The sequence below is a fragment of the Prionailurus viverrinus genome, chromosome C1, assembly GCF_022837055.1.
Source record: "Prionailurus viverrinus isolate Anna chromosome C1, UM_Priviv_1.0, whole genome shotgun sequence".
Taxonomy (NCBI): domain Eukaryota; kingdom Metazoa; phylum Chordata; class Mammalia; order Carnivora; family Felidae; genus Prionailurus; species Prionailurus viverrinus.
The window spans coordinates 151,213,785-151,790,500 of NC_062568.1; the positions used below are offsets into that span (position 1 = coordinate 151,213,785).

General features: G+C 37.5%; 2 protein-coding genes and 1 pseudogene across 11 annotated transcripts; 1 reads left to right on the forward strand and 2 right to left on the reverse strand.

Moving 5' to 3' along the window:
- The first annotated feature begins 2,572 nt into the window (after positions 1 to 2,572).
- SLC44A5 (solute carrier family 44 member 5) lies at positions 2,573 to 402,992 on the forward strand. Of its 10 annotated transcripts, none has more exons than XM_047873771.1 (25): positions 3,323 to 3,369; positions 61,723 to 61,799; positions 207,280 to 207,321; positions 210,749 to 210,779; positions 246,544 to 246,598; positions 295,169 to 295,242; positions 317,765 to 317,849; positions 347,322 to 347,406; positions 354,017 to 354,145; positions 354,974 to 355,034; positions 358,062 to 358,185; positions 359,600 to 359,683; positions 368,994 to 369,106; positions 378,281 to 378,412; positions 381,885 to 381,984; positions 384,434 to 384,526; positions 385,000 to 385,087; positions 385,567 to 385,829; positions 386,485 to 386,579; positions 393,496 to 393,599; positions 394,653 to 394,726; positions 395,564 to 395,634; positions 395,747 to 395,835; positions 397,171 to 397,255; positions 399,530 to 399,838. In XM_047873771.1, the coding sequence occupies exons 3-25, from the start codon at positions 207,310 to 207,312 to the stop codon at positions 399,640 to 399,642; spliced, it is 2,160 nt and encodes a 719-aa protein (XP_047729727.1). In that variant the 5' UTR covers positions 3,323 to 3,369; positions 61,723 to 61,799; positions 207,280 to 207,309; the 3' UTR covers positions 399,643 to 399,838. The 10 variants fall into 10 exon arrangements, with proteins under 10 accessions (XP_047729726.1, XP_047729720.1, XP_047729725.1 ...); XM_047873773.1 differs by having other exon boundaries at positions 246,550 to 246,598; XM_047873772.1 differs by having other exon boundaries at positions 207,283 to 207,321.
- Positions 75,288 to 101,373, reverse strand: LOC125172845 (probable RNA-binding protein 46; annotated as a pseudogene).
- Positions 402,993 to 461,525: 58,533 nt separating the features above from the next.
- LHX8 (LIM homeobox 8) lies at positions 461,526 to 486,699 on the reverse strand. Its single transcript, XM_047872199.1, has 9 exons — positions 486,586 to 486,699; positions 484,469 to 484,555; positions 483,903 to 484,064; positions 479,903 to 480,024; positions 477,548 to 477,768; positions 476,933 to 477,036; positions 471,894 to 471,989; positions 465,415 to 465,598; positions 461,526 to 461,602 (listed from the first exon to the last, which is right to left on the reverse strand). Exons 1-9 carry the CDS (start codon positions 486,664 to 486,666, stop codon positions 461,526 to 461,528), a joined length of 1,134 nt encoding a protein of 377 aa, XP_047728155.1. The 5' UTR covers positions 486,667 to 486,699.
- Positions 486,700 to 576,716: the final 90,017 nt, after the last annotated feature.

Sequence of the window (576,716 nt, forward strand, 5' to 3'; positions counted from 1 at the left end):
CAGGTAAACTTTGCAGGATAATAAACCATAGGTTTAACAATATTCTATGCTGTGTTGGTTATCATCTTAGGAAAGCTGCTTCTCTGCTTAGCTACACTGCATGGGGGAAGAGATCATTTGTTGGAGCATGTGACAGGCAAGTTGCTCATTGGCTTCTGAAGTCCTAGCAATAGATGCTACATACCTAGAACAGACAGAAATTGGCCAAAGGGAAATGTAATTTCTTAACACTGACAGAAGAATAAGATGAGTTCGCCATATTTCTCAGGGAATACTGACATTTATTTGTGATACCTCATCAAAAGGACAGCTTTTCAAAGAGGGAAATGGAATATTTATCAATCCAATATTAATAATATTTTGTTAAAAAGTGCTGTAGTCCATGATCAATCAAAGTCTTACAAACACAAGTTAGTTATATTAGTTATGGTGATATTAAACACTGCTCCCCTCCTTTCCAATATTAGTATTTCTCAATTATTTAAGTTTATTGGTTAAATTATGATTGGATCATCTTCATGCATTCATTCAGCACATATTTACTGAGTACTGGATATGTATCAGGTCTGTGCAAAACACTAGGGACACAGTGATGAATGTGATGGACAATGAAGAGTACATTAATAAGGGACCTAGAAGGAGCAGGTAAACAAATACATGAACAGGAAAATTTCACAATGATAATAACATGAAGAAAATAAAATAGGACTAACAAAGGGAAAAAAAAAAGAGAGACAAACCAAGAAATAGAGTCTTGACTATAGAGAACAAACTGATGTTACCAGAGGGAAGGGTGGGTGGGGGGATGGGTAAAATTGGTGATGGGGATTAAAGAGTACAAATCATGGAAAAAAAAAAAAGAAAGAAAATAAGATGATGTGCTAGAAAGCGATTATATGGTTACTTTAGATTATCTGAAGAGGTGACATTTGAGCTGGGAACCAAATGAAGTAAAATTTGCATGCCAAGTACTGAAACATAGCAGTCTTAAGGCAGGAATGAGGTTGCAGTTTGACATGTTCAAGTACAGAAGGAAAGCTGGTTTGGCTGGAATGTAAGATCTGAGGTAAAGACAGGTAGGGAGAAGCCAGATCTTTCTGACCCTAATCAGGATTATACATTTTATTTTAACTGCAGTGGGAAGCCAACTGGATGGATGCTCATTAGATGTTTGGGATTATATTCTTATCCTTAAGGATGATTAAAAAAAAATTTTTTTTTAACGTTTATTTATTTTTGAGACAGAGAGAGACAGAGCATGAACGGGGGAGGGGCAGAGACAGAGGGAGACACAGAATCTGAAACAGGCTCCAGGTTCTGAGCTGTCAGCACAGAGCCTGACGTGGGGCTCGAACTCATGGACCTCGAGATCATGACCTGAGCCAAAGTCGGCCGTTTAACCGACTGAGCCACCCAGGTACCCCATCCTTAAGGATGATTTTAGAGAGAACAGCTTTCATATGTTTGGGAGCAAGAATAATTCCTGTCTCTTCAAAGGTCCTCCTAGCTGGACTAAGAAATAAATTGATCTGAGACAGATTAACAGGAGAAAACCAAATTTAATAGATGCATAGACATGGGAAGTCCAAAGACAACCAGGCAAAATGAGCTATCTGTGTTACTCTGAACTAAGGAGAAGGTGGGTAGAGGTCTGGGGTTTCAGAGGAAAGGAATGCATTTCACAGGGTGATAAGAAGAGCGGATGTTTGGTAATTAGATGTTTGTCATACCATACAGATGGGTCACTCCAATAAAATCTATTTCTATTAATAACCCTTATTCTGGGAAAGACCCCCCAATTTAGATTCTTTGGTGTGGTTAAGGGAGGGACAAAAGTTTCTTTTGAGCGGGCAGGGTCTCAAGTGCCTTCAGCTCAAATTAATCCATATGCCAAAGTGGCACATTGTGTGTGTGTGTGTGTGTGTGTGTGTGTGTGTGTGTGTGTGTATAGGGGTGGTCTGTCCTGAACCCCTACATGTACATCAACTTCTTAGGCCAAGTGAAGCAACCCAATGAACTTCACTTTTCTTTTTTTTTTAATGTTTATTTTTGAGAGAGAGACAGAGTGCGAGTGGAGGAAGGGGCAGAGAGAGAAGGAAACACAGAATCAGAAGCAGGATCCAGGCTGCAAGCTGTCATCACAGAATGTGGGGCTCAAACCCACAGACTGTGAGATCATGACCTGAGCCGAAGTCAAGCTCTCAACCAACTGAGCCACCCAGGCGCCCCTGAACTTCACTTTTCTGAAAGGTCTAGTTATACTCAAGTGTCCTCTCTACTACTTACCAAAATACCTACAATATTTTGTGCTGAGATATTGATAGCATTTCTAGAAATTTCTGATTGAAAAACAATGTTAAAGAGAATGTGGTAAAGATTATCAGGTTAGTTACCCACCTAGCAAGCCTCTCAAAGAAATTACATCTTTGGAAAAACATATTGTAATGTTAGAAAGGAGAATTATAAAAAGTCTGGAACATGACTGACTGTGCAGTGGGCAGAATGTGGAAGGCAGTGGGAGGGATTCCTAGGAAACAGAATGGAGTCCATGGAAGAAGAATGATGGTGGGAAAGGAGACCTAGGAAAGCCTCTAAGACAACATCAGCCAATTCATGATTTTGCCAAGAGACGCAGAAGCCTGATGTGAGGGTGTTCCAAAAGAAACACTCTAATTCAAGCACAAAGGAAGTTCAAATCAGGGTACCTTTATGCTTTTGACTGATCTTTTACTTGTGAAGCATTTATAACAATAAAAGCATACAGGCTTTTAAAAGATAGCTTTGATTTTATTAATCATTCTTAGGTTGTTCTTATGGATTACAAATCTTACAGATGAAAGCAGCATGAAATAATTAATGATAAAAACTGCCATTTGTTGGAGGTAGCCGCTTGACAGCTAGGTAACAGGGAGAGTGGCTCTTGGGTCTCTGATCTTACTGTGGAGATGTTGGCAGGGGGAAAATGGGGTCTGTTGGATGATTTTCTGCTCCCTGAGCATTTGTGACTAGAAAGTGCCATGGTACTTATGGAAGATATAATTATTTTGAAGCTCTCCACTGCCTTCTTCTACATCCAAACTGCTTCTTTGCCAAGGATTAACAATGAGAATATACTAAGAATTTTTATAGCTTCAGGGCTTTGTTTAGCCCCCTCCTTCTCTTTTTTTGTACTCCAAGTCTCTCTTTTGAGTCTAGCAAGGCTGGTATACCTCAAGGATTATGTAACTAAGGATGAATCTGGCCCTTAGTGATACTGTAACACAATGTGTTTATGACATCATCTCTTTTCCATACTACTGACAGTCATAGTATGTTTGAGTTAGAAAAAATTCTCAGAGTTCATAGAGTTATTGGAGGAATGAGAAAGAGGTGAGTGCTGCTGCGACATATGAACAGTCTATGTAAGGAATTTGGTTAAGATTATTATTTGTGAATACATATTCTATATAAGCCAAGATTTATATCTTTAAAAACATTTTTTTTAATGTTTATTTATTTTTGAGAGAGAGAGACAGAGTGCAAGCAGGGGAGGGGCAGAGAGAGAGGGAGACACAGAATCTGAAGCAGACTCCAGGCTCTGAGCTGTTAGCACATTGCCTGATGTGGGGCTCGAACTCATGAACCGTGAGATCATGACCTGAGCTGAAGCCGGTTGCTCAACTGACTGAGCCACCCAGGTGCCTCTCCAAGATTTATATCTTGGTTGCGTATGCTTATATGTATACATGCATATATATTATTATATTATATTATATATTATTATATGCATGTATACATATATAATTTAAGTCAAGACATATATGTCTTGTTATATATAATTATATATATATAATAAGATATAATTATATAATTTATATCAAGACATATATATCTTGAATTTGATCAAGTTTACTCTTTGTAAAGGCATTCTACATAATTGAAGATATATATCTTGATACATATAAAATAGAGCTCAGTTCCCAATTTATATTCAGACATCACTCTTTATACATGTGAATGAATATTATCTGCATTTTGCATATGAGGAAATTGAGATACAAAGACATTAGGTGCTTTCTTGAGGTCTAAGAGTAAATTGTGTACTCTGGATAGAGGCATAAACAAGCCCTGTGACTCTTTTTCCTCTGTCTATGTCCAATATTTTAATATCCGTTCATTTTCCTCAAGGTTAATCAACTCTAACATAGAAAAGTAGATCCTCAAGTTTTTTTCCCCCTGCTGAATCAAGAGCATGATATATCTTCTTATATTTTCCTCAGAAGTGTCACAACTTTATTGTTTGCAATCCACTTTTAAAATTAAAAATGGGGGTCAGTTAAGCATCTGACTCTTGATTTCAGGTCAGGTTATGGTCTCACAGTTTGTGGGTTCAAGTCCCGCATCTGGCTCTGCGCTGACAGCCCTGGGCCTGCTTGGGATTCTCTCTCCCTCTCTTTCTGCCCCTCCCCACTTGCACACACTCTCTTTCTCTCCCTCTCAAAATAAATAAACTTAAACAAATTAAATTAAAAATACATTGCTAAGGTGATAGAGATGAGGAGGCAAAGCAAGGTGAATAAAGGATCTCACGTTTTGAAGTGATGTAAACAGAAATGATGCATCCTAGTCAACTCTAAGATAGATCAGGATTATTTTGTCATTTATATGTGAAGCCATTTGACTGTGGTGGTAGCCAGCTTTCAGGATGGCCTCAATGTTCTTTGCCTACTGGTATTCACACCCTACATTCTCCTTTCCCACACTGAATCTGGGCTGACCCGTGTAACCAGTAAAGTACAGTAGAGGGCTATATTGTACATAAAGGCATGTGGCTTCTGCCTTGCTCTTGTGTATCCTTTGCTCTCTTATATTGCTTACTTTGGGGAAAACCAGCTGCCATGTTGTGAAAACATTCAAGCATCCCTGTAGAGAGGCCCATGTGGGAAGGAGCTGAGGCCACCTGCTGAGAGCCAGCCATATAAGGGATCTACCTTGGAAACAGATCCTCCAGCCCAGTTAAGCCTTTAGTTTTCCCTTGCTCAGTCAACATCTGACTGAACTTTATGATACCCCAACCCAGAACTGCCCAACCAAGCTGCTTCTGGATTCCTGTGTCACAGAAACTGTGAGGGATAATAAATGGTTACTATTGTGGTAAGCCACTAAATCTGGGGGTAATTTGTTACATAGCATTAGATAATGAATACATATGTGTTTCATTACTTTTGTGCTTCTATCTTGGGAGATAGAGACCCTCTCAGTGGTGTGTGTGTGTGTATGTGTGTGTGTGTGTGTGTGTGTGTGTGTGTGTGTGTGTATATATTAGGGAGATGTGTATGGAAGAATGTGTTTTTTTTTTTAAACCCTCTACTATAATGGGATTAATTTACTTATTTATACAGTTATTCTAGGGCTTCTCCTGTACCCTATCTGCCACTTTCAGTCTCCTGAGATTAAAAGGAACACTCTGATTTACAATTTTCCTTGCTAATATCAGCACTGGCCTTAAATTTTAGCCCACTGTCTTACTTTAGTGAGCTTACTTTAGTGAATTGGACTGAAAACCTCAAGTTCTTTTTTCTGTTTTCCTTGAGTTCTTTTTAGCAGCCTGTTTCCTCTCCTTTTTTTTTTTTTTTTTTTTTTTTTTTTTTTTTTTTTTGGTCCTCATCCCTAGCTCCTTTGTTTCACTTATTTTGGAACGTACTTCCAACTAGAAGCCCCAACAAACTAGACATCAGAGTGATAAACAGGACATAAAAGTCCTAAAATCCCCCAAACAGCCCAAGACTTCACAGATCCCCAAACTGAAAAGGCAGAAAGTCCCTTAAAACCTAAAATCTTCCAATAAAAACCTCTCCTAAGTTCTATTTATCTGTTCCTTTCTGCCAAAAGGAGATCCTTCTCCCTCCCAGGCCAACTAGTGCTTTGATGTATGACCAGGAAAATGAGAAAAAGGATCAAGAAAAAAAAGAATGCTGCCATCCCTTTTACTTCAGGATGGGATATTTGTGCACTTTATTTAATTTATTCATTTGACAAATATAAGTTGTATGCTTACTCTGTGCTAGGCACAATTCTGAGGGACTTACCAGAAAAAAATGGAGCTGTGGTCAGGTTTACATTCTAGATAGGGAAGACAGACAATAGAAAATAAACAATTAGCAAATTGTTGGTATTAAAAATTGAAAAGTGTTGTGAAAAAAAGAAAAAAAATTATTCATGGTGAGGGGGATTTGCAACACTGGTAACAGGATGATGGAGGGGTCAGTTGTAAGTAGGAATATGATGGTTAGGCTAGGCCTAATTGAAAGGCAATATTGAAGAAGATGAAGTAGTTATTCATGGCAGGACAATAACCTTCCAGAAAGTGAGAAAAGCCAGTGCAAAGACCCAAAGTTTGGCATATATCTGGAATGTCTGATAAACACAAAGGAGGCTGAGTGGAGTTAGAGAGGAGAATAGAAATAGGAAAGGGGTCAGGACGATGAGACAGGACCTTTAGACAATTTAGACAATATAAAGGACTAGTTGGGAGTGCCTGGTTGGTTTGGTTGGCGGAGCATGAGACTTTTGATCTTGGAGTCATGAGTTTAAGCCCCACATTGGGCACAGAGATTACTTTTGAAAAAAGATCATTTGCTTATTAATAAAATAAAATAAGGGCTTCAGTCCTGAATGAAATGGAGCACCACTGAAAGTTTTTAACAGAAGAGTAATGTGCTATGACTTACATTTTATTATTTTATGAATTTTTAAAAATATATATTTTTAATTTTAACTTTTTTATTTTAGAGAGAGAGCACACACAAGTGAGGGAGAGAGGTGGAGGGAGGGAGGAATGGAGGGAGGGAGGGAGAGAGAGAGAGAGAGGGAGAATCCCAAGCAAGCTCCATGCTCAGTGTGGAGCCTGATGTGGGGCTCAATCCCATGACCCTGGGATCATGACCTGAGCCAAAATCAAGAGTCAGATGGATGCTCAACCAACTGAGCCACCCAGGTGCCCCAGATATGACTTACATTTTAAAAGAATTGTTGTGACTCCTGTGTTGAGAATATCCTATAGGGGCAAGGAGAGAAGCTGGAAGACCAGTAATTAGATGTTTGCAGTATTTCAGTTAAGAGGTGCTGGTGGCATTAGCATGGCAGCAGTGAAGGACATGGGAAGTGAAAGGATACTGAATGTATTTTGAAGTGAAGCTAATATGGTTTCCTGAATTAACCATATGTGGAAGGTGAGAGAAAGCTAGGTGTTATGGACCATTGCACAGTTTTTGGCCTGAGCAACTAACAGGATGGAGTTGCCATCAAATGGTGTTAGAAAGTTGTGGGTGGGGCAAGTTTAGGGGGAAGGATCGGGAACTCACTTTTGGATACATCTGGGTTTGAAACATTTATTTGATATTCAAGTGGAGGTGACAAGCAGGAAGTTGGATATATGAGTCTGGGAGAGAGGCAGTTTGGGAGTCATCAGCACATAGGTGGTGTTTAAGAGCCTGCACTGGGTGACTCACTAGGAAGTGAGTGCAGATGGAAATAAATTATCTGAGCCCAGGATTGTTGCATTATTAAGAGAAAGGGGAGAAGAGGAGGAAACTAGTAAAGGAGATTGAAAAAGAGCAACTAGTGAGTAAGGAGGAAATCAAGAGAGTGTGGAGTTCTGGAGCCAAGGGAGAAATTGTGCAAAGGAAGAGAGGAGTAATCAACTGTGTCATATGCTGCTGCTAAGTGAAGTATGATGAGAGCTTAGAAATGGCCAGAGGATTTATTAATGTGAAGGTCACTGCAAACCCGGACAAGGGTGGTTTAACTGTAGTGGTGGCAGTGATGGTCTGAATGGAACAGGTTAAAGGAGATGGGAGGAGATTAGAGACGACTTAGTTAACTCATAAAGGGTGTTTTGGCAAAGGGAGCAAAGAAAAGGTGCTGTGGCTGGGGTGGGAAAAGCAGCAGAGAAGAGAATTTGATTTTCGTAACGTCTGAGAAATAATAGCAGATTTTGTTCCTTGTCGTGTGTTACTGTGTGCTTTTTGTCTTTGACCTCTCTTACTCTTTTACTTTATGGCTGCTTTTCATGACAGTTTCCTGGGGAGGTAAGGAAGAATTTGTGTAGAATGACTTTATTTCGTTTCGTTTTCTTTTTCTTTCTTTAAATATACTATCTTAAAAATGAGCCTGGGTGGCTCATTCAGTTAAGTCTCCGACTTCAGCTCAGATCATGATCTCCTGGTTCGTGGGTTCAAGCCTTGCATGGGGCTCACTGCTGTCAGCATGGACATAGGTGTCATCCTGTCTCCTTCTCTTTTTGCCCCTTCCCCGCTCTCATTCTCTCTCTCTCAAAATAAATAAATAAATTAAAAAAAAATTTTTTATGTTTATTTTTATTTTTGACAGAGAGAAAGAGAGAGAGAGAGAGAGAGAGAGAGAGAGAGACAGAGCATGAGCGGGGGAGGGGCAGAGAGAGGGAGACACAGAATCTGAAACAGGCTCCAGGCTCTGAGCTGTCAGCACAGAGCCCGACGTGGGGCTCGAACTCACAGACCGCGAGATCATGACCCGAGCCTAAGTCGGACGCTCAACCAACTGAGCCACCCAGGCGCCCCAATAAATAAATATTTAAGAAATATTGAATATAGCATTAAAAGAGGTGTATCAATGGACCTCCAGGTGAAATATTTAATAAAATATGCCACAATAGGAGAAAGTTGCCAGAAGAGAAAGGTTTATCAGTCATTGTGTTGCTGGCTGCAGTAGTCTATACTCTCAGGTGGAAGGCTCAAAAGAACTAAAAAAAATTTTAAAAATACTGTAGTTCTTGACCAGATGCACTTCTGCAGTGACTGTGGGCAATCTCACAGTCATGACTTGGGTAATGCTATTGGGATCTAGTGAGTAGAGACCAGGGATACTACTAAACATTCCATAATGCCCAGGACAGTCCCTACAGCAAAGCGTGATCTGGTTTGAACTGTCAATAGCGCTGAGGTTGCAAAATTCTGGGTTAGCCCCATCATTTTTCCATTCTTCCAGAGAGAGGCTAGGAAGCTACTTCTGAAAAAGGAATCCAGAAGAGCTGGCTTTACCTATCTCATCCTCTATGTTTAGACAAGGTACAATTTTTTTTAACAATAATTAGGGTTCAAACTAAAAATATTTCATTTTTTTGTTGGTTTGTTCTCTCTTTCTCCTTGCCTTTCTCCTTCCTTCTGGTGTTTACCATTGCATATTGCAGTTTTTAAATAAACTTAGGTAGTTGCTCATTAGGGCTCACATTATTAAAGAAGCATTGAAATCACAGTAAAAATTTTGTTGTTCAGTTGAGGAACAACAATTTCACATTGCTGATTCCTGTCCTGCATCTGTCTGAATATTTTGTGAAACACAGGATCAGGAACACAATGCTTTGTTAAGTTTTAGCTCGCTCTCTCTCTCTCTCTTTAATGTGAAAGGATGAGTAGCCTCCCAGATTACTTTTTTGTGGCTTCTTCTGGCCACTAGGACTTTAGTGGAGAGCTGCACTCTTACTAATCCTATCAGGTAAGGAAGACTCTGACCAAAGTCAGGACTGGTCCTAAGTGCTAGAGCAATTTTCCTGTAGGATCAAAACTAATGTGGGGCGCCTGGGTGGCGCAGTCGGTTAAGCGTCCGACTTCAGCCAGGTCACGATCTCGCGGTCCGTGAGTTTGAGCCCCGCGTCAGGCTCTGGGCTGATGGCTCAGAGCCTGGAGCCTGTTTCCGATTCTGTGTCTCCCTCTCTCTCTGTCCCTCCCCCGTTCATGCTCTGTCTCTCTCTGTCCCAAAAATAAATAAACGTTGAAAAAAAAATTAAAAAAACAAAACAAGAAACTAATGCAGCACTATATGTTAATTATATTAGAATTGAAAAATAATAATAAAATAAAAATTTTAAAAAGTATTGCCATATTCACTGTGTAAATTATTTTTCAAAATCCAGTTTTATAAGAAGCAATTAAAATGTATGCATTTGGAGAACTTACAGGACAGGTTCTTTGTATAAATTTTGTAGCTCATTGGCTTGTGTTTCAGTGTTCAAATCCAGAGACATCCCCTCCCCACTGAGAATATAAGATTTTGAAATTGACTGCACAATTTTATTAAAAATTTATTATCACTCCATGTTTGCCTTACCAAAAAAACTCGAAAGTCATTTTAAAGTTTATCCTACGATAAAAAAATTAGATAAAAAAATAAAAAGTCATAAAATGAAAAAAGAAATACTATGGAAGCTATTTAATAGATATTCATACTTTACAAATTCAAGTATTAATAGCATTTTTCAGTTTGAATTATTTCTTCTTATTCACTGATCTCACTCACCTCTTTTTCTTCTTATTCACTGATCTCCGCCTCTTATTCACAGTTCTTTTGTTTGGCTGCAGAAGAATGTCATCATATTGTTTTCCCATGGCAATGACATTGATTCTGCTGATTTAGCACCTTTACTATAGTGAAAGAGTATCAGTGAATAAAGAAGGACCATTATGTTGTTTAAGAAAGTTTTTGCTCATAAATAAATGTGTCCAGAGATATCTTAGCTGTTTGAGGTAGGATAGACTTGAAGTTACAAAGAGTAGCATTGGGATCTACCTCTTTTCTCATCTTCTTAACCACTAAGAAAGTCTGACATTGAAATGTATACTTTGTAAAACTTTGTGGAAACTTTAAATTGAATAATTACCACACTGCCACACATAAACTTTTATTTAATGATCTGTAGAAACAACACAAAGACTAAAGGACATAGGCTTCACATACCTAATTCTAAGATCACGACTCTGTTTTAACTTCTGTAAATTCTCACTACCTGGTCCTGAATTAATGCCCTAAGTATGATGAAGAAACAAATTAATAGATTATACACAAGTATATGTGGGTCAGAAGAGGCATGTAACCTTTTTAACCTACTTGGGAAAATCCATTTTCAAGTTTGGGGCAGCATTAAATGGTAGAAAGTGATATAAATTAGAAATAATTTACTAAAGCAAGTCTTTGAGAAATTCTAATGGGCATTTAAAAAAGCTAATTGCTTACAGTAAAAGGACTGAAATATCATGAGTAATTAGAATTTTTGTGAGTCTAGACTTCCTTTCCATTATTTGGTCCTATTTAATGGGTTTATACTACATCTTGTATTTTTGAAAACTGTTTTTTTTTTTTTTAACATGGAAGCAGAAAAATCTTGAGAATTGCCATTGTTAGACCAGTGGTTCAATAATCATCAAGACCTTGGGGATGGGAAAGTGGTTAGATGGCGTTCTTTTTTCTTTTTTTTTTTTTTTGAAGTTTATTTATTTATTTTTGAGAGAGAGTGCAAGCTGGAGAGGGGCAGAGAGAGAGAGAGAGAGAGAGAGAGAGAGAGAGAGAGAGAATCCCAAGCAGGCTCTGCTAACAGCAGAGAGCCTGGTGGGGCTCGATCTCATGAACCATGAGATCAAGACGTGGACCAAAATCAAGAGTCAGAAGCTCAACTGAGATACCCAGGCACTCCAGATGGTGTTCTTGAGTAATTTTATGGGAGGACTCTTTAGGAGGGATTTCCTGAATAAACATGTAATCCTTTCATTCCTTTAGATATGCTAAAACTTTTTCTTGGAATCAGCCAGTCCTTGAAATAGCTCCTTATCCAGCTTGTGCTATTTTGGCCCCCCATAGAAGTGCTTTTGCTGATTTGTGCTTAGCTGTTGTAACACTGACTGATCTTGAGATACTTGACATCATATTAAGTTTCCAGATGTTATTTCTTGTGCTGATCACTGTTTTACAGAGTATCTGTGTTGTGAGTATCTGATGGAGAAGTTTCTCTCAAATGTCATTAACTAACGATGGATAAAGTGAGTCATAGAACTCATGATGTCTCTCACTAGGGGTGGACAGCTAGGAAGCTTGGAACTGAGTCCGAGTCCCCTTCTTGCTCAAGATTATGAGATCATAAGTCATTCACTTATGGATTTATTTTGTTTCTCATCGTCTCTCTTTATATATTTTGTTTTGTTGAATTGTATATATTTCTAGAAATTATTTTATTTGTTTTTAAGAGAGAGAGAGAGCACGAGCAGGGGAGGAGCAGAGAGAGAGGGAGAGAGAAAATCCCAAGCAGGCTCCACGCTGAGACTGATGCATGGCTGGAACTCATGAAACTGTGAGATACTGACCTAAGCCAAAATAGAGTTGGATGCTCAACCCATTGAGCTACCCTGGTACCCCTAGAAACTATTGTAAATCTTCTTTGAAACAAGGTGAATTATAAACAAATTAATATTGGCTGAGACTAAATCCCTAGAAGTTAAATAACCTACTCAAGTTATAAACTAGTAATTTGCAGAACTTTCATTTAAACCTAGATGTAGCCCTAAATAATTTTGTACATATGATAGAACACTGAAAAAGTTTTGGGAAAAAAATCATCCTATGGTCCTCGCCACCACCATTTTTTATGCATCTATTCTTTGTTGATGTATAATTTTGCATAACTGCAATTTTATTTTATGGCATCTTTATCCACCTGGTTTTACAAGTTGAGAATCTGAAGTTATCCTTGATTCTTTTTCCATGCCTCTACTCAGCCCTGATCAAGTCAGTCACTATTATTGATCCTAAGTATCTACTTTTCTGTAATTCAGAAATATAATTGAGTACTCATCATTTCTAGTAAGGATTGAACCACCTATACACTAACAGGTCTCCTCATGTTTAGCTTTACATCACCTCTAATTATTTTTTTTTTACATTGCAAATCTGATACTCCTATAAGGCAAATCTGATCACTCCACATCCCTAAAATTCAATAATGGCTCTCCATTACCTACCCAGGATAAAAACAAGGCATACAAGGCTTTCTAGGATCTGACCCATGATTACCTTTTCTCCTTTATCTCCCACCACTTTCTGCATCTATTCTAAGCTTAAAGATCTTACCATTCTAACACTGAGGACCACACACATTCTTTTATACTTCTCTTTGTTATACTAGATTTTTTGGTAATGCTGAAAAATCTCTTTTTATCCATCAGGCCTCAACACAAATGTCACTACTTTCTCTATGACACTTCCCCCATCTTCCTCTCTGGCATTGCCCTGCCCCTACCCTACAGGCACAGGTAAACATTTCCTCTTTAGGGCTACCAGACATATTGCGCATGCTTCTATTAGTGCTCCTAGATGGATTTAAAATGTTGAGTCCATCTCCTTTCTCAGTCTTCCTGTGGGTCTTTAGCTTTACCACCAAAGAACCAGCTTTACCAAAAAGAACCAAAAATCTGACAAAATCAGTAGCTTAACATCCCAGGGTCAGAGTGTCACTGTTGCTGATGCCTGCCTCCCACTCTTCTGGTGACACTATCAGGCAGTTTCAGGCCAGCCAGTCTGTACTTGGTGCCTGGGAGAACAGCACCCTATTCCCAAGCCAGTTGTCTAGAAACTCTCTGCTCTTTCCTAAGGTTTCTTTCAGTCTTTCTGTATCTTGACTTAGTTTTCTTGGGTCAAACCTGGCTTTGGTTAGGTTGTAATGTGCCTGGATTTGGACCTGAGTTTTAGTGGATTGCAACAAAGGACTGCTACCTCATGGTGCCTGGGATTTGCCATGTGCCCATTGGCTATCCCCTTCTCTAGGTCCCTCCACAGATACCCACTACTAGGCCATGAGCATCCCTCCTTGAGGATCCTGATTATATAAAATGTCTGGTGTAACTCTGGGCATGTCACAGAGACTAAATGAATATATTATTGAATAAATCAAATATAAATATTTATAGTTTATATATTCTTCTTAATTTTAATGGTTTAATGATAATTGCATTGTGTTAACATAAATAACATAATCAACTGAATTTTCTAGGATTTCTCTACAAATATAGTAGTTTAATAAACATCTGTCCCTGTGTGTGTATGTATGTGCGTGTTTACTGTGTTGAACTATGTCTTTAGGTTAAAGAGACCCAGTAGCATCTAAGTCTAAAAAGTTAAGTGTGGCCCATGAAAAGGAAAGTTAATTTGTAATTAATATATCTAGGGAATTGTACTGGTTAGTTAGTAGAAGATCTGATGTTAGCTCCAAATTGTAACAGTATTATCTTGTAATAATGTTATAAATTATCAGAAAGTTCACTAGAAAGTTATTCCAAGGTCTGATATGTACTAATAGCTTGGGTTCTAAGAAAAAAAGGTACAGAAGAAAGTGGTGCTAAATTATCTTCCTTTAACCAGAACTCCTAAGGTTTATATACTCATTTTTCTTTTTGTCCTATTCTTCCTTTATTGACAGTACATTTTCACATGAATATGAAATTAAACTTTAAACATCTTAAAGTAGAGGCAACTAAATCTTTCTCTTGGTGCCTAACAGTAAGTGTTCATTAATAATTAGCTGAATGAATAGATGAGTGAATTTTGGGATGTCGTTCTTCTGCAATGAATGGATACAGTTCTTGTTCCTGCCACTGAACTGAGACCATAGATAGAATTCAGAGCAGGTGTTGCTGTTCCCATATGTAGTAGGAATGGTTCCCCAGACCATGTCTGAGTAATCCATAATGTGAATCTATTTCTGGATTATCAGGAACTGTTACTGTTTTTATTTCTTTAAGACTTCAAATAGGGAACTATTCAACTCATCAAAAGTTTTTTATTGTGGGGGCTTCTGGGTGGCTCAGTTGGTTAAGTGTACATACTCCTGATTTTGGCTGAGGTCATGATGCCAGGGTAATGGTTCCAAGCTGAGTGTGAAGCCTGCTTAGGATTCTCTCTCTCCCCCTCTCTCTTTGCCCCTTGCCCAGCTCGCTCATGGTCTTTCTCTCTCTTTCTCTAAAATAAAAAATTTTTAAAGTTTTTTTATTGTAGAAAAAGTTGATTCCATGATCTACAGGGAATAAATAACTTCTGGGTCAGGCCCTTTGAGATGTTTTTGAAACACTGAGAATCTGGTATGTTTAGACAGGAAAATTCTGATTTAAAAATATAGACGATGGGATGAAGGTGGTGAATAAAGCATGAAAGGCTGCCCTTAGGCAATGTCTTTTCCAGAGGATACATCACTGTCACCTAGAGATACTCTTTAGTTAGTTCCTAATAAATGGCTTTTCCACATTTGGAATCTTTAAATTTCATTACTCTAGAATTATTTCTGAAATACCTGGAGAGATATTTTCTCTTCCCTCCCACCCTCCCTACTTTCCTTCCCTCCTTTGATATAATTATTTTCTTATTTTGGGTTAGTCTTGGTTAACAAAAAGTAATTTATTGAAAATGGTTTCATTAAGAACTGCAGCTGTGTAATACCAAGTATGATCTTAAGGATTATCAAATGAATTTATATATTATATCTTGAAAAACTAGCTTGATATGCAGTTCATTATTATTTAACATTGTGATTTTAATCTTTCTTTTTTAAAAAATGATGTAAAAGAAAAAGGTATATTCCCTGCCTATCTCTATTGCATTATTAGCATTCTTCCAAGGTATAAAACCTTTATAATTGTTAACTCATTAATCTTTGGGAGGGAGAGAAAATTTATAGATACTATTTTTACCATTTCAAAGGATGAGGAACCATCTTTACCAAAGAATTTTTGTTGCTTACTATCAATTTACATATCACTTGGTGATTTCATTATAATTTTGAATGTCAGTTTACATTTGACATATGGACACTTTTTAAAAAGGTTGATGTACAAATGAAATACTATTAACACTGAAATTCAGCTTTCCTAACTTTTAGTCTAATTTTTCTACTCTGTAGATAGTCAGATATTATGATACAAGATGAGGAAAATTCTATCTTTTAATATTTCCTTTCACTTGAAGACACTAATGACATTTGGATCTGACTTACAGACTCTCATGCTATATTTAAACATGGTCTTTTTTTCCCTTTTAGAACTTCATTTTTCATTTCAATTTTTCAAAAGCTGATGTATTTCCATTTGTGATGTCAGTTTTACTTACCTTCTTTAATATTGATTGTGAAATTCATGTGACTGTGGTTCAGCACACTTTTAAAATAATGTAACTTGAAATAGTCATAAGTATTAAAGTCTGAAGTTTTAAGATAGTTTTCAACCAATTTCTGATTAGCAACACTCCAGGATGTGTTAAAAATGAAAGAGATTTTATAAATGATTTAGCTTAACTTCTTTTCGGATGGGTAAACTTAGGCTCAGAAAGGTTAAAATCATTTTCCTGTGTTACACAGCCAGAACTTGGCAAGTGTAGATTAAAATTCAGATCTGACTTTTAGATCAATGTCTCTTTCACCACATGTTCTGGAATTGGCTCTATTGTTTATGGATGACATGGCCGATGGAGCAACAGAGGTCTTGCATCTATGTCCTGGAATTAGAGTGGTGTGTGTGTGCGTGTGTGTGTGTATGCACACACGCACGCAAATACACACAATACAAGAAAGTAGAAGAAAGGTGCTTTAATTTTGCTTATGCATGCCTTAAGTATGTCCATACCTCCTTGAGGTTGCACCTGTTAGCATTTATCAAACCATTTTAATTGTATGTATACTCACTTTTCTTCCCTACTAGACCAAAAATTTCATGCCTTGTTCACAGGTGTATCTTTGATGGCTACTAGCAAAGCGTCTTACTCACTCTCAGTGCTCCACAATGATTTGTTGAGGAAATGAATGAATGTTTTTTTTTTAATAAGAAAAACATAATGGATTAGGTTTAGGACTCAGATATCTTATTCTAGAAAGAACAATCTCACATCTCAATTCAGTTTCCTATTATTCCTGCTCATATGTTCCCTCCCTGAAATGATATTTCTTATCATTTTTAACAACATTTCCCAGAGCCTACCTGCTTTCTTTTTTTCTGGACTTTGGGGTCAGACAGATATGTGTTCAAATTCCAGCTATATGATCTTGAGCAAATTACTTAACCTCATCGAACTTCACTTTCCTTATGTGAAAACTGAAGACAATAATACCTACCTTACAAGACTATTGTGTGGTAGTTAAATAACATAACAAATGGCAAAGTATATAGCATTATGTTGTGTGTAATAGGTGTTCAATAAATGCTTGTTTCATTCTCGTTTCTTGTTTTCTCCTCCCTCTCTTTCTCTTTGCTCCTTCCTTCTTCCTCTTTCCTTCTTTCCTTCCATCTTTTCCTTCCTTCTTTTCTTCCTTCCTTTCTTCCTTCCTTCCACCTTTCCCTTCCTGCCTGCCTGCCTTCCCCTACTTCCCATTTTCTGGAAATGGGAGAACTGCAGAAAATTAGAATTCTAGTCAAAGCTAGCTTTTTTACAACAAAGGTGCTCCACCCAGCTTGCTTCCAGGTCAGCCTGTGTGTGTGTGTGTGTGTGTGTGTGTGTGTGTGTGTGTGTTTTAACATTTATTTAATTTTGAGAGGCAGAGCATGAGCAGGGGAGGGGCAGAGAGAGAGGGAGACACAGAATCCAAAACAGGCTCCAGGATCTGAACTGTTAGCACAGAGCCCGATGGGGGGCTTGAATCCACGAACCGTGAGATCATAAGCTGAAGTTGGATGCCTAATCGACTGAGCAACCCAGGCGCCCCAAGGTCAGCCCGTGTTTTCATACTTCTTTTTTCTGCCCTGTTTGTACCCACAGCTGACTGTTTACATTCAGTTTCTCACACTGGCCTGAAACCCAATTATGCTGCCAGATGTCTGATGCTCAACATGTATTCTGTATCAAGGTAGCAAGAGAAGGGACTAGGGACGCCTAGGAGTGCCAGAGGCAGTTCCCAGAGGCAGTAAAAAAACTCCGAGAGATTGTGTTGATTGCAGAATAGCTGTTCCAGGAATAGAGTCTTTGGAATGACCTTCAGAGCTCTTTTAAAAAAGGGTAAGGTCACAGCTGTTTGTTTTTCTTCCTCTTAAGGATGCTGTTTCATTGTCTTTAAATCAGGCTATGTTGCAAAATGTTTCTAATCAGGATTTGAATTAATATTTATAACAATCCTAGCCTGAAAATAAGAGCTGAGCCACCTAATTGAATGCAAAAAAACCCCACAATAATAATAACAAAAATAAGTAAATTATCAAGGCACCATCTGAAGGAAAGCGCTCTCCTGACATAAGCAATATTGCCTCAGCACAGAAAGTGAGCTCTCAGTGGTGCAGCAATTACTGATGAGGTTCACATTAGATAGTAGATGAGCTGGCAGAGAGTGAAGAAGAAATTCTTTAGGAGTGTTCGGCTCAGAGTGAGACTATTTTATTTCTAATATTCCACTAACTAATTTTGTGAATTTGAGCCCTCAGGTTACAAAACCTATTGGTAAAACAAACTGTTATATGCTTGTAAATTGTTGCTATTGATATTATTTCTTTGGTTTAAGGCCAAACTTCTGTTCAAGAGGGTGATAGGAGAGTTTAACTCCTTTGAGAACCTTTGCTCTAATGAAAGAAATATGACAGGGAGATGGTTGTCTGTATACCACCAGACTTTCCTGGGGAGTTACCAGGGGATTACAATTAAAAAATCACAAAATTACTCTATCCAAATTGAGTTTCCATTCATTCACTAAGCATTTTATTGAATGTCTGCAGGCACTGTGCTGGGCTCTGAGGGTACAGAGATATGTATGACATGATCTCTACTTTCAAGGAGTTTGCTCTCTACTCAAGGGGGAAAGTAATGCCTTACCAGTTCATTTCCATACAAAGCTGAGTGAAACGATATTTGGCAAGTTGATACAAATTACAGTGGGACTGCAAAGGTATGACCTTCCCATTCACCCTAGGGAGTCAGTTGAGGCTTTGTTGAGAAAGGTGTAATCGTATGAGACTGTACTTCAAATCATCAAACAAAATTAACCTTGCTGACATCTAAACTATAAAATGTTGACACTTTATTCCCTGCCTATTGTTTTTACTTTATATGTACATAATTTTTGGATGATTAATGTTTCTCTAATGCACTGATTCTCAAGTGTCATCAGCAGCCTCTGGGAACTAGCTAGAAATGCAAATTCTTGGGCTCCCCCTCAAGACTACTGAATTGGATAATCTGGGGACAGGGCCCAGCAATCTGTTTTTAAAAAGCGTTCTGACTCCCCACTAGAATTATGCTGAGTTTGAGAACCACTGCTTTAATAATTCACTGATTATTTCTTAAACATGTTATATAAAATATTTTTATAAATAAATTTGTATAAAATGTTTTATAAAAGCAGGATATAATCTATACAGTTGCATGAATTAAGTATGTGCTCAGTGTCGTTATACATCATCTCATTTAATCTTCACAATAGCCCTGAGAAGGAGGGCTTAGTGACTCTCACTTCTGGGTTAGTTTCCAAATACGTGTGAAGCAGAAGTGTATTATTTGTCTAGGCCTTGCCTCAGACCTACTAAATCAGAGACTCCAGAGTTTCTAATTTGTACCGAGATTGAGAAGTACTGAAGTAGTTATTCTTATTTGTATATTTTACATACATAAAAATTGAGGCTTGGAGGTGATACATAATTTGACTAGGGTTCTGACCTAGGATGAGGCAGAACAAGTATTTCATTATTTGTTCAGCAAATACTTACTGACATTGAATGACTACTGAGACTGTCTGACATCAAGGACTGTGCTCCTAATTAGTCAGGTAAATTCCTCTTGTATAATGTACCAGAAAAAAAGTGCTTTGTTAAAGAGAGAAAGGTAATATTGGCAAAATGATTTATAGCTCCTTTACGAAGCATAACAACCTTGCAATGTTATCATTGCAATGTTACAAATTAGGAAACCAAGGCTGAGTGAGATGAAGTGATTTGCTTAAAATTACACAGCCAGTAGGTCTTAGGCCCAAGAATGTGAATCCAGATTTTCCGACTCTGGATCTCAGCTTTTTCCCATTCTACTTAACTGCATTTATATGTATAAAATTAGAGTAAGGAAGCTAGTTATGCGACATTTACAGGATTATTTACCTTCCTAATCATTAAATTTACTTAGAAATTGTAAACAAAATAAAACTAGTATAGTATTTATGGTTGGATTTTATTTTCCTAAATCTTTTTTTTCCGAAAGTTTATTTATTTAGAGAGAGACAGACAGACAGAGAGCGTGAGTGGCAGAGGGACAGAGAGAGTGGAAGAATCCCAAAGCAGGCTCCCTGCTGTCAGGCAGAGCCCGGCTCAAACCCATTAACTATGAGATCATGACCTGAGTTGAAACCAAGAGTCAGATGCTTAGCCAACTGAGCCATCCAGGTACTCCTATTTTCCTAAATCTTAAAGAAAATGTTAGTGAATTATCCATCTTCTAAATATGAGGACTTTAACTTTTCTAATTAGCTAATAGATGTACTGAGAGTGTCCTAATTCATTGCAAATTCAGAATACATTTGCCAATTTTATGTTATTTTTATTTATTTTTAAAAATACACTTTATTTTTTTTAAGCGTATTTATTTATTTTGAGAGAGAGAGACCGCACGTGTGCGTGAGTGCACGCGTGCTTGCGCACATGCAAGCAGGGGAGAGGCAGAAAGAGAGGGAGAGAGAGAATCCCAAACAGGCTCCCTGCTGTCAGCATGGAGCTCCACACAGGCCTTGATCCCACTAATCGTGAGATCATGACCTTAAGCAGAAACCAAGAGTCCGTTGCTCAACTGATTGAGCCACCCAGGTGCCCTGCCAATTTTATTATGGTACAGATTTTATACTCTAGTGTGGTGTAGTACCTGGACTAGTTTGCTAGTGTAACAACTGAAGCAGATGGGTTTAGTTACACTGGGAAGAATGCAGTTAGGATAATGTGCTGCTGTTTCTGTTGACCTTTTAATGACCTTTGCCTTATGCTCTTTCCGCCTGGGCTGAATCACAGAAGCAGTTCAATAATAGTTTTTAAAGGAACAGAGCCGTTTAAGGTGAGGGCCTCCAGCTCCATATTTTGAAAATTTTTTTAATGTTTATTTATTTTTGAGAAACAGAGAGAGACAGAGTGCAAGCAGGGGAGGGGGAGAGAGAAAGACAGGGAGACACAGAATCTGAAGCAGGCTCCAGGCTCTGAGCTGTCAGCACAGAGCCCAAACGCGGGGCTTGAACCCATGAACCGTGAGATGATGACCTGAGTCGTAGTCGGACACTCAACCAACTGAGCCACCCAGGTGCTCCTCCAGCTCCATATTTTGGATTTCTCCCTTCAGGGTAGTCTGGCGGCAATTCAGAAAGACTAAGTCCCATTATAGTAGCTTTATTCAAAAGTCACTTCACATCTATAACAACATAAGGAATGGGAGATGATCTATTGTCTTAAAAATTTGAGAATTCAAAGCTTAGGACACTAGGTGACAATTACCTCCTGTGCGTTAGACACAGCCCCACTGGATTTACTGAAAGTCGGTCAGATCACCAATCCTGTCGTCTGTCTGTGGTCTATCTATCTGTTTATTTATTTATTTATTTTAACGTTTTTTATTTATTTTTGAGACAAAGAGAGACAGAGCAGGAACGGGGGAGGGCCAGAGAGAGAGGGAGACACAGAATCTGAAACAGGCTCCAGGCTCTGAGCTGTCAGCACAGAGCCCGACGCAGGGCTTGAACTCACGGACCTTGAGATCATGACCTGAGCCGAAGTTGGACGCTTAACTGACTGAGCCACCCAGGCGCCCCATGTCTGTGGTCTATTCAGAAGAGAGATTCATATAAGATCTTTTGAAGGAATTCATAGGCATTGAAAGCAATGTGGCATTTCTTTTTCTTCTTTTATAGGGAGGGGATGGAGATGCTTTCCTCATCCCCAAATCAAGTATTGGGGATGCCCAACGACACTGCTTTTAAAAGTTAGAGTTATCTAAGAATTGGTGGATTGGCAGCTCAGTCCCTGGCCAGATGTTTGCAAAAGTGCAGAACTATTAGGCTTTACCCATGCCTCTACCTTAGCAGAGTATGAGCATTTTCTGGAAGGAAGCTGACTTGTGGACCCCCATAACTTGGGGCAAAGTATGATCATAACAGGTCTCTGCTTCTCTGGCGAAGACTGAAGATAGGAAACTAAATAGAACTGCCCTTGACTGCAGGGTCAGAAGGAAGGAGTCAGCAGTTTCTCAAACTGCACTAACTTTGTAATTTCTGTGAGCCAAGTGAACCCAATCTAAAAGGGCTGCTTACCGGGACAAAGCTGAGAAGGGCTGGATTATGACAGGTCAGTTGAAGAGTTCACTGTCCATTGCAGGAAACATAAAGACCAAAGGACTCCACAGACATGTCTTGTGAGGTCCAATATTTGGAAGCCTGTCATGCAGAGTGCATTTAATAGTCAAATGAGAATTGTAAACAAAACTTTTGTTTTAGATCCTTGCATCTGCATCTTCCAGGATCTAGAAACACAAGGGGCAAAGATGGGGGTGGGTTAGGAAGGAAGAAAGGAGTGTGAAAGAACAGAACAGAGCCCTCCTCCGTATTTTCCTTCTGCTTCTCTTCCCACCCACCAGGAGTCATTTCTGAGCAGGTAGGGAAGGAGAAACCCCAAATCTTATATGAAATTAATGCTTTGATTTAGACAAGACTGAATTTTTAAAATACCTGATAGTGAAACTGTTATGAAGACATTTGAAAGAGATGTTGTCAAAAAGTAGAGGAGGAGAGACCTGACACAGTGTTTGCATGAAATGATGAGAGAAAAATGAAGCTCTTTCTTGGCTGTTGCTCTCTCTACTTCATGCAATAATGAATAAGGAGGGTCCTACTTTCTTTAACAGGTAAATTGTAAGGAAAAGAAAAAAGATGGAAGAGGATTCTGCTTTCTGAATTGTAAACAATATAGAAAGCTAATATATAGAATCATTTCATTTAAATGAGAGGCGAAATTAGATCATATCCATGAATATGCTTTTGTATATAAGTGGGGCCCATATATTATTTTTGGAATACTGGCTACCTTTCCCTACTATCACATCCCATATACATCATTTTTATGAGTTATGATAGGAGACTTTTCATTATAATTCTGAAATTACATTCTTCATTGCTGACAATGCAGCTTTTAAATTGGTAGTCCTAATTGTGGTATTAACTACTTGGCATTTTTTTATTTTATGCCAGTGGGCCAAAATGACTCAAGCCTTTTGAATATAGGTCTGTTCATTTTAGCTAGCTCCATCATTTCTTTCTTTATTTAAAAAAAGTTTTTAATGTTAATTTATTTTTGAGAGACCGAGACAGAGCATGAGTTGGGGAGGAGTAGAGAGAGAGGGAGACACAGAATCTGAAGCAGGCTCCAGTCTCTGAGCTGTCAGCACAGAGCCCCGTGTGGGGCTTGAACTCACGAATAGTGGGATCATGACCTGAGCCGAAGTCGGCTGCTTAACCAACTGAGCCACTCAGGCACCCCTCCATCATCTCTTTAAAGCCAAGATACAACATGGAACAATTTTAACAGATAGATTCCATTACTAATTTTTAGACAATGAGCTTTGGTTTTTGAAAAGTTTAATCGTACATCGTAATGTAAAGTGTTAGGTTCCCCTGCAATTTCTGTTTTAAGCCTCCATCTACTAATGCTAATTGTCTCTCTGGGTAATGAAAGAATTAAATCATTGGAGTCATTATATGTTGAATTTGGCTGTTTTCATCAGCCTTCAGGGTCTGTCCTGTCTGAGTTTTAAATGGGCAAAATTGAATAACATCATTTGTTTTTAAAAACTTTCATTGCCTTAGGATATTTCTAACTTTTTGACACATACTTACAGCTAGGCATCATGGGTACTAGGTATCTGAGAAAAAGTTTTTTTCTGCCCATAGGCACTAATCCTATCTTTAAGGTTTTAATTAAAAAAATTATTCTCTAAAATATTCTAAGTTACTGATCCTAATGCATATTCTCTGTAGGTCCTACAAATCCTTTAGTAGAACTAACTCTGAGATGTCGCGTTCCTTTCTGCTAATAAGCCTAGTTATCTAATGCTTACTCTATTTCTTCTCCATGAACAGAGGACTATGGGCTATATGGATGGGACAACATAAGAACTCTTAAGTACTTTGTATATGATTCTCAAGTTGCAAATTTTAGAGCTAATCATATGATAAGCTCACCCTCTCTGTTTTAGGGGATGGTAATTTATTGTTCAGGATGCTGCAAATTTTGCTTCTTATTTATTGCCTAGGCAATAAGTTGCCTACAACTGTCCATAAATATTCTTTAAAGCTTAACTTCAGATTTTCTGTTTTATTTTTTGATTCTTATAGTAAAAGTAGTATATTTGGGACTTAGATTTGCATCTTTTGTCCCTAGAAATATAATCTTTTTGCTCTCTGTTGTAGGTAGTTGGTTGTTTGTTTCGTTATGTTATCTTTTGTTTTGGGAAGTGCCTGGATAACACTCTCTGCTTTTAATGTTTTATAAATATATGCTTATGTAATGTTAGTACAATGATAGAGACATGCTTATCAGATTGTTTCCAATTTTCAGACAGTAAAAATACATATGCAAAATGCTATACTAACTCTTTAAAAGCTGGATTATTAACATACAAAAGCTTGACTTGAGATTTTAAGAGTTAATCTTTTGTATTACCTCCCTGAATTCCTCACCACCACCCCCCACCCCCCTGCCTTTTTTTTTTTCCCGCTCCTGGTTGACAGATTGAGATAGACTGACTACTTTTTTTAGTGTAGATAATTGAATTTTGGCTGCTCAAAATTTTTTCTTTGTTAAAGCGAAGTCTGGAGTCATTTCAGATTTGTTCTCTTATGTATTCTGGCTTCTCCAATCCCTATCTATTGAGAAAACTATTTTCATCTTCTGTCATTTCAAAAACATTCCAAGGTCTTAACCTACTATATATGACTCTTGACAAGAGGTGTAATTAGTAGGAAAGTCATTTCTTAAATGGATTGGGTCCATGAAAAAAATGGCATCCATTTAGAATTCATGATGAATAGGAATATATTAGTATTGGGAAGGGAGTAAAGGAGATCTTTTTAAAATATTTTCCCTGGGGCTTAGAATTTATTCTTATTCTTCGGTTTTTGACTTAAATTTATATATTTAGGCCAAATGTAGCTGATCCATTAAGGCATTTCCCTTCATTTTGAATTTCAGTAGTTTTCCAAGTTGTGACACTTTTCTGATTACAACCAACTCTTTCCTGGTAAATTAATGGTCATAATTCAGAGACCATTTCATTTCCTGACTAAACCCCCTATCTTTAGGAATTTAAACTGTGGATTTAAATTATTTGGTTTAAAAAAATTAATAAATTCTTCAGTTTAAAATGAACATTTAAAGCCCAATACCCAGTTTTTAATCAAGAATACTGTAATTGATTAGAATTTTTATGATAACATGTACCATTTTAGCTCACATGGTAGATTTTGCTAATGTTTTTATATTCCAAATGCTGAAATTTGGCTACATAGATTTTTTTTTGAAACTTAAAGTACTGTGTAAAAATGTATGTGGTACAGTATACCTATATTATTGGTTGGGAGGAGAATGAGGTATTTGATAAGTAAAATTTTGGGTTAATTAAAGATTATTATATATACATTAGAAATTCATACCTGTAGATAGAATTACATAGATGTAATTCATTACATCATAAATTCATTCATATACTTGGCAAAAATTATAATACAATAAAATGCTTATACCACCAAAGCTATGCAAAATAATCAAGGCTTTCTAATAGAATAAATACGAGAACATTTGCTATCATTGTGCTACTGACATGGAGAAGCACTAATTAAGAGAGCTCTATTTGTGTTGGATTCCAGCTACCTAAGTACTGTTCATATTTTTGACTTATGATCCTAGTTTGTATGGAACTTAAACAGAAGCAAAGAGAATGATAGAGGAAGATAATATACATGAGAAACAAAGGCAAAGGAAAAAAAAATTAAACTTCCTTACAACTTAAAGCCCATTGACAAGTCCTTGAGACAGGCAGAGAGACCTTCCTCTAGGAGTTAAGCTGCTCATGGGTCCTGTCCACATGCTTTAATAAAACCACCCTTTTGCTCAGAAGGTAGCTCAAGAATTCTTTCTTGGCCATCTGCTCCAAACCTTAACATTTCCACATCAATAATCATGCACCAGATTGTTTTCTTTGCTCCTTTTGTAATTTATTTCAGAGCTTGAATAAAATTCTTTTAATTGTTTGCACTCATTTAGCTCATAGCCTTTAAGAAATCATAGAAAATGAATAGAGAAATGTATACAAATTATATATCACTAGGAAGTTTTGTAATTATCCTTACTTAAAATATACTTAGGGAAAATGTATTTAGAACTGTGTAAAGGGCATAAAATATCTGTTTAAAGGCAATTAAAAACTAGTTTTTAACTGATCATCTTTGTAGGGAATGTCTTTGGACCTTTATGATCATGAGTTTTTAATGTTAGATTAATTGCATATTGAAGACATAAAAAACAAAACATTAAGAAAGAGTAAACTGCTTTGAAGCTAAAATAATCTATGATCAAAGTATATATTGAGGAGACTTAAAAAACTAGACGTGATTACATGAGAAAATGCACTGATAAACAACACGTAATACTGTACACTTAGTATGTGTCAGATACATTTTAAAATCTTTTGTACTTATTAAGTTCAATTACTTAATAACTTAATAAATAGTTATTGTGAAACATCTCTGTGATGGGTATTAGTTTAGGCTCTGGAAGGTGTGTACTGGAAAATAAACAGAGAAAAACCTCTGCCCTCTGGGAATCTGTATTCCAGTGGGAGAAGACACACGATAATTAGAATTAATAAGTAAAATACAGTGTATTATATGGTGATAAGTTTTGCGGTAAAATAAAGGAGTAAAGGAAGAAAGGGCGTATAAGTGAATGTAGGAGTTCTTTAATTGTAAAAAAATTAGTCAAGGAAGCTGTCATTAAGACCATGACATTTGAGCAAAGACCTGAAATAGGTGCTGAAGGCATCCAGATAGCTAGAAGAAGAAAGACCCAGAAAGGGGGAACAAGTGCAAAGGTCCTGAGATGAGAGTAGTTTTGCACATTCATTGCAGGTATAGCAGAGAAGTCCATGGAGGCAGGGATGGAGCAGATGAAGAGAGTAATAGGAGATGAAGTTAAGGAGACAATGAGGGACCCAATCATGTAGACTTGGGCTTTTATTTGGAGAGAGATGCAAAGCCAACGAAGGGTTTGCTCAGAGAAGTGACACAACCTGACTTACATTCTAACAGGATTCCTCTAACTGTTGTATTGAGAATAGACTGTGGGGAACAAACATAGGAAGAGGAGGTCAATCAGGAAGCTGTTGGAGTAGTCTAAGCAGAGATTATGGTTCCTGGAACAGAGTTGCATAGTGGTGGAGGGTAGTGGGAAGTGGTTGGATTCTGGATCTATTTGGAAGTTGGAACCAATAGGATGTGGTATCTGAGAAGAAATGAAGAATCAATTATGACCAAGGTTTTGCCCTGAACAGTGAAAAACAAAAATTACAGTGGAGACACAAAGACCATGGAAAGAGCAGGTTTGGAAAGGGAAGATCAGGAATTCATGTTGGACATATTGAATTTGAGATGCTTGTTAGACATCCAAGTAGAGATAAATCCTCACTACTACAATACTATGAGGTAGTTAGTATTATTGTCCCATTTCTGCAAAGTTATCAGTATAGAAAGGTTAATTTCTCTTTATTCATTCAGGAAGTAAGAGGGCCAGGATTAAGACCCACACAGTCTGATACCACAGCTCTTGATTTTAAACACTGAGGTGTCTACCTCTAAGGAATTTAGAAATGAGTATCATCATATTGAGTCATATAAAATAATAACATGGAAAAGTCCTACCACCCATGAGATCTAGGACATCTGGCAGTATAGATGGTTCTTTTTCATTATTTTTATTTGCTTTTGAGAGAGAGCGCACACACATGAGCTGGGAAAGGGTGGGTGGGGGAGAGAGAGGGAGAGAGAGGGAGAGAGGGAGAGGGAGAGGGAGAGGGAGAGAGAGGGAGAGGGAGAGGGAGAGGGAGAGGGAGAGGGAGAGGGAGAGGGAGAGGGAGAGGGAGAGGGAGAGGGAGAGGGAGAGGGAGAGGGAGAGGGAGAGGGAGAGGGAGAGGGAGAGATAGAAAGGAGAGAGACAATGTTAAGTAGGCTCCACACCCAATTAGATCTCTTAATTGTGAGGTCATGACCTGAGCTGAAATCAAGAGTCAGAAGCTTAACTGACTGATGCCCCTAGATGGCTCTTTTTAAAGGACCTTTTTAGAAAAAAATTTATTTACTTGTTTTGAGGGAGAGAGATGTACGTGCGCATGCACGCATATGAGCAGGGGAAGGGCAGAGAGAGAGGAGGGGGAGAGAAAATCCCAAGCGGGCTCTGCACTGCTGGGCTCAGTCTCATGAACCCTGAGATTATGACTTGAGCCAAAATCAAGAGTCACTTAACCAACTGAGCCTTAAAGGACCAAACTTAAGTGGTTTGCACTATCTGTGTCTGTGTCTATCTCTAGCTCTATTTCTCTCTATTTTCACCTTAATCCTAGACAGCTACTTCTCTATATTTGTTTAGCTGGAGAGGGAAATGTGGTGCCTAAATGGGGTGTCTCTTGATTGGACAGGGCCCCCAAATGTGGGGCGGTGATTGGGTGGAAGCCTGTGGCATGAGAGGTGAAATAATTCACCTGAGGCAGAACAAAGGTGATAGAAGTTTACTGAATACACAGCAAGGAAGCGTAGGGCGGGACAGCAGAGGAGAGGCTATCTGCAATGAAGCAGTGCGAGGGGGCTACTTTTAAGGAGTGAAGGTGAGGAGATATGGCTACATATGGAATTTTCCCTTTCTTGGTAACTGTGCCTAATTTTAAGTAGCCCATTGGTCAGTTAGGGCCTATGGGTATTTTGAGGAGGGTCATCTGATGGGCTTGTCTGTATTCAGCCAGGTGGTCACCTCGACCCTTTCTGCATTCCATTGCTCAAGGCTGTTTGCCTAAGTTTGGCCTCCACAGGAAAGACTTTTCCGTATTACATAGCTCTAACCGTGGTAACAGTTCCTATTTTGATCACTGTATTTCTGGCACTGTTTGTATCATGCGTCTTAATCTCAAGCTTTCCAGTATCTTAGCTTCAGAGAAACTCCTGATACTTCTTAAATGTTTGTTGACCCAATGTTCTGATCTCTCAGGAGTCCATAGCTAATGGCATTGTTCAGGGTTAGTATATCCTTACAGTTCCATTTGCCCCAATGTGCTCATAATTGTTCAACTTACCACATGGCAGCTATTTAGGTATCCTCTTGTCAGTTAATTTCTCCATATAAGCCCAGCCCAGCCCAGATAACTTGTGTTACATTGTGCCATATATAATTCAGCAAAACAAATTATTGCAATTTAAATACATACCCTCTGGGGCACGTGGGTGGCTCAGTCGGTTAAGCGTCCAGCTTCGGCTCAGGTCATGATGTCGCGGTCTGTGAGTTTGAGCCCTGCGTCAGGCTCTGTGCTGACAGCTCAGAGCCTGGAGCCTGTTTCGGATTCTGTGTCTCCTTTGACCCTCCCCTGTTCATGCTCTGTCTCTCTCTGTCTCAAAAATAAATTTAAAAAAAAACGTTAAATATATACCCTCTGTATTAAGTAGGATAGCGTTAGTATGGACTATATATAATTTGTATAAACAGTCGTGGAATTTCAGGTTTTAAAGAATTACTTATGATCTAGGCTAAGTTTCCTACTAGCTCATGGGAAATGTTTTATATCTTGGCATGATATCCCTGGAAATATGTATTTCTAAATGAATGGCTGACATACCATTAACTACTCAGCAATACATTCACCAAATCAATATAAATGTAGTGCATAGTCAATAATATGAATCATTTGTCACTTGGTGGTTGGTCCCATCAGAATAAGTACAATATTGTGAAAAGCTAATTTTTTTTCTTACATTGTATGCTGTGTTACTGCATGATTAAACCAAAGCATTAAAGTCTGAGCCCATTATATTTCATATGTACAAATAAAAATACATGTGGCTGGAAGCATTTAGTGAAACAATATAATTTATTGAGGGAATTTAATCTTATGCTGCATTGAAGCAGTGTATGACTTGGAGTTAAGCTTGATTATATATTAAAAATGTGTAGGGTGTAGAAATTAAGTAGCTTTAAGAAAAGAATATGATTTTTGAATTTTGTATAAACTTTTATAAGCATCTTACTGTGTCATAAATTTTCTCTAGAAAATGGGAGTGATAGCACCCCTCTTCCCTGGACTGTGCTGTCCAGAGTCCCCTTCCCTAAGACTTCCTTCAATTCTTCATTGTCCTTGTTCATTACCCCAAAGGCATGAATAGTGCTGCCTTTTGTGTTGACTCCTGTTAGTTCTTAGGCATATTGTATACAAATATTCATAAATGCATAATCGATCTTTCTCCTTCTATATCTTTCATCATTTAAATAATTTTCTTGTATTATTTAATTTTTTTAAACATTTATTTTATTGACTTTTGAGAGCCAGAGACAGAGTGCGAACAGGGGAGGGGCAGACATAGAGAGAGGGAGACATAGAATCAGAAAGAGGCTCCAGGCTCTGAGCTGTCCAGCATAGAGCCCAACGTGGGGCTTGAACACACTAACCCTGGGATGGTGACCTGAGCCAAAGTCAGGCACTTAACCTACTGAGCCATCCAGGTGCCCCTGCTTGTATTATTCAGATTCCCACAATATGGGCATAATACTTCTGCTTAATGAACTGGGTCCAGAAGAGGACAGAGCCACATCTAGGAGAGATGTGTTTTTATAATGTAGAAAAAGCATTTGGCTAATTTTGAAGGGTGCAGGTGTCGGATTATGGGGTGTTTGTAGGAGTGAGGCTCCAGTAGAGATGGGTCACTGAAGTTTACTTACTGCACAGCTTTGCCTAAAAGCCAGATCTGTTTCTGCTCGTAAGTTATTAAGCAGTTTGCTTTATCAGCCCTGCTGGGTTATAGTTTAGTGTCAGGAATATTTATTATTTTTAATATTTCATCAAGATTTACCTGTTTATCTGTTATTTAAAACTGCATAAATTTCAGGTTGTACAGAATTTACTCTTAGGATATTCTTGCTTAAGTCAGGTATGCTAAAGCCAAGTGGCACTGTTAGGATCACTCACCAAACAATATCAGTGTATATTTTCCGTCCAGGTTTTCTTGAGATTTGTTTGCTGCAATGCAGTCTACCTGGAACAGCTTTAGAAAATGCAACTCAGGAAATGAGTGAGGCTTGATTTATTTCTTTTTCTTTTTCTTTGAAGTTTATCTATTTATTTTGAGAGTGCAAGGGTGGGGAGGGGCAGAGAGAGAGGGAATCCCAAGCAGGCTCCCCACTCCTAGCTCAGAGCCCATCAGCTCAGAGCCAAGTGCAGGGAGCATGTCATCATGGAGCCTGATGCAGGGCTTGAACCCACAAACTGCAAGACCATGACCTGAGTAGTCTAAGACGTTTAACCAACTGAGCCACCCAGATGCCCCAAGGCCTGATTTCTTAATAGGATAAGCCACAGGGAGAACATTGTTCTCATCTTCTAGTTCCACAGTTTACTCCTAGGTGCAATTCAGGGTGCTAGTTTTATGTATTCTGCTTTCTTTGCTTGTTAACTTTTTCCAAATGCTGCCTCATGAAGCTTATTCAGCTGAGACTGAAATGAGTTGAGACTTTTGCTGACAGTCTCTAGATTTGCCATGTTTGCTGATGCAATGGGTACACCAGTGCATGGGGTGCACAATTATCTTTATCATAAATATTGGACCCAGGTAGAAGATGCAAGCACTGTGTTTGAACCTCAGTTTGGTGAAAACATGGACCTATTTCTCAAAGCAGCAAACATTCTCATAGGAAGAGGAATGAAACTTTTTTCCTGGCTTCATTGCTTGAATTACACTCCATTTTGTTTTATTTTGTGCTAATTTACATGATATTTATTAGAGCAGCCTCTGTTTTATAAAATGAACCTGCATCATTTGTAGCAGTAGGGCTCATTTGGGGTGGGGTCACTCATCTTATGTCACCATTAGTCAGAATGAGACTCTGTAACATTTAAGGACATTTATTTTACATTACCTGTGAAGGGAACACTCTGAGGAATATTTTCATTTATCCATACATTGACAAACATGGGATTTGATTGAAATAATAAATTAATGTGGTTAAAAAGGTCCAACAATACAGAAGAATTTATAAAAAACTACTCTATCTCAGAGATACAGTGGTAACTACTGGAAGAATCAAAACAGAAACTGTTAAGAGCTGGTCACCTCTGGGGGTAGGGAAGGGTGTGGGTGGATATTGTGGCTTTATATAAATATATATAAAGAAATGTGTTTTGTAAGGTAGATACACCAATATTTATTGATTTATTTAATTTTTACAAATTTTGTTTCCTTCTTGATATGCTAGATTAGGACTGAACTCTTCTTCACCTCCTCATTGTCCTTTATCTACATTGAATAATCGATAATCTGTTTCCATACAGATTACCTTTGGCACTTGAACAACATAATTAAATCTTCACTTCCTATTCCATTAGCTGTGGACAGTACTCTTCACTACCCACTTTATAAGATAAACTATAATTTAATTCTCTCATTTTTTCCCTCCTTCTACTTCCCAATCTTCTAAGTCAATAAACAACATTTTCATTAATATGACCAGATAATTATTATTTACTGCAGAGTGTTGATATTACATTTCCTTCCCTATGGGTCTAATGTTGAGTCTTCTCTGCCACTCAGTAGAGAATGTTCTTAATTTCAAATCCCAGTGAATTAACTATTTAAACTTTCCACCTATAGACTTGATCACATCTTTATCTTTCAGTTCCCCTTTCCTCCTTCTTGGGACACAATATCCCTTAGGTATAGCCTGTATTGACTCCTCTCTAGAGCCTTTTAAAAGCAGTGGTCCTGAGACTTACTTTGTCCCTCCCCTGAATAGCATTCTTTGTTTCTTGGATAGTATATTTTCTTTCTGGCTTACATCCTCAAGTTAATTTTTTAAGGAAGGACACACAGGAGGTAAAATGGTCAGAAAAGATAGCTCAGACTTTTCGTGCATGGTTAAGTGTTTGACTTCAGGTAGTCTTACTTCTTGGGATGGGGGAGGGACTTGTATGTCAGTTGAGTGTTCTATAAACTGGGGCTCAGTAAATGTTTTCTGTAAAGATCTGATGGTATGGGCATCTGTGTGGCTTAGTCGGTTAAGTGTCTGACTTTGGCTCAGGTCATGATCTCATGGTTTGTGAGTTTGAGCCCCATATCAGGCTCTCTGCTGTCAGCACAGAGCCTGCTTTGGATCCTCTGTCCCCACCCACCACTGCCCTGAGCACTTTCTCTCTCTCTCTCTCTCTCTCTCTCTCTCTCAAATAAATAAACATTAAAAAAAAAAGAGCTGATGGTAATATTTAGACTTTGTGGACTACATACAGCCTCTGTCACATAGTATTTCTTTTTAAAAATTTTTTTAATGTTTTTATTTATTTTTGAGACAGAGAGAGACAGAGCATGAGCAGGGGAGAGGCAGAGAGAGAGGGAGGCACAGAATCTGAAGCAGGCTCCAGGCTCTGAGATGTCAGCACAGAGCCCAACGTGGGGCTCGAACCCAAAAACTGTGAGATCATGACCTGAGCCGAAGTTGGACGCTCAATTGACAGAGCCACCAGGCGCCCCAGTATTTCTTTTTTTTAAACAACACTTTAAAAATGTAAAATCTCTTGGGGCACCTGGGTGGCTCGGTCAGTTGGGAATTTGACTTTGGCTCAGGTCATGATCTCACTGTTCATGGGTTTGAGCCCCGCATCAGGCTCTGTGCTGACAGCTTGGAGCCTGGAGCCTGCTTCAGATTCTGTGTCTCCCCTCTCTTTCTGCCCCTCCATGCTTGTGCTCTGTTTCTGTCTCTCTCTCAAAAATAAATAAACATGAATAAAATGTAAAAACTATCTTAGCTCACTAACTATGCAAAAACAGATGGTAGGCTATATTTTGCCACTTCCTGCAAAACAGACTTGCAGTTAACTCCTGTTTTCAGCCCGGTATTTCACTGTCAACTTCTGAGTCTCATTCCTGACATTGGGATTCCATAAAATAGATTGAGCCACCATCCTAGCCTCCCTGACCCCCACTGCCACTTTTCCTGAGGTTTAGCCTTTCTCCCTGTGTACTCTGGGCTGTCTCTTTCTTAGTCACTAGCCTTACATCTGCTTTCTGTCTTCTGAGAATCTGTTGAAAATTCATGCCCACTTATGGTTCTCTCCCCATTCTTTTTGTTGTTGTGTGCAGTAGATGCTGTTGGTATCTATCTTCTCTTCACTTCCAATTGCCCAGCATCTATCCTATTTTTCACCTGCCAGCACCTTCAACTCTTAGAAAGTTCTGTCCAGCTGTAGGAGTTTGCTCTGCCTGCCCATGGGGGCAGAGACAGTGTGTCTCCTCCCACCAGCCCTTAATTGATGTCTAACAAGAATTGATGAGTAAATACCACAGCTCCCTTACACTACTGTTGGGATAATTGTCAGGTGCATGTTCTATACTAGCTCGAGTTGCCTAGCGGGAGTGAGACACAGGTGCTAAGGTCTTGTTTGATAATGAAGCCTTTATTGGCTCTCCTCTGTTCCAGGACTCTCTTTCCCTCTTCCTAAATTTCTTAAGATTACTTCTCCCATAAATTGCTTGTATCCAAATCCTTATCTAGAGTCTGCTTATGAGGAGTCCAGATGGAGATATCATGGGTTAGTTTTTTAAATGATTATTATAACTTTAACGAAATCTCAGAAGAGCAGATAACTTTGAGTACTTATTTTATTATACTGAATCTGAATCCAACTAACCAATATTATACTGAGCATTTACTATGGATCAGGCATTATTTATGGAGGGTAAAATAATATATTAGACATGAATTCTACCTACAAAGAGCTTGTGTTCTACCAAGTAGATAATCCACACAGAATGTTTTAAGTGTTGTGAAGAGAGGTTAACGTGTATGTGTCATGGACTTAGCAGGCATGAGGTTATTTGCAGATGTGTGATCAGAGATGACTTTAAGGGGAGGTGATATTTGAATTCAGTGAAGAAGAAACTAATTTGAAAACAGAATGATGGGGGGTGCCTGGATGGCTCAGTTGGGAGAGCATGCAACTCTTGATCTCAGGGTCATGAGGGTGAACCCCATATTGGGTGTAGAGGTTACTTTAAAAGGAAATTGAACATTAGCGTTTCTATTTAAACTTATTTACTGCTGTAGTGACAACAGTTATTTTGCTGACTTCCATGAGAAGGCTTCCTGTATAGAGAAAAAATACAAAACAGTATCTACTGCTTTCCCACAATGTCCATTTCTTAGGCATCAATCCATAAATTAGTGTTATTAGTAGGGAAGGATGCCCTGTGTTGAGGTACATGTATTTAATTATATGCTGAAAATATGTGCTCATTATTGCAGCTATAGGGTAGCTATAGCTACACATTAATAAGTTATGAGCTTCTATTTCGGAGAAATTGCTCTACCAATAATAAGTAGCCTATATTCTATTTTTCTTTTCCCTTGAATATCTGTATGGAATAAAATTAATTCAGAAAATAATCTCAGAGAAATGGGAAAGCTTAAATCATCCCCAAACTGGCCTTTGCTTCCTTTCCTCAACCTTATTAAGCTGCATTTGGAATTATTCTAGTCTATTAGTTGCTCTTTCAGACCTTAAACCTTAGGCATTTGTTTTAGTTCACATGTCCCTTCAAAGTTACCTGCAGCTACCTTTTCTGTTAGCAACTGGTAGAAGTGTTATCACACTCTGCTAGTTTTCTTTTTTACCTAGTTGTAATTCACTCTGAAGATTCTTTTCCTTTCTGCTTACATCCAACCATATGGAAGCAGACTACCCTATAGGAATTCTGCTCTTTTCTTAGGATTTTGGAATGAGCAATTCCTCAAAAGCCACTGGGTACCCTATGAACATTCTTTTTCTGATTTCACCTATTCTTTTAGCAAATATTGCTTATAATCTACTGTAAAAGAATATTGCTGCTCGGCTGCTATCAGATATTTCTGCTTCCAAATTATGAGAAAGGTTCTAATGCTAGAGCAGGAGGTACGTTTTCTGGGAAACTTCTAAGGTTGTCATATATATGGTATTGAGCTGTGCTTAAGAAGGTAGCATCTTTTCTGTTCCACATTTAGCTTTGGAATAAAGTGCAACAGCCTGAAGAAACCAGGGATACTGAGTACTTGAAGAAGTATGACTCTTTCTGAACTTACCCACTTCCAAGATCATATAATTATTAGGCTAAGGAAACTAAAAGAGGCCATGTAGATTGAGTACCCACCTTTGCTTCCATTCAACATTCTTATGCAGCACTTGGCCAGTGAAAACATAAGGTAGAGATGGAACAACATAACATAATAGCTAAAGTGTAGCCTCTAGAGTCAGACATTGAAATCCAGATCTTCCACTTACAATTATATGATTTCTGGACAGATTCACTAACCTCTTTTGCCTTTATCCTCTCAACAGTAAACTAGGGATATTAATAATACCCACACCATAGAATTGTTAAGAACTTTATAAATAGTAAAGTAGCATTTGAGACACAGATTTTGGAAATTTTGGTTATTCATTTTTTATTTAAAAATTTTTTTTTCAACGTTTATTTATTTTTGGGACAGAGAGAGACAGAGCATGAACGGGGGAGGGGCAGAGAGAGAGGGAGACACAGAATCAGAAACAGGCTCCAGGCTCTGAGCCATCAGCCCAGAGCCTGACGCGGGGCTCGAACTCCCGGACCGCGAGATCGTGACCTGGCTGAAGTCGGACGCTTAACCGACTGCGCCACCCAGTCACCCCGGTTATTCATTTTTTAAAAATATTAAATAAGTGTTAGCTGTTGTTATTTGTTACTTTCAGAACATATAAGAGCCATTTCTTTAAGTTTGTGCTAAAATCTTTTATGGCTCTTGTTAAAGAAATACATTGTCAGTCCAAACTTTTAAAAATTTATTTTATTATTTTTTTTTTATTTTTAAAAAAAAATTTTTTTTTTCAACGTTTATTTATTTTTGGGACAGAGAGAGACAGAGCATGAATGGGGGAGGGGCAGAGAGAGAGGGAGACACAGAATCGGAAACAGGCTCCAGGCTCTGAGCCATCAGCCCAGAGCCCGACGCGGGGCTCGAACTCACGGACTGCGAGATCGTGACCTGGCTGAAGTCGGACGCTTAACCGACTGCGCCACCCAGGCGCCCCTATTTTATTATTTTTTATTTGAGAGAGAGAGAGAGAGAGAGAGAATGTGTGTGTGTGTGTGTGTGTGTGTGTGTGTGTGTGTATGTGTGTGTGCGCGCTAGCAGGGGAGAGGGGCAGAAGGAGAGAGGGAATCTTAAGCAGGCTCCATGCTCAGCATGGAGGCCAATACAGGGCTTGATCCTGCAACCCTGGGATCATGACTTAAGCCAAAATCAAGAGTTAGTTGCTCAATGGACTGAACCACCCAGGCTCCCCTGTAAATCCATCTTTTTGAAGGAAAACCTTTCTGCTGTGTTCTGTATTGTATCAAAATAGCGTAATAACATAATTTACACATGATTCACATGTAAATACATCTTTGAGTTATTTTTTAAAATGTAACTATATTTTCGCAAAGGTTTTGATAAAAAAGGTTGTTAAAGATGATAAAAATATTTACCTTTTGGCAGCATGATTTATTTTCACACTGGTAATAGGGCTTTGTACCATTGCTATTTTGTATGACTGCTTAAAATTACAATGAGAAAAACCGCTTTACGTATACTTGGCATTGACCTTTTTTCTATAGACTCAACCTTAGACCTTTGAAAAATAAAGGCATTTTTATTGATAATTTGATTCTATCTAATGATTTCTGAATTTCGTAGAAGAACTTTAGTTGTTCCAAGTAGACTCAAGATGACCATTATGCGTATTTTTATCCTGATATAACTAGTACTGGAATAACTCCTGCCCCTTTTAATTTTGTATAAGTTGATGCTCTAATCATGAGGCACTGGGTCTCAATAACTTCTGGTGGTGTTTTATTTCTCCCGGTTCTCACAGGCCCCAAAAACTGATTTCAGAAGTGCCTCATTATAGCAATAATGTTCCTGGATCATTGTCATGAACAGATAGCCTGAAGTGGAATGCATGCTATTTAAAAATAATGATGTTTTTCTTTTCCTTTTTCTTTTTCTTTTTTACATTTGAATAGTGCATCAGTGTGAAAAATAGCACCTTCAATATTAAGTTTTGGAAGAAAAATTGAATAGCACAAAATTTCAAAAGTTTGTGTCTCAAATGATACTTTACTACTTATAAAGCTCTATCCATACCAGGTCGGGAAAGCCTCTCATATTTATTTAGTAGCTTTCCAATGCCAGGCACTTTGGATAAATCATATTATTTAATTCTCATACTAGCTCCCAGAGGTAGGAATCGTTACCCTCATTTTATGAAAGAGGAAACTGAGAGTCAAAGAGGTAAAAAATGATTTGCAAAAGTAGTAAGTGCAAAGCTAGGACTTGAACCTGGATCTGACACCTTTCCACTCTACTGCCTTGAGTGAAGGAGAAAGAAATGTGTGTAGTAAAAATGGAAATGACTATGACCATCTGGAAGGATAGTTCTGCCAAGTTCTAATATGAAAAGTGCTGGACCTCGTTATGGCAAACATTAACATAAAGCTGCACCATTTAGAGAATGATCCCATTTCTATAAAGCACTCATATAAATTTTAGTTCTGAGTTTTGTTCCTGTACATGAAGGTATGGCATTGGCCAATACTTTGTGCATTAATGACAATTTTGTAAGACGAGGTGAATTTTCCTGTTTAGCATGAGCTTGATTGTTCTCTTTAGACTTCCCTTAATCTCCTGCTGAGATCTTGTTAAACATTTTGAGGATGAACTAATCAGTGTTTTGCATCATTTCAATAATGTGAATGCTTGTTGTTTAGCATAATTTAATGTGAGACTTTTCAGATGGAAATAGATGGAAAGATTCCCTTACTAGTTATGGTCTAGGAAAATGGTCTGGCTTAGCGATGCTGATGGATAGGTGACCTCATTAAGATTTAACCTGGGGTAGAGATTTCAGGTAAATATTTGTAATGGGCAACAATTTATAAATAATTTTTAATTATTTGTTCTCTCATTCTCAAAATTAATGGTTCCGGGTCAGTTTCAGATACTGATATTCCATCTGGGGTTATTGTGAGAGGAAGGTGATCCATTCATAAAATCCTCATAGCCAAACTGATAAGTTTTTACAAGTGCCCATTGATGCTTGAAAATCAAATTTGCTCTTCCCCAACCTGAGTGGATCACTTCAGCATAAAATTAGAATGCCTAATTTGAAACTAATTCTCCACAAAGGAGAAATAGCTCTAATTTTTTTTGCAGAGGCCATCAGTAACTTCTTTGGTTTTAGTGTTAGTAGATCACAATACTTTTCATGTTGCTCCTGGTTCAGGATTCTCAATTAGCATGTTACAACTTGTAACAAGGAGCCAGCATGTATTTAGATAGTATTCTGATGTATGAGGTGAAAATATGTTTTGATATCTTTGATGGCCATAATCTTTTACTATAACTTTATACCATTTAAATACATAGAGGGGCGCCTGGCTGGCCTGAGTGTCTGACTTTGGCTCAGGTCATGATCACATAGTTTGTGGGCTCAAGCCTTATGTCGGGCTCTGTGCTGACAGCTTGGAGTCTGGAGCCTGCTTCGGATTCTGTGTCTCCCTCTTTCTCTCTGCCCCTGTCCTGCTCATACTCTGTCTCTATCTCTCTCAAAAATAAACAAACATTAAAAAAATTTAAATATGTAGAGACATGGGTAATAAACCAGTCTTTTTTGGGGCGCTTGGGTGGCTCAGTCAGTTAAGCATCTGACTTTGGCTCAGGTCGTGATCTCATGGCTCATGAGTTCAAACCCCACATTGGGCTCTATGCTGACAGCTCAGAGCCTGGAGCCTGCTTTGGATCCTGTGTCTCCCTCTCTGCCCCTCCCCTGCTCACACTCTGTCTCTCTCTCTCTCTCAAAAATAAATAAACGTTAAAAAATTAAAAACAATAAACCAGTCTTTTTTCTTCTTCTGTATACTGTAGGGTACAGATTTTAAATTTGAGCAGTATAATTCAGATTTTTGCCTTATGTTCTCTATTACTTATCTGAATATTTCCCAATCAAACTTTTCTTTTAAATTTATATATATATAAATGCTCATATATATATATATATATATATATATATACACACACACACACACACACACACACACACAATTTTGTTTAAGTTTATTTATTTTGAGGGAGAGAGAGCATGAGCAGGGAATGGGCAGAGAGAGAGGGAGAGAGAAAATCTCAAGCAGGTTCTGCACTGTCAGTACAGAGCCCAATACAGGGCTCGAACTCACGAACCATGAGATCATGACCTAAACTGAAATCAAGAGTCAGACATTCAACTGACTGAGCCAGCCAGGTGTCCCCCACCCCACAATTTATCTTACCACATTTCTTTAATTATTCTCAACTAATCTTTATGACTATCATTTAAAGTATTATATAAAAATAATTTTTCTAAATAGTATTAAAGTATCTAAACTGGACTGACAGGGTAGAACATTTCATTCAGGTTTTTGGAGTTCAGACTGCATAGAACAGATAAAATACTTCTTTGTTACAGACTGGTTTCTGAATAAGGCCCTTTTTGTTCAGGTGTGCCACATCTATTCATTTAAAAAATACTCATCTACACTTATCATCACTATGTACTTGCTTTCAATGTTAATCAGTTGATAAGGCAATTGGTTCTGTATTGTTAACCTCAGCAAATGCTTAACTTACATCTCCCACAAAACTATCCCTGAGAGTTTTACATCTCCCACAAAACTATCCCTGAGATTTTACTGTGAAGCTTTATTTAAATCCAGATTCCTTTTATTTTCCCACCCAAACAAGGATTAATCTATTTGCATACTTTTATAAAATGGTCTTATATAAAACTATACTATGCTAAACTATACTATCTTAATGATATTAAGATATATGTGATCTACATTTTAAATTCCACAAAACCTAATTATTATCTACAAAAGAGAAAAAATGATAGACGCTTTAGTAGTGGAAAGGAACCCAAACTATATAATCTCAAAACAGACAAAAATTTTAAAATGTGAGATACCAGTATATTTGGAAAAACTTCATGATGTTTAACTGTGAACTATTTTTTGAGTTGTTTCACATACTGAAGACCACTTTGGTTTTTTTTTTTTTTTTGGATTCAGATGGCTTTTATTATTATTTTTATTTATTTATTTATTTTTATTTTTATTATTTTCAATATATGAAGTTTATTGTCAAATTGGTTTCCATACAACACCCAGTGCTCATCCCAAAAGGTGCCCTCCTCAATACCCATCACCCACCCTCCCCTCCCTCCCACCCCCCATCAACCCTCAGTTTGTTCTCAGTTTTTAAGAGTCTCTTATGCTTTGGCTCTCTTCCACTGTAACCTCTTTTTTTTTTCCTTCCCCTCCCCCATGGGTTCCTGTTAAGTTTCTCAGGATCCACATAAGAGTGAAACCATATGGTATCTGTCTTTCTCTGTATGGCTTATTTCACTTAGCATAACACTCTCCAGTTCCATCCATGTTGCTACAAAGGGCCATATTTCATTCTTTCTCATTGCCACGTAGTACTCCATTGTGTATATAAACCACAATTTTTTTATCCATTCATCAGTTGATGGACATTTAGGCTCTTTCCATAATTTGGCTATTGTTGAGAGTGCTGCTGTGAACATTGGGGTATAAGTGCCCCTATGCATCAGCACTCCTGTATCCCTTGGGTAAATTCCTAGCAGTGCTATTGCTGGGTCATAGGGTAGATCTATTTTTAATTTTCTGAGGAACCTCCACACTGTTTTCCAGAGTGGCTGCACCAATTTGCATTCCCACCAACAGTGCAAGAGGGTTCCCGTTTCTCCACATCCTCTCCAGCATCTATAGTCTCCTGATCTGTTCATTTTGGCCACTCTGACTGGCGTGAGGTGGTATCTCAGTGTGGTTTTGATTTGTATTTCCCTGATGAGGAGCGATGTTGAGCATCTTTTCATGTGCCTGTTGGCCATCCGGATGTCCTGAAGACCACTTTGATGTCATGATAGATAGAACAAAGTGCAGCAGCAAAAAATAGACAATTAAGCAAAGTGAATGGTGTCACTTATTTAATAGAGGAAGATACTGTGTGGGAGGACACAGATCCTGAGTTGGCAAAAGGGGAAGATTAAGGGAAACTTTCATAAAGATTAGAAGGATAAAAATTACAATATTATCTTAGCAATTACTTTAAAAATCTGTTTTATAAATAAAAAAAACAGATTAGGCAGAAAATGGTGATATAATTTTTGGATTTATTTTTATGTTTAAGAATTGAAAACATTTTCTGTAGAGGGATGACAATAGGAGTAGGGCAAAGAAGGAAGAAAAGATGGATAATAAAAATCGGAAATACTAGAGTCTAATATGACTACCTACAGGGATGATATTAATCAAAATTTTACTTAAAAAATCCTAAAATTATATTTGTTATCGTGAAAAATCTTACATTAATGTGGTTTTCAATAAGAAATAACCTGTATGTGAATCAGATCATAGCCATTGCTTCATGGTAAATTACAACAATAATAAGCAATAAATTTAAAATAACCATAGTATGACAGTAAACGATAATCATTTGTGTTCATTGTGTGGAAAATGCCAAATCTTGTTCTGCACATAGTAAAGTTGGGGTCCTCAGGAAATTGGAGGGATTATGTGATATAAAATAGTAAAAATTTAAAAGCATTTGATGTTCTGTTTTTAATTTTATTTAGCCAAGGATCATAGGACTCTTCAATGCTTTCTGAGTGATAAATTAATTAAATATTTATTGATCACCTACAATATGGGAATATTGAGCCCTAAAGTGTTGTATGTTATAGGTGCTGAAGATATGGTAGTAAAAAAAACAAAGTCACTGTTCTTGTAGTATTTACAAATTTTCCTGGGAGAAGAAAGACAATAAAATAAAATGACAAATGCATGTAAAGTATGCCAATTTGCATTAAATACTATTGAGGAAAAAAATTAAGCAGGGTAAAGTAATTTCTTTTAAGATAAGAGTAATTTGAATAAATTACCCTACCATAGCTTCATTGTAATATTTCTATTCTTGCCTTTTCTATTGTCAAGAAATTTACTAATAATAAACTCTAATAGTATACTGTGAGACTCCATGTCTAATTACACATAATTGATTTCTCCACTTTTTCACATGTTACAAAGAACACATTATGATTCTAGGAAATTTCGATCATGCAGAGAAAAGATTTCAGTGAAAAGTGATCCATGAAAATATAGACTGACGTGTTGCTTGCTGCCAGAAGCCACAATCAAATAGCTAGCAGAGTGTTGAATTAGCCCATGGACAGGTGTATAGGAGTCTTCAATTAGTTTTAGTCAGAGCTGATTTTTTTTTTAACGTTTATTTTTGAGAGAGAGAGAGAGAGAGAGAGAGCGAGCCAGAGACCCAGCGGGGGTAGGGGCAGAGAGAGAAGGAGACACAGAAACTGAAGCAGGCTCTAGGCTCCAAGCTGTCAGAGCAGAGCCCAATGCGGGGCTCGAACCCACAACCTGTGAAATCATGACCTAAGCCGAAATTGGATGCTTAACTGACTGAGCCCCCCAGGCGCCCCAATCAGAGGTGATTTTTAACCCTATTAGAATTGTTTCATTAGGTGTAGCTAAATAGAATTGAGTATATAACTAATTATCAACCTGGTTTAGGTTTTGGTCACTGAAAGTATACATCTTAGATGTAACTAAGTTAGCAATATAAGTAAGAGGTAGGCCCATTTGTCAATATAGTAAGTGATTATAGTAAGTATAGTAGGTGATAAAAAGATTTTGAGGGACTAGTCTGTTTAAGTGAGCAGAAATTGGGATTACTTCCATCCCTGGAGGCATTTGCTCAGTCTTGGGCCATAGGAAGGTAGAGGACAAAATCCATCATAGATAAAACTTTGTTGAGACAAATAGAAACCAGCCAAAAATTTTAAGACTTTGTTTTCATAAAACCTCTTTTTCAAGATTTAATTCATATACCACACCATAACCCATTTTAGTGTCCAGTTTTTATTTATTTATTTATTTATTTATTTATTTATTTATTTATTTATATTTTATCTATTTTTGAAAGAGAGAGAGTAGGGAAGGGGCAGTGAGAGAGGCAGACAGAAAATCTGAAGTGGTCACTGTGTTAACAACAGTGAGCCTAACTCGAGGCTTGAATTTATAAATTGTGAGGTCATGAACTGAGTTGAAGTTGGTCTCTCAACTGACTGAGCCACCCAGGTGCCCCCAATTTTGTTTTTAGTATATTCATAGGATTGTGCAGCCATCATCACAATCTTCTTTTCTTTTCTTTTCCTTTCTTTTCTTTTCTTTTCTTTTCTTTTCTTTTCTTTTCATGTTTATTTATTTATTTTGAGATATACAGTGAGTGGTGGGGGGATGTCCAGAGAGAGAGACAGAGACAGAGACAAAGACAGAGAATCCCAAGCAGGCTCTGCACTGTCAGCATAGAGCCTGATGTGGGGCTTGAACCCATGAACTGTGAGATCGTGACCTGAGCCATAATCAAGAGTCTGATGCTTAAATGACTGAGCCATCCAGGCATCCCATCACAATCTAATCTTAGAACATTTTGTCCCCTCTCAAAGAAACCTCAATCCCATTAATAGTCACTCCCCTTTCCCTCAAATACCCCAATCTTACCACTTATTTACTATTTCTATGGATTTGCATGTTCTGGACATTTCAGAATTTTTGTGGCCAAATAATATTACACTGCATGGGAATATGCCACATTTTGTTTATCCATTCATCAATTGATGGACATTTGGGTGTTTCTACTTTGGGGCTATTATGAATAATCCTTCTATAAGCACATGTGTAAAAGTTTTTCTCTGGATATATATTTTCATTTTTCTTGGGTACATACCTAGGAATAGAATTGCTGGGTCACATGGTAACTCTATATTTATCTGTTTGAGGACTTTCAAAATGTTTTCCAAAATGGCTACACCATTTTATAATTTTTTTTTTTAAGTAAGCTCCATGTCCAATTGGGGCTTGAGCTTACGATCCTGAGATCAAGAGTCCCACGCTCTACTGAGTGAGCCAGGCAGGTGCCCTTCATTTTACATTCTTATCAGCAGTGTCTAAGGGTTCCAATTTCTCCATATCCTCACTAGCTCTTTGTTACTGTCTTTTTTATTATAGCCACTGGAGATGTAAAGCTGTACTCGTTGTAGGTTTTTTTTTTAAGTTTATTTATTTATTTATTATTAAAAAAAAATTTTTTTTTTCAACGTTTATTTATTTTTGGGACAGAGAGAGACAGAGCATGAACGGGGGAGGGGCAGAGAGAGAGGGAGACACAGAATCGGAAACAGGCTCCAGGCTCCGAGCCATCAGCCCAGAGCCTGACGCGGGGCTCGAACTCACGGACCGCGAGATCGTGACCTGGCTGAAGTCGGACGCTTAACCGACTGCGCCACCCAGGCGCCCCTAAGTTTATTTATTTTAAGAGAGATAGAGAGTGAGGACAGAGAGAGAAGGAGAGAGAGAATCCCAAGCAGTCTCTGCACTGGCAGTGCCCAGCCCAATGTGGGGGTTGCATTCAGGAACCATAAGATCATGACCTGAGCCGAAACTAAGAGTTGGACACTTAACCAACTGAGCCACCCAGGCACCCCTCATTGTATTTTTGATTTACATTTCTGTAATTACTAATGATGTTGAATATCTTTTCATGTGCTTATTGGCCATATGCATATCTTCTTGGATAAATATCTATTCAAGTCATTGTCCATTTTTTAATTGGACTGTCTTTTTATTATTGAGTTGTAAAGTTCTTTATATATCCTGGATACAAGTCCTTTATCAGATATATAATTTACAAATATTTTCTCCCATTCTGTGAGTTGTCTTTTCACATTCTTCTTTAAAAATTGAGTATAGCTGACATACAATGTCTTTTCACTTTCTTGATTGTATCATTTGCAGCACAAAAAAGTAAATTTAGATGACATCCAATGTATCTAGCTTTTCTTTTTTCACTTGTGCTTTTGATTTCATGTAATAAACATTTGAATGTGTAGTCACTAAGCACCTACTTTATGCTAGGCACTATACAAAGTGCTAAGCATGGATGAATTCAGGGATTGGCAACTTTTCTGAAGTTATATCATAAATAATCATGAATAATTTTGTTATATTTGAAAGGATGTTTTGGGATAAGGGGTTAAATGTCTACGAAAGTACTTTGATTTGAAGTGGCCTGATAAAGCAAGCCACTCAGTAGAAGTATGGATGGTAATGCAATGAGGTAGTTTAAGAGTAATAAGATTCCCTTCCCTGTAAGATTGTGGGGGTGAGGTTTAACACTGGCCCTGAATGTGTCATTAAATCATTTATGTGTTATGCACTTTATCTAAATTACTTATTTAATTTTCATTAGATCCCATGACCAACTTCTCCAACTCCTCAGTCCATAGAATGTTTCCTCTATTATTTCCTTGCTGTTTCAGAAACCTGATTGTGCCACAAGGACAGTTTCCCATGGGGCTTCCTAGAGTGGGTGTTATTCATTCTCTCCTGCTCCCTGTATCACAGATCCTCAGAATCTTATTTGAATTGCATGCTATCTGGAAATCACTCCCTATCTCTTCTGTTTGCTATAAGTTACTGATATATTGGTTCCTCTCTCACATCCATCAAAGCTTTAGCATTTTCCTCACGGGTTTCCCCTCAAACTTGAGCCTTACTATTATTCTTGTAGGTGTCTTCATCTGTATATTGACCATTTATTTCTCCTTTATTACATCCAGTCACTCCCTACTGCTCACTAGATCAGATTCAGACTTCTCCATATAATACTCAGTGCCCCTAACTTAACTGTCCAACATTATCATACCCAGTGCTTGGTGCTAACTGACCATGAAAGTCAGTGCTATCTTTTTTGTGACCCAGCCAACTCCCACGACCTGTATGTGTTTCCAGCTTATGCTTTGGCTTATGTAGTTCCTAGCACTTAAATGGTTCTGTTCTTTTCTAATTCAAATTTTGTCCATCATTTAAAAACCCTGTTCCAGTTCTGCTTTCTTTTCCTTGACTACTCATTACTATTTTGTATTACTCTTGTCTGAGCCAGACAATTAATACTTGTCAGGAACTATTTATTTATTGCTAGTTTCTAAGACTCTATACAGTTCATTTAACACTTTAAGAATAATACAGTCTTATTTCCCTATGGTGTTGTGTTGTGTTTGTAAGACTTCTTTTCAGTAGATAGCTGGCTTCTTGTGAGCAAGTCAGTGTCTGCACACCTATCTGTGGTAGGTACTGTTGTCTGAACTGGCAGATTGTTGGTAAACACTTAATGTTTATATAGTGAGTTCCTGATCCTTTCAGTAATCTTGAATCTCTGTCAGTGAGTTTATGAGTTTTATTTAATAATAATAGTTACAATGAATAATAGTAATAATAATAATAGAAGAAGAAGAAGAAGAAGAAGAAGAAGAAGAAGAAGGGGAGGAAGAGGAGAAATAAAGGGGAGAGGGAGGAGGGGGAGTTATTTTATATTTTGTTGATTTTTTTTGGGGGGGGGAATGTGTGACCAAGATCAGTCTGCACTTTCCTTCCCTTTGGATGAGTTTGATTCCACATGAATATTTTTCTCAGATTAGACAGTGTTGGTTTTATGATACTGACTCAATATTGAGGTCTCAGGACCTCCATCAAAATATCACAAAATTGATGATCATAACAAGAAAAATTATATATAGCTCACATCCTGTAATTATGTATGAAAGTTTGGGGATTTTCTGAATATGATCTTTAATTCTTTTCTTTTTAAAAAGTAGCTAACCAGTAGTATTAAGGCAGGTTTATATATGAACGTTTCCTTTTCTCTGAGTGGAATAGCAACTCAACAATGTGCAAGTGCCATGCTCATAGATGACAAAGGGTAGTAAACTGTGCCCATTTTGAATACCCACTTCTGTTGGTTTTAGTTCAATGTGCTAGTTTCTTGGCAGCAGTCTGAAATCTCCAACGGAAAATAACTGATATGTCTCTGTAACCAACATGCTTGATCTTTGGCAAAGTGATTTGAAGATTTGTGTTACATTTTATCAAGTACTAAAAATTTTAGATAGCACGTTTTTATAGTTCAGGAGTAAATTTGGCAGTGCTCTTATTATTACTTGAGGTTCTTGTTCAATTGTCTTGCTGTTGTTACTTCTAAAGAAATATTGTATACATATATACATTATATATACATACATATACATATATACATATACATATATACATTGTATACATATATACATTATATATACATACATATACATATATACATATACATATATATACATTATATACATATATACATACATATATATATATTGTTCTTTCTGTTTGAAATACCTACCCCCTTTTGCCATTTGAAGAACTTTTCTGAGGAATTGTTTGTGAAACTTTTCCTGGCCCTTCTCCTTCCAGCAGAATTAATCATTCTCTACTCTGCTGTACTTCTGTGCCTTATATCCTTGTTCTGATGCTTCTTGTGCCCCATTCAAATTCTCTTGGCCTTCTTACTCCAGCCCATGACTGCTGTGACAATTTCTGTGAAAATGCTGTCCATCTTCATGCAGGTACGGCCTGACAGTACCTTGCCTCAGGCCTGTGCACTTTTACCTCTCACTGGTTCCCGCCCCACATCCCCATGGCTTCTTTACTGGATGGTGAAGTAGCAGGGTACACCTCTGGGATTTTGCTGTGTCTCATGCATGTGCAACCCAGGAGTGATGGGGCGTAATGCCCTGAGGGAACACTCTTGATTAGTGAGGAGCAGAGTAATGGACAGACGATTTCAGCTTTTTTCCCCCAGGAGGTGTTCTTTAAGAATGAGTATCCAGCCATCTCTACAGCTAGTCAACTCAATAATGAATCTTTTTTTGACTCCTTCTTTTTCTGCTTTGCTCCCTCTTTCTTAACTCTTATCCTCTGAATCATACTCCTTTGTCTTAGGTCCTGTATTCTGGGGAACCCAGGCTGAGAAAACACCATTGTTACTTGTAGAATACTGCATTATATTTATTTAAATGTCTCTTGCTGCCTCTAGATCAGTGACTTTTTAAATGTCTCAAAACAGTAATATCTTAAGTCAACCTCCAAAACATACAACTGGTAAAAGTAGAGCAATTCTGGTTGAAATTGGAATGGAACAGAGGCTTTGAAAAACAAACAAAAAATAATGTACTAATTAAGCTATGAACTTCACGAGTTAGAAAATATGTCCTATTAATCTTTGACTCCTAATAACCTGGCATAGTGGCTGGCCCCAGCAGGGAGTCTATAAGGTTTGTTAAATTGAACTAAATTGAACTGAGGGGAACTGAAGTCTAGAAAATATAATTTCATTTAGGCTACAGCGATTATGGATAAAAGAAAAAACAAAACAGAAATATAGTTCTAATACTTTTTCTGGAAACATGTGAGTTTTATTAGAAAAGACAACGGAACTTCTGTAAGATTGTTTTCTCATTCTTGAACTGATTTGTTAATTTTCAAACTGTTGTCCTGTTTTTTTTTGTTATATACCAGCAGTAATAGATTTAAATTGAATTTTTAAAAATCCCCCAAATTCTTAAAAAAATTTTTTTAACGTTTATTTATTTGTTTTTTTTTTTAAATTTTTTTTTTCAACGTTTATTTATTTTTGGGACAGAGAGAGACAGAGCATGAACAGGGGAGGGGCAGAGAGAGAGGGAGACACAGAATCGGAAACAGGCTCCAGGCTCCGAGCCATCAGCCCAGAGCCTGACGCGGGGCTCGAACTCATGGACCGCGAGATCACGACCTGGCTGAAGTCGGACGTTTAACCGACTGCGCCACCCAGGCGCCCCTAACGTTTATTTATTTTTGAGAGACAGAGAGAGATAGAGCATGAGCGGGGGAGGGGCAGAGATAGAGGGAAACAAAGAATCTGAAATAGGCTCCAGGCTCTAAGCTGTCAGCCCGATGCAGGGTTCGAACTCACGGACTGAACCACATGATCATGACCTGAGCCAAAGTCAGCCGCTTAACTGACTGAGCCAACCAGGGGCCCCGATCCCCCATATTCTTTAAATTGTTTGTTAACAAAGGCAAAAGAGGTGGGAAGGTTATCATTTATAATTATTTCACAGTCACAAATATGGAACAGGTGAGATAGAGAGCTAAAGATCATTTCTAGAAAGTAAATATGCCACTACAAAATCAAAGAGCCATAAACGGAAGCTCCACTTACATCCTGTTATTATAATCAGTATTGAATGGTGTCATCATTTCTTAAATGTGACAGAAACTCCAGAGGGATAGTTATTGCGAGCAAGGCTTTCTGGTATTCTGACATGGGGAAAAAAGCCCCAATGAAAAAATTGCTGGCTGGGAAATTCATGCTTTAAAAAAAAGTATATTTTTAAAGTATATTTTTTGTATAAAGGATTTTGTTTATTGACCCATCAATCCACCCACTTGTTCACTCACCCATCATAATGGCGTTGAGATTGGCATATTGAAAACCTGCATGAGAGTTTGTTCTTTACCATCAATCAATGGACTTTTTGTCAATCATTTTTCTTTATACAAGAACTTTAAACTTTTATGGATAACTAGTGACTGGTTTCCATCTTCTTTATTGTAAAAAATGGGCTTATTTATCAGATTTTTGAACAAAATATAGCCCTAACATCTATCCATACAATCATCAACATAAATGTCAATAACACCTACTTTGTGGTTAAGTGCTAAGGATTCAGTAGTGAATATAGTTTATGAATATTAGACATGGAAGGAACACTAAGAGACTTTATAGGATGGGCTGATGAGGCACAGTTACTGACTGATGAGACACAGTCACGTATTTAGGCTTAGTGACTTGCCCAAGATAACAGAGCTTGTGAGTAAATTATTCCTCAGAATATATAAGGTTATTTTCAGATACCACTTTTATTGGCATTAATCCTCCAAGCATTGCTGAGTGATAAACTATGAAGACAGCCAACTGAAAAAGTAGTTACAGAAATGAGAAAACACTAAAAAGGAAACTAGAAAAGGGAGGGTTAAGGATAGATTGGGATGAAGTAGGGAAAAAAATTGGTTTCATTTCAGTTCATCTGTAAATTTTTCAAACTTGGATTTTTCCTCCTACTGGATTCCATATGGTTTGCATATAAAAATATATGTAATATATTGCATTTAAAATTAAAAACATAAACTAATGTTTATTGAGAGCCTAACGTGTCAGGGCACTTTAATATATATATTAACTCATTTAATGCTTACCACTACTCTGTGAAATATTGTATTCTTCTATCTGGATGACTATTTCAGCCTAGTGTTACAGTATGTGTGTCATAGTGACTATCACCACCTAGAGTCTGACACAGCTTTCAGGTTAATAACCTCTGGGTTATTATATGGTCACTCAGAGGTTAAGAGGCTCAGGCATATTGATTCCTTGTAACTAAACCTATAAGAGTCTGATTATAAGCCAGAAGAACATCAATTTACAGGTCTCTATGAAGAAATTAACTGCCAAGTAGACTAGAATATTCATGTCAGTTTGTTAGCACATATTTTCCCCATGGGAAGACAGCTTGGAAAAAAAATATTAAGGACAGGAAGATGCTAAGGAAGTATAAAAGTAGAAGAAAATGAGTTGGATGCTTTTAATAAGGAAATTGTTATGCCATTATTTGAGCCCAGTGTGCCTTCTCCACCATAGAAAGGTACTTGCCTGTCTAAGGGATCTGAATATTACTTTCAGTCAGTCAGATCCCTCTGTCAATATGTCTTCAATAATGGCCAGTTGTGGACTCAGAGGGAACAAGACAGAGCAGATTGGGAGGGTCTGAGACTGCTCACAACCAGCCAAGCATCTGTAGGTGCTGGAAGGAGGAACAAATAGGCAGCATATAGAATAAGTATAGTAATCAGGACAAAGATTATAACAAGAGTAATCTCTAACAGTGATTGAAGATTTATTATGTGTTAGAAATTGTGATAAGAGCTTTCTATCAATTACCTAACTTAATTCTAAGAACAACCATCTGAGGTAAATACCGTTAGTATTCCTGTTTTATAGATGAGGAAACAAGTCTAGAAAAGTTAAAGTAATATACTACAAAGTGAAATTTTTAATATTTATTTTTAGACAGAGAGAGAGTACAAGTAGGAAGGGACAGAGAGAGAGAGAGAGAGGGAGAGAGAGAAAATCCCAAACAGGCTCCACACTACCAGTGCAGAACCTGATGAGGGGCTCAGATTCATCAACTGTGACATCATGACCTGGGCTGTTGCCAGACACTTAACTGACTGAGCCACCCAGGCACCCCAGAAAGTGAAATTTTTGTAACATAGGATAGTCCAGATTGGGTTGAGGCATCTCATGGCTAACATGTCTGAAGTTGACCTTTCATTTCTTTTTTTTTTTTTTTTAAACATTTTATTTATTTTTGGGACAGAGAGAGACAGAGCATGAACGGGGGAGGGGCAGAGAGAGAGGGAGACACAGAATCGGAAACAGGCTCCAGGCTCTGAGCCATCAGCCCAGAGCCCGACGTGGGGCTCGAACTCACGGACCGCGAGATCGTGACCTGGCTGAAGTCGGATGCTCAACCGACTGCGCCACCCAGGCGCCCCTGACCTTTCATTTCTTAAAACATGTTCATCCTCCAAATCTGAAGCTTCTGAATACTTCTAGACCTCTCTGTCCCCCTCAGTTACAGACGTCAGCAAATCCTGTAAATTTTACTTCCCAAATATGCAGTTGATCTTTCCCATTTTCTCTGCCTCTGCTGTCATTGCTCTAGAGCAGTTATGGACTCCCTCTGCAGTAACTAGCTTCCTCCCCTACAAACCAATTTATTGTCCAAAGTGTGGGCTTTTCCTTTTGGAGGTCAAATTCACGTAACATAAAATTCATCATCTTAACAATTTTTTTTTATATATATGAAATTTATTGACCAATTGGTTTCCGTACAACACCCAGTACTCATCCCAAAAGGTGCCCTCCTCAATACCCATCACCCACCCACCCTCCCCTCCCTCCCACCCCCCATCAACCCTCAGTTTGTTCTCAGTTTTTAACAGTCTCTTATGCTTTGGCTCTCTCCCACTCTAACCTCTTTTTTTTTTTTCCTTCGCCTCCCCCATGGGTTCCTGTTAAGTTTCTCAGGATCCACATAAGAGTGGAACCATATGGTATCTGTCTTTCTCTGTATGGCTTATTTCACTTGGCATCACACTCTCCAGTTCCATCCACGTTGCTACAAAAGGCCATATTTCATTTTTTCTCATTGCCATGTAGTACTCCATTGTGTATATAAACCACAAATTCTTTATCCATTCATCAGTTGATGGACATTTAGGCTCTTTCCATAATTTGGCTATTGTTGAGAGTGCTGCTATGAACATTGGGGTACAAGTGGCCCTATGCATCAGTACTCCTGTATCCCTTGGATAAATTCCTAGCAGTGCTATTGCTGGGTCATAGGGTAGGTCTATTTTTAATTTTCTGAGGAACCTCCACACTGCTTTCCAGAGTGGCTGCACCAACTTGCATTCCCACCAACAGTGCAAGAGGGTTCCCGTTTCTCCACATCCTCTCCAGCATCTATAGTCTCCTGATTTGTTCATTTTGGCCACTCTGACTGGCGTGAGGTGATATCTGAGTGTGGTTTTGATTTGTATTTCCCTGATAAGGAGTGACGCTGAACATCTTTTCATGTGCCTGTTGGCCATCTGGATGTCTTCTTTAGAGAAGTGTCTATTCATGTTTTCTGCCCATTTCTTCACTGGGTTATTTGTTTTTTGGGTGTGGAGTTTGGTGAGCTCTTTATAGATTTTGGATACTAGCCCTTTGTCCGATATGTCATTTGCAAATATCTTTTCCCATTCCGTTGGTTGCCTTTTAGTTTTGTTGGTTGTTTCCTTTGCTGTGCAGAAGCTTTTTATCTTCATAAGGTCCCAGTAATTCACTTTTGCTTTTAATTCCCTTGCCTTTGCGGATGTATCGAGTAAGAGATTGCTACGGCTGAGGTCAGAGAGGTCTTTTCCTGCTTTCTCCTCTAAGGTTTTGATGGTTTCCTGTCTCACATTTAGGTCCTTTATCCATTTTGAGTTTATTTTTGTGAATGGTGTCAGAAAGTGGTCTAGTTTCAATCTTCTGCATGTTGCTGTCCAGTTCTCCCAGCACCATTTGTTAAAGAGGCTGTCTTTTTTCCATTGGATTTTCTTTCCTGCTTTGTCAAAGATGAGTTGGCCATACGTTTGTGGGTCTAGTTCTGGGGTTTCTATTCTATTCCATTGGTCTATGTGTCTGTTTTGGTGCCAATACCATGCTGTCTTGATGATGACAGCTTTGTAGTAGAGGCTAAAGTCTGGGATTGTGATGCCTCCTGCTTTGGTCTTCTTCTTCAAAATTCCTTTGGCTATTCGGGGCCTTTTGTGGTTCCATATGAATTTTAGGATTGCTTGTTCTAGTTTCGAGAAGAATGCTGGTGCAATTTTGATTGGGATTGCATTGAATGTGTAGATAGCTTTGGGTAGTATTGACATTTTGACAATATTTATTTTTCCAATCCATGAGCAGGGAATGTCTTTCCATTTCTTTAAATCTTCTTCAATTTCCTTCATAAGCTTTCTATAGTTTTCAGCATACAGATCCTTTACATCTTTGGTTAGATTTATTCCTAGGTATTTTATGCTTCTTGGTGCAATTGTGAATGGGATCAGTTTCTTTATTTGTCTTTCTGTTGCTTCATTGTTAGTGTATAAGAATGCAACTGATTTCTGTACATTGATTTTGTATCCTGCAACTTTGCTGAATTCCTGTATCAGTTCTAGCAGACTTTTGGTGGAGTCTATCGGATTTTCCATGTATAATATCATGTCATCTGCAAAAAGCGAAAGCTTGACTTCATCTTTGCCAATTTTGATGCCTTTGATTTCCTTTTGTTGTCTGATTGCTGATGCTAGAACTTCCAGCACTATGTTAAACAACAGCGGTGAGAGTGGGCATCCCTGTCATGTTCCTGATCTCAGGGAAAAAGCTCTCAGTTTTTCCCCATTGAGGATGATGTTAGCTGTGGGCTTTTCATAAATGGCTTTTATGATGTTTAAGTATGTTCCTTCTATCCCGACTTTCTCAAGGGTTTTTATTAAGAAAGGATGCTGGATTTTGTCAAAGGCCTTTTCTGCATCGATTGACAGGATCATATGGTTCTTCTCTTTTTTTTTGTTAATGTGATGTATCACGTTGATTGATTTGCGAATGTTGAACCAGCCCTGCATCCCAGGAATGAATCCCACTTGATCATGGTGAATAATTCTTTTTATATGCTGTTGAATTCGATTTGCTAGTATCTTATTGAGAATTTTTGCATCCATATTCATCAGGGATATTGGCCTGTAGTTTTCTTTTATTACTGGGTCTCTGTCTGGTTTAGGAATCAAAGTAATACTGGCTTCATAGAATGAGTCTGGAAGTTTTCCTTCCCTTTCTATTTCTTGGAATAGCTTGAGAAGGATAGGTATTATCTCTGCTTGAAACGTCTGGTAGAACTCCCCTGGGAAGCCATCTGGTCCTGGACTCTTATTTGTTGGGAGATTTTTGATAACCGATTCAATTTCTTCACTGGTTATGGGTCTGTTCAAGCTTTCTATTTCCTCCTGATTGAGTTTTGGAAGCATGTGGGTGTTCAGGAATTTGTCCATTTCTTCCAGGTTGTCCAATTTGTTGGCATATAAGTTTTCATAGTATTCCCTGATAATTGTTTGTATCTCTGAAGGATTGGTTGTAATAATTCCATTTTCATTCATGATTTTATCTATTTGGGTCATCTCCCTTTTGTTTTTGAGAAGCCTGGCTAGAGGTTTGTCAATTTTGTTTATTTTTTCAAAAAACCAACTCTTGGTTTCGTTGATCTGCTCTACAGTTTTTTTAGATTCTATATTGTTTATTTCTGCTCTGATCTTTATTATTTCTCTTCTTCTGCTGGGTTTAGGCTGCCTTTGCTGTTCTGCTTCTAGTTCCTTTAGGTGTGCTGTTAGATTTTGTATTTGGGATTTTTCTTGTTTCTTGAGATAGGCCTGGATGGCAATGTATTTTCCTCTCAGGACTGCCTTCGCTGCATCCCAAAGCATTTGGATTGTTGTATTTTCATTTTCGTTTGTTTCCATATATTTTTTAATTTCTTCTCTAATTGCCTGGTTGACCCACTCATTCGTTAGTAGGGTGTTCTTTTACCTCCATGCTTTTGGAGGTTTTCCATACTTTTTTCTGTGGTTGATTTCAAGCTTCATAGCATTGTGGTCTGAAAGTAAGCATGGTATAATTTCAATTCTTGTAAACTTATGAAGGGCTGTTTTGTGACCCAGTATATGATCTATCTTGGAGAATGTTCCATGTGAACTCGAGAAGAAAGTATATTCTGTTGCTTTGGGATGCAGAGTTCTAAATAGATCTGTCAAGTCCATCTGATCCAATGTCTCGTTCAGGGCCCTTGTTTCTTTATTGATCGTGTGTCTAGATTATCTATCCATTTCTGTAAGTGGGGTGTTAAAGTCCCCTGCAGTTACCACATTCTTATTGATAAGGTTGCTTATGTTTATGAGTAATTGTTTTATATATTTGGGGGCTCCGGTATTTGGCGCATAGACATTTATAATTGTTAGCTCTTCCTGATGGATAGACCCTGTAACTATTATATAATGTCCTTCTTCATCTCTTGTTACAGCCTTTAATTTAAAGTCTAGTTTGTCTGATATAAGTATGGCTACTCCAGCTTTCTTTTGGCTTCCAGTAGCATGGTAAATAGTTCTCCATCCCCTCACCATCTTAACAATTTTAAAAGTGTGTAATTCAGTGGCTTTTTGTACATTCACAGTGTATCGCAACCATCAGTAATTCCAGTTCATTTTCAAAAAGGATCCTCATCCATTGATCAGTCACTTCCCATTCTCCTTCCTTCAGCCTCTGAAAACCACTGGTCTACTTTTTGTCTCTATGAATTTGCCCATTCCAGACATTTCATATAAATGGAGTTGTACATTTGTGACCTTTTATGCCTGGCTTCTTTCTCTTGGCATAATGTTTTCAAGGTTCATCCATGTATTGGTGCTTCATTTTTTATGGCTGAGTAGTATTCCCTTGCATGGATATACCACATGTTGTTTATCCATTCATCTGTTGATGGACATTTAGGTTGTTTCCACTTTTGACTATGATGAATAATTGTGTTTTGAATGTTTGTGTACCTATTTTTGTTTGAATACCTGTTTTCAGCTTGCCAGAGTAATCTTTAAAAATGAAAATCATGGGGCGCCTGGGTGGCGCAGTCGGTTAAGTGTCCGACTTCAGCCAGGTCACGATCTCGCAGCCCATGAGTTCAAGTCCCACGTCAGGCTCTGGGCTGATGGCTCAGAGCCTGGAGCCTGTTTCCGATTCTGTGTCTCCCTCTCTCTCTGCCCCTCCCCCGTTCATGCTCTGTCTCTCTCTGTCCCAAAAATAAATAAAATGTTGAAAATAAAAATTAAAAAAAAAAATGAAAATCATGTGGTTTCCCACTTAAAAGCATCACAATTATATTATAACCCAAATTCCTTCCTTTGGGGCACAAAGATTTACATAATCTGCCTGTCCTTTCTCATTTAAGCATTTTTTTTCTTCCCTCAATATATTCCAGTCCCACTGATTTCCATTTAGTTCTGCCAACTCCCTAACCCTTTTTAGAGTATTCACACTTGTTATTTTTTGGCCTAAAATACTCTTTCCATTGCTTTTCCTGGCTAGTTCATTTTCATCACCATTTTGGAACTGTTGTGGAAAGAATTGATTCAGGAGAATAATCAATGGGTGATAAAAGTCTGAAGACAAATGACATATATTATCAAAATACCTCTCCAGAGATTAGTTATTAATTGCAAAGTGAGAAATGGTAGTCTATAAAGGAGAAGTCTGGCTGAAACTACCTTATTGGGTCATCAAAGTTAATATGACCAGTGACAGATAAACTGAGATTTGATTCCTGATGTTATGCATTACGATGTTATAATGTTATACATTATGTTATACATTATGTGTGTGTATGTGTAATGAGAAAGAAATCAAATATGTCAAAATGATAACAATTGGTGAATCTGGTTGAGGAGTATGCAACAGTTCTTTGTTTTATGCTTGCAACTCTTCTGTAAGTTTGAAATTATTCAACATAAACCATTAGAGGGGGAAAATGAGTGATTCTCATCTGCCTGAGGAAAGGTGTTTTTTTCTGCTTGAGTCACTGTCACTGAATAGAAATCAATTGACAGTGCCAAAGAGAAACTGTGGACCATACGAGACAGAACTGATAGCACAGTTGGTAGATGAACTTGCAGTAGTATTTATCAGTATAATCGAGACAGAGGGTTGAGTTTCTTACAACTCTCCCAGAAGACTGTTACCTTATATGGATAATTTGATTCATTTTATAAACACTAATGGGGCTCCCATTATACATCAGGAACTTTGTTAGGCACTGGGGCTACAGTGATGGCTGACCTGACTCTCCTATTCTTAGATTACTGACAACTGGGGAAGAAGGACAGCTATAAAGGCAAATTTAATATGTGACAGCAAAAGCAAACAGAGAGAAGTTACAGAAGTTAGGAGATGCAATAGTTAAGACAATGGAGAGGAGGGAGTGGCATGGTAGAGGGAATGGCAGTGAGGCCCAGGAGTTTCCCACTGGGTAGAAGGGGAGGGATGGTAGAGAGTACAAGCAAAGGGAACAGCAAGGGTAGAGGCAGGAGATGTACAAAAGCACAGGCTATTTGGGGGCTCTTAAGCAAATTGGTGTTGTTGAAGTGTAATATAGCTTTCTGATTTTTAGTTTGTGGTAATAAAAAAGAAATTAGTTTGCAGTTTGCAGTTTAGTTCTGAATAGTTTTTTTGAATTTTTAAAAAAATCTTTATTTTTGAGAGAGAGAGACAGAGTGTGACCAGGGGAGGAGCAGAGAGGGAGACACAGAATCCGAAGCAAGCTCCAGACCCCGAGCTGTCAGCACAGAGCCCGACGCGGGGCTTGAACCCGTGAACTGTGAGATCATGACCTGAGCTGAAGTTGGTCACTCAACCGACTGAGCCACCCAGGCACCCCAGTTCTGGATATTTTTAAGACATTAAAATAGTATAATATAATCAACACTAAAGAATGTGAAATGCAAGTTGATCCTTTCATGAACTTTTTATTTTGTATGACATGACGTCTTATTATAACCTGGGATTTCTCTTTTGACCATTGTACCTATTTCAGTGTTTGTCAAATTTGAATAATATATGAATCTTTTTTTAAGGAAATAAATTCCCATAATTCCCAAGAGTCATATCTTCAAGATGCTTAATAGTTGGTGGATCTCAAAGTATTGCTATAAAAGGGACATTTTGTTTTCAATTAGCAAAATTGTTTGGGATTACCAAAATGAATACAAAACAAATAATTAAAATGCAATTATTAAACAGTAAAAATATTTGTCTTTGAGTCAAAGCTTAATATTCTTTAAAAAAAAATTTTTTTTTTCAACGTTTATTTATTTTTGGGACAGAGAGAGACAGAGCATGAACGGGGGAGGGGCAGAGAGAGAGGGAGACACAGAATCGGAAACAGGCTCCAGGCTCTGAGCCATCAGCCCAGAGCCTGACGCGGGGCTCGAACTCACGGACCTCGAGATCGTGACCTGGCTAAAGTCGGACGCTTAACCGACTGCGCCACCCAGGCGCACCTAAAGCTTATTATTCTTAATATGCAAGCTTTACACAAGTTTGTAAGTAATATATTCAGACATCTGTAAGTACATAGACAAAAAGAACCTAAATAATTTCCAAAAGATGAAATAAAAATAACTAGCAAACATTTAAAATGTTCACTTTCAATAGTAACAAAAAAAAGCACTTCAAATGAGAGACCATTTCTTTTTTAAGTTTTTTATTTTGAGAGAGAGAGAGAGAGAGAGACCATGAGCACAGGAGGGGCAGAGAGAGAGGGAGAGGGAAAACCCAAGCAGGCTCCGTGCTGTCAGCGCAGAACCTGACATGAAACTCCATCTCACCAACCATGAGATCATGACCTGAGCTGAAATCAAGAATTGGATGGTTAACCGACTTTGGATGCTTAACCGACTGAGCCACCCAGGTGCCCCAAGACCATTTTTTGACCTATAAAATTGGTAGATATTTAAAAAAATTATAACCTGTGTTGATAAGGATTTTTTTAATGAAAGAAGAAATTACCAAGTAATCTAATTGTCCAACAACATGGAAATAGTTAAGTAAAATATGCATTGATGAAATAGGACATTACTTGGACAATAAAATAATAGTTTTTATTTTTTTGAAAAATTTTAAATGTTAGAAACGCTTATGCTATCATGAAATATAAGAAGGATTGAACAAAAAGTATGATCTCAATCTTGTCAAAATATGCATAGAAAATTTTGATAATTATTCTGTTGTAATGGAAGATGCTGGGTGAAGGGTATATAAAAACTGTCTATACTGTTTTTGCAACTTTTCTGTAAGTCTAAAATTATTTCAAAATAAAAAGTTACAAAACATATATAGAAAAATGACTGACGGGGGGCCTGGGTAGCTCAGTAGGTTAAGCATCCAACTCTTGGTTTTGACTCACGTCACGATCTCATGATTTCATGGCTTCGTGGGTTTGAGCCTGGCACTGAGCTCTGTGGTGGCAGTGTGGAGCCTGCTTGGGATTCTCTCTCTCCCTTTCTCTCTGCACCGCCCTCCCCCCCCCCCTTTGCTTTGTTTCAATCTCTCTCAAAGTAAATTAAAAAACTTAAAAAAAAAAAAAAAAGGAGTGACAGAAAAAATGACCACATTTTAGTAGTGATGTCTACATGGTAAAATTAGCTTTTCCTTTTCATTAAAAAATGCTTTTTTGGGGTGCCTGGGTGGCTCAGTCGGTTAAGCATCTGACTTCAGCTCAGGTCATGATCTTGCAGTCTGTGAGTTCAAGCCCCGCGTCGGGCCCTGTGCTGACAGCTTGGAGCCTGTAGCCTGCTTCGGATTCTGTGTCTCCCTCTCTCTCTGCTCCTCCCTTGCTCATGCTCTGTCTCTCTCACTCTCAAAAATGAATAAATGTTAGAAAAATTTTTTTAAAAATGCTTTTTTCATAACAAATTTTTACAATAAGTTATGTGTTGTAAAATCATTAAAATACTTGACCTAAAAAAATTAGGAAACACGGAGCTAAACTGAAAAGAAAAATGCCATCTACCACCAATTTGGCAGATAAGCATAAAAACATAAATGGGAGTGTTGAAAAAAGGTTGCATATAAGCAGAAGACAGGATAGAGATATCAACTGGTTAGGCATGCATCTTACAGGTAGATGTGAAGTGTGAGAGTAGATAATAAAAATAAGGACCAGGATTTAGGAGGCAGTGAGAATTTTATTTCAGTATAGTAAAGAAGAAAACAGTTTCCTGCAAAGAGTAGATACCTGTAGTATTTTATGTGTTAGAAGAGAATTAGGCTAATTCTCTAGGTTTTTAGGGAGTATAAAGTGTAGTTGTGAGAATATTCCCAAAATGTTGGTTTTTAATAAGTTAAAATCATTTGCTTTAGATAACCATCTCCATACTTCTTTTTATCACAGACTTCTTTCTAAGCAGCTCAACTGTGCAGTGATTCAGGCCGCCTTCTGAAGATACAGCCTCTTTATGAGTGACGAAGGTAATCACCTACTCGAATTAAGTCCCTCTTGATCTGGACTTTTGTGTAAAATATTATTTGTTCAATATTAAATAAGGATGATAGAAAAATGAATATACACATTGGGAGCTGTACCTGAAAAACTGCAGCATGTTAGACATTATGGTTCTCAATCTTTTCCCATCTCAAGACCTCCCATCTCATCCTCTCTTCTGCGTCTGGATCCTCCCTATAGCAGTGATTCTGGGGTAGATTTGGTGAGTGGGGGCTATGCAGTTAGTAAAAGCACATCCTCACGCATATTCAAGTCACTTCTGAAGCTGCTCCCTTTCCCCTGTGTCGTTCTACCTGAAGAGTTATTGCTATAAGCAGAATCTTTAACATTTATTTTAGAGGATTATTGTTTTCAGCCCCTTTCTCATGTTGTGACGTGCCCAGAGCTTGCTCCTTAGAGAAGTAAGCAAACTGCTGTCAGGTGTTCCTTGGAGAGGGACCATGGGGCTTCCCTTCAAATTTTAACCCTCATTCCTACTATCTCTATCTCCAGAATTAGGTTTTAAGCCCCTGGTAGGCACAGACCAAGTCTCATCCACTTTTTTTGCCCTCTTCAGGCCTAGCCTTTAACTTTGGGAAAGGTGGTTACTTAGTGAATGTTTATTGAAAATGAATGCTGTTTTCCTTAAGTGCAAATTTTATTCCTTCATGAAGGAAAATTTATTCCTAGCTATGAACAAAAAGTAAAATGCTGCATAAGTACAAACTAAAATGGAAGATATACAATGTGGAACTTGAAACAGCAGCTTTGATCTTTGGCTGCGTATTTTAAGAAGATTAAAAGGGTTATTAAACATAGGATCTAAAGATTTAACAAGATGCTTAAAAATGGCCCAATAATGTATCTAAATCTACATAAGGCTCCTGAAGGCTGTAAATGCATTGCATTGTGTGGCTGGTCACTAACAGGAACCACTGCTTCTATGAGTGTGTTACAGGGGATTGTGCATCCAGAAGTTATCTGCTGAGTGGGGATTACAGTTGTGCCTAAACTATGAACACTGGGGAATAGCCAGTTTAAAGGACATTTTCTTTCATGCAGTTATACAATGTTATTAACATACTCATATCTGGGGAAAATTAGTCTTTTAGGCCTGTTTGCTCATCTGTCTGTAAAAGAGAATAACAGTAATTATTTCACAGACCAAGGTAAGGAGTGTATTGGCACAGTACCTGAGAAGTAGTATGTATATGCTGATGAAATGGTGGTTTTATGGTTGTTCACAAATTGTGATTCAGAATTGTGTTACAAATGCTTGAGTGTATTTGAGGTAGAATTACTACGGCCACGTTGTACTTCAACTACATTGTAGTTTATTTTGGCTCGTGTGAGCTAAGAGCAAAACATTGCTGCCATGTACAACAATGGTTTAAGGGAAAACAATTTCTCAAAGGTAAACAATTGGCATGTTCCTGGAGTTGTGGACCCATGATGCACTTGTAAGTTGAGTATTACCTAGCCCTTTTCCCTGTTGCTCATTTAATATTTATCTCTCTTTTATGAATATTGGCTATCTGATAATCTAGAAAAGACATCACAACTTCTACCATCAGGAAGAAACCATTTCATTCACAGTAACATCCACCTTTTTTTTCACTTCTACTACTTGATGCTTCTATTGACTTCCATTTGATGTCAAGTAGCTTGCAGGCCTTAGACTGTAAATGAATAATTGCCTTTCTCTATGGCATTTATAAGTCAAACTCCTTAGGCTTGAGTCATCACTCAACTCATTTTGTAAGAACATCTTTCTCTTTATTTCTTAATCCCACTTTTGGGAACGTTTTAACAGATGTAAAGAATGAAAAAACTATGATGATTAGAAATCTATGACAAAAGTCATAGGAAATAGCACAGATCTTGGCAAAAACGTGTCCATTCATAGGGCAGCACTTGTACACTTTGTGTTTTATTTTATTTATTTTGTTTAAAAATATTTCTTGAGTTTATTTGTTTTGACAGAGAGTGAGAGAGAGCATAAGCAGGGGAGGGGCAGAGAGAAGGAGAGACAGAATCCCATGCAGATTCCATACCATTAGCACAGAGCCCAGTGCAGGGCTTGAACTCACAAGCCTTGAGGTCATGACCTGAGCTGAGATCAAGAGTCAGATATTTAACTGACTGAGCCACCCGGGTGCCCCAAACACTTCTACACTTTTTATTTATTTATTTATTTATTTTTAATTTTTTTTTTCAATGTTTATTTATTTTTGGGACAGAGAGAGACAGAGCATGAACGGGGGAGGGGCAGAGAGAGAGGGAGACACAGAATCGGAAACAGGCTCCAGGCTGTGAGCCATCAGCCCAGAGCCTGACGCGGGGCTCGAACTCACGGACCGCGAGATCGTGACCTGGCTGAAGTCGGACGCTTAACCGACTGCGCCACCCAGGCGCCCCTACACTTTTTAAAGTAGAGCTGAGAAGCTGCAACATCACCCACACCACTACCATCAGTACAGAATATTCAGTAAACAAAATTACCTGTGAAGCTGTGCTTGGTTTCATAGTAAGAGAAACACATCGAGAGCAGTGACCAAGAATTACTTATACAGAATTGACAGACAGACAGAATAAAACCATTAAACAAATATCTCTATATGGGCACTGGGGTTTTCATTATATACATGTAATGTACAAATGAAATTTTGGCATGTAAAAAAGGCTGATTATGTGTCTAAAATTGAGATAAAAGTCGAGAGATAAAATTTAAAACTTTTATGTTTGTCAGATTGATTGATGTGTATTAGTATCAATGTGACTATGTTCTTTTGAGTTTGTCAGGGGATAGGGCATTTCAGTTTGGTGGCCACCAGGACAGGACATCAGGACAGAGGCACGGAGAGCGATGGTTGTTACTCTTTGGAGTGGGTTCTTTAAAGCAGACCCAGACTCTGGGTAAGCCTATGTGCTAGTACCTGGTGCTAATGCCTCATGCTGTATTTCCAGAATGTGCCTTTAGCTCCTGTAACTGGGGGGGCGGGGTCATGGAAAGGAAGGACAGTATTTTTATGCGTGTAGCTCTAGGAGGTACATGGCTTCAGGGACAACAAAGAGAAATGCCAATGCCAGAGATAACCAATTGGTAAATGGGCTAGCACCAAAAATTGCCTCAGAGAGGAGTAACAAATTTCACCTGATGTGAAACTGGTGTGAATTTTATGTTTCCAAGTGCACATGTTAGCAACAAAGCCAGCAAACATTCAGATTGGATTTTCCTAAAAAAAATTTTTTTTAACGTTTATTTATTTTTGAGACAGAGAGAGACAGAGCATGAATGGGGGGAGGGTCAGTGAGAGAGAGGGAGACACAGAATCGGAAGCAGGCTCCAGGCTCCGAGCTGTCAGCACAGAGCCCGACACAGGGCTCGAACTTGTGAACCACAAGATCATGACCTGAGCCGAAGTCGGACACTTAACTGACTGAGCTACCCAGGCGCCCCTCAAATTGGACTTTCAAGCTGACAGTTTACTCAGACTTTCTACTTTAGCTTAAATGTGAGTGCCTCAATTCACTCCTTATTCATTTCTGCAATTGAAAGGAGGTCTTTATAGTAGGTCTTAAAGCACACTGAAGATTTATTTGCCTTAACATTTTAATTTTGCTAAATGCCAATAAATGTGATGCCTTATATTCACTCTTCTGTTAGGAAACTGCCTTAAAGAAAATGCTTTACTGTAAAATTTAAGAATTATATCATAATTCGTATTTCCAGAAGCCAAGATGCTATTTCTGCATTTACCTGTACATCTAAAAATGTATCTAGATCTACATCCGTATCCATATCTGTATCTATCTGTTGTCCAGTGGTCACACTCTCAAACTTACTTATAGAAAATAGAAAATGACATATTTAGACAGAGTTAATAAGATTAAAAATCATATAAAAATTAAGGATACATACATACTTAAGGAAAAAAGGACTGCAATAAATGCAAGTAAAGGCAATAACACTTTTTCTTCCACCCTAAGGCAAACAGTTGATCAAGACCTATCTGTTAATTCTTAGATTTTTTATTCTACTTCTTTGGTTGACCTCTCTTCTATAGCACATATAACAGCACTGAAATATTACAGAGATTTGCAAGGTTCCTGTGCAAAGATGAATCACAAATTTGTAAAGTTGGCATATTTTTGCATAATTACTTCTTTCTTTGGGTTCCCACTGTATATTGTATATACATTGGCTGTCTTCTTTCTGTATTATAATTTTTTGTTTACTTCTCTGTCTTTCATGAAACAGAATTCCTTAAAGAAGGAAATTATTCTTTTAAAAAAAAATAATCTCTACACCCAACGTGGGGCTCAAACTCATGACCCTGAGATCAAGACTCACATGCTATACTGACTGAGCCAGCCAGGTAACTCAGGAAATTATTCTCTGGATCCATAATGGATAGCACAGTGTCTGGCTTCTGAAAAGCACCCAGAAGGTGCCTGGGTGGCTCAGTTGGTTGACTGTCTGACTTTGGCTCAGGTCATGACCTCACAGCTCGTGAGTTTGAGCCCCACATCTGGCTCTGTGCTGACAGCTCAGAGCCTGGAGCCTGCTTCAGATTCTGTGTCTCCCTCTTTCTCTGCCCGTCCCCTGCTTGTGCTCTGTCCCTCTCTCTCCAAAATAAATAATCATTAAAAAATTTTTAAAAGCACCCAGAAGATCTTTAATGAATGAGTGAAAGAATGAATAAAAATTTTATAGTCTGTGAGTAAGAAACATGGAGCAACTCTTTGTATTCATCATTCTAACCCAGAAATTGATTCTGAAACAGTTAATCCTTTTTTCCCTCCTCACCTTGTCTTCCGAGTGACAGAATTTCTATTTTAGTGTGATGCCCACATGGCCACCTCCTGTTGATAACTAGTAGGCACAACTCAGTTTCATGATGGACAGATGGACAAGCCTGCTGTTGTTCTTGGCCATGATACCGTTACTATAAATGCATCAAACATACCTTTCTTCCCCCCCCTCTTTTTTTTTTGCAAGACTATACATATTTGCTCCAAACACTGCTCTGCTATATTTGTAATATTAGAGGCCCATAAGCAGGCTCTGGAAGACAGATTAGCAGACATATTTTGAGAGACACATGTCAATCTAACACAAAAAAAGAGGACTCCATGGGAAAGAGGCCATAAAATATTGCTATTACTCAACTGAGGAGGGGTAAATTGTGCCTCTTTCTCTCCTAACATAATGGCATTGATAGGAAGAAAAATAAAGTTGCAATATATTTCTGGAAAAAGAAATCCAGATTATGCTACCAATTTGAATTGTTCAACTGAACGACCGCAGTTATTCATTGAAATTTTATATGTAATTACAAATATGAATATTAGTTGCTTCAAATTAGTTACATAAGCTACAGTTCATAGACTTATCCAAACATTGGCATGTTATTTAAATTTTTAAGCCATATACAACATCCAAAGGCATTTTAACATGGAATTTTTTTTTTGTAAGAAAAAAGGAAATAGGGGAAGAAATTTACTTATTTTTTCTCATGGGGCAGGCATGTTTATGCCACTTCCTATGTTTTTCATGTCATCTTCAGAACTACACTGTGAGATGCATTTTATTATGATGATTTTATAAAAGAGAAACCTAGGAGTCAACGATAGTAACTTGTTCATGGTCACAGAGCTAGGAATGACAAAACTAATTCCAAGGCAAGTCTTTCCAACTCAAATTTATTCTCTATTTACTGTGTTGGATCAGCCAGCATACAGCAAGTTTTCAAGGAATTTGAGTTTTAAAAATGTAACTAGCAGTGTTTAAAGGATCTTCCGTATTGTGAATGATGTCTATGATGCCAGCTAAAGTAATTTCTTCTAAGTTAGGCAGGGTACTTGTCCCCTTTTCCGGATAAGAAAGTGGGTTGATTTAAAAAATGATTCAATAATGTGCTGCAGGGAGGGGCACCTCGATGGCTCAGTCGGTTGAGTGTCCGACTCTTGGTTTCTGCTCAGGTCATGATCTCACAGTTTCATGGGTTCCAGCACCGCGTTGGTCTCTGCTCTGGCAGCGTGGAAGCTGCTTGGGATTCGCTCTCTCTCTCTGTCCCTCCCCCACTCACACTGTCTCTGTCTCTCTTAAAAATAAATAAATAAAAACTAAAACATAATAATAATAATAATAATAATAATAATAATAATAACAACGTGCTGCAGGGCAAGCGATCTCTGCATTTTTGGAATACCTAAGCCAGAAAGCAGAGTGTTCCAGTATTTCACAAACATTCCTTGGGAACTATTGTTCTGCTTTCTAGAAGTCATGATTTGTCTTGACTATCCTGTTTGCCTAAAGGACCCATGCCTGGGCCAACATGATGGGGTCTGACTAGAGCTCTTGGTTTCATTCTTGTTCTGACCAAAATCATGGACCACCAGTGATCTCAACTGACAAAGAGGATTGAGGTGAAAATCACTCCAGTTTTCCAGGGCTCTCCTAGCAAGCATCAGTTTGTGGCTAGGTTTTCCTGAGGCCCACATGGATTGTTCCTGTGTATATCCAGACCCCAGGAGAACCCTGGAGCTGACTGCCCTTTTTTGTGGAGCTGGGGCAGTATAGGCCCTGAACTGCATCTACCTGTTTCAAGCATTCACTCCTTTCCCTCTGGCGTGGTGGCAGGGTCCATGTTGAAGAGAAGAAATTCTGTGTGCTTGCTACTTTCCTCATCCTACTCTCAAATAGGACTTGGGCTCACTTTCTCAGGGTGAAAGGATAAGCTATGGGACCAACAGCTGTTACCTTGCAACTAAGTAACATAGTTGCTAAAATGGATTAACTCTGTGAGGTAACAGAACTGCCATTTGCTGTCCTGGTTTTCTTGGGTAATGCAGACAGTGCCAGGGGCAATTTCTAACTGTGTTAGATGATGGTTTCTCCCAAAAAAGCAGCTTCAATTACAGTATACCTAAAAATGAGAGTTAATCAAGACAGACTTATCAATTGGCTGGGTAAAATTTGACAAGTCAGTTTCATTCCAAGTGAGTTGCAAAGGTGATTGCAATATTAGGAAACTGCTTTAGGGAGAGGATCTGGAAAATTATAATTCTAAAATGTGAGCACAATTTCCATGATGAGGAAATGGCCATTATTTATATTAAGATAGATGTCTATTTCTCTCCATTATCTCTTATTTTTTCATATTCCTTCAAATATGTTTTTCTTGTAATTTAAATTTAGTGATTAAACTATATTATAATAGTGCATTCCCATTAATGAGAGAAATGTCACCTTTAAAAAGTTGATTCAGTAGTATAAGTTATTTTGGGACTGGATTTGAGCCCAGTTCCTATTAATGAAAACTATTTTCCTTTTCTTTTTCTAGGACAGTGGAATTAAAATAATCTGTTTTGTCTATTTCCAGTCATGACACATTCTAGGCTTCGGTAAATAAACCCAACTGAAAAATAACAGATTAACCAACTCTGTCTATCACTTGACTCAAAACTGTCATTTTTGATTTCAACGTTATATTCATGAGCATTAATATGAAAACTCTCTGCCAAAGGTTTGCTTTCTGTGTTTTGATTGCTTTAGAATAGAAATTTAAATCCTGAATTTCAGAAATAAATGAGGAAAGGCAGTGGGGAGAATCCTGGGGGGGAGTCAGGAGGCTGGTTCTGGTCTTGATCTGCTACCAATATGTGACTGGATGAGTCACTTTAAATTTCTTAGCATCAGTTTTGTTTGCTTTCACCAAGATGATTAGACCAGGTTAAGATGGCAAATGTTAGCTCAAACCCCTTCTCTGTTAGCTCTGATCAGTTGGTAATGGCTGCCTAGAGGGCTGCATTGGAGATAATGGTGGGCCTCTTCCAGACCTGACTGACAGGAGTATTGGGGGGGGGGGGGGTGGGTAGGTGGCAAGAAAACCACTGATCTGATTTACTATCCCTGAACTTAACAACTTCTTGGGTGATTATCTGCTTCAATTTTGACTTTCATGATTTATTCTTAACTTTTCACTTCAAAAAATGGTCTCCTCATACTTGAAGACATTTTGAAAGTTTGAAAGCAAGGAGACATAGTCGTTGAGATCACCTAGCCAAAACTAGCTGATGTATATAAAGGTACTTTGTAAAAGGTAGAGCACCATTTTTGTTATTTGAGGATTACATAACTAATTAATGGTAAGTTTTCCCATGATTCCTTTCCTCTCTAATTTTTCATGAATGCTTGTTCCATGACAGATGCAGCCTCTTTCAGTAAATTTCTTAGAACTTACTCATTCCATTGATAATTAATTAAGATCAATAGGTGTTAAATTGTATTGTATAGACAGTAACACTGTGTAGATATTCAGAGAGTTAGAGGGCTAAAGCCATCAGAGTTGTCAGGTAATATTGAAGAAGTATTGAGCAGAAGTTAAATAAAAGGGCATTGTTAGGCATGAGACAGAATTTTAATAAAGCATGTAATAAGATATAAGCACAATTTAGAACAATAAACAAGAAGTTTAAGCTATTGTGTTTCAATAAGAAAAATTTGGATTGCTAATAATATTAATATTGATAATATTAACATTTATTCACCCATTCATCCCACCAGTTGAGTACTTCCAATGTGCCAGACCCTGCACTAGACGCTGGGGATACAACTCTTAGCAAAATGGGAAAATCCTTGATTTTATAGAGTTTACATCTTAGTGGGACAAGGCAGATAATAAACAAAGCATCAAGTGAGATACGTGTTACAGAGTAATAATTGCAAAGGAGAAATAGAAACCAGAGGAGGGAAAAGGGAATTGTAGTAGTGGGTTGCAGTTTTGGACAGAGTGGCTGTGAAGTACTCAATGTGAGAGTGACAATTGAGTAATGACTTGAAACACTTCTCAGGCACTCTACTAAGTGAGTTACATATACAAAATCATTAATTTTCATAGCAACTCTGTGGGAAAAGGTACTACATTATCTTCATTTTATAGATGAGAACCTAAAGCCCAGACAACTAAAATTAAGTGTAGGAGTTGGGATTTAAATCTGGGAAGTCTAGTTTCAGAGCTTATGCTGTTAGTCTATAAAGAATGGATAACAAAAGTCCTTGAAAAGGCTGTTTGAGGTCAAAGAATGATAGACCTAGAGAGAAATTTGCTGATTATCTAATCCAGTGGTTTTCACAGTGTATCAAAATCACCCAGAAAGCTGGTTAAAACCCAGGTTTCTTTACCCTGCTTCCAGAGTTTCTGATTCACTGGGTCTAGAATGAGGCCTGAGAATTGTCATTCTAACAAGTTTCCAGGTGATACTGATAGTTGGGCAACACTTTGGGAATCATTGGTTAGTCCATTGGTTCTCAAACTTGTCTGCACCTGGGGAACTTTTAAGAGCTGCTATTCCCTATTGAATGTGGGGTACTGACAGCCAGCATTTCATTGGTCTGGGCTGAGACTCTGTATTAGGATGATATGAGTGATTGCAATGTACATAGAGGATGAAATACCACTAGTCTAGTTTAACCTTCATTTTATAGATGAAGAAACAGAGGTCTCAAGAAATTAGTTATTCCCTTCTTGTTTGGGCTCTTAGCATTCTGCACATTGTTTCTTTCTTTTTTTTTTTAAATCTTTTTTTAAATTTTTATTTAAATTCCAGTTAATTAACATACAGTATAATATTAGTTTCAGGTACACAATACAGTGATTCGACACTTCCATCACCGAGTGCTCATCACAAGTGCCTTCCTTAATCCCCATCACCTATTTTACCCATCCTCCGCCACCTACCTCCCCTCTGGTAACCATCAGAAAATAAGAGAAACTTATTTTCAGTTGTAATTTCTTTTTTTTTTTACCATTTAATTTATTTTTTAAATTTACATCCGAGTTAGTTAACATAGAATGCAACAGTGATTTCAGGAGTATATTTCTTAATGCCCATTACCCATTTAGCCCATCCCCCCTCCCACACCCCTCCAATAACCCTCTGTTTGTTCTTCGAATTTAAGAGTCTCTTATGTTTTGTCCCCCTTCCTGTTTTTATATTATTTTTGCTTCTCTTCCCTTATGTTCATCTGTTCTGTATCTTAAAGTCCTAATATGAATGAAGTCATATGATATTTGTCTTTCTCTGACTAATTTCGCTTAGCATAATACCCTCTAATTCCATCCATGTAATTGCAAACTGGCAAGATTTCATTCTTTATGATTGCCAAGTAATACTCCATTGTATATATATATACCACATCTTCTTTATCCCTTCATCCATCGATGGAAATTTGAGCTCTTTCCATACTTTGGCTATTGTTGATAGTGCTGCTATAAACATGGGGGTGCATGTGTCCCTTTGAAACAGCACACCTGTACCCCATGGATAAATGCCTAGTAGGGCAATTGCTGGGTTGTAGGGTAGTTCTATTTTTAATTTTTTTGGGAACCTCCATACTGTTTTCCAGAGTGGCTGCACCAGTTTGCATTCCCACCAATAGTCTGCATATTGTTTCTTACTCACCTACTTGCTTCTCAACTGTAAGTCAGGGGCCGTGTATCTATTTGCCACACAGTAAAGTTTTAATAAACATCTATTGTTGAATCACTAACATAGAAGGGAATAGGGAACCTCTGAAAGTTTTTGACCAGCAAAGTGATATATATTGAAAGTATGTATGTATGTATGTATGTATGTATGTATGATTGACTGACTGACTGATTGATTGATTTTGAAGATTTTATTTTTAAGAAATGTCCATACCCATATGGGGCTTGAACTTACGACCCTGAGATCAATATTTTAGGAGGATTTATTATTAGGAAGGATAAGATGAAGAGATTAGAGATGTGATGATTTTCCTACTGCAGTGGCCCTGTAGAGACTTGATACTCAAAATGTGATGGAGAACAGCAGCATCAGCATTGTCTGAAGCCTTGTTAGAAATGCAGACTCTCCAGGGGAGCCTGGGAGGTTCAGTCAGTTAAGTGTCTGACTTCGGCTCAGGTCCTGATCTCACATTCATGAATTCGAGCCCCATCCCACCCCCCACCCCTCACATTGTATTCTCTGCTGATAGCTCGGAGCCTGGAGCCTGCTTCAGATTTTGTGTCTCCCTCTCTCTGCCCCTCCTCTGCTCACTTTCTCTCTCTCTCTCAAAAATACATAAACATAAAAAAATTAAAAAAAAAATGCAGACTCTCCAGGCCTACTGCAGACCTACTGAATCAGAATCTACATGTTTACAAAATCCCTAGAGAGCTGTGTACACATACAAGTTTAAGAAGCACTGTTCTAGGGCATCATATGACTAATGCCCAGGTCCCCTGGGGAGTCCTATGGGGTAGCCCTAGGGGGGGGTCAAGAAAAAGCAGCACATATGAATGGCGGGGCAGGTCAGCTTTTCCTTAAGTCTATTTGGGATACCACTTCTCTAGGATCTTCATAGGTATTCAGTGGTCAAAAAGATTTGACAAATACCAGTTAAAGCTAAACAAGTTTCTTTATGGCCAGACTTCTTTTATCTTTTAATATGCTAATGAACTTTCTGAATGTCCAAGAGAAAAGCTATATTGTACAGCTGCTTCTGCATTTACTGCTCATGGAAGTCAGTTTGGGGGGCATCTTTCCATGTTACTATTTTGTGTAGCACATCTTGGTAAAGTTGTAATAGTCCCTTTGCTATAATTAGCGTTCCAGACATAAGATATTCTGAAAGATCCTGGGCAGGAAACTATCTTATATTTCCTAAATTTAATATCCATTACTTAGCTGTTCAAATGCCTAACCTTTTATATGACTTCATTTCTGATTCACTTTCATTGGCTGAAGTCTATTGGATAGAATTATAGGATAGGTGTGGCTTCTGTCAGTGCTGGTCTGGGAAAACCTTTTAAGAGTCAGTTGCTAGTTATGATGTCTGATGGAAATGAGAAGAACATACTGGAAAATGCTGGGGTCACTGGTAACACACTGAAGTTTATTTGTGGTAGGAATGAAATCAGAGGGTATGACTGTGAGTGATTACTGGATAAACAAAGAAGATAGACAGAAATTTAATTGACAATAATGAGCCACAACATCTGTCAGCAAATTTATAGTTAGAAATAAAAAGAAGCAAATGAACAGATACATTTGAGAACTAAGGTTGTTTTAGATTAGGACTGTCCAAAATTGGTTTTTCACAGTTTATTTCCATTGATGCCTCTTTTGAAAATTTATGGCCTATTTTAACACTGACATGTTGATTATCCCACATTCTTTAACTCAGAAAGCATTCGATTTTAAATCACACTCACCAATAAACTACCTATATTTTAGATAGCACTTTATTTTATTTTTATGTATCCTTCACATGAAGTTTCACATTTCCTTTTTCTTTTTGGTAGCAGTATACTCACTACTCTTAGTAGTAAGTGGAATGAAGATGGTTTCTTAATTATACTCTTGGTTTGGGCAGTAAGCAACATTACTTTTAATTTTTTTCTTTTCCATTAATAAACCAATGAAAAGTATTTTTGATTTGGATATCCTTTCAAATGCTCAAAAGCTTAACTTTTCTTTTTTTAGAAGCATCACATATTTAATGTCAAAGAATTTGAGTTCGAGTACAAAAATTAAACAACACATGATTTCAACATTAAAAAACCATGACAGTTATTATTGAAATAATTATACAGTAAATATCAAAACCACATTAGAAACATAACTATAAAAACCTGAAATACATTGACAGCAAAATTATAATTTATTTCTATAACAAATAATTAAAATGTTTGCATAGTTATTTTCAAGGACCACAATGGTTGACTGCTTTTTCTTTATCACTGCATAAAATTTGCATCTTAATCTTTTTGCCCTTCATTTCATTCTACATAATAGATGCTTCTGGGTATATAATTGTCATAGTCTCTAATACAGATAGTGATCCTTGGTAATCAAATCTAGTGTAACCATTGTCTGTAAGTGCTTAAATATTTTCAAATGCTATTTAGAAAAATTATTATGCAAAATTTAACATAAACTGCTGGGTTCTATTGCCCACTCAGGAATTACAAGTATTTCAAATCCCAAAAGTTTAAATGGAACAGTAGTTTGCCATACTTTCATACAGAGAAACCACTGAATAACTTTTTAAACTTAGGATTTTTACAAATTCTACAAGAGTAGGTTATTCTGAATTATGATTGATGTTTACTATGTTGAAATTAATATATATTTATCATTTGAAAACCAAATGTGCAAACCTAATTCTAAAATAAAACAGTATTTTAATCTGCAAGCTTTACAAAGAAACTTCCATACTCAAGTTTACAATATCTTCTTTAGAAGAATGAGGCCTAGTTGGAGATATATAGTTGCTGTCCAATATGGCTGCCAGTAGCAAGTGATATTATTGGTGGCAAGGGATAGCTTTGATAAGAATAAGGCCTTGAGGTATAAGGAAGCATGCTAGAAGTCCCAGAAGAGAGGGTAGCACTAACAGGAGAAAGATTATATACTGAGCTGCAACAGAAATTGTAGTCTCTTTATTCTCTCCAAATTCTTTTGCATAGTCCAGGCTGAAGATCTTGTGTTCCCTGTCCAAATGAAGTAATGTAAACTGGTCTGATAGTTCCTTTGCATCTTCTAATGTAGTACAGTTTGTCTGGTATAATGTGACTCTGGGATCCATTTGCAATAGCAGGAATAACAATTTTTTATACAAGAATACTTTCTCATCTTGACTTAGATGAGAAATAAGTAAAAATTCTGGTGGTGCCCAATTATTTTTCTTGCAGTAATAATCCAAATGCATTACTGCCAAATTGAAATGATTGGATTTTAAAGAATACATACCGCTTGGAGTAAGCTTTGTTCCAGGAAAAAATGGATAAGTGCATCTTTCAATTTCAGGGGGGCCTGGGCTATGCTGACTATTGAGACTAGCTAGAAGAGTTGGTGGCTTGCATAGAGTTTTCAGGTGGCTGTCTTCTTTGTTAGCAAACACAATAAGGTTTTCAGAATTAGGGCTAATCTGACCACTAATATGCTGTCTCAATTCTTTATTTACTGGTTTTGCCAGTGTTACCTCCATACTTGCTCCATTAATGCATTTTCCATTCATAACAGACATAGCAGCCACTGCATCTTCTCAGTGGAAAAAGTGAACAGAAGCCTAATCTCTAAGTTTCTTTACTCGAATATTCAACTGGACCAGGTTTGAATTGTTGAATTCTGCTTTGTTTCCTCTGTAGTTAAGATCATTAAATTTCTTACATAAAGAACTTTAGCTCTGTATGGTTTCCTCATCAGCCCAATCTACTTGAATGGTATGGCTCCAGTGTACCTGGAATTAGTTTTCTCCTAGCCATAGCAGTGGCTCTGTGAGATTCATATCCAACAAATGCAAACCATGATCTTTGGTTTCATCAGTTGCACTTGGGTGAACAATGACATCTACAACTCCTTCTGTAACTTTCTTCATTTCGTCCAAAATTTCTTCTTCGTTTCCTTAGGAATAGCTCCAATAAATGACCTGCAATTATCCAACCTTAAACATGCACGAGTAAACTTACCTCGTCAAATCTCGTAATTATTAAGAATTCTGATGGCTAATGGGCTTTTTCTTTTATAGTATACATCACAAAAGCATAACCTCTATTTTCACCACTAATTCCATCATAAGTCAAAATTCATATACCTTCCCAGCTCTTTTAAATACAGAAACTAACTTATTCATCTTCATGCATATCTTAAGGTATTTTTCCTACAAAAACTTCACAGCCTCTAGGTGGAGGTGAACCTTCACAACATGGAGGAGGACAACCAAATTTCCTTTACCTATTCTCCTGAACCATGTTGTAGCCAGTTTTTTTTTTCATCAAAAAATGCTGCTTTATTCTGAGTACCAGTTATGACTTCCCTGTGTCCATTTGTTCCGTTTTCTTCATAATGGTTGCAGTTCCCCTTTGGGGTTTCAAATGTTGGTCCTAAATCCCTGGGACCAACGACCACAAACCACCACCACCATTTCACAGATCAGTCAGCATATACAAAAGCAGGGGTCACCATAGAGGGGAGGAGAGCCCACCTTAAACTTTACTTTTTATTCCCTTTTCCTGGCATTAAAATATGTCATTTCTTGCAAAATCAAGGAAGTACTATTATTTCTATTTATGGAATATATGTAATTCATGTAATTTTTCTTAGGAATTTTTCTCTTAAAAGTTTGATATTACTTTAATGGGTAAATTAAATTTTGGGTATGAAAATGTTTTAAATCTGATTCAACTCAGTATCTCTTTATTGTACCCTTACTTGACAGAATTTCCTGTACTTTCAGAAGAAATTCTGAGGAGAAGGGAATAAAATTTTTAAAACATCAAACAGGATATAGTGAATTAAATAGTCTTTGATTTCAGAAACTTCTAGAAGGTGTTGGTGTAGTTTCAACCCACTTTTCTCCCTCTCTAAAATCTACAGTTCCCAGAACACTATAATTAGAATGGTGATCCAAGATCTTGTAAGCTACTAAGTTATCCCAAAGAAATTTAATTGTTCTTATTTTAGTAGATTTACTAAGGCAGAAAACTAGACTGAGGCATTACAGAATATATAGAGATTGGCAGTCTTTGGGAAGAGTGCTAAGATGTTTGATCTGTCCTATTGTCAGGCTAAGAATGCTGTGAGATGCCATTTATGAGGCTACTCTGCCTCTTCAGTGGAATGAACAGGTGAAGAGGGCTAGATGGGTGCTATGAGAACACCAGCTGCTGAATTTTGGACAGCATGGGTCCCAACCAAAAGCCCTAATGGTTGGTAGGTGTCATGAGCATGTGACGAAGGCACACACATGAGTTGTCTCTTCCCACAACGTCAGCTTTATTCAATCATAAAGCAAAGCTAATCACAATTATAAAGCAGGTTCAGGATTCCAAACTCAATGACATTTCACCATGTGATTAAACTTGGCTTCTTACACAGCACACAGAGCAGAACATAAGACAAACCACACAACAAAGGTAACAGAAGGGTGTTGGAGTTAATGAACCAAAGGCAAAGTCAGTCTGTGGGCGTGCAGTTGAGATAAGGCCTCTGTCTGGTCTGGGTCAGCTCTTGGCACTTAATGCTCATTATGTTCAAGCAGTGAAGGATCTCAGGTCTGTTCAGAGATCAATCGGGCAGAGCCTTCTGCAGCAGCTGCCTTTTTTAAGCGGTCAGACATAGAGGGGTCGCGTCTGTAGAGTCTGACAGTTTGCTGCAAAAATCCTCCCCTTTTTAAAGGGGTTTAATCGGTCTTGGGCCCCTGCAGACCTCGTCTGCTTCTGCTTATTATCAGTTCTGAGGTGTCAGCTGATGCTGGTCTTGGTGACATCTTGTAGCTACGGTACCTTTGATTCCTTTCGTCATTGCTTGACACAGGACCCTGCTTGACCTGAGAGGTTCTATTTTGCTCTCTATGGTAAGAAAGAGATGATAGAAGCAGCAATTGCCCCACATACCAAAGGTAACTTACTAATGATCCTTATTTAAAATATATACCAAGGGTTGGCAATATTTATTCCAGAAAGATTTTCAACAAGAATTGGAAATTGGGGTTCAAGTTAAGCTTTGGGTTACTAGACGATCCTATCACCTAAATATTTGTACAATATCCATCCAAGAAAGTATTTATTAAGCATCATTAGGGGTCATGTTCTGTGCTGGGTCCTAGAATGTCGGGGCAAGAAAAAGATAAATGTTACCATTGCTATCACATAGCTTGCTGACTAGAGTGTAATGCAAACAAGTAAACAAAATACTATAACACTGTAATATGCCATGATAGGAGAATATAGGGAACCATGGTAGTATACAGAAAGGGGTACTTAGCTTTTAGTTAAGGAGTCAGAAAAGAAAAGGCATCTACATGAAGGATGAATAGGCATCAGATGGACCAAAAGGAGTTGGGCAGGAAGGAACATTCTGGGCAGGGGTAAAAAGCATATACAAAAGCTCAGAGGAAGATTATAAAGAATGTTTTTTTTGGAGCATATAAATCTTGGGAAAAATAAACAAAGTCCTGACATACAGGGTTTTGTAAACATTTGAGCTTTATTCTGGATGGAATACAGAGCCATTGAAAGGATTTCCAACAGAGAAATGATTTGATATGCATTTTAAGACAATGACTTTGGTGGCATTCTGGAGAATAAACTGGAGGGAGATAATACTTGAGAGAATGAGACCAATGGGGAGACTATTGCAGAAGTTTATATTTGAGAAGATGGTAGCCTGTATTTGACAAATGATGGTATTCTTAGTAGCTGGTGCCATTGTATCTGACACACTAAAGTTATTTATTCTTAACTTTTATAAGATTGAAGTGTTTGTCATTTTTAACTTTGTATTTCCCATTTTATAATTCTTTAAGAAACCATTCTTATTCCTCTTTCTTGTATTTTTGTCAATTATTATGTCTTTGCTGCTTCCTGAATATCCTCCTGAAAATGTCTTTTCTGGTCTTGACACATATGTATCTTCCACCTTTTGTCATTGCGATTTCTTTTTCAAACCTGAGTACAGAGTTAATGATAAAAAGAAGTAATTATGAAGAAGTATAAGTGAATAGATTCTGGTTGCCACAGCTATGGATAGCCTGGGATTTCCTGGAAAGGACAAGTAGAAAAAAATTCACTGGTTCTCAGCACTGGAAAGAAAGAAAATAGTTTAGAGACAATCAGTGTTAGAGGAGAGAAGGCTTGCTGTAGAGCAATCAATATAGTAGAATTAGAAAAGACCGACATGGATCAACCCCAAAGTGCAAAAAGTAATTAAGGACACAAAAGCACATAATAAATGTCAAGTTCAAAATAGAAGCTGAGAAATTACAGAGTGAAGTTCAGAGTTTAAAAATGACAGAAAAACCAAAGGTGGAAAATGACAAAAAAAATTTCATATAAAGCTACCGAAAAGTGCTACAATATTACAGCAATACTACATAGGACAAAAAGGTCAGTGAACAACCCAGAGAGGTGGCTAATGGATAGCAAGGGTGACTCATTGACTGAGAGGGTCTTGTAGACATTGCTTTAAAAAAGTAAAATTAAATGAATTAAAGCACAGTCTTGCTAAACAGAGAAATCAACTAAAAATGAAAGAAGTAAAATTGTTCTTTGGAAATGTTACCAGTCAATAGGTGGCAAAGAAATTGAAAATTGGAATTCTCGTATAGGACCAGATATGCTTACTTTTAGGATTGGAGATGTCCAAGGCCTTTAGAAATCCTTTTTTAAAAAGTATGTTACTTTTGTGTGTATTTTGTTCCCTAGTCACCCAAAGTAGGCCATTTTTGATGCTTCCTTGGCTTTCTATGTGTTATAGTATGACACACCTGTCCCTCACCAGGTAAAATAAAGGAAAACATCAAGAATAAGAAGTATAGACATCCTAGCATAAGAATTTCCAACCTATTAAACTTTGGCGGGGTGGTGAGGGGAAGGAGAATGTGCTTATTGCTGTGTGAAGTAGAGAGTTGGAGGAAAGGGAATTGCTCACTCTGGAAATCCTTTGTCTTAATTCCTTTGGGCTGCTATAACAAAAATATCATGGACTGGGTGGCTTAAACAACAACATTTAGTCCTCACCATTCTGGAGGCTAGAAAGTCCAAGATTTGCCAGAAGCCTGTTTCTTGGCTTCTTGTGGACAGTTGCCTTATAGTTGTGTGTGTGTGTGTGTGTGTGTGTGTGTGAGAGAGAGAGAGAGAGAGAGAGAGAGAGAGAGAGAGAATGAGAGAGGCAGATGGTTAGGCAGACATACACACACACACACTAATCCCATCATGAGGCCTTCACTCTCATGACCGAATTACCTCTTGAAGGCTATATCTCCAAATACCATCACTCTGGGGATTAGGGTTTCAACATATCAATTTGGAGAGGACTCAAACATTGAGTCCATAGGATTCTCAGAGATAAAATTTTCCAAAGAGAGAGCGATTGTCCTTTTTTAAATTGTACGTTAAAGCCATCGCTTCTGGCCTTTTGGCTAAGACCAAGTGTAATTGTACGTTAAAGGCAGGATTCAAAGAATGTGGGTGCCTGATTGGTTTATGCTCCATTCGCATTATGCTTGGGGAAACAAGGACCATAAAACGTGGAGTAGATAGTGAAGGTGGTAGCACCTGAGGCTGGACGGGAAGGGAACTGAAATAAATCACAGGAACTGAGGGAATCAATAGAAGGGGAATGCGAAAAGCTGGTCCTTGCAAGGCAAAGGACCCTCAGGCCTCAGGAGGCTGTTGTGGGATTTCCAATTCCATGTAGCTATTATGCATCTGGTTCTGGAAAGACAATGGTTAACTCTGGGATTACTAATTACATCACTTTAAATGTAATTACATTACTTCAAATGTAACTTTAAAATTTTTCCTTAATTTTATATTTAAACTTTTCTCAAATACACAGAAAGGTTGAAAGAATATTATAATATAAACACATGTATACTAATTACCTTGATTCAACAATTGTTCATATTTTGCCATATTTGCTTCATGTAAGTATGTATATTTTTTCTGAATGCCTTGAAAATAAGCTGCAGATATTGTGATATTTACCATAAATGTTTTATATAACCACAATTTTACCAACACATTTAAGGGAATTAAATATCTAATATATATAATGAAAATAACTAAGTTATCTTCAAATTTTTCCAATTGTCCACATAATTTTTGGATCTCTTTTTTATATTTATTTTAATGTTTATTTATTTTTGATAGAGAGAGACAGAGCATGAGTGGGGGAGGGGCAGAGAGAGGGAGACACAGAATCTGAAGCAGGCTCCAGGCTCTGAGCTGTCAGCACAGAGCCCGATGCAGGGCTTGAACCAATGGACCGTGAGATCATGACCTGAGCGAAGTCCGGTGCTCAACCAACTGAGCCACCCAGGTGCCCCTAGATCTCTTTTATAGAAGCCAGGATTCAAATAAGATTCAGAGATTGCATTTGGCTTTTAGTTTTTACCAATGTCCTTTAATCTAGAAGTTTCTGGGGCGCCTGGGTGGCTCAGTTGGTTGAGCGTCTGACTTCAGCTCAGGTCACGATCTCGCAGTCCGTGAGTTCGAGCCCCGCGTCAGGCTCTGGGCTGATGGCTGAGAGCCTGGAGCCTGTTTCCGATTCTGTGTCTCCCTCTCTCTCTGCCCCTCCCCCGTTCATGCTCTGTCTCTCTCTGTCTCAAAAATAAATAAACGTCAAAAAAAAAATAAAAAAAAAAGAAGTTTCTATTTCTTTTTTTATAGCTTTTACTTTTTTTTTTCAACTTTTTTTTTTTTTTTTTTAATTTTTGGGACAGAGAGAGACAGAGCATGAACGGGAGAGGGGCAGAGAGAGAAGGAGACACAGAATCGGAAACAGGCTCCAGGCTCCGAGCCATCAGCCCAGAGCCTGACGCAGGGCTGGAACTCACGGACCGCGAGATCGTGACCTGGCTGAAGTCGGATGCTTAACCGACTGCGCCACCCAGGCACCCCTAGCTTTTACTTTTTAAAGACATTACAGGACAGTTGTCTTTTGGCCGTTCCCACATTCTTTATTTGTCTAATTGTCCCATATGGTGTTGTTTTCCTAGTTCTTATATTATCTGGATTTCCTGCAAAATGAAAGTAGATCTAAACATTTTTGGCAAGAGTATTGCATAGATGATGTCCTTATTACACATTATGTTACTACAAAAGGTATGTAATGCCAGAGTTTCCACTAAAATTATGTTAAGTTTGATAATTTGGTTCCTATGGTAATCACCAGATTTCTTCATTAAGGCATTTTTTTCCCTTTTTACAATTAGCAAGTACTATATGGGATAATACCCTGAAACTTTGTGAATAACCAACAATCTTTCACCTAAAAGATTTTAGCATCCATCAGTGTTCCTTGCCAGAAACAATTAATATCATTAGGAATGGCAAATGATTTCCTAATTGTGATTTTCTAATTTGTATACAATTTTTTCTATATTTATTAGCTGGCATTTTTCTGTGAAGAATAATTTTCCCTCATTAACTGGTATATAATTGTATTTCTTTCTAAAGAAGCAGGACGTAGTCATTATTTAAAAAAATGATTATAGCAATTTTGAATATAGAGAAAAACAAACTCTAGCTATAATCTCAACAGTGAGTAAACCAATGTTAACAGTTTGATATGTTTCTTTCCATTCTTCTTTCAAAGCCTCTAAGTGTATATATTACAAACTTTGATATGTAAGTTTTTTTATCCAGGCTTTTATAGTTAGTATTATATCATTATCAATTTACTATGTTGTTAAATATTCTTTAGAGTATTTTTTGCTGGCTGTCTGCCATTTCATAATTAGGATGTGGCATACTTTATTTCCCTGTTCCCTTACAACCAGGGGACTATATATCCTGGTTTGTCCAGGGAAGTTCTTATTTATGACTGTTGTTTTGCAAAATTATTAAAGCACCCCCCTTTACTCCCAGAGTCATATCAATTTGGAAGACAAATTATATATCACCCTATCATCACTGTACCTACAATTGACCATTTGCATTTTCAAATTTTCTAATCTATTTATTCTTACATAAATCTTCGGATGCATTTATTATTACTTCATGAGGATAAATTTCTAAAAGTGAAGTGACTGGATCAAAGTATATGAAGATTTTTAAGGTTCCGTCTCAAAATTGCCTTATTTGTATTTCTGTTAACTAAGTAAAATACCGTACTGTTAAGTTGGACTCAACACATTTATCTGCTTCCAACTTTGAATACTTTATTCCCTTTAAGAAGAGTTTCTCAACATTGGCACTATTAACATTTTAGCATTTAGTACTATTTACAGAAAATTCTTTTTGTAGTAGTAGCACCTTTGGCTTTTACCCACTACTTGTCAATAGCACCCTGCCCCAGTTGTGACAATCAATAAAATCTCTAGATATTGCCAAATGCCCTCTGGAAGGCAAAATAGCTCTCAGTTGAGAATCACTAGCTTAGAAATAATACTTGTATAGAGGAGTAATAGCAGCATCCTCCTTATCTAGCTTATTTGTCTTAAGCTATGAGTTTTTGATAAAGAATTGCTTATTTAGCCTACTGGCAATGGTAAATGGTAAACGTACCTTGTTCAAGATTACATGACCAAAAATGACTGAATAGGAATTTGAACCTAGGTCTGTCTTCAAAGTCTTATCCACAAGACTGAAGGCTCATGTAAATACTGGCATCATGTATCCACATTGCTAAACAGGCAAACAATGGGAAAATAAGTATTTTCTCTCTGATGAGTTTTTTTTTAAGTTTATTTACTTATTTTGTATACACAAGAGAAAGAGAGCACATGCCAGCAGGGAGAGGGGCAGAGATAGAGGGAGAGAGACTCTCAAGCAATATCCATGCTGTTAGCATGGAGCCTGACTAGGGGCTCGGTCTCACGAACCGTGACGTGAGCTGAAATTTAGAGTTGGACGCTTAAATGACTGAGCCACGCAGGGGCCCCTGGTGAGTTTTTGATAATCACTTGGGATCTATTTGATTGTTACCAAGGTAATTCTTATTTATTTTTATCATCTGTAAATGGGATCGGCTGTGTGAAATCATTGTATAGAAACACGTACTTTAGGTCCTGGCACATAGTGTATGCTCAATATGTACTGGTTTCCACCTATACTTGCATTGGGTTATCATATCCGTTTGCTAATGGGTTTGTGCAGGGCTTAAAGGAGAAACAACTGAAGGAGGACTGATTACCTTTCCCTCTTTCTACTTTCAAAAGCTGCTCTCTCTGCTTTCCCTCAATGTTGATGACCCGCACATTGAAGAAGGGAACAGAAGTCAAACAGACTCCAGGGCATTGACAAGTGAAGGAAACACAATTTAAATCACTGAAAGAACTCTTGATCCCTCTTTTTATCTACTGTTTCAAAAGCTGTTTGTTCAAAATAAGAAAGGCATCTTCAAAGAGTACACTGCATATGTGGTTTAGTTCTGGCTTGTTTGGGGACAAGTTCTAACTCAACAAACATAAGAATAGTGAGTGGAGAGAGGACAAACTGGGGAGAGTATCACCCACAGATTCTTGCCAGAGTCAGTCCACCACTACTGCCAGTTACTGCCTGAGTGATGACAGGATGGTAGAATGAATCTGGCTGACTTTTCTTTCCTAACACAGGAGAAGGAGGTTTGGCTGAAGTTTAGCAGCTAAACTCAACTTAGAACCTTAACTATGATGATTTCATGAAGCATGGCTGGACTAAAACTTGTTCCATGTAGGTTTCTCTTATTCTAAATAGTGGACATTGCTGATTGTGGAGGTTCTTGAAAGGAAAACAGAGAGGCACTATGACAGAAGCACTTTTTCCATAGAAGATACTAGACCAGGAAAGAAAAGACACTGGATGTGAGATACAGAGAGTTCTCATCTCTTCTTAATCTATTCTTAACCTCAAAGTATGATACTTTATGCTGTATAGTACTCTGTGATGTTTCATACGTTTTTAGAAACATTAGCTCTTTGACCATTACAATGCAACCTCAAGAGGCAAGTCAGGCAGAACATCCACATTTCAGAAGAAGAAATGAAACATGGAGAAGTTGTGGTTTTCCCCAGTTTTAAAGAATTAGAAGTGACAGGGGATCCTTGATACCTACATCAGTGTTGTCTGCACTCCACCCCAGTGCTTATATATTTCCAGAGCTTATGCCATTTCTCTGCTCTTAGACTTTTTTTCCTGGCTTTTTAAACTAGTCCATTTGTGAATAGGTTTTAAAAGAGTGATTATGTGGTTGCCTTCCTCCAGCTTTAGTGCAACATTCCAGAGTGTGTCTACCGTGTTGTCTGAAATTTGGGTGCTACCTCTACTCTCTATTTTTATGCTTTCCTCTTTTGTGTCCTTGTGTAAGGCTGAGCAGAGTTTATTGCTGTACATAGACCACATTTTGAATTTATGATAGCTTTTCTATTAATGGGTTTGATATTATTGTGTTTCAACTTCTGTGACCCTATGTCAGGACAACTCAGCTTGGGGATATATTGCTGAGTTGTAATTTTAAAACTCTGGCCCTTCTCCCTGTCAAACAAACTTGAACATATAATACCGCTGTCTTAAATAGGACAGAGTTAAGTTTTCTTTTTCAGTAAATAATGGATATTTGAAAAACAGTGTATGCTTAAAATAGCATGCATGCTCCAGGTAACTGGGTGGCTCAGTCAGTTGGGCATCTGACTTCAGCTCAGGTCATGATCTCACCGCTTGTGAGTTCGAGCCCCGCATTGAGCTCTCTGCTGACAGCTCAGGGCCTGGAGCCTGCTTCAGATTCTGTGTTTCCCTATTTCTCTGTCCCTCTCCAGCTCATACTCTCTCTCTCAAAAGCAAATACACATTAAAAAAAGTAGCATGCATGCTCTTTTTTCTCCCCCTCTCTCCATCCTTCTCCCTTTTAGATTGGTCACAATATATGAAAGCATAATACAAAGTGGGCAATGATCTCTTTTAGTTATCATGGTGCTATTTTTAAAAAATTGAATTATATTTTGTTTACTAGATATAAAATAATAACACCAAGCACTTGTGTCTGAGTTACTTTAAAAAAAATTTAATTCCAGTAGAGTTAACATGCAGTGTTATATTAGTTTTAGGTGTATAATACAGTGATTCAACACTGTATTGTATACATTACCTGTTTCACCCATCCCCCTATGCTGCCCATCTCCCCTCTGGTAAACATCAGTGTGTTCTCTATAAGTAAGAGTCTGTTTTTTTGGTTTGTCTCTTTATTTTTCTTTGTTCTTTTTGTTTCTTCAATTCCACGTTTGAGTGAAGTCACATAGTATTTGTCTTTCTCTGAATAACTAGATCCATCCATGTTGTTGTAAATGGCAAGATTTCATGCTTTTTTATGGCTGAGAAATATTCCATTTGACATATATACCACATCTTCCTTATCCATTCATGTATCAGTGGATACTCAGACTGCTTCCATAATTTGGCTATTGGAAATAATGCTGTAGTAAACATAGGGGTGCCATGTATATTTTCAGATCATGGTGCTATTTTAATTTCTAACTTAACTTTTTCATTTTATGAGTCTTTCAGACCCAGGTTACCTTCTGTCCTTCAATTTCAGCCACTTGAAATTCTTAGTGTTTTATTTCTCCTTCCCTTTCTCTCATTTCCTTATTCTATTATCCCCATCCATCCATCCATCTGTCCATCCATCCATCCATCCATCCATCCATTTCTATCTCTTAGTAGAGAAAGCCCATGTTTAGCATGCATAAAAGCCAAAGCAGAACAATTTCAGAATTTAAAGTTTAAAGGCATTTTTAAATTAGGCAAGGTTAAGTGAGTTTGAAATTTATCTGCTCACTCCTATTTTGAAATTGTTTCATCATAACAATATTTTTATCCCTTAAGTATAATCCCATAACCAAGTTCTCATAATATGTGGGATTTGATGTAGTATTAAAAACTAAGAAGTCTTTGCTTACAAGGTTGAAATTTAAAGTCGAAAATAGAGTATGAAATTTAAAGAATTTAAGTTTATAGAGTTTAAATTTATAGCACTTAAAGTTAAAATTTAGAGTGTAGATAAAAATGGCTTTCAGTGTCCATCCTGATATGTTGCAGTAATTGATCTTTATGATTTCAGTGGCTGGGCCGTTTTAATGTCTCCCCACCCCACCCCACCCCACCATATGATGGAGCCAGTCCTGCTAGCATCATACATCATGACCCTCCGTCTTTGGCATTTTCACCAGTTGCCTCGAGATTATCTCACACTCTAGTCTCTGAAGGAAATTAACAGATTGCCAGAGAGTTCCAGCAATCCAAAGAAATGTCTTACTTTCTCAGGGAAAACCCTACCTTCCAATTTCCATCTTACAAAAGGCATTATGATGAATTTAGATAACTTGGAGCTAAGTGATTAGAGAGTTATTACATTACACGGGCATCTTATTTTTAGGAGAGGATGGTCAGTCAGAGTCATGTAAACTTAAGGAAGTAAGAAGTAACAGCTTCCTCATCCAAAAGTTTATTGTTTGTGAAATGCTGCATATTTTCCAATATAAAATAGGTTTTCCTATGTTTTATTATGGAAAAATTTGTGTGTGTATTGGGGAAGGGTGTACAAATAATAGTGTAGTAAATCCAGAAGGTAACCTAGTTTGCAAGCTAAGAAATATATCTTATTCCCACGTTTTGTACTAAAGTTTTCTCTATTGTCTTTTGTTGAAATATGATGAGAAAAGAAAAAAGAAAATTTAAGGCAATATCCAGAGCTACACCCCTGAAGGCCTGTTTGTGGGTTCAAATTGAAAAAAAAACTTGTAATGAAATAATCTTTACTAATATTTAAAATATCTAAATATCTTAAACAGTTTTATTGAGATGTACTTTCATTTTATATAATTCTGTTTAAAGTATAAAATTTAATGGTTAGAGCATATTTACAGTATTGTGTAACCATCACTATAATCTAATTTTGGAATACTTTCACCTCACCAATAAGAAATCTCTTTAGGATTCACTCCCTATCCCCTAGTCCTAGGCAACCACTAATCTGTCTTTTTTATTGATTTGCCTTTTCTGGACATCTTACATAAATAGAATCATATAATATGTGCTTTTTGGAGATTGACTTTTTTTTACCAATAAGTTCTTGTGGTTATAGAAGATAATTGTTTTATAATTTTTAACATACAACTATTTAAAGAAGAAAATGTCACTTCTATCAAATAACCCCTAAGAAAACAACTTTCAGTCATTTTTGTTTATTTCCAGTCTTCTGTTTCTTATTTTATTCCTTAATTTATTTAGAAACATTTACTACATAATATGGATCAATCACAGTGCTGGGTGCTGGGCATATTGAGGTATAGAAGACAAGCAGTTTAAGAGTTGTTAATAGAATATGTAATAACCATTGCAGTGAGAGCTACAAATGAGAAGTATAGGCTGCTGTCTTGCACAATGTGGACATAATTTAGTTTTTCTAAAGAAATTATTTAATATATGCTTATGTGTATGTATTTTAAATAATTGGGATCCTGGGGCGCCTGGGTGGCGCAGTCGGTTGGGCGTCCGACTTCAGCCAGGTCACGATCTCGCGGTCCGGGAGTTCGAGCCCCGCGTCAGGCTCTGGGCTGATGGCTGAGAGCCTGGAGCCTGTTCCGATTCTGTGTCTCCCTCTCTCTCTGCCCCTCCCCCGTTCATGCTCTGTCTCTCTCTGTCCCAAAAATAAATAAACGTTGAAAAAAAAATTAAAAAAAAAAATAATAAATAAATAATTGGGATCCTATGACATAAAATTTAGTATATTTTTTCTCAAAGCTATATTATGAATATTTCCCCATTTCTTTAAATATTCTTTGAGAATGCTTTTTTTTTAATGAGTCCATAATTTTCTACTGGATGGATATACCACATTTATTGGAAATTGGAACATTTCCTGGAAATTCAACTGCTCACAAGTGGCATTCATCCTGAGGTTTATAATGACAAAAATCTCACGTGTGAAAGCGTGTGAATTTATAACCAAGGACTACCAATTACTTTCTCTTACTTAGGTGTTCCCTGTCTCTAGAATCAGGACTTAGGGTTTATGGTTCCTGGATAAAAAAAGGTAGTTATAACACTCTTTAATAACCTCTCTCTCTGTCACTGCTTCAAAATATTTGGGAAATTTTAGAGAATTAAAATAGAAGGAATGGTAAAATGACTGCTGAACTCTCATGGCTCTTCTGGACTCCAAACTGAGAGCTCTTTTTAGACTTAGTATAGATATTTAGCTGATTGTGGGGAACTTAGGGATAGGAACAGATATTGTTGAAAATAATCCACAATTGTTGATGTTTGGAAAGTATTTTCTTTGATATTTATTTATGAGTTTATTTGTTTTTTATTTTTTCTTTTCTAATTTTTTGTTGTTCTTGTTTTGGTATATTTCTGTGTGCCCCCACCTTGTTTTGCATGACCTTCTATTTATCTGCAGTCGTCTTTTTTGTGTGCAGCTCAGACCTATTGTCAGATGTCTCATTGGGGTTAAAGTCATCCAAACATAAATCTTCTTTTTTGGTGTCTTGCTTTTCTCCTACCCTTTTTGTGTTGCCATTTTCTTCTCCACTTTTGCCTTCCTTCTTTTGTTTTCTTGAGCTATTTGCCCCACTTCTGTTCCTCTTTGACTTTCTTGGTCATAAGGTCTCTTTTACACTCAGTGTTATAGCTGCTTCTTTTCATTTTACTGTGCTTTGTTATTCTGTGCTGGCTTTCTCTCTTTCTTAGTGTATTTAATATGTGTTTCACCTTGGCTCTGCTCATTTGTGCTTCTGAATTGCTGCAGTAGCTTCCCACACATCCTATGTAGACTCAGGGAAAGGAAAGGGAAAAGACAGCTGCTCTAGTCACTAATGAAACAACACCTCCAAATGCAGATTCACTTAGAAAAGGTACAAACTGAAGAAGGAAATTTCCCTAACATGTTTCTCCCAATTAAGAAGTTTTAAGTGCCTGGTTGGTTAAGCATCCAACTCTTGATCTCAGCTCAGGTCTTGATTTCTGGGTTGGGAGTTCAAGCCCCACATTGGGCCCATGCTGGACCTGGAGCCTACTTCAAAAAAAAAAAAAGAATTTCTCTTGTTGGAGACCAAGATGTCCATCTTGCCACTATTATTCAACATAGTATTGGAAAAATCCAAATCGACCAGGAGGAGGTCAAACTTTCACTATTCACAGATGGCATGATGCTCTATATGGAAAACCCAAAAGATTCCACCAAAAAACTGCTAGAACTAATTCATGAGTTCAACAAAGTTGCAGGATATAAAATCAATGCACAGAAATCAGTTGCATTCCTATACACCAACAATGAAGCAACAGAAAGAGAAATCAAGGAATCGATCCATTTACAATTGCACCAAAAACCATAAAATACCTACGAATAACTCTAACCAAAGAGGTGAAAAATCTATACACTGAAAACTATAGAAAGCTTATGAAAGAAATTGAAGAAGACACCAACAAAACCTGGAAAAATATTCCACACTCCTGGATAGGAAGAACAAATATTGTAAATTGGTGTAGCCACTATGGAAATGACTTAGCAATTCCACTCCTAAGTATTTATCCAAAGAAAACAAAAACACTAATTTGAAAAGACATATGCACTCTTTTTTTTAATGTTTTTAAAAAAATGTTTGTTTATTTTTGAAGGAGAGAGAGACAGTGAGTGGGGGAGGAGCAGAGAGAGAGGAAGACACAGAGTCCAAAGCAGGCTCCAGGCTCTGAGCACAGAGCTTGATGCGGGACTGTAACTCACAAATTGTGAGATCATGACCTGAACCTAAGTTGGACACTCAACTGACCAAGCCGCCCAGGTGCCCCTAAACATATGGCACTTTTATGTATATTGCCGCATTATTTGCAGTAGGCAAGATATGGAAGCAATCTAGGTGTCCATCGATAGGTAAATGAATGTGTATATATGTGTGTTTGTATACTTGAGTACATATACACATACGTAAATATACACACATACATATGTACACAATGGCTTTACTTAGCCAGAAAAAGAGTGAAATCTTGCCATTTGCAACAGCATAGGTAGACTAGGGGCTACTGTGCTAAGTGAAATAAATCAGCTAGAGAAAGACAAATACTATATGATTTCACTTCTACATGGAATCTAGGAAACATAACAAATGAACAAACAAAACAAAAAAGAAACAGACTTATAGATACAGAGAACAAACTGATGGTTGCTAGAGGGGAGGGGTTGGATGAAATAGGTGAAGGGGGTTAAGAGGTATAATCTTCCAGTTATAAAATAAATAAGTCATGGGAATGTAACGTACAACATGAAGAATATAGTCAATAATATTGTTAACAACTTTGTGTGGTGACAGATACTAACTGGACTTACTGTAGTGACCATTTCATAATATATCTAAATATTGATTCACGATGTACACTCAAAAATAATATAATACAATGTTAATTATTCTTTTTTAATATTTATTTTTGACATTATGTTTTAAATTCCAGTATAGTTAACATATAGTTAACATAATTCCAGTATAGTTAATATTATGTTTAAATTCCAGCATATATTAGTTTATAACATACAGTTATATTAGGTTGTATATTAATTGTTTTTTTTTATTTTTATTTTTTTTTATTTTTTTTTATTTTTTTTTATGAAATTTATTGACAAATTGGTTTCCATACAACACCCAGTGCTCATCCCAAAAGGTGCCCTCCTTAATACCCATCACCCACCCTCTCCTCCCTCCCACCCCCCATCAACCCTCAGTTTGTTCTCAGTTTTTAAGTCTCTTATGCTTTGGCTCTCTCCCATTCTAACCTCTTTTTTTTTTTTTCCTTCCCCTCCCCCATGGGTTCCTGTGAAGTTTCTCAGGATCCACATAAGAGTGAAACCATATGGTATCTGTCTTTCTCTGTATGGCTTATTTCACTTAGCATCACACTCTCCAGTTCCATCCACGTTGCTACAAAAGGCCATATTTCATTTTTTCTCATTGCCACGTAATATTCCATTGTGTATATAAACCACAATTTCTTTATCCATTCATCAGTTGATGGACATTTAGGCTCTTTCCATAATTTGCCTATTGTTGAGAGTGCTGCTATGAACATTGGGGTACAAGTGGCCCTATGCATCAGTGCTCCTGTATCCCTTGGATAAATTCCTAGCAGTGCTATTGCTGGGTCATAGGGTAGGTCTATTTTTAATTTTCTGAGGAACCTCCACACTGCTTTCCAGAGCGGCTGCACCAATTTGCATTCCCACCAACAGTGCAAGAGGGTTCCCGTTTCTCCACATCCTCTCCAGCATCTATAGTCTCCTGATTTGTTCATTTTGGCCACTCTAACTGGTGTGAGGTGATACCTGAGTGTGGTTTTGATTTGTATTTCCCTGATAAGGAGCGACGCTGAACATCTTTTCATGTGCCTGTTGGCCATCCGGATGTCTTCTTTAGAGAAGTGTCTATTCATGTTTTCTGCCCATTTCTTCACTGGGTTATTTGTTTTTTGGGTGTGGAGTTTGGTGAGCTCTTTATAGATTTTGGATACTAGCCCTTTGTCCGATATGTCATTTGCGAATATCTTTTCCCATTCCGTTGGTTGCCTTTTAGTTTTGTTGGTTGTTTCCTTTGCTGTGCAGAAGCTTTTAATCTTCATAAGGTCCCAGTAATTCACTTTTGCTTTTAATTCCCTTGCCTTTGGGGATGTGTCGTGTAAGAGATTGCTACGGCTGAGGTCAGAGAGGTCTTTTCCTGCTTTCTCCTCTAAGGTTTTGATGGTTTCCTGTCTCACATTTAGGTCCTTTATCCATTTTGAGTTTATTTTTGTGAATGGTGTGAGAAAGTGGTCTAGTTTCAACCTTCTGCATGTTGCTGTCCAGTTCTCCCAGCACCATTTGTTAAAGAGGCTGTCTTTTTTCCATTGGATGTTCTTTCCTGCTTTGTCAAAGATGAGTTGGCCATACATTTGTGGGTCTAGTTCTGGGGTTTCTATTCTATTCCATTGGTCTATGTGTCTGTTTTGGTGCCAATACCATGCTGTCTTGATGATGACAGCTTTGTAGTAGAGGCTAAAGTCTGGGATTGTGATGCCTCCTGCTTTGGTCTTCTTCTTCAAAATTCCTTTGGCTATTCGGGGCCTTTTGTGGTTCCATATGAATTTTAGGATGGCTTGTTCTAGTTTCGAGAAGAATGCTGGTGCAATTTTGATTGGGATTGCATTGAATGTGTAGATAGCTTTGGGTAGTATTGACATTTTGACAATATTTATTTTTCCAATCCATGAGCAGGGAATGTCTTTCCATTTCTTTAAATCTTCTTCAATTTCCTTCATAAGCTTTCTATAATTTTCAGCATACAGATCCTTTACATCTTTGGTTAGATTTATTCCTAGGTATTTTATGCTTCTTGGTGCAATTGTGAATGGGATCAGTTTCTTTATTTGTCTTTCTGTTGCTTCATTGTTAGTGTATAAGAATGCAACTGATTTCTGTACATTGATTTTGTATCCTGCAACTTTGCTGAATTCCTGTATCAGTTCTAGCAGACTTTTGGTGGAGTCTATCGGATTTTCCATGTATAATATCATGTCATCTGCAAAAAGCGAAAGCTTGACTTCATCTTTGCCAATTTTGATGCCTTTGATTTCCTTTTGTTGTCTGATTGCTGATGCTAGAACTTCCAGCACTATGTTAAACAGCAGCGGTGAGAGTGGGCATCCTTGTCGTGTTCCTGATCTCAGGGAAAAAGCTCTCAGTTTTTCCCCGTTGAGGATGATGTTAGCTGTGGGCTTTTCATAAATGGCTTTTATGATCTTTAAGTATGTTCCTTCTATCCCGACTTTCTCAAGGGTTTTTATTAAGAAAGGGTGCTGGATTTTGTCGAAGGCCTTTTCTGCATCGATTGACAGGATCATATGGTTCTTCTCTTTTTTTTTGTTAATGTGATGTATCACGTTGATTGATTTGCGAATGTTGAACCAGCCCTGCATCCCAGGAATGAATCCCACTTGATCATGGTGAATAATTCTTTTTATATGCCGTTGAATTCGATTTGCTAGTATCTTATTGAGAATTTTTGCATCCATATTCATCAGGGATATTGGCCTGTAGTTCTCTTTTTTTACTGGGTCTCTGTCTGGTTTAGGAATCAAAGTAATACTGGCTTCATAGAATGAGTCTGGCAGTTTTCCTTCCCTTTCTATTTCTTGGAATAGCTTGAGAAGGATAGGTATTATCTCTGCTTGAAACGTCTGGTAGAACTCCCCTGGGAAGCCATCTGGTCCTGGACTCTTATTTGTTGGGAGATTTTTGATAACCGATTCAATTTCTTCACTGGTTATGGGTCTGTTCAAGCTTTCTATTTCCTCCTGATTGAGTTTTGGAAGCGTGTGGTTGTTCAGGAATTTGTCCATTTCTTCCAGGTTGTCCAGTTTGTTGGCATATAATTTTTCATAGTATTCCCTGATAATTGTTTGTATCTCTGAGGGATTGGTTGTAATAATTCCATTTTCATTCATGATTTTATCTATTTGGGTCATCTCCCTTTTCTTTTTGAGAAGCCTGGCTAGAGGTTTGTCAATTTTGTTTATTTTTTCAAAAAACCAACTCTTGGTTTCGTTAATCTGCTCTACAGTTTTTTTAGTTTCTATATTGTTTATTTCTGCCCTGATCTTTATTATTTCTCTTCTTCTGCTGGGCTTAGGCTGCCTTTGCTGTTCTGCTTCTAGTTCCTTTAGGTGTGCTGTTAGATTTTGTATTTGGGATTTTTCTTGTTTCTTGAGATAGGCCTGGATTGCAATGTATTTTCCTCTCAGGACTGCCTTTGCTGCATCCCAAAGCGTTTGGATTGTTGTATTTTCATTTTCATTTGTTTCCATATATTTTTTAATTTCTTCTCTAATTGCCTGGTTGACCCACTCATTCGTTAGTAGGGTGTTCTTTAACCTCCATGCTTTTGGAGGTTTTCCAGACTTTTTTCTGTGGTTGATTTCAAGCTTCATAGCATTGTGGTCTGAAAGTAAGCATGGTATAATTTCAATTCTTGTAAACTTATGAAGGGCTGTTTTGTGACCCAGTATATGATCTATCTTGGAGAATGTTCCATGTGCACTCGAGAAGAAAGTATATTCTGTTGCTTTGGGATGCAGAGTTCTAAATATATCTGTCAAGTCCATCTGATCCAATGTCTCATTCAGGGCCCTTGTTTCTTTATTGACCGTGTGTCTAGATGATCTATCCATTTCTGTAAGTGGTGTATTAAAGTCCCCTGCAATTACCACATTCTTATCAATAAGGTTGCTTATGTTTATGAGTAATTGTTTTATATATTTGGGGGCTCCGGTATTCGGTGCATAGACATTTATAATTGTTAGCTCTTCCTGATGGATAGACCCTGTAACTATTATATAATGTCCTTCTTCATCTCTTGTTACAGCCTTTAATTTAAAGTCTAGTTTGTCTGATATAAGTATGGCTACTCCAGCTTTCTTTTGGCTTCCAGTCGCATGATAAATAGTTCTCCATCCCCTCACTCTCAATCTAAAGGTGTCCTCAGGTCTAAAATGAGTCTCTTGTAGACAGCAAATAGATGGGTCTTGTTTTTTTATCCATTCTGATACCCTATGTCTTTTGGTAGGCGCATTTAATCCATTTACATTCAGTGTTATTATAGAAAGATACGGGTTTAGAGTCATTGTGATGTCTGTATGTTTTATGCTTATAGTGATGTCTCTGGGACTTTGTCTCACAGGGTCCCCCTTAGGATCTCTTGTAGGGCTGGTTTAGTGGTGACAAATTCCTTCAGTTTTTGTTTGTTTGGGAAGACCTTTATCTCTCCTTCTATTCTAAATGACAGACTTGCTGGATAAAGGATTCTCGGCTGCATATTTTTCCTGTCTAGCACCCTGAAAATCTCGTGCCAATTCTTTCTGGCCTGCCAAGTTTCAAAAGAGAGATCAGTCACGAGTCTTATAGGTCTCCCTTTATATGTGAGGGCACGTTTACCCCTTGCTGCTTTCAGAATTTTCTCTTTATCCTTGTATTTTGCCAGTTTCACTATGATATGTCGTGCAGAAGATCGATTCAAGTTACGTCTGAAGGGAGTTCTCTGTGCCTCTTGGATTTCAATGCCTTTTTCCTTCCCCAGTTCAGGGAAGTTCTCAGCTATTATTTCTTCAAGTACCCCTTCAGCACCTTTCCCTCTCTCTTCCTCCTCTGGGATACCAATTATGCGTATATTATTTCTTTTTAGTGTATCACTTAGTTCTCTAATTTTCCCCTCATACTCCTGGATTTTTTTATCTCTCTTTTTCTCAGCTTCCTCTTTTTCCATAACTTTATCTTCTAGTTCACCTATTCTCTCCTCTGCCTCTTCAAGCCGAGCTGTGGTGGTTTCCATTTTGTTATGCATTTCGTTTAAAGCTTTTTTCAGCTCCTCGTGACTGTTCCTTAGTCCCTTGATCTCTGTAGCAAGAGATTCTCTGCTGTCCTTTATACTGTTTTCAAGCCCAGCGATTAATTTTATGACTATTATTCTAAATTCACTTTCTGTTATGTTATTTAAGTCCTTTTTGATCAGCTCATTAGCTGTTGTTATTTCCTGGAGATTCTTCTGAGGGGAATTCTTCCGCTTGGTCATTTTGGATAGTCCCTGGCGTGGTGAGGACCTGCAGGGCACTTCCCCTGTGCTGTGGTGTATAACTGGAGTTGGTGGGCGGGGCCGCAGTCAGACCTGATGTCTGCCCCCAGCCCACCGCTGGGGCCACAGTCAGACTGGTGTGTGCCTTCTCTTCCCCTCTCCTAGGGGTGGGATTCACTGTGGGGTGGTGTGGCTCGTCTGGGCTACTTGCACTCTGCCGGGCTTGTGATGCTGGGGATCTGGCGTATTAGCTGGGGTGGGTAGGCAAGGTGCTCGGGGGCAGGAGGGGCAGGCTTAGATCGCTTCTCCTTAGGTGATCCACTTCAGGAGGGGCCCTGTAGCAGCGGGAGGGAGTCAGATCCGCTGCCGGAGGTTTGGCTCCGCCGAAGCGCAGAGTTGGGTGTTTGCGCGGAGCGAGCAAGTTCCCTGGCAGGAACCGGTTCCCTTTGGGATTTCGGCTGGGGGATGGGCGGGGGAGATGGCGCTGGCGAGCGCCTTTGTTCCCCACCAAACTGAGCTCTGTCGTCAGGGGGCTCAGCAGCTCTCCCTCCCTTTGTCCTCCAGCCTTCCCGCTTTCCGAGCAGAGCTGTTAACTTATGACCTCCCAGACGCTAAGTCGCGCTTGTTGTGGAAACACAGTCCGTCAGGCCCCTCCGCTTTTGCCAGCCAGACTCGGGGGCTCTGCTTGGCCGGCGAGCTGCCCCTCGGCCCTGGCTCCCTCCCGCCAGTCCGTGGAGCGCGCACCGCCTCACCGCCCTTCCTACCCTCTTCCGTGGGCCTCTCGTCTGCGTTTGGCTCCGGCGACTCCGTTCTGCTAATTCTCTGGCGGTTTTCTGGGTTATTTAGGCAGATGTAGATGGAATCTAAGTGATCAGCAGGACGTGCGGTGAGCCCAGCGTCCTCCTAAGCCGCCATCTTGCCGCAACCCTATTAATTGTTTTTTAATAAAAAAATGTTCTCTGGCTTGAGTCCAGAGATTCCTCATTGTTTTCAACAGCCTTTAAAAATAGTCTGGCCCTCCAAATATGATTATAAATCATCATATAAATATGATTATCTATGGAGTCATACCCAATTCTTCCCATGAACATAACTATTTTAGAGACTTGTAATGAGGGAGATATTCTAAGAAGCTTCTTTGAACCACTTTGAAATAGGTTTTAAGATTTTCATATTCATGATATGCTTCAATACTCCATATGACAGGAAGTTTCAACAAGTCTTACTCTAGCTTGCAAGAAAAGGTTCAAAGAGTCAATTTGACAAAACTTATTGTGGGGCTACTATAATACTGTATCCTATGTTGGATGCTGGAAACTTCTAGGGGAGTAGGCATATGTAGTACCTGACCTGGTCACAGTCTAACACAGAACTCACATTCATCTATCAGTTCATTCATTTATTTATGCCACATAAATGAACAGTTTTAGGCCTTGATTTAACTAGTTCACAGCCAAACTGTTGCTTATTATCCATGGGAACTCATACTTTAGATAAGGAACTCACATGTTACATATAAAAAGAATGATATGTAAAACCATTGCATTCCATGCTATGTAATATTTCATATTGATACAACATTTCAGATTTTGGATTAATACACAATTTTTGAAATAACCAAGAGCTTTTCATAGAAGCCCTAACTATTATACTTGGACCAGATAATTTCTTTTTTTTTAAATTTTAATATTTTTATTTATTTTTGAGACAGAGAGAGACAGAGCATGAGCAGGGGAGGGGCAGAGAGAGAGGGAGACACAGAATCCAAAGCAGGCTCCAGGCCCTGAGCTGTAACGCACAGAGCCTGACGCTGGGCTCGAACTCACAGACCATGAGATCATGACCTGAGCTGAAGTCGGATGCCCAGCCACCTGAGCCACCCAGGCACCACTGGACCAGATAATTTCTAAGACTCCTTTCAGTTACTTAAAATAAATTTTTCTGATCTTATTCATGTCTGTTTTATAATAAATGTTATTAATAAATTGCTCTCCATCTGTAAGAATCTTATACCTGAAAGACCTTTACATAACTCAGACAAGTTAAAATTATAGTTTCTGGACCCAAACATCACATTTTCTTTTCAGTTACAACAGTGCCCCCAATTAGTACTGGACATAAGGTCTGGGTTTGTCCTTATAAATCAGTGCAATTCTCTGGCCTTGAGTAATTATGTCAAAATAATTCACCTTTATTCATAATTGGATATTTAAATAAAAAGTCTGTCATTACCTTTGCATAGTCTGAAACAAACTGCTTAGTTGATGCAATCAGTATGTTTTCTGACAATGTGTTTGAAAATACTAATTAAGTACCAAAAAATAATCCTGTTCTGAATCAAATTTTTGTTGGTAAAGGGAAAGATGAAAAGAATTATCTCAGATTGGAGGGAAGGAGTCCAAAAAGAAAAGAAGCTCATTCATTCCCTGTCTATGTTTCATTTTTCATTTGGACACTATGTCAGCATTTCCTTTAGCACATGTAGAGTATCTGATAATTCACAGGACAGCTGCATTGACTCACCTGGAAATGTAACACATTTTTATAGTTGTTGTCACCCTCAGGATCTTGGTGTGACAGACAAATGTTGGCTGAAAGGCCAGTGTAGAAGAATGTGGATCAGCTCTGAAGGGCTCAGAGGTTAGATTCAAGTATAGAGCTATTATCAAGTTTTAGCTACTGATATTTGGTTCTAGTAAATGTAACAAAAGAGGCTGTAAACAAGAGCCAAGTAGGTTAGATTTTTTTTCATATTAATAGTAACAAGGTGTCGTTTTAATAGAAAATGATAGATTAGCAGTCCTTTACATATTATTGATTTAAAAATTAGAGTAAGATTCATTTGCAGCAACATGGATGAAGCCAGAGAGTATTATGCTAAACAAAATAAGTCAAAGAAAGGCAAATACCATATGACTTCACTCATATGTGGAATTTAAGAAAGAAAACAGATGAACATAGGGGAAAGAAAAAAAAAAGAAAAGGAGGCAAACCATAAGAGACTCTTAACTATAGAGAACAAACTGAGGGTTGGTGTATAAAGGAGGTGGGTGTGGGAATGGGTTACGTGGTGATGGGTATTAAGGAGGATACTTGTGATGAGCCCTGGGTATTATATGTAAGTGATGATCCAATGAAAACAATATTGCACTATATGTTAACTAAATAGAATTTAAATGAAACTTGAAACAAAAGGATTAAAAAAATAAAAAAGTAAAATTAAACATTCTCATCATGCAATAAAGAGAAGAGGTAATAGGAAAAGAATAATTTTCCCTTCAGATTGAAACTCCTTTTGTATTTCCAGCTATGTATTGATCAGCATTGTTGAATGGCATTCATTTTCAAGGGATTGGTTGGCAATCTTTAACTAGAAATTTAAATCTAACTAAAATTGTTTTAGATGTATACAATGAAACATATTTTTGTTTGTATATGCCATTTAAGACGAGCTTTAAATTTACTAATAGCACTCTGTTATATTTCTATCAACTCAGCATATTTTAAGTTTTATGTGGTTTATGTTATCCATTATATAGTAAATTATGTGGTTTATGTCATAAATTATGTGGTTTATGTGGTTGAATAAATTATGTGGTTTATGTCATCCATTATCTAGTAAAAATGGATAAAATTAAGGACAAAGATGCACTTTACAGCATCCTTAGATTATGAGTTCTATGAATAAAATATTTAACAAATATCTGAATTTGAGAAGCCAAATGAGTGGATTCTGATAAACACGATTCCTCTATTAAAGTCATATATACTGGCAAGCACATTTGAAAAATATGTTATGCCAATTCATCTAATTCAAGCTGTAAGATGAGATTTGCACCAAAATTATAAATGATGGTCATGTATACAAGTCACTCTAGAACTTCTTTCTTCTGTTTAATGTTATTTGTGTGGTCCAGATCTGAGTCTCCTTTTAATAGCATTGGACCTGAAGTCAGATCTAGATTCCAATTCTGGCTTCACTGATGACTGACAGTGTGACATTGAATAAATCCTTCTATCTTGGGTTCAAGGTTCTCATATGTGAAATGAGCCTAACAGTATTATCCTACCTAATTGATGGAGTTGGTATAAGGATCAAATAGAATTAAGTAAGAGAGTAGACAAAGAGCTCTGAATACTGTAATCACCCCAAGTAAATTAACAATAAAAATAAGATAGGCAAATACTTTTTAATAGAAAAAATTTACTATTTTCCAGTAACAGAAAGTGAAATTTAACTGGTATAAAATATAGAAGGGAAACCTGAATATGGAATATGATCATATGGCTGTCCATTTCCTTCCTTGCCCCTCTTTGTCTGGTTAACTTTACTCATACTTTCTCAGAAGAATCATACCCAACAGCTTAATCTTTCACTCATACCCCATTACAATGGGTGATTATGCACTACCCCCCATTATACAACCGAATGCTCACCAGACTTCTTCATAGCACATATCGCCTTTTGTAATATCCACTTTTGTGCATATTTGATTGTCTCTCTCATTAGGTCATAAGCTTCATGAGGGTGTCAACTTGTTTTGCTCACATACCTGAACACCTTATAGTATATGGCACCAAATCATCATTGCATGATTGTTGGATAAGTTGCAGCTGTTAATATGTTTCTCTAAATCAGTTTGAGTCACTAACCAAAAATCGGGTTCAGGATTGCTCAACAACTCAACCCAGTAATCTGCAGAGATGAAGGAATCATCAGTCATTCTGCCTGAACTTTCATTAATTATGTGATGCAGATTGCCATCTTTGGGGCCCAGGCTTCAAAGTAAATCCAGTTCTTTTAATGTCATAAGAAAGCGATTTCCTGTTTTAGTACTATTTATGAACTGCATTCAGTCATCTTAGATGTAAAAATCTTCTTGTTGTAAATAAATTGTGAGTCAATGTTTCATTATTCATTTATAAAATAATTCCTTTAAGTAGGATTACATTTTCAGAGAGAAATCCATATCTTAAGGATTTTATTTTTAACTTGAACTGGGCTTATTTACATGAGGACATTTTCAGATTTATCGAGGCCAAGCCATAGCACCTCTACAAGATTGCTCTGTGGACTTAGCCCTGGACCCAGAGGCTTATGAGTTCCTGTCACAGCTCTGCACATAACTTCTCTGTGGCCTTGTGCCAGTCAGTAAGCACTTCTGGACTTAAATGTCCCAGTCATGTAATTGGGATTATAATATGTGTGCCTTCCCTGACTCACTTGAATGGGGAGAGGATTAATGAATAGACTGGCTTGACCCTACCAGGGAGAAAGAACTAAATCACTTGCTTTTTATGGGGTTCATTAACTATTTGAAGCTGGTAGCTATTTAGTGCTTGGAAAAGACAATTTACTAAATGACCCCAGGTTAGCCTCAAAGATATAATGCACATCTCCAAAGTGAGAAATTGTTCACTTCCTGCTGGCAGGAGCAGGCATCCAACCTTGTATGTCATTCTACAAGAGTAGGTTTCATAAATGTGCATATTATTCACAATACTTTGCACTTTGTTAATACCTGATAAAAACAGTGCTGGTGAGATTGTACTCAGAATATATTAAAATGGATTTTATAGATAGGTAACGTTTGTTCAAATGAAAAGCACTCTGCTGTACTTAGTATTTATGTTATTTTGCATTTCTAATTACTTTCTTGGGAACAAATGTTCAAGCAAATTCTATTTTTTTTGAAAAATTTTTAATGTTTAGGTATTTTTGAGAGACAGGGACAGAGTGCGAGCGGGGGAGGGGCAAAGAGGTATACACAGAATCCGAGGCAGGTTCCAGACTCTGAGCTGTCAAGCACAGAGCCTGAGAGACAGCACCCAGCCAGATGAGGGGCTCAAACACACAAACCATGAGATCATGACCTGAGCCGGAGTCGGACACTTAACCAACTGAGCCACCCAGGTGCATCCAAGCAAATTCTAAAAATCATATTTGCTTTTATGATAGTAATGCTTGTTCAATCACCCCTCAACACACATATGTGTAAAGTCTATTTTTTTTAATTAAAAAGTATTTTTAACTAATTGATGTAACTACCATGTAAAGGTCTGTAAAACATGATTTGTGTTATAAAAGAAGTCCCTATACTTGAAAAGTTTAGAAAGTACTGTCCAGTAACAAGTCTGACTATATGTAGAATGCAAGTCTGACTATATTTAGCAGTCCTTTCCCTGACTATAACAGATTTAAGATAACATTTTGGATTTTCCCCAATGTTAATACCACTTCTGTTTCATTAACTAATTTTCTGATTTTTGTTGATCAAAACTGAGTTCAGAGTGCAATATCGTTATTCTTCCTTTTAACACTTCAAACAGGGATTCTTATCAAGGCACACCAATAATTTATTAGATACAGTGCTTTTAGCAAATAGATTTCTGTGAGATGCATAGCTTTTTGAAGCCCTCCATAATTGCCATATCTTGAGATGGTATATGTGAATGTGTTTAACACAATGTCTAGTAGCAACACAGTAGATATTCAGTAAATCTAAGTTTTCATTCTCTTTTTGCCTTTAAAACATCTGTTTAGGAGTGTGACATTCATAGCCTCCAAATAGTGAAATCCCCTGAGTAGTCTCGGGTCTCTTTCTTTCTCCTTTAGTCCTCTTACAAGTTTTCTACTCGTAGCACTGCTTTTTCTCCAATCCAGGTTCTTTTCACTGAAATATGCATTGTCATCTCTGAAATCTAGATGTGAGTTTATCCTGTCAAGTCTGAGAAATATATTATTTCCTTTGTCTAGACTGTCCTTGCTCTTTCTGTTCTTCGAGACTCTTATTTAAGGACTGCCTACTTTAGTAAGCTTTCCCTAACCCTCTGGTTTGATTTAGATGTCCCTCATCTCTTCATATGCATCTCTACTAGTATTTAAAATACTATAGTTGTTAGTTCCCTAATCTGCCTCATCCACTAGACTGTAGGTCTCAGCCACTGAGGTTTACATGCACTGTATTTCATCTCTGTAATCCAGGGCTTAATATGTGATCAGCATTCAGTAAATAATATTTACTGATTCTATAAATAAAGTTGCATTTATTTCCTTGTGTTAGTATCTTAAATTTATTACCCATTGTGCTTTGGAGTATAGACATCTCAGATCATAACTCATTCCTGCCTCTTCTTTACAAATGAATTTCTCATGTAAATTATTGAATATTTCCTTCATGGTGAGTCTTCTTCCAGTATCATTCATGTCCTCCAAAGTAACCCTTCTATTTTTATAGTTTTAACTGAGCGTTTTAACCTTACCACTTTCATTTCCCATGTAAAGCCTTCTTGGTCAAAGCTGTAAATTTCTGGGCAAACATATTGATTCTTACATTCCTGTAACCACCACCAACATCAAGAAATATGCATTTTCAGCCCCCTTATAATCCCTCCAATGTTCCCTCCCAATCACTACCACTTCCCCTAAAGGTAAATATTACTTTAACTTCTTTAAAAAAATTTTTTTAATGGTTATTTATTTTTGAGAGAGCGGGCGGGGGAGGGGGAGCGGGTAGAGAATGAATGACCAGGGGAGGAGCAGAGAGAGAGGGAGACACAGAATGTGAAGCAGGCTCCAGGCTCTGAGTGCTCAGCACAGAGCCCGATGTGGGGCTCAAACCCACAAACTGTGAGTTTGATCATGACTTGAGCTGAAGTCAGACGTTTAACCAACTGAGCCACCCAGGTGCCCCTATTATTTTAACTTCTAACACCAGTTATTATTTATTTTTTATAGCCCAAGATTAAAATTATAAAAGTGAGAATTACTCATTTGTAGAATAATATAAACCTTGCAGGTAATGGGAATTTTGTATATTAATTATATTTATCTTAAGAGAACTTTATCATACATACACACATATATGAAGTCACTTTGCCAACTTAAGCTCATAAAAATGAAAAGGGTTGGAATAAAAATTTCCCCCTCAGTGTATAGGGAAAAATATGTAATAGTCTGTGACACAAAATTTGGGATTTTGAAAAAACCTCTTTCTCTTTTCAGAGTATTGTACATTCTCTCAGATTTTGCATATCCAGCCTACTGATGTGGACACATTAGAGACCATTTCGAGCTCTTACTTTGGTGACTCAGAGTATTGCTATGCCATGGCCAATGGAGGATTAAACTGGATGAACATTATTATTGGAATAGTTCTATGACTGTTTATATAGACACAGTTTCTCTTTCTTTTTTAAGAAATGTTTTTTTTTAAGTTTATTTATTTTGAGACAGAGAGAGAGAGACAGACAGACAGACAGTGTGAATGGGGGAGGGGCAGAAAGAGAGGGAGAGAGAGAGAGATTCCCAAGCAGGCTCCATGCTTGCAGCTTTGGAGCCTGATGCAGGTCTTGGACCCACGAACCGTGAGATCATGACCTGAGCTGAAACCAAGAGTCTGTCGCTGAATCTACTGAGCCACCCAGGTGCCCCTGTTTTTTGTTTTTTAAGTATATTTATTTTGAGAGAGAGAGTGTGAGTGGGGGAGGGGCAGAGAGGGAAGGAGAGAGAGAATCCCAAGCAGACTCCATGCTGTCAGCGCAAAGCCTTATGCAGGGCTCGATCCCACAAACCATGAGATCATGACCTGAGCCGAAATCAAGAGTCAGATGCTTGTGGTTTGTTTCCCTCTCTTCTCTTTTTCCTCCCACTTCCCATATGTTCATCTGTTTGTTTCTTGAATTCCACATATGAGTGAATAATATATTTGTCTTTCTCTAATTGAGTTAATTCGCTTAGTATAATACATTCTAGCTCCATCCGTCATTGCAAATGGCAAGATTTCATTCTTTTTGATGGCTGAGTAATATATACAATATATATGTATACCAAATATTCTTTATCCATTCATTAGTTGATGGACATTTGGGCTCTCTCCATAGATTGGCTATTGTTGATAATTCTGTTCCAAATATTGGGATGCATGTACATCTTCGAATCTGTACTTTTGTATCCATTGGGTAAATACCTAGGAGTACAGTTGCTGGATCGTAGGGTAGTTCTATTTTTAGTTTCTTAAGGAACCCCCATACTGTTCTTCAGAGTGGCTGTATCAGTTTGCATTCCCACCAACTGTACAAGAGGGCTTCCCTTTCACCACATCTTTGCCAACATCTGTTTTTTCTTGTGTTGTTCATTTTCAACATTCTGACAGGTGTGAGGTGGTATCTCATCATGGTTTTGATTTGTATTTCCCTGATGATGAGTGATGTTGAGCATCTTTTCATATGTCTGTTAGCCATCTGGATGTCTAAGGAGAAGAATTAATTGACGTTACTTGAGAGATGTTAAGAAAGAGTTGAGATCATGTGAAACTACTCAGTGATGCCCATATGTTTTTGTAACTATTCCTGTGGCTGTGTCACTTTGTTTTTAATTTTTACATATATGTTTATTTATTGAAATATACTTGACATAAAATATTTTATTAATTTCAGGTGTACATCATAGTGATTCAATATTTTTATATATTATGAAATGGTCCCATGATAAATCTAGTTACCACCCCTCACCCTACAGTTATTACAATATTATTGACTATATTCCCTATGCTGTACATTGCATCTTCATGACTTATTTATTTTATAACTAGAGGTTTGTATTTCTTGATCCCCCTTACCTATTTTGCCTGCCCCCCCTCCAAACCCTCAACATTCTGGCAACCAACAATTTGTTTACTGTATCTATGAGTTTGTTTTTGCTTTGTTTTGTTTTGTTTTGTTTTTTGGATTCCACATTTAGGTGAAATCATATAGTATTTGTGTTCCTCTGTCTGACTTATTGCACTTAGTATTATACCTTCTAGGTCCATTCATGTTGTCACAAATGGCAAGAGTTCATTCCTTTTTATGGCTAAGTAATATTCCATTGTATATATACTCCACATCTTCATTATCCATTCATTTATCAGTAGATACTAGTTTGCTTCCATATCTTGGTTACTGTAAATAATGCTGCAATGAGTATAGGAGTGTATATATCTTTTTGGACTGGTGTTTTCATTTTCTTTGGATAAATAGCTAGAAGTGAAATTGCGGAGTCATATGATAGTTCTATTTATAATTTTTTTGAGGAAACTCCATACTATTTTCCTTAGGGGCTACACCAATTTATATTCCTACCAATAGTGTATAAAGGTTCCCTTTTCTCCACATCCTCACCAATGGTTATTATTTCTTGTCTTTTTGATATAGCCATTCTGACAAGTTGAGATGATTTCTCATTGTGGGTTTGATTTGCATTTCCCTGGTGGTTACTGATGTTGAGCATCTTTTCATGTGTCTGATGGCTATCACTATGTCTTTTTGGAAAAATGTCTATTCAAGTCTTCTACCCATTTTAGAATTGAATTATTAATATTATTTTTGGATAATAAATTAAGTTCTTTCTGTATTTTGGATATTAATCCCTTATCAGATGTATGATTTGAAAATATCTTCTCCTGTTTAGTAGGTTGCTTCTTCATTTTGTAGATGGTTTTTCCTTCATGTGCAAAAGCTTTTAGTTTTATATAATCCCATTTGTTTATTTTAGCTTTTGTTGCCCTTGTCTGAGAAGACTGTTTAAAAAAATGTTGTGAAGACCAATGTCAAAGAGCTTTCTGTCTATGTTTTCTTCTAAGAGTTTTATGGTATCAGGTCTTACATTCAAGTCTTTAATCCGTTTTGAATTTATTTTTGTATATGTTAAAAGATAGTGGTCCAGTTTCATTCTGTTGCATGTACCTGTCCAGTGTTCCTAACACAATTTATTAAAGAAACTGTGTTTTACCCACTGTATATTCTTGCCTCTCTTATTATAGATTAATTGATCATGTTATGTGTGAGTTTTTTCTTGGCTTTCTTTTCTCTTCTATTGGTCAACATGTTTTTGTGCCAGTGCCATACTGTTTTGGTTACTGTAGCTTTGTAGTATAGTTTTAAATCATGGAGCATGTTATCTTCAGCTTTGTTCTTTTTTCTCAAGATTGCTTTGATTATTTGGGGATATTTTCTGGTTCCATAAAATTTTTAGGACTTTTTGTTCCAGTTTAGTGGAAAATGCCATGGAACCTTTTATAGGATTTGCAATGAATCTGTAACTTGCTTTGGATAGTATGCACATTTTAACAATACTAATTCTTCCAATCAATGAACATGGAGTATCTTTCCATTTATTTGTATTTTCTTCAGTTTCTTTCATCAGTATTTTATTGTTATCAGAGTGTAGGTCTTTCACACCTCCTTGGTTAAATTTATTTCTAGGTATTTTATTCTTTCTGTTGCAGTTGTAAATGGAGTTGTTTTCTTAATTTCTCTTTCTGATAGCTTGCTATTAGTGTATAAAAGCAACTGATTATGTTAATTTTGTATCCAACTACAGTTTACTGAATTCATTTATTAGTTCTAATAGTTTTTTTTTTTTTGGTGGAGTCTTTAAAGTTTTCTACATATTGTATCATGTCATTTGTGAATAGTGACCATTTAACTTCTTTCTTTCTTCCAATTTAGATGCTTTTAGTTTTTTTTTTTTCTCTTCTTGCTGTGGGTAGGACTTCTAATACTAGACTGAATAAAAGTAGCAAGAGAGGGCATCGTTTTGTTTCTGATTTTAGAAGAAAAGGTTTCAACTTTTCACCATTTAGTATGATGTTAGCTATAGGTTTGTCATATATAACCTTTATTATTTTGAGGTACGTTCTGTATAAACACACTTTGTTGAGGGTATTTATCATAAATTGATGTTGAATTTTGTTAATGCTTTTTTTCATTTTTGAGATGATCATGTAATTTTTATCATTCGTTTTGGTAATGTGGTATATCACGTCAATTTGTGGATGTTGAACCATCTTCATATCCCTGAAATAAATTCCACTTGATTGTGGTATATGATCCTTTTAATGTATTGTTGAATTCAGTCTGCTAATATTTTGCTAAAGATTTTTGCATCCATGTTTTTTAGGGATATTTACTATATTTTTGTTTTTCTTTCTTTCCTTCTCTCTCTCTCTCTCTTTCCTTCTCTCTCCCTCTTTCTCTCTCCTCCCCACTCTGTGTGTGTGTGTGTGTGTGTGTGTGTGTGTGCGCACATGTGTGTGTTGTCTTTGTCTGGTTTTGGTGTCAGGGTAATGCTGACCTTATAAAATGATTTTGGAAGCATTTCTCCCTCTTCAATTTCTAGATAATTTGAGAAGGTTAAGTGCTAACTCTTTTTTCAACGTTTGGTGTAATTCACCTGTGAAGCTGTATTGTCTGGACTTTTTTGGGGGAGGGGGGCTACTGATTCAGTTTTGCTGTTTGTAATTTGTCTATTCAGATTTTCTATTCCTTTGTGATTCACTCTTGAAAGCTGTGTTTTCCTAGGAATTTATCCATATCTAAGTTTTCCAATTTGTTGATGTTTAAATATTTGTAGTAGTCTCTTATAATCCTTTGTATTTCTGTTGTATCAGTTGTAACGTCTCTTTCGTTTCTGATTTTATTTATTTGGGCCTTCTTTTTCTTGATAAGTCTAGCTAGAGGCTTATCAATTTTGTTTATATTTGCAAAGAACCAACTTTTAGTTTAATTGCTCTTTCTTATTTATTTGTTTATTTTAGTCTCTGTTTTGTTTACTTCCACTCTGGTCTTTAGTATTTCCTTCCTTCTTTTAACTTTGGGCTTTGTTTGTTTTTCTTTTTCTAATTCCTCTAGGTTTAAAGTTAAATTGTTCGCTTGGTAATTTTTATTTGTTTGCTTCTTTAGGTAAGCCTGTATTGCTATGAACCTCTCTATTAAAACTGCTTTTGCTGCATCCCATAGATTTCAGAAAGTTGTGTTTCCATTTTCACTTGCTTCAAGGTTTTTTTTTTATTTCCTCTTTGTTTTTTTTCATTGACTATTGGTTTTTTAGTAATGTGTTGTTTAGTATCTACTTGTTTGTGTTTTTTTTTTTTTCCAGTTTTGTTTTTGTAACTGATATCTAGTTACATACTGCTGTGGTCAGAAAAAAGGTCTGATATAATTTCAATCTTCTTGGACTTGTTGAGACTTGTTTTGTGGTCTAATATGTGGTCTATCCTGGAGAATGTTTCATGTACACTTGAAAAGAATATGTATTTTGTAGTTTGGGGATGAAATGATTACTATATATATATTAAGTCTGTCTAGTCTAATGTGTTGTTTAATGCCAATGTTTCCTTACTAATTTTCTGTTTGGATGATCTATCCATTGATACAAGTTGGGTATTAAAGTCTCCTACATTTATATTACTGTCAATTTCTCTCTTTATGTCTGTTCATGTTTGATATATGTATATATACATCTATATATACTTCCATGTTGAGTGCATAAATATTTAGAATGTTATATCCTTTTCTTGGATTGACCTCTTTGTCTTTTGCTACAGGCTGTTCTTTAAAGTTTGTTTTGTCTGATAATTATTGCTACATCAGTTTTCTTTTCTTTTTGCTTCTACTTCCATGGACTATCTTTTTCTTTCTTTACTTTTAGTCTCTGTCTTTAGATATGAAGTGTGGCTTTTATAAGAAGCATATAGATGGGCCTTATTTATTTATTTATTTTTATTTTTATTTTTATTTTTTATTTTTCTTTTAACATTTATTTATTTTTGAGAGACAGACAGATCATGAGTGGGAGAGGGGCAGAGAGAGAGAGGAAGACACAGAATCTGAAGCAGACTCCAGGCTCTGAGCTGTCATCACAGAACACAACGTGGGGCTCGAACCCACAAACCATGAGAGCATGACCTAAGCTGAAGTCAGGCGCTTAACTGACTGAGCCAGCCAGGTGCAATAAGGTGCACCTTCTTATTTTTTAAAAAAATTCTTAAAGTTTATTCATTTTTGAGAGACAGGGAGACAAAGCATGAGTGGGGGAGGGACAGAGAGAGAGAGGGGGAGACACAGAATCCGAAGCAGGCTCCAGGCTTTGAGCTGTCAACACAGATCCCAACGTGGGGCTCAAACCACGAACTGTGAGATCATGACCTGAGCTGAAGTCAGATGCTCAACCAACAGAGCCACCCAGATGCCCCAAGGGACACCTTCTTTATTTTTTATCTATTGGAGCATTTAGTCCATTCATATTTATTTATTTATTTATTTTTTAATATTTATTTTGAGAGAGAGAGAGAGAGAGTGAGAGAGAGTGAGAGAATGAGAGTGCAGAGTGATAGGGAGAGAGAAAATCCTAAGGTGGCTCTACACCATTAGCACAGAACCCAAAGCAGGATTGGAACCCAAGAACTGTGAGATCATGACCTGAGCTGAAGTCAGGGGTCAGACACTTAACACTCTGAGCCAATCAAGCACCCTGAATCCATTTACATTAAAAATGATTATTTATAAGTATATGCTTATTGCCATTTTGTTAATTGATTTCTATTGTTTTGTAGTTCTGTTCCTTCTTCTCTTAGTCTCTTCCATTGCAGTTCGATGGTTTTCTTTAGTGTTATATTTGGGTTCCTTTCTCTTTATTTTGTGTATCTATTGTAAGTTTTTGGTTTGTGGTTATTACCATTAGGTTCATATATATTGACATATATACATATATGTAATAAGCCTATTTAAATTTTTTTAAATGTTTATTTGTTTTTCAAAGAGAGAGAGACAGACAGACAGAGTGCAAGCAGGGGATGGGCAGAAAGACACACACACAGAACCTGAAACAGGTTCCAGGCTTCGAGCTGTCAGCACAGAGTCCGGCATGGGGCTCAAATCCACAAACTGTGAGATCATTACCTGAGCCTAAGTCGGACATTTAACTGACTGAGCCAGCCAGCTGCCCCTATAATCAGTCTATTTTAAGCTGATTATTGGTTAAGTTTAAATGCATTCTAAAATAATATATTTTTACCACTCCCCCTCATGTTTTATGCTTTTGATGTCTGATTTTACATGTTTCTCTGTGTGTATCCCTTAACTTCTTATTGTAGTTATAGTTGATTTTCTTATTTTTGTCTTTTATCCTTCACACTAACATTTTAAGTGAATTACTGCCTTTACTATATATTTGCCTTCACCAGTGAGGTTTTGTCTTTCATGTATTTTTCTTATTTCTAGTTATGTTTTTTTTTTTCCACTTAAAAAAAACCTGTTTATATTTCTTATAAGACTGGCTTAGTGGTGATGAACTTTAGCTTTATCTTGCTTTGGAATCTCTCTTTCTTTTAGTTCTGAATGATAGCCTTGCTGGGTAGAGTATTCTTGGTCTGCAAGTTTTTCACTTGTAGCACTTTAAATATGTCTTGCCATTTACTTCTGGCTTGCAGAGTTTCTGCTGAAAAATTAGCTGATAGCCTTATGGGGTTTGTTTTGTATGTGACTATTTGTTTTTCCTCTTCCTTTAAGATTTTCTCTTTAGGGGCACCTGGGTGGTTCAGTTAAGGGTCCAACTCTTGATTTTGGCTGAGGTCATGATCTCACAGTTTGCAAGTTCAAGCCCCATGTTGGGCTCTGTGCTGACAGGGTGGAGTCTGCTTGTGATTCTCTCTGTCTCTCCCTCTCTTTCTGCCCTTCATTTCTCTCTCTCTTTATCTCTGTGTGTCTCTCTCTCTGTGTCTCTTAGTAAATAAATAAACATTAAAAAAAGATTTTCTTTTTAACTTTTGCCATTTTAATTATAATTATATTTAATCATAATATGTCTTTGAATGGACCTTTTTGGGTTCAACTTGTTTAGGACTCTCTGTGCTTCCTGTACCTGGATGTCTGTTCCCTACCCCAGGTTAAGAAAGGTTTCAGCCATTATTTCTTCAACTAAGTTTTTTGCCCATTTCTTTCTTCTATTTCTGGGACCTCTCTAAGGCATATATTATTATGATTGATGTTGTTCCAGAGGTCCCTTAAACTATTCTTATTTTTTAAAACTCTTTTTTTCTTTTTGCCATTCTGACTAGGTAATTCTCAAAATTTTGTCTACGAGATCACTGATGCATATTTTCTGTATCATCTAATCTGCTACTGATTCCTTATAGTGTATTTTTCAGCTTAGTTATTATATACTTTAGCTCTGTGGCTTCTGTTTATTTATAGTTATTTAGTTATTTATATTTATAAATATTAACTATATTTATAAATATTTAGTTATTTATGTTTATAAATAACTACTTATTTATATTTATAAATAACTACTTAATTATTTATATTTATAAATAACTACTTAGTTATTTATATTTTTGTGTCTCTTTGTTGAAGTTCTCACTGTGTTCCTTTATTCTTCCAAGTTCAGTGAACATCTTTATCACCACTACTTTGAACTATTTATCAGTTAAATTACTTATCTCTGTTTCATTAGGGTTTTTTTTTTCGTGGAGTTTTATCTTATTCTTTCATTTGGAACATATTCTTCTGTCTTCTCATTTTATTTGAGTTTCTGTGTTTATGTCTATGAATTAGGCAGAACAGCTACCTCTCCCTGTCTTGAAGGAGTGGCCTTGTATAGGAATGTGCCCTGTGTAGACTGCAAGTACCTGATGGCTTTGGCTGGCCAGCTGGAGGTAGAGTGAGTACAGGGTTGGGAGTCTTGGGGTGTCCCTCACTGGGGCTGCCCTAGTGGGACAGATGAAGCTAGCACATGCATATGCCAATGGGTCCTGGGGCACACTGCACTTGGTTGACCTTGGCAGCATGATTGGGTTCAGTGCAGGTCAGGGGGGTCCTGGGGTACATCATGCTGGGATTGCCTTGTTAGGATGGCTGGAGATGGTGTGGGCTTGTGGCCTGGGGTTCACTGGGGTGACTCTAGCAGACCAGCTAGAACTTGAGGACTCTGCTCCTATCTGTGCTATCCAAGTAGAATGGGACATAAACAATGGGTTTACTGGTGCCTCTGACCATGGAGAAAATTCCAGCACTTTCCCCATCATTTGGCAGACTCCAGGGTGATTAAATGGATTTCCTTCATTTTTTGCTGGTTGCCCTTTAAGCTGCTGTTTTGTTTTGTTTTGCTGCCCCCCAGAGCAGGCAAGTTTGTGTTCCCATCATTACCTTGTCTCTGTTTCTACTATCCTTCTATGTATGATTCCTGTATTTATTGTTGTGCAGAAGGTGGTCAGTCAAACTCCAGTTCTTCTGGAGGAAATGCTCTAGATGTAGGTGTAGAGTTGGTGTGCCCATGGGAGGTGGTGAGTTCAGGGTCTTCCTATGCTACCATCTTGGACCACTTCCTGTGAGTGTCATTTTGAATAAAACATAGAGTCAGTGATATCTTTTGTTCATATAACACTTCTAACTTCAATCTCATTTAATTCTCAGCATATCCCAGTGAGATAGGCAAGAAGATTATGAGCTAGATAAGAAAATTTAGGGCTCAGGAGAGGTTGAGTGGATTGAGGATGAACAGAGCAATTTGCTGGCTGAGCATAGACTAGAGCTCCCCTCTTGAGTTTTTAGGGCCAGCCTTCTTCTGTTCATAGCACTTGGACTTGTTAAAAAAATATGCTAAAGCCCAATTTGAACCACTTCTAAAGGATAGTAATTCTTCGCATGTCAGTTTACAGGCCAAACCAATTTCTATTTTAGAAAGTATGGATCTTGAAATTTATCCTTATCCTCTTCATGCATGAATATTAATTGAGGGTGTCCAGGGTGGTTGGCACTGTAATTGACTACTTTCTTGTGAATTCAGACTTCCCATGAGACAATGAGAAAGTAAAATGCTGCTGGCTAAAAACATGCTATCAGATATACAGGAAAAAATATTTTTTTGTCCTTTGATCAGTGTTGTTTAGTGTTATTGAACTAAATTTTTGCTTCCCTCTGCAGGCAAGCAAGACATGGTAGGCACAGAGCTTGCACTTAATTAAAAGAAGCTCTGTACTAAGGGAAGCTCCATGGGAGCATTTGCACATGTGCATGTGTGTGTGTGAATTTGTAGTGTGGAATTTGGCCATTGGTGCATAAAATTGCTGGTTTTCCTCTGTTGCTTTTGTTAATAACTATTGTTGACATTTCACTGTATACCATGCATTGATTTTTACACTTGCTTTTAAGACTTGAATCTATCTTAATGCATTGTCTCATCACAAAGAACTTCAGTCATTTTATTCACCTTGTGTCTGAATGATCACCTTTGTATGTGTGTTTTGGTCTTGTTGTATCCATTTTTAGCACGTGTGTGCCTAGAGAGAAAGAAGTTTTTAAAAAGAACAACATAAGTTTTTTGTTTGTTTGTTTTTGCTGTGTAATGCTATTTTATGAAGCATTTGGCTTTGGTATTATTCATTGACATCTGTCATTTCTCTATTCATAAAGCTTTTAACTCAGATGACAATTCATCAGAGAAGCACAGATCTTCAAAAAGAATACTCTGTTAAAGAACCTGGAGTATAAACTGTTTCATCTGTCTTTTGGAGTGATGTGGCAGCTACTGATGACTAACAAAACCGCTGTAATCTCTCCTTGATTCATTAAATTCATGGCTGCAAAATTTTACTTCTCCTTGGTATTACTTGATTATGATTCTTTCATTATAATGAGAAAATGGATGTGAATGTTCTTTGGACTTTATAGAATGCTTAGCAAACATTACAGTATTGCTATTATTATTAGCTATGCCTATCAGAATGCTCATCCTGATAATACTCACCTAATAATGTGAGATTAACTTGAAAAAGGAGGAAGAGCAGGTATGTTTAGTTTTGTGCTGGTTAGGTAACAAAACCTAAGCTCACAAAGAAATATCTGATTTATTATATATTTTGTTACTGCTTTTTAGGCTTTCAGTGCTTGACAAAAGAGAATGTGACTGAGGAGGGTCAGAGAAATCAAGAGATAAGAAGGAAATAATTTCCCGAGGGACTTTTACTGAGATGTGATAGAAAGGCTGGCTCTTTGTCTCTCTTTCACCCTATTATTCTGTACTTGTATTGTGTTTTCTAACGTCCACCAGGGCCAGTGATTGGAGCCTTTTACTAAATTAAATTTTCTCAAGAGTTACCTTATATTCCAATACAAACTACTAATTTTCTAAGGTTCACTTAATACCCTGAACTTAGTATAGGATGAGGAAAGAGAATCATTGAGCACTTTACTCAATGCTCTAAGCATGTTGTATATGTTATATTGTCGTAACAACTCTACAAAGTAGGGTAGATTCTCTTCATTTATATGTGTGAACAAGAAGGCTTCAAGATGGTAAATCTATTTATTCAAGGCTCTACAATTAGTAAATGGTAGAGCTGGCATTCAAGACAATGTTCTCAGAACCTCTTACCTGTTCTTTTAACTTTGTACCTAACATACTGACTTTGAAAGGAAATGCTTACTGATTTGATGTTTTCAGGGTTCTTTCACCAAAGTAATTTTCTTGACTTTAACAATAATTGTGTTGATGGGCATAAATGATTTGGTTCATTTTGACATGTGAGCTTCAGATTGTTTTATCAGTTAAGGAATCTGCTGTCATAAAAAGTCTAAAAGTGTGTTATGTTTCTAATGTGATAGATGTTTATTTTTCTTTCATACAAATTTTTTTAAAACCCCATACTTCTAATTGGTGGAGTTGGCTGTTTTCCAAGCAGTGACTCAGGCACCTAGGTGCCTTCCATTTGGTGGAGCCTCCATCTTAAACATAGGGTTTCCAAGATTATGCTGATAGAAAGGATATAAAGAGGAAAATAGTGATGTCAAAGATCACTTCTGTTCCTATTATGGTGAGAGCTGGCCACATGACCCTACTTAATTGCAAGGGGGACTGGGAAGTGTAATCTCTGGCTGGGAAGAGCCATAAGGTCAGTGGGCGCATGATCTATCTTTAGTTTTTTGTAGTTTTACCAAGTGTTTTGCTGCTGTATACCACAGACCTCTATCTTTCCAGCCTCTGATATTAATTCCTTGTTATCCACTTCCTGGCCACAAAGCCAATGGCATATATTTTAGTTTTTCTTATAGCAACACCCCATTTTAGGGAATGATTTTCTGTATTAATTAAAAGAGACCAATTGCTGTGCCAAATAAACCTTGGAATTGTCATGGTTTAACATAGTAGAAGTTTATTTCTTGCTTCCCTAATAGCAAGGTGTGTCCACATGGTTTATTTGTGTGTTGGGGGTGGAGGAAATCAGGATTAAAGGGGCTGTGCTCTACTCAGGCATTTGAACATTGTAGCATTCATTGGTTTGCCACTTTTAACAGGTGGCTTCCAAGATCACTTGGATATTGACAGCCAGATAGTGGATGGGAAGGTTTTATGGTAGGACCTAGTAGTGTAGCTATCACTTCTGTTAACATTGCATTAGGCAGAACTAAGCCACATGTACACATCTAACTGCAAGGGAGCTTGGAAAGTGTAGTATAGTATACCCAGGAGGAAGGTTGCAATGGTTTTGTGAGTAGCTAGCTATTCCCTTCTATAGTGGATAATAATTTTTAAGCATATTTACATTGGCTAAGTCTATTCATTTGACAAAGGACTAAGTATGTTCACATGAACTGAAAATGTATTGAAAAATATTCCCATCATCATTTAAGGAGAAAGAGAGGTTGAACAGCAAAAAGCTACCTACCTCTAGCTGAAATTTCCTGTGTCTCAGTTGAGTGTATAAGATGTATTGACAAATATGTAAAACACTAGGCAAACCTGTTTGATTTTATTTGCCAATAGTGAAGATTTGACTTGCAAAGTACTGCATATAATTTTGTCATTTGAGAGAGGAAGTATATTTGCTGAACTATGAATGAGTTCTCTCATCTTGAAAATAATTCATATTTGTAACTAGATTAAATTCATTTCATAGAAAATTGACATGCCTGCTGAATTAAAGAATATGATTTGATAATAGTATGTTCTTTCTACCACTGACCATGTCTGACTTTAATCCCTTTGCATAGAAAAACATAGATGAATTGTATGTAAGACTAGATGTTTGGAAAAGAGAAAGCTGACGCTGAGCATGTGCAGTGTAGTGTTCCATTACATCTGACCTATTGGAAACCATGGGCTAGAAACTAGGTTTTAAGAAACATTTGTTGAGGGGCACCTGGGTGGCTCTGTAGATTAAGCGTCCAACTTCAGCTCTGGTCATGAACCCGTGGCTCGTGGGTTTGAGCACTGCATGGGGATCTGGCAGCTCAGAGCCTAGAGCCTGCTTTGGATTCTGTGTCTCCCTCTCTCTTTCTGCCCCTCCCTGGCTTGTGCCCTCTCTCTCTCAAAAATAAATAAACTTTAAAAAAAGAAACATTTGCTGAAGGAATGAATGAATGGCATAGTTTCAGGTTATTCAATCCAACATATTTTCAGAAATGGAAGTCTTGATTTGTAGATAATTATGTTTTTTTTCTAACAGCTTTAAAGTTAGATTGAATTCTTATCCAACTGCCCACACATCACAAAAACCTTAGCTGTTTTATATACCCATTGATTAGAATGCAAACTGGTGCAGCCACTCTAGAAAACAGTGTGGAGGTACCTCAAAAAATTAAAAATAGATCTACCCTACAACCCAGCAATAGCACTGCTAGAAATTTACCCAAGGGATACAGGAGTGCTGATGCATAAGGGCACTTGCACCTCAATGTTTATACCAGCACTTGCAACAATAGCCAAATTATGGAAGGAGCCTAAATGTCCATCAACTGACAAGTGGATAAAGAAGATGTGGTTCATATATACTATGGAATATTACTTGGAAATGAGAAAGAATAAAATCTGGCCATATGCAGCAATGTGGATGGAACTGGAGGGTATTATGCTAAGTGAAATAAGTCAGGCAGAGAAAGACAAATATCATATATCATAGGTTTTCACTCATATGTGGATCCTGAGAAACTTAACAGAAGACCATGGGGGAGGGGAAGAGGAAAAAAAAAGTTACAGAGAGGGAGGGAGGCAAACCATAAGAGACTCTTAAATACTGAGAACAAACTGAAGGTTGATGGGAGGTGGGGAAGTGGGGAAAGTGGGTGATGAGCATTGAGGAGGGCACCTGTTGGGATGAGCACTAGGTGTCATATGGAAACCAATTTGACAATAAATTCTATTAAAACATTTGATTAGCATCCTTCTCATGTTTTTCTCTAGTTTTTGTTGTCTAGAATTTTAGTTTTTAATTTTTAAACACATAAAGTAAGTTACTTTTTTGGTAGTCATTAATAATTATGTATAGTAATACTCAAAAAATAGATTTCTGTGGTTATTATTTCTTGTAAACCACATCTTTCTTCTGTGTTTACTTTTCTTTCAGATAAAGTATATCCTCAAGTACTTATTTTATTTATGAATGGTTTGCTTATATTCTGTTAATCAGCATGGATCTGAAAATGTCAGTATTTTATCTTCATTTCTACATATATTCCCTCAGGATTTTGAAGATGCTATTACGTTGTTGTTTGGTCTCTTTCATGGCTGATGATTCTGTTGTAGATCTAATTACTCTCCTGTTGTCCCTAATATGTGTCTTTTCTCTAATAGCTTTCCTCTTTGTTACTGATTTATTATCTATTCGTACAATTATATCAGTTGTTGCATAATGTATTTTGAGGCTGTATTGTTAAGTGCATATGTGTTGATAGTGCATATGTATTAACTGGTATATACATAAGCCTTTGCCCTTTTTGACAGCTGGCTTGAACATGTAAAGCTTAAATGCCATCCAGCGTTAATTATGGGGGAAATGGTCAGACACAGCCAAAGGCTTGAGGCCCTCGTATAATCTCTATGTGTTATTGTTTTCAGTTTCAACAATCAGAACTCTAACACAAAGTATCTTAAACAAAAAGGGACTTTACTAGCTCAAGTAATTGTGAAGAGCAAGGATGAAGCTGCAAGTGTATGAAATCAGGAACCTAAACGCTTCTATAACTCCTCTTCCATTTCTCTGCATTTGGTATTTATTTTCTTCTACTTTAGATGCGCCTCTTCATGGGAGAGAGTCGTGCTTTTTGGCACCTCAGGGCTTATATATGAAGAACTTTTCAATCAAATGACAAAGGGTACTACTCTGTGAGCTCCATGTAGAAAAGCCCTAGGGAAGGGTTTTGATCCCCCCAACTTTGGACATCTCCCCATCCCTGTCTAAACTACTGTGCCCAAGTTGATGGGTAGCATGATTGACCCAGTCTGTTTAATGTGCTGACACCATGGTCACGCAGGATGGAGGTGGGGTTTGTTACAAAAAGAAAGGGGAAAAGGTGCTTAGAAGATAAAAACTATAGTTACTACACCCATTTTTCTATTTTACCACATTAGGAACATGACCTATCCTTAATTTTAATCCTGTTCTAGCACTATATTTCCATTATTGCCTTTATGAGTAAGGCTTTCTTTGTCTTAGCTTTGTGTATTTAATTACTTCTTTATAGGTTTCTTAGTACATTGTATTCCCTTTATGGAATTTATCACCTTGCCTAATAATTATATCTGTCTATGTCTCCCTTATTAGACTGTAATCTCTTTGTAGTAAGGAATTATTTCCATTTCATTTTTGTAATCTTCATTTATTCATTCATTCAGATAATATTTATTGCATGCCTCCTTTGTGCCAGGCACTATGATAGCCACTGGGCAAATAGTGGAAACTCAAAAATACCTTCTTGAATAAAGCTTTCTGTACATTCTGGAAAAAAAATGCTTGTTATGCTACTAAGGTTTTGACAGGCTAGATGCTTTCATTTCATTTTCCTGTTGTTGTAATTTAAAAGCACAAAGTCTAGAGAATGACCTTTGAAATGCTACACATGATGTGCATTTCAAGAGAAAAAATTTGGCTTGGCACATCAACCTCCTCCCTGTGTTTTAAAATGTGATACTTCAAGGATGAGCAAAAGAGCAAAGGAGGCTGAAAATCTCCTCCATGGAGAGATGAACTGCAGGCCTGATACATCCCTGTTTTCATTAAAACAGGTACCATACCCATAGTGTTCAGTCAGCTACAGGCTATTTGAAGATACTTTTTAATACTATAAAGTCACTAAAATGAATTCCAGTGCTTCTCGGGGTAGTGCCAAGTAAAACAATGGGGTAAAATTAAAAAAAAATGGAAGAAATGAAAACCCCATATTCTACCTTCTGACTGCACTTGTCATAATCATAAAAACGTGTTACAGTTGTTTCTCTAAGACAAAATCACCTTTCTTTAGAAATGAGCAACTATTATCCTTATTTTCCTGAAGACCCTGCAATGTTACCAAAATCTTAATTAACACAGTGTGTGTGTGTGTGTGTGTGCACGTGCACATGTATATGTGTATACATGCACATGTGTGTGAGTTTGCTAAACTCTGTGACACCCTAAACACTAGAGATTTTCTGAGAAAAACTGTTATTTGAGGAGGGGATAAGGCATCACAGAGCCAGTAAGTGCCTTAAAAAGTAAAAAAATAAAAATGTACTTATTCATCCAGTTTTATCACACAGAGGTGTTCTTTCTCACTTTTTTTTTTTTACTTTATGCATTTTGTTTCTTATACCTGTGTGGCTCCTCCCCTTCCATGTATCAAATTCATACTCATCCTTCAACTGCAAGTAATAGGAAATTCCTAACTCACATGAATTAATAAGAAAATATATTATGGGGCCTAATATTTCCAGGGTTGGTTAATTCAAATCTTATTGACATCACTGAGAACCTAGGTTTTTGCCATTTTAAAAGTCTGTTATTCTCAGTGTATCAGTTTTGACATCAGGCTAATTTATTTTGTGGTTGCAAGATAACATCACCACAATGTAACACACCAGTCACAATGTCCTGCTGAAAAAGATACGTCTTTTCCCATGTGTCTGTTTTCCAGAGTGGGGAAATCTTCCCTCTAAGCTCTTGCTGACCTCTGTCTCCTCACAGCTCATTTGCCAGGATTGGGCCACATGCCCTGACCAAACCAACTTCTGGAAAAGGGAATGGGATTAATATGAGTGTCTTGGATTAACAGGATTTACTTTGGAGGGATAATAGGAAAGGGTAGATACCGGACAAAATCAGGGCTCTCCAGCAGGGAAGAAAGGGGAGTTGGATACCAGGCAGATCACCTTTGCTGTTGGCTATGTTTACCTAGAACATGGCTCTCTCCCTGACCATTTCAGGTAAAATTAGTCTTTCTTTTCTGTTTTCTCGGTGCAAACTCGAATGAGAATTTGTTTCTGTTATTTGCACTTAGAAGAAATTACTGTTAATGTTTCATTTGAAGTTTATCCATAATATTATACCCCATTTATACCCATGCTACCTTTGTTGGCCAAAATGCAGGTTCCATCTCACCAAAACAGATTCTAGCATTTAAAACTATTGCATTATGATTCCTTATAGGTACATTCCTATGTCAGTAACAATACTTTCTTTGTTATTTCTGAAAATATACCTCTAAAATCTCAATATTGGGGTGCCCGGGTGGCTCAGTCAGTTGAGTGTCCGACTTCGGTTCAGGTCATGATCTCGCGGTTCATGGGTTTGAGCCCCCGTCAGGCTCTGGGCTGACAGCTCAGAGCCTGGAGCCTGCGTTGGATTCTGTGTCTCTCTCTCTCTCTCTGCCCCTCCCCCACTCATGCTCTGTCTGTCTCTGCCTCTCAAAAAGAAAGAAACGTAATTTTAAAAAAATTTAAAGAAAATAATAAAATCTCAATATTAAATGCTGTTCCATCCTGTCTCTCTGGCCTCTGCCTTCTGCCTTTGTGAACACATACAGGAATAATGCAGTGGACATGGTCAGGAGTGTTGAAGGATGGACGGAAAACAATGGGCTCTGAGAGGGAGAAAAGTCTGTGTTTAACATATGGGGACACATGGCTTAGTTTGGGGAGAGAACAAAACTCTAACCTTATTTCAAAGCATCTCTTACAAATTATCTCTTTAAAGAGCAATAATGGAAAGACCAGATAGATGAAGACTGTGGTAATAAAGCAGGAGTTGAGTAAACAGTCTCAGTATTTTTAATAGAAGACCATGGGGGAGGGGAAGGGGAAAAATGACAGAGAGGGAAGGACGCAAACCATAAGAGACTCTTAAGAACTGAGAACAAACTAAGGGTAGATGGGGGGTGGGGGAGAGGGGAAAGTGGGTGATGGGCAGGGAGGAGGGCACTTGTTGGGATGAGCACTGGGTGTTGTATGGAAACCAATGTGACAATAAACTATATTAAAAAAAAGACTCAGTATTTATCCTTCAGATGTTGACCTGTGATGCCAACAAGAAATAGTTTGGAGAAAAATGCTCTTTTCATAAATAGTAAACATTACTTCTATAGAGAGACCAGTACCATTAAACAAACAAACAAAAAAAGCCTTTATCCCAATGTGTTTTTAATGGAAAACCCAGAAAAAAGAAGCCTTGTAGGTGATAAATATGTAACACCTACGAGAAATCATGTAATTCACAAAGCTACCCGAAATGCCTTCCATTAAAGACATAACCAATTTTAAATGAATAAACAAGTTAATATCAATGTTGAAATGTAACTTTCTGTTTAATCAGTAATTACTGTAAATGATAACATTTCTTCATATTCTTAGATTTCCAGTGCATTAGTCATTCCTCTTTTAGCTGAGATATGAGAAAATCAGAGTGATAGATTTTATGTAGTGATTTACAGGAAGAATAGATTATTATAGGAAAAATAAATATTAAGAGAAGGCATTGTTGCATCATTATTTTTTATGATATTTTATTAACTTTATTGTTCTTTTGTTTTTTTATTTTATTTTTAAAAAGTTTATTTTGTTGAGAGGGAGAGACAGAGAGTGAAAGAGAGTGAGAGAGAGCGGGGGAGAGGCAGAGAGAGAGAGAAAGAGAGAAATAGAGAGAGAGAGAGAGAGAGAGAGAGAGAGAGAGAGAGAGACACACACACAGATAGGCACAGAATCCCAAGCAGGCTCTGTTCAGCACAGAGCCCAGTGTTGAACTCAAATTCACGAGCCTTGAGATCATGACCTGAGCTGAAATCAAGAGTCAGATCCTGAACTGACGGATCCACTCAGGGGCCTGTTTCTTTCTTTATGTTTGTTTGTTTGTTTGTTTGTTTTTTGTTTTTTTAACATTTTACAATTTAATGTTTTCATGTGGAGTTGAGGTTCCAATGGGTGTGGTTTTTAGTATTCTAATTAGAAATCAAATACCCTAAGGGAGATTCAGCAGGTATTAATTTACGTGGCCTCTTGTTCTTTCCTTAATTTTTTATGTGGGTTAGTGTATAATGAAATTGAGTAAAGGATATTCTTTCTTTAGTAGTAATAAATAATTTGTTTCGCTTGTTTTTTTTTTTAATATATGAAATTTATTGACAAATTGGTTTCCATACAACACCCAGTGCTCATCCCAAAAGGTGCCCTCCTCAATACCCATCACCCACCCTCCCCTCCCTCCCACCCCCCATCAACCCTCAGTTTGTTCTCAGTTTTTAACAGTCTCTTATGCTTTGGCTCTCTCCCACTCTAACCTCTTTTTTTGTTTCCTTCCCCTCCCCCATGGGTTCCTGTTAAGTTTCTCAGGATCCACATAAGAGTGAAACCATATGGTATCTGTCTTTCTCTGTATGGCTTATTTCACTTAGCATCACACTCTCCAGTTCCATCCACGTTGCTACAAAAGGCCATATTTCATTTTTTCTCATTGCCATGTAGTACTCCATTGTGTATATAAACCACAAATTCTTTATCCATTCATCAGTTGATGGACATTTAGGCTCTTTCCATAATTTGGCTATTGTTGAGAGTGCTGCTATGAACATTGGGGTACAAGTGGCCCTATGCATCAGTACTCCTGTATCCCTTGGATAAATTCCTAGCAGTGCTATTGCTGGGTCATACGGTAGGTATTTTTAATTTTCTGAGGAACCTCCACACTGCTTTCCAGAGCGGCTGCACCAATTTGCATTCCCACCAACAGTGCAAGAGGGTTCCCGTTTCTCCACATCCTCTCCAGCATCTATAGTCTCCTGATTTGTTCATTTTGGCCACTCTGACTGGCGTGAGGTGATACCTGAGTGTGGTTTTGATTTGTATTTCCCTGATAAGGAGCGACGCTGAACATCTTTTCATGTGCCTGTTGGCCATCCGGATGTCTTCTTTAGAGAAGTGTCTATTCATGTTTTCTGCCCATTTCTTCACTGGGTTATTTGTTTTTCGGGTGTGGAGTTTGGTGAGCTCTTTATAGATTTTGGATACTAGCCCTTTGTCCGATATGTCATTTGCGAATATCTTTTCCCATTCCGTTGGTTGCCTTTTAGTTTTGTTGGTTGTTTCCTTTGCTGTGCAGAAGCTTTTTATCTTCATAAGGTCCCAGTAATTCACTTTTGCTTTAAATTCCCTTGCCTTTGGGGATGTGTCGAGTAAGAGATTGCTACGGCTGAGGTCAGAGAGGTCTTTTCCTGCTTTCTCCTCTAAGGTTTTGATGGTTTCCTGTCTCACATTTAGGTCCTTTATCCATTTTGAGTTTATTTTTGTGAATGGTGTCAGAAAGTGGTCTAGTTTCAATCTTCTGCATGTTGCTGTCCAGTTCTCCCAGCACCATTTGTTAAAGAGACTGTCTTTTTTCCATTGGATGTTCTTTCCTGCTTTGTCAAAGATGAGTTGGCCATACGTTTGTGGGTCTAGTTCTGGGGTTTCTATTCTATTCCATTGGTCTATGTGTCTGTTTTGGTGCCAATACCATGCTGTCTTGATGATGACAGCTTTGTAGTAGAGGCTAAAGTCTGGGATTGTGATGCCTCCTGCTTTGGTCTTCTTCTTCAAAATTCCTTTGGCTATTCGGGGCCTTTTGTGGTTCCATATGAATTTTAGGATTGCTTGTTCTAATTTCGAGAGAATGCTGGTGCAATTTTGATTGGGATTGCATTGAATGTGTAGATAGCTTTGGGTAGTATTGACATTTTGACACTATTTATTTTTCCAATCCATGAGCAGGGAATGTCTTTCCATTTCTTTAAATCTTCTTCAATTTCCTTCATAAGCTTTCTATAGTTTTCAGCATACAGATCCTTTACATCTTTGGTTAGATTTATTCCTAGGTATTTTATGCTTCTTGGTGCAATTGTGAATGGGATCAGTTTCTTTATTTGTCTTTCTGTTGCTTCATTGTTAGTGTATAAGAATGCAACTGATTTCTGTACATTGATTTTGTATCCTGCAACTTTGCTGAATTCCTGTATCAGTTCTAGCAGACTTTTGGTGGAGTCTATCGGATTGTCCATGTATAATATCATGTCATCTGCAAAAAGCGCAAGCTTGACTTCATCTTTGCCAATTTTGATGCCTTTGATTTCCTTTTGTTGTCTGATTGCTGATGCTAGAACTTCCAGCACTATGTTAAACAATAGCGGTGCGAGTGGGCATCCCTGTCGTGTTCCTGATCTCAGGGAAAAAGCTCTCAGTTTTTCCCCGTTGAGGATGATGTTAGCTGTGGGCTTTTCATAAATGGCTTTTATGATCTTTAAGTATGTTCCTTCTATCCCGACTTTCTCAAGGGTTTTTATTAAGAAAGGATGCTGGGGGCGCCTGGGTGGCGCAGTCGGTTAAGCGTCCGACTTCAGGCAGGTCACGATCTCGCGGTCCGTGAGTTCGAGCCCCGCGTCGGGCTCTGGGCTGATGGCTCAGAGCCTGGAGCCTGTTTCCGATTCTGTGTCTCCCTCTCTCTCTGCCCCTCCCCGGTTCGTGCTCTGTCTCTCTCTGTCCCAAAAATAAATAAATGTTGGAAAAAAAAATTTTAAAAAAGGTATCATTTATTCAGGACCCTCAAACACAAAATTTGACATACAGTCTCAAAACTTAGGGGAGGTAAAACTCAATGAGGAACAACCCAGAGAAGCCATAGAGATTAAAAAAAAAAAAAAAGAAAGGATGCTGGATTTTGTCAAAGGCCTTTTCTGCATCAATTGACAGGATCATATGGTTCTTCTCTTTTTTTTTGTTAATGTGATGTATCACGTTGATTGATTTGCGAATGTTGAACCAGCCCTGCATCCCAGGAATGAATCCCACTTGATCATGGTGAATAATTCTTTTTATATGCCGTTGAATTCGATTTGCTAGTATCTTATTGAGAATTTTTGCATCCATATTCATCAGGGATATTGGCCTGTAGTTTTCTTTTTTTACTGGGTCTCTGTCTGGTTTAGGAATCAAAGTAATACTGGCTTCATAGAATGAGTCTGGCAGTTTTCCTTCCCTTTCTATTTCTTGGAATAGCTTGAGAAGGATAGGTATTATCTCTGCTTGAAACGTCTGGTAGAACTCCCCTGGGAAGCCATCTGGTCCTGGACTCTTATTTGTTGGGAGATTTTTGATAACCGATTCAATTTCTTCGCTGGTTATGGGTCTGTTCAAGCTTTCTATTTCCTCCTGATTGAGTTTTGGAAGAGTGTGGGTGTTCAGGAATTTGTCCATTTCTTCCAGGTTGTCCAATTTGTTGGCATATAATTTTTCATAGTATTCCCTGATAATTGTTTGTATCTCTGAGGGATTGGTTGTAATAATTCCATTTTCATTCATGATTTTATCTATTTGGGTCATCTCCCTTTTGTTTTTGAGAAGCCTGGCTAGAGGTTTGTCAATTTTGTTTATTTTTTCAAAAAACCAACTCTTGGTTTCGTTGATCTGCTCTACAGTTTTTTTAGATTCTATATTGTTTATTTCTGCTCTGATCTTTATTATTTCTCTTCTTCTGCTGGGTTTAGGCTGCCTTTGCTGTTCTGCTTCTAGTTCCTTTAGGTGTGCTGTTAGATTTTGTATTTGGGATTTTTCTTGTTTCTTGAGATAGGCCTGGATGGCAATGTATTTTCCTCTCAGGACTGCCTTCGCTGCATCCCAAAGCATTTGGATTGTTGTATTTTCATTTTCGTTTGTTTCCATATATTTTTTAATTTCTTCTCTAATTGCCTGGTTGACCCATTCATTCGTTAGTAGGGTGTTCTTTAACCTCCATGCTTTTGGAGGTTTTCCAGACTTTTTTCTGTGGTTGATTTCAAGCTTCATAGCATTGTGGTCTGAAAGTATGCATGGTATAATTTCAATTCTGGTAAACTTATGAAGGGCTGTTTTGTGACCCAGTATATGATCTATCTTGGAGAATGTTCCATGTGCACTCGAGAAGAAAGTATATTCTGTTGCTTTGGGATGCAGAGTTCTAAATGTATCTGTCAAGTCCATCTGATCCAATGTCTCCTTCAGAGCCCTTGTTTCTTTATTGACCGTGTGTCTAGATGATCTATCCATTTCTGTAAGTGGGGTGTTAAAGTCCCCTGCAATTACCACATTCTTATCGATAAGGTTGCTTATGTTTATGAGTAATTGTTTTATATATTTGGGGGCTCCGGTATTCGGTGCATAGACATTTATAATTGTTAGCTCTTCCTGATGGATAGACCCTGTAACTATTATATAATGTCCTTCTTCATCTCTTGTTACAGCCTTTAATTTAAAGTCTAGTTTGTCTGATATAAGTATGGCTACTCCAGCTTTCGTTTGGCTTCCAGTAGCATGATAAATAGTTCTCCATCCCCTCACTCTCAATCTAAAGGTGTCCTCAGGTCTAAAATGAGTCTCTTGTAGACAGCAAATAGATGGGTCTTGTTTTTTTATCCATTCTGATACCCTATGTCTTTCGGTTGGCGCATTTAATCCATTTACATTCAGTGTTATTATAGAAAGATACGGGTTTAGAGTCATTGTGATGTCTGTATGTTTTATGCTTGTAGGGGTGTCTCTGGGACTTTGTCCCTAGGATCCCCCTTAGGATCTCTTGTAGGGCTGGTTTAGTGGTGACAAATTCCTTCAGTTTTTGTTTGTTTGGGAAGACCTTTATCTCTCCTTCTATTCTAAATGACAGACTTGCTGGATAAAGGATTCTCTGCTGCATATTTTTTCTGTCTAGCACACTGAAAATCTCGTGCCAATTCTTTCTGGCCTGCCAAGTTTCAAAAGAGAGATCAGTCACGAGTCTTATAGGTCTCCCTTTATATGTGAGGGCACGTTTATCCCTTGCTGCTTTCAGAATTTTCTCTTTATCCTTGTATTTTGCCAGTTTCACTATGATATGTCGTGCAGAAGATCGATTCAAGTTACGTCTGAAGGGAGTTCTCTGTGCCTCTTGGATTTCAATGCCTTTTTCCTTCCCCAGTTCAGGGAAGTTCTCAGCTATTATTTCTTCAAGTACCCCTTCAGCACCTTTCCCTCTCTCTTCCTCCTCTGGGATACCAATTATGCATATATTATTTCTTTTCAGTGTATCACTTAGTTCTCTAATTTTCCCCTCATACTCCTGGATTTTTTTATCTCTCTTTTTCTCAGCTTCCTCTTTTTCCATAACTTTATCTTCTAGTTCACCTATTCTCTCTTCTGCCTCTTCAAGCCGAGCTGTGGTGGTTTCCATTTTGTTTTGCATTTCGTTTAAAGCGTTTTTCAGCTCCTCGTGACTGTTCCTTAGTCCCTTGATCTCTGTAGCAAGAGATTCTCTGCTGTCCTGTATACTGTTTTCAAGCCCAGCGATTAATTTTATGACTATTATTCTAAATTCACTTTCTGTTATATTATTTAAATCCTTTTTGATCAGCTCATTAGCTGTTGTTATTTCCTGGAGATTCTTCTGAGGGGAATTCTTCCCCTTGGTCATTTTGGATAGTCCCTGGTGTGGTGAGGACCTGCAGGGCACTTCCCCTGTGCTGTGGTGTATAACTGGAGTTGGTGGGCGGGGCCGCAGTCCAACCTGATGTCTGCCCCCAGCCCACCGCTGGGGCCACAGTCAGACTGGTGTGTGCCTTGTCTTCCCCTCTCCTAGGGGCAGGATTCACTGTGGGGTGGCGTGGCCCGTCTGGGCTACTTGCACCCTGCCAGGCTTGTGATGCTGGGGATCTGGCGTATTAGCTGGGGTGGGTAGGCAAGGTGCATGGCGGCGGGGGGCGGGGGGGCAGGCTTAGCTCGCTTCTCCTTAGGTCATCCACTTCGGGAGGGGCCTTGTGGCAGTGGGAGGGAGTCAGATCCGCTGCCGGAGGTTTGGCTCCGCAGAAGCACAGAGTTGGGTGTTTGCGCAGAGCGAGCAATTTCCCTGGCAGGAACCGGTTCCCTTTGGGATTTGGTTGGGGGATGGGCGGGGGAGATGGCGCTGGCGAGCGCCTTTGTTCCCCATCAAACTGAGCTCTGTCATCGGGGGGCTCAGCAGCTCTCCCTCCCTTTGTCCTCCAGCCTTCCCACTTTCCAGCAGAGCTGTTAACTTATGACCTCCCAGACGTTAAGTCGCGCTTGCTGTTGGAACACAGTCTGTCAGGCCCCTCCGCTTTTGCAAGCCAGACTCGGGGGCTCTGCTCGGCTGGCGAGCCGCCCCTCTGCCCCGGCTCCCTCCCGCCAGTCCGTGGAGCGCGTACCGCCTCGCCGCGCTTCCTACCCTCTTCCGTGGGCCTCTCGTCTGCGCTTGGCTCCGGCGATTCCGTTCTGCTAATCCTCTGGTGGTTTTCTGGGTTATTTAGGTAGGTGTAGGTGGAATCTAAGTGATCAGCAGGACGCGCCGTGAGCCCAGAGTCCTCCTACGCCGCCATCTTCCTCATTATCTGTTTCGCTTGTTAAAAGTGAGTAAATTTTCTGTTCAAAAAGTTGGAGACTTATTTGTTCTTAAATGATGTTTCTTCAATATTAAAATCTACTATTTTATGTCAGCTTCTTTGACCAATGTTTTTGTTTTGTTATTATGTGTTTTCTTGACTTGCCAGTATCCTCCGTTCATTCCTTCACTCCATCACAAAAGGAGATGTGACCCAGACTCTATTGGCACATATAGGCCATTCAGTTTGATGCTCCTACTTGCCAAAACAAAGATGACCCTCTTTAATGCTGCTTCTGATTTTTCAAGGGTTTAAGCTTGAAGAAGCCCTGAATAAAAACAAACAAACAACCTAGCTATAGACCTTGTATTCTATAGCCATGGTCATTCGCTGTGCACAAATGATGATAGAGCATCTGGGAGCTGGCAGGATGTTCCTGTTTTCCATCCAAATTGTTTTGGTCAACACACTTTAGTCAGTGAGGCAAGAGTTATGGAGCAGAAATTTGGAGAATCTCTATTTTTACTTCACTATAGCTCTCTGACCCTTCTCTTCCTTATACATGTTAACCGATTTTTTTTATTGCTTGTATCCATTCTTTAACTTCACAAAATAAATGGTCTTTCTTTTCGCTAATGAAGGCTCCTTTCATTTTGGGTTGGAGAATGGCTATCATAGTTTTAGAATTGGTCTCAGCTATCATAGACATTCGACTTAATTATACACATTTTTAGCAAGTTGTATATATGTCATCAGAGCATTTCACCAAAGAACATATAAATTACTACTATAATTATTGGGAAATGCCACATGTATCTCATTAGCACATGGCAGAATTTGTCTTAGAGAAATAAGTCATTTCATTCTAAGAAAAGGATAAAGTTCAAGTATTTCTGGGTACTGCCAACACCTTAATGCATAATTGAATAAGAATGAACCTGGAGGATTCAATATAAGAGATGAGAATGATTTTTTAAAAATCCAGATTATTTGAACAGTCCTTTGTGAATCCATATAGAAATCGTTCTGTACTTTTTAACTTTCATTTTGACTTAGCCAAAAATCAATGTAGTATGTTGCCCCAAGCACCTCATGGAAGTGATCACAGTCCAGCGAGATCTGACTGAACTCTGCAGATAGCTTCTGTGGATTATTTCTTGAGGATCTGGATAATTTATTAATTCTAGGACATCGTTTTCTATGCAGGGTATGTGATTCACACTGTTCCTCAGTTTTTTTGAAAGTGCCAAACTTTATCTTGCTTCGTGGCCGCTGCACATGCATTTTCCTCTGCCCGGAGCTATTTTCCTTGCCCTATTTGCATGGTTTTTCCATTCTTATACTTCAAGTTGCAGTCAAGTGTCATCCGTTCTGGAAGGCTGTTTTTTTGACTACTCCATCAATGCCCCTCTTCCTGTTATTCATTCTCATTATACTAGTCTCTTTCTTCATTTCACTTGTCACAGTTTATAATTATAGATTTATTTAGTCTCTGTCTTTCCCCTATTCTGACCTCTCAGAGACTATAGACTCCAAAGAGGCAGACACACAAAGCAGGTGTTTAATCAATACTTGTTGACTGAATGAGTGACCCTGGCGTCAGGGCTGGAACTGAACTGTAGATCTCCAACATTCTATTTGTTTAGTCGCTGTGCACTTTTATCGTAAAATATATTGAATTATTTTGCCTTTTCTCCATATGTGAACTAAGTCTCCACATGGCCTAAATTCAACCAACATCTCGTTTCCATGTTATATTTGGAAAGCATAAAAGAAGTAAGCAATTAAGTCCTCCCTATGTATTTTATCAGTGTGTAATACAACATCAAGAATAGTAGGTTGCTGAACAAAAAATGACAGTTTCTTTTGACAGCTAAAAAGCTTCTGCTTTTCAAAAAGCATGATTGACTCTGAAGTCAAAAACTACCTTCTTCAAAGATAAATTCAAGGATGAATTTTGGAAAATTGATAGGAAAAACATAAAAATAGGCTTCTATTTATAGAATTCAGTCTAGTTAGCTGTGTTTATTTTCATTAAAAAAACCCACTCAAACTGGTTATCCAATATCATACACACACACTCATGCACACAGACACACATAGACACAGAACCTTATCCTGCATTTTTTTCAATAACAATTTATCCTGGAGGCTTGCTTGATTGGCTTAGGTGTGAAATAATTTTCTTGTCTGTATCAGGGACAGATATGTCACATTTTTTTCATATTCTCTTAGCAGCAGTCACTTCATTTGCTGTCTTGAGTAGAGTCTTCCAAAGTTTCCCTTGTGGAGGAAATAGAATATTTGAAAATGCACCAGCATTGTCATATTAATATATTATTACCAAGATAAAGCAGTTTATATATGTTTAGAATTAGAAGATCCCTTTGAGATAATCTAGTCCAGTACCCTTATTTATTATTTATTGTTTTTATAGTAAAATAATTAACTTGTATTTACATAATGCTTTTTTGAAATGTATTTGAAATAAGAAGTTTGTGCATAGGAGTCTTTAAATAAAGAATATTTTAGGGGCACCTGGGTGGCTTAGTCAGTTAAGTGTCTGACTTGATTTCCACTCAGGTCACGATCTCATGGTTCATGGGATCAAGCCCCACATCAGGCTCTGTGCTGACAGTGTGGTGCCTGCTTGGAATTCTCTCTCCTTTTTCCCCCCTGCCCTTTCTCTCAAAATAAATAAATAAATAAACTTAAAAAAAAAAGAATAATTAAATATGTTCTTTCTTCTTCAAATAGAGAGGGAATTTAGTCCTCAGAACATTTTAGCAACTTTTGATTTCAAGATCTTACTTATTTCTGCATTTAGATGTTTCTTATCACATTTTCTAAACCCTAGCTAGAGAATATCTGTTTCATTGTTTTCCAGTTTATGAGGACTTCTTGATAAGTAAATTATCCCATATGCTCTTAGATAATTTGTAAGTTTAGGGAACAAGATGTCTTTAAATTTCTTTTGAGGTTTAGGATGTTGTTAATAATAATAGTAGCATTAGTTATAAAGGATTGATGAGTCTCCTTCTGAAGTAACACTGCTTTTTCTCTCAGGTTGTTTTCCCTTGGTCCTGAGGTGGCACACCATTCATTTCCTCTGTCCATCACTCTTTTTGAAATGTTCACATTAGAAGCTTTTCTAATTTATTATTATGCCCCACACATAGTAGATGCTCAGTAAATATTAGTCAAATGTGAATGAAAATATAATTTATTATATTTTCCCCATAAGTGTTATTTATTCAATTTTCAAGATGATCTAGCTGGTAAACTTAGCACACTCTTGTGACTTCATATTATTTTGTAACATATCACACTATTTATTTATTTATTTATTTATTTATTTATTGTTTTTAGAAAGAGAACATTCAAGATGGGAAGGGGGGCAGAGAGAGAGAGAGAGAGAGAGAGAGAGAGAGAGAGAATCTTAAGCAGGCTCCATGCTCAGCAAGGAGCCCCATACAGTGCTCAATCCCAGGACCCTGGGATCATGACCTGAGCTGAAATCAAGAGTCAGATGCTCAACAGACTGAGCCACCAAGGAGCCCCCATAACATTTATTTTATAAATGAGTTTTCTTACTGTATCAGCTTTCCCTGGAAATCTGATGAAGTAATACAGGAAGAAAAGAAAATATATCTGAAGGGGAAAAATGAAACTTACCTTTACTCTTCAAAACAAAAGAGTTTATGGTTCTTAAAGGCAGGGACTATGCCATATGTTTATTTTATGATCTTCCATTTTCGTCCACAATGCAAGTTAAAGAGAAGATTGCTATTAAAATCTTAGAGTTAAAGGGGCACCTGGGTGACTCAGTCGGTTAAGCCTCCGACTTTGGCTCAGGTCATGATCTCACGGTTCGTGAGTTCAAGCCCTGCTTCGGGCTCTGTGCTGACAGCTCAGAGCCTGGAGCCTGTTTTGGATTCTTTGTCTCCCTCTCTCTCTCTCTCTCTCTCTCTGACCCTCCCCCACTCATGCTCTGTCTCTCTCTGTCTCAAAAATGAATAAACGTTAAAAAAATTTTTTTTTAAATCTTAGAGTTAAAAAAATTGTATTAGACTCATGCTCTTTTTCTTTTTGAGAGAGAGGGAGAGAGAGAGAAAGAGAAAGAGAGAGCATGAGCAAAGGAGGGGCGGAGGGAGAGAGAGAGAGACAGAGAGAGACAGAGAGAGGAAGAGAACCTCAAACAGGCTCCAGGCACAGCATAGAGCCCCACATGAGGCTCAATCTCATGACCCTGAGATCAGGACCTGAGTTGAAATAAAGAGTCAGACACTCAACTGGCTGAGCGACTCAGGTGCCCATAGACTCAAGCCCTTGATAGTTTAAGACCAAAAGGAATCTCAGAGATAGTTCAGTCTAGTCTTTTCATTTTTCAGACAAGGACATGGAAACATGAAAGATTGTTACCATTAGCATAATGCAAGTATATAGGGATTAATAATAATAGCTAACATGAATTCAACACTTAGGCTACTGAGTATGGTTCTAAATGCTTTTCATGTACTACCTTGTTAATCCTGATAACTCCCTTGGTTTTGTTTATAATCCTCATTTTGTCAATGAGAAAAAGAAGCCCTGGCTGGTTAAATAAGCACCTCACAGTCACATAGCTAGGAAGTGGTAAAGCTGGGATTGGATCAATGTATTTAACCTCTCTGAGCCTCACTCTTAATTCATGTACTCTAGTGCCTCTCTGATTAGAGCCAATGTCTCCTAAGCCCCGATTCCTAATCCTCTAATATTTTCCTATTCTCTGAAAAGTTTAGAGATGGCTGGGTGTCCTTCGTGAGAAATAGATGTTAGGGTAGCAGTGAAAATAGTGGGGAATGGTAACAAAGGGAAGCTGGTGGAAGTGGTGAAATACTAGGATATCCGAGATATCTTAGGTGAAGGGATGGTGGCGTGGAATTTTGGCCAGACAAGTAATCATGAAATATTGTTGGAAGAAAATAGATCTTTCTGAGTAGCCAGTGAAATGATGCTTGTTCAGAGGACTCTAAACTGATTTTCTTGCTGTTGGAGGGGTGGTGTTTCCCAAAATGAGTAGCAAAGCAAGAGATAATTGCAAAGCTTGTCTATGGAAATTTCTGTTAGATACCTTTCTCACTGTGCCTTTCCCTCTTCTGAAATAAATTTGCTATTGTGATTGTTATTTGTCTTTTGGAAGGATCCCTCAAATGTTACTGAAAGGGCACCTAGACAGAGGACATAAAGGCCACTCTCTTCATTTGGCTTCTTGCTGAGGTGTGAATATTTAAGAGATGAGGCGTAAAATCATCACTATTGATGTTATTTTGCCTTATGAGGGGTTCTTTCATAAATGACACAGAGGGCAAATAGGAAAGGACACAGAATTTAGACTCCTCACTTAGTTTCCTGCTGACGTGTGAATAACTCAGGGGTGATGCACAGAGTTTTTATTTTATGCCATTTGTTATTTAATGCAGGCAATTGAATTTCTGGAGATCTCTTACCAGTGGACTTTGTAGGACCATCTTAGTAGAGTGGCACTATGGAGAAAATTCACAATTATTTGAAAATTCCAGTTGCCTAAGGGGTGCCTTATAAACCAAATTATAGAAAAAAGAGCAGTTATATTGTTTACCATAAGGTTAGTGGAAGGCAGAAGTTTCTGGATTTTTTTTAAGCAAACACACTTAAGATCATAGATTAAATATATTTAAATAAGAGAAATTCAGGGTATAAAATTCCATTGATTATGGTTCTTTCTTATATTGCCATTTGGAAAATGTGCTTCAGCCACATAATCCTAAACCCCAGAAAGCAAACAATTAACTTGGCTGATCAGTTGGCAATAACAAAACAAAACATTGTAGTCAAAAGTTCCACGTAAGTGTCTTACTATGAAGGCTGGTCAGAGGCCTATATCTTAATTTTATGAATGCCAATAGTTCCAGGTTGCTGATTATCAATCCAGGAAATGTTAAAGTTAGAGGAGAATATTAGTATTAAGGTGTCTGAAAGGATTAATATTATAAGATTGAAATAATTTGTTCTAATAGGTGACTGTAAGTATACATAAAGATAATTATCCCAGGGCATGTTTAATTAAGCTTTATTATACAGTGTTAAGTGGCTTTATTTAATGATAAATCACCAAACAAATCTAGTAGGTCTAGACTAGACAAGTTTACTATAGACAGTGAGTGCCTCAGAAATTGTGGAAGGTGCAGAATGTATGATAATGAAATAAAAATATATATTGTTAGAGGGTTTTGCCTTTCTATTATTAGATTGCTGCCATTTTTCTCTCCCCGGATCCTAGAATAAAATCTGCTGTTGACTGAACTGATTTAATGAAGGAGCGTTAAATATTCAACGAGGCAGCAAAACTCACATTTTTATTAGCATACAGTTTTGAAGAAACAAAACAAGTCTAAAACAAATACTCAGAGTCTGAGATAGAGGCATAAAATAATGTTATGTTTTATGGACTAAATTACTTGGCTTCTCTGATTTTCTATGACACAGCCACACTGCAAAGCCATAGAGCTTGCACTTAGAAGACTGGTTACATTACCTCATACTAAATATTCCACTGATAGCTGGTTTGGACATATTGCCATCAGGCAAAATCTAGAAGGACTACTGCAAAGAAAAATACCATCTTATTAACAAGGAAGGTAATTTTTAACATTATGGGGAGCATGTGAGAAAAAAAAATAATGCTCAATCAAGAGAAAGAACTTATAAAAATAAGTTGTTGTTTATGTGTTAGAATCAGAGAAGCTGAATATAGTCACCTGTAAAATTATCATCTCTTGAAAGTAAACATAGAGATGTTTCCAAACCAAGGTAGTGAGATTAGTGAAACGTGTATGTGTGAATGGATTTTGACTAGGGCATAAAGGTAAATGTTATTAGCAAAGAACAGCACAAAACAAGTCTCCCTCCCCATAAACAAATAAGTAAAACCCCATTCTCCCTTCTACCTTACCAAAAACTGTCTTACACAGTTAGTTTAAACCCATGCCATCAATTTAGGAATTTTGCTTTAGAAACCAGCCAACGAAATTGAATTATATCTTTAGACATCATCTTTTCTCTTTGGAAAACTACCAATACATTTTCATTTTACAAGTAGTTTGTTTGTTTTAATTTTTACCCAGCATTAATTTTAACAGCTTTATTCAGTCCTTGGCTCTTGAAGGTCCCTGAAGAAGTTTTTGAAGGATTATGCAAAGTGCTTCTCTCTTTGGAACTTCCATATAGGCCCTAGAGATGTTGGGAAATGCTTGTGAGTAATTTCATGTGGAAAAAAGGACACCCAGCTGAATGCTAGACTGTAATTCAATCAGGAAGTTCTGATGGCATTCTAAAACTGGAAAGTACAGTTTGAATGCTTTATGAATAATACCACATTGCTGACAATGAATTACAGCTAGTATTTTTACTCGAGGACTAGGAATACTAAGAACATAAAACAATTTTATAGCCAGTTACCTTTGAGGTTGAGGGAGATGACAATTCATCACACCAGAGGTCTTTAGTGCATGCCACAAAGAAAGATTATAATATGTGTAGGAATGAAGGCTTGCCACTTGTTAATCTATGAGGAGAAGGATTTTAATATAGAGGACACTGTGGTCTGTGAAGCATTATAGGAATTGTGATTATGAGAACAGGATTGCAAAGCTTCTGAGGACACCCAGGTTGCCAGGGACACGAATCCTAGTCCTCATACATACCACATTTATACTTTAATCAGAAAAATTCTATTGCAACTAACCTTTCAGCAAGGGAGTATTATCTAAACAGAACACAGTCATTTCAGCTGTTAGATGAAAAACTTGTATTTTATGAGCCTAGAAAGAAGTGAGTTGAATGTTATCATAAGATAACACATGGTCCTGAGACACCCTGGGGTGCTGTTATCTCACATCCCAGTGCAAGCTCAAAAACCCTTACCCTGACTGATAATTTGTCAAAGTTATTTTAATTTGAGCCATAACCAATTATTTATGTAAAAATATACTGTAAAGATGATAGTTGGGAAAAAAGACGAAGTTGGAGAGCAAGAACATGAAAATGTATTTTTTCAGCCTTGTTGAGATTAATGAACCCTCAAAAATGTTATTAACTTTGCAGAATGAGTACCAAGTCTAAACAGCTCTGCATTTAAAAATGTCTTGGCTTTCTTCTCAGAAGAATGAATTAAGTTGATACTCATGACTGAACCAGAAATGTACTACAGACAGGTGCTCAGCACATTTTCTCCTGCATGGCTCACCCTAAAGATACCTTAATTTTGCCATGAAGCCTTTTTATTCTAGTTTTTCTCCTTTGCTCCTTGGTCTTGTTTGAGAGCTCTATTCCCAGTGGCATGGGAGCAGAAGGAATAAATGCCCAATGAGGCTCATGATTCAGTTCCCTTTGGCATTGTGTTGGGTTTCACTATTTTTTAAACTTGTGGATACATGCTTTACCTACTGTCCTGAATAGCCAGAGCTCTATTAAAATGTGTCTAATCTCTCCCAGTCTGCTTTGTGTGGATGTGGAGACCCTGAAAAGACTTTCTAGGAGATCCACAAAACAGATCGGGGCTGGGAAAGTAAGAATGATTAGGAGGTGACATTACAAATATAGAACAGAGAAGAAAAGCCTTAGTGGCTCCCTGGTTATGGTCCATAAGAATGTGCAGAATTTTAGGACAGAGGATGTTAAGTAGCTTTTTTTTTTTTATCTGCTAAGAGGATAGAATAAATGACCTTAAACAATGACTCCAAGGGCTTAAAGACTGAGCTAAGAAAAAGCTGCCAGTCTGAGATAGTCAGTGGAAGAAAAATTAATAAGAAATAGAGGGTAGTGGAATGCCAGAGAGAAGAAACACCTTGAACAAATTAGAAAAGGAAAGCCAAAAAAATGATATGTGAAAAAGAGGCATTAGCTATGTCTTTATCTTTTCAAGAGGATGACCAGCTTGATTGGATTGTTTTCTCAGGGCCATTAATGGGAGACAAAGGATATGGTCAGGCACAGGCAATGATTTTGAAAACTGACCATGCCATTCCTCTCTCCCTTTCTTTTGCCCTTGTTCTTATGTAGTTCAGTGTGTGTGTGTGTGTGTGTGTGTGTGTGTGTGTGTCTGCATGTGTGTGTGTCTGTGTGCATGCGTGCGCACATATTAGATCGAGGGAGGGATTTGAAACAACTTTCCCATGTTGAAAGGAAGGCCTCAAATAGAACAACAGTCCATCTCTCAGAAAAATTTCCATCCTGGGGATCCCCTTTAAGGTAGAGATTCAAGCAGTGATGAGAAAGGTACCTTTAGACTGCCCTATAATGAGATGTTACAAGCCATTAATTTTATGAAACTCCAAAGAAACCACAACCAGACCATAGAAAAGGGGGAAAAAATAGAACTCACTGAGAAAATACTAACTTTCCATGTTCAGTGAATGAAATTGACTGAATTTCCTTTTTTTTCTTTCTCTGTTGTACTTGAAACTATTATGCTTAAATAGTTTTTGCTTTTTCCCCTGAAACTCTTGTAAAATGCTTTAGTTCTAGGGTCTTCAAGGTATTAGGGTGCTAAGAACCCCCAAAATGGAGGATATCAAAGCATAGACAGTCACTCAAGGCCTTTAGGGGCTCTCCATTATTTTGAAGATTAAGTCCACACTCTTAGTTTACAAGGGGCCACAGGCTCACACCCCTTATTTTATCCTCCAGCCTTACTTCTCTACCTGGCCCTCCTTACTTCTCTCAGTTTTTTGACATGCTGTGCTTCTCCCAACCTTGGCCTTGGAACCTGTTTCCTCTTCTTTAAACTCCTTTCACTAGGCTAACACCTACCAATGGTGTAGGGTTAGCTTAGGCTTCATTTTCTCCAGGAAGCTGAACCCCAGTCGTATGCCCTCCTCCTCAAGTCTGGGTTTTAGCCCCTTGAATGTTTCCATGACACCTTCCATATTTTGCCAGTGATCACACACTATGTGATAATTTACAAGTCTATTTACTTCACTGTATTTGACCTCACTAGACAGTAAACTCTATTGTTATGCTTCAGAAGGATTCTCATAAACTAGCTTTTGTGGAAGGATTGTTTCAAATTTGGAGGCTTAATTTTAGCTGTGGCCGCGGGTGAGGAACATTCACAAGGAGACATAACTATACATTCTCTGTTTTCTCTGAGTAACCATCCTCTCCCATCTTTGGGTATTTTTTTTTAATTTTTTTTTCAACGTTTATTTATTTTTGGTACAGAGAGAGACAGAGCATGAATGGGGGAGGGGGCAGAGAGAGAGGGAGACACAGAATCGGAAACAGGCTCCAGGCTCTGAGCCATCAGCCCAGAGCCTGACGCGGGGCTCGAACTCACGGACCGTGAGATCGTGACCTGGCTGAAGTCTGACGCTTAACCGACTGCACCACCCAGGCGCCCCTGGGTATTTTTTTTTTAATAATTTTTTTTTAACGTTTATTTATTTTTGAGACAGAGAGAGACAGAGCATGAACGGGGGAGGGTCAGAGAGAGGGATACACAGAATCTGAAACAGGCTCCAGGCTCTGAGCTGTCAGCACAGAGCTCGACACGGGGCTTGAACTCACGGACCGCGAGATCATGACCTGAGCCGAAGTCGGCCGCCTAACCGACTGAGCCACCCAGGCGCCCCTGGGTATTTTTTTTTAAATGGTGGTTGTGAAGTATAACCCTAGTATTTTGAAAAAAAATGGAGCTTTTAGTTTCACTTGTGCACCTCATTCAGGAGTTTGTTGTTGTTGTTGTTAATTTTTAAAAATTTTATTTATTTTTGAGAGAGAGAGAGTGAGACAGTATGAGTGGGGTAAGGGCAGAGAGAGATAGATGGAGACACAGAATCTGAAACAGGCTCCAGGCTCTGGGGTGTCAGCACAGAGCCTGATGCAGGTCTTGAATTCATGAGCTGTGAGATCATGAACTGAGTCAAAGTTGGACACTTAACCAACTGAGTCGCCCAGGCACCCCTGTTATTGTTTTTAAATCCTTCTTGTCCTGAGAATTGATTTGAAAACTTGTTTTTTATCAAAATACTCTTTTTAAAAGTTTTTATTTATTTTTTTTATTTTTGAAAAAGACAGTGGAGAGAGAGAGAGAGAGAGAGTGAGATAGCATGAGCTGGACAGGGGCAAAGAGATAGGAGGTAAGAATCTGAAGCAGGCTCCATGCTGTCAATGCAAAGGCTGATGCGGGGCTCAAAAATCATGAACCGTGAGATCATGACCTGAGCTGAAATCAAGAGTCAGGTGTTTAACCAATGGAGCCATCCAGGCACCCCTCAAAAGCTCTTATCTTTCTGGGGTCGTCATTAGTTGCTCTTGAAAAAAACACCTAAACTGTGGGAATACCTTTAATATGATGAAATAAAGTGTTAGTTATCAATACTTGTTTCTAAAGAAAGTTTTTGGTGCTTAGGAACTATGCACGCCATCCTTGAAGGCCTCTTCCTTTCATTGCAAGATACAAGATACTTGACTACTTCTTGTCTGACAACCAGGACATCTTAGCCCAATGACACCATATTTTTATTCTATTATACTCCATAACATTTGCTAATGTTTTTTCAATAAGTTACAGATATATTAGCTTCAGAATGATATACCAAAAGGAAAAAGGAATAAAAATGCTTTCAGCTAAGAATGATAATAATACTTCTGAATTACATAATTTTATGGTCTTAAATGGCAATGCTTATTATGTCATAATTTATCTTACACAAGTATTTTCAACATTCTCTCAGCAATCACTCAAGTCTTCTGTCTTCACTATCCAAGATGGCTAGCTCCCAGCCACATGCAGCCACTGAGCACTTGAAATATGGCTAGTCTGGATTGAGAGGAGCTGTAAATATAAAACACAAGCTAGACTTCAAAGACTTAGTAAAAAAATATTTTAACATATTTCATGAATAATTTTTATGTTGATTACAGGTTGAAATTGATGATATTTTAGATGTATCAGGCTTAATAAAAGATATCACTAAAATTAATTTCATTTGTTTCTTTTTACTTTTTAAATGCAGTTATAGAAAATTTAAAATGGCATGCCTTGCAATATATTTTTATTCGACAGTGCTGGTCTAGCCAGTGTCTAAATAATGAGGACTTTGGTCTTCTTTTGCTAGAAAAGGAGGTATTTAGTTACTTTAGCAATTAAAATTTGGTAACTGGTTGACTTGTCGGAATGGGATCCCCAAAAGACAATTAAGCATCCCTAAGGTCTTCGGATAAACCACTCATAATACTACTAATAATGATAATGACTCTAGTGTATTAACATGATTTACCTCTTTGGATTTTTGGAGGATTCAGTAAGATAATATGTGGAAATAGGTGACCTAAATAATATTGTCTTATGGAGAGAAGGGTGAAGGTGAGAACTATCAGGGAACAACACAAAAATAATTTTCAAACATGATGCTCTGTTTTCTATGGATTCTAAGAGAATGCACTTCTTTGGTTTATGTGAAGACTTCTAATGCCAGCAACATTTTTCATGTAGCTATGTAATCTGCGTAACCATCCTTCTAAATGGTGTGTAATAATTTATGTAATTGATATATTAGCCTTTATGTAATCATCCCTTATTCTTGGGCACTGTGTTGCTGTAGGTTTTTTCCCCCTTTTTTACTAACCTTGTGGTGATAAATAGCTATAGAATTCTTTCTATATTTAGGTAATTTTCCAAGGATGTCAGACTGATTTTAAAGTAGATAATGAGTTATGTAGGGATGGAAAAACCATTCAAATTCCTGGCTAAAACTGAACAAATTTAACACCTAGGAGGTAATTGAATATAAGCTGTTTCTCATCTGTCTTACATTTCTAGGGTAGAAAAGAGAAATGGGGCAAAGATTTACTAAATGTTGACATGTGGTTGTTCCTATTGTGAGCACATTGGAAATAAAAATAGTAATAAAACCGATAGATCTTTTGGATGTTTCAATTTCTTTTTTTTTTAATGTTTATTTATTCTTGAGAGAGAGAGAGAGAGAGAGAGAGAGAGAGAGAGAGAGAGAGCGTGAGTGGGGGAAGGGCAGAGAGAGAGGGAGACCCAGAATCTGAAGCAGGCTCCAGGCTCTGAGCTGTCGTTGGCACAGACCCCAATGTGAGGGGGCAGGGGTGGGGGGCTGGAACTCACAAACTGCGAGATTATGACCTTGGCCAAAGTCGGACGCTTAACCAACTGAGCTACCCAGGCACCCCTGGATATTTCCATTTCAATATCTAGATCTTGTTAGAGCTGAAATCTTGAATGCAGAGTTTTAGCCCCATTGAACAATTGTATCTCAAGCAGTCCAAAGGACTCTGAGAGTTCCCTGCAAGTATATAAAGGCTCATATAATTAATCAGCATCACATGTGAATTAGCTAAATCTGCACATTGGGTTTGGGACGAGACCATTGTTTGTGTTTTAGACCTCTTAGTTCCATACAAAAAGTCTTGGAAGAAAGGTTTCATTTTGCCCATGACTGTGTGCTTGTGAAAGTTTTATTTTCAGAGCAGATGTTTAAAGCCCCAAAAGCTGTGTTTACCTTTTGTGAATATATTTATTGTCTTGATCACACAGAGCTTCTGTTACTGGTAGTAGGTTAGAGATTGCAACTCATTCCAAATAAAGTTGGGCGGAAATAGGAAGGCAACCCAAATTAAAGGCAGAGCACTTTAATAATGATCTCTTTTGAAATACAGCTTCTCATTATCATAATGTTACAAACCTCGTTTGTAGCTAGAGTTCCAGAGTTCAAGAACAAGTGCTGAGAGCTGCCACAGCAGTGCTCATTCATATGGAAAGAACAGTGCAGAGAATGTATATTCAGTGAGGCCCATTTGTGTAGTTTATGTTCTATGCATATAGAGCTGTTAATTTTAATATAGTTGCCCTTACTCTCAAGAACACCTGCTACCCGAACAAACCAGTTATAAAATCAGCTCTCCCAAGAATTATTTCCTATGTCTATTTCTTGGTTTTAAGAGCAATACTTGAGAACTGCTTCTGTGTTAAGAATTTAAGTTTCAATTACTATTGATATTGGTTGAACATTTAAAAGATTCTACCCATTTCTTCACTGGATTGTTTATTTTTCAGGTATTGAATTTGGTAAGTTCTTTATAGATTTTGGATACTAACCCTTTATCTGATATGTTAGCCAATTTGACAATAACTTATATTAAACAAATAAAAATAAATAAAAACCTGAAAAGGACAGTGTTCAGAGAACTTCTGTGTTGGTGATCAAATGGAGATTTAGGGAGAATGACGCATCTAGAGATGGCATGGGCACTCCAAGCCCTTCCCCAATCTTTGCCCTTGTATCTCATGTCTGGCTGTTGCTGAGTTATTTCCTTCTGTAATAAGCTGGGGATCTATTAAAATAAAAGATTCTAGGCAACTTGCAGACCATGATTATTGCCCTTGCATTGTGCATCACAAATTCTTATGATGGTGTGCTGATAATCTGACATTGCAGGTATGGAAGGAAAGGTATTCCATTTTGAATCAAAGCATCTGGGCTTGGGTGCTGGCTATGTTGGGCACATCACATAACTTCTGACAGCTACTGAATTTCCTTGTGCAGGAAATTCCCGTGCAGAGTGGATGGTCCTGATTGATTTTGGATCTTGGTCTGCATAATTTGTTCATCTTTCCCAATCACTGAGTCAAATAAAGTAAAAGTTTTGTTTAAGTGACACTTCCAGGACACTATCCTTTGCCAATACCTCCTCTCATTTTCTGAGCTCATCTGTTTCCATTGGTTCAATTATTTTGATGGCATCAAATTCTCTTTCACTTGGTTTTCTTTCCTGAGCTCTAAACCTATATTATTTTCAGTGGGAAATTTCTACTTAGAAATTCTACAGGTATCTTTAAACTCATCATATTCAATTCCAAACTCATCATTTCCACCAATCCCTTGCTTTTTCTCATTAATTCTGCATATACATATTGAGTGCATACTTTATGAAGGCATTGGGCTAGGCACTGGAAAAGCAATCACAAATAATACACTTCCTTCCTTCACTAAGATCATGTACTAATATTAGTAAATGTAATTTCAACACGTGGTAGGTATTTTCTTCCTTAATTTTTGGAAAACTAGGTACTATCCTTATTCCTTTTCCCTAATTTTTTAACATTCCCATTCAATAAACTTATTTTTGCCTTTCTGATTATCTCTCAAATTTATTTCCATCTCTTTATCCACCTATAACTACCTTAGTTCAAGCCCTCAGAATCTCTTTACTGTATTATTGCAATAGCCTTCTGATTGTCCTCCAAGCCTCTAGACCTTGACTAGAAATATCCCTCAAATCCATGATCTATACTATTATCAGAGCATATTATATATATGCTTTTCCAGATAAAAGCTCTTCAGTAGTTCTGCATCACCTATAGGTTAAAGCTTAAGGTTCTTAGCAGGACATTAATTCTCTTTCCTTTTACTGCAGTCTCATGACCAAACATTTGTATCATGCTTTGTACCCCAGAAATACTGAATTACTTATGTTTGGTTGATATCCTAAACAATGTACCACTTATCACCTCCAAGCCTGCACTTTCTTTTTTCTTCTGCTGGTAATACTTTTTCTAACTCCTATGGGTCCATGTTTTGGTTGTTTTTCTTATTCTTTAAGACTCAGCTAAGATGAATCTTTTCTTAACTCTTCTAAGGTGAGATGAGTGCCCTTCTCTATGGATTCACTTATCACATAATGTTGAAATTCTCTGTTTATGTGCTAGGTTTCATTCACTAGGTTACAATTTATTGAGAATAGGGACCGTGTCTTAGTCCTTGTATTCTCAGTGTCTAGTACATGGTAGGTGCTCAATAATTGTTTGCTGAACTGATTCAAAGGATGTGGCGCTTTCCTCTTCTTAAACTCCATTTCTTGCCATTTTCTTCCCACTCTGTTGTCCCACCTTACTGAACTTAGAGTTGGAAATGCCATGGTCTAGCTTCTTGGCTGTTACAGGAATAATGGTGTTCCATTTCCTGGAATACCTTTCCTCCTGCTTCTCTGTGTGGTTTGTTACTATTTATTCTTTAAGCTTGACAACTTGACTTCAGCATCTCCTCTTCTAGGAAGTGCCCATTCCTCTTTCCCACATTCCCATTTTATGACAGATTAGAAGTCCACTTTTGTGTTATCAAAACATTCTTTGCTATCACAGCACTGTACTGATTGTCCTTTTGTGTCTACTTGTCTTTCTCCCCCACTAGACTGGGTCCTCTGGTGTCTATCACTGTCCCTGCCTTATAGTAGGCACTTAATAAAGCTTTCTTTAAAGCACAAGAGCATTTTTCCTTCTTACATTAAAAGGAGAAGAATTAACATTTTGAGAAACTAGTATGTGCTTTCACTATGCCAGATATTTATCTATATAGTTTTTAGAGAAGAGCAATTAGAAGCAAGAGGTTTGGCAAACAAAGCATTTGCAGTTCCATAATCTTAGATCTGGGCTTACTCATAGGCTCAGGAATCTACATTGTTTCCCCATGTGTGTTGTAAAAGTCTGTTTCTCTCATTAAAATGTGTGTGGACCTATTGGGGAAGTCCACAGATATTTATTTTGTAATATTCTCTGCTTTATTGGAGGGAATTCTATTTAAGTAGACTATAAAGTGCTTCTTAAAGTGGGGCAAGTATTCTCTTGGAGGTGTGAAACCACAGAATAAATAGACACATCTTCCTGGCATGTTAGCATTTACTCACAGCTACAGATACTTCTAGTTAAAAATGATGACCTAAAGCCATTTGATTGCTATTTTCCTGCCTGAAACTCATAAAAATAATAAAACAAACAAGTGAACAAACAACACACCCTCCCCCCAAATCTCCAAAGAATATAAGTCAAGAAAGAAAATTCTTATGTTTTTAAAGAATTATGAAGAATATCAGCCAAATATAGTGAAACGTGGATCAAATATGAGAGACCACTGAGAGCTAAAGTAAACCTTCTCAGACCTTGAGTGAAGTAGATTTCTGGAAACATACATGGCAGAGACCAGAAAGGCCTTTTCAGTGATCTTTTGATTAAATGAATAGATGTTGGGGCAGGGGAGGGCAACAGAAGTGAGGAATCGTCCTGTGGAGTCCAAGTTCCATTCCCAGGTTCAGTTCTAGTTCCACACGTGAAGACTCCATGGGAGTGGTGCAGAAGGGGAGCCACATAGGCTAGCTATCCCGGTTACCTGCCACCTAGACTCTTAGCTGAGGGAGATTGCAAGAGATAAGGTTGGGTAAAGGAATGAACAAGGAAAGTTAATATTATCAGAAACTGTGACTTAAGGTCTTTCTCTGTAAGCCAGACCAGCATTGTGAATGTCTGTGCCCAGGGAGGAGAATACAACAGACGTGGAAAGACATCATTGGAAGCTGCAGATTTCCCTAGTTCCAATAATCACAAAAATAAATGTATAATTACAAACAATGACAAAATTACAGAGTGCTATGACAGTGTGCAGTAAAGAATGTGGCATCATCTGTGCCTGTGGGAAGCTTTCCCTGAAAAAGCAATTTGGGTTGAGAGCTGATGTATGAGTCAGTGAGGCAAATGGAGGAGAACATTCTTGTCAGAGGGACTAGCAAGTTCAAGATCTTTGTGGCAGGTGAGAGCATTCTGTAGGTGAGAAATTGAGAAGACAAATGTACCTGGAGTACACAGAGAAGGGAGTAGGATGGAGAGAGGAGAATAATGAGAGGTGAGATCAGAGGAAAAGAGAGTAAAATCTTAGTGTAGGATCTTAGTGTTCCTTAGTGAGTCCTAAGAGCAATAAGAAGCAATTGAAAGATTTTAATGAGTTATGACATGATTAGATTTGCATTTTAAAATGACTGCAACAATGACAATGGATTTGGGGCAAAGAATGGTGCAAATGTGGGAACCCAGTTAGGGGGTTATTGTAATAAAACAGGTTGGATGTGACTATACTTCAGACAAGGGAGATGGAGGTAAATGGGTAACTGGGAGTTTTTGTGAAATATATAGGAGGCAAACAGATCTAACTGTGTGATGAATTGGATTTTGGAACATGTATGGCAGAAATCGCTAGTTGTCTCCAGTATCCATTTTTCTTTTCTACCTTCTAGAGATAGTACCACCTACCCCAAACTGACTTAAACCATACTTGTAACCACCTAACTAGAGTCTACATCTGTCAAGCTCCCTTTCAGTTAGATGTGATTATGGACTAAATTTGGGCCAACATCCAGGTCCTTTCCTAAAACACAAGGCTGCTTGCCCTTGGACTCAGCCCATTCCATTGGCTGGAACATGGATGTGGTGCTGATGATCCAATTTCCATCTATGCAAACTTAAACATTAACTTAAGGACTGGCAGAAGAAGATAGAAGAAACAGCTTCTTCAGTGACCTTGTGGAGCACAGTCTCCCCTATAGCTCGATTTTACTCACTTTGCATTTTTATGTGTGATGGAGCCAATTTCCTATCTTGGTTGAGTCACTGTATTTTTGGACTGCTTTGTTTCAGCAACTTAGCCTAATTATTCCAGGTGGTGGGAGAGGACTGGACTAGATGAATGGTAATGTCATTCACTGAGATTAGAAGCATTCATTATCTCTTTTGGCTTTGAGTCATTTACATATTTGATTAAATATTTTGTATCTGTATTTGAGTAATTGATAAAAATATTTCAAAACTAGATGCCTCTTTCTGGGTTGTTACAGATTCATTCTTTTTGTAAGCTTTGCCAGTTATAATTTTATCTAATTTTGCTATCACCAAGTTTGTATTTCTCAAACTACTCAGGGATGATGAAAAGCAAAACTGACTTAAGGAACCCTAGATATATTTATTTTGATAGACTTGAGCTGATTTATCAATCTAGCCTAACAAACAACAAAGACAGACAAGGCAAGAAAAATTCCAATCAAGAGGAAGGAAGAAAGGAAAGAGAAAATGAGGTAAACTTAGCTTGAATATATTTTTTAGCTTACCTCTGTTGGTCTCTAGAAATCATCACCATCATTTTTTGCAGGGGGGCTGTTAAGAATTTTTTCTTTATTTATTAGTTTAATGGATTTATTTATTTATTTATTTATTTATTTATTTATTTATTTTTAATATAATTTATTGTCAAATTGGCTAAATTTGTGTAAAGTGTGCTCTTGGTTTTGGGGGTAGATTCCCATTTTTCATCACTTACGTACAACACCTAGTGCTCATCCCAACAAGTGCCCTCCTCAGTGCCCAACCCCCATTTTTCCCTCTCCCCCCCCCCTCATCCACCCTCAGCTTGTTCTCTGTATTTAAGAGTCTCTTATGGTTTGCCTACCTCCCTCTCTGTAACTATTTTTTTCCCCTTCCCTTCCCCCATGGTCTTCTGTTAAGTTTCTCAAGATCCATATATGAGTGAAAACATGCTATCTGTCCTTCTCTGACTGACTTATTTCACTCAGCATAATATCTTCCAGTTCCATCCACGTTGCCACAAATGCCATGATTTCATTCTTTCTCATTGCCAAGTAGTATTCCATTGCATATATAAACCACATCTTCTTTATCCATTCATCAGTTGGTGGACATTTAGGCTCTTTCCATAAGAATAGCCATAATTTGGCTATTGTTGAAAGTGCTAGTATAAACATTGGGGTACATGTGCCCCTATGCATCAGCACTCTTGTATCCCTTGGATAAATTCCTAGTAGTGCTATTGCTGGGTTGTAGGGTAGTTCTATTTTTAATTTTTTGAGAAATCTCCACACTGTTTTCCAGAGCAGCTGCACCAGTTTGCATACCTACCAACAGTGCAAGAGGGTTCCTGTTTCTCCATGTCCTCACCAACATCTGTAGTTTCCTGAGTTGTTCATTTTAGCCACTCTGACCGGGATGAGATGGTATCTGAATGTGGTTTTGATTTGTATTTCCCTGATGATGAGTGACGTTGAGCATCTTTTCATGTGTCCGTTGGCCATCTGGATGTCTTGTTTGAAAAAATGTCTATTCATGTCTTCTTCCCATTTCTTCACTGGATTATTTGTTTTTTGGGTGTTGAGTTTGGTAAGTTCTTTATAGATTTTGGATACTAACCCTTTATCTGATATGTCATTTGCAAATATCTTTTCCCATTCCATCAGTTGCCTTTTGTTTTTGTTGACTGTTTCTTTTGCAGTGCAGAAGCTTTTTATCTTCATGAGGTCCCAATAGTTCATTTTGCTTTTAATTCTCTTGCCTTTGGAAGTGTGTCAAGCAAGAAATTGCTGTGGCTGAGGTCAAAGAGGTTGTTGCCTGTTTTCTCTTCTAGGGTTTTAATGGTTTCCTGTCTCACATTTAGGTCTTTCATCCATTTTGAGTTTATTTTTGTGAATGGTGTAAGAAAGTGGTCTAGTTTCATCCTTCTGCATGTTGCTGTCCAATTCTCCCAGCACCATTTGCTAAAGAGTCTGTCTTTTTTCCACTGGATGCTCTTTCTTTCTTTGTCAAAGATTAGTTGACCATACGTTTCTGGGTCCAATTCTGGGTTCTCTATTCTATTCCATTGGTCTATGTGCTGTTTTTGTGCCAATACCATGCTGTTTTGATGATTACAGCTTTGTAGTAGAGGCTAAAGTCTGGGATTGTGATGCCTCCCTTGTAGATTGCTTTGGGTAGTATTGACATTTTAACAATATTCATTTTTCCAATCCATGAGCATGGAATGTTTTTCCAGTCCTTTGTGTCTTCTTCAATTTCCTCCATAACTTTTCTATAGTTTTCAGCATGCAGATCTTTTACATCTTGGTTAGTTTTATTCCTAGGTATTTTATGGTTCTTGGTGAAGTTGTAAATGGGATCAATTTCTTGATTTATCTTTCTGTTGCTTCATTGGTGTATAGAAATGCAACCGATTTCTGTACATTGATTTTGTACCCTGCGACTTTGCTGAATTTCTGTATCAGTTCTAGCGGTCTTTTGGTGGAGTCTCTTGGGTTTTCCACATAGAGTATCATGTTGTCTGTGAAAAGTGAAAGGTTGACATCTTTTTTGCCAATTTTGATGCCTTTTATTTTATTTTGTTGTCTAATTGCTGATGCTAGGACTTCCAATACTATGTGAAACTACAGTCATTCACCTTCATTTTTAAGAAAGGCTTATATTGTCTGTACTTAATAGTCTACTTAATAATTTTGTTTGGAATATAAGTGACATTCAATATTCAGAATCCATCTTCTTTCCTGTTGAAAATCAGGACAACCACCCACATACAGATTTTCAGCATCTCTTGTTTTCTATGGTGCTTAAAATATTACCAAAAAACATTTTTATCAAAACACTTCCTATATTATTTATCCTGAGACATAATTATTATATTATCAAAGTATTAGTAGGTATGTTGCATACTTTAAAGTAATATAATACGTTAATTATACTTAAATAAGAAAGTATTAGGAGGTAAAATAAGTGGTTTATTATTATGACAATTATCCCTACCCTACAAAATCTATATTAAACTCTTTTGGAATTTTATGAACCTTTCCTATAAGTTCAAAGACATAGAAATCAATGAAATTTCTCAATAATTTTATGATAATCTTAATAAAAAGAATATTTTCTAATTCCTATGTCAATAATTCTAATTATCCATAGAGAATTCATTGGAAGTACCTTAGGGCAGCTGTTTGTATTTAGCAGAATTATTAAATAGCAGTTTTATTTAAGTTTATTTATTTATTTTGAGAGAGAGAGAAGGGGAGGGGCAGAGATAGGGAAAGAGAAAATCCCAAGCAGGCTCCACACGGACAGAACGGAGCCCAATGTGGGATCAAACTCCTGAACCGTGAGTCAAAACCAAGAGTGAGACGCTCAACCAATTGAGTCACCCAGGCATTCCTAAATAATAGGTATATATACTTATCAGAGACTGAAGAAGGAATCTGCTGTGAATTTTCTAATGTCCAGTCCAGGGTACCTTCCATAGGACTATGCTTTCTTATCGAAGTGGAAGTTCATTATCAAATTAGGAGATACTATAATTTATTTGGAATGATGCTGATGAATGAGCTGTTTGCATCTAAATAGTACTTTTTTAGGCATTCTACTTCCAAATCTTTCAGTATTATTTTAAACATTGGAAAGTTGATACAGGACACAATTATTCTACTAGGAAGTGAGCTTACTTTAGAGTGTACAGTGATACATAAATCCATAAATTTAATGCAAACAAAATTACTTACTAGATAGTTTTGCCAACTAGAAAGAGAGAATTCAGTTGTAATTTCCAAAGCTATTTGAAATGGGCCCAAACTCACTTGACCAACAAACATTTTTTGCCAGCTACTATCCACAGTTCAAAACGGTGAATAGGACAGTCTTTACCTTCACAGAACTTTCTCTCTAGTGGGAGAGATACACAAAAAGTGTATGAAACAGAATGCCATCCATGATGTCAAGAAAACATAAATCAGAAAAAGATGAAGACTCTTTTGGGTAAAAATATCAGCTTCAAGAGGTAATAATTAACTGAAACTCTAATGAAAGGAATGAATAACCTAAAACTTTCTATGGCACTCGTGAACTGATGCAATAGACCCTTAAGTAGAGATGAGTTTGACACCTGCTGGAAATAGTAAAAATGCTGACATGGTTGAAACAGAATAAGTGAAGTGAAAGTAGTGGGGAGAATGGGGTTAAAGAGATAGCCAGGGCCAGATCATCTAGGGTCAGATGGACCAGGGTGAGGACTCTGGGTTTTGTACTAAGTACAATATAAAGCATGGAAAGATTTAAGCATGAGAGTTATGTGATCTGATTTATGTTTATAAGAGATCACTCTGGCTACATGTGGAGAAGGGACTGGGAGTGGGGGTAGAGCCATTATGGAGGTGGGGAAGCTAACTGTAGTGATACAGAAAAGATATGATGGTGTCTTTGACCACCGGGTAGTAGTGGTGGAAGTGGCAAGGATTAGACTGGGTGTGTGTGTGTGTGTGTGTGTGTATTAAAGGTTTTTAATGTTTATTTTATTTTTGAGAGAGAGAGAAGGGGTGGGGCAGAGAGAAGGACATAGAGGATCTGAAGCAGGCTCTGCACTCACATCAGAAAGCCCCACGCAGGGCTTGAACTCATGAACTGTGAGATCATGACCTGAGCTGAAGTCAGATGCTTAACTGACTGAGCCACCCAGGCACCCCAGATTTGAGGTATATTTTGAAGGTAAAGCTCATATAAGTTGTTGATGGATTGGATGTGTGGTATGAGATAAAGATAAGTAAAGGAAAAAACTGGGTTTCTGCTCTGGGCAACTGGATGAATGGTGGTACTATCTACTGAGCTGTAGAAGACTGGGCAGAAAGAAGAATGGGCAGAAAAATAAAAAGAAAATTGTCTTGGATATGTTAAACTTGAGATGCCTTTTAGACATCCAAGTGGAGACATCATATAGATGGTTGGATATACAAGTCTGGAGCTCGGGACAGAGGTAGAAGCTGCAGATACCAATTTGTGAGTCTTTAGCATGTGGTATTTAAAGCCATGGACTAGGTAAACTCACATAAGAACATAATGTAGAGAATATATCTGAGGACTGAGTTCAGACATTCCAATATTCAGAGATCAGGAAGAGGAGCAAAATTCAGCAAAGGAGAATTGGTAAGAGTGGTTAGTGAGGTGGGTGGGGAGGGGGGGATGTCAAAAGAATATGCATCAAGGAGGATGTCTCATCAGTGTAAAATGGTATCTTATTGTGGTCTAAATTTGCATATTCCTGATTATTCATGAGATTGATCAACTTTTTATGTGTTCATTAACAAATTTTTAATCTTCTTTGGGGAATACTTGTTTATGTCTTAATTTTTTTATTTGAGTATAGTTGACACACGATGTTACATTAGTTTCAGGTGTACAGCATAGTGATTCAACATCTCTATACATTGTTTTGTCTAAGAAGTTCTTTTCTGCACAAATGCCATAAAACATGCTTTTGTCCTGCCTTCTAAAAGTTGTAAGATTTTGCCTTTTACATTTAAGTTTTAATTAATCTGTAATTGATATTAATGTATGGTGGAGATAATCAATTTATTTTTCTTCCTAATGGATAACTAGTTGTCTTAGTATTAGTTGTTAAAAAGTTCTCTTTCCCCCCAATGTTCTGTATGACTGACTCCTTTTTTTTTAATGTTTATTTTTGATGGGGGGGAGGGGGGGAACGAGTGCAGGGAGGGGCAGAGAGAGAGGGAGACACAGAATCCGAAGCCAGCTCCAGGCTCTGAGTTGTCAGCACAGAGCCCAACGCAGGGCTCAAACTCACAAACCCTGAAGTCATGACCTGAGCCAAAGTTGGACGCTTAACCTACTGAGCCACCTAGGTGCCCCTGTATGAATGAGTCTTTAATATGAGATTTTCATATATGAATCAGTCTGTTTTGGGAGACTCTATTCTATTCCATCAGTCAATTTATCTTTTTAAAATAGCAAATATACTTAACTTCTATAGCTTTATAATGTTTTGCTATTTGATAGCACAAATTTCCACTTATTCTTTCTCAGGTGTGTGAGATATTCTTAGGCTTTAGTCTCTTTCACATAAATTTTAGAATCCTCTAGGGGCGCCTGGGTGGCTCAGTCGGTTAAGTGTCCGACTTCAGCTCAGGTCACGATCTCACGGTCCGTGAGTTCGAGCCCCGCGTCGGGCTCTGGGCTGATGGCTCAGAGCCTAGAGCCTGCTTCCGATTCTGTGTCTCCCTCTCTCTCTGCCCCTCCCCCACTTGTGCTCTGTCTCTCAGTCTCAAAAATAAATAAACATTAAAAAAAATTAAAAAAAAAAATTTTAGAATCCTCTAAAGTCTTGTTGAAATTCTTAATTGAAATTGCATTGGGTTTATTGATAAAATTTGGTGAGAATTGCCATCTTTATGATATTGAGTCTCCCTACCCATGAACATCATATATTTTTATCAACATAGGGCTTTCTGAATGTCTTATATTTGCTTATATAAATGTTATTTTTTAAAATCAGCATTTTCTAACTGTTGTTTGTATGTAGAAATGCAGCTGATATATATGGAATGACCATAGGTTCGATTATTATGCTGAACTTTTGTATTGATTGTAATCATTTATCTATAGAATCTTTTTGTTTTCTAAATAGGCAATGTTATCATCTGCAGATATGCACAATTTTGTTTTCTCTTTCCAATAATTATAACCTTTATTTCCTTTTTGTATTTGCTCTGCTGGTTAAGATGTCAGTAAGTGTTCAATATAGGCAATGATAATGGATATCATTTTTCTTTATTTTAAAGGGAATGCTTCTAAGATTTTATCATTAAGAGTGATTTTGCCATAGATTTTTTGGTAGAAAGTTATTACTGAATTAAGAAAATTTACTTTTATTCTTTGTTTGCTAAAATTTTTAAAAATTATGAATGCATGTTTATTTTTGTTCTCTTACAAAATCTACATATGATCATATGATTTTTTTCTAATTGATAATTGTAGAAATGTCATTTATAAATTTTTCTATTTTTTAAACCATCCTTCCATTCCTGGTAACAGTCCTTTTTCTATATTTCTAGATTTATTTTATAAATATTTAATTTGCAATTTATATCTGTGTAATAGAGAAAAAAATAGTTTTCTTTATTATAACTGACTTTGTGTACTTTTGCAATCAAGATTATACTAGGTTATACTAGGCCATACATAGGAGTATGAGAGTATTTTCTCACATTTTGTTCTTTGGAACGTTTTGGATACTGAAATATGTTCCTCAAAACTTTGGTAGAACTTGCCTATAAAATAATGTGGGTCTTTTTAAAAATACAGATCTTTGACTAGTCACTTAAGTGCTTTAATAGTTAGTATTCCAGCTTCTTATCAAAACAGTTTGGCTGAATTACATTGTTTTAAGAATTTATACATATTGTATAAGTTTTCAAAAATTGGCATAAAGCTATTCATAGTATTTTATTATCTTTTAAACCTACCCTATATAGGTAATTATACATCCCTTTCAAACTGAGTATTATTTATTTGGGTTTCCTTTTTCTTGATCATATCAACTAAAGTTTTCTTAATTCTTTCAGTCTTTTCAAAGGCAGGCTTTTTTCTGTTTACTTAAAATACTTGATCTTTATTTACTTTCTTTTATTTTCTTGGAGTTTATTCTGTTGTTTTCTGATTTTTTTCATTTGGAGGCTTAACCCATTAATTTTTAGCCTTTCTTCTTTTCTAATATAAGCATTTGAGGCTACAGATTTAGTTAGGTTAAACCATAGGAAATTGCTAATATTTGGCTGCTATTGACTTACAGACAATGGCAAACTTAATGTTTCCATCATAGTATTGTTTTCAAAACCTGACAACTTTCTTTTTCTTTCTTTCTTTCTTTCTTTCTTTCTTTCTTTCTTTCTTTCTTTCTTTTGTTTGCTTTTGAGAGAGCAGGAGTGAGAGAGTGTGCATGCACAGAGGAGCAAAGGGAGAAGGAGAGAGAGAATCTAAAGCAGCCCCGTGCCCAGCGCAGAGCCCAATGTGGGGCTCAGTCTCACAATTGACATCATCAATAGTGGGACACTTAACCAACTGAGCCACCCAGGCACACTCCCCCAACTTTCAATATGCAACATTTTATTTAATCAGAGCCAAGTTAAAAAAATTTTTATTTATGATTTATTTTTTTGATCCATGAGTTATTTAAAGTATGTGGGATTATATATGTATGCCTTAAATATCCAAATTTATGAAGATTTAAAACTACCTTTTTCTGTTATATAATATTAACTTCTGAGTTGCATTGTATTAAGAGAATGTAGACTGTGTTAAATAAAATAATTATTCAAAACTTGTTAAAGACAGGAAGACTTTATTCAAGAAGGGGACAATTGCAATAGGCTTTTGCAATAAGGGAGAGAGATCGGATTCAAGTCTGAACAGGGACAAGTGGGGATTTATAGCCAAGGAGCAAGGGGGAGATCAATGGATGGATTTTTAATAGGGGGTCCTAGCTAAACCAACTTGACAAGATTCTTGCTGAAAGGAGGCCAAGGTGATCAGATATCAGGGGTGGGGGATTCTTGCTTAACTGACCCAGCAGCATTCTTGCTAAAACTGGGGGCCAAGTGGGCCAAGGGTAGAGTGCAAGCTTGGGGCCTGTTGAAGAAGAGGGCTCAGAGAAACCTGACTCAAGTTTGGTCAAGGAGAAGGTCTTTGTTAGGGAGTTCAGCCTAATCTCTCTCTCCCCTACTGCACAACTCCACTGCAGTAGCCTTGAATCAAGTCTTCCTTACCTTCTTTTTTTTTTTTTAAATTTTTTTTCAACGTTTATTTATTTTTGGGACAGAGAGAGACACAGCATGAATGGGGGAGGGTCAGAGAGAGAGGGAGACACAGAATCGGAAACAGGCTCCAGGCTCTGAGCCATCAGCCCAGAGCCTGACGCGGGGCTCGAACTCACGGACGGCGAGATCGTGACCTGGCTGAAGTCGGGCGCTTAACCGACTGCGCCACCCAGGCGCCCCTTCCTTACCTTCTTTAATAATTGCTGTGAGTAATTTTTTTCTTTAGCCACTGTATGATCAATTTGTTAAATTTGTAGAAATTTGCACTATGCCCTTATAAGTGATTACATTTTGAAAATGTTTCATTAGAGGATGTTTTGTGATGGTTAAAAACAGACACTAGAGTGGAATTACCTAGGGTCAGATCTCAGCTTTGCACTTATAGACCTATCTCATAATAGCTTTATGAAGACTAAATGAATTAGTTAATACCTGTCAAGTACCTATAATAATCCTTAGCACACAATAATCACTCAATGAAGAAATTAGCTGAATCATGATAATGATTGTAAAAAGAATGTGTGATCTTCAATTGTTAGGTGTAGGATTATACACACACACACACATATACTCACATATATACACATACAAATATATACACATATTTATAGCAGAAAAATATAATGAAAATAACATACATCTATATCTTACATACATTTGAAGTTGCTAATTGAATTGTTCAAATCATATATAGCTTATTTGTGGTTTTTGTGTGCTTGGCCAAGCAATAATTGAAGTAAATTGAAATCACCTAATATGTGTTATCTAATAATATATGTATCTTCTAATATATGTAATTATATAACTAACCTAATTTTCTTTCCCAAAACTTGTATTATTATTAATGTTAAGATTTAAAATTTTCAGTCTTTCTGTGTCCTTAAGTTTTAGGTATGTCTCTTATAAACAATGCCATTGATAATAAAAAAAAAAATCCAACTAACACTCTAACTGGCAAGTTTAGTTCAATTACATTTATCATGATTAATTATACATTTGGATTTGTGTTTTCCTTTTTTGTGCTCTTTATTTGTTCCTTCTTCCTCCACTTTTTTGCTCTTGCCTTTTATTTTGGGGTGTGGCTAAACTTTTAAAATATTTTTTAAAATGTTTATTTATTTTAAGAGAGAGAGAGGGAGGGAGGGGCAGGAAGAGAGGGAGACACAGAATCTGAAGCAGGCTCCAGGCTCTGAGCTGTCAGCACAGAGATCGATGTGGGGCTCAAACCCACGACCTGTGAGATCATGACCTGAGCTGGAGTCAGATGCTTAACCAACTGAGTCATGGAGGTACCCTCCCCCAACCCACCCTACAAAAAAAATGGGGTGTGGCTAAACTTTTAAATTAATTTGCTTGTTTCATCCATGAACTTGAGTGGTTTTCATGTTAGGCTCACGTAGCACCTTCCTTGCAAGCATTTGGAAATACATGGAGGTGTTTGATGATGTCGTTGTTACAGTATCTGGACTGGGTGCTTCTAGCATTTGGAAAGCAGAGAATTTGAGGATGCTGAATATCTTGTAGTGGGCATGACAGTTTTGCACAGCGAACAACTGACCAGTGCAAAAAGCCATTTGCACTCTCCTTGAGAGAGCTTGATATACTGGTTTGAAAATTATACACTATTTCTGTCCTTCTACTTACCCTTGAGATGTTACCACAGACAGTTAATCTAATATAATTTAAGATCTTAATTCCCTCTTCAGCAATTCAAGGATCCTCCAACATTTGTACTCTAATTAACCTTCTGTCATATATGCTATTGTCCAGAATGTTTTTGCTGTTTAAAATTTTGAACGCCAGAAATAATGTTATTATCATTATCATTATTTTATATTGATGATGTTTATTTGTAGCAGAATTTCCCAGAATCACTGTTTACCATTTCTTCTTAAATTTTAGAGTTCTTCAGGGATTATTTCCTTTCTTCCTGAAATTCCTTTCATGAATGACTGTTGTTGGTAAACTCAGTTGCCATTTATCTGAAAATGTCTGTTTGGCCCTGTTTATTTACTGCCGCCTCCCAAATTTATGTCTCCAGTCCAAACCTTACAAATGAATTCCAAACTCCTGTATCCCTTCTGACGTCTCCATGTGAGTAATACACATTTCAAACTTAGGACGTTCCAAACTGAGCTCCTGGTCTTCCCTCTAAACTGCTCTGATCACAGTTTTCCTCTTCAGAGTAAATGTCAATTGCATCCTTCCAGCTGTCCATCTACAACTCCTCTGTTATAAACCACTTCAAAACCATAACAAATCCTTTTGACATTTCTTCAGATCTGACCACTCCTCACCGTTTGCATTGCTACTACCTTTGTACATGGCACCGTCCTCTTTGACCTCGATTATTGCAATAGCTTCCCAGTTGGTTTTTCCTGATTCTCCCCTTGCCTTTCTTTAAAAATGTAAATCACGGGCACCTGGGTGGCTCCCTTCAGTTCAGGTCATGATCTAGTGGTCTGTGAGTTCGAGCCCCAGGTCGGGCTCTGTGCTGACAGCTCGTAGCCTGGAGCCTGCTTCAGATTCTGTGTCTCCTTCTCTCTCTCTGCTCCTCCCCTGCTTGCACTCTTGTCTCTTTCCCTCTCAAAAATAGAAAAACATTTTAAAAAGTTTTTTTTTAAATGTAAATCAGATCATGAGATGACTCTGTTCAAAACTCTCTAAGGGTTTTCCATTTGATGTGGAGTAAAAGCCTAAGTTCTAAAAGTCATGTGGAAGGTTCCATGTGATATCCTTCCCCTAGCTCTGCTGTCTCTCCAACCTTGTTTCCTACCATTCTTACTTACTTCCACTGCTGTCACCACATTGGCATTCTTGCTGTTCCTTAAACATGACTTTGAGCTGCCACATGCCTTTCAACTTACCATCTCTCCCTGTAATGCTTTCTTTATAGGTACCCACTAAGCTGCCCCCACTCCCACTTCCTGAGGTCTCTGTCTAAATATCACTTTTTCAGTGATACCTTCCCAGAGCACCATATTAAAAATTACAAACTCTCCCTTCCCTTGGGACTATCATCCCCTTTTTGTGCTTTTTCTCCATATCATCTGACATATTTAATTAAATTATCTTCTGTCCCCACTACTACAATGTAAATTCCATGAAGGCAGTGATTGTTGTCTGTTCTTGACACAGAGTAGCTGCTTAGTAAATATAAATGAATGAATAGATGAATAATCTATATTGCATATTTTTTCAGTGCTATTTTGAAAACATTTGCCTTCTCTTCTTGGCTTCCATTTTTCCATTAAGAAGCTTGCTGTCAAGATTTAGGTTTAACATCTATGTTCTTTTTGACTGCTTTAAGATTGTCTCTTTGTTTTCACTTCTTCCATTTTCACGATAGTGTGTTTTGGCATGATGTGTTTCATTTGCCCTGAGTGATAGACATTGTGCTTCCTGTATATGTGGATTGATGTCTTTTGTCAATTTTGGAATATTCTATGTCAGTACTTCTTCCAGTGTTGATTTTCCTCCATTCTCTCATTCTCTCCTTCTGGACTTTAGATAGAGGATTGTTTGATCTTTGCATTCTATCTTTCATTTCTCTTATATTTCTTATATCTCTTTAAAAATTATACATCTTTTGGTGCTGCTTTCTGATCTATTCATATCTGTCTTCTAGCTACCGGTCCTCTCTTCAGCTATGTGAGAATGCTGTTAGCCCATCCATTGAGTTTTTAATATCAAAAATAATGTTTTTAATCACTAAAAGTTTTATTAGTTATTTTTTCAATCTGCTTGGTCATTGTTTTTACCTCTTACTACCTGCTTATTTTATACTTTCATCTATTATGTCTTTGGGTTTTTTTTCAATATACAGTTTTTCCCTTTGTGTTTTTAACTGTTAATTTTAATATCTGAAGTCTTTGAAGAGTCTAACACTATTGTTTATTGTTTTGGTTGGTTCTTGCTCATGTGTTTGGAGATTTTTAATTTAATTTTTAATTTTATTTTATTTAATTGTAAGCTCATAATTATTTGATCTTACTTTGAGAGAGTACTTCAGGCTTAAATTGGGATGCTTTTCTCCAGAAAAACTGGCGTTTGCTTTTGCTCAGAGCCCAGTTCACTCTCAACCTGGGATCACTTTAGTCCCTTTGAGACATTTGGATAATGTAAGGGTTTGAGGCTAGGATGCTGTGTCTTACAGCTAGTTCATGGCTTACTCTTAGTTAGTAAGGTTGGTATCTGCATTTGTTTGCATTCAACTTACCCCATTTCCTCTTATTTGGTATTGCACAGTGCCGCCTACTTACGTTTCAGTTCTTGGGTTTTTTGTTTTAATTTTCAGTCGTGGTGGTAGAGATGCTTGGATATTTTTCTTAGTTCCTGCAAAACCAGCAGTTCTTAAAAACAGTATGTATTATTCATGATGTACTTGGTTTGTAGCAAAAAGGCTCTTTTAGAAAATCTGGTTTACCATTCTGTGGAAGCCATCATTGTGTCTTAAAGCCACTCCAATCAGGCATTCTTTCCCATCATTTCAGTAAATCCAAACTCATCAAGATTATCACTGAGCTCCAGATTTCTGAACCCAGTGATCAGATCTCACGTCTATCTCTTAGTAGCACTTGAATGACAACTTTAACATCCCTTAATGTAACCTGTTGAACAGCTGGGCTTTGAATTGCTTGATTTCTTGAGATGCATCTTTTGTATTAAAGCAAATAAGAAGATAAATAAGTAGGTCTTCGACAGTGGCCCACTCTGGGGGCTAATCCTACTCAGGGTCACTGTGGCACACAGTTCAGTAATTCAAAGGGGCAATTATAGTGTTAACAGTAAATCAGAAGAAACGTGCATTAATAAAAAGCCACTAGACTCACACACAACTTATATTTCTCCTTAGCTAAGATAATCTTTGAACAAGCAAAGTGATATTCTTTTGACAGTCTCCCCTCAGAAAATTCATGAAAGTATTGCTCACCTATTAATACCAGCTGGTGTTAGAGACAGTGCTAATCATTTTGATGTTTTTGTGCCACCCTACTTTATCATTGCTGTGATTTCCCAGAGGCCCTTCTGTACTTTGGACACTATTACTATTGTGAGGCACTGGCATAAGTGTAGTTGGCGTTTCTTGATGACCTTGAGGAGCTTGCTTCAGTCTGACTGAGGAAACTCTTGTGTCCCTACCTGTAATGCAGGGAGCAATGCACTGTGTACTAGAAGGAAGTACAAAGTGCTAGAGTACACAGAGTGGGGAACAGTTATTTCTTATGGGAAGAATTGGACAACACTTTATTGAAGAGGTAGAATTTTGGTTTGACCTTAAAAGTTGAACAGGATTTCAATAGGCAGAGATAGAAAACAGATATTCCCAGCCATAGGAATGTATATATCTATGTATATAGTGTGTGTGGCTGGAGGGCAAGGAGATGGAGACATATGGTAGGAGATCAGACAGAGAAGTAGGTTCAGAGCAGGCCACAGAGGACTCTGAATGTCATGCTAAGGAGTTTTTGTTTTTGCTTTTGTTTTTGTTTATTCTGTAGCAAGGGTCACTGAAGATTTTGGGGCAGTGAATTTACAGGGTCAGATTTGTGTTTTGGACTAGGAAGATAATTGTTGGCAATGAGAGTTCTGCTCCATGCATATGTACTGAGTTCTTGTGTGGAGGAAATACACAGGTGACAAAGCCATCCCCACTCTCGGAGAACTTAGTCTATTACTATACAAAAAATGAGTTGGAGAAGGATGAGACCGTTGGCAGGGCGGTCAATTAATAGGCTTCCATAATGTTCTAATTGAAAGATTATAAGAATTTGAGGTAGGACCTTTTAAGGGTAATGAAAGTATGGAGCAGAATCAAGAGACACTTTAGAGACAGCATCAACGGGACTTAAAGCCGAGTGCAGTTGCAGGCAAGGGAAATAGCCTCAAAAGCTCTAAAGTTTTCAGCTACATAACCAGGAGGATGGTACTTTTATTCATTCAGGTGGAAATACAGAAGAAAAGCAGGCTTAAGAATGGAAGGGAGGGAAGATTGAGTTATGTTTTGGATTTATCAAGTTTGAGGTTCCAATATGACATTTGTGAGGAGAGGTACAAAAGGAATTTAGAAAGGCAAGTCTGAGAAGTAGAAGAAAAATGAGGACTAGAATTGTAAGTTTGAAAGATGCTGACAGAGAAGGTAGTTGAAATTGGGTCAGTGGTTGGGAACTCCTCTTGGAAGAGCATAGAGTGAGCAGAGGGAGGGGTTAGAAAAATGGGTCACCAAAAGTTTGGGAGGATTGGTAATATAAGCAAGAGGAAACTTAGGATATTGCAAGGAAACTCAAGAAAGGGAATATTAATAATAGAGTTTGGCTAGCAATGTGAGTGGAGGTCAAGTAGAATGAAAGGCAAAGAGAGCTCATGGATTTTTAAATTAGAAAATCATTGGCTACCTCTGGAGACTGGTTTTAGTAGAGGAGTGGGCTCAGTACTTTTATTAGATTGCAGTGGAATGAGGAGTAAATGTGAAATGAAGCTATAGGGAAATAGATTTCTTTTCACCCATTTAATCCATAAATATTTATTGAGCATTTGCCTCTCATTTGTGAAGTGAGGGAAAGTAGGGAGATAGGATAGTTATTTAAAGGGAAAATCAGGGTCAATGAAAGATTATTTTTTGATGGGAAAGTCTCTAGCAGAGGGAAAGGAGGCAATGCAGAGGGAGAGACTGAGTCTAAAAGATGAAGAAGAAATAATAGAACCAAGATGCCAACAGGTAGGAGGGGATGAGCTCCTAGGCATTGATGGAGAGGTTTACTTTGGCCTAGGGGATGTTCAGGTGGGTGGGGACAAGGGTGAGTTTAAACCAAAGAAGTCAGAGCTCCACAGTCAGAGCTCGCAGTTTTAATCCACACTAACAATTGATTTATTTGCCGCGTGTTATTGTTTGTGATAATGTTTGCAAAATGGCATAATAATAGTATTTTTTCTGTGGGCTGGATGTTCACATTTTTCAGGTGAACAGAGCTCTCTGACCACCATTTGAAATATTATTGGGGGTACGGTGCTGTTAGGACTCTACCTAGTCATTTAAGACAATATTACAAGATGGAGCTGGGTATAATTTCCAGTAGTGCAGCCACACAGAAACAGTGTGTTCCAGGCAGTAATTTACTTGCTATGTAGATAATAATGGCCGTTCTAAGGAAATGACTCCTGTTGGAGTCAATTGGTGGTCATGTGAAATAATAGCAGTGTCAGCGTCTGAATGTGTGATGATATACATAATATTTAAACATTTTTGAGAGCTTAAAGAACTATGCTTTTGTTCATAAACACAGGAGAGTGTTTGGAGCATATAATAGTCTTACAGAGGAGGAGCCTAAGCAAAGAGAGCTTTTCTTTGTTTACACTTTGAGGCAGGGGTGACTGTTTCCTCCTGTGTGAGCTGCACAAAGTGTCTGCAGGGGATTAGCTGAGACAGTCTTATTGTGGGAGAAAAGAAGCTGGGTTGTTGTAAAGAATATTCTTACTTCAATTCAATTTGCATCAAACTTGCTTTTGCTGCTAAGGTGTTGTTTAATAAAGAATCATTTGAGGAAGCTTCACCAAGCAGCATGGGAAATAGATTCTGAGAGTTTAGAGCGATTGAGGAGAGATCAGAATTGACAAGAAAACTTAACCTTGGTTTAATGCATTATAAAAACTGTTCACTAAAATGAATGGGGAGGAGTTTAGAGGGAATTCTATTTTCATTATTGACAAGAACTGCCTTGACATTCATATGTCCTAAATGGCAACTGTCTTCATATAGACAAGAATAAAATGAAGGCAGAAATGCTTTAAAAATTCTACATTGTAAAATAATCTGTGCCACCCCCCCCAACAACCCTGCCCACCGCCCCTCAAAAGGACTTAAATTTGAAACAGATTTCTTTTTGACTATTAGGAAATAAACAAGCCATACTTTTGGCCACCTCCTTGAATTATATGTTTTCATCTAAATGACTGATCTTTTCCTCCCCTTCCCTTCAGAGGGCTGTTTTTATGTTTTAGTTTTTGCTACATCATCAAAAGTCTTCTATATTTCTCATTGGACATGAATTAATAATGCTTTACCTGAAACACAAAGAGTTACTAACATGATAAAAAGACAATGAGTGTATTTCAGCTCTCCAATAAAAACAAAAATCCACTCTTCTTCTTCCCCACTAGACTATTAAATGCTGAAAAATCCACAGGCTTTCTGCAAAGAAGGTCGAATGAAGGATCTATTAAATAAATACATTAATTAAACCTTGACATTCTGAAACAGTTCTGCAAAGTTCTAATTAATTTTTAAACAATATTGAAATAATGACTTGGTACTTCACATTCTTTTAAAATACCATAACCCAATCAATCCCACACATAGTATGCCACCTTAGGCTGTTGATTTTCTAATGGTTAGAAACACAGTTCATTGGTCTGGTAATATAATCATGATAGCTTGAAGTGGGGAAAAAAACCAAAACACCATTGAGGTTTTATGGAAGTGACCAGAATTTTTAATGGCTTCATTGGCTCTCCAAGTATTTTCTTTGTCGCTTCCTTGATAGGAACTAATGTATTCAACTGCAATACTTTTTATTTAAGCCAGTATTTAACTAAGGTTGTTGGGTCGATTCTTCTCACTGGAGAGATTTTCCCATTCAGTGAATTAGGTCTGGACTTTTTTTCATATGGAATTGTCCAGTTATGCCCCAATTCTCACCTGACTTGACTTCATAGTGTAGACAAAACCCACTTTGTAATCTCTGGTAAGAATATGATTTTTTTGTTGTTGCTGCTGCTGCTGCTCATGGCATGAGTTCAGGGTGTTGGGATAGAATTCTGTGCTTAGACAAGAGTTACAGAAGAAGTGTTGGGGAACAGTAGAGAGGGAGCTGAATGTGGCAGGGACCTAGAGGCCTGAACTCAAGACCACTGATCTTTCTAAAATGTCTAGCTATTCTCGAGACTGTCTTGCATCAACTGCAGGAGATCTCACCACCTGTTTGAGATTTCCTGATGTGCTGGGTAAAAAAGGCAGATCCAAGGGCTCCATTCCAACCTATTGAATCAGATTCTCTGGGGACAGTGTCTCAAATTTGCATTTTTAACAAGATTCAGGACTTCGTACTTAAAAGTCTGATAACTTGACCTAAGAGGTAAGCTTAAGATTCTTGGCACACACAGCAAAGCCAGTCCTTTCTGAAGTGCTATCATCTTTCACCATTCCCATACACTAGCAGTTGTCATGGGGAAATGCTTGCATTTCTCTTCACATCATACAATTTAGGACCCTCTGTTTTTGTATATGACTTTGTCCAGAATTGCTCCCTTGACAATTCTTATAGATCCCTTTATTTTTTTATTTTTATTTTTTAATGTTTGTTTATTTTTGAGAGACAGACCATGAGTGGGGGAGGGGCAGAGAGAGAGAGGGAGACAGAATCTGAAGCAGGCTTCAGGCTCTGAGCTGTCAGCACAGATCCTGATCTAGGGCTCAAACTCATGAACTGTGAAATCATGACCTGAGCCAAAGTCAGACGCTTAACCAACTGAGCCACCAAGGTGCCCCTACAGATCCTTTTATATCAAAGAGTTCCACAAAACAGTAAGTTCCATGAGGGCCATAACCTTGTCTATTTCCACAGTCATATCCTTAGTGCCTAGCACAGTGCCAGCACATAGTAGGTATTCAATAAGTACTTAGAATGCATCAATGCTTAGACACCATATCCCTCCTTTGCCCAAGAAAGATGTGATCATCTTCTGCCCTGTCTTTTCTTTTGGACATAGTTTTTTTTTTCTTTTAATTTTTAAATGTTTATTTATATTTGAGAGAGAGAGAGAGTGCAAGTGGGGAAGGGGCAGAGAGAGAGGAATACACAGAATCTAAAATAGGCATCAGGCTCTAAGCTGTCAACAGAGAACCTGACACGGGTCTTGAATTCACAAGCTGGGAGATCATGACCTGAGCCAAAGTTGGATGCTCAACCGACTGAGCCACCGAGTGTCCCTCTTTTGGACATAGTTTTAACATGAAGCTAGTTTGTGACAGTTAGGATCTAGGCCTACTGACCCTGGAATCTCTGGTTTGTTAGAATATATTCCTCCAGTGAGAACCACCTCATAACAACAACAAAAATTTAAGATGTTCTTTTAGAAGTGGTTATGGTTGAAATATCAGAAATAGTTATTGCTGAAATTGGCAGTGAATTCAACTGTCACCAAGCCCCACCTTCACTATCAGAATCTATAAGGATATGGCCCAGGCATGCATCCTCTTTAAAAACTACAGAGAAGATTCGGGGCACCTGGGTGTCTCAGTCGGTTAAGCATCCAACTTCATCTCAGGTTATGATCTTGAGGTTCACGAGTTCGAGCTCTCTGTCAGGCTCTGTGCTGACAGCTCAGGGCCTGGAGCCTGCTTTGGATTCTGTGTCTCCCTTCCTCTCTCTCTCTGCCCGTCCCTCACTCACACTGTCTTTCTCTCTGTCAAAAGTAAATAAACATCAAAAAATTAAAATAAATAAATAAAAGCTACAGAGAGGATTCTATCATTCAACCAGAGTTGAACCACTTCTTATACAACATGCAAAATAGTGTCCTTAGTGACCATCTGTTAAGTATGTGTTCTGTAAAGAAGACATGGACTTGTCAGAAGAAAGGAAATCTGAGTCTTAACCTCTGGCACTAACTAGCTTTGTGTCTTAGGCCAATTATGTATTGCCTAGGATCTTAGTTCTGTTATCTTTAAAATGGGGTATTGGGTAGATAACCTTTCAGATTCTTGACAACTCTATGCTTACATACTCTTATAATTGTAAGCCAAAGTGATATCAGACACTGAAATGGCAGAGTTGCACAGGTGGTATATGTACCTTGTGACAGCTGTCATTTATTTTTTCCTAAATAAATCATTATAAATTGGTGCTTGCACTGGGAATGCCTGTCAGGTTTAGTTTATTATGCTAAATAGGACTCTCTTGGATAAGCTAATTTAGCTTCCAAAGTCACATGGATTAGCAACTTCCACAATGGGAACATCTGATCAAATCATATTTTACACTCTTAAAGTTTAATTTGGGTGAGCAAACATTTCCTGAGTCCCAACTGGTAATCGTGCACTGTGCTAAATTCTGAGATACAGAGATTAATACGATAAAGTTACTGTCCTTGAGTTGCTAACAAGGGTAATGTATAAATAGGGAGGGTGTAAACAGGATGATTGCCTATAATAGAAAAATAATGAATTTTAATTTTCTTATTTTCACCTGAAGTCACATATTTCTATGTTTTTTCCCCCTACCTACAGCCAAATCTTATAATCCAGGGCTAAGAGTCTGAAGGATAGAGGCTACATAGGTCAGCTTGTTTTTTTAAGGCAGATTGGACATTGAGAAAGTGGCTTTAACTGGAAGTGAGTTTTAGAATGAAAAAGGAAAAGATGAGGAAAAACATGTGTATCATTGTGTCTTGCAGCTGGAAATCATACAGATGTAGGTACTGGAACATCTAACAGAGTGTGCAGGACACAAGTAGCTTACTAACTCTGCATTGGTATGGTTCATGTGGAGAGGAAAACAATCCAGGGTGTCTAGACTCAATGAAAATGTGCTAAGGTACTTCTCTGCATTAGGCCCAACTGAAGTCCAACCTTCAATTTTCAGGGAAGAGTGTGAAGTTAACTAGATGAAAGATCTAAAAATGTAGCAATTGCTTAGGCGAGCAACTGATACGTTATCTTGTCATAGCGACAGCATTATAAAAATCACAGAGACTTGTTCTCCTTGACTTGGAAAATCTATGACTAATTTTCATCTACTTTTACAGGCAATGCAGTCAGTGCTTTTGGGGTTCTCTGGTGAAAAGACTCCACTGAAAACGAATGATGAAAATAATAATAGCAGCTAACATTTAGTGCATGCATGCTGTATGCTAGGCACCAGTCTAAGCACTTGGCATTCATTGTCTTATTTAATTCTAACAGTAACCCCTATTATCATTTTACAGAGAAGAAACCTAAGGAACAAAGATGTTAAGTAAAATTGCCTAGATTCTAATAGCTAGTAAGTGGTAGATCTAGGAATCAAGCACATAAGTGAGTTACGATCTTCTGGATGGTAGGTAAAAGAAATAAACCTAAGCCTGCTTATACAAAAGAAAGGACACAGGTTCTCTGATGTAAACCATTGAGGAATGAGACTCCATGTCAGGAAGAGACCTTTCTCATCTGTACTTCTTCTCCTTCCTACATGTCTGCTTTATTACCTCTTTCTCTTCAACCATCTTGGCTCCTTGCCTTAGAACTGGCAAAATAACATCAGGATATAGTGGCTAAAGTCCTGATATAGGGTGTCAGACATGAAGCTTGCAATAACTTACCAAGTGGCCTTACACAAGTCACTAAGGCTGTACTTGGTCGTCCTTGTAGTTGGCTGCGTCTCTTTTAATATAAAGTGAGCATGAATCTCAGATACTTATTTCTTTTTTTTCCCAAATTTTATTTAAATTTAAGTTAGTTAACATATAGTGTAATATTGTTTTCAAGAGTAGAATTTAGTGGTTCATCACTTACATATAACACCCAATGCACACATAACAAGAGCCCCCCTTAATACTCATCATCCATTTAACCTATCCCCCACCTACCTCCCTCCATCACCCTTCAGTTTGTTGTCTATCATTAAGAGTCTCTTATGGTTTGCTTCTTTCTCTCTTTTTTACCCCCTTCCCATATGTTCATCTGTTTTGTTCCTTAAATTCCACACGTGAGTGAAATCATATGGTATTTGTTTTTCTCTGACTGACATTTCGTTTAGCATAATACACTCTAGCTCTATCCACGTCATTGCAAATGGCAAAATTTTATTCTTTTTGATGGCTGGGTAATATTCCATTATACTATATTCCATTCCATATATGTGCATTCCACATCTTCTTTATCCATTCATCAATTGATGGACATTTGGGCTCTTTCCATAGTTTGGCTATTATTGATAATGCTGCTATAACCATTGGGGTGCATATACCTCTTTGAATCTGTATTTTGTGTCCTTTGGACAAATACCTAGTAGTGCAATTGCTGGATCATAGGTTAGTTCTATTTTTAACTCTTTGAGGATCCTCCATACTATTTTCCAGAGTGTCTGGACCACTTTGTATTCTTACCAACAGTGTAAGAGGGTTCCTTTTTCTCTGCATCCTTGCCAACATCTGTTGTTTTCTGTGTTGTTCATTTTAGCCATTCTGATAGGGTGTGAGGTGATATCTCACTGTAGTTTTAATTTGTATTTCTCTGATATTGAGTGATGTAGAGCATCTTTTTATGTGTATGTTAGTCTTCTTTGGAAAAATGTCTATTCATGTCTTCTGCACATTTCTTAACTGAATTATTTGCTTTTTGGATCTTAAGTTTGATAAGTTCTTTATAGATTTTTGGATACTAACCCTGTATCCAATATGTCATTTGCAAATATCTTCTCTCGTTCTGTGGGCTGCCTTTTAGTTTTGTTGATTGTTTCCTTCACTGTGCAAAAGTTTTTATCTTGATGAAGTCCAAACAGTTCATTTTGGCTTTTGTTTCCCTTGCATCCAGCAACATATCTAGTAAGAAGTTGCTCGGTCAAGGACAAAGAATTGTTGCCTGTGTTCTCCGCTAGGATTTTGATGGTTTCTTGTGTCACATTTAGGTCTTTTATCCATTTTGAATTTATTTTTGTGTATTGTGTGAGGAGAAAGTGGTCCAGTTTCATTCTCTGCACGTTGCTGTCCAGTTTTCCCAACACTATTTGTTGAAGAGACTGTCTTTTTTCCATTGTATACTCTTTCCTGCTTTGTTGAAGATGAATTGACCATATAGTAATGGGCTCATTTCTGGGTTTTCTATTTGTTACACTGATCTATGTGTCTGTATTTGTGCCAGTACCATAATGTCTTCATGACTGTAGCTTTGTGATGAACCTTGAAATCCAGAATCATGATGCCTCCTGTTATGCTTTTTTTTTTCAGGGTTGCTTTGGTGATTCTGGTTCTTTTGTGGTTCCAAATTTTAGGATTGTATGTTCTAACTCTGTGAAAAATGTTGGTGGTGTTTTGATAGGGATTGCATTGAATATGTAGATTGCTTTGGGCAGTATAGACATTTTAACAATATTTGTTTTTCCAATCCATAAGCGTGGAAGGTTTCACATTTTTTTGTGTGTCCTCTTAAATTTCTTTCATAAATGTTTTACAGTTTCCAGAGTACAGGTCTTTTACATTTTTGGATAGGTTTATTCCTAGGCATCTTCTTGTTTTTGGTGCAATTGTAAATGATATCAATTCCTTGATTTCTTTCTACTGCTTCATTATTGGTGTATGCAAATGCAACAGATTTCTGTATTTTGACTTTATATCCTGTGACTTTGCTGAATTCATGTCTTAGTTCTAGCAACTTTTTGGTGGACTCAGGTTTTCTACATAGTGTATCATGTTATCTGCAAATAGTGAAAATTTGATTTCTTCTTTGCTGATTTGGATGCTTTTTATTCTTTTTGTTGTCTGATTGCTGTGGCTAAGACTTCTAGTACTATGCTTAATAGTAATGCTGAGAGTGGACATCTCTGTCTTGTCCCTGACCATTGAGGAATAGCTCTCACTTTTTCCCTATTAAGGAGGATATTAGTTGTAAGTTTTTCATGAATGGCTTTTATGATGTTGAGGTATGTTTCATCTGTACCTATTTTTTGATGGTTTTTATCAAGAATGGATGCTATGTTTTGTCAAATGTTTTTTCTGCATCTGTTGAGAGATTCATATGGTTCTTATATTTTCTTTTATTAATGTGGTTTATTGCACTGATTGATGTGTGAATATTGAACCACCCCTGAAGCCCAGGAATAAATCCTACCTGATTGTGTTGAATAATTCTTTTATTTTTTTTTTATTTTTTTTAATGAAATTTATTGACAAATTGGTTTCCATACAACACCCAGTGCTCATCCCAAAAGGTGCCCTCCTCAATACCCATCACCCACCCTCTCCTCCCTCCCACCCCCCATCAACCCTCAGTTTGTTCTCAGTTTTTAACAGTCTCTTATGCTTTGGCTCTCTCGCACTCTAACCTCTTTTTTTTTTTTTTTTCCTTCCCCTCCCCCATGGGTTCCTGTTCAGTTTCTCAGGATCCACATAAGAGTGAAACCATATGGTATCTGTCTTTCTCTGTATGGCTTATTTCACTTAGCATCACACTCTCCAGTTCCATCCACGTTGCTACAAAAGGCCATATTTCATTTTTTCTCATTGTCATCTAGTACTCCATTGTGTATATAAACCACAATTTCTTTATCCATTCATCAGTTGATGGACATTTAGGCTCTTTCCATAATTTGGCTATTGTTGAGAGTGCTGCTATGAACATTGGGGTACAAGTGGCCCTATGCATCAGTGCTCCTGTATCCCTTGGATAAATTCCTAGCAGTGCTATTGCTGGGTCATAGGGTAGGTCTATTTTTAATTTTTTGAGGAACCTCCACACTGCTTTCCAGAGCGGCTGCACCAGTTTGCATTCCCACCAACAGTGCAAGAGGGTTCCCGTTTCTCCACATCCTCTCCAGCATCTATAGTCTCCTGATTTGTTCATTTTGGCCACTCTGACTGGCGTGAGGTGATACCTGAGTGTGGTTTTGATTTGTATTTCCCTGATAAGGAGCGACGCTGAACATCTTTTCATGTGCCTGTTGGCCATCCGGATGTCTTCTTTAGAGAAGTGTCTATTCATGTTTTCTGCCCATTTCTTCACTGGGTTATTTGTTTTTCGGGTGTGGAGTTTGGTGAGCTCTTTATAGATTTTGGATACTAGCCCTTTGTCCGATATGTCATTTGCAAATATCTTTTCCCATTCCGTTGGTTGCCTTTTAGTTTTGTTGGTTGTTTCCTTTGCTGTGCAGAAGCTTTTTATCTTCATAAGGTCCCAGTAATTCACTTTTGCTTTTAATTCCCTTGCCTTTGGGGATGTGTCGAGTAAGAGATTGCTACGGCTGAGGTCAGAGAGGTCTTTTCCTGCTTTCTCCTCTAAGGTTTTGATGGTTTCCTGTCTCACATTTAGGTCCTTTATCCATTTTGAGTTTATTTTTGTGAATGGTGTGAGAAAGTGGTCTAGTTTCAACCTTCTGCATGTTGCTGTCCAGTTCTCCCAGCACCATTTGTTAAAGAGGCTGTCTTTTTTCCATTGGATGTTCTTTCCTGCTTTGTCAAAGATGAGTTGGCCATACGTTTGTGGGTCTAGTTCTGGAGTTTCTATTCTATTCCATTGGTCTATGTGTCTGTTTTGGTGCCAATACCATGCTGTCTTGATGATGACAGCTTTGTAGTAGAGGCTAAAGTCTGGGATTGTGATGCCTCCTGCTTTGGTCTTCTTCTTCAAAATTCCTTTGGCTATTCGGGGCCTTTTGTGGTTCCATATGAATTTTAGGATTGCTTGTTCTAGTTTCGAGAAGAATGCTGGTGCAATTTTGATTGGGATTGCATTGAATGTGTAGATAGCTTTGGGTAGTATTGACATTTTGACAATATTTATTTTTCCAATCCATGAGCAGGGAATGTCTTTCCATTTCTTTAAATCTTCTTCAATTTCCTTCATAAGCTTTCTATAGTTTTCAGCATACAGATCCTTTACATCTTTGGTTAGATTTATTCCTAGGTATTTTATGCTTCTTGGTGCAATTGTGAATGGGATCAGTTTCTTTATTTGTCTTTCTGTTGCTTCATTGTTAGTGTATAAGAATGCAACTGATTTCTGTACATTGATTTTGTATCCTGCAACTTTGCTGAATTCCTGTATCAGTTCTAGCAGACTTTTGGTGGAGTCTATCGGATTTTCCATGTATAATATCATGTCATCTGCAAAAAGCGCAAGCTTGACTTCATCTTTGCCAATTTTGATGCCTTTGATTTCCTTTTGTTGTCTGATTGCTGATGCTAGAACTTCCAGCACTATGTTAAACAGCAGCGGTGAGAGTGGGCATCCTTGTCGTGTTCCTGATCTCAGGGAAAAAGCTCTCAGTTTTTCCCCGTTGAGGATGATGTTAGCTGTGGGCTTTTCATAAATGGCTTTTATGATCCTTAAGTATGTTCCTTCTATCCCAACTTTCTCAAGCGTTTTTATTAAGAAAGGGTGCTGGATTTTGTCGAAGGCCTTTTCTGCATCGATTGACAGGATCATATGGTTCTTCTCTTTTTTTTTGTTAATGTGATGTATCACGTTGATTGATTTGCGAATGTTGAACCAGCCCTGCATCCCAGGAATGAATCCCACTTGATCATGGTGAATAATTCTTTTTATATGCTGTTGAATTCGATTTGCTAGTATCTTATTGAGAATTTTTGCATCCATATTCATCAGGGATATTGGCCTGTAGTTCTCTTTTTTTACTGGGTCTCTGTCTGGTTTAGGAATCAAAGTAATACTGGCTTCATAGAATGAGTCTGGAAGTTTTCCTTCCCTTTCTATTTCTTGGAATAGCTTGAGAAGGATAGGTATTATCTCTGCTTGAAACGTCTGGTAGAACTCCCCTGGGAAGCCATCTGGTCCTGGACTCTTATTTGTTGGGAGATTTTTGATAACCGATTCAATTTCTTCGCTGGTTATGGGTCTGTTCAAGCTTTCTATTTCCTCCTGATTGAGTTTTGGAAGAGTGTGGGTGTTCAGGAATTTGTCCATTTCTTCCAGGTTGTCCAATTTGTTGGCATATAATTTTTCATAGTATTCCCTGATAATTGTTTGTATCTCTGAGGGATTGGTTGTAATAATTCCATTTTCATTCATGATTTTATCTATTTGGGTCATCTCCCTTTTCTTTTTGAGAAGTCTGGCTAGAGGTTTGTCAATTTTGTTTATTTTTTCAAAAAACCAACTCTTGGTTTTGTTGATCTGCTCTACAGTTTTTTAGTTTCTATATTGTTTATTTCTGCTCTGATCTTTATTATTTCTCTTCTTCTGCTGGGCTTAGGCTGCCTTTGCTGTTCTGCTTCTAGTTCCTTTAGGTGTGCTGTTAGATTTTGTATTTGTGATTTTTCTTGTTTCTTGAGATAGGCCTGGATGGCAATGTATTTTCCTCTCAGGACTGCCTTTGCTGCGTCCCAAAGCGTTTGGATTGTTGTATTTTCATTTTCGTTTGTTTCCATATATTTTTTAATTTCTTCTCTAATTGTCTGGTTGACCCACTCATTCGTTAGTAGGGTGTTCTTTAACCTCCATGCTTTTGGAGGTTTTCCAGACTTTTTCCTGTGGTTGATTTCAAGCTTCATAGCATTGTGGTCTGAAAGTATGCATGGTATAATTTCAATTCTTGTAAACTTATGAAGGGCTGTTTTGTGACCCAGTATATGATCTATCTTGGAGAATGTTCCATGTGCACTCGAGAAGAAAGTATATTCTGTTGCTTTGGGATGCAGAGTTCTAAATATATCTGTCAAGTCCATCTGATCCAATGTCTCATTCAGGGCCCTTGTTTCTTTATTGACCGTGTGTCTAGATGATCTATCCATTTCTGTAAGTGGTGTATTAAAGTCCCCTGCAATTACCACATTCTTATCAATAAGGTTGCTTGTGTTTATGAGTAATTGTTTTATATATTTGGGGGCTCCGGTATTCGGTGCATAGACATTTATAATTGTTAGCTCTTCCTGATGGATAGACCCTGTAACTATTATATAATGTCCTTCTTCATCTCTTGTTACAGCCTTTAATTTAAAGTCTAGTTTGTCTGATATAAGTATGGCTACTCCAGCTTTCTTTTGGCTTCCAGTAGCATGATAAATAGTTTTCCATCCCCTCACTCTCAATCTAAAGGTGTCCTCAGGTCTAAAATGAGTCTCTTGTAGACAGCAAATAGATGGGTCTTGTTTTTTTATCCATTCTGATACCCTATGTCTTTTGGTTGGCGCATTTAATCCATTTACATTCAGTGTTATTATAGAAAGATACGGGTTTAGAGTCATTGTGATGTCTGTAAGTTTTATGCTTGTAGTGATGTCTCTGGGACTTTGTCTCACAGGGTCCCCCTTAGGATCTCTTGTAGGGCTGGTTTAGTGGTGACCAATTCCTTCAGTTTTTGTTTGTTTGGGAAGACCTTTATCTCTCCTTCTATTCTAAATGACAGACTTGCTGGATAGAGGATTCTTGGCTGCATATTTTTTCTGTCTAGCACCCTGAAAATCTCGTGCCAATTCTTTCTGGCCTGCCAAGTTTCAAAAGAGAGATCAGTCACGAGTCTTATAGGTCTCCCTTTATATGTGAGGGCACGTTTACCCCTTGCTGCTTTCAGAATTTTCTCTTTATCCTTGTATTTTGCCAGTTTCACTATGATATGTCGTGCAGAAGATCGATTCAAGTTACGTCTGAAGGGAGTTCTCTCTGCCTCTTGGATTTCAATGCCTTTTTCCTTCCCCAGTTCAGGGAAGTTCTCAGCTATGATTTCTTCAAGTATCCCTTCAGCCCCTTTCCCTCTCTCTTCCTCCTCTGGGATACCAATTATGCATATATTATTTCTTTTCAGTGTATCACTTAGTTCTCTAATTTTCCCCTCATTCTCCTGGATTTTTTTATCTCTCTTTTTCTCAGCTTCCTCTTTTTCCATAACTTTATCTTCTAGTTCACCTATTCTCTCCTCTGCCTCTTCAAGCCGAGCTGTGGTGGTTTCCATTTTGTTATGCATTTCGTTTAAAGCGTTTTTCAGCTCCTCGTGACTGTTCCTTAGTCCCTTGATCTCTGTAGCAAGAGATTCTCTGCTGTCCTGTATACTGTTTTCAAGCCCAGCGATTAATTTTATGACTATTATTCTAAATTCACTTTCTGTTATGTTATTTAAGTCCTTTTTGATCAGCTCATTAGCTGTTGTTATTTCCTGGAGATTCTTCTGAGGGGAATTCTTCCACTTGGTCATTTTGGATAGTCCCTGGCGTGGTGAGGACCTGCAGGGCACTTCCCCTGTGCTGTGGTGTATAACTGGAGTTGGTGGGCGGGGCCGCAATCGGACCTGATGTCTGCCCCCAGCCCACCGCTGGGGCCACAGTCAGACTGGTGTGTGCCTTCTCTTCCCCTCTCCTAGGGGTGGGATTCACTGTGGGGTGGTGTGGCTCGTCTGGGCTACTTGCACCCTGTCAGGCTTGTGATGCTGGGGATCTGGCATATTAGCTGGGGTGGGTAGGCAAGGTGCTCAGGGGCAGGAGGGGCAGGCTTAGCTCGCTTCTCCTTAGGTGATCCACTTCAGGAGGGGCCCCTCTTCCGTGGGCCTCTCGTCTGCGTTTGGCTCCGGCGACTCCGTTCTGCTAATCCTCTGGCGGTTTTCTGGGTTATTTAGGCAGGTGTAGATGGAATCTAAGTGATCAGTAGGACGTGCGGTGAGCCCAGCGTCCTCCTAAGCCGCCATCTTGCCGCAACTCCCTGAATAATTCTTTTAATGTACTATTGGATTCAATTTGCTAGTATCTTATTGAGGAATTTCACATCCATGTTTATAAGGGATATTGGCCTGTAATTCTCCTTTTTAGTGGGGTCTTTGTCTGGTTTTGGAATCAAGATAATTCTGGCCTCATAGAATGAGTTTGGAAGTTTACCTTCGATTTCAATTTTTTGGAGCAGTTTGAGAAGAATTGGTATTAACTCTTCTTTAAATGTCTGATAGAATTCCCCTGGGAAACTATCTGACCTTGAACTTTTTGTTTGTTGGAAGATTTTCTAAATGTTTATTTATTTATTTTGAGAGAGAGAGAGAGAGAGAGGAAGAGAGAGGAAGAGAGAGAGAGAGAGAGAGAGAGAGAGAGAGAATGGGGAAGAGCAGAGAGATGGAGAGACAGAATCCCAAGCAGGCTCCTCACCATCAGTGCAGAGTCCGACGCAGGTCTTGAACTCACAAATTGTGAGATCATGACCTGAACTGAGGTCAAGAGTCGGATGCTTACCATACTTCACCACCCAGGTGCCCGCCCCCCCCCCCCGGGGATTTTTGATTATTGATTCAATTTCTTTGCTGATTATTGTTTTGTTCAAATTTTCTATTTCTTCCTATTTCAGATTTGGTAGTGTGTGAGTTTTTAGGAATTTGTTCAGTTCTTCCAGATTGCCAAGTTTGTTGGCACATAATTTTTCATAATCTTTTATGATTGTATTTCTGTGCTGTTCGTTTTGATCTCTCCTCTTTCATTTGCGATTTTATTTATTTGGGTCCCTTTTCTTTCTTTCTTTTTTTTTTTTTTGATAAGTTTAGGTAGGGGTTTATCAATTTTATTAATTCTTTCAAAGAACCAGCTCTTAGTTTTGTTGATCTGTTCCACCTTTTTGTTCTTGTTGTTGTTTGTTTGTTTCCACATTATTTATTTCTGCTCTAATCTTTATTATTTCCCTTCTTTGACTGACTTAGGCTTTATTTGCTGTTCTCTTTCTAGCTACTTTACATGTAAAGTTGGGTTGTGTATTGGAAACTTTCCTTGTTTCATGAGGTAAGCCTGTGTTGCAATATACTTCCCTGTTAGGACTGCCTTTGCTGTATCCCAAAGGTTTTGGACTGTTGTGTTTTCATTTTTATTTGCTTCCATGTATATTTATTATTTTTTCTTGAAATGACTCATTAACTCACTCATTCTTTAGTAGGATGTTCTTTAACCTCTATGTATTTGCAGTCTTTCCAAGTTTTTTCTTATGGTTAACTTCAAGTTTCATAGTGTTTTGATCTGAAAATATGTATGGTATAATCTCAATCTATTTGTGCTTGTTGAGGGCTGATTTGTGACCAATATGTGATTGAATCTGGAGAGTGTTCTGTGTGCCCTTGAAAAGAATGTGAATTTTGCTGCTTTAGGATGAAATGTTCTATATATATTTGTTAAGTCCATCTAGTCCACTGTGTCATTCAAAGCTATTGTTTCCTTGTTGATTTTCTGCCTAGGTGATCTGTCTATTGTTTTCTTGTTGATTTTCTGCCTAGATGATCTGTCCATTGTTGTAAGTGGAGTATTATAGTCTCCTACAGTACATAGTGTAGGAGTATTACAGTATTATTATCAATAAGTTTGCTTATTTTTGTTATTCATAATTGGGTGTTCCCAAGTTGGGCAAAAAAATTTACAATTATTAGATCTTCTTGAGGTATAGACCTCTTTATTATGATTTAGCTTCTTCATTTGTTCGTATAATCTTTGTTTTAAAATCTCGTTTGATATAAGTATGGATCCTCTATTTTTTGATATTGTTTTGACATCCATTACCATAATAGATGGTTCTCCATCCCCTCACTTTTAATCTGCAGGTGGCTTTAGGTCTAAAATGAGTCTCCTGTAGGCAGCATATAGCTGGATCTTGTTGTTGTTGGTTTTTTTTTTTTTTATCTATTCTGATACCCTGTGTCTTTTGACTGGGGAATTTAGTCCATTTACATTCAGAGTGATGATTGATAGGTCTGAACTTAGTGCCATTGTGTTACTTGTGATGTTGATGTTTCCTGTGGTACTGTTTCTTTCTAGTCTTTGTCACTTTGTTTTTTTTTTTTTCCACTTAACGTGTTCCCTTTAATATTTCTTGCAGGGCTGGTTTAGTGGTCATGAACCCCTTTAGCTTTTGTTTGTCTGAAAAACTCTTTATCTGTCCTTCTATTTTGAATGACAGCCTTTCTGGATAAAGTATTCTTGGCTGCACATTTTTTCCATTCAGCTTATTGAATATATCATGCCACTCCTTTCTGGCCTGCCAAGTTTGTGGGGACAAATCTGATGAGATCCTGATCTGTCTTTTCTTGTAGGTTAAGAAATTTTCTTCCCTTGCTACAGTCAGGATTCTTTCCTTTTCTGTTTATTTTGTGAGTTTGACTATGATATGTTTGGTGATAGCCAACTTTTGTTGATTTTAATGAGAGTTTTCTGTGCTTCTTGAATTTCGATGTCTGTTTCCTTCTGCAGATAAGGGAAATTTTCAGCTCTAATTTGCTCAAATAAACTTTCTGCCCCTTTTTCTCTCTCTTATTCTGGGACTCCTATGATATGAATTTTATTATGTTTTAAGGAGTTGCTGAGTTCCCTAAGTCTACATTCATGATCCAATATCTTTCTTTCCCTCTTCTTTTAAGCTTAATTATTTTCCATAATTGTATCTTCCTCATCACTGATTCATTTCTTTGATTCTTCCATCCTCATTGTCATTGCAACCAGTCAGCTTTGCATCTCAGTTACAGCATTTTTTATTTTGGACTGATTAGTTTTTAGTTCTTTTATATCTGCAGTAAGGGATTCTCTACTATCATCTATGCTTTTCTCAAACCCAGTTATTATCCTTATAATTGTTTATTTTAAATTCTGGTTCAGGCATATTACTTCTATCTGTATTAATTAAAATCCCTGGTTATTACTTCTTCCTGTTCTTTCTTTTGGGGTGAATTCCTCTGTCTTGTCATTTTGTCTAGGTCACTGTTTTTTTGTGTGGTTGTTAGGAAAGCCTGTTATATTCCTGCTCCTGAGAGTAATGGCTATATTAAGAAGAGGTCCAAAAAAAGGGAAAGAAAAAAAAAGAAGCCAGATCCTATTTCCCCTACAGCTGAAGCTTTGCAGCACCCTGTGATCAATAGACTTGGTGCAGGTGTGGTTTTTGTGCTGGTCTTCTGGGAGAGGGTCCTGCTGTGCTGATTCTTAGGCAGAATTGCCCAAGTGGAGATGCACTTGCAGGGCATGGGGGGCGGGGCTTGGTGTAACCAGCCTCCACTGGGTGGAGTTGTGCTGCTCACTGAAATCAGTCAGTGCTGATGAGGGTTGGGGGCGGGATGGTATCATCTGGCTCTCTCGTTCTGGAGTGGGGAGTTCATGCCTGCCACTCTTCAGGAAGTCCTCACAGAAGAGCAAACAATCACCCCTTCTGTGTCCTGGCTTCTGTCAGATGTCTGCCTTCACTCTGTGCCCAAACTGTCTGAATGCCAGGTGGCACAGTATCCCTGTGTTTTATCTCAGGCACACAGCTGGGTTTCAAAACTTCAATTTTAAGGACCCACCTGTCTCAGACCTGCACTGGTCCTCTGTGGGAGAGTCTTGCCAGGCTGTGGTCAGTGCCGATTTGTCTCAGAAAATGGTTGAGTGACCATGTAGCTGTTCAGAGTTGATAGTAAGGCACAGCAAAAAGCCAGCACCAAGGTTTGTTGCCTTCATCCAGTGCCTTTGTTCCTATGCTAGTGAACAGAGCAGCATGTTGGTGCTGCCAGTTCATTTGTCCCTGGGGAGGTTGTGCTAACACTCCCATATGTACTCCAAGAAGGGTAACTGTTTCTCCCCATGTGACCAGGGGGATCCTCAGATCACACTGCTTGCTCCTGGGTCTCTGCCCTCCTTCCCCACTGGAGCACCACTAAATCTGCCAGGCACAACCACGGTGATGGTCCAAATTTCTAAACTTCAGACTTTGTGCTTCGCTGCTCATAAAACTTTGTGGTAGTCAGCCCCTCTCCTTTTCCCAGATAATGGTTTTATGGAAGAGCTTTTTTTGGTGTAATACCCTGTGCAATGTGCATGGAGTATTTCACTCTTTCTCTCTCTCTTTTTCTGTCTCACTCCTTTCTTAGTGATCAGGGCTCCCTTCCCTTTGTAGCACCTGCAATTCTTTTCTCCACAAGTCAACTCTCCACAGCTCCTACCTTTCATGATGTGGCCATTTTTCTACCTGTAGATGTGAAGTTTGTCCTCTCAGCCCTTAGCTCAATTTCTTGGGGCTTCAGAATGGTTTCATACTTATCTAGCTGTGTTTGAGGGATGGGCCATGCTTAGGGTTTCCCTACTCCTCTGCCATCTTAACTCCTCCCCTCCGGGATAATTATTTCTATAACTAAACAGCTTCCATGATTTTCTCCTATATACATATAATTCTTTTCTGAATTATATATGAGAAAAATCTTTCATGTTTATCTCCAAAGTAACTCTAATGCTGCCCTGATTCTTCCTGGAAATGGACTGGATAACCACATTTATTTGAATGTGTTAAGATTTATAAGTTTCTTATCCCAGAATTTTATGTTTATTTAAAGGACCAACTTGAGAGTGATTTTCAAATATCTTCAGGATGAAATATCAGACCCCATAGGAAAGGCTGAGACAAGGCAGATATTTGGGGATATCATCAACCTGGGCAGCATTTTTAAGTTATTCTTTACTGGTATTGCCTCACTGTAGGCATTCCTAAGGATGTCATTCACTTGAATAGAGAATAACATTTAATTGAAATATCCAGATAACTGCCTTTCTTTCTGCTTTACTCAGGGTGTTCAAAGTTATGCTACATAACAAACACTCCCCTAAATGCCACTGTCTTGAAATAACAAAGGTTTATATTTTGCTCATGTAACGTATCTATCTTAGGGCAACAGAGCACCTGTGCTCATTTTAATTACTCTAGTCTTCTAGTCTCCACCATATCAAACATTCCCAGCTGGCATGCCAGAGGGGAAGAAAAGTGCTCTGGAGAATCTCATACTGCCATTTAAACACTCTAATTTATTCTACTTGTTCATTGGCCAGAGATAGAAACATGGCTCCACCCAAGCATAGAGAGGTAGGGAATGCCCTGTGCTAGAAGGGAAGAGAATTGTATTTGATTAATAGCACAAATGACTGTCATACATTCCAATAGTTTTCCTGCATATACACAATTCAAGAATATAATAAAAGCACATATTTCAAAGATATTTACTAAGAGTCAGTTACTCTTTTAATCATTTTGAGTGTATCATATCTCATTTAATCCTCACAAAACAACCCTTTGTTATTCCCATTTTGAAGAAAAGAACACTTGGCACCAAAACAGACACATAGACCAATGGAATAGAATAGAAACTCCAGAACTAGACCCACAAACGTATGGCCAACTCATCTTTGACAAAGCAGGAAAGAACATCCAATGGAAAAAAGACAGCCTCTTTAACAAATGGTGCTGGGAGAACTGGACAGCAACATGCAGAAGGTTGAAACTAGACCACTTTCTCACACCATTCACAAAAATAAACTCAAAATGGATAAAGGACCTAAATGTGAGACAGGAAACCATCAAAACCTTAGAGGAGAAAGCAGGAAAAGACCTCTCTGACCTCAGCCGTAGCAATCTCTTACTCGACACATCCCCAAAGGCAAGGGAATTAAAAGCAAAAGTGAATTACTGGGACCTTATGAAGATAAAAAGCTTCTGCACAGCAAAGGAAACAACCAACAAAACTAAAAGGCAACCAACGGAATGGGAAAAGATATTTGCAAATGACATATCGGACAAAGGGCTAGTATCCAAAATCTATAAAGAGCTCACCAAACTCCACACCCAAAAAACAAATAACCCAGTGAAGAAATGGGCAGAAAACATGAATAGACACTTCTCTAAAGAAGACATCCGGATGGCCAACAGGCACATGAAAAGATGTTCAGTGTCGCTCCTTATCAGGGAAATACAAATCAAAACCACACTCAGGTATCACCTCACGCCAGTCAGAGTGGCCAAAATGAACAAATCCGGAGACTATAGATGCTGGAGAGGATGTGGAGAAACGGGAACCCTCTTGCACTGTTGGTGGGAATGCAAATTGGTGCAGCCGCTCTGGAAAGCAGTGTGGAGGTTCCTCAGAAAATTAAAAATAGACCTACCCTATGACCCAGCAATAGCACTGCTAGGAATTTATCCAAGGGATACAGGAGCACTGATGCATAGGGCCACTTGTACCCCAATGTTCATAGCAGCACTCTCAACAATAGCCAAATTATGGAAAGAGCCTAAATGTCCATCAACTGATGAATGGATAAAGAAATTGTGGTTTATATACACAATGGAGTACTAGATGACAATGAGAAAAAATGAAATATGGCCTTTTGTAGCAACGTGGATGGAACTGGAGAGTGTGATGCTAAGTGAAATAAGCCATACAGAGAAAGACAGATACCATATGGTTTCACTCTTATGTGGATCCTGAGAAACTGAACAGGAACCCATGGGGGAGGGGAAGGAAAAAAAAAAAAAAAAAGAGGTTAGAGTGCGAGAGAGCCAAAGCATAAGAGACTGTTAAAAACTGAGAACAAACTGAGGGTTGATGGGGGGTGGGAGGGAGGAGAGGGTGGGTGATGGGTATTGAGGAGGGCACCTTTTGGGATGAGCACTGGGTGTTGTATGGAAACGAATTTGTCAATAAATTTCATATAAAAATAAAAAAAAATAAAAAAAAATTTTCTTAACTAAGCAAAAAAAAAAAAAGATTCTACAAGAATAAAAAAAAAAAAAAAAAGAAGAAAAGAACACTGAAGCATGAGAGATTTGATAGTAACTTGTCCAAGATCTCACTACAGCCTGGGATTTTATCCCAGATGAGAGATTTCATGCTCTTAACCACAAAACCATGTCTTATATCTGGATTATTTATAAATTATGGTGTTTCCTTGAGACATGATTAATTAATGACACATTTGTTAGGAAAATTCTGAGTTTATAGGCATATCAGAAGTGTAAAATCAAACTATTACTAGTATTTTGTAAGTCTACAAAATAGAAGTAGCCCAATCCTGAGAGCATTTATTATGGAGGCATTTTGCTCTTCTGGTATGCTTTGAAATTTCAATGCATGACTGCTATTCTGATGGCAAGCTCTAATTTAGACTGATTTGTTTAGGAGAAATAAATGATAGTTTATTTACAGAGATCAACATGCAATCTGACTTTAAAACATGTTTGCCTAAAAATTAATGTAGGTGGCATGTAGGGCTGTTAACTTTTAATGATGAGAAATAATGAGGATGCAAACATAGCTGAGAGGATCTTGCTGTGGTGTAGAGGGTCCCCCAACAACTTTGCAAGCCTGGTGCATCCGTCCAGGGTGAGTGGTGACAAGCAGCAGGGCCTAACTCTGTTTGACTTAGGCAAGAAGTAGATTTATTGAAAAGAATCAGTGTAGCTGGCAGAGCTGCTGGGAATGTTGGAGACCCAACCCCAGAAAAGAGGCAGAATGAAGTGGAGCTGGGTTCCCACAAACACAGTCAGTTTCACGAGCACAAGTCCTGTAAGGGCTTGAGCTCTTGGATGCTATAGCTTGTCTTGTTGGCAGAGATGCCACTGTGACACCTGGAAACTTCATTGCTGCTGCCATCAGCACCACTAGGATGGATTCTCCCCCTCCTGCTGGGAAAATGAGTCTCCTTTTCAGTTTTGTCGTAGGCAGTAAACTCTCTCGTACGTGGGACATTCTCTAAACAAAGGACAGGAGTTCAGATACTGAGCAACCAGTAGGGAAAAAAAAGACAAATGCTTACTATGACTAGTTGGGTCTGACTTTCTGAAGTATCATTTTATACAATTAATCAGAAAATGTATCTTCGTTCTCTTGTCTATTTTGTCATTTCTTTCATAGAGATTTGTCTCCAAAAGACTTTCAATTTCTTCATTTATGTAGTTAAAAACAATTATTGATTTCCTATAACATGTGAAACCTTATCCCAGGCACTGAGAGTTACAAAACATAAAAGACATAAACCCTACACCTCCATTGCTTATGTTGAGTCGGGAAGGGGTAAGGAGGTGATATGTAAATTCAGAGGATGGAAAGACAGTTCATGGAAACAAACAAGGAAAGGCTTCAACGAAAAAGGACATCTGAGCTGAAAATTAAACATACAGAGATGAGAGAACAGACATTTCACATGAGGGAAAGACAAGAAAAGAGATAGTATGCTTGTATTGAGGGAATAAGTTGTTTGACTGATGACCACAGAGATAAAGCAGGAAAGATAACTCAGGCCTAGATTGTACATGTTTTTGAATTATTTGCTGGGAATTTGTGTTTTCGTTCATAGGTACTAGGGAATTATTAAGGGTTTTTGAGCAGAGTGAGTGACAGAAATCTGACTGTGGTTTAGGAAAATCAATCTAGCAATAATATATGGAATGGATAGACAGAAAAAGAAACCAGAGTAAGAAAAATTATTTAAGAAAACATGTAATCCAGGAGAAAGTCCTTAAGGCCCCAAAAGAAGTTGGTAAGATTGAGAATAGAGAGGGACTATATGAGAGAAATATTCCGCATATTGTAGTTAAGGAATGGATTCATTGGTATGTGGTCACCATAATGAGAAAGAGTTTCCTAACAAGGACCAACCAACCATAGCAAGTCTGAGAGAGAGAGACAGAGAGAGAGAGAGAAATATTGAGAGATTGGTAGGCTGGACCAGTCCTTTCCTGAGCACCACATTTTTGGACCTCACTATCCTGGCCTAGCTGTAAAAATATAACCTTTTTCATTAGCTCTTCTGAAGTAAGATTGGGATTCTTTTTTTTTTTCCTTCCCAAAATAGATGGTGACAGATGTTACCACTTTTGACTGTTTATCATATACCGAGTTTTTCATGTCTCCTTTCCAGTCTTTACCACAACTTTGCCAGGCAAGCACTGGATCACTTTCAATATGAAGAAACTGGGAATTAAAAAAATAATGGGAAAAACTAACATTCAAACTCATCTTTTCACCAATAACCTATGCTTTTTTCTGCTCTTTATGTTGCCTTTCAATGAGCTTTAACAGCAACAAAAAGTAAAAGAAAAAATTAAATAAATATATAAGAGAAAAAATTTAAGAGACAAGAAAGCAAAATAACAAATCTATACATGGGTGACTTCCAGAGTCAACTTTTTCCAACTTAAATTAACTACATCCTGCTACAGGTTAGCTTGGCTGCTGAAGTCTATTGGAAAGAACATACCTAGTTTCTGTCCTCCTCAGCATAGCCCTGTTTTGAGCATCTGAATTTCACAATCCTTTATTGTTCAACTTTGAGACTTTCTCCTTTCTGCTGAAGTGTACTTAGTAGAAGTTAAGTGTATTGGCCTCCCTGGCCAATAAAACAAGTAAAATCTCTCAGATGCCCTCCTTTCTTATGAGAATAGCCAAGGGCTGTTTCTTAGAGACTAATGAAATCAAAAAGAGGCGAAAGCATGGGAAACTTACCTTAAGGAAACAGAAAACCGAAGAAAGGTTGACTGGGTCTGAGAGTGCTGGCAGTGAGACCTGTCCTAGTGTAGCCTTGTTCTGGTATTTTCTATCCAATGTACTGCCAGTGTTCTGCAGTGTTGGTAGAACCATGAAGTCCAAGGCTGACAAGGGCCAATAGCATGGTATGTTCAAATAATTCAGAATATGGTGCTGTTATTACCGGTGGAATCTGGGCAGGGGCTGCTACTACCCATGGTCTTCACTCTCCAGGAGAAAGATTAGGACAAACTGCAGATCTAAAACAAGTTTCTTAATTAAGTTGGCCTATCTATTTGACAGCCCTTGGGTTCCCGAGAAGATAATCATCTGTGCAGCCTCTGTCTCTTCCACTAGGTCTCAGCCCCTTGATTGCTGACAGCGTTCCTTCAAAATGTAATGCTTCTGCAAGTTTACAGACTTCAGGTTGCTACAGCTTTATCGACCATCTGCCATTTTCACACAATTAGTTTTGTCCCTTCTCTCTGATTGTTAATTGTTCCAGTTTACAAAGTTCTTTACTATCCACAGGTCTTTTATTATTCAATCAATCAACCACCAAATGCTTAATGAAGTTTGGAAATGTGCCTGATGCAATGTGGGCACCCCCAGGGGGCATGTAAACCCAGGGTGGGCTGCACTTGCACCGATGCTTGGCTTCCTTTTTGCTTTCACCTTCCACATGGAGAACACGCTTGGTTAATTTACTGTCTTGTCTCAATTTTTGGACAGGTTGTGTTTAAAGAGCTACAAGATGATAAAAGTTTTAACAACCTGGAAAGGGGCTGAAAGTGGTATGAAAAAATGAACCCAATGGAACGATGCTATTGTTTTTAACGCTTCCTACCACCAAATGGTTCCTGTTGTTCTAGAAATGTACTTAATAATTTTTGTGTTGCTTGTACTTTTTAAATGAATTGTTTGTAAAGGTTTTTGTTATCTGCTGCGTTGAGGATATAATTGGCTCACTGAATCTTTCACTTTCCATCTTCTTTATAAGAAAAAAACTATATTAAGGCACTGTAACTTAAAATCATGTTCCCTGAAATTGATGCAGAGAATGTATTATTTGAAGTAAAACAAAAAAACAATTTTCTTGACATCTTGATATTATATCTTTCATCTTAGATGTTCAAAACCAAAGCAAAATCACAGAATCAGAAGCTTTTTTTCTACTAACTTGTTATTTTCACTATCAATAAAACTCAGACTCAAAACACACACACACACACACACACACACACACACACACACACACACCCCAGAACCCAAAAACTCAGACCCTTGTTATTATAAAGGACTTTGCATTAAAAAGTATGATAATGTCTCAAATTATTTAAAACTATTTTAGAGAAAACCTTCAGACACTGGGGGATGGGGTCTTTGTTAATCTATTAATGCAGAGGTATGGACTGACAGTTGTTGGTTCATTCAGTATTATATAATACATTCAATATTATATAATAATTGTTAGAAACAAAGCAAGCCTCTGCACAGCAGGCAACAAAATAAATATCCAGATCCTTTAAACAATGGGATGTGTTTAAAGAATCCTTCTGTATTCTGGAAAGTGACCCTAAATATTTGGAATGCTTGATTATTTCCAGAAGTGGAAAGAAAGTGACACATACCAAAGCCAAGTTCATATTTTCCAGAGACATATATGCTTCCAGCAAAGCAACACCTTTTCTAACCACTTGATGGTGTCTTTTGCTGTTTATACCCTGAGCAACAAACCATAGGAAACTAATGGTGTTTTAAATGGAAAACAGCAGTTCATTAGGATTGGTTAATAGGTTCTTGGCAAAATTTCAACTTAATGGGTATGCAAGTGTATCTCTGTGTGCTCAGCAAGGCCTATCCCAAGCTTTCTGATGGTGTTATTCAGTACTATAAATTTACTTTGACAGCTAGTAAACAGATAAGTCTGTCCTGGGAGCAGGGAATATGGAGCCAGTGGCAATTTCCTAAATGGGGCAGGACACGTAGAGCCAGGCAAGTATTAACACGGCAAACATTGAGCTTTTATGCTTCTTCGTTCTTTTTTTTTTTAATATATGAAATTTATTATCAAATTGGTTTCCATACAACACCCAGTGCTCATCCCAAAAGATGCCCTCTTCAATACCTATCACCCACCCCCCATCAACCCTCAGTTTGTTCTCAGTTTGCTTCTTCATTCTTTAATTGAATATTAGTAACATAGCAAAATGTGATGCAAAAGCTTTGTTTCTTAGAATTCCTAATTCACAGACTCTAATTAGTAGTTTAAGATTGGAAATAAATTATTAAAAATACACATTTTAAGGGAAATAACCAAGGGTCAAGCCATCATTCAAAAATATTGGCTTCCTTACTCTGTGTTAGATCAATATTTCTGTTGGCTCCAGCTGAGTTGGTAGAAGATTCATATAACAAGCAGACAACTATCTAATTTAATTCTACTAGTCATAGGAAACCGCACTAGGCAATGTTTGTATTTCATTGTTTGCTGAGGAAGCTTGACCTTACTAAGCAGATTGCTAAGCATTGTTTTATGGTGTATATATGAAATTGCCATGTGCATGAGCAATGGCTGTAGGTGTTCATCCCACAGAGAGTACTGTAGCTTTCTGCTCTCTTTCAGGCAGTCATAATAATACAGCCCACCCCAGAGAATGCTTTTTTCCAATCCTTGCAAAAGATGCATTTGAGAATCAGGTTTTAGTGTCCGTGAATGGAAGTAGCTTGAGCTTTGAGAATTTTTGGAGCAGAGAAAATGGAAGGAAGGTTTTCCCTTTTTTTTTTTTTTTTAATTAGCACATAAAGACAGCAGGAATAGAAGAGGAAGAGGGTTGGTTTCTGTTTAGTTTGGGTCTATAGCAGAAAGCAGCTATGGGCAGTAGAAAGAGCACTAGACCTAGAGTCCAAATGTAGGCCCACGTTTCAGTTTGGCCACGTATTCATCTTGCTTCGTGGAGAAATTCATGTAGCCCTTGCTAGCAAATGGAACAAATAAGGCCTCCCTCATGCTCAAGGTATTAGACAACTGCCAAGTATTCTAATAGCATCTTAACATATAAAACTTGTTCCACACTTGAAATTTCTATTTCTGACTTCACTATTTCTGTTAGCAACATCGACATTTCTCCCAGCCAAGCATCTCTAATCACTACTGTTGTGTGTGGTATCAGTTGGGATACTGATTATTTGCCTAAAGTTTATTTTCTCAGATTTTATCTTTGCAAATATTGTCAGGTGGAACAAATTTCTTTTGTTATAAGACAACTGTTTTCATTTGTATGTTGCACAGCTAATCACTAAAGGCCTGCAAGACAGTGCTGTGCCCTGTGGGCAGCTGGTTAACCTCAAGAATAAGACTCTCCTGGCCCTCAGTGAGCTGGCAGCCTAGTGAAGAATTCGGCTGTGTCCTTAACTAATCCTGATACACAAAGCATAGCTCTGAGAACTATTGAGTCCCTCTAACTTGGAAGCATTGGCTCCTAGTAGTATTTACTCCAGAAGGGGCACTTTTCCACACATGCTGTCCAAATTTTATATCACATCACTCTGGTAAAAAGCTCAGTTTCTTATTTCTCCCCACCCGAAATTCTCTTTTACCAAGTATTTCTTTTTTTTTTTTTAATTTTTTTTCAACGTTTTTTTTATTTATTTTTGGGACAGAGAGAGACAGAGCATGAACGGGGGAGGGGCAGAGAGAGAGGGAGACACAGAATCGGAAACAGTTCCAGGCTCTGAGCCACCAGCCCAGAGCCGGACGCGGGGCTCGAACTCACGGACCGCGAGATCGTGACCTGGCTGAAGTCGGACGCTCAACCGACTGCGCCACCCAGGCGCCCCCCAAATATTCTTGAGTTTAGTAATTGTACTGAATACTTGAGGAGGTCGTACAGTGTGACCACATTGTATGATCACATCTTTCTTCTCAAATCCCTCTCCTTGTCACATGGACAAGACACATAGTTCCATGATAGTCCTTGATATATATTCAAATGGCTCACCAGAGTACTTTTTCCCAAAGATTAGCAGTGTTCTTTTTAAAAAAAATTTTTTTTTAACATTTATTTATTATTGAGAGGCAGAGACAGAGCGTGAGCATGGGAGAGGCAGAGAGAGGGGAGACCCAGAATCCGAAGCAGGCTCCAGGCTCTGAGCTGTCAGCACAGAGCTGGACGTGAGGCTTGAACTCACAAACCGTGAGATCATGACCTGAGCCGAAGTCGGACGCTTTACCGACTGAGCCACCCAGGCACCCCTAGCAGTGTTCTTCTAAAGAGGGTTTCTGGCAAGTAAATTTTCAACTTCTTATCCCACAAGATTTTATGAGGTACAGACAAAGTTTGCATAACAAAAGCTTTTTTTTCAGCTATGCGTTTCCCTTTCTCCTATTATGTTTTGATCTCCCTTAGCAATGCAGCAATGAGCTAATGGCACGTATGAAATGAATAACTGGTAATTGGCCCTTCAAGAGCTATATGCAAAATGGTGGTCTTAATGAAAGAAGAGAAAGCCTTCCTAAATTTCTCAGCTCACTAGGGCACCACTAAGTACGATTCTGAAACAATGTCTCCATGCAGTCAGCAAAATGAAGGATAGCACACCATAGTGCAGTGGGTCATTGACAATCCTATCCTGTTGAAAGAAAAATTAAAATGAGAAGAATAACTGCCATCCATTCATTTTTTGCACATATGGTTAATGGCCCACATTAAAATCTCTAACCAGTCTCTATCCTTCTTCACATAGAATAAGAAACAAGTGTCTCTGTTACTTCTTCCTCAAGTTTGCAGTCCTTGGGCCAGATAGACTATCTTAAAATGGTGGCTGCATCAAACACTTGTAGAGTCACAAGTCTTAGATAGGTTGTACATATCACATTCTACTTATGCTAATTAAAATGGTATAGAATGATTTTATAATACATATGTATATTTTTATACCAATAGCATATGGTTACCATTTAAAAAATGATTTCATGGTAAATAACTGTTGTTGTTGAAAGGACGATGTTTGAAGTCGACCATACTATGTTTGAAAATAGTCCTGTGAGTAAAATAAAACAATTCCCCCTCTGAAACAATAAAAATATGTTAAATTCCCAAAAGATAATTTCTTATATATCTAAATGCTTGCTACTTTCATTACTGTGAAATGCATGAATTTACTCTATAGCCATTATCCAGTATGGCTCATAATATGTAAGTGTCAGGGAAGAAATTTCTAAGGGTGTGTATTGTGAAAGCACTACTCCAACTATAGGCTATAAACTCTTTTTCACTTAGAAAAAGGTAATAGATGCAAGCTAAGCATGAGAAAAGAAATTTTAGCCTCAGGTATGCTTGCATTTTGTAGATTCTTTTACAAACCAGTCTGTACAACTATCAAAACATACTTATTATTGGGAAAACAATGCTAATTTATCAACAAAAAAAATTTTTTTTGAGCAAAGAAAGCTATACACACAATAGTCTGAAGACCTATAGGGCCTACTCGAAGCACTCAAAGCCTAAGAAATTCAGGAACTTGTATTGAAAAAAATAGTCCTACCTGGGATTTGTGTTTCTTTCAACAGCAGATAGCTGAGTCTTGTGCTTTTTTATTTATCTAAATTGACAATCCCTCTCTTTTAATTGAAGTGTTTAGACAATTTACTTTTAGTCTAATTATCAATAGGGTTGCGTTTTAACCCAGCATCTTGCTATTCATTTTTATTTGTCCCTTCTATTCTGTGTTCCTTTTTCCCTCTTTTGTTCTTTTGATTATTTTATGTTATTTCATTTTATCTCCACCAATGATTTAATAGCTATCCTTATCTGTTTTATTTTTTAGTGGTTATGCTAGGGTTTACAGTATACATCTTTAACTTACAACAGTATACATTCAAATAATATAATGACACTCTTGGTATAATATAAGAATCTTACAACTGTATGCTTCCATTACCCTGCCCCTGTCCTTGGTCTGATTAATATGGCTCATTTAAATTCCTCATGTGTTATATAAATCCTACAATACACTGCTATTATCTTGCTATCGTCTATTACCAATTAAAAAGATAAAAAATGAGAAAAATGTTTTTATATTTAAATGTTTATATATTTACCATTTCTGTTGTTCTTCGTTCCTTTGAGTAGATTCAACTTTTTACCAAAGACTCCCTTTAACATAACATATGTATCTTTTGGCTATGAATTCTCTCACCTTTTGCTAGTCTGAAAAAAGCCATTATTTCATCTTCATGTTAAAGGCTTTTTTTTTCATGTTAACAGTACTTTTTTTCCTTTGGTGCTTTAAAGATGTCATTCATTTTCTTAGATGTCTGATAAAAAGTCTACTGTCATTCATTCTTTCTTCTTCTGTATGTATGTTGCCTTTCTCTAACTGCTTTTAAGATTTTTTTTTTATTTTGCTTTCTTTCTTTAGTTTGAATGTAATGTTCTCTGGTATGGTTTTCTTCATCTTTATTGTGCTTGTTGTTTATTGAGATTCTTGGCTCTGTTAGTTTATAGTCTTCATTATATTTGGAAAAATCTCATCCATTATTTCTTCAAATGTTTTTTGGCCCCTCTCCTCCTTTCCAGAATTCTAATTACATCAGTATCAGACCACTTGATATTGTGATATTCTTGATGTTCTGCCTACAAATTTTAGACATCTCTGCCCTTTCAAACTCTGACCTCTTATGAAATTGCTGAATTCTGTTTAGGTTTCCTTCTCTGAGCTGTGGCTTGGACCTACTTCCAGGTAATGATCTGGGGCAACTGGAAGGTTTACCTGGTTTGTTTCCCTTCTCTCAGAGACCATAGGCCCATGCTCTGACAACTATTGTTTTATTTTTTTATCTTTCTGTTGTGTGAGGTATTTTTGATGGGAAGGCAGTATCCATAACATTTAATCCTTCATGGTCAGAAGCAAAGTTCCCCTGCCTAACTTTTCTTTCACCAGCTTTATATTTAATTAATTCATAAGTTAAAAAATATAATTGATCTTTTAAAATGTAAATATGAATTTCCTCCACAACTTTATTGCATTTTGGATAAAATCCTGAATCCTTTCCCTGGCTTAGAGACCCTGTGTGATCTGGCCCCTTCTTTCCTTTGTAGGTATATCCTTTACCAACTGCTCTTTCCTCCACTCAAACCCTCCAGTGACACTGGTTAAATCGTTTTATTCCTCAGATCTACCATGCATGCTCTTGTCTCTGCCTGGCATGCTTCCCTTAATCATTTCTTGGGTACCTCTTACTCATCTTTTATACATAGGCTTGAATGCTACTTATTCAAAGTGATTCTTTCCCTGATCCTTCATCACCCATGTGTGCAAAAAAATTAAGGTTCCTTGTTATATTTTGTCATAGGACACTAGTTTTTTCCTTCATAGCACTGAACATAATTTGTAGTTATATTTTTATTTGTGTGCATATCTTTTTTCTGAGACAGTATGTACAAATGGGGGAGAAAGAGAGAGAGAGGGAGAGGGAGAGGGGGAGAGAGACACACACAGAGAGAGAGAGAGAGAGAGAGAGAGAGAGAATCTTAAGCAGGTTCAACACTCAACGCAGAGCCCAACATGGGGGGAGCTCAATCCTACAACTCTGGAATCATGACCTGAGCTGAAATCAAGGTCCAACACTCAACCGTCTGAGCCACCCAGGTGTCCCTGTGTGCTTATATTTAATTGTCATTTGCCTTGTGGACTATAAACTCCAAGAAGTAAGGATCTGTGGCTATTTTGTATATCCTTCTATTTTAGGGTCTGGCACATAGTAGACACTCAACAAGTATTTGTTGATGGATGTTTGTACTAGCTGAGAAATAGTGAATTCTACATCTTGAGGGACATGGGATAAGGACTAGGCATCATTATTAGGAAAATGTGTAATTCCAAGAAGATACCTAAATATCACAGCTCCTCTACTTTACTATATTTTTAGTGCCGCAGGATGATGGGTTTAAGGGGTAAAAGCAAAGGGAAATGCCACTTTGTGGTATTTTTTGTGCTTTTTGTGCTTAGGACTATTAGTTGCTACAATCCTATGGTTTTAAAAATGTAGCACAGATGATCTGCCATGAATGTTCTGATTCATTTTCTCACTTCAAAATAATGGCTATTGCTTTAGTTATTATGAGGCAGTCTAAATATAGAAAATTTGAAAAATAAATAAAAGCTTTCCTGGTATCTCTTAGTCTCCTTTGTCGATTCAGCATCCTCAGTCCATGTTTTCCGTATGGGCTTGCAATTAGCCTTGGCTTTCTTCTGTCCTCTTGGGACTCATTCCTTAGTGCTTCTTCCCCTTTGCCCACAGCTTCTCTGTCAAATGTACATTTTTAATTCTGATGTTTCCTCTGGGCTGGAGCCCCATATGTCCAATGCCAACATAATGCCTCCACTTAGAGATCTAATGTAAGTTCAGAAACAAATTCATCATCAATCTTCCAAACTCATCTCATGCCTCTCATGTCCTATCCCAGTGTCTGGTACAACCATCTGCCTAGTTGTCTAATCCAGAAACATAGGTATTATCATGAGCTCCTCTTTCCCCCTCCTTCATAACTCTGGCCATATTCTGTCACTTTTTCAATCAAATACCTTTTGTGTCAGTGTGATTGGCATTGGCATTTTCTTGACTGAGCTGCAACCATGTTTCACCTAGAATACTGCTCCACTCCCCTGACTGGTCTCCTTGCATCATCCTATTTCCCTCCCTTCTTTATCCACATTGCAGCCAAACTGATCTTTGAAAAATACACAGTATTCCGCTGCCTAGGACTCTTCAATGGCTTCCCACTGGTGTCAGAGTAAAGATAAATCTTCTAGACTACAAGGCCCCACAAAAAGCCTTCCACCTATTATTTCTGCCTTCTCTTTTCTTCTTCCTTTTCCTTTTTTTCTTCTTTCCAATTATGCTAGACTTTCAGCAGGTCCTCTAATGTGCACACTCTTTTCTTCCTTATAGGCTATTACAGGTGTTGTTCCCTGTGCTTTGAACACTCATCCTCTTAAACTATAGCCTATTTCATTCCTGCCTGTTAGTACTTAATACAAGCTTTTTTTTTTTTGACTCTCAATGCAAAGTCAGGTTTTCTTATTTAATGCTTTTACAGTACCTCATGGCTATTCTTTTTTAAATTTTTTAGCATTTATTTATTTTGAGAGAGAGCATTCGTGCAAATGGGGAAGGAGCAGAGAGAGAGGGGGAGAGAGAGAGAGAGAGAGAGAGAGAGAGAGAATCCTAAGCAGGCTCTGCAGTGCCAGCACAGGGCCCGATGTGGGGTTTGAACTCATGAACCATAAGATCATGACCTGAGCCAAAATCCAGAGTCTGACAGTTAACTGACTGAGCCGCCCAGGTACCTGCCTCCATACCTCGTCTTTATTGCACCTCATACCTTGATAATTAACTGTAAATTTGTTGGTTATGTTCTTCACTTATTAGACTGTAAGCTTCATGAGAGCAAGGCTGTGTCTATCTAATTCCTTGTTAGCTCTGGTGCCTAGCACAGTTTTGAATAAACTAGGTACTCAGTAAATACTTTTGGATTGAGAAATCCTTTGAAAGGAAAAGTCAACCCAAAACAAAAAGCCAAGTTTTTTTTTTTCAAACCTGACATTGACCAAGTCAGTGGCCAGTGTGGAACTAATTTAGAAAAGAGAGTAGCAGGGATCAAGGACAATTAGGCAAAGCGTGGACATTTTTGGCACAGGATGCTTTTGACAACTCAAGTTTCAGCTAAAAGACAGGGGGGTGAGGGAGTAATGAATCAAGATCTAGTCTCAGTAGAAAAGAACCTGATAGAAAAAAGCTGAAAGAATAAGAGTTCTTCTCTGATTACTGAGCTTGACTATCCATGCTCAAAATGCATGGCATCAGAAACTGAGCATAAAGAAGACACTAAGACAACAAGGAAAGAAAAGTTAAGACTGGCCACGTATGGTAGAAAGCTAAGGAAAGTATAGCTTTCAGTTCATGTATGGTACCTGGAACTCTTTATCTCTAGACACATATTTTTGGTTTTGGTTTTGTTTTGTTTTTGGCATGGGGCAACAGAGTATTCTCACAATCCGCCTGCCACCTTGCTGGTGGAAAAATGTACCATTTTTACATTCTTAAAAAATGTACCACTGGACCTGGGTCACATTAACCCAGAGACCTGGCTAGAGTGAAATTTGTAATTTGTGGGTAGCATATTTTATTGTGGCTTATTCTGTGGGGGTCAGGAGGCAGAAACTGCCCCAGGTGCCAATGCTCGGCATGGTAACTGTCTAGAGTAGGGAGAAAGGAAGTCACAAGACATGAGAATTTTGTAATCCAGTTGATCAATAAATATCTATGAAGCACCTCATATGTCCCAGGTACTAGTGATTCCATGGTGATCTAGACAGATATTAAATAAATATGTAAGCTCTCAGGTAACAGAAACATTAGTGTCAAATTTTATAAATGTCATAATAGTCTAAGTGCACATTTTTATTTTACTTATAACAAGGATATCAACAAGAGCTGCCTTGTGCTAGGTCTGTGTTCTGCTCAAGACTTCTGGATGTGCATACTAACTTGTAAGAGAGAAAGAAGAAGACAGAACAACAGATTCTAAAGTATATATGTTCATGCAGATGACAATTATTGGAATTGTTAATATGTATGTTGATACCAGAGGAGAAATTTTGGAAAAATTTTTCCTTCTTATGGATTGCATGATAGAAACCTTTATTGCAGTGATAGGAATAGATTTTACTCTAAATGCCAACTTTGATTTAATGGAGTGTAGCTGCCTGGAGTACCGTGTTGAGAAGGATTCTGAGGCATGTCCAGGCTTAAGGTATAGAGCACTGGATTGAAATATTTGAAATGAGCCCACGATGTAATTAGGGAAGCAATCATGTTACAAATTGCTTCTCCTTATTCTGTGTGGTAACAGAACTCACCTGCACCCTCTCCCCATTGAAACTGATTCTTTTATTTATTCATTCAATATTTGTTGCAAATGAGATGTGCCTGGCACTGTGCTATGCATGGGAGATACAGAGATAAAAGGACATAATCTTTACACTTAAAGATCTTGTAGTCAAGTAAAAGAAAATTACAATGTCATTGCATAAAAATGCCTTATCTTTATGTTTGAACAGTACTGTGAAATGCTACATTTTCTTTCTACTTTTTCCCCCATCAAATCCTAGTGAATAAAATCTGCTCTAAAATTATTAAATACTGAATGAAGGTAGGCTGAAAAGTGTCATTCTCAACTCATTTGGAGCTCAAGATAAAAATCTTGCAAAATTCACAAATCATAGTAAATTGTCATCCAACAGAGAATATTTCCATCTAAGGATATGGGCTACACTGAATTAACAATTATATTTTGATATGTATTCTAACTAAACCCCAAGGCAACAACACCATGGTGTGACAGCTGTTTAGAATAAAGATGGAAAAATATTCCCCAAAAAAGTCTTATTAAGAGTATAACTGTGCATATATAATGATCTCTCTGTACTCCTTTGTCTTTATTTTTCTCTTTCCTGTCCTTCCCTGAACCCCCCCCCCACCCCGATCATGCCAGAGTTTTCATTTTCCATTGAGGATCATGGTTCTGTTCCCTTTGTATGTGGTGATTGGATTCTGTTATGGGTCAATGACTGTGAAAGAAAGAACCCCTCACATTCTCTGTTTGTGACTGCTTAATATTTTTCTGTATTGAATACATCATATCCTTGGTAGTTTATGCTTGTTCAACCTGTGCTCTTTTTCTTCTTTGTCCACTATCTGGACTGAAGTATTGCTCTTGTTTTTACCTCTGACCTTTACATGGGGAAATATCATTGGATATTTTCCAAAGGCAGATGAGTCTATGTGAAGTGATCTTTACACCAACCTTCAGATGTCTCTTGAAGGTCAGGGAATTGACCAGTATCTTGGTACTATACAAATTTGCCTCAACTGCTTCATGGGACAAATTTAACTCTGAATGCCTCATTGCTCTTGAGACCACCCCTTCCTCTCTAAAGATGCTTAAGGTAATAGAATGGAATGGGTTGAGATTGTAAGATTCTAAGTCTTATGGACCTGGATAAAACTCTGACATTGACATACTGGCATTCAAAAATGGGCTGTACTATTATGCCAATAGTCTAATTTGAATCCCCAAAGTTGCTAACTTCCAGACTCTATACTTCAAACATCTAGCTTCTGCATATCTTATAATGGTGATGCCCTTATATACTGTCACTGCCCCAAGAGCTATGGTAAAATTCACATCCTCACTGGATCATAAACTATTCAAAAGCAGAGGCAGGGTCTTGCTATTTTTTAGTGCTACATTATTAGCACAGAGCAGGTACTCAAGAAATTTTGGTTGAATGAATAAAAACAATACAAAACTATTTTATTTTAAAATAGCACACAAATATGGCAACCACCATTTCTACAACCTCCCTGCCCCAAAACACAGTGCAGAAATTTGTAAAATCAATGATGTCAGTTTTTCACAAATTTGAGAATTCTTTTCAAGTTTGTGTTTCTATATGCAGTGGTTAGATTCTGTCTTCTACTGAATTTTTACCTTTCCTTTTCTCACCTGCCCCACCACACATCACCATGACATATTACAGAGGCTGATATGGAAAGAGATTGCACCTTTCCTCATTCAAAGGATAGTGTTGATCCGGACAAAAGTGATGAAACCTAGAGGCATGGATATACTTAAGATGTCATTGCTTAAGATGATATCACATGGATCTGCTTTATTCAATGAACTCTAGGTCATTTTTTGGGCACAGAGGAATTGGCTTTTTTTTTTAAATCACAAATGAAAAGAGACAATAGTATGTGTTGGGAAATGTGACATGACTTATAAATAGGTATAGCAGATAATTGCATGATGAAGTCAGAAATAGCATAATTATTGTCATACCTATTCTCTACTTCCTCTTGTCTGCCATGCATCAGTTGGATGCCTCAAGTTTTATAAGGAATTTGTGTTTTATGTTTCTTTTCTTTGGGTCTTTTAAAATGTAGTTAATACAAATATGGATAAATTATTCAGTTTTAGGGGCACCTGGGTAGCGCAGTCGGTTAAGCATCCGACTTCAGCCAAGTCACGATCTCGCAGTCCGTGAGTTCGAGCCCCGCGTCGGGCTCTGGGCTGATGGCTCAGAGCCTGGAGCCTGTTTCTGATTCTGTGTCTCCCTTTCTCTCTGCCCCTCCCCCGTTCATGCTCTGTCTCTCTCTGTCCCAAAAATAAATAAACATTGAAAAAAAAATTATTCAGTTTTATTCTAAAACATGTAGCATATTATACTAATTTACATTATAGCATTCAAGACATCTGTTATGGGAGGATTTAAAAGTGGGACAGATTAAGGATGCCTGTGTGATTCAGTCGATTGAGCATCCAACTCTTGATTTCAGCTCAGGTCATGATCTCATGGTTCATGAGGGTCGAGCCTTGCTTAGGGCTCTATGCTGGATGGGGAGCCTGCTTGAGATTCTCTCTTTTCCTCTCCTGCCTCTTCCCTTGTTTTTGTGCACAAGCGAGCTCTCTCTCTTTCAAAGAAAAATAGTAGGACAGATTATATCTGAATATCTGGAACAATGATGAGTTAATTGAGGAGAAGATTGAAAGGGAGGAACAGGTGAAAAAAAGTTCAAGGATCCTGGAAAGTATGTGTGTGTGTGTATATATATATGTGTGTGTGTATATGTGTATATATATATATATATATATATATACACATATACACACACACATTTATGTGTATTCATATTTATATACACATATATATATATCTCATTGTATATAGACATCTTCCTCTACATAGTGGCAAAAGTTCCTAGACAATCAAGTGGGTAAACATTGAAATAGCCTTGGGCCAAAATTGTCTAGGTTCTGATTCTAAAAAGTGTTGGGAGACTCTTGCCATATATAAATATCAATGACCATCTATTGCCATATTGTGGTTTTGGAAGGGATACCACTGAGTGTATTTTGAGGTGCATATATTTTCTTCATAGTTCAGGCTATCTCAAGAATATCAGTGATTTAGAAAATAAGCTCTTCTTTCTTAATCACAGCTTACCACCTCTTTTATTTTTCACATGCCAGCATCCTTCAGAGCTCCCATGTTCTATAAGGAAGGGTATTAACATTCACCGAGTGTCTTTTATGTGGCAGACACTGGTGAAAATTTCAGTATCGTGTCATTCATTTCTCACAACAGCCCTGTGATAGCACTCTGTCCCATTTTACAAATGAGACAGGCACAGCAAACAGAGGGAGTGAGGGGCAGGGCCAGGCCAGGTCTCTCTGACCACACTGTGGCCAAGCAGAAAGCAGAACTTCATCTTATCTGTATGAAATGTATTTTTTTTCAGGCTTATGAGTTTTCAAACCTTCTACATTCCATAAAAACATACACCATTTCTAATTACTGAAAGGTAGTGTTCAGCTTCTTACCTGTAACCATTCTCTTGCTTTTGATTTCATACACCTCAGTCATCTTTACCTACCAGCCTGCCCGCTTCAGCACTACTGTCCTGCCAAGGCTGCCCCTGTGAGGAGTGCCTGGGACCCCCAGACCTGTACCCTCATCAACACCATCATTTTTTTGTCTCTTTAAGGGAAGTGCGTTATGTGTGGACCACATTTTCTGGCCCTTTCCCTCTTGACTGTCTCTGGACTGTCCCTAACTCCATTACAGATTTCTTTAAATCGTGGCTACTAGAACTGCAAAAAGGGTTCCTCATGCATAGGATAATATCTTTATTTTGTTTCTAGTACTTGACCATGATACTCAGAACGTTGTTACCTTTTTAAAAATTTTTCCCCATGTTTATTTATTTTTGAGAGAGAGAGAGAGAGAGAGAGAGCGAGCGAGAGTGCGAGCGAGTGGGGAAGGGGCAGAGAGAGAGGGAGACACAGAATCCGAAGCAGGCTCCAGGCTCTGAGCTGTCAGCACGGAGCCCGACGTGGGGCTCGAACTCACAAACCGTGAGATCATGACCTGAGCAGAAGTTGGACGCCCAACCGACTGAGCCACCCAGGTGCCCCCTTGTTGCCTTTTAAGATTCAACAGCAGTTCTTCTTTTAGAGAACGTAAAAGGTTACAGATGATACTCAGCAGGGTCAGGTCCATCTCAGACCTCAGGTGCTCAAGTGTTATTTCCACAAGGGCATCTAGGTGGGGCGCAGCGTGGGCCTTTTATAAGGCGGTCAGGTGTGTCCATTTGCCCCCCTTCTTGCTCCTCCAGCTGCAGCTCACATCACTCAGCCTCTCACCCAAGTGTCTTCCAACCCTACTGGCTTTGTTCGTGTTCCCCATAGTTGCCAGCTCCTTCCTATCATAGGGTCTTTGCCCATGCTATGCCCTTTGCCAAGACTGCACACCATTACTCATCCTTTAAATTTCTGGTTTATTGCCCTCATACAATATACTTCTTCATAGGAACTATCATATCACATTTGCAAGTAAAGAATTATTGTTGTGCTTATTTGCTTAAAGTCTCTCATCCTGATGCATTACAAAGAACTCCATGAGGACAAGGAGGGATTCCTTTGATTACCTATGTAGTCTCGGTGCCTAGCATAGTATTTGATACTGAGTAAGAGGCCAATAAATCCTTGCTAAATGAATGACTAAATTATGGAAGGAAGGAAATAATGACTTTGTGGACACAGTTGTGTCCACACCCTGGTTCCAGTTCTCCCTTTCAGCAAGACTGGTTTTAACAGCCTCTTTTTCAGATGATACAGGCTTAGTATCACATCTGTCCTGGGCTTGCAGACTGCCAGGTCTCTGTAGCAGGGGTTAATGAAGCCGGGACACAGTGCGAAATGATGTCAGCTATAGTGGCTGACTCTACATGGCCAGCCACCTGCTTTCTTGCAGTATACTGAGTAAGCCAAGTACAGTTTGGGTGGGCAATGGCACCAGAGGTTGGCATGCAGGACACAGCAGTGGAGGTTCCAGCCACCACAAAGTGTTAGAAATTCAGATAAATGGCAGCATCATGACTCTGAGTATTTTTTATATTCAGACATATCCAAGCCAATGCGTTGGAATACTGCAGTATAAAATATTTTTCTATCACTATAAAAGCCATTTTATGCACATTGTAGAAAGTTAGAAAATATATCAAAATAAAATAAAATTAAATAAAGTACCACAGCTACAGTCACCCACACATACAACCTTTCTCATATTTCCTTCCAGATTTGTAGTATTTGTTTATGAGAGATTTTGCTTTTTATGCTGTTTGCTACCTGTTTTTTTTTTGTTTTGTTTTGTTTTTTTGGTAAACAGTTTCCACTTTTCCAGTTCAACAAATGTTAATTTTATCTTATATTCATCCTATATTCGGATTTCCCCAGTTGTCCCCCACAAATGTCTTTGTAGCATTTTGTCCATCTCAGGATCTAATCTACTCCAGACCTTGGATCTGGTGGTTATGTCCCTTAGGTCTCTAATATTCTAATTAGCAAGGTCCCTTTTTCTCCTAATACTGACATATGGTCCTGTCACTTGTCCTGCAGAATATCTCATTTTCTGGATTTGTTTGGTTCCTTCCCAGGGGTATCATTCACATTGTTTCTTTATCTCCTGTATTTCGTATAAAATGTAGGTTAGGTTTTGATGTATTCCTGTTAAACATTTTTGGACCAGAATACATTCTACATATGCTGTATGATCTCCAATGCATCACATCAGGAGAAACGTAGTATACGGTTGAATCACTATTAGCAATGCTGAACCTGAATGTAGGACTAGGGGCCAGGTTCTTTTTTTTTTTTTTTTTAATTTTTTTTCAACGTTTTTTATTTATTTTGGGACAGAGAGAGACAGAGCATGAACGGGGGAGGGGCAGAGAGAGAGGGAGACACAGAATCGGAAACAGGCTCCAGGCTCCGAGCCATCAGCCCAGAGCCTGACGCGGGGCTCGAACTCACGGACCGCGAGATTGTGACCTGGCTGAAGTCGGACGCTTAACCGACTGCGCCACCCAGGCGCCCCTCTTTTTAATAAGATTCCAGACTGACACAGCAAGAGTGTGACTCTCACCAATTTCCAGCCTGGCTCTGCTCATTGCTAATCCCTCCTCCATCCCTATCTCCAACCTGTCTTCATCCCCTTAGTACCCTTCAAGCAGGTGCCTGCATAACTCAGTTGGTTAAATGTCCAACTTTGGCTCAGGTCATGATCTCAGGGTTTGTGAGTTCAAGCCCTGCGTTGGGCTCTGTGCTGACAGATCAGAGTTGGAGACTGCTTCAGATTCAGTGTCTCCCTCCCTCTCTGCCCCTAGGCTCTGTCTCTCTCTCTCTCTCTCTCTCAGAAAAAAAATAAACGTTAAAAAAATAAAGAAGACCCTTTGAGCAAGAAAGACAAAAGGGAATGAAGGTGGTAAAAGGCACAGCAATCAGATTAGGAAGGGTAGTCCAATAGTTCCCATCTCCAACTACATACTGAGGCTACTGCACTAGCCATAAGTAGGCAGGATGCATATCCAGGAGCTGATCTCATTTGAGATTCCAGTCTTCTCAGCTATTACCAGGGTCAAAATAATTTGGCATTGGTGTTCGTACACATCCACAAGGCAGTCTGCATGATGTATGGATGTTCTCGTACTTTTTAAAAAAGATATAAGGTTATACAGAAAGCTGGTTCTACCATTTTATGAATTGATCACACCAAAAAAAAAAAGAGACAAAGAACTTTGATTTTTTAACTCACTGTGCAAATTCTAGGAAGGAGTCAAAATTATATTGTATGATATTCTATCTGGGTAAGGGAGACCAGCACCTAGGTCCGCTTTGTTGTTTTTAAACAATGAGACTATGCAACCTTGGTACTTTCAACACTCAGAGTTTCCATATACCCTATCTGTAAAATGGGAATTATTACACTTTTAGTCCATAGTTGCTGAGGATTTAACTGTGTCTGTAAAGCACCTACATTGCAGGAGTAGCTTATTCCCTTCTCCATCTGCTGGGGCTGAGGTTACTGCTCTGCATCCTGCCATACCCAGCAAGGATTCCAGTGGGCCTGAGCCTGTGGGTGGAGTTCATTAGTATATATACCTGGAGGAGTTGGGAAAGATCAGAGTAGGGAGCTTGAGGCAGGGGCTAACCTCTGTTACTGTACAAATTAACATTTGATTAGAATAGTACGTTCTTAGGCCTTTTACAAAAAAACATTGCGACATCTTTTTTAAAATATGAAATTTTGTTGTTTTTTATTATTTTGGGGGATTTGAAAGGCAAGTCTAGTTACTTAGGGCCCAGGAACAGGAATGAAGCAGTTGATATTGGATTTTAATATTTTATTCTATCTCTCAAGTACTCAGCCTTCAATATGCATGCTTTTAGGTCTAATAAAACAGTGAGAGATGGCCATTCTTATTTGGGGGGCTTTCTTTGGCTGTATACCCCCCATGTAAAAGCTGGGAAATCAGTTAATGCTTATCATTCTAATGAATGTGGTCCGGCATTGCTCTTTTAAAGGAGGTGTGGTGCAGGATGAGGGGAGTCCTAAAATTTTTATAAATTATCTTTATTTTTGTGATCCATTTGAGTGCTAGAGGCTGGAAGTTGTACTGGTTATGAGTGGACATTGGAGCCACATAAACCTAAGTTTGATTTTCAGATCCACCACTTACTAGCAGGGTGGTGACTAAGCAAAGATTAGACCCGAAGCACATTGCCTCTGGGAACTTCAGCTTTTTATTTTTAGAGGAGAATTGATTACTCTGACTATGGCAATGGTTGTTGTGAATATTAAAAGAAATAAAGTAAACGAATCATGGCACCTAGTGTATAGTAAGTATTCAAGAATTGGTTGCTATTTTAATTATCATTATCTTTTCCAGTGAACACAGTTTACAAATGCTCACTTTCTCTAGAATCTTTATCCCAACTCTGACTCTCAATGGTTTTCCATTGTTAGATTGATGTGAAACATTGATGCTTAGATCAAGGGTTGTAATTTCTGCCCATCAGTTCTATAGTGAGAATGCTTTTCATTAATAGCTTGACAAGGCTGATAAAGTAACAGAGAATGGAGCATTCATAGAAAGCATTAATATTTTTGTTTCCCATATGGATGGGATTATTTGAGCAATAAAACTTTAGTGTGCTATCACTGTTCATTATGGAACTTGCCACATCCACCTCCCCCACATGTAATGTGGTTCAATTGTGGCTGCAGAATTTGAGTTACATCTCTTCTCTGTAGTCTATACTGGCTATTCTGCATGTAGTTGTAAGTATTCAATGCATATTAAGTTTTTCATGACTAATGCATCTTCTGAGGTTTAAGCAGAAGCATAAAATGGAAGTAAACAAAGTGCCTTAGTTCTTGGTGCTGAAGTTTTCAAGACTGTACGTATCACCTTGTACAAGGCATGGATGAAAATGAAAGAATTAAAAACTTTATTTCCCCACCCTCCAACCTCTAAACCCAGTATCTTTGTGCAATTTTGTTTTTAACTTCCTAAGATTAACTTCCACATGATTAGTGACTATGGGCATTAAGTATCTGTTTAGCTAGTACAATACACCTTATGTTATTCTCTGTGTTAAGGTTGAAGAACTAGGATTTCTTATGGTAGGGAGAGATGGGTATAGAGCTTCGGAATCACTGATCCCTACAAATAAAGATTTGCTTGCCCTTTGTTTTTTTTCCTAGAAGAAACATCAGACACTACTTACTTAGAAGATGATACCTATGGTAAGTCATAGTCTGAGTGTTAAGTGATAAGTTAGTCTAAGAATTCTTCATGACAGTTAGTCTATTAAGGAATACATGATTCTTTCAAAATCTAGGAACACCTAAATATTTGATTGGTAAAGACTAATTACTGAAGACTTTTTTGGTCCTTCTTTCAAGTGGCTGATTTCTTCCTCCTGAAGGGATTTCCTCTCTTAGAGCTATAAAAAAAAAAAAAATCCCTCAGGAAGAACATCTTATAGCTGCTGAAGCTTCATTACCCCAGGTCATCCCATACATCTTGCTTTCTTTCCACCCTTGAATCTCAGTTTATGACCTTAACACATATGTCTTATTTAAATCTCTCTTTATAATAAAGATCTCTATTGTCAGGCCTCTTGGCTGTTTCATGACACTATCTTACCCAGTCCTCTTTTTGTGACACCTGGCTCACACCTTAGCCCCGTATAGTTGAGTCTTACTACTCAAAGTGTGGTCTGTGGAGGGGGGCGTGGGTGGCTCAGTCCGTTGAACGTTGGACTTCAGGTCAGGTCATGATCTCCCAGTCTGTAGTTTGAGCCCCACCTCATGCTCTGTGCTGACAGCTCAGAGCCTGGAGCCTGCTTCAGATTCTGTGTCTCCCTCTCTCTCTCTGCCCTTTCCCGGCTTGCACTCTGTCTCTTTCTCAAAAATAAATAAACATTAAAAAAAAGAGAGAGAAATTTAAAAGTTGGTCTGTGGACTGGACCAACAGCAGGGAGCTTGTTAGAAATGCAGAATCAGGCCCCGCCCCAGTCTTACTGAATCAGAATCTGCGTTGTCAACAAGATCCTCAAGTGATTCATTTGCAAATAAAAGTTTGAGCTGCACAGACTTAAAGAATTGTTCTTCCTTTATGTGTTCTCATTGCCCCTGAGATATCCAAGTACTTCTCTGCTGTGACTTCCAACATTCCTTGGATCCCAAATCCTCAACTGAAAAGGTTATCACATTTGCACTTTCCTATCTCTGTTCTCAAAGCCTCTTTATTGATGCTTGTGTACTTTAATTGTACCTGGGTAGATTCTAGGGTTTGTGCTTAAACTTATATAGCATTTTATAGTCTTTAAAGTTCCCTTACACAGATTTTATTTGATCACATAGGATCCTATAAGGTGGAAAGATAGGTAATATAATCATTTGTAGAAGCTATTTTATAAATTTCCATTTGTGGTTTTCTAACCTTAGGGGTGAAAGATATACCAGCAGATTTTTCCCCCTATTTTTGAAAAACATAGAAACCAAGTCTTTTTTGGGTTATCAGGAGTCAGTGAGTTACTCTTACTCAAGATATATCATGATTTAAAATTGTGTTTTACTGTTCAATATGATATTATATTTTCATTCATAAACCTTGTCTTAATGAGGATAATTAGGACTATAATAAAATTGTCATCTTTCTGACAAGATTTTTGAGATAAATGAGCCAATGAAGAATAAGCGCTTCACTTCTGATATAATCTGATATAATAAGCTGGTATAATAGACCACAGAGCACTGCTTCTGCTTGAATGAAAAGGAGTTTTCAAGGAAAGGGAGAAACTCCAATGTAGAATATTGCCTTGAGATCTTAGGCTATTTCCATTCTCCTAGAGAAGATATATATAAGAGAACTCGCTGCTAAGTTGGAGGAACTGTTGGTTTTGCATCCCCTGAAAATGCATTTATATTAGAAGAAACACCTGCAGGGGCTCCTGGGTGGCTCAGTCGGTTAAGCATCCGACTTCAGCTCAGGTCATGATCTCACAGTTCGTGAGTTCAAGCCCCATGTCGGGCTCTGTGCTGACAGCTCAGAGCCTGGAGCCTGCTTCCGATTCTGTGTCTCCCTCTCTCTCTGCCCCTTCCCTGCTCATGCTGTGTCTCTCTCTGTCTCAAAAATAAATAAACATTAAAAAAAAAAAAAGAAGAAACACCTGCAGATCCTAAGAGTGTTATACCCAGGAGTTAGGGGTGAATGGGTGAATAGGCATGGCAGGTGAATTTGGTGCCATTTTCGTCTTATTTCTTTGAACCATTTACTCAACATTTAGATGTCTTTTCAAGAACCTTATGTTAATGAAAGCTTAACTGTGTTTAATAATGTAGGTGAGCTTGGGAGAATTGGAGTACAGTTGAGGGTAGACCATGGAAACCATGCTTCAACAGCCTCCTATTCCAAAGAAGCTGAGGCCCAGCAAAGCTGGTGACTTTATCCCATGTATTCTACCTCCTCTGCTCTTACAAGGAAGGGGAATCCTTGTCTCCTCTAGGCTGGTACCTCCACAAGGACCTTGCTATGAAATTGTCCCCTCTCTCTCCTGCACTATTCCCACCATTGTATAAACATGCCTAAATATCAACCCCTTGAAAAAATTGGTAAAGCCTCCATTGACTTTCCTATCATTCTCCACCTACCACTCCATTTCTTTACTTTTTCCCATAGGAAACTCCTCATTAGAGTTGTCTTTAGGCACTGACTCCACTTTCTTCCCTCTCATCCTTTCATTACCCCACACCAACTGGAATTGTATCTGAACTACTTCAGGAAACACTTTATCCACATTTCCCAAAATGTCTATCTTGCTCCTCCAATGGAGAATTATTTTCTTTCTCACCTTATTCTCCATCAGGAACATTTGACACATCTAGCCATTTTCTTTTTTGCAATATTTTCTTCTTTTGCTTCCATGATACCACACTTTCTGGTCTTCTGGTTTTCCTCCTTTCTCTCTGACGTCTCCTCTTCCTCTGCCCAGTCTCTAAGATTTAGAGTCCAAATGTTGGGGAATCCCCAGTATGCATTTTCTCTTTTTACGTTATCCTAGGTGATTTCATCTCATCTCAGTTTTGTTTGTTTGTTTTACTTGTTTTTATTTTTATTTATATCCAAGTTAGTTAACATATACTAGAATATTGGCTTCAGGAGTAGAACACAGTGATTCACCACTTACGTGTAATACCCAGTGCTCATCCCGACAAGTGCCCTCCTTAATGCCCATTCCCAAGACATTTCCCCTCCAGCAACCCTCAGTTTGTTCTCTGTATTTAAGAGTCTCTTATGGTTTTTAAAGACCATACGCATGCTGCCACCTCCTAAATTTATATCGCTGGCCTTTTTTGCTCTATCTTGCTCCAGACTGGTTTATTCAGCTTCAGGTCCCACTAAACCCAGTCTACCTATCTTTTCATCCCTAATCCTCTAGTCTGACCATTTCCACTGTATTACTTCATTCAAACAACTGTCCTTTGTTATTTTGATATTTACAATAGCCTCCTCACTGGTTTTCATACTTTACCTATTGCCCTAAACATAGTTATGCTTTCTTTAACAAGTCCATTCTCCACAGAAGAATCTGTTTATAACTACTCTTATATTCTCAAAATCAAGTAGTGAACTGAGCAAATAACCAACTGCTTTTGAAATTTTCAGAGCACATTGGGACGGCCGGTGATTCAGTTGGGTGAGTGTCCAACTTCAGCTTAGGTCATAGTCTCACAGCTCTGAGTTCAAGCCCTGCGTTGGGATCTGTGCCAACAGCTCAGAGCCTGGAGCTTGCTTCAGATTCTGTGTCTCCCTCTCTCTCTCTGCCCTCGCCTCTCGTTTTCTCTCTCTCTCAAAAATAAAAACATTAAAAAAAATTTTTTTAATTATCAGAGCACAATTATATATCATCACAATTATGATGAGTTAATATTACTTTTTTCCTCTAATCACACTTTATTTAATGTACCATTTTGGTCAGTTTTAGATTACTTAGTATATAAATGTAGGAGTCACAAGAGCAAATATTATATTAATCCAATGGACAGTGCACAATTTTGGTTATTGGCTATTTTGACCTTACTTTTTTGACCCCCACAATTTGCATCTGACAATTTGACCCAATTTAAACCCGAGGATATTTTGACTATTTCTGTACACTAACATTTAAATCAGATTTATGCCAACATTAATGAATTTGGGTCAGTAAACTATTCTTTTATTTGGTGGGGGAAAATACCTTCTATTAGTTAATTTTGTTTCTTAATTTTTGAATAGCAGTGTTAAACTATTTATGGTTTTATCCTTTTTTATTCTACTAAGCTTATTTTAATTAGACTACCATGTTTTGTGTCAATTTTAAAATAAATATTTGATTCATTGATTGTTTTACTTTACATTAAGATTCATCAACTTCATGACACATTTTTGTGGATTTTACAGGATGATATGATTCCTCTATCAATTTTTGGTCAATAAATTTTTACCATGAGAAGTTTTAGTTAGTGTCAATTCTATTTTTTGTTAACTATTTCTCTAAAAGTTTAATCTCTTCTAAGGTCAATTTTTGCAGTGTTTATTATTGTTAATAATATGTGATTCTTCAACTTTTTTTATTAAAAAAGAAAAAATGCTTCACTATATATATGCTTAGCATTGCTAGTTTTATTTTGACATAATTATTTCTACTTGATCTAATTTTACTGGGGTCAAGTTGCATTTTGTCTTAAGTGTCCTTAGGGTTAAAATGCCAGGATTAAAATATTCTACGATAATCTTAATTGCTCCTTATTTTTTCTCTTAGAATATCAGTGTTAGCTAGAGCTGTTACAATTGCAAATTATTACTAAAATAGGTTTGACTCCACATAGAAATTCCAGAGAGCCTAGAGACATCTTGAAAGGAGCATATGTAAACTTAAGGGAAAAGGGCACATTTCTTTTTTAGGCAAAACATGTTATGTAAGGCTGACTTCTGATTCCCCAGGAAAGAGCTCTTTCCTTACCTTGGAGCTTTTATTTCCCCTGGCAATCCAAGCTGTCTTTCTCTTTCTCTGTACTATTGACTGCCTCTTGGCACAAAATATTGCAATCAATTATTCCACATCTGTGTGAACAAGGGTCTTTAGAAGAAGAAACTGATTAAAATATATGGTCTCCTTAGGCTGTTAAATAGGACACCCTTCATTTCAGTTTTTGATAGTTTGTGTTAAGTAGCTGCAATGTGTATTATCTCTCATTATTAATTCTTGAAATGGTTTGGATTTTGCCTGCCTACTCTTCAAAATTATTAAAAACAGGTAAAGTTGGCTATTCTGGAGTGGGATTCATTTTATTTCCCAGATGTTTTTTATTTTTGAATTTTCTTGAGAATTAGGAAAGCTGCTCTCCTGGTCTTTTATTAACAACAACAATACTAAAATAGTTGTGTATATAGCACTTACTATTTGTTGGAAACTATTCTAAATTGCCTTACGTATGCTAATTTACTCAATCTACCCAATGACTCTTTGATGTTGTTCTATTTTCCCATTTTACAGATGATGAAACAGGCATAGGAGAAACAGGCATATGTAACTTGCTCAAGCAAGTGCAATAAAGATCTGACAAACTGCATGAAGTTGTCTATTTTTAAAAAGACTTTTCTTAATGAAAAACAAACTTTTGGTTCCTTGCCTTAGGAAATGGGGTGAGCCTGTAATTTCTCATTTACATATCCTTACAGCCCATAGATAGATGGAGATGAAGTTTAAGGGATTTGATAAACTGGGTTTGGCTTTTCTACTTGTTCGCAACAGAAAAATGAAGTGATTTCTCCATATCAGACTGAGACCACAGATCCAATCCCACTCATTTCTTTTTCCTAACATGCCTCTTAGTGTAATTCTTCCCTGTAGCACATGCATGGTATTTCATAGAGCCAACAAAAATGGTCATATTACTAAGGAGTTGGTGGCCACAAACTATATTCAGATGAAATTTGTTAAATTCTCAGTTTCTTGTTCCTTAGACAGGGAAATTACATTTTCCCTTCCATTCCTGCTTTTCCCTGTCTCTGAAAGCACTGATTCCTCTCACCAACCTACCTCATTCCCACTCTGATTCTGTATCACAGCTTTCTTTTTTAATATGAAATTTATTGTCAAATTGGTTTCCATACAACACCCAGTGCTCATCCCAACAGGTGCCTTTTTCGATGCCCATCACCCACTTTCCTCCCTCCTACCCCCCATCAACCCTCAGTTTACTCTCAGTTTCTAAGAGTCTCTTATGGTTTGCCTCCCTCCCTCTCTAACTTTTTTTCCCTTTCCCTCCCCCATGGTCTTCTGTTAAATTTCTCAGGATCCGCATAAGAGTGAAAACATCTGGTATCTGTCGTTCTCTGTATGACTTATTTCACTTAGCATAACACTCTCCAGTTCCATCCACGTTGCTACAAAAGGCCATATTTCATTCTTTCTCATTGCCAAGTAGTATTCCATTGTATATATAAAGCACAACTTCTTTATCCATTCATCAGGTGATGGACATTTAGGCTTTTTCCATAAGAATAGCCATAATTTGGCTATTGTTGAAAGTGCTGCTGGGGCGCCTGGGTGGCGCAGTCGGTTGAGTGTCCAACTTCAGCCAGGTCACGATCTCGCGGTCCGCGCGTTCGAGCCCCGCGTCAGGCTCAGAGCCTGGAGCCTGTTTCTGATTCTGTGTCTCCCTCTCTCTCTGCCCCTCCCCCGTTCATGCTCTGTCTCTCTCTGTCCCAAAAATAAATAAAAACGTTGAAAGAAAAAAAAATTTAAATGAAAGTGCTGCTATAAACATTGGGGTACAAGTGCCCCTATGCATCAGCACTCCTGTATCCCTTGGGTAAATTCCTAGCAGTGCTACTTCTGGGTCATACAGTAGATCTATTTTTAATTTTTTGAGGAACCTCCACACTGTTTTCCAGAGCGGCTGCATCAGTTTGCATTCCCACCAACAGTGCAAGAGGGTTCCCATTTCTCCACATCCTCTCCAGCATCTATAGTCTTCTGACTTGTTCATTTTAGACACTGTGACTGGCATGAGGTGATATCTCAGTTTGGTTTTGATTTGTATTTCCCTGATGAGGAGTGACGTTGAGCATCTTTTCATGTGCCTGTTGGCCATCTGGATGTCTTCTTTAGAGAAGTGTCTATTCATGTTTTCTGCCCATTTCTTCACTGGATTATTTGTTTTTCAGGTGTGGAGTTTGGTGACTTCTTTATAGATTTTGGATACTAGCCCTTTGTCTGATATGTCATTTGCAAATATCTTTTCTCATTCCATCGGTTGCCTTTCCGTTTTGTTGATTGTTTCCTTTGCAGTGCAGAAGCTTTTTACCTTCATGAGGTCCCTATAGTTCATTTTTGCTTTTAATTCCCTTGCCTTTGGGGATGTGTCAAGTAAGAAATTGCTATGGCTGAGGTTAGAGAGGTCTTTTCCTGCTTTCTCCTCTAGGGTTTTGATGGTTTCCTGTCTCACATTCAGGTCCTTTATCCATTTTGAGTTTATTTTTGTGTATGGTGTAAGAAAGTGGTCTAGTTTCATCCTTATGCATGTTGCTGTCCAGTTTTCCCAGCACCATTTGTTAAAGAGACTGTCTTTTTTTCTTTGGATATTCTTTCCTACGTCATCAAAGATTAGTTGGCCATACTTTTGTGGGTCCAATTCTGGAGTTTCTATTCTATTCCATTGGTCTATGTGTCTGTTTTTGTGCCAATACCATGCTGTCTTGATGATTACAGCTTTGTAGTAGAGGCTAAAGTCTGGGATTGTGATGCTTCCCACTTTGGTCTTCTTCAAAATTACTTTGGCTAGTCGGGGTCTTTTGTGGTTCCATACGAATTTGATGATTGCTTGTTCTAGCTTCGAGAAGAATGCTGGTGCAATTTTGATTGGGATTGCATTGAATGTGTAGATAGCTTTGGGTAGTATTGACATTTTGACAATATTTATTCTTCCAATCCATGAGCACAGAATGTTTTTTCCATTTCTTTGTCTCTTCTTCAATTTCCTTCATAAGCATCTGATCCTGTCAAACGATGCAGAAAAAGCATTTGACAAAATCCAGCACCCTTCCTTAATAAAAACCCTTGAGAAAGTCAGGATGGAAGGAACATACTTAAACATCATAAAAGCCATTTATGAAAAGCTCATAGCTAATATCATCCTCAATGGGTAAAAACTGAGAACTTTCCCCCTGAGATCAGGAATACAACAGGGATGTCCACTCTCACCGCTGTTGTTTAACATAGTGTTGGAAGTTCTGGCATCAGCAATCAGACAACAAAAGGAAATCAAAGGCATCAAAATTGACAAAGATGAAGTCAAGCTTTCACTTTTTGCAGATAGACTACACCAAAAGTCTGCTAGAACTGATACATGAATTCAGCAAAGTCGCAGGATACAAAATTAATGTACAGAAATCAGTTGCATTCTTATACACTAATAATGAAGCAACCCAAAGACAAATAAAGAAACTGATCCCATTCACAATTGTATCACAGCTTTTGGGTGCTACTCAGTTCCTGTTTGATGTCTGCAGGAAACCAAGATACACCTGTGAATGTCCCTTGAATGTTCTGAATACAACCTATATGTAATAATCTCTACTAAGGCTGCTCGGGTTTCTGCTTCAAACTTCATTGCTTCTGTCCCTTCTCTGAAGCCTATGAGACCAACTCTGAAGCTTCCTGGTACTCTACTCTCTCCACTTTAGAACAGGAAAGTCTGGGTAGGCTGTATCCTGAATTCACTGTTTCTTGATCTTTGGCAGTTATAGGCATTTTTATTCAACAAGCATTTATGCAGGACCTAACATATGCCAATAGTTTTAGAGCCTGAAGAAATTTAGGGATCATCTTCAATCCCTCTGTTTTCAGGTTAAGAGACCGAGTTTAGAAGGGTTAAAGAACATGCCCCAGATCCCTCAGACTGTTTGTGCTGGACTAGGATTAGGCTCCGATCTTAGAACCTGGGCTCTTTCAACATGATGCTTTTTTGTGTTTATACTTTTAATTTGTGGTTTTTGATTGTACCTAGACTTTCACATATTCTTAAATTTCCCCTAAAAGCTTAAAAATGTTAACAAATATCCCCTTGCTTTTGTAACCAGATAACAAGGATGCCTTATTATGCAAAATGGGTCCAGATCCCTACCTTATGTTTACAATCAGAGATCCATGATACATATTAACAAGAGTGCCCATTCATTTATTTCCGTCTACTTTTATAGCTACATATTTATCACACAGTTTGGTGTGCTTTTATAGGCTAGAGTGGGAAGAGAACACTTTAGTACAAGGGCAAGAGGTCAGGAATACGTATTCTACATAAATTGCATGGAAGAGGTCACCTTTAGGTATTTATATAAACACACCCTTGGCCATCTTTGCAATACGAAACAATGCTTGGGAACATTCTGATCAACATCCTGCCTGAGTCAATTCCAAGAGTTGGAGGGATGAAAAGAATTATAAAGAGTGGAATTGTTTTACATAAAATAATTCCAATAAACAAGTCACTAAAGTGATAGTCTCCCTCCTAAAATTGTTATTTCAGTTGTGGATAGGTATAGGTAGAAGTTAGGAGCTATGAATATGAGGAGCCCAGAAATTCTTTCCTCCTAGAACTAAAGGGAAGTCTATACTGTTAGTTTTAGGAACTGGACATTCTTTGCGAGGTTACTAGGTCTGACTTTTAAAGCCAGAGGTTGGAGTGTTTACAAATATAATTTCAGGACCATCCTTAGTGGAAAAGATTTCCACTTAAAAAATTTTTTTTTACTGTTCATTTATTTTTGAGAGAGAGAGAGACAGAGAGACAGAGACAGAGTATGAGCAGGGGAAGGGCAGAGAGACAGGGAGACACAGAATTCCAAGTGGGCTCCTAGGCTCCAGGCTCAGAGCGCTCACCAGAGAGCCAGATGTAGGACACGAACTCATGGACTGCAAGATCATGATCTGAGCCAAAGTCGGATGCTTAACAGAATGAGCCACCCAGGCCCCCCTCAATTTCACTTTTAAACATTAATAGTTTCTTTGCTCAGTGCTTGCTGAGAAAACTGGATAGTTTACATGGGAAAGTATGATTGGGGCTTGCAGCTATGAGCTGAAAGTAGTAACATGACAAAGAAACAGGAAACTTTAAAACCTGGTATTTGGTTAACCTGGTCCACTTTTATTTTTAAATCCTCTGGTGAAGTTTTATCTTTCCTTTCTTCATAAGCTTAGCTAACTTCTTCAGTTATTGACAAAGAAAGCTATTTGTTTTTTGTATTGATGAAACAACAGAATGGCATTTAATTGGAAATGTGAATAAAGAATGAATAAATTTTGATTTTGATTTTAAGTAATAATTTGTGTGCTGAAATTATTATTACAAAATTGAAAATCAACCTCTGTTTGGAGATTGATTTAAATTGTCTTAGAAAATGAAATAATGATACATTCTCAAAATAGAAAGTTCTATCATGGCAGATTCTTTCTGTGAATCACTGTTATCATCTCAATTGTAATCATTGCATTGAAAAGAACAAGTAATTATTCCACCCCAGTTCTTTCTTCTCTTTGTTTTAGGAATTCCTAAAAGTTTTAATCATCCTTAAAACCAAAAATACAAAAAGTAACATTGTTTAAAAATATTTCTGAAATGATGCTTAACAGATTATTTGTTTTATACTGAAGTATGTAAGTAGTAAGAAGGGAAGGAATTACTTTTGCTTTCTTTGGATGTCTTGCATAAAACCATAAGAATGTGAAAGATGTGTGCCAGCGAGGCAAATCTCCATTGGACTGTAGGTTAGTATTGCTGACAAATTTTAATGTGCGTTTAACTGGTTAGTACTTAATGTTCCATACAGAAACCTTTGTGTTCTGAAATAGATTGCAGCAGAGTGTCTAAGCAGTAAACATACAGAACATTCTCATAGTTGCATATGCCTCAGGGAGCAGAATTCCCTTTGACAATAACAGACATCTTTGGGAATACATTTTCAGGACACCAATGCTTGATTTTGAGCATTTGCTCTGAATTTGTGGAGTGTTGTGTATGTGTACAATGTGAAAGAGAGAGGGAGAGCCAAGATTGATTTTATTGTTATATCAAGGTACCCACTTAAAGCAGACTTTACAAACATATCTTCCAAAAAAACAAAACAAAACAGAAAACCCCCCTGAGTTTATGCCACCTATGCCAGAGCCCATTGGGATCTTCAGAACAAGTAATTACGCAAGTCAGTGATTGTGACAAGGACCTTGTCCTTGATTGGTCAGATGGTCTTGTTAAATGTGATACTTAGCAGGGGACTTTTTATTTTTCTTGATTGGTTACTCTGTCAAATAATTCTGGTTAAAGCAAAATTTCTTTTTTTAAATGTTGTTTTTTACATTTATTTATTTTTGAGAGACAGAGAGAGATAGCATGAGAAGGGGAGGGAGGGGGATAGAGAGAGGGAGACACAGAATCAGAAGCAGGCTCCAGGCTCTGAGCTGTCAGCACAGAGCCCAATGCGGGGCTCAAACCCACGAACCGTGAGATCATGACCTGAGCCACCCAAGTGCCCCTAAAGCGAAATTTCTTGATAATACTGGCATTTTATTCCAATGCCTGGCTTAGTGATGCTATACCAGCCTGAATAAATATTGACAAAAAATTGTTAGTTGTTTGTTAAGCTTTTATAAACATAGCTAAATGCTCTTTTGAGAAAATACAAACTAATATATTTCCTAAGCATAGGGAACATGATGTAAAAATGCAATGCAAAAAGTTGGCTTTTCATATAATGAACACATTTGTTTAAGTTTATCTGTTGAGAGAGAGACAGAGAGAGACAGAGAGAGACAGAGAGAGAGAGAGAGAGAGACCCAAGCAGGCTCTGCACTGATAGCATGGAGCCTGATCCAGGTCTTGAACTCAAGAATGGTGAGTTCATGACCTGAGCTTTGGAAATCAAGAGTCAGATGCTTAACCTACTGAGTCACCCAGGCACCCCTCATATAATGAACATATTAAACTGGGTCTAAAATATATAAAGTTTAGTATTAGCACAACCACTAACAATTTAAATATATCAAATATGGCATGCATGCTAATCAAGCTTCTGTAATCATAACATCCCCCTTGTGCTTCACATATTCACTGCATCTTGATTTACATTGTTTCAAACATTTTTTCCCCTAAAATATGTGCTAAAGAAACTTGACTGCTCAACCTTGTCTATTTTCTGTTCTATTCTTCATATGTTTGCTAAGTACTTAAACTATGAATCAGGTACAGTTTCTATTATGATACAAAGTAGCTTATAGAGTAAAAAGCTTTCCTAAGAAAAAGCATAGAATTTTTTTTAAATGATACTGAAGAAGCACAGGACTGGAAAAAGAGTAGTGCAAAAGCCACATTAAATTTTAAAGGCAAATTATTGTTCAGCATTTCTAGTTTTGGAACAGGTTTTCTGGAAGCCATCATGCTTGTTGGTTTCTCTAATGAGATTTGAGAGAAAGGTTAAATTCAAATCAATACGGTAAAACTAGCTGATGTGAATGTGTCATTAACTTTAGCTAGTTATAACCATATTTATACATTTTCCTCTCATGTGATTCACTATTTCCTTGACACACTGAATTTCCCCATACCAAATTTTCCTTCCTTCACCCAGTCTCTCACTCAACTTTCAAAGTCCAGCTCAAATGCCACCTTCTTAATTTAAAGGCTTTCCTGGTTTCCTCAGCCAAATGTGAACTGTCCTTTCCTCTTATTTGTTATACTCCTCTTCAAAGCACTCAGTTCTTCCTGTGTTACTGTGTGTGTATGTGTGTGTGTGTGTGTGTGTGTGTGTGTGTGTGTGTGTGTATGTGTGCATTCCCACTTCTACACTGCAATTCTCTTCCTAAAGGATTTGTTTCTTTCTCATCTTTGTGTCTCTGGTCGTGCTTCACAGGGTTAAGTGATCAGTGAAATAAAATCAGTTCTATTTGATATGCAGAGAAAACTGTTCGGAGGTTAAAATCAACTCTGGTCAGGACATGTTTGTATTTTAAGGTCTCTCTGTCACTGAACAGCATCACAGATTGCCTAAGTCTCTAAGTTCAAGAACTGTTGGAGATGGGGTGTGTGAAGGCCCATTTGGGTGGGTCAGAAAAGCCCAAAAGTGGTCATTTTGGAGGCCAGAAAAGCACCAGAAGCCAAAGCCAAGAAAGGAAGATTAAAGGTTATCCCTTCTCTTTTTCTAAATTCTCACTAGTAAGACAAAAGAATATAGAGTGGGTGGCATGGGCGTGGGGATTAAAATTTAGTTGGCTTCTTAGGAAAATAGGAAGGAGAAGGGAAATTTTTCATTGAAAACCTAGGATGTGTCAAACATTTTACACATTTATTTATTTATTGTAAAACAGTAATAAGAATCATCATACTTTTTAAAATTCACGAAAATGTGATACTTTTTTGTTTTATTTATTTATCTATCTATCTATTTATTTATATTTTTAATATAATTTATTGACAAGTTGGCTAACATACAGTGTATACCATGTGCTCTTGGTTTTGGGGGTAGATTCCCGTGATTCATTGCTTATAAACAACACCCAGTGCTCATCCCAGCAAGTGTTCTCCTCACCCATTCTGGGCTGTCAGCACAGAGCCTGACATGGGGCTCAAACCCACAAACTGTGAGAGATCATGACCTGAGCTGAAATCAAGAGTCTGCCACTTATTTGTAACAATGTGGATGGAAGCAGAGGTATTACGCTAAGCAAAATAAGTCAGTCAGAGAAAAACAGAAGTCATCTGATTTTACTCATACATGGAATTTGAGAAACTCAACAGATGAAAATAGGAGAAGGAAAGGAAAAAATAAGATAAAAACAGAGAAGGAGGCAAACCATAAGAGAATCTCAAATACAGAGAACAAATTGAGGGTTGCTGGAGGGGAGGTAGGTAAGGGGATGGGATAAATGGGTGATGGGCATTGAGGGGTGCACTTTTCAGGATGAGCACTGGGTGTCATAAGTAAGAGATGAATCACTAGGTTCTACTTCTGAAGCTAAGACTACACTGTATGGTAACTAACTTGAGTTAAAAAAAAAAAAGGGAGCAGGCTGCTTAACAGACTAAGTCACCCCAGCACCCTGAGTTGTCTTTTAAATCCATTAAGAGCTTTTTATTTCTTCATGTGCAGTAACACTGGTTATATTTTGTTGTAAAACTTCCATGATTTAGAACATGCATTGGAAATTTTTGTTTATTAAGCAGGTAATACCATAATTTAAGTTTTGACTAAATATATATTACTAAATAGATAAACACATCTTAGTAAGAGTGGGGGAAAAGTGAACATTAAGAAATAGATACAAATTTCAGAGACAATGTAGAAATGTTTCTCACTCTTGCACTGATACTAGTCTTGGCCTAAGTGGAAGGCAGTACTGATCTCTCCTTGGATTGGTATCATTTCGGCATAGAAAAATGCCCAGAGCTACTTTTTACTTGAGAACATAGGGCTGACTAATCCTGAGTCAAAAACAAATGTCTCAGAAATTCTGTCAAGTCCCTGAAGATTGAGAAGACCTAGGGGGTGTTAGTTAAGAGTTCAAGTGTTGGTTGGATCACTTGATTGGCTGGACGCATTGGTTGGAGCATTTGATTTTGTAAACTCTTGTAACTGCCTTAATTCAGCTATCCCACCATTAGGAAGCCACAGGAATGATTGGAATTGGCCTGTAACCTGAGTTATCTTCAACCTGAAGTACCCACCTGTGCACAACTGTGCAGACCTTTCCATTAAGCTGCTCTAAAAGATGCCACCTCAGTCCTCTGAGAACTTTCTCTTATGTCACTGAAATCAACACAGGAATCTATGGCTAAAGAAACCGAGAGCTACAGTGATTCTGTGGATAGAATCAATGTCTTTTAGAAGTAGAAACTGTACTAAAACCCCTCTAAAATATTTTACTCATTTAAAAAAATAGTAGTGAGAGGGAAAATAACATGTTAGTTTGCAGGCCTTTGTGGCAAATACAATCTGAAAGAATTACCCTTAGAAAAATGTTGGGAATCTTACCCCATATTATTTCTTCTTTATGAACCTAAGGCTAGAGGTACCACCCATCCTTGGCTGTCTTAAGCAGTAGAGGTCAACTTCAACTGTTGACAGAAACATCACTGAAATAACCCAAGTGACTAAAAAGTGACACTATCTTACTCCTGTCTTGCAAACTCATCATTATCTCTCTCAGAAAGCAAGTTGGAAATCTGAAAGGCTGTCAGGCTTTTAAAATATGAGAGCACAGCACTTCTTAAGTCATTTTTATGATGCATTCTGGCCAATACTTGCATGCACACCATTATGAAAAGCCTAACTGGCATCAGACTATGTGGGAGAATAAATATAAAATAGTAGCACAAATAACTTTAAAAGGACAGCTTTAGGAGACACTTCATTACTTGTTCATAACAAATACTGAACCAGTGGCTACTATGAACCTGAACTACTGTTCTGGGTAGTGGAACATACAGTAGGAAACAAAACAAAGCCCCTGTCCTCTTAGAACTTGTATTCTAGTGGAGAAGACAGACCATAAATAAGATGACTAATACATAGTTGAAACATGACTGTATTTTGAACCAGAGAAGTGACTTGCTAAGGTGACACAGGCTTTGCAGCTGAAATCAAGATGCCAGATAGCTTGTTGTTCATGTCTGTTAATTAAATGGACTGTTTGAATCTCTGAACTTGGACTACCTGAATGTCTGAAGTAATATGAGTATCTTTGTGGGACTTTCTGTTCGGAAAAAGTAGAATTTTATTTTCTTCCATGTTGAGTGTGCGTGTGTTTCTGTGTGTGTCTGAGAAAGAGAGAGAAAGCTTACATATAGCTATATGAATCTCACAAACATGATGATAACAGAAGACTAAAAAAAAATCCCACCTCATATTTCATTTGTGGAAAGTTCCAAATAACCCAAATTAAATTATATTATTGAAGAGTGCATAGGAGATGATAAGCTACAAGGAAAATAGGAAAAAGATTATCACAAATTCCAGGATAGTGGTTACCTCTAGCAAGGAGGTAACTGCTTAGTATTCCATTGTCTGACTATACCATCATTTATTTACCTTCTCCACTTTTAGTGACCATTGAGTTGTTTTGAATTTTTGGCTATTACAAACAATGCTGCCATGAACATTATCATCTGTATATCTTTGTACACCTATGCAGTAGTTCAGGATAAAGTTTAGGACAGAAATTGCTTTGTCATAGGATCAGGTAATGCCAAACTTTCAAAGCGGTTCTACGGATTTTATTTTCACAGGAAATGCATGAGTTTCCACTACTACACATATTTGTCAACACCCCTTATTATCAAACTTTTCACTTTTTGCAAGAGTTTGGAAGGTATATAGTTACTTCTTTTTTGTGGTTTCATTTTCATGTGCCTAATTATTAATGAGATTGAATATGAATACTACTTTACTATTTATTGATCATTTGGATTTCCTCCTCTGAAGTTCCTACCTAAGTCTTTTGCTCCCTTTTCTATTGTCATTTTTTTTCCTCTTTGACCCATAGTTCTTTATATATCCTTGGTATTAATAATGAAATGTTATAGTGTTACTACTATCCTCTATGGATGTCGTGTCTCTGTCTTTATTGAGTCTTTTGATGAACAGAGTTTCTTATTTTTGTTGTAGTTAAATTTATCACTTATTTGTTTTATGACTAGTGCTTTTTGTACTATTGCTTAAAAAATCCTGTTTCTGAAGTCATAAAGACTTTATAACTTAACTTTTCACTTAAGGTCTTTCTATCTGGAATTGATTTTTGTGTCTAATGTGAGTAGAGCTCCAAGTTTATTATTTTTTTCTTTATAGATATCCATTGTCCTATCACCATGTGTTGAGGAAAATGTACATTTACTGATTGTTTGATCTGTTTTATAATAGTGAGAAATACCGAGAAAATATCTTAAAATCTATGATTGTGGGTTTTGTAATTTCTCCCTGTAGTTTTATACATTTATTTTTTATGTATTTAATGTTTGAGAGATAGAGAGAGCAGGGGAAGGGCAGAGAGAGAGAGAGAGGGAGACACAGAATGCAAAGCAGGCTCCAGGCTGTGAGCTGTGGGGCTTGAACTCACGAACTATGAGATCATGACTTGAGCCAAAGTCCACATTTAATCGACTGAGACACCCAGGCGCCCCTCTTCCTCTATTATTTTCAAAGTAATATATGCTAGTTCTACTCTTTTAAAAAGTGCAGCATGCATACTTAATCAAATTAAAAATTTATTAATATTTCACCCTTTTCTATAAAAGAAGACTATAATGCTTCAATTCTTGGATTACATTCTATTATTGCCATAATTTTCTCATTTTATTTAACTCCACAAGACTTTATTGTTATTATTTATATAGCCAGTGATCATTCCTTCCCTCCCCTGTAGTTCTTCACTCTTCATTTCTTCTTTCATCAAAGACCTTCCATCTGGGTCACTTTTTCTTCTCTCAGAAATATATGTGAATGAAGTTCAGATGGCAAACACTTTTTTATTTTTTCTTTTTTGCTTGAAAGTTTCTTTATTTCATTCTTTTTCTTGAACAAATTGTCACTAGATATAGTATTCTATGTTGGCAGTAATTTTCTTTCATTGCCTCTCTCCAACATCTTTATTCTCTTTCCAGAAATCTGATTTGACATATATTAAAACTTTTCACTCTATGCTCAGTGTATCAACTAATCTTTGATATTTTCCATTTTTAGTTTCTCTCGTCTGCATTCTAAATAATTTATTTTGAGTTACTTTCTTGTTTGCTGATTGTCTCCTTGGCTTTGTCTAATCTGATATCAAGCTTCTCCATGGAGTTTTACATTTTATCTATTGTGTTTTTCTTTTTTTTTTTAATTTTTATTTTTTTTAACGTTTATTTATTTTTAAAAAAATTTTTTTTAACGTTTATTTATTTTTGAAACAGAGAGACACAGAGCATGAACGGGGGAGGGGCAGAGAGAGAGGGAGACACAGAACCGGAAGCAGGCTCCAGGCTCTGAGCCATCAGCCCAGAGCCCGAAGCCGGGCTCGAACTCACTGACCGTGAGATCGTGACCTGAGCTGAAGTCGGAGGCTTAACCGACTGAGCCACCCAGGCGCCCCTGTTTTTTATTTTTGAGACAGGGAGAGACAGAGCATGAACGGGGGAGGGTCAGAGAGAGGGAGACACAGAATCCGAAACAGGCTCCAGGCTCTGAGCTGTCAGCACAGAGCCCAATGCTGGGCTCGAACTCACGGGCTGTGAGATCATGACCTGAGCCGAAGTCGGCCAATTAACTGACTAAGCCACCCAGGCGCCCCTACTGTGTTTTTCACTTCCAGACTCGATTTGCTTTATTTTTGAATTTGCTGGGTAGTTTTTCAAAATAGTTCTTCCCATTTATTTTCAAGTTTGTCTTGTATCTCCGAAAAAAACCAAAGCAAATCAAAACAAAACAGTAAGCATAGTTGTTTTATAATCTGGGACTGAGCATGTAAATATCTTAAGACTTTATGGGTCTATTTCTGATTTCTATGTATTATCTAGTTCTTTCGTGGTATCTTGTTTCCTTATGTAATTTATTATTTTTTATTGTTTGATGCATATTTTCTTTGGAAAATGATTTGTGAGCATTCTTAGAATAATATGCATTCCGATGGAGGTGTGTTGTTTGTCAACTGCCTAGGAATACCTGCAGATTGCCCCCCATCCTTCTGAGAATACTTCACATACACTGCAAATTCAAATGAAGGTGTTCTCCCATCTTTCTCTTCAGTGTCAAGGTGATTTTGTTAAGGGTGAGGTAGGTTTCACTCTGAGGCTGTATGTAGCCCTTTGGAGTTCCAACTTAGTGAAGTGATGTTTTCCTATTTGACTCCTTATCTTGAGTAGCCTCTGGTCTGTGTCTTCTGTTTCCCTTGCTCCTTGAATTTTTTTTAAGTTGGTAAATATCTTTGAGGCTATAGTAGCTTTAGTAGTACCTTTATCTCTGGGTTCCCACTTTCACTTAAATTTTGAACTGGTATTACTTCACTGTTTTGTCAGCTTTCCAGTGCTATTACGAAGATATTCTTTAAGTTTTATATCCAGAATTTGTAGTTTTTGTGGGGGTGGGAGGGAGTTGAACCTCTCATACTTTTGGAATTAGAGCTAACAGGTAGACTTTTACTTATGGGTTTATTTTCACAGTTTTATATTACTACCATCATGCCAGATTATGAGACAAACTCATCTTCAGTGTTAGATTCCCCTTCCCTAGTCTTTCATTCTCACCTCCAAATCTATCTAGAATGTAAAAGAAGTAAGATCAAAGTTTTCTTTTGACAATGAGCTCTAATATGTTCCATCTCTTTGTGAAAAATCCATTTTGTGAGGAAAAAATATTCATGAGCATTTCTGCCTCACAGATGCTCTATAGAATTTACAAGTATAAAATCCAGGCTATTTTATCTTTGACTTGATCCAAGGAGACAGGACTATAGGAGAAAGTGAGATAAGTCCCCAGGCATCCATTCCAAGTGATTATCTTGTTTTGTAACACATACCCACTCCCCCACCCCCCCCATCCCAGCCCTGAGCAAGAAGAATCTCTCTCTTTCTCTTTTCTCTGAATGGAGATACACTTTTGGGTGGGTCATGCAGTGGGTTCTGTGTAATTCCTGTTGTCTGCTATTCCCCCTTTTGTCATTCTTTTTTTTTTTTAACTTTTATTTATTTTTGAGATAGAGAGAGACAGAGCATGAATGGGGGAGGGTCAGAGAGAGGGAGACACAGAATCCGAAACAGGCTCCAGGCTCTGAGTTGTCAGCACAGAGCCCGACGCGGGGCTCGAACTCACGGACCGCGAGATCATGACCTGAGCCTAAGTCGGCCGCCCAACCGACTGAGCCACCCAGGCGCCCACCCCCTTTTGTCATTCTAAATAGCTAGTCTGACCCATTGATGAAAGACCATAGTTTACCACAATTTTTCCTCAATTATCCTATAAGTAGAGGCATTCATCTAATATAGATTCTAATAGTATATTTCACCTGTAGTTTTTATTTGAATAGAAAGTATGCACTAAATTGTGTTTTCTCCCCTACACTCAGGCCCAGGAATAGGGATGTTTTTCCAGTGATTATTATCTTCCATCTTCTTGAGTTGTGGCAAAAGTCAGAGTTAATGTGCAGTTTAATTTTGTTCTCATCAATAACCTGTGGGCAATATGAGGAGGTAGGAGATATGTTATCACTAGCTACCAAACTGTTTTATGCATTTGTGATAAATTGACAAATCCTTGCTGTTTTTCTTTAGTAGTGTTTATTCCTAAGTTCAACAAAAAGTTTTTTACTCAATTATAATTTTAAAGAATTTTCTCCTTTTTTTTTGATTTTTGTAACTATATAATGATGAAAACTATCATTTCTCCTAAACTTTATTCCTTTACTGTTCTATTGGCTGAATTCTGCAGATAGAAAGGCAAGATGAAGTCACTTATTTTCTTATTTAGGGCAAGTAAATATACTCTTCATTTTCTATCTCTGGTAGTGAAATTGTTGTATTATCTAGGAGGTAAGGGAATAGGGTCTTGCATTATAATGAAATGCACAACCTATGGTACTGAAAGAAAATAAGGAATTGTTCCAGTGCAATTAAAGTATGTCATGGCTCCTTTTTTTTTTTTTTGAGCGCCTGATGTTGAGCAATAAAATACAAATATGGTTAGAAAGAAATATTAGCAACCCCAAGCTGATAACATTCCAACTCAATTCATGTTCTTGTTTGCTTCTAGACTCTCTTTTTAAATCAATATTGATTCAGAATTTTATTCATTCTGAGAAGATATGTGATTTTCCAATAATTCATGGCTGTTCTATAGCACAAATTCACTGCTTTGTGACAGTAGTCAAGAAAAATCATTTTTTCAGAAGTGCATTTCCAATGCCCCTAAATGTGCATCTTTCAGCACTGCCTATAAAATCAGTCTATGAAGAAGCAGCCCGAGTATTTTATATATGTTTTCTTTTGCCTGTTCAGTGGAAGTGGAGGTTGTTCAACTGAATGTAAATGACGCATGTTCATATAGGGCAAATTATTTCAAATGGTGATGCAAACTACTTAGAAACCAACACTGTGATTAGAAAAACCTTTCTTAAAGCAGGAGATTTGACATTCTTGATGTAACATAGGGTGATTTATCATTCCATATGTTTAGGAAATTACTCAGACTGGGAGAAAAACAACCATCTTAAGGTCATGGTACCACAGTATTGTTTGATTTGAATCGGTGCTGAAGGAGTCTCATTTGCATTTCCATTAATCTTGCCATGTCCAATGTGGGGTCGTGTTTCTGCCCTAGATGAACTTCTGGAATGCACATCATTTTCTGCATGAGGCATTGCCTTCATTAGGTGATGAAACATGTCACTGTGCCCTTTATTTCACCCCCACCAAATGTGTTCCTTTGTAATGCTTTTGGGATTGCCTCATCCTCTCACTGCTGCAGCGTCAGTCAGGCTCTTACCATCTTATGTCTGAAATACAACAGCAATCTTCTTGTTGGTCCCTCTGCCTTAACTTTCCTATTTCTTCTGCATCATTCAGATGCACAAAAGCATGTCAATTGTATTACTTTCTCAGAAGACTTGAGAGGCTTTGTAAATCTTGCCCCAACTCCTGGTGTGTCGTTCTTCTAACTGCTTTCTTGTCTCCTCACCAAGGCATAGCTCTTTGCTCTGGCAGAGCATGTGCTTTTGTGTGGCTTTCCCAGTTGACACATAAGTATCCTAAAATTCCTCTCTTCCAAAAAACTATTAAGTTATTCCATATCCAGCTTAGTGATGGAAACCTTTCTAGAATTATTGGTGTCCCTAAGGTCAATGTGAAAATTCAACTTAAGTTGGGTTGCATGGATTCTACACTGATATACTTTGGTTATGAGGGTAATATACATGTATTTTACTCCTTCCCATGGTCACCCCAAAGGCAGAAATTGATTCTTTTTTCATTATGAAAGAAAATTTTTTTTTGCTATTTATCATTTTATAGATGGCATAATGGACGTTCAGAGAGAAAAATTGTAATTCTCCCAAGATCATACAGTCATAGGTGGCAGAGATAACGTTTGATACCACATAATTTGATACTCAATTTTTATTCACTTGTATGGGATAATGTCTTCATTACTTCCTTTGTAAGCTCCTACTGGTCTTTTTGTTGTTGTTGTTGTTTAGTTTATTTATTGAGGGAGAGAGAGAGAGAGAGAGAGAGAGAGAGAGAGAGAGAGTGAGCATGCTAGTGGTGGGGGCACAAGGAAAGGGAGAGAACCCCAAGCAAGCTCTGTGCTATCAGCTCAGAGCCTTATAAGGGGCTCAATCCCATGAACTGTGAGATCACAATCTGAGCTGAAATCAAGAGTCGGACACTTAACCAACTGAACACCCAGGCATCCCTCCTACTGGTACTGACATTACAAATTGAATGCTGAATTAATAGAGAGAGTAATTTTTCACATCAATGCAATTCTAGGAGTCTATTAACTTGCCTTTATTCCAAGTGAAATCTATCTGCAAGCTAGTAATTGTCAAGGTTGATCTCCTATTTGTGTTTTCATTACCTAAATAAAAGATATGAATTCAAAATTACATTGACATTAAAACAAATTTACCTCAAAAACATTTATTGAGTGCCTGTTATGTATGTATATATGAGGCACCAAAGTAGGTAATAGCAATAGAACAATAACCAAACTCTGGTGTGTGCCCTAAAGGAGCTATGAATCCAGTAGGAGAAATAGTCATGTATATTAGCTTCCTCTTGTTGCTATAATGATTACCACAAATGTGGTGGCTTATAATAACACAAATTTTTTATCTCACAATTCTGGAGGTCAGAAGTCCAAAATAAGTCTTAATGGGCTAAAATGAAGGCATAGGCCCAAATGCATTTCTTTCTAGAGAAATGAATCTTCTAGGGAAGAATCTATTTTCTTACTGTTCCAGCTTCTAGAGACTGCCACATTCCTTGGCACACAACTCCCTTTCATCTTCAAAGCCAGCAATGGCCAATTGAGTTTTTCTCATATCACATCACTCTGACCTTGTTTTCATAGTCACATCTCCTTCTTTGACACTTCTGTCTCTTTCTTCCCCATTTATGGACCCTTGTAATTATATTGGGCTCACCTACATAATCCAGGATAATCTCCCCATTTTACAGTTCTCAACTTAATCACACCCACAAAGTGCCTTTTGCCCTGTAAAGTAAAATATTCACAAATTTGGGGAATTAGGACACAGGCATCTCTCTACCACAGCAAATGCCTTGTGGTATAGTGTACCAAGTGCAACAATGCAAATAATAAGTATATATGTCTCAGAGATGAATGCAATGAGCTACTTTGGGAATATATGAAAGTTATATGGGGTTATATGAAAGTTCTCAGCACTGATCTCTAGTCAAAGTGGGCTCCACCCACTGGCACAGTAGCCAGTAGAATGTCTTGGTTCTTGTTCTTCTCCTAGAGGATGTGTGGGTAATTTGTAAGGAAACTATATGATTTCTTTAGCCATTATCCAAGAACAAAGAGGGGAAAGGCATATTATTCAAAGGACACTATGCAAAACACCTGATTTAGGCTGGAATCATAGCAGTACAGAATGGCTAGAAGATCAAGTTTGAAGAGAGGGATGGTAGAAGATGAGGCTGGTGAGATGGGTCAGATTGTGGGAGGCCATGTGTATTGGGCCAAGAAATAGGAATATTCTCCCTGTAAGAAATGGCAAAGACATGGTCCCTTATCTTTTGTTGATACTTGGAGGAGAGGGAATCTTTTCCTCAGACGAAGTGGCAGGACCTCATTTATACACAGAATCATAAACATGTTTGAAAAACAAAGTGTAAAACAAGTATTTAATTATTCACAATTTTCCACTAGCTGTTGTAGAATATTAAAGCAAGACTTAATTTTCTACTACATCATTTTTCCTTGGTTTTGGAAAGCTATCTGACTTGGTCGCTAATAATAGCTCTAATTCCCGCTTTGTCCCTGCTTACATTTCTCTTTTTGCTCTCTAAACCACATTACATTCTCTGAAGAATATACTTGAAAAAATAATATTAAAGATTTATGATTTTTGCTTTTTTTAAAATTATTTTTTATTATTATGATTAAGGTATAACTGACACACACATTATATTAGTTTCAAGTGTATAACATAATGACTGGATATTTGTATATATTGCAAAATGATCACATAATAAGTCGGGTTAATATCCAGCACCATACATAGTTACAGAATTTTTTTTCTTATAATGAGAATTTTTAAGATTTAATTTGTTAACAACTTTCAAATATACAATACAGTATTATTAACTATAGTCACCATGCTTAGATCCCCATGAGTTATTTTTAAAAAGTAATTAATTATTTTATTATTTTTTAAAATTTAAATTCAAGTTAGTTAACATATAGTGTAGTAATGATTTCAGGAATAGAATTTAGTGATTCATCACTTACATATAATACCCAGTGCTCATTCCAACAAGTGTCCTCCTTAATGCCCCTTGCCCATTTATCCCATCCCCCCACCCAACACCCCACCAGCAACCCTCAGGTTGTTCTCTGTATTTAAGAGCCTCTTATGGTTTGTCTCTCTCTCTCTCTGTTTTTATATAGTAATTGCTTCCATTCCCTTATGTTCGTCTGTTTTGTATCTTAAATTCCACATATGAGTGAAATCATATATTTGTCTTTCTCTGACTGACTTATTTCGCTTAGCATAAACCTCCAGTTCCATCCATGTTGTTGCAAATGGCAATATTTCATTCTTTTTGATTGCCAAGTATTATTCTGTTGTATATATACCACATCTTCTTTATCATTTATCAGTTGATGGACATTTGGGCTCTTTCCATACTTCAGCTATTGTTGATAGTGCTGCTATAACCATTGGGGTGCATGTGCCCCTTGGAATCAGCACTCCTGTATCCTTTGGATAAATACCTAATAGGGCAATTGCTGGGTTATAGGGTAGTTCTAGTTTTAATTTTTGGGAAACCTCCATACTCTTTTCCAGAGTGGCTACACCAGTTTGTGCTCCCACCAACAATGCAAAAGGGTTCCTTTTTCTCTGCATCCTCGCCAACATCTGTTGTTGCCTAAGTTGCTAATGTTAGCCATTCTGACAAGTGTGAGGTGGTATCTCATTGTGATTTTGGTTTGTATTTCCCTGATGATGAGTGATGTTGAGCATCTTCTCATGTGTCTGTTAGCCATCTGTATGTCTTCTTTAGAGAAGTATCTATTCATGTCTCTTGCCCATTTCTTCACTGGATTATTTGTTTTTTGGGTGTTGAGTTTGCAATGTTCTTTATAGATTTTGGATACTAACTCCTTCTATTATATGTCGTTTGCAAATATCTTTTCCCATTCTGTTGGTTGCTTTTTAGTTTTTTTGTTTCCTTCTCTGTGCAGAAGCTTTTTATCTTGATGAGGTCCCAATAGTCCATTTTGGCTTTTGTTTCCCTTGCCCCTGGAGAAATGTCAAGTAAGATGTTGCTGCAGTTGAAGTCAAAGAGGTTGTTGCCTGTTTTCTCCTCTAGCATTTTGATGGTTTCCTCTCTCACATTTAGGTCTTTCATCCATTTTGAATTTATTTTTGTGTATGGTGTAAGAAACTGATCCAGTTTCATTCTTCTGCACATCGCTGTTCAGTTTCCCCAGCACCATTTGCTGAAGAGACTATCTTTTTTCCATTGGATACTCTTTTTGTTTATTTTTTTTTTCCCAAAGATTAGTTGGCCATTCATTTGTGGGTCCATTTTCGGCTTGTCTATTCTGTTGATCTATGTGTCTGTTTTTGTGCTAGTACCATACTGTCTTGATGATTACAGCTTTGTCATACTGTTTCAAGTCTGGAATTGTGATGTCTTCAGCTTTGGTTTTCTTTTTTGGGGATTGCTTTGGCTATTTGGGGTCTTTTCTGGTTCCATATAAATTTTGGGATTGTTTGTTCTAGCTCTGTGAAGAACGCTGGTGTCATTTTGATAGGGATTGTTTTGAAAATGTAGATTGCTTTGGGTAGTATCAACATTTTAACAATATTTGTTCTTCCAATCCATGAGCATGGAATGTTTTCCATTTTTTGTGTGTCTGCTTCAATTTCTTTCATAAGCTTTGTATAGTTTGCAGTGTATAGATTTTTCACCTCTTTGGTTAGGTTTATCCCAAGGTATTTTATGATTTTTTTATGCAGTTGTAAACAGGATTGATTTCTTGATTTCTCTGCTTCATTATTGGTGTGTAGAAGTGCAAACCATTTCTGTACATTGATTTTATATCCTGTGACTTCTGAATTCATGTGTCAGTTCTAGCAGTTTTTTGGTGGAGTCTTTTGGATTTTACACGTAGAATATCATGTCATCTGCAAAGAGTAAAATTTGGCCTCCTCCTTGCTGATTTGGATGTCTTTTATTTCTTTGTGTTATCTGATTGCTGAGCCTAGGACTTCCAACATTATGTTGAATAACAGTGGTGAGAGTGGATATCCTTGTTTTCTTGATCTTAGGGAGAAAGATCTCAGTTTTTCCCCATAGAGGATGATATTAGTGGTGGGAATTTAATATATGGACTTCATGACCTTGAGATATGATCCTTCTATCCATACTTTCTTGAGAGTTTTTTTATGAAGAAAGGATATTGTATTTTGTGAAATGCTTTTCCTGCATCTATTGAGAAAATTATGTGGTTCTTATCTTTTCTTTTATTAATGTGATGTATCACATTGATAATTTGTGGATATTGAACCAGCCCTGATTTGCAGGAATAGGTCCCAATTGATCATGGTGAATAATGTATTTAATGTATTGTTGGATCCAGTTTGCTAGTGTCTTTTTGAGGATTTTTGCATCCATGGTTACCAGGGAAATGGTCTGTAGTTCTCCTTTCTTGTGGGTTCTTTGGTTTTGGAATCAGGTAATGCTGGCCTTGTAGAAGAGTTTGGATGTTTTCCTTCCATTTCTATTTTTGGAACACCTTCAAGAGAATAGGTGTTATCATTTCTTTAAATATTTGGTAGATTTCCCCTGGAAAGCCATCCAGCCCTGGACCCTTGTTTGTTGGGAGATTTTTGATTACAGATTCAATATCTTTACTGGTTTTGGTCTGTTCAAATTTTCTATTTCTTCCTGTTTCAGTTTTGATAATTTATATATTTCTAGATTTTGTCCATTTCTTTCAAATTGCCAAGTTTGTTGGTATATAATTGCTCATAATATTCTCTTATTATTGTTTGTATTTCTGCGGTGTTGGTTTTGATTTTTCCTTTTTCATTCGTGATTTTAAAATTTGGGTCCTAGGGGCGCCTGGGTGGCGCAGTCGGTTGAGCGTCCGACTTCAGCCAGGTCACGATCTCGCGGTCCTTGAGTTTGAGCCCCGCGTCAGGCTCTGGGCTGATGGCTCGGAGCCTGGAGCCTGTTTCCGATTCTGTGTCTCCCTCTCTCTCTGCCCCTCCCCCGTTCATGCTCTGTCTCTCTCTGTCCCCCAAAAAAAAAAAACGTTAAAATTTGGGTCCTTTCCTTTTTCTTTTTGATCAGTCTGGCTAAGGGTTTATCAATTGTGTTAATTCTTTCAAAGAAACTGCTCCTGGTTTCATTGATCTGTTCTACTGTTTTTTTGATTTTGATATCATTTATTTCTGCTCTAATCTTTATTATTTCCTGTCTTCTGCTGTTTGGGGGCTTTATTTGCTGTTCTTTTTCCAGTTCTTTTAGGTGTTAAGGTTAGGTTGTGTACTTGAGACGTTTCTTCCTTCTTTGGGAAGGACTGGATTTCTATATACTTCCCTTTATGATAGCTTTTGGTGCATCCCAGAGGTTTTGAGATCTTGTGTTTTCATTTTCATTGGCTTCCATGTACTTTTGAATTTCTTCTTATTTTCTTGGTTAATCCACTAATTCTTTATTAGGATGTCCTTTAATCTCCAAGTATTCATTGTCTTTTCAATTTTTTTCTTGTAGTTGTTTTTGAATTTCATAGTGTTGTGGTCTGAAAATATGCAAGGTATGATCTCAGTCTTTTTGTGCTTATTGAGGCTGATTTGTGACCCAGTATGTGATCTCTTCTGGAGAATGTTCCATGTACACTTGAGAAGAATGGGTATTCTGCTGCTTTAGGATGCAATGTTCTGAATATATCTGTTAAGTCCATCTGGTCCAGTGTGTCATTCAAAGCCATTGTTTCCTTGTTGATTTTCTGCTCACATGAGCTGTCCATTGTTGTAAGTGAGGTGTTGAAGTCCCCTACTATTATGGTAATATTAACAATGAGTTTCTTTATGTTTGTGAATAACTGATTTACATATTTGGGTTCTTACACATTGGGGGCATAAAGATTTACAGTTGGTAGATCTCTTGTTGAATGGACCCCTTAAGATATAATGCCCTTCTTCATCTCTTGTTACTGTCTTTATTTTAAAATCTAGTTTGTCTGATATGAGTATGGCTACTCCAGCTTTCTTTTGGTGACTGTGAGCATGATGGATGGTTCTCCATGACCTTACTTTCAATCCACAGGTGTCTTTAGGTCTAAAATGGGTCTCTTGTAAGCTGCATATAGATGGCTCTTGTTTTCTTATCCATTCTGATACACTATGCCTTTTGATTGGAGCATTTAGTCCATTCATATTTAGAATGAGTACTGAAAGATATGAATTTACTGCCATTGTGTTGCTTGTAGAGTTGGTGTTTCTGGTGATGTTTTCTGGTCCTTCATAGTCTTTGTTGCTTTTGGACTTTTTTCTTTTGTTTTGTCTTTTCTCCACTCGAAAAGTCCCCCTTAAAATTTCTTGCAAGTTTAGTGGTCAAGAACTCCTTTAGTTTTTGTTTGGGAAACTCTTTATCTCTCCTTTTATTTTGAATGACAACCTTGGTGGGTAAAGAATTCTTGGCTGCATATTTTTCTAATTCAGCACATTGAATATATCCTGCCACTCCTTTCTGGCCTGCCAAGTTTCTATGGATAGGTCTGCTGTGAACCTGATCTGTCTTCTCTTTTAGGTTAAGGATTTTTTTTCTCTTGCTGCTTTCATAATTTTTTCCTTGTCTGTGTATTTTGTGAATTTGACTATGATATGCCATGCTGATGGTCAGTTCTTGTTGAATCTAATGGAAGTTATCTGTGCTTCTTGGATTTTGATGTCTGTGTCCTTCCCCAGATTAGGACAGTTTTCTGCTCTAATTTGCTTACATAAACATTCTGCCCTTCTTTCTCTCTCTTCATCTTTTGGGATTCCTATGATTTTGATGTTATTTCTTTTTAATAAGTCAGAGTTCTCTAAGTCTTGTATCATGATCTTTTGCCTTTGTGCACCTCATTTTTTTCTGCTTCATTATTCTCCATATTTTGTCTTGTATATCACTTAGTCGCTGCTGTGCTTTGTCCATCCTTGCTGTTGTGGCTTCCATTTGGGATTGCATCTCAGTTATAGCATTTTTAATTTTGTCCTGACTAGATTTTATCTTTTTTATCTCCAGAGAAAGGGATTCTATGCTCTTTTTCAACCCTAGCTAGTGTTCTTATTATTGTGGTCCTAAATACTAGTTCAGACATCTTGCTTATATCTATGTTGATTAAGCACCTTGCTGTCATTTCTTTCTGTTCTTTCTGTTGAGGTGAATTTCTTTGATTTGTCTTTTTGGAGGAAGAAAATAATTAATAAAATGAAAAATGGAAATCAAAAAATTAGAAACAAAACAAAAAATCAAATAAAGGAAGCTAGATTGTAGTGTATTTTGGTCTGCTTGTTGAACGGAGCTTCATAAAATAGAGAATCTCTCTACCCCTCGCCTGGTTTTGCTATGTCTCTCTTTGTCTCTCTCTCTCTCTCTCAAGAATAAATAAACATTTAAAAAAAGTACAAAAAATAATTAGTGCCTCGGTGGCTCAGTCCATTAAACATCCAATTTCAGCTCAGGTCATGATCTCATGGTTTGTGGGTTTGAGCCCCAATTCAGGCTCTATGCTGACAGCTCAGAGCCTGGAGCCTGCTTTGGATTCTGTGTCTCCTGCTCTCTGCCTCTCCCCTGCTTGTACTCTGTCTCTCTCTGTCTCTGTCTCTCTGTCTCTCTCTCTCAAGAATAAACATTAAAAAATTTTTACAAAATATGAAATAGAGAAAATAGGGAAAGAAAAGAAAAAAAGCAAGAAAAATTTTAAAAAATTAAAAAATTACATAATAAAATAGAATAAAATGAAATAAAGGAAATGAAATAGCATAACAAATTTTTAAAAATAAAAAATAAAGTAAAAAAATAAAATTTTCTTTTTCTGTATCCAAGAAAGAAGAAGAAAAGAATGAAAACAAAGAAAAAAGGAAAACAATTTAAATAAAAACAAAAGCAAAGAAAATGAACAAATAAATGAACCAACAAACAAAATGAAACCCTAATGAGGTTTTGTCCAGTTTCCCCTAGAACTGAAACTATGAAGCCCTCTATAGTCTGTACACTAAGTAGGTGGTGTGACTTGTGTTGGTCTTCCAGGGGACATGCTTGGAGGGCACAGTTAGGTGGGGCTAGGTGTAATAGTTCCATTCTGCAATAGGTGGTGCTGCTTAACTTACTGGAGTGGATCAGTGTGGCCCCCATGCTCCTGCAAGTATGTTCCTGCCTGGGAAAGGTGGAAATGGCTTCACCTAGCTCCCTAGTCTCTGGCACAGGAACTTCACTTTCTGACCAACCCATGATCAAGCATCCCTCCTTTGTCTCAGCCTCTGTCCACTTCCTGCCTGTACACTGTTCATGTCCAAGCTATCCACCTGCCAAGTGACACCTTCCTTCAGAGTTTTATCTCAGATAAAACACAACTCCACACTTCAGAGATCCCTGCATCTTGGACCTCCATTGACTTTCTGAGGGAGGGGTCTCGCTGAGCAATGACTGGGTGCCAGCTTGCCCCAGAAAATATCGCTCAGTGGCAGAGGTTCAGAGATATGGCAAATCACAGTACATAGTCAGAACCAGGTTTCACCCCATTCTGGTTCCTTTATCCTAATACCAGCAAATACCTAATACCAGCTACTCCCTGAGGTCCACTGGGACCTTTGTTGTGAGGAAGCCATATGGCCTCTATCAAATGCACTCCAAGCGGGGGAACCACCTCTCCCCATGTGGCACACAGACCCTTTAGACCCTGCTGCCTGCTGCTGGGGATTTATCCTACTTCCTCACCAGAGCACTGCCAGGCACTGAGCTCTGGAACTTCAGACTCTGTACTCCACTGTTTATAGAATCCTGGTGGTATTGAAACCCTCTCCTTTCTTCCCATCAATGGTTTTGGGGAACAGATTTCTTGTTCAGTCCCCTGTGAGTGTTTTCACTCTTTCTCTTTCTCTCCAGCTACTTTTGGGGGAATGTTTTCTTGAATGATACCAATGTGCTGCACTATCCCTCTTTCTCTTTCTCTCTCTGCAAGACCAGCTCCCTACCCTCTGTGGCTTTTCTTTCCCCCAGTTCACCTCTCCACACCATGTGCCTGCTGAGTTCTGTGGCTCAAGTTATGCAGATTATTGAGTTAATCCTCAGATCAATTTCCTAAGTGTTCAAAATGGTTTGGTGCTGATCTAGCTGCATTTCAGGGATGAAACAAGCTCAGAGTCTCCATGCTGCTTTGCCAACTTAACTCCTCTCCCCAAATTTTGCTTTTTGTAACTGATCAATGGTAGTTATATTGTTATTTTTCTTTGAGAAACAGATTGCTTTTAAAGAAAAGAGTCTTTCCAAGCATAACTTGCTGCTTTATCTTACGATTTGCATTCAACAAAATTATGTGAAATCCACACCCATGAGTTGAATTAATTACCTGAACTATTCTTCTTAATCTTCCTGAATTATTTCTAAGAAGAAAAATTATATTGTATAAGTAAAATAACAACTTTATCTATAATAAGTAACTTATATTATAAATGTTTTTAGTGATTCTGTTGTCAAATAATTTTGGTGATCGGAGAATCACATGAACTTAAGGAGGTATTAAAATGATTGCCTAATTATAATTATTTTTTTCTGTAAGTTAGAAATATGATTGTATTCAACTAGCTAAGCCATAGGATAGTTAAGCATTGTGGCTCTTTTCACTTAGCTGGCCTCTCAGTCTATTTATTCCAGAGATGCAATTAGAGACTGTGAGGGCCTCTGAAAAAGCAAGGGCCTGTATAGATTTCAGGAAATAAAAAATTTGCATGACAATACAAGTTCTGCCAACACATGGGGCAGGCTGAAGTCATCACTTTTGAGCTGTCATTACTATATGGAATCAGCTAAATCTTATCGTTTGACTGTGGCTTTAGTTTAGTGTATTTTCAACTGAAATAAAAGGCAGCCAGGATTTACAATCAGAAAGTGTCAGCTTTTCAGACAGATTTGACAATGGCATTTCATTTACACCGTGATCCACTTTTTAACTTTGTAAAGTGCAAATCACACCAAAATTGGAAGCCAGCCTAGGTACCTTTTTTAAAAAGTAATCTTTTCATCAAATGTGGGGCTCAAACTCACAGCCTCTGAGATTGAGTTGCATGCTCTACCAACTGGTAGCCAGCCAGGTGTCCCTCCAGCCCAGGTACTTTTAAACCAGTTTTGACTATCTTTAATGTAAAAAGTGAATAATTACAAGATCAATATAAGTTGATTTCTCTGACTTATTTCAGTTAGCATAATATACTCTAGTTCCATCCACATTGTTGCAAATGGCATTAAGGAGGGCACTTTTCAGGATGAGCACTGGGTGTCATATGTAAGAGATGAATCACTGGGTTCTACTCCTAAAACCAAGACTACACTGCATGTTAACTAACTTGAATTTAAATGCTTTTTTTAAATTTTATTTTTTTTAGTTTTGAAAGAGAAAGTGCATAAGTGGGGGAGGGGCAGAGAGAAAGGGAGACACAGAATCTGAAGTAGGCTCTAGGCTCTATGCTGTTAACACAGAGCCCAACACAGGGCTTGAACCTGTAAATTGCGAGATCATAACCTGGGCCAAAGTTGGACGCTTAACTGACTGAGCCACCCAGACACCCCTAACTTGAATTTAAATAAATAAACAAAAAGATGAATATAAGTTGCTAAGCCCTTTTCGTCTGCTTCCTCTCTCCACTCATCTGTGGAAGTTCTTTGAGATCACCAATGAGCAACTTTCTGTCAAGTGGCTCAACATAGGCTTTGGGATCAGACCATGTGCCTTCTAATTATGCTAAGGGTAATAGGGCAAATTAGCTTCCCCTCTGTACCTCAACTTCCTCATTTATAAAATGGAATTTTGACAATGACATATATCACAGAATTATGGGGCATTAAATAACATAATAAATATACCAGGGATTTGCATAGTGCAAGGGAGTACAACTCACATGTGTTCTATGTGTAATTGTGCAAAATGGCAGATATATGTGCAAAGTACTTACAGCAGTCCCACGTACAAATAAGCATTCAGTTAGTAATCATTTTCCAGTAGAATTCATAATCTCTCATTCATGGAATTCTTTAGCTTTCTTGAATGTCACTTTCTGTTTCTTTTTCGTAACTGTTTAATTTTACCTTTTACCCTTAACTGTGGTGTTTCCCAAAGCTCATACACATCATGATGACCTGCTTTTCTCTTTCTTACTCCATCAACTTTGGTCTGTTATGAACAGCTAGAATTAAGAATTATGTACAAACTGAGACTGAGGTTAAGAATGAGATTCAGAATAAAATCAAGTAGTCTTGGTGGTCTCCAAATCTGATTATATATTAGGATTATCTGATGGGACAATTAAAGATACAGATTCTCATGCCCACCCCAGACCAAGAGAATTGTAGTATTTGGTGCGAGGGGCTGGTAACTTGTATCCCCAAACAGTTTTTAAGCTGTAAAGCCAGATTTGTGAACTAAAACCTGGAACCAGCAAGAATACCAACATTAGTGTTCCACATCAGAGTGGAAGATCCGAGTCTAAGAGCACAGGAGTCAGAGGACAGGTAGAACATGGAGCCCAAGTTGAGTCAGTCAGGAATTGGAGAAACCTATCCATTCATGACCCCACTCTGTGCCCCATGGTACCCTCTTCATGTCTCTATCATGGCTCTACTACACAGTGTTGAAATTATAGTTTTGAGCTTATGTGTCTTATTCAACTGTGAGACTTATGAAGGCAGACTTAGTGTCAAGAATTCATTCTTGAATCTCCACTCTGTTCATAGCAAGAATACAATGTGTTGTTAAAATGAATTATTGAAACCTAAATCAAGACAAGAGAGTGAGTTTATAAGTGGGACTCTTTGGTTGCTATAAGGGACATGAACTAGCAAGAAGCAAGAAAAGGGAATTTGGTGTAAGTATACAACGTATCTCATGAAACAACCCTGGGTGTTAGGTAGGAACTGGACCAAGAAGCTATACAGCCCACCAGGACTTCCACCTCTGTCTCACTTAACGTATTTGCTTCAGTAATTTCTTTCTGAAAGCTAGTGTTCTCTGCTTCCCTGGTCTTCAGGCTTTATGTTTTGCAGTTCTAATCTCCCACTGACTAACTTACTGTCCATTCTAATTCAAAATTTCTGGGATACAGTGACCAGGAATGACTGGCTCAGCTTGGGCCTAGTGTCCAAACCGGATTCCGTCCCCGCTTGCCAAGGAACAGGCATATGGGAGAAATCTACCCACTCCTATGGATTAGAGAGGGGGTCAGTTACCAGTTGGGCAGAATTAGACAAGCAGTCAGGAAAAGAGAAATTGACAATGTGTCAGAGAATTCGACATTGAAGTATATATGGACTATCTCAAACAAGAAACATTTTACATGCTTCCCCTTGGAGTAGAAGCCAACGTTGGCTTTGCAGGGGAAGGCCAGTGGGATCTGTTCTGTTGCAATAAGACTACACAGAGTGTGGATCCCAGGTAGGGCATCTTCTTAGCCTCTCCATGCCTTGTTTTATTTTCATATGTAAAGTGAGGCTAGTAATGGTTTCCAATCTATCTACATAATAAGGTTTTGGTATCAAAGTAAGCAAAATAATGCATATGAATGCTGTACACTTAGCATTTAATGCTAAAAACATGTTAAATATTATTGTTATTGTTGCTATAGTAACATTATAACTGCCAGGTCCTGCAGTTCTTCTTTGTGGAGTTCATCACTTGTCATGATATAAATTCTGTGACTTCCACATATTTATCTTAAGAGTTGACCCAAGACTCCAGTTTAACTCTGGTTGAATGCTAGACTTACAATCAGATATCACTTCAAAATCGATCTCATGCTCTTTTTCTTATAACAATTTTACAGTTTCTTCCACCTACTAATGTTCTCAAACTGTTTCAGTGGCATCAATCTCTCCTTAAGCCTGGGCAAAAGACTAAAAGTGATTAAGAATTGGTCACTTGATCTGAAGCCATCTTTGACTTCTCTCTTTTACACCCCATGTCATTCATCAAGTTTTATTTATTTTTTTCATGTAATTACATTGACTAATAATGAACATTCACTGGGGGTTTACTATGTGCCAGATCCTGCTTTAAGCACTTTTTTTTTTAATTTACATCCAAGTTACTTAACATATGGTGCAACAATGATTTCAGGAGTAGATTCCTTAATGCCTCTTACCCATTTAGCCCATTTCTCCTCCCACAACCCCTCCAGCAATCTTCTGTTTGTTCTTTATATTTAAGAGTCTCTTATATTTTGTCCCCCTCCCTGTTTTTATATTCTTTTCACTTCCCTTCCCTTATGTTCATCTGTTTTGTATCTTAAAGTCCTATTGTGGGTGAAGTCATATATTTGTCTTTCTCTGACTAATTTTGCTTAGCATAATACCCTCCAGTTCCATCCACGTAGTTGCAAATGACAAGATTTCATTCTTTTTGATTGCTGAATAATACTCCATTGTATATATATACCACATCTTCTTTATCCACTCATCTATTGATGGACATTTGGGATCTTTCCATACTTTGGCTATTGTTGATAGTGCTGCTATAAACATTGGGGTGCATGTGCTCCTTCAAAACAGCATATCTGTATCCCTTGGATAAATACTTACTAGTGCAATTGCTGAGTTGTAGGGTAGTTCTATTTTTAATTTTTTGAGGAAATTCCATACTGTTTTCCAGAGTAGATGCACCAGTTTGCATTCCCACCAGCAGTGCAAAAGAGATCCTCTTTCTCCACAACCTCACCAACATCTGTTGTTACCTGAGTTGTTCATGTTAGCCATTCTGACAGGTGTAAGGTGGTATCTCATTGTGGTTTTGATTTGTATGTCCCTGATGATGAATGATGTTGAGCATTTTTTAATATGTCGGTTGGCCATCTGGATGTCTACTTTGGAGAATGTCTATTCATGTCTTTTGCCCATTTCTTCACTGGATTATTTGTTTTTGGGTGTTGAGTTTGATAAGGTCTTTGTGGATTTTGGATACGGACCCTTTATCTGATATGTCGTTTGCAAATACCTTCTCCCATTCCGTCAGTTGCCTTTTAGTTTTGCTGATTGTTTCCTTCGCTGTGCAGAAACTTTTTATTTTGATGAGGTCCCAATAGTTCATTTTCGCTTTTGTTTCCCTTGCCTTTGGAGACTTGTTGAGTAAGAAGTTGCTGTGGCCAATGTCAAAGAGGTTTTTGCCTGCTTTCTCCTCAAGGATTTTGATGATTTCCTGTCTTACATTTAGGTCTTTCATCCATTTTGAGTTTATTTTTGTGTATGGTGTAAGAAAGTGGTTCAGGTTCACTTGTCTGCCTGTCACTGTCCAGTTTTCCCAGCACCACTTGCTGAAGAGACTGTCTTTATTCCATTGGATACTTTTTCCTGCTTTGTCAAAGATTAGTCATATGTTTGTGGGTCCATTTATGGGTTCTCCATTCTGTTCCATTGATCTGAGTGTCTGTTCTTGTGCCATTACCATACTGTCTTGATGATTACAGCTTTGTAATACAGCTTGAAGTCCAGGATTGTGATGCCTCCTGCTTTGGTTCTCTTTTTCAAGATTGCTTTGGCTATTCAGGGTCTTTTCTGGTTTCATACAAATTTTAGGATTGTTTGCTCTAGCTCTGTGAAGAATGCCAGTGTTATTTTGATAGGTATTGCATTGAATATGTGTATTGTTTTGGGTAGTATTGACATTTGAACACTATTTGTTCTTCCTATCTGGGAGCATGGAATATTTTCCCTTTGTTTTTGTGTCTTCTTCAATTTCTTTCATAAGCTTTCTATAGTTTTCAGCGTATAGGTTTTTCACCTCTTTGGTTTCCCTGCTTGTGTCCCTCTCTCTCTCTCTTAAAAAAAAGAAACAAAAAAAACCCAAAGACAAAATCTTCTATCCCAGATTTTTAGGCTTTCTATAGTCTGATCCTATGGTATCTATTCAGTTTTTCCCCCCTCCTCCTATCCCATTATTTATTATTCCAATCAGGCTAATCTTTTCACCATCCCCACAAACATGCTAATCATATCTACCCTAGGTGACTTCATTCATCGCCACAGGTCTAAACTTCACCTGTCTAACTTAAAATATTGTGGCTCTAATCTCAACTGAAAGTGACATTTCCTTCCCTGGATCTCATAACACTTTCTTTGTACCCCTCTTATGATATAATGTTCTGCCTTGTATTATAACAATTTTGGTACTTTTCTTATTTCTCTCCCTGCTCATCAGTTAGCTTGCTGAAGACAGAGACCCTTTCACTAAATCTTGTATCCCCAGCAGTGTCTCTTTCTTTTTTTTTTTTAATTTTTTTTAACGTTTATTTATTTTTGAGACAGAGAGAGACAAAGCATGAATGGGGGAGGGTCAAAGAGAGGGAGCCACAGAATCGGAAACAGGCTCCAGGCTCCGAGCTATCAGCACAGAGCCTGACGCGGGGCTTGAACTCACAAACCGCGAGATCATGACCTGAGCCAAAGTCGGCCGCTTAACCGACTGAGCCACCCAGGCGCCCCTGCAGTGTCTCTTTCAATGCAGAACACGTAACATGTGATCAATAAATAGCTACTCAATTTAACAGAATTCTAGTTTCATTCACACAAAATGTTTTTCTTTGCCTTTTGTTTTATTCTAATCTTTCACAAAAGTCTCATTTTCTTGAATGAAACCCTTGTGACTCTTCTAGTCTTTGATGAAACCTACTTTCTTAGAAGTCTTATAACACTTAAGGCTGATACCATGTAATATGGTTCTTTATTAATTGTTTTATATGGTATGTTCAGTGTTCATGTGTTACAACACAAGGCCTGGTAAATAAAGATTCTTAAGGACTTTTGTTGAATAAATCAATGCATTGATCTTGTCCCACCAATTGTAAGGTCTCTGAGATAGGGACCATGCCTTAAATATCTTCTGTGCCCTTGGATCTCTCAGCATATAATAGGTGCTTTATGAATATTCACTGACTGACTGGCTCTTGGATTTCTGTTGCATGTTTCTCTTTACATTCCTGTTGTTTTGTCCTCAGCAGATGATTACACTAAAGAGGTCTCTGAGTCCTCAGACCTCATTTCCCCATTTACAGGCAGAGTCAGGTTGCTGACACATGCGTTTCGTGGTGGTTGTTGTTGTTGTTGTTTTGCCATTCTGTTTAGGAATGTTGTCTTTAATTCCAGGACTAAGCCTTCTCAAAGGACAAATCCCTAGAGGAATCAGGGGAGGGGGGGTGGGATTGCAAAATACAGATCCCTGGCCAGAATGATTTTACAGAACTTGCTCCTGGGTCTGCTTACACAGTACATGCCAGGGGAAAAAAACCATTCTGTGTGTACCTTGTACGGTTTAAAAATGAGGGTAATATATCACAATCATGATGCAACAATGCATCATAATGTGGCCTAAGATGTATAAAATAACTTCCATCCTAGGGCACCTGGTGACTCAGTTGGTAGGATCTTAAAATATCAATTAAAAATAATGTTTGTATAGTATGATAGTGACTTGTATATACCATATAGCCAATGTGGCAGAGACCAACAATATTTCAACCTCTTGAAGGAAAGCCTAATCTACTGAGAGAAAGGGGAGAACTAGATAAGTAAGCATCTCTATTATATTTTTCACCTCACAAGTATGCAAGACTTGATGATGGCAGATGGTAGAATGGCTTTGCAGACCAGAAGAGCTCCAAGTTTTGCTACCCTGGATGCAATCTATAATGTTATTATCCAGAACAAAGGGAGGTATGTGTACAGTATGCACAGAATATGGTCCTTAACAACTCTTCCTGGTCTTGCTTCTAGCTGGAGAGAGGGAAAAGGATTGGCAGATGTAACCAAGGCAAAACTGATGTTTCCTTGGACCAAAGATTGAATACAGCATTACACTGGGCAGTAGCCAAGTTGTAGATTTTTCTTTATTAATATTGTATATGTATTTATTTGCCATTTCATTGGCATATGTGCTTAAAAACTTCTTTGTTTTAGATGCAGGTGATCCAAAGACATTTGATCTGAATTTCAAAGGGCCTGTTGCCAAAAGGTAAGCAATTCTTTTCTTGGAAATATATTTCTTGACAAACACAGAAAGCTTATCTTTGGTACCATTTTCTGGTCAATGGAGAATTATGTCTGTTATGAAGGGGAAATGACTTATTTTTTTGCCTAAATGTCACGTTCTTTATGTAGAGAAAATACAGAGAACAAATCTTTCCATGAGTCATGGATATCCTGTCCTATTCAGCAAATGAACTGCCTTAAATTATTGGACCGGAGAGTTTGTGTTTTTCAAAAAGAAAAGCCTAAAAATGCTTTATAAGATTTAACCACTTTGTAGAGAAGCAAACACATTTGATAGTTGTTTGATGCACCTGTTTACTGTGTGATTCACCGTTGTAAATGCAAAGTTGCTATGCCAACTTCTTCCACACCAGGTATTTGTGTTACGCAGCTTCCCAAAGCAGACAGCTTTCTTGGAGATAACCATTCACCAAGGCATCATGTAAGCTGTAGGATATTTTAGACTGCTCTAGGAAAATATGTACTTGTCTCAACTGGTGCTTCTTTCTCAAAGTTGTATGGCATTTAAAAACTATCCAGTAATTCATAGGCCTCTTTTATTATTATTTTTACCCTCTATTCCCAGGCTTCCTGCTAATCAAAACAGGGGTTTACAGGGTGGAATAGGTAAGAATGAGGAGAAAATTATGCTGTTGGCAGCTGGGTTTTGCTTAGCTTTCACCTTGATTTCTGGCAGTTGTATGTCATAACAGACTGTTAGGTGAAATAGCATGAATAGCATGATCAGCATGCTTGTTGTCTGAGCTGCCAACCATCAGCATGTACGTTAGCGTTTACTGTTACGTGCCTATAATATTCCGGCTTTAAACAAATGTGTATTCAGTTTATTCTAATTCTGTAAGAAGCCAGGTCATTTGTTTGGGGTTACTTATTTGAGGGTGCACCAATTCCTTCTTTAGAGTAAGTCTGAAATCTCTTGTTCTTTCCATGGTAACACCATGAATACATTCTGTTGTCCAGTATACAAACAGCCTCATTCAGTATGTAGGTTACTTTCACTGCAATTACATTCATTTTCCAATAACTAATTTGTGCTAATTGAACCTAGCCTATTGGCCTTAAGGGACCACTAGATATAATCCAGATTCAATAGTAGTAGTAGTAGAAGTAGAAGTAGTAGTAGTATATGGTAGTAATAATGAGGATTATAATATAAATTGCTGTCACATTTGGACAGACAAAATACAGATTATAGGTATGCCTTTTCTTCCTTTGTTTTCCATAACATTTATTTATTTTTTTAAATCTTTAAAAAAATGCATTTATTAATTTACATCCAAGTTAGTTAGCATATGGTGCAACAATGATTTCAGGAGTAGATTTCTTAATGCCCCTTACCCACTTAGAGCCCATCCCCCCTCCCACCACCCCTCCAGCAACCCTCTGTTTGTTCTCCATATTTATGAGTCTCTTCTGTTTTGTCCCCCTCCCTGTTTTTATATTCTTTTTGCTCCCCTTCCCTTATGTTCATCTGTTTTGCATCTTAAAGCCCTCATGTGAGTGACGTCATATGATATTTGTCTTTCTCTGAGTGACTAACTTTGCTTAGCATAATACCCTCCAGTTCCATCCACGTAGGTGTGCCTTTTCTAGCCATAGAGAAGAAAGCAGAGTTAAGCCTGGCTGGCTTTAGGTGTGGGGAAGGAGTTGAGATCTGTCTTCATTTATTTAGAATTTAATGATGGAAACAGGTAGTCCAGGTAAAGTCCAAAAAACTGTGATAACCACTGTGAGGAGAGTAATTTATTTTTACTGAGGGCCTTTTGTGATGCCCCAGCACCACAAGGCCTTCAAAGGTGAAATGGTCATTATGTGGGCATACTTCCCCCACTCTTCAATCCAAGAACAGGGGAAAGTGTTGTAAAACCACAGGAGCTTAGTGACAGAAAGACACAGCTGACCCATTTGTAACTTTTCGGGCTGCAGGATTTTATAATGCCCTTCCTGGAAAAACAATTAGAGTGTTTAAAGAGCAAATGAGAAATCCCAAATTCTTCACATTACCTCTGGCAACAGAATGAGCTTTTTTTTTTTCAATGTTTTTTTATTTTTATTTTTTTTTGGGGACAGAGAGAGACAGAGCATGAACGGGGGAGGGGCAGAGAGAGAGGGAGACACAGAATCGGAAACAGGCTCCAGGCTCCGAGCCATCAGCCCAGAGCCCGACGCGGGGCTCGAACTCCCGGACCGCGAGATCGTGACCTGGCTGAAGTCGGACGCTTAACCGACTGCGCCACCCAGGCGCCCCAGAATGAGCTTTAATAACCTCTTTTGCTTACAGATATCACTTCCCTTCTGAAAGATACAAAGTATTATCAGAGATCCAGGCCAATTCTTACACCATTCTCTGCTTGTCAGTCAGCCATCTTCTATACACCTCTCTCAGTTCACAAGAACATCATTTTGTCCCCTTTATTCAACAGAATTTTTTTAAAGGTTGTTTTGCATTGGGTTGAGATTGTGAGCTTGGTAAAAATGAGTGTCTAGCACCCTTAGCAGTACATTAGGCAATGAAAATAAATGCACATAGAAAACAAAGACATAAGGCTCTTTTATAAGATGCTGCATGAGAAATTCCTCTTGTAATTTAGAACAAATAAATTTTTAATTTAATGGCAAATTAGTATACTTTCTTCCATTATATAAAGAGAACTGTGTAATCCAGCATATTTTTCTTTTGTACTGAATTGTAGAAGGCCCACTGATAAATTCAATTTCAATGCCAGCAACTACATTAGCCTTTGAGTCAAGAATTTCTTTTTGGGAATTTGAATTTCTATTTCTACTTTAATAACTCTCTTGCACCCAGGTGTTTTAAATCATTTCATTTAAGTTTTTTTTTTTTCCTGGAAAGAGGCAGCATATAGGTAGACAGGTAAATAGAAATAAAAGGCCTACATGTTCCATAATTACCTTTTTCCTCTATACAAAAAATAGATGAAGGACATATGACTCATACTAATCAAATTGGTAGGTTTCACAATGCTTAAAATAACTATTATTATAAAAGGTAGAAAATCTATCTGAAATGTAATAAGATGCATTTATTTCTACCTGAAGCATTGGGCGGAGGTGGCAAATTCACTAACTCTCAAGATGAGAGAGGAGAAACATTCATTACGGATGTGGTAGAGAGGATTCATTCACATAAAGAAGTTGGACTAAATGACCTCTAAGTCCTTTGCAATCTTAAAATTTCAAGACTGTGATTCGAGTCTTCATGCCAAAGTACAGAAATGTCCAGCTTCTGGCTTAAGTGACACACATAGAAAGCACTGTACTGATGCCCTCTTGTGAATTCTGAAGTGCCATTATCAAGTAGACATCTCAAGTTATTGTGAGGACACAATGTTGTTTCCTAAATTTATGCACTTCCCATATTGGCTACCTGTTGAAATAATTGGTGTGCTCTTTGTTATACCAATTATGACACCATTTATTTTTATTTCTCTTAATTTCCTTTCAGATTTTGAGGCTGAGAGTTTTCAAAGGGAGTGCTATGGATATAGGCTTTTTATTTCAAACTATTTTACAAATCAAAATGGTTTGTAGCCTCCTCTCTTCCCTCATATTCTCTCCAGTAGAGGTTTATTATATAGCACTCTCCTCAAACTGATTTTGAGAAGGTTACCAATGATCTTTCCAAGTGCAGTGGTGGTGACTTTTGTTTTAACCTCACAGCAGCATTTGACAAAGGTGACCACTCTCTACTTTTTGAAATGTTCTTTTCTTTTGGCTTCCTTGCCATGATACTCACCTGAAGCTTCTTTCACCTCATTGGCTTCTACTTTTCAGTTTATTCAATCTTTGTTTGATCTCCAAATGTTGGAATGCCACAGGACTTGGCCTTTTCTTCTCTTTCTCTAGTCTGTTTTTACACTAGGCCAATAATTTTAAATATTATCTGTATGTCAATGACCCTCAAGCTTCTATTGCTACCAATGACCCTTCCATTGGCCTCCATGTTTCTGTATTTAGCTGCCTACTCAACATTTGTCTTTGGATTCTCAATACTTATTCAAACTTAATTTGGCTCAGCTGAAATCTTGATTCCTACTCCTGCTCCAAAGTTCTAAAACCTCCTGCCTCAGTCTTTTCCATCTCAGAAAATGACACCAGTATCCATCAGGTTACAGATCCTTGGTTTCTTTTTGTTTTTCTCATCTCCCATATTCACTCCAATAGGAAGTCTTATTGATATAACTCCATAATATGTCACCAAATCAACTGTTTATCCATCTTTCCTTCTACCACCTATACTTTTGCACTGGAATCTAGAATGGTCCTCCTTCTTTCACTCCTGCTTCTCTTAAATCCATTATCCACACAAGACCCTGAGTGAACTTTTAAATCACAGATGAAATTATGCAGCTCTTCTACTTATATATTTTCAATAGCTTCCCATAGCACTTTGATTAAAACTCAAATTTATGGGGCCTTTTGCAAGAGCCCTCTGTGTAACTCACTGACCTTATCCCCTATCACTCTTTCTCTCTTTAACCTCTCATTGTAGCTACACTTGCTTTCTTCCCATTTTTTGAACAGTCTAAATTTGCATCCTCCTTGGGGACTTTGTGTTTGTTATTCCTCTGACTGAGATATTTTGCTCCCAGACTTTTGCATGACTGGCTTCCTCTTATCATCCTGTTCCTAACTGTCATTGCCCCAGACGCCTTAATGACAATCCAGTCCTGCAGCCATACACACTCTCTCTCTCTCTCTCTTTTTTTTAGTAGTTTCAGGTTTTAAATTGCAGCTAGTTAACATAGTCACTCTCTGCTACATGAATTAATTGTATTTACTTTATACATTTTATCACTATTGAAAAACTGCTTTTTTCATTTCTTTGCTTACATAATTAATGTCCTGTCTATAGTATCATGTCAGTGAAAATCAAGAACCTTGTATATTTTGTTCATCGCTCTATCCCCTGGACTTACAAATTCCCTGACACATATGCATTTGTTGTATGAGTAAATTAACTATCATCCTAGCTTTAAAACTGAAAACATGCTGGAAATGATAGAAGCTAGTTGGAATGAAGGTAGGGAACCATTTAGAAGACTCCTTCAGTAATCTGCCTGACAAATGATTAAAACCTGCACTAAGGCAATGGCCCGGGGAGAAAAGAAATTTAAGAGGTAATGAAAAGGCAAAACCTTTAAGGCTTTAGGACTGATTGTATGTTGGGTGTTGAAGAGAGAATCTAGCATGACTATGCCCAATAACCAGATGGATTGTGGTTACAATCACCAAAGTAGGGAACACATGAAGAAAAGCAGAGAAATCATGTGTTTAGATTTTGAAATGTTGAGTTGGGGATGCCTATGGCATATCCAGGTAGTAATGTTTAGTAGAAAGTAAGAAATACACTTCTGAGGCTCTTTGAAATATTGATATGTTTATTTTAACTAAAAAAGTACCTAAATAAAGAGGGAAGTTTGAAATAATATTATAGTAGAATAAAAAATGTAAGTTTTCCCTGATCATCCCTAGAGTAAACTGCAGGTACTTTCTCTGGTGCTTGCAGAGTACTCTGTGTGCTTATAATATTGTGTTGTAGTTAGTTGTTTGCTTGGCTAACTCAACTGAACCATGAGTTCTGCTAAGCAGAACTGCACATAGTAGACCTGTGAGTAACAGTTTTGATCATGTTGCACCTCCTACTCAAGTTTCACTAGTGAGTTCCCACTGCCTGAACATTAATATTATATTCACATCTCTACACAGATTTGTCTCAATGTATCTGCCTAAACTACTCTCCCCTCCCCTCCCCTCTTGTTCTCTTCTCTTCTCTTCTCTTCTCTTCTCTTCTCTTCTCTTCTCTTCTGTCTGTCTGTCTGTCTCCCCTGCCACTCTGTCTCTCTAGGGTTTTGAAACCCTTGAATGAGCTTTCTGTTGAACCAAACCAGTCCTGTATACTTCTACAGGGTCTGAAAACTTATTATGTCACTGTCCTGGAAGTACAACAACAACAACAACAACAACTCAGGGATGATGGCTGGCACTAACAAAGCTCACAAGAGACTGATGTATAAAACCAGAATGCCAATACAGTAATTTACATTAAGAAATTTAATTGCTGAGCAGACCTGGTCTTCATGTTGACCTGACCAGCACATTGCTCCCTTGAGACAAACTGCATGAGAAATTATCAATAGGTTGCTTGATGAGTATATAGTTAGAACAAGGGAATTGCATGAGTGGGATGTCTAGTGACATCAGGTGCTGGCTGCCTGTGGTGTCTATCAACAGAGTGGGATCTTCACATCAGTTTGACTTGGTGCCCTAACCTGGAGAGTGTTTGGAAGGGCGATGCTGTTTGATCGTTATTTGCAATTCTCCTTAGATTTGTTAATAAATTCAGTAAATTTAAAGTTAGGCTTGCTGGACTGGGAAGCTTACAGTATCATTGAAGTGACTACATACATCTCTGCTTTAATTATGTGTTGATTTCATAGTTTAACTCTTAGAAAGTAGTATTATTTTCTATTCTCTCAAGTTTTGGGGAAGCACCTTACTGTTACATAAAGTGGTAGTCTTCCTTGCTTAATGGTCTGACTCAGGATCCACCTCTTCTGACCCTAGTCTCAGAGTGCCTTCCCTCCACTGTCATCCTGCAGCTTGTGCTATGAATGATACATACACTTTCTTTTTAACTTTTGTACTCATGTATTGTTTTGTCATCTGGCTTGTCAGTCTCTTGGACGACAGAGATCTACATTCAGTATAAGTGTAATTAATGATGAGGGCTGGCTCTTCCCTGCCCTGTCCCCCACCTCAATATAACACTGGTTAGAGCACCTACTCCTTGGATGGAATTCTGCTTATAAAGAATAGGGTTATTTCTTTCATAGCTATGCTTATAAATGATAACATTCTTTTAATCTTCATCTTTCAGGTCTGCTTTTCTATGAAAAAAAAAAGTAAAATAAACAAATTCCATCTCCATGTCCTGAGAAGATAATATATGATCATTATCACAGGGTGCCAAGTGTAGCAATTTGGACCTTATTTTTTCAGATTTGGATCATAGGTCAAGAAAATGGTCATAACATTTTAATGGCTTTGCTCTAACACAAAATGAATGAGATAAACAGGATAAACTGAACTTTTTACACTGGGACCTATAAATCTCTGACCTGCCTTGACATAGCATTCTGGGATCTGCACTGCATACAGTGTCATGCCTTCTGTGGACACTTAATGAAAACTAATTGAGTTGAAAATTGGTCTGAGGTAGATTTCATAAGACCTGATAATGCCAATAATTCAGAGAACTCTCATACCATGCTCCTTTTAGCTGAGAGTTGCATTTGGGAATTTGAACACCCATATTACACTAATGTCATCTGAAGATGGTATAGAATTTGGATAGCTTCTCAGCAAGAGCTTTAAATATGACTTTAAAGTCTTAGAGTTCAAATCTATTAGTAAAGCTTTACTTATGCCTGTATATGGTAACTGTTTTGCCTCAAATGTGATAGCACTATAGCCATTATTCAGCCTCTTCTGAGGTTCACCCTTATATTTATTTATAGGTTCTATGTCACTTTGCTTCTTCCCCATCCCTGTTTTCCTTTATTCCTTAAACCAATATTTATAGTACATCTAACTTTATAATAAGAATTATGCTAGTTGGTGATAATATAAAGATAGGATGTCCCTTCCTCAAGGAATTAGATAATAGAAGAAACAGACAACTGAAAAGACTTTAAGATTCAATGTGGGAAGTACAAGCTGTGGAAGAGAACAAAAGACCTGGCTTTCAGCTGTGGATGTCATACGTGGCTACTATTCCAAAGATAAATATTAATTTATTTTCATTCAACAAATATTTATTGTTCATATATTATTCTCCCAATATCCCCTAGGCATTCAAGATATAGTGATGAGCAAGATAAACAAGGCCTCTGGTTTTTGGAAGGGAAAAGAGACAGGCAGACAACATCTGAAAAATGAATGTGACAATTTCAGAAAGTGAAAACTGTGAGGAAGAAAACAAAACAGGATGGTGTGATGATAATGCCTAGCTGAGAATGGGGGTGGGCTTTAATTTAGATTTTGTGGCCACAATAGACCTCTTAGAGCTGACAATGAAATGAGACTTGAATAATAAGGAAGACCTAGCTGTACAAAGATTGAGAACATAAAACTTCAGACAGAGAAATAGCAAAACATGAAGTGTCTAAGGCAGGAATAAGCTTAGTATGTTCAAAGAACAGAGTGAATGCTGGTGTGAGTGCGGTATGATAGAAGGGGGAGAGGTTGGGGAGTGGGTTGGTAGGTGATTCCGGCAAGCACATTACAGTTTGTATGTACAAGTGTGACGGAAAGTCATTGGAGAGTTTTAGAAGAGTGAGTTAATCTAATACATGTTCTTAAAACTCATTTTTTTTTAATTTTTTTTCAACTTTTTTTTTAATTTATTTTTGGGACAGAGAGAGACAGAGCATGAACGGGGGAGGGGCAGAGAGAGAAGGAGACACAGAATCGGAAACAGGCTCCAGGCTCCGAGCCATCAGCCCAGAGCCTGACGCGGGGCTCGAACTCCCAGACCGCGAGATCGTGACCTGGCTGAAGTTGGACGCTTAACTGACTGCGCCACCCAGGCGCCCCTTAAAACTCATTTTTTACTGCTGTGTGGAGAATGGTTTTTAAGAATCCAAAAGCATCAGCAGGGAGATCAATAGGATGCTTTTGCAGTCATCTAAGTGGAGGAGTCAGTGACTTGGACCATGATGGTGATAGTGGAGAAGGATAGATGTGAATAGATTCAATATATGTTTTGATAGTAGATGTGAGAAGTGAGAGAAACAGAGGAGTCTAGGATAACTGCTAGATGGGTAACTGGAACAACTGAGTGGATGATGATCCTCTATACAAAGAATGGAAACATTAGGGGAGGAGCAAGTTTGCTATTGCAGGACTTCTGTTTTGACTGTGTTAAATTTGAGTTGCAGAATAGATATTCCTATGATGATGTCATATATGACTCTGAAACTCAGTGAAGAATAAAGTGAGGGCTGGATATTGAGAGTTGGAGGGTCATTAGCATAGAGATAATATTTAAAACCAAGTGTCTGGATAGGATCACTTAAGAGGGTGAAGAATATACCTAAGGACAAACTCTGGACTTGACAACATTTAAGGGAACCAGCACAGGAGATAGAAAAAGCACCCAATGGGTTACCAGAAAAGCAAGGAGAATGAAACATTTTAGAAGCTAAATGTAGTATTACAAGAAGAGATGGATGGATGGATGGATGGATGGATGGATGGATGGATGGAGTCAACTGTGTTGATTGCTTTGGGAGGTCAAGTAAGATAAAAACTAAGAGGTAACCATTGGATTTGGCAACACAAAAGTCATTAGTAACTTCATTATCTCAATCTCAATGATGTAGTGGGCACTTAAGTCTGACTGGGGAAACTTAGAGAATGTCAGGTGAAAGCCTGGAGGTAGCCATTAGAGATAACTCTTTCAATAAGTTTTGTTAGAAGATGAGGGGAATCTGGGATCAAAGTAGAGTTTTCTAAAGATAGAAGATACTACAACATGGTAGTGTGTGGTGCTGGAGATGATCCAGGACACTGATGATGCAAGATAAAGGGGACATTATAGAAAGAAAATCCTGAAGATGGAATCTAGAACATGATCAGACATTGGCCTTAGGTAGGAACAGAGATTCCTAGTCCATACTGTAAGATGGTAAGCAGGGAATAAGATGTCAATATTTCTGACGATGAGAAGAGGGAGATTCTTACTTCTGGCTTCTAGTTTCTCAGTGAATTGTGAGGTAAGGTCATTAGACAGGGATGGGCTAATGGTGGCAGTAGAGGTGGTAGCAGGCCTATGTGCCTGAGGATTGAGAGGAGAAAGTATGAAATGATCATTTTGGAAAGTGAGAAGGTGAACATTATAAATTATTAATCCAGAATATATATGTTTTTCATTTCCCATATAGTTTATTTTTCTAGTCTTACAAAGATTTAAGGGTGGACAAACTTTGGTCACTGTTCTGATGGAGCATAATGATTTTTAGACACATAATTAGATACCGAAATTATGTGAACAAGAAGATCCTGAGGTAGCTGGAATTGGATGGCAGTACCTTAGGGTAATTCACATACAAAGAGGATCTTGAACGATATTTTGAAGAAAGGATCATGCTGTCAAAGAGACACCTTTTATGTGATGGCTTAAAGACAGGATAAGCATGTTCCATACCAAGCAGATGTGCTTAGCTAGTGTGGAAAGCAGGGACTATATATAACATATAGGTAAAAAAAAAAATAGAGAGGCTGGGCATATGTATGAAATATTGGAGAGGAAATATTGGCAGCATTTTTTTTGCTATAATGGAGGAGGAAAAAAGAAGAGGTTTAGGTAGATTCTAGATCATGCATTAGTTTTTTCTTTCATTCATAACTCTTAACTGTTATGCACTGTGGGCATACAGAAGTGAATAGGACAGACTACACTCTCAAAAAACTTAAAATTTAAACTACTAACTTTAATATAAAAATTATCAACTTGCTACACAGAGATACAGGCATAATTCAGGGCAATAGAGCAAAATGAGTGAAATGAATAATTATTCCCTATTGGAAGGATGAGGAAATATTTCTTGAAGGTATCATTTGAGCTGGACCTTAGAAGAGAAGAATGATTTTGATAGAGAATGAAGAAGAGAATCAGACTCATGGAAGCAGGTGTTGCAGATTCAGTTCTCTGGAAGCAGATGCTGAACTGGAGTCTGGGGTGCAAGCTCTTTATTGGGGATCAACACCAGTGAAAAGAAGGGGGAAGGAAGTGGGATTGCACAGAGGGAGATGTCCAACTGCTACCACAAAGCCTCAGTGCACCCACCAGGGAGCTCTGGAGTGAGTACTGTCCCTCCCAGAGGTCTGGAGTATCTCTGAAATGATCACACCTTTATGAGCCCACTTGGCTCAGTTCCTGGTTTGCCAGCTGTCCTGGGAGGGCATGACGTGGTGTGAAACAGCTGAGGTGGACTCTGAAGGTCCTGGTGGGCTAGAGGCTATTTATGACCACACGTGCCACAGCCAGGCAGCAAGTCCTTCTTGAAGGGGAATCTGGGTGGTGCATCTCCATGTGGACCACAGCATGTGAGTGCATGGTGTATTCTGTGACGCTCCAGAGGGGCTGGAACAGAGACTAAGGTGAAACACACCTTGGGAATGAAGCTGAGCAGGTCATTTGGGATTACTGAGAAGTTTAAAAGGCAGGATGAGGATTTGGGACTCTTTTTCCTTTGGGGATTTGTTAAGGGAGTTATGTAGGACTATGTGATTGATCATGTAATGCTCTGATTTCAGGAGAGAACCCCAAGCAGTGAAGTTAGGGCAGCAGAACCTCTTAGTAGTAAGGGTTGCCATAGAACACAGCTTAATGAATTTCTGTGTGGCAGGGAGGAAGATAGACTGCACACTGTGCCCATTTTCATTTGGGTCTGTTGTTACTTTATAATAGTATCCTTGATGTTTCATTCAACACAGACATTTGACCCTTCACCTTTACTATGATGATAATTAAAATGTTTCTAATAGACCCACAGCTTCTTTTTTTTTTTTTCTGGAAAAGCTAATGTTTACCTTTACTACTATATGTCTATATACCATATGCCCTTTTACCATATACCTGTATCAGAAGAATTTATTACCACATACTCTTCAAACATTGTTGCAGTCAGGCTGTTTTGCAACTGAATGCATTTGTTTTTCATTTGCTCTCAATCCATCATTGTATACTTTAAGTGTGAATTCTTTTGGCAGGACATTGGGGAAAGAAAATATTTTTCTGTTTAAAAAATTGAATGTACGTGGCATGCAGTTGGAGCAGGAGGCCAGTGAGTGGGCAGAGTTGGGAAGCCAATAGGGGTGAAGGCAACAGGCAGCTTCCAAGGGCCTGGGCCCTGGGGTGTGGCACTCACTCTGTGACTGGGCTGGATAATGTGAGATGAAGACTGTGGAGGCAATCTTAGTAGCAGCATCCCATTAGGGAATTTCTAAGTCATTCAGACACCAGCAGTGTGGAGCCAGGTTACCAAGTCTTAATAGAACCACAGAAAACCAAGGAGTAGAAAGAGCATATCAGGAGGCAGAAAGTCAAGGCCTAGTAGAATTTTCTCCACTCACTAGTATGTGACTTTAATTACTTTTCTTAATGCACTGACTATGCAAGTTTTTGATGCGAAGGTGATTTTCTAGTTAGATCTGTGACGAAAAATTAGTGAAGAAATATTATCAAATTTTATCTAGGTATTGGTATTTAATTAAAATCTTTTCCAAACTGTGCATTGGCTTTTTTGATGATTACTTTGATTGGTTGGTTAAATAAGGAATTGTTGTAGAAAGAGTGTATGCGGAGCTCCTGGGTGGTTCAGTCATTTAAGTGTCAAACTTCAGCTCAAGTCATGACCTCACCACTCCTGAGTTCGGGCCCCGTGTTGGGCTCCGTGCTGACAGCTCAGAGCCTGGAGCCTGCTTCAGATTCTGTCTCCATCCCTCTCTGCCCCTCCCCTGCTCACTCTCTGTCTCTGTCTCTCTCTCAAATATAAAAAATAAAACATAAAAAATATTTACAAAAAAAAAGAAAGTGTATGCAAATGTCAATGAAGCATTACTTGAAATGCCTTTCTATTTTGGTAATGAAACTATCACTCAGATATGACCCTTCACTTGATATGAGCTTGTCCAAGTTCTATATATAGCCTCTCAGAGAAAAAAACAAAAGAAAAAAAAATAAATAAAATAAAAAACAAAAAACAAAACAGAACAAAACAAAAAACAGCTTCTTATTGTGAACCTTATAAACCCAAAAGGACAAAGTCAGGACATGATAAAATTAGACTAAAACTTCCCAACACATGTAATATTGTCATTTTGATTTAAGTTACTTGTTGAAAATTTGTCTAAGACGTCATTGTTTTTCATGATTTACACACATAGATACCACTTTACATGCTCTAGACTTTTGATTTCAGGTCATTATGAGTTTATTTCAACTGGAAGTCTCCTATTTATTTGGTGAAATATCAGCAAGAATTAATTCCTTCATGTTAGTAACATTGTGGCCCTGTGAATTATAGTTTATCTTATGTTTTTTGGTAAATGCCACCTATTCCTCATAGGATGCTCTCTTGTCAGACATAGTAAAAAAAAGAAGTTCAATGCTGAAAATTAAAATAAGTATTGTTTGCTCAAAATTTCAGGTAAAAAAATCAGAGTTGATGGTCTCCATGTGCTTTATTCTTAATGTTTCTTTCTTAAAAATACTCCATTGTAATGTGCATAACATTTTATAGATCCCCCTTGTCCCCCACAGTAAGTACAGAAGAAGTGGAGAAGGTACTATTATTTTACATTTGTGCATTTGGTATCACAATTTGTTTTTTCAGATTTAGGAAACCAAAGGTACAACCACATAAGCCATCTTCTCCATATGCATTATCCATAATTTTATTTTATTTTATTCAATAAGAGGGAATGAAACTCCATCTTTTCCTTTCTGGAAGAAGTTTGATTTGCTATCCCATTGCTAACACCTTCCTGCTTAAAACTCTGGCTTTGATATTTGTGCATAATATCTGTGCTGAATTTATAAATTTATTTTATATTCTTGGTTCCCTAATCTATGTTATTATAGTTTTGGTGTGCTATTTATTGACTCTGTGATCTATTTTGGATTAGTAGACCATGTCTACTTTCCTAACCTGATATGCCATCCGTATCATTTACAATTCCATTGGGGATTTAAAACTAACACACATAAACTTTCGAGAGTTGTTAAGTGCTAAACCATGATGGTAATTGTAAGAGCAATAGAATTTCTAGTTATGGAAGAAAAGGATCAGTTAAGTGATAAAGATGAGATTTAATGTACATGAGAGCTTTTGAATTGAGTCTAAAAGATGGATGAGTATTTTGCAAGAAAAGACAAAGTATTCCAAGTTTCAAAAAATCTGTAAAGGCAAAAAGTCTTCATTCAGTATGTGGAATACTATTCTGAACATAGGGCTTCATCTCTGGTAGATGAAGAGTCCAGTTTGCATTAGGAGCTGAGCCCACCTAGTGAAATTTATTTAAATTGAGCTGTACCCTCTTTGAACTAGGCCAGCTTTTTCACTGGATTGGTCATATTGACTAATTATCTTGATATTGGGTAGATATAGTCTCAGCATCCTTAATGAGGAACACAATATTTTCTCTTAATGTCTCTAACTTTTATTGCCTGAGTGTGCTAAAATGTGAGAAGCCCTTTGGCAACAATCGTGATTTGAGAATTATATTTTAATTCCCTTAAAAATCGGAAGCTGGTATGACACACGCTGAATTGTTTTACACTCCTCGGAATATTCAGAGTAAGATAAGACTATGTTATTTACTAGTTGCAAGAGCCATAGAAAGTGTTCTAAGGAATTTATTCATTTATTTAGTTAGGTAGTACATGTAGGTGAACAATTCAAACAGTACAGAAAAGGCATAGAGTCCCTAGCACCTCAGAATCCTGCCTCAGAGATAGCAAATATTGTAAGTGAATTGTGTAGCATTTCAAATAAATGTATGCGTTTAAAACTATACATTTGCATGCATATACATATACACATAGATATATATCTTGTGTATTCCCCTCCTTATATAAATAACAGCATGCTCTAATAGCTTTCTATACTGTTTTTAACCTTACACTACATCTGGGAAATCAATTCATCAGGACACATAGCAAAGTCATAAGTGTTTGAAGAGAGGTCTTGTAGGAAAATGCATTAGATTCTTAAAATTTTATTATTATCCACATAATTTGAAGAAATAATATTCTCAATACTCTTCTTGGTCTTCTACTTATATGTAAAGGTCAAATTCACATATTTCTTGTCTAACTCTTAGTCCTAGTTACTCTCTGGCAGAATCTATTGCTCTTTTGTCTGTGTTCTCTAAATATTTTATACATTATACATACTCCATTTATGACCTTGATCATACTGAGGGTTTTTTGCTTGCTTCTTGATCTGTTTTTATCCATGAATACTTTGTGAGTCCCTTGAAGTTTTTCTTTCTTTCTGCATTCTTATTTCCTAGTATAGAGTCTGGTATACAATAGGTGCTCAATACACGTTTGGCTGATTTTAAAAAAAGCAGGAAGGCCTTAAACTTTACCATTCATAGATTTGATATTTTTGTTTCCTTGTTGTTATCTTTGGCATTTGTCTTGAAATACTTATATTCTAATGATAACTACCTTTTTTTTTGGCCATGAAGCAGAAAAAGAATTATGGGTAAAAAATAAAACAAAGAAGTCACCTGGAAATATTTATACAATGCATCTTTTATAAAGTTTAATGAGAAAAATAGATGATCCTTTCCATTTTGTATTACAAATTGCTGAGGAAAGGCTGATGTGGCCAAAATAAATATACACTCTCCAGCCTGGAGTAATTACCCAGAGATGTGTTTGCATAATATACACTTCTTGAGCCTGCTCTTTGACGTATGCACACATTTGTGTAATGCTCACAAAGATGCTTCATGTCATTACTTTGAAAATCTTCATGTTTGGCTTAGTCAAGCAAAAACTGCTTTAATAGCATCTTAGATTTTGTTACCATGCTATAAGACTACAGAACTGTATTTTCATTCATATAGCACTATGCTCCACTCATTTATATCATCCTCCTTTGCTTGCAATACTTAATGGAACTTTTGGTGTAAATGCAAATTGTTGAGAGAATTATTTTGTATTTGTTCATACTACAGAGCTTGTGGGTCTGCTGTAACTATCCTTACTCAGAGCATGAGCATTTTTCTTCACTTTGCTTTAAAGATCATTTAAGACTCATCTTTAAACTGCCTCATTATGTCTTTCAGAAATACAGTTCTCATATAACAACTAATCAGGAAATTCAAAGTATTTGAAGTATGTTAAGAAAAACAGATGTTTTCTATTTAAAGTACTGCAGATGATTGTTATTTCTTTTTCTAGTCAAAAGACGTTCATATCCACGAAATAAATGTATTGTCTTTAAGTGTGCATCCTTCTGTGTCACAGTGGTGGGAAGTCTTCGCTGCTAGAGTTAGAAATGAAGCTGTTCTGCTAATGTTCTGCTTAACTATTCATTTTGCACAGTAGGGAAGCTTGGGTTAGGAAAACATCAGTAAATTTCACTCTTCTTAGCCTGACATGAAAAACAGACAATGCAGTTGTTGGCTGGTTGCTTTGAAATACTAGAGTGCTGAATGAATTCAATCGCCTTTTTTTACCCCAAGTAAACTTAGCTTTTGTAGAAAGACTATATCTTACAAACATAGATGTTAATATATTAAGCAACTAACTATGAAGCCAAATCTAAAGGAGCAGGAAGAATTAGCTAAACATATTTAGCCATTGAACTCAACTGTAGAATTTAAAAGATTTAGTATCATTTGATACTTTTGTTGACACAGAATCATAATTATCTATTTACTTTAAAAAGAACTTGAGGGTTTATTTGGTTCAGCATTCTGTTTTGGGGTAGGAAACAAAAGACTAGAGAAATGAAAAGGCTTACCCAAGATTGCCTGATGACTTGATGGCAAAGGTGGGGTTTGAATCCAGGTCTCCAGGTTATGAGTCTACAGTTCTTCCTTCTGTATTTCTCTGAGACCATTTTTCAGTAAATCTGTCACGTTTCATTTCATGGCATCATTTTGTTTGTTTTTCTTTTTTGATGAGTGGAAATTCAAGCTTAGAGTGCAAGGAAAACCATATCTGTGTGATGGATGGAGGAAGAGGAAATAAACAGGGTAGCAGAAGGGAAGAACTTTTGGAGAACAAAAATGCCAACTGGGGAATGTTTTCATGTTTCTGACATTTGTCATATAGCATGTGTCCTCCTATCGCCCCCCCCCCCCCGCCATGATTACTTCAGCAAACTTCTATTCCCCAACTCCTTTGGAGAGCTGGATCCATTTTGATGGATATGATTAAAATGCTGAGGATACCCTCTGGGTGGGTGGGGTCAAGAGCCCAGCCTGTCACTTGGAGGACTGCCACACATAGTTATTTGTGGGATTATTTGACTAAGTCTCTTTTCTAAAACTATGAACACTACAAGAGTGAGCCATGAGTCTGCCCATTCACTTTTAAGTCTTCAGTACCAAGTACATTGCCTGGCATATAGTACATGCAAAATAAATGTGCTGGTGTCTATTAGAACTCAAATATAAGGCGATTCCTTCTTTGAAAAGGGTATGCATCAGACATTTGATCCCCAGAGCAGTTTAATCTCGGGACATCTCTACAAGGTTTTTATTTCTAACTGCCATTTATAGATAAGGAGCTGAGACTTGGAGGAGAGCAAGTCACTTTCCAATGGCATGGAACTCATTAGTGGCAAAGCAGGTATATTGAAGGAGCAGCTAGGCTATCTGGCATCAAAAGTTAGTCTTTCATCAGACTAAGAAGATGGTTCTAAAACCATATTTTTCTTGGGGTGCCTGGGTGGCTCAGTTAAGCAGCTGACTTCAGCTCAGATCATTATCTCCCAGTTTGTGAATTTGAACCCCATGTTGAGCTCTGGGTTAAGAGAGCTCAGAGCCTGGAGCCTGCTTCAGATTCTGTGTCTCCCTCTCTTTCTGCCTCTTCCCTGCTTGTGCTCTGTTTATCTCTATCAAAAAATGAATAAATGTTAAAAAAATTAAAAAGACCCATGTTTTCCTCAAAAATACCCCAAATTTCTAATTTTTTCTGGTTGTTGAATACTTCTGGAGTCTTAAGAATATTTCCCAATGACTGAGTGATTTCTCAATTATTTTATTTAGAAGGATTAAGTGACATTTGGAGAAGACACACGAGCAAGTAACAGACAGCTACTTTGGGATTGCTATCGAGATCACCTGGTGAAATGAGATTTTAAAAAGAGAGTGGGCAAGAATATAGATTTGTTACTTTTGGCCATATGAAATATTGGATGTTATTGTAAAAATGCTCTATTAAAGATCAATTTTAAAGTAGTACCGTAAGTAGTTACAATGTGGAGACTGCAAATGGGAAATTTGGAATTAAATTTCCTGTGGAAGTATCACCAATAGATTAAAAAACTTTGTATCTCAGACAATTTAGAGGTCTAAATGACTAGACTATGTGACTAAGAAATCCAGTGATGACAAAGACATGGAGGTTAAAGATGAATCAAATGATTTTTTGGTGAAATTTAAAAAGAAAAACTCATTAATATCAAATCAATATGTAATTTATATTTATTTAATGTGCAATTTTACAAGTGCATGTGTAAAACTTTTAAATGAAATATACAAGTTGATCTTTAATTATTTTATCAACTTCACTGTATTTTGATTGATCCCTCCCCTCCATTTTTAATTTTCTCACTGGGAAGATAGGAACTTGTCATACATTTGGGGCTGTAATATGAGTTATATAATATTGTTTCTGTCTGTTTTTTTCCCTTCAAATAATCCAATTATCAAAGTAGTATTTGTAGCAAGAAAGGATTTGTTAGTTGTTAAAATGATAAATTGGAAAAAAGCAAACTTGTTGAGAATGGAGCATGAATTCACTAGAGACAAAATGCCAATAAATAAAGGCATATGACTTTTTTTCATTAAAGTTGAGATATCTATAATTATATATAGATAGAAATTTCTGAGAAATAAATGCTTTTTCTGATATCATAAAGATATAAATAATCAACGTATCATAAAATGATATAAAATTCTAATTTGCATTTTCTCCTATATATTTATGGTAAAAATTCATATTTCTTTGCTTTTTGCCTTACTGTAGCAATACAACAATGGTAAATAAGCATACTCACTTAGAATCCCAGCCTGATTTTCTGAAACAAGGTCATGTATCATTAGCTTATTTGTGCTGCCCCAACCTTTTACCAGAAGGCTCTTAAGGGATTTGTGAATTAAATCTCTGAGTGCATTTGAAAAGCTTGCTTGGTAATTGGACAGAAAGAGACCCTTAAGAATAAGGTCGTCTAACCAAAACTATTATTTAGGTCACATACCTCTCTAATATTAAACAGTTAGGAAGACACACATATAATTAAATGATCCATACTATTTAATGAACATCTCTTTGTCATTCAAAATATTGCTCCCATTAGGGAAAGGTGGCAACTATTAATATTCAGCCCTTTAGGCTATAACTTAAAGATGAATTTATATCCTTAGGCTTAGAGAATGGATTTAACCTTCCTCACCTTACAAGAAAAACTGTGTACATTTTTTTTGGCTTTTTCTTTGGTTATGTTAAACCTGCTCGGAGCACAGAGCATAGGTATTTCTTTCCATACAAATTAATGTCATGTTGTATTCAGTCTCTAAAGACTTATCACGTAATTTTGATATTTGCTACAGGGCAAATGAATGATAAAATCATGCTTTTAAAATATCTTTCATTTATAGGTTTTGTGTAAAGAATTCCCTTGTGTTTTCTTGTTCGTTTCTCTTTCTATGAATTTCTTTGATTGCTCTTATGTTTTTTTCTGCTGCTAGTCAGATATAGCTTGATAGCATTCTCTATTATTTTTCAAAGCTGTATTTCTTTTGGAGGCTGCTGGTAGGTAACTAAATTTAAGTATAAGCCTTAATGTAAATTCTATTCCACTTGAGACTTATATGCCATACATTCTTGACTTTCCAGCATATTTGAATTACAAATAGTTAACTTTCTTTTTCTGTTTATAAGTAATCATCTTCTCTTTATGCTTCTATTTACACATGCTAAAAGGGTCTAAAATCTTTTAAAAGAATCAGAGTAAAAATGATGCAGGAGAGGAGATTTGGAAAGTGACGGATAACAGGTTTTCCAACTCAAGTGCAAAAGCCAAGCATTTAACAAACGTACTAGGACAATGAAATGAGAAAAGTTCACTCTGTATTCTAAATTTAAGTCATTTATTTCATCATCTGTCACTTTTATTGAAGTCTATCTTCTTTCCTTGTCTGGGATTTATTATTATATTACCTACTATATTTTGGAAGCCTTCTGTTGGGCTTCTCACATATAATCATTTTATTTTCTGTCTCTATAATCTATACTAATGTAAGAAAGCTAAGACATGAATGGCCCAAGACAGTCCAAACTAAACCTGACATTAGAGTTAAACAGATACAACTTTGTCTCTCCTAGCAGGGAGGCAAGAATGCACTAGTAGGCTTACCTCTTTTGGGGGTCTGCAGAATAAAATTCTGGAAACTAAAGGGCAGATCTTGAGTCTGGGACCCAAGATCCTTTTCCTTTACTGCTTTTAGAAGAGTTAGTAATGACTTAAATAAACCAATAATAAAACTACTTTAACAGAGCTAAGAGTTTTCTTCATCTTTTAGTATTACCTATAAAAAGAGTAGATTGAGAGGTATTATTGAGGTCCATACTGCATGAAAATCAAAGTAAAAAAGGCTTTGTAACAAATTTCAAAAAAAAAAACTATGAACCAGCAATTATGTTTATACATTTTTCTGTCATCTGAGTTGATATGGCATGTGGAACAAATGCTGCTACTTGTCTGCTGCTCATATATTCAGAGAGGATATATTTGCCTGGGGTTTCAGGGTGGAGAGAGAAGGAAAGATTTTATTTCTCTTTTGTACAAATATTAATGTATCCCAAAGCACACAGAAATCTCTACAGAATCATATGGAGCTAAATAAAAATCAACATAACCCACTGTTTACCAGCCTAGCATCAAAATGTCAGCTTAGCTAGAGTTTTGTGGGCCTTCTTATTTGATAGTCTCGATGTGCTTTTGTTAACTAAGCACACATCTCTGAAAATTTGCAGATCCAGAAAGGCCTTGAAAATATGGTATAGGGAGATATGTGTTGGACGTGAGATTTGGGCTGGATATTTGGAATGAAGAATACTAGATTAACTTTGAATATTGGCTCTGAAGAATAGGAAGCAGGCTTTGCCCTTCACTTAATTCTGGTGCTCACCTCTCCATATAAGACAGCTGCCAAGAATACCAAGGAGACCATGTAACAAGGGATCCACAAAGACTGATGCTGGCCAGAAGCTCTGGACCAAAAAATGAAGCTTAGAGTAGAATATTAAAGAGCTAGCCAAGGATGAGGATTCTGCATTGAAAGCCAGAAGACAACGTAGGTTAACCTGGCATTTGTATCTGGCATTCTTTTGTCTCTTTCAGGATTTTCTGTGTCCTGAGATTCAAGGACAGGAAGCCTCAACCCAGTGTATGAAACCCATATGCACATGTCATGAAACTCCACTTTATCTGTGTTTTGGCTAAAACAGACCAGATCATCTTGCTAAAAATTAAATATATACTTACAAAAGTCAAATGTTTAAACGTGCCTCTTACTTTTGGTCTATATGGTAAATTTAAATAATCTCCTTTAACTCTATTTTAGTAAGAGGTTTTAATATAGAAAAAATAGATAGTATATACAACCTGGAATAGGTTCTACACTGGCACCATATAGTATGGGAGATGCTACTTACCTGATGTTATGGACTGAAAGTTTATATCCCCCAAAATGCATACTTTGAAGCCCTACTCCCCTAGTGATATTTGGAGGTAGGGATTTTGGAAGTAATTAGCTTCAGATGAGGTTATGAGGGTGGGGTCCTCATGTTGGAATTAGTGCCCTTATAAGAAAAGATCAGAAAGCTAACTCTCTCTCTCCACCATAAAGGGGGATGAGGATACAGCAAATTAGCAGCTATCTGTAAGTCAAAAAAGATCTCTCCAGAATCTGACCATGCTGGCAGTGTGAACCCAAACTTCCTAACTTCCAGAACTGTGAGAAATAAATGTTTGTTCTTTAAGCCACCCCATCGATGGTATTTTGTTATAGCAGCCTGAGCTAAGACACATGGGATGTTCAGTCTGCCCACTAGGATAATGTTTTTATTTTATTTTAATTTGATTGTCAACTCTGTTATTATTGAATACAATATACATAAACATTATCAGAGTAAGTGCCCAACCAGGATAGTGTTTTTAAATGATGTATGCATCCCCTTAGTTTAAGAATTTATCTTCAGTTGTGTGTGAAAGGAATTTTGTGATAATATTATAGAAACATTCGGGTGCCTGGGTGTCTCAGTCAGTTGAGTATCCAACTCTTGGTTTTGGCTCAAGTCATGGTCTCACAGTCATGAATTTGAGACCCACGTTGGGCTCTGCACGGAGTGTGGAGCCTGCTTGGGATTCTCTCTCAGCCTCTTTCTCTGCTCCTCCCCCCCCCCAAAAGAAATAAATAAACTTAAAAAAACACAAAACATAGAAACATTAATTGAGAATAAGTGTCTGAACCCAAGGAATTTGCAGTGTATAATTGTTCAACTAATCTTAGCAATTTCAGCAACAATCTATTATGTAGGCATCAAAACACGATGATTCTACTATTCATTCCCAGTTCTGTTCAATTAATATGTGGGAAAACTGGTGGGGGAAGGGTCTCTGTCCTAGTACCAGTTAAGTTCTTCCTTAGTCTCAGTCCTGCTGTGGTCTTGGCCTTTTCTGGGTTTGCACTGACCCGCTTTTGCTCTGTATATCCTGTCTATCCCTAGATAAGTCCAAGCTAAGTGATCACCTTCTTGTTATTGGAGATGATTGAAAAACTGGAGCATTCATAGGCTGTGTGTCTAAAATCATACTTCTTTTTTTAATTTATTTATTTGACATTTATTTATTTTTTGAGAGACAGAGCATGAGCAGGGAGGGACAGAGAGAGAAGGAGACAAAGAATCCAAAGCAGGCTTCAGGCTCTGAACTGTCAGCACAGAGCCCAATGTGGAGCTCAAACTCACGAACTGTAAGATCCTGACCTGAGCTGAAGTTGAACGCTTAACCAACTGAGCCACCCAGGCACCCCTAAAATCATACTTCTTGAATATAGAATATTATATGGTCTGAGAAGATCTAATATTCTAGTCATATGTGCAGTCTAGTTTTTATAAAGTGTATAAAGTGTACACTCATTTTTTTCTATTTCTATTGCTGTTGGGATTTTCTTTTCTTAATTAGTAATTCCACAGATGTGTAAAATGCTGGAGGTGTGACTTCTTTCAACATAAATAGACTCTGCAAAAATGTCTGCTGTAAAATGCCTCCTGCACATCATTTTGCAATGCCTATGAATGTCCTCCATGCATTTTCAGGAGGGCTTTCATTGATCTCCATAGCTTTTGGTGAGTAAAAAACAACTTTTGTCTGAATGTTACTGGAAACAATCTCAGAATTGCTTAAGAATCATTCAACTTATAGCTGCTGCCTATGTCTGCTTGCTGCCTCTTGCAGTTTTGCTAGTTGAACCATACACGTCTGCTTTCATGTAGGTTGCATACATATGACAGGGTTCATTCCGACCACGTGGACTGGTTTTATGTTGTCATTTCTTTCAGGACAACATTAAATCCATGTGGTAAGAACAAATGCATTATCCAGTAAAAATGAAAAAGGGGGATATGATACAAAAAGAGGAAAGAAGCATTCTACAATATATTAAATCACAATGTCCTCTCATTTTTAAAAAAAACGTTTATTTTTGAGAGTGAAAGTCAGAGTGCAAGTGGTGGAGGGACAGAGAGAATGGGAGACACAGAATCTAAAGCAGGCTCCAGGCTCTGAGCTGTCAGCACAGAGCCTTACGTGGGGCTCGAACCTACGAACTGTGAGATCATGACCTGAGTCAAAGTCAGACACAACCGACTGAGCCACCCAGGCGCCCCTCCTCTCATTGTAACCAAAAAACTTTCCAGCTTTTTTGTATAATAAATTCATTCATTCATTCATTCATTCATTCAACAAATATTTATTAATTCCTAATTAGACATTGTTCTAGAAGTAATGTTATAGATATAATTAAGTCCCACGTTCTGCCCTTAAGTTTCCCACATTCTAGTGGCAGAGTCAATTATGTACAAATAATTAAAACACAGGTCTGTGGCAGAGGTATGACAAAGTGTTAAGGGGACACAGAGAAGGTATCTGCTCTTTAACCTAGTGTGGCCAATAATTGTCTCCCAGAGGAGATTACATTTGAGCTGGTTCTTGATGTTTTGACAAGTAAGGGTGAAAGGGCATTCAGGAAGAGAAAAAAACATTATTAGTTGAGCCATATGAAATGACCATTTTAAAGGTAAAACCAGTTAAATGTCAGCCATTTCATATAGTTTAACCAAATACAAAGCCACTAAGATTTGGGAGAGTATAGGTTATTTGTGAGAGTGGATAGAAGATAAAGTAATTTTAAGCAGCTTAGTAAAGGCCAGACTAAGTTGGATTTTATTTTGTAAGCAGTTGAGAATCTTAAAAGGATTTGACCAATGGATTTATGTCAGGTTCTGTATTTTATGATGTGTGTATGATAGTTCAGAGAGAGCAAGATGCTATTTGGAGGGTGTGGTATCAGTCCTGATAGGAGATGATGAAGCCTCAACTAAACAGTGGCAGTGAGATTGAAGAAAAGGAAGCAGGACATTGTAGGGTGGAGAATCAGTAGGACTTGTCAGTCAAGTAGATGTGGACGATGAGAGGGGAGTCAAGAAGAGCACAATTTTTGGGTTAAGTGAAAGAGTGAGTGATAGAAATAGACAATGAAAAGAAAGAAAAATTTTGGACCTCTGAGAGCAATAGATAGTGAATTCAATCTTGGACATTTCAATTTAAAAATAAGGGGCTGGAATTCAAGAGAAAAGTTAGGGCTGTTCATGGCTGAAACTTCAGAAACCATATAGATACAGATGAGATCAACCTTGGATTAGAGCTGGAAGGTAAGGTGGATCACCTGCAACATTAAGATGCAGGTAGAGAAAGAACAGTCTGTGAAGAAGATCGAGAAGGTGCACAGAGATGAAAGAGGTAGGCATGTGAGAGAGTTTTTCTGGAAGACCAGGTAAAAGGATTTCATGGATGGAGTAGTGAATAATTGTGGTTTCCTGGGAAATTCATGTTTGGCAATACATTAAAAATATATTTTAAATATATTTTCACAATCATATATATATAGCATAATATATATGTACATATCACAATCAATATATATCACAATATATTGTGCTGTGATATTCTGCCTAGTAAAATGAGAACCAATATTAAATATTATTGGCAGATTTCAGAGCTTAGATGTTAAAAAGAAATGATTTTTTTTTAGATTGGTACAAACTCTTTCCAGTCCTAAATCCTAAAAAAAATTTTTTTTTAATATTTATTCATTTTTAAGACACAGAGAAAGACAGAGCACAAGTTGGGTGGGGGCAAAAGAGAGGAAGACACAGGATTGGAAGCGGGCTCCAGGCTCTGAGCTGTCAGGACAGAGCACAACGGGGCTCAAACTCACGAACCATGAGATCATGACCTGAGCCGAAGTCGGATGCTTAACTGACTGAGCCACCCAGGCGCCCCATAACTCACCTTTTTCTGTGGGAAGTTCTACACGCTTTACAGATGTTGCATAATTCATCTTCCACCCCTCTACTCTGCGTTGTTAATAGAAACAGTAACTTGGGACTCAAAGCTAAAGTAAAGCAGTGCTAAGAGACTTGAGAGGTATTAACTTTAGATAGAACATAAATTCCCAGACTATCATCCTCAAGGCAATGTTGACCTCAAGGAGAAATCCCAGATTGAGAAGTGACTGTATTTTGAATATCTTCCCCTCTGTTTTACAGCAAGATGAAGCAGAGAAGAATGACTAAGTACTACAGTTCAGCTACTTAAAATTAAGACTTTATTCTTCTGGGAAAACTCTTGGTGAACATAAACCAAGATGAAGCAATCATATTAACTTGCTTTCCTAAATTTAAGATCAAATTTGATGGATTAAAATTGAAAAGCTACCAGTGAGCTCAACAGAAGTGTTCATCAAGAGTTGGGGATGGTTCAGTTATTTGAGGATTCCATGAGAAGAGAGTTTTAGGAGTCCCAATTACCTTTCCAAACACTTGCATTAATTAAAGTAAACTCCAGTTCTTTTTGTACCCAGCATATTTCATTTGGCCTTATTAAGTCTTTAGGCAGTATCTCAGCTGTGGTTATTGCTGATACTGCAGCCCTAGAGTCAATTAAAATCTAAAGACAGACTGATCCTCCACCCACTTTGGCACATTTAATTTTTTTTTACATTTATTTATTTTTGAGAGGCAGAGAGAGACAGAGCACTAGTGGGGGACAGGCAGAGAGAGAATGAGACACAGAATCCAAAGCAGGCTCCAGGCTCTGAGCTCTCAGCACAGAGCCCCTGCAGGGCTTGAACTCACAAACCGTGAGATTATGACCTGAGCCGAAGTCGGACGCTTAACCGACTGAGCCACCCAGGTGCCCCTGGCACATTTATCCAGTAACTAAAAGATGAAGTAAGGGTGAACGTCTGCAAGTATCCCAGCTCTCCATAGTAAACTGCTACTGAACGCACACAGTTTTTACATCAAAGTATGAAAGATGATGCTTGCATGTTTCCTGTTACTCAGCATTAATTAGCAGCCCTTCTGGGACCAGGCTGCATAGACATGAAGTTTAGGTAGATTCTCCAAGAGAATTAATAGGATAGACAGAAAGAGAAACACAGGTCTGTTGATTGGCTTTTTGGTAGTTGACACACAGTAGTTGTATCAGAAAGGAATTAGCTATAAATGTTTTAAGAAGGGGAACAATGGGTACAAAAAACAGATGTCCTTGAACTTTGCTCTAGTATACAACCTTTATTATTTGTTCAAATCACTTAAACTATAACTGAAAGTAAAGAAATTAAATCTCAGGTAATTTAATAACTATCATCCACATTTCTTTTGCATATACATACATTACTACTTTTATAACTGGATGCATGGACCTGCTTTTAGATTTTTTCCAAGCCATAACAGATTTCAGTAAGTGTCCTTATGTATAGCCTCTCTCTTTTTTTTTTTTTGTTTATACCATATTAATATTTTCCCTGCATTTTTCTTTGTCTTGTTTCTCTGATTTCTTCTCTTTTGCCTTTTTCCTTCTCAGTCTTTACCTTAATTCTGATTTTCAACAGGAGCCCTACTTTTTTCTCTTTATTTTTCTTCTTTAATTCTCTTTTCAGCTAATTTCTCTCTTGGTTTTGTCTTGCCTTCAGATGTCACTTTTCTCTTTCTCTTCCTGTTGTTTACTCTGTCTTTGCCCACTTATATGCCGTTGACAAGAGCTAGAAACAACACAATTCAATAACTTGTCATATGTATTGTTAGTAATGGACAGTCTACATCCAGGAGCATTCAGGGCCAGCTCACTTTCTATGTAGCCCTTGGGAATTGAAACCAACAAAAGAGCAACCCTTCATGTCCATTACAGAAACGACAGATGTCAGCTAACTACATTCACAGCAGAAAACTGAAAAATGAGATCTTTGATCTCCAAAAGCTCAGAGAAAATATATTCTTATCAAGTTGATATAATAGAAAAGTGGAACAGAGTGCTTTGAAGACTGTAGGAGAGATAAATATAAGATTGTGCTGAAAGATTTGTGAGCTTCCCATTCTCCCTCTGTGTTAGAAACCATTAGGGAGAAATCTATTCACATCCGTTCCAGTCCATGAGGCATCTTTGTGGAATTGTAAACTGTCTCCATGCTGTGACATTTATCATCCCAATATCCTGGTGACCCAGGATAACAGACATGCATGGGAGGCTGGTGATGCTGATGAGGCAGAACTGGTCCTGGTTTCAGTCGCTTCTGTCTTGCCATCCGCTAGCTCAGCCCTCATTTTCCTAATTCTCATCCTTTTGCACTCACGCCTTCATCCCAACATATTCTCCATCCTGGTGCCAAACAAATCTAACTAAAATACTGTTTTGATATATTACTCCCCTTTTCAAGCACTTTCAGTAAAAAAAATGAACTGAAATTGTGTTCATGAGTTACCTAATTTGTAAAATGATGTGTTAACAACACCTCTCCTATCAACTTTATATAAAGTTTTTGTAATGATCCAAATAAAATAATGCATGTCAGAATGAGCCTTGAACTCTCAAGTCCTTTAATATATAAAATATGGTAACTGGACTGGTAGACAAGTTCAAATTGAGGACTGTTAAGTCATTCTGTTTTACCAACTTCCTCATGCACTACCATCACCCTTTCTCCTCTGTGTTGTGTTCACACTGCCCATCTGTCAGCTCCCAGGACAACCCTGGCCTCACCTGTTCTCAGGACTTCGCATTTCTTGTTTACTCTGCCTGAAACACAATCCCAACCACCTCTTTATTTCACCCATCCCCAGCTTTATTGAGATGTAATTGACATAAACATTCTATAAATTTAAGATGAGCAGTGTGTTAATTTGGTACACAGGTATTGCAAATTGATTACCACTGTCGTGTTAGCTAACACCTCCATCCCATCACATAATTACCATTTCTTTTTTGTGGTGAGAACACTTAAGACTAGTTTCTTAGCTACTTGGAAGTATATCATATAGTATCGTTGACTATAATCACTACACTGTGATTCTGACTGCAAGTTTATACTCTTGACCAACATCTCCCTATTTACACCACCCTCTGGTAACCGCCATTCTACTTGGTTTCCCAAGGTCAGCTTTTTAAAATTGCACACATAAATGATAACATACAGAATTTGTCTTTCTCTGACTTATTACACTTAGCATAATGCCTTCAGATTCCCTTTATGTTGTCAAAAATGGCAGGATTTCCTTCTTTATGATGGCTGAATAATGTTCCATTGATGTATGTATGTGAGATTTATATATAATTATCTCACATCTTCATCCATTCATCCATCAGTTTTTACTTAGGTTGTGTCTATATCTTGGCTATTGTGAATAATGCTGCAATGAACGTGGGAATACAGATTTCTCTTCAGGATCCTGTTTCATTGCCTTTGGATATATATCCAGGAGTGAGCTCGTGGATCATAGGGTAGTTCTATTTTTAATTTTTTGAGGAATCTCTATCCTGTTTTCCATTGGGACTGTACACATTTGCATTCCCACCAATAGTACACAAGGATTCCCTTTTCTGCACATCCTTGCAAACACTTATCTTTTGTTTTTTGTTTTTTTTAATTTTTTAATGTTCATTTATTTCTGAGAGAGACAGAGACAGAATGCGAGTGGGTTAGGGGCAGAGAGAGAGGGAGACACAGAATCTGAAGCAGGCTCCGGGCTCTGAGCTGTCAGCACAGAGACCAATGCAGGGCTCAAACTCACCAGCCGTGAGATCATGACCTGAGCCGAAGTCGGACGCTCAACCGACCGAGCCACCCAGGTGCTCATATCTTTTGTTTTTTTCTGGTAGCCATTCTAACAGGTGTGAAATGATGCCTCATTGTGGCTTTGATTTGCATTTTCCTGATAATTAGTGATGGAAAGCACCTTTTCATGTTGGCCATCTGTATGTCTTCTTTGGAAAAATGTCTACTTAGATCCTCTGCTCATTTTTTAATTGGGTTGTTTGTTGCTATTGCGTTGTGTTGAGTTTTTTAAATATATTTTGAATATTAACCCCTTATCAGATATACAGTTTGCAATGTTTTCTCCCATTCTATAGGTTGTCTTTTCACTTTGTTGGTGGTTTCTATTGCTATACAGAAGCTTTTTAGTTTGATGTAGTCTCACTTATTTATTTTTGCCTTTGTTGCTTATACTTTCGGTGTCATATCTTAAAACAAACAAATAAACAAACAAACAAACAACATTGCTAAGACCAATGCTAAGGAGGTTTTTCCTTAATTTTTCTTCTGGAAGTTCTATAGTTTCAGATCTTCCATTTAAGCCTTTAATCCATTTTGAATTAAGTATTTGTGAGTGGTATAAAATAGGTGTATAATTTCATTTTTCTGTATGTGGTTATCCAGTTTTCCCAACACCATTTGTTGAAGAGACTATCCTTTCCCTACTGAGTAGTCTTGATTCCTTTGTCAAATATTAGTTGACCACCAGATTTCTGGGCTCTCAGTTCTGGTCCACTGATCTATGAGTCTGTTTTTATGTCAATACCATACTGTTTTGATTACTATAGCTCTGTAATATATTTTGAAATGAGGAAGTGTAATGCTTCCAACTTTTTTCTTTTTTACTTCAGGTTGCTTTGGATATTTGAGGTCTTTGTGACTCTGTATGAATTTTCATCACTCACTTCCTCTTTAGAGAGCACTTTCCCATGCACCCAACCCTTACTATTCTCTTCCACACTATCATATTTGTTTTCTCTCCAGTACTTATCATATAATCAATCATCATTTGATTTTTTGATCTTTACTTATGTATTGCCTATTTCCCACACTAACTTGTAAACTCCATAAGAAAAGACATCTTGTCTGTCTGGTTCACCTTCGTATTTATGGAATGTACTACAGTACCTGGTGCAGAATAGGTATCAAGTAAATATTACATAAATAAAAGAATGAGTCTTTTTTGATTCTAGGATATATTGTAGTCTGTTTTTATAATTTCTACCAATAAGAATGTCAGCCAACCTGGTTTCCATAATCCCATCAGCCATCCTTAATTTCACATCTTTGTTCCTGTACTTCTTTTTTGCCTAGAAGAAACCTCTTTTCTCCACAAGTCAGAGTCTCCCTAATTCAAAATCTTAACTCATCTCTTGTAATTAACATGTCTTACGTACTCTAAGTCTCACTGAGATTTTTCCACTCTAACCATCTAGATCCTTTCTACCAATATACTTATTTTTACCTCTATATTTTAAACAGTATTTATTTTCTAATGTTAATCTTCTAGGTGCATTAATCTTTTATTTTTAAATTATGAAAAATAGAGCATTTGAAGGATAGGGTCATATTATTTTTCTGCTTTATATCTCCTCTCTCCTAACAGTCTTGGTTTCCCTTCATCTCGATCCTGCCCCTCTCCTTCTCTTATACTCATGGGTGCACATGCATATACACGTCTCATAATAGTAACAAATAATAGACACTTAACAAATGGCCATTGAAAAAAATTTGCTAGGGTCGTTTTGTTAAACCCTAAGGAGGAAGGACTTATGTTTAGGGAAGCCTTGGAAAATATGGGTCCTCCATGAACTTACTCAGAATGCCAGGAAAGATGATAAAAACAGGAACTGAGACCCATTATGTATGATGCACCGTAGTATTTTGTTATAAGAAAACTGGGACCATTATTAGACAAAATTAAATATAAGATTGCCTAATGACTCCCATACTTACTGTTAAGATGCTACTCTGAATATCTTATGTTGAAATAAAAGAGACTTATTGGCATAGTATGTGATACATTTTATGTCCAATGATTAATAAAAGATGTATATTAACTTAAAGAAGCTTTGTATTTTAATAATCAGCTTAGGACAATTGCATTTGTATATATTTACTATGGCTGGATTTAAGTTTCAAGGCCCATTCCAGTGAACATGAACGTCAAGAATTATTTAATTAATTGAATATGAAATATAAAATTATTCAAAAATAAGATCTAACAATTTGTTATTTTGCTGTTTTTGATATCAGCTTTAGAATATAGTTGGCTATGAAATTAATCTTAGTTTGACTTAAATTCTGAGAGAATATACAATATCGAGTTTTCCTATGTTAATCTTATAAAATGCGTTTATTATTTAATAATATTTGCAGAGAAAAACACATATTCTTTGGCATAATCCACTTGGGTTCACTACACATAATTACAATGGGGAAATGTTTTTATATTTATGGTTGTTTAAATAATCTCACTAGTAGCTGTGGTACATTCTGTAATTTGTCTCTCTGAACATCCATTCCAAACCATCTTCTCTTTCCTCCTTTATTAAAGAAGCTAAAAAGCTAAACACTCAATTTTCCCTACCACCTTCTAGGCAAGTGATGCCCATGAGACACAGTTCTGGCCAATGAACTAAAAGGAAACAGGAAGGACCTTCTTTTTTACATAAAAAGACAAAGTTTGATAGAATAAATTTAGATATCTTGAGTGCAGCAGTTAACGTGTGACATGAGGTACAGCATGAAGATGAATGTCTATAAGCTAAGGATGAAGGAGGTAGAAAGATGAAATGAGTCAGGTCCTTAATGGCATCAGTGAATGACAAAGCATACCAGCTCAGGACTGCCAACTGTAGGATTTCTTGTTGTATGGAACCAATAAATTCCTTGGAGTTAAGCCATTGTTTCTAGCATAAATTGTCTGGTATTTGCAATTGAACACATTCTTAACTAATACACAGGTTCATATTTAAACTGAATTACACAGAAACTGTATTTAATAACTTCAAATCAATATATATTTAGAAAACATTTAGTTTTATCTTAAAAACCCTAAAAAGTTTAAGTCCTATTTAAAATTAATAAGCATGACCCTATCCTTTAGTACTAGGAATGCTTTGTTATAGTATATACAAGTTGTAGAATAAAATATATCAGCAAATATTTACAGAAAAGAAAGAAACTTATATACTACTTCAGTCTCTAACAGATGGTTGGAATTTCTTTGCTGAGCAGTTTGCTGAACAGTTTGAGAACAGAGGGACACAGCGTTTTTATACATTTTTGAAAATGTCTACCGTGTATTAATGTCTAATGTTCAGGTAACCCTTTCACTTATTCAATAGACATGTGTTGAATGCCCATGCTTCTTTTCTTTTTTTTTTTTTTCAACGTTTATTTATTTTTTTTGGGACAGAGAGAGACAGAGCATGAACGGGGGAGGGGCAGAGAGAGAGGGAGACACAGAATCGGAAACAGGCTCCAGGCTCTGAGCCATCAGCCCAGAGCCTGACGCGGGGCCCGAACTCACGGACCGCGAGATCGTGACCTGGCTGAAGTCGGACGCTTAACCGACTGCACCACCCAGGCGCCCCCCATGCTTCTTTTCTATGGACGAGTAATGAAAACTCTCTATTTCTTCTTATATCATCTCACAAATCTGTTAATTTTTCTTCCTAAAACTGATAGAGACCTTCCACCTTACAGTAAAGATTTACCAATAAGCATGCTAGTATCCTTTCCAATATCGTTAAGCCATTAAATTTGTCATGTTGCATTTATTGTTTTCCTTTGAATATTGAAATAATTGCTAAAATAAACAAGTGAAAAATTTTTATGGTGGAGAAACCTTGTTTTCAATCAATTCAATCTTTCAATCAAGATGAGTGGGTAGATCTGTAATCCCAATAAAGAATTTTAGTTAGAGTATATTCCTAATCACTTTATAGCCATATAGTTTATAGTTTAATTTCTGTTAAATTAAGTTTATTTCTTTCCCCCCATTCATTTTCATGGTTAATAGTTGACATTATTTGAGGTCATTTCTTTTCTAAAATAATGCCAAATTTATACTCAAATGACTTTATTTTAAAATTTACTTATTTCTTATGTTTGATACATGATTTAAAAGTTACAGGGGCGCCTGGGTGGCGCAGTCGGTTAGGCGTCCGACTTCAGCCAGGTCACGATCTTGCGGTCCGGGAGTTCGAGCCCCGCATCGGGCTCTGGGCTGATGGCTCAGAGCCTGGAGCCTGTTTCCGATTCTGTGTCTCCCTCTCTCTCTGCCCCTCCCCCGTTCATGCTCTGTCTCTCTCTGTCCCAAAAATAAATAAACATTGAAAAAAAATTAAAAATAAAATAAAATAAAATAAAATAAAATAAAATAAAATAAAAGTTACAAAAGGATATATGTGAAAAGTAGGTCTTCCTTATTTCTTCCCAGACACACAGTTCCCCTTCTTGAGGCAACTACCCCCCAATTCCTTATGTAGTCTTACCTAAAATTATTTTAAATTTACTCCTTTATCTAATGGGCACTCAAACAATTATAGGTATAAAAATGTTTTATAACTGAGGTGATTGCATTGCTAAATTAATTTCCAAAATAAATTTTTATTTTGTGTTCTGAAAGCACTAGGATGATTTTAGGACACTCTGTTAAGGTTAAGTGTGGAGGTAATAAATATTCTAAGCAGACACAAAGTTCTAAGATCTCCACTGAATAAATATTATCTTCAGATAATTAACAGAGGGGTTTTTATTATTCAGCTTTGCTGAATATACATAGAGGAAATGACAAAAATAGGCATAACATCAAATCATAAAGACTTGATTAGTGAAAGTTTAAAGGCCAACTCTTTTTTTTTTTTTTAATTTTTTTTTCAACGTTTATTTATTTTGGGGACAGAGAGAGACAGAGCATGAACGGGGGAGGGTCAGAGAGAGAGAGGGAGACACAGAATCAGAAACAGGCTCCAGGCTCCGAGCCATCAGCCCAGAGCCCCACGCGGGGCTCGGACTCCCGGACTGCGAGATCGTGACCTGGCTGAAGTCGGACGCTTAACCGACTGCGCCACCCAGGCGCCCCAGGCCAACTCTTTTTATTTTATGACATGCTTCAAATAAAAACTCGGGGTCTGTATCTTATATAGCTCATGAGATTATTATGGTCACTGGTTGATGTAGTTGTGATTTGAAAGATGTTTTAATGAGGCATTTTTGGATGCATATTTTCAATTCCATTCCCACTTAGGAATGTTTGAGCATTAAGAAAGGTTAATCAGAAAACAATGCCTCCCCCCACCCAACACACACACTTTTAGTAGCACTTTTTGTTTAACGACTACAAGAGATATGTGTGTTTTGAATTTTAATCAATAATGATCAAGAAAAAAGTTAAACCAGAAGATCATAGTTTGAGGGGATCAGAAAGAAATTAGTATAATGAGATAAGTCAACAATCTATTTGTAGTTGTAAAATCTAGCCTATGTGTCTCTATTATAAATGCAATTTGTGTTTATTGTGGAAGCTTTGAAAAAAACAGATAAAGTAAAAAGGAAAAATAGAATCACCCAGAGATAATGACCACTAACATTTTTTTGTATATTCTTTTGTTAAGCATTTATACACATTTTATAAAAACGTATAACCGTACGAACATGTTACATGATCTACTTTTTACTGAATACATTATGAATGTGTTTTCATATAATTGTTCTAAACATAATTTCCATCTTTTCTTCATTATAAAGAGCACAATGTTTAAAATTTTTTTTTCAACGTTTATTTATTTTTGGGACAGAGAGAGACAGAGCATGAACGGGGGAGGGGCAGAGAGAGAGGGAGACACAGAATCGGAAACAGGCTCCAGGCTCTGAGCCATCAGCCCAGAGCCTGACGCGGGGCTCGAACTCACGGACCGCGAGATTGTGACCTGGCTGAAGTCGGACGCTTAACCGACTGCGCCACCCAGGCACCCCTAGAGCACAATGTTTTAAATCCCTATAAATAAATTCTTGCTTCTTCTATACATATTTCCATGGTATAAATTACTAGAAAAGAACTTACTAGCTCAAAGGGGATGCAATTTTCTGAGGCTCCCATCATTAATAAGCCATTATTTCTTATTATTAAAAGTTTTGGTGACAGATAGTAATCTCTATTTAATGTACATGCCTGATTACTAAAAAATTAGCTATTTATAATATAATTATTAGAAGGCATGAAGTTTTAAGAAAAATTTAATCGCTGAATTTCAATAGCCATCTCAGTCATGAAATTTTTCAGAAGTTCATTGTTTCAACAAATATTTTGAGCACCTACTCAAAATTTCTATGTAGTAGGGAGTCTAACCTATTTCAAGAGGATTAAAGAGCATTCTAAACTGTTATGGGTTACCTTTAAAATTAGTTAATAATTTTGGATTAATGTTCCAAGGCTGTTCTAAGCTGGGTTTCCTACCACCTATTCTGTGTAGTACCTTTTATTCATGATGCCACATGTAATATGGGCAATAACTATGATCTGGCTCTCACTTTACTAGCAATTTGTTGAGTGGTTTCTACCTACTGACAGATACTTAAATATTATGCAAGTTTTACAAAGATGATGAATCACATAGTAAAACCAATTATGTCTGACCTTGTCCCATTTGAAACAAAAAAGACATTTATATAGACATCACTTAAACTTCTCTGTATGAAAAGCTGTCATCATCAAGACAGCATGGTATTGGCACCAAAACAGACACATAGACCAATGGAATAGAATAGAAACCCCAGAACTAGACCCACAAACGTATGGCCAACTCATCTTTGACAAAGCAGGAAAGAACATCCAATGGAAAAAAGACAGCCTCTTTAACAAATGGTGCTGGGAGAACTGGACAGCAACATGCAGAAGGTTGAAACTAGACCACTTTCTCACACCATTCACAAAAATAAACTCAAAATGGATAAAGGACCTAAATGTGAGACAGGAAACCATCAAAACCTTAGAGGAGAAAGCAGGAAAAGACCTCTCTGACCTCAGCCGTAGCAATCTCTTACTCGACACATCCCCAAAGGCAAGGGAATTAAAAGCAAAAGTGAATTACTGGGACCTTATGAAGATAAAAAGCTTCTGCACAGCCAAGGAAACAACCAACAAAACTAAAAGGCAACCAACGGAATGGGAAAAGATATTTGCAAATGACATATCGGACAAAGGGCTAGTATCCAAAATCTATAAAGAGCTCACCAAACTCCACACCCGAAAAACAAATAACCCAGTGAAGAAATGGGCAGAAAACATGAATAGACACTTCTCTAAAGAAGACATCCGGATGGCCAACAGACACATGAAAAGATGTTCAGCGTCGCTCCTTATCAGGGAAATACAAATCAAAACCACACTCAGGTATCACCTCACGCCAGTCAGAGTGGCCAAAATGAACAAATCCGGAGACTATAGATGCTGGAGAGGATGTGGAGAAACGGGAACCCTCTTGCACTGTTGGTGGGAATGCAAATTGGTGCAGCCGCTCTGGAAAGCAGTGTGGAGGTTCCTCAGAAAATTAAAAATAGACCTACCCTATGACCCAGCAATAGCACTGCTAGGAATTTATCCAAGGGATACAGGAGCACTGATGCATAGGGCCACTTGTACCCCAATGTTCATAGCAGCACTCTCAACAATAGCCAAATTATGGAAAGAGCCTAAATGTCCATCAACTGATGAATGGATAAAGAAATTGTGGTTTATATACACAATGGAATATTACATGGCAATGAGAAAAAATGAAATATGGCCTTTTGTAGCAACGTGGATGGAACTGGAGAGTGTGATGCTAAGTGAAATAAGCCATACAGAGAAAGACAGATACCATATGGTCTCACTCTTATGTGGATCCTGAGAAACTTAACAGGAACCCATGGGGGAGGGGAAGGAAAAAAAAAAAAAAAGAGGTTAGAAAGGGAGAGAGCCAAAGCATAAGAGACTGTTAAAAACTGAGAACAAACTGAGGGTTGATGGGGGGTGGGAGGGAGGAGAGGGTGGGTGATGGGTATTGAGGAGGGCACCTTTTGGGATGAGCACTGGGTGTTGTATGGAAACCAATTTGTCAATAAATTTCAGAAAAAAAAAAAATAAAAAAATAAAAATAAAAATAAAAATAAAAAAAAATAAATAAAAAAAAAATAAAAGAAAAAAAAAAAAAAAAAAAAAAAAAAAACTTCTCTGTATGAAAAAATGAGGTTCTATTTCCCTCATTACAGTTAGAAAATATAAACCACAGCTGGTTAAAGCTACTCTCTCAATGCAATGGAAACCCAAATGCAAACTGGATAGAAGAAAAGATTATCCATAGAGGATAGAGAAATTTTTGAGATCTAAATATCATCTTATATGGTCTAATAAATTTGAACTACATTATCAACATCATCCTATAATTTCTTAGGATATCAAGTTATTTGGTGTATTTTATTACAGCAAGTTTAAAAAATGTTAAAAAATAATGATCTCACAAAATTAACACTCCTTTCTTAATGATTGGATGCCAGAATTATCTTCTAAAGTAGATGTAAAATTTCCTTAAAATTTTTTTGAGATTTGAAAACCTTGCATTAAAATTGAACACCTGAAAAAAACCTATTCTTATAATTAAAAACTCATTTATAGCTTCCTGATTCCAGTAATAGTGTAATTTTTCAAGATATTCTTTTAACCTCTTAGTATCCTTGTAGAAGTTATAAGTATAACTTATTTCTGAGATGTCAACTTTCACACACACACACACACACACACACACACACACACACACACACACACAGAGTACATGACATAACCTGAAGCTGTGGGAACAGAACAATAGAAAAATTTTAGACAAGGTGTCTGGGAGGGAGAAGAGAAGCTGGGAACATGTGGAAAAGATATAATTAACCCCTTCAAACACAAGCTCTTAAACAATGTTTCTCTCACAAAATTACCCAAATCTCCACTAATAGTGAAGAGTAGAGGAATAGAGGTAAAACATTTTTTAACTCACGTAAAATTTCACCCTGAATAGCCCAAATTTTGAGTTTGCCTACTTATTACCATGAGTTCAGATGATCTGTCCACTTCATGCCACACTCTGAAGTTTGCCAACTGTATCTCAGGGAAGCTTGGAGGGTGGCCCCAAAGTGCATTGTGCTTCAATAAAGCCTCATGGAGGCGAAGCAGTCCTATTTCCTGGAACAGACTTCTGCAGTAAGAATCTGAGAGGTAACAGATGACTTTAATGGCATTGTGCAGGTGCCAGCAGAACCACAGAGGAGCAATGCTTCTAAATTGTGAGTTATAAACGCAGCCATGTTGTAGACAGATGTATGCAGGTGACACCAAGAACTTAAGAATAGGAGGTGATCATCCAACTGGAATTACAGGCAGTGGACAATCCCTAAACTGAATCATTAAACACAAATGGATGATCTGTCAGAGAATAATGACTTTTAGGACTTTCATTCTCGCTCTAATGCTTGATAATAATGACCTTTCAGAATGGCCTATATCGTTGGAATTTCATCTGCTACAAAGAAAAAAAACCAGTAAATAAATCAGTTTCTGAATGAAGGTAGAAAACTGTCCCTGAAAAGAAAGCAGAATGACAGTTGTTGGAGAGTAAGAACTGGTGTAGAACTGAAATATGCATTTAACAAACAAAACTCTTTCATTACCTCCTAATTTAATCTCATGGAGTTGTGTAGGGCAGAGGAGGAAGGGAGCGGGGGTGGGGGGTGGCGAGGGGAGAGAGAGAGGGAGAGGGAAAGAAACAGAGACAGAGACAGAGAGACAGAGTGGTGCTGATTTATTTTACTGGAGACAGTAATGTCCAGGTCATAAGCTTAAGCTTGACAAAAAAAAAAATTGAATCCCCAGACAACATATCACTATATAGAGAGCTCCTCCTCCCATAAAAGCCTGAAATTTGAGACCTAGCACTTTTAATTTCACAAGAGCCTGCTTATGATACATTAGCCTGTCAGCAGTAAGAGGTGTGTTTTAGTGATCATTCATGTGATTGTATTTCTGTAACATGCAAGGCTCTGTACCAAATGTTGCCATAGGGGACTTTATGGTGTAGGTCAGAGGTCTGCAAGGTTTCCATAAAGGTCCAGGTAGCAAATATTTTAGGTTTTTAAGGCCAGATGGTTTCTACTGCAACTATTTAACTCAGCCACTGTAGCACAAAAGTAGTCTTAGATAATATAAATATAAGTAAATATAAATATAAATATATACAAATAAGTGTGGCTCTTTCCCAGAAATCTTTATTTATGGACACTGAAATTTGAATTTTGTATGATTTGTATGTCATAACATTTTTTTTAACCATTAAAAATATAAAAACCACTTTTAATTCACAAGTTATACAAAACAGACAGTAGACCAAATTTAGCTTAGTCTAACCCCTTGGTCTAGGTTATAATAAATGGAAGATAGTTGCTCTGAGGATGTACAAACAAAATTCCTGTAAGTCTACAAAGATTAGAGGGAACTCTTACGTCAAAATTTCATGAAGGAGGTGGTGATATTTGAAATGAATTGAAGGACGGAATTTTAATTTTAAAAAATTTTACATTTAATTATTTTTTACATTTCTGTTCACTCATTTGATACCATATTAAGCTTATTCCTAGAAAAATCTTAAATTCAAAGAATATGTGACACTGAACAAATATATTCCTGTATATTGTGACCCAGCAGTGATTATGTTTTACATGCTATAATTTTTTATGGTAAGAACACTTAATATGAAATCTACCCTCTTAACAAATTTTTAAGTGCTCAGTACAAAATTGTTAAATGTAGGCACAATGTTGTACCACAGATCTCTTATATCTTATCATCTTGTGTAATTGAAATTTATACCCATTGAACAGCAGGTCCTCATTTTCCCCTCCCTCCAGTGCCTGGTAACTACTGTTCTACTTTCTGTTTCTATGAATTTGACTACTTTAGGTATCTCACGTAAGTGGAATCATCAGTATTTGTCCTTTTGTGATTGGTATATTTTCCCTAGCACAGTGTCCTCCAAGTTCATCCATGTTTATCCAAAAGAATTGAAATCAGGGTCACAAACAGGTATCTGCACTCCCATGTTCATTGCAGTATTATCCACCATAGCTAATATGTACAAAATATAATGTCCATTACCAAATGAATGAATTTTTTAAATGTGGTATACACACACACACACACACACACACACACACACACACACACACACTGGAGTATTATTCAACACTAAAAAAGGAAAAGAATCCTATCATGAGGGATTTTGTTTTTTGTTTTTGTTTTTTTTTTAATATATGAAATTTATTGTCAAATTGGTTTCCATACAACACCCAGTGCTCATCCCAAAAGGTGCTATCATGAAGGATTTTGTAGATGGGTTGGAGATCCACACAGGGACACTTTTGTGGGTAAAAGGGAGCACTGATAATGGTTACTCCAGGACTAAACCCTGGCTGTTCCATGCAAATTTGGACATATGGGTTATTCCAAGAGAAGAAATCTAAAGGGGCATTAGCAGAGAACCCTGAGTATAGTCAAGGGAGAGTGCATGGGTGTACTCAATGAATGAAAAAGCCCAAGTTGGTTGAAGCACATTGAGAGGAATGGTGGGAGATAAAGCTAGAAAGATAGTGTGGGGCTTGAATTAGGATTGAACTTGTAGGTTCTTAAACATAAAGCCAAGACATTTGGAAATTACTAAATAGATGGTGAAGAGGCACTGCCATTTTTTAAACAATAAAATGACATCATCACGTAACAGTGATAATCAGTGATGTGCAGACTGAATTGGATCAAGCAGAGACTATATGCAGGAGTCCAATTAAGAGACTACGGCAATAGCTTGAAGAGAAGATCAGAGAATTTGGATGGAATCCAGGTAGCAGGAATAGAAAGGAAGGGGTAGATGAAAGACACACCAGAGAAAAGGAGTCAAGAGAATTTGTCAATTGAATATAAAAGATAAGGTAATAAAGGGAAAGTCAAAGGAAACTCCCAGGATTTAAATTGAGGTTAATATAGACATAGTGTATTTGTGGGTTCCAGATAGGAAGGATGGGGATATCTGCAAATACATAATACAATTGGGATCATATTCTTCATATTGCAATTTGGAAAAATAGATATGTTAGAAACGGTATTTCTGTAGTTTAACTTTTGAAAATACTTTTACACCAGGGCAGCTCAATCTGAATAGAGTTTTGAATAGCTTTCTGATAAATGTGAAAGTGAGCATCTTGTTTTGAAAAAGTTGCTCTTTGATTTGGAGGTAGGGTGAGGGAGAGACTTGGGGCATATTTCTCTTTAACTGTTCTTTCTTTCTTCTTTCTGGGACCCGGTGGGATGCAACACATTTTAGTTTAGCACAATGGTTCTTAGTGCTTTGTATGAAAGTAAAAATGAATCCACCTGAGGTATAGGTACAGCTATGAGAGGTCTCTAGCTAAAATATGATTCAGAATGATTTTCAACCATGAGCTGGTATCACCTAGTTATTTCTATAACTGTCTTGAGAGTCTTAAAATTATCCAAATTAAATCTTTAGTTTTTAAAAATAACTCATTTCCCGTGGTTGACTTCGAGTTTCAAGACAAGAAATGATACAGAAACTATAACAACAGTAGAACAGATCAATGAGACCAGGAGATGGTTCTCTGAAAAAATTAATAAAATTGATAAACCCCTAGCCAGACTTAATCAAAAAAGAAAAGAGAAAGGACCCATATAAATAAAATCACAAATGAGAAAGGAGAAATAACAAACACCACAGAAATACAAACAATTATCAGAGAATATTATGAAAAATTATATGCCACCAAATTGGACAATCTGGAAAAAAATGGATAAATTCCTAGAGACATATAAACTATGAAAACTGAAACAAGAAGAAATAGAAAACTTCAACAGACCGAAAATGAGCAAAGAAATTGAATCAGAATAAAAAATCCCCCCACAAACAAAATTCCAGGCTCAGATGGCTTCCCAGAGGAATTCTACCAAACATTTAAAGAAAAATTAATACCTATTCTTCTCTCACTGTTCTTAAAAAAAAAAAACAGAAATGGAAAGAAAACTTCCAAACTCATTCTGTAAGACCAGCAATACCCTTATTCCAAAACTGGACAAAGACCCCACTAAAAGGAAGAACTACAGGCCAAAATCCCTGATGAACATGGATGGAAAAATTCTCAACAAGATACTAGCAAATTGAATCCAACAGTACATTAAGAGAATCACTCACCACAATCAAGTGGGATTTACTCCCGGGTTGCAAGTGTGGTTCAATATTCTCAAATCAATCAACGTGATACACCATATTAATGACAGAATAAGAACCATTTGATCCTCTCAGTAGATGCAGAAAAAGTATTTGACAAAGTACAACGTCTATTCATGATAAAAACCCTCAACAAAGTAGGGATAGAGGGAACATACCTCATCATAAAGGTCACATGTAAAAAACCCAATAGCTAATATCATCCCTAATGAGGAAAACCTGAGAGCTTTTCCTCAGGATGTCCACTCTCACCACTGTTATTTAACATAGTACTGGAAGTCCTAGCCTCAAGCAATCAGACAACAAAAAGAAACAAAAGGCACCCAAATTAGCAAGGAAGAAGTCAAACTTTCACTATTTGCAGATGACATGATATTCTATATAGAAAACCCAAAGACTCCAAAAAAATTGCTAGAACTGATACACTAATTTAGTGAAGTCACAGGATATAAAATCAACACACTGAAATCTTTTGCATTTCTATAGACCAATAATGAAGCAGCAGAAAGAGAAATCAAGGAAGGAATCCATTTACAAATTGCACCCAAACCCACAAGATACCTAGGAATAAAACTAACCATAGAGGTAAAATATTTGTACTCTGAAAACTAGGAAACATTTATGAAAGAAAGTGAGGAGGACACAAAGAGATGGGAAAACATTCCATGCTCATGGATTGGAAGAACAAATGTTATTAAAATGTCTACACTACCCAAAGCAATCCACATATTTAATGCAATCCCTATCAAAATACTAAGAACATCTTTCTCAGAGCTAGAACAAACAATCTTAAAATTTGTATGAAACCACAAAAGAACCCCCAAATAGCCAAAGCAATCCTAAAAAGAAAAACAAAGCTGGAGATACCATGATTCTGGACTTGAAGCTATATTACAAAGTTGTATTGATCAAGACAGTATGGTACTGGCACAAATACAGACATATAGATCAATGAAACGGAATAGAAAAACCAGAAATGGACCCACAACCATATGGTCAACTAATCTTTGATGAAGCAGGAAAGAATATCCAATGGAAAAAAGTCTCTTTAGCAAATGGTGCTGGGAGAATTAAACAACAGCATGCAGAAGAATGAAACTGGACCACTTTCTTACACCATACACAAAGATAAACTCAAAATAGATTAAAGACCTAAATGTGAGACAGGAAACCATCAAAATCCTAGAGGAGAACACTGGCAGCAACCTCTTTGACCTTGGCCACAGCAACTTCTTACTATACATGTCACTGGATGCAAGGGAAATAAAAAATGATTTAGACTTAAGATAAAAAGTTTCTGCATAGTGAAGGAAACAATCAAGAAAACTAAAAGGCAACCTTTAGAATGGGAGAAGATATTTGTAAGGGACATGTCTTATAAAGGATTAATATCCAAAATCTATAAAGAACTTACCAAACTTAACACCATCCCCAAAGAAATAACCCAGCTAAAAAATGGGAGGACATAAATAGACATTTTCCCAAAAAAGACATACAGATGGCTAATAGACACATGAAAAGATGTGTGACATCACTAATCATCAGAGAAATACAAATCAAAACTACAGAGAAATATCTCCTCACACCTGTCAGAATGGCTAAAATTAACAACATAGGAAACCAGCAGGTGTTGGCCAGGATGAGGAGTAAGGGAAACCCTCTCACTGTTGGTGGGAATGCAAACTGGTGCAGCCACTCTGGAAAACAGTATAGAGGTTTGTCAAAAAGATAAAAATAGAACTACCCTTATGATCCAGCAATTGCACTACTGGGTGTTTACCCAAAGGATACAAAAATACTGATTTGAAGAAATACATGCACCCTGATGTTTATAGTAACTTCATCAACAATAGTCAAACTATGGAGAGAGCCCAAATGCCGAATGACTGGTGAATGGACAAAGAAGATATGGTGTGTGTGCATATATATGTGTATATGCACACACACAATGGATAATTACTCAGCCATAAGAAGAATGAAATATTACCATTTGTATGGATGTGGATTGAGTTAGAGAGTATTATGCTAAGCGAAATAAGGCAGAGAAAGACAAATACTTAGGATTTCAATCATAAGTGGAATTTAAGAAACAAAACAGATGAACATAGTGGGGAAAAGAGAGAGGCAAACCAGAAAACAGACTCTCAACTGTGGAGAACAAACAGAATTACTGGAGGGGAGGTGGTTGTAAGGGATGGGTTAAATGGGTGATGGGCATTAATAAGGGCACTTGTGATGAGCATTGGGTGTTATATGTAAGTGATGAACAGGTAAATTCTACATGTGAAACTAATATTACACTGTACATTAAGTAACTTGAATTTAAATTAAAACTTGAAAAAATAAAAATAAAAACAACTCATTTCCTATAGAATACTTAGGATTATGACAGATGCCCTAAAATAAAAAGAGATGAACAATAAGATGCTACGACTTCTAAAAATTTGAATTAAGTTTCTGCTATGTTCCTCACAAAATGGTGCCCAAGTTATATTTGATATTTTGTCCAAATTCAATTTTCCAATAGTTTTCTATTTTTTTAAGTTTATTTATTATTTATTTTGAGAGAGAGAGACAGAGAGAGAGAGAGAGAGAATCCCAAGCAGGCTCTTCACTTCGAGCACAGAGCTCCAAGAGGGGCTATATCTCATCAACAGTGAGATAGTGACCTGAGCTACCCAGGTACTCCCAACAGCTTCCTAAACAGTATTCCCCGCCCCCACCCCCCCGGACGGAGTATATGTAAGGAAAGGGAGAAAAGCATTAATGGGGAAAAATGGCAGGTAATTGTAATTTCCTGATTTTACACACACGTGGGCACACACCCACACCCCTATTTTAAGAGGAAATTTCTAAAATAACAGAGAGGTTCATGTTGAAAATGGCGGAGGCAGCTGGGTGCCAGATTTTGGGGCTGCTAGGTGGGTCCTGGGCATAGTTGAACGGGTCCAAGTGGAGTGGCAACCACAGTGATGAGGGTTCAGCTCACCTGTGGAATGCCTTCACCTACTTTGTAGTGCTTTCCGGCATGGGATTGATAGTGCTGAACATCTTCCTGAAGTCACACCATGAGAGCACAAGAGAGCAGAGTTCTTTGTCGCCTACTCCCATCTCCGCATCAGGTCCAAGCCCTTTACATGGGGAGATGGTAATTATACTCTATTTCATAACACTCACATGAATCCACTTCTGACTGGCTATGAAGATGAATAAAGAGAACTTGGACTACTACCCAGTGGGGACCACAGCACTGGTCTGGACCATGACTCTGCACAGGGAGGAGAAAAGTATATGGGACCTTAAGCTCAACTTCCTTACTTGTGTTGAATGATGACCAGTATACTGATATTCCATCCCTTTGCTTTAGGAGGAGATAACTTAAATAAATAGACTGGACCATGAAAAAACAAACAAAAACAGAAAAAAGGAAACAAATCACTACAGGAACAAATTCAGAAACAGGAATGTTTTATCTAGAAAAACTCTCCTGCTTTTTGAGATGAATTTTCTATTCATAATTTTCAGTTTGTTCAACATTCTTTTGTGTTTAAATAATATAAAATTAAGCAGTCTGGCCAGGGGGTATGGTCCACTCTTTCTCTAAATCTGTGTACCAGAAAAACAAAGCAGACTTGAATACATTATCCTCCCTGGTCTCAGAATATAATCCCCAACACCTGAAAGTGTGAATTATTGAGAAATGCTATTCCACTATGATAGGAACTGCTGGGGGATGGTTGTGTGGGCCTGGAGTAGTCTGTGGTGCTGCAGCCTATCCTTGGCACCAAAAAAAGAGAGAAACCATAGTGTAAAACCTAAATTGGGCCGAAACTCCAACTAATGCCTGTTCATCAGTGCCAGTAGCTGATGAGTATGGGTTTTAGTCTTAAAAAATTTCCTTTTGGGGTCTGCTTCTTTGTGCCTTGTCCTTTCAGATTGGTAAGTTTCCTACATTCATCTTTCTAGTATGTTTACCCTTCCTTGTGCTTGCGACATAGCATCATAAATATGTAACATTATAATGCTATGTAATATTAGTTTTTTATAAAAAAGCATTATAGTACATATTATATATAATGTGAGTATATAGATATAAACATATTATAGATAAATAATTACAAGATGGTGGCCAATTTGGCTGATGCTTCTGGTCACACCCACTCTCCCTCTTCTTGGTAGTTATTATTAAACACAAGGGCTTTGACAACTTCAAGATTTCTAATTAAGGCACACCAGTGTTCTAATTTTCCCTCCTTTAGTTCCCTACCTGCAGGCATCACACTAATTTAACAACTGCTCTCAATTTAACAACCCCTCTGACAGGATGAAAACCTGATCCTGAACAGGATATGTAAGAATTCATGTGAACCAGATACTCACCTCATCCCCAAGCAGGTTTTTGCTTTTCAGTGACTGTCAAAGAAAGAAAGCTAGAGCACCTGTTTCTTCCCTTTTTACTACTATTCTCATAATTCTTAGACAAAATGAAATTTAAAATTCCTGGGTTGTATTTGGATTTAAGCAAATGATAGTTTGTTTCTGGATTGAGCGTGATTAACTTTCTCTATGAAAGATTCGTTTCCTATTGAGGTAATAGGAACATGTGAAAAAATTTTAGATATGGCTAACTTGAGGCTTTACAGAAAATTGAAATAATATTAGAATAAGTACTAAATTAAAAGGGTTAGCCATTGGAGACCTAGATATTTGGTTTACCTTACCCTCTCTCTACCTCTCTCTCATGGACCTTAAATAAGTCAACTCACCTAAAAACCTAAAGGTATCCTTAAGAAACTCACAATGTATGTGAATGCAGTAAAGGTATAGTAGGGCTTTATCAATGTAAGGTATTATTGTGTCTGTTACTGTACAACTCCTATTCGTTATTATTACTACCACCATCACAAAAAATAGTGTGTAACTTCAACCTCCCTGTGCTAAAATATTAGAGCATATATCCATATGCCCTCAAGAGCCAGAAGTTTTTGCTCTGAAAATTCTCATGTGCAACTTTTTTTTTTTAATTTTTTTTCAACGTTTATTTATTTTTGGGACAGAGAGAGACAGAGCATGAATGGGGGAGGGGCAGAGAGAGAGGGAGACACAGAATCGGAAACAGGCTCCAGGCTCTGAGCCATCAGCCCAGAGCCCGACGCGGGGCTCGAACTCACGGACCGCGAGATCGTGACCTGGCTGAAGTTGGACGCTTAACCGACTGCGCCACCCAGGCACCCCCTCATGTGCAACTTTTAATCCTCTCAAATAATTTAATCTTTTTTCTTTACGAATACATTTTTCATTAAGTTTTCAAGTAGAGAATAGGTGTATTGTTTTTCACTTTCAAGCATTTGGCCTTCCAGACCACTTATAAGCTGAACAAGATATAATATTAGAAGTAGGAAATACTTTAGTTGAAAGAATTGAGCATCTCTACTGGATTTTAGCCTGATTTGTGATTCTTAGCAAATCACTGAATCTCTATCAAGCCAGATTTTCTCTAAACCTAATTTGACAATATCTAATTTATAGAATAGTTGGTAAAAGTACAGTTTTGAGCCATTTTGTTTTTTAATGCATTAGATACACTATTGTTAGTATAGTTGCACCTCTACACCCCATAGAAAGTTTGTGTAGTCGGTCATTTATTTAATAAATAGTATGCTTTAAATATGTGTATAGAAAGATAATGGAGAAAGGGAGATATAGATGTTTTATATGTTGATGTTGTTATATTCCAGTCTCTAAAAATATCTTACAAATAAAGAAGCAAGAGAGAATAAACGTGAAGAATCCTGGGGAAACTTCTTTAATCATGGAGCTATGACCAGTCCATTGCTAATGAAGTCTTTGATTACAGAAATACATCTGATATACCTTTAAGAATTACTGGGTATAAAATGGCATATCACAATTATTATTTTTCCCCTTTCCCATATTTGTTCACTAAATAAGATGTCATGTTGGATCGCTTTTAATTCTTTATTCCTTTTTGTTTTTAGGAGTTGTACAGATGTTCTGTGCTGCATAATCTTCATACTGTGCATTATTGGCTACATTATTTTAGGACTTTTGGGTGAGTAAATACGGGTATAGAAGATATGTAAAATTTGCTGATGAAGTGACTAAGTCAATGTCCCATTTTTAACATTAATCATTTTCTTCGCAAAGCCTTGTTATTATTGATTCTTGTCTTTTCTGGAGGGAATGTGCCTCACCAGTACTCATTGGGTAGCAGATTCAATGAATAATAAACACAAAGTAATTTATTCAAAGACAAACCCTAATTACTTAAGTAAGTACAATTATAAAGAAGGAAAAAAAGTTTATGGTTTCTTTTTAATCATTTTTACTTTTGAAATTCTGTTAAGCTGCTAATTATGTTCATGTTGCTGTTTACTAATATGCACCAAGACCTAGATTAGTTGAGATAATACATAAACTTTTCTTTTTATAAGCAAATTTAAAAGAAGGAACAATCATTAAGAATTTTACCACATAATTCATTGATGTTTAAGAAGTCTCATTGTCTTTGCCTACCAGAAAGAGATATTCTGTTGTTTACTGTTAGGTTAAAGATTTTTCTATGAAAGTGAAAATAAAGAGGATAAATATACAAATTATTTACATTTTTAAAATACTAGCAGAGGATAGTGAATATTTTCTGTAAAAAGTTTCACAATTGCATGTAAATATATCACTATTTCCCTCTGAGACTTAAGTCCTGCCCCTTAGATGCTGACTTAGGAAACTTTAATATATTATTATTAGAGCAGGGGCCAGAAAACTTCATTAATTCTAGTACCAATAATGAATGGCCTAGAGTTAGTGTGGATAGAATGCATAAGTAGCTGTGCCTACATTGGAAACAATGGAAAATGCTCTTCCCTGTTCTTCAGTTTTATCTCCCAATAAGAGAAATACTTTGAGAATAGCAATTAAAACTAATTTCCAAAAGATCATCTCAGTAATATTATGCAAAAGCTATATAGAATTGGAGAATTCAAAAAAGTAAGGCAGGAAGAAAAGTAGGGAGAGAAGAATAAAGGAGAATAAACCACAAAATTAAATAATGTTTTCTAAGACCTTCAGAAGATTTCTTGGTTATTTCTTCAGAGTATTTTAACTTGAAAACATTAAAGCCATTATAGCACAATACACAGTCTATAAATTGAATATTACAGCATAAATTTCCTTACAGAATTAACAGAATTTTAGCTTCTCTAACTTTGGGACACATTTTTCTGATCTGATTTTTTTGGTTGTTTTTACTTTTTGTCATAGAGTTGAAATTGGTTGCATAAGAGAAAGGAGTTGGAGCCAAGTTGATCTAGGGTTTGCTTGCATTATTTGGTGGACTTGGGCTGGTTTCTTAACCTCAATTTTCTCATCTGTGAAATATAGGAACACTACCTACTTTGCAGGGCTGTTGTGAGAAGTAAATGAAATGATATCCAGGTATACAAATAATAGTACATAATACTGCTAGGCAGTATTTCATTTGCTGCCATTGTGTATTCTAGTTGTTCTGAATTTTAAGAAATTGTTTTTAAATTAATTTATTGTATCATCTCTCTATGGCAACCCATAATTTTGGTTATTAAAGTTTGAATGCACACATAAACTTCACAAGGATCTCTTAGTTTGCCTGGAATCTTTCCATCAGGGGATCTTCTGGCATAACAAATAAGTCTCCTCCATATCTCAGAGCCAGTGTGTTGTAATCCACAGAGAAATGTGTTCTGTCCTTATATAGAACTGGGAAAGCCACTGCCACTCTCTTGTTGACACAGTAGTGAAAAGGGATGGGAGTGCACACCGTCATTCCCTCTGGAGCAAAATAAGAACTTTGCTTCTTTAAGATCTCCGGATTTGGTTTATAAATACCTTAATTAATATAAATAAGTTGGAGAATAAATGTTCCTCAATGAAAAACTGTGTTCAATACTGGATTTAGTGATTCTTCCACATTAATCCTGATGCCACTGATTAAAACGAATGACTCACAAAATTTACTGAATATATATGTATACATATGTGTGTGTATTTATATACTTTTCTCATTCCTGAACCACAAATAGTCTAACTAGTCTAAGATAAACTTACCTCTTCAGTTATGTCTTATATTGGATTTAAAGGAAGAACGGCAGAAAACAATTAGCAGAGGTTACCAGGAGTGTGAAAAATTTTTTGGCATGAAAGAATATATACCTTCACCTGAGGAAAGATGATGTTATCTCAGTCACACCAATATGTTATAAGTAGTGTGAAAATCAATAAAAGGAAATATTTTTAAAACACTTTTAACGTTGATTTATTTTTGAGAGAGACAGTGTGAGTGGGAGAGGGGCAGAGAGAGGGAGATGCAGAATCTGAAGCACGCTCTAGGCTCTGAGCTAGCAGCACAAATGTGGGGCTTGAACTCATGAACCATTGAGATCATGATCTGAGCCCAAATTGGCCACTTAACCGACTGAGCCACTGAATGCCCCAAGGAAATCTTGTTTAAGATGGAGTTGGGAGGCCAACAGAGGAAGGAGCTCTCATGCCTGCCACTCGTCATTGATTGCACATCCAATGGGAAGAGAGGTACCCCCCAAGTCAGTAGGACTTTACTTATTTTAAAAGATACAAGTGTTTTTATTTTATTTTTAAACTTTAATTCCAGTATAGTTAACATACAGTGTTATAGCAGTTTCAGATTTACAATACAGTGATTCAACAAGGTCAGTCCTGCTTTAGCTGCTACTTTACTATCCCTGCAGAAGGAAGAAAAGTCTCACCCCAGCAACAGCCCAGCCAATGAGAGACAGTCACAACTCAGCACATGAAAAGCCACTATACTTCAATTCCCAGGTTACTCCAGTTGAGTTTTTGATTATAATAGCCCTCTCAACTTCCTTTTTTGCCTTATTAAAGGAGTGTTCCTCTTCAGTTTTGTTGTAGCTTGCTCTGCTATTCCCAGGTAAACCTGTTTTTGCCGGTAAACCAACTGGCAGTTTTATTTTAAAGGTTAATAGTGGTTTGACATCTTTTGCCATTTTGTTAGATCAGGACCTTCTAAGGCATATCTTCCATCCATTTCTTTTCATAAGAATTTTACCATGAAAGAGCCATGTTTCTCACAAATTCAGCTGAGGAAAAAAACAAAAAAATAACCTGTTCTTTGCCCTTTATGTGGAATATGGCCAGCTAGGTAACACTTGGATGCAACAAAGGCACTTGACATTCTGCTAATGAAAAGCAGAAGTGGAGTCTGGATAGAAGGTAATCACATCTCCTTGAAAGATCAAACTAACGTTTATGATAATAGCTCTCTTTTGTCCCACTTCACTGATGGTTGCTATTCAATTATTGTACTAGCTAGAAAAAAGAATTGGAATATTTATTATGCAAATTGTCCTTTGTTATCCTTGTGCTAACATTATGCAATAATAGCAGAATTTTAACATTAATAAATTTTTCTTTTTCTTTTATTTCCTCTTTAAAAAATTAATTCTAGTATAGTTAAAATACTAGTTTCAGGTGTACAATACAGTGATTCAATTCTATACATTACTTAGTGCTTACCAAGGGAAGTGTACTTTTAATCCTCTTCCCCTATTCCACCCACCTCCCCTCTGATAATCATCAGTTGTCTATAGTTAAAAGTCTGGTTGTTGGTTTTTTGGGGGTTTTTCGTTTTTGTTTTTTTGGTTTGTCTTTTTATTTTTCCTGTTTGTTTTCTTAAATTCCACATATGATCCAAATCATGGAATTTGTCATATTTCTTTTCTTTTCAAATGTATTTCCAGTTAAGTGTGTTAGTTCGTTGTGTTTACGTGGGATGCACCTGAAGTTAGGGTCCAAAGTTTGTGTTTGTTTTTGTTTTTCCGTCTTAGGGATAATTATCCCTGTTAGTTGAGATGCTAGGAAATTAACAAGAAAGTAAAATAATGTAAACAAGCCGAGAATTCTCGCCATGCTGTGAGAGGCCTAAACCACGTGGAGAAGCCCTGTGTAGGGAACTTTATCAGCAGGCTCAGCTGAACTCCCAGAAATAGTGTTTGCCATCAGCTTCATAAGGTTTTCAGATGATTGAAGCCCCCGGCAACATGTGACTTCATGAAAGATCTCAAGAGCCCCAGCTGAGCCTTCCCCAGATTTCTAACTGCTGAAATCATGAGCAAAATAAAATGGTTGTATTAAGCTAGTGGGTTTAGGGGTGTAAAAACAGATAAGCAGAACCAAATTTTGTACCTGGAAGAGGGATGCTACTTAACAAAACCTAAAACATGGGCATTGGTTTTCAAACCAGGACATGTTCAGAAACCCAATGGATTTTGAGGAAACTGTCAGAGTTCGAAGGAAAGTGAGAAAAATGCAATTAGAAACAGGAGAGAAGGGCACCTTGTGACATAGTTGTTGAAAGTTTGGCAGCATTGCTGCTCCTGCTGCTGCAGATGGTAATGTGGGAGGCAAGAAATGTACCTAATGAATTCAGTGATCTAGCTAAAGATTGTGCTTAGGAGAACCACCAGCTCTGAAGAACATCATCCACACCTGGGCCTTACTTAGGTGATAAGATCCAGACCCTGAGCCTGAGCCTGATTCTTTAATTGGATGAGGCTTCTGAGGACCTTGGGAGAGTATAAACCGATTTGATTGTGGAGGGAATGTAAACAGTGTGTGGCCAGAGGCTGGACTATAGTAGTTTTAATACATGGCTGTGACTTCTTTGCCCCTCTTTCTGCCAAGAGGTATGTGCCTGTGTCTCTTTCCCTTGAATCTGGTAAAGCTTAGGATTGCTTCTTTAATAGAGAAATGAACTAAGCCAAATAAGACTAGTTAAGGGCCTTGACATGCAGGTGATGTATAGATCATTGCAAAAGATTAAAGGAAGGTCATCATGGGTCCACTGGACCTCTCGGTAGGACTGAAAGTACCAAGTACAGAGAGGAGGAGGCTTAAATTCTTCATCATTCAGTCTTAAATCCCTCATAGGATGGGGTAGAAAATAAACAAAATAGCTAAGTTAATATCTAAATGTGGTCAAACTTGACGCCATCATTTCTGGTATTAAAGTATATGGGGGTAATAATACAGTCACATGTGTACTTTTCTATTCATTGCTTCAGGAAGTCCAGCATATCATTCCCTTCCCTGACTTGAACTGCCCCCAAATGCCCAGGAAGGTGAAGTCTTATTTCCAGTTTCTAGGTGGAGAGAGAAACCTTATAGTCTACTGGAGCTCTGACATTTTGATTGGTGCTATTTGGTATCATTTCTTAGTCAGTTACTCATCTGGATCCTTCTACTACTGTAGGGTTTCCTACACTAGGATCCAAAAATAGAGCTTTTTTTTAATGTTATTTAATGGGGTACCTTGGTGGCTCAGTCGGTTGAGTGTCTGGCTTTAGCTCAGGTCGTGATCTCATGGTTTGTGACTTTGAGCCCCACATTGGGCTTGCTGCTGTCAGCGGAGAGCCTTCTTCGGATCCTCTGTTCCCCTCTCTCTGCCCCTCCCCCCACTTGTGCTCTCTCTAAAAACAAAAATTTAAGTAATCTCTACACCCAACATGGGGCTCGAACTCATGACCCCAAGATCAAGAGTCACATGTTCCTCTGAGTGAGCCAGCCAAATACTCCCCAAAATATAGCTTTTAAGTCTTTCAGTAGTGATCAGTCATTTCTCCTCAAAGCATGACTAGTGTCTGAATGCAGCCCCTACTCTTTTAGGCCCTTATGATGCCTAAGTACCAGCTCAGTCTCTGCCTTCAAGGCAGGTTCCCTTTTGTAGTATTTGAATTCCTTTTGGCCCTAAGACCTAATTCAAGGTCAGTCGTTTCCATCCTAAATTAAAATCTCAGGGAGAAAAGTTTGAGTTCTTCTTTCTTATAAAGAAAATTGATCCTTCCCAAACCAAGGAGTATATAAAAAAAAGGGAGAAACCATGTTTTCTTGACTGAGAGGTCACTCAACTGACTTTTTGAGGAACAAAAATAATTCCAAGGTGACTTTGATTCTGTCTATACACGGAAGCAATGAACAGTTCATCTTACTAATAAATAAGTATAATTAAATAAGTTATGCCTCCCCAGGTGTCCTGTTACAGTTTGTGAGCTTGGTGGTAGGATCCTAATGTTCATGGTAAGGGGAAACTGGTGATGGGCAGTGGCTCTGATAGGATGTCCCACTATGTTTTTAGTCTACTTGGGAACGAAAATGAGCATGCCTATCTGATCACGGCTTGGAAACATTGTTTTAGCACAGGAAAACCATTTCTTCCAATAAAAAAGTAAGAAATATAAAGCATTCTAGTTCCCATATTTTATTTTTTTTAAGTTTGTTTATTTTGAGAGACAACATAAAGGAGGGGCAGAGAGAGAGAATCTCAGGCAGGCTCTGCACTGCCAGCCTGACACAGGGCTTGAACAAAAACCTGTGAGATCATGACTTGAGCCAAACCCGAGTCAGGTGCTTAACCAGTTGAGCCACCCAGACTCACCTCCTTTATTTTTAAAGTTGTTCTAGTAAGCTTTTCTTTTTTTAAAAAAGTTTTCTTTTGGGGTGCCTGGGTGGGTCAGTCAGTTAAGCATCTGACTTTGGCTCAGGTCATGATCTTAAGGTTCATGGATTCGAGCCCTGCATCGGGCTCCCTGCTGACAGTGTGGAGCTTGCTTGGGATTCTCTTTCTCTCCCCCTCTCTCTCCACCCTCCCCCCATTCACACTTTCTCTCTCTCAAAAATAAATAAACTTTAAAAATAAATAAATAAAAATTAAAAGTTTTTCTTTAAAAAATTTTAATTCCAGCATAGTTAACATACAGTGTTATATTAGTTTCAGGTGTACAATATAGTAATTTGACAATTTGATACATTACTCAGCACTCATCCTGATTAGTTTATACTTAATGCCCTTCCCCTATTTCACCAATCCCCACCCTCCACCCATAACCATCAGTTTGTTCTCTATAGTTGAGTCTGTTTCTTGGTTTGTCTGCTTTTTGTTGGTGTGGGCTTTTTTTTTTCCCACATGTGGGTGAAATCATAAGATATTTTGTCTTTCACTTATTTCAGTTAGCAGTATACTATCTATACCTATGTTATTACAAATTGCAAGATTTCATTCTTTTTTAAGGCTGAGTAATATTCTGTTGTGTGTATATATATCACTTCTTTATCCATTCATCTATCGATGGACACTTGGGCTGCTTCCATATCTTAAGTTATTGTAAATAATGTTGCAATAAACATAGAGAAACATATATCTTTTCAAATTAGTGTTTTTATATTCTTTGGGTAAATACCCAGTAGTGGAATTACTGGGTCATATGGTAGTTCTGTTTTTAATATTTTGAGTAACCTCCATAACCTGCATATTGTTTTCCGCAGTGGCCGCACCAGTTTGCATTTCCATCAACAGCGCATGAGAGTTCCTGTCTCTCTACATCCTAGCTAAGAAACTTGGTGTTTCTTGTGTTTTTGATTTTTTCCATTCTTACAGGTGTGAAGTGATATTTCATTGTGGTTTTGATTTTCATTTTCCTGATGATTAACGATGTTGAACATTCTCTCCTGTGTCTGGTGGTCTACTGTGTATCTTTTTTGGAGAGATATCTGTTTATGTCTTCTGCACATTTTTAAATTGGATTGTTTGTTGTTTTGGATATTGAGTTGTGTAAGATCTTTATATATTTTGGATACTAACACTTTATTGGATATGTCATTTGCAAATACCTTTTCTCATTCAGTAGGTTGCCCTTCAGTAGGTAGTTTTGTTGATTATTTTCTTTGCTGTGCAGAAACTTTTTATTTTGATGTTGTCCCAATAGTTTATTTTTGCTTTTTAAAAATTTTTTTGAGAGAGCATGAGCAGGGGAGAGGGGCAGAAAGAGACAAAGAGAGAGAATCTTAAGCAGACTCCACGTTCAGCATGGAGCCCAATGTGTTTAGTGATAAATTCCTTTAACTTTTGTTTGGGAAATTTTTTATCTCTCCTTCTATTCTGAATGATAGCCTTGCTAGATAGAGCATTGTTGGCTACAGGTCTTTTTCTTTCAGTACATTGGTTTTGTTTTGTTTTTTAATAATTTATTGTCAAATTGGTTTCCATACAACACCCAGTGCTCATCCCAACAGGTGCCCTCCTCAATGCCCATCACCCACTTTCCCCTTTCCCCCAGCCCCATCAACCCTCAGTTTGTTCTCTGTATTTAAGAGTCTCTTATGGTTTGCCTACCTCCCTCTCTGTAACTTTTTTTTCTTCCCCCTTTCCCCTCCCCCCTGGTCTTCTGTTAAGTTTCTCAGGATCCACATATGAGTGAAAACATATGGTATCTGTCTTTCTCTGCCTGACATATTTCACTTAGCATAACACTCTCCAGTTTCATCCACATTGCTACAAATGGCCAGATTTCATTCTTTCTCATTGCCAAGTAGTATCCCATTGTATATATAAACCACATCTTCTTTATCCATTCGTCAGTTGATGGACATTTAGGCTCTTTCCACAATTTGGCTATTGTTGAGAGTGCTGCTATAAACATTGGGGTACAAGTGCCCCTATACCTCAGCACTCCTGTATCCCTTGGGTAAATTCCTAGCAGTGCGATTGCTGGGTCATAGGGTAGATCTATTTTTAATTTTTTGAGGAACCTCCACACTGTCTTCCAGAGTGGCTGCACCAGTTTGCATTCCCACCAGCAGTGCAAGAGGGTTCCCGTTTCTTCTTTCAGCACTTTGAATATATCCTACCATCCCTTTCTGGGCTGCAAAGTTTCTGCGAAAAATAATTGGCTCATTGCCTTATAAAGTTTCCCTTGTATGTAATTGTTTTCTTTTCTCTTGCTACTTCTTTTAAATTTTTTTTTTTTTAAACTTTTTATTTATTTTTGAGACAGAGAGAGACACAGCATGAACGGGGGAGGGGCAGAGAGAGAGGGAGACACAGAATCGGAAGCAGGCTCCAGGCTCTGGGCCATCAGCCCAGAGCCCGACGTGGGGCTCGAACTCACGGACCGTGAGATCGTGACCTGAGCTGAAGTCAGATGCTTAACCGACTGAGCCACCCAGGCGCCCCTCTCTTGCTACTTCTAAAATTCTCTCTTTATCATTACTTTTTGTCATTTTAATTACTATATGTCCTGGTGTGGACCTCCCTTGTTGATTTTTATTGGAGCTTTTCTGTGCCTTCTGGATCTAGATTTCTGTTTCCTTCTCCAGATTTGGGAAGTTTTCAGCTGTTATTTCCTCAGATAAGTTTTCTGCCCCCTTCTCTCTCTCTCTTCTTTCTGGGACCCATATAGTGTGAATGTTATTATGCTTGATGGTATTCCTGAGTTCCCTAAGTCTATTTTCATTTTGTATTATTTTTTCTCTTTCCTATTTGGCTCAATTGCTTTCCATTACTCTGTCCTCCAGGTCACTGGTTTGTTTCTCTGCTTCCTCTAGTCTACTTTTTATTACATCTAGTATATTTTTAGTTTTAGTTATTGTTTCTTCATCTCTGATTTGTTCTTTTTTTATGTTTTCTATCTCTTTGTTGAAGGTCTCACTTAGGTCCTCCACTCTTTTCTCAAGTCCATTGAGTATTTTTGTGACCATTACTTTAAATTCTCTATCAGACATATTATTTATGTCCATTATATTTAGCTCCCTCACTATGATTTTGTCCTGTTCTTTTATTTGGGACAAATTCCTCTGTCTCCTCATTTTGTGTAACACTCCATGTCTGTTTCTATGTGTTAGGAAAGTCTGCTATGTCTTTTGCTCTTGAAAGTAGTGGCCTTATGAAGAAGATGTCCTATAACGCCTTGCAATGTGATGCCCCCTGTTCACCAGAACCTGGTGCTTCAGGGGTATCTCCTATGTGTGTTCCATGTGTCTTGCTGTTGTGGGTAAGCTGTGTTTGCCTTTAGTCCACTTGTCTACAATGGTTCTTTGTTTGTTGTGGGCAGCATTTGGTTCCTATGGTGGTAGTGGGCCATTCTGGGGCTGCCATGTGCTTGTGTTGATTTAGACCAGGTATTTGCTAGAGCTGAGGTAGCACCAAAGTGCAGGTGCTTTCCTTGTGTTGTCCCCTGAGAAGCTTTTGTTGGTGAATGGGGCTGTACTTGGACCAGATGTCTGCCCCCAGCCTCTTACTGGGGCCCCAATCAGTGCATGTGGTTATCTTCCCCTCTCCTTGGGTTAGGAGTCACTTTGGAGTTGTACTAGCCCCTCTGGGCTGCTTGCACTCTGCCAGGCTTGTGACATTGCTTTGGGTGCTCTCTGCTGAAGGGAATACTGGAGAGCACAGATCTACAGGTGAACGTGGGGGCAGAGTGTGTGGGTACCAGCAGTGTCCTCACTGGCCCGCTTCAGGAGTGGACCTTCAGCTGCCTGGGGGAATTTCTGCGGAAGCTGTTAATGGATGGGACAGATCTGCAAAAGCCCACAGGGGCAGGCACACTGTTAGCACACTAGGTGGAAAGTGTTCAGGCTACACTAGTTCCTGCAGGTACCTGTGTATTTAGGCTGGGAGTGGAGGAGGGACATGTCACCTGCCAGCTCTTTTGTTCTTAGAGAAGTCTCCCAAAGATCCCTGCCCCTCCAGCACAGGCTCTGATATTAGTAAATACATCTCCACCCCCTGTACCCCAGGCATTTTTAAAAAGTGCTGCTTCTAGGGACGCTTGGCTGGCTCAGTCAATAGAGCATGCAACTCTTGACCTTGCGGTTGTGAGTTTGAATCCCACATTGGGTGTAGAGATTACTTAAAAATAAAAATCTTAAAAAAAAAACTACTTCTATATTGTATCTCAGAGTTGCTATTTGTTATACTGTTTCTTTAAGGGTGGGGACTCTGGTTTATCATCCTTTGGCCCTCCTAGAGCCAAGCAGCTGATTTTGAAGTTCCAGATGTTAAGCCCCATGATAATAAGACCTTATGAAATTAGGCCCCTATGGTTTTCAAAGCTAAATATTATGGGTATTCATATTCAAAGTGCAGGCCCCCTGCCTGGAGTGGAAGGTTCTGTTTCTCTTTCTTCCCTGTGCACATGACATGCATCCCTCCCATGGGCAGTCGTGTGGGTCCATTTAGCTCCCCACTGTGTTTCTGCCCTTCCTATATTTTCCATGTGGCCTCTTCACTACATTTAGCTATGGAGAGTCTGCTCTCCCAGTCTTTCGGTAGTTTTCTGGGTTTTTACACTGATGTGGATGTTATCTGGTTGTGTCCATGGAAGGAAGTGAGCTTAGGGTCCTTCCCATCCTTTTCCCCAGAAGTCAAGTAAGCTTTTATCAATGAAAAATCTGTTGTGTCAACCAGAACCAGTATTAAATGTCCTTTTTCATTCTTTACAAATATATAAACATTTATTAAATAAACTATATACCTATACTTCCTTTTTTTTGGAATTCTTTATCTTACGACAGGAAAGACTTAGTTTTGACTGTTACTTGAATCGATTTTTTTAGCATTGAGTGAGATTTATTTCTGTTTGTTTTATTTTGCTGAATGCATGCATTCCAGATCTTTGCAAGTGGAATATGGTTAGCATGAGAGAGACTGATTTGTGTTCAAGGACATGACCCTAAACTCACCATTGGGTGGAAGAGGCCACCTGTGAAATGATAAACAACATTTTTCTTATCCAGGCAACTGGATACAGGGCTGCTTCCAAAAATGTTTCTACAGCAGAAGTGTCATCAACACAGATTTTCAAATTCGGTATCATGTGTCCTATTATCTGCTTCATTGCATTTGTAAATTGCTTGTGTTAAAAAGCCATAAGCACAATTTGGCAGGCCTGTTTCTCACATATTAAAACAGTTAAAATGTACCTTTAAGGGATACAAAATAATGATTTGAAATCCAACATTCCCAACCAGCAAGTGTTTAGGGAATGTCTTAGCTGCCCCGAACAGATTTGCAGTTAATTTTTAAGTGTCAGTGCAAGCAGTTGGTCTAATCACATTTTCTCCTTGACAGAGGGCTTTTTAATGGCTGCAACTTCTGACTCAGCCCTAGAGCACAACAGGAACATGCTTTGCAAATGTTGAAATTGAGAGCTAATACTAGATAATAATGCTTGCTCCTGGTACTTCAGTAACATACATTTCCTTGATAGGAGTGAAAGATAATTTTCTTGAGTAAAATGTTCACCCATCTTTTACCAACCTTTGCTTATCTGCTATGAATTACTCAAGTAGTATTTTACAAATAATTTCTCCTCTGTTTCTCTTATATACACCAACCCCCCCTCCTCCCCCCCCCCCACAAATGTATCTGCTTAGCTAAAAGTGGTCTTTTAAAGTTATTTCTAAGACAGTGAGAAAATTAGGGGATGATTGATCTAGATTTATATTGATTGCTATATCACTTTGTCATTTGGTTTTATTCACCAAAATAACCCAGACAATTTAATTTTAGAGCCTGTGCTCTTAACCACCATACAATATTGACTTTTATTTAATGAAGAGGGTGATGAGGATTCTTTGTAAGTAATAGAGATTACTAAGAGGAGGTCAGAGCAGAACCCCATGATATCCTCCTAATGCTTTTCTCTCCTTCTCTTCCCCTGTTAATTTCACACACTGGGCTTAAAACAGCAAGTGTCAGAAGAGTCAGTGGGAAGTGGGTATTCTTTTGCAAGCAAAAACAATGTATACTCTAACAGTTTCATCTTAACCACGTGAGCCTGAGTATGTGTTTACTCTGCGGCAGTGTCATTGTTTACATTCAGTGGTTGTTTGCAAAATTAGCCTATTAAGTACACACTAAAAAGAGGAGCATGTTCTTTATGCTAATCGATACATAGATTTGGTTTTTTTCCTTTAGTTAGTGCTTGTCCTATAGAGTAAATAAAATGTCAGGCAGTATCTTATTCTTTGTTTTGTTTTGCTTTGGCCAGGAAGACCTCAAACGATTTCCCATGAAAAAAAGGTGTATTTGCTAGTAGGTATTAATGAATATTCCATGTAGCATTTTCAGATGTAATAAATTATGTCAATTTTCAGGAATGATGAGAGATCTTCCTTCATACGAAGTAAGGGTATGTTGCCAATTATGGAACTACAATTAAGCAAACACCAAGATGAGTGACACTGAATATATGGTGACCTTGACTTTTTCAAGGAAAATTTGAATAGGAAGAGAACAGCGCCTCTGCTGTGGGTTGTATGCTGACTCTGACAACCTTATTATGCTAAAACCATCTCTCTGTAGTTCATTATAGAAAATAACCCAAGATACTGCCTGTCCATCCACATGTGAAACCATGAGACAGCCTGTGTATGCACCACAGTGTTTTCCTTTTCCCTTCTAGTACCCACCATGCCCTACCCCACACAGGGCCTTTTTCCATGTATCCATCTAATGGAAGCCTCTTTGTGCTTCCATTCGTTTTTCAGGTCTCAGCTCCTGCATTACCTCTTCAGGGACATTATCCCCGACCTCTCTCATTTGGTCATTTGCTTCTATGAATCCCTGGCTTTGTGCCATTTATTGCTTCTTTGCAGTACTTGTCAGAATTGAAATTTCATGTTTGTACAATTTATTCATTAAGATCTCTTTCCCCCGATAGACTCTAGGCTCCTCTAGCAAGAACCTTTATACAACCAGGGTCTAGCATAGTGCTGACACATAGTAGGTACTGAAAAATATTTGTGGAATGAATGAAGAAAAGAACAAATACATTTCTATCCTCATTATTTCTAACTATTTCTTTACCTTAAAAAAGCAGAAAGACACATCTTCTAATGTGAATCAAAACCTTAAACAGATTATGAATAGTGATAGGCAAACATCTAGAATAACTAGAAAAAGTATGTTAAGGTAAGCAGCTTAGAGTCGGTTTTGCTAATAAAGAATACAACAAAGATGCTGTGAAAAACTAATTTAGTTTCTTGGCTATTTGGCTGTTTTTCCATTTTCTTTCACTTCCTTGGGTTTGTTGTTGCTGTTGCTGTTGTTGTTGTTGTTGTGTGAGTGTGTGTGTGTGTGTGTGCCTATTTAATCTTTCTTTAAAATATGTTTTCCCTCTTTTACCTTTTACTCTCACCCCTCCCATTTCTGACTCTGAAATATAGAATGTGTGTCTTTCTGCTCTTTTCTTTTGCCGTCCCTTGTGGCAGTAACTTCTGACAAAAGAGAATCTGAAATCTTTTATCTCTGGTTATTCTGTTTACTCTTTTGTTCTTAATAAAGTCCTAAACGTCTTGTTGAATATATCTACAGTTCTAATCTTGGGTAGTCTTGTCAGTTACTGAGAATATAGGCTGAGTATTTTTCCTTTTCCCCTCTGGTTTCCTTCTCTACCTGCTCTTCACCCTCCTCTGTTCCGTAAGAGACTCGTATATAAATCATGCGGATTACATCAACAGGCTCTCTTGTCCTGTGGCTTCCTATATGGTTTTGTTAGTGAGAGGTATCAACAGTAGATTGGAGGGAAGGAAAAGGGGTTTGTGAAATGTATTCTTTTGGCTCTCTTGCTGGTGAGCCACTTCAGGGTAGCTATACCTCTCTCCCTAAGGCTTTAATTCTTATCAGTTTTGCTTTTTTCATTTGGCTTCTCTTTCTGAGTTTGGGTAACCTTTTCCTTCTTTGTCCCTTCAGGCATAGAGGTGGAAGTGACTCCCAATTGTTGCCATCCTCTGGGTTCTGTACTAAGTCTGGTTTCCCATAACTCTACCTATAACTTTGTAAATATTTGCTCAACTCTTTACAATTATCCTGTGTGAGTGTAACCTGTATTTCCTACTAGAATCCTGTTATATTCTAAAAAATAACAACCTAACCTTGACAGGTATTGCTTCCTAAGTAGTGCTTTAACTGGATTTTCCATAGGGTATTCAACTGTTCCATAAGGCTGGCTGGTTCAGGGTTGGTCATTCACTGCTAGCAAATTTGTCACATAAGCACTGTTAGGATCCAAGTCAGCCTTTCTGAATAAAACTCCATGTTATCCTAATCCCCACATAATCTTCATCCCTGTTGTCATGATTACTTTTTCACAAAATCATGGAATGAGTGCTTTAACCTTTGATTATTGAAAGATACCTCTACACAAGGGTCTTGACTAAGCAACTGCATGGAACATCAATATCTTCATATTCTAGGTCCATTTTGAGGTCAGTCCTTCTAGTTATTTCTCAAACTTCCTTGACACTGATTGTCTAATGTTCTTAATTTACAGTTAATGATAACGTGATGAAGTTGTTGGCTTCTGTTCATAAATAGATTAATGATTCAGCTCATCTCTTCTTTCAGCCAAAGTAGATAACGAGGAAAATTTCCCTTGATCAGTGCCAACAGATCCTCTGTAGCCATCTATAAATCTGGTTTAATTTTATCTTTCCCAGTCAACTTTCATAGGGCCCTTTTCATGAGTCATGGGGACTTGTTAAGACAGTGCCTCAGGAGTCAACACACTATTATTGTGAGCAATCTTCATATGTAAATTTCTTGTGCCTTCATGACCTTCTCAAGCACTATATGACTATACCTCTTCTACTCAATAATGGAGTGCTGCTGGGCACAGCTAATTTTAGGCTTGATGGATCAGATAACATCCAGTTTATGATGGGCTTCTTATGTCATTAAATGATCATTCAGAGTCCAGGAGCAACTCTCAAAAGAACTGTTATTTGCTGAAACAACATGGGTTTTCTCCAAAACCCTGGGAAACTCCACTTGTGATTCTCAAAAAGGCATCTGTCACAGGCCCCATACAGCATCCTGTTCTGACAGATAGCTTAAGCACCATTGAGTCCATTATGCATATAGATTTGCACAATAGCCTGGATTATCTGAAAAAATTTTATTCTCTGGGCTGTACTCATATCTTGCAGGTGATTAGAGTTGTGCCTCTTTCTTAATAGAGAATGCAAGGTGCAGCAACTGATCTTTCACTTTGAAAGAGATAGGTCTACTGGACTCCTAAGGTCTCTATTAGAAGACTCTTGCATTTCCATGCGATTTATTTCCCATACATTAGCATACATAAGACTTTCTTTTTTAATTTTTTTAAATGTTTATTTATTTTTGACAGAGAGAGAGACAGAGCATGAGCAGGGGAGGGGCAGAGAGAGAGGGAGACACAGAATCTGAAGCAGGCTCCAGGCTCTGATCTGTCAGCACAGAGCCCAACACGGGGCATGAACTCATGGACCATGAGATCATGACCTGAGCTGAAGTCGGATGCTTAACCGACGGAGCCACCCGTGCCCCAGCATACATAAAACTTTCCAAGGCATTGAGATTACATGCTTTCCAGTATTCTCCAGATCTTTTCTTCAGGATGCCATCAATGTAAGGAATATGCATGGTATCCTGTAAAGATATTATCAAAACCCTGCAGACTAAATTGTGGCAAAGAGCTGGGAAGTCCTATGACCTTGAAGAAAGATAGTGAGGATGCAGTACTATCTCTGACAGGTGAAAGCAAATTCCCTTGGTGTTTTCTACTTATTGGGAAAGGGAGAGAACTTTTGTCAGATCAACTGTTGCATCCAAGGTGGCAGAGGCCACTTTGATTTGTTCTAGTAGAAAGACTACAACTTTTGAAGAACAGTTAAAATTGAGGTCATGACTTGGTTAAGCTAGAGATAATTCATTACCATTCTCCAGAAGCCATCCTCTCTCTGCACTGGCCAATCAGGGTGAAACATAGTTTCCTTAGGGAAATTGTGTTAATTATACAATAATATTCTACTAAATATGAGTGTGTTCACTTCTATATCTTCAGAGTCTTTGTGTGCCTATCACAAGTAAGGCCCAATGAATGAATGACTAAATGGATCTAAATATGATGATTGACAATTCAGTATGAATGAATGAATGAGTGGGAGTTTCACCATATTCTAGATTGGCATTTTAAAGCTTTTCATATTGACTTTAGGAATTATTTTTTTAATGTTTATTTTTGAGAGAAATAGAGCACGAGAGGTAGAAGGGCAGAGAGAGAGACACACACACAGAATCCAAAGCAGGCTCCAGGCTCTGAGCTGTTGGCACAGAGCCTGACATGGGGCTTGGACTCCTGGACCACGAGATCATGACCTGAGCCTAAGTCAGATGCTTAACCAACTGAGCCAGGTGCACCAAGAATTAAAGTTAATAGATATTAGATAGTGTATAATTAGTTAGGTCCTAGGGAATATCTAAATCAAGTTGAGGACTCCATGTATTAAATCATGTAGTGAAGAAACAAAAATTACTAAAATCCTAGCAATTGTAGCTATAAGTTAAATAACATAGCAAAATAAATCAAATAGAAAAGAGGATTTAATTATTATAAATATTTATATTGGAGAAGAGAAAGATAATTTAACTGAATCCTTCAAGTATATAAAATATTTCTAAAGGCTATGTGGTAATTAGTTCTCTATTGCTACATACCAAATTACCCTGAAAATTGACAACGTAAAGCAAGGAATGTTTCACATGTCAATTTCTGTGGTCAGAAGTTGGGAACAGCTTAACCAAGTGGCTCTGGCTTTGAGTTCATGGCTTCATGAGGCTGTAGTCAATTTTAAACCAAGGCTGCATTCAGCTGAAGATTTGACTAAAGTGGAGAATCTGCCTTCAAGATGGCTCACTTACATTAATGTTGTCAGGAAGCTTCAGTTCTTAGTGACTGTTGACAACTATGTGGGCTTTTCTATAGGACTTTCCGAGTACCTCAAGCCCTAAAGCTAGTGATCTAAAGGAGAGCAAAGAGTAAGCTGCAATGCCTTTTATGACCTACTCTTGGAAGTCACCCAAATGTAATTTCTGCCACATTGTATTCATTAGAAGCAAGTCTAGTCCAGACTCCACGGAAAAACGTGAAATAATTTATGGACATGTTTGAAAGTCACCATAGATAGTGATCAGCTGAATAAAAGTAAATGGGAGTAAATTATAAGAACTCCATGATAGCATATCCCCCCATAAAATCTGGAAGCAAAAAAAGATAATCTGGGATATGTGTGTGTGTGTATACATATATATATATATACACACACACACATATATACATATATACATATATATGTGTGTGTGTATGTATATGTGTATATATATGTGTATATATACACGTATATATGTGTATATATATCTCAAATTATAAGAGTGTGAATGAACATGCAAATCAATGGATCTCAATCAAAGCAGTAGGACTGCCTAGGGAGTCTTTTTTTTGATTGTCACAGTGTTTAAGGGGAGTACTCCTGGCATTTAGTGGATGGGATCTGGGAAAGGTAGATGTCTTGTAATATCTAGGATAGTCCTACACAACCAGGAAATGTCCCATTTCTTGCCGGACTTTCCCATGTCCCTCTCATGGAGATGACAACTCATTTTTAAGTAACAAATGTTATTTTTGCATAGTTTCAGTAAATACCAAGGGAATTTGAAGAAATAGTGTACTTTTTTGTTAAAATAGACTATAATTTGTTCATTTAGGAGAAGTCTATCACTGACAGCACACTTGTATTATTTAAGTCTCCTACACAATACGCCTGCATCTTCTCGTAGTTATAGCTGTTACATTCAATGAGCCTATTTATAGGTGCATGCACTGACTTAATTCACTGTCTTTTGATTTAGTCACTTGTGAGCATTTGCACGTTGATATGCACACTTTAATTATAAATTTTCTTTTTATTTCTCATTTACATTACATTAGGACATGTTATGGATATTTTATTTTATTTATTTTTGAGAGCGAGCATGAGCAGGGCAGGGACAGAGAGAGAGGGAAGGATCCAAAATGAGCTCTGCGCTGATAGCAGAGAGACCGATGCGGGGCTCGAACTTACAAATCATGAGACCATGACCTGAACTGAAGTCGGGTGCTCAACCAACTGACCCATCCAGGTGCCCCATGTTACTGATATTTTAAAAGAAAGTCTATATATGGGTAAGTATTGTTACCTGTATTATTTCAAGATTGTAAAAGGAATGTGGCAAAATATTAGTTATAAAAAAGGATGCATTGGGCATAATGGGGTTAGAAAAGGACTGACACAAAAATATGTGATGTTACGGCACTATTAATCACCTTATATGGAAAGCCCTTGACAACTGTGGAGAAATAATCTGGAACAGATCTGTCTGGGAGAAACAAAGTGTGAGTCATCTATAAATTTTCCAGTAGCCATATTTAAGAGACTAAAAAGAGACAAGTGAAATTAATTTGAATAATATATTTAAGTATGACTATTATCATTTCAGATATTCTCAATATAAAAATTATTGAAATTTTTATACTTTTTTTCTACATACTGTCTTTAAAATCTCGTGTGGATTTTACACTTATTATGTGTCTCAATTCAGGTAAGCCACATTTACATGCTCAGTGGATATGAGTGCCTAATGGCTACCATATTGTACAGCACATTCCTAAAATTGCCATGAATAGAGAAATTCCAAAAAAAAAAAAGGAGTAAAATGTGAGAAATCCCTTAATTTATTAACAGACAAAACGCTGCTGTTGCACATCTCCTTGTTCTCCTCCTTTTTTTCCCCAGTCAAGTTCTTCCAGTGCAGGTGTGGGAAGACAGGAACTGATGGAGAAGATAAAGAAAACTAGGGGTGCCTGGGTGGCTCAGTTGTTTGGCTCAGGTCATGATCTCCAGGTTTGTGAGACTGAGCCCTGCATCAGGCTCTGTGCTGACAGTGAGGAGCCTGCTTGAGATTCTCTCTCTCCCCCTCTCTCTGCCCTTCCCCTGTGCATGTGCATGCTCTCTCTCTCAAAATAAATTTTAAAAAATTAAAGAGAAAACTAGATATCCTTGACTGTGGGGACTTGGTTGAACTGGCTCTTGAAGCTTCTAGGTCACAGATTTGATGTTACAGCTCAAACACAGATGATCTGCAGCACAACTTCTGTGCCAGAGTCTGCCTGGAGAGGTGTAGCAGCAACTCAGTAAACACAGCCACCTGCTGCATTTCAAAACTACAGAAACAAGAAAGAATTCTTCCCTTGATAATTAGATCTCCCCCCACCCTTCTCCTTTGTTCCCAGGCATCCGATGCCTCTCAACCAGATACTCTCCCTCTTCTGCCAAGTACAAAGCTTTTTCTTTCCAAATGACAAAGGTTCCAAAATTACTGGTGTCATCTCCTTTCCTACCATATGTGTCCAACATACTGCTGATCCTCATGTTGCTGACATCCATATTGTTTCCCACTGTTAACAGGCTCATTCCTAATTTATCCTTTAGTGGGTAGCATTATAGCTTTGATAGCTCAGTGGTTTAAGCTTGAGCCTTAGACAGCAACATACCTGAATTCAAACCCTTGTTTATGCCACTGAAAAACTGTGTGACCTTGAGAAGTAAATAAAATTCTGAGCTACAGTTATCTATAGAGTTAAGGTGAAAATGATATCAACCTCATAGAACTATTGTGAGACTCAAATCAGACAATGGATGTAATACTTTTAGCATAGTACCTGATACATTGTGAGCAATTAATACACGGAAGCTCTTATTCTATTGTTTCCTCAATCTGTAATTTCTTCCCTGCTCCTGGCCACCTGTTTGAGTCCTAGTCATTTTTCAGTCTTTCCCAGGTCCCATCTCTTCTCTATGGCTCTTGCAAATTTTATCGTCTCCTTTTCATGTGTTTCTTAAGAAATCTCACATAAATTGACTTCTCATACAGCACACACAATGGCCATTTAGCAAATTCTTTGGTTAATTGATTTATGAAAAAGGGAAAGGAAATCATAGCAGATTCTGCTGATGTCCTACCCCACATTCCCTCGGTTCTTCAGAGTTTGCTTGCGGCTATGGTAGACTATGTCATCATGCCCACCACCAAGCATGTTCTATATGGTTCCTCAGAAGGTCCCCAGCAGGATGGAGTCACCATGGCTCCCAACAGTATCCCATTTGTTAATATTCCCTTTTTTGGCTTTCTTCCTTCCCTCACTCCCACTTAAGCTTCCTAGAATTATCTCCCAAATTAACCTAACTATAGCAAAGTCCTTGTCTCAGGGTTTGGTTTGGGGGAAACCTAAATAAGACAGGAACTAACATTACCAAGTCCATACTTCATGCCAAGCAGTTGGGCTTTCTATTATATTATCTTCTTTCATATTCCCAACATTCTTATGGGGTTTAGCATTATTATACCCATTTTACAGTAACAAATTAGAAAGCCAAGACTAAAACAAGCAACTTACTCAGGGCCATAAATATATTAAGTAGCCAACCTAGCTAATCTAAATACTCCTTCAGGTGCCATTTCTGAATTAACATTTGTATGGAAAAGGGATAAAATATTTCAGGGCAAAATTTAAAAGTACATTACAGAAGATAGGTAAAATTGAACCTCTTAGTTTTAGCCAAAATGTGACAAAAATAATATATAAAAACAATATAATTAAATAGTATCCAGAGACATTGTCCACTGAATGCTTAGATGACATTTAAATTCTTTATTTATAGTCTACTTTCTTCTGGGAAATAAAGACAAGAGGATAAGGCAGCAGAGGACTACCTGAATGTAGTCAGATTTTGTAAGACTATTAGAAGATGAAACCTATTTGGCCTTCATGACATTGAAGAAAGAATGAGACACAGGAGACTTTTCTGGGTACTTAGATACTAAAAGGAAAGATGTGGATGAGAAAAATTGTGAAAAATTTCTCTTCCATATTATATGGTTCTCATTCAGAATTGATTTTTTTGTATCTTCTCAAGTCACACAGGCCATGTACATAAGGGTGACTGAATTATCACATGAACTGTCAAATCCGATAAATGTGGGTGAGGATATAGCTGGGCACATGTTAAAGGAAGCAGCGGACAAAGAGATCTGTTTTCTGTATGCAGAGGCAAGTAGTACTACATGACCAATGCATTTTCTAGAGTTTTTAGGGATTTTTCAAACTAAAAAAGTTTAGAAACCTTCAGTTAGATATTCTGTAGTCTAGCTGTCAGTCAAGTTTCTAATTCTTGGAAAATAAGCATGATGAGTCTGTATGAGGTAGAGCCCAGCATCTTCCGGGAAAACAGAATCAAGTTTTTGTTTTTGTGAAGTTTGAGAATACTTGGTATTTGTAGTAAGCTTTGAGATTAACAGACAAAATGTACAGCAAATCTTTATTATATATTGCACTAAAGTTGCTAATATTTGCCTTCAGAATGTCACATGAAGTCAGAAAGAACCAGTTAATGTGAATTAGGCATTACAGTTTCATTCCTTTGAATTTTTTAATGGTTTTCACTTATGTATAACCCAAAAGGATGACATCATAATATTGGCTGTAAATTTATTAGCTCTCCTATGAAGTCATCCAGTTTTAAGCCTTAGAAAAAGTATCTTTCAGCCAACCAAGCATTTGTAGTGTGCCCTCTAACTCACATTCTAATAAATGTCATTTTCTAAATGCATTACCTCAGGTTTTGGCTACAACCCAGATGAATCCTGAGAGATTAAGAGAAATGTGTTTTCTGACTGATTCATCCATATTTTATTTTACTTTTCATTAAGAAATTACTCTTTGAAGAAAATCAATAATCTCCTGTGACTGAGGGGAGAGGTTAATGTGTTGCAGTGATGCATTCTAATTTCTCAAATCAGACTGCCTTTAGTCGGCTATTGCTGATAGAGTTTTTGTCTTTTCTTGTTCCTGCAGCCTGGGTACATGGCGACCCCAGGAGAGTGGCCTACCCTACAGACAGCAAGGGCCACTTTTGTGGCCAGAAGGGCACCCCCAATGAGTGAGTATGGCCCCCTTTCCTTTGTCTGGTTTTATTGTCTAAGCTGGAACTTAGGAATTGTAACCAAACCAACGTGAGTTTGCTCCTTGGTGAGTCACAGATAGAAACTACACCAAGTGAGTTGTCACACAAAGGAAACTTGATTTGTACCAAATAAGGAAATCGCAGGAATAACTTCCAAAGTTTTGACTCCCTGGGCAAGAGTGAAAGTGTTCCTTTATTTAGGGTCAGGATGAATATTTAATAGGGAAGCCTTGTCATTATGTAGAAGTGGGCATACGGTCACACATGTACCTTAAAGAAACATGCCTAGGGGCACCTGGGTGGCGCAGTCGGTTAAGCGTCTGACTTCAGCCAGGTCACGATCTCTCGGTCCGTGAGTTCGAGCCCCGCGTCAGGCTCTGGGCTGATGGCTCAGAGCCTGGAGCCTGTTTCCGATTCTGTGTCTCCTTCTCTCTCTGCCCCTCCCCCGTTCATGCTCTCTCTCTGTCCCAAAAATAAATAAACGTTGAAAAAAAAATTAAAAAAAAAAAAAGAAACATGCCTATATGTATATTATATGTTATGTAAATGAGGCTTGTGCTCCATGCTGGGCAGAGATTTTAGTACTATAATTAGGTAAAGGTTATTGTTGGTCATTCCAGAAGTCACGCCATGGTCCATTTGTGCAGGAGTGAGTTGTGGGATTAGCTCAAACTGGTCTGGGTGGTCTGGGCCAGCAGAGCTCTTCCTCAGAAAGTCATTATTGCTTGAGGGGTAGTTTTGTTTGCCATCACAGGATGCTATGCCCATAAGGTCCTTTGTCTGAGTTAAGAGATAAGTAGAGCTTAAGGGAAACGTGGGACAAGTGTTGGTGGATACAAGCATGTGAGCAGTAAAGGCCAGGTTTTGGGGTCTAGCTAGTGACAAAATCACTTTTACATTAATCCGAGTAGGCTTAGTAAGAAGATTAAAATTCATAAAGGAAGTTTTTCCTCCCTTTTTTCCTAGAGACAATTTGTAAGGAATTGGGAAATTTCATACTATATGATTTAGGACAAGTTGTCATTGTTATACAGCATTTTATTGGGATACATGAAGATTCTGCTTAGTAAAAGTATAATTATGATGGATGTGTTGGCCGAATGATTTTATCAGAAGCCATGTTTTAAAATTCCTTAGGAAATGGGCTTTTGGAAGGCTGAGTTCTAAGTAGCCAAACAGTGCAGTTAGAATTGTTTTTGGCACAGTACCTACTGGCAAATCACTTTACTTCCCAAAGGGGTGCACACAGAAAGTCTTCAGCGAGTGGTAGGTTTTTCAAGGCTACTTGGCTACTAGAGACAGTGACTGACTAGCTGAAGCAAACAAGGGAGAATGTTTTATCAAATTCCTTTCTAATGTTAATCATAACAAAAGTTTCCAATTTCTGAAGGCAAGTTTTCTATTTTTTTACCTTAAAAACAAGACAAAACATAAATCTCACTTTTTAAACAATTTTTCTCTTTCTCACTGGTCCATTTCTTGAAATACCTGGGTTTTTACTAGATCTCCTAGTTCTTCATAACCAATTCAGTTTCTATAAAAGTTGGTATTGAATGGATGAAAAACAAAAACAACAGCCCTTGCTACCATTAAAAACAAGAAAAAACAAGGCTCAAAACATTGTGTGTGTGTGTGTGTGTGTGTGTGTGTGTGTGAACATTTGTTGTGTTACTTGTGTTGCCCACCCATAACTTGGGAGCTTATTGTTCCAAGAGATATACAAATTAAATAATAGATTCAGGAAAGGGTTAATAAAATTCACAGAGTAGAATCATTACAGATAATAAAAAAAAACCTAGACATTGGGTAGTGGGGCAGGGGGGAGGGTCAAATCCTTAATCATGTCAGATTGAGTTTATGGCAGACAAGCTGACCTGTACAAAAAGGTCCTCCTTGCCTATCAGAGAGTGGATTAAATCCTCAAGTAGGGTGGGAATTCTTATTTTAACCTCAGTAACTCAAAAAAATCCTAGACATTGCCAACAAAACTTTCATACTATGAAGGACAAAGAAAGCACCAGGTAGTAAAAAAAAAAAAAAAAAAAAAAAAATCCTACACATGTGTCTCTAGCTCTTAAAATAGGATATTTTTAAAAAGGCCTCTGTAACAATAAGTGTTCTACACCTAAGCCAATGACCTACTTATTTCCAACAAAAATGGGATATCACAAATTTCAGCACATAAAGATTATTCAAAGACAAAACAAAGCAAAATAAAGATATGTTCGTTAATGTCTTATTTATAATAACAATGTGTTGGAAACCATACAGAGATCCAACAATATGTAGATGATAGTAAATTAGGGCTTCTCTCATGTAACGGAGTCATTAAAATTTATGTTTATATTTTCAAGGAGTGATTCTATTGATTTTCCTTTATAGTTTCTGGATCTTGTGTCATGATTATAATTGCTTTCCTACTCTGGAAAATAACATTCACCTATATTTCTGTAATATTTTTATGGCTTCCTTTTTTATATTTAAATTTCTAATCTACATGGAATTTCTTTTTTGTAGAGGGACTGAAGTAGTAATCAAATGTGTTTCCAATTGCATATGCAGTTATCTCCAAATAGTTGTGAATAATATGCTCTTTTCCCCTCTGATTTCTGATACCATATTTATCACACAATAATTATATAATATATAATTTATATTTTTTCTGCATCTGTGCTATTCCAATGTATATTTTTAAGCTTCTCAATTGTTATAATTCTTATAATAAGTGTATATTAATTTGAAAACTTAACAAGAAAGTTCAAATGATAGGATTTTTAATAGTAAGCGAAAACATTTATAAAAATATTATATTTTAATCACTTAAAGCACTGTGGAAGTATCCTAGAAATAGGCAGGAAGAAATAAATATAAATATAAATTTGGAATGTGATAAAGATGAGATTTCAAGTCAGTAGCAAAGAGATGAGTTATTAAATCATACTGAATTAATTGAAATACTATTTATGAATATAAAATAGATATTTATCTCCTACTTTACACCAAAATGAGCCCTGAAAATTTGAAGATTCTGTATATAAAATATACAATAAAGTAAGAGAAGAAAATTCAGGGGTATATTTATAGAATTATGGGGTAAAGAAGTCTTTATTTGAAAATATATTACCACTATATTACCACTTTTCTCACTGTATACAAAGTTAAAAGATAAACGGCAATCCAGAAAAAAATATTTTCAATGTATATATATCTGACAATAGGTCAATAGCTTTATTATATGAACTACTGCTACAGAACCAAAGAGGAAAACACAGTAATTCAATATAAAAGTTGGTAAAAGTCGTAAACAGAAAACAAATAATGGTCAATAATAATAGAAAGCACTGTTCACCCACAGTTAAAGAAATGCAAATTAATACAATTTTTTCGCTTATTAGGTTACCAGATTAAAAACCTTAAAATCTGACAGGGTTGATCAAAGTGAGGAGAAAAAAGCATATCCTTTTCTACTGTAGTAGTGAAATATAATATTTATCACATTTTATCAAACATATGGTGTATAAATGTAATATGTCACCTGAGTGGATAGGGCCTCCAAATGTGGGATGACAATCACGTGGAAGCTGGTGGCACAGACAGTGAAAAGAATTCACCTGAGGCAACAAAGGAGAGAGATGTTTATTGAATATGGAGCAAGGGAGCTGTGGGCAGGACAGCAGAGGAGAGGCTGTCTGCAAGGAGGGCAGTGGGTAGGGACTGTTTTTAAAGGAAGAAGGTGAGGAGGTACGGTGACCTATGGATTATCCTGTTTTGGTAACTATGACTGGTTATAAGTAGCCCATTTATTGGTTAGGGCCTATGGATATTCTGAGGTAGGCTGCCTGATGGGCCTGTCTGTATCCAGCCAGGGTGTTTTGGTCACTTTGGGCCCTTCTGCCTCAATCAAGTTCCAGTGTTCAAGCCTGTTGTCTAAAAGTGGCTTTGGGGTGCCTGGGTGGCTCAGTCGGCTCAGGTCATGATTTTGGAGCCTGCTTCAGATTCTGTGTCTCCCTCTCTCTCTGCCCCTCCCCTGCTCATGCGCGTGCTCTCTCTCTCTCTCTCTCAAAAATAAATAAATATTAAAAGTGGCCTCTATACAATATTTATAAAATTTGTATATTCTTTCTGATTCAGCAGTTTTCATCCTAGAAACTTATCTAGTGGAAATTTGCATAAAATTTTCTAATGTTATAGTGATATAGGTACTATGAAATAGTAGACATTTAGGCTATTTCCATTTTATTACTATCAATAGGAGATTGATTAAATAAATTATGATACAGTCCTATAACGTATGTTTACCAGTCCTAAAAATCTTGAATATAAATGGGTAAACTATCATTTGATGAAAACACATACAAATAAATTACTATTGTAAAATGCATTAATTTAGGCATCCCAAACAATACAGTCCAGAAAATACTTGTTAGACTGTAACAGGGTATTTACACTTGTTAGTGTCATTATGTACACACAACACCACCTAGATTCTCCATTCTCAAAGACATTCCTTATAACTAAGTGTAAATTCCATGTTAAGAGATGGTGTGGATTCGGGATGTAGAATTTGGCTACTGTGTGCTTTTTTTTATCCATGCCTAACCAAAAGGATGCTAGGGGAAGCACTGGGGGTTTTCTAAAATGTCAAAACAGATGAAAAAGAGAGACCTCAAAGGAAATGGAGTGCTTTGTTGATGTAACTCTCTCTGCCTGTTGAGTTTTAGGGAAGTTATTCTTGATATTTGAGTATGCTCCTTTTCTTGGGGATTTCCACTCAATTGATTTTGATGCCACCTTCTGGCTACTACAAAAACTTCAGCTTATAACAAGTGCTTAAAACAATTTTGAATATTGTCTGATGCAGCACAGTTACCAAATTAGATTAAAATACCCATCCCTTATTATAAGGTTTAGTTAAAGAAACAGTAATATTAAGAGGACAAAACTCTTCCATTCAAATTTTGCATCAATTTGGCATCTAAGTCAAGCACTAAAACTTGTCTTCAAGTTGCTCTAGAACCTCTCATAAAATGGCAAAGAGTTCTCACAAATTTGTTTGAATACACTACAAGCCCAGGTGTACTTACTACCTGATTTAATTTTTAAAATCTATATCAATACAATAAATACATGTGAAAGTAAACCAAACATTAATGAAGAGCTTATAAAAGCAATAAAAGCAATGACCTTCTGTCCGTACTCTTTACCCACAATTTCATTCCACAGAGACCATCTCTTCTCTCTGGTTCTCGTAGTAAGTTAAGGCTGCTATAACAGAATGCCATAAACCGAGGGACTTATAAACAACAGAAATTAATTTCTCACAGTTCTAGGGACTGGAAGTCCAAGATTTGGGTGCCAGCGTGGTCAGGTTCTTGGTGAGGACCCATTCCCCACCCTGAGGACAGCAGTCCTCACTCTGCATCCTCAAATGGAGGACGGGGCTCTCTGGGGTCTCTCATAAGAGCACTAATCCTGCTTACAAGGGCTCCAGTCACATCCCAAAAGATCCATCTCCTAGTACTATCACATTGGGGGTTAGTATTTCAATACATGAATTTGCAGGGGAACACATTCAGTCTATTACACTGGTCTTAGTTCTTCTGGTGGGTTTTTTTTTGCATAACTTTAAATAATATACGTATTCTTTTGTTTTGTGCTTTATTAACGTTAGAAGTAGCCATTGACAGCCTGCTATGAAAAATATTTAATTCCTTTGTATTATCTCTTTTCCTGATCCCATCTTCCTTCCTTGTTTGCAGTTAGATTATTAACCTTTAGATTTTCACATAGTTACTTTTGTGACTTTAAATAGTATACTAATGCCTCTATTTCTTATTCCATTAACTTTTGTCAGTGTTTTGACTTCCCTTTATAAAAAAGGAGGATATTATCCTGCTACCCTTCTCTCCCTCCTTCTTTTCCATTTCACCTTCCACTTTCTATATTTACCTTTTATAGAATCAAATTTGTCATTAAGTTCAGTTCTGCAACTTTAACAGACCTTTCATGTTCTACTGGTAGAACTACTGGTAGGTTGACTCTAGAAGTTGGAAACAAGAGACTTTTATTTTGTTATAACTGTGTAAATGTTATTCAATACCAGGCCATTACATTTTCACGTCTACTAGGTCACTGGTATTAAAGCCTATGCTCTTTTAGTGGCTTGGTATCATCCCACATTTTTGTTTGCTTTAACATAAGGCATTGACATTCTTTATAATATTTTATTTGCCAGCAAGTTCTTTTCCTTTTAAAAAAAATTTAATGGACCTGTAGTTGACTTCAAATGTTACATTAGTTTCAGGTGTGCAACATAGTGATTGGACAACTATACATTTCTGTATGCTCACCATGTTAAGGGTAGTTACCACCTGTCATCACAGAAAGTTCTTACAATATTATTGGCTTTATTCCCTATGCTGTACTTCTCATCCCCGTGACCTATTTATTTTATAATTAGAAATGTGTACCTCTTAATCCCCGTTCACCTATTTTGCCTATCCCCTTATCCCTTCCCCATTGGCAACCACCAGCCTATTTTCTATATTTATAAGTCTGTTTCTCTTTTGTTGTCATTATTTGTCCAATTGTTTTGTGGTATATATACACAATGGCATATTAGCCATTAAAAAAAAAAAAGAATGAAATCTTGCTGTTTGTGACAACATGGATGGACCTAGAAGGTGTTGTACTTTTTTATTTGAATGGGTTTAATCAGGGCCACAAGGTTTTTTACCATCACAATCACACCATTTTTCAGAGGCCTCCTTTTCTTTGAAGGCCTACCTTGCAGAGCTTCTGTTTTCTCTCACTCAGGACCTGGCAAATTGTAGGTCTACTAAATAGCTTTAATTCTGGGACTTGTTTAGCTCATAAGATCAGACCCTGATTTTAGAGTTGCCAGCTCTAGCAAACAAAAACATAGAATGACTGCTTACATTTTAATTTTAGATGAACAACAAACACCTTTTTCAATATGCGTCCCATATTCTGTTTCCTATATGCCAATTTCTTTCTTTCCTTTTGGACACCCTAGTTGTGATGGAGAAATTCTTAATGATCTTACTAAGAAAAGGAAGCACAGGAGGTATATTTCCGGAGTCTCTGGAAATATTTTTCTTTTCTCTCTCTATAGTTGATTGATGGTCTACTGATATATTTGTACCTTTAAAGACAATTTTGTCAGAAATTTGAAGACATTGCTTCAATGCTTTTGGTGTTCAGTGTGTTCAATGCCAGTGTGGTTCGCATACCTTGTGGTAACTGTCTTCCCTGGGAAAAATTTAAAATCATTTCTTTATTCTTAGAGTTTTGAAATCTCACAGTGTGATGTAGGTCTTTTTCTCTTTTTAAATTCTTTTTGTTCAGTCCCGGGTCCTTTAATTCTGAAGAACTAGGACTCATCAGCCTGGAAAATTTTTTCAATTATCTCTTTGTGTTTTCATTCTTTATATTTTATTGGCTGTGTTTTTGGAACTCTTGTTACTCAAATCTTGGACCTCCTGGCTTCATCTTTTAATTTTTTTTAAGTTTCACATTTTTATTTAAATTCCAGTTAGTAAACATACAGTGTAGTATTACTTTCAGATGTAGAATTTAATGATTCAGCACTTCTGTGAATTAATTTGCCAGTGCTAATTATAACCAGTGCCCTACTTAATACCCATTTAACCCATCCCCCAACACACCTCCCTTCCAGCAACCCTCAGTTTGTTCTCTGTATTTAAGAGTCCTGGGGTGCCTGAGTTGCTCAGCTGGTTAAGCGTCCTACCTCCGCTCAGGTCATGATCTCATGGTTCCTGACTCTGAACCCCACATGGGGATATGTGCTGACAGCTCAGAGTCTGGAGCCTGCTTCCAATTCTGTGTCTCCCTTTCTCTCTGGCCCTCCCCCGCTCTCTCTCGTGCACGCGCGCTTTCTGTCTCTGTCGCTCTCTCTCTCAAAATGAATAAACATTGGGCGCCTGGGTGGCTCAATTGGTTAAGCCTCTGACTTTGGCTCAGGTCATGATCTTGGGGCTTCTGAGTTCGAGTCCTCTGTCAAGCTCTGTGCTGACAGCTCAGAGCCTGGAGCCTGCTTCAGATTCTGTGTCTCCCTCTCTCTGCCCCTCCCCACCCACACTCTGTCTCTCTTTCTCTCTCAAAAATAAATAAAACATTAAAAATGAATAAACATTAAAAAATGTTTTTTAAAGTCTGTTTCTTAGTTTATCTTTCTCTTTTTCCCCCTTATGTTCCTTTGTTTTGTTTCTTAAATAACATATATGAATGAAATCATAATTTTTCTTTCGCTGATTAATTTACTTCACTCTAGCATAATACTCATAATACTGGAGCATAAAGCTCCAGTCACGTTGTTGCAAATGGCAAGATTTCATTCTTTTTGATGGCTGAGTAACGTTATGTATATGTATATACCACATCTTCCTTATCCATTCATCAGTCAGTGGACATGTGGGCTCTTTCCATAATTTGGCTGTTGATAATGCTGCTATAAACGTCAGGGTGTATGTATCCCTTCAAATCAGTATTTTTGTATCCTTAGGGTAAATACCTAGTGGTGCAATTGCTGTACATAGGGTAGATCTATTTTGAACTTTTTGAGGAACCTGCCTACTATTTTCCAGAAGGGCTGTATCAGTTTGCATTCCCACTAACAGTGTAAAAGGGTTCCCCTTTCTCCACATCCTCACCAACACCTACTGTTTCCTAAGTTGTTAATTTTAGCCATTCTGACAGGTGTGAGATAGCTCACTGTAGTTTTGATTTGTATTTCTCTGATGATGAGTGATGCACATCTTTTCATGTGTCTGTTAGCCATCTGGATGTCTTCTTTGGAAAAATGTCTATTTATGTCTTCCCATTTTTAAGTGGATTAATCGTTTGGGGAGGGTGTTGGGTTTGATAAGTTCCTTATAGATTTTGGATACCAATCCTTTATCAGGTATGTCCTTTGCAAATATCTTCTCCCGTTCCAAAGGTTGCCTTTTAGTTTTGAATATTGTTTCCTTTGTGTGCAGAAGCTTTTTATATGGATGAAGTCCCAATAGTTTATGTTTGATCTTGTTTCCCTTGTTTCTGGAGACATATCTAGTAAGAAGTTGTTACGGCCACTATGAAAGAGGTTACTGCCTGTGTTCTCCTCTAGGATTTTGATGATTTCCTGTCTCACATTTAGGTCTTTCATCCATTTTGAATTTAGTTTTGTGTATGGTGTAAGTAAGTGGTTCAGTTTCATTTTTCTGTGTGTTACTGTCTAGTTTTCCCAACACCTATTTTGGAAGAGACTGTCTTTTTTCCACACTTGATCTTAGCCAAAAGGCCGAAAAGCGATTGAGATTGTCTTTTTTCCAATGGATATTCTTTCCTACTTTGACAAAGAGTTGACCATATAGTTATGGGTCCATTTCTGGGTTTTCTATTCTGTTCCATTGATCTATGTCTGTTTTTGTGTCAGTATCATACTGTCTTAATCACTACAGCTTTGTAATGTACAAAGTCCGGAATAGTGATGCCTCCAGCTTTGCTTTGCTTTTTCAGGATTGTTTTGGCTATTTGGAGTATTTTTTAGTTTCATGCAAATTTTGGATTTTTTGTTATAACTCTGTGAAAAATGCTGGTGGTATTTTGATAGGGATTGCATTAAATGTGTGGATAGCTTTGAGTAGAATAGACATTTTAACAATGTTTGTTCTTGCAATCCATGAGCATGGAATGTTTTTCCATTTCTTTGTGTCCTCTTCAATTTCTTTCATAAGTGTTTTATAAGTTTTTAGAGTACAGATCTTTTACCTTTGTGGTTAGGTTTATTCCTAGGTATCTTAGGGTTTTTGGTGCAATTGTAAATGGAATTGATTCCTTGATTTTTCTTTTTGCTTCTTCAGTATTGGTGTGTAGAAATGCAACAAATATCTGTACACTAATTTTGTGTCCTGAGACATTACTGAATTTGTGTGTCAGTTCCAGCAATTTTTTGATGCAGTATTTTGGGTTTTCTACATAAAGTGTAATGTCATGCAAATAGTGATAGACATCTTCCTTGCAAATTTGGATGCCTTTTATTTCTCCTTGTTGTTTGATTGCTGAGGCTAGTACTTCCAGTACTATGTTAGATAACAGTGGTGAGAGTGGACATCCTTCTCTTCTTTCTGATTATAGAGGAAAAGCTCTCAGTTTTTCCCCATTGAGGATAATAATAGCTGTGGGTCTTTCATATATGGCCTTTATGAGGTATGTTCCTTCTATCCCTACTTTGTTGAATGTTTATCATGAATGAATGGATGGATGCTGTACTGTCAGATGCTTTTTCTGCATCTATTATGAGAATCATATGGCTCTTTTATAATGTAGTATCATGTTGATTGATTTGTGAATATTAAACCACTCCTGCAACCTGGGAATAAATAACAACTTGATCGGTGAATTCTTTTAATGTACTGTTGGATTCAATTTGCTAGTATTTTGTTGACAATTTTTGCATCCGTGTTCATCAAGGATATTGGCTTGTAGTTCTCCTTTTTAGTGGAGTCTTTGTCTAGTTTTGGAATCAAGGTAATTCTGGCCTCATGGAATGAGTTTGGAAGCTTTCATTCCATTTCTATTTTTTTAAATAGTTTGAGAAGAGTAGATATGAACTCGTCTTTAAATATTTGGTAGAATTCCCCTGGGAAGCCATCTGGCCTACACTTTTGCTTACTGGAAGATTTTTGATTACTGATTCAATTTCTTTGATGGTATTGGTCTGTTCAAGTTTTCTCTTTCTTCCTGTTTTCAGTTTTGGTAGTTTATATGTTTCTAGGAATTTGCCCATTTCTTCCAGATTGCCCAATTTGTTGGCTTACAATTTTTAATAATATTCTATTATAGTTTGTATTTCTGTGGTGTTGGTTATGATCTCTCCTCTCTCACATTTGGGTCCTTTCTCTTTTCTTTTTTGATAAGTCTGGCTAGGGGCTTATCCGTTTTGTTAATTCTTTCAAAGAATGAGCTCTTGGTTTCATTTCTAGTGTTTCTTTTTTCTTTCTATATCATTTATTTCTGCTCTAGTCTCTATTATTTCCTCTCTTCTGATAGCTTTAGGCTTCACTTGCTCTTCTTTTTCAACTGCTTTATGCATAAAATTAGGTTGTGTATTTGAGTTATTTCTTGCTTCTTGAGGCAGGCCTATATTGCTACATACTTCCCTCTTATGACTGCTTTTGCTGTATCACAAAGATTTTGGACTGTTGTGTTTTTTATTATTTATTTCCATGTATTTTTTAAAATTTCTTCTTTAACTTCACAGTTGATCATTCTTTAGGAGGATGTTCTTTAACCTTCATGTGAGTGTGATCTTTCCAATTTTTTTCTTGTGATTGACTTCAGGTTTCATAGTATTGTGGTCTGAAAATATGCATGGTATGATCTCAATCTATTCATGCTTGTTGAGGACTAATTTGTGACCAATGTGTGATATAATCTGGGGAATGTTCTGTGTGCACTCGAAAAGAATGTATGTTGTGCTGCTTTGTACTTGTCAAGGATGGATTTGTGACCTAGTATGTGATCTATGCCAGAGAATATCTCATGTGAATTTAAAAGAATATGTATTCTGCTGCTTAGGATAAAATGTTCTGAATATATCTGTTAAGTCCATCTGCTCTAGTGTGTCATTCAAGGCCATTGTTTCCTTGTTGATTTTCTGCTTAGATGATCTGTCCATTGAGGTAGTGTGGTGTTAAAGTCCCCTACTATTATTGTATTATTATCAATGAGTTCCTTGATGTTTGTTACTATTTTATATATTTGGGTGCTCTCAAGTTGGGGGCATAAATATTTACAACTGTTAGATCTTCTTGTTGGATAGACCCCTTTATTATGGTGTGGTGCCCTTCTTCATCTCGTTACAGTCTTTGGCTTAAAATCTAGTTGTCGGATAGAAGTTTGGCTACTCTGGTTTTCTTTTGGTGTCCATTAGCATGATGGTTGGTTCTCCATCTCCTCACTTTCAGTATGTAAATGTCTTTAGGTCTAAAATGAGTCTCTAGTAGGTAGCATATAGATGGGTCTTATTTCTTTTATTCATTCTGACACCCTATGTCTTTTGATTAGAGCATTTAGTCTATTTACATTCAGAGTGATTATTGATAGATATAAATTAAAAAAAAATTTTTTGAGAGAGAGAGAGAGAGAGAGATTGAGAGAGAGAGCAATCAGGGGAGGGGCAGAGAGAGAAGGAGAATGAGAATCCCTAGCAGTCTCCATACTGTCAGTGCAGAGCCCGATGCAGGGGTTGATCTCTAACTGTCAGATCATGACCTGAGCTGAAATTAAGAGTCAGATGCTCAACTGACTGAGCCACCCAAGTGCCCCTGATAGACATGAATTTAGTGCCATTGTATTACCTGTGAAGTCATTGTTTCTGGTGATATTCTCTGTTCTTTTCTAGTCTTTGTTGCTTTTGTGACCACCAAACTGCTGGTTTAGTTAACTAAACTCCTTTAGTTTTTGTTTGTCTGGGAAACTCTTTATCTCTCCTTCTATCCTGAATGACAGCCTTGCTGGCTAGATTATTCTTGGCTGCATATTTTTCTCAGTCAGTAAGTTCAATATATCACGCCACTCCCTATTGGCCTGCCAACTTCCTATGAAATGATCTGCTAAACTTATTTGTCTTCCCTTGTAACTTAGGGGCATCTTTTGTCTTGCTGCCTTTAAGATTTTTTTCTTTATCACTATATTTTGCAAATTTAACTGCAATATGTCTAGGTGTTGGCCTGATTTTGTTGATTTTTATGGGAGTTCTCTGTTCCTCGTGGATTTGGATGTCTGTTTCCTTCTCTAGATTAGAGAAGCTATAATTTCCTCAAGTAAGCCTTCTGCCCCCTTTCCCTCTCTTCTTCTGAGACTCCTATGATATGAATGTTGTTAGGCTTTATGGAGTTAGTGAGTTCCCTGAGTCTACATTTGTGATCCAGTATTGTTCTTTCTTCTTTTCAGTTTCATTATTTTCCATAATTGTTTTCTATATCACTTATTCACTTCTCTGCTTCTTTCATCTTTGTGATCATTATATCCAGTTGGTTTCAAATCTCAGTTATTGCATTGTTAATTTTAGCCTGACTAGTTTTTAGGTCTTTATCTCTGTTATAAGGGATTCCTAGGTATATTCTATGCTTTTTCCACGCCCAGCTAGTATACTTATGATTGTTGCTTTAAATTCTGGACTGGGCATATTATTTATTTTGTTTCAATCGGATTCCTGACAGTGACCTTTTCTTGTTCATTCTTTTGGGATGAATTCCTCTATCTTGGCATTTTGTCTAGATCTCTGTCTTCTTCTGTATGTTAGGAAACCCTGTTAGGTTTCCTGCTCCTGAGAGCAATGGGTTTATGAAGAAGAAGTCATATACTGCCTAAGGCCTGATGCTTCCAGAAGTGTCTCTGGTGTATGCTGTGTGCACTGTACTGTGTTGACTGCTCTTTACCTCAGGTCGATCTTCTGTAGTTTCTCTTTCCCTGCAGTGGGGAGTGTTTGAACCTTGGCCAAAGTGTGATGAGTTTTAACTCGGCGTGCTGTGGTCTGCTTGTTAAGACCTGATCTGTTTCCACCAGGGCTGAAGCTTTGCAGAACTCTGTGGTCAGTAGACATGGTGTATGTGGGTGTTTGTGCTGATATTCTGGGATATTTTGCTGCTTCTCAGGTACACTTGTCCAAGAAAAGCAGCATACTTGTCCAAGAAAAGCAGCACCTGCTGCACCGTGGGGGCCAGGGCTTGGTGTAAGCAGATTAGGCAGTCAGTGTTGGCCCTGTACTACTTACTGAAGTTAGTTTATGCTGAGAAATGATGCCTGGAGAGGCAATACCACCTCTCCCAGTTGCACTCCAAGAAGGAGGAACTGTCTATCCCAGTGCATCCCAGGGGATCCTTAGGTCTCACCATCTGCTCCCAGGCTATCTTCCCCCCTCCTTCACAGGAGCACAGTCCCACCCACTGGGCTCCACACCAGCCACAGTGCTGACCTCTAAAACTCCAGTCTTTGAGCCTTGCTACTTGTAAAACTCACAAAAATCACCCCTTCTGATTTGGCCAGTAATTGCTCTGGACAAGTGTTTTCCTTATGTGGTCCCCTATGCATTTCTCTCCCTTCCTCTTTTTCTCTTTTTGGCCTTTCTCTGTGACCAGGACTCTCTCCCCTTCACAGCACCCACAGTCCATTTCTTCCCCAAATCACGTCTCCACACCTACTTTCCACAATGTGACCTCTTCTCTCCCTCTAGTTGTGTGGTTTACTCTGTCAGTCCTCAGATCTATTTCTTGGTTATTCATAATGATTTGATATTTATCTAGCTGTGATCAAGGGATGGGGCAAGCCCAGCATCCTCCTACTACCCTGCCATCTTAGCTCCTCTCCCTCTTGGATTTCTCTTAATGCCTTTTATTTTCTCCTTACATTTTTCATATCATTTTATTCTGTATTCTAGGAGAGTTTCTCAAATGTTTTTTAGTTATTTTGTTATTTTTTAAAATTTGGTAATCATATTTTAAAAATTTTTTTCTCTTCAAGTAATTTAGTTTACTATGACTATTTATTGTAATGACTTTTGAAATATTTGCTTGTCAGAAAACATCATTTGTTTGTTCTGATAATATTTAGCATTTATTGTCTTGAAGCAAATATATACCTTGTGATTTGTCAATTTAAACATTAAAATAGCATTGATAATAGGAAAGTTATTTTAAAATTTCTAAAAACAAAAAAATGCATATTTATGATAAAAACAGTTTTTTAATATATACAGTTTTGCTAGTGAATGGAACTATGGAGCTCTGCATTCTGTCATGCTAGAAGTCTGTCAGTCCATTCCTCATTACATTTTATTTTTAAATTTTATTTTAATGTCAGTATACTTAATATACAGTGTTTTAGTATACAGTGTAGTGATTCAACAATTCTATTCATTATTAAGTGTTCATGATGATAAGTGTGATTTTTAATCCCTGTTACCTATTTTACCCTTCCCCACCCCACCCCCTTACCTACCCTCTGGTTACCATCAGTTTATTCTGTATAATTAAGAGTCTGTTTTTGCATTTTCCCTTTTTCCTTTGTTCAATTGTTTTGTTTTTTAAATTGCACATATGAGTGAAATATTATATAATATCTGTCTTTCTTTGACTCATATCACTTAGCATTATACCATCTAGATCCATTAATGTCATTGCAACTGGCAAGATTTCATTCTTTTTTATTCTTTCATTCTTTTGTATGGCTGAGTAATATTCCATTATGTTTGTGTGTGTGTGTGTGTGTGTATGCCATTGTGTATGTATTTATGTCTGTGTGTGTGTGTGTGTGTGTGTGTGTGTGTGTATGTGTGTGTGTACATGGTATGTATGATCCCACTGGGCTGTTTCCAGATCTTGGCTATTATAAATAATGCTTCAGTTAACACAGGGGTATATATATCTTTTTGAATTAGTGTTTTTCTATTATTTGGGTAAACACCCATTAGTGGAATTACCGGATCATATGGTAATCATATGGTATTTTGAATTTTTTGAGGAAACTCCATACTGTTTTCCTCAGTGGCTGTACTAGTACACATTCCCACCAACAGTGCATAAGGGTTCCCTTTTCTGCACATCCTGCTCAACACTGTTTTTTTTTTCTTATGTTTTTGATTTTAGTCATTCTGACAGGTGTGAGGTGATACCTCGTTGTAGTTTTGATTTGCATTTTCCTGATGATAAGCAGTGTTGGGCATCCTTTTATGTGTCTGTTGACCATCTGTATATCTTCAGAGATATGTCTGTTCATGCCTTCTGCCCTTTAAAAAAATTTTTTTAACATTTATTCATTTTTGAGAGACTGAGAGAGAGTGTGAATGGGGGGGGCAGTAGCGGAGGGGCAGAGAGAGGGAGGCACAGAATCCCAGGCAGGCTCCAGGCTCTGAGCTGTCAGCACAGAGCCCAACATGGGGCTCGAACTCACAAACCATGAGATCATAATCTGAGCTGAAGTTGGACTCTCAACCGACTGAACCACTCAGGTGCCCCTCTTCTGACTATTGTTTAATTGGATTATTTGTCTTCTGAGTATTGAGTTGTATAAGATCATTATATATTTTGTATGCTAATCTTTTATTAGATATGTCATTTGTAAATATCTTCTCCCATTCAGTAGGATGTCTTAGTTTTGTTGATTGTTTCCTTCGGTGTGCATATTGGATGTAGTCCTCATAGTTTATTTTTGCTTTTGTTTCCCTTGCCTCAGAAGACATATCTAGAAAAATGTTGCTACAGCCAATGTCAGAGAAATTACTGCATTTGTTCACTTCTAGGATTTTTATGATTTTGGGTCTTACATTTAGATTCTTAATCCATTTTGAGTTTATTTTTGTGTATGGAGTAAACCAGTGGTCTGGTTTTGTTCTAGTGCATTTAGCTGTCCTGTTCTCCCAACACCATTTGTTAAAGAGACTTTTTCCCATTGTACATTCTTGCCTTCATTTCCAAAGATTATTTGACCGTATAATCACAGGTTTATTTCTGGGGTCTCTATTCTGTTCCATTGATCTATGTGTCTATTTTTGTGCCAGTCCCATATTGTTTTGATTACTATAGTTTTAAAAAAATGTTTATGTATTTTGAGAGAGACAAAGAGCATGTGCAGGGGAGGGGCAGATAGAGAGGGAAAGAGGGAATCCCAAACAGGCTTTGCACTGTCAGCACAGAGCCTAACACAGGACTTGATCTCACAAACTGAGATCATGACATAAGCCAAAATTGAGAGTTGGATACTAAACTGACTGAGCCCCCCAGGTGCCCCTGATTACTGTAGCTTTGTAGTATAACTTGAAATCTGGGATACCTCCAGTTTTGTTCTTTTTAAAGATCACTTTGGCTATTTGGGGTGTTTTGTGGTTCCATATGATTTTAAGAATGTTTGTTCCAGTTCTGTGAAAAATGCTGTTGATCATTTGATCAGGAATGCATTAAATGTGTAGATCGCTTTGGGTAGTTTGGACATTTTAACAATATTCATTCTCCCAATCCATGAGCATGGAATATCTTTCCACTTATTTGTGTCATCTTCAATTTCTTTCATCAGTGTTTTATAATTTTCAGAGTACAGGTCTTTCACCTACTTGATTATGTTTATTGCTAGGTATTATTTTTGGCACAATGGTAAATGAGATTGTTTCCTTAATTTCTATTTCTGCCATTTCATCATTCATGTACAGAAATGCAACAAAATCTGTATATTGATTTTGTATCCTGCAACTTTACTGAATTCATTAGTTCAGTGAATGAATTCATTTATTCATTTCTGGTATTTTTTTGGTGGAGTCCTTAGGGTTTTCTATATATTGTATCATATTATCTGCAAATAGTAAAACTTTTACTTCTTTCTTATCAATTTGGAGGGCTTACATTTCTTTTTTCTTATCTGATTGCTGTGTTAAGACTGTGTAGTATTTTGAATAAAAGCGGTGAGAGTGGACATTCTTGTTTTGCTCCTGATTCTTAGGGGAAAAGCTCAGTTTTTCACATTAAACATAATATTAGCTGTGGGCTTTTCATTTAGGGTCTTTATTATGTTGAGGTATGTTCACTCTAAACCTACTTTTTGGGGAGGTAAGGAGGGAAGATGGCGGCGTAGGAGGACGCTGGGCTCACCGCGCGTCCTGCTGATCACTTAGATTCCACCTACACCTGCCTAAATAACCCAGAAAACCGCCAGAGGATTAGCAGAACGGAGTCGCCGGAGCCAAACGCAGACGAGAGGCCCACGGAAGAGGGTAGGAAGGGCGGCGAGGCGGTGCGCGCTCCACGGACTGGCGGGAGGGAGCCGGGGCGGAGGGGCGGCTCGCCGGCCAAGCAGAGCCCCGAGTCTGGCTTGCAAAAGCGGAGGGGCCGGGCGGACAGAGTGTGTTCGGACAGCAAGCGTGACTTAGCGTCTGGGAGGTCATAAGTTAACAGCTCTGCTCAGAAAGCAGCAAGGCTGGAGGACAAAGGGAGGGAGAGCTGCTGAGCCCCCGGACAACAGAGCTCACTTTGGTGGGGAACAAAGGCGCTCGCCAGCGCCATCTCCCCCGCCCATCCCCCAGCCAAAATCCCAAAGGGAAAGAGCTCCTGCCAGGGAACTTGCTTGCTCCGCGCAAACACCCAACTCTGTGCTTCTGTGGAGCCAAACCTCCGGCAGCGGATCTGACTCCCTCCCGCTGCCACAGGGCCCCTCCTGAAGTGGATCACCTAAGGAGAAGCGAGCTAAGCCTGCCCCTCCTGCCCCCGTGCACCTTGCCTACCCACCCCAGCTAATACACCAGATCCCCAGCATCACAAGCCTGGCAGTGTGCAAGTAGCCCAGATGAGCCACACCACCCCACAGTGAATCCCGCCCCTAGGAGAGGGGAAGAGAAGGCACACACCAGTCTGACTGTGGCCCCAGCGGTGGACTGGGGGCAGACATCAGGTCTGACTGCGGCTCCGCCCACCAACTCCAGTTATACACCACAGCACAGGGGAAGTGCCCTGCAGGTCCTCACCACGCCAGGGACTATCCAAAATGACCAAGCGGAAGAATTCCCCTCAGAAGAATCTCCAGGAAATAACAACAGCTAATGAGCTGATCAAAAAGGATTTAAATAATATAACAGAAAGTGAATTTAGAATAATAGTCATAAAATTAATCGCTGGGCTTGAAAACAGTATACAGGACAGCAGAGAATCTCTTGCTACAGAGATCAAGGGACTAAGGAACAGTCACGAGGAGCTGAAAAACACTTTAAACGAAATGCATAACAAAATGGAAACCACCACGGCTCGGATGGAAGAGGCAGAGGAGAGAATAGGTGAACTAGAAGATAAAGTTATGGAAAAAAAGGAAGCTGAGAGAAAGATAAACAAATCCAGGAGTATGAGGGGAAAATTAGAGAACTAAGTGATACACTGAAAAGAAATAATATACGCATAATTGGTATCCCAGAGGAGGAAGAGAGAGGGAAAGGTGCTGAAGGGGTACTTGAAGAAATCATAGCTGAGAACTTCCCTGAACTGGGGAAGGAAAAAGGCATTGAAATCCAAGAGGCACAGAGAACTCCCTTCAGACGTAACTTGAATCGATCTTCTGCACGACATATCATAGTGAAACTGGCAAAATACAAGGATAAAGAGAAAATTCTGAAAGCAGCAAGGGGTAAACGTGCCCTCACATATAAAGGGAGACCTATAAGACTCGTGACTGATCTCTCTTTTGAAACTTGGCAGGCCAGAAAGAATTGGCACGAGATTTTCAGGGTGCTAGACAGAAAAAATATGCAGCCAAGAATCCTCTATCCAGCAAGTCTGTCATTTAGAATAGAAGGAGAGATAAAGGTCTTCCCAAACAAACAAAAACTGAAGGAATTGGTCACCACTAAACCAGCCCTACAAGAGATCCTAAGGGGGACCCTGTGAGACAAAGTCCCAGAGACATCACTACAAGCATAAAACATACAGACATCACAATGACTCTAAACCTGTATCTTTCTATAATAACACTGAATGTAAATGGATTAAATGCGCCAACCAAAAGACATAGGGTATCAGAGTGGATAAAAAAACAAGATCCATCTATTTGCTGTCTACAAGAGACTCATTTTAGACCTGAGGACACCTTCAGATTAAGAGTGAGGGGATGGAGAACTATTTATCATGCTACTGGAAGCCAAAAGAAAGCTGGAGTAGCCATACTTATATCAGACAAACTAGAATTTACATGAAAGGTTGTAACAAGAGATGAAGAAGGACATTATATAATAGTTACAGGGTCTATCCATCAGGAAGAGCTAACACTTATAAATGTCTATGTGCCGAACACCGGAGCCCCCAAATATATAAAACAATTACTCATAAACATAAGCAACCTTATTGATAAGAATGTGGTAATTGCAGGGGACTTTAACACCCCACGTACAGAAATAGACAGATCATCTAGACACATGGTCAATAAAGAAACAAGGGCCCTGAATGAGACATTGGATCAGATGGACTTGACAGATATATTTAGAACTCTGCATCCCAAAGCAACAGAATATACTTTCTTCTCGAGTGCACATGGAACATTCTCCAAGATAGATCATATACTGGGTCACAAAACAGCCCTTCATAAGTTTACAAGAATTGAAATTATACCATGCTTACTTTCAGACCACAATGCTATGAAGCTTGAAATCAACCACAGGAAAAAGTGTGGAAAACCTCCAAAAGCATGGAGGTTAAAGAACACCCTACTAACGAATGAGTGGGTCAACCAGGCAATTAGAGAAGAAATTAAAAAATATATGGAAACAAACGAAAATGAAAATACAACAATCCAAATGCTTTGGGATGCAGCGAAGGCAGTCCTGAGAGGAAAATACATTGCAATCCAGGCCTATCTCAAGAAACAAGAAAAATCCCAAATACAAAATCTAACAGCACACCTAAAGGAACTAGAAGCAGAACAGCAAAGGCAGCCTAAACCCAGAAGAAGAAGAGAAATAATAAAGATCAGAGCAGAAATAAACAATATAGAATCTAAAAAAACTGTAGAGCAGATCAACGAAACCAAGAGTTGGTTTTTTGAAAAAATAAACAAAATTGACAAACCTCCAGCCAGGCTTCTCAAAAACAAAATGGAGATGACCCAAATAGATAAAATCATGAATGAAAATGGAATGATTACAACCAATCCCTCAGAGATACAAACAATTATCAGGGAATACTATGAAAAATTATATGCCAACAAACTGGACAACCTGGAAGAAATGGACAAATTCCTGAACACCCACACTCTTCCAAAACTCAATCAGGAGGAAATAGAAAGCTTGAACAGACCCATAACCAGCGAAGAAATTGAATCGGTTATCAAAAATCTCCCAACAAATAAGAGTCCAGGACTAGATGGCTTCCCAGGGGAGTTCTACCAGACGTTTAAAGCAGAGATAATACCTATCCATCTCAAGCTATTCCAAGAAATAGAAAGGGAAGGAAAACTTCCAGACTCATTCTATGAAGCCAGTATTACTTTGATTCCTAAACCAGACAGAGACCCAGTAAAAAAAGAGAACTACAGGCCAATATCCCTGATGAATATGGATGCAAAAATTCTCAATAAGATACTAGCAAATCGAATTCAACGGCATATAAAAAGAATTATTCACCATGATCAAGTGGGAATCATTCCTGGGATGCAGGTCTGGTTCAACATTCACAAATCAATCAACGTGATACATCACATTAACAAAAAAAAAGAGAAGAACCATATGATCCTGTCAATCGATGCAGAAAAGGCCTTTGACAAAATCCAGCACCCTTTCTTAATAAAAACCCTTGAGAAAGTCGGGATAGAAGGAACATACTTAAAGATCATAAAAGCCATTTATGAAAAGCCCACAGCTAACATCATCCTCAATGGGGAAAAACTGAGAGCTTTTTCCCTGAGATCAGGAACACGACAGGGATGCCCACTCTCACTGCTGTTGTTTAACATAGTGCTGGAAGTTCTAGCATCAGCAATCAGACAACAAAAGGAAATCAAAGGCATCAAAATTGGCAAAGATGAAGTCAAGCTCTCGCTTTTTGCAGATGACATGATATTATACATGGAAAATCCGATAGACTCCACCAAAATTCTGCTAGAACTGATACATGAATTCAGCAAAGTTGCAGGATACAAAATCAATGTACAGAAATCAGTTGCATTCTTTTTTTTTTTAATTTTTTTTTCAACGTTTAGTTATTTTGGGGACAGAGAGAGACAGAGCATGAACGGGGGAGGGGCAGAGAGAGAGGGAGACACAGAATCGGAAACAGGCTCCAGGCTCTGAGCCATCAGCCCAGAGCCTGACGCGGGGCTCAAACTCACGGACCGCAAGATCGTGACCTGGCTGAAGTCGGACGCTTAACTGACTGCGCCACCCAGGCGCCCCAGTTGCATTCTTATACACTAACAATGAAGCAACAGAAAGACAAATAAAGAAACTGATCCCATTCACAATTGCACCAAGAAGCATAAAATACCTAGGAATGAATCTAACCAAAGATGTAAAGGATCTGTATGCTGAAAACTATAGAAAGCTTATGAAGGTAATTGAAGAAGACTTAAAGAAATGGAAAGACATTCCCTGCTCATGGATTGGAAGAATAGATATTGTCAAAATGTCAATACTACCCAAAGCTATCTACACATTCAATGCAGTCCCAATCAAAATTGCACCAGCATTCTTCTCGATACTAGAACAAGCAATCCTAAAATTCATATGGAACCACAAAAGGCCCCGAATAGCCAAAGTAATTTTGAAGAAGAAGACCAAAGCAGGAGGCATCACAATCCCAGACTTTAGCCTCTACTACAAAGCTGTCATCATCAGCATGGTATTGGCACAAAAACAGACACATAGACCAATGGAATAGAATAGAAACCCCAGAACTAGACCCACAAACGTATGGCCAACTCATCTTTGACAAAGCAGGAAAGAACATCCAATAGAAAAAAGACAGTCTCTTTAACAAATGGTGCTGGGAGAACTGGACAGCAACATGCAGAAGGTTGAAACTAGACCACTTTCTACACCATTCACAAAAATAAACTCAAAATGGATAAAGGACCTGAATGTGAGACAGGAAACCATCAAAACCTTAGAGGAGAAAGCAGGAAAAGACCTCTCTGACCTCAGCCGTAGCAATCTCTTACTCGACACATCCCCAAAGGCAAGGGAATTAAAAGCAAAAGTGAATTACTGGGACCTTATGAAGATAAAAAGCTTCTGCACAGCAAAGGAAACAACCAACAAAACTAAAAGGCAACCAACGGAATGGGAAAAGATATTTGCAAATGACATATCGGACAAAGGGCTAGTATCCAAAATCTATAAAGAGCTCACCAAACTCCACACCCGAAAAACAAATAACCCAGTGAAGAAATGGGCAGAAAACATGAATAGACACTTCTCTAAAGAAGACATCCAGATGGCCAACAGGCACATGAAAAGATGTTCAGCGTCGCTCCTTATCAGGGAAATACAAATCAAAACCACACTCAGGTATCACCTCACGCTAGTCAGAGTGGCCAAAATGAACAAATCAGGAGACTATAGATGCTGGAGAGGATGTGGAGAAACGGGAACCCTCTTGCACTGTTGGTGGGAATGCAAATTGGTGCAGCCGCTCTGGAAAGCAGTGTGGAGGTTCCTCAGAAAATTAAAAATAGACCTACCGTATGACCCAGCAATAGCACTGCTAGGAATTTATCCAAGGGATACAGGAGTACTGATGCATAGGGGCACTTGTACCCCAATGTTCATAGCAGCACTCTCAACAATAGCCAAATTATGGAAAGAGCCTAAATGTCCATCAACTGATGAATGGATAAAGAAATTGTGGTTTATATACACAATGGAATACTACGTGGCAATGAGAAAAAATGAAATATGGCCTTTTGTAGCAACGTGGATGGAACTGGAGAGTGTGATGCTAAGTGAAATAAGCCATACAGAGAAAGACAGATACCATATGGTTTCACTCTTATGTGGATCCTGAGAAACTTAACAGGAACCCATGGGGGAGGGGAAGGAAAAAAAAAAAGAGGTTAGAGTGGGTGAGAGCCAAAGCATAAGAGACTGTTAAAAACTGAGAACAAACTGAGGGTTAATGGGGGGTGGGAGGGAGGAGAGGGTGGGTGATGGGAATTGAGGAGGGAACTTTTTGGGATGACCACTGGGTGTTGCATGGAAACCAATTTGACAATAAATTTCATATATTAAAAAAAAATAAAAAAATAAACCTACTTTTTGAGGGTTTTTATCACGAATGGTTGTTGTACTTTGTCTAATGCTTTTTCTGCATCTATTGAAATGATCATATGGTTTTTATCCTTTATCTTGTTTGTGTAATGTGTAATGTTGATTAATTTGCAAATATTGGACCACTTTTGTATCCCAGGAAAAAAAAAACCCACTTCGTCGTGGTGAATGATTTTTTTAATGTATTGTTGGATTCCTTTTGCTAGTATTTTGTTGAGGATTTTTGTATCTGTCTTCATCAGAGGTATTGACCATAGTTCTCTCTTTTTTTAATGTTTATTTTTGAGAGAGAGAGAGAGAGAGAAAGTGAGGGCGAGAGAGAGCGAGAGAGAGAGACAGAGAGAGACAGAGAGAGAGAGAAAGAATCCCAAGTAGGCTGTGCATTGTAAGTAGAAAGTCCAACATGGGACTCAAACTCATGAACTGTGAGATCATGACCTGAGCCAAAGTCAAAAGTTGGGTGCTTAATTGTCTGAGCCACCCAAGCTTCCCCATAGTTCTCTTTTTTTATAGTGTCCTTGCTGGTTCTGGTTTCAGGGTAATTCTAGCCTCATAGACTAAATTTGGAAGATTTTCTTCCTTTTCTATTTTTTTTTTAATAGTTTGAGAAGAACAAGTGTTAACCATTCTTTACATGTTTGGTAGAATTCACCTGTGAAGCTATCTGGTCCTGGACTTTTGCTTTTTTGGAGTTTTTTGATTACTTATTCAAGTTCATTGCTGATAATTAGTCTATTGATATTTTCTATTTGTTCTAGATTCAGTTTTAGGAAATTATAGGTTTCTAGGAATTTATCCAATTCTTTGAGGTTGTCCAATTTGTTGATATATATTTTTTTCATAATATTCTCTTGTAATGCTTTATACTTCTGTGGTATCAGTTATTTCACCTCTTTCATTTCTGATTTTCTTTGATTCCTCTCTCACACATGTGCTCTCACTCTTGCTCTCTCTGAGTCTGGCTAAAATTTATAAATTTTGTTGATCTTTTCAAAGAGCCAGCTTCTGGTTTCATTGATCTGTTCAATTTTTTTTAACTTTCTATTTCATTTATTTATGCTCTAATCTTTATTCTTTTTATTTTCCTTCTACTGTTTTTTTTCTAGCTCCTTTAGATATAAGGTTTGGTTGCTTATTTAAGATTTTTCTTGCTTTTTGATGTCGTCCTGTATTGCTATAAACTTCCCTCCTAGAACAGCTTTTGCTGGATGCCAAAGATTTTGAACCATTGTGTTTTCACTTTCATTTGTCTCCTCTTTGATTTCTTGGTTGACCCATTCATTGTTAATAGTATGTTATTTAGCCTCCATGAATTTGTGTTCTTTTCAGATTTTTTCTTGTTGATTTCTAGTTCATAGCATTGTGGTCAGAAAAGATGCATGGTATGACTTACTTCTTTTGAATTTGTTGAGGCTTGTTTTGTGGACTAATACGTGATCTATTCTGGAGAATGTTCCATGTGCACTTCAAAAGAATGTGTTTCTGCTATTTTAGGATAGGATGTTCTGATACATCTTTTAGATTCACCTGGTCCCATTTGTCATTCAAAGCCACTTTCTCCTTGTTGATTTTGTTTGGATAATCTATTCATTGATGTAAGTGAGGTGTTGAAGTCTCCTACCATTATTGTGTTACTATTGATCATTTCCTTTATATTTGTTATTAGCTGTTTTATGAATTTGGGTTTTTTTTGTGTTGGGTGCATAAATATTTACAATTGTAATATCTTCTTAGATGGTTCCCTTTATCATTATCTACTGACCTTGTTTGACTCTTTTTACAGTCTTTGTTAGAAAGTTTATTTTGTCAGATATAAATATTGCTACCCCAGTTTTCTTTTCACTTCCATTTTCCTGATAATTGCTTTTTTATCCTTCATTTTCAATCTGCATCTGTCGTTAGGTCTGAAATGAGTGTCCTATAGGCAGTATATGGATGGGTCTTGTTTTTTTATCCATTCTATCACACATTGTCTTTTGATTGGAGTATTTAGTCCATTTATATTCAAAGTAATTATTGATAGGTATGTATTGCCATTTTCCTATTATTTTATGGGAGAGGAGGGTTTGTAGCTCTTCTTTGTTCCTTATCTTGCTCTCCTCTCTCACAGTTTGTTAGCTTTCTTTACATGATTGGCTTGGATTCCTTTCTCCTCATTTTTGCATATTTGTTGCTAGTTTTTGATTTCTGGTTACCATTAGGTTTGTGTATAACATCTTTTTTTAAAGTTTATTCATTTTAAGGGAAAGAGAGAGTGTGTGCAAACAGGGGAGTGGTGGGGTGGGGTACAGAGAGAAAATGCCAAACAGGCTCCATTGATAGTGCAGAGCCTGATGCAGGCTTGAAATCCTGAACCATGAGATCATGACCTGAGCCCAAATCAAGAGTCCAACATCTAACCAACTGAGCCACCCAGGTGCCTCTGCATATAACATCTTATCCTTCTAACAGTCTGTACTAAGTTGATGGTCACTTAAATGTATACCCATTCTTTCCTCCTCTCCTCCCCATGTTTTAGGTGTATGATGTGATACTTTAAATTCTTTCATTTTGTGAATCCTTTGACTGATTTTTATAGATGTACTTAATTTTACTGCTTTTGTGCTTCCTACATTTTTTATTCCTGCTTATGGTCTTTTCTTTCCACTCAAAGAGTCCCCTTTAACATTTCTTGTAGGGCTGGTTTAAATGAAAGACTGAGTTTCATTAACTTTTGTTTATCTGGGAAACTCTTTATCTCTCCTTGTATTCTGAATGATAGCCTTGTTGGATGGAGGTTTTTTCTTTTAGTACTTTGAATATATCATGCCACACCCTTCTGCCTTGCAAAGTTTCTGCTGAAAAAAATCACCTGATAGCCTTCTTGTGTCCCTTGTATGCAACTGTTTTATTTTCTTTTGCTACTTTTAAAATTCTCTCTTTCTCACTAGTTTTATTACCAATTTAATTACCACAGAATTGTTCAGCTGCAACCACCATCATCTACTCTATACCTGAGGAATCTGAGCTTCACTGAAGTTTAAGGATATCAGATACACTGATAGAGTGACTATAGATTTGTGCTGGAAAACTAAGGAGGACTCTAAGATTAAATGACAATGAATTATTCTGGAATCGTTCTCATTCTACAACATTTATTAAATATCTAGAATGGGCCAAGTACTAGGTTAAGTGTTGCCAAGATAGGGATATAAAGGTAAATAAGGTATAAACCTTACCCTTGACAATAGCATAATCTGGTGAATAACTTGAGTTTATGTAGCATTTTGCAGTTTATAAATCAATTTTACCTATGGGAGACACTTGACACCTAGTGATTTACAATTCATAGTTTTAACTACTCCCATGGAACTCCAGTGATCCATGACCTGCAATAATTGATTCATTTGCTTAGGTACAAATTTGAATCACATGTACCACAAGACTGTGGGTGGTAGGGTTGTTTGAGTGCTGAAAGAGCATTAGGGAATCATGAAGTAGTCTTGTGAATACTATGTATAAATTTATGGCCATATTCTTGAGTCATCTGAACTTGATAGGATTACAAACATGAAATTGGTTTATTTTTCCCCCATCACTGCCCTTAAATTAACAAAGTTCTTTCAAGTCTTTCTTCTTTGACATCTCGAGTAGATTCCATATCTTTCCCGGCCCTTACTATTGTTATAGAGTTCAGTGTGGTCCAGTTTAATATTTGAATCTCATTTTTTCCAATCCCCTAGTTCAAGTTTGAACCCTGCAAGGGAACTGAGAAGGGAAGAGAGGGCTTGGTTTGCTATCTTCCTTCTTTTCCCTCTCTTCTGGTTCTAGTTCTTTCTTTGTGTTGAGGGCTGGAAGGAGAAGGAGTGCCTGGCCACTGCCCTAGTCCTATGTGTTTGTTGCTACTACAGCTAAAACATAATTAACTAGCCATCAACACCCTCTTTAGGGGAAGCATCCAAAAATTGGCTCTCTCATGGTATACAAGGGGAAATTCTCTGGGAAAATTCTTACTAAATAGTCCTTTCATTTGAGAGATCAGCTTTGGCTTGCCTGTATCCAAACCCTTTCAGCTCTATCCCTGGTGACTCACCTCCTGTCTCTTGATGGCAGATGAGGTATCACCAGGGAGGTGCAAGCCCATTTACTTGATTCCCTATCCTCCTATAATAGGCTGCTTCAATGCTGCCCCCATTTACTTTTTTTTTTTTAACCCTCTTGTGGTCCCGTTGGGTCTCATTTCTCATTCCCAAAATGAGCACAGAAGACTGATGAATAAGTCTGCCACAGAAGAGGTATACAGTTGGAAAATGACCTGCTGATCTGCCCTTCCTACAGGTACCCTCAGTCTTTATGAGTGATTCTCAGAGCCCTCTGTAATTTGGAATTGGGAAAAAAAAATTCACAACTTCAATGAGGAGGAGATGGAAAATCCTCTAAATTGTGATCATTGTCTTACCAATACAACTATCTCTAGTCTACTTCCCTACCCCCACCTTTTTGCTTACATAGACCAGGGCAGGAAGACTGTAGAAGTGCTGCAGGAGTCTAGCCAGAAATTTTGTGGAGAGCTTTCTTTATTCTTACCTTTGGGACCTATTTGGTGATTCTGAGTCAGTAGGAAAAGTATTACTCAACACTCTGTTATACATTTTCTGCCATGCATGTAGTCACATTAATTAATTGGGGACTTGACAAGGTGTTGGGGACATTGAATGTTTAGGGCTGTGTTCTCTCAAGGTATGGCTTATAGACCACCTGTGTCTGAATCTGCTGGTGAGAAAAAGGAAAAAAATGTGGATTCCTAGGCCTCTTATGCTAATATTTGGGCTCTCAAAGGTAGAGAATGGGTCAGGAATCACAATTTTCAACAAACACTCCCAAGATTTAGAGATACATACTAAAGTTAGACAACCACTTGTCATGAGTCCACAATATATTATTTTATCTCCTTTCAACACTTCTGTGAAGTAGGTAGGGCTGGTATTATCCTAATTATACAGATGAAATTGAGATTCAAAAGAGAACCATGAGTTGCCAAATGGCAGAGTAACCTGCTTCCTAAAATTAATGTATTGTGAATTTATCCATTAAACATTTTCTTCAACATTATTTTCTTTTTTTTAAGTTTATTTATTTATTTTGAAGGGGGAAGACATGCAAGCCAGGGAGGAGGGAAGAGGGAGGGAAAGGGGGGAGAGGGAGGAGAGGGAGGGAAAGGGAGGGAGAGGGAGGGAGAGGGAGGGAGAGGGAGAGAGGATCCCAAGCAGGCTCAGAGCCTGACACAGGGCTTGAAACCATGAACTGTAAGATCATGACTTGAGCCAAAATCAAAATTTGGCTTGACTGACTGAACCACCCAGGCACCCCTCAACTTTATGTTCAATGACAATGTAATCTCCTTTGTGGATGTAGAATTCTTTATTTAATCAATCTACTGTTAATGCACAGTTTGTGTTAATGCACAATAGTTTTACTATTACAAAAAGGAGCTTTAAATGTTAGGCAGTTTAAAGGGGAGTTGGGAACTATATTGTAGCTGCCTAGAGAAAATGAAGCCAATTTTTAAAGGTCATTATATTAAAAGTATTTAGGATCTGAAATGATATGGCACATTCCACAGTCACTAAAACGATTATTTTATGTTGTTTTCTTAACAGGAACAAGACCATATTGTTTTACTTTAACTTATTCAGCTGTACCAGTCCCTCCGTGGTGATAAACCTACAGTGCCCTACCACACAGGTAAGACAAAAAATACCTTGAATGTTAGAAATTCCACCTGAATTCCATTTGAATTCTATGTGTGTGTGGTTAATGATGAATTTATGGAAGGTGGGAAGACCTAAGCATGAGCTTGTGTTTACTCATATAAAATCAAAATGTAGCATCGCTAAGGAGCCTCTTTGATTTTGTCCAACCACCTACCGCCAGAAGTGGTATTTTTTTCCAGACCAGTATTAGGAAGAGAAAAGCTAGCTACTATAACTAATAAACTCAAGTTTTTCAGTGACTTAACACAATAAAGTTTATTGTTAATCATATAACAGTTTAAGGCTAGTGTTTATGGTCAGTAGGCAACTCTTCTCTAGGCTTCTTTCATCTGGTGCCTCTGTCTTAAGTCCTTCTCATCATCTGTATCCACCTGCCAGAAGGAAATAGAAGATGAATAAAGCATCTCTGCTCTTAAAAGCCTTGGATTAGAAGTGTCACACATTGAAATTCTACTCATACAACGTATATATTAGTTTTATATGTTCACACCTGTATGCAAGAAAGAAGGACTAAAGTAATGCAGTTAGGGGGTGAGGCACAGACTTCAGTGGGCATTTAGTTGTGTCTTCCATAGTCTGTCCATCTGTCCTCCAGAATACCTTTCTTCTTTCCAAGGGAGACAACCCAGTGTCCCATGTAGTACTGTCTTTAACCCAGAGTTCAGGATCTATGGGTGATACATTGTCTACCAGGTCTCCACTAAATGAACAATGGGGAATGGGACTAGGATAATTAGAATACAAACTCCCATTCAGAAAGGGAAGGGTGATAAACACATAGTGGTCTGTAGTGCATGGCACTGGAGAATGGTGCTTTATTTGACCTGGATTATATTTTCCATTTCATCCTATAAGTCCTTTACTCAACCAACTGTGGGGTTATTTCCTATCTGCTAGCTTCAGACCACATCACTACTGAGCATTGGAGATATCTGGGGGGGGGGATGCATAGAGCTCTAAAGCTCCCTTCATGATGTGTAAATTCAGCAACTCAAAGATTATTTTAACAGTCAAAGGCCTTTTCAGGTTAGCTCATGAATTCTGTAGCAGCACAACTACCTCAAAAACATAACAGGCTTTTAACCTATTTGCTGCTGCTTTGCTCCATGTGCCAGTAAACCATTGCCAAAGATCTTCCCTGATCTAGTTAGTAAATCTGTTTGCTTTCTTTCTTCCTCATGTCTCTCTCAGACTTTTGATCTCTTATTTACCACTGAGACTAAAGCCAACTTAAGATATTGACATCTTAGTTCTGTGACTACCTCTACCACAAGACTTTGTTTTCTACCATAGCCACCCACTCCCAAGGCCAAATCCTTGACCATGTCAGTACCAGTCCTTGCCACCGTTGTAATATCAATTTCAGACATCCTACTGTCTGACCACCTCAATTCCTCTCACATTCCAACTCCAATAATTATAACTCACCAGGACCTACAAACCCCTAATGGTAACCTCTTCACAGCATCCCTCAGTTCCCTCATGTTTTCATTTCTTTCTTTGTCTGACTTAGATTTCAAGGTCCCTCTTTAAATTCACTCCCTTATAAAAACCCTCAATTTCTGTGCCCCCCTCCCACTTAGCTGTTCTTTCCTGGCAGAACTTCATCCCTACCTAAATGTGGCTCTCTGCCTATTATTCTATGCCTGAACTCAGGCAGCTGTGAGTTCTTGGAGAAAATACACAAAACTGTCCTTTAGACTCAGAACTACTAACCTCAGTGTCCCTCAGTGCTGTCTCACAACTACACTACAGACCACTTATCTGTTTTCTAGTCTTCTCTTCTAGAAAACACTTCCATACCTTCTCTTCTTACCTCAGACGCCTAAGAATTCCTTCCCAATCTCCTTGTCAGCCTCTGACTTTGCTTCCTACTTCACTGAAAAAGTACAGGCATTCAGAAGACAACTTTTAAAAGCTCCTGCAGTAACATCCTCTTGCCTATCAAGTGTCATTTATGTTCATATATTTGTTCTGCTTTTCTTTGTCTCACTGTGTATGAACTGCCTGCCCTCCTAAAGTCAGCCTATCCATTTATGCACTATATCTCACCTGCTTTCACATACTCAAGCACATCATTGCAGAAATTTTGTGGGTTTTTTTTTATTACCATTGTTCCTTCTCTACTAAATCATCTCCATCAATATACAAACATGCTGTTATTCCTTCTATCTCAAAAAATTTTCTCCTTGATCCCACACCCCCTTCCAGATACTGCTCCATATCTCTGTACCTCTTTTTTGCAAGTCTTCAAAAGAGTAGTGTATATTCAGTGCGTCTAAATCCTCTCTTCTTATTCTCATTCAGGCTTTTACTCCTACTCTAATTGCCTCCAAATGATACCATTGACCTCCAAATTATTAAACTAATGGCTAATTCTCATTCCACATGCATTTGATCGAACAGCATTGTTTATTCAAGCCCTCCTCCTTCAAACGTTTTCCTGACTTGGCTTCCAGGGCACATTATTCTTCTTTGTTTCCTCCCAACTCTCTGGCTATTCCTTGTTAGTCTCCTTTGCTGGTTTTTCTTCAGCTTTCCAACATCGTATAAACATTGGAGTTCTCTCCTATCACCAAACTTGGGCATTTGAAAATCTACATTTACTCCCTTGGTGATCTCATTCACCAATTCTTTGTTTTTAACATCATCTGCATGCTGCCCTCGCTAGTTTACATGTCCAGAAAAGTCTGCTCTCTGAACTCCTGATCCTGATATGCAATCACCTGTGCAATGTCTATACATGGATATTTAGTTGACATCTCAAATTTAATATGTCCAAACTCAATTCCTAATCTCTGACTTCATCCTTAAATTTTTTCTCCGATCCCAACAATTGTCGCTGTTTCAGTTAAGGCCACCTCCAAATACCATGGTATCATCCTTGATTTTCTCTTTTCCTCTTACACTCATGTGTGAACAGTCAGCTAATTCTTCTGGTCTCCATTCAAAATATACTCTGGACCAAACTACTTTTTACTCTCTCTTCCTTTTTTCAAAGAACCATTATCTCTTTAGATTAGTGCTATGACCTCCTGACTGGTCTCTCTGCCTCTATCCTTACCCCACTTTCAACCCCTTACAGTGTCTTTTCCACCCAGAAGCCAATGTGATCCTATTAAATATGTCACATTTATAGCTCCTTTGTTCAGTCCTCGTCCCCATAGCTTCTCAAGTTACTGAGATTAACAGCAAAGTCTTAACAATGGCCTTACAGGACCCTTCACTCTCTGTCCAACTCTCTGACTACATATGCTGTTACTATCCCTCTGCTCACTACACTCGGGTCATACAGCTAGTATGTTGTCTCTGAAGGATCCAGGAATGCTCCTGCCTCAGAGCCTTAGACTTTGCTGTTCTCCCTGCCTAGAGTACTCTTCCTCCAAATGACTATGGCTTGATCACTATTCTTCAAGACTCACATGTTACTTTTTTAGCAAGGCTTTCCTTGACTACCCATTTATTTATTTTTAGTTTATTTATTTATTTTGAGAAAGACAAAGCATGAGCAGGGGAGGGGCACAGAGGGAGAGAGAGAATCCCAATAAGGTTCTGTGCTGTCAGTGCAGAGCCTGACATGGGACTTGATCTTATGAACCATGAGATTATGACCTAAGCTGAAATCAAAAGTCCAAGAGTCAGACACTTAAACCGGCTGAACCACCCAGGTGCCCCCTTGAATTCCCATTTAAAACTGGAATTCCACTCAGCTGCTTTTTATCCCCTAACTTCCTTTCTGGCTTTATTTGTGTCCATAGCACTTATTATCATCTTATAACAAACAATTTTACTTATTTGTTGTTATCATCTTCCCTCTACTAGAAGGTAAACAGCTTAAGGGCAAGTATTTTTATATTTTGTTCACTGCTGTGTCCCCAGTGCCTAGAACAGGCTCAGAGTAGGTGATCAATAAGTATTTGTTGAAGCAATAAATGAATGAATTAGTTAATATCTTTCTACTCCCAGTCTAGGAAATTTTCTATTATACACATCCATCATTTCCGTGAGGAAACATACAGACAAAAATATCCTATACATTATGCTTTTTTATGTACTCATGTATGTATGTTATTTATATTTAAGTACACTATAAATTATTTACTAGATCATGATTTTTTCATAGTAAATGCAGTGCTTTAACCATCAGTATAACTCTCTTATGCTCACCAAATTCTTATTTGCATTAGAATAGTAAACCTATATGAATTGAAGATATAAAAATAATGATGAAGAACTACATTTAAAGTGCCTCTTTGTGATTACCCAAAGAATCAGAATTGAGTCAGGATATATTTTAGCTGCCAATAATGGAGACTTGCTTTTAGTCTGCCAGACATTAGTGTATCTACTGACCCAAGCCATATTTTTATGCATTATGTTTTTTGTTAACTGCCAGCATGGTCCAGACATGTTTTGCAAGCATTTAAAGGACAGACTATGATCAATTAGGATACCCGACCTCAGTGTGACCTTCATTTTTAGCTAATTATATGTTGATTGCTACTAATCAGCACCCTATTTGAAGTGAAAAATTGGTCTGATAGATTGGGAGAGTAAAAAGCAGTAGCTGTATTGTTTTTTAACAGCTCATGTGTTGTGTCTGGGATGAAATTTGATGTGATTCTCTTTAACAAACTACATTTTGCCATTTTAATTATTTTCTTGTATATGTTGCATACACAGCATTTTTAATATGTAGTATACATTGTATGTATGTATACTACATAATACAGAACTCATCATGGTCCCAACTCAGTAGTTCCTACTGTCATTTAGGCCTGTGAAAGCATTAGTACTTTCAGTGTTCATTTAAAAAATCCATTTAAATGTACCCAATGGGGGAACTAGTGAAGTTACCTTTCAAAGTCCTATAACTGTCAAAGTCTAAATGTCTGTAAAGTATCTTCCAATTTGTTAACAGTTTGTTCAGCTCAGTTCCAATCAGAATGAAATTTTGACATTTGCATTGATAATAAGCTTAGCTTTCTTCTAAAAGATATGAGCATGCTGGATGCCTTGAACGTCCCTAAACAGTTCTTTGCCTTTTGTAGAAAGATACCTGTGAAACTTCAGTATTTCATCTAGAACTGTGTGAGTGTGTATGTGAGAGAGACAGAGAGCCTATGTATGTATGAGAAACTGACAAAATGCATACAGAGACATAAATGTAGAGACAGGTTGTTTTGCCTTGTCAGAATGTCTAGAAGAAATTTAGACTGCTGCTACTACAAAACATTATTAACTGTGGGATTTGAGGTATCCATTTAGTTATTCACCTCCTACCTTAGCTGTGGGCCTGACACCAAAAATTTTTGTAGACACTAGAAACATGACCCAGCAGATAGGAAAGAGGTGTCAGCTCAGTAGCAGTGGATTGAGCTAGAATCTGACCAGTCAGGTTACCAAAGCACAGCAGGGAGATGGAGCAAGTCAGAGCTGAGAAGGCTTTCATGAGGAGCAACTGGAGATGGAGGAGAGAACGAGGACCGCAACTTTCATGGTTAATAGGATCGTTGTTTTTGTTTTTGTTTTTGTTTTTGTTTTTTGTTTTAACTACAAGCAAAAACAAGTCAACAGACTGCATCTTCTTGGATTCTGCTTTCTCTCTGGGGTTTCTAATTGGATTTCAGTCATTCCACATCAGCTCTGTGGACTACTAGCACAGTGATCTGGTTTGGCATTAATAGGCCCCCTAACTAAGTTCATTAATGTAAAATGATTGCATTGGTAACCTCTCTGTCCACAGTTGACAGAGTGTTGGTTAAATGACTATGATAATGATTGCCTGCCACATAGCCCTAATTTTGTTGGTTTCTTATGATAATAAATACTCCTATTTTGAGAACTGTTGTTGATAATTCACTGTCACTGATAGTAATTAGTGGAATAAGTTATCAATATCTGGAGCATTTTTAATCATTATTTTATCTATATGTAGGAAAGGAAGCAAGATTCTAACCCTGAAAATGCATAAACTACATAGGCAAAATTAATCTTGCGTTATGCTCTTATCTACTAACTGAGAGACTAATAAGAAAATATTTATTAAAAGTCCATCACTGTCTTGTGGTAGTGGTGACATTAATCTACACATGATAAAATTGCATAGAACTGTATGCTCACACACACACACACACACACACACACACACACACGAGCGTGCGTAAAACTGGTGAAATCTAAAGGTTAGTGGATGTAACAGTATCAATTTCCTGGTTGTGATATTGCTCTGTAATTGTGCAAGTTACTACCATTGGGTGAAACTGGGTGAAAGGTATGTGGAATATATTATTTTTCACAGCTGCAAGTAGATCTATAATTATCTCAAAATCAGAAGTTAAAAACAGTTCCATCATTGTACAACATCTGATTTGTTTAACACAGATCATTACTAAAGGGCAAGGAGTAGAGAGTGATAACTAGTGCATGACATTTTATTTTTTACATAAATTAGAAAATTGATTTAAGTTTCTAAGTTTCTTTATAGTGGTGAATAACTTAGAAATAACCTTATGGATATTTCCTTGATTTGCTTAACTCAATTCAGTTCCCACCCACCACTGTGTTCCTTTTCTTCATAGATCTGTGTCTCCAAGTGCCCAGAAAAATTTTTAACCTACATGGAAATACAATTTACATACAGAACAAACAAAAACTATTGGACGTACTACAGCCAGTTCTGCAAGTCCACTTTTGTTAAGCCTGCAAAGGTATGTGTGTTTAAGCTTAAAGCTAGAGAAGAATTTAACTTTTGTTTCTATCTCAAGTGTAACATGAGCATTTGTAATGGACAAGCTCCCAAATCTTCTAAGAAATGCTTAGGTACTGTTCCATTAAAACACAAATGCACATGTACATACAAACATACATACACCATTTATAGTATATCATTTTGTAGATTTGGGGTGTTAGCAAAGACTCGTTAAGTCTGGTAAGTTAGCTTTAGTCCCCGAAACCAACAAATTCTCTACTTGAATGAAGTGTATGCTGTGAAGATCTAGGAGTTAATGTCATTCATTTTATTGTCACCATTTCATTAATGTGGTGATGAAGATCCATGGCTACTTAGTAACAAGTAGCATTTTACTTTCAAACCCAATTTGATAATTATTCATTAAAAAGAACCCTCAAACCTTATCTAGATTTGAGACTTATAAAGGAATTCTAAAGCCTTATTATGTTAAATGGTATTAATGGCTTCTTAATTAGAAAAGATACTGTTTTTCCAGAAACAAAATCCAAGACTTAGAGATTCAGAATGTGACTAAGACATAGATACATGCTTTCAAAGATGTGCCTTGGTTTCAGTGGGTCTGGTTTTATTATTGATTTGAATTACAGTTAGGAAATTTAAGAGTGTTTGTCAAAAAAAAGTATGGGTGTGTGACAATCCTAAAATCCCTCTTATTAGGAGAGTAGTTTGGAATAATGAGATAATTATGGAGTTAAATTTTTAAAGGACACAGTTTTTATACTGAAAATAAAAGTTGTCATTACATAGCCTTTGAAATGCTAACATACTCTCCCTTCCATTTTAGACTCTCACACAAGTTTTACTGGATGATGATTGTCCAATAGCGATTTTTCCAAGTAAACCATGTAAGTGGTTTTTACTTACCTTCGAACTCATAATCTACCAAACAGTTATTTAATTCAGTTCCCTTATTTCACTATTGAAACCAAGAATAGTTGTATGACTGGCTTAGTGTCCCAGAGTTAATTAGGAAGAAGCCAAAGCTAAAGCCCATCGGCACTCCAGCCAGGGATATTTCCATTGGAGCTCTGTTAGTTTTGGGATTTTGCTATGTCAACATACACAAAAAAAGATTGAAGACTGATTTTAAAAGCCTAATAAGATTGATTATTTGGTGCTCTGTGAGTACATGTAAGCACACAAGGATGTAATCTTGCACACTCGTGCCTGAAATCAGCCTAAGAATTTGTTTAGAAGTTGCCTCAGGAGTGAAAGTGGGACATACACTTGTCATATAATTTGAAATTTAAAATGTTTATGTATCTCCTAAATGAATCAATATTTTATATTTTTAATATTTATAAATTTTATTTAAAGTTTATATAAAATTTATCTAATTTTTTTAAAAAATGAAATAATCACTAATTTTCATTTCTAACAAATATAATCCTAACTACAAAGAAGAATATTTTTACATAAAGATATCCGGCACAATGTTATCTGGAAGAAACAAAAATTAAAAAAAAGAAGAAGAATAAAACACTCTGATATCCAAGAACAAGAATGTACTTAAATAAATTATGATGTATTCATTAAATGGAATATTTCAGAATTATTAAATATAAGTGTTGTATGTATACTATAATGTTAAATAAAATTTTATATGCATTATAATGACAAGCATATATAATTAAAATAAACAACAACAAAAAACTATTCAAAGAAAAAGATCGCAAAGAAATATGCCAAAATAGTAAGTGTTTTGGAGGTGACAAAACTATGGGCATTCCTCTCTTCTTTCTTCTTTTTTTCTATTGAAGTAGAAAGGTATCCTTCTCTATTGGAGTAGAAAGTCAGGTGCCATCAAAGTAGCTCCCATCAAACACAATGTCTTGCATGTCCCCCATCCCTTTTCTTTGGGTCATTGAGGACTCTGAAGCAAGGTCTTGCAAGCAACTACATTTTTCCAGGAAGCCCCCGAGCAACAAGCGTTGGTAGCCAAGAACAATGTTACAAAAAGGTAAAAATGAATCATTAGTCATTGAAGATAAAATGGATATGAAAGTATAAAACATCCCTGCCCTTACAAGTACAGATTGGTTAAATCACACAATATAAACTATATACTGGGGATTCAAAAGTGAATAAAGCATAGTCCCTCACAGTATAGTAAAGGAGACATTATGGTAAACATTTCAATCAACTTGTATTCCCTCAATAAGGGACTAAGTATAGTACTTAATGGAATAGTATGCACCTAATAAAATTTACTCATTTAAGAGGTTATAGAAGAAAATAAGTAATATTAAAAGAAAGAAACCAGGGAAAGCGCTGAATTTATTTTATGGCTATGACTCTCGAAAAAATTTCAAATAGAAGAAAAACAGGAAGGAAATACATCTAAAATGTTAATAGAGTTCATTGTGGGTAGTAGGACTATGTCTTGTTTTGTATCTTCCTTCATATTTTCTCTACTTTCCAAATATAAAATGAGCACATTTAGTGATTGAAACTAACCAACTGGATGAAATTGCCCAGAAAAAGGTTAGGGGACTTTGTAGGTAGAAACAGTCATCTTTAAGGAGTGGAGAGGGGAAGAAAATACAGAAAGGCTGAAGGGAGGACAGGAGAGAATCTGGGAATGTAAGCCAAAGGAAGAGCATTTCAAAAGGCAGGAGTTGCCTACCATGTCAAAGACAGAAAAGTTAATTCGATAGCAAATAGTGCTGAGTTCCGTTATGTACCAAGCACTGTACTAGATAATGGGTTCGAGCAAGATGAAGACTAAAAGATATGTGGAGGTTTTGGCAATTAGGAGACCATTGGGATCACTGGGAGGCCAGTTTCATTGTAATGATGGGGGAAGAATGTGATTGGATTGAGAGGGAGTAGAGGCAGCTGGTGGAGGCTACTATGTCAAATTTGCCAGGGAAGAACCAGAGAGACATGTGGAGGATACTGAAGCAATGGGCCATGTTTTAAATGCTACAGAAGGTGGGTGTGGGTAGACAAGAGATCATTTCAAGCCAGAAATGTCAGGAAAGGCTTGGGAAACACCTATTTCTTTTTTCCCTACATCAACTGCTTTAATATTTTCAAGTTTAAACTGCCTGCAAACCCATGCAAATCTGTGATGCTTCTTGTACCAAAAAATATAATAATGATCCATTTCTGATTTCTCTTCCCTCCTCATTTAAAATTGGGGTTTTGAAATATTTTTAGGAATACAGATATGTAAAGAAACAAGGATTCTATTTAATCAAAATAAGTGCATAGAAGATTTAACAGTGAGGTATCTTCTCAGAAATTGTGGTGACAGTCCACGCTTTGTGTGGGGACCATTTTGATAGCTTTAGAATTTCTATTTCCAGCTCCTCCAAAAACCCTGTGAATGATAAAGCTGGAAGGGAGACAAATTATTAAGACCTCACAAATAAAAATTCAGTTGTCTTAATAGCCTAAAGTTTGAACTTGTTCTTCTTTCTTAAGGAACTGCTCACGAATCTCCAGTTTTCAAAGTTTCACTCAAGGAATATCTAGAATTTTTTTAATAAGAAAAAGTAAATTTAGTCATACAAGTAAATAAAGCCTTTTTATTAAAATGCTTTTACAATGTTAGATACGTTATCAATATTACTCTTTTAAAACCTGTGCTGTGCATCTTACTTATTGGCTGCTTGATGAATGTACCATGTGCAAAATAATCAACAAGTTTAGAGTGTAGCTCCTGATTGTGATCAAATTTTCTATCTATATCAGTCTTAGAACCATCAAAAGGCCTTCCTGATCATCAAGTAATGGGCGATTACCTATGTTGAGCAATTTATACATTATCCAGCAAAAATTTGATTGTAAAAGAAAGCTTAAGAAAAGGAGAACATCACATAGGAAGACGTAGAAAAGTGATTACCATAATTTTACTTTTTTTACAGTTCTCCAGAGATGTTTCCCTGACTTCTCTACTAAAAATGGCACTCTGACAGTAGGAAATAAGACGACATTTGAAGATGGAAGTGGAAAGACAAGAAATGCTATAGAACTCAGGGCAGCTGCAAAGTATGTGTGTTTACATTCTTATTTTCAGTTTGGATGCATTCTGTTACCGTGCACAAGACTAAAGCTTCCATTAGGTTAAATGTTAGAAAGGAAGAATTATGTATTATTATGAAATATACATGTCACTGTGGATTGGAGAAATTGGTGTATATTCATTAAGAAAAGCAGGTAAAGGAGAAACCAAAGAGAATTAGAAAGAGGAATGATGTTTTTCAAAATGGTTAAATCTTTAATTATTAACAGGTATAGAAATGAAACCTCAGTAAGCATATTGGAAGTCCTTAACATTATTTGTTGAATCAACACAATAAAAAAAAACATGCTTTTTAAATCACTATTTAAAAAAATGACTGAAATAATAAAACTGCCAGATGTTGTAAAGGGAAGAGGGTCTTTGGAAAGGCTGTTTCAGAACCATATCAATTTCTACGTACTAACTACAGTGAAGTCAATTTACTGTTTCCCTTGCTGTACATATCATGATGTTTCAGGTTATTGGGGAATATAATTCCCTGCGTGCATCCATTCACATGTGTGCACAAACACACAGAGTATCACTGCATAGCTCAGTTGTTGAATTAAAAGTGAAAAATAAAGATATTCCAAAAATATATTTCTGTTTCTTGAAAGACTTTAGTAGTCCAAGTAGAATAGTGCAGGTCCTACATATTTAAAATGTCATAGCAACATGGATGGATTTCACAAATAAAAGCTTTGTGAAAGAAACCACAAAATAATAGTACAAGTACAGTTCCATTGATAGAAAAATTTAAAAATAAGCACAACTAAATTAAATTATACTGTGATGCCTATATAAGTGTTAAGACTAAAATGAAAACTAGGGAATTATTATCATAAAAGTCAGGATTGTGGTTACCTTAGGGGAAGGAGGGGTGTTGTAACTGGGGCACATGGGCAAAGGGGCAACAGGTTGTAATTAAGTGCGTCCTCTTTGATAACTGATGAAACCAGACACTAATGATTTGTGGACTTTTCTGGATGTGCCCCATGGTGCCTTCCTGCTGCACAGCTGTCAGAGGATTAGAAAAGGGAATTAAGGCTGATGTTTATTCTTGACTCTATGGATTTTGTAAGTTAAAGGCTAATCTTATTTAAATTCATTTCTTATATATAGTGAGGTTTCTGCAATATTGAGGACATGTCATATACATTGAAAAGGATCTGTTCACCATTCTTGAATGTCACATTCTCTGTGTGTGTAGCTATAGCCACCTTTGTAGTCTACCAAAATGACATCTCACATATTGTTGTGGCTGGGGAAAGAGTGACTTTTGATAAATGATTTATAAAAATGTTTTGAACAGCAGCTTGCAAAACCCTTTTTATCATAACATGAACATTTCTGTTTAGTGGTGATCAAAAAATAATTGATCTTTTCCTTCTTTGAATTCAGCCGTGTCAATAAAATACTTGATGCAAGGACAATTGGAATGAAAATATTTGAAGACTATGCAACAACTTGGTATTGGATTCTCCTGTAAGTGACAACATTGGTTTCTTCTCCAGCCCCAGTCTGGTTTTGTCCTTATAGAACTCTTTCTTCAAATTCCCCATCCATATTTGTGAATAAAAGGTTGACTCAAATCTTAGTTCCTGCCATTTTCTTTTTCACATAGGATGAAGATGGGGCAAAGATATCTGGAAATATACCCAGTGTTACAAAGGTTATAAGAATATAAATTTGAACTCTGTTCATTAAATTACCAATAAAAGTATAAACATACATATAATATACTTCAAGTCGTGCAGGAACAACATCTGTAGTACATTTGCTTCCTATCATATGCTACAGTGGATGTAGTCTTATTTCTCTGGTTCTATTTTCTCATTTATCTTTCCATTGCCCTCCAAAGGATCATTTTTATTTTTAAACACATCCTTTCCATGAAATGTTTGTTACTACCATTATCAAAGGTCACTGTAGTTATGCATAACTGAAAAAAATGTATGAAGGGAGGAGGAGATTAAAAATTTGCAGACATATGATTTGCATTCCTGAAAGGTAAGGGGAAATGCAGTTACTCTACTGAAGCAGGTACATGTGTTTGGTATATCTAAGGCTGTTGTTACTATCTGGCTCTTATGACTTAAAAGCATATATAGTTCCCTAGTGATCAAAAAACAAAGAGAAGGGCGCCTGGTTGGTTCAGTCGGTTAAGCGTCTGACTTGAGCTCAGGTCATGATCTCCCAGTTTGTAGTTTCAAGCCCCACATTGGCCTCTGTGTTGACAGCTCATAACCTGGAGCCTGCTTCAGATTCTGTGTTTCCCTCTCTCTCTGCTGTCCTCTGCTCGCCCTCTGTCTCTATCTCAAAAATAAATAAACATTAACAAAATTAAAGAAAAAAAACCAGAAAACTTCTTTAGATAATTATAAGGCCCTTTACAACCTGGTCCAACTAGTTTTCCAGATTCATTTCCACCCATGTTGCTTGGTTAACCCTATATTCTCAACACGTCAAATAGCATGTGCATTTCTCAACTTTTGTGTCCTGGGCAACTCCATCTCCTTTAAAATGAGCTTTTGTGTAATTTATGAAGTCTTTCTTGACTTCTTCAGATATAGTTAATTTCTTTTCCTTCTGTGTTCCTCCTACCCACCTATCCACTGTGTGTGTGTTGCACACATGTGCATACCTATACACACACACACACACACACACACACACACACACACACAGCTATCATCTATATAGCACCTAGAATTTTGTATGTTATTTACCTGGTTCTTTTTCTCTGATAAACTCTGAACTCTTTACAGTGGTAACTCTAACTCACCTTCATTTTTCTAACTCCTCAGGCAGTTCTTGGAACATAGAAGATGCATAAAAAATGTGGGTTCAAGGAACAGTTATATAACCACTAGGAAAATAAGAGAGAGAGATTTAACAATATGGTGCTTACTGAAGTCAAAATTGTAATGTGTGTAAAATACTAGTGACTAGTTTGTAGAGCTGTAAAACTAGATAGTTTTTTGAGAGTTTACTCACTTCAATGCTTTGTCTTAAACACAATAATTGGCATCAGTGTTTATCAGTATTTCAGAATATCTCTCCATAGCAGAGAGTATAGTCTATACTTGACAGGAGTTAAACTGGTTCCTCTATTGTCAGACTCAAATATTACTAGATAAGTTACACATTTCTTCTTTATTTTGGGCTTTTCAATTACTATCTGAAAAAAAAGTATGCATTATGGCAGACCTTCCTGTTCACCTCATTCCCAACACACAGTGAAACCCTATGTAGACACCACTCACACCACTAGAACCTAAATACTCCCTTTATTTCCAACTCTTTTGCTCTCCATCTATCTCATAAATATAAAGCCAAAGACTAATGTGCTGGCCCTTAGTTTATGCAGTTAGAATTTTATGAAGGAATTAAAAACAGAATAGACAGTTATATTTCATTTTTCTCCCTGACCTTTTTGAATATTTGCTTGGACTAGGTCATAGAATAATCCTTCAAACATATTGAATATTTAAGCATTAAAGTATTATTTAAAATTTTTTTTTGATATTTATTTTTGAGAGACAGAGCACGAGTAGGGGAGGGTCAGAGAGACAGAGACACAGAATCTGAAGCAGGCTCAAGGCACAGAGCCCAATGTGGGGCTTGAATTCATGGACCATGAGATCATGACCTGAGCCAAAGTTGGACACTTAACCGACTGAGCCACCAAGGTGCCCCAAGTATCTGTGATTTTAAAAGGGCATGGCTTGTATATAGAAAGAATATGCAAGAATATGACCTGAGAAGTTACTTTGATACAATGCTGTCATCTATCCAGTGACAACAATTAAGATTTTTTAAAAGATAATACTTGGAAGATGGTGGCATATGAGGATGCTGGCCTCACCTCATCCTGCTGATCACTTAGATTCCACCCACATCTGCCTAAATAACCCAGAAAACCGCCAGAAGACTAGAAGAACGGACTCTCTGGACCCAAGCATAGACAAGAGGCCCATGGAAGAGGGTAGGAAGGATGGAGAGGCAGTGTGCACCACACGGACTGGCGGGAGGGAGTCGGGACAGTGGAGGAGCAACTCTCCCTGCAAGGCAGAGCTCCCAAGTCTGGCTTGCAAAAGGGGAGGGGTTGGACTGTGTGAGTTCTGACAGCCAGTGGGACTTAACATCTGGAATGTTAAAAGTCAACAGCTCTGCTCTCCGAGAGCAGGGAGGGTGAGAGGACACTGGGAGGGAGAGTTGTTGAGCCCTGGAAGACAGAGCTCAGCTCAGCGGGGGAACAAAGGTGCTGGCAAGCCTCTCCTACACCCCAGCCAAAATTCCAAAGGGAAGCAGTTCCCATCACCAAACTTGTTTGTACCATGCAAATGCCCAATGCTGTGCTTCTGTGGATCCATGCCTCCCATGGGTCTGCTTCCCTCCAGTGCTGCAGGATCCCTCCCAGAGGGGACCATCAATGGCAAAGCGAGCTAAGCCTGCCCCTCCCGCCCCTGTGCACCTTGCAGATCCACCCTAGCTAATACATCAGATCCCATCGAAGCAGCACCATAAGCCTGGCAGTATGCAATTAGCCCGGACAGGGGCCAAACCGCTACACAGTGAGTCCTGCCCCTGGGAGAGGAGAAGATAAAGTACACACCAGTCTGACTGTGGCCCCACCAGTGGGCCGGGGGGCAGACATCGGGTCTGACTGCGGCCCCTCCCACCAACACAAGTTTCTCCGGAGAGCACAGGGGAAGTGTCCTGCAGTTTGGAGCCACCCCAGGCACTACCCAAAATGATGAAACGGAAGAATTCTCCTCAAAAGAAACTCCAGAAAGTAGCGACAGCTAACGAATTGATCAAAACTGATTTAAGCAATATGATGGAACAAGAATTTAGAATAATAGTCATAAAACTAATCACTGGGCTTGAAAAAAGCATAGAGGACAGCAGAGAATCTACTGCTACAGAGATCAAGGGACTAAAAAATAGTCATGAAGAATTAAAAAAAATGATATAAGTGAGGTGCAAAATAAAATGGAGGCAGCTAGAGCACGGATGGAAGAGGCAGAGGAAAGAATAGGTGAATTAGAAGATAAAATTATGGAAAAAGAGGAAGCTGAAAAAAGATAAAAAAAAATTCAGGTGTATGAGGGGAGAATTAGAGAACTAAGTGATGCAATCAAACAGAACAATATCCGTATCATAGGAATTCCAGAAGAAGAAGAAAGAGAGAAAGGGGCTGAAGGTGTACTTGAACAAATCATAGCTGAGAACTTCCCTTATCTGGGGAAGGAAAAACACATTGAAATGCAAGAGGCACAGAGAACTCCCTTCAGATGTAACTTGAATCCATCTTCTGCACGACATATCATAGTGAAACTGGCAAATTACAAGGATAAAGGGAAAATTGTGAAGCAGCTAGAGATAAACAGGCTCTAAATTATAAAGGTAGACCCATAAGAGTAGTGGCAGACCTATATACTGAAACTTGGCAGGCCAGAAAGGAATGGCAGGAAATCTTCAATGTGATGAACAAAAAAAATATGCAGCCAAGAGTCCTTTATCCAGCAAGTCTGTCATTCAGAATAGAAAGTGAGATAAAGTTTTCCCAGACAAACAAAAACTGAAGGAATTCATCACCACTAAACTAGCCCTACAAGAGATCCTAAGGGGAACTCTGTGAGTCAAATGTTGCAAGGACCACAAAGTAGCAGAGACATCACTACAAGCATGAAACCTAGAGACATCACAATGACTCTAAACCCATATCTTTCCATAATAACACTGAATGTAAACGGACTAAATGCTCCAACCAAAAGACATAGGGTATCAGAATGGATAAAAAAAAAAAACAAGACCCATCTATTTGTTGTCTACAAGAGACTCATTTTGGACCCGAGGACACCTTGAGATTGAAAGTGAGGGGATGGAGAACTATCTATCATGCTACTGGAAGTCAAAAGAAACCTGGAGTAACCATACTTATATCAGACAAACTAGACTTTACATGAAAGATTGTAACAAGAAATGAAGAAGGGCATGATATAATAATTACAGGGTCTATCCATCAGGAAGAGCTAATAATTATAAACGTCTATGCGCCAAATATGGGAGCCCCCAAATATATAAAACAATCACAAACATAAGCAACCTTATTGATAAGAATGTGATAATTGCAGGGGACTTTAATACTCCACTGAAAATGGGTAGATCATCTAGACACAGGATCAATAAAGAAATAAGGGCCCTGAATGATACACTGGATCAGATGGACTTGACAGATATATTTTGAATTCTGCATCCCAAAGCAACAGAATATACTTTCTTGAAACTTGAAATCAACGACAGGAAAAAGCCTGGAAAACCTCCAAAAGCATGGAAGTTAAAGAACACCCTACTAAAGAATGAATGGGTCAACCAGGCAATTATAGAAAAATTAAAAAAAATACACAAACAAATGAAAATGAAAATAGAACAATCCAAATGCTTTGGGATGCAGCAAAGGCAGTCCTGAGAGGAAAATACATTGTAATCCAGGCCTATCTCAAGAAACAAGAAAAATCCCAAATATGAAACCTAATAGCATACCTAAAGGAAATAGAAGCAGAACAGCAAAGACACTCTCAACCCAGCAGAAGAGAAATAATAAAGATCACAGCAGAAAACAACAATATAGAATCTAAAAAAAACAGTAGAGCAGATCAATGAAACCAAGAGTTGTTTTTTTGAAAAAATAAACAAAATTGATAAATCTCTAGCCAGGCTTCTTAAAAAGAAAAGGGAGAGGACCGAAATAGATAAAATCATGAATGAAAATGGAATTATTACAACCAATCCCTCAGAAATACAAACAATTATCAGGGAATACTATGAAAAATTATATGCCAACAACTGGACAACCTGGAAGAAATGGACAAATTCCTAAGCACCCACACACTTCCAAATCTCAAACAGGAAGAAATAGAAAATTTGAACAGACCCATAAGAGCGAAGAAACTGAATCAGTTATCAAAAACCTCCTAACAGGGGCGCCTGGGTGGCTCAGTTGGTTAAGCGTCCGACTTCAGCTCAGGTCATGATCTCACAGTCCATGAGTTCGAGCCCTGCGTCAGGCTCTGTGCTGACAGCTCGGAGCCTGGAGCCTGTTTCGGATTCTGTGTCTCCCTCTCTCTCTCTTCCCCTCCCCTACTCATGCTCTGTCTCATGCTCTGTGTCTCAAAAATAAATAAAAACATTCAAAAAAAACCCTCCCAACAAATAAGAGTCCAAGACCAGATGGCTTCCCTGGGGAATTCTACCAAACATTTAAAGCAGAGATAATACTTATCCTTCTCAAGCTGTTCCACAAAATAGAAAGGGAAGGAAAACTTACAGACTCATTCTATGAAGCCAGCATTACTTTGATTCCCAAACCAGACAGAGACCCAGCAAAAAAAGAGAACTACAAGACAATATCCCTGATGAATAGGGATGCAAAAATTCTCAACAAGATATTAGTAAATCGAATTCAACAGCATATAAAATGAATTATTCACCATGATCAAGTGGGATTCATTCCTGGGCTGCAGGGCTGGTTTAATATTCACAAATCAATCAATATGATACATCACATTAATGAAGGAAAAGATAAGAACCATATGATCCTGTCAATCGGTGCAGAAAAAGCATTTGACAAAATTCAGCATCCTTTCTTAATAAAAACCCTCGAGAAAGTCTGGATGGAAGGAACATACTTAAACATCATAAAAGCCATTTATGAAAAGCCCACAGCTAATATCATCCTCAATGGGGAAAAATTGAGCTTTTCCCCTGAGATCAGGACCACGACAGGGATGTCCACTCTCACTGCAGTTGTTTAACATAATGTTGGAAGTGCTAGCATCAGCAATCAGACAACGAAAGGAAATCAGAGGCATCAACACTGGCAAAGATGAAGTCAAGCTTTCACTTTTTGCAGATTACATGATACTATACATGAAAACCCAATAGACTCCACCAAAAGTCTGCTAGAACTGATACATGAATTCAGCAAAGTTGCAGGACACAAAATTAATCTACATAAATCAGTTGCATTCTTATACGCTAATAATGAAGCAACAAAAAGACAAAGAAATGGATCCCATTCACAAATGCACCAAGAATCATAAAATACCTAGGAATAAACCAAACCAAAGATGTAAACGACCTGTATGCTGAAAACTATAGAAAGCTTATGAAGGAAATTGAAGAAGAGACAAAGAAATGGAAAAGCATTCTGTGCTCATGGATTGGAAGAATAAATATTGTTAAAATGTCAATACTACCCAAAGCCATCTACACATTCAATGCAATCCCAATCAAAATTACACCAGCATTCTTCTCGAAGCTAGAGCAAGCAATCCTAAAATTTGTGTGGAACCACAAAAGACCCCGAATAGCCAAAGTAATTTTGAAGAAGAGGACCAAAGTAGGAGGCATCACAATCCCAGACTTTAGCCTCTACTACAAAGCTGTCATCATCAAGACAGCATGGTATTGGCACAAAAACAGACACATAGACCAATGGAATAGAAAAGAGACTCCAGAACTGGACCCACAAAATTATGGCCAATTAATCTTTGACAAAGCAGGAAATAATATCCAATGGAAAAAAGACAGTCTCTTTAACAAATGGTGCTGGGAAAACTGGGCAGCAAAATACAGAAGAATGAAACTAGACCACTTTCTTACACCATTCACAAAAGTAAACTCAAAATGGATAAAGGACCTGAATGTGAGACAGGAAACCATCAAAACCCTAGAGGAGAAAGCAGGAAAAATCCTCTCTGACCTAAGCCGCAGCAGTTTCCTACTTGACACATTTCCAAAAGCAAGGGAATTAAAAGCAAAGATGAACTATTGAGACCTCATGAAGATAAAAAGCTTCTGCGCTGCAAAGGAAACAATCAACAAAACTAAAAGGCAACCAACGGAATGGGAAGTTATTTGCAAATGACATATCAGACAAAGGGCTAGTATCCAAAATCTATAAAGAAGTCACCAAACTCCATACCTGAAAAACAAATAATCCAGTGAAGAAATGGGCAGAAGACATGAATAGACACTTCTCTAAAGAAGACATCCAGATGGCCAACAGGCACATGAAAAGATGCTCAATGTCACTCCTTATCAGGGAAATACAAATCAAAAGCACACTGAGATAACACCTCATGCCAGTGAGAGTGGCTAAAATGAACTAATCAGGGGACTATAGATGCTGGAGAGGATGTGGAGAAACAGGAACCCTCTTGCACTGTTGGTGGGAATGAAAACTGGTGCAGCCACTCTGGAAAACAGTGTGGAGGTTCCTCAAAAAATTCAAAATAGATCTACCCTATGACCCAGCAATAGCACTGCTAGGAATTTACCCAAGGGATACAGGAGTGCTGATGCATAGGGGCACTTGTATCCCAATGTTTATAGCAGCACTTTCAACAATAGCCACATTATGGAAAAGCCTAAATGTCCATCAACTGATGAATGGATAAAGAAATTGTGGTTTATATACACAATGGAATACTACGTGGCAATGAGAAAGAATGAAATATGGCCTTTTGTAGCAACATGGATGGAACTGGAGAGTGTTATGCTAAGTGTAATAAGTCATACAGAGAAAGACAGATACCAGATGTTTTCACTCTTATGTGGATCCTGAGAAACTTAACAGAAACCCTGGGGGAGGAGAAGGAAAAAAAAAAAGTTAGAGAGGGAGAGAGCCAAAGCGGAAGAGACTCTTAAAAACTGAGAATAAACTGAGGGTTGATGGATGGTGGGAGGCAGGGGAAAGTGAGTGATGGGCAGTGAGGAGTGAGGAGGGCACCTGTTGGGATGAGCACTGGGTGTTGTATGGAAACCAATTTAACAATCAATATCATATTTAAAAAAATTCTTAAACAAAAAAAGAATACTTAGAGACAATGAACTCAATAAATGTACCAAGCTGTGTTTCTATGTTTGGAAACTTAAAAAGGGCATCAGAGTTATCTTCTTAATGGAAGCATCATCCAAATTTCTACTCTTATGAGTTCTGTTTAATGAAAGTAACAAGAGGAACTCAATATGACTATAACCTGGATATATGGGTGGGATGGGGGAGAAGCATCTCTACTAGCTCAAACTCCAGGAAGAAATTGAAACAGAAAAAAATAGTCATGCTGCTGATGGCTTGATAAAGTCACATGGCCCAGGAGAGACAGAGGCCTTATCATGGCTCCATATAATGACCCATAGATCACTGGGGACCTGAAATATATGTCTGGTGATAGACATCACAAACTATTAGATAATTACACCATAATAATGACTACAAAATCATGGGTTCAGGAACTATGTGAGGGCAGTTATTTTTCTTTTCTGCCCTAAGACTGCTCTCTTGCTTCTAGATAGTTACATAAGGTTTCCTCCCATCAGTCAAGAGGTAGACAGAACAGCACAAATTATCACGGATATGTTTTATGACTTAGTGAGATGTGTGGAAGGGAAAAATATGGCATGGGCAGCTGTGGTAGATAGGCCAAAACTGTGGATTGGAGGAATTGTTCTTTTCCTTGAATAATGGTTACTGCCAGACTTCAGCTTATCCAGGTACACAAAGATTGAATCAGGTATGAAGTTCCTGATGGTCCTACTGTTTCATATAAAAGTCTTAATAGGAACTATTGTTTATGCATTTTAATATTATAAATGTTTCTATAGCTAGGTAAAATAAAGAGAATGATTTTGAATAGAAAAAAAAAGTGATGTCTTGCTGTTAACATTATGTTATGTTTAGCACACTTGGCCTCCTTTATGTATTGTATTCTCTTTCTTCTAGTGGCCTGATTATCGCCATGTTCCTTAGTTGGATGTTTGTGATACTCCTGAGATACATAGCTGGATTACTCTTCTGGGTCTTCATGGTGGGTGTGATTGGAATTATAGGTTATGGTAAGTATCACTCCTTTTAAAATCACCAAATGTCAAAGTAGTCCTTTTCTTTTCATTATCAATTTATGGCCAGTATCAGTTACCAGAAAGCATTTTACTTGCAGTGAATTTAATTATTCTTTACTCCCCTACCCCTAAAGTGTTAAACTGAGAAAAATTATATTTTGCATATATTATTTCTATAACTTTTATCTTCTTTATCTTGAAAAAAAGTGCTGTCAAAATGTTCCACTCTTTTTCCTTACTGACCTTTGGTTTCATGCCTCATAGTTATTAAGAAGGAGATAAAAAGAATACCTTTCAGGCTGATAAAAAATATTTCAGACAACTTATTTTATTCCTTTAAATTTTCTGTCTGGTCATAGGCTAGGTCTGCATAGTTACAGAAGTGTGATCTATTTTTCTCTTCGAACACAATACTTTTAACACAGGTACTGTCACCCACTCTAATAATTGGCCTGTACTCCATAATGAGGCATCACCCTCTGGAGTCAAGTATTCTGAATTACACTCTTTGGGTGTAGGGTTACTGTATATAAAGTTTGAAATCTAATGAAAAACTCAGTCACCTCAAAAGCAGTACAGGTACAGTGTGAACACCAAAAAAGGCACTAAAGTCTCTCCCAAGGAACAATATAACACTTATGGCAGTTTCCTTTTAGTCTGCTAATACATATTTAGGTCAATATATGAATATTTGAGATGTTTCTATTCAAGTGATTTCCCCTACAATACTATTTGGATTGACAATGTAGTTTTATGGTAGCAGACACAAAAAATAGCAAAATTCTTATTTTTGTCACTCGAAGAACTTCACACATATCCATATAAGAATGCAGTTGAATCTCCCAGTTCTGTGGTTAGCCTGAGTTCTAATCCCAATTCCATAACCTCTAACTAAAGAACTTTGGAAAAGTTTCCTAATGATTGTAAGACCCAATAATGTTCCTTTTTCATAACCTTAGCACAATAATAGTATCTCCATCTTACAAGATTGTGAAGATTAAATGAGACAATGAATATAACGCTCTTAGACCAATACCTGGAAAACAGGAAACACTCAATATGTGTTGGTTTATTGTTACTGTCCTCCTCGTTATCCTCAATAGGTTTCTAGACAGTTGTTACGTCTCTGTAGGTATTCTTTATCTGCTCCTACTGTGCAGCTGCATGTGAAGAGGTGGGTCAAACAGGTGGAGGAATGTAAGAAGTGATACCCCTTAATCCAAAAACTCCCAAGAAAGCTTTTTGTTTAAAAGTCTTTTTTGTGTGTTTCACTTAGCGCTCAAAATAACTCTGCCCTCTACCACTAGAGTCTGGGCATGTGATTCAATCACTTTTATTGTCATCAAGAAGGGAAGGACAATAAAGTCTGGTATTGATTTCACTGACTTGTTTTAGGGAGCAAGAAAAATCAGAGTTTGGCAGTAGTGACAGTTTGACAGTGGCAAGAGGGAGAAAGATTGTCAATATATCACAAGTGCAGGTGAAATAACCAATTTCAGCTCCCCGTTGACTCCCTAGGTGTAGTGCTAACTCAGCAATTAATGGTGTGGCAAATCAGCTTGAAACCATTCATTGAGTGGGGAAATGTCTAGTGAGACTGAGAAGTATAATATTACATATAACTGACCTCTGCTACTATCTTGGACAACTGACTTTCTCCACATCGTGGGAAACCAACCATTTGCTACTAATAGCCTATTTACTAAGGCAAACAACAATGTGGATGTGTCATACTAAGCAGAGAAAAAGCCAGGCTATTTGTGGGCAAGTATCCTTGAACATCAGTGGAACAATTCTTACCAGAACAAGTTAAGAGTTACATAGGAGAGACTATATAACTGGGGTTATAAGCATGAATTTGGAGATTGAAAAGGCACAATCCCAGGTTCATTGCATATTAACTGTGTGACCCTCTACAAGTACATAGTCTCTCTAATTTGTCGTGTCTTCAACTACACAATAGGACTCTGAGTATTTCTTTCTTCAAATTTTTACTTAATTCTAATGAATTAACTAACATACAGTGCAATATTGGTTTCAGGAGTAGAATTCAGTGATTCATCGATTACATACAACACCCAGTGCTCATCATAACAAATGCCCTCCTTAATATCCATCACCCTTCTAGCCCATCCCCCACCCACCTCCCTCCATCAAACCTCAGTTTGTTCTCTATCTTTAATAGTCTCTTATGGTTTGTTCCTTTGCTCTCTGAGAATTTTTTTAAGATTTTTTTAGTGTTTATTTTTGAGAGACAGAGACAGAGCATGGCAGGGGAGAGGCAGGAAGAGAGAGAGAGAGAGAGAGAGACCAAATCTGAAGCAGTCTCCAGGCTCTCAGCACAGAGCCTGACATGGGGCTGGAACTCATGAGCCATGAGATTATGACCTGAGCCGAAGTCAGACACTTAACCCACTGAGCCATCCAGGCACCCCAGACTCTGAGTATTTTTTTAAAATAATGTACATATAGTGTTTAGCTGCTTAGCACATAATAATTGCTCAATAAACAATCTTGGTTTACACAGGAATGGATGTTGAATTTTGTCATGTGCTTTTTCTGCATCTATTAAGATGATCCAAACAATTTTTATCTTTTCTTTCATTAATTTCATTAATGTGGCACATCACATTTATTGATTTGTGGGTGCTGAACTATCTTTGCATCCCTGGAATAAATCCCACTTGATCATGGTATATGATATTTTTAAAGTATTGTTTAATTCAGTTTGCTAATATTTTGTTGAGGATTTGTGCACCTAAGTTGATGTCATCAGGGATATTGGCCTATAATTTTTTTGTGGTGTCCTTGTCTGATTTTGGCATCAGAATAATACTGGCCTTGTAAAATGAGTTTAGAAATGTTTCCTACACTTCCATTTTTTGAAGGAGCTTCAGAAAGATGGTATTAATTCTTCTTTGAATTTTGGTAGAATCTACCCATGAAACCATCTGGTCCCGGCCTTTTGTTTGTTGGGAGATTTTTGATACGGATTCATTTTTCTTACTAGTTTGGTCTGTTCAGATATTCTGTTTCATCATGTATCCATCTAGGTGGGTTGTATATTTCTAGGAATTTATGCATTTCTTCTAAGTTGTTGAATTTGTTGGCATATAATTGTTCTTAATATAGTTGACACTTGAGCACCATGGGTTTGTACTGCATGGGTACACTTACATGAAAATTTTTAAAATATCTTTAGTTTTGAGAGAGAGAGAGAGAGAGAGAGAGAGAGAGAGAGAGAGAGGGAGAGAGGGAGAGGGAGAGAGAGAGAGAGAGAGAGAGAGAGAGAGTGAGAGAATGAGTGAGGGAGGGGCAGAGGGTTAGGGGGAGAGAATCCCAAGCAGGCTCCACAATGTCAGCATGGAGCCTGAGGCAGGGCTCGAAGTCACTAACAGTGAGATCATGACCTGATCCAAAATCAATAGCTAGATGCTCAACCAACTGAGCCACCCAGGTGCCCTCAGGTTTTATATGTGTGTGTGTGTGTGTATATATATATATATATATATATACACACACACACACATATATATATATATATATATATATATATATACAGTACTATAAACATATTTTCTTTTCCTTATGATTTTCTTTTTTTTTAACTTATTTATTTTGAGGGAGAGAGACAAAGTATGTGTACAGGGGAGGGGCAGAGAGAGAACGAGAGAGAAAATCCCAAGTAGGCTGTCAGTGCAGAGCCTGATGCATGGCTTGAAACCACAGACCGTGAGATCATGACTGGAGCCAAAATCAAGAGTCAGATGCTTCACTGAACCACCCAGGTTCCCCTCCTTACAATTTTCTTCATAATATTATTTTCCCTAGCTTACTTTATTATAAGAATATAGTACATAGTATATATAGCATACTAAATACTAAATGTTAATATTTAGTATTAACTGCTAATGGTATTAGTAAGGCTTCTGGTCAACTCTGGGATTTTAGTAGTTGAGTTTTGGGGGAGCCATGGCTTTTTGACTGCATCAGGGGTAAGCACCCCTAACCTTCATGTTGCTTAAGGATCTACTGTAGTCTTCTATGATCCTTTGTATTTCTTTGATATCAGTGATAACCTCTCCTCTTTCATTTCTGATTTTATTTATTTGAGTCCTCTCTTTTTTTGTTGGTGAGTCTAGCTAATACTTGTCCATTTTGCTTATCTTTTCAAAGATCCAACTCTCAGTTTCATTGCTCTTCTATCTTTTTAGTTTCTATCACATTTATTTCTGCTCTAATCTTTTTTTTTCCCTTCTAACTTTGGGCTTCGTTTATTCTTTTTCTAGTTCCTTGAGTTCTAAAGTTAGGTTGTTTGTTTGAGACTTTTCTTGCTTCTTGAGATGAGCTGTGTCCTTATGAACTTCCCTCTTAGAACTGCTTTTGCTGTATCCCACAAATTTTGGTATGTTATTTCTCCATTTTCATTTGTCTCAAGTACTTTTTATTCACCTTTTGATTTCTTCTTGGACCTATTGGTTGTTCAGTAGCATGTTGTTTAATCTCCACATATTTGTGAATTTTCCAGTTTTCCTCATGTAATTAATTTCTAGTTTCATACCACTGTGGCCAGAGAAGATGATCGATATAATTTCAGTTCTTTTAAATTTATTAAGATTTTTTTTGTGGTCTAACATATGATCTATCCTTGAAAATGTTCCATGTGCACTTGAGAAGAATGTGTATTGTGTTGTTTTGGATGGAATAGTCTGTTTATATCTGTTAAGTCCACCTGATCTAACATGTTGTTTAAAGCTGATGTTTCCTTACTGATTTTCTGTCTGGGAAATCCATTTACAATCACATTTAAAATTGCATCAGAAAAATAAAATACCTAGGAATAAATTTAACCAAGGAGGTTAAAGACCTATATATTGAAAACTACAAGACATTAATAAATAGATTAGAGAAGATACAAATAAATGGAAAGATATTCTGTGCTCATGGATTAGGAGAATCAATATTGTTGAGATCTGCATAATACCCAAAGTAATCTACAGATTTGTTGCAATCCCTATCAAAATTCCAATTACACTTTTAAAAGAAGTAGAACAAATAATCCTAAAATTTGTATGGAACCACAAAAAAATCCCCACAAAACCCAAAAAGTCAAAGCAGTCTTGAGAAAAGAGAACAAAACTGGAGGCATAATGTACCCTGGTTTCAAGCTATATTACAGAGCTATAGTAATTTTAAAAGTATGGTATTGGCATAAAAACAGACACATAGATCAGTGGAACAGAATAGAGAGCCCCAAAATAAGCCCACTCGTATATGGTCAGTTAATTTATGACAAAGGAGCCAAGATATACGATGGGAAAGGACAGTCTCTTCAACAAATTGTGTTGGAAAAACTGGACTACTTTCTTACACCTATATACAAAAATTTACTCAAAATGAATCTAAAGACTTGAATATAAGACCTGAAACCATAAAATTCCAGAAGAAAACAAAGGCAGTAAGCTCCTTGACACAGGTCTTAGCAATGATTTTTGTTAACAGGATGTAAAAATCAAAAGCAATAAAAGCAAAAATAAATAAGTGAACCTACATAATCTAAAAAGATTCTACACAGCAAAGTAATCCCTCAACAAAATGAAAAGGCAACCTATTGAATGGGAGAAAATATTTGCAAATCAGATATCTGATAAGGGGGCTAATATAAAGGACTCACAAAACTCAGTAGCCAAAAAACCAAAAACAAACAAAACAAAATCAACAACAACAACAAAATTGTTTAAAAATGGCTGGAGGGGGCGCCTGTGTGGCGCAGTCGGTTAAGCGTCAGACTTCAGCCCGGTCACGATCGCGGTCCGTGAGTTCGAGCCCCGCGTCGGGCTCTGGGCTGATGGCTCAGAGCCTGGAGCCTGTTTCCGATTCTGTGTCTCCCTCTCTCTCTGCCCCTCCCCCATTCATGCTCTGTCTCTCTCTGTCCCAAAAATAAATAAACGTTGAAAAACGTTGAAAAAAAATTAAAAAAAAAAATGGCTGGAAGAGCTGACTAGACATTTTCCCAAAGAAGGTATACAGATGGCCAACAGCTACATGGGAAGGTACTCAACATCGCTAATCATCAGGGAAATGCACATCAAAACCACAATAAGATAATACTTCACACATATCAGCAAAAAGAGAATAAATAAGTGTTGGAAAGATGTAGAGCTAAAGGAACCCTTCTGCACAAGTTGGGAGGAAATGTAAATTGGTTCAGCCACCATGGAAAACAGTATGGAGATTCTTAAAAAAAAATTAAAAATAGAACTATCATATGATTCAGCAATTCCACATGTGGGTATTTACCTGAAGAAGATGAAAGCACTAACTCAAAAAGACATATGCATCTCCATGCTCATTGCTGCATTATTTACAATAGCTAAGATAGGAAAAAACCTAAGTGTCCATCAATGGATGAATGCATAAAGAAATTGTTAAAAAAATGGATAAAAAAGAATGAAATATTGCCATTGCAACAATACAGATGAATCTGGACACTATTAAGTAAGTCTGAGAAAGACCAATACCACATGATTTTATGTATATATGGAATCTAAAACACCAAACAAGCACAGAAACATACCCATAAATAGAACAAATTGGTAGTTGCCAGAGGTGAGGGAAGTGGGAAGATGGATGAAATCAGGGAAAGAAATTAAGAGGTACAAACTTCAAGTTATAAAATAAGCCATGGGGATGCAAAGTACAGCACTGGGAATACAGTCAATAAAATTGTAATAACTATACGATGACAGATGGTAACTATACTTGCCATAGTAAACATTTTATAATGTATAGAATTATTGAATCCCTACACCTGAAACTAATGTTATGTTGTAGGTCAACTACATTTTAATTAAAACTTAAAAATATAAAATTAAAAAAACAAGCTTGTACATACAGAGAACAGATGATATTTGCCAGAGGTGGAAGGTGGGGATGGTGGAGGGTGGAAAAAATTGGTGAAAGGAATATAAATTTATTTTAAATCCTTAACCAAAAGAGACCTGCAGTTGCCATAATAGATTTTAGAATAAAAAGCATTATTATAGCTAGAAAGGATTGAATTTGCTTAAAAGATATACCAATTCTAAACATATATGCATCTAATGAAATAGATTCAAGATTCATAAACCATAAGGATAAATAAATCATAAAAAACTTGTAAGAGTTATGAATCTCCCTTGGGAGATCTCTTCTTATTTTTTTATTAAGTTTATTTATTTTGAGAGAAACAGAACAGTGAAAGTAGGGGAGAGGCAGAGAGAGATGGAAAGAGAGAATCCCAAGAAGGCTCTGCACTGCCAGCACAGAACCCGATGTGGGGCTTGAACTCACGAAACTGTGAGATCATGACCTGAGCTGAAACTGAAAGCTGGACGCTTAACCGACTGAGCCATTCAGGTGCCACAACTCTTGAGTGATTTCAACACATCTTTTTCTTAAAACAAAAGAATAATCACAAAATTCAGAATAATTGTTCTTTGGCAGGGAGAGGCAGGGAGAGGATGAGATCTCAGAAGAGAAAAATGTATTTTGCTTAATTAGAGCAAAATTAAGATTATAAAATCTTAAACTAGGTGATGCATCTATATGTGTTCATTTGACTACATAATTTTGTATGTATCAGATATTCCAAAAGCATTTTTAAAGGAATTTTTTTTAATGTTTATTTATTTTTGAGAGACAGAGAGAGACAGCATGAGCGAGAGAGGGCAGAGAGAGAGAGGGAGACCCAGAATATGAAGCAGGCTCCAGGCTCTGAGCTGTCAGCACAGAGCCTGATACGGGGCTCAAACTCACCAGCGGTGAGATCATGACCTGAGCTGAAGTCGGACACTCAACCAACTGAGCCACCCAGGCGTCCCTCATTTTTAAAGGAATTTTTAAAAATACACTGGGAAAGCAGGACCAGAAAGAGATTTGTCTTATATCTCTTTGAGAAACAAATGTCCATTCTAGTCTAGTCTTGCCTCTCTCCATGGACCTCACCCTCTTTCTTACCTGATATCTAGAAAACAACCTGTTAGTTTACAGTTGGGGTTTAAAAGGAAGTTTTCCTCATGGGTGCCTGGGTGGCTCAGTCAGGGAAGCAACTGACTCTTGATTTCGCCTCGGGTCATGATCTCATGGTTTGTGGGATTGAGCCCCACATCGAGCTCTGCACTGACAGTGCAAAGCCTACTTGGCATTCTCTCTCTCCCTTACTCTCTGTCCCTCCCCTGCTTGCATGTACTCTCTCTCTAAATAAATAAATAAATAAACTTTATTTTTTTTAAAGCAGTTTTTCCTATTATTGCCTGGACATTTCCAATGGACCTAATCCATACTCATTGGTCATAAAAATAAACTCATTAACTCTATTTTTTTATTCCCAATTTATCTAGACTATGTAAAAAGTCATTATACAGTCTGAAATACAGTGTCTTGGGGAAATCTAGTCCATATTTGCTTTGCCTGGATACAATCTTTGATAAGACTATGCGTTAGATAATTCTATCAAGACATGACTTCACCTAAAATTTTTAATTCAAAAGCACTCCTTTTTCAACTTAAATCTTTTTTTAAAAATTTGCTTTTTAAATAGATTGTATTATTTATGTGCTTCAAATTTCAAAAGGTATAAAGTTTATACAGTGAAATTTGCCTTCTCGTTTTACTCCTTGGTCAGTAAGTTTCCTTCTCTGGAAGTAAAAAATGTATTTCTGTGTATCCTTCCAGAGATACTTTATGTGTACACAAGGAAGTATATATAAAGATTGTTCTACTTCTTATATGAATTACAGCACACTTTTTATGTCATTTTGTGCCTTGTTGTTTTCACTTAACAAAATATCTCAGTGATCATTGAATATCAGTACACTTTCTCTTCTTTATATAAAAAGATAGTATTCTACTATACAAATATACCATATTTTACTTAGCCAGTCCCTGTCGATGGACACTGAGGTTGTTTCTAGTCAAAAGGACATATAAAGCCAGATGTTGCCACAGTGAGCCAGGCAAATACTGGTAACATTTATTTGAATACAACAGCACATTTAGAATATTAGATTCACATAAAATGTTTACTCTGTAAATATGAATCTTGCCTTTGTAGATATATGTGATGTGTATAGCTTATATTTCAGAAAATAACATTTTATATTAGTCTGTTTTTCTTTTCTTTTCAAGGAATAGGCCACTGTTACCAGGAATACTGCAATCTTCAGGGACAGCCAAATTCTCATCTAACTGTATATGACATCGGGATTCAGACTGATATAAGCATGTACTTTCAACTGAAACAAACATGGTTCACATTTAGTGAGTGGATTTTAAAAACTGGTTTTGTTAAAGTTTTAATAATGAAAGGAAATTTTTTTTTTCCTAAAGGAAATCTTGGGTTGGTGTAACCTGTTAAATATACTTATCACTAATGTCATAAAAGTAAATGTGTCTATGATTTTACTAGCTACAGTAAATGGAAAAGTCATTGAGGGAAATTTATTATATAATCTAAGGAAATATTACCTTACAATGATCTCATGCTATTTGCCTTCAACTTAAAATGTTTTGGATGTGGATGTTTATAGCCATTAACTTGATATCCAAGAAAGGTGTTTTGAAAGGAAAAAAAGTTGGATTTTTCAAATTTGTTTTAAAAACAGAAAAAAAAACATTTTTTTTTCATAGCAAGACTTTTAAACTATTATAGGAATTGTAATAATAAGTAACAAAATGAATTTACCTTTTTGAAGTGTTCAGATTATTGAATTAGTTAAGGGTAAATTAAAAAAATTTTTAAAGCAAGATGATTTCAGAGATCACTTTTATATTCCTAGAATGGTTTTTATCATATTCTTTCCACTTCACGGAGATTAATATTCTTTAATCAAGATTTAAAAATAATCTCTATTTACATGTTGCTTTAAAAGAAACTCTTCATATTATTTAAGTTAGAGCACCAGGCAAAGCATATTCCAAGAGGCCTGGTAAGAAACCCAGAGAGAGCCTCAGAGGGGAGTAATATCTTGATGGGGGAATCATAGGTCCAGGTATGGGCCCCATCCCCATAATGTGAAAACTTGCTTTTGTCACTTCACCCAGAAGTCATCAGGTTTTCAAGGACAGGCCCATATCATGTCACCGGCCTTCCATTTTAGTTGTTTACACTGATAGGATACTCTTCCTGACCCGAATGCAGACATATTCCATCTAGGACACTGCTTTCCTGGTATCAAGGCATGTGAGCAACAAAATTAATAATGAGAAGCTTTTTTTTTTTTTTTTTTTTTTAGCAGGGGGCTTTGTATAATCTTGAGAGACTTTTTCTATAGGCTCATGCCAAGCTTGATGACCTAGCCCTTTTTTCTGCCACATTTGACTTTTCTTTTTCTCGGGCAATGCTAGGTCAAAATGTCACATCCTTGTTCTTTGGTTCCCATGTGCGGCTCTTATGCAGACTAGTTCCCTTCATAGAACACTTTTTCCCCCAAATATGTTGCAGAAGAATTACTTCATTTGTAGTCATTTCTTTCTAACTAAAAATCAGAGGCATCTTAGGATTTGTATCCTCAACAGTTTTCCTGAATTTGAATGATTCCATATGTTGTCAGAAATCTACTGTGATTACCTACCATGTCTAAAGATGATGAATTTCATCCATTATGTTTTGAAACCTCTAATTTTATTATCAGATGGATCTTAGCTACAGGTTCTGTGGTCTTCCCGCAGCTGTCTCTTCAGTGCCTTCCACACAAAAATCATTGACATGATCAGAACCTGCCACTGAAGAAGTTAAAGGATCTCCTTTGAGGAAAATACAGAGCTTGCTTTTATTTTCAAGTCTAGCAATACCAGTCTTTCCTCAAATGAGCCTCTACCTTCACAACCCATTTATCAGACAATAATTGATTACTTGCTCTGTTTGGACAAAATTCTAGGTACCAAAGAGAAAGGCGTAATGTGAAATTACACTCATCGATGGAAACACTAAAAATAAGCAGAGTTATACATACAAAAATTATCATTTTTATGAGTTTTGGGTAGTGTTAGGAGATGGTTCTATTGTCATTTCTGCTATTAGTTATCCCAGTCTCCTCCTCTGAGAAGTTAGAGTAACACCAACTTCTCTACAGGGTCTCAAAACCCAGATTTCCATTCTTTGCTCTTATTCAAACACAGGAAAAGAATATAATATTTAAATTCAAAAGACAATAAAATCTTTGTAATCATTTTTAGATATGTAGTTTTGTAAAGGGAGAAGTTTAATATGAAACGTTGTTTATCAACGCAATTTCAGAATATAGAGTGATTCTGGCATATCTTATATTAGGTTTGTTCTAAGATAATGATTTTAGCTTAATATGGCTATACCCCATAATTGTGGACTCAATTTAAGAGAATCAAATATGCATGAAAACATAAATACATAATTTCACTAAAAGAAGACACAGTGGCAAGATGATACGTTACTAAGATCCTCTCACATCTCTGGGTTAGCTGATTTCTACTTGGAGATGTTAAGTGATATGTGCTGTAATATCAGAATCTTGGTGGTGTAACAATAGAATGAAATGAGTGCCCTGTCACTTGAAGTGTTCAAGCATGAGCAGAATTACTGTCTAGCAAGGATATAATGGAACAGATTCTTTCACAGATGGGAATTATAGCTTTCCCTTAAGTTTCTTCTATAGTTTCAGATTGTTATTAGCAGTGCTGTATTTCCTTAATTTTAAGATCCATAATATTTCACTTTTTAACATCTCTGAAGTCAGGATGCATCTTATGATCAATGAAAAGATGTTTAATGAAGGATTTTCTTATTTTTCCTAAAAAAGTTATTACTAAGTTAAATATGCGTCTTAGAATTGAGGAAATATAATAATTAGGACCATTTGGATTCAAGTAAAAATAAATTAATTTAAGGTAGCCAAAAAGAAAATTGGAACAAGCTAGGGGCAAGGCATTGGGACTTATTATAAGAATATAGAAGTGTCTCATCAAACTCAAAACAACAGAAAAGCAGCTGGACTTTCAAGTGTATTTGGATCCAGGAAACAGAAAGCCAAAAGAACCCAAGATTTCCTCTCTGCTCTGTTTCCTTAATATACATATACTTCATTCTTTCTTTACAAATTCACTCACTTCACGTAAAGGTGGTTTTGACACAGTTCATTGAGTTTGTATAACTCAGAGGTCAAGAGCTTTATAACCTTTAATTCAAAACTGAAGTAGATTCCCTTAGTTCTAATTCTGAGACTTTGATCAGACAACTGGAGTTGGGTTTACACCCTGATTCCATCAATGGTAGCCATGATGAGTGGAGTCACAAAATAAAAATGTGGCAGGCAAGAGCCTGCCCTGTCAGTCAGCAAGGTCAATTAATGAAGAGGCATTGTGAGCAGGGTCGACAGCTCAAAAAGTTTTTTCTGTAATTCTCTTAATCAATGAAGTGTAAGTGAACACATCTAAAATAACACTGCCTAGAGCAGCCCTTCCTTCTGTCTCATTTTTACAAATGGTGTGAAATGTTTCTATAGATAAAATGGAAGCCTGATCAACTGAGTTGTTCAAACTCTAGCTAAAGGTTTTAATCTAGACTTCTCAGCATTTCTTGGAGGTTTTGCAAGTGAATTTCTAAGATTGGCATTTGGGGAGAGGTAGCACTGCTTAAATTATGGAGAGTCAGAATTGGTAGAAATAATCACGAAACTCAGTCCTAACTTTTGCGGAGAAAGTTTGTTTTTTGGATTGATTTGTATCACACACTAATTTTTTTTTTTCCTGTTTAAAGTGGTAATACTCTGCCTTCTTGAAGTGTTTATCATCCTCATGCTGATCTTCCTCAGGGAACGAATCCGCATCTCCATTGCCCTGCTGAAGGAAGGGAGCAAGTAAGGCCCTGATGGAGAAACTCATATGTGTATCAGTCAGTCAAATCAGTCACTGCCTATTGTGTAGATGCCCCAGATGATTTTCCCTTTAAGAAGACTTGTTAAAGAAATCTGCTTTCCATCAGGAAGACTTAAGTTCAGACGTTGCCAATTATTAGAAAGGTCATGCTAACAAATCCTTCAATATCTCCAAACCTCAATTATCATAGGGTGAAATAGGGCTCAAACCTATTAGTCTATATATTAGCACTTTTTAAACACCAAATGTATATTAGGATAATAACGTGTGAGAGTGATAAGGTGCTATATAAAAGTAACTCGTATTGTATATTGTATTACTCCCATATTGAATCATATGTTAATATTGATTGTTGAGATCATTTGCAAAACTTTAAATCACCATAATTCTATAGTCACTTATATGCTATTACCATTTCTATATGAGTGACAAAATTTGCTAATAGAATAATTGATTCTAGGAGCACCAGACTATACATTTTATATATACAGCTCTTAATTCAGGAATTTTTTATTAAAAAATGCTCTAGGGGTGCCTGGGTGGCTCAGTCAGTTAAGCATCCAACTTCCAACTTTGGCTCAGGTCATGATCTCATGGTTCGGTTTGTAAGTTCAACTCTGCAGCGGGCTCTGTGCTGATAGCTCGGAGCCTGGAGCCTGCTTCGGATTCTGTGTCTCCTGATCTCTCCACCCCTCCCTCATTCATGCTCTGTCTCTGAAAAACAAACAAACATTGAAAAAAAAATTTTTAATGCTATAAAATAGGGGTTCCTGGGGCTCAGTCAATTAAGCATCTAACTTTTGCTTTAGGCTCAGGTCATGATCTCACAGTTTGTGAGATTGAGCCCAGAAGTTGGTGAGTTCAAGCCCATCAGACTCTGTACTAACAGTGCAGAGACTGCTCGCGATTTTCTCTCTCTCCTTCTGTCTGCCTCTCTCTCTCTCTCAAAATAAATAAACTTTAAAAAATGCTATAAAATAAACACTAAAATTCATGCAGGGAGGTAATGACACCTACAGTTTCTAAACTATTCCAAAAGGTCACTTGAGGATAATACTTTAAACTTTTGAATACTGCATGGAAGAAACAAGAAAAGCATTATTATAAAGCCAACAGACCATCTTTCTATTTAGAACAATGGAAACTAAGTTCTAATGACCAGAGAGCAAATATTTTAAATCATCTGTAAGGATTATTTTAACAAAATTGTCATCTATAATAGTGCCACCTGAATCCAATGGTTTAAATAGTTAACAAGAAGTTTGTTAAACCCTCCTTCCTATAATAACTGAAGCCCAATCATTAGCCACTGAAAACTACTGATATTCTGGGTTTATTTATTAAGTAATATGATACTGTAATTCACTGTAACTTGCCCCACTGTTACACCTCTGTGTGTGGGGGGGGGGTGGGGGTAGAGGGCAATACAACTATGACAGGTTGATTTTTTTTTTCCAAGGGGAAGTTAGAGCTGGAATAAATTGGTGTGAGAATACAGGGTGAACATGAGATTCTCAATGATTCACCTAACAGCAGTATCTGCAGAAAGGTGACAAAACATAGCTCAAATAGGTGAACGAGGTAACAAATGCAAAAGGAATCTAAGATATGCCAATGCATTAGGAGTGGAAATAGTTCCATCATAAATCTCAGTGGCTAAATCAAACAGTATTGGGTTTTCAGTGTCATATGCTGAAAAGATCATTCAAAAGTAGGAATAGGGCTACTAGGATGGTGAACATTGCAGACACTATGACTTATGAGAAAATATCAAGGGAATGATTATACTGGAACATAGTAACTTGAAGGGCTGCTATATGAAAAAGGTGAACATTTCTTTTCCAAAAGGTAGTGGATGAGTAACAGTCCAGGATATGAGGAAGAACTTTCTATGACAGAGAATAAGCTCTGTCATACAAAAGTAAGTCTTTACCACTCAATGTGGTTACTAGAAGCAAACATATTTAGAAAATAGTATAGAAGGGATTCCTGAATTAGGGAGGGATTCTCACATTTGATCAGATGATGTTCAAGGTTCTCTCCAATTTTGAAAGTCTAAGAATGTAAACAAAAGGAAGAACTATGATTATGATGTATCAAATCTTTGAGTCATAAGGAAATAGCCAAAGACGAAAACGTTTGGGGTATCAAATCTTTGAGTCACACAGAAACTTGGGGAACTTTTGGCAGGAATAAAATATGAGCATTAAAAGAAGGCCTCTAATTTACTAAAAACAAATAAATAAAACTTAAGTAAAATGTAAAGCCAACCAAGAATATGCCAGAATGATTAGCAAAAAAGAGTCAATAGTTATTACCACAGTTCTTGAATCAATTCAGTATAAAGCTTATTTCTAGTGTAAACAGAGAAAACTTTGAGAACTTATATCTTGTGGATCATTTTGAATTTCAACTATTGTTTTATTTCAGAGCCATTGGATATATCCCTACTACATTAGTTTATCCACTTTTAACTTTCATTTTCCTCTCCATCTGTATTTCCTACTGGGCGGTGATAGCAGTGTATCCTTTGGTAATTGACATCTTTAAACCTCAGGTCCACTCTATTTTTCAAGAACCAAGAGTTTGTGTCCAGTGTTTTCCATCCTGGGAAGACTAGAAACACACTAAAGGTTTTCTATTTTTGTTTTTCCTTTTTTTTTTTTTTTTTTGCTAAGCTCTAAAAAAAAGTTTTTCTACTGATTGAATTTCCCCTCAGATAGGTCATATGGTAGATTTTGTTTTGTCTTCAAATATGGTACTTCTTCTTGGCAATAACTGAAGAAAATTCCTTTGCATTTTAATGTTAAGGGATCACTCAGTACAGCTAACCCATCTTCTATTATTCTGGGTCTGAAAAATGTATGAATTATTAAAAGATTAGAAGTTTTTTTGAAGTTAATCTCTCAGTGGACTTTTGAGTGATTTGCATTATTTTCTTGTCTATCTACTTTCAATCTACCAGCAAATAGTTTATCCTTAATAGACTAACCCAGTTACTTGGCTACATCAGGGGTACCTGTATACAAAGTCATAACCCCAGAAGGGCAATGTAAACATGAAAATACAACCTGTGACCCAGAGGTAAGTAAAAGAAACTAACTCTTTAACTTACTTCAATACAGAAGTCTACTACATTTCACCTAGCAATTGTAAAAATCATTCTGAAATAGTGGCATTAATGGGAATCACTGTTAAGAAGGGAAGGGTGGATCAGATGTTAGGAGAGCACTGAAAATGGCAGGCAGAATAGAGAGAAAGCACTATTCTTTCCTGAGCTCATCTGTTCTGTTACATACCCAACAAGCAGGTATGGTCAACAACACTAATAAATGTGAAATTTTAGCAGGAGCAGAGTGGTGAACATATCATGGAAAATCAAACACTTCCAGAGCTCATTAAAGAATAATGTAAAGTGATGGGAGAGAAAATAGGAATAACAGCAGAAGCTAATGGGGGAATAGTAGGACATGCAATTGGGGGCTACATAAGTGGAGAAAGGAAAGGTGTTATCTTAGAATGGCATTTAATATGATATCTGTATTTTTTTTTTCTGAGTGCAGATTTTTAATACAACTGAAATTGCCAAAGCTTGCCCTGGGGCTCAGTGTAACTTTGCTTTCTATGGTGGAAAGAGCCTGTACCATCAGTACATCCCTACCTTCCAGATATTCAATCTATTTGTCTTTCTCTGGCTTATAAACTTCGTCATTGCACTGGGTCAGTGTGCCCTTGCTGGTGCCTTTGCTTCTTATTACTGGGCCTTGAAAAAACCTGATGATATCCCACCATATCCACTTTTTACTGCATTTGGACGAGCCATACGGTAAGTTTCACGTTGAGCCCTACATCTATCTTCTCAGTTGTGTTTAGTGTGCTTGTAATTCAGTCTTATGCTTATGTAATTCAAGTGGAAAGGTAAAAATGAGGTCAAAGACATGATTTAAAATTCATGGATGTCCACTAGCTATGTCTGATTTTACAGCTACAGTTTTATAATCCCAAACCAGGCCGAAATCCTTGTAAAAGCCACAAGTTTCTGGTGGAGCACCTGGCTGGTTCAGTTGGTGGAGCATGTGACTCTTGATCTTGGGGTTGTGAGTTCGAGCCCCATGTTGGGTGTAGAGATTACCTAAAATCTTAAAAAAAAAAAAGCCACAGGTTTCTGGAGAGAAGTGGTAGGGGAGGGCACCAAATTAAAAATTAAGAATTAACTTAGCTGTGTCTCTCCATTGCTTCACCCAAACATTCTATTTGACTGTAATGTGCTATTGGTATCATTTTTGTAGATGAAGGGCAAAATAGATGTTTATCACTTAAAATCCTCTGTGAAGACTTTTATCAGTCTGAATAAGAAAGTGTAAGCAGCTCTTCCCTAGCAATCTGCCTGCAGATCCTTTTTACCTATTACAATTTTTTAGCATACTTTTAGTTAATAGTAAAGATATTTTAACTTTCATTACCATTTTATCTTTACCCAGATATCACACAGGATCCCTAGCATTTGGATCTTTAATTCTTGCATCAATTCAAATATTTAGAATAGTCTTAGAATACTTAGACCGCCATCTTAAAGGTAAGACTTCAGAATTATGTTTTCTCAGATTTCCTGACTGTTGTGAAGAGAATAGATTGGGGCAGAGAGTTGGGGGGAACATGATGACTACAAGTTGGACTAGGATAATAAGGATGGAGGTGGTCAGGCCAGGGATATGTTTGGAAGGAAAAGCCAGTGGGACTTGCTGAGAGGATATGGGGCAGGAGGGGATAGGAAGAGGAGCAGTGGTGAAGAAAAGAGAGAAAATGTGTGTGTGATGTTATTTTCTAAGATGTAGAAACCAGGAGAAGCAAATTTCAAAGAAAAGATGAAAAACTGTTTTGGCATGGTGGAGATGTCAAGCAGTTTCAAACCCGGGGCTCAGGACGAGTCAGGATTAAAATATAAATGTAGGTGTCATCAGCATAAACCTTTACACATAACACATATAGTTTACAAACAAACTCTACTTTGAATGCACTTTAAAATATTTTATTTGCAAAACAATCTTCAAACAGAACAAAGTTGAACACTCCCAGATACCTCATTTCAAAATTTAATATAAAGCTACAGTAATCAGGGTGCCTGGGTGGCTCAGTTGGTTAAGCGTCCGACTTCGGCTCAGGTCATGATCTTGTGGTTCACAAGTTCCAGCCCCGCATTGGGGTCTGTGCTGACAGCTTAGAGCCTGAAGCCTGCTTCAGATTCTGTGTCTCTTTGTCTCTCTGCCCCTTCCCTGCTTTCTGTCTCTCACAAAAATAAACAAACATTAATTTAAAAAAAAAAGCTACAGTAATCAAAACAGTGTGGGGGGCACCTGGGTGGCTCAGTCGGTTGGGTGTCCAACTTCAGCTCAGGTCATGATCTCACAGCTCATGAGTTCAAGCTCTGCATCGGGCTCTGTGCTGACAGCTCAGAGCCTGGAGCCTGCTTCGGATTCAGTGTCTCCCTCTCTCTCTCTACCCTCCAGAGCTCATGCTATCTCTCTGTCTCAAAAATAAATAAACATAAAAAAAAAGTGTGGTGCTGGCATAAGGACAGACACATAGACCTGGAATAGAGAACCCTAAAATGAACCCTCACATATAAGGCCATTCAATGGGGAAAGGACCATTTTTTCAATTGACATTTCTAGAAAAACTGGATATCCACATGCAAAAGGACTAAGTTGGGCCCATATTCTACACCATATACAAAAATCAATTCAAAATGGATCAAAGGCTTAAACACAAAAACTAAAACAAAAGTAAAACTCTAGAAGAAAGAGGAGGAAATCTTTGTGGACGCTGGATTTGATGAAGATTCCTTAGATGTAACACCAAAAGCACAGGCAACGAAAGAAAAAAAAAGATTAATTAGATTTCACACACACACATACAAAAAGCTTGTGTATCAAAAGACATTACTAAGAGACATTACTAATGAAAAGACAACCATAGGAGAAAATATTTGCAAATCATCTACCAGATAAGCAACATTCAGAATATATAAAGAGCTTCTACAACTCAACAATAACAATCCAATTCAACATGAGCAAAGGATTCTTAAAATTATGTAAATTTTTTCAGCTTTATTGAGGTATAATTTGCAAAATTGTAATATATTTATAGTATACAACATGTGATTTGATATATACATACGTTGTGAAAGGAATCCCACATTCAAGGTAACAAACATGTCCATTACCTCATATATTTATCTTTTCTTTTTCTCCTTCCTTCCTTCCATTTCTTCTTTTCTTTTCTTTTCTTTTCTTTCTCTCTCTCATTATTTTTTGATAAGAATGCTTAAATTCTACCTTTCAGCAAATTTAAATTGTACAATGTAGTATCATCAACTATATTCACCATGTTGTGCATTGGATGCTAAGACCTTTTTCATCACCTTTTTCATCCTTTCAACTTACAACTTCAAATTTGTACTTTTTACCAGTTCTCCCTATTTTCCCCATTCCTCAGCCTGTGGTGACCCCCATTCTAAGATGAGTTCAACATTTTAAAAAATTCTACATATAAGTGATATCATGTGTATTTGTCTTCTTCTATTTGGCTTATTTCCCTTAGTATCATGCCCATCAAGTTCATCTGTGTTGCTGCAAAAGCAGGATTTCCTTTTTAAAAGGTGAATAATGTTCCTTGTGTGTTTATACCACATTTTCTTCACCCACTGATCCATTAAATGACATGTTTCCATACATTTATATCGTAAATGATGCTGTATTGAACATAGGAATACAAATATCTCTTTGAGACAGTGATTTCATTTTCTTTGAATATATACACAAAAGTAGAATTGCTGGATAGTATGATAGTTCTATTTTTAATTTCTTGAGGAACTTCCATACTGTTTTCCATAGTAGATGTACCAATTTACATTCCTACCAACAGTATACAAGAATTCCCTTTTCTCCACATCCACACCTCCACATCCTTATCTTTTGTCTTTTGGATAACAGACATCCTATCTTCTATCTCATTGTGATTTTTGATTTACTTTCTCTGATAAGTAGTAATGTCAAGCACTGTTTCATGTACCTATTAGCTATCTTTATGTCTTTTTTGGGAAAATGTCTGTCTGGGTCCTTTGCCCATTTTTTAAAAATACGTATTTATTTTGGGGAGAGTGCAGTGGGGATGGGGCAGAAAGAGAGGGGCAGAGGATCCAAAGCAGGCTCTGCACTGACAGGCAGCAGTGAGCCCAATGTGGGGCTTGAACTCACAAATGAGATCATGACCCGAGGCAAACTTGGATGCTCAACTGACTGAACCACCCCGGTGCCCCGCCCCCCATTTTTTTAAATTGGGTTGTTTTTTGGTTTTTGCTATTAAGTTCTAGGAGTTCCTTGTATATTTTGGATATTAACTCATTATCACATATATGGTTTGCAAATATTTTTCCCTATTCCATAGATTGCCTTTTAATTTTGTTGATAGTTTCCTATGCTGTGCAGAAGCTTTTTAGTTTGATGCAGTCCCACTTGTTTATTTTTTCTTTTGTTGCCTTTGCTTTTGGTATTAAATCCAGTCATTTCTAAGGCCAATGTCAAAGAGCCTACCCTATGATTTCTTCTAGGAGTTTTATGGTTTCAGGTCTCCATTCAAATCTTTCATCCATTTTGAGTTGTTTTGTGTGGTCTAAGATAAGGGTCCGATTTTATTATTTTGCATGTGGACATTCAGTTTTCCCAAAACAACTGAATTGAAGAGACTAACCTTTCTCCACTGTATATTCTTGACTCCTTCTTTGAAAATTAATTGAGTATATATACATGGGTGTATTTCTGGGCTTTCCATTTATTCTGTTCCATTCATTTGTGTGTCTATTTCTTTCTCAGTGCTATATACTATTTTGATTACCATTGTGTTGTAATATAGTTTGAAATCAGGACATGTAATGCCTTCAGCTTTGTTTTTCTTTCTTAATTGTTTTGGCTATTCAGTCTTTTGTGGTTCCAAACAAATTTTAGGATTGTTTTTTCCATTTGTGTGAGAAATTCCATTGGAATTTTGATAGGAATTACATTGATTTTTGTAGATTGTATTGGATATTATGTACATTTAATAATATTAATTTTTCCAACTCATGAATATGGAATATTTTCATTTATTTGTATCTTTATTTCATCAATGGCTTATGGTTTTCAATACACAAGTAATTCCCCGCCTTAGTTAATTTTGTTTCTAGGTATTTTCTTGGTTTTGATGCAGTTTTAAATGGGATTGTTTTCTTAATTTCTCTTTCCAATAGTTGGTTGTTAGTATATAGAAATGCAGCTGAATTTTGAATATTGGCTTTGTTTCCTATATTTCATTGAATTCATTTATTAGTTCTAATAGTATTTGTTTGCTGGACTATAGGGTTTTGTATAAATACTATTGTATTATCTGCAAAGACAATTTTATTTCAACTTTTCCAATTTTAATGCCTTTTACTTGTTTTATTGCCTAATTGCTCTGACTAGGATTTCCATTACTATGTTGAATAAAAATGGCAAGAATGGACATCCTTGTTTTGTTCCTGATTTTAGAGCAAAGGCTTTCAGCTTTTGACCATTGATTATGATGTTAGCTGTAGGCTTGTCATATATGGCTTTTATTATGTTGAGGACTTATATAACCAATTTATTGTGAGCTTTTATGATGAAAGGAGGTTGAATTTTGTCAAATTAATTTTCTGCATCTACTGAGATGATTTTTATCCTTCATTTTGTTAATGTGGTACATCACATTTATTGATTTGCATGTATTGAACCATCCTTATATCCCTTGGATAAATCCACTTGATATTGGTGTATTATCCTTTTAATATACTACTGAATACAGTTTGCTAATATTTTGTTGAGGATTTTTGCATTTATAAATGATGGGTACTCCAATGATGGGTACATAAATATAATCTTTATATTCTTTTGATGAACACACTCCTTTATCACTGTATAATGGCCTTCATGTTACAGTTTTTGGCTTAATGTCTATTTTGTGTGATATAAGTAAACCTATTCCCACTTTAGTTTGGTTTCTTTTTGCATGAAAAATATTTTCCCAATCCCTCACTTTCATTTCAAAACCTGTCTGTGTTTTTAAAGGTGAACTGCGACTCTTGTAGGTAGCTTAGAGTTTTTTTTTTTTTAATCCATTCACTCTTTTGATTGGAGAATTTAGTTCATTTACATTATTGATAGTTATGGACTATGTATTGCCATTTTGTTATTTTCTGGCTGTATATTTTATGTCAAATGTCTTATAGTTCTATCAATCTATTTTAAGCTGATAACTTAATTTTGAATATGTACAAACACTCTGCATTTTTACACTTTCCCCACATTTTATGCTACGGTGTTTTTGGTGACACAATTTACATATTTTTATATTTTGTATTGTAGTTGTAGTTATCTTTAATATTTTGTATTTTAATCTTTATACTAGAGTTGTGATTTACCTGCCACCATTACAATTTTAGAGTGTTCTGAATTTAACTATTTACCTTTTATCAGTGAGTTTTATACTTTCACATATTTTCAGCTATCAATTAGCATCCTTTTGTTTCAGCCTAAAGAACTCCCTTTTACATTCCTTGTAAGGCTGCTCTAGTGGTGATGTACTCTTTCAGCTTTTGTGAGGAAAACTTTATCTGTCCTTCATTCTGAAGGACAATTTTGCCAAATTGAGTTTCTTCCTTGGCAGTTTTTTTTTCTTTCATCACTTTGCATATATCATTCCACTTCTTTTTTCTGGCCTATAAGTATTCTGCTGAAAAATCTGATAGTCTTACGGAAGGAGGTAAAAGTCACTTTTCTACCACTGCTTTTAACTACCTTTCAACTTTTGAAAATTTAATTTTGTGTGTTTCAGTGTAGGTCTCTTTAGATTCATCTTTTTTGGTATTCTTTAGGCTTTCTGGATCTGGATGTCTGTTTGTTTTTCCAGATTAGAGAAGTTTTCCACCATTATTTCTTTAAATAAACTTTCTGCCCCTTTCTTTCTCTCCTCCTTCTGGCACCTCCATATTGGTCTGTTTGGTGGTGTCCAATGCATCCATCACTCTATCCATTCTTTTCTCTTTTTGCTTCTCTAATTGGATGAATTCAACTGTCCAACCACAATGAGCGCTACCATATGTGCTTGTACAGAACTGCCTATTTGTGTTGCATAGTGCTGTGGGACTTGTGGTTATAAACCCCACTGGCTTTCAGAGCTAAGAGTTTTGGTGGCCTGTGCTTTGTGTGGTTACCTTAAAAGTTGGAATCCTATATGTGCTGTCCAAACCTTCCACTCCTCAGGAAGAGCCTGATATTGGGGGGTATCTTCCTTATAGTATGGTTCTGTGCCAGAAATTGGCTTTACAGGAAGTTTGTCTAAACCTTTCCTACCCGTTTCACTATGGTCATTTTCTTAGTTTCCTGATGGGGTAGGAGTCATTCAGTTAGTCTCAGTTTTTTTCTCAGAAGACATTGTTCCACATGTAGCTGTACTTTAAGTGCATCTGAAGAAGGAGGGAAGTTCAGGAACCTCCTATGTCACCATCTTGGTCCCTTCTACAAAGGATTTGCATATACATTGCTCCAAAGAAGATACACAAATCACGAATAAGCACATGGAAAGATGCTCAGTATTATTCATTAGGGAAATGCAAATCAAAACTGTAATGAGGTACCACTTCACATCCATTAGAATGGCTACTATTTAAAAAAATGAAAATAACAAATATTTGTAGGATGAAGATAAACTAGGAACCTTAGTATATTGCTGATGGAAATGTAAAATGGTATAGCCATTGTGGAGAACATTATGGTGATTCTTCAGAAAGCTAAAGATAGAATTGCCATATGATCCAGCAATTTCACTTCTACAGGTATATACTCAAAAGAATTGAAAACAGGAATTGAAACAGAGACTTGCACACAAGTTTCACAGTAGCCAAAAGGTAGAAAAACCCAAATTTCCATTAACAGATAAAAGGATAAACAAAATGTGATATATACCTGCAATGGAATGTTGTTAGGCTCTAAAAAGGAATGAAATGATAAACATTAAAAACTTTGTTAAGTGAAATAAGCAAGACACAAAAAGATAAATATTGTATCATTTCACTTACATGAGGTATCTAGAAGAGGCAAATTCATACAAAATACAATAGAGGTTACCAGGAGCTGGGAAAAGGGGAGAATGAAGTGATTGTTTAATAGGCACAGAGTCTCTATTTGAGATGAAAAGTTCTGGAAATGGATAGTGATAATGGTGGTACAACACTGTGAATGCACTTGCTGGATTGAACTGAACTGTACAGTATTTTACACAATTGAATTAATACACTTAAAATGGTTAAAATGGTAACTTTTATGTATATTTTACCACAATTGAAAAAAATTAAAAGCCTGTTTTTAAAGCTTTTGTGTTTTTGATTCCTAGAGTTTAGTCACAAATAATTCATCAATTTGAATATCTCATTTTCATAGAGGCCCAGAACAACATTTCAAAATTTCTACAATGCTGCCTGAAATGCTGTTTCTGGTGTTTGGAAACAGTGGTAAAGTTTTTGAACAGAAATGCCTATATTATGGTAAGTAGATTACTTTTTATTTACTAAGTTTCTTCTTTTCAAACCCCAACCCCATGTCTACATTTCCCATCTCTAACACTTTTTACATCATGCAGTTGAATTTACCACCATGATGATATAAGGATTTGTGAATCCAATGCATGATTCAGGGCCATGCTTTCCTAGTTGAGTAGTATGTTAACTGTACTTCATATTACTATTAATATCTTTTTAAAGAGGGAAAATATTTACCTTAGAAATTTTAAAATGTGCTAGATTGAAAAGATTTTGTGTGTCTTTGACATAGCTTAGTGGGAAGAAAGCTTAGTCTATGCATCACTCTGAGGGAAAAGAAAAAATACCTTACTGGGATTCACATACAGAATGGTCTTTTTAAGAAATCTTATGTTGAAATGTGTGGGCACTGACCGGGCCTAACTGAATATGTTACTTATTTCCTATGGGAATAGGGAAGCTACTGAAGAGATTTTTTAAAATAGGAGCTCCAAAAGTATAATTCCTCTAAAATTTAGCAACTACAACCTTATGATACTGGTTTGTTATCACCATGACACAGAGTCTGCAGGAGTGATCCAAATAGTCATGAAGATTCAAACTGTCATTAATTTACCTCCAGTGAGAATACTGTATTGAATCTTCTAATGAGTAAATCAAATGTATCAAAAGGCATTGGTTTCCTGAGAGTAATTATTAATTTGAATGCTGCAACACTTAACCCATTTACAATAAACCCTAGCCAAAACACTTCAAAGACAGAAGCCATGTCCTGATATTTGAGAAAAAGACATGCCTCTGTTTGGTGTGGTCTAATTCCCATGGAGTTTACAAGCATATAGCATCTGAAGTGCACCTTATTGTCAATGCCCCTGACAGCTGTGCAGAGTTGAGAACACATAGTTCCCATGTCTCTCACATACCCAAATGCTGGAAAGAGGAATGAGAGTAGCTGTTTGGGTGACAAGAGAATGAATTCATTTTCCTCTCACTGGGTTGTCTATTGGTCTTGTTAGGGTATGTTACTGACTCTAGAATAATATCAACTGTTTTCTTCAGATTGCAATATATGGCAAAAACTTCTGCAAGTCAGCAAGAGAGGCTTTCAATCTGCTGATGAGAAATGTTTTAAAGTAAGTAAGTAATCAGGTTGAGTTTTCAAAAGACAATTTGGTGAACCTTGAGCATCATATACTTCACATGTTATTTAAAGTGATGGTGGTCTTTTAGACATGAATATTATCTTTCAATCTGATAGATTTAAATCTACTCTCTCATACTATTTTTTATATCTTAGAATTGTTGCTTCCCTCATTCATCTATATCTTCACACCCACTGGCATTTTATACATTTTTATTATCCCCACTACTCAAGAAATTCTCTACACGAACATCATGTTTCTGGCAATTTCCCTCTCCCAAAATTGACAGAGTCTGAATAGCAAAACCAGGGAAGATATGAAACATCCTCAGGAGTCAGGGTGTCTTAGGCTTCAAAATAGGCTGACACCAATAGTGCCTGACAATGCCATCTTCTGTTTACTTCATCAAAATTAAGTCAGAACTTAATCCCCAGAGGCTGTCTTCATTCCTTGCACTGAACAAATGCCAAATAGAATTTCCATCAAAGACATATCAAAATGAGCTCAAAAAATTTAAATACTTAAAATTTTTTTTAGTGTTTATTTATTTTTGAGGGGGGGGGGGTGGAGAACCTGAGCAGGGGAGGGGCAGTGAGAGAGAGAGAGAGAGAGAGAGAATCCGAATACAGGCTCCAGGCTTTGAGCTATCAGCATAGAGCCTGATGCGGGGCTCGAACTCAGAAACAGGAAGATCATGACCTGAGCTGAAGTCGGACGCTCGACCAACTGAACCACCTAGGCACCCCATGAATTATTTACTTTAATAAATTTCAAGTAACAAATTGTAATTTAAACACAAAATTATACTTTCTTTTTTCTGATTCTTAGAGTTGCAGTTATGGATAACGTTACAGACTTTGTACTAATCCTGGGGAAAATTCTAGTTACTGGATGTATAGGTAAGTAATAATAATAAACATAACTTTAGAAGGTATTAGGAGAAACTCCTTTACTACAAAAAACTATTCCTTTGCAAGTACATAATAGACATGTTCTGCCTTTCCAATGTAGGTGTGCTGGCCTTCTTACTCTTCACACAAAGATTGCCAACGATTATAGAAGGACCAACATCTTTAAATTACTACTGGGTACCTTTGCTGGTAAGATCTGGTGTCTTACTTCAGGCTTCTATAACAAAAATATCATAGATTGGGTGGCTTAAACAAGAATTTATTCCTCACAGTTCTGAAGGCTAAGAAGCCCAAGATTTAAGTGCCCACAGATTCAGTTCCTGGTGAGAGCTCTCTTCCTGGTTTGCAAAGGGACACCTTCTCGTTGTATCCTAATATGGTGGAGAGAGAGGTCATCATCTCTCCTGTCTCCTCTTACAATGGCACTAATCCCACTGATTAAGGCCCAGCCTCATGACCTAATTACCTCCCTCAAACCTCACCTCGAGATAACATCATATTGGGGATTAGATTTCAACATATGCATTTTGAGAGGTCACAATTCATTCATAGCAACTGGGTAACACTGACTGATTGATCAGAGATGACAGAAGAAAAAACAAAAAGGAATTAGAAAAATAAAGACAGCTAACTTTATTGGTCTTACTTCGTGCCAAGCCTTATTCTGCTTTAGATTGTATTCCTTAGAAACAACCTCTGAGAGAGAGGATTGCATGTGGAAGGTTTATTAGGAAGTGCTCTCCTGAGATACCCTTGAAAAAGGAAGTAAGGAGGCAGACATGGGCAAAGGAAGAAGCTGACCGATGCTGCATTTATAGCTGAGCCCTCAGACATAATTACAGGAAGTTCTGACAAAAGAATTTGCATGCTGCATCAGGCAGCTGTTGGCCAGGGGTTGTCCCCTAGATGGGGCTATAAGCTTGGGTGAGGCAGTCCCTGCAGTGAGAGCAATTCCTAATGAGGGAACCTGCTCAGTCATCAGCAGCCTACATTCCTAACTGGGGGATAGATGCAGCAGCTGGAGAGGACCTGGGAGGAGCCCTGCAGTATGTATAACAATTAACTCACTCCATATGTCAGAGCCCTGCAGTATCTATAATAATTAACTCCATATGTCATAAATATTATTGCTATTCACATTCTTCCCTTGCCCACCAATAACTTTTTATGGGAGGCAGCAAGCATAGTGAGGTTAAGTAACTTGTTAACTGAGAGCCTGACATGTGATTCAAACCTAGGCAGTGTGTTACATTAACTCCCATGCTTTACTGCCTTAAAAAAAAATTGGGATATTTTTGGTGGGCATTTGGGATAGGGGTAAAACAACTGGCAGGTAATCTAATACATTTAAATCCCAGTACAAGGCACCCAAAAACGTTACCATTGGATTTCCTTAGTCTCTATATTGAAATACCTTCTAACATAGGGTACTTCAAAGTTTCTCTTCATGACTTTCATTTAAAGCTGCATTATTGTTCTTCTGGATGAGTTAATAACATCTTCATTTTCTTTACTCATTTACAGACAGTCATTATTGGATCTTACCTAGTTGCACATGGGTTCTTCAGCGTCTATGCAATGTGTGTTGATACAATTTTCATCTGCTTCTGTAAGTTTTCAGTATATGTGTTTCCCCCCTTTGGAGAGTAACTGAAAGATAAGAAGGTTAAGACCCATGTCCTTAGCTGGCTTGTGGATTTGCTATGACCTGGCTGCAACTACCAAATAGTGCTTATTTAAAAAGAGACATTTTTTAGTAGATGCTCTTTAAACCTTAACATCTGAGAGAATGGAGTTTGCAAAGCACAGCAGGGTCAGCCACTGAAATGAACCTCAGGCTTCATGGCATGGTGTTAGTACTTTCAAATTTAGTATTTCTTAGTGTTTTCAAATTTATGATAATGAGTGGATTCTGTTGTGTTTTATTAACAGAACTGAGAATATGACTGGGCTTTGAGACTGGACTTTAGGAATTCTTTGAAGAGAGCCTTTATAGATTCTGATAGAGCCAAGCTGGCAATGGTTTCAAAGACACATACAGCCAATTCATACTATACAGATAGGATTCATAGAGGAGAATGTCCAGGAAACAGATCAGTTCTGATGCTTAGAGTTAAAATACTTCCTATGAGCTTTGATCACTGACTTTGCTGTGCTTCTGGGTGGCATGTGTAACTCAGAATGGATAGGTTTTCTATCAGTATCTCCTCTTAAAATTCCTGGAGAACCTAGCACCTTAGGAGCTTGATCTGGCCTTCACTTTCAGGCTAGAGAAAGTAGGCTCTGAGGATGAAAGAACAAATTGTTAGCCATACAGCTGTACCTTCTGAGAGATCATTTCTCTGGCACATTGCTCTTAAGAAAAGCAGAGAAAACATTCTGTGAAGGCATTATTGAGTGATCCACTTGTATAAAACTGACAGTTTATTTATTTATTTATTTATTTATTTATTTATTTATTTGGGGGCATAACTCACAAGGAGACACAGAACCTAAAGCAGGCTCCAGGCTCTGAGCTGTCAGCACAGAACCCGACACGGGACTCAAACTCACAAGCCCTGAGATCATGACCTGAGCCAAAGTCGGATGCTTATCTGACTGAGCCACCCAGGTGCCCTGAAACATGGCATCTTTTTTACATTACAAGGCAATGAGAAGTCTGGTCCCAGTATGAGAAAACAGTAGTAGTTCTAGATGATTATTAGTGTGATCCATACTAGGCATCCTAACAATGCCTCAAATGGTAATAACAATATAGATATATGATCTATCATATAGAAATATGATGAAGCTGAAAGAACAAAAATGTTCAGTGTCCATCATATTCCCCCCTTAGCTTTTCATTTTGTATGTAAGGAAGGTCACTATGAAGTCTAATGCAAAAATCTAAATCATCCAACCATTCCCAAAAGATAAGGATGAAAAATAATTTAGATTTATTCCATAAATCCATAATTATCCTATATGGTTTTATATATTTCTTATCCTTTGTCATAATAAGGACTATGAATAACAAAATGTTTTTTACTATACCAGTGAAAACATAGAATTAAGTTGTACTTGTATGTTTATTGATAGATATTATCTGCTGCAAATTGCATGTAGCTTTTAGGAAAGCTAATTACACACTGACTTGTCTTTGCTTCTCAGCATCCTTCTGATGCTTTCCCTGAAACACCCAATATGTGTTAGTGAACACACCATCATTTAATTACTAGCCTAGGCACAATAGGAAGTTAAATTCATGTATTACGTGAAGTCAGAGAACATTAGTTTTCTAATGCAATCTGAAGGGATTTAAAACAGGATGCCTTATATAGTTAAGTAGGACAAGAACTGAATTAAGTGACAAGAGGCTGGATCCTCACCTCATTCCGATTGTCTCAGAGCTTTTGACTTCAGGAGAATCATTTCGTATAACCGGGCCTCCCGTTTCTTCATCTGTAACGTTAGGGTGTGGACTACCATTAAAAGTGACTTTGAACTCTGAAAATGAATTATTGTTCTACATTTATCACAGGATCATACACTTTTTGTTCAGATTCATCTCCGAGGATGTGACATTTTACCGTTCTGAAATGAACAGTCACCATTGAGAGATAATACTTTTGAAAGGACATGAAAGATCTTATTAGCCTTTACACTACCAAAATAAACCTCTTTGAGCATTGGGGGGGATTTAGGAAGTTTTAGTGCTTCCTGTCAGAAGTTGAAATTTCTTACTTTGTCGAGCATCAGCAACTTAATGGTACTAATTTGTCTTATATTTGACTTTCTAACACTAATTTCTCTGATTTTTCCCTGTTTGACTCTCCAATTTCTAAAAATATTTAATTGTGCTGCCGCTTGCTGCTTTTGCCTGCTTTGGCTGCTGCATATACAGGTGAAGATCTGGAAAGAAATGATGGATCCACAGAAAAACCCTACTTCCTAGCCCCTACCCTGCACGGAACTCTGAACAAGATGCAACTAGTTTCCCAGAAGCAGAAAGAGTAGAAAAGCTCCAAACAGTGACATTCATTTTTAAATAGAAGTTTTGTAAATTAGATCATGTGTAACTCAAAAATGAGGCTTTTGAGTAATGTGAAATTTCTATGCTTATTGCTGAAAAGCCAGAACCTGGTACCACTTGAGGTGACAGACATTTGATGACAGTAGCCTCTGTGAACTAGGATACTTTATAGACTGTGGTCCCAGCCGAAGAGCAAGGTGTAAATGTCAAACATATTTTTAAAGCCTATAGCTGAAAGTGTTTTAAACAATACTTTTATAACTCAGAGTGCTGTTTCCCATTGTAGCACTTTGATAGCCTTTCTTTTTATAAATGTGTTTGTAAAAGATATTCAGGCAATTTTTGAAAGCACTATAAATGTATCGTCAATTAGCCATAAAAAAGATTGATAGTTAACCAGCTTATGGTACTAAATTCGTAAATATGGTACTATGCCTATATAGCTGCTCAAGCTAGTGGACAGCTATCTAAACTGTGATTAAATTTGTATTCATGTTTCTCTAGGAAGTATATTTCAGTACATGATTCAAGACCATAATATACATAGAGATGTTAATGTTATGCAAGTTCCATAGAGAGCATTATTAGGTAAAAATTACTGTGAAACCTTCATAGCCCACTTCGTTTTAGTGTAATTATATTCATAGTGAAGCTGAATCTGAGTTCTGGAATACCATTTCCAATAATATGAACCTCTGGCCACTGTGAAAATATTCTGAACAAAACTTAAATGGCCATGTAATGCATTCCTCTTGTCTCTAACCCAAACAGAGACAAATTCCTATTTCCCTATTCCTGCCATATAGAAAACTGGAATGGATTTGTTTCAGAAGAGTGATTATATCTTTTATAAGCATACCTGTTTTTATAAGCAAACCTGTTTTTCTAGGTTAAAGACATTGTTTGGCTTCATTCTACAAAAGGTTTAGTTTGGGTTCAACTTTGGGGAAAGAGAATAGATGAGTAAGACCTTCAGATTTTACTCTAAGGAAATATACCTAAGCACTCCATAGGTACCTTGTCTGGTACCTTTACAGGGGTATATACGGTGGGTTAGGAAATCTCCCTCAGAGCTTAGCAGGAAAGTTATTTTTATACTCCACCCCTGCTGGCCAGAGCAACAAGTTGGTTTCTGGCAACCATCCCCTTAGTCTTTTGTATGGTGGAGCAAAGCATAAATCAGACACTCAAGCACTTTTCCTGCCCAATCTCTGTGTGCACGTTTGTATGATTTGGCTAACGGTATAAAAGTTACCCCAAAAGGAACACTTAATCAAGTAGTATTGTTTTGGCTTTTACACTAAACTTGTGTATAAGAATTATTTAAGTGTTGACAGGAAGGAACGTGTTGATCTAACATTTTGATCTAAATATGATCCATGAATTTTTATTAAAAAGAGTCAGAAATGTATCATTGTGCCACAAGTTAATATAAAAACTAATTTCTTTAATGATTCTGAAGTATGGGAACCTAGATGTAGACTAACTCTGTGACAGCTTAAATAAGGAAGATTTTCGAAACAGTGGTCTTTATAATGGCCACCATCTTGTTCTTATTTTCTTGAGAGCATTATAGTCAAAAGTGTCACTTGTCTTCACATCTTGGCCAAGGGCCTTCTTCACTCTCATTCTCCTTGAATCATAATTCAGAGAAGAGTGATAATCTATCTTTCTGGATGGTTATAATTATTAGTCAATAGTACAGAAGTTACAACTGAGATCTAGTAAATAGTTACCTCTCAAGTGTTGAAAAGTGATAGGAAATAAATCCCCTTTAGGAGTAGTCTAATGTTGATACATAATCATGAAACAAAACAATTTTAATTGTTTTGTATGCATCAGAATTGCTCTGAGAACTTGTTATAAATATAGATGCCTGTGCCCCTTCCTTAAGAAATTCTGAGATGTTGTATTTGGGTGCAGGGCAGCTTGTGAATTATTATAAAATTCTCTAGCTGATTCTGATACACATAAAACTTGGAAAATCACTTGAATAAAATACAAATCAACATGCGAGAAACTGATTGGCTTATTTTCTCCTTACATTCTTGGCTGTTCCAGGAGTTAGAAAATTAAGACAAAGATTAATTTGGAGACTTCTAATAGTCACAACTTCTGCATTTAGAATCTTAGACTAGATGGGGCCCGTATATTAAATGTTTAACATTATATATGCTGATTAGACCAAAAAATTCACTAGAGTAAAAGTGTTCACTGCCTAAATGGAGGCACATTCTAAAACTGGCTATATTTTAAGGATATAACCCCTTGGTGCAAATCATAGGAAAAGGAATGCTGTTTGGTTCAATATTTTTAAATAACTTCTTTACTACTTAGAGATTCTTCCTTTAAGTGTAGAAGTTTTAACTATATATGGGCTTATTTCTAGTCAGAAAAAATATTCCCCACTAGTTACTTTTTGTATAATTGATAGTAAAAATGAGTATTGGTTTTGGGGGGGGAAATAGAAGCTGTTATCTTACAAAGCAATTAAAGTCATAACTGCAAAAAACATTTTTTTCAAAACATGCAGTTTAAAATATACTGAAATTTCACAAATCTTATTTTTTAAAACTATGCTACATAAATTGTTGATTGCAAAACAAAAGAAATTTTGACACATATGGTAATTTGGGAAGTGAATTGAGTACATACTACTTTTCAGGAATTTGAAGGTGAATTTAGAAATTCCTGTGGGATTTTTTTTTTCTTTTTTAAGTTTGCTATCCAAAAGAAGGTAAAAGTTATTTCCTCAATCATGCAGCTGAGAAGCATGCATATTGACAGAATATGAGCTGGTACACACAATGAGATAATATTTTACTAACATAATAACAAGGGCTGCTTGTTTTCTCATAGGTATGTTTACAATAATGTTGATGCCAAAACTGTGCTATTAAAAAAAAAAAATCTTAAACTGCTGTAAAGCAAGTATGCAGTAGATGGCGACGTTACTTCTCTTACAGTTTTGCTTTGATATTTACTCTGTGCCATTCTTCCTCCTAGTGGAAGATATGGAAAGAAACGATGGTTCTACTGAAAGGCCCTATTACATGAGTCAGTCTCTCCTGAAGATTCTGAACGAGCCAAGTATGCAAACTAAGAAGCCTTAGAAGTGCAAACTGTGGTCATCGTGCAGCGGTGTGTTACCAAATCTTCATCTGCTGTGTCTGCACACAATGCTAGCTTCATAAGTGCTTTGTGTTGGGAACACTGTATTCATGACCTTGTTGGCTTTTATTTGCATGTTTAATACCAAAGCTTATACTGTAATATGTGAAGCCATCTGAAGTCGCAAGGGAATTGTTAATAACATGGTACATTTTTATACTAAGATCTTCTGTTTTGTAATTCATTTTTAAATAGAGTGGCTTGGATGTTTTGAAAACACCAGTGAATATGTTCATATTCTTTTAAATACTGGATTAAAAAATGATACATTATTTGAATTGATAGCTCCTAATATTTAATATATTTTTTAAATTGCAACTAAAAGACTTCTGCAGGGAAAATTGGTAAACAAACTGAAAGAGAACATTTTAAAGTTTTCCCAACTCCCGTTTGACAGTAAATTGGTAAAAGGACTGCCTGCTCCAGATTTTGCTCTAAGTATAGAATGTTTCCTATTAAACAAATTGCCAACTATCCAGCCTTTACTACTTCGTCCTCTCTGACAAAGTGCCTTACTGGCTGTTTAATATTACCCAGCTTTTGTGGGCAAGTTTACAAACATCGTTTAAACACACACACATACACACACACACACACACACACACACACAAAACCTGCAATGTTTAGTGATTGAAACAAGTCTTCTTGCATTTGTTTCCCTCTTAGCTCACTGACTGGAAACCACTTGTCATTTCAGTATGTTTGAGATCCTAGTGACTATGTAGAGTACGTTTTGCAGCATAAACAATTTCCCTTGCGCCTAGTGGACATTCACAAATGTGTACTACACGCAAGAAAAAAAACCTGAAAGGATGCTTGTTGATCTTTTTTTTTTTTTACACTAAAAGTGAGAAGTTTAAAAATCTAATCTTTTCTATAGTAGATCTTTGAAAATACAATAGGTGTAAGACTACATTCCTCAGTGTTTTATACAGTTTGGAAAGGGACACTTTGAAAAATTACAAAGGGAAACTCTACCCCTGCAAAGGGTGCTCATAGCTGTCATGTACTGAATTAGCTCTGTTTTAAATGATTATTATCATCAAGGAGTGTTCTATGTATTTTATTTCATTTTCTAACTTTTGATATGAAATAATCAGTTTATTTATAATGTTAACTTTTATTGTGCTAATATAAACAGAACATAATTTGTAATTAAATTTTAAATAATTTTACTAGTACTACTAACTTGAAAGAAAATGAATTCAGTTTGTTACTCAGTGTTAAAATATTTACCCCAAGGGAATGTCCATCAAATATGATAATTTGTGAAAGCTTTGAGAATCAACAGTAAGTTACTGTCAGCTTATCTATGATCACATTTGTTTGAATGTGAATTTAGATATTCTTTTATGCCAAAAAAACTCACATGAGCACATGACAGTCTGAGCTCTATAATCATTGTGCTTCTGCTGTGCAGAAATATTAGGAACATATTGTCTAAATATCTTTGATAACTAAAATGTTTAATATTTAATGAAATTTGCTGTTACTCATCGTTTTAAATGTTTTTTTTTCTTCTAATAAAGATTTAGATAAAAAAAACGTTTTTATTTCTTTAAGCTAGAAAATGTGAAAAGCTTTAGTGTTTAAAACCTACCATAGTATAACAGAATTTTCTTTTTATCAACAAAGGTGATTTTTTTTAACATCTAAATTTATCTTTTTAAAAATTTCCATTTTTCTCTAGCTGTGCACTGATTGTGAGATCAAATAATGGAAACTGATAATTTATCTAAAGTAAATATATCAAAACGAATGGATAAGAGATGGATTTTTTAAAACCCAGTGACCTGAATTAGTTGGTCTTTGTTTTAATTTGCCAAAAGTTTGCTCTGTCCCTCCTTTGGTTTTACCTACACTGTATGAAGCAAATTTCATCATTTTAAAGGCAGGGATGAATTTAGAGAACCTACAAAATGTCAACACTGACTAACAATAGTTTCCCAAAGCAAGATTAAGTAGACCTATCACTCTTTAACTTAAGCTAAAAGATTTCTTAGGTCTAGCTATTCCTTGACAAATATGTAAGAATCTATTTTTTAGTTGAATTCTGTTAAATCTTCAAAATTATTTTTTTCTTTAATATTTAAAGGATTTCTTTAAATGAAAACATAAAACAATATTCTTACAGTTTTCAATGTCCTTTTAAAATGTTACAAATTGAATTAGATATTAATTGATTCTTATTTAAAATAAAGATATAGTTTGGTTTCCAGAAGAAATCTAAATTCTGCTTTAAATCTTATTAACTCCCACTTTAGATGATAAGGGACTAATCATATTTCTAAATAAAGTGTTTGAAATTGGATTATGATTAGATGTTTTTGTGTCACCTACAAAGTTTAAAAAGAATTTGTGAATCCATACACTCAAATCACAATATTAAAGGTTCTGGGAGATTGCCAGGCATAATGTAGGTATTATTTAAACTAATATTGGAAAACAGGCTCTGTGCAACAATTTTGTATTTTTCTTTTACTATATAGCTGAACAGCACTCATTCCAATGTATGTTCTTTCACTTTTACAAGTGGTGCCTCAGGAAATTGCTCTTAAACTCTAACCAGGCACAATAATTATCTCCAGTATTATCTGGTTCTGGAGTAGGGAACATGCTTTATAAATCAGCCTTTGTTGGCATAAGATGGGACAAAATTGAACTAAAATTATTATTGCAGACCATGATATATGAAATGGTGTCTTGACATTCTTTCCAGTTTCTTGCAAATATTATCCTTAAGTGTTTGCAAATGTTTGTTTTTAAATTATAGCTATAGGATTATAAGAATACAATTCAATAAATCATAGATGAAAAGAAATGGCTTACTGATATAACAGGAATAATTTACTTTTCCAAAGTAACTTTCCATAAACCATGTTTTTTGTCCTGGAACTAACATGGATATTGAAGACTTCTCTCAAGATCTAGCTGAGTTACTTATGGCCCTTACTAATCTATCACCCCCCAGAAAACAAAGCTAACCAAATTAAAAGAAATGTGACTGATTCATTCATGAAAATTGAATACCACATTATACAAGGCTTGGACATCAGAGTAATGTCAAGGTCATGGACCCTCTTAAATTTATCAGGTCAAATTAACCAACTTCTCCACCACTTTCCAAATTCCTACAAGAAAAGGTAGCCAAAATGGCACAGATTCTGGCAATATCTTCTCTAATGGTTTCTATGCTGGGAAGAATGGAGTCTGTTATGTGACACATTTAAAAGCAATCAGTTTGAAAGTTCCAGGGAAGATGGCAAAGTAGCAGGATCGCAAACTCACCTCCTTCCAGGGATACAAGTAGATAATCCCCATATCAGTGTAAATAACTCAGGAAACAACCCAAAGACTGGCCCAACAGACTATCCCTAGCTAAATGCAAAGAGGAGGCTATATCAAAGAATGTAGGAAGGATAGAAATGCAGTTTGGAGCTAAAGGGACCCACAGAACTGTATTTGGGAAAGAGGGATGCTATAAGTATGGAGAGGGGAGAGGAGAACTTCACACCAGGCACACCAGGCATGGGGAACCCACACAAGGATGAGGAATCTCTGACATCTGGCTTTGAAAACCAAAGGGGCAGATTTCACAAGTTCTTACAGTCAGTGGAGTTTAAAACCTGCAACTTTAAATAACAGCAAGCTTGCCTCTGGAAGAATTGGGAGGGCAATAGGAATCTGAGTCCTCACCCTTAAAGAGACAGCACAACAAATAGCCCCAGAGTACAGCACAGATGCTGAACTTTGAAAAGTGCCTGGAGTATACCAGAGGGAGACATTTACTAATCTCAGAGCCTGTGCTGAAGGGGCAGGGATCTTTGGGAGGCTTCAGGAACAAAATTGCCAGAGGGTACCATTTCCCTTCCCTACCTCTCAGACTAGATAAACAGACACCTGCAGAAATGAGCATAGTGTCAACACTCTCTATCTAGCTTGCTAACAATGTGCACCACCACTGTATGCTTCTGTAGATTTGCCCCCTCCAGCTCAGCAGGAGTTTTGCCTGGCAGCTATAAGTCCCCTCCCATAGCAAACCGAGGGACCTTGCTAGCACCACAAGCCCTGCCTCCACACTCTGCTGCAGAGTCGGTCCCTTTAGCCCTGCAGCAACAGTTTATAAAGCAGCTCCAGGTCCTCTCCCACAGCAGACCCACACAAATCTTGCTAACAACATGCACCCTGCCCCTTATTCTACTGCAGACTTGTCCCCTCTGATACATCCTTTGCTGAAGCCCATCTAAAGCAGTGCCAAAGCCCGGCAGTACACAAACACCCAACAGGGGCCAGAACTACTCCAAAGTGACTCCTGCTCCAGGGAGAGGGGAAGATAATTACCAATCCAACTGCAGCCCTAGCAAGGGACTGGGGCAGAGTTCTTATCTGACTGTAGGCCCCACCTACCAACAAGAGCTTCTCAGAGGGAAACAAGAAAAAGTACCATGTGGTTTGGTGCTACTGCATTTCTGGCAAATGCCTAGTCTGATGAAAGTCAAGCCTAAGGCCACCCCAGATTGGACCACTAATGATGCATGTTCCAAACCTGCCCACAACAGGAAAAGGGAGCTATTACAGATGAATGGACAAAAGGCAAATGCAGCTCAACCACAACAGTAGGACACACACAACATGGGAGACACCTCTGAAGCACCAGGTTCTGGGGAACAGGCAACACTGCACTGTAGGCCACTGCTTTCAAGAGCAGGAGACATAGTACAAGGAAACAGAAACAGCTAAAATGAGGACACAGAAGAATATGTGTCCTAAAAGAAGACAAAACCACAGCAAGAGACCTAAACAAAATGGAGGAAGGTAATATGCATGCTAGAGAATTTAAAGTAATGATCATAAAGATACTGACTAGACTTGAGAAAAGAGTGAAGGACCTCAGTGAGACCCTTAACAAAGAAAAAACACAAAAATGAACCAATCAGAGATGAAGACTCAATAATTGAAATTAACATTATAAATAGAGTAAATTCTAGAATACAGGAAGCAGAAGAATGGATCAACAAACTAGAGGACTAAGTAATAGAAATCAATCAAGCTGAACAGAGAAAAAATAAAAAATAAAAATGTCTTGAGAACCTCAGCAACACTATTAAGTGTAACAACATTCCCATTATACAAATCCCAGAAGGAAAAAAGAGACAAAGCGGGGGGGAGGGCAGAAAATGTATTTGAAGAAATAATAGCTGAAAATTTCCCAAATCTGGGGAAGAGAAATCCAGATCCAAGAGGCACAGAAAGCCCCCAACAAAATCAACCCAAGGAAGTCCACACCAAGACACATTTTAATTAAAATGGCAAAAAGAAGTGATAAAGAAAGAATTGTAAAAGCAGTGAGAAAAACAGTTACATGTAAGGGAAACCTCATAAGGCAATCAGCTGATTTTTCAGCAGAAACGTTGTAGGCCAGAAGGGAGTGTCATGATATATTCAAAGTGGTGAAAGGGAAGGATCTGCAGCCAAGAATACACTACCCAGCAAAGCTATTATTCAGAATAGAGGATAGATAGCTTTCCAGACAAATGAGAGTTAAAGGAATTCATAACCACTAAATGGGCCCTACAAGAAGTGCTAAGGTGAACTCTGTAAGTGCAAAACAAAAGTCATAAGAAAGAATAAGAAAAATAGGAAGCACAAAAGCAAAAAAAAAAAAAAAAATTAAGTGCGTCTGTAAAAATTGGTCAAGTGAAACACAAAGGATGTAAAATATGATACCAAATACTTGAAAAGTGGAGGGGAAAAGAGTAAAGAATGAGATCAAAATTAAGTGACCATCAGCTTAATATAGATTGCTATAAACAGAAGGTGCTATATATAAAATGAATGGTAACCACAAATCAAAAAACAGTAGTAGATATGCAACTAGCAAAACAAGAGAAGAACTACCAAAACAACCATAAAACAAGTAACAAAAAGGCAATAACTATACACATATCAATAATTACTTTGAATGTAAATGGGCTAAATGCTCCAATCAAAAACATAGGGTGACAGAATGGATAAAAAAGTTGTACTTATCTATATGCTGCTACAAGGGACTCAATTCAGACCTAAAGACACATGCAGAAAGTGAAAGTGAAAGGATGAAGAAACACTTATCATGAAAATGTAAGTGAAAAGACAGTTGGAATATCAATACTTGTATTGGACAAATATGCTTTAAAACAAAGATGGTAATGAGATAAAGAAGGACAATACATAATCATAAATGGTACAATCCAACAAAAAGATATAAAAATGGCAAGTGTTTATGCACCCAACATGGTGGAATCAAAATAAATAAAGCAGTTAATAACAAACATAAAGGAAGTAATCACTACTAATATAATAGTAGTAGGGGACTCTAACAGCCCACCTACATCAATGGATAGATCATCCAAGCAAAAAAATCAGCAAGGAAACAGTGGCTTTGAGTGACTCATTGGATCTAATTCATTGGATCCTAGATGGATCTAACAGATATATTCAGAACACTGTATCCTAAAACAACAGAATACACATTCTTTTCTTTTTTTTTAATTTTTTAAGATTTATTTATTTTTGAGAGACAGAGTGTGAGTGGGGGGAGGGGCAGAGAGGGAGACACAGAATCTGAAGCAGGCTCCAGGCTCTGAGCTGTCAGCACAGAGCCTGACACGGGGCTCAAACCCACTAACTATGAGATCATGACCTGAGTTGAAGTCAGATGCTTAACCCACTGAGCCACCCAGGCACCCCAAAACACATTCTTTTCAAGTGCACATGGAACATTCTCCAGAAGAGATCACATATTAGACCACAAAACAAATCTCAACAAATTAAAAAAAAAATGGGAGTCCTACCATACATCTTTTCTGACCAAAACACTATGAAACTAGAAATTAACCACAAGAAAAAACCTAGAAAGCACAGAAATAGAGGGAGATTAAATAATATACTACTAAATAATGAATGGGTCAACCAAAAAATCAAAGAGGAAATAAAAAAATATATGGACACAGATGAAAATGAAAACACAACAGTCCCAAATCTTTGGGATGCAGTAAACCTGTTCTAAGAAGGAAGTTTATAGCATTACATGTCTGTCTAAAGAAGCAAGAAAAACTGCAAATAAATAAAGTAACCTTACACCTAGAGCAACTAGAACAAGAACAAAGTTGAAAAATCACTAGAAGGAAATAATAAAAATTAGAACTGAAATTAACAAAATAGAAACTAACTAAATAAATAATAAAACAGACCAATGAAACAAAGAGCTGCCTCTTTGAAAAGATCAACAAAATCAATAAGGTTTTAGCCAGACTAATTAAGAAACAAACAGAGAGAGGACTCAAATAAATAAAATCCTGAATGAAAGGGGAGAAATAACAACTGACACCACAGAAATACAAAAGATTGTAAGAGAATATTATGAAAAGATATGTACCAACAAACACAACCTAGAAGAAATGGATAAAGTTCTAGAAACATAACCTCCCAAAATTGAATCAGGAAGAAAAAGAAAATGTGAACAGACCAAATACCAGTAATGAAATTGAATCAATAATCACAGAACTACCAGCTAACAAAATTCCAGAGCCAGATGGCTTCAGAGATGAATTATACCAAACATCCAAAGAAGAGTTAAAAACCTATTCTTCTCAAACTGTTCAAAAAAAGAAGAGGAAGGAAAACTCCTAATTCATTCTATGAAGCCAGCATTACCCTGACACCAAAACCAGATAAAGACACTAGAAAAACACAGAACTATAGGCCAATATCTCTGATGAACACAGGAGCAAAATTTCTCAACAAAATATTAGCACTCAATCCAACAAAACATAAAAACAATCATTCACCACAATCAAGCGGGATTTTATCCCTTGGGATGCAATGTGATTCAATATTCACAAATCAATCAATGTTATACATCACATCAATAAAAGAAGGACAAAAACCATATGATCATTTCAATAGATGCAGAAAAGGCATTTGACAAAATATAAAATCCACTCATGATAAAATCCCTCAACAAAGTAGGATTGGAGGGAACACCTCAACATAATAAAGGCCATATATGAAAAACCCACAGCTAACATCATACTCAATGTTAAAAAAGTCATTTCTCCTAAGGTCAAGAACAAGACAAGGATGTCCACTCTCACCACTATTACTTAACTAGTACTAGCAGTCCTAGCCACAGCAATCAGATAAGACAATGAAATAAAAGACTGGTGTCAAAAATAGTTTAGAATCCCTCTCTGTGGAGATAAAAGAAGTAAAAGCTAGTCAGGATGAAATAAAAAAAAATGCTATAACTGAGCTTCAATCTTGATTGGATGCCACAGCAGCAAGGATGGATGAGGTAGAGCAGCAAATAGGTGATATAGAGGACAAAGTTATGGAGAATAATGAAGCAGAAAAAAAGAGGGAGACTAAGGCAAAAGAGCACAATTTAAGAATTAGAGAAATCAGTGACTCATTAAAAAGGAACAACATCAGAATCATAGGGGTCCCAGAAGATGAAGAGAAACAAAAAGGGGTAGAAGGGTTATGTGAGCCAATCATAGTAGAAAGCTTTCCCTAAACTGGGGAAAGACATAGACATTAAAATTCAGGAAGCACAGAGGTATCCCATATGATTCAACAAAAACTGACCATCAGCAAGTCATATCATAGTCAAATTCACAAAATACTCAGGCAAGGAAAGAATCATGAAAGGAGCAAAGGAAAAAAAAGTCCTTAACCTACAAGGGAAGATAGATCAGGTTTGCAGCAGACCTATCCACAGAAACTTGGCAGGCCAGAAAGAAGTGGCAGGATATATTCAATGTGCTGAATCAGAAAAATATGCAGCCAAGAATTGTTTTCCAGCAAGGCTATCATTCAAAATAGAAGGAGAGATAAAAAGTTTCCCAGACAAACAAAAATTAAAGGAGTTTGTGACCACTAAACCAGCCCTGCAAGAAATGTTAAGGGGAACTCTCTGAAGGGAAAAAAAAAAAAGATGAAAAAAAATATCAAAAGCAACAAAGACTAGAAAAGACCAGAGAACACCACCAGAAACTCCAACTCTACAAGCAACATAATGGCAATAAAATCATATCTTTCAGTACTCACTCTAAACGTCAATGGACTAAATGCTCCAATCAAAAGACACAGGGTAACAGAATGGATAAGAAAACAAGATCCATCTATATGCTGTTTACAAGAGACCCACTTTAGACCTAAAGACACCTTCAGATTGAAAGTAAGGGGATGGAGAATCATCTATCATGCTAATGATCGACAAAAGGAAGCCAGAGTAGCCATACTTATATCAGACAATCTAGACTTTAAAATAAAGACTGTTACAAGAGATAAAGAAGGGCATTATATCATAATTAAGGGGTCTATCCACCAAGAAAACCTAACAATAGTAAACATTTATGCTCCAAATGTGGAAGGACACAAATACATAAATCAGTTAATCACAAACATAAAGAAACTCATTGATAATAATACCATAATAGTAGGAGATTTTAACACCCCACTTAACAACAATGGACAGATCATCTAAACATAAAATCAGCAAGGAAACAATGGCTTTGAATGACACACTGGACCTGACTTAAAAGATATATTCAGAACATTTCATCCTAAAGCAGCAGAATATGCACTCTTCTCTAGTGCACATGGAACGTTCTCCAGAATAGATCACACAGTGGGACACAAATCAGCCTTCAACAAGTACAAAAAGATCAAGATCGTATGGTGCATATTTTTCACACCACAATGCTATGAAACTAGAAATCAAACACAAGAAAAAGTTTGGAAAGATAATACTTGTAGACTAAAGAACATCCTACTAAAGAATTAATGGGCTAACCAAGAAGTTAATGAGTAAATTAAAAAGCAAATGGAAGCCAATGAAAATGATAACACCACAGCCCAAAACCTCTGGGACGCAGCAAAGGCAGTCATAAGAGGGAAGTATATAGTAATCCAGGCCTTCCAAAAGAAGGAAGAAAGGTTTCAGATACACAACCTAACCTTACACCTTAAAGATCTGGAAAAAGAACAGCAAATAAAACCCCAAACCAGCAGAAGACAGACGACAGGAAATAATGAAGATTAGAGCAGAAATCAATGCTATCGAAACCAAAACAACAACAACAACAACAAGAAAAAAAACAGTGGAACAGATCAATGAAAGCAGGAGCTGGTTCTTTGAAAGAATTTAAAAAAAATGATAAACCCCTAGCCAGTTTGATCAAACAGAAAAAGGAAAGGACCCAAGTAAATAAAATCAAGAATGAAAGAGGAGGGAGAAAGTGGTTCCCTCCCTGGAGAGCTGCATGATAGCACAGAATCTGCCTGCGTCCGCCATCCCAGGTGCAGTGGCTAGGCTGAGGGCACAGTCTGCAGGAGGATAAGGCGGCTGTTTCCCTGGAGTGCTGTGGGAAAACACAAAGCCTGCTTACATCTGCCACTCCGGGGGCTTGGTCTCACAGCAAGGGCAGCGGCTCTCAGTCTGCAATAGGAGAAGTCAGTTCTCCCTGTAGTGTGGTGGCACAGACAAAGCCAGCCAGGAGCACACATCCTCGCATTGAGAGGTGCTTCTCCAGTGCCAGAGTGCATGGAGCAAGAATTTGAATCCTTGCCAAGTGCAGGGTCAGGGGAGTTGGTGGAGCGAGAAGGACTGCCCCTGTCTGCGCCCACTGCACAGTGAGGACAACTCAAACGGAGTCTACCAGGTCCTGCTCCATGGAGAAGACACTGGGAGAGCACCATTCCCACCCGCCCCCCGCCACCCCACCAAGGTGGGGCCTCAGGGATCACTCCTGGGGCCCATAGTGAAGGTGGGTCCAGAAAACACCAAACCACACCCCCTTGTACTGAGTAACTGCATATTCACCGGATTGGATTGCGAAGACCCTGCAGACAGCTACTACCTACAAGCAATGTAGCATTGCGTGGATTAACTCTAGGTCAATTCTGGATATACAGATACATTCTCCACCCATGCCCCCATTTCTCCTCATCTCTTCCCTCCCCTAGGCTAGTTACTCTGGTTATTGGTCTGTCTAAACAGGCATATTTAATTCATTGTCTTGATACATGTTCTACACCTCCTTCTTTACACTCCTTTATTTCTCTCTGGAATAATTAAGCCATATAGTTACTTTGAGTAATTTTATCTTTGTCTCCTTTTCCATGCCTCCTTCTTTACCTTTCTCTCTCTGGATTAAGCCATTTAGTCTCTCTGCCTAATCAACGTTTACTCATCCCCTGCACCAAGTCATTTCTCTTTTTGTTATGCTCTTCTATCAGCACTGCCTCCACCCTCTTCTTTACCTGTAGTCAGTGTTTTTGGTTTTTTTGTTTTTAGTCTTTAGGTTTTTGTTTGTTTGTGTTATTTGTTTGCGTGTTTGAGTCTCTTTGTCTCCTGTTTATCTGTTTTCCTTTACAGGGCTACACCAAGGAATAAATCAAAGCACACCTGGTGAAGGGTACAAAATATTACTATGAGTAGGGTAATAAAATAACCAAAGTCACAACAACAGAAAGCAAGTAACAATCCCTGAAAAAACACCTCCTGAAGGGCCAGACCCTGGACAGTGTATAACCCTCCATTAATATAGCAGTGCTTCCAGGTGCAGACCACAAAGCTTTTAATATGCATAAGGGACAGAAAACTAGCCAAAATGACTAAATGGAAGAATTCACCTCAAAAGAAACTCCAGAAAGTAGCGACAGCTAACGAATTGATCAAAACTGATTTAAGCAATATAACGGAAAAAGAATTTAGAATAATAGTGATAAAATTAATCGCTGGGCTTGAAAAAAGCATAGAGGACAGCAGAGAATCTATTGCTACAGAGATCAAGGGACTAAAAAATAGTCATGAGGAATTAAAAAATGATATAAGTGAGGTGCAAAATAAAATGGAGGCGGCTATAGCACGGATGGAAGAGGCAGAGGAGAGAATAGGTGAATTAAAAGATAAAATTATGGAAAAAGATGAAGTTGAAAAAAAGATTAAAAAAATCCAGGTGTATGAGGGAAGTATTAGAGACCTAAGTGATGCAATCAAACAGAACAATATCCATATCATAGGAATTCCAGAAGAAGAAGAAAAAGACAAAGGGGCTGAAGGTGTACTTGAACAAATCATAGCTGAGAACTTCCCTTATCTGGGGAAGGAAAAATGCACTGAAATGCAAGAGGCTCTTTTCAGATGTAACTTGAATCCATCTTCTGCACGACATATCATAGTGAAACTGGCAAATTACAAGGATAAAGGGAAAATTGTGAAGCAGCTAGAGATAAACAGGCTCTAAATTACAAAGGTAGACCCATAAGAGTAGTGGCAGATCTATATACTGAAACTTGGCAGGCCAGAAAGGAATGGCAGGAAATCTTCAATGTGATGAACAAAAAAAATATGCAGCCAAGAGTCCTTTATCCAGCAAGTCTGTCATTCAGAACAGAAAGCGAGATAAAGGTTTTCCCAAACAAAAACTGAAGGAATTCATCACCACTAAACTAGCCCTACAAGAGATCCTAAGGGGAACTCTGTGAGTCAAATGTTGCAAGGACCACGAAGTAGCAGAGACATCACTACAAGCATGAAACCTAGAGACATCACAATGACTCTAAACCCATATCTTTCCATAATAACACTGAATGTAAACGGACTAAATGCTCCAACCAAAAGACATAGGGTATCAGAATGGATAAAAAAAAAACAAGACCCATCTATTTGTTGTCTACAAGAGACTCATTTTGGACCTGAAGACACCTTGAGATTGAAAGTGAGGGGATGGAGAACTATCTATCATGCTACTGGAAGTCAAAAGAAACCTGGAATAACCATACTTATATCAGACAAACTAGACTTTAAATGAAAGGTTGTAACAAGAGATGAAGAAGGGCATGATATAATAATTACAGGGTTTATCCATCAGGAAGAGCTAACACTTATAAATGTCTATGTGCCAAATATGGGAGCACCCAACTATATAAAACAATTAATCACAAACATAAGCAACCTTATTGATAAGAATGTGATAATTGCAAGGGACTTTAATACTCCACTTACAACGATGGGTAGATCATCTAGACACAGGATCAATAAAGAAATAAGGGCCCTGAATGATACACTGGATCAGATGGACTTGATAGATATATTTCGAACTCTGCATCCCAAAGCAACAGAATATACTTTCTTGAAACTTGAAATCAACCACAGGAAAAAGCCTGGAAAACCTCCAAAAGCATGGAGGTTAAAGAACACCCTACTAAAGAATGAATGGTTCAACCAGCAATTATAGAAAAATTTAAAAAAATATGCAAACAAATGAAAATGAAAATAGAACATTCCAAATGCTTTGGGATGCAGCAAAGGCAGTCCTGAGAGGAAAATACATTGCAATCCAGGCCTATCTCAAGAAACAAGAAAACTCCCAAATATAAAACCTAATAGCACACCAAAGGAAATAGAAGCAGAACAGCAAAGACACCCTCAACCCAGCAGAAGAAGAGAAATAATAAAGATCACAGCAGAAAACAACAATATAGAATCTAAAAAAAAACAAAACAAAACAAACAAAAAAAAATAGTAGAGCAGCTCAATGAAACCAAGAGTTGTTTTTTTGAAAAAATAAACAAAATTGATAAACCTCTAGCCAGGCTTCTCAAAAAAAGGAGGGGGGGTGGGAAGACCAAAATAGATAAAATCATGAATGAAAATGGAATTATTACAACCAATCCCTCAGAGATACAAACAATTATCAGGGAATACTATGAAAAATTATATGCCAACAAACTGGACAACCTGGAAGAAATGGACAAATTCCTAAGCACCCACACACTTCCAAATTTCAAACAGGAAGAAATAGAAAGTTTGAACAGACCCATAACCAATGAAGAAATTAAATCAGTTATCAAAAATCTCCCAACAGAGAAGAGTCCAGGACCAGATGGCTTCCCTGGGGAATTCTACCAGACATTTAAAGCAGAGATAATACCTATCCTTCTCTAGCTGTTCCAAAAAACAGAAAGGGAAGGAAAACTTCTAGACACATTCTGTGAAGCCAGAATTACTTTGATTCCCAAACCAGAGACCCAGCAAAAAACTGGCCTGAACTACAGGCCAATATCCCTGATGAATATGGATGCAAAAATTCTCAACAAGATACTAGCAAATCGAATTCAACAGCATATAAAATGAATTATTCACCATGATAAAGTGGGATTCATTCCTGGGCTGCAGGGCTGGTTTAATATTTGCAAATCAATCAATGTGATCAATGTGATCACATTAATGAAGGAAAAGATAAGAACCATATGATCCTGTCAATCGGTGCAGAAAAAGCATTTGACAAAATTCAACATCCTTTCTTAGTAAAAACCCTCAAGAAAGTCAGAATAGAAGGAACATACTTAAACATCAAAAAGCATTTATGAAAAGCTCACAGCTAATATCATCCTCAATGGGGAAAAACTGAGAGTTTTCCCCCTGAGATCAGGAACATGACAGGGATGTCCACTCTCACTGCTGTTGTTTAACATAGTGCTGGAAGTGCTAGCATCAGCAACCAGACAACAAAAGGAAATCAAAGGCATCAAAATTGGCAAAGATGAAGTCAAGCTTTCACTTTTTGCAGATTACATGATATTATACATGGAAAACCCGACAGACTCCACCAAAAGTCTGCTAGAACTGATACATGAATTTAGCAAAGTTGCAGGACACAAAATTAATCTACAGAAATCAGTTGCATTCTTATACACTAATAATGAAGCATCACAAAGACAAATAAAGAAATGGATCCCACTCACAATTGCACCAAGAATCATAAAATACCTAGGAATAAACCTAACCAGAGATGGAAAAGATCTGTATCCTGAAAACTATAGAAAGCTTATGAAGGAAATCGAGAAGAGACAAAGAAATGGAAAAACATTCTGTGCTCACGGATTAGAAGAATAAATACTTAAAATGTCAATACTACCCAAAGCCATCTACACATTCAATGCAATCCCAATCAAAATTGCACCAGCATTCTTCTTGAAGCTAGAACAAGCAATCCTAAAATTTGTGTGGAACCACAAAAGACCCCGAATAGCCAAAGTAATTTTGAAGAAGAAGACCAAAGCGGGAGGGATCACAATCCCAGACTTTAGCCTCTACTACAAAGCTGTAATCATCAAGACAGGATGGTATTGGCACAAAAACAGACACATAGACCAATGGAATAGAATAGAGACTCCAGAATTGGACCCACAAAAGTATGGCCAATTAATCTTTGACAAAACAGGAAATAATATCCAATGGAAAAAAGACAGTCTCTTTAACAAATGGTGCTGGGAGAACTGGACAGCAATATGCAGAAGAATGAAACTAGACCACTTTCTTACACCATACACAAAAATAAGCTCAAAATGGATGAAGGACCTGAATGTGAGACATCAAAACCCTAGAGGAGAAAGCAGGAAAAAACCTCTCTGACCTCAGCCGCAGCAATTTCTTACTTGACACATCCCCAAAGGCAAGGGAATTAAAAGCAAAAATGAATTATTGCGACCTCATGAAGATAAAAAGCTTCTGCACTGCAAAGGAAACAATCAACAAAACTGAAAGGCAACTGACAGAATGGGAAAAGATATTTGCAAATGACATACCAGACAAAGGGCTAGTATCCAAAATCTAAAAGAACTCACCAAACTCCACAACCAAAAAACAAGTGATCCAGTGAAGAAATGGGCAGAAGACATGAATAGACACTTCTTAAAGAAGACATCCAGATGGCCAACAGGCATATGAAAAGATGCTCAACGTCACTCCTCATTGGGGAAATACAAATCAAAAGCCCACTAACATATTATCTCATGCCAGTCACAGTGGCTAAAATGAACAAGTCAGGAGACTATAGATGCTGGAGAGGATGTGGAGAAACGGGAACCCTTTTGCACTGTTGGTGGGAATGCAAACTGGTGCAGCCACTCTGGAAAACAGTGTGGAGGTTCCTCAAAAAAATAAAAATAGATCTACCCTATGACCCAGCAATAGCACTGCTAGGAATTTACTCAAGGGATACAGGAGTGCTGATGCATAGGGGCACTTGTACCCCAATGTTTATAGCAGCACTCTCAACAATAGCCAAATTATGGAAAGAGCCTAAATGTCCATCAACTGGTGAATGAATAAAGAAATTATGTTTTATATATACAATGGAATGCTATTTGGCAATGAGAAAGAATAAAATATGGCATTTTGCAGCAACGTAGATGGACCTGGAGAGTGTTATGCTAAGTGTAATAAGTCATACAGAGAAAGACAGATACCACATATTTTCACTCTTATGTGGATCCTGAGAAACTTAACAGAAGACCATGGGGGAGAGGAAGGGGGAAAAAAAAGTTAGAGAGGGAGGGAGGCAAACCATAAGAGACTCTTAAAAACTGAGAATAGGGGCGCCTGGGTGGCGCAGTCGGTTAAGCGTCCGACTTCAGCCAGGTCACGATCTCGCGGTCCGGGAGTTCAAGCCCCGCGTCGGGCTCTGGGCTGATGGCTCAGAGCCTGGAGCCTGTTTCCGATTCTGTGACTCCCTCTCTCTCTGCCCCTCCCCCGTTCATGCTCTGTCTCTCTCTGTCCCAAAAATAAATAAACGTTGAAAAAAAAAAATTTAAAAAAAAAAACTGAGAATAAACTGAGGGTTGATGGGTGGTGGGAGGGAGGGGAAAGTGGGTGATGGGTATTGAGGAGGGCACCTGTTGGGATGAGCGCTGGGTGTTGCATGGAAACAAATTTGACAATAAATTTCATATTTAAAAAAAAAAGAATGAACGAGGAGACTTCACAACCAACACAGCAGAAATAAAAACAATAAGAGAATATTATGAGCAATTATACGCCAATAAAATGGGAAATCTGGAAGAAACTGACAAGTTCCTACAAAAATATAAACTATCAAAACTGAAACAGGAAAAAATAGAAAATTTGAACAGACCCATAAGCAATAAAAAATCAAATTAGTAATCCAAAATCTCCCAAAAAACAAGAGTCCAGGGCCAAATGGCTTTCCAGGGGAATTCTACTAAACATTTAAGGAAGAGTTAAAACCTATTGTGTTGAATAGGTGTTTCAAAAAAATAGAAATGGAAGGAAAACTTCCAAACTGTTTCTATGAAGCCAGCATTACCTTGATTCCAAAACCAGACAAAGACCCCACTAAAAAGTAGAACTATAGACCAATTTCCCTGATGAATATGGATGCAAAAATCCTAAACAAGATATTAGCCAACTGGATCTAATAATACAGTAAAAAAGTATTCACCACGACCATGGATTTATACCTGGGATGCAGGTCTGGTTCAATATCTGCAAAACAATCAATGTGATTCATCACATCAATAAAAGAAAGGACAAGAACCATGTGATCCTCTCAATAGATGCAGAGAAAGCATTTGACAAAATACAGCATCCTTTCTTGATAAAAAACCCTTAAGAAATGAGGGATAGAACGATCATACCTCGAGATCATAAAAGCCGTACATGAAAGACCCAACGCTAATATCATCCTCAATGGGGAAAAAATGAGAGCTTTCCCCATGAGATTAGGAACACGACAGGGATGTCCACTCTCACCACTGTTATTCAACATAGTATTGGAATTCTTGGTCTCAGCAATCAGACAACACCAAGAAATAAAAGGCATTCAAGTTGGCCAGGAGGAGGTCAAACGTTCACTCTTCGCAGATGACATGATACTCTATATGGAAAACCCAAAAGATTCCACCAAAAAACTGCTAGAACTGATCCATGAATTCAACAGTGCCAGGATATAAAATTGATGCACAGAAATCAGTTGCATTCCTATATACCAACAATGAAGCAACAGAAAGAGAAAGCAAGGAATCAGTCCCATTTACAATTGCACCAAATCCAAAAATACCTAGGAATAAATCTAACCAAAGAGGTGAAAAATCTATACACTGAACACTATAGAAAGCTTATGGAAGAAATTGAAGAAGACACAAAAGCAATGGAAAAATATTCCATGCTCTTGGGTAGGAAGAACAAATATTGTTAAAATGTCAATACTGGGGCACCTGGGTGGCTCAGTCGGTTGAGCTTCTGACTTCGGCTCAGGTCATGATCTCACAGCTCATGAGCTTGAGTCCCGCGTCAGGCTCTGTGCTGACATCTCAGAGCCTGGAGCCTGCTTCGGATTCTGTGACTATCTCTCTCTCTGCCCAACCCACTTGCATTCTTCTCTGTCTCTCTCAAAAATAAATAAACATTAAAAAAAATTATAAAAAAATAAAATAAAATGTCAATACTACCCAAAGCAATCCACATATTCAATGCAATCCCTATCAAAATAACACCAGCATTCTTCACAGAGCTAGAACAAACAATCCTAAAATTTGTATGCAACCAGAAAAGACTCCAAATAGCCAAAGCAATCTTGAAAAAGAAAACCAAAGCAGGAGGCATCACAATCCCGGACTTCAAGCTGTATTACAAAGCTGTAATCATCAAGACAGTATGATAATGGAACAAGAACAGACACTCAGAGGGGCGCCTGGGTGGCTCAGTTGGTTAAGCGTCCAACTTCAGCTCAGGTCATGATCTCACAGTCTGTGAGTTTGAGCCCCACCTCGGGCTCTGTGCTGACAGTCAGAGCCTGGAGCCTGCTTTGGATTCTGTGTCTCCCTCTTTCTCTGCCCCTCCCCTGCTCATGCTCATGCTCTGTCTCTGTCTCAAAAGTAAATAAAAACATTAAAAAAAAAACCAGACACTCAGATCAGTGGAACAGAATAGAGAACCTAGAAATGGACCCACAACCATGTGGCCAACTAATCTTTGACAAAGCAGGAAAGAATATCCAATGGAATAAAGACAGTCTCTTCAGCAAGTGATACTGGGAAAACTGGACAGCAACATACAGAAAAGTGAACCTGGACCACTTTCTTACACCATACACAAAAATAAACTCAAAATGGATGGAAGACCCAAATGTAATACAGGAAGCTTCAAAATCCTCAAGGAGAAAGCAGGAAAAAAAACCTCTTTTATCTTGGCCGCAGCAACTTCTTACTCAACACCTCTCTGGAGGCCAGGGAAACAAAAGCAAAAATGAACTATTGGGACCTCATCAAAATAAAAACTTCTGCACAGTGAAGGAAACAACCAGCAAAATTAACAGGCAATCGACGGAATGGGAAAAGATATTTGCAAATGACATATCAGACAAAGGGCTAGTATCCAAAATCTAAAAGAACTCACCAAACTCCACAACCAAAAAACAAATAATCCAGTAAAGAAATGGGCAAAAGACATGAGTAGACACTTCTCCAAAAAAGACATCCAGATGGCCAACTGACACATCAAAAAATGCTCAACATCATTCATCATCAGGGAAATGCAACTCAAAGCCACGAGATACCACCTTACACCTGTCAGAATGGCTAACATGAACAACTCAGGCAATAACAGATGTTGGCGAGGATGTAGAGAAAGAGGATCTCTTTTGCATTGTTAGTGGGAATGCAAGCTGGTGCAGCCACTCTGGAAAACAGTATGGAGGTTCCTCAAAAAACTAAAAATAGAACTACCCTATGACCCAGCAATTGCACTACTAGGCATTTATTCACGAGATACAGGTGTGCTGTTTCGAAGGGGTACATGCACCCCAATGTTTATAGCAGCACTATCAACAATAGCCAAAGTATGGAAAGAGACCAAATGTCCATCAGTGGATGAATGGATAAAGAAAATGTGGTGCGTGTGTATGTGTATACACACACACACACACACACACACACACACACACACACACACACACACGGAGTATTACTCGGCAATCAAAAAGAATGAAATCTTGCCATTCTCAACTACGTGGATGGAACTAGAGGATATTATGCTAAGTGAAATTAGAGAAAGACAAATATCATATGACTTCACTCATATGAGGACTTTATGATACAAAACAGATGAACATAAGGGAAGGGAAGCAAAAATAATATAAAAACAGGGAGGAGGATAAAAACATAAGAGACTCAAATATGCAGAACAGAGGTTTGCTGGAGGTGTTTGGGAGGGGGGATGGGCTAAATGGGTAAGGTGCATTAAGGAATCTACTCCTGAAATCATTGTTGCACTATATGCTAACTTGGATGTAAATTTTTTAAAATAAATTAAATAAAAATTTTAAAAAGGAAAATGAAATAAAAGGCATCCAAAATGATAAGAAGTAAAATTCATACTACTTGTATATGACATGATAGTATGTATAGAAAGCCCTAAAGTTTCCACCAAGAAACTCTGGAATTGAGAAGCAAATTCAGTAAAGTTTCAGGATAAAAATCAATGTAAACAAATCTGTGGCATTTTTATATACTAATAATGAAGCAACAGAAAGAGAAATTAAGAAAGCAATCCCATTTATAACTGCACCAACAATAATAAAATATCTTGGAATAAACTTAGCCAAGTAGTGAAAGATCTGTACTCTGAAAACTATAAAACACTGATGAAAGCTATTGAAGATGACACAAACAAGTGAAAAGATATTCCTTACTCATGGATTGGAAGAACAAATATTGTTAAAATGTCCCTATTACCAACAGCAATCTACAGATTTAATGCAATCTCTATCAAAATACTGACAACATTTTTCACAGAACTAGAACAAACAATCCTAAAATTTGTATGGAACCACAAAAGTCCCGAAATAGCTGAAACAATGTTGAAAAAGAAAAACAAAGCTGGAAGTATCACAATTCTAGATTTCAAGATACATTACAAAGCAGTAGTAATCAAAACAATATGGCACTGACACAAAAATAAACACACAGATCAATGGAATAGAATAGAAAGGCCAGAAATAACCCACAATTATATGGTCAATTAATCTTTGACAAAGGAGAAAAGAATATGCAATGTGAATAAGCCTCTTCAACAAATTGTGTTGGGAGAATTAGAAAGCTACATGCAGAAGAATGAAATTGGACCACTGGCTTATACCAAACACAAATATAAACTCAAAATGGATTAAGGACCTAAATGTAGACCTACAGAAGGGAGCAGAGGCAATAATTTTTCTGACATTAGCTGTAGCAACATTTTTCTAGACACATCTTCTGAGGCAGGGGAAACAAAAGCAAAAATAAATTACTGGGACTACATCAAAATAAAAAACTTCTGCACAGCAAAGAAAACAAACAAAACTAAGATAACCTATTGAATGGTAGAAGATATTTGCAAAAGATGTATTCAATAATGGTTTAGTCTCTAAACTTACATAACTCACATAACTCAACACCAAAAAAACAAATAATCCAATTAAAAATTGGCAGAAGACATGGACAGTTATTTCTCCAAAGAAAACATACAGATGGCCAACAGACACATGAAAAGATGCTCAGCATCATTCATCATCAGGGAAATGCACATCAAAACTACAGAGATATCACCTCTCACCTGTCAGAATGGCTAAAATAAAAAACACAAGAAACAAGTTTTGGTGAGGATGTGGAGAAACAGGAACCTTCATGTACTATGGTGGGAATGCAAAAGGGTGCAGCCACTGTAGAAAACAGTATAGAGATTCTTCAAAAAATTAAAAATAAAATTACCATATGACTCAGTAATTCCACTACTGGGTATTTACCCAAGAATATGAAAACATTAATTTGAAAGGATATATGCACCCCTATGTTTATTGCAGCATTATTTACAATAGTCAAATTATGGAATTACAGAAACAGCCCAAGTGTCCATCAATTGATGAATGGATAAAGAAGAAGTGTCATATACATATACTTATTTCACTTAATTGTATGCTCCCTAAATCCATCCATGTCATTGTAAATGGCGAGATGTGGTTCTTTTCAATGGCCTAGTAATATTCTATACACAATATACTGCTAAGTGAAATAAGTCAGTCAGAGAAAGACAAATACCATATGATTTCAATCATATGTGGAATTTGAGAAAAAAAAAAGAGCAAAGAAAAAAAGAGACAAACTTAAAAACAATAGAGGACAAACTGATAGTTACCAAAGGGGAGGTGGGTGGGGAGATGGGTGAAATAGGTGATGGGGATTAAGATGATGAGCACTGAGTCATGTATAGAATTGTTGAATCACTATATTGTATACCTGAAACTAATATAACACTGTATGCTAACTATATGTAATTAAAATTTTTAAAAAGCAATAAATTTAACTATTTGAAGTCACTAACTTTTTTTTAATGCCTTATTTTTCTTCCAGTCCTTTGAATTTATTGTATGATTTGGAATAATTTAAAGAAGTGGAGAAAACAATCTTGTGAATGAAGTAAAATGCCCTTCTACTGAAGGCTTGCAAATACAGGCATGTTAATATTCTGGCCCTTTGCTACTAAAAAGCACTGTGTTTTAAAAGGGGTGGGAGAAGCTTATCAAGAAAAGATGTTTCCACTTTGCATGCAAATTCAAGGGAGCCCTGACTTGATGCATTGTTAGATTAACCTCGAAATCTCTACATTTTTCCAGCCAGATGAATTTCTTTTGCTGCAACAGTGTCTGCAGTGCACAGGAAAAAAAAAAAAAAAAAAAGAAAAAAGAAAAAGAAAAGAAGGGAAGATGTTGGGAAAAGCATTGGTATCCAGGGAAAGAATAGAAAAAGCTATGGATAGATTTAAAAAGTCTCTTGTATCTCTAGCAGGATACAAGAGAGCAATGTTACAGAAAGTGGGATGCCCTCTGAATGTAATTCATAAATTTATTGAAAAAGAAACTCAACAAATTAGAAGCCAGTAATAAAATAGTTTTCATCTTCTGATAAACATTGAAACATTATAACAAAATTAATCACAGAGATGTATTTAGCCCAAGTAAACAAAGAAAAAAGAATGATGTCCCAACATGATTTATGATTAAGGGATTAAAAAACATCTGCCTCCTTTTCTTGGTGCTCTGGTATGTTAGCCAAAGTTTTGCTGTTATGATAAGCTGGTGTATTTCTCTTCACTCTAATTCACTCTCTATTTCATTTCCCCTTGCCTATAAGAAATTGAGGTTTTAATAAGGTCCTTGCAAAGAAATGGGGTTGGGAGAGGAAAAGGAAGAATAAAAATGAAGACTTCCACTAGAAGCTTGGGTTCTGGTATAAAGTATCAGGTTCATGGAATGAGTTCTGAACACCACAACACTAAGAATGCCAAATGATAGACACCAGGAATAGAGCACAGTGGATGTTAGGATGGAGTTTAGAAGCAGGCATCAGGTAAGCTTTGGTTCCAAGTTAACCCTGGTACTATGTGACCATGGACAGACAAGGTGTTAACTGCTCAGAAGCTTTCTTAGCATGAAATGGCATCATGTGCATCGTGCCTGTGATTGAGAGGGCGAATTAAACAGAAACACTCTGTGCCTGGTAGCCATTAATGATGTTCTCTTGACTGAGAACTTCCCAGGCCCCCTGATAACTTGACTTTACCACTGCCTTCTATCCAGCAGACAGCTTATCCGGGCCTCTCTGAGAAGCTAGTGAAGGGCATGGTAGCAGTAGGGGCCTCCTCCCATCACCACCCCCACAGCCAGGCCAGAGCAAATGTCCTCAGAACATGGGTCACTCTCAATCCTTCCCTGGTGCTTCATTTCAAATCCCAAATGAGATGTACTTAACAAAGCCTGAGTTCTTGGCTCACTAATGACAGACCCTTTTTGAGTAGCCAAGGGAAATTTCACCGAGATTTCAGCTCTTCTGACTCATACTTCCTCACTGTCACCTTCTTTTTTCTAAATTCCAGCATTAAGCCAGGCTGGTGAAGTTGGTAAATTGGATGGCATTTCTACAGTCTCTTAACCTTTACTTGTTCTCTAAGTAATGCTGAAAACCAAATAACATTTCAATTTAAAGTTGTACAACTGAACAATTGTAGCCTTCAAAATTGGGGCCACAGATCTGCACTTTATATGTCTGGTTGGTGGCTTTTCTCCACAGGCCCTGCTACTTAAGTTTCTGTAGATCTATGGAATATCTTTTTCATTCTGCTTCTTACAGTGGCTTCCCAGGCAGAAGGTCCTCAATAAAATGCAGGTTTCAGGCCTTTCTTGGGAGCTGTTTCAGGCTTCTATGAGGGCTCCTATTTTCCTGAGGCAGAACAATATCGTCCCACAAATCATAAACAAAATCAGCCAAGAAAAAATCCAAGCTTAAAGTCAAGTATTCCTTTTTTTGGGGGGGAGGGGGGGTCCTAATTATCTTTTGGTGGCCATTAAAAAAAAAAAGGAAAGCTAGAAGTCATTTTATGCCATGTCATGTAAATAACGGTGTTTATTTCAACTTGCCATGTAAACTGATGAATAGGCAAATTATTTTGCCATCTTTAACAGGAAACTTGAAATACCACTGTGTTGTTGGAACATGACATCAAGAGAAATCAAACTACTAAAAGATGTTAGGAATTGTACAATCATGTTCTTTTTCACATGATTTACTTGAAGTAGTAGGGTATTTTTCAGACTGCTAATGTAGCATTTATATGATAGAAAGAGGTAGAGAATATATGAGCACAAAATATGTTTCTAAGCTCATAAAAAGTAGATGTTAAAGGAACAAAAAATATGGTATAAAACATACCAAATGTTAAAAATGTTCCTACGTTTTCCTAATTTATAATTTTAAAATTAAATTACTTCTTGGATGTTTAATTTAACTCTTTTTTTGGAAAACAAAGTTGTTTTATTTTTGCTGTTTGGAACTTCTTTTTAAAATAATTTTGGTCTGTTCCTGACACATTGTTCTCCTTGTTGTTGTTTTGCATGTTAGTCTTGAGCATAAAACCTCCTCTTTAGCTGGTTTTACCAGGGGTGGGCTCTTAAGAAATAGTCACTCTCAAATGGTACTTAATGGAACTTAAAAGCAGAAAATAAACTACAAATAGGGAGGCCTTTTGATGGGCCTTGATTGCCTCAGAGCACTGTGCCCACAGTGTGTGTGCCTGCACGTGTGGAAGAAGTGCAACTGTGTGTGTATTCAGAGGGTGGTATGGTGTATGTGCCTAGCATACAGTATGAGCATGAGTGTGAGTCCATCTCATCCATTGCTACTATTTCAGAAATACTAAAAACAATCTCTATCTCTGTAAGAAGCTTTTAGCCAGATACCATAATGACCTTAAGGACAGAAATAAAAGCTGATCTAAAATATTTCCTATTGTGTGCTGCTATCTTTCACCAAACCACTGAAAACCCTCATTAAGTTTCTAACATGGTGATTTTGGAGGGAAGAATAGTACTGACACAGTCTTCAAAGGGAAAATTCACAAGTATGGCAGTGCAAGCTATTTGGCTGTCATTTGTTCTCCAGCCAGCTTTTAACTGAATTCACATTAAAGTGTGCCATGTGTATTTCATTCAAGCTCCAGAGAATTGGAATTCCTGCCAGTACCACCCAGTAAGCCCCTGAAGAAGCAGCTGCTTGATCCAGGATGTGCTTACATCCATGCAGAACTGCTCCAAGAATTTTTCCCACCTGGCACTGACCACTTGAATATCAACCATCTATGAGGTATCCTAGTCCTCAAAGACCCCGGAGTACAGCAATGATATTCACATGCCCCAGAGGCAAATGCATGGGTATAGATCCTGCCACAAGGTCTTTTCTCAGATTTGAAAAAAACTCAACTTCATAGTTAGCAAACTCTTTCTGCATGGGGGTAATGTGGATGAGATAAAAGTATATTAAATTGTCCTTGCCCTGTGCTTTGCCTCCATAGCTGTCATTACAAGCTATAGCCCCCCACTTGACTATAAGCTCAGTGAGGGCACGGACTGTCTCTCTCTTATTTTCTACTCTCTCCTGGGCCTGTTATATATAGCTACTCATTGAATGCTTCTTTAATAAGTGAATGGGATGGAAGAAGACTTAATGGAGAAGGCAGGACTTGCACTGTCTTTGGAAGGATACTGAGGGTAGATACGATATTGAAGAAAGATGTTAGAGATAAAAAGAAAATGGGAATTCCAAAAGGGAGATGAAAAGAGAGAGAAATGAATTCCATGTTTTGAACACTGGTTTGTGCATTGTTGGGGCAGGCATAGCAGACAATGTTGATGAATGACTGACTATAGGGGCTTGAAGTATAACATAAAAAATGTTAGATGCAGGGGGACCACGGAAGCCCCAGGAATGGATACCATCTGATAGATGTATCCATCGTGCTCGTGGGTGTAAGCACGAGAGCTGGGGAAGCCTATTGGAATGAAGTCCAGAAAGATTGAGCAATAAGTCTCAGAGACCAGAAAAAAGAAAGAAAGAGAGAGTAACCCAAAAGGTGGAATAAGAATGGCATGTTTCCTTTTTCTTCCTCTCATATCACCAGCTGGCAGGGCCCCTTGCTATTATTGGCTACCAGGTAAAGTCTTCCCTTGAGAAGGGGTTTAGAGGCATGGTGCACCATTCACACATTCATTCTTGGACAAGTTACTTTACCTCTCTGAAATTCAGATTTCTCAGTGAAGTTGAGATGACACCTACCTCTTGGTATTGGGATAAAATTATTAAAATTAAATGTGATAAGGCATCTAAAGCACTAAATACACAGTACCTGACACCTCACAAAGCTTGATGATTGGTAGATAGATACAGAAATAGCTATAGATATAGATATAAAATATAGATAGATATAGATACAAATAATGTTTTCTTCCTCCCACTTAACCGTTTAGTCCTAGTCTCAGAAGACTTAATTTGGAGGTCTCACTTGGCCACTAAGCTAATGTGTGATCATGTGTCTCAGTTTCTTCACTGAGGAAAACATGAGGGAATGAGGTCTATCCCTAAACTTCAAGCTCTAGATTCTCTAATTCTCAGAATATAAGGAGGAATGATTGGGAACCACATATTTAAGCCTTTTAACAATGTAATTTCTCAGGAGAGGCAGAAATCACAAAATAATTAGTCTTCACTTAGCCTCACCAATAAGTTTTAAGGATGCCATGACAATGCTTTCTGATCTTCCTATCATAGGCAATGGGTGTGTCCATGAGACTTAATTCTTAGGAGAATCACTCATGAGTTAATAGAAGGGTTTAAGTCCAAGAGAGAAACTCCCTGGTTTCCCTTGAGGCACTGTAAAATTAAGTGTCTCAGCCTCAGACAGAGACACTGAAATGAATAATGAAAGCACAGGTGGTGGCTATAAATGCTGGAAAGGAAGGCTATCAAATGCAGAGGCGGCATTACATTGAAAGCACATTTCTGCACAAATCCTCATGGTGTTGTTTAGTAAGTATACTATCTCCAGAGTCATAGATTCTTAGAACATAACAATTATGTCAGGAACCAGACTTACTGAGCCTCCAGTCCAGGACTCTGCCTCAGGCCAGGTCCCAAGCAACCCATGGTGAAATGCCTCGTGCCTGCTCCTTACCATCCCATCCACCAGATGATAACAACTTTCAGGATGCTGGCCTTATTCTTTGGGTACTGCCACAGCCCTCAGCATGGAGTCCTACATAGAGACAGCACTCAGAAATGCAGGGTAAATGAGTGAAAGGTAGAAGGTATGCCCCCCAAAATCCTAGTCACCCTCAGTAATGGCTAACGTGCAATGCAGTAAGAAGCTATCTAAGCCTTTTTAAAATTTGTTTCATATTTTCAGCCTGTATAAGTTTAAATAATTAGTGACAGAGTGCTTCCATTCATTTGTTTTAAACCGTTATTTCCTGCTTTGAAGCACCTCCTCAAGAAACCCTTGGTCTGATGGGAGAGATAGCAGATGCATAAATAGAAATTACAAAGCAGAATGTGAATCACCATAAAGACAGTAAACAAAGTACCACAGGTATTTAAAGGACAGGATGACTTTCAAGGAAACAGAAATGTTTTGTGGACTGAATCATATCTGAGTCAAGAATTTGAGTAACAGGGGCGCCTGGGTGCTTCAGTTGGTTGAGTGTCCCTCTCTTGATTTTGGCTCAGGTCATGATCCCAGGGTGGTGGGATTGAGCACCCTGTCAGGCTCTGAGTTGATGGTGGAGCCTACTTAATCTCTCTCTTTCTCTCTTCCTCTGCCCCTCCCCCACTCACATGTGTGTGTGTGTGTGTGTGTGTGTGTGTGTGTGTGTGCTCTCTCTCTAAAATAAAAAAATAATAATAAAGTAAAAAAGACTTTGAGTAACAGAAATAAAAGAAGTACGATGACATTTCAAGCACATTATAGAGCCTGTGCACGGCATGAAGGCAGAAAGTGAAAAACACATCCTGAAAGCAACTAGGCAGATTAAATGTAGCCTACTTAGATAAATTAGATTAGATGTAGGCTAGGGATTGTAGGAGTTAAGGCAGAAGCACTGGCTGAGGTTTTATTGTGAAGAGATTTTATTTACTATTCAATTATGCAAGCCATAATATTTTAGCAGGAAGAACAGGATCAAAGTTTAGGAATACTAACCTGAAAATTAGATTAAAAAAGAAAACATCTGGATTCTGGAGCTCTCACTAGACTAACTGCCTTGCTCCCAAGAGTGTGGTAGGTAACCAGCAGCTTTGGCACCACCTGGAGCTTGTTAGAAATGTGGAAACTGGTTGTCCCAGACCAACAGAATCAGAATCTGCATTAGAACAGGATTCCCAGGTGATCAGCATGGTCATTAAAATATAAGAAGCTCAGGTCAAAGGAGGGCTAAAGAGAGCCTGAACACAAGCAGCTGCTCAAAGACAAAGGAGGAGACAGAGAAGAGATGTGGAGAGACAACCCAGGGCATCCAGGGCATCTGAAGCTTTGCACTGGGACCAAGAAATGGTGGGATCATTCTCAGGAATCTCAGGAAGGAAAGGATATAGGGCTCATGGGATAACAGGAAAGGTGAAATATTCTTTGCTTATAGAGGTGGAGAAGTCTGCAGGGAGTATCTAGGTATAGATACCCAGAAGGTATTTAGATCACAAAGTCACTTTACAGCAAATAAAAAATTAAAAAAAGAAACCCACAACTCCAAGGAAACACAGATGTTATCTAGTCTACCCCTCTCTTGTAATAGAAATTGTAGGCCTAGGAAGAAGTGATTTTGACAAGTAACTCAGAAAAATACCTCAGCCAGGTACTTGTCACCTGACTGCCAACCCAGGGCTTATGCCACTTCACTGTTACTCTAAATGTATTGGCCTTGGGAACTAGGAATGCCAAAATTGGCTTCAAGGAAGATATGGCTAGAAATCCCAAAAGAACCCATATAAGTCTTAGCAAATGCCTCCGCAAGAAAACTTAAGGAATTTTGTAAACTAGCCTCTTTGCATGGTTCCCAGACCTTGGCCAGGTTTTAGGGTTATTTCAGAACATACTTAGTATTGGCATACCAAGACCAACTCTAACCTGGAATGTTTATTTTATGACAATCATACTAACTAGCATTTATATAGCACTTACTATATGTTGGGGACTTTAACAAGTGCCTTGTATATATTAACTCACTTAACACAACAACTATATGAAATAGGCACTAACATTCTCCCCATTTTACAGATAGAGAATCTGAGGCACAAACACACTAAATAACCTATTCATGGTCACACTACCAGTAACTGGTACCACTAGGATTCAAACATTCAACTGCTTAGAAGGTGATCATACATGCTTTGCCTCTTTTTCATGTAAATCTGTAGAACTTTCAGCAAGCATTAGTTCTAACCCTACAGATTGTTGGGCTAACGGAAGTGCTTGGCTTGGGGTCATGCATTAGTTTATATCCTCTTTGGTTAATCCTTGCACAGTGTTGATGTAACACTGGCTTCTATCCAGTGATGTTAATCCACTTCCATATCCCTTTTAACGCTTTTCAGTCCCATTATCTTTAGGTCATTTCTAGTGACTACCTTAATGTATTTGCCTCTCAATTTGGTCCAGTAACAAGAAACAAGAAAAGACACTGCTTCTATTGTTTTCCAAGGACAAAGCCTTCTTATCTGGGTTTTCCCTTGTTTGGAGCTGAGATATCTGTTCAGTGGAGCTGAGTTTTCCTTAGATGGAGATCAGGGCTACTGGCTGTGGTTGGCTCCTTCTTTTGATCCCAAGGAAGATTCTTCCAGCGTGCCACCTGCGCCTCCTTTGCAGCATCGTTTGGTAAACGTGCTCCGACTGTGTTTCCCTTGGAAGATGCTGGCACAGCTTCCCTGAAATAAATCCTCCCAGCTGGAGAGAGAGCCTGAGCTGAGGGCGGGGTGCAGAAGCAGAGGCTAGGCTGTCTTATGGGGACCTTCATTAATGGCTTTGTGGGTTGCCTTGATTTTCCACACGTCTGACCAAGTCAATTTCCTGTCTTGGATCTCTTTCCTTCTTGTCAAATCCTAAGTTTGCTGCTCTTCATTCTTGGCCTGGCTGTGTGGGTGATTGATTTTAATTATTCTGCTTGAAATGTACCAAGTGTTTGCCTTCTGGAAAACAGTCCAGAGCAGTCTCAGGAGAAAGACCCAAAGTTTAGTTTTCTCCAAATTATAAAACAAAGTCTATTTTCTTCCCTTCCTCCCTTTTTTTTAATTAAAAAAATTTAAATGTATGTACAATAAAACTGACCTTTTAAATCTATGATTCTATGCATTGAACAAATGTAGAGTCATGTAACCTTCAGCATAATCAATTCTCTTTTTTAACTCCAACTCTTGGGACAAAATATTAAGTAAACATGTTAATACTTCATATAACATAATAAAACTATTATTTGCACAAGACTTGGTGGCTTTTATTTCCCTACAGGTTGTTATTCCAGACATTTTAAACATTGCAATGTTTTGTTTCTCTTTAAGAGTAATGCAGAAATCTGAATATGCAGATATAAGTGAACAAAATTAACATTTTCATGGTTAAATACAATTGATTCTACCAAGTATACCTTTAAATTTCTTGGACTAGTATAAATGGTGTTTTGAAGATTTGTTTTAAAGAATCTTGATTTTATTACTTTGAGCAGTTATTCATTTATGGCAAGATATATAAATCTTATGTGGTTGAGAAATGATATTTACATCTCATAATGTAAAAAAAACAGTGTTGTGAAAACAAAATAAGGGACACAAATGTAGTCAAATTTGACTCTCACTTCAAATCACAATTTCCTGATTTGGGGAAAAGTAGTCATCATGTGAGAATGTGGCTAAGGGTAACAATCTGTTTTCAACTTTGCATTTGAAACTAAAAAATACAGGGGGAAAAAGAATTTGATTAATGGAAAATAATCTGTTTGATTCTGAATGGCAAAACAAAAGCCCAGAAAGTCAATTTAAATAGTCTTAACTTGTAAGTTCTTGAGAAAAAAATATTTTTCCCTTAGATTTCTCTATTGAAAAGTCTTTGCACACTTCGTCCATTTCTCTCTCTGGCCTCTCACTTTCTAAGACACAGCTGAGAAAAATATTTCTCTGAAAATAATTTCTGATTCCTCAGGGTGGAATTAGCCATTCCCTCATTTGTGTTCAGTTCAAACATCTCCTAGAGATAACCATTATGTGTGACATCTATTTATAAGTCTCTCTTCCTCCTTGAGCTGTGAACTCCTTGAGTAAGGGGCCATGGCCTATTCACCCTTATTTTGGCAGAGTCCTAGCAAATAACCCACTTGTTAATGAATGAGTAACTATCATTGAGCAGTTGATTAAATGGCCAATATTCATATTCATTCAAATTATTATTATTAGTTAGGCACAACAAGATGTTGGAAATACAATGTTGAACAAAATTGCCTTGGTCTTTGCCCTTGTAGAGCTTACAATCTGGTGAGGGAAAAGAACAATAAAAATATCAATTTTAGAGAGGATGTTTTTATTGATTAGTAGAATGCATTTTAAATCCAGTGGGTTAATATAATTTCCTATATCATTTTTATGGCACTACTAACATTTGATATTACTCTGAGATATTAGTTTCAGCAAAGGGCTACTAAATATGATGGCAACATAATCAGAAAATATATGGGTGTTTTCATTTCTTGGGTTTTCTTGTTTGTCTTAGTAAGTTACAATATATAAAGATTTAGTTTTATATACTAAAGATTAGTGGAATCCGGTAAAGACATCAAAAAATTCAAGTTAGAAGATGACCATTCTAACTCTAGGTTTGCCACTAAGCAACTCTGTGTCCTTAATGTTAACAGATCTCTCTCTTGTCAGCATTCAGACCTCTAAAAAACAACGTTGTGTGGCCTATATAAAAACTGTAAAATCAAATAAATTTAAAAATACAATGATATTGCAAATTTTAGGTAAGTTATCCAATTCAAGCAAGGAAGTAATTATTGAGTGTCTTCTCTGTTAGGCACACTGGCCCAGTTAACATAAATGAGGAATCTAGAAAAAGCTACTCTGTAGAGAGAGGAAAATGGATTTGATTCTAGGTTTTTCTAGAATTAACTGCAATTTATTTGGGCAAAAGAGGAGAGGAGAAGAAGGGTCTGAATGACATTTAGTTTTCTATTTTAACTTACTCTTTGAGTTCTTGTAGGAGAATTCTGAAATAGTTCTTGACATTATCCAAGGTGTCCACAGTTGGGACTGCCCAATTAGAGTTAAGAATCCTACCACAGATACTCAGAGGAAATTATAACTTTTTCTTCAAGGTTTTAAGAAACTTTCATCTTAAGAATGTATCATATAGAAATGTTCTCAGCATTGATGTTGTCAGCAACAGTGGATAAATGGAGGCCTTCAAATACACCATTCAGTGGAGAAGGTAGGCCTCTCAGGGGCTTTCTCAGTAAGGCAGGTGGAAGAAAAAAACAAGCTTTAACCACCAGACAGCCTTTAACTTGTATTTTTATTACATACTAGAATTTGGCACTAAATTAAACTTACATGAGTGCAATTGAAAAAATAAAACTACTACCTCAACCTAATACCATTATTTTACGAATTCTGGTGAAATTTTAAAATCTCTGGAAGGTTGAGGTATGACACACTGGATGCTGAAAACTTGCCTTTAGACCCATTCCATACATTACATCATACCCACAGCTGCATGTGCCCAATGTACTGACATTGAAGAGAATCAAGTGACTTACACTTCACTTTAAGGTTTGAGTTATATTTATGATATTTTTATAAATTCATGATTTGCTTGGCTAACCTAGTTAGTAACTTGCATTCAAATCAGCCAAATGTTGATGCAAACTTTCTTTTTAGAAAATGGTTTAATTAAATACAAGAATGCCAAGGAGAAAGAAAGCATCCTAATTTTCTATTTACTCACTGGTGTTTTGTTTTCCTTCATTCCAAGAAAGAAGCAGCCTGCTTATATTTTGATGATGCTGTTTACCTGTTGATGATACAGGCAGGAGGCAGCTGTTTACCATAAAGATATCTTAGGAAATGACAATGGCACTATCTACAAAGGCAGATGCTATGTGATACCATTTCTAGGGAGTAGTCCCTTTTGAAGTATAGTAGGAGGGTTTTCTAAAAAACAGGCCAAGATGTCAGGAATAGTTAGTGCTGATACATGCCAAAGTCAGTGAAAAATAAGTAGCAAGGAACATAAAGTCCTCTTTGAAGGACAAAGGAAAGGTTCAGAAGGTGGTTAAAAACAGGCAATGCCCACAAAGTGTGTTGAAAGGGGGACTGATAAAACTGTCTGATTGTTAGGCTAGAAGTTGAAAGCTGTGGCCACTGTTACCTGTGCCAGATCATTGCAGATGTCTTCATAATGAAGGTTAGGGGACTGAGTTTAATAATGGAGGGAAGAGAAAGCAAAGCTCAGAAGTCTTCACATGCTTGGAGCTAGGTTTGTTTTTTGTTTTTTTTTTTTTTGTTTTTTTACCTGAGGTGATTGCCCATTAAAGAACATTAAGAATTCTCCTCACAGTCACCAAAGAAGAATCGTCTCCACACATACAGCGCTGGACCCAGACCTGGGATGCACATGGATGAGAGGCAAGACAAATGGCAGAAGTTCCAGAAAAGGGAGATCCAGGGAGAGGGAACTGTGAAGGTATGATCCACGAAAAATGAACATGGGATAAGGGATTAAGGAGAGACAGGACAAACTTCCATTAAATGTTTTAAGAGCTGTCATATACAGTCTTGGTCTGTGAGTTCCTGGAGACTGGACTAGAATCCACAGAAAAAAGTCATAAAATGTATAATATGAAATTAAATCAGTATGTTGGATAAGCAAAGTGTGAGGGTTATAAACACAAATGAAAGTTGACTTTCACTTCACACTACCTCTTGAAACCTGCTCTTTGAGAATTGTGTTGCCCTAACCTGGATTAAAAACTGAGGCAATTACATGACTTTTCTGTTCCCTTTTAAGTAAAAGAAAGTTCTACAGCTACTTAAGGTAAAAAAACACAGCCTCACACCAGTAATTAGAAATGACAGGGTCCAGGGAAGATGGAGGAACAGGAGGACCCTAAGCTCACCTTGTTTCATGGATACAACTAGATAACACCCACATCAGTATAAAGAGCCCAGAAAACTACCTGAAGACTGGCAGAACAAATGCTCCATAGCTAAATACAGAGAAGAGGCCACATCAGAGAGGATAGGAAGGGCAGAGAGTGGTTTTCCAAGCTTAACAGACCCATGGACTGTTCACTGGAGAGATACTGCAGGCATGAAGAAGGGAGAGAAATAGACTCTGACACCAGGGAACCCACTCAGAAAAGACAAACGCCCTTAACATTTGGCTTTGACAAACAGAGTTTTCAATCAGTTCTTTTGTGAGTTCTTATAATCAGTGGGGCTTAACACCAAGAACTTTAAAAATCAGGGGCACCAGAGTGGCTCAGTTAGATGATCGGCCAACTTTGGTTCAGGTCATGATCTCACGGTTCATGAATTCCACCCCCATATGGGCTTGCTGCTGTCAGCGTGGAGCCCGCTTCAGATTCTCTGTCCTCTCTCTCTGCTTGTGCCCTCTCTCAAAAATAAATAAAACATATTCAAAAAAATCAGTAGGCTTATGGGATAGCTTGGAGAGTGAGAGGAAATAAAGTCCCTACTCCTTTTTTTTAAGTTTATTTATTTATTTTGAGAGAGACAGAAAGACTGAGAGCACAGGCACATGCGCGCGCGCGCACACACACACACACACACACACACACACACACACAGACACACACACACATGTGGGGGAGGGGCCGACAGAGAATTCCAAGCAAGTTTATCATTGTGAGTACAAAGCCCAACACAGGGCCTGAACTCACAAAACATGAGACCATGACCTAAGTCAAAACCAAGAGTCAGATGCTCAAATTACTGAGCCACCCAGGCACCCCCAAAGTCCTTACTCTTAAAAAAAGACAACACAATAAACAGCCCTACAGAGATACAGCATAGAAAGAGTGGTTTGAAAAACGCCTGGAATATACAGGAGGGAGTTTTATTTATTTATCTCAGAGCCTGTGCTGGAGGGGCAGGGACCTTTGGGAGACTTCTCTAAGAACAAAGGAGTCAGTGGGCACCACTGGCCTCCCCTAACCCCTGGCATAAACACATAGACAGCTGCATACCATCAATACCCACTACATAACAGGGCACCATGCCCTTGCATTGTCCAGCAAATGAGCTCCCTCCAGCCAGGCCTCAGCACCAGGTCCCCTCCTTGCTAACACTGTGCATCCCACACCTATGCACTTCTGCAGATCTGCCACCTCCAAACAGGCCCATCTCATCCTGACAGCTCAAGATGCCCCCAGACAATGCAGACCCTGATGGCACTATGGTCTGCTGCAGGTTAGCACTACTGCGTCTCTGGCAAATACCTGATCTGTCTCAACTCAATCCCAAGGCTGCCCTGGGTTAGCCCACTAACGACACAGGGACCAAACTCTGTCCCACAGTCCATTGCAGATGTCTAAACTGAAGGCAAAACTGCTCAGTCATAAAATCAAGGTGCACATAATACACACAGGAGACACCCCAGAGGTGCTAGTTTCTGAGAAAGAGGGTCAGTGCACTACAGGGCACTATAGGACCTCTTCTCCATAAGGCCACTATTATCAAGAGCAGGAGATATAGCTGAATTAGACAAAATAAAGAGACAGTGAAATATGTCCCAAATGAAAGAACAGGACAAAATCACAGCAAGAGAGCTAAATGAAATGGAGATAAGCGCTATGCTTGATAGAGGATTTAAAGTAATGGTCATAAAGATACTCACTGGACTTGAGAGTGGAGGACCTCAGTAAGACATTTGACAAAGATAAAAAACATAAAAAAGAACTAGAGATGAAGAACTCAGTAACTGAAATTAGAAAATACACTACATGGATTAAATAGTAGACTAAGGAATCAGTCTACTGAATCAGAAGTAGGAATCAGAAGGATGAATCAGTGACCAAGAGGACAGAGTAATGGCAAGCAATCAAACTGAACAGGAGAGAGGAAAAAATAAAAATAATAAAAGAAAATAGACTTATGGACTTCAACAACACTACCAAGCATAATAACACTTGCAGTATGGGGATCCCAAAAGTAAAACAGAGAAAATAGAGGGCTAAAATTTTATTTGAGGAAATAAAAACTGAAAACTTCCCAAATCTGAGGAAGGAAACAGAAATCCTGATCTTGCAGGCACAGAGAGCCCCCAACAAAATGAACCCAAGGAGGTTGACACCAAGACATATAGTAATTAAAATGGCCAAAAAATAAAAAAGCAATAAAGAAATAATTTTAAAGGTTGCAAGAGAAAAGACGACAGTTAAATGTATCAGCTCATTTTTCAGCAGAAATATAGCAGGCCAGAAGGGAGTGCCAAGATATATTCAAAGTACTGAAAGAAAAAAAAAAAAAAAAAAAAAGCCTTCGACCAAGAATATCCCATGCAGCAAGGCATATTCAGAATAAAAGGAGAGATAAGGAGAATTCCAGACAAACAGAAGTTTAACAAATTCATGACCAATAAACCACCCTACAAGAAATGTGAAAGGGGACTCTTTGAGTGGAAAGGAAAGACCCTAAGTAGGAGTAGGAAAATTAGGAAACATAAAAGCAGTAAAATTAGATATACCTATAAAAATCAGTTAAGGAATTCACAAAATGAAAGGATGTCAAGTATGACACCATATACCTAAAATGTTGGGGGAGAAATGTTAAGAATAGATTCAAACTTAAGCAACTATCAACTTAGTATAAACTGCTATACCTAAGATGTCATATATAAACCTAACAGTAATCACAAATCAAAATCCAATAATAGATATGCAAAAAATAAGGACAAAGGAATCCAAGTATACCACTAAAGAAAGCCAGCAAACTACAAAAGAAGAGAGCAAGCGAAGAAAGGAACAGAGAAGAACTACAAAAACAACCATACAGCAAGTAACAAAATGGCAATAAAGACATACCTATCAAAAATTACTTTGAATGTAAATGGACTAAAAGCTCCAATCAAAAGACATGGGTAATGGAAAGGGAAAAAAATAAAAAAGCAAGACCCATCTATATGCTGCCTACAAGAGACTCATTTTAGACCTAAAAACACACACAGATTGAAAGTGAAGGGATGGAAAAGCATTTATTATGCAAATGGAAGTAAAAAAAAAAAAGCTGAGGTAGCAATAATTATATCATAAAAAAATTGACTTTCTAACAAAGACTGTAACAAAGATAAAACACACACTATTATACATATATTACATATATATATAATATATATATAATCATAAAGAGAACAATCTAACAAGACAACATAAAAATTGTAAATATGTATGCATCCAACATGGAAGGACCCAAATACACAAGGCAGCTAATAACAAACATAAAGGAAGTAATTGATACTAATACAATAATAGTAGGGGACCTTTAATACCCACTGACATCAAATGCATAGATTATCCAAACAGAAAACCAGCAAGGAAACAATGGCTTTGAGTGACACAATAGGCCAGATGGATATAACAGATTATTTGGAACATAGGATCCTAAACAGCAAAATACACATTTTTCTCAAGTGCACATCGAACCGTCTCCAGTAGAGATCACATGAGGCCACAAAAAAAGCCTCAACAAATTCAAAAAGATGGAAAACATACCATGCATCTTTTCTGACCACAGTGCTATAAAACTAGAAATCAAACGCAAGAAAAAATCTGGAAAGAACATAATAAACACATAGAAGTTAAATAAAATGCTACTAAACAATGAATGAGTCAACCAAACAATCAATGAAGAAATAAAAAAAATATGTGGAGACAGATGAAAATGAAAAACACAACATTCCAAAATCTGTGGGATGCAGCAAAGGCTATTCTAAGAGGGAAGTTTATAGTAACACAGGCCTACCTCAAAAAACAAGAAAAAACTCAACTAAACAACCTAATCTTATACCCAAAGGACCTAGAAAAGAAAAACAAAGAAAATCCAAAACCAGGGAAAAGAAGGAAATAATAAAGATTAGAGCAGAAATAAAAGAAATTCAAACTAAAAAAACACACAGTAGCACAGGTAATGAAACCAGGAGCTCAGCCTTTGAAAAGATCAATGAAATGGATAAACCTTTAGACAGACTCATGAGAGAGAAAGAGAGAGAGCATGAGCAGAAGAGAGAGAGAGAGAGATAGCAGGAGAGAGAGAGAGAGAGACAGACAGACAGACAGACAGCAGGAGAGAGAAGGAGAGGGCTAAAATAAAACCAGAAATGAAGGAGGAGAAATAACAACTGACACCACAGAAATACAAAGAATTATAAAAGAATATAATGAAAAATTAAATGCCAAAAAATTGGAAACCTAAAAGAAATGCATAAATTCCTAGAAACATATAACCTACCAAAGCTAAATCAGGAAGAAATAGAAAATTTGAACAGACTAATTACCAGCAATAAAATTGAATCAGTAATTTAAAAACTCTGGGACCAGTGGTGCCTCGGTGGCTCAGTCAGTTAAGCGTCTGACTCTTGGTTTTGGCTCAGGTCATGATGTCACAGTTTTGTGAGTTTGAGCCCCACGTTGGGCTCTGTGCTGACAGCTCAGAGCCTGAAGCCTGCTTTGGATTCTATGTCTCCCTCTCTCTCTGCCCCTCCCCGACTTTTGCATGCTTTCTCTCTCTCTCAAAAATAAACAAACTTAAAAAAATAAAAATAAAAATTCCAGAACCAGTCAACTTCACAGGTGAATTTTACCAAACATTTAAAAAAGAGTTATACCTATTCTTCTCAAACTATTTCAAAAAATAGAAGAGGAAGAAAGCTTCCAAATTCAGTCCATGAGGCCAGCATTACTCTGATACCAAAACCAGTTAAAAACATAACAAAAAAGAAAACTACAAGCCAATATCTCTGATAAACATAGATGCAAAATTCCTTAACAAAATATTAGCAAAATAAATCCAACAATACATTAATACAATTAGGCTCCATGATCAAGTAGGATTTATTCTTAGGATGTGAGGGTGGTTCAATATTCACAAATCAATCAATGTGATATATAACATCAACACAAGAAAGGGTAAAAACCATATGATTATTTCAACAGCTGCAGAAAAAGTGTTTGACAAATTACAGCATCAATTTGTGATAAAAACCCTCAACAAAGGTTTAGAGGAAACATACCTCAACATAATAAAGGCCATATATGAAAATCCTACAGCTAACATCATATTCAGTGTTGAAAAACTGAGAGCTCTTCCCAAAGTTCAGGAAAGACAAAGATGTCCACTCTTACCAGTTTAATTCAACATTGTACTGGAAGTGTTATCCACAGCAATTGGAAACAAAAGAAATAAGAGGCATCTAAATTGGTAAAGAAGAAATAAAACTGTCACTATTTTTTAAATTTTTAAAAAATATTTATTTATTTTTGAGACAGAGAAAGAGCATGAATGGGGGACGGTCAGAGAAAGGGAGACACAGAATCTGAAGCAGGCTCCAGGCTGCAAGCTGGCAGCACAGAGCCCAACACAGGGCTCGAACTCACGGACTGTGAGATCATGACCGGAGCCGAAGTTGGATGCTTAACCGACTGAGCCACCTAGGTGCCCCCAAACTTTCACTATTTGCAGATGGGATGATACTACATGTAGAAAACCCTAAAAACTCTACCAAAAAACTACTAGAACTGAGAAATGAATTCACTAAGGTCTCAGGATATAAAAATCAACATACAGAAATCCACTGCATTTCTATACATTAATAATGAAGTAGCAGAAAGAGAAATTAAAACAATCTCATTTACGATTGCACCAATAATAATAACATACCCAGGAAAACCCTTAAGCAAGGAGGTGAAATACCTGTACTCAAAACTATACTGATGAAAGAAATTGAAGATGTCACAAACAAATGGAAAGATATTACATGTTTAAGGATTGGAAGAACAAATACTGATAAAATGCCCATACTGCCCAAAGCAATCTACAGACTTAATGCAATCCCTATCAAAGTACCAAAGCATTTTTCACTAGAATAATTCTAAAATTCATATTGAACCCCAAAAAAGCCTGAATAACCAAAGCAATCTTGAAAAAGAACAAAAATGGAAGAAATAACAATCCCAGACTTCACGATATACTACAAAGTGGTAGTAATCAAAACAGTATGGGCTTGGCACAAAAATAGACTCATGGTCAATGGAACAGAATAGAGAGCCCAGAAATAAACCCATGATTACATGGTCAATTAATCTTTGACAAAGGAGGCAAGAATATGCAATGGGAAAAGACAGTCTCTTCAACAAATGATGTTGGGAAAACTGGACACTACATGCAAAAGAATGAAACTGGACCACTGGCTTATACCATACACAAATATCAACCCCAAATGGTTAAAGACATAAATGTGAGACCTGAAACCATAAAAATCCTAGAAGAGAACAGAGGCAGTAATTTCTCTGACATTGACTGTAGCAAAGATTTTCTAGATAGGTTGCCAGAGGCAAGGGAAACAAAAGCAAAAATAAACTATTGGGCCTACATCAAAATAAAAATCTTCTGCACAGCAAAGGAAACAATCAACAAAACTAAAAGACGACCTACTAAATGGATGAAGATATTTGCAAATGTCGTATCTGATAAAGGATTAGTCTCCAAAATAGGTAAACACTTTACATAATTCTACACCAATAAAAAAACAATCTAGTTAAAAAATGGGCAGAACATGGACAGACATTTCTCCAAAGACATACAGATGGTCAACACACACACAAAAAGATGCTCAATGTTACTCATGATTAGGGAAATGCAAATCAAAACCACAATGAGATATCACCTCTCACCTGTCAGAAAGACTAAAATCAGAAACTCAAGAAACAACAAGTGTTGGTGAGGATGTGGAGAAACAGGAACCCTTGTGAACTGGTGGGAATGCAAACTGGTGTAGCCACTGTGGAAAACAGTATGGATTTCCCTCAAAAAATTAAAAATGGAATTACCATATGACCCCATAATTCCATTACTGGGTATTTATCCAAAGAATATGAAAACACTAATTTGAAAACACATATGCACCCCTATGTTTACTGCAGTATTATTTACAATAGCCAAATTATGGAAGCAGCATAGGTGTCTATCAATAGATGAATGGATAAAGAATATACAACAGAATACTACTCAGCCATAAAAAAGGATAAAATCTTGCTATTTGCAACAACATGGATGGACGTAAGAAGCATACTGCTAAGTGAAATAAGTCTTTATTTTGACAAGCATTGAGTAATGTATAGAATCGTTGAGTCACTATACTATACACCTGAAACTAACATAACACTATATTAACTATACTGGAATTAAAAATTTTTAAATGACAATAAAAGAATTAAGTTTTGCTGACAACAACAAAATGACTGAGATGTTAGAATGGCCCTTCTCTGTTTCCCTGCCTCTTGTTTCTCCTCTCTCAGCCCGCTCACTGATTTCTGACCATTCCATTCCAGGCAGAAGCAAAGGAAGGAAGGAGAGATGATGGGGGCAAGAGAGGCCAATACATCTGCGACATGGTCTCATGTCCACAATGCCCTTGACCTGGGTGAATACAATCTAGTCTGACAGTTGCTTCTTTCCCTTCCGCCCCTAGTAATCTTATGCAGCTTCTCTTCTGCTGAGACTTTAGTGTTCTTTGGCTGGCCATTAAACAAAACCCCCACAATGTCTTCCCTTATACAGATACAACGTGCAGGCCCTTCCCAATGCAGAAGCATTTTTCCTCTGTTCTAGCTGGTCAGGCCTTTCTCTATTTCTCCTCCCTTGGTCCCTGCACCTGCCAGCTGGAGGAGGCAAGTGGACCACTGAAAGGGAAGCCCCTTTCCCTTGAATTGAGATGATGGTAAGGAAGAGACTCTCTAAATGTTCCTCCATGAAGACCTTTCCAATTTCTAAGAACTTGACCCTTTCATACCCTATATGTTGTAGACAAGTCCTCCAGCAGTTTCTCAGCCATAGCAGTCTATCTCACAATTCATTTTGGAATTTGGGTTTACTGTCAACAGGAACTGAAATAAGGAGAGTTCCATATTAACACCTTAGTACCCAAAAGAGGACTTTTTCAGGTATATAGTGCACTCTCATGCTGAGTTGGGGGCTTGAATCAGTTGGTACTTTTCCAAACTTTGGCCTTATTTTGTAATTTTATGGCAGTGCCTCAGGGGCTGTAGGTAAAGAAAAGAGGAATGTCTCAAAGGATGCTCTGGCTCCTCCATCCTTGCATCAGCTGGAGTATGTACACTATTGTGTTTCTGATACGTTGAGGTTTGATGTAAGACTTCATTGGAAGAGGGTTATGCTGACAAATTAAAGGCTGCTTACCCACTTAAAAACATTGTGATGACTCATTCACTTATTCGCCTCCTGTAAGCAAGACAGCAGTTTAGGCAAGTTTACTCTGACCTTGGGCTAGCACAGCTAATCAGCTGTTTTCAATTCTAATTATAATGAAAAGAGCTCTTTTTAGGTAGGCCATTTACCTACTGGTGGAACTTGGGTGAGTTATTGAAATTCTTTCTCTCTCAATTTTCTCATCTATTAAATACCTATCTGGTACTATTGTTTTGAATCCTCTGTGTTGAGTGCCTAACATGATGTCTTTATCATCGTTGATACTCAGGAAATCACAGCTATATGCCCTTTCAGAGCTGCCTTCAAAGTAAATGACCAATGTTCCCAGAAACCATCCTCTACTATGTTATCAGTTTGAAGGATTTTGCCCTGGTGATACCTGTGCCAAGGGATCACCATGTCCTCTCAAACCATTTCCTTCTTCTATTCCCCAAATGAGAGATCTAAATCTCTCAGAGTTTCCTTGGAGACTTTTGTCATGGGTACAGGCACAAAGAACCCATCTGGGCAGCTGTTCCTAAACAGAAACCTGAGAAAACCTCATTGCTGGTAGCCCAAAAGTGTCCCCCCACCAAGATGAATGCAGACCAGCCCCAAGGCATTGGAAGGAAACTTTATGATGATAAAAGAATTAGCAACTGTTATAGATTCTACTTGGAAACTGCAGTCACTTCAAGTCTGCTAATTTCCAATATCTCTTAGTGTCCCCAGCAAGTAATTCCTAGTATCATAATTTCCAGGTGAAGGATGAATCCTATAATGGTTCATTTTACATGTCAACATGGGTAGGCTATAGTGCCTAGTTGTTTGGCTTAGATGTTGCATGCAAGTAGACTTGAATAAATGGAGGTGGGCCTCATCCAATGATTTGAAGGTCTTAAGAACAAAAACTAAAGTTTCTTGGAGAGGAAGAAATTTGGTCCAACACTGCAACACAGAAACCCTGCCTTAGTTTTCAGCCTGTCTGACCTGCCATGCAGATCTCAAACTCAAGGCTGCAACATCAACTCTTACATTTCTAGCCTTCTGGCCTCCTGTACATATTTCAGACTTGTCATCCCCAACAATAAATCATATGTGCCAGTTCCTTAAAATTAAATTCTCTTTCTCTATCTGTATATATCTTATTGGTCATTTCTCTGGAGGACCCTGACTGATAAAGAGCTCATCTTGTACTTCTCAAAGTACCAAGCACAGTGCTGAACTGACTTTTCTTGGGAGAAGTTCTTTATTCCTTGAACATGAATTAGAACATAAGTGGGCACAAGACTATACCCTATATGGAAAAGCACTGCCCTGGGTATGACTCTGCCCTGCCACTTACTACCTGTATCAGACTCACCTTTTGTGCTTAGTCCTGCACCTTCTTGGCAACTCAGCCACACACAGCCGAGGTCATTCCCTCTGATACTGCTTGTGATCTCTGCCCACATTCATGGCAGCAGTCAAATGACTTCAGCACCAAGGCCCAACTGACAGAACCCATGGAGACTCTGTCTCCCCAACAAGGAAAATTAACATCACACAGATAGATATTGATAAAAAGAAAGACAGGAGATAGGAAGGAGCCAATAGATAATGGTGTGCTTTCCTCTCCAAGATGTATTGTTCTGAGATACAATGGCTCCACATGGTTGTTCAGACTTTCTAGAAAAGCCCATGTGACCAAGCAAACCATTGTGGAGAAAAGCTCATAGTAAAGTACTCTTTTGAATTTGCTATCCCTTCTTCTGCCTCACTTTTCCTTTTCCTTCATTTATGATCCCTTAGAATTGTACAGACCCCCCCCAAACCAAAGTGTCGACATATAAGGTTTATCTAATTTTTTTAGTGTTTATCTATTTATTTTGAGAGACAGACAGGGGAGGAGCAGAGAGAAAGGGAGAGAAAGAATCCCAGGCAGGCTCCAAACTGTCAGTGCAGAGCCCAACATGGGGCTTGATCTCACGAACCATGAGATCATGACCTGAGTTGAAATCAAGAGTCAGACACACAACTGACTGAACCACCTAGGCACCCCTAATTTTTGTTTTCAAAAGACCTGGGCTAAGACTAGCTGTATGGCCTTAGTAAATCACTTGAACAATCTAAGTTCCAATTTACTAATGTTTAACATGGAAACCACAACATAACATATGGAAACTATAGTAGGAATGGTTTGAGGGACTGGATGGCATAATGCACAGCTCTTGGGGATGATTTTAATGAGTGAAAACTATAGCTGTTGCTAGCCCATGCAGAGAGTGCACAGGGGTAGCCCCACATGGAGCAGGGGCTAAAACATTCCAAGGCTGACTAAATGGCTCAGTCCGTCTAATTCTGGGGCCAAGCCTGTTGCTGCTGTGCACATAAGTCACATTTTGTAATAACAGCAGAGTAGAATGCCTGTTCCCCAAGGGCAGCTGGCTCCAAAGGGAGAGAGGAATGAGGGCATTCCTAGCACTCCTCCTAACCTCACTTATCTTATGCCTGTTCCTGAAGGAAGGTGTAAAGGGTGCGTCAGCCAAGAGTGTTTAGAGAAAGTGCCTTCTCATGAAGACCAGGTGGTGAAGACATATTCCATCTGCTACCATGAATTGTAACACTTTATCATGTCCTACCTAGAATACAATGTTGTTGGGGTGGATTGAGGGGATTTCTCTAAAGGAAATGTCACTTATCTTGAAACAGGAAATAAGATGGATTTTGAGGCTGGAGTTCAGGACCAGAGCACATAATTCGAGGAAGGAGCTGGTCCTAGGCTCTAAGCTCTTACAGACCTATCTTGGGAAAAATGGCTGCAGAGTGTAGGGTGCATGCATGTGTGCGTGTGTGTGTGTGTGTGTGTGTGTGTATGAAATAGAGAATCTATAGAACCAAGCATATAAAATGATTGAGAACTTGGGTTTATGGGGGTAGGGAGATTCAATAGGTGAGTATACCTAGTGTGGGGATTCAGAAGAAAGACATCCTCTTCTCTGTACCTGGAGAACACCCAGCTACACCAGAGACAGGACAAGCTTGATGTCACTTCCCTACTTCAGTGGACAGGGGCTATACCAGGCTCCAGAATTGCCAGGCTGAGGAGTGGGGGATCATTACTAAGTTACTAGGCTACCAATGTTTCAGTGACACCATATGAAGAAGGGAGTCTTCAACACAGAACAAAAAGTGTTCCCTCTTTAGGACCATCCTAATATAGAGACCTTCTAGGACTGAGGAACTATATAGTTGGGAGTCTAGAAGTTACTACAATAGAAAGGAATAAAGACACACTTGTTGATCCTAGAAGGTCTTAGAATTATGTCATTAAAATATTTGAAAGATCAGGTCCTTTTTTTAATTCCCTGAGTTGGTAACTTAAGATGGTTTCTTGTTTATGTCTTAGTTTTTTGGAGACAGAGTAGCATAATGATTAAGAACATATATTCTGGAGTTAAACTGCCTGCATAAGTCCTGGCTCTGCCACTTACAAACTTTATGACCTATGTTTTAGTTTACTCAAATGTGAAATAGGGACCCTAATAACTAACTCATGGGATATAGGTAGGATTAAAGAAAGTTAACACAGGGGCACCTGGGTGGCTCAGTCAGTAGAGCTTCCAACTCTTGATTTTGGCTCAGGTTGTGATCTCGTGGTAGCCATGGGATGGAACCCTGCATTGGGCTCCATGCTGGGTATGAAGCCTGCTTGAGATTCTCTCTCTCCCTCTTCCTCTGTTCCTCCCCCACCTCTCAAAAAATAAAAATTAAAAAAAAAATTGGGCATTTGGCACAGTGCCTGGCACATAATAAATGTTTACTAAATGTCAAGTAGTAATATAGCCTTTTTTTTTCCCCCTTAGAGATTTTCCCTTCCCTTGTGGAAATGGAGGCTACCAAAAGCTTCCCAGAATAGGCTGAACATGCTCACGATCAACTCTTAATGCTGGAGCCTTTCTTCAAAAGAAAGAGACTGAGCTGAAAAGAGTCAGAATGACAAAATTCAGAGTTTGACGTTAGGGTTTCCAGCTAAGAGTTATTTTAAGGTACAAACAGGTACTGTCATGAAGACTTGGGAGCAGCTCAGTGATCCCACAGAGATGCCACTGGCAAGCAAATCATTTAGCAGAGCCCAGGGTGCTCCTCAGAGATTCATGCAGGTGGCCTGAAATGGATTATTTTTGTTTCCATCTCTAAAGACAAGCTAGAAGGGAGGGGCATGTGGATTCAGAGAGAGTAAATTGAGGGTACTGGATGAAATGATCTCTAAAGACTGTTCCAGCATCCTGCAGGGCACTGAGTCTCTGAGCATGACTAAAAGAAGGGGGATTAAAAAATATTCAATGCAGGAGAATTCAGGCAGATGCTCAGGAAAATATGTCCCAGCCAAATTCCTGCTGAGCCTCAAAATATCCTGGTAAGGGAAATGATGTGAGTTTCATTCGAGTCATGGAAAATAAAATGAAGCACAAAAGGTTGGGGGAAAGTCATACACTGGCAGAGAGGTAAGCCTCTTTTCCAGGCAGTCTCATTTCACGATAGCTAGAAGTTATGTTTTGTCAAAGAAAGCTTTAAAAGGATTTGGATGGACAAGTTCAACAGTAGCTACAATCAAATTATCCCTATTCTAAGATCTCCTGTTTAAGCAATGGTTATTAGGCCCAGACTTACAAGGGTAAAATAATTTGCAAATTATATTCAAGTGTGACTGTCAGAAGATCCTCAGGACTAATGTAATGGTCCCACATGTCTATACGAAGCAGTCCAAAGAGTTGTGATATGGAGTATAGTTTGTGTGCTATAAGGTCATGTAATTAGACTGTAAAACCCCATTTGATGGATAAGGATATTAAAATGGAATTAAAGTATTGTTGCAAGAGAGGAATTCTTGTGCTTCAAGAGATGAAAGATGGGGGAAGCTTTGGCAAGTCCAGGGATGAGACATGCAGCTGCTGTGCAAATCTCTATGCTATTATTTTACCAGAGCATCCCTGAAGTTTCTAGTCCACGATCTCTTGACCTACACAAACACCAATCATTCTGCCAAGATGTTGACTCAACATTCAGTGTAGGAGCTAAAACCACTCTCTCTATTCAGTTCATCAGCAAAGTCTCAGACTCACCAGGCTCCTTCTCTCTTAGCCAGTCTCTAATACAGCCTTTGCTTACCATTATTTCTTTGGAGGAAAGAAGGGAAGGGAAGGGAAGGGAAATAGTTATACAGCATCAACTGAAATCTGAGATGGGACAGCAGTCTTTCCCTAGTGCTGTCTTCCTGCTCACACCAAGTTTCACCATCTTAAAAACAGCACAATTCTAAAAAGCAAAGCAAACCATTAATGTTGTGGTTCCAGCTTGGGCAAACTTTTCTTGAGGCACGGAGGACATACCTGTTAACACTGATTCCCTTTACCTCCAGCTGCCAGCCTCTTTGGGAAAAGGATTCTCATATGAGAATGACCTCCGACAACACCAAGAATATTGAGTCCCAACTGTTTTTGGAAGAAGTGGCTATATTCATGCATACCAAGGAGAGAAAATGTACCAAAAGAAAGAAAGGAAGGAAAAGAAAGAAAAGAAAAAAGAAAGAGAAAAGAAATAAAAGAAACAGGAAGAAAAAGAAAGAGAGAGAGAAAGAAAGAAAGAAAGAAAGAAAGAAAGAAAGAAAGAAAGAAAGAAAGAAAAAAGACCCCATCTCTTGGTCACTGAGTGACTCAGATTTCCTACCTGAAAATTAGAAAACTAGTCTGAAGCCAGTGTCTCTGTGACTATCCAAAACATCTGAATATTTGAAAATATGTAGATGTAGGGTACTAACAAGCACTCATCCAGAGGACTGACTCACAATTTGGCAACTGTGTAATGCCAAATAGCATCTCGGTCAAAGATTTCATGGAATTAAAAAAAACCAGCAAAAGGAATATTTGGTGTAAACAAAACAGACTCAATGTTCATTATAATTTTTTGAACCCCCAGGGATGATTTAGCTCTGAGTGTGCCTTGGTTGGTTCCCTCCCAGGCCACCTGTCTCACTCTTTCTCAACCTTCACGGTGACATATGTAGTGGAAAAAAACAAAACAAAACAAAACAAAACTAAGACCTAGGTTCAAATTCCAGCTTACTAGGAACATTTTGGCTACCCTGAACCCCAGTTGTATCATCTATAAAGTGGGAATAAGAATAATTTACACTGTGATATTTTTGTGAGTAAACATAAGGTACTGTAAGCCCCAGCTTACAGCAAACCCTTGATAAGTTAACAGCAGCTTGATAAGGGCAAAGAGTGTGAATTAGCACCTGCACAGGACACAATCATTTATCAAAAAACTGCTGTTTAAATCTCCTCCTACTGCCTCAGGGTTTCTCAAAAGTGGGATCTCTCACCATTTGCTGCAGGTACCTCATGGTGCTTTTATATGAGAGACAGATTTCTGGTCCCCATCCTAGATATGGCAAATCAGAATCTCTGGGTATAACCATTTCTAACATCTCCCTGGTCTCCAGATGACTCTTGAGTACCTTAAAATTCGAGGAACACTGAATTAGAGCACTATCTAAAACGTATTACTCTTTTTTAGCCATTGGTTTGTAAAGACATAGATGGGTCTTATGTTTCAGTGATTTAAAAGCACTCTCTGAGTCCCGATGTCCACAGGTCCTTTGAAAGATTACATAACATGGTCAATTTGGGGAGGTTTAAAAAGTCAAGGTACTTCGTAGGAAAGTTTTTTATTTTTCCTTGGTTCGTTGGCCAATTGAGTAATTCTCTGTTATTATTTAGGCCAAAGGGACAGCACTTACCAAATTCCCTGGGCTATTAAACACAGCTTTATATTGTTTGCTCATTTAGCTTAATAAAACTCCAAGTGCTGTAGAAGATACTTGGTCTCAAATCCACTTATTCTTAGACTCCACAGTCCAAAAGAAATTCTTGACCCAGGAGCACTGAAGTCTTGAATTTACAGTTCAATAGAGAAAATTATTCAGCAGGCTCAAGATGGGCTAGGGTGGATACATGTTAGCACAAAGGTAAGAGTCTGAATGGCAAACACTGGCCACTCCTTTGGCAACGGAGAAGTGTGGCCCTAGGGTATCTGCTGAAAAAAGCAAAAATGAAGTTGGCAGAGGTGTCAGATTACCAGTGTTCATGTAGCAGTGAAACCAGGGAAGCCCCATGAAGCCTGAAATATGAGTCAATTTCTCTGGCAAAGACTGGGAGTTCCTCCTCAGCATTAGTGAAGCCAGTATTGAATAGGACCCAGAGCTGAAGAGTGATATAGAGAATTTGGAGAGGAGCCATGAAAGGCAATCAAGATCAATCAGGCTTCAGAGGAATACATTCTTGGAGGGATTGGCTTCCTTTAGACCAATGAGTTGTGGGCTGGGAGGGTGGCTGCACAGAGGAGATTAACAGTGCATTTAGATGGGTAACTGATAGTTAGGAGTGTAAATATTTCTACTAACAACATCAAAAGAAGAAGCTTAGGCTGAACTTCAGCAGAAATTGGGCTTGAAATTGAAGACCTGGTTGTAAGGGAGAGTGTTATTCTGTTCTTAGTGTTTTAGGAAAAGCTCTAGTGCTGCTTTCCTGCTTCAGAGAACCCTCTCCCCTCTCCCCTGCCTCAGTCACCTCTTACTCTTAGTAGCCACTAGTTCCTGATTTAGGGCTGATAATATGCCAGATACTGGGCTAACTGCTTTATCTTTCCTTTCCCATTTATTTAATCTTCATGGCAGTCCTGCAGTGTGGATAACTGTATGCTCATTTATAAAAAAGAAAACAGGGTCCATGAGTTTAAGCAACTTTCCCAGGGTTACAGAGTCAGAAAGTGGCAGACTGGATGCCTTCTTCTAAATCTTGACAATTTTATTTTATCCTGTCCACTTGCCTGAAGCCCAGGAGGCCAGTGTGCTGAAAGCAAGAGAGCAGAGGAGTGAGTGAGTGAGTGAGTGGGGACAAGGGCAAGAGACAAGGTAAAAAATAACAGGCTGGAGCTGGGGGCAGCCACCTGGCAACAAGTGCCTTTCAAGGCTATGGAGGATGTTGGATTTTCTTCTGAATATGAAGGGAAGCCACTGGAGTGTTTTGAGCAGAAACATGCTAACCTAGGTTTTAAATAGATCTGTGTGAATATATTTTAGAGAAGAGGTGGAAGCCAGGAAAATAACTGTAGCTAATTTAATAGCCCTGATGAAAAATGATGGTTTACACCGTTAATGGTGAAGATGAAAGGAAGTAGGTAGATTCTACAAACACTTTAAGGGTAAAACAAACAGCCTGTGATGAATTGGTAAATGATATGTCCAAGGTCACGTAGGTAATAAAGTTGGACTAGGCTGGGGTTGGAACAAGCTCTATCTGAAACCAAACCCAGTGATCTTTCCCTGACTAGAGTGAGCCATGGCCATAGGTTACTGAGAAAGGGATTTCCTGAACCCGAGGCCAAAATATAGAAAGTTTCCAATGTGTAACATGACTGAGTTGTTTGTGTGTGCACATGTGTATGTATCCTGTATGTCCATGGCTCTTCTCTCTTCATACCAAAAAGAGGAGAGTTGACAGATTATCCAAAACACAGATAAAAAAGACAATTACCAACCTCATATCCAAACATTTCAGCCTATAAGATTACTGGAGTGAGGTCAGCTGTGGCCTTGAACAGCTACCATAGGCATGGTGAAAGGTAAATTTTATGTTTTAAGCTGTATTCGGTAGAGGATGGGAGGAGCCACTCAATAAATGAAAAGACTCTGTGGCCACATTTACACAGCAAAAGCCAAGTGGAAGATTGAGCAATTACCTAGTAACTGCAGGCTGGGGAATCAGCCAATTTGAGTAACTCAGATAAAAACATATGCTTTGGCTGCTTCTCTTGCCTGAATTACTCGATAATGGCCCAACTGTCTGTTTTGCTTAGCTGAAGAGAACAAGAAACAGGTCCATCCAAGTTGGAGACCTTCCATGGGCTATGGGGCAGCCCAAGCTGAGAAGCAGGCAGGGGAAAGGCTGCCCCCAGGAGCTTGCCTTCAGGCTGGCATGAAGCTGTCAGCCCTGGTAAAGAGACTGCTGGGTCAATGTCCTTTGCTAGGTTCTAGAGACCCTAACATGAACGATCCTCATTCTGATGTTTCCCAAAGTCTAGTCTTAAGACAAACGTGAAAAAAGAAAATTATCAAAAAAAAAAAAAAAAAGGTGAAATATAGAGCTATCCTTTGAAGAAATGATGGGAACACAAAGGCAACAACTGGTCCACGCTGGGATGGGGTAGAGGGTAGGGAAGAGCCAGGGAAGGTTTCCTGAAGATGATGCCTGAGGTAAGTCCTAGAAGATGAGTAGTTATTAGCCAGAAAAAGAGAGTTGGGGAAAGGAGAAGGAAGGCTAGTGTGAAGGCTTGTGGCATCTTCCCTCTTTGCTATGCCCCTGACATCTCACTAAGCACTTTATAGGCATTGTATTGCATCTTCACAACAACCATTTGGGGATGGAACTATTATACTGTTATTTTCTTTTTATGAAAAAACCAAGGCACAGTTCAATAATTTTCCCAGAGTCACACCAATGGAGTGTGGCAAAACCAGGACTTCAGACTATATGACTTGAGAATCTTTTCAGTTTTGACTTTGTCTGTAATGCATCTTCTGTAGCCCTGGTACCACCATGCAGTTTCCACACATGTCCATGACAGATCAGAATAAACGCATGCTTCACAGAGGCCAGAAATCTGCTCTTAGAGCCAAATGGCCCGCCTGCTCCTGAATCAGCTCAACACTACCCAGACTCTGCCCTCTTTGGTACGTGGCACTTTGTTCCCAGCCGCATGTGAGCCCAGTGTGCTCTCAGAATCCATGAATTCCCTGCCAACTCTATCTCCACTTAGTTTCAGTACAATCTCCCTTCTGCCATCCTAACAGGAGTGGCAACCCTGTCAGAGGGTGGGAGTCATGTCTTTGTTAGAATTTTCTTGATCCCTCTACCACCTTCCTTCTACTACTGATCTCCTGCAAGTGTCAGGCTCTGCTAAAGAGCCTGTGAAGCTAGTTTTGCCCACCAAGACTCCTAAGACATATTTTTTTACAATTGTCATGAAATGCAGCAGGCCATGTTCTAAAAGATAAATGATGAACTAGGAGAATTACACATGGTCTCACGCTTGGAGGAGTTTCAACCAAAGATGAAATTTTGTGGTTCAGAACCATGCTGGCAAAGTAGAAGACTCATTCCAGTGCATCTGAAAGAAGTGAGCTAATAACCAGTAGTGGTTCTCTAGAGACTTCACCCTAGTTCTGGGAAGTAAATATTTTGAAATTGAATTTGTAACAATGGTTTCCATTTTCAAATGTAGCATCATAACTCCTTTGGGTAAAAAAAAAAACATTTTGGCAAACATTCACATCACCTCTGTAAGCTAAATCATATATAGATTTTCTACACCCAAATTATTGAAGGTAACACCTCTACTAGTCTGAAAAACTCTTTAAGATCAAGGAGTGAGTTTATGCGGGAAACCAATAGATGTTTTCCATTTGTGCTGAGGTTGGGATAAGAGAAGAACTTCATATGAGAAGATGGAACTCACTACCAGCATAGATACTCCACCTCTGACTTTATTTAAAGAAATGGATAGGGCACTGTCCTCCTGGGGTTGACGAGGGTAGGAGCCGTGCTTGCCAGACTTCTCATGCTCCAACAATCCAGCCTGGGCTCGCCTCATCTTCTGCCACTACCCCCACCTTCCTAAATTAATAGATCATGTTTTTACTATGTGTTTCTCATTCATCATGTCACTTTTGCCTCATAAAAATCTTCCTTCTACTGTTGAGGAAACTGGCTTCCAGGGAGGTTAAGTGGATCCTTTTTATATATTTATTGGCATCACAGAATGTGCTAAAATCCAGGTGCCCTACATCTCATGTACTAGATGGCATGTAGATATATAAAATGCCATAGGTATATATATTTGCTGAAAGATGGAAGGATATTCAGAGAAATTAAGGAGAACTCCTTTAGAATTTGAAGTTTTCCTAGGATGCTCAAGTATTATTCTCCTTCCAACCTCATTCACTTAACTATTTGTCTAGTGTTTACTGTATTACACAGTGGAATGCAATGGAAAGCGAGTCCCTCCCAGGACTCATTAGCCCTTATTTCTTAACATCTGTTTCTCTTGCTGTGATATTCCCAACACACACACACACACAAACACACACACACACACACACACACACACACACACACTCCACTCCTAAACTCTGCCGTCAGCTCCCACCAGCTACAGATCCTTGGTAAGTACTGTAAATACGGACATAACTGAGAAAGGGAGAAAAGCAGTTCCTGCAGGGGGGGGGATTCACATCCTCTAGGCCTGTGGAAGTCTATCTTCTTTGGAGTGCCTTATGAAACCCAGGCAACTGGGAAGAACTTATGAATTTATTCTCCTGATGTCTTTACACAGATTTATTGAAATAATATGGTGCTCTGGAGACCTCTTGCATATCAAAACCAAAAGTCTAATTATATTAGTCAATGTTCCTTAAATTTCAGGTCCCCCATATGGGGACATGATAATATACAGAAAAGCATTAGAAAGATGTGAGGGACCATGTAAATAAAGGTGACAATGTAATCATCAACAAAGCTAATAAAACATGATGGTATAAAAAGTGCCAGGTACTAAAGAAAAATATTTGATTGCAAGTGAATGAAACCTCAGCAGAGCAAATCCTAAAGGATGTTCACTTAGCCATGAATGTAGAATAACTAAAGGAAGAAAGGTAACAAAAGTGGTGGCTTGTGTTTAACTTTACCCCTTTTAAAATAAATTAGTTTTCTGAAATGTAAATTAAAATCCCATATCAAGCAGTAAGAATGATCTTTTTGACTACCAAATTGGAAAAATAATTAAGATATTAATTCCGCTGGTAGGCTGGAGAGACATGTGCTTTGGAAAATACCTCAAACACTGCTAGTGGAGATGTAAATTAGTGCAGCATTGTGGGGACAATTAATGACTTTCAAGAGACTTTAAATTGTATATACACATCCATTCCACTTCTAAGAATTTATATTTGGGAAATATAGATGTGAATAAAAAGGTAGCTATGACATGTGCATCATGGTATTATTTAAAATAGTGCTTGAAGTACAGAAGTTAAGAATGTATCTACAGGACGCCTGAATGGCTCAGCAGGTTAAAGGTCTGAGTCCTGATTTTAGCTGAGGTCATGATCTTATGGTTTGTGGATTCTAGTCCTGCATCAGCTCTGTGCTGATGGTGTGGAGTCTGCTTGGGATTCTTTCTCCTCTCTCTCTGCTTCTCTCCTGAGCACTCAAGGGCTCTCTCTCAAAATAAACTTAAGGAAAAAAAATGTGGTATCTAGTATCACTGAACTGCTAGATTCAAATTCTGGCTTTGTTACTTCTTACTGAGATACTGGACATACTACTTTTTAATTCCCACACTTGTAAAATAAGGCTGATAATAACAGAACCTGCTTCATGATGTGGCTATGAATATTTAACAAAATACATCTAAGGCACTCAGAACATACTAAAAGTACTTATGATGTTAGATATATTCATTATAATGAACAATTAGAGACAATCTATATATCTAGTAAGTTTGTTTCATCCCAGCAATATAGTGCTATATATTAAAATGATGCTGTAGGTGAATATTTGACTTAGATGATTATAATATTAAAGGGAAAGAGAAAGCTATAAAATAGCATTTACTATGTGACTGAATCAAAGCGGATGTTTATTAGACACTATTTTGTGTACTTGAACTTGTTTTGAATTCAAATGCATTTATCTCTCTAAAAAATTTAGTTGCATTTCACAAGAGCAAAAATCAAATAGTGTTAATTTCAGTTCCTTACTTCCCATGGCCGTGGGGGGGTGGGCGGTGGAGGTCAATAAGAATTTTTCCTGGGCTAATATACTTTTGGTACTTACTGTATTGCAATCCAAATGACCTCTAATTATAAAAAAAAAAAAAAAATTCTTGGGGCGCCTGGGTGGCGCAGTCGGTTAAGCGTCCGACTTCAGCCAGGTCACGATCTCGTGGTCCGGGAGTTCGAGCCCCGCGTCAGGCTCTGGGCTGATGGCTCAGAGCCTGGAGCCAGTTTCCGATTCTGTGTCTCCCTCTCTCTCTGCCCCTCCCCCGTTCATGCTCTGTCTCTCTCTGTCCCAAAAAATAAATAAACGTTGAAAAAAAAAAATTAAAAAAAAAAAATTCTTTTACTAACAGGTATAGTCCTCAATGTCATAACAAAGTCCCAAGATACTATCCAGTGTCATAATGCTACTAGAGTAATTATATACATAATTTACCAAGAATTACTACAAGCTATCAGTGTTCAAGTTCCTACAATTTTTAAAAACACATATGATTCTAATAATGTTTATTATGATACTCAAAACAAATGTACTTCTAATTTAAAATAATGTGGGATTTTAAGAATGACATTTGCATAATATAAAAGTACTGCTAAATGTTAATGCCACCTTGTACAACTAGTAAGAATCACTTAATGTGACTTTAGTTTCAATGTCTGAATTGGTGATTCAATTGATTTACATAGCAAAAAGTTATGCTCTCTTAATCTCTTACTTACTCTCTCATAGGTTATGAATCTCTGAATCCCTAAAAGATAACTATTATGTTACCCAGGTCTTTGCTAATCCAATGATAAAAAAAAATCTTCCTTCAATCCTCACAAAAGTTGTTTGATCACCCCCAATTTCAAGCAAATAAGCACTGTGCCCACATGGTTACACTATTACTAATACGGAAATACTCCAATTCTTTGCTAATGTTATAAAATTAGGATCTCTGATTTCCACTAGTAGAAATGAAAACACAGTCGTATGTTTGTATTACGTGTAAATTTTTTAGTGCATTCTTATCTCATTTCATTATTAACGGCTTTATGTGCAGTATATAAATCTCATTCACCTTGACATCTTTGAACCTCTTTGTTATGGAAGTTTTACTTCAACTTTGGGCATTCATCTTCAGAACTAAAAAGTGTAGTGATATGGTTTGTAAAAACTCTGAACAGTCAGAGGGTGGTAAGCACAGGAAAATGACGAGAAAGAAAGAAAAAGAAAGAAAGGAAGGAAGGAATGAAGGAAGGAAGGAAGGAAGGAAGGAAGGAAAGAAGGGAGGGAGGGAGGGAGGGAGGGAGAAAGAAAGAAAGAAAGAAAGAAAGAAAGAAAGAAAGAAAGAAAGAAAGAAAGAAAGAACACTCACAATCAAGCACCTCCCAAGCTAAATGATGCCAGTTATATCCAGCTGGGAAATGCTATAAACTGCTAACAGTGCAGAGCTTGGCTAGACTAGAAGAGCTTGTCTCAACATCTGGTAGAGGTAAAGCTGACCTCACCACTTCGTGCCTGGGACAGGTAGACAAAAACCCGTGGAGATTAGTATCAATCTCACACGATCAGTTAGAGTGACTATTGGCTACACTCTTTGTTTTTGGCCAAAAAAAAAACCAACCAAACAAACAAAAAAACTAACTGGAGTAGCAGGTTAAAAACAAAACAAAACAAAACAAAGCTTTTTTTCCTCCTTTCTCCCATAGTGAAACTTAGGCTTGTTACTTCTGGTTTGAGGCAGATAGTGAGTTACTTACAACCACGTGATTGCTTTCTGGTTGCATTTATGATTACTAGAATAGAATTACAAATACTCCACTATTACTTCCAGTCCTCAGCCAGATGTGAATCTGCTAAGTTAAACAAAGACTTAAACTTAAGATTCTTAAGAATTGTTTTTTATCCCATTACCTTTTTTTTCCCTTACTGGTATATGAAAAACAAGAAGTGAGTACTGATTAAGTTCTTTAAATCCAAAAATTAGTGAGGGTGGCACCACTTACTTTTGTAATTCCAAGACAAGCGTCCACTGCTACATAGGATAAAGTCCTGGGGTTTAGATTTCAGCTCTCAGAATCACAATCCCTAAAGAGTGTTCACTAGGAAGAAAAAGTAAAGAGTCTGCTCTAGAAACATTGCTCATAAACTCCAAATACTTTTAGTTCTCCTTTTTCACCCCTGAAGAAATATGTCCTCATGGCCCATATTTCATTTCTGACTTGGGTTACCCAAAAAGATCGTTTTGAAAAGTGCTCTACCTTTTCTTTCACATTAATTTTATTAGCTAGTTTAAAAGGATAATTTGCGAAATTAGATGTTTTCATGTGTTCTTTTGTTGAGTAAGTGCAATCGTCTACAAATAAGTTTCTTATTAAAATGTACTCAAAACGCAGCTCAGAACAAAATGACTTTTTAAAATTAAGAGTTGTTATATTTGAAAGAGACTAACGTCGACTTAATGTTGAAAGCACACACAAGAAAGGACAAATTGGTTGAAACTTTCACAAGAATGGAAAATGTTTAATAAACTTGGAGGGGTGGGCTTATTAAACTATAGTGTTATTTACAGCCATAATTCATCAACCACAAACACAATAATGTGTTTGCATGGCATGCTACAACAGAAGCTTTATTCAATTCATTCAGAAAACATTGGCAAAATAAATTGCAGTTGCAAAATTCACAGATACAAGCTTCAAAGTATAAAGTTGTATATAACAAAAAATACAGGTAATATTTATAACAATAACTTACAGATACAAACTAATGGTAAACTACGATTTCACAAAGGATTGTAAACATGTTGCACACTTGTCAGTCCTTTTGTTTTTTAGGCAAAGTGCTCTTTTGATGACAAATAAATTAACAGATACACACTAGAGTGAACTATTTCCAGACAATACAAAAAAAAAAAAAGTTGATTTGTTTTCTTCTTGTAAACATAAATTTTACAAAAAAATGAAGAATCAATAAAAGTGTCTTGCAGGCCAACAATAGATACATACCTGGGCAGCAAAGTGATGTCGAAAATGCTTTGAGTGTTAAATAAAAAATTAACATTAATATCTTTTCAATGGTATTTTATACATAATAAATGACAAGATTATATCCTTAATCATTTCTATCCCTGAAAAAAGGAATTAGGTATGACTTATTGGCAGTTGTGTCATTGAATGGGGTAACAAGGGCTGGAGTCCAAGAGTTGTTGGTGAATGAGCTATAAAATAGAAAGAAATTCGTGGATCAGTTTTGTAGGGTGAATAGAAATGATTTAAAAACAAACCAAAACAATCCAAGGCAATGCACTTTCATTACTCTTTATAGCTGAGGGCACCAAGCTACACTCATTCCACTAACCTCAGCAGAAGCATTAACTTATTCAGCACAATGAATACAGTATTAAATGAGAATCCAGGAATAGTTTACTCCCAAAACCTCTTTTGGGGACACAAGCTTTTGACACTTTAATGTCCTCCATCCATACCCCATTCACTGCACTTTACCTTGCAGCTAGAAAACATAAGCTTTGTCTGCAGAGACACTGCTAGCTTCCACATAAAGGTGTCTGTAGGATGACCCCCAATTTCTCATTTATGAATGCTTAACCGCCTATTCTCTAAACATACATCAAAGCACATTTGACAGGCAAAACTATAGTCATTCATGTGAACACATACAATTTTAATGCTAGTGTAATAGCAACCATGGTACAGACTCTGATTTTTCATTTAACCCAAACTTAAAATGAGGTTTCCATTCTCAGCAAGGGCTATGATGCTTCAAACCAAACCTCCCTCTGAGAACAACTAGGAAAGCTGGAAAAAATTTTTACAAATCTGTTGGAAGGCATCTGAAAGATACCAAGACAGTGAGAACTTGCAAAGCAAGTCCCAGAAGAGAAGGGAAATGAACCGAGGCTACTACCCTCCACCCCCTCCAAGTTTAATGACAATTTTAAAAGAAATGTATGAGAGGCTGAGAATTGGAGCAGACTTTCAGGATTTAGACTTTGGCTGGGTGGTGGGGAACAAACATGAAAGATCAGGGACCAATGAAGAGAAGCCTTAATTTAAAACAACAAAAACAAAACACAGGCTCTGTCTGGGATCCTAGAAGGCTAAACACAAATAGTGACCCAGAAATATACCAGCCTTTGTAAGCAGTGATGCCTCATTGGATTAAGTTGATCTTATCCTAGCCTAACTTTCTGCCAGAGGTGAAACCAAATCCTCTCTGGTGGAAGAGATCATCCGGAGTCTCAAATTATTTCTAATTTTTCATACACAATGTCTGAAGTGCAATAAAAAATGAAAAGGCAAATAAGAAGACATGACTTGGCTGAAAACAAAGAGATCCAGATATTAGAGTTATCAGACATAAATTTAGTATAACTATAATTAATATAATAATTTTGTTAAGGAATAAAGTGGCAAAAATAGAGGATTCCAGCATAGAAGTGGAAACTATAAAAGAATGAAATAGAAATTCTAAAACTGAATTTAAGTTAATTTCAATAACTGAAATTAAGAACTCAGTGGGTGAGTTTTACATCATATTAGAGAATTAGTGAACTGGAGAGAAGTCAGAAGAAAATACCTCAATGCATGGAAGTTCAAAGGGGTGGAAAATATGGGATATTTTCATAGGGGGTAGAAACAATATTTAAAGACACAAAAACAGACTTTTCCTTAATGAAATACATCAAACTACATATTCAAGAAGCATATCTAGGCACATTATAATAAAACTGAAAAACAAATACAAAGAGAAAAGCTGCAGTAAAATGACATTCACTTTCAAAAGAGCAAGAATTAGACCAATAGCTGATTTCAACAAGTAGCATCAGATTAACTACCTATATTCTAAACAATAGAAACAATGCAAGCCAGAACCCAATGTTACCTTCAAAGTCCTGGGGGGACAAAAAGCTGGCAACCTAGATTTTCACATACAGAGGAAATACCATTAACAACTGCATCAAAACAAATACTTGTGAATGAACCTTAGATGTGCTAAACCAAAAACTCTGGAATATAAAAAAGTACTTAAAGATGGTCTAAATAAATAGACAAAGTTCATAGTACGGAAGGTGATATTATTAAGATGGCAGTTTCTTAGAAATTGGTCTAATAGACTATATCAAAATTTCAATTGTTTGTGGGTTTTGTGGTGGAAATTGACAAGCTGGTAAAATTTATGGAAATGCAAAGGGTCAAGAATGAGCAACACAAACTTGAGTAACAAGGAAGTAGAAAGACTTTTCTACTGGATATAAAGAATTGTAGGCTTTGCATAATTAAAACACTAAGGTATTATTATGAAAATAAACAGACCAACAAAATAGAGTGTACAGAAATTGACACCTACATTATATGAACAGTTGATTTGTGAGAAATGTAGCACTATAAAACAGCTGAGACATTGGTATTTTAATCAATATAACAAGAGCTTTGCTTCCTATTTCATACCACATACAAAATTCAATTCCAGATGGGCTGTAAATCTAAAGATCAAAGGGAAGATAGTTTCTAGAAGATAGCATAAGAGGTACATGTTCATTATCTTTGAGAGAAACAATTACTTGAACAGGTCACAAAAAAAGCACTGCCCGCGAATGGGGGAAAAAAACACACCTGATGAAATGAACTATATTAAAATTAGGAACTTGTGCTCAACAAAACATACCCTTAAGGGAGTATAAAAAGGCAAGCCACTGAAAAGTAGGCGATATCTGCAATACATATAATCATCAAAAAACTTTTTTATATGCAGAATATAGGAAGAACGAAGATAAATCAAGGAAAAAAACAACAGACAAACCAACAGACCAACAGACAAAAGACATGAATAAGCCCTTCACAAAAAAAGGATATACAAATGTCCAGTGAAAACATGTTCAATCTCACTAGTCATGAGGAAAAAGCAAATTAAAATAAGGAGATAAGCACTACACAACTATCAAATTGGCTAAAAGTAAGAAGTCACACCATATCAAGTGTTAGCAAGGATGTGGAGCACCTTGAAGTCTCACCCACTGCTGGTCCGAGTGTAAACTGGCACAACCACTATGGGAAACTGGCAGAATCCGCTGAAGTTGAGTGTATGTATAGCCTGTGACCCTAAGTTTCATTCCCAGGTGCGTTCCAAACAGAAGTGTGAATTAATGTGCACCAAAAGGCATGCACAATAAAGTCCACAGCAGCATATTCATAAAAGCCTAAGCACACTCAAGCACAAATGTTTATCAACCATAAAATGGTTAAACTGTGGTATATTCCTACAGTGGAATTCTATAGAACAATAAAACAAAACACTGACCCTTGCAGCAATACAGATGAATCTCACGAACAATGTAGTGGAAAGAAGTGAGATACACAAGAATACGTTCCATATGGTGCAGTTTATGTAAAGCTCAAGAACAGGCAAAACTAAAACATGACTTTGGAAGTCAAGGCAATGCTGCTCTGGAAGAAGAGGATAATGATTGAAAGGGTACGTAAGACAGGTTTCTGGGGTGTTAATTATGTCCTACTACTTCATCTAGTCAGTATTTACGTGGATGTGTTCACTGTAATAGTTCACCAAGCTGGATACTTTTTACGTGTACACTTTTCTATATGTATGTTTTGCTTCCATATAAAAGTTTCTTTGACAAAACTCCATAAATTCCAATCTAAAACTCTGAGTGTGAATACTTTCTCTGACCATAGGAAAATAAATTATTTAAATACCAGGTGAAAAGCCAAAAAAAAAATTTTTTTTAACGTCCTAAGTAAAAAATCAAGCACTTATAGTCATTATTAATATTTGTATTTTAGCTGTAAAGTGGGTGTTAAACTTGTCCCTTAAAATGTTGTTATAGAAATAAGAATGTTTGGACAGTTCTGCCCCCTACTGCACTTCCCCACAATATTTTTCATCTACTACTGAGGTAATATTTCAAAATATGAGTCCTATCAACAATCTAATATTAGAAACGATCACTTATTGGTTGCTTGGGAAACAGCTGTTAAAGGTTGGGATACCTACCATCCATGTAACTATGCAGCGCAGTTAGCATCGTCCCATCTTGGGGCACATAGGCAGAATAAGCCATTTCTTCTAACATGGGTGGAGACAGCCGGGAGGGTGGGACTGCTGTGACTGGGGCCGAGGAGGAGTGATTAGGACTGACGTGTTTCTTGTGGCGTGCTCTACAATTCTGAAACCACACCTGAGGGAGGAGAAAAGCAATGTAGGCACGTCACATCTCAGCTTCTGAGTACATTATCAACTCAGTTTAAAAAGAAATGCATCCCCTGTCAAACTGTTCACTATTAAGGCTAAAAAAGAAAAAGAAATGTATCCTAAATTTCTCTACCATATAAGCACAATACAAATTGAAATAAGCTTTTGAGGCACCTGGGTGACTCAGTTGGTTGAGAGGCCGACTCTTGATTTCAGCTCAGGTCATGATCTCATGGTGATACTGAGCCTGCATTAATTTGGCTCTGCACTGACAGTGCGGAGCCTGCTTAGGATTCTGTTTCGCTCTCTCTCTGCCCTTACCCCACTTGAGTGCACGAGCATATGCTCTCTCAAAAGAAATAAAAGTTTAAAAAAAAAAAAAAACTAAGTAAGGTTTTTAAACAGTTCTATAGACTGAAGAGAACATTTGCACAAATATCAATGGTCATTTTCTTTGCTCAAATAATAACTATCTGGTGATTTATTTAAAAGCCAATTCTATACTACACTGGCATCTTCGAAAATAAAAAGGAAGGGAGGAAGTTGTGAGAATTCCAGAAAAGTTTCCTCGTCTTTAACCACTGGCATTTGGGACAAAAAGAAAACAAACAAAAAAGCCATTTTAATCAGAACTTAAAAAAAAAAAAAACAAAAACAAAAACTAAATGTATTCTTAGACACCTGCTGGACTTATTTCAAATCTTTTCCCAAATGACTAAAATCCCTACTGAGAACTTAAAGCTTTCTACAAACCTCTTGATTCAGTTATTCCAATCACATTTTAACCTGCTGAGTTCAATTTTTCTTAGTGAATACATAGACTATTCCCTAAGAAGTATGTTAAGGTCAGGTTTATAATAAGAAAAAATGAGTAATATTTAAGCAAAATAAAATACAAACATATCCATTAGTAAAACAGTTCACAAAATGTAAAAAGCTAATCATGAAAGAGTGGTCCACTCTATCATAGAAATAAAGGAATCAAATTCAGGGCAGGCATCGTTTTGCTTCCAGGTCAGGGTGAGGGAGGCTAGGCTGCCCAGAATACTTCCAGTAATTAATCTGCCTGTGTTCGAACTCCCTATCACTAGATGAAACTAGACTATAGAGTGTTACTCTATTAAAATGTGAAAATATTATAGCACTTATTTGCTGTCACTCCAAACACTTTGTCATGAGGAGAAAGAGAAGTGGAGGAATAAAAACTTTTAGGAAATTAAGACAAAGAACATTTTAGTTTCAGGACAGAGGGCCAGGAAGAGATCAAGGACATAAGCTTCTGCCCTGGGCTGGTAGGTGTTTGATGGCATAAGGGAATTGGGGCTGAATAATGTCAAACAGAAGGAATCTGCAAAAAGATTTATATAAAAAAGCTGACCTGATTTCAAACACACATCCTGTCCTTGGGACTCAAAAATAGAGGGCTTTCAAAGTATAAACTCAAGGGGTTAAAACTAAATAGTTAATAATGCAGCAGGGTAGGGGCACCTGGGTGGCTCAGTCAGTTAAGCATCCAACTTCAGCTCAGGTCATGATCTCACAGTTCATGGGTTCAAGCCCCACGTTGGGCTCTGTGCTGACAGCTCAGAGCCTGGAGCCTGCTTGGGATTCTGTGTCTCCCTCTCTCTCTGCCCCTCCCCCACTTGTGCTCTCTCAAAAATGAATAAATGTTAAAAAAAAATTTTTTTTTTTTAAATAATGCAATGGGGTATGCATCCCTGGCCAGGTGGCTGAAAGGTACCACCTGAGAAAGTTTCAGGAAAAAGATGTAGGCATATATCAAGAAAAAGTAGTGGGAAGTCACAGCCTTCTCCCCCATTTTCTGGAGTATTAGGCTCTTAGATATGAAAATAGAGACCCAGAGTCTTCACAGTTCCCTCCACAGGTTCCTTAACAGTAAGCATCATTACTGTCACCCACCCAGTCAAGAAGTTACAAGTTTTCTCAAACTTGTAAGAGAAAACAGCTGTCACCAGTCTTTTCCCCAACAGTACCCAGAAGACATGTACCCCAGTGGACTACATGCAACCTAATACACATGGTACTATGGTTGCCAGAGTTCTTTCAAAGTATCTTATGTTTCCAATAAATTATGTACTGGATGGAACCTACTCAGTAGTTTAAAAAAAAAAATTCCAGATTTTGGAAATAGTATGAAAAAGGTATGACATAAACAGCAGAAAAATTACCTTAATACGGATTCAAATAGCTCTTTGGAAAGATCATCAATAGGTAATCAAGCAGAGAGGTTTGTAAACACAAAATGTCATGGGGGCACCTGGGTGGCTCAGTTGTTTGAGCTGCTGACTTTAGCTCAGGTCATGATCTCATGGTCTGTGGGTTCGAGCCCCTCATCGGGCTCTGAGCTGACATCAGCTCAGAACCTGGAGCCTGTTTTGGATTCTGTGTCTCGCTCTCTCTCTGCCCCTCCCCTGCTTGCTCTCTGTCTCTCTCTCTCTCTGTCTCTCTCTCTCTCTCTCTCTCTCTCTCAAAAATAATAAACATTAAAAAAAATTTTTTTAATGTCATGTAACTTGTACAGAAAAATATAGTTGACAATTCCAGACTTTAGAAAATAACTTCTGACATGAGGGCTACCCAGCTTTAGAATTCAAATACAAGTAATTTTGACCTTCCTCACTGACTCAAAATTTCTTCCTTCTGTTTTGCAAACCTCTAAAAGAGTTAAAAAAAACTTTAAAATATTTTGAGTTCCAAATTGTAAACTCTATAAGCTAAGAGTAGGCTATGTAGATATTCTGTGAAAGAAAAGACTAATCCATAAGATGAATCTCTGAGAAAGCCCAAAGAGCCAAACAGAAGACTTATGTGTATGAAAAAAATGGAATTTTAAATTATTGAGAATGAATGGGATAATACTGATTTAGAGAAACCTGGCTAATCATTTGTGAGGAAAAAAATGGTAAACTCCCTACACCTCACTAGTAACCAAAAGTCAATTCCAGGTAAATTAAAAATTAGATGGAAATAACTGGAACCATAAATGTTTAAGAGAAAACAAAAGTTAATATTGATAACTTCTAGGTGAGGAAGTATAAAAAAGGCCAAAGCTATAAGAAAAAAGTATTGAGAGATATTAATACATAAAAATATAAAAGTTCTATGTGGAGAAAATAAATGAAAAAGAAACTATGGAAGTCTAACATAACAATAAAAATCAGTAAGATGGAAAAGTAACCACGTAATAGAAAAGTGGACTAAAAACATACAATTTCTAAAATTACAAAATAAACAAATATGTTAAAGTTATTGATAATAAAAGAAGCATAAACAAAAACAAAGAGATTTTCTGCCAAAATTAGAAAGAATGTAAAAGAATGATAGTATTCAGGATTTGTAGGAGTTAGTGAAAGGGAACTTGCATATGTAGCTCCCGGCAGAATAAACTGGTATGAACTTTCTGGAAGCTGATTTTTGTACTATTAGTTAATTATTTAAAGGCCTTAAAATGTTTTAGCTTTTGACTCAAAAACCCCCCTTCTAGAAATTTATTCTATGGAAACTATTGAACCAGTGAGCAAGGTGTATATAGAGTGTTGTTCATTTCAGCATTTTTTTATGATAATGAAAAATTGGAAAGAAACTAAATTGTTTAATGCTTAAGATGTTTAACAATAAAAATCATGTAAATTTCAATATGGATATGTACTCCCAAGACGCTAACTGGAAGAAATAGCATTGCTTTATCCTGTTTCCATAAGATGAACAATTCATCATTCACCTATTGGAAAGGGTATGTGAACGGTGATTGTATCTGAATGCAGTGTTAAAAGTAAAATCATCTATATTTTGTGGTTTCAGTACAACAAAGATCTGCTGTTACTAATATCTCGCTAAGCAGACTTTAGTTGGTAAAGGTGAGACTGTCTCTGTGTATCAGACCACTGTTTTTACCTAATCGTTGGATAACCTAGTTTGCACATTAAAATCAAAGCCTAGCAATCAAAACTCTAATTTTTCTAAAATGTGCACAATCACAGGAAGTAGACTGGACATAGAGACTATGACTACTATCTGAGATAACAGAAATTGACTCTTCAAAATTACCACGAAGGACGATATGTATATATACAAATAATATATATATTTGCATGCTCCTTCCTTTGCCATCCTATCAAAAATATTTAAATCCAATCCTCACATATTAGAAGCCACCATCGAACAATATATTCTCCAGGTTCTAGTACTTGGATCCAAGGTAACTTACACATAATACTGGTGACCTAAATACTTAGAAATCACATGACATTGTCTGGGGTCATTATTTATTGAAATAATAAGAAACCTTCTCAGAAAATCTTTCATTTTCCTTTGCTTCCAAATTCAAAATAATCTAAAACATAATAATCATGAATTGACTCAGCTGGAGCAATCATGGTCATTGAACGTATAGACTCTCAGATTGGAAGAACCTTCAACCCGTTCAGTCTGTACTACCTCAACAAAGGAAGCTCCATGTTCAGGCACAGGAAATTCACTATCTCCAATGGCAGCCCACTCATTTTCACAGACTTTGATGCTGAAAAACTTCTTCATTATGAGTAAACTCAGCTTTTTCCTATATTCCTTTGCAAAGACCTGATTTTGCTAGTCTGCAGGACAACCTTCCACATATACTTAAAGTTACTTAGTCTTTTTATCCTATTCCTTCCCTTAGCATCTCATCTTCAGATAAGTATTCTTGTTACTGTTAATATTAGCACATGATTTCTAGTTCTGTCATGACCTTGTTAGCCTGCCTCTAAAGGAAGCAGTCTGTTCAGATTGGTTCCTTGTTAGACCCCTTTTTAAAATCTGGCACTCTGAAATAAACACAATACCCTGGATATCTGAAAAGCATTGAGGTTGTGTGGCTCACTTTCTCAGAGAACCTCATTAGAGTGCTGTCAGCCAAATCCACTGAGAATCTAAGTCTTTAGAGAAGCTGTAGTACCATCAGGTCTTTCCCCATCAGATACTCTATATAGATGATTTATTAATTATGAAACAGCTCAGCCTTAACAAGAATAAACTGAAAAATAAGCACCTATTTATCAACCACTCAACTGAGGAAATGAAACACATGTATAATGTTGGACTTTACCTCCCCCTGCTCCCTGCAACTGAATTTCATCTTGCTGGTTATGGTTACTTGCATTAATTCCTTAAACTTTTTGAATCTTGAGTGTTACTTAAAATTGTTTTCCACTTCCCTGATTTCTCTATAAGATCTTGACACAGTTGATCACCTCTGCCTTGAACACATTCCTCTGGCTTCCATGATGCCTCCATACTAGACTCATTCCTTGATCCCAGCTGTCACTGCATCCCTTTCAAATAGTATCTCTTACCCTGCTCTCTCCCTAAAGTCCATTCTTCTCTTTTTACTGTTTATGATCTTGTTCTAAAGGATTTTACCCAATTTCATGGCATTGGATCTTTTTGCTTAGTCCTGCTCATCTTTTAAAATACTTGTTTAAATCCCCAAATTCCACAATCACTGCATGACTAGCACAGCTAGTGTCCCATTAGAGTGTCCAGGTCCTTTTCTTGTCTTTCTCCCATCTGTGCAATCAATAAAATGTTTCTCAGTGAACTCTAGGTCACTACCTCATTTAAGCCTATCTTCAAAAAATGACTACTTTGCGGGGTATCCCAACTAACCATATATCTCTAGCTTCTTTCTACCCTAATTCTTCCCATGTACTGCCACTAGCCCTTTCTTCCTGAATTCACATACCATGGCTTTCTCCTGCTCAGGAGAGAACTCTATACTTGCAGGTCCCTCCAAGTTCAGTTCCAGCACTTTCAGCTCTCACAATTTGCAAATATAAATCTTACGTTTCAATGAATTCACTCTAATTTATCCTTCCCTGACTTTATTCATACCACTATCTCTACCTGGATCTTTAACAAAGGCCATCAACCTCACCCCTAGACACACGCACTCACTTACACAATCACAGAAAAGTTGGAAAAAAAATTACTGGCTTCAGAACCAGATCTAGCTTGGAACCATATTTGCCTTTTTCAGCTTGAGGATCTTAGGGTTGCTGTGAGCATGGAATGAAGTAACTTATGCACAAAGTCATTAACAACCGGTAACCTAGCCCTTGCAAGCCAATTATCAGAGTTAAAAAGCTGAAGTAGAGTGTAAAGAGACCTAAAATAGAAAGCAAATGTTTTTTTGCCATTTCTTCACACACAAAAAACTAATGCACACTTATAAAGGCCTAGAATAGAACTTTTAGTATCTCTTGATTAACCTTAAAAATAATCACCTGTATCACACGTCTGCTCAAGCCTGTCCTTTCTGCCAGTTTCTGGAGAGTCTGTGCATCTGGGTTGTTGTCCTGAGCAAATTGTGCTTGCATTACCTGTTTTTTTAAAAAAAAAGTATAGGTAGTAAATAGCTATATATAAGAAGCTCAATCTTCTGCATTTTGATGACAGGAGAGATAAGACATGAACAAGAAGATAGGATACTTGTATTTTATTACTTGAAAATCAGTATGGGGAAATATGTATAAATGAAAAGAAAGCATATTTCATAAATTTACAAACAAGTTGCTATGTTGAGACCTTTTAAAAAATAGTCCATTTCAGCATAAAACTTCTCTCTCAACTATGCTGTTAAAAATGAGCTCCCCAGGGGCGCCTGGGTGGCGCAGTCGGTTAAGCGTCCGACTTCAGCCAGGTCATGATTTCGCGGCCTGTGAGTTCGAGCCCCGCGTCAGGCTCTGGGCTGATGGCTCAGAGCCTGGAGCCTGTTTCCGATTCTGTGTCTCCCTCTCTCTCTGCCCCTCCCCCGTTCACGCTCTGTCTCTCTCTGTCCCAAAAATAAAATAAATGTTGAAAAAAAAATTAAAAAAAAAAAATGAGCTCCCCTTTGCTCTTCTTCCATTCTTACAGCATACAAATGAAATGAATAAATGGTATAAGCCTGTTTACTATTTTTTTCCATTTTGTTAAAAATTTCTTGCATTAGAAAACTTGTAAAAATACAAAAATACTATCACATTTATCTCCAACTGCTACTGAGCTAAACAGGCCCATACTATAACTTTCATCAGTCAGCAAATAGCATACAGTGCAAAAGATAGATACCATTTAATTGTAATTAGTACAACATTAATTGTTTTGAACACTTGTTCTATGCAAAACAATATCTGGGATCTGACACCCATCTGACACCCATAAGAACTTCCTGGGATCTAACCATCTGTAGATTGAAAAAGCTCCCAGGTGATTCAATATGAACTTTTGGATTAGAACCACGGTGCCAAGGGTCATGAGACAGTGATATATGAAAAAATTGTCCCTGGCCTCAACTTTTTGAGACAAAGATATGGACATGTCAATAACTACCAAGAATACAAAGTAAAAGGAGAAACATGGAGAGGGAATATCAGAGTAAAGCACAAGTCAAGGGCTTTGTATTCTTTCTGAAGAGGGAATCAAGAGGGATATTTGAATTTTATAACTTAAAAGCCAATCAACTTAGGGAACTAGTATAAAATATGGAAGAGGGGAGTCTGTCATCCAACATGATTATGCATGTCCATAGGTATGGGATGGGGGTAACCAACCTACCTAAAGACCTTAAGTACCAGTGGCCTCAGCATCATTTCCAATAGGCAAAATTAACTGCACGCTCCACTATGCTCCTCATATAATACAGTCTTCTGCCACTACACATGTCACAAGGTAGCTAAATAACTCAGTGGCAAGTATAGCTCTTAATAGCAGAAAGTAAGCATCTTGAGGGCAAAGGAAATGTCTTATTCTTCATTTCCCCAGGAGCTAATACCCCTTCCCATCACATAGTACATGCTTAAGTGTTTGTAACAGAATGAACCCTGACAACGTGAGAAAAATCTGAAGATAGTGTAGAGAAAAACACCAATGTTGTTCCAGGAAACCTTATGAGGTTTGCAATTTTTTAAAATTAAGTTCCGAAGAGTGACTCTTCTAGAATAAGGTATTCCTGACTTCCTCTCCAACCATATTTGTTCACACACTCTCTGTAAACAGCACATGTATTTTTACTTTAAAAAATGGGCAGAAATGGCCTAAAAGTTTATAATCTCATTCAGTTTACCTCATTCTCCCTTTCTTATTCAAAATGTGTTGTTTCAACACTGTCATGTACAAATAGTTGTGTTTACATGTAGTTGAGCATGTAACATCTCAAAGAGAAAAAAGAATGAGCAAGTTAACTGTCTTTATATTTTAATTTTTCAAGAAGAAAAGCTAAACAGATATTTAAGGATTTGCTTGTTAGACCATTATTGATAATTTATAAAACAAAAGACAGCATGCTTTTCACAAATGCATTTCAAATTCACAAGTTTAATAATGGAACCAAGTTACATTTAATAAAGCAATTTCTCATCAAGGAATAAAGCAAAAACTTAAATGAATACTGATGGTTTAAAATTGGTATATACTAAAGGGAAAGTAATACATGCTTATCAATGTTTAATCTCACAAAATAAACGTTTTCATTTCTACTTAATTTCATTGTTCTCCAGTCACTAATGATGTTGAAACCCACCCCACTCCTTTTCTGTGCTCTTTTTAATGTGGTCAAGGAGTGAACCTTTGTAGACACTCATCATTTTAAGGCCAGGAAATCTCAGAGATGACAGGCATCTGCATAGTAGCAACTGACCAACTCAATCGGAAAGTAGATTAAAGTAGTTGCTAACTTTGGAATGTTTAATATTAATAATCACGGAGCAAGTGCTTCCAACTACAATAAGCAAACCATAATATTGGCAGGAACTTCTTAAATACCATTTCTACACATGGGGCAATATTTGAAATATTCTTGCCAACACAAAATATTGTTCTGTTTTGTGAATCTTAAGATCTTTTCTTCCCATAAATTTCTAAATAATTTTGGGAAATCATCTTGTTTATTCTTCTCATGTTAACTCTCCTCTGTCCAAAGCAGTGCTTCATTAATAGTCTTGACTTACTGATCATCTATAGTATTTTATTATTTTGCTGAATTCAAGCACTACTAGAATATATTCAGCTTTCTGAAAGGACAATTTGACATAAAGGGTACACTGCCTGATGTATCAGAGGTTCTGGCAAAATATAGTGATTTAAGTGTTTAAAAATTTACAGCTATGGGGCACGTAGGTGGCTCAGTCTATTAAGCGCCTGACTCTTGATTTCAGCTCAGGTCATGATCTCATGGTTCCTGAGATGGTGCCCTGCATTGGGCTCTCACTGACAGTGCTGTCTGTTTGGGATTCTTTCTCTCCTCTCTCTCTGCCCCTCCCCCTGCCCACAGGCATGCACTCTCTCTCAAAATAAACAAACACTTAAAAAAAAAAACTTTACAGCTATGTATCCCAGATTCCCAAGATATAAAAAACCACTTGAGGACAAAGATTGTATCTCATTTGTTTCAGCCATTCATGGCATAGAATAGATACTAATAAATACTGAAAAAAAAATGAGTATATGCTTTGAAAGCATGTCATTTCTATTTTCATTTTTTAAAACCTATGATTCCTAAATACATCTTTAAAAACTCATGAGTCAGATCACATTTTCATATAAAAATGCATGTGATGATACAAATAGCTCATGCATGTGTGCAATTTAAAACTATGAGGCTAATATACAAGATTCAGACTCTAACTCTTGTTTTAGCTGCTGCTGCTATTAAGTGGAACTTTTATTCCACTCATGGTCTGGAGGCCAAGCAAAAGACCAGAGGATTGGGGAAGTTTGCAAATCTCTTCTCTGCCATTCCGTTGGTAGTCTGATTTGAGGGGGGTTCCTACACCTCTTGGAAGAGGCTACCTACATCAAAGAATTATTGTTAAGAATTAAAGGAGACAGGGTAAATAAATGCCTAGTGTAGGAATTGACACACAAGACCTTCACAAATATTCCCTCTTTAATCAGTACCTATGATTATCTTCCTGTATGAAATGGTATATCTACCTAAAGTTGTTTCAAATTTTCACAATTTTAATAACTTTAATTTCATATAAAATTTTACTGTCAGACTTATAATTATTAAAATTATAGCCAGACCTTCATGGAAACAGCCCATTTTAAAAACAGAATATATTTATACTAGAAATTCTATTTTAACTCAGACATTTTGTAGCTACTGGATATTTTGCTTCCAGGTCTCTCACAGGTACTCATATCTCCTAATTTAGGGTTTTATGTAATCCAAGTTCCCTTGGAATATTTGTATCACGTCAAGGTTTCTTTCTTAATCTTTCTCCAAATAAAAACATTTCTCCTGAAATCCTTTTACTATATTCATCTTAAATACTAGCAAGTCTTAGAATACTATTTGTGATTTTCAGAATATTACTTTTACTCAGTTGTTAACGTTGTATAACTAACCTTTAAAGTTTGAGCTAAGGCCGATACTATGTGTAAAGCACCCAGCAGTACAAGGTAGGTGCTCAATAAATGTTACTTTACCTTAACATAAAACAAATACCTCATCCACATTAATCTTTTAGAAAATGTGATTTCTTTATCTGAAAAAATGCCAGAAAGAATCATTATATGTGTAGACTTAATTATAAGTAATTATTTAATTATTTTCTTGACAAGTGACATGAATTTATAACAATTATATTTAGGACAACCAAACAGAAAATAATCCTTCCTTTTTCAGGAGACATAATCAACCATTAGCATCATATAGAATTACCTCCCTTTATCCCGCTTAAAAAGAACAATATGTCTACTTGATTGGAGTCAATAACTAGATTCCTGTTGTTTATGGTAAGGCATATTCAATTCTTTCCTATTCAGAAAATGTACAATCTTAGCCATTAAAAGGCTCATCGCAATTTCTTAAAAAGGCAGCACATTAGTGTCCCACAGACCCACACACTGTATGTCTCTTTCTGTTAATAGTCTTAAACTATTTTGTCTTCTATCACAATTATAGGTAGTAATGTAAATAAATGCCTGAGTTACATTGATTTTTTCAGGACAGATCAACATTTTGTTTGCACTTTGACATTAATACCAATAGAACCCAGGAAAATAAAGCTTGAATGACTAATACCAGATCATTACTCTGAGAATATTGATAAACATTTTAGGGAAATAAGTATGTTTTCATACATTCATCAATTTAGCTTTCTTTAAAAGCACAGGCCAACTTTTTTGAAAACATGAAAATGTTTTTAGGCAGCACAGAGATTGTTTTTGGGTTTGTTTGTTTGTTTGGAGGGAGGAGGGATTGGGTTTTCTTTGTGTGTGTTTTTTTTATTTTCATCAGGAGTGAATTCAAAAATCATGAATTCATTGTCATGTCTACCTGGAGCTGATCTGCTGTAAAGCTGGTCCGAGCTCTTTTTGCTGGTTTTGGATGATTAACATCTTGCTCTGTGAGGAGGGCACCTTCAACACTAATCCCATTACCTGCATTTAAAAACAATAGCATATATACTGGTAACTCAAATGGCTCTACTGATCAAGCAGTAATATATTTCTTGCATCTCTTGGCTCAGTGCAAAATTGGAAATTGTCCAAATCTGGGAGTTAAGTTTTAAAACACACTACAAATATTCTGTGGAAACAACACTCCACTTATAGGCTTGTATATTTTAGTCAAAAAAGTGCAAAAAACTAGAAGAGCACATATCTAAGATTCATCCTTAGGAGACAAACACAGGAAAACTGGTTACGAAAAGCCAAACAGACCCTAAATTCAAGGCTGCTGCCTGAAAATATGGTACAAGGCTAATACGCATGCCATGGCATTCCCTGTAAATAAACAGATGGAGATCATCACTAACAGTATATGCTTAATGACTTTTACCACAATTACACTGCACAAAATAATGCATTAAAATGACCTTAGGAAAAATCTTTTTTATTCCCTGTATTCACCGTCCCCAAAGACTCTAAAGTATTTTAAGTATATATTTACCATTTTCCACTTCTCTTTTCAAATTATCCAGCATACAGTCATAATGCACTCTGCAGAGGACTTTCTCTTCCACCAAAGCAAACTCCTCTCCTGTGGAAAGCTGCCTCTTGCAAGAAAAGCAGGCAAAGCATGCCAAGTGATAGACATTCCCCTTGGCCCTCCGGACCCAGTCAGTAGAATGGATGTGCCTCCCACAACGAGAGCAGCGAGTTCCATACCTTCTACATAAATAGAAGAGCAGGAGGTAAAGATTTTAATGTTTGATGAGATACTTATAAGCCTAAGAGTAAACTAACACATTATAATACTCACTAGATTAACCTAAGTGTTTAAATCTTTTGAAAGTGAAACAGGAATCAATTACTTTTCTAGAAGTCAATATGGTAAGCAATCAAGACTTGACATAACGGTCATAATTCAAACCTGTTTATAAAACAAAAACTCCTCATTGTTACGTTAAAGGAAGACTGGATTTTTCCATTTAAAATAAATGCAGTATGAGTTTCAATATCCCTTTTGTAACAAATATAAATAAGTTTATATTTTATAAATTACCTAGAAACTCAAGATACAAACATACATACATTGAGGACTGAAACCTAAAAGTGTAAAAGCATACCACTGAAGATAAATGACTTCTTAAAACCAAATTGAGATAATTTAAAAATGCTTTCGATATCATTTTTTAAATTAAAATATTTAAACATTTAAAACTGATAGTATCAAAAAATGGGTAGAACAGAAGACTTTCACCCTGAGGGTGAGGAAGGAAAACTCAGGTATGTTTCCAATGGTGAATAAGCTATCATATCATTAGCCACAGGAGGGGGAGAAATACATATCCACATCAAACTAGATGGATGTCTGTTTCTATTCATTAATATATTGTTAGAGGGACTGCCCGTTTCTTTAACTCAATCTGAAGAACTGAATCCTAAAACTAAATTTCAAAATATGATAAAATATGAAGTATAAAAAAATCCTGAAGAACTAGATTTTCAATAGGTCTCTGAAACCAAACCTTTCAAAAAGCTTTAAATTATGTTTAAAAAATTAAAGAGTTTCATATTTTAAGTCAAAGAGGAGACAAATTGCTACTATTTTTGAGGAAATGGAGAGTAAACCTGATGAGAAATATGTTTCTAGTATTTATAAATTTCTGTGACTTTTTTTTTTTTTAATTTTTTTTTCAACGTTTATTTATTTTTGGGACAGAGAGAGACAGAGCATGAACGGGGGAGGGGCAGAGAGAGAGGGAGACACAGAATCGGAAACAGGCTCCAGGCTCTGAGCCATCAGCCCAGAGCCTGACGCGGGGCTCGAACTCACGGAGCGCGAGATCGTGACCTGGCTGAAGTTGGACGCTTAACCGACTGCGACACCCAGGCGCCCCATAAAATTCTGTGACTTTTTAAAATAAAGGACTCTACGTTTTATGAATTGCTTTAAATTAGCAATTTTATTCAAATCAATCACTAAACTCTCTGAAACCAGTTTCTGAAGCTGAGAATAAACAACATAATTGGTATTACAAACTTCATTATATAGTATCAATTTCACAATAAACATTATGCTTCATTTGGAAATGCAAATAAAGAAAAAATATAGCAATTTTAAAAAATCATGCTTAGGGATAATTTCAATTTCTAGATAGCTATCCATTAAAAACTGAATTATATCCTAGAATAAACTGTACATTTAAGAAATGTTTAGAGAGTTCATAGAGAAAATGTTAATATCTTAGACCAATACAATCTCACAAAACAAAAATCAAAGAAGAGACAAAAAGAAATCAGATATTCACACAGAATAATCAAACTTGGTGTATTTGATATTGGAATGGTTGGTTCCTCTAAATTATATGATTTATCATAGTCTCCAAACTGCTGACATTTTGTAGGGTATAGCTAGGGATTATTCTATAGTAAATTGATAAACACTTAACAAAATCTTGATTCCCCCCACCCCATAATTATTTCATTTTATCTTATCATGCCCTGCAAACAAGGGTCTCTGTCACAATAAATCATCTTATATTTTACATTTTACCTATGCACAGCAAGAAGTTTCCCCCCCCTTTTTTTTTTTAAATATCTCAAACTTTCATTCCTCCAAGTGGGAATAATTATTTTAAATTAGTGTTTGTATATTGAATTCTTAAAACACATAAACATGCTTATTTTATTTGTTTTAGTAGGAGCTATACCTTAAAAATGTCAAGCATTCTCATTCTGAAATCCATTATACAAGAAAATGGGTTTTTAATATGTAAAACCAGACCAGAAAGCTTATTTACAAAATTTTCTTTGCAAAATAATTTCTTGGAGTATCTACTAAAAATATTCCATAGTGTACCTGAAATAATCAAGTTTGCAGAAAATGTCTTTGTCTTTAATATAACAGCTGGTATGCCTTCCTAAGGAGGTCCTGCAGACACTGCAGGAGAGACACCGAACATGCCAGCACAGGTCATTCACCTGTAAAGGGAAATAAGAAACCATTTTAATATCATATTTACAGAGTATCATTCCACCGGTTTTGCACACTGAGAAATTTTAAAACCCAGGTCCTTAATATTTTAACATATGCTCTGAATGTTTCTATCTAAATGGTGTCATTTACACAAATATCGGTCTAGATGTATTCTCTTTTAGACACCACAAAAGATCACAACTGTATATTTTCTATTTTGTGTTTATTTTTTTATTTGTCTGAAGAAATCAGAGTGTGTGCTTTTTTTTTTTTTTTCTTTTTGAAATCAAACTTCTATGAACACGGAAAATTTTTGTCATTCTGAAATCCTACATACAGGCTTATTTTATTTTTTTCTTTTACCAAGGTCTTCCTGCCATGAAACCTGGTGGCTGAAGAAGTCAAGCCACACACCTTCTCAATCTACTTTCTGCCCAATTATAAATGGTGTACTAAAGTGAGAGAGAAAGACGGTGAAAAAGAAGCCTTGTAAGATACTTACCCTTATAAAGAAGGCAGGCAATCCATTTCCCTTACCAAACAGAAATGGCTAAGGTAGATTTAAATGTTGATATGGCAGAAGTCCCAGCTACTTTCTAACATTAAATAATAGAATCAAGGAGTAAAGTATTGGTAACCCTACCTAATGATTTGATTACTGGAGAAGAAATTAATCTGATTATAAGTGGTTCTAAGAAGGCACCCAGGCACTGTTTGCCATTTGTATTTCAAGTAGTAAGGCATAAAATAGGGTTTAATAAATCACACCACCTTATATTTTTTAAATAGGCACATGAAATATCATCAATTCAGAGAACAAATCATAACCCTCACCTTAAACTGTTGCTATCATACTATAAGCACTACAACTTGAGCTTTCAAGAATGAAGATGTGTACAGGATTGAACCTGCCTGTATGTAACACACGCTCCCAAAGTTTGCTCTTGTTAAATGGACACAAGAACCGAGTTTATGCTTCACTAATTAAGCATAATTTCATTTCATATGAAAGAACTGCAATGATGCAAAAACACAGTTACACCCTGCAAGTGGATCTAATGTTTCAAATGTTTAGGAAATTGTGAAAATGGGAAATTGTGAAATGGTCTTTATCATGAAATACTGTAGCAAAAACCCTATTTGTCCAATGATTTGTCCAAGATTAGTACTACTCTTCAAAATGTTTTCCTGTGATACAAAACATAAAAGGTACTTTAAAGCTGAAGGAAAAAATTTCACTTACTTCTAATTACAGTTATGGGCCTCCTTCCAAAGCATTAATGAGAATATCATTTTGGTAAAATTTTTTAAATTTTAAGTTTGGGTCTTGAGCTACAATGTTTACTACACAAGAAAACTTGGAAAATAGAAGAAAGAAAAGAAAGAAAGAAAGAAAGAAAGAAAGAAAGAAAGAAAGAAAGAGAGAGAGAAAGAAAATGAATTTGAGGAAGCCAGAATAAAAAAGTACTAACAATGGTTAATATTGTCCTAGAAATAAGTGTGTATTTTCCTTCTATTTTTTCATAACATAGTCCAATTAAAGTTTAAAAATATATGCTTCCTTTAGTATTCAATGTTTAGGGACTTTTATCTTATCCAGGATCTTTTTTTTTTCCTTCTCCTCAAGCAAGTGTAGATTCAGGCTTCAGGGCAGAGTCATGGCCACCCTCTAACTTCCTAAAGCCAAACCTAATGCTTGGTTTGCTACCTTTCCTTAAAGTTTACTTAAAAAAAAAAACAAAAAACAAAAAACCTCCTCATCTTCCATTACTTTCCAGAAAGGAAAGTAAGGTAAAGAGAAAATTCTGAAGAACATAGACCTTTCCTGATGGCTGGTATTGATCCAATATATAAATGTATATAAGACCAAGCCAGAAAGTCTACCCAAACGACAGGGCACTGAAATATTAGATGAAGCCAAAGACCCATCTAATTCCTCTCCTACATTTTTGTCTTAACTCCATTTTACTTGCCTCACGAGGTGATGTTTTTCTATATTAAATGGTTTTTATTATAGATCGTTGTACCCTCAAATACTCTACTAGGTCTAGATCCAACAATTTTCACCAGTGACTCAAATTGAATTTAAACTTCTCTTTTAGAATAAGTATACAAATTAAAAAAAAAAAACTCAACATTTTTATATAATCATACAGTGTCAAACTTTAGTTAGAGCTAATATACTAGTATGTACAAAAGGGACAGAATAAGGGTGTGCATAGAAGACCTCACTGGATTACATTCCTACAAAGAAAAGCTTTATGTAACTCATTTAGGTAACTTAGATATTTTACATCATACAAGTAAATAATATGAGGTACAAATAAATTTTTAACATATAAAAGTGAACACTAGAAATAACTTATGTATTTCAGAGGTATGGTAAGAGTCACTTTATAATACCCTTTTTTTCTAGATTCTCTCTGGAGGAGCTAGAAAAGCCTTTATAGCCTTTAAGAATGTTCAGAAACATTCTTAAAGATTATGCTAATTATGAAGAGGTTTCATTGACAATAAACTAATTTTGATCCAAAAAATGACTTTGAGATATTAGGTCTAGAAACAGTGAAAGACTCAGGTCTAGAAACAGTGAAAAGGGTATCCTAGGAATGCAGATTTAAAGAGAAAGCCATGCTAATTTGTCAACTTTAAGAAGCAATCACCAATTAAGATTTAGTTACTTTTAATTTTTTCACCAAAACTTCTTTTGATGCTCTATCTAGGTTGTATCTATAGGGTTTTATTCCCACTTTACAGATTAAGCAGCTTTATACACTGAGGTAGAAATTTAAAGGAGCCCAATAACTAGCTTTTTGAACTCGTACTCTCTATAATTAATCCTTTTGAAAAAATGGAGATGTTGGGTGTGGACAGATTGGTGAGGAGGGAATAGAAAGTGAATTGGCTTGCTACTAATTTAGTGTAGGAGAGACCATTATTTTAAATAGTAGTCTTAAAAAGCTATTGAAGTTGAAAACCCATGGTATTAGGAGTAAGACACATGGGACCATGAACCTTCATTCAATGGCATGGGTAACTGTGGCCTACCAGAATTTTGACTCCAAAACTCCCGCACAGTATTTTAAGAAGTGAAACCAATTAAGACAGTCACCTCTCCAACTACCACATGAAGCACTTCATCCCAGGCATCGATAGATCCTTCTCTTCTTTCTTTTTGCTTTCGTTTCTGTTTTCTTTCATTCCTGCCTTCCCTCCCTCCCTCCCTCCTTCTCTCTCTTTTGGTCTACCTTTATATCAATTTCTATTTTTTTCCCCACAAGCACTGGAGGTGACATGAAAAAAAGCATTGGGTGGCCTCCAAGTATTAAGCCTTAACAAGAGGCTCTTAATAAGAGCCTGAAAACGGTTTTTATTTAAATGTTCCTACAAATTTTTTCTTTGAAAAAGGTTGAAGTAACTTACTAAAAATAAGACTATGTAAAAAATCTGTCCAGAAAAGGCCCTTTAAAGCGCTTTGCAGTGGTCCTCACCAAAGGAGACACTGCAAAGGGGAATCAGCCAACATATACTGACCAGGAGCTCTTAGAAGCAGGCAGGTGTGTGGGTGTTATCGGGGGTGGAGGGACCATAACCTGGACTCTGTTTCCAAATGAGTAAAAAGATTAGCCCACTTTTGCTTTTCTATAAGTAGGTGGCTGACTCCAGTACGTCCACCCGGGGTGTCGGCACTTGTAGACCACGACCTGTCATCAACAAGCTGTATTACAACATGGGAGATTCTAAGATTTCTTCTCCCTGGACCGGGCTGTTCTGCTGAGAAAGCCTACAACCTGCAGAGACAACTTGAAAGGAAAAGAAGGAAAAACTTTTCTCTTTTCCTAGAGTAACCCCGCTCCCCTTGGGCCTCGCGGCTCCACCCTACCTTGAGAAGGTACTTGTCCACGATCTCCAGGCCGCAGCTGTTGCACACACACTTGCCAGGGGGGCAGACAGAGCCCGAGGCCATGGACCGGGGCGAGGACGACGGGGACAGCGGGGCCGAGGAGGAGCACGAGTCCTCGTCCCCCGCTCCCTGGGGGCTCACCTGAAGGAAGCCGCGAGGCGCAGTCGCAGGCGGTTCTAGACCCCTCCTCCTCTCCTCATCCCACCGACCCACCGGGATCCCCCCCTTCCCCTTTTCCTCAGGCCACCCCCAGTTCATGAGTTCTCCCTTCCTGTTCTCACTCCTCCTCCCCCCCGCCAAGTCCAAGCTCCTGCCACCCACCCGCTGGGGCTGTTGACCCTGACTTCAAGGACCCAAGGGCGCCTTACAGCCCTGCATCACCGTCCAGCCGGCCCAGCTTTCCACCCCGCCCTGCCCCAGGCCTTCCTTGCACCCGGTCCTCGGAGGGCCAGCTGGGCCCACGGAGGAGCGCGCGGACAGCGGCCTCTCGTCCTGGGCGGTCTCCACACCTCCAGCCTCCAACAGCCGTGTCCCTCCCCACTCACCAGTCCCTCTTCCCCGGCGCCTTTCCGAGTCCTCCCGGCCGCCAGGGCTGCAATCCGCCCGCACTCCTCCGACATGAGCCCCGGGCACTGCGGGGTGAGCGGAAGGGGAAAGTGGGGAGAAACGGTGAGGAAAACTTCAGAGCCGGCAAGCGCAGCCCAGAGCCTCGGCTTCTTGGCACGCGGAGCGGGCTAAAGAAGGCCCCCAGCGCGCCCGGCCGCGCGTGCAGCCGTCAGGGCTCCTGGGCCCCGGGGCCGCGGGCAAACGCGCGGAAGCGCAGCCTCTCCGTTGTCCGCCGCGGGCGGCGGCTGCGCAGCCCCAGCGCGCGGCGAGGCGGCCACCCGGGCGCTAAAGGCTTGCCCAGCGCGCCGCGGCGCTCTCGCGGCTGCGGGTCCCTAGCGCTCGCCGAAGCAAGTCGGTTCCCCGCCCCCCTACCGGGGGTAACAAGTTAATAACAATCATCCCAGCACAAAGCATTTTCTTTCTAGACGTCAATCACGGCGGAGCGGGGATCACCAGACTAAAGCGGGTGCAAGGGGCGGGAAGGGAGGGGGGGTGGAATGGGAGAGAAGAAAAGAGGATTGAGGAGGGGGTGGGGGAAGAAACTTGATTTCTTTAATAACCTCAATTAAAAGAGCAAGACACATATATATTTTTAAAAAGGAGCGTTTTGAATTGGATAGCCCGAAAGGTGAAGAGGTTTAATAGGATACTTGAAAGCTAATTACAGCGGGATTTAAGAAGCCTGGTGTTTGTTCCGATGACAATTTGAATGAAAATGCTTCAGATTAAACCGAGCCAGCAGCTCTTTCGTAAACTTACAGCAATTAGAGCTGCGAGTGATTTACACTCGTTTCTTTAAGGTGTAAATTGCCACTTACTGCTCAGTAAGTCAACATTTGAGCTACTAGAGAATTATTTTTAACCAGCGCAAAAAGCGGGTCGAATAATGGAAAATATCCAGCTGAATTTAATTTGTGCCATTAAAACTCACCCAACCTCGGTCAAACTGTTTTAAAGCAACAGCGCGCATTACTCAAGTGTTCCCAAGCCTTTACTGGAGTTTTGTTCCTAAACGAAAACGCAGCCTCTCCTAGGCTTTTTCTGCCTTCGTTTACGAAAACTCCTGTTTGCGCGGAGGGGGTGCCGAACTCCGGCGGCCCACACCTGCGTTTCTGACTCTTCGCCTCCCTCGTCCTCCTTCTGGCTGCACCAGACGAGATACTGTCCGAACCTGGGAGTCCCCCGGCCCTCAGCGGGGACCCTCCGGTGCGCTCCCTGGGCTGGACCCAGCGCCGCCACACGGAGGCCGCATCCTCGCAGACATGAGGAGAGTTTAAGCGGTAAAGCCCCGCGTTCGCCGGGTGTTCCCCGCCACCGTCCCAGCAAAGATCAAGTCAGCGGTATCCGGTGCGGGACCCTCTGCCGCGCTCGAACAGGCTGCAGATGATTTTCAAAGTTAAAACGCGAGACACCCACGAGTCCTGCCTCCAGAGTGACGTGAGAGCTTGTCAGTTTTCCCCCACTTACTAGACTAGACGAAAGGTGTGATTCGCGTGCCCTGGGGTGGTTGTTGTTGTTGTTGTTGTTTGGTATTTTAAGTAAAATGGCCCTCTTGGCCCTCCCTGGGATGCCCCAGGGCCTTCCAGGAGCCACGACTTCTTGTGTTTGTGCGTGCGCCCGCGTCAGCGCGGGTCGCGCTGCGGCGGGTTCCGCGCCTTTGCGCGGGCCAGTGCCCGCGGGCAGCTGCACGCACCGAGCCAAGCCTCTAGTCCCACCCGACAGCCGCCCGGACCTCCCGACACGCTCTTCCCCACCGCCGAGATCAATCACCACGGCAAATAGAACAAAAGCAAGACTCACATGTACCCGAGAACGCCTTAGGCTCGAGGCTTCGTCTCCCAAATTACAGTCTCCATGCCTCAGGTTAAGTGAGCTTGTGGGGAGGGGAGGCAATGATTACTGACTAACGCTACTACGTAATAAAAAAAAAAAAAATTGCCAGGTCTGAAGTTGAGGCCGTTACAGGTAATTTCTGAACCTCGTTTAGGAGCCCAAACAGCTCGCGTTGTATGGAAACTGCAATTCAGCTGGTCTGGCCAGACGTCGGCTCGCTCACCTTCTTAGGGGGAACTGCCAGCTCCGGCACGTCCTTTTCTTCTAGTTTACACACAAACATCTGATCGCTTTTCCAATACATGGCACTGCTAGGGCTGCTTATCACATACCAACTCCAGAGGGTCAGCGGCTGTCCGTGCCTGCCGGTCTGCCCCCCTCCCCCGCCCCAACACACTAATAAAAGCCGACCCCGAGAAGAGTAAGAAAGCTACAAACAAGTCTTCGTCCAAAGAGGCCGCTGTGGCCGTTACCACTGACGGGCTGTTCCTAAGATTCCTATCCCAACTTCACTGAACTCTGTCCCTCCAGGAAAAGGGGAAAAAAAAAAAAAAGTTTTGTTTTCCAGAGGGTGGAACCTTGCATAAAGGGAGGGAAGGGGGTGTGTGTGTGGGGGGGGGGAGAGTCTTTTCCTGGAGGAATAGCCTCACCTCCTTAAGGAAAACCCGCCTTCTGTACATGTTAAGATCTTTATCAGGGCAAGCCAACTTACTCCAGATTTACTATTAAAGAAAAAAAAAAAAAAAAAAACATTGGGAATGGCCTGTTAACTTTTGACTTAAAAAAAAAAAATCTGCTCTCTGCATTTGCCGTGGCTTTTTAATTCTCGCTCCCCAACCAAAACCTAAACAAAGATTCAGGTTACATCTCTTTCTGCAGCAAGCAGAAGGGGAAGCGGAGGTCTGAGTGACTTAAACTTTTTAGTCATTCTTCTGAAACATGCAGCTCTCCGGTGTAGCCGGGGAACTCGACCGCTCCCTGGCAGCCTGGGGGCTGACTTATCAGAGGTTGGCGCTCCCTTTGCGAAAAGTTTTCTCATTAAGATAAAGAAGGAACATGTGAGCAGCACAAAAGCTTATGATTTGCGACTAGATTTGAAATCAAGGCTACAAGAAAGACAAAAGTATGTTGCTAATAGTATTGCTCTTTCATCTCCTCCTAGACAAAATTTAAGCCCTAGAAGGGACCAGCTCCTGCCTCAAATTTTGGCTGCGGGTTTGCGAAGGGGGCGGTGTTCTCAGAATACCCTAATTTTGATTAGGACTGGAGGGTGTGTTTCCTTAAATAGCTTCTTTATGGTACAAATTTTACTTCATTATGTAGTATGTAAAGGGACTATTTAACAACAATTTTTATATCCAAGTTTCCCTTTTAAGAAACAAAACAAAGCAAAACATAAGAATACCTGGGAGTCTCTGTTTCCTAAAGGCCTTTAGTAAAATCATGTGGTGTTGCTTCAATTAGATGGCTATATATATATATATATATATATATATACATAATCTTACAGATTCTTATCTCCTTGCCTCATTTGTCTGAAGAGTAAGATGGAAGGACTCTTGCCTAAACAGGTCAACAGCAGCCTACAGGAGGGGCATAAGCAGAGATAGGTAGCCTTTCCTGTACTGCAGTGAGCCTGTATAACAGTCTGGGACAAAACAACCACTGCAAATTTAGTTTTCCCTTATGTACATTTTTCTCCCATAAACACGAGGGTCCCTAGAGCATTTTCCTATTGCCATTGTTTTCCTTTTTGTGCAGCTGCGCACACGTTAATATTAGCCATCCCCCTTCCGGTCCTTTCTGGGAGATCTCACTTAAATTTATGAAGAAGAGGGGGGATAGAGGACGCTGTGATCTGTGCCCTCTTACAGAATTGAAGACTGAGGGTGGACCAACTTCTTCTCAAAACGCTAACCTGTGCGTGGAGAACAGAAAGTCTTGTGTTTTTCATCAAGTGCAAAAATTAGTATTGGGGGGAAAATCCGCATAATGCATTTTCCATGAAATAACATCAATCTCGAGATGGCTCTTCCGAATGGAAAGAGAGTCGTCAGAACATTGGCTCTATCAGGCCGTGTATAGAGAGGATTGAAAAATTAGAAATAAAGATCCAGTTCAGAGATTTAGTTACAGTTTCTATTTATTAGGGTCTGCAAAGTGAATCTGGGGTACTGTTTGGCTACTATCCGGGAGAATTCATCGCGCGGGTCATTCGGAGATCCCGAGAGCGCTTTTGAGCTGTTTGGGGAAGTAGGGCGGGGGCGCGGGCGTTTATGCGGTCTTTCCACCCACCCTCGCCTAATCAGTCGGCTCGGCTCTCAATCAAGTTTTCAAAATACTAATCTTGATCTAAGAGCCCCTATCTCTGCATCAGTGTTGGAAATGATTCACTTTTAGAGGCTTCTGGGCATGGAGAAGAGGAATGGTCGTCAGACATAAGAAGACCTAAAACAGTGGTCTGGCGTTCACTTAACTGCTGACGCACTGCCGGACGCAGACCTTTTCCCGCGATGTGATTGTCCGCCCACAGCCTCGCACGGTAGGCCTCCCGGCGGTGAGTCTATTTCAATGTGCTCGGCAATGTAAGCCTTGGCTGGGGTCGCGTGCGGAGGTGGGAGGAGGGGTGTGTGTGTAGGTACTTGCCCTGAATATCGGTGCTGAGCGTCCCATTGGTGCTGGGCCCAAGGACCTCCTGACCCTTTGTCAGGGTGAAGACACCGAGGGGTTGCTCCTGAACGTGGCGCGGCTTCTTGGAGCTCGCGTCATACTTCTTACCCACGCTCCTCCTCCGCGGGAGCAAAGGAAAAGTTCGCCCGCTGCTTTGCAAAGTTAGGTTCTTGCGCTAAAAACCAGTGCTCTGTTTGTCTTTGTAAGAAGGGTTTTTAGCCCAAACTCCAATTGAAGCCAATTTTGGTCGAAGGAAGATGCACCAAAAAACATCAACTTGTGTTTCTGCAGGTGGGAGAGAAATCGCCCGCGTTGGGGGCGATTCCGACCTACTAGAAATTTCTAGATGGCTTTAAGTGAAAATCCTTAAATGAAAATCAGAGAACGCAAGCCCACCCAAGGGACTAACCAACACCCCTGGACTGCAGGGCTTTTTGCAAGGCTCAGGGGGGAAAAAAACAAAAAACAAACAAACAAAAAAAAACCCAGAGAGGCTTGGGTGGAGGCCCTGGCGAGCTGGGAGGCGCTCAGTGTGTCTCCCTAAACCCGGAGGGCGTCAGGGAAGGGGTCTGGGTCTCGGGGAGCCAGGCCTTGATTGGAGGTCCGGGAATGGAGAGCGGGAACACCAGCCCGTTCTGACCCCTACAGTTTCCACTCACCGCGAAGAGCTGCCTAATTGGGCGGCGAGCAGCTGCGAAATTTGTAATCGCCTAATAAGCCTTCCACCTCGGTTATTCTTATCAAAAGGCATAAAACTGATATTTTCACACTCGGCTTCCTCCACAGGAGCCGTTTATAAACATCCTTCATCAGTAGGATGAAATTAAGCCTGCATTGACAAAGGTCTCTGGAACTCGATATTTAAAAGCAATACATCCGAATTAGCAAATTATTACTTTAAGTAGGGAAAGTCCCCACCAACTTGACTATTGAACCCTTTGCCTCTGAGCTCCTCGCGGTGAGTAACCACATGTTTGAGGGAACTTAACCTGGAGTTTCCTCAAGCAACCTTCGGCATCTTGGCTTCCTGAATCCGCGCGCACCCCGGCTTCTAGCCTTCCACCGGCTTTCGAGAACCCGCTCGGGCCAGACCTGCGGAGACCTGGGCGAGGCACAGCTGGGGCCTGGGCGGAAGCGCGGTCAAACCAGACGCGTCCGGGACTCCTGGGCCCGAGGGCGCAGAACCAGAGCCAGTAGCCGCACCCCTACGCTTTCCCCCGCCGGCGACCCTCACTGGCGGCCCCCGGGGTCCCGCGCCTGGGGCTGGCCAGAGCACTGTGAGAGGGTGAGGGAGGGAAGACCTCCGCGCCCATGAGAAGGCACAGCTTCTGGCTGATTCTTGTGGATACCTCTTTACCCTTGATGGTAAAAAAAGTCAGCCTAGAGAGCTCCGAAACTGCGAAGGTCACAGTTGGTCCAGGGATTGGAGTGTTTCCTTTGATTTTTCCCACCCCGTGTAACCATTATTAATATACCAATTTGGAAAGAGACCGAAGGAGATAGCTTCCAGAGGCTTTCTCCCAGACTGGCGCAGCTCAGAACCGCGTCACCCCTCGGAGATCGAGCAGCGGGCAACGCGCTCACCTTGGGACTTACCGGTCCCAGGCTTCTTCTCAGACCTTGTCACCCAGTTTCTGAGGGGAAGTGAGGAGCGTGTTTATTCACGCCAGTGGAGGACGCCCAAACGTGGCGAGGGCCTCGGTCTGGGACCCCCTGGTCTCTGCCCCACTGCGGGCCCGGCCGAGGCTCACAGGGCTTCCGAGCGAGGCTAGCGTGCTATGCGCGGGACAACCGGGAACGCACTGGAGCGCAGACACCTCCTGGGCTTTGCCGCCCAGCCAGGCGTCCGTTTCGCTAACTGCAGTCGCCTGCCGGGGCCAGTGGTCTCCTGCGGTTCTAGAGACTCAACTGAAAGCCAAGTTCTGCGTCCGAGAGGGTAGTACGCGTGGATTCGGTGTTTCTTTTCATCTGGTGCGCTCGTCCCTGAAGAGCGCGAGTAAACTCGCCCAGTCCTCTGCGGAAGGAGAGCGGGGAAGCGTTTCTCGCCTGATGGGACCAGTGATACCAGTGATAAGAGTTAGGAGCCCTGTGGAGCCCGAAATTTGTCAAGACGCAGTCTGGGACGCTCCGGACTAAATGCTACTGCGCAAAGCGCGGAAGTCCACTTCTCACTATTTACCCAATTGTGATATTTCCAAGTCCACAGTCTCGCCTTACGCACACTTGTGGTTTGGAGGAGCTAATTTTACATGCATTTTTACCGTTCAGAATAAGCAACGCGGCAGGACCAGGGGAAACCTGATTCTAACCTGTTTCTACAGACCTCTGTCCACACAACTCTGTAAGAACCGAACTAGAAGGTGGAGAGAGGGGGGAAAAAAAACCCGCAATAACCCAAAACCCAACAGCTCTCTAAACCTCCTCCCCGTATTTTCCCCGCCCTGTGTTTTAATGTACATCCTACTAGGCTCACAGGGCGGATCTAGCCAGGAGCCCACTAATCTAAATGGAGGACGGAAAGCCTAGCCCGCAGGCTTCCCTTCACCCTCCTCCTCCCCAGGGATCCCTGAGAGTCGTACTAAACCCCGGCCAGGGAGCAAGGAAGCCAGAGTTTAAGGGCAAAAACATGGGCGCCTGAGAGTGTTTCTCGGGTTGAGTGGGGCTGTGTGAGTCTCCTATTCGTGGAGTTCGATCCGGTTTGGATAATAGAACACACAGCTCCTGTTGCTAGCCAGTGTGGGTGCGCCCCACGCAAACCCGGGCGGTCCTGCCCACAATCTCGGCGACAACATCTTCCCACAACACTGCCACACCCCGTCGTTGCTTTTCCGATGTTTCCGGTAAAATGATGCTTTTTAAAAAAAAGGCCTGCGGAATAATCTTGAAACACAATTTTTTTTAAAGTTAAATAACTTTTTACATGGATTTCTGCTTCAGGAGACTAGTTCTTGTAAATGCGGCAGTGTTTTCTTCCTTTCCTTCCTCTTCTCTCCCTCTCTCTTCCTCCCTTCCTTCTTCCCTACTTCTGACTGCCTGCGTCCATTCGTGGGAGCTCAAGGTTTAAGAAACTAGGCAACGTGCTCTTAGAGTATGGGATTTGAAGTTAGTCAAACCTATAATGGATTCCAGAGCAATTTAATAACTTAACACCTCGGCTTTCTCATCCGTAAAATGGAGATGACAGCACTAATGACGTTGAAATGTGTTCACCAAACGTGCAGTAGATTCTTCTTAATCTTCTTACGCTCCCCCCTGCGTCCTCCTTTGCAGCCCTAAGAGAGGTCTGTATGCAGAGGCGTCGCCAAAGGTCTCATTCTCCAGTTGAAGAGGACAGGGAGGCCAGTGCTCCTCAGCATCCACCTGGCTTCCAGTTGTCTATTTCTAGGAGTTCAACAGATCCGGTCGCTAATACCAAACAGGGCCCTCAGAGCTACATAGATGCTGGAGAAGAGCTCGCAGCTGGGAACCACTCTACCATGGCATTTTGGCCCAAGAAGGCACAATGAAAAACTTTTCCTCCTCCTCTGTCACTTGTTTATTTGGGGGTTAATCTGGCACATTGATATGCTTGGAACCCTGACTCCTGTCAGTCTGTGCAAACTTCTGATTATTGTGAAAGTGGCGGTAATCATAGTCATTGCTTATTACTTGTCAAATGCCCCACTGGTGCTGAGGTGTATAACCCTACTTCAGTAACTTCCCCTAAGGCCATTTTACCAGACTGGGCTGAAATTGGAACCCACAGGCCAAGTTCAAGTCCTGCCTTTTAACCATTCCCCAGGGTTGCCCTCCTTGTGGGGAGTTCAAAAACAGACACCTTCAATTAATGGATTCATTTGCCCATCATGGATGCCCGAGATGATTCTTTACATAGTCCAACTGGCCTGGGTTGCAGCTCCAGCACAGTTGGTCCAGCTACCAGCTGTGGCTTCAGGCTGCCCCCAGATACAGGGCACCTGGTATCCAGTGGCAAAGAGCGCCCTCTTCCTACCTCCATTTTCACTGTGCCCAGGTTAAATTCCATGGAAAGATTTGGAGTGTCAAAGCAGCCACAAAGGGGGGAAAAGAATCGAGCCTTTAATTGGGTGGTAAAAATCTCTCTCTTCTTTGCAAATTACAGAACCCAATGGCTAATCGTCAGGAAGTGGATCAAAGCCTGGATTGAACAAGTGAACTCAGCTCTCCCTACCTCCTGTGTCGCAAAGACCGCACTCACTTCTGGAACTTTCCTTTGGCTTGGACCAAAGTTCCGGTCACTGCGTGGAATGCAGCAGAGCCCATGGTGCCCTGCTCTAGCTGTGCACAGGTCATCTCGTGGTACCTTCTTTTGCCACTTCAGTGGCAAACAGTTTTCCGGACAAAACGGGTGAATAATGTTGACCCCACCAGATCTTCCTGTAGGCTGCAAGCACCCTGAAGGCAGGAACCTTGTGTTGTTCCTGACTCTCTGAAACCTAGTTTAGTGCCTGGCACCAGGCAATAAAGGATGGCTTTTTGAATGAAAGAAAGTATGTGCTGGCAGGAACAGCCTGTGTGTTTTTAGTTCTATCTTGCTACTTCTTTACATTGGGACTTTCTGGTCCAGAACTCAAATCTTTTAATCCCTTAGAAGAATGAGACAGGAAGGGCATGGAGATTCTGACAATTTAAATTAAGGGAATTCCTGGGCTTCCTTTTCTTTTAGGGTGAGAGACTTGCAACTCCATTGGGTCTTCTGGCATCATGGTTCATTTCCACCCTTCTTGAGGGTCCTTCGAACTTCAATATTCGCAGTTAAATTGGAAACCTACTCTGGGTGTCTAAGAAACCATCAGGGTCTGAGTCTCAGTTGCAGAGGAGGAGGCTGTTAGGAGTTGAAGTAGGAACATGTTGGACGTCAGAAATCTCCATAACACCCCGAGTCCTCTGAATTTGTGCAAACTTCTGAATATTGTGAAAGTGGCCGGGTAAGCTTCCATGGCCCCTTTCTGATTGCATACATGGAAATGCTGTGTGGTGTTGGCCAGACATAAGTCAGCATAAGTTTTGGCTTGCCCCAGAGCAAGAAGGGGACCTGGGGTGGACAGTCAGGATGGAAGCCAAGGTCATGTGGAGCCAAATACTGGTGCTCTCAGTCTTCCCTGGCCTGGAAAGAATATGCACCCCTGTTTTCAGTCTGCAAAACAGCAGGAGAACATGGAGGAGATTCATGGCAATAGATGGAGTCTTAAACGGGATGAATCCCGTCTCAGTGCCAGGTCATAACTGCCTGTCCTGAGTGCCTGGGTGGCTTGGCCTAATGTCTCCCCAGACCCAGCTGGTCTCCAACAGAAACAGGTCCTGAGCAGGAACAGTAGCTTGCAGGACTCAGAAATTAGCCCTGAGTTCTGGAAAAGGGCTGGAAGAGGTCTCTATATCTGGGATGGTTGCACCAGCCCCCTTATTGTTGAATTTATGCTGACTCTAAGGGAGGAAAACACTCACGCTTTATCTTGAAGACCCGAGTATCTTGCCAGACAAACCAAGAAAGTTTGCACAACAGAGTCAAAGCTGCTGCAAACATACCAACGTGGCAAAAATTGTTTTAGAAGAATGTAATCCCAATTTCCTTTGAGTAGTCACCCCTTCCTCTGGAGGATTCAGAAGGGCATTTTAAATTTTTTTTTTTCAACGTTTTATTTATTTTTGGGACAGAGAGAGACAGAGCATGAACGGGGGAGGGGCAGAGAGAGAGGGAGTCACAGAATCGGAAACAGGCTCCAGGCTCTGAGCCATCAGCCCAGAGCCCGACGCGGGGCTCGAACTCACGGACCGCGAGATCGTGACCTGGCTGAAGTCGGACGCTTAACCGACTGCGCCACCCAGGCGCCCCCAGAAGGGCATTTTAAAAAAGGGTGCCTTCAAGTTCATTATCTTTCAGGAATAATGCCTTGACCTGCCTCAGCGCTTTATAGTTTGCATTTACTATTGAATTTCAAAGTCATTGGAAACAATAGGCAACAGTTTCTTGGAGGCTTTTAGTACACAGGTGTCTTTTCAAGGTTTCCTCCTCCTCTTCCTTTCAGAAAACTTCTGCCGTCCTGCAATAATTAATTTTAGGGATATTGTGGGGAAAACTTCTGGTATCAAAGAAATATGAGCATCAATCCATGTAAATCTGTCTTTCAAATATCAGGGTGGGGGGAAAAAGCAGTTAGTAAATGAAACCATAATATCTAATTATTTACACTGCCCCCCCCCCCCCCCCCGGCTGAGATGTTTTCTTTTCCTAAAAAGCCTTTGAATTTTTAGAGATGAATGTGTACATGTATGTAGCTATCCTTTTATGATAAGAAATATCATTTATTGTTATATATCATTCACATCGCCCAGATTTCAAATGCGTTATAATTTACGAGGTATATATCAGGATACCCAATTCACAGATGGGGAACCTAAAGCTCAGAAAGAAGGGCCAAGTTGTCATGGCAAATTAGCAGCCGAGTATGGATGCAAACCTATTCCAAGGTCTCAACCTTGCTTTGTGTAAAGAATATTGTGTGAGCCTTGCAGAGTGTAAAGCCAAGTCCCCACTCCTGGCTGGTTGGTCGTGTGGCTCCTCCCTTTCTCCTGGAGTCCTGGAAGACGGAATTCTCTCAGGAGCGGGGGTGAGCGGGGGACGAGGTTGCAGGGACCTGACCTCCGCCCTTGGTCCGTGGTCAGTTATATAAGGCTCAGATGCACGTGTGGAACCCGCGGAGGAAACGGACTAGAGGGATGAGAAGTTGACGGAGGATGGGGGTAGATCGCGTGCTGGGAGAACACTTTCTCATCGCCTGCTGGTCATAAATATTGTTGTATTTCCTTGGTAACCCCCCTAGCCCGAGGCGGAGGCCTGGAGGCCGCCTCCTGTGGGGGCTGAGGCCCTTCCCCGCCGGCGGCGGTCTTTGGCGGCAACTCCCCACGCAGCTCCTCGCGGCGTTCTAGCCCGTGGGTCTTGGTCCCAGCCAGGCTACAGCCCCGGACTAGCCGGGAACACCCCGCCGCGCGCGGCGCATCCGGGAGGCGCAAGCCTGTGGGCGCGCGGCGCGCAGCAAAGGGAGAAAGCCCAGAAACGTGCTCTGGGCCGCAAGGCAGGCCGGGGACCCTGCGTGAACCCCCACATCACTAGTCCAAACCCGGGGAGGAGGACGGCCGCGGCTCTGAGCTCCCATGCCTACTCCCCGCCAGGCTGAGTCAAGCTCAGCGTGTTGGTGGGTTTGACCACTGCCCTCCTCGCGCCCTTTTCCGTGGGCGACCCTAGGGAGGAGGGTTGAGTTTCAAATGCGAAACGTTTGTCTCCAGGAATCAGATCTGGCTTCCAGAGGACGTTGAGACTTTTCTTTGCTGAGGAAGCCCAAGACCCAAGCAAGCCCTTCTTCCCCTCAGCCGTATCTGCCCGTAAGTAGGTAGGTAACTTGCTCAAGTCTTCAAAAGCCCCAGAGTGCACATCCTAGTACCCCAGAGAAAGCTGTTAAATGAAGAGGTAAAACCCCAAACCCAAGCCAACCACAAGCAAGCTAATGGGGCAAAGCCTGACCAGGCCAGAACAACGTATGTCTGAGCTGTTCAGTAAAGTGGACAGGCTCGGGATGCCCGAGCGAGGAATGAAGAAGCCCTGAGCGCGGGACATACAGATGCGAGACCCGCTGCGGATTCCAAGTTGCCTGTGGAAGAGTCTTCCTCTAGGCACCGGTGTCCACATAGGCAGGCCAGGCCCTAGGTGTCGTAGGCCTGACCTGAATCCAGGGAGGGGAGAAGATTACAGCCTCAGAGGGCCTGTATAAGGGATTCGAGTTTCTTCTACTTGGCTTTAGTTTCAGTGCCAGTCATAGTCCCTTGGTACTTTAATACTGCTGTGTAATGTTTGGGCAAATCCTTTTAACTGACCAGGCACCTGTATACACTCTTCTAAAAGGTGTGTGTGTGTGTGTGTGTGTGTGAGAGAGAGAGAGAGAGAGAGAGAGAGAGAGAGAGGGAGAGAGGGAGAGAAGAGAGAGAGGAGAGAGAGAGAGAGATTTTTCTGGGCTGATGAGAGTATTTTCAGTTTCAAATGATGGCTAGGGGCCCACAGATCTGCTAAATTTCTCTTATTTTCTTTTACTATGATTAATTTTTTTAACATGTCTAACAAAATTATGTTCTTAATCTTAGCCACCCTGACAGAGGTATAATATCAATGCATATGAGGAAGCCAAAGGGAAAAATATGTGTGTGCCAAGCTTGATGTGGAAAAATATCAGTAGCATTTCTTATTTGACAAGGAAATGCATTTGTTCGGTGTTTTGCTTTTGCTTTTGCTTTTCTTTTCTTTTGTTTTTTTTCAGTTGGCAGGGGCATCGTTTTTAATATATATCCATGTTTATTGTTTCTGTTTGGTACTTTGGTCATTTGTGGCACATCTGTTTTTGATATTGTTCCTGTGTTAAGCACACACTATTGTGTTAGCAAGATTTTACACCATCTGTTTAAGAAAGTTGTTGCCAGTGCTATTTGATGCCCAGTTGAACTTTAGCCAAACTTCTTCATTTTATAATGTTCTCTCAGTCCCAAGCATATATAATACACTTTAATGAAATTATGCTTTTATACTTGCTGACAGACATCAGAAACACATTTGTGCAGGTCAACAGAAGTTTAACTAAATGTTGGGTAGGAAGAACAATATTAAAATAGTAAAGATGTTAAAAATAAAAATATTTGGAAACAAAACTATTAAATTAAAATCAACTAATCACCCACATAAACAACTGCTACACACACACACACACACACACACACACACACACACACACATGCACGCACAAATTTGGATGCGGTGGCTATGGGAGTTAATGTATAGGTCTGATGATTTATGTATTTCTTCATTACATATACTAAATTTAGGAATTTGCATTCTTGACGCTATGCCCAAAGGTGTAAAATAATGTAGTTTAAACAATAAAGTGGAATAACATTGTAAGGTGACTGTATCAAATATATATTAAGTGTAACACATTCAGATAAACTTAATCATTGAGCTTAACTAAAGAGGTTTTTTTTATTCTTTTTATCCTGTGGCCACTCATAAAGGTTTTAGATACTATTATCAAAAGCTAACAAGCAATGATACCCACTTCTGAACTCTTTAAAAGTAGAGCTCTTTGTGACAATTCAAAAAATATTCAAGTATTTATATTTAGTGGCTAAGCATATATAGCTAATAGTGGTACAATTACAAGACTGGAATTGGGTTGAAAAAGTGAATTGTGAAAAAGTGAAAACATGGTGCATGTTTTTAAAATCTTTTCTAAAATGCAACACTCCTGTTGATACATTACCTATTTTGTTTGTAGCCCATGTGTATATCCCAGTATAAAGCCTTAAGAATGATTTCACATGACAGTTTAGTTATAAGCCCAGAAATATATGCCTTGACATTTGAGTTATAATATGCCACTGACATTCATTCTGGGAAATCAGTATTCTTTAATTGACAAAGAAATTCCCTTTGATTGAAATCTGCCCAAAATAGGTTGTCTCATTCTTGCAGTTGTTACCTGGACAGACTGCTTTTATTGCAGATGCTATGATTAAAGGTGTGACCATTAGATAATTGCTCAGAGGTGTATAGTTTCTTTCTATTTGTTTCTTTAGGAAGACAAATCTTTGTTTTGGTGTATTTCATTTCTATATAAAATATATCTGTGGTGATGTAGGTAATTGGCATTATTTATGCAAGACTGTTGGAATTTAGTACTTTGTGAGATAAATCTGGTTATGGAAAAGGGAACCAGTCTCATAACATTTTGCCTACACACACTTCTAAAAAATTATTTATCAAGATCCATATTTTCCTTAAACTGTTAATTTAGATGTGCTGAAATATAACCTATAAATTTTGTTTTTGATAACTGATGTTACCAAAAAAAAGCAAACCTTACGAATCTTCACATGTCTGGTTCCAATTAATCTGCTTAGACTATTTAATGGATAAAATAACAAACCTGATTTAGTCAATCTGGAGTTTTGCACCAATTTTCTGTGTGCCCCTTTAAGGTCTAATGCCTTTTCCTACACATATTTAGTTCATGGTTATACTCAACTAAAACCTGGGATTAGAAGAATAAGTAACTAGATGTATTTTCTTAAAATTTTTTTGCAGTTACATCAGTATAAAAGGGAGATGATCTCAAAATGAATGTCAATAATCATTGAAAGAACACTATATACATCTTTTATGAGTTCAATTTATCAAACACCTACAAATACCAGTGCTGGGAATATAAAGAAGATTAAGACATGGGTGGTCCTTGCTCTCAGAAAATTTCCAGTCCATTAAGGAGACTGACAATAATACAATTAGTTCATCCCTGCAGTCTGTAATGATTTCTATCTACTCCTTGGGCTTTGAATTGGTAAGGTATCAGATGATCTCACAACAATACTTTCTGTATGTTTAAAAATTTTTAAAGACATTCATTTGTTTGGGACAAAGTGAACAAAAGTGAACTATCTCCAGAAAGCTGTATGGCTTCTGAGATAACTTATATTTTCTGTACTTTTTCATGTGTAGAAAGGGGACAGTATTAGCTTCCTGTTCCTGACACATCTGCTCACTTATTTTGAGCCTTGCATCACAATTAATTCTTGGGTCTGTTGTAGAATCTGCTGAAAGAATAGTGGTGGGACACTGAATTGAGCTAGAAAAAAAATTTTAGGTTTAATTCTAAAAGCTAAAATAGTTATTTTCCTCTTACCACTTTCCTCTCTACTGCAAAATAATTTTATATTTTCATCACTGTAAATTTTTATAGGTGATTAGGAAAGGAGAGGAGGCTTCTACAAAGACTATCATTTAAGTCAATTTGCTATTTTTTCCAGCATATATTTGCTAACTTGCAGAATTAATTATCTCAAAGCTACAAGGCTGAGTTTATTTTTCATACAAACAAATTGGTGATTGTTTAGCAGACTTTTAAAAAAGTTTTATTTATATAAAGTTTTGTTGGGAATTTAGAGTAAAAATTATAGATGTTAAGTTTCTTTAACACAAGAATTAAAGCCAAATTAAATTTATTCTTTCTAATACTTTTAGAGATTAGTTTTTAGAATGTAGTTTTAGAGTATAATTTCCATCTTTTATATACAATGATGAAAAATACCAGGAGAGAAAGGAGCAAACATTTGACTGAATTAATTGAATGCCGTTTACCCTTGAGGAGATGTTGTATTTTAATTGTCTTCTGTTTTAATCTTGGTTTTTGGAGTAAGTCTGTATTATGCTTTCCTTTTAGAGGACATTGCATCTCATTTTGTCTCACCATAATCACAGATCTCTTTATGTGATCAGTTAATTCATACTGGGTGTTGTCACACATTTCATTTCTGATCCTCTCCATTTTCCTCAACTCCTTGCTTCCACTCCAGCTGAAATGAAAGCTCTTGACTTTGTACTCTGCTGACCTGTGTAGTTCGGTTTCAGCCCCTTTGATATTTAGATGTGATGACCTTGGGCAAATCACTTAACTTTCTGAGATCCAGTTCCTCCAATTTTTTTTTGGGGGGGGGGGTCAGATAAGGGGCATCAGAGTAAGTTATCATTGAAAATCTTGATAGTTTTTAAAGATGAATCACTGTTCACAGATTTTCAAGAGCTTTTCTCAAACCACCTTTGAAATCTTAGTTATGACTGTCCCTCAGAGAGAAATTTTTCTTTAGGTTATACCTCTGTTTAAGAGTACCATCATGTTGGGGTTCTGGGGTGGCTCAGTTGGTTTAGCCTATAAGCGTGGAGGTCACCTGATTCTCTTTCCCTCTCTTTCTGCCTGTCCCCTGCTCGCACTCTGTCTCTCAAAATAAACAAGTATTTAAAAAAATGGGAGGGGGGGTGCTCAGTTAAGCCCTGACTTTGGCTCAGGTCATGATCTCATGGTTTGCAGTTTCGAGACCCATATCAAGCTCTCTGCTGTCAGCATGGGGCCTGCTTTGGATCCTCTGTCCCCTTCTGTCTCTCTCTGCTCCTCCACTGCTTGCACTCTCCCCCTCTAAACAAACAAACAAACAAACAAACAAACAAACATAAACATTAAAAAAATAAAAAGAGTACCATCATGTCATAGTTTATTTACTGAATCCAAGTTGAGACTGAATTTTCACATCTAACCAACAGCAGTTCCTTCTCCAAAGCTAGACAGAATTACCTTAAAAGTTAAGTGACTCCAGCCCAGAGTATGAATCCAAGTCTAACAAAATGAGAAATGCCTAAACAGGCTTCTTTTTTTCAGTGCCTCTCCCTCAATCTTTAAAGCCTAGCTTAAATGCTGCCTTCTTGAGCATTTCCATTCAAGTTGGAGGTGATTTTTCTTTGAACAGCTATATTCATCGAATTGGGCAGTTGGTAGGTTGTTTAATTAATGTCTGCTGCAGGCACAGCTGAGTGTAATTCTCCTAAGGCTGTAGCTCTGACATCTTATTTTTGGTAATTCAGCGTTAGAGTTTGGTGTAAATAAACCCTACTAATGATGCAGATGAGGCCAAGCTAGAAATTGGTAACATGATCTGATAGGTCATTTGTTAATAAGCTCAACATATTCTTTCTGTCCTTTCTTCCAAGAAGACTTCCTACCCATCATGAGTATGACATGCATTTTTTGTTTTCTGATAATTATAATGAATTTGGCCATCTTCTATACAGGTCTCCTTAGTGGATATTTGTAGGGAAGTGGACTAAAGTCAAGGATGAAGACTGGCCATGGAAGAAACTGAAGGGGAAACTAGAACACTATATGCTTGGTCTGGAGCATGGTAATGTTCTACTTTTCTTTCTTTCTTTCTTTCTTTCTTTCTTTCTTTCTTTCTTTCTCTCTCTCTTTCTTTCTTTCTTTCTTTCTTTCTTTCTTTCTTTCTTTCTTTCTTTTTTAAGTAGGCTTCACACCCAGTGCAGAGCCCAAAGCAGGGCTTGAACTCGTGACCCTGAGATCAAGAGTCAGACACTTAATTAACTGAGCCACCCAGGCACCCCAATATTTTACATTCTAAAAATACACATTTTATATATTTTTTATATTCTAAAAATATACATTAAAAAATGTTATACAATATAATCCTGACTTTAATTATGGTGGTAAAAACACTGGCATGGCCCAAGTTTTGTTTTTTTCTTTGTTTTTGTTTTTGTTTTTGTTTTGTGTGGCTGACATCTCAGTAGTAGCTGAGTAGAACAGAAGTCTTCTCATCCTGTTTGGCTGGGATTTGCAGCTCATTTCACATCTGTAGGAGATTACTTCCATTATCCTCAAGGTATAGGTTATTTCCATATAAAATAATTCTGTATATATTTTTCAACTTATATAGAATTCCATATTAATTGATCAAGTAATTATCAATATCCATTGCCAAAATGTTACCAGGTCAGAGTGATAAAGATTGCATTTGTCTTACCAATATCTATTCCTTACAGCATCGTGTAGTAGCCATGTGGTTTGATGAGGATTTATCGTAACCCTAAGTCCACCAGTTCCAAACTAATGGGGAGTAAACTAGTCCTCACTGTGATTGATTCTGGAAAGGTTATAGGAACTTAAGCTACACAAAAATAAGGAATATGTTTTGTTCATTGCTATATCCTCAGTAGCAAAAATAGTACTTGATGTGATGTGCTGTAAGTGATCAATAAATATTGTTGAAAGAAACAAGATTGTCTGATCAAAATGATGCTTGGGAATTTTGTTTGATCCCCAGAATATTGGATTGTCCATATTTTCCATAAAAATAAACAAGGAAGCATGTTGCAAATATATTCACTATGAGGCCATGAAAGAAATGCCTAAGGGTGAAACTAACACAGGGAGAAGAAATGGATGAGAAACAGAGCCTCTGTGTCAACATGTACTTCTACATTACTCCTTCAGTTTATTTATTTAATTATTTTTTTATTTTTTATTTATTTATTTTTTTCAACGTTTATTTATTTTTGGGACAGAGAGAGACAGAGCATGAACGGGGCAGGGGCAGAGAGAGAGGGAGACACAGAATCGGAAACAGGCCCCAGGCTCCAAGCCATCAGCCCAGAGCCTGACGCGGGGCTCGAACTCACGGACCGCGAGATCGTGACCTGGCTGAAGTTGGACGCTTAACCGACTGCGCCACCCAGGCGCCCCTTAATTATTTTTAAAAAACTTACATCCAAGTTAGTTAACATGTAGTGCAATAATGATTTCAGGAGTAGAACCCAGTGATTCATCACCTACATATAACACCCAGTGCTCATCCCAACAAGTGTCCTCCTTAATGCCCCTTGCCCAGTTAGTCCATCTCCCCACCCAAAACCCTTCCAGCAACCCTGTTTGTTCTCTGTATTTAAGAGTCTCTTATGGTTTGTTCCCCTCCCTGGTTTTATATTATTTTTGCCTCCTTTCCCTTACCTTCATCTGTTTTGTATCTTAAATTCCACATATGAGTGAAGTCATATGGTATTTGTCTTCCTCCAATTTCACTTAGCATAATACACTCTAGTTTCATCCATGTTGTTGCAAATGGCAAGATTTCATTCTTTTTGATTGCTGAGTAATATTCCATTGTGTGTGTGTGTGTGTGTGTGTGTGTGTGTGTGTGTGTGTGTACCACATCTTCTTTATCCATTTGTCAGTTGATAGACATTGGGCTCTTTCCGTACTTTGGCTACTGTTGATAGCACTACTATAAACGTTGGGGTGCATGTGCCCCTTCAAAACAGCACTCCTGTATCCTTTGGATAAATACTTAGTAGTGCAATTGCTGGATGGTAGGGTGGTTCTATTTTTAATTTTTGAGGAACCTCTATACTGTTTTCCAGAGTGGCCGCACCAGTTTGCATTCCCACTAGTAGTGCAAAAGAGATCCTCTTTCTCCACATCCTCACTAACATCTGTTTTTGTCTGAGTTGTTAATGTTAGCCATTCTGACAGGTGTGAGGTAGTATCTCATTGTGGTTTTGATTTTGTATTTCCCTGATTACATTACTCCTATAGTTTACCTTGAATTGTATATTTTTGGTTCAACCAAGAGCAGCATCCAAAATGATTTATTGAGAATGGTTCAAGGTGTAAAACAAAGAAGAGTACATTCATAGCACTTCTATACATACTAATCCTTGAGGCTAAGAGTTTAAAGACTTGAATACAAAACTGTCACATGACAATCTGTGACTGAATTAGGGTTTTTGGTAAAAATTCCGAGATGTGAAACCTAAGAAGTTTTCATGTTGTGGTTGAGCCAGAGCCTGTTTAACAAATCAACAAATAGTTTTAAAAATATAATTTTTTCTACATCTAGAAGCTTAGTGAGTTTTAGGTAATACATAGAAAACTGGGTAAGTTCCTTTTAGGTAAATTTTGCTTATGTGGCTTTTTACCTTCCCTGAATTTGGTATAAGATCATGTGTACTTAGAGCACAGTGGTATATACATAGTGTGAAATAAAACATTTGAGATGGCTTTAATCTAGCTACAATGACTATAATTTCCTTTACTGATCAGAAATAAGGCATGTCTTTTCTCTGCCTTTCCATTATACAGTGAAGATCTATTTAAATATGTTTTAGAATTGTAGCCTTAGACTCTCCTCCAAAACAGTTACCAAAATTTAACACAAATCTGTAATGATTTGAGCTTAATCTGAGGGTGTCTCTGTTTTCATTCTATATGACAGAATAGGTAATAAAGACTCAGAATTTAAATTTTGAAAGCTGCACTCTGGAATGCCATTTGAAAGCCAAAATGAGAGAGGTAATGGAGACTTAAATTAGGCATACAATGATTGTCTTCTATCTGATCCCCACATTCTGATTTAAATACCTGATCTTTCTGTTTGGCTGGCACCTGCTACCCAGTTGTCCAGGTGGGTTTATCTGAGTCCCTTACTAGCTTGAAAACTTTTTGAAGGCAGTGACCATATCTTATGAAATTAGAGATTCTTAGTGTTTCAAAGAGTGGCTGTACTATGATGAACAATTGGATGGATCATTGAATAAATGAATGGCTGTTCTTCTTGATGGGATCTCAATGCAGATAACTTCAGTGACCAGGTAGTAACACGAATGTGGGAAGGGGCCCAATAAAATATAATAGGGAGTTGTAGGCCTGTGACATACCTTGCTTATGTACATTCAAAATTAATATTGATTAAAAAAAACTTGAATGTCAAGATGCTTATGAAGATTAGTAGTTTGGGATCCCTGCATTAGGTCTTCTTTAAAAAAATCTGAACCTGGAGTTAAAAGACTTATCTATGCTGCTTACTAGCCTTGTGACTTTTCTATGCCTGTTTTTCATTTATAAAATGAAGATAATAACTTGTTTGACTATCTTGTAGGATCATTGTGATGATCAAATGAGATAATGTATCAGAGATTTTTTAAAAATGTATAGCAATAAATAATTCTTAGGTAACGTTATAAATTTGTAGGAGCATAAATTATGGGGGGCTTTCTAAGTGCAAACAAAAAGAGCCACAGAGATAAAGGCTCATTAGCACTTACGGAACATAACAAAGAATTTTGACAATGGTTTTTATTGTAATCCATATATAAATTCAAATAACTTGATTTTGGTAGATAGTGTGCAACTTAGGAATTTGGAACTGCTTGGAATTTTCTAAAGAGTTTATATGATGAGGTCCAAAAAGACTTCCGGTTAAGAGAAAACTCATTGGGAAGTCCTCATGGAATAGTGAATAGATTCAGACACTATTTGAATTACAAAGTTACATACCTAAGGGTTAACTACATTTCTTCCTCCAATTTGTGATGATTGTTGGTCTTCCCTTCACAGCCAGCCCCTTAGGAAGGTGAAGTCTAAACCCTTCCATGGAGAAGGAAAAAGCTGTGGCACTAAGATTCTTCTTCCCCCAAGGAGGAGAGTAGATAGAACTTTTTTTTTTTAATTGTTTAATGTTTATTTATTTGTTTGTTTATTTATTTTGAGAGAGTGTGAAAGTGGTGGAGGGACAGAGAGAGAGGGAGACACAGAATCTGAAACAGGCTCCAGGCTCTGAGCTGTCAGCACAGTTCTTGATGCTGGGCTTGAACCCATGAGCCATGAGATCATGACCTGAGCCAAAGTCGGACCCTTAACTGACTGAGCCACTAGAACTTTTTTTTTAAAAACATATATAGATAACCTAAGTGATGAGGAGAACATCAGTAGACCTTGTCTTCTCTCAGCAAGAGAATGGAAAAAATGTCCTGAAGATATTCTCTCGAAATATTTATTGAGTACTTGCTATTTGCCAAGCACTGACAGACGCTGGGGACATACTGGTGACAAAACAGACATAGTCCTTCCTGGTCCTTTGATGCTTAATGGCTGACATAGACATTAAACAATTTACTCTTGAAATAATTTTTCCTATACATGGGAATAGATGATAATACAAAAATATTTGTGAGTCTATTTTCCAATGTAGGGTATTACAGTTCTTTCCATCTTTTGTCTCCAAACGAATTTTCTTACATCCTTCAAAATAAACGTAAAAGTCCTTCTTTGTTTCTCTTCTTCAAGGTTACTGCTAAGTCTGATTGTTTAAAGATTTACAACTTAATTCAACCCTGAAAGTAGACATAGGCAAATTCTTTAAAATCTCAAAGTAAATAAAACAAATAATTAAAAAACAAAAGAATTAAGAGCAAAGCTAAGTTATGATAAATAGTTTAACTGTAAACACTCTTGCAAACTTTTTAATTTGAATAAATCTTAGTGAATTTTTTTACAGGTAAAAAGTCCATTAAAACATATTTCTTATTACTTATTTCTTATTTATCTCATTGGTAGTAGGTACTCAATGAATATTTATTGTATAAATGAATAAATTCATGGCCAGATACTGAAGGATGTGGAACACAGTGGGAAAAAATGAAATTTTACTTCCCTCCTACAGGCCATGACCCTATGGAGCTGATGAATATAGTTTAAAAAACTGGCAACAATATCAGGGGTGCCTGGGTGGCTCAGTTGGTTAAGTGTCTGACTTTGGCTCAGGTCATGACCTCAGTGCTTGTGGGTTTGAGCCCCTCTTTAGGCTCTGTGCTGAGAGCTCAGAGCCTGGAGACTGCTTCAGATTCTCTCTCTCTCTCTCTCTCTCTCTCTCTCTGCCCCTCCCCCACTCTTGTTCTGTTTCTCAAAAATAAATAAACATTAAAAACAATTTAAAAAAGACAGCCAACAGTACCAAAACCTCATTGTCTACAGGACAAGAGGAATTTAAAAAACAAAAAACCAAAAAAACCTCAAAGGCAAACACTATTCAAAAGTTGCTGGCTTGAGATAATCTTAAGTATTTACTACTTATCTCACTTTCAGCACCAACATGCTATTTACAAACCTGTTTTGCAAAGAGGTTTTCCACATCTCTCAATTATTTCTAGCTGCTAGCTGATCTAGTAGTTTAGATCAGAGAAAAATAATAGTCCAGCTGGCTTGTTTATCATGATGCAGCTGAAGCTTCCATATTTAAGAAAGTATTTTACATGTCTAAGTAACCATCAAGTCAATTTCACCATTTTTTTACTTTACAAAATAGTTTTAAGCTGTGGGGTATATAACTCAGTCATTAATTCAGCGTCTGATAAAGAATTTAGACTTTCTTTTTTGCTAAAAACTTTAAACTGTCTCCGGAATGCTTTTGAGAGTTTGCTTTGAGGTATTGCCTCTTCTCTCTTTATTGAATTACTGTTCACTTGTTTTGCTTATAATTTCCAATTTGTGGAATTACATGGGGCAAATACTCCTCATTGATTACTTTTTCCTGATTTTCAAGAAATAAAGGATATATTAAAATAAATTTTAATATGTTCATGAATTTTGAGGTTATAAACAGAGAAAAGTTATGTGTTTTAAAGCATAGTAATTTCATATTTTTGTAAATGTCTCTTAACGTGTACATCTGTCCTAAATAGAATGAAGAGGAAATTAAAACCTCCACTTGAACACTTCTGGAAATAATGAAATCCAGGGGGTAAATACATATTATTGATATTGCCAGCCAAAAATTTAGAGAGTTATGCTTCAGCTCTGATAGTTGAAGGTTTCTACCTATTTTATATATACCATTCATCCAGACTTTTCTCACTATCTCACTATGTTAATTGTTGGGGAAAATGAATTTTAAAAACTTTACAATAAATATCACTATCTCCAGGTGTTTGCCTCTCTTTGGCTTGAACTCTGGTTTTGAAGAAACTTTAATGGTGAGGTCAAGTGGGAACGTCTATAGTTCTCTGGCATGAGGACTGAGTATTAGAGAACACAGTTGGGCCGAGGACTTACATGGCGCTTTTTTCTTTTTTTTTTTTGGCTTAGGTTCTTTTCACATTTTGCTTATCTAAGGCTTACCAATTAACAACCTCTTAGTCTCTAAGACTAAGATCTTAGAGACTGCTGTCGTGGTGGCAATAGCTAATTGACTGAAGGCCTATGCATTAGTAATAGAGACTTTCCAGGATATTGGTAGTTTTAAGGTAAGCTACTAATGTATAGTACATGCAGTTTTAAACATGTTTACTGCTGATCTTTTTAGGTTAGGGCTCTAGTATCTTTTCATTTTCCTCCTAATCTGTAAGTATAAGAAAATGCTTCATTACAAATCTAGCAGTTTATAAGTAAATATTGTATTTGATGTGTTTATAGTGTTCACAAGGAATTAATTAGTTTATATATTTTATGTTCAATAAAAATATAATAGATAAATGCCATTACTTGTCTTTCAGCCAATACTACTGTTAGATCTACCTAGAATATTATAGTTTAATCAGCATTTTGTCTTTAGAAAGGATTTTAGGTATCTGGGAAAAAGAGGAAATAAAAAAAAACACTCTTAGTACTCAAGTATAACTTATTTTGGTTGCCTAGCTATTGTTATCTATTGGTAAATGTGACTGGTTTGTTTTATGTTTTTGTTTTGTTTTTAAAAGAACACTAGGCTGAGAGTCTCAGAAAAATTTAAATTATGAGTAAAACATTTCTAATTTTAGGCCATTTTTAAAAACTCTTTTCCTTGGAAACAAACAAAAAATGTTTTAAATAATACGTTCAGAAAACATCCTAAATTATCATAGAAAAATGCTAAGTATAGATTTATGAAATGACTAAAATGACATAAGAAATAACCAAAATTTCATTTAAATTACCCAATGAAGAGTTGTAATTCTATTTGGAAAAAGTTTACAAAATAACCACATTATAGAAAATAGGTTATTATAATGTTTTTAAAATTTTGGTTAGTAATACCTTGAATTTATTATCTATGAGTGTATAAAGGCAATTAATCAAAATTAGAGTGTAAATAAGGTGTATTTTAATAGACTCTTTGCTCCAAGTTCATTTGTTCATCCTTCCTTCCTTCCTTCCTTCCTTCCTTCCTTCCTTCCTTCCTTCATTTCTTCCTTCCTTTCTCCTTCCTTCCTTCCTTCCTTCCTTCCTTCCTTCCTTCATTTCTTCCTTCCTTTCTCTCTCCTTCCTTCCTTCCTTCCTTCCTTCCTTCCTTCCTTCCTTCCTTTCATTTTAGAGAGTGTGCACATGTGCACACAAACACCTACGCACAGGGGAAAGGTAGAGGGATAGAGAAAGAAAGAAAGAGAGAGAGAGAATCCCAAGCAGGCTCCACACTCAGTGCAGAACCCAACATGGGGCTGGATCCCATGACCCTGGGATCATGACCTGAGCCAAAATCAAGAGTTGGTTGCTCAACAAACTGAGCCACCCAGCTGCCCTTTATTATTTGTTTTTGATAAAGAATTTGGAAAATGAGCCTTTATTCAAGGTAAAATAGCAAGGGCCTTCAGTATTTTTTTTTGCCCCTGACATCTTTATTCTCTGTTAAGCTGTTATTACTGTGAAGGGAAATAACAATATTAAGGCCTGAAGGATTAACTTGTTACTGAGCTGGTGAAGTAAAATATTTTCTGGGAAAAATGATATTAAAACAACCATTTAAAAATAGTTATACATTTCTTTGGATATTTTGTGTATAGACTGTTGAAGTCATTACTAAAATGAAATTTCAAAACAGTAAAAAGAAATAAAGACTTTGTAGAAATTATAATAGTTTATTTGCCTCCTGATAAACAACATATTAAACAGCTAAGGAAATAATGCTCCTAACTTTAAGCTTTTCTTAAGTAACAATAAAAATTAAAATACTACTTTATATATAAAAAGCTATTAAATTAAAACACTACTTTATATATGAAATGCTATTAGAATATGCAGCTTCATTCTTTTAATCAGTATACTTAAATAATTATAATTAAATTGTATAAGATTACATAATATTTAATGTAGGTGGAATTATAAAGATAGTTAACATCTGTAATCTTTTGTTAATTATAGTTATGTATGGTTAACAATAATATAATACATATTCATTAATGAAGATTATAGGTCATTACAAACATCTTAGTATTAAAATTTTGGGTCACAATTTAGGCATTACTTTTATATGAATTTCTCTGTGTGACCACAAATAAGAAATTAATCTGCTCCCAAATGTTCAAAGCCACTGTCAAGGAAAAAAACCAAAAAACCAAAAACCTTGACAAAGGCATTTTGAAATAATTGTTGTGTTCAATCAAACTAAAGACACTGCAATGAAGAGGTTAGGTTATTCTGTTTTCTTTTGCATTTCACAAAGTATGCCAGCACTAGATATATTTTTATATTTTATAATTTGAAATAATGAGTTATGTTTAGACAAAGTAACAGTGCATTTAGAGTTGGAAACTACTTTTTATTTTCTTAGCTGCATTCCATCTGTTTTGTCAAAGGCATGGCTCCAGCAGTTTCATGATATCCAAATCATTGGACACAAAGCTCTTATATGTATGTGAATCAGGATAGATTTGTTTTATGTTTGACTTACTTTGGAAGAAAGAACAGCAATGATCGTGAGGTATTTAGATGATTCAGACATTCTCAAAGAGAAAGCCATTCATGGATCCCTAGTTATAGCAATTGTTTAAAGAAAGTATAATTTTGAGCCAGATTATTTGTGAACTATTTGATTTGATTTGATTAATTATAACAGTAGATATGATGACTTCATGGTTTCATTTTTTAGGACTATTAACATTTTCTCCCCTAATACATGTAAACATGTATTGCTGTGTTAAGAAACCTTTTTTTTTTCCATGAAAGTAAATCAGAGAAAAATGTTTTGAGACTCATTAAATATTATTATTATTTTTCTAACTACAAGTATTATGTATATATACTTACTGTAAAATTACAATAAAAAACCACATAATATCTCATATGCAGACTGGGTTACATTTTAAATGATAAAAGATTGTTTCCTTTTTTTTGTTTTTTGTTTTTTGTTTTTTGTTTTTTTGATTGTTTCCTTTTTGGATCCTATGGAAAAAGTACCAATTCTCAAAATGCCTATTGTTGATTTCATTGTTAATGAGAAAAATGGCTGTGCTTTCAGTCAGTGAAATGTTAATATATGAGCATATTTGTGAGGGAAAAACATGGAAGTTTTCCAATCTTTTATAAAGAAATTAAGGAGACCCATATGTTGAAATTAGATTATGTGTGTGATGACCTTTTACTATTCCCCTTCCTCCAATTTATTACTGATAGAGAATATATGAATTAGCTTTAATTTGCATCATATTTTTTTTCAATCAAGAAAAGGATGTAAATCAAGTTGGAATTGCTTTATTTCTGAAAATAATCTGTTATTTTGGCAAGGTTTTACCTAATACATTCTAATATATATGCTTGGTTAAGCTTCTACAAGAGTGAATCATTTATGGGTAATGTGATGCTTATGTAGAAGCTATTATTATTCATTGGCCGCTTGGTTCCTAATAAATTAAAATAAATATATTCTACTTATAAAATGAATGACTCAACTCCTTACCCAAGTAGATATTAAAAATGTAATTTTTTACTCAAAATTTGCTAACCCCCCAAAACATCAAAATAAGAAGCATGAGTAATAATTTGATTAGCTCTCTAGAATTTATAAAATAATTTTCAAAATCTATAATATAACTAAATAAAATTATTTGAAAAGACTTTGTGAAGCTAGAAAAATCTGTCACTTGACAGTTTTGTTGAATCATGATAAATGCCTATATTGACCTAATATCTACACTTGTGATTAAAATACTTTCTTTATAATCTCGAGTGGATTGAGTAGTATTTTTGTGAAATTTATTTCCTACTATTAATGTAATGAAAGGAAGTATTTTGCCAAATTTGTTTAGATTTTTCTGCACTTAAAAATATCATTATGTGCTTATTTCACTCTTTCATAATTAAAGATGCTGTAGAGGACCTGAAGCTGATGCTATATGTTTCTTACCTTCTGGAAATACTTTTATACTCCTTCCTAGCTTGTTCTATAGACCTTAACCCCAAAAACCACAAATTGCAAATTTAACAGGTCATTTTATGTCAAAAGGTCAATTATGAAACACCTCAAATTTTTCAGTTAAAAGAACATAGTCTCTGGGTTCTGTTATGGCCCATATCAGTTAATTTTTTTTTCCTTTATTGTGGATTTTTATTTTTTTCCCCTCAGATATTGGTTTTATTTGATGTATCCAAGTCTAAAGTTTCTAAAAAAAAAAAAAGAGAGAAAAAAGAAAAGAAAGAAAGAAACAAAAAAAAAAGGTAAAGGAATATCTGTAAAAGAAATCCCTATAGGAGTGTTTGGATCTAGTGGTATCTCTGTACATTCTCAGGCTTTTCTATGTTAAAAAAAAAAAGAGGGGTGCTCCTGGGTGGCTCAGTTGGTTGAGCAACTGACTCTTGACTTCAGCTCAGGTCAGGACTTTGCCTTTGTGAGTTCAAGCCCCACATTGGGCTCCCTGCTGATGGTGTAGAGCCTGCTTGGGATTCTCTCTCTCCCTCTCTCTGTCCCTCCCATGCTCTCTCTCTCTCTCTCTCTCTCTAAATTAGTAAAATAAACTTAAAAACAAAAACAAAAACAAATACCATGTTGGCACCTGGATAGTTCAGTCAGTTAAGCACCCAACCCTTGATTTCAGCTCAGGTCATGATCTCGTGGTTCCTGAGTTTGAGCCATGCATCAGGCTCCATGCTGACAGTGTGGAACCTGCTTGGGATTCTCTCTCCCCCTGTCTCTCTGCCCATCTTCTGCTTGCTTATACTCTCTCACTTTCAAAAATAAATAAACTTTGAAAACAAAATAAAATCATCATTATTTTATAGTCATCCCTAGTCTTTAAAGTGACAAAAGATAGGTAGTACACTTAACCTACTTTCAGAAAAGCCTTATTAATTTAAACACTGCTAATTTAGAGTTGATATTCATATAAATGGAAGTTAGCCTTTCTTAAGAGAGAGTACTCATGAATAATTTACACAATATTATTTTAGTAATATTTAAAATACTTCAGGGAATTTTTTATGTGCTATTTATATATAAACTATGACATGTTAAATGCAATTTGTCTTTTGTATTATTTAAACAATAAATTTTCTTATTTGTTTATTTATTTATTTTGAGAGAGAGAGAAAACCAGCGCAGGAGGAGCAGAGAGAGGCAGGAGGCAGAGGATCCAAAGCAGGCTCTGTGCTGTCAGCACAGAGCCCGATGTGGGCTTGAACTCACAAACTGCGAGATCACGACCTGAGCCAAAGTCAGATGCTTAACCAACTGAGCCACCTGGGCTCCCCTAAACAATAAATCTTCTAACAAGATGAAATAAATTTGCAATAAATATGGAAAAGAATTGAAAACTTTGATAAAGAGCTCATACAACTCTGTATGATAAGTATGAAATCTCATAAATAAATGGGCATAAATCATGACTATTTTTATAAAAGGGGAATTACAAATGGTTATGAAATATATGAAACAATTTTTCAACCACTATAGTTACTGAAAAAATACAAATAATCAGATTAGCAGATCTTGATACTAATGCTGGTGAGGGTGAGGCTCATCTATACCCTTTCTGGGAGAAAAACTGGTTCAGCTTTTAGCATTATGTAGCAAAAAACTTTATAAAATGTTTATAAGGCAGCATTTCCTTTTTAAATAATCTATGCAAGGAGATAATATAAATTCTCACTGAGGTTTATACTCAAAGGTGTTTGACACAACCTTTCTTGTAACAAGGAAAAATTGCAAATAATCTACATTCTTAGGGATATGGTTAGGTAAATCATGCTTCACTCAAATGATGGAACATAATGCAATAATTTATAATAACTAAATTATTTGAATGCCATATGAAAAATGCTTCTGATACATTAGATGAGAAAGGTTAGATACAAAAGTATATATACAGGTGTGATAAAATGAAAGAAAAAAGACTGGAAGGAAATATGACAAAATGCAGTTACATGAGGAGGAACATTATGGGTATTTTTTCCCTACTGCTTTTTTATTTACAATTACTGAGCAAAGAGTATTATTTTATTTTTAAATTAGGGAGGAGAGACCTTAAAAAAAAAAAATCCATACCCTTTGCCTCAGCTGTCTAGAAATGTATCCTGAGCAAAGAATCCTAAATATTTACTCAGATTTGTACAAAGGGAGTACAACTTTTTTTGTTGTGTTTAATAGCATGCTATTTGGAGCAAGCAAGATATCCAATATAGGTGAATCTTTAAGATATAGTATATTTCTATAATAGAATATTATATGGTTATTAAAGTTATTTTTCTGAAGAGATTTTCAAATGACAAAATTTTACATAGGGGTGCCTGGGTGGCTCACTTGGTTGGGTGTCCAACTTCGGCTCAGGTCATGATCTCGTGGTGCATGAGTTCGAGCCCAGCATTGGGCTCTGTGCTGACAGCTCAGAGCCTGGAGCCTGCTTTGAATTCTGTGTCTCCCTCTCTCTCTGCCCCTCCCTTGCTCATACTCTGTCTCTCTGTTACTCAAAAATAAATAAATATTAAAAAAATAATTTAAAAATATCATATATATGATCTCAACCATATGTGAAATAATATATGGGGGAAATTAAGAATAGAATATAATGTATCAAATGTTGGTGATTTTTATTTTCTTCATTAAATGTTTTTCCATTTTTCAAATATTTTCAAAATGTTTCTCTAATTACTTTTACAATCAGGAAAACATAGGAATTTTTTTTAAAGATTTTATTTTTTTTAAAGCTTATTTATTTTGAGAGAAAGAGAGAAAACACATGAGCAGGAAGGAGCAGAGAGAGAGAGGGAGACACAGAGTCTAAAGCAGGCTCCAGGCTCTGATCTGTCAGCACAGAGCCCAATGTGGGGCTTGACTCACAAACCATGAGATCGTGACCTCAGCCAGAATCCAGAGTTCAGTGTTTAACCAACTGAGCCACCCAGGTGCACCAATAGGAATTTTTAATAAGCAAGTTTTTAAAAGATTTCTCCTGGGTAAAAATTGTCAACCTTAATTACCTAATAACATATACTACTTATAAACTAATAACTTGAAAAGTAGTAACTTAAAAATAATAAAAGCTTTGAAGTTTCCAATCTGACTTTTACCAGTGGAGAGAATTCTTTTCTCTTCAGGTTAAGCATATAATTTCATTAGTAACAAATAACCGATGGTCTATTAGAATGTTGATACCTGAGTCACACTGTTTATTTTTTATCATTTAAAAAAAATTTTTTTTTATTTTTGAGAGAGAGGCAGAGACAGAGACAGAGCATGCGTGGGGGAGGGACAGAGAGAGAGGGAGACACTGAATCTGAAGCAGGCTCCAAGCTCTAAAGCTGTCAGCACAAAGCCCAATGTGGGGCTTGAACCCACAGGCTGTGAGATTATGACCTGAGCTGAAGTTGGACGCTTAACTGACTGAGCCACCCAGGCACCCCTGAGTCACACTGTTTAAAAACATGCTCAAAGAAAAGCAGAAAACCAAATAGAAAAGGCTAGCAAATGTGCCTGACAGTATGGTTTCATGCTTCTCACCAAATCGAAGTTCTAGAGTATCATGGGTAACTTTTAAAAAGAGGTGTGACAATCATGTCTAAGTCTTATTTTGCAGAAAAATGCAGTCTCATGGGGGAAGGTGTAGAGGTGACTGTTTCTCTGTCTTAGGATGACACATGGATGGGACCTACTATGTACAATGTCAAACTGAGTGAGAAGAAAGGTACACCAAAGCCTATTTTCAAACAATGCAGAATACTGTAGGGCCCACCCTGTAAAATAAGAAGGTAGATCCACTTGACTAGCTAGTATAGGTTTAACTAGCTACAGTGTCTGAAAGATGTAGATTTCTTAACAAAAAAGTTATTTCCACCCATATAACAGGCCAGGGATGGCTGGCAAGATCAGCTTTTCACAGTCTGTTCACATTCATATAACTATAGAATCATCACAAATAGTATCTTGGACTGTCAAGCACATTCCGTTTACACATACATTTCAAAATACATCAGTGGTCATAATAAAGAACTAAAACACTTGTTCTTTTCAAAAGGTGATTTAAAGGGGATATTTGGACAAAAGGAGAAAATAAAATAATTTAAAACAAAGATTTTGTCTTATTAAAATTTTTTTTTAATGTTTCTTCATTTTTGAGAGAGAAAGAGAGAGAGCATGAGCAGAGGAGGGGGAAAGAGAGAGGGAGACACAGAATCTGAAGCAGGCTCCAGGCTCCGAGCTGTCAGCACAGAGCCCGATGCAGGACTCAAACTCACGAATGGTGAGATCCTGACCTGAGCCAAAATCAGGCGCTTAACCGACTGAGCCACCCAGGTGCCCCATGTCTTATTTTAAAAAATCAATTTCAAGTAAAAATATGTAGTATCATAATAAACATCTACTCACGTAAGATATCTTAACTTGAAAATACTAGAATTAAACGTTCCTAGTTATTTCTTTAGTCACTATAGATGAATACATGTGTTCTATAAATATGTTCATGTTAAATATATATTCGCATATAATCAGTTCAATCACAAGTCCTATCTTTCTATCTCATCTCAGAAACACATGGGAAGATTTAATTTACCCAACTTACCAAAATCAACTTTATTTCCTTTTAAAGTAATAACTGTCTTAGAAAAGGCACATGGTTTCTGATTGTGGGGAACCAAAGATTTGAGAGTTCATAAATATCTAATGTGGGGGGGGGTTGTGAAAGGCATATTTGTTGTTACATATCACATTTTTTTTCCTCAAATTTAGTTCCATTTTCTTTGCACAAAAAGATGTGAATCAGCTTAAAAAAATCCCATCCACAATGCTTTCGCCTCCCCACAATCTCCCAAAAGTAAAAAACAAAAAACAATTTTGTTCATATGATATTTCCCTTGAGGTCTTAATCGGTTTAGTCTGTGGGATTTCCTTTTTGGGTGACATTATCAGAAGAAATTACCCTGTACCATTACCTATGGTCAATGAGGTTTGACAGGCTTTCCTTCTCTCTCATCTGCATCTGAGTGGAGGTTGCAGGCAATTCCCTGAGACAGGAAGGTGTCGTCTAGACGTGACCCTTTGAAGTTTCTTTTACTTCTATCTTCAGCTCACTGAAATTTCATTTTGGAGGGGCATCAACCTTAAACACTCAGAGCCTGTGGACAATGCTGCTTTAGTTATTATAACCATTTACTTTAGTACTCTGTACTAGAGAAGTTAGGCTGGCCTATGGAATTTGCCTGAAATTCATTCGGTGTCGGTCTTGGGTGCCCCCCCCCCAGGCAATGGCTTCAAGCCAGGGAGGAAGACAGGGAGAAGCTGGGAAGAGAACTTTGCAAACTGGGAAGGTCCAAGGGAGTTTATCTTGCTCATGCAATAGTAATTTTTTTTTTTCCTGAGGAATAGAACATTCATTGCAAATTTGCAGTTTAAAACTGGTAATAATCAATGACAGAAAAGGATGATGCTCCAGCCAGTTTCTTAACTAATCTGAAAAGCTTGCATTGTTTTGGTTTTATTTTTTTTTTACAATACCCCCATAAGACAATACAGTTAAATTCTCTTGATATTAGTACATTGGGCAAAGTTTCAAAAAAGATGATAATTTTAGGGAAAATGCCCATCCCCTATAATGTACCCCACTTCTCCCAATGGTTACAGTAGATTGTGGATAAGGGGTTGCTATTTCTGTGTTTAGCATAGTCTTTGGTTTCTTCATTGTGAGTACAATGTTAAAAAAAAATGGTAACTTGACTAAACCCTGAAACTCCTTTAGACTTTCACCTAGAAAAAAAATGACAACTTTCAGAAGTTAGTCTCATAGCCAAACTGTACCTTTTGAGAGGGATGGGGGGTAGAGCGGGTAGAGTGGGAGTGGCATAGTAATTCTAGATTTGTTCTTTTACTGACAATAGGATAAACTTTCGTGTTTCATTTTATATACCCATTTTGTTTTTTTAATGTCGGTAACTCCGTGTATGTCTTCCTCCTACTGTAGGAATGAGGTCTATTCACTTCAAATTCACATCTGCCTTGTCTGGGTTCTAGTTTCAGGGGAAAGATAGAAGTGGGCAGTTTGCAAAAGCCTTTTGTAAGTAGGTCTTTACAGTTCTTCTGCCAAGGCCTTAATTCCAAGGGGTAACCTTTCTAATCAGTTAGACAACATGGCGAGAACAGGGCTTTTAGAAAGCCCCGAGAACTGCGCTTATTTTTTCTTAGGTAGTGTTCTAGGTCTCTTATGATCACATAATTGAACTGAGTGCTAGGATTTGGAAGGGTGATATTTTGAATCAACTCCTATGAAAGGGGAGTGAAAATGGAAGAGAGGGTGCAGCATGAATATTGCTAGGCCATAGAAAACAGCCCTAGGAATAGGATCTTTTATCATATGGAGTACTGCATACTTTCAAACAGCATTTTGCCAATGTATAATCTCACTTCAAATTTGATCCTAAAAGTAATCCTTCTTAAATAGGCTATAATAAGTAGCCATTACCAAGTTTCAATTTTTCAAGGTGTAGAAGCTGAGGCTCCTGCTTGATGACATTCTTTTTTTAAAAAAAATTTTAGGGGCGCCTGAGTGGCGCAGTCGGTTAAGCGTCCGACTTCAGCCAGGTCACGATCTCGCGGCCCGTGAGTTCGAGCCCCGCATCAGGCTCTGGGCTGATGGCTCAGAGCCTGGAGCCTGTTTCCGATTCTGTGTCTCCCTCTCTCTCTGCCCCTGCCCCGTTCATGCTCTGTCTCTCTCTGTCCCAAAAATAAATAAATGTTGAAAAAAAAATTAAAAAAAAAAATTTTAATGTTTATTTTTTATTTCTGAAAGAGAGCACATGTGGGGGAGGGGCAGAGAGAGAGGGAGATACAGAATCCCCGAAGCAGGGTCCAGGCAGTGAGCTGTCAGCACAGAGCCCTATGTGGGGCTCGAACCCAGAAACTGTGACATCATGACCCGAGCTGAAGTTGGCCACTTAACTGACTGAGCCACCCAGGTGCCCCTGCTTAATGATACTCTTAAATGTGTGTAGTTAGTGAAGGGCAAAGGATTAAAACCTGGGCCTTCTGATTGCAAGAGCTTGCCAGGAAACCAAAATTTAATGAGGATACCTCAGTGAGAAGGGAATTATAGAGAAATTTGGTTTCTTGAGATTTGCCAAAGGCTAAATGTTGTAAGCATCATTCAGTCTGAGAATAAATCAAATCTGCAAAGCACAGGGCAAATATGCATTGTTTTAAACTCCCACAAATTGATTTATAACTTTTTCTTTTACATTCTTTTACAAAGCATTTTACAGATGTTCCGTTTTGATAGACCTTGGACATTTTTACTTGTATACATGACCATCAATATGTCATAAACATTTCCCCCAAACTATACCACATATATTTAGGACGTGGTTTCCAACCATTTTTCAGAACAAGTTTTGATAAAGTAAGATTTTTAAATCTGATATTTATGGTTAGGGACCGAGTAAGGTAGATTCTTAAGACTCCTAAGAGATGAAAAGTTACATATTATAAATATCCAGAAGAATTACTTTTAATTCAGATGGGTAGGTTTATTTTTTTTGTGTGGATTTGTCGTAGACCTGAATTTTCTATTTTAGTTTATTTTTAGTTCATTAGATCCTAGAAAAATTATCCTTAAAAACTTATCCATAAACCCAATAATGCAGCCTTAAAAAGTAAAACTTTAAAAAGTCTTATCATAAAAAATAACAAAATAAAAGTAATATACACCAATACTGTATCATCACAAATATTTAAAATGTATATTATATATGTAATATATATAGTCAAACATTTTAATGGTCAGATTGTGTAATTTTTTTTTATTTTTGAGGAATTGATTTTTACTGTTTCAATACAGAATTATCATGCATAATTTTGATAGTATTTTTTTATTAAAAAAACTAGGAAAATAATTTAAAAGCTGAGAATTTATCATGATATCTTTTGTTTAGTAACTTTCTTTCTAGTCACCATTACAATTTTTCTTTGCCTGTCATAATTTATTTTCTATATTCTGATTTGGAAAATTAATGGGACTCTTCATTAGTGCTTTATTGTCTAGCAGAACTAGAGGATTTCCACAAAAAAATGGATCTCACTGTGATTCTGAATCATTCCAGTAATTTTATTGGGCCTCAAAGTGTTCTGAGCCTGGAGGAAACACTCTATGTAAAACTTGCAGATTCATCTGGTAGTGATTTGTCATTTACCATGTTTTGGGCTTGTAGCCAGGTCAGCTGTTGCCAAAAGCAAGCAGACAGGGGAATAAAATTATTATCAAGAAAAGACTTCGAAGTATACTGAATGAAGCAAACTGAGACAAACTCAAAATCTAGGATGCAGTGGACTCTCAGAAATGACTTAAAGGAGGCTAGAAAAAGAAGAGGACTCAGCCCCTTTAGGCTAGTTTTCTTCTCCCTGCCCCCTCTGCCTGCCCTTGACATACCAAGTACTAGTCTTTAAATAGATTTTATTAACTGGACAACTAGGAATAGATTTCCTCTAACATTTCGGTCAAATCAATTCTATGACCTGGAAATTTGCTCTTGAAGTTACTCCTTCACCACAGTTGTGCTAGTTTTAAATGTAGTTTCTAGCAAGTTTATTTCTTGAACTCACTATTCCTCAGATTCAGCCAATAAAATATGTAAAGCTATCATGTAAAAAAGTTTAATAAAAATATATAGTTTAATAAGAAAACATGATGGACTCAGAATTTCAAGTGTACTTGGAGGACAAATATATTCGAGTCCTATAGCTTTAGTAAAAAGATTCTGAATAAAGATAAAAAGATAACATACAGGTAAATCTCAGCAATATGCAACTCAAAAATATTTGTAACGGACTTGAGTTTAAAGTTCAAAAACCTTTAGACTTGAAAAAAATCCTTTAGGAGCTCACCAAACCTCATTAGTTTCTGATATTCGTTAACTGAAGTAATTAGAATAATCACTAATATATAATGGATACTCTAAGTTCATACTATTTGCTAAAAAGCTAAATATAGAATTTATGAATACAATCAATAGATTTCAGTTGATCCCTTTTGTCTTGTGGGAGCAGTTACAAAACAGACAATATTGATGATGACCAAGAAATAATAGATAAAAAACACTTGTTATCTATCTGAAATGTAGAGAGCTTCTCAGGATGTTTATATGCCCAATTTATATGCCCAAGAAACAACTAGAATAATTTAGAATGTCAGATTGATTCATATGTCTAAAACAGTAGTTTTTGCATCCAGTGGGTTGCTTTTTGAGAGAATTCTTTATTTAAATTAAGAAGGTATTATATAGCATACGTGCAAAGAACCCTGACTTAGCATCAGGCCGACCTGGGCTAGAATCCCAACTGTACCACTAAAACCTGGGTGACTTTGGGCAAGTCATTTAAACAGATTCCTCATAATATAAAGGGGACAAGGGTTGTAATAATAATAACTGATACACGCAGGAGTTCAATAAATGGTGGCCACAATGGTTATATTACTTTATTCTAAGCTTTTTAATTCCTGACATTTCATAATTTAAAAAAGTATAAACTTCTTATGCTTTATTTCTGATGTCAATTTTTTCTAGTATTGTTTTTTGATCATATTATGTTGACTTTAGTCATCTTATGATAAGTTGGTACATGGTTTGGGGTAAATGAGGAGACTTGAAGCTGGAAGTTGGTGTGCTTAAGTTTACCATGCTGGATTTCTGGGCCACTATCCTACTGAAGCCAAATCTATAGCTCAGGATTGCTGCTTCTGAGCTACAGGAAAGACAAAAGTGTTAATGGCCCCCTGTGAGGAAAGGAAAAGAAAAAAGGGTAACTCAGTAATCCCTCTGCTGTTCCAAGAGTTGGTACCATTATTATAGCCACCACAACCTATGGGGCCAGCATGCTTTTTGTTGCAAAGACCATCTGTCATGGGTCCATTAGTTCTATTATTTAAGAAGGAAAAGAAGTTGTTAAATTTGATTGTTATATTTATAATTTTTATATCAACAAAATGCTTTATAAAGTTATTATGTGGCAATCTTTTAAGACTCATCAGAGTTCTCTGATTATTATTTTTTAAATGTTCACTTAAGCAAGGATTTGCCTTTTATTGCTTTGAATTCCCCATGGTGCCTAAGTTAGAGTCTTGCATGTATGAGTTTTAACATAAAAGTTAATTGATTTAAAAATCTCTATTTCCCCTGAAGACTTGACCTTTTTATGAGGGTTTTTTTTTTGAGAATTATAAAAATATGGGTTACTCCAAAGCTTTCCTACCCCTAACCACTGTGCTTATACCCATCCACAAATATTACAGACAAAACAAAGCATATAGACTAGTAATTGAAGTCTTTTATCCCTACAAGTTCTTAAATTAGGCATTACATATACCTATTAAACATGAAATTGGTATAAGAACACTATTTAAATATGTTCACATCAAACTAGCATGCAAAAACCCCAAGTCTTCATCGACCAAAGGAACTCTGTTCCTGGGTGAGGCATTGGAGATTAAAGACTTATTTCTCTCAAAACCAGGTTCAGCAGTTACCCTATTCCAAGACATTAGCTTTATGGCCACCAAATTTTTAAAAATTATTGTTTTTTTAAAAAATATATTTATTTTTGAGAGAGAGAGAGAGAGAGACCAGGGGAGGGGCAGAGAGAGAGACAGAGAGAGACAGAGAGAGACAGAGAGAGAGAACCCAAGGCAGGCTCTGCATCATCAGTGGGGAGCCTGATGCAGGCTCAAACCCACAAACTGTGAGATCATGACCTGAGCTGAAACCAAGAATTGGACACTTAACTGACTGAGCCACCTAGGTGCCCCAAAATTATTGTTTTATTGAAATAAAATGTACTTTTTTTTAGAATACTTGTAAAATAAAGATGTTATATGTGGTAATTTGTTACAAAATGGAACCCCACCTACATGAATTCAAGCCCTGTGTAGTCTTCTCCTGCATTCAGTCTGGGCTGGCCTTATGATTTGTTGGCCCAATAGAATGTGGTGAAAGTGGGAATGTGCAAGTTGTGGGTCTAGGTCCTAAGAAGTCTTGTGACGTTTTCTTGCTGTCCTGAGACACCACATAAAGAAGACTGAATTCGTTTATTTGAGGATGAAAGGTCTTATGGAAAGAGAGTCTGTCTTTGCAGAAAGACTACAAAGAGAGATTCAGTGACACCCTAGCCCTTCCAGCCATAACAGCATAGGACCTTGATAAGTGGATGAAACCATGTTGGATGCTTCAGCTCCTGTCAAACTGCAAGGTGACTGCAGATGCATGAGTCAGCCCAGTTAATACCATGGAACAGATATCAGCTGCCTAACTGAACTCAGTCTATAGTGCAGAATTGTTAGCAAATAAATGGTTGTTTTAAGCCCTAAATTGGGGGATGGTTTGTTATGCAGCAAAAATTAGCTCATATATGAGAAAATTATGTGTAATCCAACCACTTTGGCATAAATTAATACTTTGAAGTAATTCATATTGTATAGAGTGTAACTTGCTTTTTTTCACTTAACATTGTACTTTGAATATCTCCTTGTGTAATTAATCTTCAAAATATTTGAATTTTATAAGAACCAAAAGAGAATTAAAAATAAAACTAAAAGAGGGGTGTCTGGGTGGCTCAGTCAGTTAAGCCTCTGACTTTAGCTCAGGTCATGATCTGGCAGTTTGTGAGTTTGAGTCCTGCATGTGGCTGTTTACTGTCAGCATAGAGCCCATTTTGGGTCCTCTTGTCTCCCTCTCTGTTCCCTTCCACTGCCTTGCACATATTCTCTCTCTCTCTCTCTCTAAAAAAAAAAAAAAACAAAACAAAACCCAAAACATTAAAAAATATCAAAAAAATAAAAAAAACTAAAACAAAAACACTGTAAAATCAACTTTAAAAGGTGAGTAATATATGTTCCTTTCTGTATTAATGATTGCATAAATATGGGCTATGCTGTGTATTAGCTATCTATTGCTATGAAACAAATCACCCTAAAACTCAGTGACTTAAAATAACAGTAAACATTTATTATCCCTCATGGTTTCTCCCAGACAAGATTTTAAGTGCAGCTTAGCTTGGTGGTTCTGGCCCAGGCCCTGTCATGAGATTGTAGTCAAATGTCTGTTGGCCTGTATAAGTCACCTGAAGCCTTTACAAGGGTATATTCACTTCCCAGGTGACTTACTCAAAAGGCTGAACAAGTTAGTCCTGGTTATTGGTGGGAGGCCTCAGTGCCTCCCCTCCTGGTCCTCCCCATAGGGCTGGTGGAGTATTCTCAGGGCATGATGACCAGCTTTCCCCACAACAAATGATCCAAGAACCGAAGTGGAAGCTGTAATGCTTTTATGACGTAGCATCAGCAGTTACATACTATTATTTCTGCAATATCATGTTAGTCACTCAGGTCAACCCTAGTTAGTGATATAAATTACTTTTGCTGAAATTCTAATATAACCATAGAAATGACCATTAGAAATATGTTGACAATAATGGAATCTGACAGAATATTGAACCCAAACTGCCATAAAATGAAAATAGTTTCACTGAAATATGACCTTAGGACTTGAGACATAACAGTTGTGTAGCTGTGGAAAAGAAGGTTTATGTCCTTTTTGGAAGAAAATTATCTACTTTTTACTAAAAAAATATGAGTGGTGAAGAACAGCTTAATAATATGTAAAGAAATTAAGTTGGATTTTAGTATTTTAGTGAAAGGGTATGTTAAGAAAAATTCTTCATCTTTCAGTTAAAAAAATTTCTCTGTTGAAGATGAATTCAGGCACAAAACTGAGCATGAAAAGGAACTTGATTCCATTTTTAAAAAGCTTGAACAGTGAATTAATGTACCTAGTTTGAATCTACACAAAAATGTGGTAGAGGTAAAATATTTTCTGATGGATGAAATAGGTTTATAAGGAGTCAGTCTGGAATATGCAAGTATTACAAAAAATGTTATTATTTTTAAGTAACTATTACCTTTGTTGATTTATCCATAAAACCAAAACTGATCCATGGAACCCTACCATATTAAAACTGGAAGATATTTTGGCAGTGATACTGTCTTCTATAAGTAATTCTTTCTGTAGTTTTTTGATAGCTGTTTATCTTTTACTTGAATATTTCTGTTGTTGGGCAATTCTAGTTTTTTAATTTTCTTCTGTGTGTGTGTGTGTGTGTGTGTGTGTTGAGTCAAAATGTAGCATTTTGTAATCCATCTATTTCTGTCTTTACAGTGGCAAATAGTTAATCTACTTTTGCTTCTACATGGCAGTCCTTAAATGTCCACATATATACTGAGATCCAGGCTATTCACAGGTGGTATTTATTGCCACAGTCTACTTCTTTAGGACTTCATTTTGCCTTACTGTGCTATTGTGAAAGCAGTCTCAAAATGTGACTTAGAAATACAGATATATGGTGATCTGATAGAATTTGAATTTAATGCTTTGGTAGACTTTAAACTTCATGAAGACAGGGGCTATATATTTTTACTCACATTATGTCCCTAGCAGCTAGCAAATTGCATAGCACATAATAAATATTTGTTGAATGAATGAATGAATGAATGAATGAATATGGCTCAGGTCAGCATACATGTATTTTTGCTAGATCCTGGATTTGTTCCTTTCTTAAAAGTGCAAGTTTACGTTACCAGTGGAAAATAACACTTTTTATTTTTTAAAGTTCATCCCAACACTTCAAAATATTTTGTGAACAAATTAGTGAACCATCCCAACCATCCCTATATGGTTCAACAATGCCTGTCTTTCATTGAACTAGCACTACCCTAATGCCCTTAGGCATTTTTTTTTTTTTAATAATGGAAAGAAAAAGTATGTTATGTCCAGTGGGAAAGGAAACAACAACAAGGAGCAAGAACAATTCTGTGAACCAAAATAAGACCGCATGACAAGGATAGCCTCTTTATTCTTATAAAGTCAACCATAGAATTTTATAATTCCTTTTGAAAACAAAACAAAACAAAACAAAACAAAACAAAACAAAACAACACCTCTTTCTTCCATCTGGGAATCATTAAATTTAGGTCTGGTTCAGAATTATGACTCCTCACTATATCATCTGCACACTTTCTGGAATTTACTAAAACTGTTGTAAGTGTAGATTTGGCCTCATTTTATTAAGCTTGTAGTAACTAACAAACTCAATGTCAAAGACAAAAGAAGTACTTTGAAGCTATTTATTGGGATTAGCTGAGGTGATTTTAGCTTTCATGTTAACCTTCAGTGGAATCTACTTACTTATTTTGATCATTCAAGAAGTATTGTTAATGCTGCCAAATACTTGCATAAGAAAACCCCAACTCCATTATTTGATTGCAACCCAACTAATTCAGTGGACTGGAGCAAGTGAGGAGCCCCTAAAACTTGAAAGTAAAGTAAGAGTCATCAAAAGGGTAGCTGTCTGTAGAAACGATTACTATGTGTTTGAAGTTGTCCATGGTTTAGGTAAAATACCCTTCCAAACTCAAGTTGCTCAGATTCCTTGTTTACAAAGCTAGTTTCTGATTAATAAGTCAGTCTTCCAGGTATTTTGATGTGCAAGATCTATTTCCCTAAATAAGAGACAGACCTGTGTCCATGGTCACTGGAAAAAACATACAGTAAAACCTTGGTTTGCAAGCATAATTCGTTCCAGAAACATGCTTGTAATCGAAAGCACTTGTATATCAAAGCAAATTTCCCCATAAGGAATAATGGAAACTGTGATGATTTGTTCCACAACCCAAAAAATATTCATATAAAATGATTGCAATACTGTAATATAATACAAAATAATAAATAAAATACAACATATAAAGAAAAATAAGCAAATTAACTTGCACTTACCTTTGAAAACCTTTATGGCTGGTGCAAGGGAGACAAGAGAGAGGAGGGTTATTGTGTAGGATGACTTTCACTATCACTAATGGAATCACTGCTGTGTATTGGCTCAATGGAATCTTTTTCTTTTCATGCAACTTTAACAAAGAACCTATCCAATGACACTTGCTTTTGCCTCCTTTTGAGGATTTCGTGGAAATGTGACATTGCATTGTCACTAAACAGATCCATCACTTGCACTGCTACAGCCTTATGGTGCTTTTCTACAAAATTTTGCATTTTTTCCCACATTTTTCACATCTCCCCAATCTCATTTGGAGTGAGGAATTCCTCTGCCTTTTTCTTCTCCTTTACACACGAGATGCAGACGTAGACTTCTTATAAAATCTTGCAATTTTGGCCACTTGCATACCTCGTTCATACTTCTCCATGATTTCCTTCTTAACTTCCGCCATAATCATCTCCTTCTTCTTACCACCTTTATTTTCAACCTTCTTCTGCAGGAAGGTCATTGCATACACTTGCACAGATGTTGACTACAGTACAGTATTAAGAAAGTCTTGTCATGTACTGTATTTACTGTAACTGGCAATAAAGCAGCAAGGGAAAGGGTCTTTATCTGCAGGCAGCCTGACCTAGAATGAAACAAAGCATTTCTAAGCTTACTCTTGTATGGAAAAGCCAAGGACTGTCCATAGGTGCTTTGAAGTGACAAAAAATACACAAGTGCCAGTTGTGGGCACCTTCCAACATTCTGAAAAATCACTGATTTCTGCCAAACACTGTGGCCTGAGACTGAGCATCCGAGCGTGGGAGAAGATCACCCACAATCCCTCAGAGAGAGAGAGAGAGAGAGAGAGAGAGAGAGAGAAGAGCCATTGTCTCAGTTGTGATCATGTAATGTTCAACCTCACATACTACTTGCATTTCAAAACATTGTTCATTTATCAATCTAAAATGTATTAGAAATTTTTGCATGTCTTACAGAACACTCACAGAACAAATTACTTGCAGTACAAGGTTTTACTGTGTTTCTCATTGTAAATGAAGAGGTCGCTTCCTGAATCAGCCTCTGGTGAGTTTAGCTAGCCTAAACCAGTATTCTAGAGACTGTTCAACTCTTAGTGTGCTGAAAACAACACTAACCAATAACCTGTTCAAGGGTAAAGATATAGGTGTGATCAGCCATTTTTAAAATATGTATGAACAGCTAACACCTCTCCTTTTATCTCTAATTTCTCATTTAAGTTCATTCTAAACAATTGAAAGCATTATACTGTAGTTGTCATTATAGTGAGTAGATTCTACCATCACCATTATTTGATAAAATTTTATTTTGAACACACAGTTTTGGCCAAGTACTAATTGATTCAGTTCATTAAATTTTTCTGAGATGTGAGGTGAATTTGACAAAGAAAGGGCTGGCTTGTCATATTGTGTATTTACCTAGTATTTTGGCATCATCAGCTCAACAATAACTATATAACAATGCAACTTATGATTGTGCCTATGAAGAAAATGTTTCAAAATTGTACAGTTATCTAGTTCAGAATATATAGAGGATATTCACTGTATGTAAGTAAAACATATTCTTTAAGTATTATAACTGAATTAGAACTCTTAGATTTTTTTTTTTTTGAGAGAGAGAGAGAGAGAGAGAGAGAGAGAGAGAGCCTGAACAGAGGAGAGAGGCAGTGGGAGAGAGAATCTTAAGGAGGCTCCGTGCACGGAGCCTAACTCAGGGCTTGATCTCACAACTGTGAGATCATGACCTGAGCTAAAATCAAGAGTCAGATGCCCAACTGACTGAACCACCCAGGAGCCCTGGGACTCTAAGATTTTGAATGAAAAACTCTAGTATCTTAAATAAGGAATCCTTGCTATTTCAAGAGAGTCCCTGAAACTACTGTAATGTGTTTACAGTATCATGAAAACTAAGAAGAATGTAAACATTTACTCAGATAATATAATGGCAGTAAAAGATAATATTTTGGTGTGGTAGGCAGAAAAAAATGGCACCCCAAAGATACAGTTATTTCATAATCCTCAAACTCTTGAATACTGTCTTATTTGTCAAAAGATATGATTAAATCAATTTTGTTGACAGGATGAGCTTATCTGAATTATCCGGTGGACCCTGAATACAATCACGTGTCCTTATAAGAGGCAGAGGGAGATTAAACAGACAGGGAAAAGACACACACTGAGGACAGGCAATGTGAAGACAGAGTGGAGAGAGGGACGTGGCCACAAACCTATTCCGAAGCTGGAATAGGCAGGGGGTGGATTCTCCCTAGAGCCTCTAGAGACAATGCAGCCTTCTGACACCTTGATTTTGGACTTCTGACCTTCAGAACTATGAGAGAATAAATTTCTGTTGTTTTGGCCTCTAAGTGTGTGGTAATTTGTTGCAGTGGTCACAGGAAACTACTACAGGAGGTGTAGGTTTGCGGAAGTTTTATTTTCCTCCCCAACTTAAAAGCCATAATACTTCTTTCAGTATTGGGTTACAGGTGGAAAGTTTACATTTGTACCTTTGATGAAATCCATTATTATCTTGTAAGGTTATATGATATTTTGTTACATTAAAACATTCTTCATTTTTTAATAATGAAGAGTCTTATATACTCTTGGCATAAGAAAAACATTTGGCTAGAGTAGCAGGGTATCAGGATGATAAAAATTAGGCTGTAATTTAATTCACATCAATACAACTTATGTTTGTCATAATTTTTTGGATATGTGCATAAAAACATAATGGCAATGTGTGATGTTCATTTTTCTTTTTTCTCTGACTTTCCAGGTCCAACAATGCACCTTCTAGAGCCAAAGAAAGGAGCACTTATTTCAGACTCTTTGCTTGAGTTTTACACTTTCTGGTACTTCACATACACAATTCTTTCTTTTCTTTCCCTTCATTCCTCAGATACTTATTAAGTTGCTTTTATGGTGCATACATTATTTGAAATGCTGAAGATATAGCAGTAGATGAGGCAGATACATACAGTCTTTGTTGCTAGAGTCACGACTAGCCCACATTAGTACCTTTGCAGAAACAGTAAAAAAAGTACCTCCTTTCAGCGGTCACAGTCTGAGGATACAGGGTCTGTCCAGCTGAATAAAGATGGATTTTCGCCCTACTTCTCCTTTAGCTGAGTACTTTTGTGCACAACCTACACCTCCATAGGCAGAAGCCCTGCTTTGTCTCAAGATAATTGTAGCCATAACAGATGGTTTTCTCAGTACCTCCAGCACTTCTCTCTACTTAGAAAAAGGGACCAAAAAATTTCTGGATTATTGAATAGAGCAGGCTCCATTTCCAAATAAGGTTGCATATACCAGGGAATGGTGAACATCAATACTTTCCACTACTGAGTGCCTTTTCCCATTGAAACTGGTGGATTTATATTGACAGATTTTCATGAACCTAATTGTATCCCATAGGTCAGAGAAATTGTTTTATTTGCTGTTTTCCAGAAGGTGAAATGCTGATGAAGAAACCTTGTATACATTGGGTAAAAAACCAACTACTGTGATGGTTAGGAATATTTTGTGGGCTGTGGGTTGCTAAAATTTGTGGAGAGGTGCTAATAGGCTGTGAGAAACTATTTGGGAGGATGATATATTGAATGAAAAAAATATTACAAGAACACATGTAGCCAGAGCTACAACACAGATGTGTATAGAGAAAAAGCTGCTCTTTTGGGACTACTCACAATTATCACATGACAAAGATGGAGAAAGTTCTTCAATTCTCAATATACTTTGTCTTCTTTCACTAGCAGCAAAGATACATGTGGATAAACTGTCCATATCTCTTCCTAAAGTGAAGATATATTTGTATTGTTTCAAGAAATAAATTATTGTCCATTAAAACTCCAGCAGATTGTGGGATTTAGGGTGTGCTATTTGTGTGTGTGTGTGTGTGTGTGTGTGTGTGTGTGTGTGTACACATGTAGGATAATTAGGCATGGTTTTCTTTAAAAAAAAGATAATGGGAGAATAAAGTATCCTCATTATTCCCTATCATAGCATTGGGATCTAGGGACAGAAAAATAGCTGATAAGTGATTTTTTTAAGTCAGAGAAAAAAAGACCGAATCAGTAATCTAGCTTGCCAAATGGAGACTGATGTACAAGAAAGATTTGTATTTCAGGGGTTAGAGTTGAGTGGGAGTGGAGGAAAGGATGTGAAGGGGAAAAAAAGTAACCAACAACAGGCTGCAAATAGTTAGAAGGGAGCCAAGAAGCAAAGACAGAGCCAAGATCTGGAAGATTCATTCCATTCTAAAATAAGTATCTCCACTGCTTAGTTAGGTTGAGAGAAGGTTTATGTTAAAATTGCCTGTGTGTGGAATAGTTCACTATAAACTTTCTCTTAAGATAGCTGAGCCACTCATTCAATTATAATTAGGATGATCAAAGTAGATAAATTCTTCCTTTGAGTTCTAACTATACAGATAGTTATTACATTGTTTTACTACAGTTTTGTTGACATTTGAGTGTGATACGAAGGTGAGATATCTTAAAAATAGTCTTAATTTTCATTTACTGTTTTTTTGTTTTGTTTTTGTTTTGTTTTTTGTTTTGTTTTTTGTTTTTCCTTCAGTGAACAGACAGATCTCTATAAAGAGCTGTTTTTCTTTTCTTCAATTTCCATAACTGTGTTGAATATGAAAGGCTGGGTTTATCTTCTTATATTGTATCCTCACAGTTGAGATAAGAAAGGCCATAAGGTTAAATATCTCTAGTTTATACAACTATACTAGATCTAGTTTTGGGCTTGGAACAAGACTATAGAACTCAAGTGGGCAACATTCCAAGCCAAACTGGCTTTTTGTATTTTCAGATCCAGGAGAATGAGTTTGCAAAGCAGACCTAATCTCCTGGCTATAACTGACAGGAGACAGAGCTGAAAAGATACAGACTGAACCAAATACAGACATAGTTGACCAGTGGGTTTTCATTTTGCAGCCTAGCTGCCTGTGGCAGTGTATTAGAAGTTGCATCTTCTATGTATTAGAAGCTGCATCTTCAATACCACAAGAAGCTGTGCTATCCCTCCCCCTCTATTTCTCAGGAAAGCCTGGTTCCTACAGAGTCTTTTGTTTGTCAGCCCGCATTCCTGATCCCTGAATTTAGAGTCAGTCTCCTTGCTCCCAGCCCACTCAATGCCACCCTTCTAAGTAGAAAGATGCCTTAGTTACAAAAGAGGAAGTGGCAAGGTCCAGGAAAATGGCTTTGCTGCTCTTTCTCTTTTCCCTGGAAAATTACTAACACATAGAAACATGGGAAACTACAGGAAACAATTCCCAGATCCCAGCCTGGGAAGAGTTTAGCATCTACTGCAAGGCAGCATGATGTAGCAATTAAAAGTTCTTAAAGTCAGATTTTCTGGATTTGCTTTCTGACTCCCTCAGGACTATAGGGCTTTGGACAAGTTAGCCAACTTCTGTCTGTGCCTCAGTTTCTTCATTATTAAGATGGGGATAATAACAGTACCCATCTCATAGGATTGTTGCCAGGATTAAGTGAGTTAATAGAAGTAAAGTGCTTAGAATAATAGTAGGCACTCCAGTTCTTTTAACATGCAATGAGTATTGCCAGCAAGAAACTATTTAAAGAGTTCAAGAGTGATACCTCAAATTACTTGCCCCGTAGAGTTTGCTAATCCCTTACGTTTCTTATTAGAAATTATCCAGGGATTCAGAGTAGAATGAAATTAAGCCAGGGGATCTGTCATAAGGCCCAGAGCCATAAACTGGAAAAAGGGCTAACTGGCTGTCATAAAGAGTAAGGGCTGTGGCATTCTCTACGCTTCTCCTAGTTAGCTAGTTTTGTCCCAGAATTTGGCTTAAAACTGAGCTTTGAAGTGAGAATTAAGTTGGTTAGACTAACTCTGGGGATAGGTGTAGCTGCAGTGACACCAAACAGACAGGTTCGTTGGCCCAAATGACATCATGATGACAGTTTTAAAAGATCTGAAGAGTCATCGATTGGAAGAAATGTTGAACTTACTTATTTCTGTAAGACAGAACTAAGATGGATGGATGGAGGCTTCATGAAGGCAATTTGGGTTCCATGTGAGGAAGAAATATTCAACCACAGCTTTTAAAATAGAAAGGGTTGTCTTATCAGGTAATAAACTTCCTAACACTAGATATTCCAGCAGAAGCTAGCCCACCACTAATCAGAAATGTACCTATATATTCCATGTAAAGTGAAGATAATAGTCATTTGACTGGACTGTTGTAAGGATTAAGTGAGATAATATGGGTATGGCGGTTACCCTAGTACCTGACACAGTGCAAATATTTGAGGAACGGTAATCGATACTACCACAGCCACCATCGCCTCCATCACTTCTGCTATCATTATTATTATTACTGGGAATTTTAAGCTTAGCTAAGAGACTGGACTGGATGATCTCTCTAATTTCTATGAAAATAGATAGTTAGTTTATACTTTCTAAGGTCTCTTTCCCCTCCATAAGTTTTAAATACTTAGAAATGGAGACATCTTACATTGTAGGATGTGGTGTTACTCTCCATGTGTTTATTATGCTAGCTCCTTTGACTATTCTATTATTTATTATTCTCTACTTTATTTAGAATGGTTTAACCTGTGTGTAGTTCAGCTGTATTCTTTGTTAGTATAGTAATTATAGACTTTCTTCTGTTTATAAAGATGAAAAGGAGATGGGATAAAGAGAGGAGGAAAGTTTCAAATTTAAATACCGAGGTCTTTTATTTCTCAGCTGGTAAACAGGTTAGATGAAGATTATTTTTAAAAAAATGGCACCTTGTTTATTTTCTCCTGAAAGATTCATTATGTTTTAAAATCAGACTTTAGAAGTTTTAATGCTTTTTTTTTTTTTGTGACTAAGTCTTTTCTTACAAAAAGAAATCTAGTTAGCAATAAAATTTAAAAATGAGCATATTTCCCTCCAAAGCAAAAGAACAGAACTTATAGAAACAAGTTAGGAACAAAAAATTTAAACAAAGGACATGTCTAAATGAAGGACAAAAGTGAGAGCTATTATTTCTCCTATTGCTATAAGTATATGCTCTTGGTATAAAGTATTTTATATTACTAAAGGACATCTCTAATTGTTCTCATTCTATGTACTCATTGATGGTGAGGTAGGACCCCACAAGACAAATTAAAGATTTCAGATTTATCAATGTCTATGGGAGAATAGGGGAAAACAAAAAGGAACACAGATAGTGAAGTTATAAAGGATTCAGAATCATAAATGGTTTTTGCTCTGTAGTCCTTGCTTGCTTAGCAGATGTTAAATGGAAGCCCTGTTGGAGTTTGGCTTCATTTTTATTTTTCCTCTATGTGTGCAGTTTACTTAGACTGCCTCCTCCTTCAAGGATTTTTTCCCCCTTGCCTGTAGGCCTGCAGAGGCAATCAAGGCTAAACAATAGGTGCCTTCTTATTCCAAGTGGGCAATTTGCATTTCTGAGTATCTCCTGACTGGATTAAACATATTTCACAGAAGCTTCGGTAACTCATGGGAATGTTACTTCTAGAAATGTATGTCATCTTTTAGCAGGGTGGGATATTGCTCAGCTTTCACACTCCTGAGAAACATATAGCACCTGAATTTGTACAAAGTAATTGTTTTCATTGCCTCTGTGATTCAGTTACTCATAAATTCAGAACTGTTGATTCCATACTCTCCTAATATTCATACTGTTCATTTGAGTGTTTTACTTACAATGGAGCAAACAATGAAAGAACTGGAAACTAGAATTTTGAAATTCTGTCCTTGAGGAGCTCTGCAATTTTAGGTCAGCTACTTTGCCATCCTGAATCTGTTTCCCCATTTGTAACATGAGGGGTTACTACCCTTTAGAAGTCTACGACTGGATGAAAATTCTCTGCAAAAGTCACCACTGACTAACCCTTCTTTCCTTCATGCAACAAGGAAAGATTATGGATATACCAAGTGTCAGGCACTATAGATACAAACTGGATAATGCATGGGCTTTGCCCTCAAAAGTCTTACTGTTTACTGGGAGGGGCTAATATAGAATATGTGCAAAATGTTGTGGTAAATGTTGTAGGCAAAGAACTTGAGGAGCAGGCTTTACAGAAGAGATGACATTTTGGATCTTAAAGAATGGGAAAGGAATTCAGTAAAGAACAGTCTGTATTGAGAGGGGAGAGGTTGGAGCTCTTGGAGTTATCAGCATCAGATCTGTGTAGAGGAAGCAGAGCTCACAGTGGAGGCTCAGGGAGATCTGAGAGACAAGGAGAAAAGCAAGAGAGTCCAGAGTCCTGGAGGCCAAGAAGGACAGCATCAGTGGAGTGCTCATCAGTCATGTCAGATGTCACTAAGGGCTCACTTAAAGCTCATGTCTGTTAGAAAAGACAACAGAGTTAATTGAAGACTTCTCATAAAAGCAGGTAGACAGGGGACATACTGCAGTAGATTTATCAGTAAATGTGACATGGAGACCTAAAGTATTGATTCTTATTTTCACAAGCTTGGCTACTTGGTTGGAAAGAGAAGGAAAGATAGAGGAAAAGATACAGAAATGTCGGATCAAGAAAGATTTTCTTCTCCAAGGAGGAAAGACACTGATATGTTTATATATTGAAGGAACAGAGATAGTAGACAAGGGATAGTAGATACAGGCCAACAAAGAGATGCAAGCCATTGATTTCTGCCCAAAATTCTCCAGTCTCTCTGCCTTGACATACAAAATCTTTTGAATTCTAACTGTTCTTTACCTCTCTAGCTTTATCTCTAATCTTCTACATGCACTCAAACTATGCCATGCAACTGAACTAAGGACATTTATTTGAATGTCATTGTATATGCTGCCCAAAATGCCTTTCCTTTACCCAGAACCACCTTCTTCTCCTCCCCCGACCCCCACCACTCCTCCTCTTCTTCTTTCTTCCTTCTTTTTTAGCCTGGTTAATTTTTACTTATCCTTAAGGGCTTGTTCAGATGACTCCTTTCTCTGGGAAACATTTCCTGACATCCCCTCCTCACCCTCACCTCAGCTTGGGTTAGCCACTTCAGTTTGAACTCCTTTAACGTTTTTTTGTAGACGTCTATGTTATTAATCACATAGTATTCAAATTTCCTATTTATTTGTCTGCCTCCTACAGGTGGCCATTAATTCCTTGAGGCTAGAGAACATTACTTGACAGATAAGTGCTCAATAAATGTTTATTAAACAAGATAAAGAGGGCAACACTTGGGTATAATGGTACCTAAATGAACTTTTGCTTTGCTTCAAAGATACTTGTTTGAATGTCTCTTTGTTCCCTAGTCCTTCCGGAAAAAAAAAACTACAGCCTGCTGGGTCATTAAGAAAAGGTGCTGGTATGGCAGATAATTAGTACTCATATTGTCGTTTGTTCCAAGACCAAGGCAGATACAGGTAATCAACGACAGGCACTTTTTTGCACAACCTGGATGCTACCTCTTTACGTGGTAGCTATTATTAATGGATCACAGTTAACACTTGGGACAAAAACTATTTGTTCTTCTTATATATCTCATAAAGATTTCTTGTTTTTCTTAAACTGTTTCTAGAAATATAATAGGAAACCCTCCTTCAGCTCTAAAACTGTGTTCTCTGGGTTCCCCAGGAATTGACCTGGGCCATTTTCAGGTGTATATGATCTTTAAGCAATGACATTCAGATGGATTTTTATTTTATTTAGTAAATTATATGAATTATACGCCTGTATATAAATAGATAGTATGAATTCCACTGGTGAGATGAGGGAACAACATTAATGTCTTTAGAAAAATTGCAGCAGAGGCGATGTTGAGGAGGAAGAATGATGATATTTTAGCTACACAGGAAAAAAAAATATGGAGAAGTGAGGAATCATCATGATCATTATCTTTTTCTTAATCCCTTCTCTGTTTCTCACTATATACAATATAATTCAGTTTAACAAAAATGTAGTAGGAATAGGAGATACAAAAATGCATGAGACAAACAGCCCTCAAGGAATTTACAGTCTTATTAGGGAAGGTGTTAAGAACTAAAGCAGAAAGATGTATAGGATGATAGTGAAAAGCATGCTATTATAGCTTTGTCTGATTGGTCCCATTTATCCAGCTGTGTTGCTAGAATTCAGGAGATTGCTAACCTTTTAACAGTCAAAGTCGCTTAGAATTTTTGTTCTTAATCATGAATCATCTTTGTATATGGGATAATTTCCTGAATCATGGAAACCGGATGTGAGTAAGAGTTTATAGTCTTATAATGTGCTCTTATGGAAAAAATATTTTAAAATATTACATTATAAACAGGATGTATACTTCTAGGTCAGAAAGTCAGAAGTTAGAATTCAATAAGATTTAGGAATTAATCAATTTAGAAAACATTACTGACTTCTGTTAAAAATCATTTAGACTTTGTTGAGTCTGTAAAATTGGTTCGTTATAAGAGGCAAAAGACAAACTTTATTTAGAAAAGCACACACACACACAAAAGACATCTCCCAACCTGTTTATTCTTGAGTCAAATTGCAGCACAGGCAACAAAGAAAGCCTTACTACACTCATTGTGTTCTCCAGTGAACATTAAAATTAGCACCCATGTGAATATTATAAAAATAAGGAACAACATGTTCATAACAAACCTTAGGAAGATTCTGATGCAGATAAGGACAAATGTTTCATTTTCATTTTTTAATGTAATGCTGTTACAACTTAGCTGCAACATTATTCCCTGCATGGCGGCCCCCTAATTATTTCATCATGCAGCAGGAAATCCTGGTAGGTCATATATAAACAGCCTGAGGCAGGAACCTCTTCATCTGATAGAGTATGACATCTGACATCTGTGCAGCCTGCTGCTCGCCTGCCACAATTAACCAGGAAGCTCAGACATTAACTAATGCAAAGGCAACTGGGAGCTTGGGATAATGTGGAGTAGCAAAGGTCTTTCCTAATCCAATAAATTCCTATGAAGATGAAAAAGCAACAGCAAATAGGTGACAATTTTCTCAGGAACTGAACCTTTGTGGTCTTTTCCTTGACTGTTTTCCAAGAAGCAGCAAGCCATCTTTCTTATCTCCCCTCCCCTTCTACTTCTCATGTATGCATAATTTCCCTTGACTTTGAATGGGACTTAAGTGCACTTACAGGCTGCTGGATTTAGCTCTTGGTATTGTTTATGCCTACTGCTGGAGTGGGGGTGGCAGTCCGTTTCTGGGCTTTACAAACTAAATGAAACCCAGAATGGAACCTCTATATATAACATAGGGAGGGATTGAGCCAGCACCTGCTTTATAGACTAATTGTTTCTACCAGACATTTTTTTATTATTATTCTAATTAAAGGCAAATGCTAAGGACGGTAGGTGATTAGCATTGCCAGAAATTTCATTGTATTACCTGCTAAGAAAATATGATTTTCATATTTTATTTCAGTGTTATTATTAAACAAACATGTACTGAGTACCTACCATGTAGTCAGTCGCTATCCTTGACCCAGGGCTGAATAAGATCATCTCTACTCAGGGCTCCAAAAGATTATCTCTGCCCATAAACTTGGTCTGTTGAAGGAGACTACCATATAAAGCAAATAACACACAAATGTGCTTAGTGGCTTGTAACATGGGCTAAGAGTTGATGAGGAGGAAGCATCTATATTATTAAGAGGACAGGCAGAAAAGATAACATGGAGGTAGTGACATTTGTTCTGTATCTTAAGTGCTCAGTTCTCCAGGTTCACAAAGTGAGGACTAGTGTTATAAAGTAATAAAAACAAAGGCACTGGATATTGAAGAGCTGGAATGTTTGAGGGAACTCAGGGAGGATATATATTGTGCGGATACAGGTTGTGTGGAGGGCAGTAGAAGGAGATTAGGCTGGAAAGGTAGTCCTAGGACTCCGAGGGCCATGCTAAGGAGTTACTATACAGACAGTGATTAACTTGATTTTCTTTTAAAATTAAAGAAAGATTATTGCTAGAACTATACTTTTGGAAGATTATTCTGACAGAAGCATGTGGGATAGGTTGAAGAGGGAAAAAAGATTGGGGTCCGGAAACCAGTTAAAAAGCCGTTTGTTTCATCAAGGACTCTCCACGTTCATTTGTTGATTCCTTCAACAAATAAATGCCTAAGGTAAAAAAAGATACCTTTGAATTTTGATCTTTTGGTATTTTAAAGAATAGTGGTATGGCTTCATGATTAATTTCTCTAACCCCTCTTTCTCCTTACTCTCCTACCCCATTCTCCATTTTATTTTCTCTGTTTCTGAGCCATCTGAAACCAGAAATCACTGAAATCACACCCCTTTGAGGTTAAAGCTCTTGGCCAACATTCCAATCATTTCAACACTATCCAAGTTGAACTCTTTGAAGTCCATGCCTCGCTAGTAATGATATAGCAGATATTTGTCCAAAATAATCACTAGTGGGTTTATAAGAGAGAAAGAAGCCTAACAGGCAAGGATTGGGACATACATATGGTCAATTATGAATTGACTTAAAAAAAAAAAAAAGGAGGCTGCAAGAATCTGATAAGGAAAAGTCTGTGGGATTCGGGATAAACATACTGTATTAATTATTATTATTCATTCTATATTGCCACAAGTGTACACAATGCTCTATAAATGGTTGACAGTGCTGGAGAAAGAATAATATTCCAGCCCTGGAGTGCTTATAATTTATGTAAACACATCCTTTTATTTTGTTTTTCCAAGCCATATCTCTGAATTGTGATTCTGCTTATTTTGCTCATATTCATATTTCATCTCTGGTTCTCATATAAACTAAAAAATGAATTGTTTTAGGAATCACACATGTTTTTCCAAAATGATGGTCTCCTTCATAATACTAGAACTGTTGCATGGGGAATTGTGAGTAAAGAGTCAGTCTTTGGTTGAAGTTCCCATGTACATATGAAATGAGAACAGGGGAGTATATTTAAGCTCTTCTGGAGATGAATGGGGCTAGAAGAGTATAGTATTATTAGGAGTTTTTCTTAGTAGAGTACTAAGATCCTTTGCCTTTAAAAGTCCTTTTACTACTATAAGACTACAGAGGAAGCCATTAGAGGAGATTAGTACCAACATTTATTATTACCCTAAGTTCCTTGCTAGTTCTGCCTCTTGATCACACTGTTAATTCATTAGGTTCATTGGTCTCCCCCAGCATACATTCATTCTATATTATTGCTTTATTCCACCTTTCCTACAAAAATCTTTAACCTAGCTGAGTTTAGAAGCAGACTGAGTAATTTATACAGCCTCTCAGGTTTTTGTTAAATGGCAATAAGTATTCCACAGGCAGGCAAATTTGATATTAATATGAATGTGATAGTGGAGAAACTTACATTCTACTGTGACTACACATATTACTTATTTTACTACCTTTCATTTTCCTATTTCAAAACATTTTAAAGGCACAATTTAAACCTTGACACAACCTATATTAGTCTCTGAAAAGACTTTTCTTGAAGTCAGAAACAAAATTTGTGAGTGAATTTGGAACCTTTAATTTGAAGGACCTAGGAAGTATGATTGATGATAATAACATCTGTTTTCTGATATGAATAACCACCACTTATAAGAAATAAATAAGGGTCAAAGAAAAATGAGTTTATTTTAACCCTGATATTAATTGGGCTCTTCATCATGTGAGGTATTATACTGGGCACTATTGATACCGTGGTGAATAAAATAGACATATACCCTGAACTTGCAGGTGTGAATAACATAAACCGACAATCCCAGTAGTTTGTGGAAGTGTTTCAATAGGGGAAGTACAGAATAAACTGTGAGAGCTCCTTTAAGGCTCCAAATTCAAACTTAATGATCAGGGAGGACTTCCCAGAGGAAATGACATTTACCTAGTGACCTAAAAAATGAGTGAAAGTTAGATGAAAGTGAAGGTTGGGGATTTGGAGATGATTCCAGATAGAGAGCAAAGTCCAGAAGCAAGTAAAATCCTAGTAAGAGGCTAGAACTAAAAATAATCCAGGAAGAGGGGGAAGGAGGAGAATTAAACAAAAGTCAAATTCCTTAGCATCACATAAGCCAAGATAATGTATTTGGACCGAACACTGAAACAGGGGTTCTAAACTTGGGTTCCATGGCCTCGTAGGGAGTCATGAAAGAAGGAATTCAGGGAATTGCTTGTGAAAATTTTGTTCATAAATGGATTCTCAAGGATTCTGGCAAGCCAATCTCCTAGTTAAGAATAAAAATCTCTTCCTTGATGTCCACCTCCCCACCAACAGACATAGCTATTTGTGAAATGTTAACCAATAGGACCTTGGCAATTTAATTTTGTCCATTCATATTCATATATTTAACAAATATTTATTGAATTTTTCATAAGCAAGGGATACAGTGAAGACAGACTTCTAAAAGGGGAGGGCAGAAAATAAATAATGAATGAGACTTCATAGTAATAAGCACTGTAAAGACACTAAAATAAGGAACTCTGATAGAGAGGAAGTCTTCCTTGAGATGGTATTTGACCTAAAACTTGAATTGGCAAGAAATTAAAACACCTAGTGCAAAGGCCCTAGACAGAATTGATTTAATGTATTTATTGAGTAAAAAGAAGGCCAGCATGACTGCAGTCTAAATAGCTGGTGGGAGTAGTACAAACTGGGATGTAATACTGGACAAATGGGCCAAGAGTCAAGTTAAATAAGTCATGGTCATCATGGTCACAAACCTGAGTTTTATTTTCAGTGCTATGGGAAATCATTGAAGGAATTAACCAGTAGCATTATAAAATCTGATTTATGGTAAAGAATAAACAATGAAGGGAAGGGAAGAGTGAAACAGGGAGACTAGTTAGAAATCCACTGTAGTAGTTCAGGTGAGAGATGATAATATCTTGAACTAGGGTAATTTGAAATGTACTTTGGGGCAATAGATAGCTGTTTGCGTGTGGGCATGGAAAGGTGCCACACTGCAATGGATAAGATTCTCCAAATACAAATACCTCTAAAAGGAGAATACTAAAGATATTTCAACAAAATTACACTAGGGAAGTATCTGACAGACAAAACCAAGCCAGAATATGTGAATCCAAACCTGAACCCTGTCATTTGTGACCTTTGACCAACCAGTGATTTACCTTCTGTGGATCAATTTTCTCATCTAAAACATGAAGTGAATAAAATGTGAAAAAAAACAGTAAAGTTTAGTTTAATTTTAAAAAGAACGATAAATAACTTCAAAAACCAAATGATCTTTGAGAATGGGTAGCTGAAAGGGGAGATAAAGAGAATCTAGAAGAAAAAAAAATATTTTTACCAAAAGCAAAATTGCTACTTTTTCTTTTTATCATGTCTGCTTCCATTGAACATTTTTCTTTTAAGACCCCATTAAATATGATCTTTACTGTTCCTTTTGTTTCTGTATTCAGAACTGCGTGCACACAAGCTAGGCAGTGAAGAGATTTCTAGTGCGATGTAAACAATGTAGTCTGGCTTCTGAGAATTCATTCTGCATATATTACATGCATTGATATTCAAATATTCACATGAACTTCTCAACAAGCTCATAGTGATTATGACCTCCACAATCACCTTAATTGGACCAGCCCCTCTCCAAGAGTGTGCCCAGGAGTCATTGGGGATGAACTCAGAGTTTTGTGGCTGTGTATTTACAAATCCTCTCTTCGTTTCTCTTTTCTGTTCACTGTAAAAACTCTGCAGTTAAAAGTAACTCTAGAAAGCAGATTTGGGGTGGGAGTATAGAGCAGAGTCTCAAAAATCTTTAATTAGATACTTACTTTGTGAAAACTAGCATTGTTTATATATTTCTTGCTATCTTATCTTAAGCAGCTAGGTGAGTGTTAAATATAAAATTGTGGCTTAGTTAGCATTGTTTATAGAAATAGGTTCTTCTTTGTCATACTGCCATACTAGTATGAAACCAAAGAAATACCACATGCCTTTGTGAGTCCCTTGGTATAGAAACAAGACTCCTGAATTTGGTGGGGGCTGGGGGGGGGGGTGATGGGGAGTGTAGAATGAAGGTATTTGATGGTATACATAAACTTTCCCAATTGGAAAGTCTGGTATTTACAACCTGCCCCCCAAATCCTGTGAATGGATGTTAAGCTGTACAGCCAAAGCTGATCTGGAAGGAACCTCCTAGAAATGAGCCAAGGTTTCAAAGAATCTTAAAAGAAAACAAATGCTATTAAGATTTCAGAATTTGAAAAGAAAATATGCCTCTAGGTTGTGCCTATGAATATTATATAACTAGTATTTGGATAAACTGGGCAGTGCCCCTGTGGCCAAGAGAAAAGATTCTGAATTTTGATTATTCTCCAGATTGCTGCTCAGATATCTCCCCTTCATTTATATTGATATAGTTTAAGAAAAAAAAAAAGAGCTGGACACTTGAGCTTTCTACACTACTAGAATTTTCCTTGGAATAGCAGGGCAGGAAATCTTCCTATAAGTAAAATATTACAGTAAGTGAAGTTTGCCATAAAGGAATTGTCTCTTCTGTTCTTTTAATGTACCCCTTTCATTCTGTTACCCTACAATGTGTTAAAAGATAATTAACAAAAATGAAATTATGATCCTTCCAGATATAAAAATGAACATGTATTGAAAATTTAACTCATTCATTAAGGGAAGTAGACAGGAAATTCCACTCGCCTAACACTTTCTTTTCTGTCTTGCACCAAAGGGAACTACAGTACTATTCTGAAGCTGGCATTTACCATTTCTATGTGTATTTTTGCTAAATATATATGTATGTTATACATATGTATGTATCCAGAATATATATGCATACATGCAGATATTATGCATATATATATGCTATTGATATATACTCAGAATTTTATATTATTCTGCTCTATGTATCCTTTTGAAACTTTAGTTATTAACATTATTTTTAAAAATGTATCCATAATGATACACTAGATACAGCTAATTTATTTTGATTGCTATATAGAGTTAAAAGATAAACAGGCATATTAAAATTGTTAAGTGTTCATTAAAGCACAAATTGATTTGAATCAGGTAGCACCAAGCCAGAAGCGGTTAGAAGTGCTCTACCAACAGGTGCTGGGGAAAGACTTTTATGGACAAAAGGCACAAGTAAAGCAAGGAAATGATTTGATTGGCTATAGCTTAAGTGGTTACCTTATTTGCAAAAGTCTACTTGGTTGTTTGTGATTGGTTGTCCATTTTTTATTTCTTAACCTTGAGGCATTCCAGGCTTAGGTTTTGGTTTGCTCAGTAGGCTGCTAAGGCATTAAAGCTGCTTCAGCCAAATGACCTCCTTATTTAATTAATTTGGCAATAGTATTAAATTATATGAATAAACACAATTTATTTTCTGTCCCCAGATGAGGGCTAATTAGATTGATGTTACTTTTTTGTTGCTAACAATATCCCATTAAACATCCTTTTTCATGTCTTCTTGTATATATGTGCAGGTTTCTTTTTTAGAAATTTAGAAGTGAAATTGCTGTGATCTGTAGTGTATATACCTTCACATATACTACATATTGTTAAATTACAACCTCTTCAAATTGGTTTTACCCATATATACTTTAACAGCAACCTATAAGAACTATACTTTTCCTGAATCATCACTAATACTTGGTGTTTTCAGATTTACTACATTTTGCCCATCTGGAGAGTATTGTTAATTCATTTTTATTTTGTAATTCATTAGTAAGGTTGGTCATCTTTTTATTGTCCATTATAGATTGGCCTTTCCTGAATTGTCCACTTATCTGTTAGATTGCTTGATTTTTTCTTATTGAGTTGAAGGAACTTTTAAAATACTCTGATTATGAATATTTTTGTGATTAAAAAGATTTAAAATTTCTTTTACCAGTATGAGGATTGTCTTTTAATTGTATTGTACTTTTTGACATATGGAGCTTATAATTTTCATGGTGACCTATCTTCTCTCAAATGATTTATGCCCTTCTTTGGTGGTCATAGGAAATGCTTTCCTAATTATATGGCTTTCTAATGTGTCAGTTCTGCTAGGCTAAACCATATTTCCCAAAATTTTCTTCTGTGTGTTTCTGGCAAGGTAGGCCAAGAAAGAGATTCTTGTGTGAGATTTAGAGGGTTGAAGTTAAGCATCAGGCATTTTGTAGCTCATATATTTTTATCATTCATCTGATAGATCATTTCATTGGCAGGAAGCGGCTGTCAGGCTGTAATTGCTTTACTTTTTCCTGGATCCTTCTTTAGTTCCTCTAACATGTTGGCCAGTTATATGTGTTTCAGCTCTGTGAAGAAGAGCCCCACAGTTCCTATACGACACACTTTTCATCCAGATCAGAGGCAACAAGAACTGAAAGATATTTTAGCCAGTCCTCATTCGTTCCAGCTCATGCATTTGAGTTCCAAGTTGTTCTTGCTGTTTCCCAGTTCACATTCATGTTACCTTCTGCTCTTCTGGTTTAAAGCTCCAACATCACATGGGAAGCTAGCACAAACTGGTTAATCAGCTTCCACAATCACCTAAGGTCAAAATTCTGTAACAAGTATTTGTGTGTGTACCTTCTAACACTTCTCTGACTGAAACCCTGACTGATACAGTCTCTTCTGCCATGAAGAAAGTCTTCTGTAGGTTTTTATAATAGTTTTGTTTTTCACATTTAGATATTAGTCCATTCAAAATTTACCTTTTTGTATGGCAAGTTACATAAACAAAAGTTTATCTTTGTTCATATGGATAGCTAATTGACTATCCTTTTCCCACTGATTCGTAATGTCACCTTTGTCATAAATTAATTACCTATATGTATGCACATGGGCCTTTTTAAAAATTTTAATTACAATATAATTAACATACAGTGTTATATTAGTTTCAGGTGTACAATATAGTGATTGCACAATTCTGTACGTTACTCAGTGTTCACCATTGATAAGTGTGCTCTTAATTCCCTTCATCTATTTCACCCATCCCCCTACCCTACTCACCTCCCCTATGGTAACTATCAGTTTGTTCTTTATAGTTAACAGTCTGTCTTTCAGCTTGTCTTTTTTGTTTGTTTGTTTTTTCCTTGTTCATTTGTTTCTTAAATTCCACATATGAGTCAAATCATATGGTACTTGTCTTTGTCTGACTGATCTATTTTACCTAGCCTATACCTTCTACATCCATTCATGTTGTTGCAAATGGCAAGATTTCCTTCTTTTTTATGGATGTGTAATATTCCACGGTATGTATTTTTGTGTGTGTGTGTATCTATGTATGTATATATATATATATTTTTTTTTTCTTTATCCATTTATCTATCTGTAGATACTCTGACTGTTTCCATTATTTGGCTATTGGAAATAATGCTGCAATAAACATAGGGGTGCATATATTTTTTTCAAATTAGTGTTTTCATGTTTTTTTAAGGTAAATACCCAGTAGTGGAATTACTGGATCATACAGTAGTTCTATATTTAAATTTTTGAGGCACCTCTATACTGTCTTTCACAGCAGCTGTACCAGTTTGCATTCCTACCAAACATACATGAGGGTTTCTATTTCTCCACATACTTGTAGACACTTGTTTGTTTCTTTTCTTTTCTTTTCTTTTCTTTCTTTTTTTCTTTTTTTTTTTTTTTTTTTTAGCTATTCTGACAGGTGTGAGGTGATATCTCATTGTGGTTTTGATTTGCATTTCCCTGATGATTAGTGATATTGAACATCTTTTCATGTGCCTGTTAGCCATCTGTATATCTTCTTTGGAGAAATGTCTGTCCATGTCTTCTGCCCATTTTTTAATGGGATTACTTGTTTCTTGGGTGTTGAGTTTTATAAGTTCTTTATACATTTTGGAAGCTAGCCCTTTATCAAATATGTCATTTACAAATATCTTCTCCCATTCAGTAGATTGTCTTTTAATTTTGTCGACTGTTTCCTTTGCTGTGCAGAAGATTTTTATTTTGGTGTAGCCCCAATAGTTTATTTTTGCTTTTGTTTCCCTTGCCTAGGAGATATGTCTAGAAAAAAGTTTCTATGGCCAATGTTAGAAAAATTACTGCCTGTGCTCTCTTTTCGGATTTTCATAGTTTCAGGTCTTACTCTTAGGTGCACATGGACCTTTTAATTCATTCTGTTTCTTTTGTTAACTTACCTGTACATAGCACATTGTCAGAATTACTGTTGTCTTATAGGTAGCTTTGAAACTGGGTAGACAAGTCCTCATTTTATTTTTTATTTTTTTTTTCAAAATCAACAGTTATTTTGGGGTCTCTATACTTACATAGGAATTTTAGTGTAGATTTAAGTTCCATGAAAAAAATATAATTTTGTCTATAGCAATGCTTACCACATAGATGAAATTAGGGAGAATTACTTCAACATTTTCTTATATATTTTTTGTTAGATTTATACCTAGGTATTTCTCCTCCCCCTTCTTCTTTCTCTTCTTCTTCTTCTGATTCTGATTCTGATTCTGAATCTGAATCTAAAGTAAATAGTATTGTGTTTTTAACATCAAAATCCAATTGTTTATTGCTGATATTTAAGAAAGTAATTGACTTTTTAAACATTTTTATATTAATTTTGTACCCTATAATCTTTCTATACTAGCATATTAGTTCTAGGAGGGTTTTTTGTTGTTAATTTTTAAAAATTTTCTATATGGACAATCATGTCATCTGTGAACAAAGACAATTTTATTTCTTCTTTCCCAATATGTATACCTTTTATTTCCTTTTCTTGTCTTGTTACATTACCTAGGACTTCCAGAATGGTGTTGAATAGGAGTGGTGAAAGTGGACATCCTTGCCTTGATTCTGATATACTGGGACAGCATGTATTCATTTGTAAGGATCTTTTATTGTTCATGAATAATGTTTTGATTTTACATTAAGGTTTCACACATTTTTTTTATTTCCAGCTTTTATTTTTTTAACATTTTGATGCTATTGGTATTTGTATGTTTATGTCCAGCAATCCTCCTGAACACTCTTACTACTTTTAATAATATCTCTTGTGTTCTTTGGGTATACAGTCATATCATCTGCAATAATGATATTTTTGTTTATTAGACACTAATTCTTTCATGTGTTGTCTCTTTTCTTTGTCTTACTCCATTAGCTACAATCTGTTAAAAAGGTGTGATGATAAACATCCATTTCTCATTCCTGACTATTTTAGTTGTTTTCAAGCACTGTTTAAAGGAAATATAAAAGTGAGAGTTGCTGATTATGCAGACACAACTATTTCTCTCTTAGCTTCTCTTGGCCCAAACTTTGCTTCAGGGAAAAGATTAAATTCAAGGAGTCATCATTAAACATGACCTCAAGGTAAAAATAAGATCAAGGGTGTAGCTATAGAATCCTTTGTTGATACCTTAGAAAAATTAAAAGCAATGCCCCATAGACCTTCACAGCCAGAAAAAAGAGCTGTAAGAATCTTCAATGGTCTTCCATAAGCACCCTGACTCTCAATCCAAATTAAAGAGAAGACTGTCAAAAAGACATGTAGGTTTGTTGTTTCTGTCATAGTGTAGACTATAATTTGATAAACAGGAAGCCCACAGAGTTTTTAAAGAAATAATGTCCACTTGGACTAAAGAGACACACTGTTCAAAATGTAAAGAGGACTCTGGGCCCTCAACTTACAATGGGCAGGAAGCAGGCTGAGAAAGCTCCTTACTTATAAAATACAGGAAATGAAGTAGAGGACAAAACCAAGAGCCTAGAGTACCAAGAGTTGAAGGGAACCAATCCCAGAATTTAGGGGTTAGACTTTTTATTTATTTGTTATTAACAAATTTATTTATATTTCCTGAAACAACATTAGTTATGAAACTTAACAAGCCAAACATGACCATGATCCAGAACTTACAAGAAATGATGCAGTTCACTGGATAGTGGAGGGCTTTGCTGCAGGCCAGCAGTACATCCTGATATGCTTTTTGAGTGCTGGAGAAAAGTACCTGTGGAGAGCTGGCACGTCTCAAAACCCATTGCTGAGCTTTGCAAAAGATGCCAGAGAAAGCCTTTGAAAGAGATGTGTCCTACTTTGGAAATCATTACACACCCTGGGCGTCAGCCGTTTTGGGTGGTGCCAGGTGCTGTTGGCTCCAGGTACTGCTGAGCCTCATGTCCTTCAGGAGCTGAGCACTGTGGAAGTCACCTTAGAGGGCACTGAATGAGGCCATTCACAGGGATGTGTCACGTGGTACTGGTCTCTGGGTGCCACAGTGGCTGCTCACACTGCACACTGCAGGAGCCTTCCAAGAGGAGTACACTGGAACTATATACAGAAACTCCTTTAGTATCTTCTGATGACAAAGTTTAACACTGTGCCAACTGGCAAAGGAGAAATATCCACGGGTTGCAGAGTAGACAGTGAAAGGTGGATTTGGAGCTGAGAAGGAATAAATTGGTAACTGAAACACCAAATATTACATACTTATTTCTATTAATTTTACATCGAGGAAGTAACCTGAATTAGAAATTTTGTGGGTGTCTTGCTTCACACTTACATACTGGTTACAGTAAATATTTTCATTTTAATATTATTTTTACCAATGACTTGGAGGCATATAAATCAAATTTATGTAGGACTTAAAGCTGGAAGAGCTGGCTAACAGTGACACAGTGACTAATGGTGCCCAGTGGGTATTCCTGTAAATATCTGATGGATAAATACTTAAGTGAATGGATAACTATATTATCAATTTAACAGGATCTTAAAAGACTCAATCCAAATTTGACATTTTAATACTGTTTTAAAAGTTAATTCCAAGTAATAGGATGAAGGACGAGTCTTAAGGGGGTCTATAAGGCACCACACTTCCTTTAAAAAAGACACAAGGGTTTTAGATGACCAAAAGCTCAAAATGAGACAAATGAAAGAAAAGAGGGGAAATTCCTAGGTGGAACCTAGGATGGATCCTAGGTGGATCCTAGGGGAATTTCCTAGGTGGCAAATCCTAGGTGGATTCCAGATCCAGATGTCAGGTTAATTTCACCTTTAGAGATTCTTCTGGTAAAATGGTAGTATCTTCCTGGAGCTATTTTTTGAGAATTGTGAATTTGCTTTGGGGCTCAGTGGAAAATTGTTTAGTAATTGATTACCATTATATGAATGTGGGAGGGAGCAGTACCAAGGAAGATAATGACATCAACCTTGCCCATTGGTAGGTCACCTTTTGTGATACTGTGTTCTATGCTGGATATCACCGTTTAAGGGTTACACTGAAGAAACTTTTTACTATTTTTATTTTTAAAATTTTTTTAATGTTTATTTTTTGAGAGTGAAATTGAGAGAGAGAGAGAGAGAGAGAGAGAGATAGAGAGCACACGAGGAGGGGAGGGGCAGAGAGAGGAGGACAGAGGATCCAAAGCAGGCTCTGTGCTGACAGCAGAGAGCCCAATGCTGGGCTTGAACTCACAAATCATGAGATCATGACCTGAGCTGAAGTTGGACGATTAACTGATTGAGCCACCCAGGAGCCCCTGTTTTTATTGTTAGAATTTGATGGAAGTTATGAACTTTCTCCTGGAACAGTGCACATTGCATATATATGTAAAATTTTCTATGAAATTACAGAAGTTTCATGGTTCATGGAATCTAGATTAAGAATTCTCAAGTTGGAGGATATGGGAAGATATACCTTAAATAATGATAAGAGCCACTTTCAGTGAACAGTTCTATGGGCCAGGGCTCTACTAGGTGATTTTATATGTAGTATCTCCTTTAAGATGCAACAACAATCTTGCAAAATGGGTAGTATTCTTTCACTTTTCAATAGAGGTTAACAGTGAGAGATATTCTGTTATTTGTTCAAAGTCACACAATAAATTCCAACTCACTGGGGTACTTCTTCCTTGAAGCTCATTGTTTCCATTTTCTCTGAAGGAACATATCTGGCTTGTACTGCTTAATAAATGTCTGAACAGTAAATAAATACAAAGCTGCCATGTGGAAGATAACTTATTTTGTATTGCCCTGGAAGGGATGCATGAGTAGAACTTATACAGAGTGATGTTTGATATTTGCCCTTTCTTTCATTCATTCATTCATTCATTCATTCATTCATTTGTTCATTCATTCATTCATTCATTCACTTATAAACCCTATAATACTAGTCCATTGCATTTTCCTAATTATTTTTCTCTTGTAAAGGACCTGTTTTCACATAAAATCTCACATAGCTTTACCTTTACTTTGTGAGACAGATAAAGCAGATAGAATTAGTACTGTTTATAAGTAATGCTACTCAAACAAAGGGATTACGTGATTTACCCAAGGTTGGAGAGTAACTTATGATCAGAGTTCCATGTCTCTTCCCGTCATCTAGTCCAAGTTCCTTCAACCATGGCCTTCTGCTTCTTGAAACATCTCACTGTAAAATGAAACATAAGACAATCACAGGTGCTTGATATATGTAGGAGTTTAAAGGACTGGAGTCCATTTTGGCTGGCCAGATAATCTATGAAAACATAGATTTAGAAATAAAGAATTATTAATATTTTAGATCTGTATCCTCCCTACTAATGTAAAGGAGTTCAGAGATATACAATTAAACATCCTGACTCTTAGAAAGGAAGACTATAACTTTTGAATTTTGGGGGGAAAATTTTTATGCCAGGGTTCAGTGGTAACAAAGAATTCCATAAGGAGCCTACCTGCTGCCTTTTTCTTTCTCTTCTATTATTGTTTCTCTCAGAATTAGTAAAACTTCCTCTTCTAGGAACTCCTTCATCTTATTCCCTTTGTTTAATAAAGCAAAGTGCAGAGTTTCACAAGATACCTTAGCTACAACCTAATTCCACTGCTTTGTTTTATGTGGAATTTTACAATTTACAGAGTTCTTTCCCATACATTGTCTTTTGATTATCAAACCACCTGGTTTCATAGGTGATTTTATATGTAGTATCTCCTTTAAGATGCACTCCTTTAAGATTATCCTTTCTTTTATTAATGTGATATATCACATTGATGGATTTGCAGATAGTGAACTAGCCCTGAGTCACAGGAATAGGTCCCCTTGATCTTGGTTTCATAGGCAGACCAGACCTTGTGTATCCTTATTTTAGGAATGAAGAAAATTGAATTCCAGAGAGGTTGAAAGATTTCTCCTGGTCACACAGTGATGTGTGGTATATCTAGGGTTTTAAGCCCACCGGCTTTTCTACCCTTTTCCACTAATAGAGCTGAGACAAGAGAGTCTGATAAGTACAAATTGGAAAATGGATGCTAAGGTGATTTTTGTAGCTAGCAGCAGCACTAAAACCTTTTAGGAGGACTTGGATCTGTTTCTAGAGCTACCTTCAATCTTGTTTTTTAGGAAAGTTTGTTTGCCTATTCTGGTATGGAACAATCTGGTTTTCTTGTGTTCAGAATTTCTCTTAGGAAAAGGTAAAGGGGATAAATTGTTGTCATGACAGTTCCAGGTTTTTGGATGGATCTAGAAATTGTTTTCTGAATCTGTCAAGTGAGACCAGTGATTGAGGTTTTGGCTGGAGATGATTTCGGCAGGTCACTCAAGTGCAACCCTCCTGCTTTCCTTCTCTCTGCTTGTCTTTGTCGAGTTAGGGCCTGACTTACATCGGTCTGACTTTTTGTCAAAAAGGGCTAAGAATGAGAACAAACTGTGACATCTATTCACACTTTCAAAGATCAACCACCCTCCGTTTACTTTTTTTTAAAATTGGGGTATAATTGATATATAACATTATAATAATTTTAAGTGTACAACATAATAACTCCATATTTGTATACATGGTAAAGTGATCACTACAATAAGTCTAGTTAACATATCACCATCTATAATTATAATTTTTTTCTTGTGATAAGAACTTTTAAGATCTAGTCTCTTAGCAACTTTCACATAAGCAATATAATTATTAACTATAGCCACCATACCATACATTATATCCCCATGACTTATTTTATAACTGTAAGTTTATATTTTTTGACCTGTTTCACCCATTTTTCCCACCCCTACCTCCCATCTCTGGCAACTCCCAATCTCTTCTCTGTATCTATGAGCTTGGTATATTTTTAGATCCTACATATAAGTAGGATCATACAGTATTGGTCTTTCTCTGATTTATTTCACTTAGTATGATGCCCTCTAGGTCCATCTGTGTTGTTGCAAATGACAAGATTTTGTTCTTTTTATTTTATTTTATTTTTTATATTTATTTGAGAGACAGAGCACAAATTGGGGAGGGGCAGAGAGAGAATGAGACACAGAATCTGAAGCAGGCTTCAGGCTCCGAGCTGTCAGCACAGAGCCCAACGCAGGGCTCAAACTCATAAACTGTGAGATCATGACCTGAGCTGAAGTCGGACACTTAAGTGACTGAGCCACCTAGGTGCCCCTAGATTTTTTTCTTTTTTTATGGCTGAATATCATATATATGTGTGTGTATATATATGTGTGTGTGTGTGTGTGTGTGTGTGTATATGTTTTTATATGTTTTTGGTAGTGTCCTTTGAAGAAAAGTGTTAATTTGTCTATGATTAATTTTTTCTTGTTAAGAAACCATTGCTTAACATATATACACACTATATGGTGTGTAGAAGTGCAAACCATTTTTGTACATTGATTTTATATCCTGCGACTTTGCTGAATTTATGTATCAGTTCTAGCAGTTTTTTGTGGAGTCTTTTGGGTTTTCCACATAGAATATCATGTCATCTGCAAAGAGTGAAAGATTAGCTTCCTACTTGCCAATTTGGATGCCTTTTATTTCTTTGTATTGTCTGATTGCTGAGGCTAGGACTTCCAACAATATGTTGAATACTGGTGGTGAGAGTGGACATCCTTGTGTTCTGGACCTTAGGGGGAAAAGCTCTCAGTTTTTCCCCATTGAGGATGATATTAGTTGTGGGTTTTTCATACCCACCTTTATGATCTTTAGGTATGATCCTTCTATCCCTACTTTCTTGAGGGTTTTTATCAAGAAAGGATGTTATATTTTGTCAAATGCTTTTCCTGCATTTATCGAGAAGATCATGTGGTTTTTATCCTTTCTTTTATTAATGTGATATATCACATTGATGGATTTGCAGATGGTGAACTAGCCCTGAGTCACAGGAATAGGTCCCCTTGATCTTGGTGAATAATATTTTTAATGTATTGTTGGATCCAGTTTGCCAGTGTCTTGTTGAGGATTTTTGCATCCATGTTCATCAGGAAAATGGTCTGTAGTTCTCCTTTCTTGTGGGATCTTTCTCTGGTTTTGGAATCAAGGTAATGCTGACCTTATAAAATGAATTTGGAAGTTTTCCTTCCATTTCTATTTTTGGAACAGCTTCAAAAGAATAGGTGTTATCATTTCTTAAAATATTTGGTAGAATTCCCCCAGAAAGCCATCCAGCCCTGGGCTATTTTTTGTTGAAAGGTTTTTGATTATGGATTCAATATCTTTACTGGTTATGGGTCTATTCAAACTTTCTATTTCTTCCTGTTTCAGTTTTGATACTTTATATGTTTCTAGAATTTGTCCATTTCTTCCAGATTGCAAAGTTTGTTGGCATATAATTTCTCATAATATTCTCTTATTATTGTTTCTATTTCTGCAGTGTTGGTTGTGATCTTTCCTCTTTCATTTGTGATTTTAAAATTTAGGTCCTTTTCTTTTTCTTTTTGATTATTCTGGCTAGGGGTTTATCAATTGTGTTAATTCTTTCAAAGAACCAGCCCCTGATTTCATTGATCTGTTCTACTATTTTTTGATTTTGATATCATTTATTTCTGCTCTAATCTTTATTATTTCCCTTTTTCTGCTGGTTTTGGGCTTTTTTTGCTGTTCTTTTTCCAGTTCTTCTAGGTGTAAGGTTAGGTTGTGTAGTTGAGACCTTTCTTCCTTCTTTGGGAAGGGCTGGATTGCTATATACTTCCCTCTTATGATAGCCTTTGGTGCATCCCAAAGGTTTTGGGCTGTCGTGTTTACATTTTCATTTGCTTCCATGTACTTTGGAATTTCTTCTTATTTTCTTGGTTAACCCGTTCCTTCTTTGGTAGGATGTTCTTTAATCTCCAAGTATTCATGTTCTTTCCAAATTTTTTCTTATGGTTGATTTCAAGTTTCATAGTGTTGTGACCTGAAAATATGCAAGGTATGATCTTGATCTTTATGTACTTTTAAGGGCTGATTTGTGACCCAGTATGTGATCTATTCCAAGAATGTTCCATGTGAACTTGAGAAGAATGTGTATTCTGCTGCTTTAGGATGAAATGTTCTGAATATATTTGTTAAGTCCACCTAGTTCATTGTGTGATTCAAGTTCATTGTTTCTATGTTGATTTTCTGCTTACATGAGTTGTCCATTGTTGTACGTGCGGTGGTGAAGTCCACTACTATTATGGTATTATTATCAATGAGTCTGTGTTTATGGTTAATTGATTTATATATTTGGGTGCTTTCACGTTGAAGGTGTAAAGATTTACAATTGTTAGATCTTCTTGGTAGATAAACCCCTTAATTACAACGTAATGCCCTTCTTCATCTCTTGTTACAGTCTTTATTTTAAAATCTAGTTTGTCTTATATAAATATGGCTAGTCCAGTTTTCTTTTGAGGACCATTAGCATGATATATAGTTCTCCATCTGCTTACTTTCAATCTGCAGATGTCTGTTGGTCTAAAATGAGTCTCTTGTAAGCAGCATATAAATGGGTCTTATTTTCTTATCTATTCTCATACCCTATGTCTTTTGATTGGAACGTTTAGTCCATTGATATTTAGAGTGAGCACTGAAAGATATGAATTTAGCACCATTGTGTTGCCTGTTGAGTTGGTGTTTCTGGTGATGTTTTCTGGTTCTTTCTAGTCTTTGTTGCTTTTGGGTTTTTTGTTTGTTTGTTTGTTTTATTTATTTTGTCTTTTCTCGACTCAGAGTCCCCCATAAAATTTCTTATAGTGCTTGTTTAGTGGTCAGGAACTCTTTTAGTTTTGGTATGTCTGGAAAACTCTTTATCTCTCCTTCTATTTTGAATGACAGCCTTGTTGGATAAAGAATTCTTGGCTGCATATTTTTCTGATTCAGCATGTTGGATATATATTGCCACTCTTTTTTGGCCTGCCAACTTTCTATGTATAGGTCTGCTATAAACCTGATCTATCTTCCCTTACAGGTTGAGGTTTTTTTTTTCCCCTTGCTGCTTTCATAATTCTTTCCACGTCTGTGTATTTTCTGCATTTGACCATGATATGCATTGTTTATTGTCAGTTCTTGTTGAATCTAATTGGTGTTCTCTGTGCTTCTTGGATTTTGATGTCTGTGTCTTTCCCCAGGTTAGGAAAGTTTTCTGCTGTAATTTGCTCACATAAACCTTCTGCCGTTTTTTCTCTCTCCTCATCTTATGGGTCTCCCATGATTCAGATGTTATCCCTTTTTAATAAGTTACTGAGGTCTCTAAGTCTTTTTTTAAATGTTTATTTATTTTTGAGAGAGACAGAGCATGAGAAGGGGGGTGCAGATAGAGAGGGAGTCACAGAGCCTGAAGCAGGGATCAGGCTCTAAGCTGTCAGCACAGAGTCTGATGTGGGGCCCAAATTCACAAGCTGTGAGATCATGACATGAGCTGAAGTCAGATGCTTAACTAACTGAGCCAGCTTTCCTCTAAGCCTTGTATTGTGTTTTTTTTTTTTTTGCCTTTGTTTCCCTCTTTATTTTTGTTTCATTATTCTCCGTAATTCTAGCTTCTAAATTGTTGATTCACTCTTCTGCTTTGTCCATCCTTGCCATTGTGGCATCCATTTGAGATTTCATCTCAGTTATAGCATTTTTAATTTGTTCTGACTAGATTTTATTTCTTTTATCTCAACAGAAAGGGATTATATCCTTTTTTTTCAACCCCAGCTAGTATTCTTGTTATTGTGGTTCTAAATCCTAGTTCAGACATCTTGTTTATATCTGTGTTGCTTAAGCCCCTGGCTGTCATTCCTTCCTGTTTTTTTTTTTTTCTTTTGGGGTGAATTCCCTCATTTTGTCATTTTGGAGGAAGAAAAAAAGTAATAAATTAAACAATTAGAAACAAAAGAAAAAATCAAATAAAGGAAGCGAGGTCATAGGTGTGTTTTGATCTGCTTGTTTAAAGAAGCTTGATAGAATTGGGAAAAAGGAAAAAAGAGGAAAAAAAGGTAAGAAAGAAATTTAAACATTAAAAAATATATTTAATAAAATAGAATAAAATTAAATAAAATTAAATAGAACAAATTAAAAAATAAAAATAAAGAAAAAATATATAAAAATAAAAATTAATTTTTCTCTTTCTGTATCCAAAAATGAGGAAGAAAAGAAAGAAAAAAAGAGAAAAAAGAAAACAATTTACTCAAAAGCAGAAGCAAAGAAAACATACAAATAAATGAACCAGCAAACAGAATGAAACCTGAATTAAGTTACATCCAGTTTCCCCTAGAACGGAAACCATGAAGCCCTCTAAAGTCCATACTCTAAGCAGGTGTAGTGACTTGTACTGGTATTCTAGGAGATGTGCTTGGAGGGAGCTGTTGGGTGGGGTTTGGTGTAATGGCTCCATTCTCCAGTAGGTGGTGCTGCTTAGCTTACTGGGGTGGATCAGTGTGGCCCCATGTGTCTGCAAGTGTGTGCTTGCGCGGGAGAGGTGGAAATAGCCTCACTCAGGTCCCTAGTCTCTGGCACAGGAACTTCACTCTCACTGACCCACAATCAAGCACCCCTCCTTTGTCTCAGGCCTCTGTCCACTCCCCACCTTCACCCTGTCAGTGTCCAAGCTGCCCACCTATCATGTGGCCCCTCCTTCCAGAGTTTTATCTCAGATAGGGTTGTGTTTCAAAACCCCATACTTCAGAGACTCCTATGGCTTGGACCTGCAACAACTCTCTGGGGGAGGGTCTCGCTGAGCAATGGCCAGATGTTGGCTTGCCCCAGAAAATGTTCGTGTGATTGCAGTGACAGAGGTTCAGTGATTATGGCAAATCACAACACACAGCCAGAGCCAGGTTTCACAACCCTCTGGTGTCTTTGTTCCAACACAAGCAAACGTGGCTGCTCTCTGGGGTCTGCTGGGACCTTTGCCCATGGGAAGGCCATATTGTCTCTACCAAATGCAGTCCAAGCAGGGGAACTGCTTCTCCCCATGTAGCATATGGACCCCTCAGACCCTAGTGCCTGCTCCTGGGGATTCTCCCTGCTTCCTCATCAGAGAACTGCCAGGCACTGAGCTCCAGAACTTCACAGTCGGTGTTCCACTGTTTATATAATCCTGGTGGTATTGAAACCCTCTCTCTTCTTCCTATCAATGGTTTTGTGGAACAGATTTCTTGTTCAGTCCCCTGTGAATGTTTTCACTCTTTTTCTCTCTTTCTCTCCAGTTACTTTCAGGGGAGTGCTTTTCCTGCACTCCTGATGTGCCACACTCTCCCCCTTTCTCTTTCTCTGTCTTCTCTCCACAAAATCAACTCCCTGCCCTTCGTGGCTTTTCTCTTTCCCAGTTCACCTCTCTGCACCACATACCTGCTGGTTCTGTGGCTCAAGTTATGCATATTTTTGTGTTAATCTTCAGATCAATTTCCTAGGTGTCCAAAATGGTTTGGTACTGATCTAGCTGTGTTTCAGGAACACAAAAAGCTAAGGATCTCTATGCTGCTCTGCCATCTAATCTCTCTCCTCTCAAATATTCTTTCTGTTGCTTTCTGTCTTTCTTCCCATTATACATATCTTGGTATGCTTGATGATTTCTTGTGTGTCTCTGAGGTTCTATTCACTTTTTCCTCATTCTTTTTCTATTCTTTAGAATGGATAATCTCAACTGATCTGTCTTCAAGTTTGCTCATTCTGTTACTGGTTTGCTTAGTCTTCTATTGAGACCCTCTAATGGATGTTATACTTTCAACTCCAGAACTTTGGTTTGCTTCTTTTTAATTGTTTCTATTTCTTTGCTTACGTTCTTTATTTGTAAGTGATTGTTCTCATGGTTTTCTTTAATTCTTTAGTCTATTCCTTTTAGTCTGTTCCTTTAGTCCTTTAGTCTGTTCCTTTAGACCTTCAAACATACTTATGGTAGTTTTTTAAAGTCTTTGTTCAGTAAGTCCAACATCTGTACTTCCTCAGGCCAAGTTTCTGTGTTTGCTTTTTCCCCTTGTGCATGGTCCACACTTTCCTGTTTTGTTTTTTGTTTTTTTTGTATGTTTCATCATTTTTTTTTCAAAACTAGATACTTAAAATGACATAATGTGACAACTCTTGAGATCAGATTCTTTCCTCCACAGGTCTTTTTGTTGCTGTTGGTTTTCATTATCTCTGTTGGCTAAGTGACTTTTGGGCTTAATTACCTAAAATTTGTTTTATTTATGATATGAGGCTACTCATGTCTCTGTTTGGTTGTGTTAACCGTCAATGAATTTTTGTCTTTTTGAAAATTAACTCTCCTTGAATTGTTGCAAGACTTTAGTTAACATCCAGAGTTCTGAAAAAGTTTGATTATTCCAGTATTTGCATTGTTTTTACACGGGAGTGGCTTTTCTGAGGTCTTTTCATCACTATTCCAGAAGTGTTTCCTTTTATATTTCCCATTGAGTTATACCAAAACTAATGAAAAATGCACCCCTCTGAGGATTCCTAGCCCCATTTGTCTCACATCATCTTTTCCAGAAATGCTGTTAAATTCTGTGGATCTGTGAGCAGAGAATTTTATTTTGAATTCATTTTTGTATGACATTATTCAAAGGTACTTACTGTATGTCATTAGAAACAACGTTGAAACTTGTGACTGAATCCTATTCTTCCCATCTGTTCTACTTCGCATAATGTAAGTATGCCTTACTTAACCCTCCTGGGTCATCTTATAGAGACAATAAAATCTACATGCAGTCACAACTTAGTACTTTTTAGCAATTTTATGAAGTGCTTTACTTGCATTATTTTATTTTATATTCACAAAAACCTTATGTAGTTGGTACTTTTGTTAGCCCTCATTTTACAGCAGGGGAAACTAAAGTTGGAAAGGTCAAGCAACTTGTCCAAGGTCACCCAGCTAGTAAGCAGCAAACCTGGTGCTCAAACCCAGGAATTCTCACTGTAGATACATGTGAAGTGACCACATTCTTCTGATCACTACCTCAAATATGAGGAATTAGGAGAGTCTGGAGTAGGGAGACAGACTAAATTAATCTTGAAGGACTCTCTTGGTGGAGACATTTTTTTGGCACTATGAGTGTATATTCTTCTTCATCTTTGTGGATCTTTTATCAGTATCACTATGAGAAATCTTTGGAGCTGGTTTATTAAGCTGACCAGTTAGAGGGAAATCAGACATCTTGGGAACACGGGGCTCGAACATCATATTAAATTATTTTTGAGATTTAAATGTAAAGATGAAAGTAAGAGGGATTTGTAGACTTAGAGTATTTCTGTCAGATAGAATAATTATAGTGATTTTGGGATAAAAAAAATTAAAATGCTAAGAATTTGCCTTTTACATAATAGTATACTGGATGAATAAATGGGAATTGTTTTATAAGGGGTGTTTTTAAACAATTAATTTTAAAAAATCAAGGTAAGTATATTTTTCTTGATTTTGTGTTGTAATGGTTATAACAAAGTGGTTTATTTTCTCTAAGAAAATTATGATTTTCTTGGTGATGTTTATAATTGCAAATTTATCAACTTGGGATTATAGCATTAAATACAATCATCTTTAAATTTTTGAGGTAAAAATGCTGTGCTCTGGAATTCATATAAAATATTTATGTACATATGATATTCTTTTAAATTATTTTAAGGAAATGAGGTTAATTTATACAGCTTGGAGACACCATGAATTGAAACATATTTGCCAAGGTCAAGAAAGTAAAAAGAAATGCAAATTTTATTTCTTATTATTCAATATGCATACGCTGATAGTATTGACACATACAAACAAATTTACATTTTCTTCATTAATGACAGCATTGATGTCATGTAGTTGTATTTAATATTTTAAAGAGTGGTATTTTGAATTGAATTTTTTATCCTATTGATGTCCTTATTTTTCCTTCCACTTGAGGGAAAAATCACATTCATTTAAAAGAGATTTTAAGGTCACTTTTAAGTTCACAATATGAAGATATCAATAACATTTTCTTTAAGGCATCCATGAAGGTTTAGCTAGGAAGCTTCTAAATAACTAATGGAAACAGACCAACAGTGAAACAAGTGTTCTGAAGTATTTCTTCAGATTAGAGTAACTGGACATTCCACCCATGGTAGCTGGTTTTTTGTTGGCAACAATGCTCTTCTGCCTGGCTAGAGCATGCAGAACAGGGGAAAACAATTCTTGTATTATGGTTGTGTGCTCGCACATCTGTTTTGGAAGTTTGGTGGATGTGCATTCCTTTAAGCAACACACTCTAGCTCTTATGTCTATGTTCAAGTTGCTTAGTTTGCACTGTTAGTCATGTGTCCTTAGCCAGTTGGCCTGGAAGTAGCTAGAAAGGTCTTTGAGAACTGCTGCTGACCTTAGAGTATGGGGCAGTTTACTGCCTCCCTCTATAAAAGGGAGATAATAGATATTTGGCTACCCAGAAGCAACCTTACACAGCTGCTTCACATCAGAGTTGCAGTCAGCTAATACTTCTGGAATATTAGCTGCTATAGATAGTTAGGCAGGTTATTGGATCAACATTTTCTGGATTGCAGCCCTGTCAGGTGCCTCATTTAGCCAGATTTAACCAGAGATTTTTCCTTTGGGTGTTCCACCAGCCTGTGAACTCCAGGGACACAGACTTTGGAACAGTAAAACTTACTTCATCAGCATTCTGTCAATAGCAAGTGTTTTTATAACTGCATTTCAAGACATTGAAATAGTAATTGGTATTCAGAGACATTGGTTCATAAAGGCAGGAGATTATAGTGTAATAGTTCTAAGTATCAGCTGTGGAATTAGGCCAAGCCCTGTGACTAGTTTTCTCAACTGTAAACTGGGATAGTAATATCTTCTTCACAGATTGTAAAAAGATTTAAGCTAGTTAATGCATATAAATACATACATAAATACATATTATCTGGCAAATAAAAATCCAACTTGTTCTGGACAGTTCTAACATATTCTAATGATTTGACAAATGTTAATAAACTGTATAGGATACATATCACTTTTTATCCAAGCTGTTGATTAATCAGAATATCCATTTCAGATGACATTAATTCTAATATATGCAAATTCCAGTTTCTGAAATCTTGCTTATGGTATCTTTCATTCCTAAGACAGTAATTGTCTTAGTCCATTTGGGCTGTTGTAACAAAATACCACAGACTAGATAGCTTTTAAAAAACAGAAATTTATTCTTACAGTTCTGGAGGCTGTAAGTCTGAGATCTGGGTGCCAGCATGGTCAAATGGGGCTCCTCTCTGGTTGCAGACTTCTTGTATTTTCACATGATGGAAGGGGCTAGAGAGCTCTGTGGGGTCTCTTTTATAAGAGCACTAATCACATTTACTTAAAAAAAATTTTTTTTTAAAGTTTTTATTCATGTTTTGAGAGTCAGGGTGGGGGCGGGGATGGGGGAGGAGAGCATGAGCAGGGGAGGGGCAGAGAGAGAGGGAGACACAGAATCCGAAACAGGCTCCAGGCTCTGAGCTGTCAGCACAGACCCTGACGTGGGGCTGGAACTCACAAACCATGAGATCATGACCTGAACTGAAGTCAGACTCTTAAACAACTGAGCCACCCAAGTGCCCTATCACTAATCCCATTTATAAAGACTATACCCTCATTACCTTATTATCTCCCAAAGGCCCCACCCCCTAACATCATCACATCGGGCATTAGGATTCCACCATGTGAGCTTTGGGGGACACAAACATTCAGACCATAGTCATTTAGTAGCCATTTAGTACCATAGCCAGCAATAGCCATTTAAAAAATTTGTAATACATCTCCAGACTAGGTGTAAGGAGGCAGTCAGAAGAAGCAGAGTGCTGTTGCTATTCTAGAGGAGTTTGTAACCATTTTTTTTTTTTTTAGCTTTGTGTGAGAAGCCACTTAGCTTATTTCTAGCATTTTTTTTTTGGTCTTAGAATTTGGAGCAGTACTTTGATATTACACTGGGCCTGAGACATCATTCTTCTCTTAGAGTTTTAATCACATATAGAGCTTATACTCAAAATCTACCAGTGATTCTATGTACATACCTAATAATATGGGGCTATCACTGTGGTTTATTCTGTAGTGAAGAGCACTAAAGTAACTCCTGGGATATTAAAATGTTTTCTCTCTCTAATAAGTATTCTGGCTAGTTACAATCTCTTAACTTTTCTTCATATTGTATTTCTAAAGCCATAGCAGGTGTTTTCTCTGCTGGGTAGGTTGATGATGAAATATGACCAGACACTGAGTTTTGAAAAAATTGGCCAATGGAGATATTAGGAATAGGAAGAAGAGGGGACAGAATCTTTAGATAGGTCTCTTGTTCTGAGAAACTATTCAACTTTTATAAATTCTGACTTTCAGTTTTTTCTTTTTGTTATGACTACAGTTTATTTGAAAGGTGCTATGGTGTAAACGTTTGTATCTCCCAAAATTCATACATTGAAATTCTGATGCCCACTGTGATGTTATTAGGAGGTTGAGTGTTTGGGAAGTGATTGGGTCTTGAGGGTGGAGCCTTCATGAATGAGATTAGTGTTCTCATAGAAGAGACCCCACAGAGCTCTCTAGCCTCTTCCACCATGTGAGGATACAGAGAGAACTTGGGAGTCTGCAAGGCCCAGAAGAGTCCTTTCACAAGAACCTGACTATGCTGGCACCCTGATCTCAGACTTCCAGTCACCAGAACTGTGAGAAATAAATTTTTTAAAGTTTATTTATTTATTTTGAAAGAGGGAGCGAGAGCATGTGAACAGGGGAGGGGCAGAGAGAGAGAGACGGAGAGAAAGAATCCTAAGCAGGCTCTGGGCTGTCAGTGCAGAGCCTGACATGGGGCTCAATTCCACAACCCTTGGATCATGACCTGAGCTGAGATCAAGAGTTGGATGCTAAAACAACTGAACCACCCAGGCGCTAGAAGAAATAAATTTGTATTGTTTATAAGCCATTTAGTCTTTGGTAATTTTTTATAGCAGCCTGAATGGACTAAGACAATCGCCAAGTTTTTCAGTAATAAATGAATCAGAATGAGAATTATCAGGACAACGATGGCCAGGTTTCTTAAACTAGTGGGATATTTGAAGCAATGATCAAGGAACTTCACAGTGAGGTTTTCTAGCCTGGCTTGAGTTTGGCCACCTAGAGATTTGTATATACAAATGTTCTACTCTGTTTTGTGTTGTACAGACTGGTCTTAGAAGAGGCAAGTCCTGCCATTGTTCAGATACTTCAAACTCCAAACACCAAATTGAGCAAATTATTGAATTGTCTGTAAATATATATGTAGCCAATAGCTGCAACACAAGCCAAGAATCCTTTGCTTGAAATGCCTAGATAATAACAATAGGAGTTATCTGTACGTGTATGGAGCTTCCAAATTTTCCAAATGCTGTCCACCTATCTTATTTGTAAGTGAGTTTCATTTGATAATGAAAAAAAAGAACAGATGAGAAATTAAGATACAGAGAGTTTAAGAGTTAAGACTTACTTTAGGCTACAAAGTATATCAGTGGAGACGGACTCAAACTTAATTATTTTGGCTACTGATCCAGATGTCTTTGCATTATATAACACAGCCCAATAAAGTTTAATAGCCATGTCATTCTCTCTGAGTTCAGCTCCATTTAGAATATGACTGATAAACATATGCATTTGTAGTAGACTTTTAAAACCTGAAGTATTCTCTCAATTAGTCTCTTGCTTGGCTGATGCAAAATTCACCATGGAGTCAGCTTGCCTGTCATGTGGAATGTAATGGCGGCAAATCACATTCCATATTCCTAGGCTTTTTACAGTATATTTAAACTTCATTGGCTGTAGAGCCCTCTTTGAGGAATGGGAATGTGAACAGTACACTGGAAGAACATAAAACATCTGTTAGATTTTATTGTCCCTAAATAAGTGATTTTAACAAGAATTTTGAGATAAGAAATAGCATGCTAGTAACAAGTTATGGAAGCTAGAAAAGTAATAATTACATGAGTTAGCTTCTGAGGGTTGGTTGTGTTTGTGTGCTTAATCTTCTAGATGACCCTTGCATAAAGTATATCCCAACAATCTAACTTGACTGTGGTTTTTAATACCATGTACAAAGAAAAGTTTAGGCTAAAAATGAATGATTGTAACTTACAAATGGTATAATGGGGAAACACACAGAGCCAACATACTGAAGTGTTTTCTATTATTTATACTAAACAGTTATAGAAATTATATAGATGTAGGATATAATGACTCTAAATTATATACCTTCTATGATAGTCTTATTTAGTAACCTTTATCCTCCACTATGAATAGATTCTTTTCCACAAGTGGGATGAGAGTGGGAAAAAGAACCAAAAAGTTCAGATAGTCCTGAATTAGACAGTACTGGGTGTAGCTGACTATCTCCTTTTTGAGGATATATGTGTTGCATTTCCTTTGTACTAATGGAAGACATTTGCATGCCTTACGTTCTCTTAGCCATCTTTCATCATTCTTGAAATGCAGCTTGTGTTTTAAGTAACTGAGTATCAGATTTTTTCTTCTCCATTAATTCTTTTAGTGAATTACTGGGTGGCAAACTGATGGGATGTTTGGACACAATTGGCATATGGTAAGCAGCTATCATTCCCTATAAAATAGACAAAGGAACACTGTATTATAGTGTGTTGAATACTGTTTGACATATGTAGTTATGAAAGAACATTTACAAAGACACAAGAGGATAGCAAAACTATTTTCTGATCCTTTGCATCCCTTTTGGAAATATACAAATTTGTATATTCCTTGTACTAGTTTTTTGTATATTCCTTGTAAATAGTTCTTCCAAAATAACTCAAGGTAAGTAAAAAGTAGATGGTCAAGTTTTTAGGCCTTTTTTTTAAGTCTTTTCTTTTTTTAAGTTTATTTGTTTATTTTGAGAGAGACAGAGACAGCACAAGCCTGTCTGGGGGAGGGACAGAGAGAGAGAGACAGACAGACAGACAGAGAATCCCAAGCAGGCTCGGCACTGACAGAGCTCAAATCCATGCAGAGCTCCAGTCCACAAAACCATGAGACCATGACCTGATCCCAAACCCAGAGTTGGACACTTAACAACTGAGCCACCCAAGCATCCCTTCAGGCCTTTCTTACAGAAAGATGGAAAGAGAGCTGTTGACCTATAAGAGCACAAGTGGTTTCTTTCTTTTTTTTTTTCCAATCATGAACCTACACTGTTTAAAAATACATTTATTATGAAAATTCAGAAGCCTTATCTGTGTGGTTTTAACTATTTATTACATAAAGTGAATTGTAGAGTCAGCAAATGTCTAGAAAATTTGGGCTTTGCAGACAAACAAAACCAGTGTTGGCCAAGATTAATAACAAAACCAAAAACATTCAGTCATTCAAATAAGCCAAAAAGCACACACTTGGTTTAACTTTAATTAAAATTCTAGAGTTCTTTTACCTGATTGTCTTAGTTCTCTTTGCAGAATCAGAATAAGCCTTTTTCTATTTTCATTAAAGACTGTGCTTAAAGAAGATGACAAAAGTAAGATTTTAAGAAAAATATTTTGCATATCCAGAAAGGGAAGTTTAAAGACAAAATAAAAAACATTCTTCGTTCATAATAATTCCCTAAGAGGACCATGGGTATGTTTTCACTCAATCAATATGACCATCAAAGAAGGCTGGATTTTAATGAGATAGGTATCAAGATCAAGTGATTGACAAAAACAGTCTCTTTTCCTCATGTGTCAGGCTTCAAAATCCAAATGGCTTCAACACTTCCCTGTGCTTTAAAAATATATGAACATTGCATGGAAAATCCTTCCATTGCTCATGGTATCATGCCATTACAGGTCATGGTATTATGTGTGCCATTTGCTGTACTGCCTAAAACATGTTTAGGATTTATAAAGAAAAGAAAAGGTAAAGTACTCTGAAGACAGTAGCTATCATAAGCATTAACAAAGATTGATAATGTATCGTTTCCTATTGGTATTATTTAACCTAATATCTCAGGAAACCAAGGGATAAGTGGCAGAGGAAGGAAGGAGTTCAGAGTAGATGAGATGTCATTGTGAGTGGACAATAACAAGATTTTAATAAAAGAAAGTCCTGGCCAACACTTAGGAGGGAGTGGAGCGATGCTATCACTACTCCAAAGTTAATTATCATTCTGTGTCAAAGATATTTCTAAAAGGATTTTGGGGGCACTTGATTCTGGGTTTATGGAATTGGAACAAGAGAGATTTTAACGTTGGTTTAGATGCTTATTTTGAATATTTAAAGTATGAGTGCCATTGATCATTGCATTAAAAAAAATCATTTCAGTGACATTTGGAATGGCAGAGACAAAGGAAAAAGCAGAATTCACTTGTCTTTCTTCTCAGTCTGGGCTCCGTGATGGGTTCTATAACCATCCATTCTCCTTTCCCCTTGACTTCTTGTTATTTCACTCCTTGTTTTGGTTATGTTCATAGACTATCAGTGTTCCTAGATAAAGTCCCAGTATCCCTCTCCCTCTTTGCTTTAACATTAGCTGGACCTCATTGCTGCTTTTGCCAGCAGTTCCTGTCAGATTCCTGTCAGATTGACTCCCTGCTGCATTTCCCACACCTTCTAAAAATCTTCTGTGCTTTTCTCAAGCTCCTTTACTCCACTTTTATTTTGTTTCATCCCCTTCATCTTCATCTCCAACTTTGTGACTAGATTTGTGATTATTATATGATAAGAATTTGAGCTTTGCTATTCTTCACCTTAATATTTCTTTCACTTTTCTGTTTTTCTCTGCTTCACTGGCATGCCTTCTTCCTCTTGCCCCCCCCCCCCCAAATGGTGGTGTTTCCCAAGGTTGTGTCTTCTATCATCGTCTCTTAATATTTTCTTTTGCTGTCTTGTGCTTTCCATGACTTAAGCTATCATTTCTGTAGTATTATTTTCAAATTTACATCTAGCTCTGACCTCTCAAATCAGTTCCATCCTTTTGTTTAAAATTGCTATTTGGAAATCTCCACTTCACTGTCTTTTACTCACTTCAAAGTCAGCATGTCATTATCCTGATCTTAAATCATCTTTTCCTCACTTCCTTGTTTCTGATAATAAGTGGGTGTTCTTAAATGGTTGCAAGACTCATCTCCTGGAGCATAGTTCTGTTCGTGTCATTCCCATTGCTGATTCTGTGTTTAACCTCCTAAGCCTCAATTTCTCCACCCTACTGTGTTGTATTTGGATTGTGGAGACTAAAGTATAAATTCATATGTAATAGGCCAGACTTGGTGCCTGGTACACGGTAGGCATTCACTGTTGGACTTCCTCTTATTTAAATGCCTGTGCTGGCTCTCTATTGTTTACAAAATAGATCCAGTGCTTCTCAGCCTGATATGCAAACTCTCATCAAATTGTCCCCTGAAATGGCTTCACTTTTTCTTATTTTTGTTCATCCAACCCACCCGCCCCTTAATCTGAAAGTCAACCCTTTTTCGTCTATACCAGTTGCAATCCTAACCAGCTTTCAAGGCCCAGTTTAAGTACTTTCTCTTCCATGAAGGGAAATGTTCACAATTGGATGTAAATTCCCCTTTCCCCTTGTCAACCCTTTCTCCACAATTTACAAATCCTGCCTTTGAATTATAGGTATAAGTAAGGATGACATCTCTCTGTTAGAGTTTTATATTCATTTTGTGGACTAGTCTTATTCTTAACTATTTTTATAACCTTCACAGTTCTAGTGGAAGTCCATCTCTAAAACAGATTCTCAAAAACATTTATTGAATAACTTTTAATAGACAATCAGTCTGTTTTGTTTATACTTTCAGATTCCCAAATGCTTCAGTGGGAAAAACTGATTGTGAAATATGATAGAGTTATGGGTCATGACATTGCACAAAAATGTAAAACTACATTTGATTAGATCATGTAATAGTCTGCTAGAGAATGCATATATGGTTTGTTCACTGTATGTACTATTAGGAGAATGGGACCAGCCTAGACTAAACATTTTCATAATCTTTCATTGACCTTCCTGGAGATAGACTTCTCAGTCTTTGCCATCTCTAATTATTGTAATTTTGTACTTAGAACACATGTGTTATATGGAAATCTCCCTTGCTTGCACTACTTCCCCATGTGCTGCTGGCAAGCACTGTAGGTACTTGTTGAGGTTCCATTTTGCAAAGGCTACAGTTAAACTCAAAGGCATTTTGAAGAGAATTCATGCGTATACCCGGTCTAAGTGAAGAGGGGAATTAAAGCAATTAAAATATTTTATTCATGAAAACAGATTTTGAAAACCAATAAGGGGCACCTGGGTGGCTCAGTCAGTTAAGGGTCCGACTTTTGATTTTGGCTCAGGTCATGCTCTGGTGGTCATGAGATTGAGCCCCGCATCTGACTTCACGCTGGCTGTGGAGCCTGCTTGGATCCTTTCTCTCTCATTCTCTCTCTCTCTCTCTCTCTCTCTCTCTCTCTCACTCTCTTTCCCCCAGACACCCTCTCTCCTTGAACCTCCCACCTTGGTCTCTCTCTCAAAATAAGTAACCTTAAAAAAAACAGTAAAATCCTTTATATAGCACAATCATTATTGAAGACAATTAGAGGAAGGTGTGGGGGTTGGGATGTGAAACATGAAGAGATGAAGAACTCTACCCTGTTTATAATTTCTTAACTCTTAATCTGCCTTCCCTGCGCAATATGGCCTTGTGATGACTAGAGACTTTTATACAAAATAAGAGTGATCTTGGTTAGGAAGAAACTTTGGTATAATGAAAAGAACATTGGTTTTGACATCAGAAGAACCAGGTGCAAGTTCTAGTCACTTGGCATCTCTGGTGCCTTAGTTTCCATATGTAAAATTAATCTATTAATATCTACCACCTGTGACTATTATGATGATTAATTGAGAACAATGTTGTAAAACACTTCCCCAATTATGAAGTGTTTTGTGAGTAATCACTCAATGAAGTGGCTATGATGACTTCTGAGATTAGTAGAATATTTTAAGTGTTTAATTCTTCCTTCAAGGTCTCTCTCTCTGCTCTTTTTGCCTGTCTGGGACTTCCTTCTACTCTTTTCATTCTGTGAGTCTTAATCAGTTCAGAGAGAGACCTTCTTTGATTACTATATTAGTTCTCTAGGGCTGCTGTAGCAAAGTACCGCAGACTGGATGACTTAAACAGAAATTTATTTTCCACAGTTCTGGAGGCTGGAAGTCTGAGATCACAGTGTCCACAAGGTTGTATTCTTTTAAGTCTTCTCTCCTGGCTTGTAGATGGCTGTCTTCTTCAGATGTCCTCACACACTCTTTTCTCTGTGTCTGATTGTGTCCTAACCTCTCTTGTCAAAATGACACCAGTCAAGTTGGATTAGGACCCCACTGATATAACTTCATTTAGCCTTAGAGACCTCTTTAAAGGCCCCATCTCCAAATGCAGTCACATTTGGAAGTACTGGGGAATTCCAACATAGGAGTTTTGGAGAGACACAATTTAGTTTATAACATAGCACAATCCCATTTTCTACTCCCTTTATAGTGCTTATTTGAAATTATTTTGTTTACTCTTTTTGTCTGACATTTTCACTTTAACTTAAACTTCATGAAAGCAGAGACTAGATATTATTCCTTTTGTATGCTCTACCTCTGGCAAAGTGCCTTGCATATGGTAAGTACCTGGTTTCATCACTTAGTATCCATTGTACCTTTGAGCAAATTATTTTACCCCTTTGTGCCTCAGTTTACTTAGTAAGGTGGAGCTCTTATGATTAGTAACTTCCTATTATGATTGTCATTTTTCAGTGCTTAGAACAGTATCTGACACAGAAAATGCTCCATAAATGTTAGCCATTGTTCTTACTTTTCCACATATTTGTTGAAGAAGTGACTTGACGAAACAAATGTCTTTTGAAAAAATATTTAGAACTTAAATATTCCTGAATTGATTTTCATGTGGTGATCTATTCAGAAAGTGTATTCGCACACAAATGCACGCACGCGCGTGCGCACACACACACACACACACACACACACACATATCCATTTCAGAATGTCACATCCTTCACCGAACACAGGAACAACCATAAAATCTCTTTGGTGCTGAAATCTTTGTGATTCCAACTGCATTTTCAGTGACTTCCTTCCCATTGTTTTGACTGCATGCATTGGATCACTTTGGTGGGAGTCTCTTTGTGTACTTGTATTGAATGATGGATAGTTTTTGTGGGTCTGTAATCATTTATTCAGAATTAACTAGAAATAGGAAAACAAGCATGTATACAAGATAAAATGACTCCAGATTCCAGAAGAACTAGAGATAAAAGCCTAACTCCAGCAGAAGGAGATGTGAGTTCATGAAATTTGGGATCCAGAGAGCTGTTGAGCAAGTAGCCAAAAGAACTGGTTTAGGAGATAAGTCTAGCTGGGCCAAGATTCCAAAGGGCAAGATAAGACCTATTTCTCCTTTAGATATCTACCCTGTTCCAGGGGAAGACACAGTTGGAAGCTCAAAGAGCTTCTCAATAAGACGTGGACCAGGAATGTATGTATAACTCTATGCCAGGATGGATATTTCCAGATTGAGAGATTTTAAGATGATCTAATCAATTTAATAATACTTTTTCATTTACTCTTTTTAGGACTCTATAATTCTCTACTTATATAGAGGCTTCTCTGTCAGAGGGTTCATTCTTAGAGGAAAATAAATGAACTTATTTGGCAGGGATTTTCCTGCATGTATGCTAAAATATGTTATTTTTACAAGCATTCAAAAAGTAATTAATTAATAATAATGGCTAATGTAGAGTATTTAGAATGTGTCAGGCACTGTGGTGAGCACTTTAGATGTATTATCACACTTCATTATCCCACATTTATGAAATAGGTAATATATCATTCTGATTCATTCTGAGAAATTGAGGTTCAGGAAAATTAAGTTGGCCATTTTAAAGTTAAGGTTACACAGTTTATAAGTAGTAGAGCAGGATCAAAATTAGGTGTGTTTGTTGACAAACCTCCGCACTCTAATTCCCTTCCAATAGCATTTATTGTTTATGTCTCCTGTGCTGTATGTGCTAAATGGTATGTGAAGGCTATAATTTTAAACCTTGGCAACTTTGTGTGTGTGTGTGTGTGTGTGTGTGTGTGTGTGTGTGGTAGGTATTATAATTCCTAATTTTCTAGTGTGGATGCTGAGGCTTAGAGAGGTTTACTTAGGGGTTTTACTTTGGGAGACAGAATCATAAGCAAGAGTTTCAGGGCTTTGAGTGAAAGCAGTAATGGCAAGAATTTTGTCTTATTGTCACAACTCTACTTACAGCTGATGCATTTTTTATATTTGCAGTCCAGATGTAGTTAAAAAAACAACCACACAGTGCTGTTACTATAAGGGGAAGAGAAAAGGGGTCTCTGGATTAAATGGTAGTAAATATCATAGTTTTATTCAGTGTGAAGCAGAGAAGCTTCCACACAGGAATAGTTCCAAAACTAATATAGCATCTGTGCCCCTAAAGTCAGTTCTTTCTCACATTGCTTCTTATTTGGACAGTGCTGGCACTAAACACCTTGACAGGAATGATTCTTGGCAACACCTTTTGACAAGAATAAGGTGGCGAAAAAAAAAGTGCATATGTAAAACAGAGATTTGGCAGATGGACTATCCAATTTTTGACATCCCTGAAAATTCACCCTCATTAAAAATAAGAGTTGAGACATATAGCTTTCTCCTTCATTTCTCCTAGGATAATCTTTAAATTCCCATGTTGAATAGAAAATGCTAAAATATCAACATCCTTATGAATCACTCCCTTACCCCAATAAACCCTGAAATTCAACCTCAGAATTCTGTAGTTACAGGCCCACTGCTAGTGCGTTTCTTTTAACACATGACAGTATCCATGCACACTAATACTTCATGTTCGTTCTCTCCAGAGGTTGTAAATAATCCTACACAATATATGTGCTTTAAAAAATATATAACTGCAGAAGTAGACAAAAGTTTTGGGAAAAACAAGTATCTGCTCCACACTCCCTTCCCTGAAAGGAACTCTTTATCTTGAGTCTAATTAGTGGATCCAAGGTAAGTAAAACCCAAGTTTGTTTGCTCTCAATTAAAGCTCTTTTTATGGTATACCCAGAGGCACCACTTAGGTGTGCAAACCAAATGAGATGAATAAAAAGTACTCTGATTAACTCATCCAAAGATTGTCTATGCATTTTTGTTTTGAGAAATTGATGTTAGGAACTTAAACAGGAATCCTTAACACTTAGGAGAAAAGTATGTATGCATGTCAATCATTCTTATATATTTGTTTTCATAGCAAGGAGTTTACAAAGAAACTGCCCTATGGATTGGGAGTGAGGAAAGGAATAGGAGAGTGTTTTCACCTACGAAGAAATAAAGGTATGCTTCTCACCTCTGAATTTCCTTAGCACTTTTTCAGTTCTCCTAACTTCCTTGTTATCAAAACATGTGGCTTATGTTCCCAAGTAGATTATAAATTCCTATTCATGTTTGTTGTGTGAGTAAACAATAGAAAAGTGATAGTACTTATTACAGAAAAGAGGACACATCAACAGGATCTCCTAAAACTTGAAAACAAAGGCTTCACTCTGCTCTTTAGAGTTAGCACCAAATGGAGGAGAAAAAGCTGCTCGTCTAGATTTAGTTTCAGGAATATTAAGACAAACACAAATAAGCCAATTTTCCAGCATTACAGCTCTGGATTCCTTATCCAGCCCTCTCCTATTTTTATAGCCTAGCTGTTTGACTTTGGATTTTAAACTTTCTGATTCTTACTTTTCTTATTTATATTAATGTTAGATAACTTTTAGGCATTGTACAAAGCTCTTCACATGTTATTCCTTTAAATCTTCACAATGTACCTTGAAATAGATATTATTTCCTATTATACACATGAAGAAACAGGTGTAAGGAAGCAAAGTAACTTGTCCAACTTGTTGGGATGAGCACTGGGTGTTGTATGGAAACCAATTTGACAATAAATTTCATATTAAAAAAAAAAGTTTTTGACCTAATCAACTGAAAAGCAAAACAAAACAAAACGGAGTTGCCATTTATACAGTTAAGGAAGGGTCAAAGTGGAGGGTAAAATAGGAAAATAGGAATTCAGATTGAGAAATGTTATATATGAGATACTTACTAGGCATCCAAATGGAAATGTCCAGTAGGCAATTGAATATGCAAATCTGGAATTCAAAGGAAAGGCTGCAGTTAGAGATAACATTTAAGAGCTGTTGGTCTATATATGGTATTTAAAGCATAGAACAGGATAAGATTACTAGAGAGTGTTAGGTAATGCACAGAGAAATCTGAGGCCAAGGGCATTCTAGTTAAAGAATTCTGAAAGATAAGTAAGAACCAGTAGAAAAGACTGGAAAGAAGAAATGAGAAGATAGAAGGAACACAGTGCTGGTATGTTGCCAAGTGAGGAAAATGATTCAAAAAGGAAAAAGTGGTCATCTGTGTCAAATGCTGCTTAAAGGACAAAATGAGGATTGAATTTGGGAATGAGGAGGTCATTGGTGATCTTGACAAAAGTGGTTTTCAAAGAGGTGTTTCAAAGAGGTTTCAAAAAGGTGTTCAAAACCTTGTTAGTGTCATTTCAAAGGAGAACAGAAGGAAAGGAAGTACAGACAGTTGAGTGTCAACGCGATTTTGAAGACTTTTATTGTAATGGGTGCATAAAAATTGGATGATAGCTACAGGGAAATGTGGTACACAGGAGAGTTGTTTTTAAGATGATATATGTTATAACAGATTTGATGTTGATGGGATCATTCCTGTAGATGGAAAATATCAACCATCAGGGAAGGGAAGGAACAGTTATTATTGTTATTTTACTGATTCATTATCCTTGCTGCTAATTATTACTGTTATATGAGAACTGACATCTAAAATTCACATCTAAAAGCTTTATAAATCCTACAGTTATACCAATAGCCAATATTTACTGTTTACTGTATGACTGGGACTATTTCAAACGCTTCCAGTTGTCATTATCTTGCTTAATTCTCTCCATGCCTTTATTGTCACCCCCTTTTAGTGTATGAGAATGCATAAGCTTAGAAGAGTTAAAAATTGTCCACAGTCTCACAGTCAGTTGAAGCCAGGGTTCAAACCCAAGCCCAAGTTTGGCTGCCTTCAGAGTAGGCGGTAACTAAACTGCCTCTAGTCAGCTGCTTACTGTGCTTCACTCAGGAAGCATATTAGACTTTTTGTGGCGATTTCAACAAATAACTTCCTAGTTATTCCTAAGTCAACTAGAAATTTTATATCTTAGTGAAGATGTGGAATTTACCCAGATTTCCCACTGCTTATAGCTTACTTTTCACTTAAACATGATTGAATCTCTGAATTCCATGGGCATTATGTAGATGAAAGGGCCATCTTAGGACAGCAAGGAAAAAGGTCACCTATTCTTATGGGTGTCTTTGAGAATAGCATGTGGGGGAAATATTAAAAGATCTCCTGCCAAGTTTTGTGGCATTAGGTAGATTAATATTTATTTGTCCCAGTTTTCTTATCAGTAAAATGGAGATACGGTATACTTTGCAGGATTATGGCAAAGAGTACATACACATGAGGAATAATGTGTGTAAATTGTTCAACACAGTGCTTGGCACAGAGTAAGCACTTAATAATGCTCACAATTGCTTTTCTTCTCTGAGTAGTTTGGAAAAGGCAGTTCTTCGTTACCAACTGAACTCCAAGGAGCTTTCTGAAATTACAGGGCCAAGGGAATTCCTTAATTGGAAGGAAATATTTGGGGGATTGAACAGGAAACTACATTTAGAATGCTGAGTTGTAAAGAGACTATCTCATGCTCTAGTTCTATTCAACCCAATTTCAGCTGGGCACCACGTGAAGCACGTCCTTCTTGCTACAGGGGTTACTCACCTAGACAGCTGGTTCAGTTTATCTTATAAAATCAACATCCTCATGAAGCAAACATTTTGGAGTTGTGCTATATTGTCAATGAGCTAATCCCAGTTTTTTCTTTTTTTAACTTCCTATATCAGTAGACTTCTTATAATTTTACATAGAATCTCAAAAAATGAAATAGATAAAGGCAAACTGCTTGGATTGAAGAAAGGCTCAGCTTCTTCCTCGGCAGTTTTTACTTCCTACCTCAAGTGGTTCCCAAGGCACAGGAATGAAACTTTAGAATTCTATGGGACTTAGTTTGAAAATCATTGACAAAGACTATCTGGGCACTGGGGCGCCTGGGTGGCTCAGTCCATTGAGCATGCAACTTTGGCTCAGGTCATGAACTCGCAGTTCTTGAGTTCAAGCCTGTGTCAGGCTCTGTGCTGACAGCTCAGAGCCTAGAGCCTGCTACAGATTCTGTGTCCCCCTCTTTCTCCACCCCACCCCTGCTTGTGCTCTGTCTCTCTCTGTTTTTCAAAAATGAATAAACATAAAAAAATTAAAAAAAAACTATCTGGGCACTAGTAGCATCAGTAAATACATTTCTCAATAGTATTT

Bases quoted from the DNA above. Each gene is read 5' to 3' on its own strand.
- SLC44A5 (XM_047873764.1), top strand. The intron at 369,107-378,280 runs GTAAGTATCACT...TTTCTTTTCAAG, and splicing joins GATTGGAATTATAGGTTATG to GAATAGGCCACTGTTACCAG. The intron at 385,088-385,566 runs GTAAGTAAAAGA...TTCTGAGTGCAG, and splicing joins ATACAACCTGTGACCCAGAG to ATTTTTAATACAACTGAAAT.
- LHX8 (XM_047872199.1), bottom strand. From the start codon at position 486,666: ATGTATTGGAAAAGCGATCAGATGTTTGTGTGTAAACTAGAAGAAAAG. The intron at 484,556-486,585 runs GTGAGCGAGCCG...CTCACCCCGCAG, and splicing joins TGGCAGTTCCCCCTAAGAAG to TGCCCGGGGCTCATGTCGGA. The intron at 465,599-471,893 runs GTGATTATTTTT...CTCCTCCCTCAG, and splicing joins TGAGCAGACGTGTGATACAG to GTGTGGTTTCAGAATTGTAG.